The 406,326-nt window shown below is 40.9% G+C and overlaps 7 protein-coding genes across 22 annotated transcripts; 2 read left to right on the top strand and 5 right to left on the bottom strand.

The window, feature by feature from the left end:
• Positions 1-107,453: 107,453 nt before the first annotated feature.
• On the bottom strand, positions 107,454-138,159 carry usp53a (ubiquitin specific peptidase 53a). Of its 3 annotated transcripts, none has more exons than XM_026161868.1 (17): positions 137,599-138,159; positions 128,777-129,447; positions 127,983-128,075; positions 127,648-127,782; positions 125,458-125,568; positions 124,523-124,605; positions 124,214-124,298; positions 123,571-123,717; positions 122,142-122,291; positions 120,126-120,294; positions 118,908-119,054; positions 117,500-117,637; positions 114,249-115,008; positions 113,387-113,454; positions 109,399-109,465; positions 108,573-109,297; positions 107,454-108,480 (listed from the first exon to the last, which is right to left on the bottom strand). In XM_026161868.1, the coding sequence occupies exons 2-17, from the start codon at positions 128,918-128,920 to the stop codon at positions 108,404-108,406; spliced, it is 3,099 nt and encodes a 1,032-aa protein (XP_026017653.1). In that variant the 5' UTR covers positions 128,921-129,447; positions 137,599-138,159; the 3' UTR covers positions 107,454-108,403. The 3 variants fall into 3 exon arrangements, with proteins under 3 accessions (XP_026017653.1, XP_026017655.1, XP_026017654.1); XM_026161870.1 differs by having other exon boundaries at positions 108,573-109,294; XM_026161869.1 differs by lacking the exon at positions 137,599-138,159 and adding an exon at positions 137,506-137,527.
• Positions 138,160-147,219: 9,060 nt separating this feature from the next.
• On the bottom strand, positions 147,220-155,630 carry myoz2a (myozenin 2a). 2 transcript variants are annotated; one of them, XM_026161867.1, is made up of 6 exons: positions 154,534-155,630; positions 153,590-153,673; positions 152,696-152,862; positions 150,497-150,641; positions 148,416-148,599; positions 147,220-147,752 (listed from the first exon to the last, which is right to left on the bottom strand). In XM_026161867.1, exons 2-6 carry the CDS (start codon positions 153,669-153,671, stop codon positions 147,527-147,529), a joined length of 804 nt encoding a protein of 267 aa, XP_026017652.1. In that variant the 5' UTR covers positions 153,672-153,673; positions 154,534-155,630; the 3' UTR covers positions 147,220-147,526. The 2 variants fall into 2 exon arrangements, with proteins under 2 accessions (XP_026017652.1, XP_026017651.1); XM_026161866.1 differs by lacking the exon at positions 154,534-155,630 and having other exon boundaries at positions 153,590-154,527.
• A 1,989-nt stretch (positions 155,631-157,619) lies between these two features.
• synpo2a (synaptopodin 2a) lies at positions 157,620-176,704 on the bottom strand. Of its 3 annotated transcripts, XM_026161849.1 has the most exons (5): positions 176,494-176,704; positions 169,222-169,373; positions 167,378-168,057; positions 162,538-165,494; positions 157,620-158,897 (listed from the first exon to the last, which is right to left on the bottom strand). In XM_026161849.1, exons 1-5 carry the CDS (start codon positions 176,599-176,601, stop codon positions 158,304-158,306), a joined length of 4,491 nt encoding a protein of 1,496 aa, XP_026017634.1. In that variant the 5' UTR covers positions 176,602-176,704; the 3' UTR covers positions 157,620-158,303. The 3 variants fall into 3 exon arrangements, with proteins under 3 accessions (XP_026017634.1, XP_026017633.1, XP_026017635.1); XM_026161848.1 differs by lacking the exon at positions 157,620-158,897 and having other exon boundaries at positions 160,563-165,494; positions 176,494-176,699; XM_026161850.1 differs by lacking the exons at positions 157,620-158,897; positions 167,378-168,057; positions 169,222-169,373; positions 176,494-176,704 and adding an exon at positions 166,565-166,631 and having other exon boundaries at positions 160,563-165,494.
• A 533-nt stretch (positions 176,705-177,237) lies between these two features.
• Positions 177,238-192,704, top strand: sec24d (SEC24 homolog D, COPII coat complex component). 3 transcript variants are annotated; one of them, XM_026161852.1, is made up of 24 exons: positions 177,238-177,413; positions 177,548-177,715; positions 179,374-179,576; positions 179,717-179,819; positions 180,148-180,284; positions 180,395-180,700; positions 181,277-181,398; positions 182,937-183,048; positions 183,239-183,366; positions 184,578-184,716; positions 185,205-185,320; positions 186,177-186,301; positions 187,354-187,545; positions 187,723-187,816; positions 188,330-188,446; positions 188,606-188,776; positions 189,152-189,248; positions 189,343-189,488; positions 189,599-189,737; positions 190,127-190,245; positions 190,346-190,525; positions 190,615-190,806; positions 191,275-191,364; positions 191,909-192,704. In XM_026161852.1, exons 3-24 carry the CDS (start codon positions 179,426-179,428, stop codon positions 192,047-192,049), a joined length of 3,117 nt encoding a protein of 1,038 aa, XP_026017637.1. In that variant the 5' UTR covers positions 177,238-177,413; positions 177,548-177,715; positions 179,374-179,425; the 3' UTR covers positions 192,050-192,704. The 3 variants fall into 3 exon arrangements, with proteins under 3 accessions (XP_026017637.1, XP_026017636.1, XP_026017640.1); XM_026161851.1 differs by having other exon boundaries at positions 177,238-177,422; XM_026161855.1 differs by having other exon boundaries at positions 177,238-177,695.
• A 2,029-nt stretch (positions 192,705-194,733) lies between these two features.
• kcnip4a (potassium voltage-gated channel interacting protein 4a) lies at positions 194,734-350,169 on the bottom strand. 9 transcript variants are annotated; one of them, XM_026161857.1, is made up of 9 exons: positions 335,534-338,619; positions 334,732-334,886; positions 209,502-209,626; positions 199,533-199,602; positions 198,958-199,028; positions 198,291-198,398; positions 196,524-196,628; positions 196,375-196,437; positions 194,734-196,282 (listed from the first exon to the last, which is right to left on the bottom strand). In XM_026161857.1, the coding sequence occupies exons 2-9, from the start codon at positions 334,868-334,870 to the stop codon at positions 196,235-196,237; spliced, it is 729 nt and encodes a 242-aa protein (XP_026017642.1). In that variant the 5' UTR covers positions 334,871-334,886; positions 335,534-338,619; the 3' UTR covers positions 194,734-196,234. The 9 variants fall into 9 exon arrangements, with proteins under 9 accessions (XP_026017642.1, XP_026017644.1, XP_026017648.1 ...); XM_026161859.1 differs by having other exon boundaries at positions 334,732-334,883; XM_026161863.1 differs by lacking the exons at positions 334,732-334,886; positions 335,534-338,619 and adding an exon at positions 349,933-350,169.
• Positions 350,170-360,709: 10,540 nt separating this feature from the next.
• adgra3 (adhesion G protein-coupled receptor A3) lies at positions 360,710-390,250 on the bottom strand. The gene is made up of 19 exons (XM_026161847.1): positions 389,180-390,250; positions 381,318-381,389; positions 375,462-375,533; positions 368,448-368,519; positions 368,285-368,356; positions 368,013-368,173; positions 367,285-367,498; positions 367,018-367,182; positions 366,540-366,741; positions 366,291-366,440; positions 366,018-366,176; positions 365,761-365,928; positions 365,382-365,589; positions 365,037-365,245; positions 364,792-364,916; positions 364,576-364,699; positions 363,952-364,097; positions 363,166-363,261; positions 360,710-362,505 (listed from the first exon to the last, which is right to left on the bottom strand). The coding sequence occupies exons 1-19, from the start codon at positions 389,392-389,394 to the stop codon at positions 361,047-361,049; spliced, it is 4,089 nt and encodes a 1,362-aa protein (XP_026017632.1). The 5' UTR covers positions 389,395-390,250; the 3' UTR covers positions 360,710-361,046.
• Positions 390,251-391,351: 1,101 nt separating this feature from the next.
• gba3 (glucosidase, beta, acid 3) lies at positions 391,352-396,526 on the top strand. The gene is made up of 5 exons (XM_026161846.1): positions 391,352-391,595; positions 392,733-392,957; positions 393,066-393,868; positions 394,560-394,683; positions 395,420-396,526. Exons 1-5 carry the CDS (start codon positions 391,541-391,543, stop codon positions 395,620-395,622), a joined length of 1,410 nt encoding a protein of 469 aa, XP_026017631.1. The 5' UTR covers positions 391,352-391,540; the 3' UTR covers positions 395,623-396,526.
• The last annotated feature ends 9,800 nt before the right edge of the window (positions 396,527-406,326 follow it).

The following is a 406,326-nucleotide window of genomic DNA, read 5'->3' as shown; positions in this document are numbered from 1 at the left end:
TGAGTCATTACTCAAATCCAATTTGCCTGCAAGCCTTTATGTTGCCTGCTTTGCTCATGTGTCTTTCTGTTGACACATAAAAAGCAATCCCTGGCATGTTACCAGCACGTTTCTCCTTACTCTCCCAACATCAGTTGACGAGAGAGGCAATGAGTGGACAAGATGCTGCTTTAACCGAGGGCAAAAGAAAATGAAGCCATTCATCTCCCACTAGGTCACGAAAAGAGATGGGAAACTCAGAGGGGAAACACTGGTCTGTTTTCTGTTATATTTCCATAGATGGGGAGTCTGTGCAGATGCCTCTCATTAGAACAGTTCCCCTCCTTTCCAGCCCTAACCCCTGTGGCACTGACTATGGTCTGCACTGGCTGCTGCCACTATGCCCAGCTGTGAACAGATGGGTGGCACAGAGCAGGCCAATATGTCAGGCCTGATGGCGTATTTCAAGAAATATTAAGATTATGCCCTGTGGTGTACTCTGTTCAGATTCAATAAACACAGTAAAGATGCAGTGAGCACCCAGAGAACTGCTTTGATAGCACAGTGTTTACTATCATACAAATTGTGGAATGCTGAAATCAAAATATTGCCCAAAAAATAAAATAAAATCCATTTCTGGTGAAAAAATTTAAAGTGTATGTCCTCATGCTATGCACATCCCAAGTCGAAATCACTCTGGTGAACCACGTCTAAGAGAGAGACTGATAAATATACCACATCTATCCTTCAGTGACAGCGTACAGTATGTGGAGTGTTTTCAGGTCTCTTACCACAACCCCAATATGTTTCCACAGAAACAACAGTATGTGCTAAAATCTGAATAATGTATTGCTGGAAGTTTGTTTGGCTTGAAGAAATCAAATAAACTCAATTGACCCTTTGCTAAACCCTTCTCCCAAAGGGTGATTATCTAGCTTAGCCACTGTAACAAACTATGCATGCCAGGTCTGTCTGAACCCCGTCAATATAGGCTAGAAGTCAGGGCAGAGCTACTCATTGTGCCTGTTGCCAATAAAAACCATCCATCTCTGAGTGCTTATCCTTAATGATACCTTAAAATCGGTAATGACGTCTTAAATTATCTTCAGATGCTATCATACTCAGCACGTTTTATTTATCGTATAGACTTGAACAACAGTTATCTTGCTGAGTTTTAAACCTTCAGTAAGGTGAAGGCACACCAGGTCCTTCACTCAGTGTCGGTGAGTGCAGTAGTTGTATGTTTCCTTCTTTCAATAATAATTCTGTCATCCTCAGGCAGTAGAAAGTTTCTAGCCACAAAGGCCAGAGATGCAGGTTAAGTCAGTATGGCACATGTTGCTTTAGTTTGAAAGGACATTGGACTTCTGGTATTGTAATCCTGGGCAAGTTGTTATTCATTTACTTGCATTTTAGAGTCTTTCTTGTTGCTATTAGCTAAGATGAACAACAGCTAATTTAGCTATTAGCTAAGATGAACAACAGCTAATTTAGCTATTAGCTAAGATGAACAACAGCTAGGTTAGCTATTAGCTAAGCCCGTTATTGATACTAATCAACAATTAGTTGAGTGGGCCTAAATTCCTCCATAATAATGTAATAAAATGATCTGATAAAGCCAAACAGAAAATGATTAGTCCAAGTTAGGGCTGCTGTTCTACAGCTATTGAATTGCGAAGCGTACATAGAGGTGTAACTATTAGCTAACTTAGCAGCTATTCATCTTTGCTGAATTATATATTCAATCAAATATTTGCTATTTGATTAAAATTTACCTAAACGAATAATGTTAATCTAAATACCTGTCGACTTAAAACATTACATATCATGGAGGAACACAGAGACATATTATTATTACTCCCTGCAACTTAAATGAAGGCTCATTCATACTTTGACTCTCAGACTTTGAGCTTGCAGTGACAGCACTTGAGTAAGGAAATCTTGAGCTCTTTATATTGCTAAAGCTGCAATAATACATTTAAATATATTTAAATATTTTCAATGAATGGCTTTAAAAGAACTACGAGGGGCAGTCTTTGATGAACAGTGTTATTTTCTATCTGGTTTTTTTTTCTAGTTAGATGCAAGTGCATCAGCACATTAGTCAGTCATTGAGTTATGTATATATACACATCAGTGGAAAATTGGAATTTTTTTTTATAAACAGCCACTTTACTTGAGCTCCAAAGTGTGTTAGGATGTGTTCAATGAATGCAGCATTTGCAACAGACCCCTAATGTTTTGTCATTTCAACACGCTCCATGAAGCCATTTTTTCATGCGGTCAAGTGTTGAAGCAGCCAGGGCTGCACAGCTTGTCCTCTCCCCCCCTCCAAAAAAACAAGATGGACTCTTCTGATAAATGATTAGCTTGATGAGGAATCATGATCTAGATCAAGAGCAAGCTAATGTCAGCAATCTGTGTTGTCCATCTGTCTCATTATCCAACCAGCAACCTAACTCACTCTACACCTTGAGAAAAGCAGACCAGGCTGCTGCAGCTGTGAATGAATTTCGAATCCTTCTTTTTTTTTTTCATGCCAGGAACCTGTGAGATCTTAATGCATAATGTATGGACTGTGTGGTTTTTCTACACTCACTTCCTGAAATACTGACCCTGAAGCTTGTGGCTATGTGGCTATGTCTTTACATGCAAGAGAAGAGAGTCTAATAACTGGAAAACACAGAATGTTATGTATCATATAAACTCATTAACTATGAAGTAGATTATATCAAGTTATTTAACCCTGTGAGAGCTAAGGCATCATCACTGATAAGAAGTGATCCTAAAATAATTTATTTTGATCCCTGATTGCCAAAACGATAATTTTCAAAAACCAATATTCATATATTTACAACTGCGCCTTGAGACTGTAGCTGTGATTTGGTGTTATGTAAATACAATTGAACTGAATAAATTTAAATTAATAGCACAGGGTTAGTTGTGAGGTGAGTAGATCATAGATCATAGGTTAAACTAAAATATATATATATATATTTATATATATTTTTAAATTAGGGGTTTTAAAATATACCTAATCTTAACTTTTCATGCAGGAGTTACACTAGTGAAAACAGTGACTGTGGCACAACCAAAATTACTGTGATCATGTTTGCTTAAAGATGGGGACCAGGTCTATGACCGATCATGGTTAGTTACCATCTTCAAAGCAACTCGGGTGAGTCAAGACGACAATAACTGTCAGGGTCCTGGGACTGGGCGACCCAGGATCCCTGAGCAGTCATGTATTTTTTTATTATTATTATTATTATTATTATTATTATTGTTGTTGTGTATTTTGGTGTTGCTCCCCCTTCCCTGTGCTAGTGTGTATGTGTGTGTGGGTGGCTGAGCACTTGTTTATAGGCGGCGTCAGGCCTGGAGGGTGTGGCCCTGCAAGGGGACTGGCCACACCCGAAGCCACACACCTGCTGCTGATCAGGCCTCGTCGGGGGAGCTACTTAAGAGAGTCTTGGAGCTCCCACCGACGCGGGATCATTGCATGAGACTCCACGTTAGTCACCCTGTCTAAGTTTAGTCAGAAAGTGTATGCCTGCCATTTCTGAGTGTCCTGACAGCTGCCGTTATTGTTTCCCGCAGGGAGAGCGTGGAAGGCACGGAGAGCAGCGAGCACCGGGGGGTGCTGACACGGGAGCAGAGAGCACACGGACTATTCACGGGAGACACGACACGGGAGTCTGGGAGAACACGGGGATTTATTGTTACGTTGTTTTCACTCTGTAAATAAACACACTGCTTGAACTTTGAGCTCCGCGCCTGGGTCCTCCTCCTTCCCCACATCCCCACGGTGTGCCATGCCGCACCGTGACAATAACTCACTGAAAAATGCAATAAGTCTGACATCAATTCACAATTGAATGCAGTCAAATAATTGCTTTGCCAGTTAGCTCTAATGTATTTGTGATAATACAGCAATTAACAGGGATAAACTGATAAAAACTGCAATTTTTTTGTTGTTTGCTGCATTTCTGTTGTTGTCAAAAATTCACATTAAAAATAAATTTATATTAACTACTTACATGCAGAGTCCAGACAGAACCTCATAGATTTGAAACAAAAATTCTGAAACTATTCAGGATTCCAAAACTAGCCCTGTTACCAAATAAGAAAAAATTAAATGCAATTACCTGGCAACCACTGATTTTCCCTGGTCACAAAAAGGTTGCTATGCTATTTTTACTCTAGTGGGACTGAGCCATTAGTGACAGAAATGGGAAAGTAAAAGTGTTTGTGTGTGTTTGTGTGTACATGTGTGTGTGTTGCTTCATCCTCTCCAAAGAACCTTTATTGAGCTCTGTTTAAAAAGTAAAGTAGAGGTAGAGAAATATACCGTGAAACTCTCTCTCTCTCTCTCTCTCTCTCTCTCTCTCACTCACACACACACACACACACACACACACACACACACACACACACACACACACACACACACACACACACACACACACACCAAAGAACAATAGCAAAAAAGGAAAAAAACTCAGAAACCCAAGGTAAACTGCTTACATAGGCAATAAACAGATCATATTAACCTCTTGAGCCCCAAGGGGTCTGAAATATGGGGTGCTGCAGAAAGGGATGCCTAAGTATACAGCAAACTGTCCATTATTTAGGTCTCAGAAACTGCCAAGCCCAACCGCCTGAAGAGGTATACTAGAGAGATAGAAGCCAGAAGAATAAACCAGCTGTTGTCCACTGAACCATCCAAGGTGTACGCTCTGTGGCAGGGGAACAACATTTGGGCTCAAAGCTCTATGGGCTCAAAATGTGGTCATAAATATTTTGTACTTGTAAATCAGGATTTGTATGTGTAAAAAGAATTTGTGTGTGCGTAAAAAAGATTTGTGTGTGGACCAAGGTTATTATCGTTAACGAAAACTAACGAAATAATGAAAACTAGAAGTGAAAAAACACTTTCGTTAACGGAAATGAAAATAAAAACAAAAAAAGGAAAACTAACTAAAACTGTAATGAGTGTTCACAAAACTAACTAAAATTAACTAAATTTATAGCAAAAATGTGTTTAGTTTTCGTAGATGTGTGTGTGTTATACAATAGTCAAGGGTGAAAATGAAGTTTAGTTTCCAGATTTTTTTCTTGCTGTGTCTCATTATGCCAGCAGGTGGCAGTACGTTAGTCGAGTCGTCTGTGTTGCTGCTCCGTCCACGCGCAGAATCATGTCAGGAAAAGTCGGGAGAAAGCGCCAGAGTCCAATTTGGGATTACTTTGAATATGACTGTGTTTTGGATAAAGCAAGTGTCTTGTAGTGGAAAGAGACAAATTATGAGGGACATTTCTAAAGGGGGAAAAAAATCCCACAAACCTTAAAGTGCACTTAAAAAGTTCACACAAGAAGGCTAACCTAGCTTACCTTGAGAAGGGAGCACACTCAACCCTCATCCCCAGAAAACAGAAGCTAACCCCAGGCAAGGCAGCGTGATGCATCCCGAGACAACAGGACTGGGATATCTACATAACTGTGTGAGTCAATTGCCTTCAAAAAGTTTATCAATTCACTTGAAACAAAATTACGAACACCCGGTGCTGTAAGAGTTAATAGTCTCATTGGGGCCAAGATATAAATTTTATAGTTGCCTGGTATCAATGGTTGTTCATTTGCCCTAATTTATTTATTTATTTAAAGAACCCATAGGTGGGAATGTGAGTTGTCTGTCTCTGCGTGTTAGCCCTGCAACAGACAGGCGACCTGTCCAGGGTGCAGGGTATGGTAGCTGGAATAGCAACATACCCAAGGATAAGCAGAAGAGCATGACTGATATGATGAAACTGGGATTTTGTCACACTTAATTATTGCAAACACAACTAAAACTATAACTGAAACTAATCAAAACTAAACTGAAACTAAGGATTTTCAAAAAAATAAAAACTAAACTAGCAAACAATTGGTAAAAACTAATTAAAACTGATATAAAATTGAAAATCTGAATAAAATAAATCTAAATAAAAATAAAAACTAATGAAAATTGCAAAACTATTAAAACCCTGGTGTGGACTTAGCCAAAAAAAACGTGTGAATCTCTGCAAGTTACAAGTACGAATTTTGACCCTATTTTTCTTCCTTTCATCTGATTGGTCAACCCTGACTTTGTGTTGTGTAGCGGACCTAGCTGCTATATGATATTTATATAGAGATCCTCCAGCTTCAAACTGTATTACCCTTCAAGGACCTGCAGTTCAAAAAAGCTCCCCTCCGACAGCCAAACCCATCTGTTCTCTGATTGGATTGTTACATTTGTGATTGACATGACATTGACCAATCAGATGAAAGGAAGAAAAATAGGGTCAAAATCTGTAATTGTAACTTGCAGAGATTCACACGGTTTTTTTGGTCCACACACAAATTCTTTTTACACATACACAAATTCTTTTTACACATACAAATCCTGATTTACAAGTACAAAATATTTATGACCACATTTTGAGCCCATACAGCTCACCAAGGTTGGAAACTGAGTAATACTAAAAAAGGATACAGGAGAAGTACACATAACAGTGGTCAATAGCTAGAGGTTACAGGAGTTGACCACAGCAACCTCCCTGAAAAAGATTCAGTAACCATCACAGTGGCAGACATCCAAGAAAGTGCCTCAAGCATGAACTGTTGGACAGCACCAGGCATCTGACACATGGCATGTTTCATACCTACTGGCTAAAAAGCTAACTGCATTTCAGAAATGTCTGGTGGCACAAATGAATTAGCTGCTAATGGATTAAACGCATCTGGAATGGGTAACCGAAGGCCGGACAGTCCTGATCCCCAAGGATCTCCATAAGGGGCCAGTCTCATCAACTTACTGGGCAATAACCTGCCTCAGAACAACATGGAAGCTCCTGTCAGGCATCAAAGCGACTAAAATGAACAGGCACATGAGCGGGGTCTAAAAAGGTATTGGCAGAAACACCAGAGGGGCAGTTTAGATAGAGCAGTCACTCAAGACTGTAAGACCAGACTGAACAACGACTCATGCCCTACACATGGATCATGGAAAGCCTAAAACTGTACAAGATGAACAAGATCCTAAGAGCCTTCATCATGAATTCGATGGGAATGTGGAGAAAAACACTAAAGGCCAACTGCAGGCCAGTTACACAAGTCACCATCAAGTGCAGGATTTACCAAGGAGATGCTCTGTCCCTACTGGGGTCCTGCATAAGCCTAAACCCCTCATCCAGATCATAAACAAGACTGGCTACGGATACCAATTACAGAATGGAAGAATTATTAGCAACCTCCTCTACATGGATGCTATAAAGCTGTGTGCCATGAGTGAATGACACATCGACTCAGTGATCCACACCACTAGGATCTATAGCAATGACACTGTAATGTCATTTGGACTGGAGAAGATTAGTCAGATGGTAACAAAAAGGGAAAGTAGTCAGAAATGAGGGGACTGCACTGCAAGGAGGCAACACTACAGACATTGAGGAAAGCTACCTCGTACCTTGGATTCCCACAGGAAAACCATGGAGAGGTCACATGTTTGCATGTAGGGTATCATCTCAAATCCAGCACCCTGACACTGTACACTAAGCAGAAGGAAGGAGGCCAAGGACTAGTGAGTGTCCAGGATGAAGCAGCTAATATCCAGTACATCAGGAAGATGGCCATAACTGGTCGTGTGCTTATTCAATACCTCAGGCAGCAGAAACTCGAGAAAGAAGAAGAGCAAGGAGAGGAATCATCATTCAAAGCAGGCCAATGCATGCTACCTCCCACCAGCAGACAGCAGAAGTGGCTGAGCAAGAAGACCTACAGAAGATGTGGAAGGTTAGGGCAAAAGTAATCCAGCGGACACTCGTGGCAGTGACCCCAAACTGGACGAGTAGCTCTAACTGATCCTAAGAACAACACCTGAGATATCTGTGCAGAAGAGTTCAGTCCTAGATACTGAGCAGGAACCTCAAACTCATGCTAGTCAGTTGCTTGAAGTAGTTCTATGTTCTGTGTACATTGTGTTTGTGGTGAAGAGAATACAAAAAACCCCCCTAACAATGGCTTGTCATTATATGAAATAAAGTGTTGTTATTCTATTATCATCATCAACATCTAACCATTAATGTCCACGTCAGAAGCATTAGAAATCTCCCTGTTGATGGTGAATGAGAAGGTGAAATAGTTTGCAAAATGAAGTGCTGCTCACTTGAGCTTTGGCATGCCTTGCACCAATCCATTCGAGTTATCTGCAGCCCAGTAAACTCATCTTGTGTAGCACAGAAAATTCAAGTGAAACCACTCAAAAACCTCACTGGATTATGTGAGCTGGGAAGTGCGAGATGCACAGATCGGTGTGACATTTTTCACCTGCTACATGACAAGAGGTTTCAAACAAGTCACATATGCACAGGTTTTGTTTAGAGGAATACTTGGAAAATAAAGTGCTAGATTATTTTTGGACATTCTGTATGGTAAAGGGGTAAGAGGCTGGAAGCCAGTGGCACTTCTCGTCCCAGTTTACAAGCAGACATAACAGGACATGATGGAGCTCAAGCTGCATATTTCCCTTCACACAAACATAGGAAGATTACATTTAAAATATTTGCAATAGTTGCCTTTGTTTCTCAATTTTAACCAGTTTCTGCCTCTGTAAGATATCTGACAGTAAAAAATGACAATGTGCTTATGCCTACCATTCCTTTGTGATGATGCAGTACAATAGACAGCCCGTGCTAAATGCAAATTGTAACACTGAAGACATGACATTGGTCACACATCACTTGTCCCACAGGTACCTGGCATCTCTGTGCAGGATGTAAGGGATGCCAATCCTGCCAACTTCTATTCTGGCACTAAGCTGACCCAGACTGCTGCCGATGGCATTATCACCAGCTTCCCCACCTTCCCTGGCATGTCATGTCTGGCTAATCTCACAGTCACTTTGTACTTTGGCTCGAATGAGGCTTGTCATGAGGTCTTTGAGCTGGTGCGGGGACAACTTCTATGCCATTAGAGAGAGTACAAAGAGAATGTGAAGTCTGATCCTGCTGTCAGGTTTATTCATTAAAAGGCGGAGGAAGGAAGTTTATTTGTATGGCACATTTCCTACATGAAGGCAATTCAAAGTGCTTTACATAATGAACTAAAACATTAAGAAAGAAAAAGGCATATGAAAGAAAAATCACCATAAAGGCACTAAAATGCGAATTAAAAGGTAAAACAGGCCTCCCGTTTAAAACAAGCCACATACTGCGAGTTCTTTTCACAACAATGAAAGTGTGGCATGTGTTGAAACACAAAGGAGAAGTCAAATTAGAAATGGACCTTTAAAACTACTTGCTTTGAAAGAAAAATCATTTGAAATTAATTTAACGTAAATAAATAATTCATAAACAGAGCCACTTCCATAGAGTCCAGGATGGAGGAGTGGCAGATGCTGTCATGCTCAAATTAATTGAAATGTCTTTAAAAACATGAACTAACATCGAGATATCTTTTTTTAGCATCATAGTATCATCATCATAACTCAAGTATCAGTATTCGTTCTTAAACGCATTCAAAAGCACAAAATGTCAATTTTAAAGTGAAACTTTTCAGGGATATCGCTTAAAATTATAATTATACTAAGGTCAGAAAATTACACATTATGTCATCAGCCGTCTTGCGGCCCAGCGGGATAGCGCTACAAGATCGGATACCCGGCAGACTGACGGGCCAACCATGGCTGCAAAAACGAAGACTTATTACCTGTGGGGAAGGATACTGAACCTGAAACCCCGAGGCCATATATTATCCCGATAAGTCATGTCGACCCAAGCCAGCGGCCCTATTGTCAAGCCCTACCACCTAATGACGAGAAACTGATAAGCGGTCGTACCACGTCACCCGCCATGTAAAACAAAAATAGATTCAATTAATCATAGGAATTGCCAAAAGAAGATGATGGGACAGACTTCAGGCAGGCGTGAGAGCATAATGAAGAATAATCAGTCAGTGAATCGTTAGGATTTTAGTGGAAGGACATGACATTTGACTGCCTGGATAAAGAATGGATAGCATTAGACCATCTTTAGGGACGGAGCCCAAAGTGTCTAAATGAATAGAACTCATAGATGAGGAATATGATTGAGTTCGGTGGCATAACTGTTCTGCATTTCTGATGCACTTATCACCAACAAAGAAATGCATTTAGTGTTGGTTTACAAACAAACAATTATAAAAGTGCATTCTACCATCAGAGAATCACTGCCTGTGTGCAACAAGTCTTCCAAAAGGAGGAAACAAAATGACCGATGAAATTTTACTTATTGAACATCTCTGTTCATTGCGTTGCTATTTTTGTTTTAGTCAGTTTTAGCACACATTGCCATTCTTATTCTTATTCTTAATAATTCTACTGCTATGTTATTGATCTAAGACTCTAATGGCGCAGTCAGCATAGTGGAAATCAAATTATATACTGTCTCGCGATTGTATGCAATCTAATAGAATGGCCAGCAGAGCAAACAGGAACAGTGACATACACAGCAATGCCTGAAGCAGTATTTCACAAACGTGGTCCAGGCCATCCTTGAAAAGAAGCTATTTGTCAAGTGAATTGAGAATAAAAAAGAAAAGAGAATGAAGAGGATATTTTATTAATATTGCTTCATACAAAGAAATCTAATTTAAGCCACTAAGGAGCATCAGATGCTGCTCTGTCTCCCTATCTCAAAGCCTGTTAAAGGGGACAGACTTGCTAGCAGACATTGTCGATGCCCTCTGAAATGTGAAATTAATATCTGTATCTTTGGGCCAGTAAGGAGAAACATGTCTAATTGACTGCACACCAAGTCATTTAATTATAAATCAGATTTATATCCAAAAAGACTTTGTAGCACTGAGCTGATGAACAGATTAAATAACACCCTAGTAAACTCTTAAAACTATTATAATGAATGTTAAGCTCATTTTGTCTGTAGCTCAAAAATCAAACAAGGTGGCGGCACATTGCCAGTGTGAAACTACAGTTGTGCTAGTGCTACAACTCCCCTTTGTACTGTTAAATAACGTTACGTGTGATTTTGATTTACTTACATGGATTATGTGAATGCTCAGTTTTGATTCTCCGAAACATTTTACAAATCTTACATACTTACTTAGCATTAAAGTTTAGTATTTATTGCTGAAATGCTTCCATTGTTAGACTGTGTTGTTTCACTCTGTGTATATGCATTAAATAACCAAGCTAGGACCCACACACATAAACACCCCAGAGCACAACTCGCCTTCAAAAACACCTCGAGGAACTTTTAACATGTAGGCTGAATGTCATAATAAATGCATTTTCTCTGTTTGCTTGAGAGCTATTTGGCCTCAAAGACCCGTATAGATATGTAATGTGTGTTGAGAAAAAGGGAATAAAATAGTGTTACAGTGCAGGAACATCACTCCTACACTCACATTAGCCTATGAGACCTATGCTTAAATTAAAGTTGTATATCTTTATGCAGGAGCTAAGGCCTAATGGAAAAGTGTTCTGCATTATACAGCAAAAGTACTGATAATTGATCACCTGGCAAACAAACCTCGCTAAGAGAATGACACTCTGTCCACCACCGGCTACCCGATTATTGCATCGAGTAAATACATAAAAGTACATGAAGCACTTAAATGTGTTATAAACAATTAAATTAATCAACTCCTCATTGTACATTTTCATAGTAACTTAGTATTGCAGAAAACTTTTGCTTTCCACTGATATTAAGCTGACAATGTTCACTACTGGTCCTAGTTTTTAAAATATTTTTTCTAATCATTTTTCTCTACTCCCACCTTGTTAGCTTGACTTTGTTCTCTTGACTGATCCTTCTTTTATTCCTCTGCCGCAGTTCATATGTTCCTCCTCGACCTCATTTAATTCACTTTTTCCCCTCTGTCTTACCCTTTCCTCAGGTCCTTTTTTTCCCTCCGTACTTTCACTATCTCGCTCCCACAGAGGGCACATACGCACAATGTTCCGGGTGCCGGCAAAGCATCTGGCTTCTATACATTCATTCGGCCAACATGTTTGCTCGTACAAAGTGAGTACACAAAGTACGCTGCTTGCTTGAGTTGTCAAATACAAATTACTGGCCAGCGGGAGTCTGAGCTCCGCTGCAGTTCTGCAAACCTTGTATCCGAGGATTTATTTTGTTTACAAGAAATAAAAAGAAAAGAGAATACAACCTGTTCAATACAATCTGTTCTCCGTGGCAGCACGGAGACTTTTAAAAAGGTATTGAAGGATAAGAAAATTGTGCATTTAGCTGTTCGTTTTAATGCTCCATGAAAAGTGCAGGAAGAACTACATAGATTTCCAATTGGAAAATTGTCCTCATTTCAGTGTCTGTTAGTAAGGCAACACTAGTCAACATCAGTAGTCAACACGAACCAAAAGCAGTGGGTGCAGTATCAAAATGTTGCATTACAGTATTTAACAAAATACCACCCATTTTACCACAGCCCACAAATACTACAGTTGAGGTCAAAAGTTTACATAAACTCATCGTGGGAATGAATGTCATGGTAATTTTGGGCTTTAAATAATTCCTTTGTGCATAAGCTATTATAATGGCTGTTATTTATGGATCTAAGCTCAGTGTTCAATACCATAAACCATCATTGTGCTACTCAATAAAATGATACACATGATAGTGAATCCCTCTATAATTAGATATTACTTTTCCTTTTTAATTAAAAACAGCGAGTGAAAGTCAATTCTACTCTTTCATGCAAACAGACCAGCTCCTTGTGTTCCTTCTTCCTGATGTTGCTGTCATTCGGTATCGATACATCTATTACTACGGCTGTCTTCCTCTGCTTGTGTACCACTACTGTGTCCAGTTGATTAGCCACCACCAGTTTGAAACATCTGGTTTAAATCTTGACCACACTAGGTGGCATCTCCCATTTTGACCTCGGGACTTCCAGGTCATACTCGGCACTCGATGTTTCTGTATACTATGGCAGCAACTTGGTTATAGCGTTCCATGTATGCCTTGCCAGCTTGCATCTTGCACCCTGTTGTTATGTGCCTGATTGTCTCAGGGGCATCTTTACACAGCCTGGACCTGGGGTTGTGCCTGGTGTGATAGCCTCTTTGGATCTTGTGCTCAGAGCTTGTTCCTGTGCTGTCTATGTCTATGATTAGTGCCTCTGTGCTGTATTTCAGTCCAGCTATGTCCAGCCACTGAGAGATGTTCAGGAACAATACAACAACCACCAAGGCTAAAGCCTGCCATAAACTGGAAATGCTAGAAGACCGGCATCACTACCCGTAGTGACGCCAGTTTGACATCGCCGTGAACAGAGAGGGTGCAAACCAAGAAGCCCTTACTTCAAAATGGACACCTTCAAGCTCAACTCAAATTTACAGTCGTCCACACAGACAAACCAAATGTCATCTGGAGAAAAGTTTTATGGTCAGATGAGACAAAAACTGAGTAATTTGTCCACAATAACAAGAGGTGTGTTTGGAGGACTAAAGATAAGGATTTCAGACCGAAGAACACTGAACCAGCCAAGCATGTTGGTGGTAGCATTAATGCTCTGGGGCTGTGTTGCTGCCAGTTGTATGGGTACATTGCATAAAGTGGATGGAATAATGGCAAAGAAGGGCTACCTACAAATTCTTCAACGTCACCTCAAATCAACAACAAGATGGTTGAAACTTGGACACAGTTGGATATTTCAAAAGGACAGTGATCCCAAACACACGTCAAAACTGGTTTTAATGTTTATTTAGGATCATGTGTGTTTGGCAGACATTTCATTTCTAGAATGTCCTTCCTGACCTCAACCCTGTTGAAATTTTGTGAAATGGGTCTGTGGCAGGAAACCAACCAATTTAAATCAACTATGCCAATTCTGCTTAGGAGATTGGTCAAATATCCAGCCAGAATTATGCTAGATGCTTGTTCATGGCTACCAAAAGTGTCTATCGAGGTGCACCTTGGTAATGTATAAATTTGAGCATGTATGTATGCTTTTGATACAAAATAAATTCAAACCCAATTCTTGTTCTTTAAAGTCATTAAAGATGTATGCTGTACGGTCACTGCAATCTTTAAAGAGGAGTCTTGAGAATAGTTTAAAGAAACTTAAAAGCCGAAAATTACCAAGATTTCTTGTTGCGTTAACATGCAAAGGAACAGACGAAATGCAAGCTAGAGAAAATGCAGGTATAAAAAGGCTCTCCATTACAGGCAGCCAAATCAACTTGTCAAGGCCTCCCCAGGATGAGTTTTACTTTCTCTGTGTAACATTTGTAACTAGTAAAAAAAAAAAATGCCACAAACAATGAAGATCTAAAAATTTGATGTCACTGAAAAGTTCCCATCTTTGTCACGTTGATAAGCCAATGTTTTCTTTTATTTCTCTCCCTCAAATGAGTTTTTAATGAATACAATCTAGCTATATTTAAATCGGTTGCATTTGCATTTTTCTTTGCTCAGGCATTATGTCAACGATCAGGCCGGTCTTCAAAGTCCATTTGTCTGTATCTGATACAATCCATCATTAAAACTACATTAGAGAACTATTCAAAATAAAACCTTAGCTCAGGGGATACAGATCTTGGTGTTCTGAAACTAGAAGTGAGGAGTTGATCTGACTGAGAAACTGAGGGACTTGTGATAGACTGGTTATCAGTGTTGGGGAGTAACGGAATACATGTACCGCCGTTACGTATTTAGAATACAAAATATGAGTAACTGTATTCCGTTACAGTTACCGTTTAAAAAGGTGGTATTTAGAATACAGTTACTTTGTTGAAATAAATGGATTACACTGCGGTACTTTCCTGTTTCGTTTTGTCGCGGGTCAGGACTGTTTGGGTTTTGTTTGACAGCTACGTTCCGTTGTTCCAGGCGCCAGCGTTACGGTTGCCATGGTTACAGGGCGACGCTCTATCTCTCGCGCGGCTGTGTGTTTCCTGGGTGAGAGAGCACCTTTTTGTTGTTGTTGTTGTTGTTGTTGTTGTGCTAAGCTAACAGGCAGAATGCTACAAGAATAGCTCTAAAGAATGTAGCCTTATGGGCAGTGTAGTCCGTGTTGCAGGGAGAATGGACTGCCATACACGTTATGTGTCTGTGAGCGCAAGGAGGGAGAAAAAAGGATAATGGAAAGGTACAAGCAGTCATCGAGAAAAAACGGGAGCTGGAAGCATGTAAATATAATAATAACCACTGCAGCCAAGAAGAGTGCCTGACGAGCCCAGTTGTAAGTAAGCTATTAAGACTCGACTGTACACCGTGTTCGTGTTTTCCTCCGAAAACAATAAGTTCCGTTGGAGCAGCCTTTCAACGCCTCTCTCTGTCTCTCGCAAGAAAAGTTGACCCACACAACAAAGTAAAGCTATTTTTCGGCTACAAGCCGACAGGAACCCCGCCGTATTAGTCAGAGGTCCCTTTACTAAGGTTCGGAGCCGCGGACCTTCAGTAATAGTAATAAATCACACAGCAATAGTACATTCACGTAGTTGTAAAAAGCATGATAATATATTAAGTAATCCAAAGTATTCAGAATACGTTACTGTCATTGAGTAACGTAACGGAATACGTTACAGAATACATTTTGGGGCATGTATTCTGTATTCTGTAATGGAATACATTTTAAAAGTAACCTTCCCAACACTGCTGGTTATTAACCAATGAGAATACTCCGTTTGATTGATCTCACCCTAATAAGGACTGAATTTTAGAAAATGCGCAACTGAGCTGATAAAATCATCAGGAAAGTGCTTGCAGAGCTCAACGTGCAAGGGATCTAGGAGCTGTTTTCTCATTTAACACAGATAATCAAAAGTCTTTATGTAACAATGGTTGACAAAATACAGGTGTAAGGCACTTCATCACTGGTTTCACTTTTCACACTGAAATGTTACTTTCAATTCAGTTTGATACAATTTTATAATAATGAATTACAGTAGTGCTGCCTAGAAGTAATAAATGCTTGAACTAGTTTTTCAGCGTCACTCTGAGACAGGATATTTCTAATTTCAGAGATACTGCATAAATGGAAGAAAGCATTTTCCATCTTTTATGTACATTCTATGCTTCCTGAAGGTAAATAGTGTGAAACCCCCCATTCCAATATAAAGTGATTCACTCACTGAGTGCTACTTTGTTGCTGTCAATTGGTCAATAGTGGGCATTTCAGCCTGTAGCTGCATAGGTTACCTTCTAATGTATTTACCTTCCTGTCATATCAATGGTATTCTTTGATCGCATTCTTAGTCACTATAATTGCTTGCCTCAGAGCTGAGATAAGTATAACACAGGCCCCGCCTCCTTTGTGTCACTAAAAGTGATCTTGTCTGTTTTTGCTACAAGCAGAGGTGTGGACTCGAGTCACATGACTTGGACTCGAGTCAGACTCGAGTCATTAATTTTATGACTTTAGACTTGACTTGAAAAAATGTTGTAAGACTTGTGACTTGACTTGGACTTTTACACCAATGACTTGGGACTTGAATTGGACTTGAACCGGTTTACTTGAAAAGACTTGATATTTTACCCCAAATATAAAATTTAACATGCATATTATATAGAGATTGAAAATGTGACGTCATTCACGGGTAGAACCGCAAAGGATTCTGGGAACTCGTGGCAAGCGGTACTAGCGCACGCAGGCTTTCAATTGAAATCAGTCACACAGCGATAAAAAGAAACACAAAAATGTCAAGAAGCTGTTGTATTATTAACTGCAATAGCCGGTCGCATGACAGCCACGGGAAGCCGACGGGTAAAGAGATCGGTTGTTATCGGATTACGTCGTTGAAGAGAAATTGTTCGAGCCATGTTTCCGAAGTAACAAAGACGCGACGGATGGACTGGATTGCAGCCATTCAAAGATCAAATATAACATCCCAGAACCCTCCAGCTCACAGGTTAGTCTGCTCCAAGCATTTACACAAAGGTCAGTCTGCTGTTGTAGTTAACATAATTGGTGATATAGGTTACAAGCAAGTCTGGCGCTGAACAGAAATTGTCGCGCTATGCTCCTTTATTTATTGTGCATAAATAGTGAATTGTCCTGACACAATATTGCGTTTCGCTTCTGTTATTATGGTACATTGACAAAAACATATACTTTTATTCACAGGATAAAACAGGTTTTTTGTATCACTAATTGCCCAGTACGATTACAGCATACAATATTGTTGTCACTGCTACATTTCTGTGATGGGTACCAGAAATTATTTCCACTACTAATTAATTACCGTTGAGCTCAAAGGTCCTATTAATAAACGGTTAACGAATGTGTATTTATGACGACGATTTGTGAGACTGGTAAACTTATGATACGTACGATGGTCTTTCGTTCTACACGGTGCATTTCAAGGTCCTGCACCCATCCGTCGGTAAACTGTACCTGGGCTTGTTGCAGTGACCTGAAGTTACTAAACTTCATGAGTGTATGCACTCACTCCAAGAACCGTATGATTATAAATATGCATATAAATATGCTACGATGAGATAGCTGACTTCATCTAACTAGCAAATGTTGTCCAGGCTACGTTGGTGATGCAGTTTTTTTTAATATGTATGATATTTTTGTCATGCGATTTTAAAGCCGGTCCTACAACCGCATCCAAGAATAACATGCAGCTTATCTCAGAACTGTCGGTGAAAATTATTCTTGGAGCTAGGTTTAATTGAGCTGCATTTTAAAGAGGTGCAATTTCACAATTTGTGTATATTTTCTAAGTTCACTATTTTGTCATGTGTTGAGAAAAACACAGATTAAAAAATTACATGGTCTAATATTTACATTTAGCATAACTGCAACATTATTTTTTCATTTTTTTTTTTTTTAAAGACTCGAAAGGACTTGAAATTCAAAGTTTCAGACTTGTGACTTGACTCGGACTTTTACACCAGTGACTTGAGACTCGACTCTGACTTGCCTGACATTACTTGAGACTTGACTTGAGACTTGAGGATAAAGACTTGAGACTTACTTGAGACTTGCAAAACAATGACTTGGTCCCACCTCTGGCTACAAGCTGGTGAATTCTGTTGATGTTTCATAGTTTCTGTTTGGTAGATTGCTGTTAATTTCTCCTTGTGTGGGCACCCATTTAGAATTACTGTTTCCTTTGATTCCTATAACAGCATTTCATCATCATTTACAGGTGTTCAAGAACATACTGAGCGCACTTTCTGCATGATAAAAATTCAGTTAAAAAACACTGATTATAGAGTCTTTCTATAATTGCTGTAAATATTGTTGTCCTTCTATTTGATAGCTACTAAGCTAAATGCCTTGAAGCGGTCTCAGCTTGAAGATTGTGCTTAAGAACAATATCATTTTAAATGCATTTTTCTTTTGGCCTGCAATCAAATTATCTTCCTGCACACTTAATACATAATAAACAAGCACACTTCAAAGCTTCAAAAAAGTATGCCGGTATCGTCTTGAGGCAGCAGAAAGATGTGTGAAAGGCAGCTCTCCTTTCTGTTAGTCAGTCACTTACTTTTAATTATTAATGTGATGATTTAATCAAATACCTTGTTTTTTGTTTGACCCAAGCCTACAAAGATTGTCTAACTGCCACAAGCAGCAGTGTGTTATATGTACAGAGGAAGATGTCTGACATAATGGCAGGAGACGTCTGCAGGAGTGACAGTAGACGAGGCATGTGTGTCCTTCTAACTACCTGCAGTTGGATTAACTTGACTGAGATCTGCTGATGTCGACGAAGTTTCCACTCTGGTTCGTTGATTGAACTCGCCATGAGGACAACACCATACTGTGCCATATATTACAAGTCTGCATCTGCAAGATGATTGGGTTTATATTTATAGCGGGCCATCTTTGCACAGCCTGGACCTGGGATCTTGCCTTGTATGGTAGACCCCAGCCTCTATGGATCTTGTCCTTTTAACTTGTTCCTGTGTTGCCATGATTAGTGCCTCTGTGCTGTTTTCCAGTCCAGCTTTGTCCAGCTGGATGTCAGCGACTTCTTCTATCAGCCGGTGGTACACACCGTGCAGGGGCCGGTCCTTCCATGATGGTTCTTCTCCTTGCTCCTCTTCTTTCTCTGGGTTTCTGCTGCCTGTATAATTAGCTTGTGTTTTTATTTTAGCATGACATCGGCTATAAACCACTCTAATTAGCTCCCAAATACAAACTCAATTTTTGACATTCCTGACTCTTTTCTGTTTTTCTGGAGAGAGTCAACAACAGCAACCAAACAAACCAAAAGTATTTCCAAACTTTTGGGAAAAATAAAGTGCATCATATTTTATTTACTCCACAACTGGGGGCTACATGTCATGCAGTAAAGTAAAAACAACACAGTAAAAATTTAATTCATTCTACTTGGAAATTTATTGGCTAACTATGAAATAAATTGCTGATGTTTGCATGGAGTATTCCTTCAATACCTTTCACTATATATGTGTATATATGCATGTGTGTGTGTTGCCTTTGTAAAAATCCTTCCTAAAATACAAAACAACAGCCACAGCCTCAACAGTGTGCACATTTATCCATTTTTATTGGTAAAATTATTTTCACACATCTTTTCCCGGTTTTATGGCGTTTTCTTTTCTGGGTAATTGACCACTTTAATGACAGTGCTCGCTGAAAACATGCAAATGTCCCACCAAAACAACTCCCCCAATGGCGCTGTTACGCAGGGGGACTATCACTTTATCCTCCCTTTTCTGGGGCTGCTATTTTTATGCTATCATTTGATCATCATTTGCTATAATTTTGATCATTTCTTTTTCACATTTTCTTTTCTCTTATTATTTGGTTAGGCCCAGGCACTGAATTGACTTGATTATGTTTAGGAAAATAGGTTAGTTTAAGTTATAATTCAGCATTTTACAATATAAAAACTATTGTTTCAGGGCAGATTCCGCTCACCTGGTTCCATCCATCCATCCATCCATCCATCCATCCATTCGTACTGCTTATTTAGGTTTCTTCACAGGGGAAGCAGCCTAAGCAGAGGTCCAGACTTTCCTCAATCTGTCCACCTCTTCCAGATCATCCAGAGGGAACACCAGGTAATTCCTGAGCCTGCCGAGAGACATAATCTCTCCAGCAAGTTCTGGGTCTGTCCCAGGTAGTACTCCTGACATGCCCTGAGGATTTGTGCATTTCATTGATCCCAGGGAGCACTTTGCCCATGATCAGGTCTCTCAAGGCAAACTGGTCCTGTCTAAGAGGTCAGAGAAAGAGTGATTCTGAAAAACTCTATGATGACCAATATATATATATATATATATATATATATATATATATATATATATATATATATATATATATATATATATATATATATATGCTTTGACTGCCATGGTGTCTGACTCAGGGGTCTACTGAAGGCTCTCGAACTACCATGCATGTAGAAAAACTATATTAAAGGGGCTACCAAGTGCATTAAAATGTGATCACTATGGCTCCAGATTGTGTATAATTTTGAGATGAAGGCTAAACAACATCATCTTCAACATAGCACTAATGAATTGAATGTTCATCATATGTATTGAAATGTTTGTTTTACACTATGTATACTCACCGTCCACTTCATTAGGTACGCCTTTTCAGCTGTTTGCAGTCACATGGTAGCAACTCAGTGCATCTACTACTGTAGACATGGTCAAGACAACCTGCTGTTTCTTGAGTTCACTGTTCACTGACTCAGTCCTTTGGGATGTGGTGGAATGGGAGATTTGACAGCAAATGTTGTTCCTGCATGCGCATAAAGAGCATGCTTATTTTAAAGCGTGGCGCTCTTTTATTAAAGTTGCTGAGAAAGCGAGAATTTTATGCATGTCATCAGTCCTTTGTCACTGTGTCTACGGAAAGAAAGAGGCAAAAGTACTAACTAACTCGAAGAGATTAGTGAAGGGAACAGTAATGGATTTGTTGGCCACGGAGCCGAACAAATCAGGGTAATTTATTGGAGCAGATCCAAAACGGAATCTAGAAGTCATGCCTCTCTGTTTCATTTATTTATATATTTTAAATCACAGCACATCTAAGCAACAGCAATTGCAAAATGACTCGTCATACTTTGCTACGTTGTCACTATAAAGATCTTAAATGCAACTTTAAGATGACCCTAAAGTCAAACAGGAAGCTCTCAACAACAGCTCTGATGAAAACTTCCAGGCCTGTGTCCTCTTTGTGTCTTATTGAGCAGGTATTGGCAGGCTTTCAGAGGAGTCAGGCCCTTCAGGTGCGTGCACTCCAATAGTGCTCCATTCCTCTTCATTAATTCGTCATCAATGTGGATCTATCTCGTGTTGATGACGGCACACCTGCACTTTTCTTGCCCCGTTGTACTGCCTTGAACAGCCCTGCCTGAATAAAAATGAAGCTAGTTTTATCCATCGTGGCAGTCATTGTGCCATTTGTTGGGTAAAACACACAGGTCCATTATTGAAGTGTCATGATGCTGTGTGTTTGGAAAGCGACAAATCACTGCAGGGTGTCACCCAAGCAGTTTTGTGGCATTACTCTCAGCAGAGAGGAACGCAGTTAATGCTGACAAACACTGCAGAATGAGGGTCATTTACCACACATCCATTAAGCAGGTGCCAATACTCCAGCAGCAGCAGCAGAGACATCTCTCTCTTTCACAGGGTCGCGTTTGCGTCTAGCTGCCCAGCATGAAATCTTACACTGTTTTGAGGGGTGTGGTTCACAAACTCAGGGACATCGATTCACATATCTTGTTGGAGTGAATAAACATGGTCTATAATATGGTTGGTAGAAAAATAGCTTCTTTTTACCCATCTATCTATTCATTCGTCCCTAAATTTATTGAAGCTTAAAAGACCAATGACAATTCCCAAACAACTCAAAGCCCTTCCAGCCAACATTAGATATTTATCAGGCTAAAAATATCACATATTATTTTTCTGTTTGTTTGTTTTGCCGAAATGCCAATAGAAACCATTCACAGTTGCTGAACTCTTTTCTATGCCGGGTGCAAAACAGACGACAGACTTCAGACTTCCCCTTCCAAAGATTTTGCTGAGGGCTGTAGTTAAAGCTCATTAAAAAGTCTAATGAAAATACGGCAGTGGAATAACATGTAAAGTTAATTTGCTAAATATTTTTTTCTTGGTGAGCAAGAGACCATAAAAATATGAACCCTCGTGGCCCCAGCGAAATATTAAAGATACAATCACGGATAACTTCCAAGTAACCGCTCACCTCATTGAAATTCTAAGGAAAATGTAATTTATGGCTTTACTCAGACCTCCTTTCTTTTCTAATTGTTGATATTGCCAGAAGGCACCTCCTTTGTTGGATTTCTAATTTACGTAAATGGGAGAAAATTATTTTCCCTTTTGTCCCCACCCCTAGCAAGTCAGGTGTGGAGAGAATTTCCTTAGAGAATTGATGCAGCACGACGTGTTTTACATGCATTTAGCTGATAAAACTGGAGTTTAATTTTCCTTTAAAAAAACCAATATCTAAAAAATATGTCCTCTCTACCACTTTGTTGGATCCGGTATGATGGAAGGGGGAGACATTTCAATCCTGACATGAAATATGAATCACTGCAATTGACATTTGCTGACCTGTTCCCATGTGCAGAGTATAAAAGGTCCTCTTTGAATAGACAGCTCGGCTCTCATAAATATGACATAGAAGCACCTATGACCAATTTTGACGCTGGCGCAGGGCACTGAAATAAAACTAACGCTGCAAATCTGCACATTTCATGCATCATTAAAACATCACTTCAGAGGACTGAAGAGAAGGTCATCTCAAAGTAGCATGCTGTTACAAACAGTGTGTAATCAACCAATGATTGATCAGTTTAGTCTGGAAAATTCAAATTTGAGGAACATTCTGTACAAATTTGAGATTACTATTGGGACAATCGGTTGCTTTTGAATGAATGTAATTGTACATATGAAATCATGTGTCACCATGTTTCTCACGTGTCATAAGGTCATTTTAACACCATGACTGTTCTTATGATTATAAAAGCTAAAAAAAATTGTACATCATCTTCAAACTGCATTAAATGTTACGTTTAAGCGTAACTTTACAGCTTCTTCTGAATATAATGTGAATGATGTGTTACAGCAGTTTGCATGTGGAGAAAGGAGTGCTGGCACATATGTAAAGAGGTTTGGAAAGGGTTTTTTTTTTTTGACAGCCTCTTTTCAGCCTCAGCATGAATAGAACGCTGACACTGAAGTGCACTTATGAGCCACAAAAGCAGAACTTTCAAGTTACCGGTAACCTGCAATAAGCCTAAAATAAAAGTTTGGCTAATTTCATGTGGTTTACACTACTGATAAAACATAAATAACAAAAACTTGAGGTAAAACTCTGTTACCCTCTTTCATCTTGTGCTATCGTACTGTAAAAACAGTTTCTAGAACTTTGATTTTTTTGAGCATTTCCCTGATTCTTTCTGCCCTGTTTAGCTCTCTAATGCCACCAAGGGGTCACGGAGCTCTTGCACCATTCTTTTTTTTTTGGCTTGTCCGCTTTAGGGTTGACTGTCCTAGCTGACATAGGACAAAAGGTACACCCTGGACAGGCTGCAAATCTATTGCAGGGCTAAAGGCAAAATTATGGTGGAAACATGGGGAGTCTGCTGGCAGTGGGTGGGCTGCTTTGGAGTGGCCGTCTACCTGCCAAAAATATCCAGTAATAAATGGGTGCATTCTCACAGTTCCACATCATCCATATTGGCATTTCGGAGGACTGCTCAGTAGAACGCTTGCTGTGATTGAAAAGGTTTTTCTGTAGGTTCAAAGAAATCCACAAATGGACACAATCAAATTGGCACAAATTAAGCATAACACGCAGAGTCAAATAATGATTCATGCTGGCAATCACACCTTTCACAAATACAGTGTTGAAGATATGTTGGAATTAACAGTTCAATCCAATTCATTTTTATTTATAAATTGCCTAACAACAGTTGGCTCAAGGCGCTTTATACTGTAAGGTAAAGACCCTACAATAATACAAAGAAAACTGAGAAAACCCCAACAATCATATGACCCCCTATGAGCAAGTGTTCTGGCGACAGTGGGGAGGAAAACTCCCTTTTAACAGGAAGAGACCTCCGGCAGAACCAGGCTCGTGGAGGGGCGACCATATGCTGCAACCGGTTGGGATGAGGGAGGAAACATAATATAACATGAAACAAAAGTGAGTATATCAAGCTAGGTTGCATGTTTAGTATCTCAATAAGGTGAGTTGTTCACCGTAACTGAAATAAATTTCATATCTTTCTGGCATGGACCAAATTATTTTTTCGCATTGTCAAGTAAATATGCCCTTATAAAACATTTATTTACAATGTGTGCAATAGAGACTTGTATAAACTGAGTGTAATGTTTGTTGACATTCCAGTAAATATTAGGGGTGCAACGATACACAAAATTCATGGTTCGGTTCGATACTTTGGTGTCACGGTTCGATATTTTTTCGCTGCAAAAAAATGTTCATGCTTTTTTAATTTGTCATTTATTAAAATTATAAATATATATTTTAACTCAAACATACAGTTTTTAAATTTAATGTTGCTGAAACAACAAAGGGATAAAATAATAAATCTATCTGATTGAGGAATCACTCATCTTTGGAAAAGACAGTTTATTACAGAGAAATGGCTCTTTCCAAAATAAAAGCTGTACTATACACTTCTTCTGGGCTATATTCTCAGCAGCATATTAAACATATCAGGTCCCCATAAGGAGAATCATGTGCTAACGGCTGTCTAAATGACTCAGGTAAAGTTTGTAGCATGCGTGCTTGTTGTTTTTGTCTGCTTCCACTTGTCTTTGCACTAGGATGATGTTGGCGTAAATGTGCAGTCATATTCATTGTGTTCCCACTAGTGCTGTCAGCGTTAATCTGAAAAGACGTTAACGCCACAACACGGCAAATCTCCGTTAACGAGCTACCGCGGATCACCCCATGCGTGGGGCTGGACGGCGTCAACACATTAACGAGCAAACTGCACTAACGCAGTAGTTCCCACCCATGTAATTGAGCATTGCGTGGCACATCCGACATACTGCTTTACTTTTGTCCATGATGCTCTTACCATCAGGGTCATACGTCACATGAAAACCAAAATAGTTCCAAAGGCCAGATCTGAATGAGGGTGGGGGAGGTTAAATTTGCCATGTTGCAACGAGCTTAGCTTCTGTCTTGCTAGCTTGCGCTGCGCTCAGTGGATCTGCGCTCGACAGTGCAGCCTAGGCGGAGTAGTCGAACGCAGATCCACTGAGCTCTCAACACAGACAGCATCGTCAGAAGAAAAGTTGATAAAATAAATAAAATTTTTTGTATTGTTCGATACATATGCTTACCGAACCGAAAGCACTGTATCGAACGGTTCAATATTGATACGAGTATCGTTGCACCCCTAGTAAATATGTACTGTTGCATTATTGGCAGTATATTTAATATGTTTTATTGTTATGCTTGCATTGCTGATACCATATAATACATTCTACGGTAATAACCTTTCATGTTACCCTCCATGTTATCATAGCTTCTCATCGGAGGCCCTAGGGTGAAATAGGCATGTGTTACACCGGCGCCTTACCTTAAAGATTTTTTGTTGTTGTTATAGCCACTTGAACTCACAGAGGAAGCCTTCAGACTGTGGATTATACTATACAGCACCTCAGCCACTGTTTCATGTATTAATTCCAAACTTTTCATTTGAACATTATGGTGGCGCTGCAATCAGCAAAAACATATTTTCTCCTTTCAATTCATGCAGCCATGCTTTTAACATAATCAGATCAAGTTGCCATGGTGACTGTACCTTGCTGAACTGCTGGGCCTCTTCATTGCTGCTTGAAGGTTTATTATTTGGAAAGCTTTTACAATCCTAATTCATGACATTGCTTATAGAGGAAGCCTTTTGGGAACCACACACTTGGTTTACCCAGCCTGGCCAATAAGTTACTGTGTCTCTACACTGTGCTGTGGCTTTACTACACCATAAGATTTTGACGTAGCTATCTTTTATTAGGAATTGCGGCACAGCTTTTGGACAATGACATCTTCCAGAATCCTCAGAAAATAAACGAATTTTTACCATTGAATTGTATCAACAGCTAAAATTGTAGCAGAGCCAACTGAAGACAAGAAAGTTTAGACGTGTGCAATTAGAAAGGCACTAAATGAAGCGAGCCCGCAGCCCAGGAGAAAAAAAAACAAACTTCAAAAGTACCACATTCTCTGAAGTTTTCAAGTAAGGAGACAGACATGTTTATCATATTGAATTTTTAGCTTTTTATAGTTAAGTGGGGGTGGAACATCAGGTGGGCTCTTGCAGACGCTACAATTAAAAACAGTGCAAAAAAATTTGCATAGCATAAGCATATCATTAACACTCAGGGAAATAGAAACAATGTATTCTCTAGGGTGGCATCCAAAGATAGGCCTCAAATCCACCCTATGTAGGTGGTTGCTGCAGCAGGCTCCTCGAGCTAATAATCCACCCAGTATTTACCGCGTTCTAAACATAGATATCCAATCCCACAATGTTTGCAATTTCAATGCAATGCCTTTGAAAATCATGCAAGATATTAGGACGTGGATTTGGATGAATTTGTGCGGACAATGTGCAATTAGGGATGTAAACTGCGTGAATCATTTCTGTATATAGACCTACATCACATTACACTTTAAATCAATGTCACTGCAGATTGTTGCCTGTTCACAATAAGACCCCCCATGAAGTTAGTAAAAGCTGAGAAAAACAGGATTATGTTGAAACAGCTCTCTCTTTTTTTCCTTTACTTTTTGTAAGCACAAAGATAATTACGCTCTTTTTCAGCACAACAGTTTACATTCATTGTAAACTGTTGCCGTCGAAATTCTCCTATTGCAGGAAACACACAATAAAATACACACAAGGGTAATTTGCTCTTGTTTAATTTACTTCAAAATGACAGCCATCACAATTCACCTGGAATTATTTCACATTCTCTTGATATGTTTGATGCTACAGGCTTGAGCGTGAAGACCACATCTGTCAACTGAAAGAGCTGTACTCGCCTCATCTGCAGAACTGAAGGCCTTATTTCAAATCTATCACTTCAAATTGAGGTAGTGTTAACCACTGTGATTTGTAAGGGTCACAGTCCTGAGCTACGCCTATGGTCCACCTAAGGCCGGGAATTCATCATTCTTTTATTACCCTGTTTCACTGAGGCATGTGTAACATCTCCTGATGAATCTCGTTTCTGAATCGTCTCCTTCTTCCTAACCCAAAACCCAAAGCAGACAAATCTGCTTAAGAATTGTTTGCAGATTCAGTCGTGCAAATCTTGCAATGAAGAAGACAATGAAAGCCAGTTTAAAAGTAAAAACATATTATTTGACGCTGGAGGTGGAGTAGAAATAAAAATAAAAATAATAATAATGCGATGACTCCTTGTGCAATTTATGGTCCAATACAAGAGTTACAAAATGTCAGTTTTCCTAAAGACAATAGAATACCTGTCTACGCACCGTCACTGAAAACCTGGCATACATGTAAAGAGCAGAGTCCAGGGAAAGTGGTGCTGGATATCATCTGCAAGTTGTGTGAAGGGGGATTGGTGATTTGGGAGGAAGGATGTAAACCAAGCAGTTTAAGTTTATGTTGACTGTGTGACAGGCATATTAACATCTTTCACTTTAAAGACTACATTGACCTACATTCATTTCATGAAGATTTACTCATACTTTATATAAGACACCATACCTAGCCCTGTAGACCTCAGACTGTTGGAGAGAGGACACTCGAACGCGACCTGAGCAGCCGTCCAAAAGCTTTAAGGGAGAGTTGGCACTGATGGTGCCATGACCAGAAGCTAAAGGCAGTTGCTGAGAGTGTTACCTCAGCCATAACAATAAGCAGGCCAGGCTGTCCCCCAGAAAGCACATAACATTTGTCAAGGCAGGAGAGTGACTAAAACCACAGCCTAGAACTGCTGCAGGTCCTTTCCACTGCTAAGGAACGGCAGATAATGGTAAACCTGGGAAAGTAACTTAAGTTTCCAGCACATATCACAGCAGCATCATTGCAACTAGACATTGTCATTCTGCCCTGATAGATCGCACTGTGCCCTGAGAAGATCTTAAAGAGGAAGTTGTTGAAAGGAAGCTGGCCAAATACAGGCTTCTGGAGTAGAAAGTGATGGCAAGCATCTATCCAGTGGAAATCTGTCTTTACAGAGTCTATACCCTACTCAGAAAGTAAGTCATTAAGATTGGTCAGTAAAAACACAGTGGATCAAGCGCTGCGGCTCTGTGCTGCTACGACCCAAAAAGCCTCACGAACCCCGGAAACATCATGGAGGCCACATCCCAGCACATCAGTAGGATGTATCTTTCCCCCTACTTCAAAGATAAAGTGATTACTCACACAATGTAATTATTGCCATTTCATGTAAACCATAATTTAGCTACATATAAATGAAGATGGATAACAGCTCATTAGACCAATCACTGTACACTAAATTTAAACTGTGCAAAATAAACCTACAGTCCTCATCAAAAAAGTATCTCATTTTCTATTGCTTATGCACGTTTATGCATGATTCAGAACTGAATCATTAATAGCGGTCTCTGACAAACACTGCCTTACATGCCTTACACCCTCTCCTAAACATTGTTTTCTGGTTGGCTGCTCCTCATAAACAGAAGGTCTGAATAGCAGTTGGATTGGCCTGAACTGTGTGTGAGATGGCTACGTTAAGGAGGATGCATATATTCTTTAACACGATGCAGAGACAGAGTGTTTACACTGGTCGAATCCTCATAACGACGATTGATTACTGAATAATCATCTGAAACTTTGGCCAAGTTTAACATGTGTTCATGATTGTAATATAATATAAGAGAGCAAATAAGGAAGAATTCTGCTTTAAATGCATTGAGACAGAGAAATGTCAATAACACATATAACACTTTTATACAAACATGACCAGAATCTCTGGTGGGATGGAAGGTTTTCAATCATGTGGGTGAGTTTGGCTAACATCTTTACTCTACTGTCACAAGTCTAACAGTATCACTCATATATGAAAAACATGGGGAAAGTGGACTGGATCAGCTGCTGTTGTTTTTAAATGAGCAGTGTAAATAAACTTGACTAATATTAATTTACAGTGTAAGACAAGCTTCATTATCTCTATTTTGCCGTCACTTTGTCTATAACACACCGAGAACTTGAAGGCAGACTGCTACTTAATTCACTAACAATTAATACTGTAATAATGGCCTCTCCTAAAAGGATGACCTTCATTGATTCACTTCACGAAGCTTCAAGAAGGCGTGTCCTGTTGAATATCAGCCAATCAGAGGACTTTTACCTAATTAACTAAAAATAGGGGGTGGGGGGTGGGTTCCAAGATATCTAAAGAAATAAGTAAATAAAAATGAAGCAAGACGTTCCCAAGTCTGGCTGGATGGTAAGATGCTGAGAGTCAGCAGAATGGCACAAGTTTTTAGTTTATGATAAATGGTTACTCTGTTTCAGCGACGTCGCCACAGCTCGCCAGAGAAGATCTAACCCTCTCAGCCAGCTACTCCACTAAACACTCAATTCTCCACAGCATTCCTTACTGCATCACCCATGAAAAATGCAGACATTTACACCACCTTTCCTAGTATGGTTAAAACACCAAGCAAGTGCATTGACTGGAACAAATTCCACTGGGTTGTAGTTTTCATTTTGGTTGAAAGTCTTAGGGAATGGAAACGAAAGTCATGAGTGCAGATGCCCTGGATATGACGGAATAGTTACAGGATTAGCAGATGCATGGTTTTGTTAAAACAATTAAAAATCAAATTGCAGACAAGTTTTCTTCTTTGCTGTTGTGAAAATATGGCAGAAGGAGAAGCTTTAATGGTGGGAATATCTACCACAATTTAATATTATACAGCTGTTTTAAAACAAAAGACATGGAAAGAATGTGTATGCAAACACTTTGTGCATCCAGGCTACTGGATGCAAAATATAAAAAGTTAGTTCCCAAAGCAGAAAAGTGACTCATTTATTAGTAGTGCTGCCTCACAGCAAGAAGTTCCTGGATTCAAATTATAGCGTTGGTGGTACTTTCAGGACTTTGATGGACGCTGAGTGAAGGAAATATTAGTCTAGGAGAAAGCATCCTAGGGAGTAATAATAATCATAATCTGGACCATTTTTGATTGGAGATTTTTATGCTGTAGCCTTGTGAATTCATGTGATTCTACACATGTGAGCTAAGAGTTTGCTCCATAGGCTACATGCTGGCTGATAAGCAGTCCTTCATTTTCAACATCAATGAGCAGAAAAAAACTGTTTTTGGACAACACAGAAAACCTGCCACTTATATAAATGTTCAAACACAAAACCCGTAGTATATACTGATCATGTAGGTCTATTCAGATAACGTTGGTCTTACCCTCCTTAAAACCTGCTGTTCTATTATCATTGAGGACCTTTTTTGGTTTTTTTTTTTTTTAAAAATGGTAAATGGCCTGTATAGCGCTTTACTAGTCCCTAAGGACCCCAAAGCGCTTTACACAACCAGTCATCCACATACTGGTGATGGCAAGCTACATTGTAGCCACAGCCACCCTGGGGCGCACTGACAGAGGCGAGGCTGGCGCTACCAGGCCCTCTGACCACCACCAGTAGGCAACGGGTGAAGGCTTGGACGACCGAGACTGTGCAAGCCGGGGCTCGAACCGGCAACCTTCCAAGGACAAGGCGAACTCCAAACTCTTGAGCCACGATCGCCCTTTTTTAGTTATACTGAAACATTCCCATTTTGTTAGACTTTAGCTGTTTGAACCAAAGAAGTTTTACCTTGGCTTTTGCAATCGATTTCGAATGTGATGATGGTGATACGTAAACAGTTGGAAAGGAGGAAAATTAGGTGAATTAGCAAACTGTCATGTGTGAAAAATGGTGTAACAGCAATAAAAAATATGAGCTGGAGAGAACAGCTTTTGAACCTCTAAGTGAGCCCAACATGGGCGCCTTAAAAATAAAATATGAATGCATTGGAAGGATGCCTTTGAACCTCCCTTCTAATGTGAGAAACTATACGTCAATTTCAATTGTGAAGCCTGTGCGGGTTCAACTCTGTGTTCATCTTCTGATCTGAGTGAGAAGCAGTTCTATAAAACTCAAGCAGTGTTTTTGTGTGTAAATTTGGACAGAGATAAAAAGGAAAATATGAGGAGAGGAAAACAAAGAGAATGATCTTATGTTTAATTTTGGGGTTTTCACTTTGCGTGCGCGACCTGACTTTGTCATCTGACCTTACTTGTTTTCACCTCGGCTGAACTGTGTGGGAGGAAGAATGAATGACTCATATGTGCATTATAGTTTTGATTGGTGGTTGGCTATACTGGGTGGTTTTGCTTTTCTTCATAATAGTTATGCATCAACTCAACAGAGCATAGGAAAATACTTTTCTTGTCTGAAAAAATATATATAAAAAAACCCATCAAGTGGAACGTCGCTCGGATAGTGTTTATGGAACAGACATTAGCTTCGATCTGCTTATCCAGTCACAGGCGCCGCATTGGTAAAAAGTGAAATGGAGGCACTCGACTCGAGGTGCGCACACACTGACAAAGTATAAAAATATAAAAGCGTTGTGATTACTTAGCAATCACACATTGATCTGCTTCTTTATAGTCGGTTTATGAATAGAACTGTTAAGCTATAGAGGGAAAATGGGACCACTGTCACAGTCAGTTAGAACATTTTAAATTATGCGTGCTTATACATTGCTGAGTAGTTTTATGAAGATGGTGATGTGCGCTGCCAAATTCGACTTGAGGTATCTTTTTAATAATCACTGAGCTTAGATCAGGGAGCATGTCTTATCTTCAAAGAGCGTGCAACAGACTCGCATCTGCAAAAATACAGACGGTGCTGCCTCGCCACCAAACACATCACTGCACACTGCTGCTTAAATTCACAGATATGAAGTCATTCGAATGTCCACACTGGAAGAATAAGCATGCACTGATGTTCATCCGATTCTCATTAATAAACGAAGGCAGGTCTGTACATAAAAGTGTATTTTTCTAAGCAGCTGTTCAAACATTATTTTACAATTTCGGGATGAATTTATAGGAAACCAGAAAATAAAGCAGTTTGAGCAATGAGCACTTCTTGAGTATAAACTGAGAAATAAATTCGGGGCAACGGTGGTTCAGGGGGTTGGGAAGCTCATCTTATAACCAGAAGGTTGCTGGTTTGATCCCCAGCTCTGTCTGTCTTGGTCGTTGTGTCCTTGAGCAAGAGAATTTCTGTTGGTGTTGGCATGCCGATGGCACGATATGGCAGCCTTGCTTCTGTCAGTCTGCCCCAGCTGTGCGCCAGCTGTGGCTACACCAGTGTGTGAATAAATAGTGGAATTGTAAAGCGCTTTGATGGTCTTGAAAAGCGCTACATATAAATGCAATCCATTAAGACTAAAACCACTCGATAGCTGCTCTGTTCAAACCATCATCAAGTTCAAACTGAGCACACAGGCACAAAAAACACAAGAAAAAAACCTTGCCAACAATCATCTAAAGAGTGGGACTGTTGTAGCCGTGACTCAAAACCTGTGGTTCCCTGTAAGTACTGCAAGTCATATCTTTAAACAAGGGAACAGTGTCTGAGGTTTGGCCAAGAGAAGTCATCTTTACCAAAAAACAGAATGGGTATTCCCCAAGGATCTCAGCTCACCGCTGTTAGTGTTTGTCTACGACCTGCCTGTCAGCGTCTCAACACTGGCTGTAAGCTTTATGCAGATGATGCACACATATATGATGTGTACTTGTTCCTAGTAAGGCAGCGGCAACTGTAACTGCATATTTGGATGATGTCCACCGATTGCTACAGAATAATTATCTTGAATGTAATTTGAATAAAACAAAACAAACGAAAAAGTTTTCTCCATTAGAAACAGAGCCCACTTCAGGGTTTTAAAATTAACTTAAGAATGAAGAATTAAAAGTTAAGATTCATAGTTCATAGAAATAAATTAAGACAACTCAAATATGATAAGTGCGTGAAGTTGCTTTTAAATATGGTTGAGAATTTGCAACATAAGGTGATCTACACTAATGTGACACCGCACGTTCGCTCCAGCAGCACAGCTATTTAGACATCCCCATGATATTTTCTAATTTTTCATATTGTGTGACAGCATGGGCTCACCGTCTACAATTAAGCACCTGGCATCCTTACACAGCCAGTCTGAAAATAATGACTCAAAAGCCTGTTTGGTGGCATCGGAGCCCATTTGTTTGTCACATTGTCAGATATAAATGTCAAATCCAAAATATTTATCTTTGAGAGTTTTTATTAGTTTTCAAATATATAAACAGCTTTGCTGCAGAGAGCCTTTTTCCATTTACAGACAAGATAGTGATGGCATCACACCGAGCATGGTGATTGTGAAATACCATGCTGTAGCTCTGAAATAGGATAATTGGCGTTATCCATAGGAAGCCTGTCTGTGGAACACACGTCCAGCAGAAATCAAATTAATCACAGATGTTAAATCCTTGTAAGCAAAGGTCAAGGACTGGCCAGATCAGAGATGTGTAAAGTAATTATACTATAATTCCATAATGTAATGTACTTAAATGTATATGTATCTTTTCTATATGTGTTTCATTACATTAATGTATTTTCCTAAGTATTGGGGGTAGTAGTCTTGTCTCTATACTATATTGTGGTTTTATGCAACAAATGCATGGTCTATCTGTGTGTTGTGGATGTAAAAGTCAACTAGGGAAGAGACGTGGAAATGAGTAATAGCTATAAACACTGTCCTCTTTACTCTTTAGTCAGGGTTAGGGTTTAGGTAAGGTAACGTTACACCGTGCGTCGTCAAATATCAGACACATTTGATTGTTTTACATTTTCGTTTTAAGGACCATATAAGTGCCTTCAGCGATTTCTGTTATTTTAAGTGCACCAGAGTGATTTCAGATTACATTTGGCAGTGAAGGTCTTAACTGCATATTAATGCAGTAATGATGTGAAGAGCCATGTCATCACCATTTAAAATCAAAGGCTCAGGTTAACTTAAGGATTCTCCAGTTGAGGGAAAGAGCTGCCATGACATACAGTGATTAAATTAAATGATTATGTTTTGCAGAAATCCCACTGACAAATGTATCTTTTATTATTTTTAATATCACAGCACAGCAGTGACGTGGACATAAGATGATGATGAAAAAATGACAGGAAAACATTAATAAGAAAAGTTTTTAATATCTGGGTTGTTATATTTTACCCTTTGGGATAATTAGTCATTACTTGTGATTCTGAGTAATGACTGAATGAATGACCTAGTTGGAAAGACAGTTATGAAGTGATGAAATCATTAGGTGCAGACTGTGCCAATGTTATACCCAGAGCAGGCAGCTAGCCCTCTCAGTAGTGCTAATTACGCCAAACACGTGGTTAACTCATTCAAGTTTTAATGTAAACACCTTGATAACCACATTTATTTGAATACACTTTAGTACAATGTTTAAAACCACACATTGGGCATCGAAAAACTGCCCGTTACTTAAAAGAACAGTCCAAGTCCCCATTTTTATTGTGCTGTTTTTCAAACTCATCGAATACTGTGGTACACCACAATACAACCAAATACTGGCAAATACATTGAAACTGGTTTTATTTCATTATTATTTTTTGAAAATAGGAAGAAAGGAAACTTGTGGAGAGGTAAAGATACAACAAAAGTCAAAACTGCAAATTCAAAGACAACATTAGGGAGAGGCAAGTTCTAAAGAGCAAAGGCTGACGTGGTGGGGTTGTGCTGGGTTGTCTGTGTACGTGGGTGGCAGTAGCGGTGGAGCGATAACAAGAGAAGAGGTAAAATAAGGAACAACACAGACAAGGCTGTTTGACATAGATAAATTCTGCTTATTCAGAGTAACTGGAGAGTGAGGAGCAAAAATAATAGGGCCATTTGCTGGATGGAAGGTTGCCAGATCTTATTGTTGTTGAGCAGCTGCAAAAGCAAAATTGCATTGGGAAAGCTGACATACATATGCCAATATGTCATTTAGTCTGTATTTTTATTCTGTTTTTTATTTGGTTTTCAGAGTCAATGCAAAGCATGGAAACAGGTCCTTTAGCTCCTTTAACTCATCGATAAACCTTTACAGCTCCCTATGTTCTGATTCTCCTCAGTGATGTTACTGCTTCTGTATCCAAACCTTTTTCTACTTGCATGTGAATCAGCTGATGTGTAGATCATTGTTAAGCTAGACCTTCACAGGTCACCAGTGAAGTGTTATAGTATAATAAATAACTTCCTTTCAAAGGACCCTCGTAAAGATCCATCACATGCAAAGATCCAAGATGACCCCCTGAACCAGTTTTATCAGCTTTCACATGAAGCTTAAAAACATCTAGTTGGACAAACTAGATCAAAGTGTTTTCTAAAGACCTGCTCAGAGATTCGAGCTTAGGGGCATAATGTGGTTTGATTATTATGTTGCAGCTGTGTTATTTGGTGCTTTATTTCATCCCCAAACATTAGCTGAGCTTTTAGCTGACACTGCCAACATCCATTGTGACAGCTAACTCAGACAAGTCAGAATGGATGATGCTTTAGCTTCACTGGCCCTAAATCAGCACAAGAATCCATGTTTTTGATCCAACAAAGCAAAGCTTTGTTCAAAGAAGAGAGTAACAAGAACCAATTATTATTCATGCTTGAATTAGTGTGTAATTTTTATCCCTTCATGCCATCATACTGCTTTGCCACTTACCATGGAGTACATGGCTATGACTGTGTGGGGAAAAAAGAGAGAAAAAAAATAAACAAAATGAAAAGGCTGAGGTCCTGGTAGATGACGGATTCTGTCATATTTAGGGATGTGAGTGTATGGCTAAATAAATTTATTAAACCTTACCAGAAATATGAGTCCTGACAGCTTCTGGTTATGACCTATAATGGTTACTGTAATCCAGGAGGGTGTAATGTGGACAGATGACATAGTAAACGCTGTGATGTCCACCATTACAAAAAAAAGTGTTGTATAAGCTATATACGCAGCTAATCAACGTGGTTGACAGGCTATGACAGCGTCCTTATATGCTGACACCGCTGTTTTAGCTGGCAAAGCGGCGTGGCTGATGTGGAGTGAAGCCACGTTAATGACAACGTGTACAACCACTGGAGATGTGAGCAGGACAGACGGAACAGTTATGATAAAAATATATGCAATGTTTGGTTTTCTTCCTGAATACTATCGTTGTTTATATTTACTGCGGGAAGAAACGGTAAAAAGGGCGTTTTATAAGGAAAGCGCTTGAAAGCACTCTCCACCTGTGAGCAAAAACAAAAAACAAAACCAAATAAACCCCCACCCTTTCCAATTGGGCGAAAAATGTACCATATCGACCAATCAAAAAATGATATAGCAACACGGCAGCATTTAGTTGTTAAGAAACGGGGGGAAGTTTTAGGAGTGACGGCGGTGTTTTGAGATGTGAGAGATTTTCCACGTTTAGCGCAAATCTTGTGTAGTTAGTGTGTAGTGTAGTCAGTAGTTTTGTTGTGTGTGTCAGAACAATGAGGCGACTGCTGAATGTTACAGGTGTTACAGGAGTGATACATCCTGTTGTTCTCCTTTATCTCATATATGAGATAAAGGAGAACAACAGGAGTGGCACAAATAATTTGTGTGGCATCAGATTTGATGCAGAACAGCTGATTGTTCTGTAAATAGTTTTAATAGTTTTTAGGTAAACAGCTGCAAAAAACTTTGTTTGCAAAACTCAGTTACTTTTTTTGAAGAAGTAACTATATAATTAATTGCCCAGCATTGGTCATTATATACTGTATTTTGCAGACAGAGATAAAGGACTCTCTCCCAGACCACAGACTCATAATACAAGTCAGATCTTTATAAAAAGAAAGAAAGAAAGAAAGAAAGAAAGTTGTGTTTTCAAAATTGGAGTTCAAGTTATTTTTTTTACTTCCAATAGTGTTAACATACTACACAAGTCATGGACAAGATTTTTTAAAATTTTCATTGTATGTGGGCTAAAGCAGTTAATGAAAAGTAGTCTAACATAAATGCTGTAATTTGATTATTTTAATAAACCATGTAACTTAGATGGATTCGATGCTGGCGTGACCACAGTGCACACGTCTGCTGTTGCTCACAGTGGTCCAAGGGACCGCTCAGGGAGTTTGTGTGTTCGCTCAGACACATGAAAAATTAGAGGGAACATTGATGACAGCCATCTTTCACAGCTCGCTGAGCTCAGCTGGCCTCATCTGTCGGTAGAGAATGACCCCTGTTGGTTTAAGCTATGCAGTGCACTACAAAAAACGAAGTCAATACAGTGTCTCCAAGTCACTTTACTGTCAAAAGGAGCATCTGTTTTATTGACTGCATTAAAAACAATACCATCCAGATACCCTGGTAGACCGTGAGACATGGATATCAGCCAAGCTAATTACAAAGTTGCAAAAGAACCAACATAGTTGCATTTTTATTCTTATTCTTATTCCGTGTTATAATTCCTTTTTCAATTTTGCAACATTGTGTTCCCAGATAAACTTTTAATTTACACCATGACACTCAGATGGAAATTAAACCAAAACCACACACGCACACAAAGAAAGGGGGAAAAAACAGAGGCCAGAACATCTGTTTAAGTCGTCTGCTTATGATCAGATTTGCACTGTTTTTAGCAGTCACTAAACCTGACTGAGGTTTCTGTGTGTTTTCATTATTTAATCCATTTGTCTTTACAAACTAAGTTCTTGGTTGCTGGAATGTCAGAAAACTGGAGCTTTATTTATGCATCACAGATGGTTGGGGGAATATGAAATAAGCCATGTCTTGCCATGTCTTCTATGCAATATGGTCACACAGCTGTGGATCTTGGTCTCATTGTTGGGTAAATCCAAATTTAGCTGTCCAGTTGGCTCCTGAAAGCTAGCCTGCAGCATAATTCTCTCACTAAGAAGCCAAAATGCTAAGGAATGTTGTACACCGATTATGTTATAAGCCTGATGAAATTTAACAATGAAACCCAGTTTAATGTCGATAAAGGAAGAACACGACTTGCCTTGTTTTGCAACCTGTACATTTCTCAGGTTGTTCCACTTGATGTTGACTCCCGTTGGTCGACTGAACGCTAACCTCTAAGTCAGAATACAAAAGCCTTTTTTCTCTGTTCCTTTCATTGCTCAAACATCTTTAGCGTCAAATAAAAAAATATCCCTTTTGTAGCTCGCTCTCTTTCCAGTTCCAAACTTCTTGCCAAAGTGCATTGAATTGATGCACATTTTAGGGTTGATTGAAAAACCAAACATGTCTATAAAACATTTCTATTGTCAAAATCTCTGTTATTGATGGACTGAAATGCCCCGAGCTATGTTTATTCTTCTTTTGTACTCGCTTTAGGTGTTTCTTGGGGAAAAAAACAACCCCTTTTCTTCTTTTAAGGAAACTGTAAGAAAAACTTAAATCAACAGCAAGTGAAATTTAAAAAATACCTCCAAGAGAACTCTGCTAAATATATAATGTGGCACAGACGGCAGAGGGAAGGAGGGAGGGGAAGATCTCTCTCTAAGGATCATTACTCTCCTCATAGAATGCCAAGTGCTGACCTAGCAGCATCCCAGCTCTCTACCCTCTTCTTGCCCTTCAACCCCCTCCCCTGGCAGGTGAGGGAGTCACATGCTGTCGGGCCCACCCGCCGTCATTCCATTTGGTCGGTGACACCCATAAAGCAGTTCAGGACGGTAGCGTTCCAAGAGCTTTTAAAGCAGCCAATGGCTACATTAATGATGGAAACACTATTCGGCTTAATTCATGCTCCGTTCGAGCCTCACAGGGAGGATCTGACCTCTCTTAGGTTAAATAATGGTCCCAGCATAGATGGGTTGGTTGGGGGGCAAGGAGGAGATAAATGCACTGTGACATTCAGCTCACTCCAGCGTCCCCTAATGTGTGATTTGAGATCAGTCTATTAGGCACACGCTTTGCTTAAACATGGGAAGAGTTATTAGACGGGGCAGCGGTGACTGGGGGCTGCGCATAAAGCAGCATTTGAGCAGAGAAACGGGGTGGAGTTTGACAGCCATTTATCACAGCAAATCTGAGAAAGAGATGCAAGAATCCATGCAGAGGTAGTATGAGAAATTCAAGGCTACAGCAAACTCACAGTCCATTAAGAAGATTTCACCATTCACAAGGTTTATTGTGGTCCGGAAACACTCATAGCATATTTTAGCTGATAAACACGCACCTCAACAACTTCAACAACAACATCTTCAATGAAAAATTGTTTAAGTTATCTATCAGATATAATCTAGCTATTCTGCTTTGTGTTGTGCACTTGTTCTTTAAAGCCATCACCTAAAGTTAATGGAAATTATTGGCGGCGTTGGCACTTAACCCCTGTGAAACCCAACGCACATACTCAAACAGCACTGTAAGAAATGTTATCTCTGGCTCAGGTAACATTAAAAAACTAAAAATGGTTTCAGAAAAGTTTATATAAGAGCATTTTAAAGTTATTTAATACAGTCTGGATGTTCGCTGACCACAACCCCAAGAGAGAACAGAAGGGTCAGTCAGTGAACGAGCACGGCACTTAGGATATTTGATCATCTTGGGGATTTTTTCACCTTCAGTGGCATGGAATGTGAAACAACCTTTAGAGCACCGCTGGGATGGAAAGACCAGCGATAACTTGACAAATTGATTTTCAAATGCAAAGCATGTTCACTTATTAACATTACAAGGGTGCCTTAGCATCAGTGGCTGAGAGAGCTCATTGGACTGTAACCTTAAACAAAATAAACATGCACATAGAGAAATCATGTTTTTATCAGTCTAAGAAAACATAGGCTGGAAGTCCCATAATCAGAGCTGATAAATTTAGAGCACATTGTGATTTTGGTAATTAAACTACTGCTTCTGGATAACAAATATGTACAGTGAGGATACAGCAAAATAATGATGACAGAAACCAATATATGCCAATTTCCTGACATATGTGTATATTTCCGTACTTCAGCAAAAGAGCCTTAACCAAGTCTATGACTCAGATTTACTATATAGTATTGTGCAAAAGTCTTGAGCCACCCCATTTCAGTTTATTTTGCATCCAAAGAGTCAAAGTTTCTTGATATTTTTTGAAGCTGTCTTGAGCAATAGCACTCCCAGATATCGTTTTTTCTTTGGATATTGTTTGTTTTTAATTCATTTTCTGTCCCGTCCTTGTAGCTGACCAAATTTTGGGGGGATTTGTTAATCCACTTACTACCGACCTATGAATCAAGCATAACAAAAAGCACAAAATTCGAGGAACCAGTGTTGTGTCTACATACACAGCAACAGACAACTTACGACTTAGGAGAAAGAAACTTAAATTGCATCTTTAGACACTTTGTTTCAAGGACTTTGCCATAAAAACACATAATTTGTTCTTATTCCTTTAGTGGAGTCACATCACACAGTTTGACAGACATAAAATAGTATTTTTGCACCAACAAGGTGATTTCCAAAGAGATATTAGTTGAAAACTGGGCATATCTCAGCTATTCTCAGCATATCTGAGCTATTCTATCAACTGCATGTCAAAGAAATAATCAGAAATAGTCTCAGTGGATGGGTGGCTGCCAAGAGCTTTCTTAAGGAAGAGAAAAGGGGAGAAAAGGCTGAGTTCTGCTAAACTGCACAAGAAGGGTAAAATTAATGGTAGCAAGTCTTATCAGTCCAGAAGTGAAATGAATATTTCCATTCTGGACTGTACATGCACAGATGAAGTCAGGAGAGAGGCACAACAGTGGACAGGGATCTGTTTAGCATGGTAGAGACTCAGCCATTGAGACTGCATTTAAGCCAGAGGTGGTGATTAACAAACTTGATGAAATTATACCAGTAAAATCTTTGCCATCAGATTTTGATCCACCATAGAAAATAATCTGGAAAGCATCTGATTAGCAAGAGCGTCATTTTCCAGCATGGCAGTGATCGTCATACCAAATAAACCTCATTAGAACTGTACAAACTAGGTTTTTTTTTTATACACTGAATACATGCATCTTTACAAGTGTTTCCTAAATCTCCGCATGCATTAAATAGAAGGAAGTGGGGGGTGGCTCAAGACTTTTGCACAGTATTGTTTAATGTCTGTCTGGGTCAAATATCAGAATTCCTGTTTCATTTTTTTCCTATTTTCCTTGCAAAAAATAAAGAAATGATTTAGAAGTGCACAGTATCCACCCACTTCCTCATGAGCCGTCTATGTTGAATCAACAGGTTAAACCAAACTTATCACTGATACTCTGCTCGGGCACAGTTACTCTCCTGCCAGCAGTACTGTGACTCCAAGGACAAACAACATTATTGGTGATAGGACCAGATCATCTGTCAGCTGCTTGCTGGAAAGAACTGCTGGTGCCACAAACCTCATGAAAGTTGAGTGATTTTCCCTTATACTGCAAAAACATGTCATTCAGTGAAGTACTGGACCTTAGATTTGACATCTACTTAAAATCAAAGGAATTTTAACCATTTCTTTATCAGTGTCCCCAGTTTGAAGAAGCTCGTTGAGCTAAGTGATACCATTCCCACATCCCCCAATGTTACAAGACTTGCATGGAAATCTGAATCGGTATCATCTAAATATTTATCATTAGCTGACAATTATAAGCAGTGGAGGAATTTTATAGAACTATTCCATCAGTAGATGTACTAATAAAAAACCTCTCGGATAAGAGGTGAAACTTTTGAAATTAATTAATTTAAAAGATACGTATACTTCTAAATGGTTGATTAAATTTTATGTCATCAGTGGCATCACTGGTTTGATGGTTAGAGTATAGTTTTAAATCTAACTGGTGTCTGATTACACTTAGTGTGCTGATAAATTATAGTACAGCAAACTGAAATTATAAAGCTCTTGTGCTTATTTTCTGCAAATAATTACTGGCATTTTATGCCACGGTCAGGATGTAGGCCTGCAAGACCTGGTAAATCATAAGTGAGGAGGGATTAAACGAGTGACCCATGAGGGACAAATTACACGTTATTCATCACTCTGCTTTTATTCAACTCTAGAATGTGTTCATCTTCACCCTGCGGGGGTCGAGAGGACTCTGTTGCTTTAGATGAAGGTTAGCACGGGGATGTGTTTAAGGGTCAGGGCGAGTTTGGCCATGCTGTCTCTCTCCATCTTTCTCATGGCGAACATCCTAACATCCGCCCCCATCTGCATATTCCCAGAGTGACAAAACTAGTTAGCTGAGTAATAAATCAAAGCTCGGCTGCCCAATTTGGTTTCCTAATGTAATTAATAAGTGCTAAAAGCATTTAACCAGCTGTAATTTGCGGATGCCACTTTGAAGTGACTATTTAAGGAAAACTTTGTGTGAACAGGAAGGAAAAATATTAGTTTGCCAAGAGATAGGAACGCAAAAAGCTGTATGTAATAATGCAGAACTCAGACATCTGGAAATTGCTGAAAAAAAAGAAAAAACTAATTCTAGATCTGTTAATATTTGTCTGATCATTTGGGGGAAATAAAGGATTATCTTTAGCGATTATAATCAGTTCTTGTTTAACATTTCTTTCCAGTGATTTGCCCACTGGATCAGATTTTAAGATTCATAACCTTATTGTACATACATTTGAAAGTGCCTTTACTGATTCTGACATTTTATTAAATGCTTTGCTTATAAAGTGTTATTCTCAGTACAACCAGAAACTCCACTCCTGCCTATCAGAAAGATTGACTCCCTCAGAAAGGATCTATCAATTAATCTCTTTTACATTGAAACCAATCCTTGCAGTCACTTCCAGACTTGCTTAATCCCCATCTTTACTTTCTCTTAGCAGCAAACCATTGAGAGGATGCTACAGACAGAAGTGAACAGAATGACGAAGCAGAGAGGGGTGATTTGCCGAGGAGCAGAGCTTGTCATGAGTGGATTTATGGCTAGGGAGACAGCGGCGGGAGGTGGGCGAATTGATGGGTGACACATAATCAGCCTCCTTATCGCAGCCCCGCAAAACTGGATTGCATCCAGAGGCTTGTGATCCGTCCGGATTTGGCTAATGTCTCCCACTCCTGTCCTGAGCCCCGACAGCTCTCCGTTATCAGGGTCTGGCCTGCGCTTGCTTTCCTTTCCCCTGACTGCTATTCCTCCAGCCCTCCATCTTCAGCCTCCTCCATGTTGCCTGTATCGTGACAGTGTCAGGTGAAGAGGAAACTAAGGGTTTGTTGACCAGCTCTGTCCGTCCACCTCTACTGTTGCCTCATTTTCACTCTTCAGCACTATTTTAGCTTTCTTCTCTCTGCTTCTTCCTCTCCCAGCAATGTTTCTCTAAACATCACACACTTGAGATAAATCTCTAAATTTTCCTCTTGAATCAGTACCAGCTGTTTACAGCATTGTTGGCAGAAATGGAACCAGACCTCCAATGTGTCACTGCTGTTGAAAACAACTAAATTAGCCTCTATAAACTCCTATTGTTTGCATTTTGTAAGCCAACATGTCAGTTTTTGTCAGAGATGTTTATTGTTTCGTGACTGGAGTTGCAAAAGCAACAGCTTAAGGAAGGAGTGAATCACAGCTTCCAGAGTGGTTATGTTCACAAAGTGGTTTTGGGGGGGAAATGGAACTATGCTGTGATATAATGCTCCGGTTTACTCACACGATCTCCAGAAAATTATCCAAAAAACATAAAATCATGAAATAGATGGCAAAATGTTTTTGGTACTTCTACTATGTCAGTAGAAGAACTAACTGGGATAAAACTACTTTCAGCTGCTTCCTTGTCACAACAGGTTACTCTGCAAGTTTGATTTGGCAGAGTTTCACACTGAATGGCTGTCCTGGTGCAACCCTAAAGAATAGCAATCTTTTGGTTGTCAAATGAAACATGTTAAACACTATACTATGGAGGCGCGCTAGCAAAAAAACAAGCATCACATTCAGAATCTCATCCTACTTAAACATCTACTGGATTCAGCAAAGTACAGACCTTCTTACGTGAAGTAGATTTTTCATACAAGATAAGATAAGATAACTCTTTATTGTCATTGCACAGTCATACATAGTACAGTAGTACAATGAAATTGGAAAACTGTCCTACGTCAGCACTACATATAACACAACACGACACGATATGACACATCACAACGCAACACAAACAACACAACACAGTATATTAACTTAGTAATAAAAAAAGAAGAAGAAGTGTATTTGTATTGCACACTGTTACACAGGGTGAGTGTGCAAAACAATTGTTAACATGATGTTAACATTCCATATAGTAAACTATAGTGTTCTGTTAGGGCAAGCAAGATAATTAAAAGCTGTTTATTTAGCGAGATTTTGCGATATGAGGTCCTCACAGGCCAAGAAAGCCTTTGGACTTCTTTAGGTTTCGTGCATAAGTTTCACCTCTCACCTAAGAGGTGTTTTATCAGTACTTTTCCTGAAGGAATAGTTCTATAAAGGTCCTCCACCACTCATCATTGTTAAGTAATAATAAATATTTAGATGATACCTGCAGAAGTAATAATAATTTACAAATCTTCAACCAGGAATGATGGCAGAAAGGCAATGACCTCCATGCAGAGTATAGCAAGATGAAGGAGACGGTCAGCATAAAAAATAAAGACAGGCAACACAAAAAAGTATGTTTTGACGTGGTTCGGGTGGTCTTGTAAGCCTTGTAACAGTGGGGGATTGAGGATTGGTATCACTGAGCTCTATAAGATTCTTCAAACTGGGGAAACTGATTGCAGTTTGAGGGAAAATCACTCAACTTTCACGAGGTTTGTGGCACCAGCAGTTCTTTCTTGCTAGTAGCTGACAGATGATCTGCGCCTATCACCAATAATGTTGTTTGTCCTTGAAGTCACAGTACTGCTGGTAGGAGGGCAAATGTGCCCATCAGACAGACATTATACAGTATTGTTCTAGTCTTAAGCGAAAGCAGCCAATGCCCAAAAACAAAATTTGAAAGACCTTCAGGCCAGAATATTGCCCAAGGAGCCAGAATGGACTTGGGTAACTGTCCAAGTCCATTGGACACACCATCCGAGGCTCAAGAGCTTTGCACAGTAGTATATCTCAGTTGTTTGTTTGATTTTCTGAAACAAGATAAGGCTAAGTATGCATTTTCTGAAACAATGTAAATGTGTTTCTCTTCATAAAATACATTTTAAAAAAACATAAAGCAAAAAAGTCTATTAGGAAGCTACAGGAGCTACAAATATAACAGACTTTAGACTGGAACAAGTTGAATTTCAGGCCCATTTTGGATGATTTTTAAGTTTTGCTTTAACTCACTACATCCTTTTTCACTAGTTGTTTGGTTAGCATTAGTCACCAAATTAGCTTGGCAAGTTAGCACGTTTATCTATAACACACGTGCATTTTAAGTATACAACTTCACTCTCTTAATCTTAAGATTGTTTGAAACTGAACAAAAAAATTAGTGCTGCCAGCGTTAATCTCGTTAAAATGACGTGGGGCTGCACGACGCTAACACGTTAACGAGCTAACCGAGCTAACGCGCTGACACTGTGCACCCCCACACAGGGGCGATCCATGCTAACTCACTAACGGAGATTTGCCGCGTTAATGCAGTTATGGCGTTAACGTCGTTTTAACGAGATTAAGAGCACTAATAATAAAAAACAGTAAGTCATAATAACAGCTTTGACTAATGACCCTTGGAGAAGGACAGTCTCTGATACCACTATTAAAAGGGGCAAGTCAGTATGACTTAAACTACAAACAAGTTTTAAAAAGTCAGCAGGTATCATCCACCTATGTTATTCCATGTCGTTATGTTTGCTTTATATAAAATAACACAGAAATAGGAGCTGTGAACACAGCTCGTGCAATCAATCGTGTTTGTATGCAAAGCAGCCCTGACTTCACTATTTAAAATTCTCCTTGCACTGTCTGCAGTAAATGTAGTTATTGATATCAGAATTTTTACCCACTAAAAGTCAATACAGTCATCACGCTATGTGTTCCTGTAACAGCTCGGCTAATACACCACCCCGCTTTACTAGCAGTCGTTCCTTACATCTAAAATATGTCGTTTTTTATTTGCATTTTTTCCTGTTAGACATTTTATCGCACTTGTGAAAAACACCACATAGACAGAACTCTGCTAAAACGAAATGGCAAAAGTATACCAGGTATTACTTTAATATTGCTGTCATGAGCAAAGACATTAAGTGGTTGATGTGCGCCTACATTTTGCTGACACCTTCAATCTCCATTTTCACTTTTGTACAAAGTGAGAATATTACCATAAGAAATGTCACAGCTCTGTGGCGTTTTCTGCACTCCTGTGTTGGCAAGCAAAATGAAGACACAATAATGAGCTTAATTGCTTTGCTTTACAGTTAACATAAGGCTGTGTTGCCAGGCTCCTGGATTAAAAACATTTAAAACACTGCCTGAGTGAGCCTCCCTTTATAAAAGACAAAACACCAAGATCAAGCTAGTTAACAGATGAAAATGCGTCTTTAAATCTCTTGTGTGTTCTATCACTGTAATAACGTTAATAGCATTTGAACCTTAGTTATGAATTGGATGAAAGGACAACGCCATAAAGAACAATACAGTGATAACTGATGATACTTCAGGCAAACGTGGACAGTACCTGCTATGATCTAAAGAATGCACATTTACTAATCACAACTCTTTCACTTTTTATCACACCTATTCGCTGCAAAGTGCTGACACAAGAGTTCGACATGCATCATGGATCATTTACGCATTGTACAACCACAAGGGACACACACACACACATACGCACACACTGCATAAAGGTATCATTCCAAACAGTTTTCATCTACTTTAGCTGACTTTTCAATTAGGTGTATTGATGACATTACAAATAATCCACACTTTTAAACAGCACATGTTGGCACAATGCTTTGCAACTCACAGCCACCGAAGGAAACTGTTGTGTGAACTGAATGCTAACAAACATAATCCCCCTTTATGTTCACCCCTTTATGTTCAGCACTGCTAGCTCTTGTCATAGATTTAAGGCCAACGCAGAGCGCACAATGCAAATCTCTGACCATCTTGAAGAACAGGAATAATAAGGTACCGATATTGATTTCGGTTCTCATTCCGAATGACACAAAACAACACCAGTCAGTGCTGACATAATACAATAAGCTCATTACACAGAAAATATTACATTTGCATATAAATTGAGTTAAGTCGCAGCTCACTCTGTTGTTGCTTTAGATTATTCGGGCTTATCGGTAAAGAAGTTTGGTGATTTAAAAAGAAAAAAAAGAAGTGTGTTGACATTGCATTAAAACAGGGACAAAAGTGCTATTCTTTCTCTGGAGAACTCTGATAGCTGCACTAACCAAGTCTGTTCGGTGAATGCCCTTTAAGTACAGCTGTTATGCTGACATGCATTAATGAAGCATCGTGTGAGTCTATCCATTTATACTACCTGAATGTCTCCAGTCAACTAGAGTCTTAGTGGGGCTGCCAAAACATAAAATAAATGCTCAGGTTGTCAATTATTTTGAAAAATAACACTGAAATACCAAAGCACACATAATTATAGACCCTTCAGGCTGTGAGAGCCCCTGCAGTCTGCCAAACTCAAATTAAAATTAAGAGGTAATGGCCATGGTAGTTAACCAATATGACAAATCACCATTTCATGGTGGTGCTAGAGGTAAAGTCAGGAGATCACCAGAGTCATTAGGATTTATTTTCTGGACACTTCTTTTATGTCGGGCCATTTAATGGCTTCAGATATTTCCATCTGGACCAACATGGTGGCTGACCAACATCGCCATACTTGCAGTCATTAGTTTGTATGGTGGCCTGAGGTAGAGAAAAAGGAAAATAGCAAAGCAGCATGCAGTCATGAGAAAAAGAAAGCTTTCACAGGGCTCCCCTGAAAAACTGACTGCTGTTAAGGTCTAACCACCTTAGCAGCAAGAAGTTGTAGTAATCATTTTCTGCATGACTTTATAAGTCACTCAATAATTTTTGCCCTCTCGTCTTTACCATGTGGCCTCAGTTCATTGAGATTTGCGAGATTTGTTCATGCACAGCCCTCTTAGGTTCCCACCACTGCATTTCAGTCAGGTTGAGGTCTGAACTTTGATTCGATCAATGCGCCTTGATTCTTTTCTTTTCTACTGTTCACTTTTGGATTTGCTGCTGTTCTTGGGCTCACCATCCAGTTTCATGACCAAATTTCAGCCAATCTTTAGCTGCTGGACAGATTGGAGTTCATGGCCGAATTAAAGATCGCAAGTTGTCAAGGTCCTCTGGCTGCAAAACAAGCCCAAATCATCACCCTTCTACCATCCTGCTTGATATGAGATGTTTGTGTCAATATGCTGTGTTTGGTTTATGCCATACTTGTTCTGCGCATTATGGTTAAATATCTGCACTTTAGTCCAAAAGGTATTGTTCTAGAAGTCTTGGGGTCTGTTCAGATGCAACTTTGCAAATGTAAGCTATGCTGCCACGTTCTTTTAAGAGGGAAGAAACTTTCTCTTGGGAAACCTTCCAAACAAGCCACAATTGGTTTGGTTTTCTAACTGTAATGTTATGATCTACTGTACTGTGTATGTTTCAGTTTTTCACTTCTATAGTTAATCAAGTGGATTTACCAACACAGACAAATAAAATAATAGCAGGCTGCAAAATTAGAAATGATCTATCCATACTGTGTTACAAATATCTGATAGATTTAACTCTATAGTCAACTGAAATGGAAAAAAAGGCTTTTATTTACCCAGTCTTTCTTGTAGACTAATGCCCATGGCCTTTAATTGAAGAATAATGATAAGGATAACTACTTTCTGGTTCAGGTCCACCTTATTCCCCCTGATGTCAATAGCTGAAAGAGATTACACGACGCTAACAGTGATTATTAGGAGGAAAGATGCGTGGGAAGATGTTCACTGCCAGTATGAGTCCTGAGCTACTGGATCCTCTTTAATGACTCTGAAAAGTGGCCATTTACAAAAGGTTGCTACGTGATTCTGTTTGCTATCTCTCTGTCTTTCTTCATTGCCTTCTTTTCCTGTAGGGCTGCAATTTTCCCAAGATGCAACAGCGGGATGACAAATGGTTGCATAAAAAGCAGTTTAAGAGGATTACTGTCTGTGTCTGTGATGTGCGTGTGTGAATATATGAGAGCGTGAGCGAGAGGAACGAGAGGGCAAATAACATCAGCCCACCACTACTGATTTATTGTTTGTGCAACTGTACAAGGAAAACATTTACTTTGGTGAGAAGCTAGAAGAAGGAGGGGCATGATGATTTACTTTATCACCTAAAAGCAACAATTTTTATGACAGAAAAGGGGGCCAAAAAGAGCCACAAAAACATCTCTATTTAGCCCGTTAAGGCCATAATCTTTTCTTCTGTTGCCCAAGTAGGAAATGGTCCAAACTCAGTGTTTTTGTTGCTAACAGTAGCAAAATGCACTTATTCTTTTCAACATGCATCATGGTTTGCCTTCAATGAAGTCTATTTGGTACAAACTCGGAATCTGTCAACTAGTCTACTAGACCGATGGCTTAGACAACAAGAGAACTACAAACAGAAACCAGAAAGCTAATAAAAATCGTCTCCTTTGCTTACGGCTATCCGCATGAGCAGCTTCAGTTTGCCCCCCACTAGGCCTATGCACTGGGGGTTTTCATTTTCTGTTTTAGGCAAAAGCTGCTACAGGTGTTAGTAGAACTGAATTCTACAGGTACTGGTACTAGCTACTAAACCTCTGGTATTGTGGCTTTCACAAAAGCTACAATTGTTAAGTAAGCAAAAATTATGGTAACTTCCAGCTCTATATTTTTTTCTTGAACTTCAGAGGAGTAGCTTTGGTTAATTTAACAGTTCAAATATTTCCTATTCATCGTATGTCCGAAACAAGTTCTCTCCCTATTAGGTCAAAGGAATTGCTTGAGCTTATTATCTGAAACTTTGTTCATGATTAATATAAACATTTACCATTGTAACAGTATGACAGAAAATAAGGAAACCATAACAGGTACACATTCCCCCCCCCAAGGATGAAAAATGACTGAATTCTGTTGTTTCAGGGTTGGAGAATGGGCTTTCATTTTCTTGAATGAGTGCCCCATGACAGTCATTTGTTATCGCATAGCACCATCCCATATTGATCACTTGGAGTGTTGAGGCTATCTGATATCCCCTCGTCTCAGCTATCCGCTATGGAGAAATCCAACATCTCCTCTACATCAACAGGAGAAAAAACTGGTACGAAGAGCACATATCATGTGTAACGGCCCTTCATGTCAAAACACAACATTCAGAATATAATGATAGATAATTTTACCACTTGACAAAGTATGGTATGGACAGAAAAAGAACTGAAATCCAACTCTTTATAACATGTACCCCACACATAGTTATAATATTATAATGAATGTTTGATCTTGATCGTGGGAACTACTTGTATGTATGACAAATAGCAGGCCTGTGCTCACTGGAGAGCAGTCATGTTGTTCTTGTGGTTTGCTTGGCAAGTATGTCTTGAGGTTTGGAAGTTACAGTGTTGTATGTGGTCAACTGGTCCGATATATCTGGAATTTCATGGTCTTACTATTCCACTTCCTGCAGACTCAAAGTGTGTTCTTTAAACTAAAACAACACACTTCTAAGACAGCCTGCAGCAAAAGCCATGATTGAATAAAATCATGATAAAATCCTGTGCAGACCACAGCCCCTAATCTCTCTGATGGACTTCCATGGAAATGTGCAAGTGCATGGTTAAAAGGTTACTGGAAATGAAATCAGTGGTTATTATAGGCTTATATCAGACTGTCACAGAAATATCAATAAGTCATATGGTGTCTGATGGCCTGTGAGGCTTTCAGACATTCAGGTCATGGTTGAAGCCAACTGAACTCCTTTTTTTATATTCCTGAAGATGTTTCGTCACTCATCCGAAAGGCTTCTTCAGTTCCAAAACCTGATAGGGAGTCCAAGGTATTTAAATTCTGGTGTCAATAGGTTACAGTATTGCAGTATTTTAGCATTTGGCTAGCGCTAGATGCTAAAATACTGCGAAAGAGAGGTGAGGAGCGAGAAAGCGTAAAGGGCGTAATGTTTTTCAAGTTGCAGGTTATTTCAAACGTAGAGTTTCTATCAGCTCAACAAACATCAGCAAACACAAATTTTGTGTGCAGTTTTCTCGCACAACATGGTAGCTAGCTGTGTTGCTAGCTAAGCGTCCAGATGCTATTTTTCACAGGGAGAGAAAAGGAGGAGAGCTAACTTCACTCAGAGATGTGAACAGTGTGAACACAGCATAAACAGTGTCCTGTCGATGTAGATGATGGAAAACAGCCAGGACAACTCATAAAACACCAGCTTACATCTTGTTAAATTCAGATGTGTAAATCGACAAAGAGGAATAAACCTCAGAGCACCAGCAGCCCAGATCAGCTGATCACAGCCTGTACACAAAGAAAAACTACCAGAGCTCTGAATAGAAATTGAGATTCTTTACCTCTTGCTGAGCCACAACGACCGATTTTAGAGTTCCCCCACCTTCTCAATCCCACTTTAAACCATTGCCTACTCATTTTCTGTTTAGAGGCAAAGTCACCCTCGACAATGTTGGCAACAGAAAATAGAGATATTTTAAAATTTTCCTTCTTTTTCTCTGCTCATTTTCTACTTAACAGATTCAAGTGGATTACATTCATTAGAAATCAATTTTAAACTGAAGTAAAGTTTGTATTCTCATTTATTAATATCATTTTATTATCAAACCAATATTGTACAAGGTTCAGTTAGTTTTGCAAAAAAAATGGCTGGCAGAAAAATCCAAAGAGCTATCTTTTTACTTTGTTACTTTGAGTACATATTGAGTACTGTACTTCTGCTTTAGTACATAATGCCTTTACTTTTGCCACCTCTGGATGTCACTTTGGTTGGTCGTGCAATAGATGGAGAACAGCTAAACTAACTGGTTGAACTCACACCGAAAACACACCAACTAAATAGCTACAAAATATGAAATAGACTGCACATATTTATCACCTTTCACCCACCTTGGTTCTGTTTTTTTTAGTTGTACATAACTCATAGAGTAAAATCCAAAGGGCTCTTCGCTGAGGTTAAGCTAAAGTCTTTTTCAAATACAAACATTGGAAGACAGCTTTGTTAATTGCAGAGGAATCAAGGATGAACTGTTGCTCTATCCAAAAATTGTGTATGTGGACCAAAAGTTTTAAAAAAAAAGGGCTGCACTAAAAGATCAGACTAATAAAACTGCTCATGCATCTGCAGGCAATGTTCCCTTTGTAAAGTCACAGTTTATCTGGAAATGTGCACGTGGAGCCCTGAGGAATGTTGATGTATATTGAACCTACTCATCGGTGGTTCTTTTTATTCACCTCTGTCAGAGTCAGTGCATCCATCATGCAACATTACCTGCACAGCATTTATAAGTTTACAGCAATTAGGCTGATTATTTCACAACTTGCCAAAATGAGATAGATAATCAGCGATATCTCCGACCCTGGGATATCATTTAGGAATGGAATATGATAAGTGAAGGAAATAAATTTGTTTGAGTTTGGTGATGTGAACCTGGGCTGAATCGTGATTGGGACTCTTAATGAGGATATGAAGTGTAATGAGACCTGTCACTTTATGTTAGGCATTACTTCCAGAGTTTGTTCATTTAGACAATCCATATGTGCAGGCGGTGAAAATGTGCCAGATGAAGTGACTGCATGAGGCAGCACATGCATCTCCAGTGCCAGCAAACATACAGTCTGCTTCACTGCAGGGATTTTACACATGAAAAATACAAGAAATTTACACCATATCATTGTACTGTATTGGTTACTTGTTTTTTTTTCAATATTACGTTTTCATTTTTCTGTGATCTATAAATGATAGCATACACGATCATTTTGTAATAGTCGTAGTGTCTTTACTTGCTCAGTGACACTAGAGGTAAATTAGAATGGCAGCTTGGTGGTTGCTCAGTCTATCACAGTCTGGCGGTGGCAGACTGTATTAATTGTGAAGAGTGGACCCAAAATGCAGACACGAAGGAACTTGGACCAAAGCTTGAGTATTAACAAAAAGCAAGCCGTTTAATAAGGCTGGTAAAAAGGTACAAAGAAAGGGCAAGGCAAACTGAAGTAAACTAATATCAACCTAAACTGGGAGAACTAAATAAACAACAAGAAAAACCTAGACATGAAACATGACATGGAAACCTTGGCGTGAACAACAGACGACCTGACAATGACACACTGAAAACAGAGGACTTAAATACACAGGAGGTGATTAGGGGAAGTGGGAACACATGGAGGAACAGCTGACTGACATGAGCCTAATGACAGGACAAGGGAAGTGAAACTCCACAAAGAACACACGACTCCTTCAAAATAAAACAGGAAACATGAGACAGACATGATAATACAAACTTGATAACATAAGACACGCAGCATGAAACACAAAGGGTGAGGGAACTTAAATACAGGGGTAGAAAAACACAAAGAGAAACTAATAAACAAATGAACTTAGCTACCCTAAAGAACTTAAAACATCCAAATAACCTAAAACTCAAAACGCTGGGTCAATAGACCCAGGAATGTGACACAGTCATGGCGTTGAGTTTTTTTTCCTGTTGGAGGTCGATTGCAAGTACTTCCTAGTAAGTAAAGCAAGTGCTTTCTCAAAGTAGAATTACTGTACCACTGTGTTCAGTCATGTGTGGTACTCCAGACGGTCTCTTTTGATATCAGTTTGTTGGTTTACATGGCATTAATACTAAGCGGAAAAGAATAGGATATCTGAAACTAATTGGACACTCACTGCCATTTTGATTCAACCAGCAGCTCCGTTGAAGTATCCTCACTATTTGATGTTATATTGAATTTCTAGAGTTCAGGAAAAAATTTTTTTTTACAACTGTTAGTCTAATTATGGTGGGCTGAAAGCACTGCACACTTGCTTAATGACTGAGAAAGATAAACCAGCCACATCCTGGCATCATCCTACCATTTCAGCTGTGGCATACTTTACAAACGACTGCACATGTCAGCAGGACACAGTCTGGCATTCTCTTCAGGATTTGGGAACTTGATGGTGAGACTGCACTGATGAAATGCTGAGTAAAATTTGATGTGAGATTTGAGTTTATCTCCAAGCTTGTTTGTGGAACAGTTATGGCTCACTGGAGAATAGGCACAAGTAACGATGCCTGTTTGAATGTTTGTAAAAGTGAGGATCAGACACTGATTACAAATAGATAAAATAATTCCCCGGTCTTGGTGCTTTGGTGCCTTAACGCTGCTCAGATTGGTTTGCATTACACAGAAAAGACCATAAAAGAAAAAGAAGAAAAGAAAGCTGCTTCAGGGTTCATAAAGAGGGTTTTTACTGATTGTGGTCAATAATGTAGTTGGTTGTTTTTTTAAGCAATCTGCACTTTTAACCTCAGCTCAGTAAAGTGCTTTAAAGCATGTCTGCCATTCAACCATTCACGTACAGACTTTCACGTCTGACGACACAGTTGTCGTTCAAAATGCTCAGCCGCCATCGGGAGCAACTAGGGGGTTAGCGTCTCAAATGCTGGGGGTGCACTTTGGTGTGTGGAGGGCCTGGAGATTGATCAGCTCCACCTATTGGTACTCAGAGATGACAATGGCGTGGTATTTAAGGTGCTAAAAGGCAACACACCCACACAGCACTCACGCTCATGCAACACTTATCACACACAATCACATCCTAACATCTACCTGTTCTATTGTTGTTGTTTATTTTTTACCAATTTATGTTGTTTCTGCCCTGATGTTCCTTTTTCTATCACTGTTGTGGTTTTTGGAACTAATGGTTAAAAAGAACGACAGCATTGCCAAAATCGTTGTTTGTATGTAATCATTTATTCACCTTGATGATCCGGCTTTAGATAAAGTTGGCATCAGCCCAACCATTTTGCATGAATCATGACTCTGTTCCCATACATTGCAACGGAAGAGCATATAACAGCAAAGACATTTCCCTGTGGTTTCATGAGATAGAAATTGATTAATTGATGAATATACGCTAAACAAATTAGCAGCTTAGGGGGAAAACAGAACACAGCTTTAAATAAAGCTTTGAAAATCTACATTGTTCCATTTCAGGACACTCGCTGATAGAAAAACCTGTCCGACAATAATAAATTGAGGTGAAAAGAGGAGAGAGCATGGAAAACGTCCTTTGTGACACTGCCGCTCACTCTGGTGAACACGCATTGAAGTGCTCCCTCCCTCTCTGATCTATGGACTGTCAAGATGGATATTTGCAGAAATACTTTATCCCGTTTCTGCCGCACCAATATGAACTGCCTCTGACACTTGGTGCAGGAAAGAGGGAGTTAGAGAAACCACACAACTCTTCTTTTTTTCGACTGTGTATAAATTAAATCTTTTGGTGAGGGCGCATAAATGGAAAAGGGGAAGTGAACGAGTATCAGCCGGGTGTAAATGACCGAATGGTAGGGTTTTTTTGTTTTTTTCCAAGTGCATGTTTGGATGATTGTGTGATCGTTGTATTGGAAAAGATGATTCATATAGTGGATACTGGCTATACAAGGCTAACCTCAGAGTACATCCTTAAAGCAGACTGCCACTTTATCTGTTTGTTCCACTCAGGAAAGTACAGAGATATCTAGTGGTTAGCTTGTGCCTTTGGAGTAATGTGTGCAACGCAGCCGCATTTTCTTCACAAATCACACAGCAGTCATTCCCTTCGTCTTTGTCTGCACTCTAACAGCAGCTACTAGTGTCAGCCTTGTGCTGATTTGTCGTTTTTGTCAGCCTGACATGATCATTAAACAGTGGCCACTCTGTTTACCACACTACCCGACTATAGTGGTCAACAGTAATAATATCTTCCTGATGTGACATGTTTATTTACAGCGAGCACTAAACACTGAGGAACCCGACACTACTTGAATATCTGCCAGGTCCTCTTTGGATGATGTTCGTGAGACCGTAAATAAAAAGTCAACTTCTGCAGTCCGGTGTGTCCACGCCAGTGTTGCTTTTGATGAAGACAAGAAAATCGAAGACATTCTTCGACTGCACCACTGAAGCCTCTCTGGTCTAACCTATGTATCTGACTGCAATATATTTCCTCTCTGGATCTACATAGATGTATGTATCTTAGTAATAGCCTAACCTACAAAGTCTCAGTAGAACTTGCAACGATGACTTGAGTTAGTTTTGCAGTAAAAACAATTAAATATGGGTTGAAACGTAGATATTTCACTTCTAAAGAAATGCATGCTTCCTCTCGGGCAGGGTATATGTACATAGGTTTAATTTAAGAGCTCTTTGAGAACCCACGACAGCTCCAAAAACATTAACATTTTCATTCCCCTCATCACTAACAGCCCCAGGGAGACCCAACCATGCGTATTCTATTAACAAAAGGCACGCCCAGTGCTCCCAAGTCTCAGTCTCAAGTCGTACACATCCACAAATCCCTTGACAAAAGCTGTTTGTGTTCACTAGAGCCTGCAAGAGGGACACAAAAACACAAAGACAAAGACAGAAAATGGAGAGAGAGAGAGAAAGATGTAAGGAAAAGAAGCTGAAGAACAGAACCTTTAAAATAATGTCACTTTTTGTAACAGTACACAGCCTCTGGCTGAACGTCTTTATGTTCATCTTGGTAAAAACCACTGTTTTACCTGTCGGGGCTCGGACCTGGCACCTTCATTAACTGCCAGGGCCACACAAGAGTAACAGAACCTCACTGCTCAAGAGATAAAACTCAGTAGAGGCATTAGTATTTGGCACTATGGAACGCTACCACATGCTTTCATGTAATGGAACCTCAAGAACAATGTTAAAAGTTAAGATTTACAATGTTAAGAACTTTGATGTACTTTTTTTTATACTTTCTAATCCTCTTGGCTTTAATTTGTGCTCACACTTTAACCACTAACACACACATAAGGTTTAAAGTTCAAATGTAGTGTATGATATCACTCATTTCCAAGTATATTGTACATTTTGTGGAAAAAAACAGGGTTGGTTGGGCTATTTAATTATTAATAAACTTAAACACACTGATAAAACAAACCTTTATTGTCTATACTGAGGATATAATTCTTTTATTTTGACAGTATATATTCTTTGTGAGAACATGAATACTCATTTGAAAATTGGGTGTTGTGTTACCCTGTTACCTTCCTGCTGACTGATTATTGGATTGCATTCAGTTCAAAGAGGAAAGCTCATTTGAAAGAACTTATTTTATTGAAGAACTGAGTTTAAAAATTAAACAATTTGGTGATTAAACTTTGATGAAGCTCTGTTACAAACCAGATGTTGTCCAACGATGGTAGGAAGTATCACAGAACCCCCTGAAATCCACTTGCTGGCAGTGGCAAGTGGCAGAGTCTTGGAAAAGGTCTCTAACTGGCCAGGATGGGGTACAGATGTGAAGGACGTGGGTTGTATTGAGCAAGAGTCTAAAAGGCAGAATGACAGAAGAGCACTGAGACACAAAGCACATGGAATAGAGGCTAATTATAGTGGGGGGCTGTAGCTCCAGAGGTAGGTTATTTATTAATCACAAGGTTGGTGGTTCAATCCACAAGTTGCTCTGCAATGCATCTGTCAAAGTGTGAACCTTCGATAGGAAACACTTGCTCTAAAGCATATAAAATGAGGCAAGTTATATAAAGCAGGTAGAGTAGAAAAGAAGCAGTCCGTTTACCATTGGATGAGGAATTGACTGGGGCAGTGCAATGATGATAGATATGAGAAAGTGTGAAACATCAGTGAATTAAAATGTATTTCTATTGGGTTGTTCACAGGAGACCTCGCTCCTTTTAACAAGAAACTAGTCACAAAGTGCATCGCATTGAAAAACAACACAAACACAAAAACATTCCATGCCTCTCTTAATAGGTAAGATTTAAGATGTTTTTTAAAGCATGCCACGGAGTCCAGGCTATGAAGGGACAGCTTTAAGGTTTGGTATCCATTGGATTTAAAGAGGACCTTGATCCTCAGGATCTGGCTTGCAGAGAGCAAAAGTGATATAAAGAATAGGCCAGCAGCCCAAACACTTGAGAATGTAGGCAGCTGAGTAGCTACAGATCAGCCTTATTAAACTTATGCACTGGCTTCATAATCATTAGTTCTTTCTTTTAAAATTTACATGTCAAAGACACATTAAGGCTTTATATTCCTCTATAATGTAACAGAGTGGGAACGTTGTTGCTTAAAACCTCCCTTCTCACCCTAGGAACACAAACTATATCATACCTATGGTTTGAATTAGTTCCTTGAGTTAAAGCATTAGTTGATTTAACCATCAGTGGCTATTTTTACAACAAAGATCTTTGGCCATGCACCTGCGAAAACCTGTATAAGAAGTGTATTCGAAATGATGTCATTGTTGGCAACGTGCGAAGAGGTCATAAAGATGTGCAAATAATGTCTGCAAGTGGCAAAATGTTCATTCGAGGATTTGATAACAGCTGACAGGTGAGTCGGATTTATCGTGTTCATCAACCGGGGGATGAATATTATGTTTGACAGGAACCTAGTTTGCTTCTTTGCACACCTTTGCAACTTTTTCCTGCACTCACAGCACATGAACTGCTGGAATCACTTTCTCTTCTAATAGAAATTGAATGCATAGTTAATCTCACAGTAGGTACAAGCAGAGCCTTGTTGAATTGTTGATGGTGGAAGTTCTTCACCCAGCAGGTAAACAGAACATCACTATCTATTCATTTGCTCATGGTCATGAGCCTGCTGAGATTTAGACCAGTGAGGGTAATAAAATGGTCTCCACGGTGGCCAAAGAGCCAATCACACTTAAAAGCTGGTGTCTCTCTCTCTCGGGGAGTAATGGCATATGCGTGGTCATGGTCTAAACCACATTTTTGAAATTGTCTGGCATATTCCAGGCCCCCAAAAAACAAAACAAAAAATCCAGGTGCTTTTAGATGGTCCTTCTCTAAATGTGTATCATTTGATCATTAGGGTCCTCCAATCACAAAAATGCACTCCTATTATTGTTGTTACCAGAGTAAATTTCAAAGAGTATATAACAGGAGCTTGATGTGTTCACAGCGCGTTAAATGCGAATTTGATTTTAGGTCCATGCGTGATTCTATTTAAGTTAGTTACAGAATCAGTCCAACAAGTTTCCTGTTGCTATTTCTGAGTCCAACTTTCTTGGACTCCGAGTACTGCACTGCGCCTGGGTTCTGATAGTGAAAGGTGTTTATCATGTAATGGTATCCACAGTGGAGCCACTGCAGGGTGCAGATAGCAAGCTGCTGTTTTCAGATCAGTTCTGTTCCAGCAGTCATAATGGTTGTTGTTGTGATTAAAGATGGGAGAGACGGTTCTTGGACCTTCATCTTGCTCCCTCTAGGACAAGTTAGGACGGCGGCGATTCATTGCTCGAGTCACGTGGAAACACATTCAAATGCAATTGTCCTTTTTCAAAAAAGTCCCTTTTTCAAAATCGAAAACTTTCTGGTTTTCTCTAGAGGTCCAAACCCCCCTTCTTTTTCTCTTTTTTCGCCACTACTTTTTTGTGGTTTTCCTTAAAAAGTAACACATATTTAAAATAAAGCATGAGAGAAAATCTGGGGGGCTGTCGCAAGCTTCAGCGCTACGTGAAATTACTAAATACCGGATGCACATCCTGAATACATGTATGCACGCGTTTTGCCTCCATCTGTCTGAAACCTCATCTTACCTCAGTGGGGTCAGACATCCCTCTCATCACATACTCTAAAGATGTTGAAGTCAGGGGGAGACTCACTATTTCCCTCTCACCAACAGCGAGGGCCAACCAATATGGTAATATGAAAATGAAATCCAGCAGCATGCTTCTGTGTATATCACTGCAACTGTAATTGTGAGTTGAGACAAGGAAAGACAACACTGCCCCCCAGGTGTAGAAAATGTAATAACAAGCTGGAGGAATAAAGAAGGGTGAGAGGGAGGAGATCTCAGCAGGCAAGTATACCTACAGAGACCTATAATAATCCACTTCTGTTGCCTTTGTTTTAATTAATAGCGCCTAGCATTTAATCAGCGCTGATTAACGATATTGTGGTCTTTACTGAACTTTATCTAGCGTTCCAAATAGTGGCAAATCTTTAATTAATTTTAGCAGCACAACAAAGGAAAAAGCAAACAGTGATTTCATAACTCGAGACAAGTGCTTTTAGATATAACTTCAAAGGAAAGGTGACTTTGATGTAAATGAAAGCGACACAGGCTAATGAGAGGAAAAAGAAAGAAAAGGTCGAACATTCATTCACTGCCACAACTTTTCCTAGATTCGTGTCGTTAGATTTAAGACATTCTCCACCTTACATTGTTATAGAAACAGCTCAACAGGGCTCCAAATGGATGTTGGGCAACTATCTCCATCAAAGCATGCAGCAAAACCCATCAACAGCACCTCGAATCCCCTCCCTCCTCTTTTCACACTCTCTCGCGCTCTCATATGCAGTGGAGCTCGTTGCGGCGCCTGGCTGTAGCTAATCTGGCTGTAAGCAGTGTGGGCGGCAGTGGGCAAGGGCACAAAGGGGCTGCTGGGTAAAAAAAAAAATAAAAAAACTATGGGGAGACAGCAGTGATTGACGGCTATAATTAGCTTGCTGAAGTTGTGCCGACGGAACGAGGCTGAGGGGAGGAGTTGGGGTGTTTACACAGCATCTAGTACACTTGGATATACACAAACTCCCCCCCCCCCCCCCCCCCCCCTTCATTTTTGCAAACAAATGTCACATATATGGACATAAAGTACACACTTGTGAAATGGTTTCTTAAATATCCCCACACACAAAAATCCAATACAACTACTACTACTTTTAGTTAAATAAGACTTTAACTTCTTCTCTTTCTTCCTGCAAAGAAATTAATAAAATCATTAACACAAACATGAGGTATAAATGGTCAAATACTTAGAGACACGGGGAAAAGGTTCCTCATTAAGTTTCGCAAGTGTCAGTCGTACTTGTAGTGGCTACGGCCTCAGTGGTTGGGACCCATTTTTCATATAAAGATCCAGGAAACCTCACAGCAAAGCGCGTTGCACTTAAACGCAGAATCTGAGCATTAGCCAAATCTAAACTGGGGGGAAAACAGACAAGGCGATAATGGGCAACCCTGTCAAGGCCTCGAAGCAACACAACTTCTGATCACTTTAATGGAAGTTTTGCACCCGGTCTCGCTCCTCTTGGCTCCTTTTATGTGGAATATCATGTCACTGTCAGCGTGGCCATTAAGGCAGAACGAGGAAAAGAGGGGTGCAACTCTCTGCCAAATGGTCCAGAGAAATGAGGATTCCATCAGGCTGACAGACCCCTTGCTGGCTTTCTGAAAAGGTGTCATTTGCTTTAATTTGATTGTTTTTTTTGTGTGTGTGTGTTTTTTTGTTGCCAATAATATGACTTTTATTTAGCCCACCTGCAGATCTTCCTCTTTTGTCCTTTAGCAAATACACTTATGTGTACCTGCATGCATTTAATATTCAGACCATTTAATATTCAGAGTTATATGCAGTGCATCAGAGATTTCCTGACATGTAATGACCATCTAAATTATTTTCTGCGCAGATAAATAATTAATATTGATAATAATGTAAATTTGATCATGGAACATTTTGCTTGTGTTTTTTATAATAATATAGTCATTATTACTCTGCACTCCTCAAGAATCTGTTTTATGGTGCAGTTAAAAATTGAAAAAAACTGATAAAATATGCTGCAATAATTCAGAATTTGGATGTTCATTGAGGAAATATTAAAAGGGGAACACAACCACTCACACATATGAGCTCTTGGTAACTACATATAAAGTAAATATAAAGTAAAGTTGCATAAACCCTTTTGTGGCTCCACAAAGTCTGATAGACTGCCTCAAGTGATACTGGCAATGAATGGAGTATGTAGTTTGAAAAAGAACACATCTCTGAGTGTGGAGCTATGAAGAAATGGGTTTACCAGACCTCTGCAGCCTCTCCCTTTTTCTCTGCTGGAAGCTAGTAGCTTTGACCACATTAGCTGCTACTAGCATTACACACCTGAAACTCCAATCAAAGTGCCAGAAATCCATTTCCATCGTGGGTAACACAGGTGCAAGGCTTCCTAAGAAAGTATGTGTGAAATAAAATAAACAGACATACTTAGTTTTGCTGCATGCACACTGGTACTTTTTAATGGCTGTCTGACAATGATGTAGCTACAGCGGATTTAGGAATCACCAATCAACATAAAATGCATGAGTCTGTAAGGAAGCTGGATTACCCAGAAAGCAAATCCACACAGACACCGAAAGATCATTGTCACCCTAATCTAATCAGCTAATAATATGCCAGCAATGTGAAGCATTTATGGATGTAGACATGGTCAAGACAGTCTGCTGACATTAAAAGGAAGCATTAGAGTGGCAAAAAATGGTATATATTAATAACCAGTTGTTGCAACGAAGGTATGCAGAAGAGTATCTCTGAATGCACATTAAGCCTTGAAGCAGAAGACCACATCAGATACCACTCATATCACCTAAGAACAGGAAACTGGAGCTACAAATGCATGGTCTCACCAGAGTTGGATAATAGAAGAATGCGCAAACACTGCCCAGTCTGATGAGTCTCAATTTCAGCTGGTTGTGTCACAATTAGCTCAGCTGACCAGTAAATATAAACTGAGGAACATTGACACTACACAACTTTTTCATGCCTATCCCTTTATAACTTAAATATATTTCTAATGACTACTTCCCGAAGAATTACATCATATTACAAAGCTAATATGATCTCAGACCGGTTTCCTGTCAATTAGTTCAGAGTCACCACTTCTCAATGCAACGCCTCCAGCATGTGGTGGGTCAGGAAAACCCCATCATGAAGGTGAGACTCACAAATGTGCTCAATGCTAATAAAGCCATATTGTTGGCCTACTATAGATGCATTGTTATGCCCCAGAATTAAAAAAATTATGGAAGAAGTGCCTGACAGCAAGTGTATAGTAAAGATAGCTGCTTTAATGTCCTAGTTTATGCAATGAATGGAAAGTTAAGAAACAGTGACTATGGCGCATTTTTATATATGTATATGCTTAAATATCTAAAGATATATGGAGTAGAATTTCTAGCCCATTGCTATCAGCACTAAAACAATTGCATTAAAGGCAGATCAGCCCAGTGCTACCAAGCAGGAACTAATAATGTGGAAAGCTAGCATGCTGAAATAAGCACACACAAAAAGCTGAACTGACTTTAAATGACAGTTATTTGTCTCAACGCCACAGCTGAATTTTTTTTTTTTTTTCAAAATGGCCAAGTTTATACACTTTGTACTGCCTGGCTCATAAAACCTTGGTACACCAAATCCACTTTTAGTACTCCATATCTTTAAAATTCAATTTCCCCTTAGACAAATGTGCAAGTAAATTGTTCCCTTTACCACTGATGACAAAAACCGATGAGTTTATGTATCCAATTCTGCACAACTGCTATAGTTTCTATAAAAACCTTTCCTATCTATCCTCTCTGCATCGGTGTCGACCAAACGACTCGCAGCAGGTAAGTTAACCATCTGTGCTTTGATTTAGGACGGCTTAGCTGTTACAACTTCCGACACACTCAATTCATAGCTACAACCTTTTATTTTAATAAGGGCCGACTGCTCGGAGCCTGAACTGTAATTCTTGTTCTGTGAGAGTTTTCGGCGCTCTGTCCTGATCCACTGCTGTCCAACTATAATTTCCTTATGTGTCACAGGCTACCATTATTTTAACCTGCTTTTTAAATCAAACATCTAAATGAGCATTATCGTGTGTGCGCGCATTTTGAGACACAAAACTGATCTTTTCCACAAGAAACTGCAAAATTAGTTTAACCCATTGATGGTGTGCTTCAATTCACATGAAAACCACCTGAAAGGTAATTATAATCAAAGCACAATTATGTTTACTCCAATAAAAATAACCACACAGACACAAATTGTTTAACAACATATCACTCGAGGGTGTGTTGCTGCTGTAATTCACAATTTATTGTGCATGGAAGTAGATTACGGCATCACTGCTGGACTGTATTGGAGCATAATACTTTCACGCTGTGATTGACAAGTACTCACTCACAGGAGACCTTGTTGGTACACTCAGGAAATTAGAAAATGAAAACAGATTAGAAAAATGCCACAGGACTCTTTCTATCCATGACAGATAAGATGGCCCCGTAGTATGCCACAACACTCACACGTCAACCGTATCGCCTTCACGCACCTTTCTGAAGCTGCACAGCAATCTCAAAAAAAACCCCACAAACTCTGCTTTCCCGCTGCTCTCCAACTGTGATGGTTCGGCTCGGTGTGTCTAGCCTGCGGCTTGAACTGTTGCGTTATTTGTCTTCTTCTGAAAATGCTCACATACAAGTTAAGTTATTTGCTGTCAAGAAAGCAGGAGGCATGTTATATAGTAAAGATTTGTGGAGAACCTTCAGTGGCTGCGCTGTTTTGGAGATAGAATAGATACCTCTGGGGGCTTTCACGCTGACAGTCCAGCCTGAAACTACAGTCCTCATCAAAATTTAATGCGATACATTCTGCAACATGGGTGCAAACTGCTTTACCAGACACAAGCTGAATATGGACAGTTAGTGTTGTCTGGTTTTTTTTTTTGCATTTTTCAAAACTCTTTCCCCCGTTTTTGATTATTCAAAAATATGCGTTTAAGTGAAGAGTGGTTTTATTATCAGCATGTCAGGTTTTTGGATGCATCTGCTAGAAGAAAAGTCTTTTTTTAAGGAAAAATAAATATAACACTGGGTTGTATGTTCAGAGTGAAGAATCGATCATTTTATCTGTATTTTGTGTAAAACAACAATTAGAGGATACTGCTGGTAAGCAAAATAATCACTGCTACATTCACTGGCATGCTTTCCTAATTAGAGAGAAATAACAGACATAATTCTTTGAAGTTGCCCTCCACACACAGTTAATGCACTAACTCTTTTACAGAGTGACTATCAGTGCTTTTATTCTAATACCTGCCTTAACCGCTGTGTGTGGAAAGAGTTTCCCTTCATCTATGAAAATGGCTTCTCCCTCATGGATAAATGCCCTAAAAACTGACTGTAAGTCTAACATTGTGCAGCTCTTAAACCCACTGTTTACCAGCAGGTTTAATGCAGCAAGCCCTTAATTGCATTCATTATCTAAAGCTCCAGGTCTGAGCCAAGGTTATGGAAAGAGATGGGGGATTTCAGTTATCTCTTGTTTATTCAAAAATACATATAATAATAACCGCCAGTACTGTAGATAATAAGTAATGAGCATATATTTTGAAAATAAATAATGAAAAGGGATTTCCTCTTCACTTTTATCATCCCCATTTTCCACACAGAGAAGAAATAAGGATGTGTAGGCCATCATAGCTTAAGATATATTGAAAGTTTGGAGGAAAATGGAAGTTTCTTTGTGCCAGAGAACACATAATAGAGTCCTCCCCATCGCCTGAGGGGCTATAATTGAAAAGCAGTGCATGAAAATAAAGCTGTATATAAATATATATATATACACACCTAGGAGGAATGTCATGTCGGCTGACACGATACAGAACTTAAGTTAAAAGCAGTTCTGAAAAATAAGCATTGCATTTTACGAGACACGTGCAGACATAATTGTCGTTATTGGTTAATAACTTAGAAGAAACCGACTCTCCAGAATCACAGGGACTCAGATGTTTATACTGTTTATCCCACAGGGATGTCTGGTGTCATGGCAGTAATCTGGCATAAAAGCAGATGATGCAAAGGCACTGCACTGCATTGCACACAGTGCTAATTATGCTTGTTGTTGAACATTCTCTATACATTCAGAGTTTACATAAATTCTTACCCCGTGTAAGAAAAGTATATCAACACTTTTCTTGTCATTGCAACACATACATAGAAAAAACAACAGTGAGCTACTCCTTAAGTCACTAAGCCCTACCAGACATGTTCTTAGACCTGACAGGGATATTAAATGATATATATAAATTGATTCATTAATAAAATAAGGGAACAAGAGCTCTAATTTTTTAATGAGAATTTTTCCGCCTGCATGCTGCATCTTTTATGCTGTCCTGCTGAATAATGCAACGTCTCACCAGCAACTTTTATAACACAGAAACACACCACACAATAGGATACAAACAGTAATCTAATTCAGTTTTTACCCCTATACATAGGGGAAATTGGGAGCATGCATGTTCTCATTTCCCCAATTATAAGTGCTTCTCCATGTCCCCCCTCAAAGTTTAGTTTTATTTCTGTCGTTCCTTGAAATCTGAGGTTCTCTGAGTTCGGAAAATGTTCCCTCTCCAAACAAATGTCAAGAGTAATTCATGCTAACCTATTCAGGAGATCTTTTTTTATCCAGCCAGTCAACTTTCTTGCGGCTAAATTTGCTCTTACCTTGTCTTCAACTAACCAAACCTGCAAACTAACAGTAATTGCAATGTATAATCCTGTATCACATCAGCTACAATTTGCTCATCTCATGTAACCCTTAGTTTGTGACTGGCTGAATGTGACACAAATCCCCCCCCCCCTCCAAACAATGTCAAAGCACGTATCTGTCCCCAAAAGCAAAATAATGACGTTACAGAATGTTAGCTAGCAACGTAGGGGTAGGAATTAATAAGTATGTTCATACTTCTTCCTACTCCTTTTCAGACCAAACATTGTTACATTATGTCAGACGATTTTGTTTTATTTCATTATATTTTTTTGTTTATCTGAACACATACGTGTGTGTGTGTGTATATCTACATATATATTCGTATCTGTAAATGAAAATATATGTAGTGTGTATATATTGTTTTTTGTTTTATATGTCTGAAACAAATAAAGATACAATACAATACAATACAATACAATACAATACGTGAAAGCCTTAAACTTGCAATTTGTTCTGCAACACATGGATGATGCGGATCAAAGTATATGTGCGTGAATCCCTGTTTTCCAGCAGAGCATTGCACTGTAAGGCGATGATAAATGCGCAGTATCAGAAAACGTGAGACCACAGGTGCATTAGGGGGTCAGAATCAAAAACTCACACACAAACTACCAGACTGCTAATTTGAAATAGATCGTATCCATGGATGAGCTCTTAAATATCATGCATATTTGACCATTAGCCATTTAAAATCTTAAATGAAGTCTCATTCTGTTAGTGAAATATGTACATCCTCCTCTGAATGAATGTATTCCAGCCACTTGGCAGCAGAGCATGTGCTGATTCAGACTCAGTAAGGTGTAAGCTCCCATCCCAGTAAGTTACATCAGATGACATATGTAGGGGCAGATGGGACGGGTAGTTCTTCCAGGTTTATTTATCAGGGTTGTCGGCAGCATGTTGTACCAACTGATCGAGCCAGGTGCCAAATCTAAAAACCTGATTGATGAAAGCTGCTTTAACAAACAGCCACCTGAACACTGGCAATTGCAATCTGGTTACATGACCCGAAACAGTCATGAAAAACGAATGAGCTTTTACAAAGTAATATGCAGGGATCATAGACAGTGCAGTTCTGAGACATCAAATACTGTGATAATAGAGTGGTACAGTATGCAGTAATGTTAATAGCCATAGTGTTGCATTATTTGATGAGCTGAGCACAAGAGCTCCACATAGTCAGCCCACTGAGACACTGCTGATTTTATATGGACTCCATGTCCACATCCTTTTGCCTCTTTCTTGTAATATTCATTCACTTTCCCTCCTACATTCCCTGTGCCTTCAACTGTATAGATGGCACTCTTCCTAGGGTGCACGGGAGATTTAACAGAATCTCTGGAGACTTTTCTCCATAACTCACTTTCTTTCTCTTACCTTCTTTCTGACACGCGTGCAGTCAGTGAACAGCCTATAAAAAAAAAATACAAAAAATATCCCACACATCCCAGGTGCTCTTGAAATAGAATAACTGTAGGAAGATACCCAGAAATACAGTATGAGTCATGTCACATGTCGTGCTGACCCCTCAGCAAATCAGCGAAACAGAATCAGGGAAGTTATCCACCAACACCATTTACTCTTTTAACCTGGAGTCACAGTAATAAAGTAGTAACAGGGATAATAATAGATAAAAATAAAGCTCTTCCCACGTCAATAATAACTTTCAGTGTGGCAAAGAGAAAGCATGTTCTGTACATGAAACAGCAGTGACAAGAATCGTAAATCAGCTATTCAGGCAATTACAGGGGACTGAACATGAAATCGAATAAAATGAATAGTGGTGGGACAAAATATCAACATCACAATATATTGTAATCAGAAGGGGAAATTGTATGATTATCAATATACTGGCACCAAAGATTGATATTTTTATATCTTTAATATAATATATATTATAATACACAATGTATGCAGTCACTCTAAACAGATTTCCCCACAAACCTCACATGAATGGCGATAAAGTGAACAAAGGTTAACAACAAACGATGCTTAGGAAAATATGGTAAGAGGGAATTTACACAACTTTAAAATGAATAACATGTTAAACACTCAGTAGCACCAGAAGACAGTAAATAAATGATTCCCGCGTTTTGGATTGTAGGGCTACTACCGGATATAAATTCACACTAAATCATTGAGTGCGAAATTTGGAAACAAAGTTGAGTTAGAGCACCCATGTGACGTCACCCATGTGACGTGTTGAAGGACAATAAACACACGTAGCAAAGGCAGCGGCGGTAAGCAAAAAGTAGTCTCAGCTGGGCTTCAACACTCAATGCAGACTTTTGGTAAAATATGTAAAAAAAAACCAAAAAAACTAGAAAACTGGCAACAGCAACCCATATAATCTAAAGAAACACCTCATTAGACACAAAAATAATTCTAAAAGTAGTGCTATGTGGCTGCAAATTAGTATTACTGATACCGATACGTTTAACCTATAAAGGGAGCTTATGTAGGGGAGAGCAGTGTGTCATGATTAATGAGATGAATCATTCTACGATTGCCAAATTCTGAATACATTTTAATGAACACCAACACAGCAGTGTTGTGATTTTAATTAGTTAATGCAGTTTAGTTGACACAGTTTCCTTATATAGTGATACTGTATTTTTTAGAGACCTGTAATGTAAATGTGGATCTCTTTAAAGCAGCGGTCCCCACCCCCCGGGCCTCGGACCGGTAGCGGTCCGTGAGTCGTTTGGTACCGGGCCGCGAGAGTTGAGGCTCAGGTGTGAAATATATGGTTTTCAGGGTTTTTATCGGTTTTCAGAGTTATTTTGTTATCGTTTTTATCGTTAACTCGGTTTTCCTGGGTCTTTTCGCGTGTGTTATGAATAAACTCCACTAAAAAGGACCTGCTGCTAACTTTTGCATGTTTTTTACCAGCATTTAAAAAGCTGAATTCATGGATGATGATGTTGATGAACTTTTAAATGAGACATCAACATCTTCATTAACAGCTTCATCAAGCAAAGCTAGTCTGTCCAAAACCTTAGTGTTAAACCACAATAAATGAAACAGATACTGTAAGTTATCGAAGGTGATTGTCTTTTAATGTATCGAGAATTGCAGAACATTATGATGTTAGCATTTCATTTCATCACTCTACAAAAATTTCAATCACAATTTTGCACTTCACCATGAACAATGCAAATTGAGAGACAAGATCCCAAGAAACAGAAGACCAACATAAATTCATACTGACCACTGACAAACAAAATCTTTTTAATTCTCTTTTTAAATATTTCTCGGGTCTGTTTTTCAGTTTTAGTTCGAGCGAGCAATAGAGAAAGAAACAGTCAAGTTATTTCAGGAATAGTGTTGCCACCTTGCTAAATTTATAACCCTTTTTAATATGGCAGAAGATGGCAGGAAGGAACGAGGAAAGGGGAGGACGATTTTTATCTGGGAGAGGAAGAATGACAGTTCCATTACCTGAGAGTCGAAAATGCTTCATGCAATCCAACAAGTAGCCTTTTTTTCCACCCAATGACTGCTTATCAATACTGAAGGCATACCATTTTGAACCATCAACGGTGAGGGCTTTCATCGATCAGACCCTGAAAAGTCAATCATAGTTTTCACTAATCAAAGACTGCAAAGATTTATGAGTCCTCTTCAGACTGCACTCACATGGGCTTACTGGTGAACCATCATACTGTACCCAATAGAGTGAATCATACCCAGAGGTGTGACAGTGTTGATGGTTTTTCACGGCGTAACCCAAGTCAGTCATGTGATTTTTCAAACAATCTGAAACAAACTTGAATACAGAACCTATAGCGACACACTGAATAGTTAATTTTGTTACATATTAATATTTTTATGTACATTTTTTAATGTACATGCTTCTCCAGCAGAAGTGGAACATCACAGCCTCTGCTCTCGTCAGTCAAGTATTCGGAAGATTGATGTTCACTCATTTAACAACACTATTATTTTTAGCAGCACATAATCCAATGACCTCTCGGTGGCTGCATTTGGTTTGGACATTTCATCACTGTTTAAAAATATTACACAAGGCAGTATCCATGGTGATAATAATGAAAATCAAATCTTCCTCATGCATTCCTGATATATTTGAATCGCTTTCCGGAAGTCATTTTCTGATCACACGCGCATTTGTAATTTAATGGACCTCAGACTTGCAGAGAGAGCAAACATGAACTTCTGTGTCAAACTGGCCTAACCTTCAAGTCAAGGATAATAAAACTGGTAATGAGAGTTGTGTCTCAGGCATTGACCCAGAGACCAAAGAGCAATCCTCAGTAAAAGATGACACATCAGGTCAGGAGCGTGACCTCGAATGTGCTTGGGCTTTTCCTTGACATTAACTGGGTTAAATGCCTTGAAGTCATCCACCAGCATGCATTTAACTTCAAGTTCTACTGAAAAACAAGAGGGAGAACAATCGCTGCAAATGATTGAAGCATAGCCCTAACAATGGTAGACAGCAAGGTGCTGGTGGAGATGCTGAACAGTTAAGGGACCTGGATGAGGGCCCGGGTAACCAGGACGAGATGGGGATGGTAAGGAAGTGGATGGATGATGGTGTGAAAGTGCAGAATGACAGAAAAGCACTGACATTTACAGCACCTGAAACTGACAGCAGAATTAAGTTTGACAGCATGGGAAAGCAAAAGGGACAAAAAGAATAAACTAGCAGCCTGACCAGGAATCCAGACAGACAAGCAAATACAGATCTTTCTTACTATACATACACAGAGGCTTCATTGTGAATCCACTCACACACTGCATCGAAAACAGACAGGAGTTTGTTTTGGGCTGCATCACCACTATCGTCACTCATGACTCGGAGCAAAAATCCACCACCTTTTACTCCCAGAAGCTTTTTTCTCTTCCCTAATATCAAATTCTTGTCCAAGACTTATGATTTATCAAGTAGGCAATAATCAAGGGTCCTCTTCTCTCTAAAAACAACAGGGCAGCATGGCTTAGGTTTGCAGAGTTGCATCAGAAGACTTCTGGAACAATGTTCTTCGGACTGACAAGATCAAAGTGGGGATGCTTGGCCATAATGCACAGCACCATGTCTGGAGAAAACTATATACATCATATAAGCACAATCACCTCATACCAACCGTCAAGTATGGCTGTAGAGGGGTGAGGATTTAGACTATTTTTGCTGTCAAAGGACCTTGAAACCTTGCAGTCATTGAGTCCACCATGACCTCCTCTGTATATCAAAGCATACAGAGGGGTTCAGAGTCAGACATGAGGCCATCTCTAACACTAAAACTTGGCTGAAACTACATCAGCCAGCAAATCTATGACAGAATGGCTGAAAAAGAGAAGAAAGCTCTTCTATGAAGGTTCAAGGTTCTGTAATATCCCAGTCAAAATCCAGCGGATTGGAATACTGTGGTGGAACCTAAGAGAGCTGTAATTAAACAAACTCCCGCAAACTTCAACAAACTGAAGCTACATTATTCTGGTTATTATTTCCAAACATGCTTCTACAAGCTACTGAATGGTGTGTACTGAGTTCTTCTTACACTGCTTCGATATGATGGTGTAGTTTTCTTAAAGAAACAAGTAGTAGGTCATGGGCTGTTGTTTATCCAAGGTTGTATTTAAAGGATTTTGTATATGTCATGTCACATAAAAACTCAGAATTGAAAGGTGTATTTTGCCATGACTTTACGGCGACCGTGGCTCAGGGGGTTGGGAACCGCATCTGTAACCAGAAGGTCGCCGGTTCGATCCCCGGGCTCTCTGTCCTGGTCGTTGTGTCATTGGGCAAGACACTTTACTGCCTACTGGTGTTGGCCAGAGGGGCCGATGGCGCGATATGGCAGCCTCACTTCTGTCAGTCTGCCCCAGGGCAGCTGTGGCTGCAACTGTAGCTGCCTCCACCAGTGTGTGAATGCGAGAGTGAATGAATAGTGTCATTGTAGAGCGCTTTGGGTGCCTTGAAAAGCGCTATATAAATCCAATCCATTATTATTATGTTCCATTTTGTGCCTAACCCTGTGGAAGGGTTAACACCTGTTACCAACACACAACCTTGGATTGAGTGAATAAGGGTTGTAGAGTTGTTTTTAAGTTGTGGTGTCCTGGGCAGTGCACTGAGCACTTTATGATCTTCCCACAAATACAGTTAAGCCAAGTGTTTGGACGGCATCTAATCGACACTGACCAATTATTACTGTCAAGGCAGCCACTTTAGCACCCATTCTGTTATGATGTCAACAAGGCTAATGGTTATCAAATGGTAATTAAACTTCAAACATGGATCAATTGAGCACATGGAAGCAATCTTCTTGGGGGCAGCAGGGGCTCTAATGTAAACTGGCAGCCAAGCATAAATAATCAATCGGCAAAAATTACGGAATCGGGCGTCACACTGACGCCTGACACATCGAGTTGCTCGACACCGACCTCTTCTCGTTATGCTACCAATGCTGAGCTAGGGGAAGGAAGAAAACGTGCAGCCTGCTCTTAAGGAAGTTATAAAACTATTATTCACCCCCTATAATTAAATACAAGCACATTCCATTAAAAAAGGAGGAAAGTAAAATGTGATTTTAACATCTGCGTTTATATTACACGATGGTGAATGTGTTAGTTTTTTTAAGATGGGGCTGTTTTTTTTAATACTAACCAAAACTCAGTGTGCGATGTTATAATTCAACCCACTGTCATGTGAGCACTGCACATTTCAAGAGCCACAAGACAAAAGGTACAAAGAACCTTGGAACAGTTAAGCTAATATCGTTTAATGTTAATGACCTGTATTTCAAAGCCATATGACTCCATCCCCAAGAGCCAGTGGATTTAAACTTTAATACCGATGAATAATTAAAGCTCTGGGAAAAGACCACTTAGCTGGCCAATAAAGACAAAAGAAGTGCCACGTTAAACGCTGAAATTTTGAATCTCTAGTAAGGCCCTCATTTAAAGTCTTAAATTACACTGACTCCTTTTTTGTCAATAAGGTTAAAAGCCATCAACTGGACTAAGTAATGAAAATGAAACGTCCCCGTGGAGAATCTAAATACTGCATGCTTAACATGCTATTTCTAAGTGGAAGCCACCGGTCCTGGCTAAAAATATTTATTTAACTTATTAGCTCGTTAGGGATTGTTTGAGCTTCACAGGGCTTCAGTAATACCAACAGGATTACTGAGCTACAGGATGAGACGGAGCCTGAAAGGCAATGCCTTTGCTGAGCAAGCAATCTCAGAAACTACAAAAACCAAGCATGCAAAAATGTGTGTGTGTGTGTGTGTGTGTGTGTGTGTGTGTGTGTGTGTGTGTGTGTGTGTGTGTGTGTGTGTGTGTGTGTGTGTGTGTGTGTGTGTGTGTGTGTACACATACCCTTCATTCTGACTGGTGAAGGTTCATCGTGATAACCATAGCCCTCGCAGAGCCGTGCCACACATTTGAAAAGACTAAATGGCGAGAGATAAATGAAATCGCCTCGTCATCGACGACTGATGCCAAGTGCCATTATACACAGCAGGAGGCGAGAATGATAGGTCTTAAAGAAAACAAGTAGCATCTGCACTTTTGGCCTAATGTGAGCACTCCAAGTCATCATTTTTGCAAGCATTAATGACATTTGCCATCACTACTGGGCAAAAACTTCATTACACAGGCATAAATGCATAAAGACTCAAGCTTGGGCCGCTGGGTAAATGTGGCTCTCTTTTTCCAGTAGAATCCATAATGAGTATTTTCAAAGTCATCTACTTTTGCTTGATACATTAAAACATAAAAAAGAGAGCGAGAGAGAAAAAAAACCTACTTAATTTATGTTTTTCTTCTTGGATTCCAAGACGTCTTGGCCAAGAAAACTACTCTCCTCTGACAGCTCAGCAAATTTCAACCTTAAGCTGAACCTACAGGGTCATACTGATGAGCAGAAAAATAGCGGTGGTCAACACAAACTGGGAAGTGACTTACCCCAGGCCAAGTTCTGTCATGACAAACGCTCACTGCTCTTCTGTGCCTCTTGCTGCCATCTTTGGCTTGCTCTGTCCTTCAGGCTGATGGAGAGGGCAAACAGGCTGAACTTGGGCCGTCGGCCTGCTCGTGATGAATGAGTTTGGGCATGTCGGGTGTTGGGCCATAAGATGCCGCGCTTCAGATAAATGCCTGTGCTTAAGGTTTTAAAGCATTCTCTTCTCCTAATAAAGATGTCTATCATCTGTGAATAAGTAACCTTGTCGGCTCGACGAGCCGGCACTGAGCAAGGGGTGGAGGGTGAGATCAGCAACCCACAAATCAATCACGCATAAACAACGTGACAAGATGAACTCGCCTCCGATAACAATTCCAAGAGAATATTGCAGCATAAAAATGGATAATGAAAGCCAAGAAGCCATGCCAGTAATAGCATCAAGCTAATAAAAGAGATAAGCAATCAAATGGGAAGCTGACTTGCGGTAAGGGGAACAATATCAGTTCTCATTCTTTCTGATGGCACAGAGGGAGTGGGTGGGGTCTAAAGCTGGAGTAACCCAGACTAGAAGAAAGTCTTTTAAAATATCACTAAACTTTAAACTACAAACTAATTATAATCTAACAAACTAAGACAAAGAGTAGAGGACATGTTGTTTTCTATCTAAATGTGGTGTACTGTCAGATACATACAGTCAACGACAGGCTAAACCCTATGCAAAGCTGTGCTTTGCAAAAACAGAGTTTAGTCTATAGAGCAGTGCAATTGACCAAACAGGAAGAAACAAGAAACAAGGCTCAGGAAAAGGGGTGGGAGCTAACGGAGGAAGAGGGAATTGGCAGAAAGGTGCAGGACAGGAGCTGTGTGGCTGGAATCTGCGTCATCCTCCTCACTCCATCAACTCCAATACACACGCTCAGATGATGCATGAAAATCCATTTATGCTATGAGCCAGGAGGGAAGATGTCTCCGAAAAAAAGATGGAGAGATAAACAAAGGGTGGAAAGAAAGATCTCTGCTGGTAGTGTATGAGCAAAACTGGTGGTACAGTACCAGTGAGCATTACATTTTATAGTAAGTAAGGGCAATTCTCTTTGGAGTTCTCAGTAGTTGGCCGGTCTGAGACGCTGCCATATCTCGGCTATCCTGATGACAGTCTGATAGATGGGTGAATAGATGTCTTCCATTAGACTGGCATTGGCATCGTGGTGTGCCACACCATCCCCTCGCAGCATAAAGGTCCTGGGTTCACTGGCTGACTGAGGCCTTTCTGCATGGACTTTCTCCAGGTACTGCAACAGTCATGCATTTGGTATGCAATTGTAATTCTAAATTGAATGGTTGTCTGTCCTAGTCCCACATTAGAGTGGTGACCGGACCACAGTGTAGCCTGCCTCTGCAAGGATGGTCCCACCTCCAGTGACCAAGAATTGCATAAGGGGAAGAACAAAGGAACTTTAATGCTGCAAGGTAATATTTGTTTCACTTTTGTTTTAAAGTCCTGAAACATTAAGGCCAAAATCCCACAGCCGGTGTGTTCACTACGGTGCATCGAGCTCACTTTACCAGTCAATTGCCCGCAACTTTACCTTTTCAAGGTCTGTCTATAGATCGACTTGAGAGAATCTAAACAAAAACAAGTGTAGTCTTGTCTCAAAAGATATTCATTACAGAGACAGCTGTTTGCTCTTTACATTTTTTAGAAACTGCCTTAACAAAGAAGGAATAAATATTTAATCAATACTGAATTCAACATATAAGCATGAAGTACCTTGTACTCCAGTGGACAGTTTTAAAGAGAACCTCAGAAAAGTCCTTTCTTTAGTAAACATGTAGGAGAGGCTCGACCCCCGAGGAAGACTGTGGGCAAACAATCTCCTTTTTTAAGACGACAACCTTTCTTCGTGAAAACTGCAAGCCACTTTCAGATGCTATCATCAGTGGCACATAATGTCATTAAAAGCTTCCGACAATCTGGAGAAATCTCTATATCTGCAAGAGATGAGGAGATGGAAAAAAACCAATACTGAAAACATGTGATGTTCAGTTCGCAGACAGCACTGCATTAAAAACAGATAGGATGCTCGAGTGGAAATCGCTGCATGGGCTGAGGAGCACTTCTGAAAACCATCATCAGTGAACAGTTTGCTAGTGCTTCTGTGAATACGAGCTAAAACTATAGAAAACAATAAAGAATAATAAAAAAGATATATAAACATCAAGTGAAGCTGCCATCTTTGAGCTCAGACACATTCAGTCAAAATGTCTATTGAATCACAACTCTAGTTCTTTTTGGGTCGGAGATTGTGTCCTCAAGGCTAAAGAAGAACACGCAGATCAAAAGCCAGCATTTGTGATGATAAGCTTAGCATCAGCGGGTTCTATTGTAAAACACTCTTGAGTTATGAATGGAAACACTGTTACAAAACAGACCTCAAACTGTTCTGAATTTCTACATAAAGTGAGAATGGGAAAAATATTTCGCTTACAAAAGTAGCAATTGTTGTCCTCTGCTCCCAAACCCATATCGAGTCTTGTAAAAAAAGGAGGCGATGGAACAATATGTGGCTGTGAAAGACATGCAGAGGGTTGGTGTGAGAAGGCGATGCTACAGAGGTGAATGTTTTGCTGTGGCGATCCTGAACAAAGAGGAAAGAGTAAAAGTAAACTTTTTTATGGTGGCTCTGAGAGGTCAAACAAACTGCAAGTTCCAAAAAAAACACACCAGCAGATAGAAAAAAACACTGCAAAAGCACATAAAGCACAGCAAAGTTGAATAAAGCACAATGGAAGTGTTTCTGGGGAAATATTAATGTGACGGAACAGCTGCAGAAGCCACAGAACAAAGCAAAACATGCCAAGGACTGACCTGAGATAAGCTTAAAAGAAGCAGAACATTCATCAGCATTGTGAGGGGAAAAAAAGATGCATGTAATGTGTGTAATATGATTCAGTAATGTTGATACATGTACGCTATTAGCCATTTACTGTTAGCTTGTCACTTCCGCAGCTGTTCCGTCACATTATTGTCTCCCCAAAACATTTCTTTTGTTTTTCTGGGGAGACAATAACCTGAGACTGCTTGTTACTGTTTTCTAAGCTGCATTTAACCTTTCAAGATTTTATTATCACCATTTTCTATAAAACAGGGTTTATATGACTTACAAATCGCTGATTTCTGTGGATAATATGCAGTGTCTCTCTTTTAAAAATCAGGTTGTATAATGGAAAAGAATGCAGAAGGTAGGTTTGGATAATCCACTGCAAGAATGAACACAATAACATCATCTGAAACAGAATCTATCTCCCCATAATTTGAATTCAAGAGGCAACCTACCCCACGTATACTCTTAATTATTTTTGCACTAAACAGCTTTTATTTTAAAGACAGCTGAAAAGATTCACATGGTGTTCACTCTTGTGTTGAACTGATCTGCCATCAGTGCTTACGGAGAGTACAAGGAAGTGCCGGTGTGAGAGATGCACTTTACAAGCTGGATCTTGTAATCTGGCGAGGCATTCAAGAAAAAAGGAACTTTAATGCATTTACTAGTGCTTGCTGTAAAACACTTCATTGTTAATTCTTAGTACAACTCTTTCTGCAGCAGTCTTTACTGCCCTAAGTCTGCTAATTGTTGGTGTTTATCTGGTTCTAAACACGAGTAATATGTAACTGTAAATGATGAGAGCATCGTCACTGGCTTTTCTCGGCTAAAAACTTCTGACAGACTGTATGAAATAGACCCTGGTGCAGCACTCGTGAATTTAAGCGCTCTTGACAAAATGTCATTTGGGATGTTCTTGAGCTCCCATCTCACTTGTGGACACAGGTGTTGGGCGTCCTCTGTAATTGCCCCCCATGGTTTGCCTGTCTGAAGAACACCTGGACTTCCACAAAGCACACCAACAGTTGCGACTGTCAGAAAAGCATGCGTGCACGTCTCATCTTGAAGAACAGATTTGTTTTTTGACAATCCTTTGAATTCTATTTTTTGACTTTTAAAGTCAATGAACTATATAACTGCTTTGAAATCATTTATTTTTATTTTTTGGTGCTTCTGTTGCTACACAATCATACATAGCCGTGCCATCGCATTTATATGTGTTTTGGACTAATAGTTGGTTTGCAAGGACATTACTGTTTAAGTCAAGTTTTATTATAACTTGATGATGATGACTGATTACCACATGGCAGTTGAGTGAGATGAGAAAATGCAAAAAAACAAAACAAAACATCTGTTTATTAAAGCTGGGCCAGCGTGTGATTTGACTGAGTGTCAAAAGTCCATTTATCTTGCTAAACAAGGTGGCAGAAGCCAGCCAGGATTAAAGAACTGGGTCTCCGGCCGACTCTCACCTTCAGCACTCTCTCAGCTCGGAATGAGAGTGCTCCATCATCCAACGCGCTCCGTGACACCAGCTGGGCAACTAGGTGGAAAGAGCAATGGGGGTGTCGTGCTGTCCACGAGCACCTTGCCTGTGCCACAACAAGGCCTGCTTTGGTTTTCGACTCACGCATCGCCTGCACATGAACAAAGAGGAAGCACCTTGGTGACTGCTCATGATCAAGGCCATTACCACTGCCCACGATAAACAGCACACAGTGTTTTGTCTTTTTGACACCGTAAAGTTACCAAAAAAATTAAATGTTTGTTTACCTGCTGGCTATGATATTATACAATTTTACAGTCTGCACCAACATCATCGTCACTACATACATGACACAGAATATAACTCTGGTTTGGTTAGTGTTGGGGTCGGTACTCCAAACAGTAACATATTACACATTTCTCATTACTTTTTTTTTTTAAAGCAATGCAGTTAAGTTACTTAATTACTCACCAGAAGAAAAAAAAATTCCCTTTACTCCATAAACCTTAACCTTCTCCATGAAATTCTCCCTTTTTTACTGCCTTCTCATTGGAAATTGATGAACCCAGAATCTCCGTTTCTTCCTTCTCTTCTTCAGAAACATCAGGACCAGCTCTTCATCACTTATGTCGACTTCATTTTTTTTGTTCACAGTGTATTTTTTTAGGATAAATTTTCAACAGAATCCCAGCACATTTGGTGCATGTATACATTACACAAGTTTGGATAAAAAAGTTGTTGTCTCTTTTAGCTTTTACAATATGAACACAAAATCGGCAGAGACTTTAAAGCGATCGCTGCAGTGATTCTACTGTACTAACATGAAAACGTAGAAATTGAGGCGTCAAACCTGACTGCTCATCACTGCCTTTGCTACCTGCTAAAGTTCAAACTCTGGCTGCTGGACTGGCATCCACTCACCTTTAATGACACTCTGGGTTTTCCACTAGCTTTGCATTGGCGTGCTGTTTTTTGCAGATGCATGCAAAGAGCCAAAGTTGTGTTACCAACATAATGCAGTTGTGTGTGTCCTGGACACAGTTTGCATTAAAGAAGAACCTTTATATACAACTTAATTGTATATAACTGTAATGTAATTACTCAATTTAGTACAGTAACACGTTACATTACTGCGTTACAGAAAAATGTAATGTGATTACAGTAACGTGTTACTTTCAACACTGTGAAATGCCCACAGTGTATAAAAAAAAGGTTGTTCTCCACTGGTAACAACATCAGCAATTTTCCTAAAAAGGTTCTATGAATTTATTCAGTGTATAACTAGTGCACAACTAGGATCTTTCCTTAAATTGGATCACATGTTTTTGCCGCCTGTCACAGAAAACAAAAGTGATTACGTGGAACAGTCCCAGAGGGGAGTTGAACCCCAGTCTCCTGGATGAAAGATGAGTTTGTTTTAAGCAACCGCCACGCTATTCACAAACAGGAAAGTGCCTGTTTCATTCAACATTACCATCAGGGAATCTGTGTGTCTACCACAATAAAGTTCCTAATTGGCTTTCCATTGGCATTGTTTCCACAGCGCAGCCACATAATGTGTTCTTCCAGAGGCTGTGGTCACTTCCCGTATTTCTGCGAGAGCAGGTTGGGTTTCTAATTTAGCCTCGGTAAAGGCCAGTCTGTTGTTTGACTTTCTCTCCTTCAACTTGTTTTTTAACAAGAAAACGCTTCCTGTTGTTTGCATCACATTCATTTTAATTAGGGGCTGTGGGCATCGCAAGATGACAACATGCATTTTAATTTAATCTAATTACCTGAAAAGCAGGACTCTATCCATAACTGTCACTTTTTAATCACGAGGTTCCTTTACAACAGGAAGAAAATAAGTGAACCAGTTTTTTTTTTTGTTGGTTTTTTTTAACCTCTCTCATCACAGCAGCACAACATCGTGGACAACATGAATTCAGTGTGGGGGGATTTGTCAAACCAAGACAAAGAAAGGAAGAAAAAAACTTAAACAGACATAATCTGCATCGTTTCCAGTCAACAGGAAGGTTTGAATCCTTATTAATCGCCCAGCATAACATGCACGCACTTAAAGACATAGAAAAAAAATGTCTATCTGCAATGCATGGGGAGTTCTTTCACATTTGCCCCCAAACAGTCATGCTGAAAATCTAAGGCAAATTTTCATTTTACGGCCCGTCAGCTCCCTGATACAGAGCAAATGAATGCAGCAGCAAACAAATCTATCAAGTCCTACATCAAAACAACTGTGCTCCCTCTCCCTGTGACTTAAGGACACAGACATAGCAGAAAGGAGAAGTGCGGGAGGAGAAAAAGAAGTGTTAGTGAAAGGCACAGAAGGAATCATGGGCTGTGCTGAAAGCAACCTGCTGGCTTCTGAAAGGCCTTCAGCAAGGAAGTCCTTTAGTCACAACAATACTGGATAACAGCAAAACTGTTTGATCAAGAAGAGCGAATTATTGCTCCTAGGGGCTCCGGTGTTTTCCTACACAAGCTGTATGCTTCTTTAGTTGGCCTGACTGTTCAAGTACGTTGACAGCCGCTGGGTTTGTTTGTATTTTTGCTATTTAAAATGATTAAAATCCCAAGGTAAGTTTGCATTGTGCCTCCTTTGCTGAAGAAAAGAAACACTTATAAATGGTCATAAAGAGAAGCAACACTTAAAGCAAATATATTAATAGAAACTCGCTAGTGATAATAGCTGTGTGTTGAGGTTAGTATGTTATACACAGCACACTCAAAAAGGGCTCTTCCCAAAGGGTGCAAAGACAGTTTTTCCTTGTGGTACAGTAAATATGTAAAACTGGAGCCCCTGCAGAGACAGACCGGACCAGAGGGATTAGCCAACCACGAAATCATCTCTCTGTTTGCTTTGAATATTTCCAAGCTTCAACCAGTGCTGCTGTGGCAGCTGAGAGGGGGGAACAAGGGTCAGGAAGAAATAGCTTAGCTGAAGAATTCGGAGGAGGATCCAACATGCTGCCAGCTAGGGCAGAAGCAACAGGTTAGATAGACATGAAAGTCTGCAGCTTGTGCTAAAGATAGAAGCTAGGTGTGCGGGAAACACTGGGGTCGTATTTTTTCGCATTTGAAACATTTCTTCTCGGTGAGAGAAAACAACTCAAACGAGTTGAAATCGAAAGGCTGCAATATATATATATAAAGGTACCCGTGGCATCATTATCCCACCGGTTTGACTGACGTAGCATGATACCTTGCTGCTGACCCAGTGAAATGCGTCTCCCTCCAAAAAGCTCAAAAAAAAAGAAGAAAAAAAAAAAAAAGGAGAAGCGCTTAAGTTGGATGCAGAGCGGGAAAACAATGGGTCTTTTAGAAGCCTTGAGGCGTGAAGATGGCAAATGAAAGTACAGGTTGTGGAACAGCTACCAGCGCACTGATGTATAGGGCAGTATCAGTTCAGTTCGATGCTTCTCATGAGACATTATGGTGGGCTGAAAATGTCAATTTCATGCCATATAGACTTTGATTAAAGAGCCTAATGGATACCTGTCTGGAACATGACATGTTAATCAGTGTCTTTTCATCGAGCTTTTTGTCTGTCTCTGCTTGAGCGTTCCTTGCCTTCACCGGGAATGGCAAGGAGAGAAATGGAAGAGATGTGCACAAGATGAGACATTAGACCTTTAATTAGAGAACACTTTTGAGCCCCTGCGTCTACCTCAGCGGTTCTACTAAATGCACGCTGCATAATGATGTTCTCGAGGATGCTCCGAGGCGCTCAGATTGTTCTTGGTCCTCCGAGCTTAATGACATAACTGGACCTTTAATTTGAGATGACACCGGTTGATTTAATAATGAGAGAAGCAGCCAGATATTGACGTCACATGCAGCTATGTGGCATCTACAGAGAAGCTAAACCCTGTGCTGTCCATCTATACAAAATACAGTCACTTTTAAATGCCTGAGTTATGGTTTGGGGATTTTTTTTTTTAAATATATATTGCTAGCGCTGATGAAAACTACTAAAATTAGACGCTCTTCATCTGAGTTTTTATTTTTCCAGCAAGTCACTGCACTTGAATTGATGACTTTGGAGAAATTAATGTGCTGCTGGGTTACTTTCAAAAGGCTCAGAGTACTGTGAGGGGGAGAAATGCAATCAGTCATCAATGGCCATAAATTTCTCTGCAGAGTGAAAAGAGACTGAAGAATTTGTGCTGACACTGTAAAATAGTTTGACAGAGCGCTGGCTGGTTTTACAGTTATTTTTTCGCAATGAGTCTTTTCATTAGGGAAATATCTACTCCTGGTTTATACCTCCGCAGAGGAGCTGAGAATGTGTGTATGCAACGTATGTGTACGCGCACGCCTCGGTGCATCACAGGTGCAGAAGCACGGAAGCAAGCGGCTAAAGGATGAGGTCATCTCCATTTGATCAGTGCGACTGAAACAATTTAATTGCATAAACCATAATTCACTGTGTCACCAGGACCTATTACTTAGGAACCTGGGTGATAAATTGCACTTTAAAAGGAAATAAACTGTATCAGAAATCAACTTTTTAATGAGCATGTGCACTGAATTACCTGCCACTTCGCAGACACCTATCATAGATAACAGATATACATGATATTATAGAAGTTAGATAGGGTAAACCACCTTATTTTAAGTCATTATCTTTATTTTCTCTCTAGCCAATATTTTCAGCAGAGGCTGAAGTGTAGGAATTCTGTAGCACACCTGCCTGCTCATAATCATAAACTGTATATAAAAGATGGATGTGCCACTGTGACATTACACTTTGGTTTATGAAAACGATGTGCTGGGAGTTTGCTGTTCTCGCCCCGGCTACCCATGGAGCTGGTGAGTAACAGACGTCTCCAAATATGTCAGAACACTTTTGGAAATATGGGATATTTTGACAAATTGACAGATATTTGATGTTTACACAGCTACATTCTCGCCTGAAAATATCTTAAAAGTTTATTTTGTGACCCAGAAAGAGTAATAAGAGTAATATTAAAACTAAGTAGCTGCCGCCATTGTTGGAAACTGGAATTGGCTGGACCGTGCTATGAATTCTCTAATAGGTTAGGCCACGAAGGATAGACCTGTCCCATCCTTCAAATCTGGGGAAAAAGAGGACGCATTTGTTGGCCGCATTTGGAAAAGTCTTGGAATTTGGATCGCCTTCGTCGCGTCGCTCTGGCATAATCAGCCCACAAATGCAGCCTCAGGAGGATGCAGCCTCTGAATTTGGACACAGCTATAGCATCCACAGATGCGGTCATTTTAAAGAAGAAAGACTGTCATCACTGTCTTCATCGTCTGGATGGGGAACTTTCCAGGATAAAAGTCATCAGAGCATTGGATCTGTAGCTGGATCATCTGTATCTGAGAGAGCTGAGGCATGCCCTGGTCATATCGCACATGAAAAAGCCCCGTCTGAGCAGCAGTGACCCTCCCGGGAGTGAGGAAACTTCACCTGCTGACTGTCCACTGCTCGGCTAGAAGAGCAAAGGTGTTACTTTTGCTCCTGAATCACAGACAGGAAGGCAGCAAGTGTTTGCTTCTCCTGTCACAGCCAGCATCCCCTGAGCACAACAGGAGGCAAATTGGCTGTTATAACTGCCCATTGTGTGTGACTAGATTTAGCTACTTTTAGTCCTTTCTGTTCTGGTCTCTGTGCAACCATAGTAAGAGTTTGGTTCCCATTGCCAGCAGTAAGACTGTGTCAAAGATTTTGTTCATATTTATGGACATAATTGTTAGCCGCAGCCAAAGTGTGGAAGGCTGAAGGTAAAGTAGTCTCAAGATCATGTTGCTGGTTTTTTTGCAGATGATGTTGTTCTGTTGCAGTGTTAATTTTGTTGACTAATAACTTGTGTCATAGTTTTAATCAACAAATTTTTTTCTGAGAAAAACATGACTAATATTGATGACTAATAGATTGATAACTAAATAAAAACGAATGGATGAAGACAAAAACTATGATGAAAAGTATTTATCAGAACAAATTAAGCTGCATAGAAAGGCGGGGCAAGTTGGGAAGTGATCCAATCAGATCCTCCTTGTGCAGTAAGGTTAGACATTTGGTTTCCCAGGTTCCTAGTTACTCATGAAAACGCAGCAAAATGTCAACACTTGGGAGGAAGAGACGAGCAGAAGGCACATTTTGCATTTAACGTCAAGGAAAATAGGACATGTTGCAGACTGTGTTGTGCAACTCTCACCGGTAAAAGCACTCGGTTAAGTTAAATGGTTAATCAAAATCTCCCATAGGCATGAATGTGAGTGTGAATAACCCTCTGTCACGCTGGCTGGTATTTGTAGGTAAATATAGTTACATAGCAATTTCCAATAAAATCCCCAAATGAAATATTGAATTTCTATTTAATTACAGGAGAATCGTTCCAATAGTTACAGGACGTATATTTTTTTGGCACACTTTGGACCCTTTGGTATCCACTAAGCATAGCTTAAATGCCACAGTATACCCAAGTGTTGTTGCTGACCATGTCCACCGCTTTATGGCTATGATGTTGCCTGCTTTCAGGGTATGACAATCCTCTGCTTTCATGCTTTCACTAGGGTAACTCACCATGTCACAAAAGTGAGATCATCTTAATCTGGTTCCTCGAACATGAAAATGAGTTTACTGTACTTAATTGACCTCCACAGTCACAAAGTGTCAATCCAACAGAGCATATTAAGGCTATGCCAAGAAATCTGCTGCAAATATGTGACGCTATCATGTCAGTATGGACCAACAGGTCTGAATCCATACCATGCAGAATTAACACAGTTCTGAATGAAAAGGGAATCCAACCCAGTACTAGCAAGGGGTACAGAATAGAGTGGCCAATGAATGTAACCGTATGGAAGCACCTTTGAGTATAACAGCATAAAACACGATTCTATGTAATCGTTTTTAGTAAGACGACAAGGAAGTGACGTGAATACATTCATACAACTTACATAACACAACAGGTTAAGTATATGCTATGTACTTCTCAACTGTACAGCAGGGATTAGTTGAAAAAGCACATTCACAGCATATTCTGTTCCTCATATGTGAAACAGAGTAACACCTATATTGCACCGGCGTTACTCTGTATCAGTATACAAACTATAATGCTGAACTTTATTGGGGGGCGGGGTTACAATCTTGGAGACTGTCACACCATCCTAACTCTCTTCCAAGTTCCCACCATCCAACCCCCACCCCACACGATGCAAACACACACTTTAATCATTTAGATTTCCATTATCACAGCTTCCTCTTCTCATTACTCAACCTAGTTCCCCTCACTACTGAGCCATGAACCAAAATTAATTCATTACCTTGTCTTCACCAGAAGATTGCTATCTTAGCCGGCTTTGAGTTCTCATTTCAAACTCAAACATTTGATTTTTTTTTTTTTTCCTATAGCTTCTCACAAAACCTACCCAGATTAATTAGAATAACGTTGCTCAAAGAGAGAAGAGGCAGCGTACAATCCAACTGCTCGAGGGAGAAATAGCAAAGAGGAGGAAGACTACAGGATGAGTCTGTATCACTGAAGCACTGAAGCAATTTCACAGAGACTGGAAAAGTGTGACTGGGAGGTTCCCATCTACTTGTCAGTCACAGAAACCTGTGCCTAGTGGCTTTGAACACTGTGTGCGACCGTGCTCGTGCTTGTTCTTTTTACTCGTCGCCTCTCCACCCCTCCCACCGCCTATTTCGCTCCTGCTTCAGTGCATTTCATATCTAAGGGAAAACAAACAAGCAATGTCATTCCTCTATTATTTGCCAAGAAGCCCACTACTCAAGCCTTGACACTTGCATAATGAGAAGTAGATGTACACGCAGCCCTTCTCAGATGAGAGCTCAATTAATTGATCTACAGCAACAGCCCAAAGAGTTTGAGGAGTTTAGTGAAGGAGGAAAAACACACAGAGGCAGAAAGTGTGGGGAGTGCAAAGCCGAATGCAGTGTTGCTCTCTGCAGCTGCATGTCATGTGCATTTAAAATTGCTCGACTTGTGGTTTTTAGCAATTGAGACCAATTTGATCACATATAAACTAAGACAGCTGTTTGTATAAATTCCTTGCCACTTTAGCCGGTGTTAAAAAACAGGAGTCTCAAGTTACTCAGATGATCTTTTGATAGCCACATAAAAGAAGGTGAACTCTGGGCTTGGGTGCGATTGGGACTTTGATCAATGACTGGGGAAACTCATTACGAGCGTGGGCCAGTGCGTGAGGCATACCCTAATTGTGTGCCAGTCTGTAATTCTGTGCTGTAATTGACAGCTGGATGAAGCAGGTGTGCCCAGTGACACAGCAACGCGATGAGAGAGACAGAGGAGAAAGGGACAAAGAGATCACCAGATGAGGAAACAAGAGTGCTAGTGATTTTAGTTTAAAGATAAAGGGAAACATTTAACATTTCTCAACATGAGGAGATTTAACATGAAAGTAGCTATGTGGATTTGGCTCTGAATATTTCAATTATATAATTGGGTGTTACCAAGAAAACTTTCCCGTGATATTAAACTGAATTAATGAAGTAAAAACTGTGTTAGGAGAGAAACTGTTGAAGCGTGTGGCACCAGGTGCTGTGCAACTAAACATGTTTTATATTATAAAACATGTTTCCGTGTGCTCGCTCTTCCTTCCGTTTCCGCCATCGGTTTCTCATACAACAATTCAGCATCAACGGGAGCTCAGCCACTCTCCTAAGAAGCTCCCGAGATGAGGCTTCATCAGCTGCAGGTGTGTGATGCGCTCCAGGTGCGGCGAGTCCCCCATGGCGGGACACATTCTCCAAGTCTGCTGTCCCAGGAAAACCAGGACACAAGCACAACGCATAACCCTGGCCGGTCACCATGCGGGGACGGCCAGCACAAGATAACCCCAGAAAATGTTTATCAAGCACATGAGTCCTGGGTCCCCAGGCCTGTGACAACCTGATATATTGTTCATTTTCTACTTTACTCCTAGAAACTTTACCTTTGCTGTTAGCAGTAACCAAGTGGTAAACTAAAGCTAGAAAGCTACATCAACAAGTGAGTCATGTCCCATAGTTCCAAAAAGGTCACAAGACGTCAATGAAAACTTTCAAAGAGGATGCCTTGACATGTACACAACAGCTTTAGCAGAGCAGCGCAGGGGTGTAGCACTGTCACCTCACAGAAAGAAGGTTCCTGGTTAAAATCCCAGCTGAACTTTTTCTATGTGGAGTTTGCATGTTCCTCCTGTGTGTGCATGGATCCTCCGGCTTCCACTCACAGTCCAAAGAGATGCATGTTAGCTTAACTGGGGATGGATGTGAGGTAGATAAAGTGAGTGAGTTAACTACAGATCACACTTTAGCTATGCATCCATATAAAAGTGCTTTGAGCGGTCAGTAAGAAAGGTGCTACATAAACGCGAGTTCACTGCCTTTGGTCTTGCAATGTGTTCTAAGTGTTATTTAATGCTAAATAATTCTAGATGTAGTTATGAGGATCATTTTATGATATGGCAGTAATGACAGTGTTTAACTGCTTTAACGGTTGCATAATAAATCCCAAACAGCTCCAGAATATTCCTGTCAACTTCACTTTCACTCAAATAAAATGATGATGGCTGTTTGTCTTAGGTAAAGTACGACACGATAGTGTTTGACAGCATTAAACCTAATATATATATATATATATATATATATATATATATATATATATATATATATATATATATATATATACATATACATGACACTGTCCTGACTAAACAGATATGTATTTACCTATTCTGTGAAGACAGGTAAAATGAACAGTGTATAAGGGTTCAATTCAATCAGTGTTATTTATATATCACCAAATCACAACAGCAGTCGCCTCAGGGCACTTTACACTGTAAGGTAAAGACCCTGCAATAATAATACCGAGAAAATCCCAGTAAAGCAAGAAACCTCGGGCAGAACCAGTCTAATGGAGGGACAGCTATCTGCCGGTTGGGGGGTGGTTAGATAGTGATGTTGGAATACTATCAATTATGGTTCCATACTTACGATTCAGACAGAGCACCTCATATAATCTGTTAGCTTACTGTTAATAGCCTGCTGATAAGAACTTTTAGTGCAGCCTTTGAAAAAATGCTAAGAATAAACATCCAGCATATACACCTATCTGATTATGTTAAATGGACTGGTTCTTATATAGCACTTTTCTGTTGTAACGTATAATACAACGTGGCTCATTCACCCATTTACACACAACTTCTTCAACTTTTTGTATGCCTGTGACAGACGTGGTAACAAAAGCTGCAGGTCTTTCTGTGAATGTGGCTTTCAGACTATCACTGTTGGTACACTTGTCAGCTTTTAGATATATTATGTGTTTGATGAGGTGTTACCTCACATTACGTGTGTCCAGCTTTGTATTTTGCACTACAAAACCTGCATTTTTGGCTGGCTGCCACTGCTCTTATCTCACAGTAACATCACATGTTACTGTGAGCCCTCTTTTTCCCTCTTCTAGGATGTTAATAGTACTCGCCAAACAGGCATTTTTTACCAGGCCTGCGGCATGTAAGGGACACTCCGTACTCCCCGTACTCTCACAACGTACATTTGATGTCAGACCTGAAACAAGCTCAAACAGAGAATGCTACATTGATTTTGCATGAAAAGGATGTGTAGCAAAATAATCGCTGTATCTGAGATGAAGTGTGTGCAAAATTTCATTCAGATTGGTCCACCAGTTATCAAGGAGACAGGGTACATACAGACATGTATACATACAGTATGAGGGATACAGTTACATGAAAAAAAAGCAAACTCATAACAGCTAAAAATCAGCTGGAAAAGAAACCCAATAGTTCACATCATGATGATTTGTGGTTTTTGGTTTGCACCAGTAAGATTGCCATACATCTACAAACCTCATGACGTTCCTTTATTTCCTTTCCTAAGGTCAGTATGAGTTTGGATGCATGAAATCCAACTCAACGTCTACCTGTGGAGACTCTGCAGTAGGCTAAATGTGCGACATGAGCTACAGTGTGCGGCACACCTAGTAAAAAGTTGTCCCAGAGAAAAGCCTGTTTGTTTGCTTCAAGTGATGCACCAATAAAGGGTAAGCTCTTTGCTATCTTCTGGCAAGCTGTCATAGACCAGGGGCACAGAATGTTGAATTCAATCAAGCACACCATAATTCCTTGCAGTGTATGAGTGGGGCTGACTCACAGGCTTCTAATGGCTGCTCATAATCAAGCACCATGATTAAGCACTTGGGGAAGTGGGCACACACTGAAAATCCTTTGGAGATGTCCTTTCCCTTAGAGCTAAGTACACTCATTACCTCGCAACAGCGGGTACGTGGGTGCTTCATTAGCTTTTATGCCGATTTGCCTGTATTTGCCCATGGTTTTTCTGATTTCCATAGAGTGAAAAGGCACCCGAAGAGCCCTTGACTGTAACAGTTTGAAGTCTGTATGTGGACCAGGAAAGTCTCAAACTGTAGCAATTTCAAGTTTCATGGTCTCACTCCAAGCAAGAAACAGAAGAATGGTTATTTCTCTACCACAACTGTTCATATTAGGGCTCATTTTTACATAATACCCTATAAAATGATTAAAAATGACTTGAAAACTCCATTAAAACATGAATGACCACCGAGCTGATGTGACATTATGCCTTGATGCACTCAAAAACCTCCTCCTTTAACTCTGCCGCCCATTAATATTAAATCAACATGATCCATAGGCATGCATGTTCTGTTCTTGGGATTAAGGAAAACATCTATTCTATTTTTTAAAAGTACTTTCAAGAGGTCGTGCTCAGCACAAACCACGCTGAACCCCTCAGGATGCTTTGATCGTGGACTAATTACAATGTCGACTCTGCCAGTAGAGACTTGACTTGTTGCAAGAGGCCAGACGGTGGATGACATTTTCCACATGGCGAGCGACATTAGATATCCAGACAGATGCTTCAGCCAAACAGACTCATTAGTAAGAGCCATCAAGGTCCTGAACCAATAACCGCAACACTGACCACAGCCATCTGTATTCGAAAAACACCATGAATCCGTTTAAAGAGCATTATTAAGATGAAATAAGTAGAATTTAAAATTTCTCTGTTCTCATCAATAAAGGCGCCATTTTTGAGGATTTTTCCAAACATTGTTCCGCAACGATGCTGTGCAAATTGAGAAATTACAAATTTGGGTACACGCATCCCCGCAGACATCCACGGCACTACCTTAAGGCATAGCAGAAGATGGATTGCCACTAAGTGTTTTCTGAATCATATTACAGTCCATAGATTATAACCATTACAGGTAAACCTTCTGGCAAAAAGATTAGTCTAATTAGTTCTCTCTTCAAGTATGCCCATCTTTGGTTGGACACATTCATGATATATTGCCTCTTTAAAAATTTAGAGAAGCAAGTAGAATGCCACTTTAATCGAGTGTTTTACACCTTCCAATCTGTTTACCCTTGTCATTGTAATGAGACTTGAAATGCTTAAATGGCTCTCGAAATGATTTATTGATGATGATTTGCTTAATATTTGTTTGAGAAAGCGTGGCCACAAAGAATACCCAAGAAACAGTTGAACTGCCGCGACTCTTCCATATGAAAGGCATCTTCCATCAACTTTGAGCCGTTTTTCCTCCTCAAAATATAGATTTGATGATACTCATCTCTCACTGCTAAAATAAGCACAGACAGATGCCTGACAAATGTCCTGATATCTATCAAAGTACTATCTCCTTGTCTTGTTTTTCCCTATCCATGCAGCTGCTGACAATACATCACTGCCTTTGATCCCGACTGTCACAAATGTCTGCTGAATGTCACACGAGTTTTTTTCAGACAGGTTGTCAGGGTGGTGTTTAGACAACGCTGTGTGTGTGCGTGTGTGTGTGGACGCAGTGTGCAGGCGCATCGCTGTGTAAAAATACGCACAGATGTGCAAAGAGCACTATATAATTTGTATGTACGCGTGGCTGTATGGGTGCATGTGTGCACACACACACACACACACATGCTTGAGCACAAGCCTTATCCAGAGAGGGATAAATCCAATCCATTACTTGGCGGGACTCAGGGCAGCTCAATCGATGGCACTCTCAGTGGCTGCTGATGAACTTCCCTTTCTGACAAGGTGTATCATTCAAACCTGTCGCAGAGCAAGAGGCTGTCTGGCATTTCAAAGCATCAGGGAAACTGAAGGCCAGAAATTTTACTTGAGGGAAACTAAGTATGTGTCCACACTACTGAAAGCATGTCCACGGAGCATTCGCGCTTTATAAACGATTCCCGCCTCCCACTCGTAACTTGAACGGCTGCGAGTAGAGCTGCGTGTATTCATCATGTTAGCACAGCGCTCGGCGCTATTGAAGGCATGTATTATCAATTTATGCATGGGTTGAACATAAAGTGTAATTATATTCAATCATGCCAAATAGGAAAACACTGAATAATATGCTTTCGGCATGTCGAATCTGGACTCATCTGCAAGCATGTTTCCTTATCGTCAGGCTGCCACTTCCCTTCAACCTGGGAGGAAAACAAAAACAAAACAAGGGGGATGGAGAGATGGTGGAGCAGTCAGTGTGAAGGAGGAGGAGAAGATCAAATGGCAGGGCGGTTATGAGATGTGTGTCTGATGCCTTTTCAGACTGCACTGTTTTGGCCGCCGCACCAGTCAATCACGATTACAATGGCGAGGAGAGATGGGAGCAGTGGTGCAGAAAGAGCAGGAGTGATAATTACAATGCAAGGGACAAGATAATGGGAACACGCTGCACTCTCCCAATCATTTCATGTATCAGCTGCTGACTGACCGACCCCCACCCCGTATCCCCCCAACACGCACACACACACACACACACACACACTGACAACCAGCAATCACAGGTCATATTTGTGAAATCCAAAATGAATTAATTTGATGACAGGCAGTGGGGGATGTGATCCGTCCCTGTGCATGCACGTGTTTGCGTGCGTGGTTTTTACTCAAATGTCAACGGATATTTACTTCTCTCTTCCCTTCCTTCTTCCCAGTGAAATAAGCATTATCCTTGTAAGATGGAGAAGAGAGGGGGGCCGCGAGTGCAACACTATAAGCAGCTTTTTTTCTGTATGGATGTCGCAAGGCATGTCAATCCCCGATTTAAAATTGGATTACATTTTGACATTGTTAGTAATTCACATCACTGTATGTGATGCTAAACTAGCAATGCACACTTCTCGTTGTAAATACTCCTAGCTAATGGTTAACTCCTCGATCGGTTCTTCGAATTGTAATAAACGATCAAGTTATCAGAACTCTCACTACTTTTCTTTTATGTATTTATATCCATCAGTCACATTCAGTGGTACTTTGAATGCGGCTTGTTTGTAAAGTTGACTGGCAGCTACAACAGGTTGGGGAATGTTAATTTTTTCTTACTGACCAGCAGTTACCCAGTGGTCCTTAGGTTGTCTCAAGGCTTCTGTAACTGGGACTTTTGCAGTAGTTTTCACAGCAACTCTGAGCAAGTTATTGCAACCTATCAGGGAAAAATTTTCCCTGCCAAGCAATGGTTGCCAGATGGTCAGCAAACGGTTTCTAGGCCTACGTAAGATTGCAAGGTGTTTCATAGACTATTTACACGGGTGCACATAAGTGGTCCGCAAGTGCGCATTCGCTGTCAAAATAAAAGACGCGCACCAGATACGATTTTCACGGCATACTCTGCACCACATCTCTGTGCGTCCATCATTTGTTTGAAGCCAGCTCACCTCCTGCCACCACTTTTTGGAGAATACGCGCTTCTTTTGTGGTTCGGACTCCTTCTGACATTTCTTTGGAGGTGGAGGAACACCAAAGTAATTTCTTAAAGGAGCTTGCTTCTTCGACATCTTTAAGAGTTCTAAACAAATGTCTGTCCTCCTCCAGAAAATCTTATGTACGCAAACGCGCGTTGCAACTTCTTATCTCGTGCGCGTCTTTTATTTTGACAGCGAATACGCACCTGCGGACCACTTATGTGCACCCCTGACTATATAGGTGTATTGTACAAGGATGGATACTTTTAAAGTAGCTGCTAAGTAACTTACTGATAAATTCATGAAATTCCACTCACTTTAGAAGGTTTTTAGCCACACATCAAGCCATAATATTTGTATGATAGTTGCATTAAAATGCTGCAAAAGGCACCAACAACACAAACATAGTTGAGAGGTTAAGTTCAGTGCATTAATTAAGTTTAGGTGAAACCTAGCAGAGGGCTAGTGGCTTGGTGCTCCCACCCATCAATGGAAGAGGCCATGCCCCTAATAATGCATAATGCCTCTACACAATTATAGCACTTTGGTTATTACAAAATAACCCATCCCCTGTGCAGGGAAATTAGCAGCCATTAGAGTCTAAAGTCATTTTTTTATGCCAGGCAGGAAGCACGATTCATTTCTTCTCCAAATCTGAATATTTTAAGGTTGTCTGTGAGGGACTGCCTCAAGTGGCATTTTCAGGAACTGCAGTTTTCGAGACCTTGTGTGTGTGTTTTTTCAGACCACGCAATTGCTCCTTGATTTTAACCCAGACTTTAATATCCAAACAAGTAGTTTTAATCCAAAAGGCTACAAAAGCCTAATATGGTTAAATTTACTTTATATATCTTTAATCATTTGATATCATTCAAAAGGTGCATGTCACATAAAAATGCACTCCAACTCCAACAACCAGTCAAATCTTTTTAGGCAACATATTCGTAGTATGAGGTTTTTGGGGTTTTTTTTCAACACATTTTAACAATTCTATCTTGTGCAGGATTATTACATCTTGCATTACTGCCCATCATGGCACAGTCTGGCTGTTCCTTCACTATGTTGAGAGCAGCACATGCGCTGCTCCTCTTAAGTATACTCAGCTGAGAACATTAATCATAGGATGATCTAAATTAAATTTACCATAAAGCGTAAAGAGGCTTAATGAAAATGAAGTTGTTTATGATGTGCATGATTACAAGGGTATCTTCTCTTTACTGGAAGTACTTGAGATGAGCAATTTTAGTTGGACAACCAAAGGCTTTCAAGCTAAGTACATAGCCACAATCAATCATGGCGCTGTTTAGCAGGGAGTTGTTTGCATTATGTATTTATGTAGTTGATAACTTAGACGTAAAATGATCTCTATTTTACATGCTAACTCTAGGATAAATAAATAAATGCACATGTATTGCATCATCTTGGCCTGATGAGATACGATACACTTTTAAACATAAGGACACGTGCCAGTGTAAATAGTGCTTTGCATTTTGTGTAAAGGACATCGAGCTTGATCATCTGCAGCATTCACAGGAAGAAGCAGAACAGAATTTAGTTACTCTGAATACTGAAAGTCTTTGAGAGCATTAATTGTGTCTGCCGGCACAATGTCAATCAACTGATCCTTGCAACCAAAGCTGTTCACACAAATACACGAGGAGTGGATGATGGAGATTACAAATTATATGCACCCATGGTCTGTTTAAACAATGTCAATGATAAGGTTGCTTTTCTTCCTTGCTACCAAACAAATGACAAAAGATGCTAAATGCTTTGCAAAACCAAACATGAATAAACGACTGATTGCCCTTTTGACCGAGAGTTCAAGGGTCACGCCTAGCACAACACATTTGCTGCACTGACCTAATTTGCACACGGCGTCTAGACACGCACACGCCTGCGTTTCTGTATGCCGCTTTTTCAGACAAAAAGAAAGAAGGTTGAAGAGGTAGAGACCACACAGCTAAAGCTGCGTGAGGGAGAAGGCAGAGCTAATCCACGGTTATCAACACTTTTAAGCCTGCAGACTTCAGAGCCATTTGCAACCCCCCCTCCCCACCTCACCTCCCGCCTTATTTCTACTCCACATTCCCTTTTCATGAAAAGATACTTGTGTTTCCACCTGAATCCGTGATAGACCGCCTGGAAATGGCAGCGCAGTAATGGTTTCCAGGGAGACGGCAAAAGGCAACGCTCCTAGATGTATTGGGATACAATGCGTCACGCCGCATTTTTGCTCCCAGGCACAAGCCGCTGAGTCCTCTACCCAGCGAGCGCCTTCTTGAACCTGTGTTTACCTCGTCATCTTGGGAAATAAGTGAGGATGATGTTTCTATCTTCTCACGTGTGCCTGTGAGTTAAACCGCTGGATGTGGCCATGTTGCAGGCTTTTATGCAGGATTATCACAACATGTCAGTAAATAGGGTAATGATTTAACACTTTAACGTCACCAATGCGGAATGATATATATATATATTTTTTTAATATTAGGAGGTTCAAAAATAGTGCTTGTACAACCAAGCACAAAGTGTGCCTCTGGGAAATGTTCCTGGCATCAGATTAAATTATAGTTTATGTTGGGGGGAGAAAAAGGGAGAATGTGTTAATAAGTAGTGCTTTAACTTTTTTATCCCGCTATTTTTCAGGTAAGGAAGACTTAAGTCTAACTTAAAATGTAAAATTTGCTGTCACATGTGGTTCATTTGTCAAAGCGATGTTGGTAATGTTAAGTTTCTGAGCAGTTTTGTAAAAAAGATTTTTTAAAAATTAGGCGCACTTCATGATTCAACAGTAGCCTTTAGCAATAAGTTGCGGTAATTGTTTTTTTTATGACTTTATCAGTCTGACACATGCTTGTAGAATGATTTTGTCCCCAACTTCTTTACGATTTTGCTTTAGTTCATTGAGGTTTACAAGCATTGTTTTATGCACAGCTCTCTTAAAGTCAGTATATCAATCTGGACTTTGACTGGGCTATTGCAGCATTTTGATTCATTTGGTTTTCAGCCATTCTGTCTCTCTGTGCTTGGGATCATTATCCTGTTGCTTGACCCAATTTCAGACAGCTTTCTAGAATACTTTGGTATACAGATGAGTTCATAGTCGGCTCAGCTGAAAAACAAACCCAAATCATCACACCTCCACCACCGTGCTTGACAGTTGTATGAAGTGTTTGTGCAGATATGCTGTGTTTGTTTTTTACCACACATGGTGCTGTTCAGAGCGGCAGACGTGGTGACAAGGGTTCAAATCCACCATCTGACCATGACTTTCTGTGTGGAGCTTGCATGCTCTCCCACGTGTCTCTCCGTAGGTTCACCAGCTCCTTTCCACAGTCAAAGACATGCAGTTAGTGTGGTTAGATTAAGTGTTGGTGATTCTTGGCCACAGGTGTGAATGTGATTGTGAAATATTATCTGTCTCTGTGTTGGATGGATGTATCGATGGATGATAGATGGATGAATGGTTGGTCGTTCGTGTGTATTACAGTTAAATGTTTCCACTTTGTTGTCATCTGTCCAAGTCTTGTGCTTTCTTCTTCTGGTTACCCTTCCAAACAAACTGCACTTGATCAGGCTTTTTCTAAATCTAACTTTAACATGCTAACTGAGCCCTGTAGAGTCTGAGATGGAGGTTTTGGTGTTTTGTTTTGTTTTTTGGCAATTTCTCACTGCATTGCACAATCTGACCTTGAGGTGAATTTTCTGGGACATTCACTCCTGGGAAGATTGTGGTATTGTTTCTTCACACACTTGAACGCTCCAGAGCAGCAAACTGCCAAAACTTGTGTTTTTATAGAGGCGCTCACACCTGCTGATGATCAATTAATCAAATGCATTTGATTAACAGCAGCTGGCTGCTATTTACTCTCATTTATCCTATGGAAGCATTAAGGCTTTACTTAGTTTTGAAAACTTTCATTTTTGTTAACAAAAACCAAACGTTACTGTTGTTTGAAGAGAGTTAATAAAAGCTGATGGCTTTTCTACTATGTTTGCTTTAGGGTTAGTCCCAAGAGACATGAGACCAGTCCGCCTCCTAACTGCGCGTGTTTGAAGCCAATCTCAATCTTTTCACAAAGCTAACCGAGTAGTTTTGATCACTAAACTCCACCAAACAGCAATCCAAAGCTAAACTAAACAGCAAATGAAGTATCCTTGTTTCCACATTATGCAAAAAAAAAACAGGGGGGAAAAGAAGCTCTATCATATGGCAACAATTTGCCGTACGAAAGCGAAAGGATAATGATGTGTGTGGGGATTCAGTGTGACACCCAATGACACAACGTCTGGTATTTTTAGAAATCTTGGTTAACCAACTACACATCTACAGAAAAGAAAAGGCTGTCAAAGCAGATAGTCAGAAAAACTGATCAAAGGCAAATTCAGTCGTGAACACAAACACGCACACGGGGAACATTTTCTTTTACCGAAACGGCTGCTGGTGTCACTTTTTGTGTGAGTACGCAAAGTTTAACATGAACAACTTTGCAGGCTTCGGCGTTTAAAGCAGAGAAAGGATGTGAATAGTTTGCTAAATGAGTTTTTCAAAAACGATCTGCTGGGGTCAAAGCAATAACATGCAATCAGCGTGGCCTCCGCGCAAAGCAGGAAGATTATGGAAGGCAGGGGGAGAAAAAAAATTGTTTTCTCAGCTAAAGAAAGGATTAAAATTTTCAAATTGCAATTAAAACCATTCAGAAGTCACTGAGAGGGGGAAAAAAGTTTACACTGAGTGCTTATTATTGAAAGACACATGTCAAGTTCAGCCCTCGCCTCCCTCTCGGGTTTTACACTTTTTTTTCTATCATTCTAATCCTTGTAATAGCTTTCGGCGCATTATGGAGTCTGAGCTTCCTTCTTGCATGATATTGATTTGTTGCAGGTGAGAAAAGCCGATAGCATTTGTTGCAGGTTTTGGAGAAACAAACAGCACGCCCGGAGAGAGGACAGCAAAACAAGCACAGTCATAACAGGGGCAGCATGATGATGTCATAGAATCACATCTCTGGCTTGAATTTTACACGCACGGAGGAGGAGGTAAAAGGAAAAAAAGGGGTAATGTGTGAATTTTTAAGAAGAGGGCGATAGCAGAACAACAAAAAGATGTGATGTCTCCGAATGTCAAAAGCATCACACCTCTGTTTACAGGCTTTCTTAAAAACCTCATAATGCGACACCAGAGTGCCGCTTTAATGTGTTTCCTGCTGCTGGCGGTGCACACCTCCTCCACCCCGGCGCAGCCAGATGAACCAAAGCACAACTCTTCCCCGTAAAGTCGTGTTTCTCTCCACAGTGCAATCATTACAGTGATTTTTTCTCTCTCTCTTTTTTTCTGATGCAGGAGTAAGTGAAAGTGTTGGAAACTGGCAAGTGGGGCTTGAAATAAAAACAATGCGTTAATGCCCCCTAGTGATCAATTGCAGCAATGCCGCGTCAACGGCACGTCCTCTGGGAAATTTTGAACCTTGGTGCTTTGCAATGTTGGCGAAGCTTAACTTTTTATGTCAGAGCTGCGTTCAGGAGGAGGTTTGGAAGTGCAGCGGCATAAATGGGAGATTTTTCCTCGTTGTTTCAGTGTTCTTCCATTGCGTTTCCGAAATATTAGCCGAGAATAACCTTAAATATAGACTATAGAATAAAAGAGAGTTCACAATACTGCCTAAGCAAAACTAAAAAAGTCACTATTTTCCACCTATGCACTTTGCAACTTCTTCTCTCTGTCCTCTATTAAGCTACCCTCTCAAGTCTGAAAATTTCACAAATCCCCGGAACAGACTACACCCAGCCGCTATACTTCTTCAGCCGTGCTCGCGTTTAGGATTCCGCCAACCTCACGGGGTCCTATTTTTTAAATCTTCCAAAGCAATCAGATTTCACACTTTCTTCTTCCCCAAAGAGGGCCTCTACCCGTAATCCTGTTCCTACTGCTTGTCAGGATGACAACAAGAACAGAGGCCCCGTGGGCCGTGTGTGTGCGCGTGCGCACGGCTATGCATTTGCACACAGCTGGGAACACCAGTGGTCTGCTAAAGAAGAAATACAGTCGAGACAGGAGAAATCTGTGGGCTGTGGGTTGTGTTTGTGTGTTTGGGAGGGGTGGGGAGGAAAAAACAGCTGCGGGGGAAATTTTTTGTGAAGCGTTTGAGGGGAAAAAAAGAGCGGGAACTGAAGTAGTGATGTGGCACTTCAAGTTCAGCTGTTTCTAAATAAGTTTCAAAGAAAGCCTGACACAAACTAAAACGTCGGATGTAACAATGAACATCTCGAGTCCCCCTATTGCACAGAGAGCAGAACAAAAACTTCAAAATCATGAGGTCTTTTATTCAGGGCTAGTTGTAATAGTCCTTAAATTGCACTCCTGAGACATCCTGCAGAGACTAAGTGAGTGGCGCTTCTACAGGAAATGAAGAAGCTCACCTTCTTACTCTCTTTCCTCCATGTTTCCCCAACGGTTTAGCACATGTAACAGACAAGTTACCTTACAGTCTGAGTTAGATCTGGATCCTTCAGGGCTTTTGGTAGGTTAGTAGCTAACATAGACAAATTCTGAGGAACTCTGGGAAGCCTCTAGTCTAAGTCTGCAATCAATTTTTTTAACCATGCTGGCATGTCTGGCCTTCCACACTTTACTTACACATGCTTGAACGTTGATCCATTGCAGTGTTTCCTGTAAGGTGTGCCGTGGAAGATTATCTGGTTCCACCTGATTTGTACTCTAAGCGACCAGCGTGACTAATGGAAAGAACAGTTACATTCTCTTCCACTAGAGGGCAGTACAACTACCTGCTCTAATTAATTAATTGGGTTGTCAACTGCCAGTAAAACAGAAGAAGAAGAAATTACACGATAGTCACGCTGTGAGACGACGCAGTGCATAATAGCGATAGATAAATATTTGAAAAGAAAAAGTAGTCAATGTGACCTGGGTCCTGGAGAAAATTCCAACCCAGGTGAAGGTCTTAGCATGAGTAGTGGTCAGAAGAAAGCAAAATATTATCAACATGCTTTTTGTGTCAGTTTTGTTTGGTGGCGTGCCGTGTGAATGTTCAAATGTGAAATATACGCTGTGGCTCCAAAAGGTTGGGAAACACCGATCTATTGGAACTACCTGATTTTTTCGTGACCCAACAGAGGAACCGCACTGATCACCTGGTTTGTTAACTGTGTCTGTGTGAAACTACAGCCACACATGACCCTGATGTAGAAAAAAGTGAATGAGACATGTTGTGCAAAGAGCTGCGGCTGCTCAAGTAGAGTAGAAAAAATGTTAAATGAGACCTAATTCATTTACACTGTCAGTGCCCTATCTATACTACATATCTCTACTACTCTACTATCTATACTTTATTCCTTGTGGACGTATATGTGGGTTTGTGTTCTTCAGGGGATTTTCTCATGAGGCTTTAGAGTTAAGTAGTCTCATGATGACCTTGCATGTGAAAGCCCTTGAATTTTGCTTTGTTCTTCCTGGGTTTGAGTCACAACCGTTCTTTAATTACACTTGTCTTCATTTGGTTTTTATAAATTTATACAGTGGCTTTAATTGTGCATCAGTAACGTTAAGCTCCTGGCAGCCTTTACAGTCAGCAGGTGTTTCTAAAACTACAGCTGGCATTGCTTGCAAAGCTTTCCCGCGCTGCATTCACGGAGTCCTCGCCGTCACAGATTTAAAAAGTGTGAACAATGAGCGGCACACCGATCTACAGCAGTGGCTTAATGTAAGACTGTTTCTAATGGCTAGCGCCCTGTAGTCATCTGGATTTATAACAGCGTTCACATCCACCGCACGCTGTTAAACTTCTTAGAAAGATTTCAATAGAATTTATGAAACACCTTAAAATTACTTCAGCACTTGTGAAATCCAAGATACACCCAGAGTGAAAACAATCATATAAAGGCCCCTCAGAAGCTGGCTGAGTGCTGTCGTTGGCGGTCACAGGCTTTATTGAGACTGTAAGGTTTGATGATGGACAGCTTTCAGGAAAAAGCCGGCATCAGGACGGCAAGAAGCCTAAATCTTACACTACAGAGTGAGCGCTAAACTTTTCTAGCCACGCGCTTTCATATTATAAAGATTCGTGATTTTTATAAGTGTTCACACAAAACACCAGCTGTGTGGAAGCTTATTCAAATGCATCGCATCCACGTGGTTTTAAGTGCAGCTTCTGTGTCGCCCGCGTTTTATGTCAGGAATTTAGTGGTAGCTGGTTTTATGTAGGCTAAGCTAAATGCAACGTTCTCCCAACATTTGAAGGAAACTTCAGAGCCTGTATGGAAATTAATTATTTCTCTGGCGGGACATGAAACATTTGAATTTTCTTATGACTAGATGAAAGATACTGAAATGACTGCATTTTGGAGAACTAAGTCCACATCCACGCTACAGAAAAACCCGCCTTTTTTTTAAAGGTGTTAGCATAATAAATGTGTTTGTGCAAAACAAAGGTTATGCTGATTTAAGGAGGAAATAAGACTTTATTTTAAAAGCTGGAGCATCGAGGGCGGCTGATAAAACGAGTTTGGGGAGGAGAGAAGGTGTGGGCCGAGAGCAGGAGGGGGGAAATATGTAGCAAGAGGGGAAAGATTGAGGTAAGTTGACAGTGTGAGAAATCAGGATTAGGATGAAGAATGTGAGCGAGCTTGAGGGACAGTGTGCGAGCGGGGAGGGTGGGCAGAAACACCAAAAGAGAGAGCGCAAAGGGAGGAAAAAGGAGAAAACAGAAGTCTGACTCTGACAGTAGAGCAGTGAGCTCAGCTGATGGCCCCTAATGAAGTACGGCAGCTGCAGAGGAGGAGTTCGCGCTGACAGCCCGAGACCCACTCTGACGGATGGCGGCGAAGACACACACACACACACACACACACACACACACACACACACAGAGAGAGAGCAGAAAGACAGCTAAAATTTAAGCATACCAAAAACTGTGATAGACATGCCATGCAAGGAAGAGCAGAGAACTGAATGGGGAACATTTTCAGGATTCTCTGAATACACTGCAGGATATGAATTTTCCCTGTTTTATCCTCCAGTGAACACAGTGAATTCTTCTCTGGTCTGCGGCTGTCATTTGAAAGAGGCCATAATACTGCTCGTCTACTGATTCTCGGTTAATTTGAGTTTTTAGACACAGAATACATGATGTTTTTTTTTTCTCTTCTTCTTTAGTGACTCGTTTACGTTGCTTTCCTCAGTTGACACAGCGATCTGCTTTGTTTTAGGACATGGCAAGCTTCATCCAAGGAGTTATGCATATGTGTTACATAATGACATAGAGAAGTCACATAGAGAAAAAGTCTGACTGCTTACAAGGAGAGTAAGATAGTTTAGGAGCAGGTCTTTTGTGTTGCATATAGCTCCCTCTGGTGGGGCTTTATAGGTTTGCATTTTTGACATATAGAAGCTAAACAAAAACAAAAGGCTATACTTCACAAAAGAGCTAAAAATGGGTACCACACACTGATACACAACTCCAACCACACCTACCCATCTGACTAGCTCTTGAGTTCCTATCTAGTAAATTTGGATCTAGAAGCAAATGAACTAGTGGGGAACAGTGAATCAATGAGCTGGCTGATCTCCTGGGGAGATCACCTCGCTTTTTGTCATTTATGTTTAGTCACTGAACATGTTGTTGCCTTCGACTTGTTTTAAGACAAGATTGAAGTGTTTTTAGTGTCCAGAGAGACCAATGGTGACTTGGAGTTTGGAGCTATGAGCTGAAACATGACAAACATAGTACTCCGTGAATTTGGTACACATGTTGAGGTTACAAAGGAAAGATTTTGACGAAACAGCCAGTTTGAATGCAGTAATAGTTTTTAAATCAGCCCGCATCTTGCTAATTGTCTGACACACATCACAGCACAGGTCACTAATTAGACATGTTGCCTTATGTTGTAAATATGGACTAAATATGGTTGTTTTCAAACCATCAAAATGTAACATTTGTCCACATCGAGAAATGAAGAGCATCACAGCAGCGAGTATGAACAAACATATGGTCAATATGTTTGTTCATACTTGCTGCTGTGATGCTCTTCATTTGACGAGTGTAACGAAACAATTTTCTGTTTTGTTGTTAGCTGTGTAATGTTTGAAAACATAGGCTTTAACATCTCTGCACTGGTACAATACATCGCATATATACAGTGGGGCAAAAAAGTATTTAGTCAGCCACCGATTGTGCAAGTTCCCCCACTTAAAATGATGACAGAGGTCAGTAATTTGCACCAGAGGTACACTTCAACTGTGAGAGACAGAATGTGAAAAAAAAAATCCATGAATCCACATGGTAGGATTTGTAAAGAATTTATTGGTAAATCAGGGTGGAAAATAAGTATTTGGTCACCTCAAACAAGGAAAATCTCTGGCTCTCACAGACCTGTAACGTCTTCTGTAAGAAGCTTTTCTGTCCCCCACTCGTTACCTGTATGAATGGCACCTGTTTGAACTCATCATCTGTATAAAAGACACCTGTCCACAGCCTCAAACAGTCAGACTCCAAACTCCGCCATGGCCAAGACCAAAGAGCTTTCGAAGGACACCAGGAAAAGTATTGTAGACCTGCACCAGACTGGGAAGAGTGAATCTACAATAGGCAAGCAGCTTGGTGTGAAAAAATCAACTGTGGGAGCAATCATCAGAAAATGGAAGACATACAAGACCACTGATAATCTCCCTCGATCTGAGGCTCCACGCAAGATCTCATCCCGTGGGGTCAAAATGATCATGAGAACGGTGAGCAAAGATCCCAGAACCACACGGGGGGACCTGGTGAATGACCTGCAGAGAGCTGGGACCAAAGGAACAAAGGTCACCATCAGTAACACACTACAACGGCAGGGAATCAAATCCCGCAGTGCCAGACGTGTTCCGCTGCTGAAGCCAGTGCATGTCCAGGCCCGTCTGAAGTTTGCCAGAGAGCACATGGATGATACAGCAGAGGATTGGGGAATGTCATGTGGTCAGATGAAACCAAAGTAGAACTTTTTGCTATAAACTCAACTCGTCGTGTTTGGAGGAAGAAGAATACTGAGTTGCATCCCAAGAACACCATACCTACTGTGAAGCATGGGGGTGGAAACATCATGCTATGGGGCTGTTTTTCTGCCAAGGGGACAGGACGACTGATCCGTGTTAAGGACAGAATGAATGGGGCCATGTATCGTGAGATTTTGAGCCAAAACCTCCTTCCATCAGTGAGAACTTTGAAGATGAAACGAGGCTGGGTCTTCCAACATGACAATGATCCAAAACACACCGCCCGGGCAACAAAGGAGTGGCTCCGTAAGAAGCATTTGAAAGTCCTGGAGTGGCCTAGCCAGTCTCCAGACCTCAACCCCATAGAAAATCTGTGGCGGGAGTTGAAAGTCCGTGTTGCTCGGCGACAGCCCCAAAACATCACTGCTCTCGAGAAGATCTGCATGGAGGAATGGGCCAAAATACCAGCTACTGTGTGTGCAAACCTGGTAAAGACCTATAGTAAACGTTTGACCTCTGTTATTGCCAACAAAGGTTATGTTACAAAGTATTGAGTTGTATTTTTGTTATTGACCAAATACTTATTTTCCACCCTGATTTACGAATAAATTCTTTACAAATCCTACCATGTGGATTCATGGATTTTTTTTTTTCACATTCTGTCTCTCACAGTTGAAGTGTACCTCTGGTGCAAATTACTGACCTCTGTCATCATTTTAGGTGGGGGAACTTGCACAATCGGTGGCTGACTAAATACTTTTTTGCCCCACTGTAAATACATGGATAATCAATAATATGACACAGTAACAGCACATGTAAGTGTGGTTGTGTTAAACAGCAGCACGGACTCACTTCAATCAATATTTCTAAGATTCTCGGCCATTTGTTTTGTGTCATTTTTTTTTAGGACAGTGTGGGCTGGACTGAGGTGGTCCGTGGGCCGGTCCTGTTTTTTTGCCCATGTCTATTTTAAGACATCTGCAGCACTCCAGAGGAGACGACATCCTGAAATATTTTTGATTAATCTTTATTGTTTCTGTGTTGCATGTTGAGGTCAGTGTACTGGAAGATTAAAATATTGTGCAAAAAGCAATTATGACTTTAATAATGGATTTTTTTCCTCTCCTTTCCAACTAGAAATCCTGTAAACAAGGAAAAGACTGAGAACAGAATAAATACAAAAAAATCGGTAATACCGTTCAGCAAATCGCAGGCAGGCATGGTGATGAAATCAAGTGGAAGTTAGGGTGCAGATAGTGGTGCATGCCTAAATCTAGCTGCACGATGATTACAAAGTCCTCTACTCCCCTCTTCGGGATAAAAAAACAAAATTAAAATAAATCTATCTTTATGTATATGTTCATATAATTAATGCAAACAAATAGACGCTGCAGGTAGCGTTAGAATACTTGTATAACACTCCCTTTGGATGGGTTTATATAATACTTTCCCATCTCCCGTCGAGGTATCAATTTTCCCCATTTATTATTTATTGAGGCTGTTCAATGACATACAAGCTGTAACTTGGATTCTACAGTCACGACCATTTTATTACTTACATTCTGCATAGATTCACCAAGGAAACGTTCCTCTGACGTGTTCATCCATACTGACTTGTCATCGCAATTCCTGCAGGTTTGTTGGCTGCATATCCATGATATGAATCTTTTGTCTAATTAGATGTTCTGCCTGAAACCTCAGTATGGAACCACAATCAATAGGACTAACGTCACTATTTAACCACCTCCAACCAGTCAGAGCACATGTTACCCCTCCCTGAACCTGGTTCTGCTGGAGGTTTCTTTCTGTTAAAAAGGTGGGGGGTTTCTCCCCACTGTCGCCAAGTTCTTGTTCAAGTGGGATTGTTGGATTGTTTACAATATAAAATGATAAAATGCCTTGAGGAAAACTAAACTGAAATATTTGTACACCCATTACCTAATAAAAATGGGCAGTTGCTCTCTCTGATGCCTTTCGCTCTGTGAGAATTAAACCATACTGGTCACTGATGTATCTTGAGAGAGTTCTGTGCTTTGGTGAAAACTAGAGGGTTCCACAGAGGAGGGAAACTACAAAATTATTACAAAATGTTTTTAATAATATCAGTCCATGTGTGCTAAAGGGGGCACCTTGATAAAGCAAGGTAAAAAAAAACTTTTTTGTTTTATTAATTTGGAAATAGCGTTATTTAAAACACTTTAAAAATTGATTTCAATGGAAAAATCAAAATCATAAAACTGTATATTTGTAGTTGGGTAGCTGTTATATGATATGAAAAAGTGCATTCAAGACACACGACTGCAGGTGGCAGCAAAACCCCACATTTCCCACCAGCTGCCTTGCACAGCGACGTCCATGCTCCAGCCAAAAGGCAACATTTATCATCATGGAGAGTTTATTTGGATAATTTGATTTCTCCTCAAATCCCTGTTCTAAGCTTTGCTCCCCCGAAAGCAAGAGCTGACACGAAGATATGGTTAAGTAGAGCTGTTTATTTGACAACTGTTCAATAAAAATAAAATTAAAACGCTACAAAAATTCTTTAAAATCAAATTGTACAAACCATGGCTTCGATTTAATCTCGCCTCAACACAGAAAAATACAAAAGGCACTGCGTATTAGTCTGCTGAATATATATATATATATATAAAACATCTGAACCAAAAACAGTAAACCAGTGAAAGTCACAACACATTATTAGTAACTCCCTTCATAAAAAAAAAAAAAAAAAAAAGCAAAAGCCATATCTGATCACCAGATGACACAATTAAATCATCTCGTGTCCTCCAAGTGCAGACGTGCTGCTCACAGAAGCTATCGAAGAATCAAGTGACCAAAATCCAAAGAAATTATTCTTCTAAAGAGAAAAATAACAGAACCAAGGAGTGTGAAAAGAAAAAAATAAACAAGGAAAACAGTGCAAAGACATACATATATATATATTTTTTTTTTTTTAAGGAAAAGAAAATTCCGTAAAGATGATGGGATATGTGCAGGTGTCAATGAGGAGTAAGGATCTGACGCAGGCTTCTACCAACAGGCAATCAATTTAACACATTGACCCATCACCTTTTAAACCCACTCCAACACCCCTCCCTCACTCTTGAACAGTTATTTTGGTATACCAAACCTCTCACGAGTGTCTGACAGAGGCAGAGAAGGAAGAAAGTCCAACGCTGGTTATTTGCACAAGTTCACGCGCAAACAAGGACCCGAGTCTGTTGGCTTTACGGATTGTGCAAAGATGTCTCATCAGCTAAAACCTAATGTGGATGTCGTGGAGATTCACATTCATACGGATCCTTGGGATCCATTTTTTAAGTCGTGCCAAAAGCATATCTAGAGATTTCTGACCACAACTGGAACCTTTCCTTCTAAAACCCCCTGACAGGCAGGTATAACTGACAGAATTGGGGCAGACACCTCAGTCATAACACTGAAAAGAGAATAGTTAAACAAATAAGGGCATTCCACAGGATGTGCAGGAAGAGTGCGACTAGGAGGCATAAACAAAGAAAGAAATCACTTCATCTGCTGTTTAGTAAGTTGGTTTTACGTGACACATTCTTTACCTTCCCAACCCCTCTGCGTCCACAAATCCAGCAAAATATTTTTAGGCATAATTCTGTTTGTACCTTTCTGCTGTGCAAATTCACTGTTCAAAGCTTTTTAGTAGCTAGAAAGCTAATTAAAGACACCTGACATTTTTTTTTAGTACAATCTCTTTGGCATCCAGTTTCATGTCCAACTAGCTGTTATGACAAGTACAAGAGAAAATACCTCTCCACATACGAGTCAATCTGTAGCAGTCGCAGTGCTTAACAATTCCTGTTGGCATCCAGCCATCAGAATCATTCAGTCCATAAAAATCATAGGAAACCATGCTCATCAAGACCCTTCGGAGTAACTGGATTCCACTTCGCAAAAGTCTTAGGAGTGGAAATGCCTGGAAAAACAAAAGCCAGAGAATCAGTCAGAGATTTAAACCAAACAGGTGCATGTGAGGTCTTAATAAAAGTGCGCTGTGCTTTTGCATACCTGATTCTGTTCTGCTTTTGGAAGGTTCTAGTGTTTGAACATCTGTCAAAGGGTGCCCCCTCCCTTCGACATCGCTCTCCCCTGATGACGTATGGTCCTGTGCTCTCACGTACACGGCAGGCCTCTTGTGGTATTTGGCCCGGTAAGTATCTGTCATACAGTTATCCACTGAAAAGTAAGTGGTGGGAAGAACTCGATCTGTCAGAGTTTGAGAGTCTGTACCATCATCGTGTCTGGACTTTGGACTGGGTAACCTCTCGTCGCTCTCGCTGGCCGACAGATCGTTCCTCTCCTGGTCTGACGACCCCGACTTGGAGCTGGCATCTGATGAAAGCCTGTGCTCGGCAGGCGTCTCGATCCACCGCCGGAGGCTTGTGTGCGAGTGGGGAGACGAGCCATTTTTAGGTTCGCTTCGGGAGCTAAACCACTCTGGCACCTCTGGTGGTAAGGAGTGGATGCCAGATGGGTCTGTGCGACTGTTGCCAAAAGTCTTGAGAGGTAAAGGTAGAGGAAAGCTGTGAGACAGAGAGTCTGCAGGGCCAGAGCCATTCTCTTCTTGCTCCGAAAACTGTCCAACAAGGTCATCTGAGCTGTTCCACTCAGAGCTGCTGGTCTTTGCTAAGTAGGGAGGCACAGGGCTGCTGTCCACATTCTTCTCTCGCTCGTCGTCCAGGCCATTGTTCTTTTCCAAGATCCCGGGTGTGTACCGGAGGGCTCTTCTTCTGCTTGAGCGCAAAAACAGAAACATTTATATTTCACTTAAACTTGTGAAAAGTCAAGTGAAGCATTTCGCTAACAACGTGCACTTCTGAATAACCTTTTTTACCTTTGTAACAGCTGATCAGACAACATGTTGGACTCTTGGAGTTCAGGAGATTTTCTCCCTGGTTCATCTACACAAAAAAAAAAATACATTTTCATCAGTACTTTATAACACAAGACCCTAATTTTGTAAAGTTATCACAAACAGATGGTCCAAAATAAGAGCCAGGTAGCATCTGTCACGGGTTTCCATTTGAATATTGCTACAATATCTACTTTATTTTTTTCCTGTCTCTCTCCTGCAGAGACATGTTATCTAACAGGGGTCATGGTAAGGCCTTTTGCCTGGTGCTGCGAGAGGAAGTATCAAAGCAGCTAGTCTGGCAGAGCGCCCTCAAGGCCCCAGTGTACCACTCTGACTGTCTGATCCAGCCAAAGAACATGGGCCCTCAAAGGGAATCTGGGTTCATATCCAGGCCTGTTAAGTTCGAGCCAACAGTCCTAATAAAACAATAAGGACCTTGATTGAACTCTAACTGGTTCATGAGTTCAGTCTAAAAACTAATGAATACAACAACAGACGAAAGTAACAGTCTTTTAACCTATAGGCCAAACATTTCCCAGTGAGATGAGCCTGAGTTATGCTGCTAGTACTTGGGGCTGATGGTTGATTTTAGCCATGAGATCAGCACAAACACATGTTTAGAAGCAGGTCCCTGCACGGGGTCGGGTGTGGAGCTTTGCCAAGTTAGCTGGGCGTGTGTGATTTACTTGGCCTGCGCCAGACAACAGCTGACTAACAGGACAAGGAAGGGAGTGAGCGGCTGAGGACCATCTGTGATGTGTCAGCATACCCCCTCACCCCCACCCCCCACCGCTCTCTCAAAGCATTAGTGGCTAAATCCTTTGTGCTGGCATGCAATTACGCCGGGGTCAGACTCCAGACTTTACATACACTATTGCGTTTTTAAGCCGCTAAGACCATGCGACAATTCCCAATTTGATGCTGCTGCTGATTTGTGATGTTGGCAAGCAACCGTAACAATATCAGTCTTGATAACAAAAAGGGATGCAGTTGACGATGATTTTCTCTGTAGAAAATCCCCTCTCCGTCTTTAACGTCACGTGCAACAATGCAGAGAGAAAACTTGAACTTTAGCACTTAGCTGGTAAATCCTCCAGGTTCTGTGATTGATCTAATAACATTTCCAATTTTTCAACATAAACTTGAAAGTATGAATTAAAGTGCTTAAAAATGTGAACACCACAAAGAATGAGAAAGCATGAGAAAAAAATCAGTTTGAAAGAAAAGAAAAGGAGCTTTGAAAGTTTAAAACATTTAAACGAGGGTCATCAAGAACTGATCTGGTATCATTTTAATTTGCTGAAGTTTCGTTGACCTTTTTTGACTATTACAAAAAATAGAAAATAAATAGCACACAATGTAGCTTTAAGGCAGTCAAGTCATGATTCCAGCCTTGTGTTGTCTGATGTACTTAAAACATCTGGAACATCAATCAGAAGGGCATGCAGGTTTGCAACTCCAAGTTTCCAAGCAGGGAAACTGAACAAGAAATATCACATAAGTGAATCACAAAAAGTTGGGAAATGGCACGGCTTTTTTATGTTTCAGTGTAGCATGGTAATGGCACGGCAGTAGGTCAAAAGCCGTGGCGTACATGTGTACTCATTAGCATCATTCACTGGCTTGTTAAGTGGCATTAATGAGCCAAGCAACTGGCTCTTAACGTGCTACATCATGGACACAAATAAACAGCTATAAAAGATGTATGCAAACAGAATGTAGAAGGCATCCATGTAATGGTATAAAGGATGAAATTCAGTGACATTTAACCTTTTCTGATTGTCATGTCAGTTTGGTGTTTTTTTTTAAACTAGATCAGAAAGCATCATAGTTGACTTTTGGCAACTATGATGATGATGACAAACAGCTGTAACAGCTTCAAAAGTGTATTTCTGTAGATAACTAGTGAGGTCTGCAGAAGCCAGTAAAGGAAAAGTGAGACAAACGCATCAGGTTCAAGTGTCCGTCCAATATGCTGGCAGGCGGGCAGGACGTACGATTTCACAGCGTGTCAAAAGTTCTGTCATTAAGGTGGCAAAAAAGGCCCCGACTCGAATCTCTTTCCTAGTGCAACAAGCCATCAGAAGAACGAATATCTGCGGTAAAAATGTCAACAATGCTCCTCACAACTGCCCTCCCACACGAATGTGCTTTCCGAAAGGATTTTAGTCTTTAATGGACTAGTGGAACCTGCTCAGGCTTCTCTGAAACTGCAGCTCACGCCAGACTACCACCACTGAACTCGTGCCAAATTGACTCTGGACACATTTACTGCGGCTTGTCAATACAATTTGCAGGCAGCCAGGCGTAAATATCCCATACTGATTTCAAAAATAGCTACCAGAGAAGAGTCCTCAAAGGCCCTTTCAGGGGTTTTTTTGTTCTGTTTGTTTTTTTTTTAAAACAAGGTTGAGCTTTGACAGTTCACAAAGCAACATTTCAAGACATTTGTGAACTACAAGACAGCTGTGGGTACTTTTGAAATATAACCAGGCCCTGTGAAACATTACAAACAAAAGAGAGGGAGAAGGATGAGTGGATGCAGCTTGATACAGATATAATCATAATTCCTTAACAGCCTGAATGAATAAATGAGAGGATCGATGAGTGCTTGTCCTAAAATTACTAGCAATAACTAAACTAAAGCAATACTACAGTTTGTTTGTTTTTTTACATTTTGCCAGATTAAAAACTGTGTATGCCACAGTAGTCTTTGCCTCCTTGCCAGGGCTTCAGTCACATGAATCTCTCTGCATGTGCTGATGCTCACAGACAAAAACAAGACCGGCGATGCTTCTGTTTCTCAACTTGCCACCCTTATGTTGTAGCTATATTTAACTCGGCAATGAACCTCAGATCATACCTGCATTTTCTTTTGGGAACTTGAAATAACTGCAGAGCTGTAAAACTGCATTTTATTTGAGCGGTGTTTGAATACCACCTTCTGACAGGTCCAGTCGTGGCATTTTCTGTCTGGCTGGGCACAGCTGGGTGGCCCCAACAAGCTCACTCATCTCCCCCTCCAATTCAGGATTAACTCAGGGTATTTCCATTGAGGGAATTAGCAAGGCATTTTTCATTTATAGTTTCTTTCGCTCCTTTTGCAGTGCTGATAGTGTGCATCAGCAAGCACATGCTAGATAAAGAATGTCAAGGGTGTCCAGGAGACAAGCCCCCTAGTGCTATTCGTGTCACCTTATCTCCCTCCCATCCTACCTAGAGGATAAAAAAAAATAAAAAAATACTGCAACTTCGCAACATGACTCATAGTTAAGACTCATCGTTTCTTTTTCCTTTTAAAACAGAAGTTCTGAGCTCTAAACCCGATTTTCACCCCAGATTTTGCATCCCTGTGAATCTAAAAGTTATTGTACTTCCTGTAGAAAGAAACCATTATTCACCGCAGTTAACAGTTGAAAAGGTCCTTGAGGTTTTTTTTTCCCTCCCCCCTACCATTTTCCATTTGTTCTTCTATTCACTGAAGGACAGCCAATTAAATAAAATTAAACTGAGCCTGGCTAGTATTTTTCCACACCAAAATAACAGTGTTGAAGGTACAAAGCTTGTTCCCCACATGGGCTCATTCTTCCTTTGAGCTCATGTAATTTCACTAGGTGCTGCATAACATAAACTTTACTCAGGAAAAAAAGGTCAGGGCCAGTCAGTCTGGAACCAGAGCGCACACTTCCATACAGTATCCCTTCAATCAGGCTGTGACCTTAACACGACTGATAGAACAATAAATCAAGGAAACTGCAGCATACTATCTTAATGTTTCAGGTCCTTACAACACATGGGAGTCTATTGGGGAGAGGAAGTATCTTCAGTATCAGGGCGGAGCCTTTGTCAGAAACTGATGCTTTCATCTATTCCCCTCTAATGTGTGACGAAAAATGTACACACATCTGGAGATTTACTTGAATAACGACAAAATACTAATTTTTCACTTAAAGCAATAGTTACTTACTAATGGAAATTGTTGAGTACAGCACGTCACTCTTCAATTCATCACTTCTTCTCTGAGGAAAGTTATCCCTAAAACACAAAAAATATAGTTATTATTTGTTTTTTTTTAAAAGAGCCACGAGCTCAGAGCAGATAAAGGTGGATAACAACGACTTTAGTTAGAATCTGAGTGCATAGTTGCATCTCCAAAGAGACAGTGCAGTAGCATGATTTGCATCCCAGTATGAACCCAGACATCTTATTGTAAGTGTTATGCTTTTATCTCCTCTTAGATCGATAAGATGTATTAGAGATAGAGAATAAAAATAATACAATAAAAAAAAAATCACAATTTCACAGTTTTAGTGGCTTCAAGCTTTAACCCAAACCAGTCACAAAAACATCTTAAATCATGTTGAAGAATTAATAATTAAGGAGACTCTTTACTAGCGTACTGTCAACAGATATGCTTAAATAATGCACCGGCTTTTGAAGAAGTCAGCTATCTGAGGCTGCCCCTGCTGAGTACAGGAGTTGTCAGCTATATGGGATCATTATCTACAAACAAGCCCTGAACTACAAATACAACAAATGACAGCCCAGCAAAATAGGATTTGTGCATCTGCCTTGTGTGCATTTATTGTTAAATGAGACCTGCTATTCTTAGATCAGTTTGTTTGTAATGTTTTATTATTTAGAAATGGCAGCACTTCCGAGACTCGAGTCCTTAAATGAGTAGGCCACGAGATGACAAAGCGCCTCTATGATGCTGTCGTCATGCAGGAAATATTGTGTCAGCTTTTTTTTCCTCTGCATCATGCTTTGCAGTGCAGAGTTTTGGTGCGTCTGGGTGATGTAAACCCAAGTGGAAGGATCTGTTTTACCTCATCAGATGCAGCTCAGGTATGGGCCGGAGGTCCTTGGAAGAAATGTTCTCTACAACGGGCGAGTCGAGATTAGCTGAGCCATTGCTCAGTCTATCACTGCTCTCATATCCAGATTCAGTTCTCTGAATCTTCCAGTTGTCACTGCGCACTTTAAGAGTTGCTGAGCCCTTTGCTCTGTCTTTGTCAGTGTGGCCCCCGCGGCTGTCCGAGTCCAGAGAGCTTCGGCTGCCACCTATTTCGTGCTTCTGCTCGTCCTCGTAGATGGTCATCAGGCTCTTTGGCTTACGTTCTTCCCGGCCTCCCCACAGATAATCTCGATCACGTGAGGGCGACTGACTATTGGGTCTCGTCTGGGGGCTGTGCTGCCTTCGTTCGTGACTTACATTCCCGCTACTTAATACGCTGTCTACATTTAGCGCTTCCCGTATTGGCTTCCAAGCTCGACCGGGCCTGCTGCGGCCGTTCTCTATATTTCCAGAAAGCCCTCTGGAGTCTTGGCTGCTGTCTGTATCGTATCCATTTGAGATCTGATCTAGTCTCCGCCTGTTATGACGACTAGTTACAATGGGCACATCAGGTAGCACTTGGTGCCTTAAACGAGAATTTTCATTGGAAGACCGGCCCCCAAGCTGCGGTGTTCGCTCAGTCCGAGTGGGACCTTTTCCTTGGCTGCTGTACAGTCGAGTCTCCAGGTACTGCTTGAAGCCATTCTCTGGAGGTGAAGCTGAGCGGGAGTAGGTCCTGTCGTGAGCTGGGTCTGAGAGAGAGAGAGCGAGAAAAAAAATTCATGCAAGAGCTTAAACTAATATATCTGTAGAGGATATTTATTAGAATTTTTTCGACTGGCATGTTGCAGGAACGATATTACAAAAGGAAAGTGTCATAAATCTCATTGCAAAAGGTAAAAATTGACTTAAACTGGCACTTCCACACAATAAGACAGGGCTGTGTTAAGAAAACAGCAGGCTAGGTGGAGAGTGAAGGAAGGGCATGATGACAATGGAGTTTCTGACATTTATGTCTGCAGCAGGCAGGAAAGTGTAAATTACAACCACAAGGAGTCGAGTTTCTTCCATGCTGTGTGCACAGAGGGCAGCAAGCTCATGCACAGACATCCATGCAGATATCGATGTCACCGGTGTGTTCCTACATAGAGTCTGGCCCATAAAGTTTTGGACAATGATACATTTTTTTTTTATAAATTTGCATCTTTATATATCTACAGAACACTTTCAGACAATCAGACTGAACTCCACCGTCACTGACTTTCAATTTGAATTCAAGTGGTTCGACAAAGTATTGCATTAACTGTTTAGGAATTACAATAATTTTTGTAAACAGTCTCCTAGTATCTCTATCAAGAAGCATTTGCGTGCTTCCTATCATTCTGGCTGTAAACTTGACAGCTCGAAAAGTTTAGAATAAATTTTGAGAAAACATTTTAGGGGTGTCGAGTGGAGTCATGTTAATAATCCATTAAAATTTGTCTTGCATCCACTGAGGTCTTCAAGGACAACATAATTTATTGGTCGAAAATGGACAACAAAAACCTTACAACTCAGAAACTATGAATCCTACAAGTGTGCGTTGTATTGTTAACATATGCAAAGATCTTTATACAAATTTAAAAGATGTGACTTTGGACCTCTGGCCTGTCCTTCAAGGGCAATAGATGGATGTGAAAGTCACAGTGACAATAGTGCTGTATGTCTCTTATTGTTTGCATTAACATATAGACATATGGGAATTCTAAATGCCACATTATTTTGGACCTTAGGCCACTTCTTCAAGGTCAGGTAGGGTCAAACTTTCATTAAATGGATTCTAAATATCACATTTAGTTTGAATCCAAATATCATGTCACTTTTAACCTTTAACATCAGTTTTATATTTCACATTGGTCTTTCTTTCAAGTTGATCCCAAATGTGTTTTTACTGTACTTTTAAAAAGAACACAAAAAAGAAAATAAGTATATACAAAATACAATACTATTACCTTAAAATTAAATGCTGCCCAGAGAGTGAGCAGCCTTGGCGGAGGTTTGCGCTCTCTGAATACTTCTTGTTATTGGGCTGGATTACAAATTTTTCATGTTTTCCTTTCACAACGTTGATACTTAAGTCTTCTCCTACATTTTTAAGCAAAATCTGGTACTTTTTACATAAAACAAAAACTAGTGTCATGCAAATTTAGATTGCAAGGATCATCTGTTAAATGCATTCCCCTAACCTAAAGCTGGCAGCTAAAGGCTCCCTGCCTTGTACGGGAGTCATCATCTAAATGACGGGTAAACCTGATCCTTTTTTCAGCGTACAAAAATGAAATTTTATTCTTCACATAAAACTGTCATTCTTGGGAATAAGCCTGCAAGAGATGGAGTCCCCTGCTTTGGATTTTGCTGACTGTGTGGCACAGTTAAATCACTTTAAACAGAGCTGTCTACAGTTTTGCTCACATATACACCACGATACCGGCCTGTTTTAAAAATTTTCTGCTGCCACCTCAATAATGTCAAATGTACACATGACTGTGAATCATTTTGGGAGAAGGGCAAGATGTTTAAATCTATACGGTTAAAGATCATGGAAAAATTCCTCAGGCTACTGAGGAAGTTGATTGAGCTTTTCCTGTTTCGTATCGTCGAGAGTCTGAGAATGAACTATGATACGGTTAATTTATACCTCTAGAATCGCCATTCATCACAACAATGACACTAGGCTGCCTTAACCTGGTGCATTTATTCATAAAGGGATGCAAGCTCTGTGCTAACACAGGCTACCGCTGTTGTCATGGTGGATTTGGTGTATTATATTGTGCTTGATAATCCCCCCCACACACTGACACTTAATGAAAGCAATGATATGCTGAAGGAGTATTAAAGTAACCTATATTAATCAGCATACTCATTAAGGCACACTGACTTAATTTGTGAGAAAAGTTTGTGCAGAAATACATTTTGGAATCAAATTTAAACCTTAGAATAAAAAAAATTAAAAAATTAAAATCAGCATTTGTTGCTCTTTGGTTTGATCTGCTTAGTTTCTGGTGTGTTTAATAATATTGGTGAAGACTACAGGACTACAGGGATCAAGGCAGGCACCAACAGACGTCAGCACCTAATCCCCTTTCTAACACATTGCTCCCAAACAGAGGGTGATATAAGGGAGGGGGAAGGCTGGGCTTTTGTAAAGCAACACCTGGCAATTCTGTGTATGTGCAGTTTTGCAGTCTGTATAGAGCAACCCACCTCTGTAGCGTGACTCCACCCTGTGTTGACCAGTCCTATCAGGCTCTCTTCGGGGTGAATGCGCCCTACGCATCTCTCCTGCTTTCTGGGCAACTTCTCGAGAAATCTCCCTAAGGCGGCTCTTGTGATTGCTTTTCACTAAGAAACAAGAAAAGACAAGAAAGGTATTTGAGACATTTTTTCCCCCTCAGTGTGTGACGAGGTTATATAGCCAGCACTTGAATAACGCTGACCCTTAAAAGAAATAAAAATAAAGTAGCGACGGGGCATTTGCTGAATCAGGTGGAGATTCCCACCATTAAAGTATTTTTATCCCCGTGTGCATAGATACATCTATCACCGCTACATCCTTTTCCTTGTCGCTCTTCGTCCCCGGCACCCCCGAGGCACTGAGCAGCTGCTGAGTGTGTAGACACAGGCGAACTTTACGGCACATTGCTGTGCTGATGGGAGAGGAAAGGCAGCGGGGAGGAAACACGGCCATGCAGAGGCTGGCGCTGCATCTCTGGCCCCACACTTTCTTTAAAGCAACGATTGGTCCTGGAATAATGCTGTTAACCATGTGAGATTTTAAAAGGAAGCGAGCGAGGACGAGGTGGCATCTCAGAAAAACAGAACAAAAAGGAAACAAAACATTCATATCATTCCAGATTTTTTATTCGTTTAATAAAAAGAAAAGAAAAGAAAAAAAAAGCGGCGGATGTTTTTGAGATTCCACACATTCCGCAAAGCAGGAAGTGTAGCAGTTTAACCACACGATGAATCAGTTTGATAAATTTGACTCTGCTACTCCTTAAAACTGCAGCAGCTGCTGACATTTCATTGTCTTGCAGCATCCCCTCCCATAGTGATCTGTTCAAGGACACGAACAACTTCATACCAGCAGAATGTACAAGGATATCAAAGAAGACGCCGTTAAATCGCATAAATAACTCCTCTTCTCAATTCACTCTCCCCTCTGCTTGCAATTAAGCATGTGCATAATGACCTCTCTCTCTCCTCACTAAGGGTCTCTAATCCCTTCTGTATTACTAGCATGGCCAGATTTAGTTTCGGAGCAAAGACATTTAATTATCTCTTCCGCTAGCTGCTGTTCCAGATCTGTGCTTGTCACCACTCTCCGAGGACAAAATATTTATGAATTAAGGAGTCTTTTCAAGGCTGAAAAACTGCCACACAACATGACTCACCTCTCTGTTTGCATCTCTTCTTATTCACATCAAAACATTTGTGTGTAAACCATAAACTAGGTTTACACAGGTTACATAGCAAAGTGTAGCAGTTTGTAGCAGGTTGGTTTGCGCTGCTAATAATTTGATTTAATTTGTAATAGAGGCAAAAATGAAATAAAAAAATAAAAAATAAAAAAAAGCTGCTTAATCCCTCCATATTCGTTCCCCCCCTTTACCTGTTCCCCGTCCTCCACTGGTCTGAGTGCTGCCCCTGCTGAGGATTGAAGGGGTTTTCTTGAAAAGATCCTGGCCCAGCAGAGCATTCAGGTTCTCTCTGGTGAGGTCCAGTTTTCTGGGGGAGACTGAAACTTGGGACTCAGTGACTAGAAAGAAAGGAAAAATGTTTTAAAGGTAAGGCCATGCATGTAGGCGTGTCCTTCCCATGAAGAAAAAAAAAATCCTGTTGAGTGAAGATCAATAAAATAAAATAAAAAAACTAATTTTACCTGAAACTACAACACAGAATTCAATTACAAGATCCACACTGTGTACTACTTCTTGATTTTTGGAGGATGATCCAGTTTAGTCGGGCGCCCTGTCAGCTCTGACGGACAGTGAGCGCTTGCCACAGCCTGGACCTGGGGCACAGCCAGCGTGGAGGGCTGGAGGAGGGTCTTTAAAAGGGATAAAAACCTCCCCAACCACACAAATCCAGGGATATGTAATCCCAACAGGAGAGATGTTCAGCTGTTCACATCAGCAGCGGCAAAGGCAAACAGTGCATTTGATTTGGGAGGTTTTTTTCCTTATTTTTCCCCCCCCGACTTCTGATTTAAATTTTACATTTTAATTTTGTTACTTTAATGTACTCGGAGGGAGTATGGAAATTTTTCAACTAAACAGCCGGCTGTGTGAGAATTTTAAGTAGTAAAAAAAATTTTAAAAATACATTTCCATGAAAGATTTAGTGCTCAACTCAAGCTAAAGGTTTACAGAGGCAAATAAGCCACACTTCAAACCCCACAGCAAACATTCACCTCAAACTTGAGACTACATTTGCATTTCAAAACAAACCACTCGGAAAACTTTGGCTACACTTTGCCATTCGACCAGGCGGTAGTAGTAACATTCAGATTTTCTTTTTCTTGGCCTCCAACACTGCACTAAAAAGACAGGCATCTGCACCAATCAGCTTCACTTTAATGGCTGCTTGTTTTTTTTAATGGTGGGACATTATAATCAAATGGGGCATTTGGGATGTGACACCACATAATGAATGCTGAGAAAAAGACAGTTGGAATATCAAAGAGAAACACACAGGGGAGTTTGGATGGTGTCATTTCCACAAAAAGACACTCAATCAACAACATCATCACACCTGATATAAAACTGCTATGACGAGGCTTTTAAATGCCAGCATGATGACCTCTGAGGTTATTTTTAAAACATCGTACCTTGCGCTTCTCCATTAACGGGGTTCTTGCTGTGGGACTGGCTGCTGTTTTGTTTTGAGGCATCTTCTGTGGCGATAGCGCTCCCATTTTGATTGGCATAAAAAAGAAGAAGAGGCTGGAAGTGACCTTTGATACATTTACTGACGACATCTTTCCACCGGGAGCCGATCTGCACCAGGAAACAAAGAAGAAAAGAAGAAAAAAGCAGGGTCAATTAACACATTTTAGCATACCGTATAATACTATACCTTCATGTGTGATAGCACAAAGTGAACCAACATGCATTCAAGGGTATAAATATATATAAAATTCACATGCAACTTCAGACTATGTGTGACAAAATGGGGTGTAGCTTTAATTTGTGAGTGAATATAACACACTAAGGCCAAAGCACACAATCACATTAGCAAAGCTGTGTAAGGTGCGCGTCTCTCCACAAAGGTACCACAAAGGCAGGCTGCAGGCTAACAGATGCTTCTGTGCTCCTTAATTAAGCAAATGACGGGGGTAGAGGGAGGGGGGAGAAAGAGAAAGCAGGTGTGGAAGAGATGGCAAAACAAGGTAAAGAGCAACCAATTCAAAGGAACACAGACAGAGGGGGAAAGGATTTTGACTTGGGGAATGTGCACATATACAATATAGAGGAGGAAGACAAGCCGTGATTGACAAAGCATGTTAGATCAAGGCAAAACAGAGACACATCTGTGTTATTTTTGGATCCTCTTTTCAATGGTGAGGCACAACATTTTTTATCTGAAAGGGCCAAAGACATGTTAAGGGTTAAGACTCTTGGCCAAATCTGCCTTTCTGTTACAGCTTTTTCTCTTAAAGTCTATTTTTTTGCCCTCCAGTTTTCAGAAAATCTTTAAATGAATGTTAAAGCAGATATATCTGTGAGCTTCAAAACAATCTCCAACCTCTTCAGCTAAAACCAGTAAAGCTTTATCTGTTGCTAATGTTACATATCATTTACCACTAGTGCATTAACATCGGCCATGTTCTGATTAATGCAAGTGTCTTTAAGCTACCCATGACCCACCATCCGATCAGAACAGCTAGTGAGTTACTGCACTTAGGATTTTGTGCAATTTTATTTCATGCAATGGAAACACAGTAATTGGGCTACACTGCAGCAGTCATTAAGGGGCTGGGACTTGGGGAGTCACAGAAACACTGGCAAGTTTCATTCCAGGTATGGACTTGGCAGGCGCAGAGTACTCTAGCTCCTCCATCTCAGTTGGGAGGGGTTGCACACGCAGCACAAGCTGCTGATGGATTGACACAGAGCCAGCCGGCCGCTGCACCACAGTCCCCGTGAAAATTGTGAGGATGTGAGACAGAAGGCATGCTTGCATGTACACACCATGAAAATAAATCCAACATTAACGGGAAAAAACAACTAAAGGATGATAGGATTCAAAAGTGAGTGTGCACAAACAAACTACCAGAACACAGACACACAAAACCCACTTTCTACATCATGCACACTACACATTGTAACGCAGCATTGTCACATCTCCTTAAACTTTACCCAGCTTCATAAAAAAAAATAAAAACGTCTTTATTAGCTATCTGTGCTTTACTACTGCAGTGCTCTGAGACTACAGAGTAGAGTGTTTGCAGTAGAAATCAGGCAGGAAGTTGGGAGTTTGGCTGACTCCTCGCTGCCATAAAGGCTCATCAAACCAGAGGCTCATGAAGCGCAATCAATGTGGTCCTTATTGGACGATAAAAAGTCTTTGTAACAGAGATAAGAGACTGAACATTCGGTCTCGTCTGTAGCAGCTTCTGCTTATCTGTTCAGTGATAACATGAATCCCAAACTCGGATTTTTTTCTTCTTTAGAAAAAGCTTGCACTAATTCTATTCTAACATCTAAAAATACCACAAGGAAGGGAAAAAAAAGACTTTTCATATGTGTGCTGTACAACTTCCTTGCTATTATAATAAATATGTTTCTTATTTTCACATGTGACTCATTTAACATGACTTGAGCACTAGTGCACGCTCTCTCACCTCTTTGACTGTTGCGTCATCAAAGAAGACCCATTTGGCAGATTTGGTGTGGAAGGTGAAGGCACAGTAGTGACGGCTGGAGTAGCAGATCATTCCCACGAGCATCAGCTCTCCCTTTTTGGCATGCTCATCTGTCACCCTGTAGAAGAGCTGTGTATACACACACACACACACACACAAATGCATCAATTACACAGTTAAATCACCACCAAAGTAAGTTGGAAGGCAGCTAAATGATGCAGAGAGCTAGCAGCGTCAGTTACTCCATTTGTTTACAGATTAAGGTCTGAGGGAATGAACTAGCATTGATTCGGTAATCAGTACAAGTAAAGGCTGGTTTGAATCACTGCAGGGGCAGCATATCTTTCCATCCTGGCTACAGGGGTAACCTAGTACTATGCTGTGTTATTTTCAAATGATACAAAGTGTGACTTGTTTGTCCCTCCCATGATTCTTGTACAGCCAGTTCTCCGGCTCTCACTCACTCACACAAACAATGGATTTCAAAGCAAATGATGGTGGCAGTAAGCTCCCTTTTAACGCCCAATAAAGTCACATGAAATGTGACTCCCCAATGAATAAAAGCCTTTGTGGCACATTAGCGGGTGGGTGAGACTGAAAATTCTTCCCATGTCCTAATTTTGTCTGAGTCGTAAAACGAGTGGCTGAAACGCTTCAATCCAAAATAAAAAGATAAATAAATAAATCAAAGTTATGTAAGGTGTAATTCGTATGAGCACGTCCTCACATCAACTCCACTGATCGACTCTGGCTTGTGGAACTCATCCACGTGTGTTGGATGTAAACACTAACAAGCACATATTAAGTAATGTGTCACTATAGTTTATGTTTACTGTGAACATGGCTGAAAATGATCTATGTACATAAACAGAAAGCAGACTTTTATGAGAAAAAAAAGACAACATCACTCCAGCTGTGCATACTTGTGATTAAGAATATATGAATATAAATTAAAAAACATAAAAACAAAAACAAAGTTGTGCTGAACCCCCCCATCTCAGTGGTATCCATTTAGTTGACATGTTCGCTTAGGAAGGGATCCACGCACACACACAGACACACAAAGATGAGAGGAGGGGCTTTTTGACAAGCTGACCAAGGCCAGCAGGGGCTTTTTGATCAGTGGCATGGGCCAACTGGGCATTGGGAGTTGACGGCTTACGCAACTACCCCGATTTACAGAGAAATAAATCCCTACTTTATTTCCCACATATGTTGAATTGCACAAAAAAAAAAAAAAACAACAACATCAAAACAGCACGGCAAGAGGCACTGCTTGTGTAACAGTTGTATAAATAATAATTCACAAATATACTGACACATTCAATAAAATCTCTGAATACTCAGATTAATCCAGTAAAACGTCATAATGTGTAGGATATAGAAACTAATGCATGAGATTGCTCACCGAGGAAAGATTGAGAACAGGCCCTAGTGAGCGGATAACATCCTCAGTGAGGTCCGACTGGTCGGAGTCCCACACAAAGCCTATGGTGACAATTTCTGGGGAGTTCATGAGGACTCGTCTGATCCTGATCTTCTGGCCACAGTTGCTCTGGCAAAAAGAGAGAGAGACGCATAGATAAAGACAACAAAAACAAGTTCAGCTGGTTAGAAAGTAGCCTACGACCACAAAAAGCCCCCAAGAAAATGTACTAATTGGAAAGAGTGCCCTTAAATCACACATTTTACTGAAAAAAATGATTAATTTTGCTGGTTAAATAAGGCAAGATAAGATTTTTTTTGTACTAGAAGGTTTGTAATTTAAATGCTATCGAGTTACACGCAACCAGTTTGAGCCAAAGAATCATGGCATCTGGCCAAATGTGTCAAACGATGCTAAGACTGAATAATGTTGACATTTTAACTTTCTTATAATCTTTCTCACACTTCAGTAATGGCCAATTTATGAAATATGATATGTACTGGGTGTACTAAGTAGCAGCGAGGCCAGTCAACAAAGTTGATGTTTTCCTGATTGCTCTTTCACGCAACATCAATGTCATTTTTGGGTGTAAATGCTTCAGTAAAACTCTGGAAGGGTCACTTACTGGACAGTTACGAAGGTCCCCGATCGTACTCGCTGCTTTTAACACGTCCCCAAAAGACTCATCTCTCCGCTGAGGCGTCTGTTGACTGAGAAAGAAGGCAGTGTAAACAGCACATTGTCAGCAGAACTATAGGAAAGAACAAGCAGAGACAAATAAAGATAAGGCACGCTCAGAGACAAACACACTTTTGAAATGCCGCAGTCAGCAAAAGAAATCAGAGTTCTGACCTTGTGATAATTGAAAGAGAGTGTGGAGCAAGACAAATGACAAAAGGGTGCTAAAGGAGGTTACATACTGTCTTTGGCTTACCAGAGTGCGGTGGTGGAGACATAATGCACCAGCTCTGTAAACGGCAGTGGGTCAGAAGATGCCCCACAGCTACGGCACACACACTGCAGAAGAGAGAGGAGAGAGTGACCAACGTGGGCGACAAACAAAAGGATAGAAGTTACCAACAAATTAACGAAATAATAAGTGCACATGTGATTTCGCAAACGTAAGCACTGCATATGACTGGTTAGCATATCAGAGAGTCACTTTCCAGAAATGGGACAAAACCAGTTCTTTGATTTTTGGCTTATTTCCCTGTGATCACATATAAACTCCGAGCTCTCCAGTATCCTTTTAAGTCAGACAACTGACATTATCAGGCGTACGATTTCAGGCCTCTGTTTGAGGGAGGCAATGCTCATTTGGGCCTTTATAATATTTGCAGGATAGGGTGCCCTGAAGTCGAGGTGGAACCAAATCCACCGACTCTGCTCCTGAGGGATTTAGTCCAAAGGCGTATTATTTGTTAGATTCACAGATAGAACTGGTTCGGGACAGAGACAGTGATGGGCATCAGAGCCACGGGGAAGAGTCTTGTGTTTGTGTGTTTGTGTGTCTGTGTTGCGCCGAGGTGGAATTTATGTGTACTCTCCTGACCAGAAACACCCTCTATATTTCACTGGGGGCGAGCCAGTATCAAAACATGACTGATTGGATTTCTATTGTCTCAGACGGTGATTAATACCTGTGTGCGCATGTCGCTTAATCCTAACACTGTCTAGTGTGTCTGGCTTTTCCACTCAACACAGTAGAGACTGTGCAAACAAAGATTAAACAAACTAAAACACACACACACACACACAAAGTGAAGACACAAAATTAATATAACCAACTCGTGCTTAGATAAGCCAGAATAAACAAGCAAGCTTCCAGGGAATATAATATTTATTATTACTTCCTAGCCTCTTACTGACCTGTTCATAAAGTGACATGGCAAACTTCTGATGTGTGATGCAAGAGTTTGAAGTGCAGGCATCTGTCTCCTCAGGCACAATGTGCAGGTGGATCCTCTCCAGTATGTTTTCCTGTGACAGGACAGGAAAACTGTCAGGTATGGGGCTGGTGGTGGTGAGGGGGAACATTCCACACAGCCTATAGTTTCTCTCCAATTCAGCGATTTCCAAGACAAAGATTGCAGTGTAATAAAATATACGGCCCATATTATACAGAAACTTCAATTTTAGCAGTCGTGTTGTAAACCTTGCAGCAGAAGGAGCACGTTAAAAGAAGAAGCTCCACTCCGTTTTAGCTCCTTCCTGGTTCTAACGCTTGTGAGTTTATGAAATATTAAGGCTGTGAGGTAGGCCTGCAAAGGTTACAGGCTATACTTCACAGGCTGTTAATCTGACACTAGCCAACTCCTCACATAAATTCTCTGCCAGCACACTGCTGCCAATGCTTTAGAGAGAAAACGCTCAAGGGCAAAGATCTGCGCGGTATTAAGAAATGGTACGTCCACATGAGACAAAGAAAACTTTGGAATTTCAGTTTAACAATCCCTCTTCTGAAAAAGCAGGGACATGATTTAAAACGTAGATAAAAATCTGCAGATCATTTAAATGATGTAAAGCAGTCAAATGCAAAACATCAAACGTTGTAACTATGAAAACATGAAAATATTTTGAATAAGATACCAACAGTTCAGATAGAGCATCATATCTTTTAACAACACCCTGTACATGTTTGGGAACTAAGGAGAGCAACTGCTGTAGCAGATGAAAGCCAAGGGAAAAAAAGAAAAACCAAGAAGGGGGTTTTGCATTTTGGCTTGACACTGGCTTTAAGCTTCTAAAGAGTTCAGGGCCTCCTTTGTCTTTCCGTTTCATAACGTACCAAATATTTTTAATGGGAACATGTTTGGCCTCAAGACAAGCCACTCTATTAACCAGACTCTTTTACCACTAGAAAAAGCACAAGTGGTGGTTTTTGTGCTGCTGAAATAAGTTAACGAGTCTCTGAGAAAGACGTCTGGATGGCAGCATGTTACATTTCGTTAGTATGTGCACTGATGACCCCCGTGTGATCACAGATGCTGACTAACTCTGAACCACGTGCTGATAATAAGCCCAACAATCATCCTTTTTAGTCCTCATAATGCATCCATAAAAATATTTTTAAATTAGAGAAATTTATTGGAATTCTCAAAAACTTTTAATTACTTACACAAAAGTGGACATACTCCTTTACATATCTACTTCTGTAAGTGTTTCTGGGATCTCCCCCCCTCAGCCAGCCAACTTTGTAGTTAGTTGAAATACAAAATAGCAGGTAGAACATCTCGTAACGGAATAGTTTGCCAACTATTTTTCAGACAACTGCCCATGTGCCATTTTTTCTTAACTATTCATATAGTTTATATGGTTTTCTACATAACACCTCATCATGTGGTAGGTTGATCTGTAACTTATAGGAGAAGCAAAGTGACAAAAATCACACTTGTACAGCCCAATGTGCACGAGTACACTCATCCCCCCGTTGTATTCGCCAGATTCCCTCTTTTGTTTATTCCATTTCTGTGTAATTGCACTTCCTAAATAGATAAACAACCGTTGCGTGGGGAGGGGAACAAAAAAATAAATAAATCAGGATACATCTGTGCCATTTTGGTGTACAGTTTACAGGCACAAGATATCAACATTGTAAGAGAAAAAATTCACTAACCAAACGTGATTGACAAAGTAAAACTTTTTAAACAAATTAAAAGCAGGGTAACAGGACCTTTCCTTTTTGGCTGGAGTCATAGTAAAACTGGGACAAAAATAATTAGACTAGTTGAAAATATTTTTTTAAAGTGGTAAAAGAGCAGAAAAACTGAAAGCAATATGCTAGAACGATAAAGACCATATGAAAGTGATTCTTCAAAAGCTCATGTGCCATACTATGGCAGCAGATAAAAAAAGCGGTTCAAACACAACTCTGGTACTTATATAAGCTGTCATGATGATATTCAGCGCCTATGTGGCTGGGGTTGATGGGAGGGACAGAAGCTGTTTCAGTGACCTCGCCGAACAGTTTCATGGCAGTGCTTCGCTTGAGCTGTGCGGCAGGATAACACACAAACATACACGAATCCCTCCCGCCATAGTGTTGCCACAGGAACTTACAAAGCACTCTGCGGCATCATCCATGAAGCCCAGCTGGAAGCGCTGCTCGTCCTTAAAGGTCTCCGCCAAGGCGTGACGCAGGTTGTCAGAGGGCAGGGCTCGCTCCCGACTGTGCTGGAACTGGGTGAAAATACCCTGAAGAAGAGAGCAAGAACTTGTTTACACCCTGACAACGGCATATTGTGTTTACAGAAAGCATTTGTGTCACATTTACCGCTCAATGCACAGTCTGAATATGAGAGCAGATGCTCTACACATTCATGCTGACAAACAGGAGCTGCACGGTTACTTTAAAGTGTCAGCTCTTATTAAATAGGCTTATGATCGCATCTTACCTTTAATGCACAAAAAATGCACGACTCTCCCAGACAGAAGTGTCCAGGCAGCTGCCTCAAGCTGCGTCTGAAGATGTCCAGATGCCATAGTACCTACACAAGGGATAGAGCAGAAGCTCGTGAGGCTGCCCTTACACCATAAGATGTTGGGCATATCTCTTACTTACAAGATAAAGCAGTCAAGCAAACACATTCATATGCACTTCAAATATATAGATTTTCTGTACCAATCTGCCTATTTACAAAATAATCATTAAGAAAAGATTCACATTTTTCCCCCCATTATGAAACTTAACATCTTTTTAGTTGCTCATAACATGCAGGCATGCTACAATAATAAACTCTCCAAGGTCATAACAACGAGGAGTGGGTGAGAGAACAACTCCCTCACAGAAACAAAGCCGAAAGTAATGATCATCTTCGACCAGCTCATCGGTTGTCTCACACACCCTCTGAGTAAGACCGTCCGATGCTGACCTCACTGCGCGTTGGCTGATATAATGAACTAACTCACCAGCCAGTACCCCACAAGAAAAAAAACAAAACTAACCATCCAGAATGAATAAATAGCTGGGAAGCTCTGACAAATATAGACAGTGACTAAGCTTTGCAATTTCCAAATGAATAATGGTTATTTTTTCAAGAGGGTGGAACATGTTCCCAGAGGGGGGCTGCAATAAATAAAGTTATACAAGCAGCAAATAAATTGAAGAAGTTTGGAGGACCGGTTAGAAGCAGTGACCGCCATTTTTGTGCAGTTTTTACATAAAAATGTTCATGAGGTGTCAACAAACCTGCACAGCACTGTTGAGGAAACAGCTGTTCTGGCCAGGCTCGTTGAGCAGTCCTTTGGTGGGGGCCAGAGACAGCATGCTCCCCGGCTGGTAGGATTTCCCCAGATTGCCCCCTGGCTTCCTGAAGAACTTGACCCATGCCATTGGTTAGTAGGGTTGCCTTAGTACAGGTGAAATAGTCAGATGACACGGTGGGTGGATGCTTAGATCAGATCCCCGGAGCCCTGAAGAAGCAGCTGTCCAACAGTCTGAAGCTAAGTTATTCCACAAGCTGCAGCGGCTGCTCTGCTATACATGGGAGTCCAGTCTATGTCTGCAGCTCAAGGAAAAGGTCCTTATATCGTGCCAATTACTTAAAAATCTTCTGTATTAAAAATTGAAAAATAAACACACATGTGCGCACAAACGCACACATACACACAAAAAAAAATTACAATCCAACTCTTCTTTTTGGCCGGCCTTTGTTAACCAGTGATCTAATATGATGCATTCTCAACACGAAGGGACGCATTTCAAACATCTTGTGCTGTTTGTGGTCAAAACTTCATAACAGCTTCAGAACAAATTGTTGACACCTATAAGAAAATCCTGCCACATGGTCCTGGCGACTCTTCCCTTGTTCCCGCTCAGAAGTTCACACGTCGAAAGGTTAGACAGCAAACACGACCGGGCTGTGTAAGAAAAAACAAAAAGAGAACTAGATTTAAAAACACGTTAACAGCTAATGTGGTTTGCTGCTTTTTATCCATTATGCCTTGCTGCTTTAACATACATTTAACACTACTGCACTGGATGAGTGATTCAAAACAATACCACAGGAAGTCACATGTGAAATTTCAGTCGTGTACCTCCAAATTGAGGTCAAACCTGACTGTTTATACATGTCAGGAAAGCTTATATATTAACTTTTACAGCCACCCTTTGCACTGGAGGCGTGTCAAACTAAAGATGGCACTAACTTTGGTTTCACATTAACATTCAGACAAATTTATTATTTCCTAAACAATACAGACAGAGAGCCAACACACACGTAGGAGTTACAGCTCACTAGGCTGCAGCCTGTACTTCATTTAAAAGGCAGAAAAATTAAGAATTATGAATTTTCAAATTTTCTACAGTATAGACAAAAGAAAGACACTTAAAAGAAAAAGAAAAAAGGGAGGGGCGATGGTGACAATTGTGCAAAGAGCTATCATCAGACAGGAAGCGAGCTTAGAGGAAACACTGGATTTTTTTCCCCCCCTCTAATACTGACGCAGAACATCACTTCCCCAGTATGTATCACTTTCACTGGAGGGGATTAACTCTTGTCAGTGTCAGTTAATTGGTTAATGTTTCATCCAATTAATAATCCAACATCATATTAAATAGAAAAAAATAAGGGACCAGAATCCAAAGCAACAGATCTGTTTAATTTGCCATCTTGTTACTGGACTTTAATTAAGGTCCTCAATTTACACGGTAATTTGAAACCAGAAAACTACTTCCCTTTCTCTACTCAACATAATCGAACAATAGTTAAAAGACCCATCTGAATAAATTCTGCGTACTTCTCACTATGGGATGCAGTGGTACCTCTGTTGAAATAGAAGCATACAAAGATTGTGGCATTATTTGCAAACACCAATCACAACTTTCACTTTATAAATGCTAAAAATACATATGGGGAGAGAGGCCTGAAAAAGCAGTTCTAAAGACGTGGCTGTACATCAATCAGCACCGAGACACACGGTCTAAAACTGGAGGACTCTCCCGTAGAGCAGGCAGCCAGCAAAGCTCAAACTCAGCTCAACTTGCAATCCTGTTATTTTGGCAAAACAGCAGAAATTTCTACAAAGCTTACATTTTTGCTCATGTGTCAACAAAAAGAAAACCAGTGAATGGGTTTATGGGCTTTTCCACATGTCTGGGATAAATAGCATCATGATTGGAGGACCCAAAAACCTCTTTTTCAGTCTGAAGCATAGTGGAGGCACGGTGGACTTACGTTTCTATCTTAGGAAGGATATAAAGATTTTATTTATTTGATTTTGTATTTTTAAAGAGAGAGATAATGTCGATAACCTGACGCTTATGCATGTAAGAAGCTGGAGAAATATAAGAATATATAGTGTACTGCAAACACAAACAAGTAAATTTATAATTAAATGGTGGAAAAAGAAAGAAAACATGTTTTGGAATAACCATGTGAAAGGCCTTGATCAGGAGGACAAATGGTCTAAAATTCCTTCACATGGTTGTGTAAGTTTAGCAGCAGCAATATTAATAACCGAGTCTGGTGCTACCAAAAGGTTCAATTAACTAGAACTACTTTACTTTTTTCAGCTTGCACCGCCAGTTATTAGTGTGTCCAATAAAGACACACACAAAAATTCAACTGTTTGTGTGGTAATTAGTTCAGTCATACCGTGCTTGTCTAGAATTATGACTTTAAACCAGACCAACTTTAATTAGCAACTCAGTTATCCTGATAAATTTTCATAATCTCTTTATTGCAACTGTGTGAACCTGAAGTGAAATAAATAGTTTGAAATGAATTTTAAACAACGTGGGCGGCTGTAACTCCAGAGGAGAGCTCAGTCTGAAACTGCTAGTCAGCTATTTGTGGCCTGACATTTCTAAAAACCCATATAATGCTGCTCCAAGTTTCTATTCCGTCCCATTTTTTTCTTACTTTGTCTGGCCCCGTCACGCTTTTTATAAAATCAGCTACAAAGAAAGACTGCCCTGACCTATTTTTTTTTTCCACCATGAGTTGAGCTGTAGTGAGCATTTTAACAAACAATTGAAGATGCAATAAACTGAGCTACACCAACAAAATCTGGAGGGAAAGTGCATCTTGGCCGGAACACATTCATCCAGCAAACCTCTTAAAAGTGTCTGTGTTTATGCTGAACAAGTCAGTGGGGGGTGTTAATATCAGTGAATGGCCAAAGAGGTCAGCATACAGTCAAAACCTTTCAGTTGTGATGTCTTTATTGGGATTTTCACATGGTAGCATTTTAAATGGTAACAGGACATGTCCTTGTAACTTTACATATCTCACATTGTTCTCATTGTTCCAGTACCAAAAAGTACAAAGAAGCAACAATGTGCAACAGTGACTCATCCAATTTTAGTCCCCAAGACCCAAAAAATAGTCGCAAAGAATAAACCTCAAACATTTTGTTATTCAGAGTAAGAAGAAGAAGAAAAAACTGCCCTACTTAGAACAAACAATGAAACTTCCCTCTTGTGACAGTCGCCAGAACCACTGAAAAGTTTCGGCTGAAACTTGCAGGACGACATTGCCATCGTGGTATTTTAGGAATCCTCGATGTATGATGACATTGCAACAACGCAGTTCGATGCAGAATCTAAGGTTGTAAGCTGCAGTTTTGTATTTTACAGTCATCTTCACATGCTCTGACTAAATGCACAAATGTCTCTGCCGTTGTACTTTGCAACTGGGCTCCTTGGCAACAGCATTCCAAAGCAATCACTTAAGCTCAGAGTTTCTTAAGAGCTGCTGTTTTCGGATTTGCTTCAGGGCTGGACTGGCAAATGGAAAACCCACCTTTGCCGATGACATCACAAGTCGGGACAAGTCTGTACAAGGACATCAAGTTTGTGATCATGTGATGAAATGGAAAAACAATTAAATTAATCACCTACACCTTAGACGACAGAGGCCGAGCACTCTACTAATCCATTATACATTTATTGATTCTGTTAATTAGGAACTGGTACATTTATTCCTGTTTTCAGGGAATAATACGCAAGCATCAAACATATCCGGCTATCGTCTCACCCATACCCATTTAGCAGAATGCAAAAACAATCCCAACCCTTGTCTACATTATTCAATGTCAAACTGATGTAACAGAGAAAGAAGCTGAAGCATGTGCTGTATTGAGACACTGCTGACAACAGCATGAGTAAATATGGCTCTGTCTTTCTGGTCCTATGAATGTTATTGCATTATATTGGTCCATTTGGAAAAAACTGTCAAGCTCAGTTATGTTAAACCATCATTTCTAGGAGCAAAACTGACAGCAAGTACACTTCAGTAATGTTGTGACGATTGTAAGATCAACATTTTGCTGTCTGGCTTAAGTTAAGCAGGCAGAATTTATAACCACCGCCTTTATTTAACAATAATTAATTAACATTAGTGTTATTCTTTTTCTTTTGTTTGTTACGAGGGGATTAATGGATATAAAATAAAATAAAAGCAGGAAATCAGAAAACATCAGGTGACAGAGACCGCATAGTGTTGGCACTACAGGATACGTGCACATTTTTAGACAAGGGTTGGCTATGCTACAATCCTGAAAGGTTAAAGTAGCACATACTGTGCCTAACGTGTAAACACGGACCAAGAAGAGTGACGAGAAAGTAAAGAGAGAAGCACACTGCCTGCACAGATGACTCTGCTGACATTCTTGCTGTATTTCATCTTCTTCTGTTATGTGATATTAATGATAAAATACCTATTTTAAAATTGAAAACAGATCCCCCACAATCAATTTCAACTAACAGCAGCCATATGAAATATGTGCTTTCTTGTTTACAGACCTAGGTGGAGGAAACGAATCTGGCCAGCGGCAAAATTGTCCATAAGCCAAGTTTACATCACTGAGTAGTAAGCCAAGACGGCTGTTGACACCCTTTGCTTTCAACTCTAAGTGGAGAATTACACCATATTTCTCTTATTTTCCCTTTTCTGCTTCGATCCCAACAACATAGTCCACAAAACCGCCTGACTTCACTTTAAAACACAGTCGTGTTGACCTCCAGTTTCTGCCTTGTGAGCAAGTAGCTCCCTCGAGTTCTCTTTGAATTACCTCTCGTAATTAAAACAAAACATTGGTGATTAAAGATAACAAAAGGCTATGTTTAAAAATTAACCAGCAATTGCGCTCTCACACACATACACACAGGTGAAGCAGAGTTCAATCACATGCAGCAAAGTATCTTTGATAAGTGGAAATTAGGTCACACCTGTGGCCAAACGTAGTGCCAAAGTTCCACTGAGGTAAAGTACATAAAAGGGAAACATTAGTTTACACAGCAGCGCTTAAAACTGCAGAAAATAAATAATCAATCAGATCCTACTTTACACATGAAATATCCTTAAGTATATGTTTACATCTTATATTTAGGGATATCACCAGAACTGATATTTACAATACCTATTATACCAACATTTTTAAAACTCAAAAGGTACTTGCTTTTTACAATATTGTAGTTACCTAAAGCATGATAACTGAATAGGGTTGTCAATAAAAATGGATTACATACTCATTTGAAACAGTATTCATACCAGCAGTACTTTGCCTCCTCCAGCTGACACACAGCCCCTCCCCTCACTAGCAGCTGAACACATGAACAGTAGTGTCTTAAAACATCTCATCTGCTGACACTACAGTCTTTACAAAGAATTTGGTGAGGTCAGTAAAGCTCCTGTTTAAACAACACCGAAGTAATAAACACTTAGGAACAGATTATATAAATAATTGTTTTTAAAAACTGCTTTCTAATCTCGAGTTTAGTTATCCATGTGGTTATGCAACATCCTTGACTTACAGCCATTTAAAAGGAGAAATATTGCATTGGAAAACATTGTTACTAGATAAAATAGTTATCCATAAAAAACAACAGCAGCAATGATTTTCAATGTACTATGGAAAAGTTGTCAGAGATGCAGCATTGAGCCAAAAACAAGAGCCAAACAAAAGCAGTCATTTCTTTTTTTCACCAAGGGGCACAACTGCAGGAAGTCCAGTCTTCCTTTGTAAACAAAGACTGGCTCAGACTTGTCAAACAAGGACCAGGAATGACTCCCTTCTCCCCTTGTCATATGGAAAATGCTAAGGCTAGCACCTTCAAGCAGTCAGCCAAAGAGCATGTTGTGCAGTGGCAGCTTTGACGAGCCTGGAGGATCTGTAAAATGTGTCCAAATTTGGGGTGACGGAGTGGAGAGTCAGATGCTATAATTTATGAGTTAGTGATCAGTTGATGGATAGCCCCATTAACAATGATTCAACTGATCTCCTTAATATGGCAACGCCAGCAGCTGCTGATGAATCAATCTGTGGTAAATTGAGTCACACTATGTCACTTTTTTCAAGAAACAAAAATAGAAATGCATCATTGCAGCAACACAAAGAGAGAAGATTTCTGATGTATATATTGTTGGACCGGTCGACTTTCGGGTTCCCAGTAGCGAAAGTCTGTAATTCTCTCCACATCGGCTTTTTCAAAAGCCCAAATTACAGCGTTATTAATTAATAAGGCTGTAAGGATTAATTCTTAATTCACGTTCACAATTTACAATATGAACAGCCACAGAGTACGATACAGCTTAACGTCTCTGAAACTCCTTCCTCTCAAATGCAGATCAATACATCTCCCTGTCAAGCTGGTGCATTATACACCTAGATGACAGCCGAGCGTGTTCCCTCCTGTTACTCCTCAGCTGTGACTCACTGTTGATGAATGGCTTTTTCCTTACTGGAGATCACGTAGAAAAAGCAATTGCTGCACACGTGTTCTCGCTGCGTGTCATGCATTTTAATGGCATATGTTAAAGAGGAAACTCGTAAATATTCAACTTTCTCTTCAGAAAAATAACTTCAGGGCCACGCACACCGGCTCCTACTCTGCATCCTATGACAGCCATAACATGCGTCATCTCTTTCCCACCTTCACAGACACTTTTCTAAATGTGCTTTAACCACACGTGAAAATCATTTCCGGCTGACAGCAAAATGAGATCTTTTTTTTTAAATTAAAGAATAGTGGAGCTAGATTAACATAGAAACACTAATGTTAGAAAGAAAAGGGGTGGATCCAAATAAAGTGAATAAAAATAGCTGAGCGAGGTAAAAGAGTGCAGTGGGTTTGTTGTTATAAAGTGCGGTTCATAAAGGCTGCCAGGTGTAAAATCTATTTTAGCGTTAAGTTAACCATATCTGAATTTAGAGCCGTTCCTTGGAACAGATTGACTTTTGACAAGTGGACAATTACTCCCATTTTCTGGGTCTGTTTTTAGACTTGAAAATGAACTTCTCCACTTTTGGTAAAGTCATACAAAGTTCCAAGTCTGACTCATATTGATAGAGTAAGGATGAATCACAATTCTTCCTCATAAACTACTCTTAAAGCAACATTTAAAATTTCCCTGAACTGAATGCATTCAACATTTCTTCCCTCGGTCGGTTTAATTAATTAGGCGTTAGAACTAGGAAAGATTCATAAACAAGCAGCCAATGCATGTACAAGAACAAGCAATAAATTTGACCCTGTGTGTTTATTCTACAAAAAAACAAACAAAAAAATAAATAAATACCTCCCCCCCCCAAAAAAAAAACCCCAGAAAAAAAAAACAAAAAAAACAGTGAAACTTCACTTGAAATTCCCTGCAGACTGCAGACATGGTTTAAGAATGGGTAACAATGCAGCGGTCATTTCCTGTGTGGGCTTCCTGCTCAAAGTCTTGCTGCGTTCCAACACACGGTCCCCGTGTTCAACCCTGTGAAACTGAACAGGTCACCCACACCGCGCTGAGTCACCCATTACTCCTTACTGCTTCCAACAGAGGAAAAGGAAGAACAAAAGCACAGAGCCAGGATCCAAAGCTGAATAGAATCTGACTGAAATATAACATCCGCCTTTCTGCTCTCACAATTGCTTCCTTAATGGCCCCTCATTTGACAACAGCTAGCCAAGAAACATCAAGCATGATCATGACCCTGCCCCCAATTTATCTTTTTTTTTCTGCAACTTTTTTTTTTTAAATGCATAAAGAAAAAACTTTTAAAGCTAAACCTGAAGTGGCAGACCTCTGGGTTAGTAGCTTATCATCACACACCATCTTTCTAAAAAGCTGATGAAGACACAGCACATTAGTAAACAGTACTTCTCAAAAGCTCACGTTTTTCCAAGTACTCTTGCTCAATGTACTTGCACACAAAGACGTGGCAGAAGGCCCAGCGTCAAAAACTGGTTCGTCGGCATGCCTTTATGTTTATTTCACCATCTTTGTCCTTAAGGAAATGTTCCACTTGCATCAATGTGAAGGCTGAGTGAGCAAGATGTCTAAAGGGTTGATGATCTCATCGCCTCATCATCACTGTGCTTAAGGGACTGGGCTCGTCGGGATGAGGGTCTTATCATGAGTTTAGAGGGGAAAAACCAGTCTACTGGTGCCACATAAGAGAAGTTCTGTTACAACAGATCTGATCCCCCCCCCCAAAAAAAAAACAAAACAAAACAAAAACAACAACAACAAAAACCAGACTAGCAGCAATTTTTTCCTGTAGATATAAACAAAAGTGTACATGATTGCGCAACATGAAACCTTTCCACACGCAATAAAAAGTGATGAGACATCCTCTGATAGCACACTGTGTGACAGAAAAGCTGACATAACGCGCGTGTGTGTGTCACGAAATAAAGCATTCCAACACTAAAAACGTCACGCCAGCTTCCGTGACCTTATGCTACATTTTATAATATTTAATGACCGATTCATAGCCTCACTCACAGCTCACTGTTCACAGTGAGCCTATTTCAAGGCCCATAAATAATAATAATAAACTGAATAAAATAAACAGTCAAAAAATAAAAACGACAAATAAACTCTACTAAACTTCTAAACAATTTCCACACCTATATTTTTATAGCAAGTTATGCTAACTAAAGCTAGCCTAACTAACGCTAGGCCTACCTGGTTTCCGACTTACCTGAGTTCCAGGTAGAGCTTCCGCCCCCACGTACTGCCACAAACATAAACAAGGAAAGACAAGTACATTTGTCAAACTTCAGCTGACGCTTACCTGTGGCTGAATAATGACAACAAAAAGTGCCGCAATATCCTTTTTAGAGTTCGCTGAACAAGAGTTGGAAGTAATTTTTTTCTTTTGGTTGAGTTTCGCCGAAAAGCCGAATGAGTCTCTGCTTACTATGTTCTTCAAACGGGGAGACGCTGGGAACTAAAACACCGCCCAGACAAGTAAAGTGTTGCCTCGCGTCGCTTAAACTTCTCTCTCCCTCTCCGGCTTTTTCTCTGTTTTCTTCTCCTACGGCGAGTTTCCACTTCGGATACACACCAGCCCCGTCTGTCCACTCGCGGTACACTCCGGCTGGAGGAGGCGTGCGTTTGTGCTGCAGTTCTCTGAAGCGCGGCGGTAGTGAGCAATGGTTCGCTCGGTCGACTTGGCCACCTGAAATACTGGATTAGAGATGTTTTCAGAGCGGAGATGTCAAACCCCGCCTCTTCAACACTGTATTTACTGCAGTCTGCCATGCTACTGTACACCGCTGCCACTGCTAGGGCGCGCGCGCACGCACGCTCCAATATTTGCAGAGCGCCAACTCTGCTGGCAAGCTCGTTAATGTTGCTTTATGGTGCTGGCGAGGAGGGGGGGCAGCTTACTGCTACAATGCGGAGTGCGCTAGAAACAGCATCACATGCGCACTTGGACGGTTCTTTATAATATTCCAAAAGTCAGTTAAAGTATATTTGAGTGCATAAAAATTTTTTCACAACGTGTGCTTTACAGATTCCCATAAATCTCACAGGATATCCGCGTTCTTGCTTTTTTTTTTTTTTTTTGCTCTTTTCCCCCCGCAGATCAAGTGTTGCAGCGTTTAAGGTTTGTTTACACCTGCGTGGTTACACTAATACTGTGGTGGCAATTCCTAACAGCGATGATTATGAACAACTGGGAGTGGAGGGAAGTCATGTAAGGCTGGTGTTACCCAAACACCATCTGCCTGATCCTGTTATATAAAGAAAGCAAATGAAAGGAGTGTACAATTAAGCCCCCCTCATCCCAACCTCTCTCTCTTTTTTTTTAAGTTAGACACTAGTGTTTCATCCCTGACGTGTTTCATGGCTCAAGCTCACCATATTTTTTTTATTTAGAATAATTACATTAATTTAAACAAGCAGCTTGGATTTCGTTGACATTTACTCAGTTAATACCCTCTAAACCAAGGCCAGGCATCTTGTTATCCTTTTTCTACATGACAACTACATCACACTGTATATGGTTGAGATAAATTTATCCAACCTGACTGATTATGCATGTGAGCATGCTGGTTTTTGGTAATGGATTTGTCTGATGCATCAATACAAATATCAATAGTGTCGATACCAACGCTAGTATTGGTATTGGATCATGACGCACTGCTCTCCCATACATAAACTGCCTTTAAAGGTCACTGGTGGCAGTATTGGCCCTGTATTTACTCTGTATCCAATCGATACTACAATTTGCAGTATAGCACAGCACTATTTCCAATGTCTCTCTAACACGGAAATGTGCCTGCACCGCACCACCTGCGTTTAAACTCATAAATCCTGTGTAAGTGATTAATTAGAAAGACTAATAATCAAACGTAAGATAAGTCCATATATTTTTAGAGAGCTATAAAGACAGAAGAAAACTCTGCTTTTAAAAACACTCGTTAAGTCACTCGTTAAGGCTGAGGAAACTCTGCGCAATGATGGAGTGTGCGCTGAGGGGACACAATGTATCAGAGTGGTCCAGCCTTTCCCCAGGAAGTACTTGAAAAGGCCCATTGAGGAGACAGTGCTATTTCCCTGTGCACACATTTCCTAGAGGGACATATAATGCTTCCTCTTGAAATCTAAAAAAGCTCCGGAGTGCAGTAATAATATTCGTGAGTGATGTGAGCCTTTAAGATCTTGGTGTAAAAGTATTTAACATACCTCTAGGCCTATACTTGCTTTATTTTATGGAAATACACATTTTAATAAAACATATTCTACTTCTATTGAATGGGATGCAGTTAAGCCATGCACACTGGGGTGATTTTATAGAAGTGATATTAAGATTTATTTTTTTTCACACAGGATTAACGATTACTTTGTTACCAGTGGTTCACGCTCACATTAGAAAAGATTCATATTATGGACACCTTCTTGGCTACCTTTGAAGTGCTGCCACTGAGTAATTTAAAGTCCCTATAAATTATGAATCAGACAGCTCGAAGAGATCAGGCCTTTAACAAGTTCCACAAATGCAAGCTTAATATTTTTTTTACTTTCCTGACCTTGGTGGACAGCTTGCAATCAAGCTGGTGCATTTGATAATTTGTGCCCCGTCAGCATTATTTCCAACTTTGCGCTGAAACTCTAAAAACAAAATGACTTTATCACTGCACTGACACATCATTGCCTGGATGTAATGCACTTTAAATGACTTTTGCAAAGTAGTGGCTGATTGATTTTAAGATTCATTTTTGCCTCTTTCTACTTTTCTACTATTTTTTGTCTGTGCTTCTCACTGCAAATGGTCCAAATGTCTAGTAAATTCCCCAAAAGCCCAGCCAACCACCAGTCTTTCCAGGTTTGATTCTGTTGTGAAGGGTGTTTTATTTTAAGAATAATTACCAACACTTTGCCAGCTCTGCAAGGAGACAGCGCACATGGTAAATGTCCCGTAGAGACCTGGTGCCATTGCCCGGACTTCTCACCTTCAGAAAGCTCCAGTGAGCAGCAAGAGATTTGCTGAACACAGTGAATAAACACAGCTCAAATGACAAAACTATACCATCTCTTTGCCAAGAAAGAAAACCACAACCAGTACACATCAGATTAGTAGAATCAGCTTTTATTGAAATAGATTCATTGATTATCTCAAATGGGTTACTGGGCAACTAAATCCCATTTCACCTCAGCTGTGTGGTGCCATTTTTTAATGGTATATTTTTAGCACTGCTGTCTGATTTTTCGATCCATATTTACTGTACACCATAAACACAACGGGAGACTTGTGTGTTCAAAAGGTCTCTGCTTTCATCTTGCTCCTCTTTACTGTGAGACAGATTGAATCTAAATAGCAAAATCTTCTATTTAAATGTTGAAAAAGTTAGAATTGGTTTCCCTAGAGGACAGTGGGAATACAGTGTAAGGAAATATGAATGAATAAAGCTTCAGTTTCTGTGTCTCTCATTGCTTTTACCTGCTGTAGCAAAAGCATCTGCAAATTTTAAAGCGCCTAACTGAAATCTGAACTTAATCTGCTCCTGTCTACTAACAATCAAAGCCCCAGTGTGTGCGCATACAAGTTTGAATGTGTCATCGTGGGAAACGCAAATAAGTTCAAAAAAATGCAGGGACACAAACAAATATGGATTTTTTAAGGACACAATGCAACATGTGAGATCGAGTTGTGAAATTGACAATCAAGGTTATTTTCCCTTCCTTAAAAACAACTTCCCACGGAAGAACGACTGAACAAAGCAAAGCTTGTTGTCTGTGAACACCATTTGCTGTGATCCTATTGAGTTACTACTAATGAAGCAGTGAATGTCCTGTTGTTACGTAAGAGATTAGACATGCTCCAACGCCGCAATGGAGGCCATGGGAGGGCGACGCCTCCAAAGCGACTTGTACTATATTTAACCGGGGTTTAAAATCCTGTAATAATTACTTTTTCGAACGAAGAAGCCTTTTCAGGTTTCACAAGAATGTTTCAACAAGTAGTTTCTGAAGAGGACTTTTGTTGGTCAACCACTTTTTCATCCACTTCATGGTCGAAACATCTAGAAATGCATTTTTGGGGTACAGTTCAAAATAAAAGCCTGTAGAAAAAGACATAGAACAGGCTAAGATACAAATATTATCTTTGGTATCTTGTCTACATTGTATAACATTCACCAAAATGGCATTTGTGTAAGTCATGATGACTTGGCATCACCTCAGACTTGTCCCGTGGGACAGGAGCAGGGGCAATTTGTATTAATTTACATTTTCTATCTGACCCCGAGTGAAACACTGCTCATTGTTTTACTGCAGAAAAGGGGATGACATGAGCATTGTTTTTTGCCAATTCCCCATGTTACATTAACTCTGGAGTGCAGCCAAGGTGGTGACGGTGATATATCTCTCTGCTGTGTTTGCTGTATCCACGGTAGCTGCAGCACACAGAGCAAGCATGCTATTGCCCCAGTGCATGTTCAGAAAGTGAGATAGCTTCACTGACTAAGATTAGGTACATAAATTAGTCTTTCCCCAAAAAAGACATCAGCAGAATGGGCTACTTCCTGTATCAACATCGAGGGCAATTACTTTTTTCTTTGTTGTTGTTGTTGTTGCTGTTGTTGTTGTTGCTAGGAAAAAGAGCATTTGCTTACCACCTAAAGGTGTCATTGCTGCAGATTGTTTTAGCTGCTGTTCATATTAGAAGCAGAAAGTTAATAATTCCTGGCTGACTATTAAACAAAGAGAGGAAATTGATGTATACTGACCGCTCTGGAATATAGATGAGCCCTCCGAAGGCACAAAGGCCTAGGCTGGATTACCGTGAGGGAACACAGTGCTAATTGGTCTCAAGGGCTTTTGCAAGTAAACAGGAACATGATTTTGAATGTTCATTTGTCCATACAAGGTAATTATTTGCCTAGCTGTGTGCATCCCTCCATGAAGCTGTCTCTACATTCTGTTTGCTCAAGCTCGGTGCATTTAGTGAGAGAGGGAGAGCGCATGTTCCTGTCCTTAAAAGCTGGAAGAAGTTCAGAGATTCGTGCTGGCATTCACCTTAACGCCCACAACACTTCTGTACCTACTCACAGAAACTAGCATATTCATCACTGTTTGTCAGTTATTGTCCACTTGTGGTTTCTGAGGCGTGATCGACTGAAGGGTTTTTTTTCTCAAGAGCCAGACATACTTGACCCTGTTGCGTCACTCCACCTCATTTCAGAAGCGGAATGTGTGCCGCGTCACCCTTCACCTCACCTCATGTGCAACTAAACGCCGCCCGACTGACCCCAGGAATGCTTTATGTTCGCTCGTATATTTAGAAATCCCACCGGGCTTTGCACTTTCCTGTGAGAATGTACACCTGCTTCGCATCAGATGAGAAAGACATAAACTAAAACGCTGACACACTAGATTGGCTTTGCATTTTAGTTGCTAGTGGATTTTGATGTCAGGAGGTCATATATTAAAAAAGGTTAATCCCAGATTTCCAACATTTCTAACCTAACCTAACCAACCTAAAACGTGACACTGAGCACATTGGAAGTGCGGCCATATGCAAAAACCTTTGAGAGAACCATATGTCTTCATGTGGGCACTCCTCGGTGCCCTTGCAGTTGTTATTTCACAGCACATTTGTTTTTCTCGCTAGACCCATGCATACTTAGAGGAATCCTTCTGGGATATTGGCCGGTCAACTTGTGCAACCTTTAAGCAGTTGTCTGTGTCAGCAGCCATACTGCACAATCAGTGTTCGGTGCTGTGTGTGCAGATGGAAACCCACGAGACTTCAGCTTTAAAACCTGACAGCGAATGCAACAGCAGCAGGGACCATAGTTAACTGCTGATAAACATACAGACAGCCAGCTGTTCAGACTTAGCCGGGTCACACTGTACAAAAAAACATGACTCTAACATCTCTACTTCTTGCATCTGTTGAACACACCCAAAAACTGTACGTTTCCATCTTGTCAGGGTTCTTATTGCATAACAAGTGATAACTTGATATCTATTGGGTGTTTGTGTACTCATTCTTTTGCTCCAAAGGCATTTTATTTTTGAAGGAATGTCCTCTGAGATTTCGACATGCTATCACGAGTGTCTCTCCCTGGTGCTCTTATTCAAAGCAAATCTTTTTATCAGTGGTGTTAAAGACTCTACAATGTCTTTTAACTTAACAAGGCGACGGCCTATTAACTTCACATCAGTGATCATGATTGACTACGATAGTAGTCAAACAGTAGTTTCTCTTTGCCAGCATAAAAAGGATTTGTTTTTATGCTAACAAAGAAAGGATATTTTGAAAAATGGGAAATTTTAAAGGAACCCAGTGAAAATCTAGAGAGAGTTGTAGATTTACACAAGAACCAGCAATATCCCAATTAGTAGATGCTCTGCTCTACGTCCTGAGTCATAGCTGCCCCAAGGAAGCTATTTTGAACATGGAATCTGGAGTCCTGGAATCCACATTTCTAAACAACTGCAGATTTCCAGATCAAAGAGTTGTTTGTAAGTACAAATTATTTGGATGTGTCACCACTCAGGCCAGTTATGGAAGAAGACCCAAACTGTCGTCCTCAGATGAGAGGAAATTGGTTAGGATGTAGAGTTGGATGTCTCAAAACCGGTCTTGGTTTCGAGACTTCGAGAACACTTTTACGTGGTCTTGGTCTTGTCTTGGTCTGGACGGACTTTGGTCTTGGTCTTGTCTTGGTCTCGCTGTCTTGGTCTTGCTGTCTCAGATCGACATAGTGGTCAGGAGATTTGGAGTCAACAGTATCCTGACACACAATGTAACATTTAATAATGTGTCCTGCGCAAAAGCATCAGCTCTAAGGGCCGTGCTTAGAGAGTGCTTTGTAGTGAATCTGAAGAGTCGCCTCCCATTGAGCGAGAGCCGGCTCCTCACTTAATTTCCTTTCGCTGCTCAGCTCTCACAGTGGCTCAGCTATGCTCCAATCCCTCCATATTGTGGCCAATCACATGCGAGGATATAGGATAATATCATTATGTGAAAAACAGAGAGGGTGAGAGACGCGGCAGTCAAGTGGAGCGTGCGTCTGTCCTCTCAGTAAGTGAGTGAGACAGTAGACAGCTCCAAATTACTATGACATCCATGCCCATAATGAGTGTATGTAAACTTCTGACCACAACTGTAAGAGAGCAAAGGATTATAAAGTTTAATCTCCTGTTCAAAGACTCCATAAGAGTCCATTGCTGAACCTACATCCAACCTTTTAGTTTGGGACAATCCACTATCCCGGGCAAACTGTAGCTCTAGCCTGTACCTACTGTTCTATTTCATGTCAAGGCGAATGTGCCTCAGGGGAGACCGGTTGCAGTTTGACACAAATAATCGAATCGTCTGGCTTCCCCAACCCCCAGCTAGGGTCTCTGCCAATAATATTTCCAGTGCTGCATTTTGATAATGGCTACATTCAAAGTTCAAAGTGAGTTTGTGCCTGGTGCTGATAAACACTGCTCGATATCCACTGTGGTACTTGGCTGGGCTATTGGAAGTGTTGGATGCTAGGCGGTGTGCTGTACAAACAGTTTTCCTGAAGAGACTGGTTAGAGGAATTCAGGAGGACAAAAAAAGGGAGTGGTAGCCGAAGCTGCACATACCAAAGGCTCTCCAACAGCGACAAGGAACGCCTACACTGGCCTGAGTCACATGGCTGCAAAATATCTGACAGGCATTTCTTATTTCATTTTTGGCAGCAGGAACAGAACCACTTTAACAGAAATCAGCAGCTAAGTATGCAGCAGTGTTGCAAATAGTCAAGGTTTCATTATATAGCAAAGCAAGTTATCTTTATCAAAGGATGATTTGCCTTGATAAACTTAACTGAAAGCTAATTCAAGGCAATCAACTTACCTGAAATCAAAATGACACCTTGTCACAGTGATTGGCAGTTGTAGCCAACCTACAGCAGATGTGATCTGTCATAACTGAGACCTTTTAGCTGTTAAACCTCCTGACCGTTCAGTATCGTTTAGTATTGTCTGTTTGGTATTTCCCACTCATATTTCCATCAGTTGGGCTTGAGTTGTAAAATATACACACATCACAAGACCAAGAAAAATTACTATTTACTATTTACATAAAAGAATAAGATCTTGAAAAAATAGAAATAAGAAAAAAATAGCGATAATTTCACCAAAGTAAAAAAGGCTATTGAAGTATTAAACACAATAAAGTGCAATGTTACTTTCATTAAACATAGGTTATCAAAGTATGCTGTGTAAGTATGTCAAATATAGAAACTCTGGTTATGTAAATGAAAATTTAAATTAAAAATTTATGTAAATTCAATTCAATTTCTGTAACTTCAAATACAGGTACATCAGAGGCTACTTAAGAGTGATCTATATCAGATATTATGAAAGAATCATGTTACCTAGCAACCATCTGCCAACAGGCTAAAATGATCATTTTTTTGGCAATTATGCACATATGACAATTTATAAAAGCATCTTATCATTCTTTCACCTAATTTGTATCCATGAAAGTTGAATTTTGCTTGATATAGTTTGGCACATTCACACTGCCTGACAACCACCTAGCAATGTGCTAATATGATCTGCTTTTAGCCTTTATGTGCCTACAGTTCGATATGAAAGCGTCCTTTCATTTTAATTTCATGTAAGCAACATCTCATTTATATACCTATTTTTTGCATATAAACAACATCTGTCCTCCATAGAGTTTTTTAATCTTATCAATATGTTTCAATGTATCTCTTTGACATCACCAAGAATAGAGCATGGCCATGTAATATTCATATCACTGCTAGTACCAGGTTGATTTGATTTGTGTAATTTGGCATACCTTCGCCTTTTCTTCCTGTTTCCATTTGTTAACAATAGCCTCTTGACAGTCACCCTTCCACTGAGCCCATTTCTGATGAGGTGAGGGATCTCTCAGGTCCTATGTCAGGTCTTTGCTGTGTTTTTTAAAGCACATTTCTTTCAGATACTGTTTATCTTCAGTAGATAGCCTTTCAGTTCTGCCAATAGTTCTTTTGTCTTCCATCAAGTTTCCTCAAATTTTTTAAGGACACACTGCACACCATTGACAGCTATCTCAGGATTTTGGTCAATAGCTCATCAGGAATCACATTGTTGGTGAAAAAAGTATTTTGTGCCTGCCAAACTGTCAGTCAAACTATCATTTCTTAAATAGATTCAACTAAAGAAATGGGAATCAGCTGTTTGTTTTTGTCACATGCTACTAGTGACAAAGTGCCGAAAGATATAATTTTAAACAGTTTAATAGAAACACTTAGTACAAAGTTAGCATGCTAGCTAAAAGTTAGCCTGACAGTATGCTACTATACTAGCTGCTTTAAGCAAAAAAACATTGTATGAAGAGATGGTGCTTGAGTATACATGAACAAAATTCCAATAATTTCTTTAATTTCTATTTTATTTTATTAATTTATCTCTCTGAATAACCATAAGATAACTGCACAATATCTATTCGCCCCAAATGTAACATGTATGGTATCGGGGAATAAATATGGCTGCTTAAGCTTCTTGTAGCTGGGGTGCCTTCCAAAATAGGCTGTTGTGGTAGTAAACAGAAAGACAGCGGCCACAGCTTATCAAACGTCAATCTTTCTTCTGCTTGGCATAGCCAAAAGGTGAGAGACACATCAGTCAAGTCGCTCATATCGCTGAAGCAGATTTGATTTGTCAGGCAGTGTAACCTTGAGGCACGTTACACTGGCTCACATGGATCTCTGGCCTCTCACACACTATGATAACTGAGAAATTTGCATAGGACTATGGCACAAAAATGCACCGTCCTTCACTGGAGCTAGCTCATACCAACCCGTATCGCACACATACATATTGCATTCTGTTCCCTTTCCCAAAACAGAAATGTGCAATTTTTTCCCTTTCTTTTGAAACCAATTAAAAGGAAAATCAAAAATTCTGATTGGATTTTTGATCATTGTACGCCACTTTATTGAGCAAAAATGTGAGATAAAATCTGTTTATGAAAATCAATATACAACAGTTTTCAGTAGTGTGCCTGTCTAATGTACACAGTGATTTTTTTAAATTATTCCCTGCAGTGCAACAGTTAACATCAGTGGAAAGACCAAAGGGTGCTACATACACGCTAACTTGAACCAGCAACACCCAACAGGATGCTCTGTTCTGACTCCAGCATCACTCCACAAACAACAACCTCAGGTTAAGCAACTAAGTAGACAGCATCTCTGTGTGACTTCAACACAGGTTCAAAGGTCTTCTGACTCAGGGATGAGCGCATTCTCGACAGAAACATTAGGGAGGGGGACTGGACCACCCGTAGACACCCACCCCAGAGCAGCTCTGTTGAAGGAGGGTCGAATTACCGGGGTGTCCCCTTGGAGCTCCGGGAGCTCTGGGAGGATTTCTACCTGAAGGGTCTTGACAGGAGCAGGCCTGGGTGCTTTGCTGAAACCACCGAAAGGGGTTGCCACCCTGGAGATGACAAAGCCACGGTGTTAACAGCAGACAACATGTGCTAATGAGAGAAACTTGAAGTGACATTTGAAGTGATGCAATTAATTAAAGCCAAGCAAAGACATTGACCCGGGGACATTTCTAAGATACAGTTGCTGAGTGTGAGAAACACTGTGCAACGAATGAGGTGAAGGACAGTATTTTCTTTGCTCACTCACCACTTGCAGTCATGCTATATTAAAGCAAGAATGTATAATTCAGAGAGAGTTAGACTTTTGAATGGATGCGATTTACATTCATAAATAGTAAAACACACCCTCAACAGTTATATATTTAAATGTTTTATTGTTATAACTTCACTTTTAACTCCTAATTTCCATTTGTGTTTCCATTTGTTCACCTGTTTCAGGGATGTCAGACTTATTTTACATCGTGGGCCACATAAGGTCTGCTTTGATTCAAGTTCGTGCAAAGAAGTTTAACTGTGCATTTAATCTCAGGGCTATCTTTTACATGATTATTTTGATCTAGTATGAATGGCCATGGGTGAGGCCTTTATCAGTAGGAAAATCTGTAAAACGTCATTTAAAACTCCAAAATATATGCCCTCTTTTACATTTGAAAGGATGATTCTGGCCCTCGGGCCTTATATTTGACACATCTGACCTATTTGGGAATTACCTGTTGAAGCTTTTGTACCCTGGCAGGTCTTGTTGAGGTGCCAGCTCTGGCATGCGGGTGATGAGAGTGTCAGCCAAGGCAGGGTCATTGATGATGGCCTGCTCCCAGGGTGAGTGGTAGGACTTTGGCACAGCTGTACTGTTGAACTTCTCCGGAGGGATGTCTTTCAAAGGACCTCCATACCCTGGATAAATTATACAACACTGGCAGTGAAGGCATGTGGGGCTTTTCTGTTTTTCTATGTCAAATAAAGACCAGGTGTTGGCTTTTTCCACACGGTTCGCAAACCAGAACTTTGTGAGAGTCAGTTCAAAAGACTTCTTCAACAGCCACCAGCGAACGTACTGTCCAAAGAAAGCAGATCCTTCACTTTCATCGCAGATCTGAAGAAAACTTGAGTTCAGAAGTGAAAAAACGTTTCCCCTTTCCACCGTCTGTAACTGTTAAACTTTTAACTGATTTTGGTTTGTCTTTTAGTTTGACTGCATGTAAATACAAAAGAACAAAGAGATCAGGTCATTTCAGACTAAAGGAAAGTGACATTTAAAAAAAAATATCTTCATCTGTATTTTGTTATAAATGTGTACCTAATTTAACAGCAGTCTAAGTGTCCTGTCTTTCTTCTTTAGCTCCTTTTTTTCTCATTAAAGTTCACAGCCAAACAGAATAAAGGCACAGCTTCCCCGTGTTTGTGCGTGTGGGTGTGTGGATGCATGCCTGCATGTATGTCTCCCCACATACACTGTGTGTGTTGATGGGAGAGTCCAATCGAAAGTACTATCCTTCAAACCCAGCGCTTCACTCAGGGGGGCTTGCAAGCTTGGCGTTACATAACACGGGCCGCTGTGTCACGTCCTAACCCCTCACAATGAACAATTCCCCCTTCCTGAGTTTATGTTTTGCCCTGAGGAGGAAGCAGGAGAAACCAAACAGACCTGTGGGGAAGTTTACAGATTTTTTTGGTAGGGGGGGAATAATCTATGACAAAACACTGTGTAAAAATGTTTCTGAGGCCATGGGATATTATTCCTGTGGTTGGACGTTTGGCTAAGCTGATACTTTCGTGGGAAAGGATGATTACACCCCAGTTTCATGCAGGGATAAAAGAAGGAACTAAACCAAAAAGGAAATGTGAAAAAAAAAAACAGCAGTTGGCTTAATTAGTGTCCAAGTGGCCTGATAACTAAAGGCACGTTTGCTTATTCCTTTTTCCATTGTTGAAAAATGGCACAAAAATAACTTTTTGTGAAGTTTCCGGTGTTTAACTGTTGAAATGGGCTTACTGTATATGACTATTGCCTGGCATGCACTCCTACAGTAAGTGGATGAGTGGGCTATTTTAAACATAATTCCCATTTGATACCTGATGCACTTTGGCCAGATTTCTGCTACAGTTGGACTGACTTCATTCACATACCCTGGGGTCTGTGTCTGGTCCACAAATAGCACCCCACCCTAGTGTCAACACGGTCATCCTTAAATCATGGTTTTGTGTCAGCTGAGCAAAATTAGGACATGAGGGAGGATGTGAGTGCACAGCTGATGGTATCAGCAGCACAAGAGCCAAACAGGAAACGGTTTCCGTGAGTAAAACTCAACGAATTTTAGAATGATGGTAAGAGCTGATTGCAATAAGGATGGTTGAATAAAAGGAGTAGACATGAGAGAAGGGAGTAGGATGAATATATAGAAATAAATAAAGGAGTCAGGCTCAGAGAGGGAGAACAGAAATGTGTAATCATATTTAGCCCGAGGCCAGCAGATTCCAGGCAAAGAAGAAAATTGTTTTCCTGCACGATCAAAGCCTGCTTGAGTACAAACAACGAGAAACAGTTGAATCCATATCAAAACACGGCACATCTAGTACTTTGTGCAGAGCACATGTGCGCAGTCACTCTGCTGGGAGCTGTACTTAGCATTCATCATACAGCAAAAAGACCAAAGTTTAGTACAACACAATTAACGCAAACAGGTTAAATGGATAGGAACAGCTGAATATAAGTCAGTAGTATATCACTGCTGTATGATTTTGAGTCCTTGGAAAGTTTTTTCAGTGCACTGTATCACACAGCTTTACCTACCCGGAGCAATGCTGGTGGGATCTGGCACCATTTCCATAGTTGTTGTGTCACATGTCACTTTCGGTGGCTGGTCAACACCTACGTTGTTCTGGCCGCTGTGGCTGTCAGTGGTATTCCCAGTCTCAGTTTGGAAGATGGCAATGCTCTACAAGAAAGATCAAAGAGGTCATTCGGGCCCACAAAAAAGGTTTGAAACCATTTATCAATCAGTTGATTCCTGACAATTCATATCAACGTTTCACACGATTTTTGGAACATTTTCGACAGCATTTGTTTGGTTACTTGGTAACAGGAGAAACAAGCAGCAAACATCTTGCCATCTTTGAGGTTAATATGACATAAAAATGGATAACCATGACATGCATATCAAAGTTTCCTCAGTTTAGAAGTCATAAATCTAAACAGTAAATCAGTTGTATCTTCATTGCAGCGATATCACATGATAAGCACATAACAGATCTTCAATTTTCCACGTTTTCCTTAAACAAAGGAGCTATCTGTTTGTCCAGTTGTCTGTCCATTTGCCCTCTACATTCGAAATAGTATTCTCTGGACTGAGATGAAATGTACTGCAGCCCCAGCACCCGGCTTTTCATCCCCTCTGAAAGATATTTATGATGATTTACTCGAGGATTTCCTCAGGAAATGTTGACAACTTGAAACAAAATCCTTCTATTGCCCAGAGCAATAAACAAACCGAGATATCTAAGTCCTTCATACATCAAAGATGAGGGGAAAAACTTCTCTTGAGCATAATAGTTATTTTATCTGTGGACTTAAGGGGGGCATTGAAAAGTACACAAGGGAACCACACAACTAAATTAAAGAGGACATAACTACGGATCCTAATTAATTAGATATAACAGAGAGAAACCTGGCTTTACTTGATTTTGCTGTGCGCTGTGAGACATGAACTTCTTTGTGTGACCAGATCAGCGAATGGTACCGCTGAGAAAAGAAAATGCTAACTTGGCGTGTTGCCCATCCATACACAAAGGAACATTAATAAAACCACTTATGACCAACTGCACGACTTGTGCTACAGATACACTGCCCTGTGTTTGTGGCACAAGCAATATAAACACTCGAAGTGCTTATACTTTGTCAGGATGTAAGGTGGAATGTTTTTCATGTTTTGGTGAAAGAAGATGAATTAGGAAAGGGATAATCGGGCATGAAAAATATGCACGCTAGCAATGTGGAATTCTTACGGTACCCTCTTAATCTTTATCCCTACAAATGATCATAAATTTATGTGCATTTCAATGATTAGTTGTGCAGTTTAATGAGATTATCTGCTTATTTGCTGTCTTATCAGGAGTTAGGTGGTTAAAAGATTTAAAGATTGCAACCTTGGGTGCTAAAGAATTGACCGTTAGAGATGCCAAGAACTGCCTCCACAAGTGACTGAATCCCCATAGACTCCAGTAAGTAAATGCTCAGCTTTAGACCAGAGATGAACATGTCTCCAACCTATTACAAAAGACAGCTTGGGTTTGTATCAAAAGTTTAAGTTCTGCATGATTAAAAGCAGTAACTGGTCAGCACCAGGCTGGTAGCCATCTTTAGACTTCATCTTGGTGGCTGAACTGGACCTCAACAGTGTGTTTGTGATCTTTATCCTTTCTGGGGCCTTTTAATTAAAATATCTGACTCACATTATTGTTTAATGTGAGCTACAGTGGCCACATTAATGCTTTAAAGTATCCATTAACAGCTACGTATGGGATTTACATGCTGTTATGTTGCAGTGATCTTAAACTGGTACAGTTCAAACAAAGAAGATATGAAATGTGGATTATAAAGTTGTAGAGGACAGATTTTTTGGGGGGTTTATTGTTGGGTTGGTTGTGTTGGTTAATTTGATTAGTTTGGTTGGTGTTTGGGTTAGTTGGGTTGATTGATTGTTTGTGTTGCGTTGGGTTGATTAGCTTAGTTGGTTAGATTAGGGTGATTGGTTCGTCTGGTTAGTCAGTTTGTTTGATTTAATTAGTTTTTATCTTTTGAGAGAGTCAAGGTAACTGGCTAGCAAATCTTCCTGATAAGGTAGCCTGCTACTGCCTGCAGCTTTAACTGTAGTTCCTACGCAAACATGAACAAGGACTCGATTTTGGGACCTATTGTTGAAAAAGAAGATTTTTTTTCCCCAATATCTAAAGATTTCTTTAAGATAATAATTTAGACCACAGTTCTTCTTACATTCAGCTGTGTGTTGTTTTGGTTCTGGATGCTCTCAAAAGTGTATTTTTCTGATCGTCTCTGACGCATTTTGAAGAGACGGGAGCCCCGGTTGGAGGCGAAAGACAGCTCCTCCAGCATTATGTCCTTAGGCACACTCATCTTCTTTCCCAGATCCATTTCTATATCTGAACAGAAGGAAACAAAACAAGACACTAAACAACTTGTGTTTATTCAGTGCTTGAATCAGACTTCTGACAAGACAAATGTATTTTCACGATTCCTATACTCCCACCTATGCTGAATCAAATTAAATCCATACAGGAAAAAAAAACCTCCCTGCACAAAAGAAAAAATCCTGTACATGGCTGCTGACTTAGCATTCCTGCCAGTATGATGAACGAGGAATTATCTTCCCTCGTAATCAGCTCATATTCAGTGCTTGTTTTATGGTTTGCTCCGCATGTTAGCTACTGCATGCTGATCATGGAGATGTCATCGACCTATATTCAAGCGTGAGACACATAATTTGCCAGAATATCTTTCAGCTGTCAGTAGCCTTCAGACCCTCCCCATCCCCAAGGCACACAGTTGTCCACGCCCTGAAATAGCGTGTTCAAAGGAGAACGACAAAGGATTAGTTACTATGAGCCATAAAAGTAGTCATTTGCTTATTTATAGGATCATAGAGGGGAAGGTTGGCAACTGTTTTGCTAGAAAATGATGGGCTCATGCCTTTTATAAAGTAAATTTTGGAGAATTTGACAGTAAGGCTAACAGATCTGTACTGTAACTTATGGTGTTGTTAACTAATTGTCTTTGTTTACATGTTTAATGAAGAAGGTATAAGAACAGAATGTGGGAGGTCAGAGGGATCAGGAAAACATGCAAGTGAAGAGGAAACGATACAGCTACCTTCTTGGGCTTGAACCTCCCTGCAGATTGCTGCTGCCTGCATTTTCCTCTCTCTGGTTGTCATGGTGGAGAACTGTGACATGGCTGCCATTGGGGAGATTGGGGTGAGGCAAAAAGTCACAGGAGACAGTGCACATCAGTACAATCTGTTCAAATGTACAATCAAAGACAAAAGCAAGGCAGCTGCATGTTAGTCATCAAACACCCACAACACGCACAAAATCCCACCGAAGCAGATAGAATTTATCAAGGCAGTGAAAAGGGCAAAGTTAGCACTTCCCTTTAAATAACCTTGGGCTGTTAAACGCCAAGCACATGCTCTGCAGATATGGCAACCAGCAGTGTCAGGGGCGTCTCAGAATCGATATGTTTGAAATTACCCAAGTGGGCTGAAAGGACAGGGATGCAGAGCATGGTGTTGTCACATCGAACATGTGAGACAGCAGATTAGAGAGCAAATCGGAAAGTTTACACCGAGGTGTCGGAGAACACGAGTGTTTTATTAGAATCCAAAATGCTTTTCACAAAGCAAAGAACAATTTCTCAAAGAACCAACGAGCATTTCACAGCAAGTCTTCAAATTACCATCACTTAGAAATCAGTTGATAACAGACAAGGTTGCAAAATGCTTTACCTCCAATATGCTGTTGTGTAGATACATATATATGCTATTTATAGCTTTGTATTTGAGGTACATTCGCTTTAAATAAATCAGGACATATCCCATATATACAATTAAATTAATACAGAAAAAAGACATACATTTTCATGTATGTGTTCATTAAAAAAATAAAAAAATAAATATAAAAGCAAGCTATCACACCAACAGTAAAATACAGAGGGACTGAGTGTAGGTGGCAGAGAGAGTCATGCTTGATTAAAAGTGCAAGTGTCACGTTAGACATGGACAGCACACCTGTGGAGAAGCCCAAGCGATGGCTTACCTGTCCTGAAGGACCCTCAGGGGGTTGTCTCAAGTTGTGCCTGTCTCCTCGGGGAAAGAAAGGTGAGGTCAGACCGGGTAGTGTGACCCGTGTGGGCGCTCACGCTCCCCGTTACTGAGGCTTGTGTTGGGGAGGGCAGCAAGTGGGGGCTGCAGCCTGTGAGTGACTGAATGAGTGGGTGGGTGGGTGTCAGTTTGTCTGTTGTCATTGGTATTTAGTTCACAAGCAGAGGGCGACTAAATTTAGACCGCTGCCACTACTACTTCACTTGCCCAACACCATCTCCCTTGGCCCGGTGTTATTACAGTAGCTCAGAATGAATCTGTGTTCATTTCAAAACAGGCAAACATTTACCTAGCGGGCACTTTTAGAGTTATTATGTAAAAAAAATGAGAATGAACTTAATGAAAAAAGCAAATAAATAAATAAAAGGCAAACACTTTTATTAGGCATACCTGTTACCCAGTCGGATAACTGCAACTCACTGCATTTAGGCATGTACAGTGCTGTGCAAAAGTCCTAAGCCGCCACTAATTTCTTTATATATTTGGAAAATATAAAGTAGGTGCAGAGATTGAAAATCAGTATTTGGTACGATCGCTTCCATTCTTCAACACAGTCTGAGCTCTCTTAGGCAGCTTTCTCGTCATTTCTTTAAGTAGCCTTCAGATATAGTTCTCCAAGCTTCTTAAAGGACATTCAAAGAAGAAAGCACACACTGCAAGCTCTGCGGAGGCCATTGTGTTTGACTGCGAACCAGTGTGTGTTTTTCTATGCTGATATGCTTTTACAGCACTGGCAGTATTTGGGATCATTATCATGCTGAAAAATGAAGCTGTTACCAATTAGACAGAACCCCCACCATGCCATATAGATGGCCGAAGACACTCAGTGTTGTCCCTCGCTATCCTAACACATCAAAGATGTCTTGAACCACAAATTTCCCACTTGGATTAATCACTCTCTGAGACCTGTTGCAACTGATTTTCAGTCTATTTCTTGTATAATCCGACAGTCTCTCCTCCATGTTTCCCTTTCTTCAGAATGCTTTCTTGACAGCCACCCTTCCACTGAGACCATTTCTGATGAGGCTTCAGTGAACAAAAAGGACTGAAAATGAATGAAAAAGCAGCTAATGTCAAAAGAAAAACTTTGAAAGACCTTCAGAAAGACTAGAAAACTATTCTTCAAGAGCACAAAAATTGCAAAAAAAAAGTCTGGAAGCTAAAGAAGTAACAAATGTGGGGCGATTACTAGATCTGTAGTTCGGATAAACTTAAATGAAAACCCTCTGGAAGATAAAGTGAGGATATATCTGTCAGTTGATAAGTGTTGGAGGAATTGGAGTTGCTCTAACTATACATAGGGCAATAATGTGCTGCCAGCTTGCAACTTTTCTAATAGACATGCATTGAAAAATGCTAAAGACATGAAAACTCGCTTAGTAAACCACTGACAAAGCTTTAACATCAAAATAAAGCTGTTTCAGCACTCAGGAAATTGCTATGCACAGCTAACATTAAATATATTCAGTGACATCCACCACGGGAACATGGTCCCCTCAGGGCTTGCAGACCAATCACATACTATTTGTTTTAAGTGCCATCATGTGATAAAGGAAGTACCAAAGTCTAATGGAATTCATTTACTTTATAAAACCATCACAATGTTTCCAACGACCTTGCTACATTTAATTTAGTCTCATTTCCCCCCAGTTTTTTAAGAAGGCAGGCTGAGTTTGCGGCACATAGCAGAGCTACAGTATGTTGGATTCAGGGTTGGATATCAAGCTGAGTGGCATAACTGCACTGCATAGTGAACAGAAAGCTATGCCTGGGACACAGAATAATAATAAAGTTATGTCCCAAAAAGTTGATTCTGTTCATCTGGACATAGCGTGACTGAAGAAGTCACTTGGATGAGTTATGTTCAGCTGAACATAACTCATCCAAGTGACTTCTTCAGTCACGCTATGTCCAGATGAACAGAATCAACTTTTTGGGGATTTTCTTACTTGGATAATTGAGCGTGCATCAAGACAATAAAATTACATGTGCTACAGTGCTATGCACTTCAACAGGCTTCACCCCTTTAAAAAGCATTTGAACCGCAAAGTGTTTCCCAGATCCAAATTGGTGGGGAAATACTTGCTTTTTATCGGCTCCGTCTGTGCCCTTATCTCTCATTCTCTAATGGTTCAGCTACACTAGGTACCCACTGTTGTTATGTAACATCTGGTCACCATGGGAACTGGTCTCCCTCTCAACTCACCGTGCTGTATATGGAGTGACCATTTGAGACAACACATCTTGCAAAAAGCTTCACGGGATGGCACAGCAAGCAACAAATGGCCCCGAGCACAAGATGGGAATAGACAGCAAAGAGCACAAAAGGGCAACGTCTTAAATTGTGATATTTCACTGCATTTATTTTATAGAATGCTCTACATGAAATGGACTGCTGTATTGTATTACGACCATAATATGTGTTGTTTGAATGGAAGTGATACAGTAAAACAATCTGAGATTGTTACACTACACTATAGTACATCTGCATAAAACACAACACTGTGTAATAAATCTTATTTGCATTTATGAGGTTGCTCAGTGAGAATCGCATTAGGACATTATGCGCACTCTGTGGAAACACCAACGTAGCTTTAACATTTGGAGATGATTACAAGTCGATAGCAAAAGCCCAAACTAGAAATAAGCCACAAGCCAATTGCACAGTGTAAGTAATCGCCCTGGCAGCACTAAACCTTCCATAAACTAAACAAAAATCTTTTTTGTAGTGTTGATTAGATTTCATTGGTATGAAGCGATCGATGAAATTCACTCCCAACAAAAAGTTGTCAGTCGTTTTACATACTGCATTTGATTGTCTCCTATACAGTATATACTGTTATGTATGTGATGCTAGACAGTTGAAATGTCTATTCAATTCTATTTTAATGATATAGCACCAAATCACAAAAACAGTTGCCCCAAAGCACTTTATACTGAAAGGTAAAGACCCTACAATAATACAGAGAAAATCCCAACAATCAAACGACTCTCTTTGAGCAAGCACTTGGTGACATTGGGAACGAAAAACTCCCTTTTAACAGGAAGAAACCTCTGGCAGAACCAGGGTAATGGCCACATACCAATGCATTACTGAAAATACACCTATTGTGCACCAACGACATCACAGGTTATGGCACCTTTTCCCAAGGTAATTGCATTCTAGCACTTGAATCATTTTCTTATCAGAGGACACCACAAATCCTGCATGGATTTTGCAAAACAAGCAAAAAAAAAGAAAAGTGTACACCCATGGTAGCAACCTACATGGCAGATGCATGCATCCACAGCAAAATATCAAACTCAGATTGCTGGAAATCCACAAGCTCAAGAACAACTCAAGAAACAATCTTCACTTAAAACCTACAAAATGACAGGTGTCTTTTTTTTTTCCAATCACAGATAAGTCCACATATGCAATCAAATGCTTTTTCCACCAAAGATATTGATGCACTCTCTCTAAACAACGTACTCATCTCTTTATCTAATCAACTAGTCTTCCACATCAGTGTGTTTGCCATCCATTTTTCCCACATCTTTTCAAATATCTAACAATAGAATGTATTAAAAGGTTCTCTACCAGTTAACTTTCTGTCCTTTCTAACAAGCTGTTGTTTTTTATTTCCTGACTGCATGTGAATGTATTACGAAACTCAGAATAAATGAGATTTGACTCATTAAAGACCGCACAGGCTGAACTGTAGTCTACCGCCTCCAGCTCCAAGTGTTGCTGGTGTACACAGACTTGTAAGTTTGCTTTCCGAAAGGGCTCTTAGACTCATATGAAGACACCGAGGGCCTCGGGTTAGCCTCTGTCACAGATTTCTGAGGCTGCCACTGTCTGGGCAGGGACCTGTAACCGGCATGACTAACTGTGGTGGAGATAGAGCTCCTTACTGGCGACACAAACGATGGGAGCGAAGCTCGACTCAGGCTCTGGCTTTGGCTCCAAGTCTGGCTGCCTGTTTTCTGCGGTGCTTGGTAAGAAACCCTGGCTTTCCACTCTGCTGGCGGCTCAGGCAAGATTTTGCGCTGGGCTGCCAAGCACACATTCGAGGCAAGGGTTTGCTGGAGGCTCTGGAAAGCAAAAGCTTCATCTACCAGGCCCATGGGATGCCGGGAGGCAGCCTCCCATGGTGTGAGGAGCTTTTGGCTTTTTTCCATCCAGCATGTCTGCCTTGCCGAGGGAGTTGTGGAGCCCAGTGCTGGGGGCTTTGGGGAGGAAGAAGTTGAAGCTGACTTCTGGCCCGTGAACTGTACTCTGGCTGGTGGAGAAAGGGAGTAGCTCCTGCCAGGGGCCTGTAAAGAAGAATCCAGACATGTTTATTTTAGTAAGGGTTCATTTGTGTTTGGCTCTTTGGCCAAATCAAATTAGCTTGGATAAGAGTGAGATGCAGAGTAGCTCCCTGCCAGGATTATTTCTTTTAAATGCAGTAATACATGTATAATTTACTTGTGTATAGAAGATCAGTCACTCTCTTATTCACAGGGGGTATGTGTATGTGTGTAAAAGAGTTCTAGGACATGTCATACTGCAGCCAGTGAATTAAACTGCACTAGCATTTGTCTAAACACATTGTCCCGCTTATTAATCAGAGCAACTGGCACATGAAAGTGCATAACCTTCTGGAAGTATAAGCCACATTCGGCTCATTTCCACTTAATATAGTTTGCTAAACAGCAACAGTTTGAAAGAATAACGAGATGGAAATGCTAAATGCCCAATACCAATAATATCCCCAGGATACCGGTGCTGCAGAGGGTTATGTGGGGTGAAAACACAGCTATACTGCACATAATCTCATCCAATGCCTCCTGTTATGTATGGTGGATAAGCAGAAAAGCCAGTGCTGCCATCATCTGGTGAGTGATGTGCACTGTCAGCTGATAAAATATGGCACAAATTTAAGAAGAGAGAAGAAGAGCGTGCAGAGATAAATGCTAAATCAGTCAAGGGGAATAAAGTCTCTGCTGCTCAGGTATGCGGTAGGCTTAAAATGCCCACAGGAGTGGGGGTCCTGGGCACAAGAATATATGAACAGATCAGTAGGTCATATTTTTACTTTGCTGAAGGAGACCGATAGCCCATTTGCACATGGTTTATGTCCTTCTATGTGCCATTTCTGCCAGATTTAACATGCTCAGAAAACGAGCGTAACAGCTGGGCTCCTTACATTTTAAGACAGATGTTCAAAACAGTCTTTAAATGCAGGAATGTTACATCCTGATTTATGGTTTGGCTAAGGTTTGATTTAGGGCATAAATACAATATTTATCTTGTATTTTTCTTATTAAAACAGAAATAATATGAAGCAAAAGGTGTCAAAGCTTGGTGTATTAGCACTACAGGGCATTAATGTGTGGGCTCTAAAATAAGAGTAAACATTTGCTGTCTCTCCTTTATTGTCTTTTGATTGCAGATTGAAGATAAATGAATCGGCATGGGGATCAATTCCCTTCAGAAATAGTCGGTAAAATCCGCTAACTAAGATTATGAAATGATACTAATACTTTCATTCAACATATATCTGCTCTTTTTCAAAATCCATGATGCAACATGGATATATATTTCAGCTGTGCTCACTCACTTGACCATAATTATCCGGTGAAGTCACAGCTCTAATAATACTCTTCGTAAATGCATCATCACATGGTCATTCTGCAGGAATGTGCATCTCAAGTTTCTAAACTCTCTCTTTCTTTATTTTATTTTATTTTTTACAAAAAGGAGGTGATTTGGATAATTAGGTGCACCTTGCTGATAACTCTTGAAAATGGAACCACCAGATGCTGTGGTACGGACTAATTTGTGACAGATTTTTCTTTTTGTTGACAAGGTCAATAAGGACAGTATTTATAGTGAAAGTGGAGAAGTGGTGAAATTCAGCAAGACAACAGCAAAGAGACTAAAAATAGAAGAAACCCTAAAAGCATGTTCAGAGGACAAAAGAAAAGGAAACCAAACAAAGATAAAAGACAGTTTAATGGCACTGCAGTGAATCATACAGAAAGTGCACTATGAAGAGAAACACACAGACACAAAAAGAAAAGAACACAGAGAACCAAAGAAGCGACCCTGTACCAAAAATCAACTTGTGAGCATTACCAGGCTGGTTATCCTTTCAATAACTCTTCCTTTCTAGATCATGTATCATCTGTTCACATATCAAAACAAGAAACAGATACATAATGGGTAAATCTATGAGTGATAGACATTACATAACTGTCTCTTATCAGGAAAAATACTATGGCAGTCTGGAAGTTGGTAGCTTTCACTGGCTTAAGTTGAAATTTAAGCCTACTCTCTGGACCTCAGAATCTTGTCTCATGAGGGACTTTAAATATAGTGTCTAACATGACGCAACAGCTGGTAGAGAGCTTTAAATAAAACCCAACACACTTAAGTAGGTCCTACCAAAAAGGAATTGGGGAAAGTACTGGGGAAAAAAAGAAGTATAGCACATTTTATGTTTAAGGAAAACAGTGTTAGTTGTCACAAGTCTGTCTGCCGTGTTATTTGGCCTAGAATAGCCTAAAATCCCACTGCTGTTACATAATCTCCGTACTCAACATCTGACGTTACACATTAAGCCTTCTGCTTGATATTATTACAGGCTACAGGCCCCATCCTTTTCACTTACCCACATACAAATACTTTTAGTATTTGCTTAAAAACTTTTTTTGGTCTTTTTAAAATGTAATAATTTGTAATATTAAGAACATTTATCATTTTCCCCTTTAAAAACATCAACCTGTCTTGACTTATCCAGTTCCACTGAATCTTTTTCTCGCACCCTTTTCTTTCACTTCACACTGAGCATTAGGCTCCCCTACATTCTTATTAATCACACAATTCTTTTGCATAAAATGTAATGAATTTACATTTATTACTTTTGCCTAATAAAATATGTTTACAATTATTATGACTATGCTGCGTCTGATAAGATATACTAAAATTCTATTAAAATAGGATGTAAGTCTATCCTTATATTCTTAATTTTGTAGATATTCCTTTTTTCATTAGCTCCATGAACTTTTAGACTAGTAGGTTCTGCACTATGACAATAAATAGAGCTGGTAAGGAAAATAGTCCATGTGGCGGGGCACAAAACCTTTAATTCAAGCAGACGTCAAATAAGTCATGATTCTACAAGAATCACTCTTTATCAACTGCTGCAGGCTTCCACACCTGAGCTGAACTCTTATTAGCTGTAAACTTAGGCTTGGGAGCCACTCCAGGGTTACCACCAGATGCAGACTCAGGCCTAGCAGCCACAGGGAAACTGGGAGCAATATAGCTACTAAGAGGCTGTGGCTGGTAGGGCACTGAAGGAGCTGCCAGATAGGGAGGGCTATTGGCTGGCTGGTAACCAGCTTGTACCGAGTGTTGGTAGGGAGAGTTTGGAGACTGAGGGGCTTGGGGATGATAAGCAGGTGGAGCAGGTTGTTGATACTGTTGGTTATATACTTGCTGGTATGGACAACTAGGAGGTTGCTGATAAGGATTAGAGGGGGGATAAACATTTGGTTGGATCTGCTGATACTGGCTATCGTGCATCACAGGCTGCATTGGCATCTCATAGGTTTGTTGGGGGTATGGGGCACCAAATGGTCCAGCAGGCTGGACCAGGGGCATTTGCTCATATCTGATTGGTTGGTTATCATCAGGTGGATTAGGAGGCGAACAGCTGGTCTTAGGTGCGGAAGGCTTGGTGGCCTCTGCTGCTGGACCATAGATAAAGAGTGAGGAATTTAGTTGATAGGGTTGATGTTTCATGACATCTATTACATTAAGAGGTTTAGGAGCAGGCATCTGTTTCGCTTTGTCTTTTTTCTTTGCTTTGGTTGAGGGGCTACTTGAAGGGGGTTGCTTTGTTGCTGCTGGGGGATAAAAAGGTGATTGAATAGGGTTATATGCACGTGGAGGTGGAGCACGTACATTGGGAGTGTATTTCCACTCATTCGGTAAGGAAGCTGCTGGTGATGTTGACCTGCTTGCCTTATTTGCTTCCACCGTCTCAGAGTCCACGATATACTTCTCCATTCGAGACTGCCTCTTTGCAAACATATCAGCTCCTTTTCCTTTAACAGCTGGCATCTCAAATGCTGAACCCTGGGATGATGGGTTTAAGACAGTGGCCATTGGGTTGATGGGCGATGAAACTCTTTGACCAATAGTGAAAGAGTGCATTCGCTGTGGCGGAGTAGGAGGGGATCGGCTTTGTGGAACATTTTGTGGTGGTTGCCAAGGTTTTGGAGAGGGGCGAGTGTTCACTGTCAGTGTGGAAATATTCACAGGTTTTTGCTGTGATTGTGGAGTCCAGGCATTCACAGGTGTCTGAGGCTGTGTCTGAGCTGGTTGCCATGTGTTTATTGGTGGTTGTGGTGGACTCTTTGATGTAGGCTGTTGCCACTTTGGCTGTGGTGCTGGCTGGGCTGGAACAGGTTGAGCCCATGGAGACTGATGGTGGGCCTGATCCTGCTCTTGAGTCCAAGAACTTATGTGGTGTTGACCGTGCTCTGGGGGGTGTTGAGCCCATGGAGGCTGAGACTGAGTCTGGGCAGGTACTGGCGCCCATGGATTTAAATTGGCTTGAGGCTGTGCTTGAGGTTGTGGTTGAGCGACTTGGATCCAGGGTGGCTGAGCTTGGGGTTGAGTTTGTGATGGGGCCCATGCATTCACTGAAGGTAGCTGTTGCTGTTGTGGTTGAGCTGATACCCAAGGTGGTTGAGACTGACCTGGTGCTTCAGTCTGTGGCCATAATTGTGGAGGAGCCTGATGTTGTGCTTGCTGAACCCATGGTGGTTGTGGCTGGGATTCTGGTTGTACCCCTTGAACCCAAGGAGTTTGTGCTTGGGATTTTTTATGAGGTTGTTGCATCCATGGTGGTTGATGTTGAGAGTCTGTTTGTGATGGCTGTGTCCATTGGTGCTGTTGTTGTGGCTGCATTTGTTCTTGGGCTTGACTCCAGTTGGGCTGCATTTTCTGTAGATGTGGCTGCTCAGTAGAGTGTGCCCAAGGTGGGTGAACCTGCGGCTGAGACTGAGGTTGCTCTCGTGACTGGGCCCAGGATGGCTGAACATGTGCTTGGGCTTGTGATTGCTCTGGAGGCTGCGTCCAGGACTGCTGAATTTGAGGGGTCCAAGTACTTGTGGGAGGTTGCTGTGCCTGGTTCTGAGTAGGCTGATGTGATACCCAAGGTGGGTGAGGTGAGGACTGTCTTGGAGGTGGTTCTGAGGGCTGCACTTGAGCTGAATGCCAAGAACTTGAAGATAACTGTTGTTGCATTTGTGTTTGAGCTGCACCCCAGGTAGTCACAGCAGACGACTCAGACTGCAGCGTAGAATTCATATGACCATTTGCCTCTTGAGCTACAGCTTGTGTGGGCTGTTGTTGAGATTCGGGTTCTGGGAGCGGCCATGTGTGCTGTTCCTCTTTGTTGGTACTGCCAGGATTCTCCTGGGGTGCAGCAGGGGGATAAGACTCAGGGGCAGGTGCAGGGGTTGGCTCTAGTTCTGGAGCAGGAGTAGTCTCTGCGGTGGGGGCTGCAGCAGGTGTGGATAGACTATTTTCAGCACACTGAGGCATCTCCTGGTTGGTTGCTTCTATCTGTGAGGACCAAGGAGGTGATGTGGGATTGATCACAGGCTTTGGGGCAACTGGTGGAGGAATCTTGTGTTTGACTCGCTGAGACTGAAGAAAATTACAAGCCTCGGCTCCAAGACTAAGATAATCATCCTCAGGTCCTGATTCAAACCCGGGCTTTTTATCACCTTTGTTTAGGAGGTTCAGCAATGCTGGGTTTGGGGATACTTTTGGGGCTTCCTTAAATGTGAACATAGGCTTGGCTGCATTCTTTTTCCTTGAATCCAACAAAAGTCCCGTCCTGATTGCAGGAGTAGAAATGCGCTCATCACGGGAAGCAATCTGCTCTCCTTGACTCACAGAATCTTGATTGGTCCCACTCATTGCGTGAGAATAAGGGGTGGCCGCCATGTTGTCTGCTGAGAAAGGCTTTGCAGTACGATTGCTGAAAGAGCTCTGCATTTCATTTGTTTGATGTTGGACAGTGCCATTGACAGTTGCTGAATACTGCTGCATTTTTTGTTGCTCCTGATGATATTCTTGCTGCTGGTGATACATTTGCTGTTGCTGATAGTGACTTTGCTCATATTGCTGTTGCTGATATTGCTGCTGATATTGTTGCTGATATTGTTGTTGTTGTTGGTAGTTCTGCTGTTGCTCATAGTACTGTTGCTCTTGAAACTGCTGGTACTGTTGCTGGGTTTGCTGGTGCACGTTTACATCCATGTAACTGCGGCCTTCTGCAGCCGACTGCATGTAGGAATGCTCCACTATTTTATTTTCAGCCTTTTGCACTGCTTCAACGGGGATCCCTTGGCGCCTAAGCTCCTCGTGTTCAGCAGAAATCTCATCCATCCTCTGGCGACGCTGGGCAAACATCAGCGCACCCTTGCCTTTGGTTTCAGGCAAAGATTCCATCTCTGCTTGGTTCTTCAAATTCCTTTCGATTTCAAGAAGACCCTTGTCCAAGGTAAAAGTTAGCACACTTTTGCCACTGTGGGTGCTAGTGAGAAAAGGCTTATCTATGTCAGAGTCGTTTGGGGCCACAAGGATAAATTGTGGAGCAGAGGTTTCTTGTCTGCTGTCTGGATTTTCCTCGTACTCCTCGTCGCTGTACTCTGGCTCGTCTTCTCCTGTGCCGTAGCTCACGAGCGTGAATTTCTTAGCTCTCTGACGATGCTTCTTGAACATCAACAGCCCCTTGTTATTGGGGTTGGTCGGAGCAGCCGTAAGAAGAAGGGCAATTCGTTTACATTTGGACTTGGCTTCCTTTAGCTGTTTCTCTGAAATGCTCTCGTTGCGCCTGAGCCCTTAACAGAGAAGGAAAAGAGAGACAGTTGTGTTTAAAAAATGGCCAAAATGAATCCAATTTAATGGTACTAAAACCTTAAAGAATTACAATCATAAAAACATTTAATCTGTTCATCTGAATTTACTTAAAAAAATAAACAGTTCGTAAAGATTTTGAACAAGAGACTTTAAAGAGGCTTTACAAACTGCACTAAACACGTGACTGTAGTTAATATTTTTATATCAAATGCTGTTTAGTTTTGCTCTCATCAAAGCTGCCTGGAGAAGTTATGTGGAGACAGAAGATACAATTCACCTTTAACCTCCTAGGACCTGGCGTCCACATATGTGGACATCACATTTTGGGTTATTTAGACCAAAATACTCAATTTTGCTCTACATGGGCCTGATATCCACTTACGAGGACATTATACTGCTACTGTTCTATCAAAATTTTAAACAAATATCCGTATATGTGGCTCTTATTTTTCATAAAAACAAAAATAAGGTAAAAAAAAATAAATCTGGTAATTCTTTGTTTTTACGTTCATCTGGCCCCAATATGCCCAAATATCAAAGAGAAATTAAAAATGCATGCCGTGGAAGAGTTTGGGTCTTAGGAGGTTAAAATAAGCAAGCCACGAAGCAGTTTCATCTTGTAACGTTACTTTGATATTAACCTCATCCAGCATTTACAGCTAAAGCAGATACAGAAATAACAGTAAACTAATAATACAGCTTGCTCTGTGGTTGAACTGATCCAAACACTCAGCAAATAGACTGTAAACTGAGCTATTTACAGATTCATTCACTCAAAAAAAATGATACATTACATATTTTCTCAGTCCACACATTACATTTACATACTTACATACTATCCAGCTGTGATTTTATCATTCAAATGAGCTCATTCCCTTGAACATAATACACTGGCCCATAAAGCAATAATGAAATTCTCCGACCCATGTCTAATATTCCCATTTGTACACTCAATCACTCATCCAACCCTGTAAAGTAGCCAAGAATAGGAAGCAAGAAAGATTATTTTAGCATGCATGCAATAAATTCACCAGGACAGCAACGTCTTTACCAATCCTTCTGTGTGTGTTGGCACGCAGTCTACTTGAAAGAAAAAAAATAAAATAAAATGTTTTCTTCTGAAATCACATTTCGTCCAATCCGACAGTCACGGAGAATGTGCGCCGAATGCAATCGCACAATAACACCAGCGGGCTTACTTTTTTATATTCTTGCAAGACTAACCTGAAGGTGGAGGAGACAGCGGGAGTGAGCGACAGACTCACTTTTTGAGTTTAGTTAAAGCACTCAGTTTGAAAGGATCAGGTAACGGGTCTGGGGGAGCACATGCTGGTGTCTGTCAAAGGGCCACTTCTGCAGGCATCGTCAGCGTGCTGGGGTTATATTTATGTCTTCTACACAGCTCAGAGGAACGCCCCGGTATCCATATTCACCATTGCCTCTCTTTAAATGGATGGTTTTAATGTTTTATAGGGTGCAGATGCTCCCCCCCATACATACAATCCATTCTTTTTGTATCTTTCTCTTGTGATAGTGAATTCTTATATGATAAGACTTTGTTAGAAGCTCGATCGACCCGTAATACTATAACTTTGGTTCTGAGATAATTCAGGTTAGATCCGGATGCATCTCCTTCCTTTCAAAGGAATGAGCACCCCACCCCCTTGCAGTTGCAGTGAGAGACTATTTTGAGGCGTACACACACTGGACATCAGGCTTTGGAATGCACACATGTTGACAAATGTAATTTAGTGCTGAAGATTACCCCTCTTAAAGAAAAGACAGTTATCCCCACTCACACACACAGAAAGAATGCACACGAAGGTAATACTGGTGCAGGTGGAACCAGTCCAAATATACTTACTGGCATGCCTAGCCCGATGCTTGTTGGGTTTGTGTTGAACTCCTTCAGAATCAGACTCCTGCTCTTCTGCAGGACTGCAGTCCTCTTCTTCTCCTTCACTTTGAGAACCAACTGTTTCCCTTACCCGAGTGCCACCTCCACTCTGGAGGCCCCTCCCTACTCCCGATGCCTCCAAAATGACCTCCACCTGCCCCAGCATTAAAGGGGAGTTGAGAACCACTCCATGATGGCTTAGCGGCTCCCTGACGGAGCGCGATGCAGTGGCGGCATTGGTGATATGAACAGCCTCCACAGCCTCCCGGTTTGAGAGGTCCCCATCAATCCCACGAGCACTTCCGAGCGAGGCGCAGCCCACATCATCCAAGGTTTGCTCAGACAGGGACACCTGGAGCTCCACCATGTCCCCGGGTGAGAAGCACCGCTGTACTTTATCATCTTCTTCCTTAGATGAGGGGATATGTAGCTGAGTGCAAAGCAGCTGGCCTTCCTTGGAAAACTCTGTGTTGATATTAAACTCTTTGCTGTAGGTCTCATCCGTGGATTCAGGATTTGGGATTTGGGATGTTTGCTTTGGGGGGAAGATGTGAAGGGTGGTGCTCTCTAAAGTCTCACCCGCAGAGGCCCTCTCACTGCAGTGCATTTCATCCGATTCATAGTCTTCAGTGGTGATGGAGTGGTATCTTTAGAAAAGAAGAAGGCGAGATAAACAATGAGTGACGGAGTAAATGTGTTTTTTCTTTTCATTATTAAAATGAACTGAACTTGGGGGAAGACATGAAAACAATTACTTATTGATAAATGTTATTGGTTACATTTTTTCCTCTTCTACAGTTTGAAATGTACACTTCCTGTTTTCCAGTAATGTCAAAACTTGGACAGATTTCTTTTAGACCCGTGTTTTAATTAAATCTCTAAATAGACTAAAACCCACCCAATTTACACCTCTAAGCAAGATGCAGGGGTGTTCACTCGACAGAAGCAGGCATTTCAGCACTGGATTGAAGCCCTCGTTGTTCCGCTGAAGTTGTCAAAGCAATCAAGGAGATTTAATCTCGATGTAGAAAGTGAATCGAAAAGGTCAGGGCACCGAAGTGGAAAATAATTACGTTCAGACACCGATCTGCCTAATTTCGACTTTCAAGGTCAGTTTGGAGCAGCATAAACTAACGTCATTATGCATGACAGCAACTGTGCTCAAGTCAATTAGCCGTTAAAGACCAGCTCTTGTCTCCAAATGTAATCAACTTCTGTCAAACAGCAAAGTTGAGACGATCTGCTCGGAATCTCCCTTTAAAGCAGCTACACAACAAGCAGTCAAGGCCTGTTAAAGAGAAAGCGGGATTATCTGAGGACATGTCACTCTGATAAACAGACTGGCACTGCCAGTTGAGTAATGGCTGAGCAGCTGCATGCCAATCAGACACACAAATCTGCAACACCTTGGCAAAGCCACTTGGTAGGTTCAGCATGGTCGAGGCACAGGCTACAACACACGCAGACGTGGCTGGATATGATCACAGAAACAGGGGTTCATTCAAGTATGCAAAAAGGCCACATGTCATAAAGCTACATGCTATCTAAATGCTAATAAAACAGTGGAACGATCAGTTTTCCCTGCTGCTGTGGTCACCAAGGACTTACAGTTTGCATGGCTCAGTTGTCACAATGCAAAGGCTCTGCGGTGTAACTGATAAACCTACATTATTTTGTGTTTTACTACTTCACATTATTACATGTTATCCTATGAATACGGTCCTGTGCCTTTGTTTTCTGAAACTCGGGGTTTTCTAGGCTTCGCACATGTCTCATATGATCTCAGTTCAGCGGCTGGCATGCTGCATTACCTTCTGACTAGCAGCTGCAGACAGTCGATTGATGTGTCGATTAGCGCAAACGCTTGTAAAAGGGTGAGGTCAGCACACGGCTCCCCGTTGATTGACACCACCTCATCTCCATCCTGTACTCCAGCCAGGGAGGCACGACCACCCTCCTCTACCTGCAGAAGACATTTGGGAGTCAGAAAAGAAAGGAAAAAAAAAAAAAAAAACACAGTTTGATGTGTAACTTCTTCACAAACAGCGTAGCGGGGTGCAGCATCAGGCAATAGAAGGATAACATGAGATAAAGGCCTGCCAAGAGTGAGATCTGCTGTTTAAGATTCACGAATCTCGGTTGTCATGTTTGAAATATTACCTGTCAAAAAGCAGAAATCAGTTTCACAAGTTCATATTTTTTCTGGGAAATCAGATAAGAAAACTCTTTTTCACGTAACACGAGGTGAAAATGGACGTCCAGTAAAAGCCAGTGTGAAGATCAAGCCAGCCAAAGTGTGCAGAGGAATTCAGACTGGACCGTTAACATTTTAGAGATCTGAAGAGAGCATGCCGGCAGCGTAATTTAACTTAACGTAATGTACATTTGGCACCAAAATGTACAAACACTGACATAGGCTAGGTGTTCAGTAATAAAACTATTAATTCTACCTTGAATCTTGACTGTGCTGCTGCATATTATTGCTGTAGTCGAGCTCTGGGCAGAGCCATTTAAAGGGCACCTCTTTACACAGTTAGACTAATGACTGATGGTTTCATTTTCTTCTAATTGGTTCCTGGAGCCTATAAAATGGTTCATTAATAAGAGGATTTAATAAGGAGAAATACCTCATAAATTCAGCACAAAAGGCCACTCATACAGCTAAGGGGATAAATTATTACTGTAGTACTATGCTATTAGAGGATTTGGTTTCAGGAGTTATGTTAAGATATTTTGCCAGTATCCCAATTACAAAGCTTTAGGAAGGTTTCTCAGATATCTTAAGACTGGCAGCCGTTTGAAAATGTTGATTCCTTTTTCTTTACGCTTTATCTTCGTCAGTTCTAGATTAAAGACCACATGCCATAAAAAAAATAAACCCTGGTAGTGATAAAGTTATGCTTTTAATAAGCGTCTTTGGCTAATTTTCCTGAGGGATTGATTTAGAGAACTTTATACTGGCATCAAAATCAATACACAGGGAAGGCACCATGATTTTCTACTGTTACAGAATGTCTCTCTGCTGAATGATTTAAATGATCTCCTGACAAGCTGCTCTACCTGAGCACTTGTACAACATGTCTCATTCACACAAGCCTTTTTTTTTCTGTGGTGCTTTTCTATCTAACATTCACACTCGGATTGATGCATCAGAGACCAACTTGGGGATTTGTAACTTGCCCAAGGATATTTATCAAACCACCAACTTTCCAATTAATAGAGAATCTGTTCTATTTCCTGAGCTGCAGCCACCCCGTTAGTGGGAAATCAACCCCAAAATCTCTTATTTACAATCACTATGCTGTGTTATTAGGATGAAAATACATAAAGCTGTGCAACATCTAAAATGTCAAAGTCGTTTTACATTGTGTACCACATACTGCCAGCTTTGATCTTAAGTGGGTCAGAGTGGACCAGTGAAACTTGATAAATGGGTAAAATTACAAAAAAAAGTTCTGATAGTTCATTGCCCAGGACATTGTTCAATATCCTGTAATTCTAAAATATAAAGTTTTCATTAATTAACAAATGCTGGTGAAAAACATAGTAAAAAAACAACAGTTTGTCATCGTTTATCTATAACTTAATTACTTTGGTGTAGTAAGAAAAGTTGGAAAACCTGAAAATACAGGTAAAGATCTATGTACTCATTTTCCAAAGCTGTCCAGTGGGCCAGATTGGAGACTTTACCAGGCCAGTTCTGGCCCCCGGGCCATATGTTTGATACCTCTGGTCTTAGAATAACAATGCTTTACAAAAGTGTCCTGAAACTTTGTGACTTTCATACTGCAAATGAGGCAGTTCTGCATAGCTGCAGTGAAACAACTTCATCACTAGATGGAGATGCACACACATTGTACAGCTGATGGGGGGAAGCGAAAAACCTCTGAGTGAGATTTCATAATATAGAAAGGAATCAAAAGTCAAAAAAGCCTGCCTTTACTTTGTACACCATTTTTGATTTCACATATTTGCTATTAAAACTTTCCCCAATGAAACCAGTTGTAGTCTTTCTTCTTTGGATGTCATTACTTTTGCCCATTGCTTATATTTAAATATAATGCAAGAATGATCCTACTTTGTTATACATACAAATATCTTTCAGGTGTTCCATTATAGAGATGGTAACTTTCCATCCTCGCTCCAGTTTTTCGGAGCAAACAGCGAACAAAACAAGCCCTATATGGCAGCCAATGTGTCCGTCCCTTTGGGACTCGCACCTCGCTACAGGGAGGACGGTTACTTCTGGGATGCCACAGCAACGGTCCACACTCCAAAAAAGGAGGGGAAAGATTTGTCGTTGTCTCTCCTCACAACTCAAAAATACACAGTCCGCCAATGTTTACCGCACAGCTTACAAAGAAAAGCCTCAGATATGCACTAAGTGCCCTTGAGAGGATAGCAGATAAATGCTGTGTAGGTTTCTTCAAATGGAGAGGAACTTGTCAAAATAATTGGCCACATAACTATTTTAATGTGGGGCTGTAACAATGTCTGGGTAACCACTTTTCAAATGAGCTATTTAAGTGCATTAAACCTAACAGAAAATCACAGGAAATACAGGAACGGGTGATGTCTCTGCCTACCTCCGTGTGGTTCCTGCCTTTCACAGCTTTGAGCAATTATTGTTTTTAGATTACAGGCAGATATTTTCCAGGTGTTTCACATTTAGCACTAAATCCATGCTGGAAGATTTATATTTGACCCTCCTGTATGTTCCCCTTGTTTTGTGTTAGGTTATTTATGCTATCAAGAGTTTAGCTTTCCTCTAAATTTGCATCATTTCTTATTATAACAGTATTTCCTTTCATTTGAGCTGTATGTGTCTTGAGGAGAGATACATTTGTTTTTTTGTCATGTGCATGCATGCCAAGCCATAACACACCAATGAAGGCACTGAAGTAGAACATAGATTACTTATTATACATACATGTGGAAGAAGATTACTTTTTTTTTTTTTAAAATAAAAAAAAACTTATAATATTCATAAATCATTATTCTTCATTTCTGGCTTTGATGTTTTTTCTTGCAAAGAATAATTAAGCCCCCATTTAAGATCTAACTATAAATCTGTTATTGTTTGTGTCACTGGTAGACGTTTCTCTAGTCTGCAGTATTTTTTTCTATAATAAAGATGGCTTCTAGCTGTAATTGGGTTTTATTTGCAATCAGTAGCAGAATTCCCGACAGTTTTCCATTTGTTACATCATCTGGATGTATGACTAATGTATGGAGTAATGGATCTGGAATGACATCAGTTCCCAAAAACTGCCTAATGTCTTTTTTGAACAGCTTTCCAAAAATTCAAATAATTCTTAAAGATGTCCTGTGGGCACAAAATAGATGAAATACAGTTTCACTTTATTTTTTTTAATCGAATTCCTTGGCTGTAAATCCCAGAAAGTTCACTTTTTCAGTGTGTGCATAGTAATGCCCTGCTCAGTAAAATAAGCCTTAAACTCAGATTAAACTAAAAATAAATAAATAAATAAATGATTTATCCAAGAACAGCAACATTTAATTCATCCATCATCTATAACTCAACCAGTTGAAGGTTGCAGGAGTCTCTTCCTATCCTATCCCAGCTGAGAAGCAGACACTCATTCTTATGCATGCCTTCAGACTGTCGGAGGAAGTCAAAGAGGACCAACGCAGACACGGGGAGGACATGCAAACTCCACGCAGAAAGGTCCAAAAGGTCTAAAGCAACAATCCTAACCACTGCACCATCACGCCACCTATATCTGTGCACCACTCCAAACATCACACGCAATTGCACAATCAGCTATTTTAATATTGCCCTCACATTTGCACTGATGTGAGGGGAATAGCTGGACTCTGACACAAACATCACCTCTTTCACAATAAAAGCGACTTTAGAAGAAAGCAAGAAAAACAGTATTGCAACATCCAAGAATATTTTTTTTCTGTCACAAATTAAACACCACACACTTTGGGGGGTTGACGAAGAGCAGGAATGCCGCAAATACAAAGCTGTTTGAGCACTGGCCCTCATTTGTTTAGATGATGTGAAACAGAAAAGAGGAAAACAAGCCCGGCCAGCCATCGCGTAAGGTCACTGCTTTCTCCCAGGATTGGAAATGAGATGGCTTGTTGCACAACACAATGCCCAAACTCAGATAAGTGACTGAGCTGTGAATCACTCTGCTTAGTCTGGGAAAACAGCAGTGAATGACTGAGGAAACGGCTCATTGGCTCATTTCTTGGCAGCTTAACGAGGTTCCTGTGGCGCACTATTAGGGCCGAAGCATCAGCAACAAAAGCCGTCTTTGCTCTGTAAAAGGCAAAAGAACAACTCATAAAAGTTTTTATACTTTAACAGACTAACAGATTAGTTCATGTATGTAAGAATAAACTCGTGCAAACTTTTAAAAGTCTTTCATGAAGATCACAGTTATCACTGCGTGCTCCTTAACTGATCTGATGCATGTTGACATTTCACATACAGAGATGGAATACCTTAGTAATTAGGCCAAAAAGTCTCCTGATCAGGCTGGTGGGATTTAAACTCTCTTTAATTTTTATATTTTTTGTATTGGAATATCTGTTTAATATGAATGCATTCTGCATCACAGAGCAAACGCAGCTTTTTCACCTCGGTGCGTGTTAGTGAATTTGACACGGCTTTGTACTGAGCGTGCTCCTGCAGCTTTAAAAAAATAAAGTGACCTCATCAACTTTGTACTCAAGCCAGGACTCCAAATAAGAAGAAAAATACAAGCACCCTTATATGGACAGAACCTTTTAAGAGGGGATACAGAGCGCCTTACTCTGTGTCGCTTGTCAGTACACTGAACAATCACTTTCCCCCAGGAAACAAAACACGGTGTCCACGACATTCAGCAGAAGCATTAAAAAACACACATTTTTTTATCAGACGCAGGAGAGCCTCTAGCTCGAGAGCATTTGTCACGATCTCGGTATGTTTGTTTCTCTTTTTGTAACTTCTGACTAACAGACTTGGCTCACTCACAAGAAAAGTTTAAAGGTATGTTTAGAGTTATGTCTTCCAGATGAGGCAGACTGGAACTGAACCCCCCCACACACAACCCCAGATGTCCCAAACTGGGGCATATGTAGCTACTTCACATTAATAGGCCCATACTTGAACGCAATGTATTCACAGCACCCGTTTGTTAACACACGGGAACACTTTGGGTGCAAGGATGCTTTAAAAAGCACATTTATGTCTGAAATTAGGCAGCACAGTTTCACGAGAAAATTAAAGCTTCAGGAGGCATCGAAGGGAGAGCAACTTTATAAATAGCTTTGCTTGCTTTACCTCACGTTAAGTGCCGTTTTTGGCTTAGAGTTGTGAGAGGGGATATAGTAGCTTATGTGCAATATTTGCAATTTTTTTCTCAATACAGTCTACTAAACTTTATGGGGTATTTCTCTCACTCAAAGCTAACAAGATTTAAGAGTTGTTTATTGCCCACAGGAGATATTTGTCTTCAGGTGCTTTTGCTGATGCTTTTATTCTGACATTAGGCAGACACTGAGTGTCAGGCCTGCGTGAGGGGGGCATTTCATAGGAAAAAGTGTCACTATACTATTTAATCAGACTAATCATATAAAGGACAGAAAGCAACTTTACAGATGTGGCTTCACTTGTTGGAGACATGCTAAACATCTGTCATGAAAATGATCTGCTGAGGTTTTTGGATTCTCCAAAACTTTCTCCCGGTGGCGCTTCGATGTCGCAGGAATGTGGCTTAAGAATGGTTTTTTTAAATTTTATTTTTACATGCACTCTGTTGACAAGTTGATGGGGAATGTGTGCAGCTTGAGCACTTTGGAACATACAGACCATATATAGAGCTTAAGCAGCTGGTCAAGGTAACGGCACCTGGTTTCACAAATACTGTGCATCACAGTGTGTGCAACACTATCCCATGTCTTTAAGGCAGATTGGTTTAAGGTGATCCAGCCTTTCAGTGATCCTTACACTCACAAAGATGCTCATTTATGGTTATGGTAAAGAGTAAAAAAGCTCCACTTAAGCTTAAACTTTCATTTTTCCATCCATCTACTTGTTTATTTGAACGTTTGAAGGCAGTAAACTAAGTTGGCTGGTACAATGGCTTTTACTGTATTATTAATTTTTTTGAGTGAGTTGTTGTATGCAACGCTGTCCACACTTGCATAATATGTAAAGCTGTTAAAAGTGACTAATTAATTATGATACTAATTTAAGTATCATAATAAGCTTTAAACTGGTTTCCATTATCACTGGCTGCAAAATGAGAACGTGTGATGGACGGACGAGCAAATAATAGGAAATAACCTAAAGAGTACAACATATATTATCTGTCTGTGTACATTTACATTACAGTATGTTAAAAAATGGCCTCTGCGTCTCATCAGAAAGTGGCTACATCAGCAGTTACCTCTAAGCAGATAAAACCCCGCACCTCTAAGGTTTATTACCTTATTATCAGGCTAAACAAATGTCACGCAGCTGAATCGTTCTTACAGCAAAACTTCAAATTTGCCTGTCCTCCTCTCTATCTCTTATTTGAATTCTTTTTGAAAGGGATATTTGCATGATAACCTCTTCGTTTTAGCCGCACTTGTTTTTTGTTCATACTAAAACGTAACACCTTGGTGTTATGCACATATACCTTCACTCTTCAGTCTGGTTACTGGACTTGCTTTCTTGCTTAAAAAGTCTTTGTGACTGAAAACAGATCATACTGCCCTGAGCTTCACACTCTGTCGTGGCCTTGACCATATAAGGGTGCCGAGGAATCTCTCACCAAAACACAGCCAACGCGCACAAAAATGCAGCGGCAGACAGCTCTCTCCCATCAAATTTCAGACTTTTTAAAGTCTCTGTTTTTCTGTTTTTTTCTGTTTTCCTGCTGAATTTCTCACCTTAAAAAAAAACTGTCGTGACTCTGAAGAAACATAAACTTTTCCAGGATCTCAACAACAACATGTCCACAAACTTTCATTAGGCTGTTTATCCATCGTTGCAGTCTCACTAGCATTAGATTAGACAGGCATGACCCTGCTCAAGTGGTATTAAAACATCCTCCCACGCACGCTCGCATACATACCTGGGAAACTAGAAGAGGTCTGTAGGTGTCCCCTTCTCCCTCTCGCAGGGTGAATCCCCAGGGCGCACCACCACGCAGCGTTACGCAGATGTAATCCCCGGTGCCCATGCTGCGCGCAGCTCCTCAGCCAAACTTCCACGGCGCGCTCATGGAGCTGTCAGCCGGGCCAGCAGCACTTAACGAAAAACCACATCCACCGCACCGCTGTAGCCTATAACCCCCATCATCTGTCCTCAGAGTCCAGCCCGTTTTGGAAACGTCACTGCGCACGGACCCGCCTGGCGGCGTTAAACGCAACTGGTGGTGGGTGTAACTATCACTACTTCACCAACATCCCTGAACATCTTATTCAAAGGGAGATTTTGGGCAAGTGAGGTGAGGGGTACTTTTATGATTTAGAGACAGCAAAGACGAAGACAATGAATTATATTATAATAATACTTCTTGGTTATTTGTTTAAATCGAGAATGTTAATTCCAGCTTTGTTTGTGTCAGATACCTAAATAATGAGTACTGAATGTACTTTTGTGGCTTCATATCAGCATCCATTCATTCTCTTTGCCGTATAACTTCATTAAGGAATTAATTAGAATATTTAAAGTAGGTGTCTGATATGATTTTCATGTGTTTTATTACATATAAAAATGAAGTGTGACTAGGACATTTTTTTTTGTCGGAGAGAAAGCTCATGTGCGTTACTAAGGTGACGAAACAACGCATGTACTCTCGAGGACCACCACTCAACCCCTGTGGAGCCAGTGGTGCTGACGTGTATGGGTTCCCTCTCTTCCACGCATGCGCACACGGCAAACTGCGTCTGGGCCTCGTCAAATTAGCCACTCCATTCTGCTCGAAACAGAAGTGCATGTAATTCCTTCAACGTACAACGTGAAGTAGCGTTTTGAAACAAAAAAATAAGGGTACAAAAGGTTGTTATTGTTTTAGTTAGTCGTAAAATATTGATATTTCTACACTCAGGCTCGCGTTTGCATCGTTCATTTTGGATAAGCAAGTTTATTCGTCGTTAAGAGTTTTATTTTGAAACGCATAACAGGAAGCAGCTCACCGTTCTCTACGTGGCTGGAAACGCTGGTTTCGTCGCACAAACCAACAGAGCGACCGGTGCCGTGGTGGAGTTTGACGTGGCACTCTGCTTCAACTGAGAGGTGTAGATAGTGAAGAGGACTCTGCCCGACACACAGGTAGATTACAGCCAACAGACGTGAGTATTTCTATCTCCGGTAATTCTTCATTTGAATGTATTTATTGTAGAAATAGCTACGTTTCTGTCTCAGAGGAAAACTTTGTAGTAATTTCCGCGTTGCTAGCAAGATGTTTTCAGTCTGTGTGATTATAACTGAGCCGAGTGCTGTGTTGTCACATTACTGCTCCTCCTTTTTTTTCTTTAAAAAAAGGGCATTAAGCTACATTTATTGTCAAACAACAAGCTACGTGTTACTGACAAAATTGTGTAGTAGCAGCAAACGGGCCAACGTTTCCAGCTGGATGTGAATTAAAGGAAGGCAGCAATGCTTTTTCCCCCCCATTTTTTTTTATAAAAGCCATCATAACGGTATTCGACGTGGCAGCTCTCGAAAATGTCACACGCATTAACTATTGCACCGCTCAATTACCACTCATTGCATTTTTAAAAGGTTTTATTTGGGTGAAACGTGCTTAAAATTGTCACTTTAAAGTTATAAAAGTAATCATGGAGATGTCATAGGCAGCTGTTGCGCGTTGGCCCAGCTGTTCCCATTTCCTTTTAAAAACTTTACAGGCCACGTTTTGTTTATAAGGCTTTATTTTTATTTTATTTTTATTTGTTTTTTAAGAGCAAGTTTAAAGCAAGTAAAACTAGGCATTTTGGTTAAAGGTTTATTAATGTTGGCAGAAAAACAATGTAAACACTTTGGTAAACACTGGAGCAAAAACAGAAATGAGCTGCTGGTGTTGTTAATTACTGATGATACACCAACAGATTGGCATTGTTTATTGCGAGATAAAGCAGTCAAAGGTTCATCTTACTGTGTGCTAATCATTGCATGAGGTCAAATATCAGTAGTCATTGGTGTGGTTTGTAAACACTGAAGATATGATTTGGTTTTGAATGAGGAGCGTAAAGATCCACCAAATGTTTGTGCAAACGGTTGTTAATTTTATGAATGTATGATTACCGGTACAAGTCACATGTAATTATGTATGTGTCGCAATGAAGAACCAGACCTAAAAAGTTTTGATTTAACTTGTCCAACCTTGCCACCTGGCAGACACAAGCTTCATTATATGCTTGTGTTCTGGATACAAACATCTAGGATTTTTAGCAGGTTTTTACATAAACGTTCACCTAACAAGCAAAAGCTTCCTGGTTTGATTCCAGGAGGAGATGCGACTGCCTTTGAGGGGCGATCGTGGCTCAAGTTGGGAGTTTGCCTTGTAATCAGAAGGTTGCCGGTTCGAGCCCCGGCTTGGACAGTCTCAGTCATTGTGTCCTTGGGCAAGACACTTCACCTGTTGCCTACTGGTGGCGCCAGTGTCTGGCAGCCTCGCCTCTGTCAGTGCGCCCCAGGGTGGCTACAATGTAGCTTGCCACCAGTGTGTGAATGGGTGGATGACTGGATGTGCAAAGCACTTTGGGGTCCTTAGGGACTAGTAAAGCGCTATACACATACAGGCCATTTAGTATTTTGTCAGGAGAGGCATCCAGCGTAAAAATGAGACTTGCCAAGCTCTCCACTTTGGCAGCCAAAAGCAGCTTTATTTTCATATTAAACTTTTTTTTTCAGACAAAAACAAACAAACAAATTAAAATCGCTATATATAAAACTGAAGTCCTTGTTTACTTTTTATAATCTAAGTATCCCAGTTTCACTGCCCTAGGTCATACTCTTTCATCTTGGCATGAGAAGACTGTGAGAGACATCCCAGCATCATGAGTCAACAGGGTTATGTCGCTGCACCCCCGTACTCCCAGGCCCAGCCAGGGATGGGGGCATATCAAGGTGGATTCGGATCTGGTCCTACGCAGCCCCTCTACGGGCATTATGGGGGCCCACCTCAGGCATTCAGTGCTCCACCTGCAGGTAAAATGCATTTAAGTGTATTAAATATAACTTTTTTTTTTTTTGTTTATCTTGATGTGCATGTCTTTCAGAGTAAGAGTAATGGTTCATTTTGAAGCTATATCAGCTCCTGATATTATAATGTCTGTTACTCACTGAAGGTATGATGAAATCATCAGTTGCCCCAGCTGCTAGCATGCCTCTGCCTGCAGGGTCTAGTCAGTACAATCCAAACGTCCAGCAGAATGGCTCTCATCCTCAAAGGTAACGTTCCTTATCAGACTGCACCGACTCAGATCGACTGATTTTCCTTGAAGTACAAACAACAAAGTGATGAATTTATGTGGGCTGAAAGTTCACGCCATCTGCCTTTAAAAAAAAAAAAATAAAATAAAAAAATAAATGTATTTTTCACCATCCCACACCATGAAAGATGTTCACTGTTAAGTTATGTTAATAGGTTGTTGCAATAACAGCTGCTAACTTTTGCCATGTCTTTAAAGCAGCTTTAAAAACAAGGAACTGTGCAAATATAAGAATGCATTGAACCTCACGTATAGCTCAGTGCAATAACTGTTGTTATGATCTTCAGCTACCCGGCTCCACCAGCTGTATCTGCACCGTATGGACAACCACCACACTCACTATACAACAGCATGGCATCACCTGGCCCGCCTCCAACACAGCAGCTCACCAATCAGATGAGTTCTATGAACTTAGGCAGCCATGGTAAGTTTTCTGTATAGCCTCAGATCATACGGTCTTTTAATTATAGTCTTTTAGTGGAATTGTTAGGTTGGAAAACTCACTACATAAGATGTGCTCTTTTTATTTCTTAGTCCAAGGACTGCAGAGCCCTCCTCCTCCAGCAAGCTCTGTTGTTCAGCAGCCTTTCCAGACACCACCTCCTTCAACAATGGCTCCACCACAGATGCCTCCAGGCCTGCAGTCCCCCCACATGTCCCCTCTGATGTCTCCTCCACAGTCACCCCCAGAAAGCATGCCAATGGCAAGCCAGTCGATGGCAGGCACATCAATGGCAGGCATGGGTAGACCGTTCCCTGGGCCACCTCCTCCAGGCCCTGGAGGTTTCCAGCAACCTGGTTTGGGATCTGCTGGTCAGCCAGGATACCCCCAGCAAGCAGGTAACTCTGAGCCAAAAGCAGTGGACATCACAGGTTTTCATTTAGACAGGTATCTCAACATCTGCATCTAGGGACCTTACAATCTATACAGCATACAACACAATCTGGCTTTGATTCTGATCAGGAAAATTCAAGAACAGTGTCAGCAGTGTACCCTCCGTGGAAATAGAAATATCATTTATTGTCCCTCATTGGGGAAATTCACATGTTCTAGCAGCAAAGTGACAGGCAGGTGGAGCATGCAGATTCACACAAAAGTAAAGAATATAAAATAAAAAACAAGAAATAATATACTGTAAAGCAGCGCTCCCCAACCTTTTTTGCGCCACGGACCGGTTTATGCCCGACAATATTTTCATGGACCGGCCTTTAAGGTGCCGCGGATAAATACAACAAAATAAAACTAGTACAGGTACCGAAAAAAAGAAGATTTATTCATAGCACACGTGAAAAGACCCAGGAAATCAGAGTTAACGATCGCTGCTAATTCATCAAGTAGTTATAATACAGCTGACTGTTCTTGCATTCTTTTCAGTGGAGCCAATAAATACCTACAGATGTTGTTTCAATGTACAGGTCAGTTTGGAGGATACATGGCTGGGCCTCAGCAAAACATGCCAGGAGCCTTTCCTGGAGCACAATCTGCAATGGCTGGCCCACCTCAGAAGAAACTGGACCCCGACTCTATCCCTAGCATTGTGAGTGAAAAGCATGCCTTCACTTATCAGCACAGCACATTTGTCTGTCCTCATTTTTTGTCGTGAACTAGCAGCTTATTCATTCTTCAAGAGTTGTGTGGCAAAATTACTGACATCGGCTACTTTGTTACTAAATATTTGTAGTGATTTTAATTAAAATGGTGGCTAATGCAAACAAAAGGATTAAGCAAAAAGTCTAAGATTACATAAAAAGTGTTCGGGGATATTAATTTGTCTTCAGATCTGGGCATGAACAGTATGTTTTTATTTTGTCATGGCAGGTCTCCTGTCTTTATGAATGATGGACATATTATGCTTTTATGTTGAAGTCTGAAGCCTGAGGCCCAAAAGCTCAGGATTCAAGCTACTCTAAATACCCAGTTTCTGTGTATTTTTCTTAAGCGCTTTGTTCAGTGTGATGTCAAAGGGGTAGCATGACTAATATGGTCATCTCAGGCTGTGAGCACATTAGCCACACCTACCTGCTGTTAGAATAAGGGGCAGCCAATCAGAACAAAGTTGGCTTATGCTACAGTCACACTAGGCAAAAACACTGATAGGACACCAAAGCGAAACCAAAATTGTTGTGATCCTGTACAGTGAACTTGTTGCCTTAGAAATGGTTGCTTTGAAGCCAGGGGTCAGGTCTTTGACCACTTGCAGTCGGTTTTTGTCTTAAAATTGACTTTGGTGTGTCAAGACGTTGATAAAACAACTCTAAGATAGTGTCAGTCTGCTATCAATCAGCTGTCCATTTGCCATTAAGTTGGGTTAAGTTTGCAGTTACATACCAACTTATCACATACATCAGTTTGTAATAATACCACGATTAACGGCAATAAATAAATGTGGAAATTCACATTAAGTACTTGAATGCAAACTCCAGTCATGACCTCATAGATTTGAAACAGAAATTCCCTCACAAATAGTGACGTAGTTGCTACGAGACAGCGTTTTAACTCCAAAGTGGCATAACTGTTTTTATATAGGAATATAACTGGAATACAACCAGTTTGCAAGCAGCTGAGTCGAGTCTACCACTGCAACGAGAGATGTCGCGCAAAGAGATATGTTGTACTCGTCACCATGGACTGAGTCAGACTCTGTCTGCATTTATGAATTACATGGAAATATTTTGCAAACCTTGTCTGAGAGTGACTGCAGTCAGTCTGTACAATTACCTTACAGCCAAAAGTGGTTGCCCCGAAGTTGAGGGTGTTGCATACTCAACCTATTACAAAATATTTTTTAATACAATAAACTGGACATTGTAGGGATGGTAACCTAAAGGAAAAGGAGCTAAAACAGCTCATTTCAGACAATGGATCAACTGTGGGCAAGTCTCAGTACAAGATAAATAACAATTATATTTAACTGTAAATCAGGTAGAATTACTGTAGCAAAAACATGGAGTTGAAAACTAGCACAATATGATTACCTTTAATGAAGTATCCATTCTAAAAAAAAAAAAGTGCTTTTAACTAAATGATGTTAATAAATATCAGATTGCACTTTAATGCATAACATTTCTACTTTAGACCCATGTGATCGAGGATGACCAAGTGAAACAAGGAGGACAGGTTTTCACCACAAACATCAGAGGACAGGTTCCACCTCTTGTCACCACTGACTTCACAGTGACAGATCAAGGTAAAAAATGCATAACCAAACTTTTCGTTGAGCATTTAGTTACAGTAGAGTATTCATTTATCCCTTATAGCGAGTTTATTTGGGAAAGATTTAACAGTAAAAACAAAGAACTGTCCTTATATTGAAATAATATAACAATATGAATTGGAATAAACAACAGATTATTTATGCTTCGTTTTGCTAAATCCAGGTAATGCCAGCCCCAGATTCATCCGCTGCACCACCTACTCGCTTCCCTGCACTGCTGATTTGGCCAAGCAGTGCCAAGTGCCCCTTGCTGCCATCATCAAACCCTTTGCCAGTTTGCCAAAGAATGAGGTAAGTTACCGATTCGCACCGTAGCGATTTCCATCTGGTGGCTTTCAGGTAGAGTTTCAGGTTTTTAGGCACTAATGCATCATCACTACAATCTTTTTTTAATATACAGTCTGTTGTTAAAATACAGTAGAAAGAGAGAGGAAAACAAACTCATCTTGTACTGTAAATGTAACATTTGCAATGACTGATGGGTGCTAATATACACCACTGTCTCTGAGAATTTATTCATATCTGTTGCTCATCCATCCCACACTTATCCTTGGACTGAGCTGTGTTTTTGAAATCTTGAACACTGTCATATATAATGATTCATAAATCTTACTCATAAAGAACACTTGACACTGACTGTTTCTAATGCTGTAGAAGGAGAACCAGTTGTTTATGCCATATTCTCCCAAAGAGTTTGACACTTTATAAAGTCTATGTTAAAGTCTTTTTGGCATCCTCCTGTAAGAGAGACAGGATCGTTAAAATGTCAAAAGTCACTTGTGATGGTTACATATTCTACACTGTTATTTCTCCTTTAATAGATGTTTCCATGAACTACAAAAGATCATTTGTCCCACGAATGACCTCCTTTTGGATCACGTGTGGTCCAAGAACCCTGTCTTAGATATTTTCCCCTCTACACTCGCCTTGTCCCAGACACCAGTTGGCCTTTTTAGGCAATGTTAGCACTGTCTCATCTGGCTTTTGGCTAATTGGCTAATGTCAGATCTGCAGGGACCAGAGAAGACAAAAAAGTCTTATACAAAAAGAATGGAAAATTAGACTCAGTCCCATCCAGTGCAAAAGGGAATTTAGAGTAGCCATAGTTAATCACTGCTCTGAGGTTGTAGAGAACCAAAAGAGCACGCTGCTGGGTCTTAATGTTGTTTCATTGCTGTTGTCATACAACTGCTTTTGCTTAGCTCCAAGATATTATAAACACTTTTACTCCTTAAATTTGCTGGTGTAATAACAAACCTGCTTGCTGCCCTGTCTACATGTGTTTTAAGGCACTGGAGTTCATCTGATGCAAACATATTCAGTTTATGTTGTGTCAGAGAGTACTGAATAAACAGTGCGAAGACACTTTGTCATCTGTGCGTGGTGTGCGTAATCCTCACCGTTTCTATTCTATTTTATGATAAACTCTTCTCATTTTGAAAGCAAAGTGTTTTTATTTGGGTGCCGTAGAGCTGATCTATTTATCTTTATTCTCTGTGCAGACTCCACTGTATGTTGTGAATCATGGTGATACAGGCCCAGTCCGCTGTAATCGATGCAAGGCGTATATGTGCCCTTACATGCAATTTATTGATGGAGGGCGCCGCTACCAGTGTGGTTTCTGCAACTGTGTCAATGAAGGTACAGCACAATACAGAAAAACTAACTATATTTTAATCCTTGGACTCTGTGTGTGATTCACTGTTCAGAATATTACAATATTATTGTTGTTATACTCGATCTTGTGGCAGCATCCCAGTTCATCCTTTGTCTGAAACAAGTTGTTGAGCTCTATTGCCCCTCTCTTTAAGACATATATTCCTTGTGAATGACTGCACTTCATACATTTGAAAGGCAGATGGGTGTTTATAGCCAGAGCTGAGTGCTTAAGATGACCGTATCTTATTGACGTCATGTGGAGTAAACAGACAAAAAAACCCAAACGACTGTTTAGAGCAGGCTAAAGCCTGAGCTTTTGGCTCACAGGGATTACTTATACAAATGCTAACCTCATTATTTGAAAGTCTGTCCCGAGGGAGCAAGATGAAAGTTATTAAATTTAATTTAAAGAAGAAAAAGCACACAGTGATCAGCTCAACACAGAGTTATATTTCTCTCTCTGCTCCTAGTGCCAGTCTTCTACTTCCAACATCTGGACCACATGGGCCGAAGGGTGGACTTCTATGAGAGGCCCGAACTGTCCCTGGGATCGTATGAGTTTGTAGCCACTCTGGATTACTGTAAGGTACACAAAGACTGATATCAAGTACACAATATGCAGGGTAAATAAAGCTGGTCAGACTGATAGAAACAAGCACTTAGATTCAGGCGTTGTTTGCTTGTGAAAGGATGAGTTTATGCACTGATGCAACTGAATGATGTATCACTTCAAATAGCTGATTCTTTGTTTAGTTTGTTGAACGCAGTAAAAGAGATTTGTATCGGAAGAACGGCTTTTTGGATTTTTCAAAGGACATTTTTGGCCAAACATCCTGTGTTTTCAGCATCGCCCGAACAGGACAGAACAGGGTTCAGCTCAGTCTCTTCAAAGTACAAAAAAACTGTCAATGATGCCAATCAGTGTCCCCACTGAGCCTGTTGAGAACATTAGAGGGTTAAAGTAAGTAGGCAAAGCTGAGTCACTCCACTGGCCTACTTTTGCTCTGTTTAATATGCCTTATAAACAATCTAGGCAAGGCCAGATAATAAACAAAAGCCTGTAAGGTGAGTGTCTTGTAATGGGTGTAACTGTGGAAACATAATATCTCACTGACAAGCCCCCTCACAAACTTCACTGCTGTTCCCTTGTTTTTAGCAATTTATCCCTGATACGGTGTTCAGAGTTATAAAGAAGCATAGAGGGAAATATCTTTGATGAATAACAGAAACCTAAAGTGGAAGACAATGATTGATCCTGTTATGAGCTCACTGATATAGGTCTCTGATAACGGTGTGTTATCTCGTGACTTGTGTGTTTAAAAGGCCAAGGAGAGCTGCTTTCCTATTTGTAAATTCGACATGTTACGTTGGAGGTCAGCCAAGCTATCATTGCCCGAAAAGGAGCAACTCATTTATTGTGCCTGCTGCTGTTTCTCCCACAGAACAACAAGCCTCCAAATCCTCCTGCCTACATCTTCATGATTGATGTGTCCTATAACAACATTAAGAGTGGCCTGGTAAAGCTGATATGTGATGAGCTGAAGACTCTGCTGGAGAAGCTGCCCAGGTACACACAGTAAAAAGCACACTTGCTCACTACGCTGCAGGGCTTCCCCTGAAGCCTTACAGATCAGCCATCCTGCTGAACATCAGCTGAACATGAAACTTTGCAGATGACGGGTACGAGGGAGCGCCAAAAGGGAAAATATGACAGTGCACGCTCCCATCTTTGAAAAGTATCCTAAACAAAAAGCTTTGTTATGGTTTTCTGTTAAGAATGACTTGATTTATGTTAGAGGAGAGGATTGTGTACTTCACCTGGTTACTCCCAAAATAACTTGGAAACTGTCCTGCCTTCTCACTAGTCCATCAGTGCCAGCAACAACATTTCCTTAAATGTCTCCTGCCATGACATCACTCTTTAAACACCTAGCAGAAGCATATGCAAGATAAGGGCTTCTTTAGCTGCGTTTGAACCTCTGCTTTTGCTTTCACAGGCACTAAATTAAACCCACTGGATACTCGGTGGTTTTCATGTGGTTCATGTAATTCTGCAGTATTTGGAAAAAATGCATGAATAATTCACTTAAGAAGGTGGAGGGAACTTTAAATAGATCCAGATGTGTAGATGAAGGCTTTTAATGATATTTTTATCACCACTGGTATGAGGAAGAGCACAATAAATAAAATCTGCTGAATCTGTTATTTAGAAAAGCAGCTGTAGCTGTAGAGGAGCCCCGAGGAGCTGTTTCCAGTCACATTACATATTCCTACGGTGCGAGCCCTTGATTTAAGAACGTACGTCTACAAAGTGCAGTTGGGATTGTCAGGAAAGAATGTTTTGAAATCACTCATATGGTGACAGGTTTTTATTCATGGTCCAGGTCAGTGCAGCTGCCTATTAGACTTCTGAATCCAGGGGTTTCTGATAAATGTCAGCAGGTATTGTGTCTTTAATTCTTTACGTGTGCTGCCACCTTAACCCAAAATCATCTTTGTGCGCCTGGAGGCACAGTGTAGAAGCAAAAAATGACCACGGCAGGCAAGACTCCCCAGTAAATACACATCCTTTGGATTTAATCCATCCTGGAATTCACCGATTGCTCGTTCTCTCCACAGAGAGGAAGGCATGGAGACCTCAGCAATAAAGGTCGGCTTTGTCACCTACAACAAGGTCCTTCATTTCTACAACGTGAAGAGCGCTTTGGCTCAGCCGCAGATGATGGTGGTGTCAGACACGGCCGAGATGTTCGTCCCGCTGCTCGATGGCTTCCTTGTCAACTACCAGGACTCGAGAGCCGTCATCTACAAGTAAGAAGCACTTCGTCACTGATGTGCGGAGTCACTGTTTATCTTAGAGGGCCCTCTAGCAGAGAGCATCGGACGCAAAGTACTGTCAAACATTTCAAGAGTAGCTGTTGTGAAAGCATTAACGAGGCAGTGTGACACGTCCGTGTCAAACCATAATCCTCTTGCTTGTCTCTGCAGCCTCCTGGACCAGATCCCTGACATGTTTGCGGACACCGCAGAGAGCGAAACGGTCTTTGCCCCTGTCATCCAGGCCGGCGTGGAGGCATTTAAGGTTAGCCTCAGTGTGACACCTGTCAACGCTGAAGTGGAACTGAGTGTAGCTCCCTGAAACAAACACTTACTGTAGGTTTGTTTCAGGGAGGGTGTGGGCTTCCTAAAGGTTTGGGGTAATTTAAATCTAAAACGCAGTGCTACTATGCTCTCACCAACACTGGCTCTCAAGCTTGAACTCATTCAACCTATCAACTGAGTGAAGCAACATGTAGATTTTACTCCCCCTGATATGTTTGTGTTTACTTAAAGTCCAGCAAGCTTTCCCAGTGATATGAAGTCAGTGTTTTGGCCAGTGACAAAGGGAAAGTTCCCACGCAGCTTTTAATTGGAAGCAGTTGCGATATTACACAACAGCGAGGAGTCAGAGACGTATTTATTTGTTCGTGCCCATTTATGTGGCGTACATGAAGTCTAGCATTAGAATATTTGCAGGAGTTGATATTTTTTTCACCTCTTGACCTCGTGGCTAAGCGAGATCTTCTTTCCCCTTCCATCTCTTGCCGCCCTCCAGGCAGCAGAATGTAGCGGAAAGCTCTTCATCTTCCAATCGTCCATGCCCACTGCCGAGGCTCCAGGCAAACTGAAGAACAGGGATGATAAAAAGCTGGTGAACACAGACAAGGAGAAGGTGAGTACCTTTTTATGTCAGTTGTGCCCCTAATCTGAATTCTGAACACACAGCGCTGGGCATAAGGAAAACCAATGCTGGTCTGATCTCAGTCCAATTACAATAAGTGTTTGAAACTGGTGACCTAATCTTGGTAAACTGTCTTGTACTTTTCCACAGACCCTGTTCCAGCCTCAGAAAGGTGTTTATGAGCAGCTGTCTAAAGACTGTGTGGCAAGTGGCTGCTGTGTGGATCTCTTCCTCTTCCCCAGCCAGTATACGGACATAGCAACCATGGCTGATGTGCCGTCACACACCGGAGGCTCCGTCTATAAGTACAGCAACTTCCAGGTACCAGCAGACGTGTGGTGCCTGTTTACATTGTATTTGGCTCTAAGCGCACGCACGCACAAATGCTGCATGCAGACTCATAACGAGCAGTTGTTTTATTCTTGTAATTGTATTAAGAAGTCCTAATTTCACACAGAGGCAAAGTTTGCTGCCTAATAAAAGTGAATTGTACCTACATAATGAGTTTGGCACAGAAGCCAGTCTGATATAAAATAGTCCCAAAGGAACGGTGCAGTAAGCATGGGAAGTTTGCACATAAGTACAATGTTGATTTTTATGCCTGGATCTGCTTCTTACAGACACGGCTCCAACAGTAACAACCAACACTGCCATCTGCTGGCTAAAACTTTGTTTGTTTTTGCTTTTTGTTGACAGATAGAGACAGATGGGGAGCATTTTCTGAGGGACCTGAGGAAAGATGTACAGAAGAGCATCGGGTTTGATGCCATCATGCGTGTCCGTACTAGCACGGGTAAGAGGAAAGACACGGTCGCTCTTTTGGTGTGTTCTGATCTATCACGGCGAGTTACCTCCCAGTTTTTCACACTGGTCTTTGTCTCCTTTAGGCTTCAGAGCCACTGACTTCTTTGGCGGCATTTATATGAACAACACCACAGATGTAGAGATGGCAGCGGTGGACTGCGACAACGGCGTGACAGTAGAGTTCAAGCACGACGACACACTGAGCGAGGAGACCGGAGCGCTCATGCAGGTGTGTGTTAAACCAAGCTTTATCCCAGACTGGTCATATTTGAAATCTTTTCTCTGAAGATTAAAAACCCAAGTATGTTTAAAGCTTATGTTTCACGCTTTTTTCCCCAGTGTGCCTTGCTGTACACCACCATCGGCGGGCAGCGGCGTCTCCGCATCCACAACCTGAGTCTGAACTGCAGCTCGCAGTTGTCAGAGCTGTACAAGAGCTGCGAGACGGATTCGCTCATCAACTTCTTTGCCAAATCAGGTTAGATTCCTCTGGAGTTCAGGTGGACTGCATTAGTTCAAACTCTGCTTGTGGGAAACATATTTTATGATGTAGTGCAGAGGCACGGCCTGCTAACACACTCAAATGTCATCTGACATTTGTTGATTATATCCCATGTATCACTAAATAATCTACTTTTACTCATATGTTTCACATGATGCCGTCCCGTCCTTCTGTAATCTGCACATAGCGGACCATGAGTCCAGCTGTGTTACTGACCTCTGTTACCTTTTGGTTTTTTACCTTTTCTTCCACCTTTTTTTCCCCCCATACTTGCCATCAGATGCCTCTGAGCCGCCCCCCATGTTTTTTGTCTCTCCTGCTCTTGCTTTGTTTTTTTTAACTAATCTTTTGTCCTGCCCCCTCAGCTTACCGTGCCATATTGAACCAGCCTCTAAAGAATGTGAGGGAGATCCTGGTGAACCAGACGGCTCACATGCTGGCCTGCTACAGGAAGAACTGTGCCAGCCCCTCCGCTGCTAGCCAGGTGGGAGAATCACACCTAGAAAGAAGTTTCAATGTGTATTTTAACTTTAGGATTAAAAAAAACAACTAACCATATATTTTTTTAATAAATCCACCTGTAGCTGATCCTTCCTGATGCCATGAAAGTGTTCCCAGTCTATATGAACAGCCTGATGAAAACTGCCCCCCTGGTGGGCAGCACTGAGCTCTCCACGGACGACAGAGCCCATCAGAGGCTGTCGGTCATGGCCATGGGAGTGGAGGACACCCAGCTGCTGCTCTACCCACGCCTCATCCCTCTGGTAGGGAATAAAAACACTTTGCGCTTGGTCATCTCACTTAGACGCACACTATTAGTTTCAGTTGCTAAACCCTTTGTACTGTTTTTCAGCACAACATAGACGTCAACAGCGAGAAGCCGGCCACTCCTGTGCGCTGCTCTGAGGAGCGTCTCACAGACTCTGGCATCTTCCTGCTGGAGAACGGCCAGTCCATGTTCCTGTGGCTGGGCCAAGCAAGCTCACCAGACCTCATCCAGAGCCTGTTCAACCTGCCCTCCCTCGCCCACCTGCAAGGACACATGGTCAGCATTCATTTCATCACTTTGGCCTCAGTGTGCTCAGAATCCACATGAAATGGTTTTTGAGATATTGGAGTTGACATTTTAGCTCCCCGGTGCCTGGCGGCATTACGGTATGGTCAGAGAATGTCTGGATGGTAAAAGTCCAGTTTTGAGAAATCATCTCAGCACATCATAATTCAGTCATGTTCGACTGTGCCCACATTTTATGAAGTATGACTCACTTGAACTCCACTGCTGTGTAAAATGAGCTAAACTGAGTCAAAGCTTTTGTAAACCTCAAAGTTTTAAACAAGTACGCCCCGCACACAGAGATCAAAGATCCACGTTTATTTTCAAGGCAGAACTCAAACACTTCAGTATGTGGTACTGCGGCACAGGAAGGAGGCAAGCAGTATTTAGGACTGGTCTTTATTTTTAGTGATCAAACTGCTCCTAATTACACTAAATCTTTTTGTTTGTTTGTTTTAGTGTGCGCTGCCGGAGCTTGACAACCCTTTGTCGAGGAAGGTCCGCTCCATCATCAGTGGCCTTCTTGAAAAGAGGTCAAACTCTATGAAGGTAAGCGAAACACAATCCAAAAGCATTGTTTAAACACAGTTCACATCCTTTATATTTGAACCTATTTAAACCAAAGAGAACATGGTTTACTTGAGGTGAGGCAGAGACGATATTGAGGCTTTTGTTGATCTCTGCTTCCCTCTAGTGGAGCTTTACAGTAAATACACTCCCCCAAAAGTTGCAAAAACATCATTCATTTATTCATGTTTTGCCCTGTTTCTATATAAATAGTCTAATCAAAGTACATCTACAGAAAGCACTGTACAAATGGCCCCATGCACTGCACACCCAGTGCTATTGAGCAGTTAATATATAGAAAGTTTGAATCCTGGATCCACAGAGGACCACACACATATACACACACACCAGCCTTAAAGTGAAGCTGAAGTAAATTCGATAAAATAGATGAGAAACATGTTTCACAAAAACAGGAACGTGCCAGCTGTGACAACAGAAACAATGTGAATAGATTTTGTAGTGTGACAGCTCCTGTGTTCCAGCTGTGCTGGAAATCAGTCACACTTCTCTTTTCTGCCCTGCTCAGCTGCAAATTGTGAGGCAGAAAGACAAACCGGAGATGCTGTTCCGTCAGTTCCTGGTGGAGGACAAAGGCTTGCACGGCGGGGCTTCCTACATGGACTTCCTTTGCTACGTTCACCGAGAGATCAGGCAGCTGCTAACCTAACCCGCTCACGTTCGGGCTCAGGTTCCCCAACTGGACCGTGTGCAAACCTCTAAGGCTCAGTCTCATTAGGTTCTGTTTGAATCTTTAAGATGAGCCACAGAATGACAAGAAGAAACAAGGAACCAGGGAGAGCCCGTCGTCAATTCAACTTCCAGAGTCCAAAGTTGCCTTTATCATTGTTTAGTGGCCCACAGTATGATCTTCAAATAACCACTTGACACATGAGGAACTTTAAAGTAAATAAGGGAATGAAATGGACAACACATTAAGGATTTCCCGCTTGGGCACTCTGTGTGATGGACTGACATCGATGCCCGAGGCTGAAATGCACTCTGGCACGAGGCCCATCGGCATAAGCAGTACAACTCACTGTGTATTCAATCGGGTAAAGTGTTTTTCCCCATTTTACTTTGTAGATTTATAGGATCTGGATTAGACAAGGGGTTATTTGTGGGCCATACTGTAGACGTTCACTAGTCTACTCTCCCAGGAAGACTGAGTATATTTCAGTATATTTCACTTTTTAAAACTCTTTTTAAACAACAGATGTTCAGAGAATATTTGCAATATTCAAAGGTCTTGCAGAGGTTTGTACATTTTATCACGCTTTTGGTGTCTGACCAGAAAATTGATTTCAATAAATGTTTAAAGCATGTATCAGTCATTTCATAATTTAACAGAAACAACGCTGAAACAAAAGCCACAGGCTGCCAGGACCGAAGCGCGGTCCTGTTATCGCACCCTGAGTGATTCAAAGCATTCGATTCACACATGCCCCCACCAAAAATCTCATTCTTTGACCATTTATGGCTTCACTGCATGCAGTGGTAAACATAGCGTTTTGTTTGGGTGCTCTGAGCACACAATGAGACGAACGCAGCTAAACCCTCTCTACATAGAGAACACGTCTGATGAAAAGTGACACTTTTTCTTTTCCAATTACGCGCGACTCAGAGTCGGTGCTCAAAACGGAAAATATTTAGTGAGGGATTACCTCAACAATCCAACATAGGAATTTATATATGACTTTTTGTTGTTGTTGCTTTGGGCCTGCGCTGCTGTTGTGCTTCAACTGCAGCACGTTTTAATTTATACGCCGACTTTTATGGCAGATAAAAACAGTCGAGCTACTGTTTGTGTCGGCTGATCATTAGTGTAAGGGACTATCTGCTTACTGCATAACCATCCAAAATCGTTAAATCTTGTGTTCAGTGATAACATGTAACATCATCACATCATTCAGTGTAAGGTCACCTTCTGTTAAGAGGTACTGTACTTGCATCAGTATAATTAATGTTATCTATCTGCCTGCTTTTACGTTGATATATCGTTAGCTTCATAGCATAAGTGCCTAAGTCATTTGACTAAGTCCATGACTTAGGCAATTATGCTATGAAGCTAACGATATGTAACATCATAAAATCTACATGTCTCTGTGTAATACAATATAATTGTTTGGTTTATAAGCAAACTTATCTCAGGTAATCTAAGTATGTAGAAAGCAGTGGCTGGAATCTGACTGGAAAGATCGTTTTTGTGGAAATTTGTGCCAGATGCATTTCATTTCTCACCTTAAATGTCCTTTTTTTTTTTTTAAATCCAAGTCAACTATTGTCTTTAAATGTTGCTCAACTTTGTGAACGTTTATGTTTTGTTTACAAGTGCAATTTATTACATCACCCTCTGACGCATATTAAAATGAAAACTTCATATCCATACGCCTCATTGCCGCTGTGCTTTTTAAACCAGAGCATTGTTGCTAAAGAGATAGTAGCACTTACCATGACTGGTGCTCATCCTCCTACTTCAACATCCATTTTAGCTACACTTGGTAAGATTCAAAATACAACATTCATTTTTTTCATCCACTTTTTTTCTCTATACACTCTAAACAACAATATTATTATATATCCCAGTTTATGCCATTCAGGCAAGAAAGAATCAAGTCAATCGCCTTGTGTAATTCCACATTGCTACCACCAGGAGGCTTCAGTGAGAACCAGTAAGCACAACATACACTACATGGTCAAAAGTATTTGGGCCACGCCTCCTAATCTTCATTTCAGGTGTTTTCAGTCCCATTGATGTATGAAATCAATAACCGAGCCACGCAGGCTGCCTTTACAAACATTTGTGAACGAATGGTTCAAATGAGCTCCATGAATTTCAGGGTGGTGCTGTAATAGGACACCACCGCGGCAACAGGTCAGTTCATGAAATTTCTTCCCTTCAAGATATTCCAGGATCAGTTGTAAGTGGGATTATTGGAAAGTGGAAGTGTTTAGGAAACACAGCAGCTCAGCCATGAAGCGTCAGATTGTGAAGTTGCAGAGCATCAGCACGGAAACTGTGCACCGGGAGCTTCATGGCTTGGGTTTCCATTGCTGAGCCGCTCCTGTGGGTGTAATGTGTAGGTGGCCTGGTACTTTTAGATCTAAAATATGACACGCTTTTGATGGAATCGATTTTTAAAAGTTTTGTCTGCAAACTATTTGATCTGTTTGTAACTTTCCAAATCAACCGTGTTGCTCTTTTGTATTCCGTAGTGGATAAAAGTTACTTTTCATCATCAGGTCTCTGCAAATAAAATACAAATCACACTCAAACAAGCGGTTTAACAAACAGCAAGTTAAACAAGCTAAAACCAAACTATCTCCTTTTACATGAATAACAAGAAGCAGGGCTGAGAAAAAGTGTCATTTTCTTTACTAAATTATGGATGATTAACATGCCTCACCGAGGAGGTTCATATGTTCCCGACTCCCAGTGATACATCGTAGAAACACACTGTACACTTCGAAGGACAAACATGATGAACCATTAAATGTTGCGACACATTAACCATAAACCACAGCTCTCAAGTATAAGTCGTATTTCTGCCTACTTCCTGTGTCTAATATCCAAGTCTCTGTGGAAAAAGAGCAAGAAAAAAAAGAGAGCGCATGTCAGACAGAAACACTCAGACACACTTGAGACACTTCTCTCAATAATCCTGTAGTTTTTGCTAACATTTGGGAGCCAATCAAACCAATCAGGCTGAATCGGTGTGGGCAGCTGCATCCCACAGGATGGAGGAGGAGGAGAGAAACAGCAAGAAAACCCAAACTAATGAGTATAATACAAAGTTTGTACCAATAACCAAACCCCACTGGCCTTTCTTATTAAAAACAGTGACTCATATGAACAAATCTAAAGACCTGAAAATCACCCGAGGGTGACTTTTCATGTAATACTGTACAATGACCTGAACACCTTATAAATAATCCCAAGCATTGCTCCTAGTGTAAACTCATAAAACCCAAAGAAAAACATACTGATGGATGATTTTACTTTACAGGAAATATACATACATGAGGTTAAATGAATTCCACTGAAAGCAGCATTTCTCCTGTGACAAAGAAATGGTTGTATAACATCATAAGTAGAGCTACCTGTGTGCTTCTGTAGACAAACCATCGATATTATGGTCCAAGTTTGACATCAATACAATCCTTGTGTTGTCTCATTCTAGTTGGCAAGTAAACAAGAACAAAAGTTTCTCAAAGAGTTCTTATCTAATAATGTTTTTTATATTATGTACAGTTTAAAATGGTAAAATGTATTGTTTTTTCTTTTTTCCCCCTCTAAACAGTTCCTTCAAAGAGCAGAAAGACAGACCACGATGGCTAACTAAATCGGGAGGGAACACTCTGGAATTGGGAGCCGGTCTGGAATGTAAAAGCAGACGGAGTGTGACGTTACACCCGATGTTTTGTTCGGGTGTTTCTGATGCTGCAGAAAGTCACAGTGATCTGATTTGGCAGTAAATAAAACAGAACAGAATCTGTCTGAAGCCTTTCGTTAGACGTCTTAGGCAGAGTTCGGCAAACACAAAGACACTCCAGAGACAGAAGGCGGAAATCAACCTTAAAGTTAATGGTTTCATTTTGAAGCATCTCCTTTTAATCCATTTTCACTATTTCACTTAGAAGTTTCCCGAATTTGTTTAAAAGAAAGCGGCAACCAGCTCCAGAGTGTCCACGCCTATACCGCCTACTTACAACTGAGGCCCTCTGTAATGAAGAATAACTGTATCTATGGTCAAAAAGTCTGCATAGCACACTGTACACAGTATGAGTCCAAGTCAGTAACTGGGCCAAGCTAAAGATGATGGTCTCTTCCAAATCCTCCACAGCCAGCCGAAAATTAAAGAACGTTTTCAAAGAGGTGCATCGATCGCATGATGTTTTCATCCTGAGGATACAAAATAAAAGAGACAATACGATGAGCGGTGCTGAGACTGTGCCAGCAGCAGTGCGAGCTGATGTTCTGGGGATCGGCCTTACGTTTTGGCAACAGTCGATGAACTCGTCTATGGTTACCACGCCGTCTTTGTTCTTATCCATCTTCTGTTGGAGGCAGACAAAAGGAGAGATATGAAGGTTTTCTGAAGCCTCGTACATAAAACAGTAAAATCTGCCAACTGCCTGCTTGCCTGAAAGAATACTTCTACGTGCTGACGGGGCGTCTCCTCTTTGAGGACGGGGTATGTGCATTTTCCCATCATGTCGTAGATGGCCTTCATGATGTCCAGCATTTCCTGTGATGCGCAGAAAACATAACAGAGATAAATACAATGTCTTACACTCAGTTTGCACTGACTGCTCGCTAGCAGTTCTTGTGTCCTCACTCATATCTTACGTGCGACTGGATTCATGCACGAGTCGTGTCTCAGGATGAATTATTGGTCAGCGTCAGAAAAAAAAGAATTTAAATGAATGGCCCTGAGCCTCAGCTGTTATGCTAATCAGCACGTGTTGCATTATAGAGCATTCATTTGCACCGGGACTGTTTGTTCTTTCAGGTCCCCGTAAAACAGATTCAAGGAGCAGGAAGTTCGAATAACAACCCTGAGAATTTAAGGATGGCGATTATTTTATGTTGTTTTGTGATTTCTGCGCTACATTATTACATTATTCAGCTTTACTTATAGTGTTGAATCAACATCCTAATGAGTGATATACATATATACTCACTGGCCACTTTATTGTTCAACTGCTTGTTAACACCAAAGTCTAATCAAGCAATCATGCGGCAGAAAATCGATGCATTTAGATACATAGACATGGTCAAGATAGGACCATGAAGTTCAAACAGAGCATCAGAATAGAGGAGAAAGTTGATTCATATTTCAGTGACTTTGAACTTAGCACGGTTCTCGGTGCCAGACCAGTTTAGCAGTTCCTGAGTGTTTCAGAATCTGCTGGGATTTTCCCACACAACCATCTCTAGAGTTTACAGAGAATTAGCCAAAAATAGATAAAACATGCAGTGAGCAGCAGTTCTCTGCCTTGATGGTGTCAGCGGTGAATGGCAAGACTGCTTCAAGTTGCTAGAAAGGCCATAAGTCAAATAACAGCTTGTTACAACCAAGGTACGCAGAAGAGCATCTCTGAACACACAACACATTGAAGCTTGAGGCAGATGGGCTACAGGAGTTGAAACAAACAACTGTGCAGGGAAAATACTATTAGCTTGTTTAGGCCGGCTTTGAAAAAAGTGGCTTTAAATGTTTGCGGGCTGACTTAATCCCTGCGTTTGAATTAAATTAAAAGGAGCCAGCTTTGTTAATGAACATATGGCAGCTCGACAGCTTTAAAAATAGTGAAAGTAAAGAATAAAATTAAAGGTTAGGGTAGTTTTAGTTAAGCTGTAAATGTAGTCAGGCCACACTGGCAGTACTTTTGACACAAACTACTTTTGACACAGTAGATGGCAAAAAGAGCCAAATGTGGCTCTGGAGCGGCAAACTGGAGACACCTGCTCAGTACACGGACTGAAAACAGTACTGCAACTCAACCATAAGAGGGCAGTGTTTGTTTTCAGTACAGCTAATTCTTCCTAAGAACTTTTATTTTAAGTATTGTGAACTCCAATGCTTGAGTGCTTTCACACTGACAAGCTTAGTGAGCCAGTAGGAGGAGGATATGTCAATGTTAACCCACAGAGGCAGATTCCTGGGAGGATGTTTTCTTCAGTTTAACTGTTACATTTTGATCTTTACTGTACAAAAATCAAGCGCAGTCTGCAGGCTCGATGTGAACATTAGCAAAACGCAAACTGGCGTAGCGCTGTGCTCGATCAAAATCGACGAATCGTGGACATCCTGTACAACAACATGTAAGTGAATTAACTAAAGCATGCGGCGTGAAACACGGCAAATATCTCAGCACTGTGACCTTCGTGTTTTTAGGAGACGTACCTCTTTAGTGATATATCCGTCTTTATTGATATCATAAAGGTTGAAGGCCCAGTTGAGTTTTTCCTGGACTGTGCCACGCAGGAGGATAGAGAGACCCATAACAAAATCCTGTAATGGAAACGCAACTTACTGACAAATGTGCAAAACATCACAGCTTTAACTCAACAACGACGCATGAGACACTTTCTACGTGAGGCACTTCAACCGATTCCACCCTTTCTGTGAGGATGCCGTCCTCTATCACGTATTCATTAGAGGAAAATGATGAAACGGCAAAAGTGGAGCTATCATAAATCAAAAATAGCTCATTATTCAAATGTTTAGTCGACTCAGTGTCAGTCCTCAGGGAGATCTCGTACTTCAGAACAGAGTGGACCGCACATTAGGCAGGGAAACTTTGTTTGGCATAATGACAGCTGTTCCCTGTTCTGTCCTAATAAGCAAATAAGTGCCCTTCATAAATATTAATCAAATGTTGAGCATCTTGAGTAAACTTGATGAGGCTAGATTTTTTTTTCTATAAAGGGGGTTGCAGGTTACATAATGATCGAGTGTAAAGCCTCGTCTGTGGGAGCGTTTGATGCGCACGCCTTTTCGACAGCGAACCCACACACTGGTCGAGCTTTAAGACACTGAGAAATGAACAATCTGGCAACTCTGGGCTTACCTCAAAACTCACAGAGCCATTGTGATCCGTGTCAAAAGCATTGAACAGGAAGTGTGCGTATGTCGAGGCATCTATGGAGAGAACAAACAACCAATCACAGAACATCTGTCGTGATTACGGCTCGCTGGCAGTGGTGGCTACTGCAAACAAGAAAAAGGTTCAAAGCGGAGACTGTTTTTTCTTTTCCACTTCAAAGAAAACAGGCTCGCGATGAGAGGGAAGAACAGTGTGCTTAGAGCTGAGGGTTTTATCATTGTTTCCTCTGTGCTGTGCCATTATGTTCACTGGCCTGCCTTTCTTCTCTCTGAACAGATATATCAAAGCTTCCTAATGTTTCCTCTGTTCCTCCTCGGGTTGAATCTTTGCATAATGATGAGAGCCAACAGAGAGAAACTCAAGGCTGCCTGAATACAAACTTCTCTTCTCCCTCTGCCTCTCACCGACACTGTGTTTTCATGGGAGGCGAGGAAACCTAACGTACTCCGGACTTAGTGCAATTTTTGTAAACACGCATGAATGCGGGAGCTCCTGGGAAAGGGAAAGCATGCTGGGAAAACAAAGCAGCAGGCACAGACCTCCTTGCGGGAAGAACTGTGCGTAGATGTCTTTAAAAGTGTCTTCGTTGACGACCCCGCTGGGACATTCCTGCAAGACAAAATGGAGATGCGCAGGTTATCTGACATCTATGTTTACAGTCCTAGCCTTAAACTTGAGTTCACATAGTGCCAATCACAGTCACGTCTCACTAAAAACAGGGCACCTCTGAGAACGACAAAGTCAGCTAGCAGTGGGAAGATGTCTTTAAATGAAAAACAACATATTCCACCAGTGACTGACCATCGAATCCTCAGCAGCTATCTCGTCCATGCCTGTGGTTATCTGGCAGCATTCACTGGAAAAGACTGAATAGTAACATACCCAAGAATTGTGCGTGTGTCTCTTTTCAAACAATCAAAGTAGCGGATGACCTTGCTTGGAGCAGCATGGTGATGGAGGCAAATAGTTTTACAGGTTCGATTCTGCGGCACACGCTGACGGGATATTGACTTTAGAAAGTTACCCCCTACATGGGCAATTTCCAGGGCAGGAGCCTCGTGTTTCTCTGTATTTTATGGAAGAAAATAGCCAACAGCAGCGAGGGCTTTTATTGGAAATCAAATATAACAAAACAAAACAAAACACGGTGTGGATGCAAATGCGAACACCTCTATGATAGAAGGACTTCTGAAGCTACATTGTGCTTGTGAACTTGCATCAACATCAACATATTCTATTCCCTTTCACGAAAGTCAAAAGTAGACACGTTAAAAGGCTCTCTGAGTATGAGTAACCTCGCTAGAATTAAAGGGCACGCCGGGTTTCCTGCTTCCCGTGACCACGTCTCATCAGCCACTTTGGGAAACAGTGCGGCGAGGGGAAGAAAATAAAGACGAAACCTTCATCGTCTTGCTTCAAACGGGCGTCTTGTGTTTCAAGTTAAGAGGATGCTGCAAGGTTGTCTGCGCAAGTCCCCTGACACCCTCCTCCTTCTTGGTCTCACAGACTCAGCTGAATATCTTGCAGGGTGAGGCGAGAAAGAAGTTTCGGAGACAGAATGTGCACAAGTCTGTCTCTGCGTTGTCATCTGGCAGGCTCTAACCTGATTTGTGAAGTCTGAAAGTCGTTGCTTGGACTAGCGTGTATGAATCATAATGATGTACAATGAGGAAAATTACTCTCCATCATGGTTGGAATAAATGACACCTAATTATAACGGTCACAGTGCCTGGATTGAGGAAAAATATTCAGGCTGTTAATTTATAAGTATTGATCTTTATTCCTGGTAAAACAAAAGACTGCAGCTGCAAAGAAAACAATTAGTGCTTTTTGACTTAGAAAAGTATGACATTGCTGTGATATGTGGATGTTAAATGTGAAGCAACAGCGTTGTGAAAAGTAATTTTTTGCATATCTGTCACACTTGCATGTTTTAGAGCAGCGGTCTCCAACCTTTTTTGCGCCACGGACCGGTTTATGCCCGACAATATTTTCACGGACCGGCCTTTAAGGTGTCATGGATAAATACAACAAAATAAAACTAGTACCGGTACCGAAAAAAAGAAGATTTATTCATAACACGCGTGAAAAGACACAGGAAAAACGAGTTAACGATAAAAACGATAACAAAAAACCCTGAAAACCGATAAAAACCCTGAAAACCATACATTTCACACCTAAGCCTCAACTCTCGCAGCCCGGTACCAAACGACTCACGGACCGGTACCGGTCTGAGGCCCGGGGGTTGGGGACGCTGTTTTAGATTATCAAACAATTACAACACAAATACAAAGTGTTTTTAAATGATGATTTTTTTTTATTTAGTGAAATTTAGCCCTATGTGACAAAGTTTTTGCCCCCCTTCTTAACTCATTAATTAACTGTGACTCTTCATTTTTTGGAAAGCTGAGTTCAATCTACCAGCCACGCCCAGGTCTGACTACTGCCATAGCTGCTGAATGACTTGCATGCTAACATTAGTGATGTGCGATACCACTGATTTCCTTTCCGATCCGATACAAAGTAATATTCAGGGTGGTATCGACGATACTGATCCGATACCGATACTTTGTACAAAAACGTATTTTATTTATTGTATCTCAAATTATAGCGTCATAATGATTACAGGGCATCAGATTTCTTGTTCTTATCACTTAATAATGCAGAGTAGGGCTGCCACAAACGATTAATTTGATAGTCGACTAGTCACCGATTATTTTTGCGATTAGTCGACTAATCAGATCATCATCCATTGAACGTAAAAGTACAGCTTATTGCACCAGCAGCATCTGCTCTTATATAACTATCATTAGCTTACAGCTTTAAGTGTTTAAGGTCTGTGCTAACTAAAAATAAAGACAAGATGATAGTTAATTGAATTCTAATTAAATGTGCAGATTGTTTCGGTGGAGTTTAATAAACTCAGCCGATTTACTCAGGAACAAATAAAATACTGAAAAAAGCCAAACAATAACATTTTTAAGTTATCTAAGTGACTTGTATATGTTTAACCTGAGTAGGGCGGTGGGTTTGAAAACGATCTACCGGGAGTCCGGTGCTCTCATGGCCCCCGGCTAGCTAACGAGCTAGTGGGTAACAGATGTCTCCGAAAACGTCGGAGCGCTTTTGAAAATATGCGGTGTCTTGATAAACTGAGCAGATATTTGAGGTTTACACAGCTACATTCTCGCCTGAAAATATGTTAAACGTTTATTTTGTGACCCAGAAAGAATAATAAGAGTAATATTAAAACTAACTAGCTGCCACCATTGTTGACAACTGCGCTGGGCCGCGCTATGAATTCTGGGACACAGTTTCTTCTTCTTCGGGGTTTAACGGCAGCTGGCATCCTTGTACATGCAGTGCTGCCATCTTCTGTTTCAGTCCGTTATTACACTCTTAAATCCTGCTACTTATTCCCGCTTTTGGGATCTTACAAAGCTTCAAATGACGCGTCGACTATTAAATCAGTCGTCGACGATTTTGATAGTCAACGTAATCGTGACTAGTCGACTAATCGTGGCAGCCCTAATGCAGAGTTCATCATATAGAAATAAAAAAACTAAAGTTGTGCCTATTTGAACACCTTGCCTGCCTGCAGCACTAAAGGACTCCATGAGAGAGGTCTGCCTTGCCCTAGCAGCACCTGTCCCTGTCCTCCTCTTCAGTTCGTCTCAACATACGCTCGTCATATTCTGTGATATGATTTACTCTGAGGTGTTTGACAAGGTTAGTGGTGTTGCCACAACCATACATGCCAACCCTCCCGATGTTTCCGGGAGAATCCCGGAGCCACCATTCTCCCGAATTTCCACCTGGACAACAAAATTGAAAAACCATATCGCAGAATTCATAGCGGGCCCAGCCAATTCCAGTTTCCAACAATGGCGGCAGCTACTTAGTTTTAATATCACTCTTATTTCTCTTTCTGGGTCGCAAAAAAACCCCCAACTTTTAACATATTTTCAGGTGAGAATGTAGCTGTGTAAACTTAAAATATCTGAGCCGACCGACACATCGTTTTCAAACCCCCGCGGTCTTTCGCTACTCGGGTTAAACATGATTTATAAGTCACTTTGATAACTTAAAAATGTTATTGTTTGGCTTTTTCAGTGCTTTATTTGTTCGTGAGTAAATCGGTTTGGCTGAGATTAAAGTTTAGATTAGATTAAATTAAATTTAATCCATCGAGAGGGTTCCTCCGGGGTTTTCACACGGCTGAATAAACATCAAACAGAAAACTAATTAAAGAAAGTGTGAGACGGTCGAGAGTTTACGCCAGCGCCCGGTTATATTTTAGATAGCAAGGAGCAGGCGGCAGAGTTTCACTCCACCGAGGGAGCTGTGACGTACTACCCGGCTTTCTTTAGACCGCGAAGGCCGGGTCCTCAAGTGGAAGCAGCCTCTGAATTTGGACACCCCCGCTGTTTCCGGGCCGGCCAATAATAACGGTGACATTTAACGTATTTTATCTGATAAATAAACACTGTAAAATGTATTTAACCCCCCCCCCCCAACAGCCCTTTTCAATGTCTCCCTAATTCTGAGGTCTCAAGGTTGGGAAAGTATGGCCACAACACCTCACTTTTTGCCACATGTATCGCAAACCACGTCTCAGCTGTTTGTGAAGGTAAAATACGTCCGCACAATTACGCTCAGTCATGGTTGTGAGTGCGCACGCCAAGGGGCTGCGAGACATTTATACAGCCGTATTTCGCACATGACTATGAAAGGCGGAAAAGCTTTCTGTGATCTGTTCATCTATTTAAAAAAAAATTATCTACATCTAATATAAAGAATCAAAAGGTCACATTTTTAAGAAAGAGGAAAAATCCATTCACTGAGAGAAAAAAAAGATTTTTCAGGGGGGAAAGAAGGTTTTTTTTTTCAGGGAAAAAAGGCTGAAGTACAGTGGGGCAAAAAAGTATTTAGTCAGCCACCGATTGTGCAAGTTCCCCCACTTAAAATGATGACAGAGGTCAGTAATTTGCACCAGAGGTACACTTCAACTGTGAGAGACAGAATGTGAAAAAAAACAAATCCATGAATCCACATGGTAGGATTTGTAAAGAATTTATTCGTAAATCAGGGTGGAAAATAAGTATTTGGTCACCTCAAACAAGGAAAATCTCTGGCTCTCACAGACCTGTAACGTCTTCTGTAAGAAGCTTTTCTGTCCCCCACTCGTTACCTGTATGAATGGCACCTGTTTGAACTCATCATCTGTATAAAAGACACCTGTCCACAGCCTCAAACAGTCAGACTCCAAACTCTGCCATGGCCAAGACCAAAGAGCTTTCGAAGGACACCAGGAAAAGTATTGTAGACCTGCACCAGACTGGGAAGAGTGAATCTACAATAGGCAAGCAGCTTGGTGTGAAAAAATCAACTGTGGGAGCAATCATCAGAAAATGGAAGACATACAAGACCACTGATAATCTCCCTCGATCTGGGGCTCCACGCAAGATCTCATCCCGTGGGGTCAAACTGATCATGAGAACGGTGAGCAAAGATCCCAGAACCACACGGGGGGACCTGGTGAATGACCTGCAGAGAGCTGGGACCAAAGTAACAAAGGTCACCATCAGTAACACACTACAACGGCAGGGAATCAAATCCCGCAGTGCCAGACGTGTTCCGCTGCTGAAGCCAGTGCATGTCCAGGCCCGTCTGAAGTTTGCCAGAGAGCACATGGATGATACAGCAGAGGATTGGGAGAATGTCATGTGGTCAGATGAAACCAAAGTAGAACTTTTTGGTATAAACTCAACTCGTCGTGTTTGGAGGAAGAAGAATACTGAGTTGCATCCCAAGAACACCATACCTACTGTGAAGCATGGGGATGGAAACATCATGCTATGGGGCTGTTTTTCTGCCAAGGGGACAGGATGACTGATCCGTGTTAAGGACAGAATGAATGGGGCCATGTATCGTGAGATTTTGAGCCAAAACCTCCTTCCATCAGTGAGAACTTTGAAGATGAAACGAGGCTGGGTCTTCCAACATGACAATGATCCAAAACACACCGCCCGGGCAACAAAGGAGTGGCTCCGTAAGAAGCATTTGAAAGTCCCGGAGTGGCCTAGCCAGTCTCCAGACCTCAACCCCATAGAAAATCTGTGGCGGGAGTTGAAAGTCCGTGTTGCTCGGCGACAGCCCCAAAACATCACTGCTCTCGAGAAGATCTGCATGGAGGAATGGGCCAAAATACCAGCTACTGTGTGTGCAAACCTGGTAAAGACCTATAGTAAACGTTTGACCTCTGTTATTGCCAACAAAGGTTATGTTACAAAGTATTGAGTTGTATTTTTGTTATTGACCAAATACTTATTTTCCACCCTGATTTACGAATAAATTCTTTACAAATCCTACCATGTGGATTCATGGATTTTTTTTTCACATTCTGTCTCTCACAGTTGAAGTGTACCTCTGGTGCAAATTACTGACCTCTGTCATCATTTTAAGTGGGGGAACTTGCACAATCGGTGGCTGACTAAATACTTTTTTGCCCCACTGTATGTCAAATTATATAAGAACTGGACTGGTAATCACTAGTAACAGATCTTTGGATAAATCCAAATTTAAAATGTTTGTTTAAATTTGTTTGGGATGGAGATCTTGTCAAAATTGATGGAAATAGTATGGTTGGATTGGGTTCCACCATGCAGTACTATCTGGAAAGCATCTGATCTGATTGTTGAATGATCCCAAACCCACTGCCAACACACAATGAAACTCAAACTAAAAATCAGTCATGGATTGGCCTCCCCCCAGCCTGGACCTCAACACAATTGAAGCAGTGTGGGATCACGCTGACGGGGGAACAGAACAATATGCAGAAACCTCCAAAGATGAGCTTTGAATGTCCTTCAAGAAGTCTGGAGAACTATTCCTGAAGACTACCTAAAGAAATTACAATAAACTTCCTCATAGAGTTCAGGCCGTTTTGACGAATAAAGGTGGTCACACCAAATAAAGCTCATCGGGGTTGTTGTCTGTTTTTGCCTTATATGCTTTTTTCTAGATATGTTTGCACACATTTCAATAAATTGTTATTATTGTATTATTATTTAATTTCCCATTTTCATACTAAAATATAAAGAAGTAAGGGTTGGATCAAGATTTTTACGTAACGCTGTGTATTTTTTATCTGTAGCTTCTTAAGGAATGTAGAAATTCTGTCCCTGCAGGGACTTCACGCATATCCACCATAAAGACAAAATGCACTGTAGCATCTTTGTATTTGACAGTATTTCTCTGTTGTTTACCAGAGCAGCTGTTAATTAATGCTTTGTTTATCTTCTACAACCGTGCAGACAACACGCTCTCAACAGTCAACCTCTTGTTGTAGTTGTGCTCTGTAAATAAATATAGTAAGCAGGGGGATTTTTTTTTAATAGGACTTCTACTTGACTTGTAGAGTATGTGCATGGCTGCACCTGTGTGTGTCTGTGCATCACACACACTTCTTCTTCTATTCTCTCTACTGCAAATCATCCTAAAAAGCTGCAGAAAAAATAAAGCTCAGTGAAAGCTGTTGGAGCGAGTCTCACTCTCGTGGCAGAATTCAACTGATTGTATATCAGCGTTTCTTTGTAGCCTGATGATGACATTGGTGAGCGAGGCTATTTTTCAGTTGGGAATGGAGCCTGTGCGTCATCTTATTACCACATGCAATGCAGCGCCCCTGCAATTCAATTTCAAGTACAGAGAAATAGTTACACTTTGACTTTAGGTCCCATCAAGGAAAACTTTGATCTTGCTGAGCTAAAAGTCAGGAACTCATTTATTTTATATTATATACATATATAACATTAAGCCAGAGTTCATTTTATTTTCATAAAGTATGCATCTGTGTCCCAACAACAGATGAACATATCACCAAATTAAAGATATAACAAATATCTAAATGTTTACATTTACATACATATCGATAAAATTAATTAGCTTATTTTTCCTGCTAGGACTCAATTCATAAATATTTGCTCATGCACTTCTAGATCAAGACTTTAAGAAAAAGAAAAAAGCAACTAGAAAAACATGGGTTACATTTTCCAGGATGATCACCAACGTAGTCACTGTTTCCCTTTGTCCTCGTTTTTTTGTTTTGTTTTGATTTTGCACATTGTTCAATGCCGTTCTCATTAGACGGACTGAGAGATCAGAAAGTTTATTTGTATTCATTTGATATGCTTGTAAAATTAGCTCATCCATGATAATAAAATCACACATCCAATTCAATCAAATGCAAAACTGGCCAGGCATGAAATTCCTTTTGGAGACCCATGAAGCGAGGCGGCAATAAGCAGTGCGGGGAATGAAATATACCTACGAACAGACGAATCGTGACTGATGGCATCGAAAGTATGAGATCTTAATCTAATGCCCAAGTCAGTGCCCTGGACTGTGAACTGTGAAAGCTCAGAAGATTCAGTCAGACGTGAGGACAATATTGTGTTATTTTCTATAGTCTGAGGTCAAGGTTTTGTTTTTTTTTAAATAATAAATTCTCTCAAACCTTTAAGGTGACCCCTTGCTCAAATTCTGCCTCGAGATCAAGGCCCAGAACCAGAGGTTTCATTTGGTAGACGAGACCTGCTCGACAAAGCGCTATATCTAAAACAAAGCACCACTTGTGCTACAAGTGAATAACTTGTAAAGTCTGTTGTCAAGACAGATGACCTCATCCTTCCACCAAATCAAACTTGGAGAAGTTTGATTTGCTTCAAAACCCTGGATACCAAGGACAAAGGGCCAAACTTCTCATCATGGGAATCATGCCAGCTTCTATTAGTCTGGCTCGCCTTAAAAGCTTTCCTTCATTCTGCCAATGTCACTGGGATAGGGCAAGACAAGATGAGCTGTTTGACCCCAGAAGTTAAAAAATGAGCCACACTCTAGATTTAGTGATGGACAGAAGCTATTTAATAGCTGTAATTTAAGCGTCATTACTCTTTCTCTTTGTCCAGTTTGGGGTCCTAGTTCAACCACATCTAACTCCACAGTAGACAGGAGCAACTGAGTAAACGGAGACGATGACCTCCTATTCCAATACATAAATGAATAAATACACTAAAAACATTATAACCATGCTAGTGGCTCAGTGAGGCTGTATTGAGGCTCTTTGATGTACAGAGGTAAATGCTAACATGCCAATATTTTACTATTCTAAACAGCAAACAAGCTAAACACAGTGAGGATCATGTGAATTTCATTTTTTGTTTTTTATCAAAAATCAAAGAATTTGAATTTAAAATTCAAGTTTAGATTTTAAAAAGGCAGATGGAGAATTAGGAAATGATACTGCGCGTTGTGGAAGGCTGGACAGATCCCCATGTACTAAGAAGAAGTAAATAAAATAAAAAGGTTAGATAGTGCTCAATCACAATCAGAAGAGTTGCCTTTTGGTACTTTCTAGTGTAAGTTAAAGACCCTGCAATAACAGAAAGAAAACCCCAACAATCAGATAATCCCTTTCAAGCAAGCACTTGGTGACTGTGGGAAGGAAAAACTCCCTTTTAACAGGAAGTGACCTGTTTGGAAAGCCATCGGCTAGTTTGATAACTTCTGGGCTAAGACTTCTTGTTGAATTGTTGTCAGATGATATCAATGGTTTCATGACTGCAGTTTAGCAGTTGCAATCTTTGTTTTGCTGTCCACACTGTCTGCTTACCTCCATCCAACCAAGACCTGCTTAAAGGTGGCATTATATGGTACTCAGACTATGAGCCGACAAAAAACGAAAACCAGAACACTTCCAGTACCAAATGGAAATTATGTCCCTTGCTAATAAATTCTGCATATATTCCTGATAAATCACCCAGAGGGGCAAATTAATATGTATGCCTTTTTCCTGGTGCTCAAAGAAAGCTGAAGGGGCCACCTGAGTTATTTGGATTCATCACTTCATCCCTTCCAGTGGCAAAATAGAGAATGTCTTTAAACGCTGTGAAATCAGGCAGCGTGAAGCACAAATTAAATCCCTGATCAGAACACTTCTTACCTCTTACACCATCTCCAGTGGAAACGAACTAATGGGAAAGATTTGCAGGGACTTGGCTAGAGCACATTGCAGGCAACAGGAAACTGAAGCCTCACGGGAACACCATCACAGGACTCTCACTATCCTCTTTCACAGCCAGATAATCTGGGTTGGGTTAATTCTGGGTCATCTTATTATGCCTCACACCAGAGATGACAAAGAAGTAAGCTGGGAGGGGGTGGAAGGGTTGAGGTATGACCTCATTATCTCTGACACAGTGAACCGTGTACCGAAGTTTAAATTTTCTGTGGTAAGCACTATTGGACAGTTTAACATTTAATGCAGGTTGAGCTGCTTCAGGAGACTTGGGTGGAAACACCCTTGCTCACTACAGCAGGTTGTAAAAGAATACATGAAATAAAATCAAAAGGAAAACAATGTTTTTGATGTGAAGAAAAAAAGAGATATCCAAGAAAGAACAAAGCATTCCAAGGTGTACATTATGTATGGTGGCCTCGTCACTTACATTCTTGAAGCCGCGGTAAAGAATCTGTAGCTCCTTTCGGGAGAACCGCGTCTGTGCTTCGAGTTGTTCCAGGCCTTCTGGGCGATGGCGGACTGCTGATAGTTCCAGCTCGTCTTCGACGCTGTCTGGAGAGGAGAGAGAACAAGGTGAGACATGAAACGCGTCCTTGCAAATTTGTATTTTTGACACTAGAATTTTAACTATCTTGTTACATTTTCAGCAAATAGATAATCAAATAAAACAAAAAAAACAACAAAAAGCTCCATTCACAATGCCAGAACTCAACATTTTACTACAAAATGTTATTGGCTCATGGGAAAATCCATTCAAGCGGATCAGTTCTGAAGTCCTTTCTTTGCCTCACACGCCACATTCCTTTATCGGACCCTTCACAAAACCAAACAAAAAATCTGAATGCTCTTTTCTTCTCTACAACAAACATGACAGCAGAGGTAATTAGAGTTTTTTTGAGACCCTGGAACACAACAAGCCCTCGTGGCAGAGAGCCTCTTCATGAAAGAGGGTAGCTGAACCCTGTGAAATGTTTTAATGGGCCTTTAATGATAGCAGATGCTGTCTGGGCACTGTCACCGACTGCACTGTCCTCACAGCACAGCGTTTGACTTGTCTTGTGCAGGGTCTCTCATATACCTGAAGTGTGACACACTAAGTGCCTCATTAGCTCGAAGAGGCTTATTACGGCCCACAGTCAAAAGGCCAAATCTTTAAACGGACCATAATTAACCTGTTGCTATGGAACAAAAGCTCCGCATCCGTTGGGGGATGTCAGCTGATATAAAGGAAATAAAAATGGCTATTTGATCTCATTCTCATCATCATATTAGTCCAGAAACTGTAGCATTACAGCGGTGTAATTAACAAATTTCTGTTCACCTGACCTGTTTAGCATCACATATTCTTTTTCACGTCACCGTGTAATTACGCCGAAACTAATCTGCAATATGCGAGTGTTTTGTTTCAGTGAAAGATGACAGTTTTGACTGTGAACAGCAGAAAAACATTTTTATTCCCTTCAGAAAAGAAAGAAAAGATTTCACGTTGCAGCTAAAATGCAGCTCCGTCAATCATGTGTGACTAAAGCCTGTACTGGCTGAGAAAAGACACAGAAACAAAAGAACATCTTAGACAACAGCAACAAAATCATCAGAGAGACAGAGTGAAGGGAGAGAGAGGGAGAGAAAGCCTTGGAAGAGCCACTTGCTTTGATTAGTGGAGGATGGCTTTTTGGCTGTGGAGCATGGAAAGAGCCTCATGAGTCGAGCTCTCACCCCGCGCTTGTGGACAATCTGAGGGTAACCTGGGAAATACAGCATTAGGTCTTGTGGGTTACCCAGGCAACCAAGAGCCTCAGAACACTGTAGGACGCTGGACATGCAAGACGTGAGGGTCTAAGTTTGGACATGAAGCTAGCTGTCTTCAGGACAACAACACAGTGTTTTTGCTCTGCAGCAAGCAGCCTCAAAAGGAGCTCGGCTTGTGTCATTTTGGCTGTTACTAATTAGCTTTTAACACAATGCATAGCACACTGATGAGTAGTTTTTAGCTATTCAAAATCCTCAGTATAGGTCAAAAAAAAGAAAGATGGATGAAAAGGAAAAGGAATTTTTCAACATTGTTCTGCTCATTCTGAGGAGAAGTTGTCATGGCAATATCTCCCTTCAAATGGGAAACTCATCCCCAACAACAGGTTGAACCATTTGCACCAAGGACGAAAAACTTATTTTACATCATGTGCCACCCACAACCCACGTAATTTTCAGATTAGAAGGCCCAGAGACACTCTCCTTCCTGTTACTGTGACGACTTTAACTGCACTTTTATACCAAGAGCTCTTAATATAAGGAAAGTATGACAAAAAATATGTCAGACGTTTGCTTTGCTTTAGCTTTTTTTGTTTGTTTTTGCTGTGGATATGTTGTAAAAACTTTAAATTTCTACAGTAGACAGTAGAAAACAGGACATTTTCTTGCATTTATCTGTTTATCTATTACTTAATTACTTTGGTGCATTATGAATGACCATGGAGGAGGTCTTTATCAGTAAGAAAAGCTGTAAAATTTAAGAAAATGCAGTTAAAAGTCCAGCTTTTATGCAAACCTTCAAATTTCCCAAAGTCTTTACCAGGCCGATTTGGTCCCTAGGCCTAATGTTTGACACTCCTGAGCTACACTACACTTCTCTTAATCCAGCCGAGAAACATCTTAGTCTGAACCAACTGGCAGATCAACAGACATTTTTATTTACTAGCACTGCTGAAGTTATCTCTGAATTTACTTCACGGACAGTGCTCCTAACAGATAAAAACAAGACCAACGAGGAACTTCTTCTTCTGTTTAGCTGAAACAGTACAAAGCTACTCCCAAGACCATCTACGAACTGTCTTTGGATTCTGTGCTTTGTCTACTGAGCTAGTCCTTGGCTTTTAAACAGATGTGCCCTTATATCTAGATTTAGTTGAAAAGTAAAACAGAAAGAGTTGTCCTTTAGGCTGAGGTTTATTGCAAAGAGTGTTCAGGCCCTTTAAATTTACCCACTGAGCAATTTTATGTTGATTAGAGAAAGGCCTAAAAGATCTGTCAAAACCTGTAATTCCTACTTGTGTCAACAGTGTTTAGTCCATCGCCTTGAAGCTGCCAATTTTGGGGTTTGCAGAGGTGGTGAAGAGGAATGGCGTCTTTTTAACCTTTTTAACCAAATTTATACTTAAAGTAGCATCTTTGTAATGACCTGAGAAGATGGCTTTTCACTTTCCTAGAAGTGAAAGTGAATTGGTGTAATTTTTTTGTGCAGTTTTGATGCAGGTTGGTGAAGCTATGAACTACAGGTTCAGGACTGCAGAAGTGTGAGATAGGACTAGTTCGCTGGTTACATTATTAATCAATCTCCAAGCACATTGTTCTCCATCAGTGTAAAAGACGGGCTCTGAATGTGATATGGAGGCTCATGACCTCGGGTCAAGATGTAAGTTAATATCTCATCGGGTGTCATCTCTTCTCGCACATAATCAAGCTGGTTTCTTGACAAATGTGTTGCCTCCTCTTTAATTTAACAAAGTGGTGCATTCAAGGTAGGAATTGATGACCCCGCTACACACCCCAAAAAATCTTCTGTTGTATGCAAAACCAACGCGTGAATATGAAAGCCATTAAGTAATAAGTCCACAGTGTTGCCAAAAAAAACTCCATTTGCCCTCCCTCTCCAGGCTATTGTGAAAAATTTAGTTCAAGGTTTGACGGCAGCTGTGGGTGTTAAGACGAGTGCTGTGAACCATTTGTCAATTGTGCACCAAGCACAAGGCAGCTCTCGCAGGAGAAAACAGTAATAGAGATGTAGCTCATGGCATGTTTATAACTAACTAGTTAAGATGGCTGATGAGAGTTGCAAGAGGTCTCTATAAACCTGGGCTATAAAGGGATGTAGTAGTAACAATTACATCATTGTACAGAGGGCATGGAAATAGTGTCATAAATCTGCAGCCTACACCGTCATGAAGTGTAGAAGCAAACTGGAGGTAGAGGAAAGAGAGAAATGATCCTTGAAAAGGTTGTTGAATTAATGATAATTAATGCTAATATTATTCTTTTGGATCATCTACTGTTTGGATCAGATGTTGCAGACTTACACTACCGATGTATCATACTTGCTTTATTTGTATGAATTCATGTATAAGCAAAAGTGGCTGAATTGGAGGAGGAAGAAGCTCAACCAAGCTTAGCCTTAAGCGTGAATTTTTACTCCTAATTTTGCCAAATACTTATTCCACAGAGCTGGAAAGAAGCCCCGGCAGAGTCAATATTTAATGTGCCTCTGCCTTTTCAGCCTCACAGTGTATAAAGCATAAACAGTGCACACTGTGTTAATGGACCACAGGCAAACCGCAGAGTGTAGATGGTTAAAAGCTCTTAGGTCTGGCCACATAATGACCAACATTATTGTGCACAACAAACTTGTTTGCTGTGAAGAATCTCTTTCTGTTGAAGGCCGCTTCATATTGCCTCCTCTGATAACACAATAACTTTGAGATTTAGAGGATGAAGCTCTCATCTGTTCTCGTTACCTCGGTGACACACACACACCTTCCTACCTGAGTGGAGAGGAGACGTCTGAGTGCCCCCTCACTGAGGTTGAACTAGACAGATGTTGCTTTTGTTATCAAGATATATTGGTCTTGACAGCAAGCTGGCTTCATCTGGAGGCATTACTGTGCTCCAGAGAGGCACCTTTTTCTACCTTGGAGCTCAAGGACATCATGGAGAAGGGCCTTTAGTAGATTCTTTAGCAGCTGAACCGAGTTTAGGAGGCAGCGCGAACATTACAACGAATCTCGACTGTACTGAAGCGACAGGATGACTTAGCAAGAAGGCAATAAAAGCTGATCTCTAAAGTGGAACGGAGTAGAGCTTGAGTGACAGAGTGCTTAATCAGGCAAGAAAAGAGCAAACAGTCACGGCTGTCTGATTAAAAGTTGCCCTTTTATTTTATTGACAAAAAGGATTCGACGCTCGACTGTGTGTGATTCTGTGAAGAACAGCTCAAGCTGTGTCCTCCTGCCCCTTTGATAAAGGTCAAAGGTCGCACCTTTGCCGGTATTGCACCGCTTGTGTCCAGTTCATTAAAGGCAATAAAACCGCTGTTGTTGTCCTGAAGAATTAAGTATATCATGCAAGTCTAAACATTTACTTCACTGGTTTAGTTAATACGTGCCAACTCATACCGTCATGCCATACTTTTGCCTTCCTCGAAAGAAAAAAAAATGACCTTAGCAGCTTCTTGAGTGACAGCAGCTATAATAGTAGGCTCTGGCTGACTGTACAGCTCGCCAACAACGTAATTCACAGCCACCCCTGAACAGCAAAGCTGCCTTCACTATTTTGGCCTGCAGCAATACAAGAGAATGAGACTGATGTCTCAGCAAAATGTAATTACCACAGACCATAGTGTAACACGCTTTGCAGACTAAACTAAAATGGTCTACCACACAGTATCTTCTTTGTCAATGCCCTGCAAAAACACTTATATCCTGAAGAACGAATGTCAGGATATTTCCCTTCCTCCCAGTTTGGACTGATCAATCACGGCCCCGCTGCTACAGTCCCTTAATGTTTATTATATCAGGACTCATTCATTCCAGAGTTATAAGGTCAAGCTGGAGGATAAAACTTTACTAAATCAATCGGGTCTATAAACCGAAAGAGAGGGACTAATAAATACTTGACACACAGACACAACTGCTTACTATCAATAACTCTTGGGTCAGTGCTGTTGAGCTTTCTGCTTCTTTGTTGTGGTAAGAGGGGGTACGTACAGTCTGAAGCTGCATACAGCCAAATGATGGCCTCGGGGAACACATAGGACAGATGAATTTAATACAGTAAGTGCAAAAGACCTGACTCCGTGTGGGGTTCAAATTAAAATGATTAAATTGGTCTTTAGTGGGGGAAGTCTGCATTTAATCTGTGTGAAATTGTCCAAGATCGGTTTTAATTTCAGCCACTGATAGGCTACATCAAAGCCTGGATTTTGCTTCCTCTCCAGCCGTCATTTACTTATTTTTGTTACAAGCTGCTTTTTATACGGTGACAGTCAAACACTGTGAACCAGCAACATGTGTCATTTTTAAAGACCTTCTATTTTGTGTGTGTGTGTGTGTGTGTGTGTGTGTGTGTGTGTGTGTGTGTCTGTCTGTCTAAGATTAGGTCTTATATACTTTAGCTCCAGCTGCTTTAGCACAGTGGCGCCAAGAAGGCAGAGCTCACAAAAGTAGGCCATGACTCCAAGGGAGCACAACTTATCTTCTAGCACCAACAGTTAGATAGGGTTTTACAGGCATTAGAAATGCTGATGTGCACTTGTACTGCTTCAGTAGGTGGTCTGAAGATGACCGTGACTGGACTGGAGAGTTTTGGTTATAGATGATGGCCAACTTAGAACAAAAATACTGCATTTAGGCACGGAAAGTGAAAACCAAGGTCTGGACATTGAATAAAACCTAAATAACGGAGCTTCATGTTTAAAATGTAAACAACAGCAGGTTTTGGTTACTCACACAGATGCGCTAAAGCTAAATGCTAGTGTCAGTTAGCTAACATGCGCACATACTTATAACATACTTATCTTTTAAGTATCATGTTTTTACCTGCAGCCAAATTCAAAGATGCAGCCCTTGAATTTGGGCAATTAGTTTGCCATGTTAGCAACCTAAAATGTTCCTATTCAGCATTATACCCATTCTGCTGCTAGCTTAGGCTAACATTAAGCATGTAAACAGAAAAAGGGGGAAAGCTACATGACAAAAGCTGATGATGACAAAATCTCAAATTCTTTAATACATCAATGTTTACACATCCTTAAATTTATATTCATGAAAAGGATTGTTTTTCTGCCCTATTTTTGAGCCACGCTATACAAGACACTGTTCTAGATTGCTGATGCCATATAAACGTAGGGACAGAGAGAGCTGTTGATTCTGATTTTGAAAGATGGTGATTTTCACTCATTTCAAAGTCAGTGCTGGGAAATGAGACCAATGGTGTGGTGAGTAACCACAGTCCTTAAATTTTAAAAGAAAGTAATAACTCCCCCTCAACTCCACCATTTGGTTTTGGGCTATAAAATCATTGTTGGAAACATATTTTACACACTGTGGCAGAAAAGTACAGAGCTCCCCCAGAGGTTTTTTTTTTTTAATCCCTAGGGAAAGTTTTCTGTAGTGGAAACGTGACTTTAGATGCATGTGCAGCACATCCTTAACCTCATGAGACCTGAGCTCTTTTTTGGGATGCACGAGATGTAACCGGTTTGAGACACGGGGTCTCAGAGGTTAAAATAAATTAATATAGAAGGACGAAAACGTCATTTAAAGTAGCTACAAAAGATACCACAAATACACCACATGTACGGCTGGATCAAAAATTAATCATTATGTGGTGTTTTTAGTATCAGTTTCCATAACAGACTCATGTCATCATGCTAAATCTATAATAAACAGATGTAAAAAACAAAAAACAAAAAAACCCTTCTTATCAGATTGGCTTTAGTGCAGAACACTTCACTTTAACAGCAATAAATAAAGAGATAGAGAGAAGAAATAAACTCTTATGAGTTATTGCAGCTTTTCTGGAGCAATGAAATAACAAAGATCATGACAGAGACAGTAAATAAGTGATGTAAATAGCTCTTTTCAAAGCGTCACTTACTATCAAAACCTGCCTGAATAAATCTGACTTCCTCACATTCACCAAAGTAACCACTGAGACTGGCCATCGATAAGCTCCAGATGACAACCAAACTCAAATCTGATCTTATCTTAACCCATGCTAACTCCTAATATAGCAGGTTCTGAATCCTGGCAATGCAACACAAGAAACTGAGGGTATCAAGTTAATCACAAGGCTGTGCTGTTTCCTCTGTTGGCCTTTTAGGGTCAAAATATGCTAACATAACAGCAAGGTATGGATGACTGCAATGGTTGTCAAACACACTACTGACTCAGATATTAAATAGTTCATATCCAAGAGAAAATAAAATGAGTGAATTTTAAGTTTGTTGGCTTCCAGCATGATTTGATTCGATCATTTTTTTTAGGCACAATATGGTCAGCAGTGATTTTCTGGGATCCTCCAAGTCACCTGTATGAGTGATTGTATGTGGCGGAGGACACCAGTGCTGCTGTCGCTTCTATCTGCATCCTGATGTGTATCTGGTCGAGAATCAAACTGGTTTAAAAGAAGTAATTAATCGCTCTGCACAAAATGGGATTGTTTTACTAAGCTAGAGAGTTAGTGAGGCATTGGTTCACTGAAGTGCCAGTGATTCCAACGATATTGGATAGTCCGTCAACAAAAATATACTGCCTTTTCAACAACTTCTGCTTTATAGGTTTTCTGGGGTTTATAAAAAAAATAAATAATAAGCTCTTTACAAAGACAACAAATGACAACATGCCAGACATCATTTATTAAGAGATGGATGGTATTGGATATTTTGAAGTGTTTACGGTCCTCAAGCCAGGTTTTAAAGTCAGTGGTTCCCCAGGTGTTAATCTCTTAACACCTTAATCTGTCTCCTGGTGGCCTCGAGACAGATCAAAGTTGGAGTAGAGTCCGAGCAGCGCCACCTCTTATCAGCCAAGTTTTACATTACAACAAAACACACAGCAATTTCATGGCATCTGCAGGGTCAGTGCCAGCTTAATTTGACTGGATCTTAGATGCAGCACAGCTATTTGCTTTTCCTTAAACATGCTTCATATCATTGAATGAACCAAACAGAGGCAAAATGACAAGAGGCTGTAAAAAAGGATTGTTTGATTGGATGGTATTTAAGTCGATGCTAGTGACTGGTAATTGCCATGCTGGTTTGTCAATACCTCGATTTAAATTCTCTCATCTTTCTAAAGGTCACCTTGGTATTAGTAATAGTCTGTATATGGAACATTTACAAAAGGTCATACAGCCAATTGATGAAATTCAGAGGCAAAGCCTTTTCGGTCATATAAATCTAATCTACTCAGCCGGAGCCAGGGGCTAGGATGCTTCTTTTAAGCTCAGTGTTATTTGGCTGTAACGCTACCAGTGTTTAAGTCCCAAGGCTGCATGCTGTTTTTGGGGGACAAACGTGGCAGATACTTGGCAGCTAGCAATTAACTGAAATTATACCCAGAGACAAGGGACGAGGGCAGCAGATGAGCAGTGTCTGGCAGCCTGCGCTTGCATGATTGGCACGAGTCCTAAAAAAAGGCCAATGTGATGTGAAACTGACCTGAAGTTACATCAACTCTGATGTCACAAGCTGTCTCCCAGCAGAATACTGAATTGCGCTAAGTGTTGTGTGGCTATGTTGATTTATTGCTCAAGATATGCTTCTGTCAACACTAAAACATCTGTTAACAGATGATACCTCTGGCGCAGATGCTAAACATAATGAGCATGCATTAGTGTAATGCTTGCATTACAGTATGTTAACACGTCGAGCGCAGCCAGATTATACAGATACGGGTAAACAGTTTTCAAGCTACAAAGCAGAGCAGTAAATGGGACTCGTGCTTATATGGTGCTTTTGTGCTTTAGCTGAACACTTAGAGCACTTTGTACTACAAGCATCATTCACCCATTCACACAGTCATACAGCAATTTATTCTGTGCTTTTTGGCACTTTCCCTAACATTCACGCGCACAATCACACTCCAGTGGATGAACTGGGGGCAACTTGAGTTGCAATACATTGTCCAAAGACACAACAAGCAGACTAGAAGATGCAGGGGTTAAACCACCAACCTTCCAATTGATACACAACCTGCTCTACCTCTTGACCCGCAGCCGCCCAGTGAAGCAGAAGGTAAGCAGAAGGTTACTGGGTTGATGCCAGACTAGGTAAGTCTGGCATCAACTTAGATGGGGGTGATGTCACTGCATCAAGACAGTTGACCCTGCTACAGTAGTAACATTGGAAGAACAAGGAAAAACTGGATTTCTTTTGCTTCTAACAAGGTCGAGTCATCCATCACTAGTAATTCAGCCCGGTCACAGCAGATGGCCGCCCCTCCCTGAGCCTGGTTCTGTCGGAGGTTTCTTCCTGTTAAAAGGGAGTTTTTCCTTCCCACTGTCGCCAAAGTGCTTGCTCATAGGGGGTCATATGATTGCTGGGGTTTTCTCTGTATGTATTATTGTAGCGTCTACCTTACAATATAAAGCGCCTTGAGGCGACTGTTGTTGTGATTAGGCGCTTTATAAATAAAATTGAATTGAATTCAATGTCTAGTTGCAACCCATTCATGGATAGTGCCTGATCCTCCATGAATTGCTTATTTACCAAGTTATAAATACATAAAGTAATAGCACAGATTGAATGATTTACTACTCTTTGCATGCACTGCCATCATCTTGGATTGTAAAGTCGAAGATTGCAGGACATGTCCAGCTCTCCAAGCCAGAAATTCAATTTGGGGGGGCAACTCAGAAGTTAACAAATGGAACATAGCATAATGGCTAGTTTATGGTGACTGCATTCACTGTGTCCCATACCAACTGGGACATCGTAGCCCTGTCGCTTGAGGCGTGCAGGACTCCCTGCAGTCTTCTCCTAAATGATAGGTGTTGCCACTCAAAATAAAGTTCCGCATTAGCGATGATGTGGGAGTAGAGGGAGTCAGAAAGTCTTAGCTTTTCGGACTGTTGCAACGTTTCCTTCTGTATAATCTGGGAATCTCTGAGCTCCTGTACTTAAATATCACTGACATGGTGGTAAAGGCTCACGACAAGACCAAATGACACTAAAGAATGGAACACACCAGTAATTGTGAAGTCAATTTCAGTGCGTGCTGGAGGGCATTCAAATGTGGTATCTACTTAGGGCTGAACGATTATGGAAAATAATCTAATTGCGATTTTTTGCCCCAATATTGCGATTGCGATGCGATATGCGATTATTTTTTAAGGTCTTTGTCTTCTGTATTATTAAACAAAGACAAGCAATACATCATATAGTATGGCCAATACTATATTACATTAATTTTAAACTGTTCTTTCCTGGAAGACAGACCTCTGTTATGATGACATGAGGTGATGCATGAATTGATGACTGACATTTTTATTTAACTTCTTCAATCACAACAGTATATTTGAACATACACAATAGTTTATTTTTAGCTTACAAACATCTGAGCATAAAGTGCTGACAAGGAACCCTGGTGTAAACATTAAAATGAAAGTCAGTACAATGTGCAGATTGCAGAAATATACATAAACAAAATCAGTGGCTTTACCACACTCAGTTTTTCGACATCTGTGAACTACTAGACAGTCATTCAATTAAAAAATAATATTAAATAAATAAAACTAATAAATAAAAAATACACACATCTTACTGATCTCTGCAGTCAGTAACATTACACATAAAGTGCAAACATAATAGCAATTGTATAAACACACACACAAACACGCCTTTAAAGTTTAAAGGCGTGAAATTGGACGGTCTAGCCTTCTGAATCAGAAGGCTAGTTCTGATTAGCGTCACCGCTGTCTCGGTGGAGTTTAATAAACTCAGCCGTCTGCTTCTTGCTATCTAAAATATAACCAGACACTGGTGTAAATTCTCGACTGTCTCATACTTCTGTTTAATAAGTTTTCTGTTTGACGTTTAGTCAGCTGTGTGAAAACCAAGGAGGAACCCACCCGGGGGATTAATAAAGTTTTATTTTATCTAATCTAATAACTTTAATCTCAGCCAAACCGATTTACTCACGAACAAACAAAACACTGAAAAAAGCCCAACAATAACATTTTTAGGTTGTCTAAGTGACTTATATATTACGTTTAACCCGAGCAGCGAAACTCCGCGGTGATCTGAAAATGATGTGCCGGGAGTTGTGCCGTTCTCGGCCGCATCAGTAACCCTCGAGCTCCCGGCTAGCTGTCGAGCTGGTGGGTAGCAGACGCCTCTGAAAACGTCGAAGCACTTTTGCAAATATGGGATATCTTGATAAACCGAGCAGATATTTGATGTTTACACAACTACTTTCTCGCCTGAAAATATGTTAAAAGTTTATTTTGTGACCCAGAAAGATTAGTATGAGTAATTTTAAAACTTAGTAGCGGCCGCCATTGCTGGAAACTGGAGTTTGGCTGGGCCGCGCTATGAATTCTGGGATATGGTAGTAATTTGGACAGCCTTCGGCGCGTCGCTGTGACGTAATCGGTCTACAAATGCGGCCTCAGGAGGATGCAGCCCATGAATTTGGACATGTCCAGAGTATAATCGCAGCCTTTGCGGTTAGAAAATTGCACTTGATCATGTCGCGATATTATCGCAAATGCGATATATCGTTCAGCCCTATATCTACTCAGATGAAAGTGACACCATGTATATTCAACTCGGAACACAGCTGTTTGGGGAAATACATACTGAACTTTGGAAATATGCCAAGTAATAAAACTTAATAGCAAAGAGGTTGAAAGCAGAGCAAAAGCACCAATGAATCCATCATCTCCAGATCCGCCAGCAGACAGATTTTGCCTCTACCTGAAGCACTCTGAACACCAGAGCTGCCAGCAGTGGACATCTGCTGATTACAACACATTTTTTTTCCATGTGTAAGATCTGCAGATGCAAGTCAGTGAGAGATAAGTAATTGAAACGCAGGCCTCATGCTATAGCAGATAAATGAGAGGAGCAAAGAGGGAGGTGGATACAGACCTGCCATTTGTTTCCATTTTGGTGGTCACAAATACAAATAAGCTCTGAGACCAGAGTCAGCCAAAGCGATATGTCATTTCTGTTATTTAATAAAACAGTTTCTTATGGCAGGCAGGAAAAATGGCAGTGTAATCGCTGTAGTAATAGGAAGGAGTTGGAGGGCAAGGTCAGTCGAGCAAATTTCTTAGACCACATGGAACAGTGCAAACTCTTTTTGCTGAGATATGAATTTATTTATCCAGAGACATATTAAAAATTCTGCGTCATGCTGCCAGTAATGAAAAGAACATCCAAACGAGCCAAACCAAGGAGACCGGGAACGGATCCGTGTGAACAGAAGCCTTGACTATTCCCTTTACAGCAGGTTAGCTATTACAAGACAGAAGGCAAAATATCTCCAATTACAGTGGCTCTTTACTGGCACCAGGAACACATTATCCAATGCTTTCCACCATTAGTACAATTTGCTACAGCTTCTATGTTGCCTAATGCAATAATAGTAGTTTTAATTAGTTTAAACAAGCGGATACCGAAGACATGTAGGAACTAATTTTTCATGCTGAGTATGGCCAGGACCATAAAAAGCTGTCCTTTCCTGTTCTGACCTGAGTGTGAGTGACTGCACTGACTGGTGGTCTGGGAACCGGATGGCAAGGTTCTTTATGAGCGAGAGCGGACTCTCACGCCGGCCATAATGACACACCATCACCATTTATTGGAATCTGGGGGAAAGAGCAGTCTATGTTTTTAATTGCAATCATTTGTCATGTGGAAGTGCTTCAATAATAGTCTGTCTCTGGGAAGGCGTTGCTACAGCAGTGGAAGGAAAGGAACTTTGCCCTTTCTTCTCCAATCATTTTAAAGATTATAAGATGGGACAAGGGAGGGAAAAGGAGGTTTATCATACTTCAGCTCCAAAGATTAGAGCTTTCACGCCAAGAAAAAAGGATACCCGGAGAAGAGATGGTCTTTATGACTAACTTCAGAGTGAGTCATCCTTATTCCAGCTGCTGACACTGACGCTACCGGTCACTCAGAAAAGTGCATCAATGGATTAATGGATTTTACCCCAGACAATGTTTACAGTGTAATTCACATCAACAGTCTGAGATGCCAAAACAAACTTTTGAACTCACATCCAATTTTCTCCATAAACTGCGGCTCAGCCAAAAGACGTGATGTGATCACTTGAAGGGGAACAAAATGGCCCCAATAGTTGATTAACGTTTTACTTACTTCCTCCATTATTTCTCTGACAGTGAGGCTTTTACTCTGCCACCGCTATTGTGATGAAAAGGAAGTAGCCAGCTGGGATGATTTATGGTCTGCAACACCAGCCAATAAGATCCAAATGAGCTAAGTGATTTTTTTTCCTTCCTTTTTATTCAAATATAGAAAAGTATTATTTCATGTGCTCAGACTACATTAACATTTTCCTGTAGCTTTACAGCTGATGATGTATGATATTTCATCAGACTCAGTGCAAATTCAGACTTGTCCTTGCTCAGCAAATGGTTTCAATATAACAGAGGAATCTCTCGTGATATGAGATTGGTTTGCGAGAGGTACAATTCAGCACTTTATATTTCCCAGTGTCCCAGTTCTTTTTACAATAGTGCACACCACTAAATTCTTCCAAAAAGCCCTGCTGTTCAGTTAGTCGAGGAGTTAAAATCAAAACAAATAGAAGAAACATCAGTTGTGCCCAAACATGCAGACCCACCTCCCCCAGCTTCCACCCACAAACAACAAAAAAATAAATCCTCAGTGAAATTAATGGGGACTATAAACTCCACTGAATTCACAATCAACCACAACAAGAAACATGCATTATGAATAAGAACTGATGTCCTTGGTTTAATTATGGACAATACTGTTGCTGGAATGATTATTCATTTTGCAGGCTAATTAAAGCCAGAAACACGCTGAATGAGCACGCTTGTTGTGCAGCCTTGATTAAAAAAAAAAAAAAGGGGGAAAAGCACGTGCAACTTCAAAGGTCTAGAGATGGTTGAAAGAAGCAAGGCTCAAGCTTAAATTAACCCCAAAAAATGCAACACCAAATCCTTAAAAACCTCTTAATGTATTCACAAGACAATATGCTTTGGAGGTTGTGTCCTACATTGCTGCGCTGTATGTACAGGTCATTTAATTAAGTGAATCTTTAAGTATATATTGTGCCTCCTGCTCACTCGTCCATGGGGAGCTTTTTCATGCTGCCATCACCTATCTCGCAGCATATATATCCTTGCCTCAGAAGCATGCAGCTTACTTTTATCACCACTTATTACCAGTGATGTTTTCATCAACATTGATTGCTTGTGTGATACTTGCCCTTGCTTTAAAGTAAGTCCTCTTACTTCCACTAAGATCCACTGCCAGGCCTTTCTTGCCTCAAAAGACACCATGAGGACTGGTAACGCAGCACAGGTGGTTGCTCTAAAGCATAGAAAGTAGCTAAAGGAAAATTAGACCATTTGACTGTTTAAATTTACTGCTGAGTGGATGAGAGATTAAAGCGCTACAAAACACTTTACACTTCTTTACCTTTGACTGGATTTGTTTCCAATCTTTTAAAAGTTTGCCTGCTGGAGTAATTATTAGATTTATTCCCACAATGGACACAGCCAAATGAATTTACTGAAAAGACTGTAAATGCCATCCATCATAACAAAAAGGATGCTAAACACTTCTGACCCAACTTTGATGATATGTGACTTAAACAAAACAATCCCATAATAAAGATGCACTAAACCATCTACGATGTCCAAAAAACAACGCGTTTGAATGAAAAATGAACGCAATGCACTTAAAAAAATGAAGAATACCTTTTTGGTATTTTACAGTGATATAAATCCCTCACAGGCTGTATGCCTTAAACAATATCATAAGTATGTGTACAGACAATGAAGACATAAAGACCAACACAGTTAGCTGTCATTCTCCTACTGCAGGGGTCGGCAACCGAAGGGTTAACTGATGGCTCGACCATAGCTGGACTGGCCATCGGGCATACCGGGCATTTGCTCGGTGGCCCGGTGACTTTTTTCCCCCTTTGTAACGGTAAAACACTGAAAGGTGGTGGATTGGCCAGATTCTGGTCGGTGTGTAAAAATAACTCAGTTGTTTGGTGGCGGCTATGGCGGAGCTTCCTCAGATTCAGTAAAATTAGCAAGTGGTGGAGGCCAGCAGGTGGATGAGAGAAAGGGGAGGCAGGAGGAGAGACCCGAGGCAGCCGCCAGTCCGAGTGTCAGGTGAACTGAGCTTCAGGTAAGAAGTTATGACCTGCAGTCTGTCTGGGTCAGATATAAACCAAGTTTAGGTGGAGTTTATTTTTGTTGTGCTGACTTTTTACAGTCAGCTACAATAACTCGTACTGCGTACTAGCTAGCATGACGGAGTTTCTATACTGCTGGGTGGGTGCTATGATGTTACTTACTGATAGTGAACTTTATTTAATTCATAAGGTTAGTTAGTAGAGTTGCCAACCGTCCCGTAAAAAGACGGAATCGCCCCGTATTGAGAGAAAATATTACGCGTTTCGTGTTGAGGTGAAAAGGAACAGTTTGTCCCGGACTTCAGCTAGAATGAAAAAAGGACACAAGGCTGGAGTTATTCTGTGTCTTTGCTGCACAGCTGCCTCTTCTCTCATCTCCCCCTCCCTCTCCTGTTGCTACTTCAATCATGAAACTGATCAGTGATCAGCTGATCGGCTTCTCTCTCTTGTTTGTTTATCGCCCACTTTGCACCAGAAAGAGGAAACCACCGGATGTCGCGCTAAACAACAGCAGCACGTTTAAACTTGATCAGCTGTTGTTAGAATTTATTTAATATTACTTTCTACTATCAGCTGATGTTTGCTGGAGCCACAGCTGTAAAAGCTGCTGGTCATGATATCGGTTTGGTTATCTGGTGAGAGGGAAACATGAAGATGTCCTTACTGAATCATCAGAGCTGAACAGGTGATGGAGAAACAGGTTTACCTTTTAGGTGACGTGAATGAGTTGAAGGGAAGTTATGAACTGTTTCTGAGAGACAAATAACACCAGGATCCTTTTCTACGTAGCTGACAGCTGGTAACTGTGCAGGGGCGGGTCTAGCAAAGTTATGCCAGGGGGCCAGGTAGGGCATTAACAGGGAGAGGGGGGCACAAATAAATACTTTCTTATTCTCATTTAAAATGTCTAGCTTTTATTAAATAATTATCTGAAGCTTACAACCAAAGTTTTTATCTGACGTAAAATGTATAGAAATCATACATATAGCATCGAAGTAGCTGGAATCCATAGATGTGCGTGTTCATGGAGCTTGTATTGTCACCTGCTGGACATCACTACCTGACAAGTTTAACTGTCTTCAGAACATTGCAAAGGCCTTATTGACAGTATTTGGCTCTACTTATCTGTGTGAGCAGATTTTCTCTCACATGAGTGTCCTCAGGTGGCCATCTGAATGCTGGACACTTGGAGACCTGTGTCTTTGAGTGGGAGACCAGAGATCACATTAACACACATTAACATAGTTTATTTTTCTTATCATTGTTGTGAGGAGACCATCAATAGCATTTGTATTTTCTGTATTTTCTGTATTTGCTGTTATGGATAAAAAAGTGTCTTTTTTTGTTTCAAAATTGCTGATAACTATTCGCTGATAGCTGCCAACATCTGCGAACAAATATAATTCTATAAAGTGGTCCTATATAGTGTGTAACTGTTAATAAAGAGCATTATTAAATTTATTGCTAATGCAATCATATGGCACATTGACTTCTGAGGAAATTTTAAATGGCACTCGCCATCAGAAAGGTTGCCTACCCCTGTCCTACTGTATGGCCAGCTTCATGCCGAGATGATGTGATTATCAATGACAGGCATGTCAGAACAGCTTGATCATAAATAAATGCCACCAAACAGCAACAGAAAGGTCACTCATAATTTTGGATGATAAAAATTCACCAGCTGTGGGTTCCAAAGATTTTTACGCAGCAGGCTTTAGACATCTTGCTGCTTATTAACATTAGCTGAGCACGATTATAACACTCAGCAAAGCTTGGTTGATCCTTAACACCCAATCAAAGAAATCTGAAACAAAAGCGGTGTCACAATGAGCTCTAACTATATTTGCGCTATCAGCATTTTCATCTTCTTAACTTAGCACATTGATCTAAAATGTGTTAGTTATGTTTAACAAAAGGTGTTCACAACCTAAAGCAGTGGAAATGGACAGCAGGACATAAAAATTGTCTAAAGACAATTAATGCAGTATCTGTAGAGATATTGAAATGTAAACCAACTGGTGGTGCTTCAACTGGCTTCATCCATGTGACTGTGCATCCATTTTCTTCCCCCTTTCCAATTCAGGGTTGGTGAAGCCTATCCCACCTGTCACAGGAGGAGAGGAGGGGTACACCCCACACAGGTTGCCAATCTGTTTGCAGAACTAACGCATAGTGTCTTTTCTCCCGTCTTCCTCCCCTCAGCCCAAATGGTGGCAGTAGATGTGATCCATCCCTGAGCCTGGTTCCATCAGAGGTTTCTTCCTGTTAAAAGGGAGTTTTTCCTTCCCACTGCCGAAAGCTTGCTCAAAGGGGATCGCCTGATTGTTGGTGTTTTCTCTGTATTATTGTAGGGTCTTTACCTTTCAATCTGCCTTGAGTGTTGTTGTGATTTGCCACTATTTAAATAAATTGAGCTGAATTTAACTGAATGGAGACAGACAACCACTCACACCTACAGGCAATTTAGAATTTTGCCTTACCATTTAGAATCCATCATGTCTTTGGACTGTGGGAGGCAATCAGAGTACCCAGCAAAAACACACAGGGAGAATATGGAAACCAGGACCTTCGTCGATCATTCTTCAAACCATCCATGAGATATGTGATTATCAACAAAGTAATGAACAACATGATGTGTTTCAGATTACGTACCGCCATACTAACACCCACTATTCTATGTGTACAAGCGTGTCACTAAGTGTATCTCAATGCTGTGCTTTCAGTTAAAAAGTTAACTGAGAAGCACTCAATTCTTGCTTCCTTTTATCCCCATTTCAGGCAAAGGAAGGGACGATAAAGCAAGTTTTAGCTGCTAGAAAGAGGGTACACCAACACCAGCGATGCTAGTTAGCTGTAGCGCGCTAAAAGTCGTAGATTTATTTCAGCCACTGTAGGTAAAAAAAAAAAAAAAATCGCAGACTGCGTCAAATGTTATTTTAAGTAGGTGTCTGACACGCTTTACAGCTTTACCCCTTCACCTTTGATCTCACACGGTCCTGTGAAAATGCATGCAGAAGTAAGCTGTAACGTACTACACGATAGTAGAAGTGTCCAAACTGACTGAAACCATAAGAATGGCTATGATGACGGTCCAGTTAATTGCAGGTGACTATTATCTTGGCTTGATTTTACTGGAGTTTTTGTCTGCATCACCTACAAGCATAATTTGTTGGTACTAGGGTTGCCAACCGTCCCTTAAAAAACGGAATCGTCCCGTATTTAGAAACAAAAGTACACGTCCCGTATTGAGCTAATAAGGGACGCACTTTGTCCCGTAATATAGTGAGAATCAAAAGTAGTCTATAAATGTTAATGGAATTAACGCTTTGTTTGAAAACATAATTCCCAGCCCCTCTCCTGCTTTGTGACCAATGAGCTGACAGCACACTTATGACAATTCGAGTATGACAATTCAGATTACCGCTCATCTCATTGGTCGAGGAAAGGTCGCTTACGGAGAAAATACCGGAAGACAACAGATGACCACAACAAGAAGCATGGCCAGCAGGGAAATAAACGCCGACACTGCGGTGCAAGTCTCGGACGACAGTACACTTAAAGCTGGGCAGACACTGTGTGATTTTTTCAGTCACGTTATTCAGCTCCTGCTCAAACTGCACGATTGACTCGCAGGGGTTAGAAGTTCATAGGTCATGATGCAGGGTCTCACACTATACGGCCCGATGCTCTGATGCGACCTGAGTGCTCACACTGTGCCTCCATAACATGAAGTTTATAACAGAAAATCTGTCGCTCTCTCTCTCTGTCTTTCACTCACACAGACACACCACCACCATCAACTTTGCTAAATTGCTAATGAAAAACACTGATCAGGCAGCTGTGATTAAGCAGCAGTGTAAATCCAACTATTTTCACGGTTGTTGTGGTCGTGATCATTTTGTGATGCCACATCGAAAAGGCTCGGATGAGCTTTCCAAAGTTCTACAAGTTGTGCCTCCATGGCTTGTGTCCAGATCACACGCTGCACAGCCGTGCTGCTCCATCTTTTTCACCGATGTTTACGTGTTTGCGCGTGCGCAGTGTGAGCGGCTGTGGTGACACCCTCACGAGCGATTGATGATCGGGAGCTGGTCGTAAGGTGTTAATCGCTTCTCGTTACCCCACGTATACTACACGACGCACGATGAAGGCCAAAATCGGTCCGATCACCAAAACGGTCGCACGACTCAAATCAGCTCAAAATGGGCCTAAAACCGCACAGTGTAAGCCCAGCATTAGAGCAGCAATGTTTGTTCCCCTCAGAGAAAGGGAAGAATGGGAAAAGGAAAACACCTGGCTGGAAAAAGTTAATATGGGCATGTGCAGTGAATATCAGCGCTATGTGGCCAGAAGTGTGATAATATAATTTATTTTGTGTAATAAACAACTGCAAGGATAGATGATTACAACAAATAGATGACTAATACATAAAAGTAATACATAGATGAATAATGATGAGTTATGATGCGTAATCATGGGAACAAGCGGGTTTACAAACAGGAGCAGCTGATTAGCATTAGAAAAGCTGAAATAATACCTCAACTGAAGCCAATTGTACTAAATGCACTATATGTGCACAGTTACAAGAATATTTTTCTTTCTATTGTTTTCTATTAATTTATATAATTTTAAGTTAAGCAGGACAGAGTTCTTTTAAAGAAAGATTTACTTATATTCTCAAAAGTTAAGCATGACAGGCTTCTGTTTAAGAAAGAGACCTGTTTTACTGTGTTAATGTTGTCATTTTGAGCTAAAAATAAATGGTAAATGATCATTTGTTTCCCATATGGTCATATCACAAAGAATAGAATATGCATCTACTTAAATCAACTTCAAGTCAAATGGTTAAAAAATAATTTCACACACACAAAAAAAAAAAAGAGCTACCACACTGGGAAGGGTGAAGACAACTGGGTCGCCCGGCCCTGGCCACGAGGTGTCCCTTATTTATTTTTCAGGGAGTTGGCAACCCTAGTTGGTACATAAGAGTCCTGTCACTTATGTACCAACAAATCGAGCCAACATGCTCATTAGCACTTTATTACCACTCTAAATAAATAAATAAAAACAGGCAATAGGGAACAAAAAAGGGTCCTGGTCAGTTGCTGACACAAATTATTTTTATTTGCCCGCCTTTGAAAATCCAATCAAGGTCACACAGAACATAAGAACATTGTTAGATGAATGTCGGTGCTGAGATACTCTGTCCTCTGAGCCGGTAATAAACAAACGGCAGGTCCAAATTGACACAGTGTTCCATCACCGTTCTGGTAATGCTGTAATTGCGTGCAGTGTGTGCGTGTTTGCAGGGCTACGAGGTTACGGTCGGGGGTGTTGCTGTGTACAGCTGAACCAGAGAATAATTCATCATTTCGTGACATACTGATTAGCCTGCACCTTGAGGCTTGAGTCTTTACTCAGCAGTTTGCAATACTGCATTATGTAAGTAGAAATGTACATACGTGTGAGAAGGATCTGGATATGTTTGTGAATAAGCAAGTGTAAGAATCTACATTGTTATTCGCTATTCTGCAAGGAGGAGGAGAAGGCTTGGTGGTTGATTATTCAGCAAAAAACAAGCAAACATCGTAATTTCTCCATCTTTAACTCAGTCTCTAATAAAAGTGGTCATTACATTATTTCGCTAGCCGAGGAGGGCAAACACTTGCCAGCTGCGCTGCCATTCTGCTCAATGGCAACAATACAAGCACACATGCATCAGTTCTGCTGCATTCACAATTAAACTGAAGCAAGTGACTTTTGTGCAGCTTGCCAGACCTTACTTTTATTCACAGTGAATGCTCTGGTGATTGTGCACGGTCTGATGCAATAGTCCTGTTATATTTCTCCAACGTGAAAGCATGCCAGGAGCAGGGAGAGGCTGTTAATAAACTATTTCTCAGGGTCTGAGGTCCTTACAGTCTGTGAAGTCGAAATAATCAATCCCAGGAGGTCAGACTTGATTTTTTACAAAGGGTACAGTTTCTTACTTGCTGCCAGCTGACTCTTTACAGTAAAGAGCGGAGCAGTGCTGGGACACATCCAGAGCGTGCTCTCGGCTCGAGATAACTCCCGTGACTGGAACGTTGCCAGTTTAAATCTACAGCGCAGCTGAGAAACTCCCTCAACATTTACCCCACACAGGCTTTTGAAAGAAAGACCTTTATCCTGCAGAAGCCCCAGCGGAGCAGCTCAGGTGGCCTGCAGTAGAGGGATGTGATCGTACTGGGCAGCTCCCAGCTGTGAACGTGTCTGACTGTATGAATGTTAAGCAGACCGTGCGCTTTCAGTGAACCTCTGTCCCTGGAGGTTTCTTCAAAAATAAAAAATAAAAGGGGCAAAAACAAACTATTTTAGTTATTGCAGAACGTGACAGCTGCTACAAAGGTAAATCTATACAACTGTGAGGTTTATATACAAGTGAAGCTACGCAGATGCTCGGCGGTTAAGACTGTCAACTCAGATATTTGCAAGCACAAGCCCTGAATCCTGATCTTAGCTTGGCCTTTCTGAAATGCAGTTCTTTTAGTTTTAGTTTTTTCCGCCCCTGCTGACTTGAAAATATGAACGCCGACTGAATAATGACCTTAAAGTTGTTTTCTGAGTTTTGAAAATGCAGAAAAAACAAACCTGTTTCCACTTATTATTAGCTCCTCTTTCTGCAAGAAACTTACAAATGTGCAGAATACCCTTAAACCATTTGGAAACATGCTTGTTGTCTGTCCTGCTGAATCCTGGTTGAGATGATCAGTTTGTGTTTAATTCAAACCTCGCTTCAAGATATTTAGCTTTGTTTAACCGAGCAGTGGAAACAGGGAACACAACTGGTCTGTCTCTATAAAAGATGCCATCTAACACAGTGCAAAGTTCTCCTATTTACACATTAAGATATCTGCGCTATAGAAGAAGTTACAGGGAAACAGAAACTGTGGAATAATGTGCTGTTGACTAAATATATTCAGGCCTTTATTGGCTTTTAGCTTGCTTACTAACAAGATCTTTAGATGGAAAGAGCAATTTATGTCAACATGGGATCTGTGAAATGAAAAAAGGACCTTTACTAATTGAGCAATCAAGAAAGGAATAAAACTAAAAAGTAATTCTTAGTTGCACCTCGAGTTTTGATGATTTATTTGCTTCTGTATGGGCTTAATTACAAAATTTAACTTCTTTCTACCCCCGCATGCATCGTGGGAGATTTTAAGACTACACACAGCTTGCGTTTGCCAGTGTTGATATGATTACAAAAAGATTTGTGGTCTCTCATTTGAAAACCTATTTGCCTAATGAAAAGCATTTCGCGTGCATTTTCAGCCCCTCTCCCAATATCTTTTTACCATTCCCTCGTCCTGAAAACGACTGCAAACACAAACAAAACATCGATATCTGTATTGACAGCCTGTCGGGCACCGCCAGCGCAGGCATTCTGTAAGTAATCAGGCTCTGAGACGGCTCCGTGGAATATAAATCACATCAACAGGCAAACGGCACCCGACATGCCAGCCCTGACATCTGTATAATCTCACCGTCGCCGATAATCAATATCATGTCAGCTGCGCTTGGAGATGCAGAGCGAGGGGAAATCTGAGTCGCCAGTGTTTAGCGAGGCATGTAAACTGTTACGTCGGGCGTGAGGTTCACCATCCCCCCAACCCAAATGAAAACCCAGCTCCCAGGTGCTTTTGAAACAGCACAGCCAGAGACAGTCAACAGACGCTAACACGTCCATCTAAACACTCGTCTCAGGTCGGGTCAGGTCGGCTTTTTCCTGCTACTGACTAAAGCACATTATCGCCTCTCTATTTACTTGCTGCCCCTCTGAATATGCACCCACCTTTGATTGATTATTCTAATTACAGGTTAAGGTGTATTTACTGAGCAGCGTGTGCTGTTCTTCGGTTTGAAGTGCTTACCATAGTGCTCGACTTTATTTAACGAGACAGCTTCAGTAGGTCTAAACTGAACGCTTTCTTTTCTCATTCTGCGCTTGCCGAACTTCCCCGCTCAGTTTTCCTCAAGAGCAAAGTGAAATGCATGCACAAGAAAACAACAGAGGCTTCTAAGGTCTGAAATACAGAAATTCTCTTGCCTCTCAAATGTTTTGATGCTTCAGAAGTGACACCGTTTTGCAGCTCAAGACATTCCTCGATCTCATCACAAGCTCACGCATACTTCTGTGACATTTCCTTTGCTACGCATTAATTAGACCGTCTTTTTGTGCTTCCCACTCCTGTTTTGGCATAATGATTACCTCAGTTAACTTCAAAACTTTTCAAATTGCAGTCTTAGAAAGTTTCAGAGAACTTCGAGCAAACTGAGAGTGAATCTAATGAGTCGAGGGAGCAGACGTGGAAAGCTGAAAAGGTGAGACTGATTGAAAATACATCAGCAAGGCTTATTATAGTCTATCAGTGAGCAAGCTTTAACTTGTTGTGTCTGCCAACCTCCACCTCCCTCCACCTCCCTCCACCACCCCAACAACCTTCAAATCAGTGTCTTACCCTCTGAGAAGCTGATGAGCCCCAGAAGGTGCAGGAGCTTGATGGAGGCAAACACCAACACCACGATGCCCACCGTCTGTAGCCCCTCAGTTTCCCAGATCGCGTTCAGCATCACTCCCCCTTCTGCCCACTCCCCACCGCCATACCCGGACCCGAACCCGGAGCCCGAGCCAGCTTCTTCTACTTCCGGGCCGCCGCCGGGACCAGGACCACCATTCTCACCTGGCCCCGCACTCCAGTTCCCCTGCACCAACTCCAGCGCTACGCCGGCCCAAGCGCACGGGCCGGGTGCCCCCTGGCACCCGCCTTCTGCTCGCTTGTTCTCTAAATCCACTCTGGGTAAGGTTAAAATTGGAGATTAACAATCAGCAAGACTTGTCCTCAGGTTTGCGAGAAGCCTGAAGTCATTAAGGATGTTTCTGATTTCGAGAAGTCACTGAGAATTCAGGACGATCCTCTTCCTCTTCATTTCCTTCCCTCACAAACGAGGAGACCCTTGAAAGCCGGGAGAGCAAACTCTGCTGTTCTCTGACAGTTTGGAGCTCTCGCTCACTCTTTCAGGCGCACCGACTGCCTCGCTGCAATGTAAGGGAGGGAGCAGGAAAGGGGACGGATATGAGTGAGGGAGGGGAGATGGGACGGAGGCTGTGGGGAGGTGTGGTCCTAGAAGGCGCACAACCGAGCGGGAGCTACACATGTTCAAATTAACTTTAATCACAGGAGCGGCACAGCAAGCGTAACTGAATTCTGTCTGCTGGATAATTATACCATTAAATCAAGAAAACGGCATAATTCTGTGGTTATAGGAAAGACTGATCTTGGAGATGGGAGGCAAAAAAAAAATTAAATTGCAAAAAGCCGTACAGAGAGATCAAACTAACTTTTTAGCAAGGCAAGACAAAATAAATATCTCGTGGTTCAAAAGGAAGGAAAAAGAGAAAAAGCTGATAGCGTTCACTAGATAATCACCTACTTCAGGAGTAAAGAAAGCAACAAATCGCACAACTTTATTTAACTTAATCGCTTGTTTTTGAATCACATTTGATTGCGATGAGATGTGGCGAGCCGATAAAGAAAACTAGAGCGACAGAGACCGTGTGTGTCCAAGAGAGAGGCTGATGCATGCAGTCAGCGTTTGGAGCAAATGAGTGAAGACACCACCATCTACTGGTCCTGTGCAGACTGTAATTATCATACAGCACAGCATTCGATATTTATCCTGTTTTAACCAAAGAAAGAAAATTACTCCCATTTTATTTTGAAAATAATAAGCTTTCATGTTTCAGGAAATCAATGCTTTAACTCCAATAACTACAAGTTCAAAACAAGTAGAAAAGCCACATTGAAAGCTTGTGCGTTTCTGTGAGTTATTTGCGACTGCAAACACAATTTCACTGCACTCTACTTGATTATTTTGACTCAGAATGTCCCTCTGCCGTGTAAGCTGTGAATCAATTTAGAGTAAAGTCCGCCATATATCACTGATGTAAATGCACAAAGCCAACTTGATTACAATCATCACAACAGGATATTATTTTGGCACTGTGAAAGAAACCGTGTCTCACCGCTTACTCAATTGCTCTATGATAAATAGCCAGTGTGACGCAGTGCTCTTTTCCAGTGATGGAAAAACGCGCACTCATCCATTTACATGCGGTCCATCTGCCGCTGCTTTTTCTTCAGCAACACAGAATGGAAAGTAGGAGATGTAATTCCATGGTTTTTTTTTAAATTCTCTGAATAATTTAGCATGATGCTATTTGAAAAAGAAAATAATATTCAGCAGACATCCTGCTTAACCTGAATAGCCCAGAGCATTTTTAAAAAGTCGTTGGTATGGGAGACTTGTCCTTGCAAAGTGAGACATTTGATGAGGACTGAACTCAAGGATTATTTTGTATGCAATAATTTTAAAAATGTGTATTTATTTGTATATTTGTATTTTGGGTGCGCTGTTCTGAAAACTGAGTTAGAGCAAAAAGTGCATCTTTAGGCAGTATAATACAGCATGTATTCTGTAATTACCTCGTGCAAAAGAGTCTACTTTTCTTTTCCAAACATTTAATGACTGCAAATATCTCAGTTGCTCTGTGTCTGGATCAGCTTTCTATGCTTTTTTTTTTTTTAAAGGAAGATTTTTTTTCCTAAGTAACATATTCAATCATTGCTTTTATCTGTGTTTTACTTAAATCCATCTATTACAGACACTAAAAGAACAGTCAGATGCCATTATTGCACTACACAGCTTAGATAATAGCAGATAAAATAACTGTTGTTGTCAGATCTAGATGCCAGCAGTTTATCCCATAGTCTACAATCTATACATATATTTTTACTCTGAATTTGTTGTGTCCAAATCACAGGTGAGAGGATAGCAGACCAGTTAGTCCAGTCTTTTAAGTGGTATTTTCATACCAACTGTTTATGTTGGTTTAAGCTGAAAACCTCCAATGATCCGACTCCACAGAATCTCTCAGCTATACAAAATCCCCACGTTAAATCCCCCACATCAGTGAGCAACGTCATTGTTTGCATTCATACTTTTGTTCTGGTTGACTTTCATTGCTCTGAACAGCTCTTTTTGGATTTGGAGCTCATTAAATTATGAGGAGAAGTTAATTTCACTGAAATGCACATTTTCGAAGTATACACATTGTCAGTGCTTTAAAAACTGCATTTGTGTAGTGTACAAGGGCAAAATACGATATATACACACACACACAAGCAAAAATGAATGACAACAACTCCATGAATTTAGGCATTTAGACACGGTCAAGCTGACCCCCTGAAATTCAAACTGAGCCAATTCTGAGCATCAGAATTTAAGAGATTCTGAATGTGGCATGGTTGTTGGTGTCAGACTGGCTGGTCTGAGTATTTCAGAATGGGATTCTAATGGGATTTTCTCACAAAACCACCTCATTGTTTGTCTATTTGTTTTTCAGAAGTGGCCCAAAAAGGAGAAAATATTCTGTGTGTGGAAGTTCCTGGCTCTAAAAGCCTTGTTGGTGCCAGAGGTTAGAGGAGAATGGCCAGACTGCTTCACGCTGATAGGAAGGCAACCTCATGGTGCGGGGCGATATTTTCTCAGCACATTTGGGTTCCTCGGTGCCAACTAAACCCCACAGCCTACCTGAGTGTTGTTGTTGACCATATCCATCCCTTTATGACTACAGTCTACCCATCTTCTGATAACGGCTCGCAGCAGGATAATGCTTCATCTCACAAAGTTCTCACAAATCATCTCAAACTGGTTTCTTAAACACGACAATGAGTTCACTGTTTTAGTTCAGAGCCATTTTATTAGACTGAGTAACCAGTCTCAGTCTAATAAAGCACCTTTGGGATGTGGTGGAATTGGATATTCTCATCATTCATTACTATGATGCATAGTTACACTTCTGGAAGGGGACACATCAGGCTGCAGCTGTTTTGTACGACAGTGTAACATAGTCCTGATATTTCATAGTTTTGGTAAAAGTTTCCATTCTCGGTAACATCATTCCAGTTTTCCGTAAAAATGCACCAACAATCACTTTAATGTCTCCTTGAGGTCAAAGGCAGTATCAACATATTTCCAATGTTAGTTTAGCATATTAAGCCAATCAAAGTCAATAATACACATTTATGTGGAAGAATTACAGGTTCAGATCAGATTGTATTGGTATCAGTATTGCTCAGCTTTCACATGCAATTTATGAAAAATCAACTAACCTAAAAGTTTAGTTCTTCAGTGTCTCCTGACAACTCACAGCAGAGCTGCCAACATGTGGGCACTGGCACTGCCTCAGTGAAGCCACAGCCACATCACAAGGCATTCAACGGGCCAACAGAGGCTTCACTATCCCCCTTTTCCAAAATCATGGCTTGGCTTGCCAAACACTTCCCAGAAGACCAATAGTTGATGAAACAAGTAGGAATAACTGTCCAATCATAACTTCTCTCCAGCATACAGATACCATCTTAAAACCATAAATTACTAAAGCTGTGAGGGCGGAGGTGAGACAAATGAGAAAAGTAGTAGTGGGGATTTTGTGGCATAAGCATTCACTCAGCTATTATCGAAGCCATGATTCTATCAATGGTGCTGACAGATAAATATTACACTCCACATCTTGCTCAATTAATGTCACACAAATTCTGGACAATCACCACTCTAAAAACTATTACAGGATGGCAGGTCTGACAGATAGAAAACCTGAAAATTCTGCGTTTATAGACCTGACAAGAATATTTATCTTCGCGAGACTGAGATTACAAAATGATTTTATTTCGATATTGGAGAAGAAAATGGAAGCTGTGGAAAGCTGACACTTCTATCATTTGAAACAAAGGCCTGAGGGTAAAACACAGCTCCCTGAATGAGGCTCTATAGAGCTGCTCACAACACTAATGATTCAATAACCTGTTTGAGAGCACTGAAATGTTATTCAAGGAATATTACATTAAAGACCAATAAAGATGCCAGCTGCCTCAATCAGACATAAAAATATGAAATTATCACAAGGAATAAGAAGCCTTTCAGCTGTAACGTGAAAGGCTTTCTATTAATGTCATCGGGACTATTTAAAAGTCTTGAACCAACCCTCATTTCTTTCTGCTTTCCTACAAAAATTGGAAATAGGCGGGGAAATTTATTGCAAACATACATGGGAATACAATACAAGGCCAAAACAGAATTTGTACTTTCCTAACGAACTTCAAAGTCCATATTTGGTATCATATATTAATAGTAATTCACATTTGACCACCTTTATTCTCAACAAGCTTCCTTGTCATTTCTTTAAGTCATCTTCAGGAATAGCTCTCCAGGCTTCTTGAATGACATTTAAAGTTCCTCTTTGGATGTTGGCTGCCTTTGATTCTGTTCTCTGTCAAGATGATCCAAGACTACTTCAATAATGTTGGGGAGGCCAATCCATGACTGATAGGGTTCCACTGTGTGGTTTTTCTATTCAGGTATGCTTTTACTGCACTGGCAGTGTGATTAGGATGAGTGATCCATCTACCCTCATCCATTCGCTTCCGCTCATCCTTCTCAGGGTCGCGGGGGGCGCTGGAGCCTATCCCAGCTGTCGGACGAGAGGCGGGGTACACCCTGAACAGGTCACCAGTCTGTCACAGGGCTAACACACAGAGACAAGACAACCATTCGCGCTCACACCTATGTGAAATTTGGATTAATCAGTTAACCTATCCCTAGGGCTGCTCGATTATGGCAAAAATGATAATCACGATTATTTTCACTGAAATTGAGATCATGATTATTTGACGATATTTATTTAACCCTTTAAGACCTACCATAGAACCAAGTCCGCCAGAGCTTATATATATTTTTTTTACATGCTGTAGTGCCATTTGTGGGAGCATTTCAAGTTGCTATACATCAATACAACTGTTATAGCCCATATTTTAATAATATGTATGCATTAAGTCCATAGTAACTACATTAATTGCAAACAAGTGCAATAAACTACAAAAAAATTGAAAATCGTTTTTGTTTTGTTTACATATATTTCTACTTGGAGAAATTTAAGAGGTTTATCCCTCAAAACTTTAAATACAAAAAAGTTGCAAAAAATAGTTTACAACAACAGGAAATTTATTTTGAGTGTCTTCATAGTTTTATTTTGGAGATACAGCAATTTTTATATACTGCAGGAAAAACAAAAAAAAAAACAATCCTAGGATGCAAATTTGCAAAGAAAACAGCACGTGCATCAAAATAAACTATTTCCAGCAGTGCAATTCGAGTTCTAAGCATCCCAGCAACTATTCAGAAAAGTATAGAGTCAAACATGACTTATAAAAACACTAGTATAAGTATAGTATAGTATAGTTTTTTACTTAAGGCCTACAAGTAAAAAACTACATTTTCCGCAAAAATGACACAGATTTTTGCAAAGCTTTATGTGGAAGGAAACTGTGACCGAGGACAAGCTGATGGCATAAGATGTAAGTACAACTCCTCCGGTTTCATATGCAAAACAAATTATTGCGCTAGCTTACGCGGTTCAGGGGCCCGTTCTTCGTACGTCGCTTACTACATCCAAGATCAAATGACACATCCAAGATCAAATCATCGCGCTAACCGTGAGCTCGCTAATCCGGTTCCCCGAACACACCTGCTGTTGACGATTACTACAGCTGGACGCAGGAATGTGACATCACTGGGTGTCGTAAAAGGGGCTACGCATCGATAGTAGAAACATTGATCGGCAACCCGCTGATTGGTCGGCGAAAATGTCGAAGGGGCGTGCTCGGTATTTTCCGGCAGCAGAGCAAGAACTCATGAGTGAGGGATTTCAGGAGTTTCAGAGTTTAATTAAAACGCAAGAGAACACTGCAAAGGCTGCAAAAGCAAGGAGAGAGGGCTGGCAGAAAGTTGCTGACAAATCAAACTCGTAGGTAATTTAATAATAATAATAATAATAATGGATTGGGTTTATATAGCGCTTTCCAAGGCACCCAAAGCGCTTTACGATACCACTATTCATTCACTCCCACATTCACACACTGGTGGAGGCAGCTACGGTTGTAGCCAGGCTGCCATATCGCGCCATCGGCCCCTCTGGCCAACACCAGTAGGCGGTAGGGTAGATCTATCATATGACACTATATTGTCCAATATCATATGGCATTATATTATATTATAATATGTTATATTATATCCCCTTTCACATTAGAGCCACAACAGGACCCACAAGAACATGGGAACAAGTAAAAGTGGAATACAGGAGTATTCTACAGAATGGTAATATTTATCTCTTAGATTGCTTTGCGTCTCTTGGCAAGGTAATACTGGCCTGTAATACTCTGTTAGTTTGTTCATAACAGCAACCAAGAAAAGGGCAGAGGAAAAAAAGACAGGTGGTGGTCCTGCACCCCCTCGTCAACAAGTTGGTTAAGTGAATAATACCCTCACGGGAATATCGATATCTCTCAATGAGCACACTGTCGCGCTGAGCTAAAGGATCCTGTCTGTCCCGCAATATACGCTGAATTCTGAGGACTCTCCTTATCAATCTTGCACCTTCCGCAATGGGTTGGTCGCGTATACGGACAGGACATGGCTGCGACAGCCTTCCCAAATCCACCTTCGCTTTTATAGCCGTGGTCTCTCATCTTGATTACACGAAGTAATTTACAATTACTACTCTGAAATATGAATTACATCTGTAATAATCACATACATGTAATAGAATGTTAATAGTACATTTCCCTTTTTTAGGAAATGACCTGTATGTATCTGTGTGACATCAATAAAAGGATCAAGTGCTGCATTATCTTTAGTTACATTGATAATATTTATTTATGGTGAAACAGTGGAAAAATATCGCTGTTGCTTTCGTATAAATGAAGCGGACATACCTGCGTGGCCGCGATCTAATCCTGTTTACATAAAGTAAACCTGCTCGGGAGCAGGTTTACGCTTACGGCTCTGTTGCTATGACAGCAAGTCCCGGATGAGCTTCGGGGAACCGACTGATCCAGGATCACGCGAAATCGTCAACAATCTAATCCGGCTAACCTACTTAGCGAGGTACGAAGAACGGGCCCCAGGTTCTACAGGGATTTAAAAATAGTTACGCAAAACGGAGTGTGCTGCTCTGACCGGCTTTAAAGGGTTAACAATAACAATGTATTGAATAATGACTTTAAAAAATAATATAAAATAGTGTGCAAATACTGATAACAGTGCAAATGTTTGCAATATAAGAAATAAATGAAAAATGTAAACATCTATGTTTAGTCAACTTTGCAGTGTTGCTCTGTGGTGCAGCTACTACATCGTAGCAAAGTTTACACACTGTCTACTTGATCCACGTCTAACTCCGCCAACCCATAATGTTTCCACACCACTGAAGTTTTTTTTTTTTACCTCTTTTCAACCAACGGCAGTCACTCTCCTCTCCAAATAACTTCTGCTTAGCTTTCCGAGCTTCCCTCGGGTCCTCTTAATTGTTGTGACGCGTGTTCGAAATGGAGAGCGGTGCGCTTGACTTACCACACGGAGCAGCGCGAGAGTAAAGCATGAGGGAGGGTCTAATAATCGGCTCAGTCATTTTTAATGATCGTTGAAAGCCCAGATCGTAATCGTGATTAAAATTCGATTAATTGAGCAGCCCTACCTATCCCCACTAACTGCATGTCTCTGGATGGTGGGAGGAAGCCGGAGTACCCGGAGGGAACCCACGCAAACACGGGGAGAACATGCAAACTCCACACAGAAAGACCCCGGCCTGATGGTGGAACTGAACTCAGGACCTTCTTGCTGTGCAGCAACAGTGCTAACCACCGTGCTGGATGAGTGCTGAAAAATTAAATTGCTGTCAATCAGATGCTTTCCAGATAGTATGGTAAATGGTTCCATTGGGTTTTTTTTTTTTTTATCTGGGTACTGTATTACTGTAATGGCAGTGTGTTTGGAATCACTGTCATGCTGAAAAATGAGACCATTGCCAATCAGATGCATTCCAGATACTATTGCATGGTGATGGCTGAAATTGAGTTTCAACCCATAACAGAGCCCCCACTGTGTTTTACAGATGGCTGTACACACTCATTGCTATACCTCTGTGCTGACCTCCTCTGTACATACTGACAGTAGTTCAAACCAAACATTTCCAAATTCAATAGACTGCTCCATAAGGCCTGCTACCACTGATTTTCAGTCCATTTCTTCTGTAATCTAGCAAATTTCATCTTTTTCTCCCTGCTTTCCTCGGCCACCGTGAACAGTAGACGGAAGAGCTGATAGGCCAGATGTAACGCAATAAGCTTTGTGTTATTGCAGCAGGTGCTTTGCTGAGTTGTCTGTTATGTGCAGACACAACACTGGTCCATCCTTAGAGTTAGGTTTTTGTGTTTGAATGATACACAGGTCAGTGTCAACTGACTTAAAAAAGAAAGCCTGGAGAATTATTGCTTGACTTTAAAAACAAACAAAAAAACCAAGTTAGCTCCTTGAAAACAAAGTATAAAGCTCAAGACTTTAGCAGAGCAATGTATGTTTAATGACAAAGAGCATTTGAAAACTGTGCACATCTAAAGATGTCTCCTTTTTTCCCTCTGTTGAGCCACAGATGCCAGGGGATGTGTGTTTTTGAGAAAGACTATGGCAAAAAAAAACCAACTATTATTTCCTGTGCTGTAGTTTGGCACAAAGGAGGTGTGCAATAATTTCTCTAAATCAGTTCACATTAAGTGCTTTTAATTTGGTAGTTTCTAGTTATTCCTTCTAATTTTTGAGAACCATACAAGAGACATGTGCCTGATGACAGCTTGCACCAACCAAATCCCCACATTCATCATTCCTTCACTGAGAGCTTTCACAAAGACCTTGTCCAACCTCTATAACCTTTGTTAGATAGCATCTTTGAAAAGAAAAAGTCTGAAATGTCAAGCTGCACTCAGGTCTGGAGATTTGCCATGTCCAAATTTCTTATCTGCGATCAGGCAAGACAAGTCTGAGTGACAAACATGCAGTCCTTTTTGTTCATTTGCCGCTGTAGACTGATGGACACTGATCTTGGAACAGATTACATATTTTTCTCACTCACTTGCTGCCCACACGTCTCGTCACTTTTCATGCTCAGTATTCATAAGGGGAGGATCTTATCACGTTTGGTCTGGGCAGAGTGGATACGAAGGACAGGATCGACAGTACAGGTCACTGAGAAAGTCTCGCGAGCTTAAAGTGTTTCCTGTGTACATGAAACTTATGCACCAGCCAAATGGACTAAAATTAAACAGTAGCCTATGTGAGGTTTTTTTCTTAAAAGATTTTACCCTTTTTTCCCCCCGCACAGTCACTGCGTATGCATACCAAACAGGCCCCCAAGAACAAAATTCCCATTAAAAACTGGACATGTGTTATCTTTCTTAAGCACACGGTGAGCCTTGGTGAAAATACAAGACCAACAGCAGAGAAACTGGCTTCGATGTAACCGTCATCAATCAAAGCTACACCGATCGGTGGATGGGAAAAGAGGCGAAGATGAGATTGTCCCGCTGTTTACAGATCAGCTTAGAGAACAAGTGGATGATATAATTAGGTGACACCTGCAGTGATTTGCTCAGGCATGCAGAGCAGCGTTAGTGTTTGGGTTATGTGTTCCAAGGCACATTAAAATCAGGCTGTCATATTTACAGAGGCAGCGCCTGTGAAAGGGTAGACAATTATGAGCCGTGAACCAGGGAAACCCTCAGTGAAGCAGCTTGTGCAATCAACCATGGAGTGCTGTGGGGTGACTGATATTGAGGACTTAGTTTGTAGAAAGCACACTCTGCAAGGTGCGTGCGCATGCATGCATTTATAGAAATTTGCAATATTTAACCCTTTCAACCTCTGCATACACATTGTAACTGTAGGGAAGACAAAAATGACTGTTTCAGACTATATATAGGAAGTGACAATTCATTCTGTCTACTGAGTATAATCCAGGACTCAAATAAATGTGTATTTATGTGATATTCAGCAAGAATTCAACAAGTCAGCAAGTGCATGAATAGTGTACAGAATTTCATGTTACAGTATTATGCAAAACTCTTGAGCCACCCCTCATTTCTTTATATTTTGCCTTCTTTTTTAGAGTGCTTGACCAATAGTTCTCCAGGCTCCAGGCCCTTCACTTGATCCAGCTGCAGGTCATTGAAGCCTTATTAGAAATTCTTTCAGTGGAGGCGTGGATGTCAAGAAGCCATTCTTAAGAAAGCAATACATGGAAAATTGCTGAGGTATGCCAGATTACACAAGAACTGGACTGAAAATCAGTGGGAACAGATCTTTGTTGTCAATGCATCAATAAGAGTTCAAGACAGAAGTACAGCAGTGAGTGTCTGCAGCCATCTGTAAAACACGGTGGAGACACTGTCGTGGTTTCTGGCTCTATTTCAGTCAGTGTTGTTGGACAAAATTGATGAAGTTTTGAATGTAGAAAAGTACCATAGATTTTGATCCACCATGCAATACTATCTGGAAAGTGCCTGATTGGCAACATCTTCATTTTTCAGCATGACGATTATTCCAAACACACTGCCAAGGCAGTAAAAGCATACCTGGTTAGAAAAACACACAATGGAACACTATCAGTCATGGATTGACCTCCCCAGACCCCGGACTTCAGCATTAGTGAGGCAGTGTGGGATCATCTTGACAGAAAAAAAGGCAGCCAACATCCAAAGAATCGCTTTGAGTGTCCTTCAAGAAGACTGGAGAACTATTCCTGAAGTCTATCAAATCTCTTATCTAATAAAAGCTTGTCTTTATAGGAGAAAGAGTTAAAGAATCCACAAGAAACCTTGTATAGGAGGGTTCAGACAATGTTGTAGAATAGAGGTGGTCATACCAAAAATTGAATTTCAAGCTCATAAAAATTGAACAACTTTGTTTTAACTTACATATAGTATCTCCATTTTTTATTTGGAAATTTCAGTAAATCGATGCACCAATTTTCCGAGCAAGATATGAAGAAATGGGGGAGGGGGGGACAAAAGAGTTTTTGCACAATACTGTAAGCTCACATCTACCTAAAGGAAATGCAAGAAATGAATACTCTGGGATCTGATGCATTTCCTATGGGCTGTAGTTTGTTTTTTGATCTGGACCTTATTACTTGTTTTATGTCTTTTTGTAAATGTCAAGTTAAATTACTCAACAACTGATGTAATATGACTGTAGTAACATTGTTCTATTTTAGAGATGGTATGTTTGAGCTTTTTATTTAGAAAGAAATGCAGAGCTGCGATGTGGCGTGATGATGTGCACTGCTGTACTGAGCACTGTTACACATGCAGCACATGAACAAGAGAAACTGTCTTTATCATCATTCTGAGTTGTTGGGTGGTGGCAAAAATACATCTGTGTATGTGGAGACACCATCAATCTACCTTGTCTTTTTTTACTACTGCAGGTATGTGAGTCGGGCTTTTTGGTTATTTTCTGAAATATGGGTGTGTGTGGCCTCAGCGACATTCACAGGAAATGCGTTTTCCGCTACCAACTACATCTGCTGTGCTATGGCGATGCCTCATCATTCAAGGTTGGATGGCTAGTAAACACATACGCTCGTCCTCCCCCATTTCCCCACCTGAATCAGTTCTGTCCGGTCCAATTCACCAACTCTGAAAGTTACAAACATGCCCCAGGAAGCCCTTACTTTTAAAGGTAATGAGCCAATTCAGAAAGCAAACCTTACTTGTTATACGCTTTTGCATTTTAGTGGATTGCATGTTTCACCGTGTTTCCATGCAAAAAAACGAAAAAATGCTAATTCTATCCATAGCATGGTGTCAAATAAGGAAGAAAGGGAGAAAGACCTATAAATTGCTCAAATACTTGACCAACCAGATCATAAAGGATGCTGAAATTTAGCTCCAAGAAACAAAAGCACAATAAAAGAAAAGGCAACGTGTTGAGTGATGGGTCGGAAATTCCCTTTGGAGGCAATAAGCCTATAAATGAAAGACATTCATTTTCTCAACAAAACGGCAGCCATCTCTCTCTACAGCAGAACCACTAGATCTTTATCAAACTCCCAATTCATTCCACATGATTAGTTGTAGTGAAGGGAAAGGTCAAAGGTATTGTCTGCAGGTGGACAGTAATACAAAGATCCAGACAGCGTGCTACAGGAGATAACATTGAACTCCTCCTTTCTGTACCTCTGCAATATTAGCTCCTGCGCGGCTATCTGTTGGCTCACTGTGGACAACACGTGAGGCCAAAGAGCAGGACTCGAGTTGTCTTTGCACAGCCAGCCTGTCATCTGATTTATGATGCACCATCCTTTCAGCAGCAGCAAAGTGCCAGTCAAGCTGAGCTTCGAGTGCAAAGGTCGATGGAGAACATGCATTAGCAGGAACAGTAAAAAGAGACCAAGGGTGGCATAAAATGGCAGACAGAATACAGGACGGCTGGAGCCACTGTCCAAAGGATGAGATATGACGAGCACAGTTCAGCAGAAAGAAAAAGATGCTGAGAGGAAATCGATATAGAAGGCTGTTCCTAAAAGGAATCATCAACGTGGGTATAAATTTATTTAGCAGGATGTGGAAAAGTGATGAGTAGTGCATGAGCTATTGTGTCAAAGCACTGCAAATACTAAACTTTCTGGGTTATAGAGAGCACGCATTGTGTTGAAGCTATTAAGCGCCAAATCAAATATTTATAGTACTGCTGAGTTTGCTACTCAAACAGACACTGATTTGATGGATCGTATCAAAGCAAAAACACGTGAACCCAGTTTATATTCAACAGCAAGACAGAATGAGGAGACTGAGCTACTGAATTTCAGGTTAATGCTTTTATTTCCTCCTCTTCTTTCAGTCGTGTAAACTTAACTGGCTGACACTCCGGGACTAATTCCCGTGTTTGCTTCAAAGTGTAACTTCATTCACCTGTAATTAGAAATAAACTCTGATAAATGAGTCCCAATAAATCTCATATCCTGCGTTGTGAGTTCGGTAGAGACAACTCTGGCTAGGGATGCTTAAAACCATCTTTGCACTGCTGCATGCTGCAGGGCATGCATGCTTTATCATATTCCTGATTCTCCAATTAGGAAAAAACAAATACAAACAATTTACTTTTGCCCTGAAAGCCAGGATAAAATAATTATGCCATAAAGTATCTAATGAAAAAATATCTGTATTAAATAAACATATCCACTTAATATTCCAAGCAAGGGGATCTCCTGAGGCGAAGTTTGGTTGAGGTGTTAATAATCTCGCACTGCTAAATATTCTGGTATTCAATACAGCTTCATTTCTAGTTAATTGTGTCGAGACATCCCCTGCCATAACAGTATTAAATGTGAGGAAATAATTTATGAAAGCTGTTTGGTCCACAGATCAGATATCATTTAGCAGCGGAGCATCCAGTAGAATAATGTTTTATCGAACCCAGAGATACACTTACAAATCAAAAAAATGTTCATCGTGCATAGCGAGTGATTTAATATCACGGGCGAACATGAACCGGAGTTCATTGCTGAAGAATTTCCTGATAACAGTGGGCTGTCACAGTGGCACAACAATAAATAGCACCACAAGCAGGTACTGCGTTATATTAGGAGGTGGTAAAATTATGTGAGAATGCACAAACTGAGAAAACTGCCACAACAACAACATGAAAGTGCAGTTAGTCTGCATTTTTCATGAGCTTATTCGTCATTTCTGGGAATAAAAAGGCTAAATAAGCAACAAGACCACTATATCTGCTATATTTTGGTAAAACCATAATCCGAGTTAGCACTATAATCTTGTTACAGTATACTGCAACCAAATTTTTCTTAACTTGCTTTAATTTCCTATTATAAAATAATTGTGCCAATCTGTTAACGAAATGGCTTGTGTGTATTAGGGAATAAAACTTGATTTAGCTTTAACATTTATCATGAGGCTTTTATCAATGCCTGAAGGCAAGCATGTAATGATTGCACTGAATATAATCCCCTTCATACAGTTCTACACTGTGCACAGTCCACTATAATTTATTAACATTTCAGTGTGATAATGAGCTTTTCCTCATGTTATTGTTGGAATCAATTCATAATTTTACAAAACATGAGCATAAACTCGGACTATTTCCCACAACGTCTCCCTCTCCTTACCCCAAACCCCTGCAGATGGCTGCCCCTCCATAATCCTGGTCCTGCTGGAGGTTTCTTCCTGTTAAAAGGGAGTTTTTCCTTCCTCCCGTTGCCAATTGCTTGCTCATAGGGAGTAGTCTGATTGTTGACGTTATGCATCTGTTATTAACGGGTCGTTATCTTACAATGTAAAGCACTTTGAGGCAACTGTTGTTGTGATTTGACGCTATATACAAACAATTGAATTGAATCAACCAAAAGCAAAACCCAAACACGGAACAAACAGATATAAACATTCAAACACAAATGTGTGAAAGGAGGAGCTAGGGTGGAGGTGGGTTGCAAAGAGGCTTGCAGATGCACAATGAGATTTACCAACTGGATGAGTAAAGGTTCCATGTTCTAAAACGTCTACGTAAAAGGAAGGAGAGGTGATTTCTAAATGTTCTGCATGCTCCAAAAAGGCTTAACTCTACTTTTCCTTAATATGTGAACAGGTTCCAAAACCAAAGACCAAGCTTAAGGCTTTTAGTTGGAAAAAGTAGATTTTCAAGAGGAACATGAGATTATACTTTGTTTCCTCATGGAGGCCATACAGATTCCAGCACTTAGAAGCATTTGTTTCTACATACAGCTCAGCTCCAAAAAAAGCTTAAACCTCATCTTCCCTTTTACAAATGTGCCTGCAGGATGATCCCCAAAACAAATGAAAGCATCATACGTTCATGATTTTCCGAATCAATCATTAGTAGCTCTCTCATTGCAGAGATTGATGGCAGAGTAAAACTGAAGCCTGTGGAATCATCCCTAACAGAGTTTAATTCAGCAGAAAGACACAAGACACAACAATATTTCTCTCATACCTGTCTGAGGCTCTGGGCTATTATCCAAAATTATAATAAATTGCAGATTTTTTAATATTCCTCCACTGAATAATATAGGACTAGATTTGTGAAAAATATGTCGAGAAAGTAAGATGAAGGCAATAAGGAGCACATTACTCATGCTATGAAGGGGACTAAATGTTTTTTTAAAAAGAGAGAGAAATCTTACATATTCCACTTTATTTAATGTGCTCTATACAAACATGAGCCTCCCTTTGCTTTGTGCCCACATTTTAAAAGTTAATAACTGTCACATCCACATGTGCTGTTCTAACAATATTTAAATGCTTTGTATTTTGTTTAAAACTCACACTGTAGTGTGCTACTTTAGGTTTTACATTTGGTTTCAATTTGAGTTTAAGTGCCCTCCTGGTGTTTCATTTTCTATCTACAGAGCTTTATTACTGCACCCACTTACTACATTACTAGCATTTATATGGTTGCGCTGCACTTTGTTAGGTTGGTGTGCAAGTGCAAGATAAGACAATTTATGTTCTTCTTACCAATTACTGCCCATTAAATCACACAGCTGGAACTGCTGGAAAACGGAATCCGCCTGATAGATACTGGTTTGTTTTTACTAGAGAACCTGGCTTTGCCTCTAGCTCCCAATCCTGGACTCATTAGTACTGAGTGGTGAGGCTGACTGTAAACTCTGGTTCCCTCTGGTGGCACATCTGCTAAACATGCACGTCAAAGAGAACATTTTTTACATAGGTTCAACTGTAAAACCACATTAAAAATGTGAGCTTATCGCAGAGAACAGTTATGGGCTTTTTAATGGACTGGAACTACTCACAGTGGTGTAAACATACAAATAATGTACAATAATAACTGTTCTCTGTGTTTATTATGTTGACAGATTCTCTGGTACACAAAACCACTGTAATAAAAGCTACACAATGTAATAAAAAACACACATAAACAAAACACATTATATCTAAAAGCCGTGTCATGGCAGCTTGAATGCCAGTGATTAAGCATCTTTATGTATTTTTTTCCCCAAACACAGTACTGTGTTCGTTCGACTCCAAGAAATCATGTTTTATAATGCAGCCAAGCACATCAGAGCACTCGCTTAGCAAATATTATTAGGATGCAAATACATGTCCTCTCCATTCACTATAGACCAGAGTAGTTTCCTCTGTAGATAGATAGATAGATAGATAGATAGATAGATAGATAAGATAGATGAGATAGATAGGATAGATGGGATAGATAGATAGGATAGATAGATAGCATTAATAAATAACATGTGCACTTTTGTTCTTCTTTTAGCTGCTGCCTTCAGGGGTCGCTACAGCGCCTATCTGCACCATTCACCATCTCTAGCATCCTCCTCTGTCACACCAACCCTCTCCATGTCCTCCTTCACTACATCCCTGTGGTCTTCCTCTTTTCCTCATAACTGGCAGCTCTGTCTTCAACATCCTTTGAGCAGTATACCCACTATCCCTCCTCTGTACATGTCCAAACTAACTCAGTCTTGCCTCTCGAACTTTGTCTCCAAACTGCTCAACCTGAGCTGTTCCTCTGATGAACTCGTTCCAAATCCTGTCAATGAAAACCTTAACATCTTCAGCTCTGCTTCCGTCTTTCTGTTTGTGCCGCTGTCTCCAAATCATACATCATACATCTTTCTGTCTCTTACGCATCATCAGTTGCTCTGGATGGTTGATGCCAGGTATTTAAACTTACCTACCTTCACCAGCCCTTCCTGTCTCCCTCTTATTCACACATGTATTCTCTCTTGCTTCAATAAACAACATGTACACTGTAAATCTTATAATCTTGGGACACAGTCTGCCAACCCAGCAGGTGAGACCTGTGGCATGAGGGGTGCACTGTGTTCAATGAAGGTGAGAGCATACATTATTCCATCCAACACATGAAAATAATTTGTCCTCCTGAAGTCTAAGAGTCTAATTTACACACGGTAATGGCTATGGCAGCATGTACTGGCAGTGTGTTTACAGAGTCACAGCTGATGAAAGCCACACCTTCAGCAGCAGCCATGTAAATGGCTGCCCTTGTCAGCTGTCACGTCCCACTGCACTGGTGACACACCGCTGTCACTCACTGTCACACCACTGAAGAGAGGCACAGACACTGAAAAGAGCCATTTGGGTCTGGCTGTGTTGCGAGTCTATTTTTATCCAAAAACCATCAAGTGGGAGAGTGCCACAGAGTAATAATCAGCTCTACAAATTCCTGATATATTTCCTGGTTTATTGTTGGCTTGGTTTTGGAGAGAGCATGTCAAGTTAAAAAAAAATCAAGTCCTTTGTTTTGGTTGGACCTTTGAAAAGGCACTCATACGGGACACTTCTTTGCTTTTATGACAATAATTTTCATAGCAGACTTTTAGTAGAGGGTGTATGGAATCATCCGATTTCAAAGTGCTTTAATTTAGCAGCTGTTGAAGGGTAACGATTGAAACATGTTAGAAAGAGCAGCTTACACATAAGTAGCATTACAAGAGCAGCAGCTGCAGTAAGCGTGGACACAAAAATATGGGATGAGTTTGACTATCTACCTGCTGGTTTTAAAGTTATTTTAAAGTCATATCCCTGAATTTGATTTTTGGTGACATAAATCATCTCCACGTTTCTTTAACAAACCTAAAAATACATTCTTTCTTCTGATTGGTTGAGTTCAGTATCGACCACAAACAAACTGCATGGGACATAAATGGGATTTTCTCACAGTCCCACGTGTGAATGTGACTGTTGCTGTTGGCGTGCTTCAACCGGGTGTTCGTGTCATGAAAAACATGGAGGGAACATTAAAAGTACAAGTGGAACGAGCAAGTGCTTTTAATTTTGAATTGTCAAACGTTGGCAAACATTGGTCCAACACTGGCAACCGACTGCTTTTATCCTGGCTGGTCTGAAGATGTTTGCCTTTCGCAGCCATAAGGCAAACAGCTTGGCAGCCTGTACAGTAAGTGGAGCTCATAAACAACAGGTGGTCTTCTGTGCCGGAGAGACCCAGCTCCTCAATATTAGATTCACACTTTGGTGGGAAAGATTCAGCATGGCACCTTGACAAATCTCCAGTGGGCGAGGGTTCAATCATTGTTCCCTCCTAAGCCAGGAGAAAGCGAACACCAAAAACAAAATGAATCATGAAGCAAAGGCATCTTTGAGAGTAGCCGCAACCAACAAGAAAAATTCAGATGAATATAAATCACTGCTTTTCTACTTCAGTACCTGAATTAGTGAAAACCTTTCATCCTTAAAATGACAAAGAACAGGATTTCATCTGGATTTGAACCCTTTACGTTTCCAGCTAATGAGAGAAAAGCAAATGTCACTGCGGCAGTTTAAAGCCCCAACTATAAATTCCAGGTTCTCAGCACCAGAATGAAATCCAGTCCTCATCATCATCATCTCTCTCTCTGTCTCTCTCTCTCTCATTTGGATAAATAAGTTAAACGACCCACAGATGATGCAGGCTTTCACGCCCAATTAAATTTAATTTCAATTTAATAAACAAACCATCAAAGTGGAGGCGCAAATGTCAAGAACCCACAAAGACTACCGGGTGTAAAATGAAATCCTAAAATTACACTGAGACGCAATGAAAAGGAATACAGTCAAATTATAATATTTGGATGTGTGTGATGTGTGAGTCATCACGACTGTTAAACCAATTAGCGGCAAAGTCAGGTGACTCAGAGAGATGCAACATATTCAATTAAAATAGCTTGAAGGGCGGACGCAGAGGCTGTCGAGGACTTCCGTTTGACGAGCAACAGACAACAAAGTTGACCTTATAAAGTCCACAGAGCACAATCACACAGCGAGGAGACAGTAACATCCATCTGAGCCTCTAAGGCTCACACTCAGCCTGTAGCATTAGGTCTATTTTCAGGACATTTGCAAAAGGAGTCAGACTTGTATTGTATATTGCTCAGTGTCCACTATCACACGTTTTAACCATCAAAACACAAACATGTCAACATTTTTAAAATCTATGTAAGAGGACCTCCACTGTTGCACAGCAGGTAGTCTTACTGTAATAAACTACACTCTGCTTTTACAAACTTTCAGCAACAAGTGGTTGAATGCCAGGACAGAAATGATTTAGCTGTTCCCTTACCATCATAGCCAGATTCCAACAAACCAAACTGCTCCAGCACCTTAACGAACAGGACCACAACCACGAGCACGGCGATCATTTCCAGTCCCTCCAAGTTCATAGTCAACATGTCGGACAGGTCATAGGGTGCCCATGGCCAACGATGCAGAGCTCAGTGTTCAGCACTGTCAGCAGGCCATTTAACTCCACTTAAGAGCCCTGCATCTCTGGCTCTGATGAGAAACCGGCACAAGTCAGGGAGGGAGGAAGGGGGAGAAGAAGCACGTGGAAAAGAAAGGGGGGGGGGATAGAGTGGCAACGCTAAAGATGAGGGGGCGTGAGGAAGTGGAAAAAGAGGCAAGGAGGGAAGGGCGAGGAGAAGGGATGAACCTGATCGTTGTGACAAAGATAAATAACAGACAGAAGGGTAAAAGAATGAGGAGAGACGGTGAGCCACCAGTTGCTGTGGGATGTGAAGCACTGATTACGTTTAGGTGTGCCCACATTTTTATACACTTTTTCTTGCTAATGCACGAGAGACAATCGTTACCTGTCAACATAATCCTAATTTTACACACAAACACGATGGATGGCTAATTTAATCATTAACACTCATTTCTATAAGCTTCAACAATAGACTACATACAAAAAAAGGTAGGTTGCTTTGCTCTGTTCTGTTTTGAAGGCTCAACTATTTACCAGCTAATGCTAGCTAGCATTATCAGGCTGCAACCGTCAACTGTGGTTGTGTTGCACAGACAAATATCAATACTAGTGCAGACCTTGTAAAAGGTTCCAGTAACACAAGTCAAGAAGTCTCAAATCACTGACTTCAGTGTCTCTGCAGACAGTGACACTGTCACTGACACCCAGTCAAAGTGGCCATAACCTAATTCTCACAGTTTGAAATGTTGGGTTACAAAGGAGATTAACCCTGCATGTAATTTCTCACACAGAGTCGCCCGATTGTTGGGGTTTCGCTCCATTATTGTAGTGTCTTTACTTAAAACACTATGAGGTGACCATTGTTGTGATTTGGCACCATATAAATAAAACTGAATTTAATTAAAAATTTAGAGTTTTTGTGGATTAGTTACTGTTAGTTACTTTCATGCTCTTGTTTTTTTTTTTTTTTTACAAGTCTCTTTAACATGTTTCCCAGCCATCCCCAGTGTTTCCCCTCATGCAGAGTTGATTTGTATATTTGTGTGTGTAATACTTTCATTTGTCTATTACTTCCTGTTTTGGCAGTCATCTGTTTCCTGTGTCTTGTATTTACTCATTATTCTCATTGGTTTCACTTGCTTCTTGTTACCCTTCTGTGCCCAGTCCCCTGATTAAACCGTTGTGTAAACCATAAATAGTTCTTTGTCTCTGTGGTTGTGTACCTGCCACATGTGTTTGCTCTCGTCGTGTGCCTCTGGCTATAGTTTGCTTTTCCATTTTGGACTTTGTTTTTCGCTTTGCCCTTTGGATTTCATGTTTTCCTTTATGGACTTTTGCAACAGCCTAATTAAACGTCTTGCCTTTTGTATAACCCCGCCTGCCTTTCGAGTCTGTGTTTTGGGTCCTCGACTTTTACACAGTCTGCATAATCTGCAGATTGTGACAGAAGGTCTTGACCTTTCTTAAATGCCACTTACGAAAAAGATAGCATGATAGAACGATGAACACGGCCACAGTGTGCTTCGCTTTCTAACCCATGCTGCAATCATTTATGCGACTGTCTTTAATAGACAAAACTTTTCTATAAGTATCGAATTTGCGCGATTTTACTCTTTTTTCCCTTTCCCTGAACAAATTAAATCAGTAGTTTAATAATTAATTATAAAGGACTATCCAAAACACCTGTGTAAATTAGAGGTGATATCAGGCTTAATCAAGGCATTGACAAATCACAAATACTTGCCACAATCGAGTGAAATGTGATACTGACAAGCTCAACTAATCAAAAGCAGGAAAAGCAGGTTCAAAACTCAAAATCAGCTTAACCCAGAGTGATTGTCTGAAAATCATGGCAAATCGCTCTAGTGATTTTCTTGACAGAAGAAGACTGCAAATCACTCAAGTGATGATGTGAAAATGTTTTCCGTCTTTTCTTTTTTTCAAACTCTGTTAAGGAACTAATAGCATCGTTGATTGAGGCGAGACACCAGAGAAAGTTGGCAGGAGGACTGATGAGTGTAAAATGTCAGCTCGTGAAAAAAACAACAACAAAAAAACAACATGTGTCTGACCTCACCGTCACCTAGACTTTAAATAAAGAGCAAAACTATAAGGGACGGATGATAAGCGAGAGGTCAGGGAGAAAGACAACACTGCAGATGAGAGGGCTTTGAGGTTTCTGACTGCGGTCAGCAGTCAATGAGGTCAGAGTAAAGTAATCATCTGGTGTCTCCTGATTCTCTCAGTTCATAGTTGTTGATATTGTTTGTATCGTTTCCCTATTTATCAATATACGATATTACTTATTAATCCAGAAAACAGCCCAATTCCTTCACTAACGGTGAGTGAATTCCACAATTCATAGTGTGACCTGAATGTGTTTTTAAAATAGGTCATGCAAACTTAGGGCATCAAGCTGCTAAAAACTGATGAAAGGAGCAAGCAGCTTCTGTCAGATTTTCAAGATGAGCCAAAAAGTGAAATAGTTCTTTCCATTCAGAGCAATAGTCACAACTGCCTGGTGCAGAACCGCAGAAATATGATCCTGCCTAGGCACTTTTTGCATGTTTAATTAGGAAAAAAAGTGACATGGTAGTTTATAATTAAAAGCTGCTCCAGAGATAAGGTCCCTTACACACCCTCTCATGGATGGGAGTGATCATTTCCACATTTAATCTTCGCAGCCCGTTGGCTCAAATGAATTGTTAGGACGCTGTTTTGCCATGGAAACAACCGCTCTCTGCTGCGCATGCTATTGGGCAGCTCGTTTATCCCACTATCACTTACTTTCCTTTATTTGTGGCAGCTGGGTAAGAGCCAAATATAGCTCCCAGGTCTTGTGTGTTTGTGTGTGTATGTATGTGTGTGCACTAGCATGCTGTCTCTGGACATGAGAGGACTGGTAACTGTGTAGCTTTCAGAGAAAAGGGATTGTAAAATTGGTGAAAAGAAGGTGTGACAGAAGCCTCAGTGACAAAAGCTGTACCCCGACATGAAGAAAAAGAAAGTGTTTTAATCTGGAATTCAATAAGATTTTGCTCCTTTTTTTGTTCTTTCAAATACTAATATCAGACCACAACCTAATCGCAAAGATTATGCCTCCACTTCTCAGCATCTCAGCTCTCCAATCACCTCAAAAACGTTGCTCAGGGTGTAATCAAGGCCCTCGGCTAATGGTAATGAAAATAATCAAGGTCTGTGCGTGTCATCAGCACACAGTGTGCGGGATCAATCAGTGTATGATTGGTGATGAAGGTAATTGCCACTGCAGAGGATTGTGCTGTGTTGGATGGAGCATGCACTGTACTGTAGGGGGCAGAGGGCGTCTGCAGCACCTGCAAACTGACAAAACCGCTACAGGAGAAATACACGGAGCATCACATGAGCAGTGCATCAGTCTAAAGCCATAAAAAGGCAGTGAGCCGTACCCGCTGGGAATTGTGATAATTATAATTACAACATTACACAAACAGGGAAAAATGATTTAGTGCTGATATTTGAAAACAAAGCTGAATTCCTTTATGCCTGCGCAGATTCTTCCTGGAAAACAGTCACATGTTATTATTAAAGGAATACTGATTCTATTTTAGTTTATTCCTGGTGTCGATCAATCTTGACATGTCTCATGTGTGAAAATACCAACACATAGGAAATCTTGGGCGTAACAAATAGATATTGATGACTTTTGAATAAAATATATTACACTCCTTAATATAGTGCCATACTCCAATATATACACTCCCTAGACACTTTGTTCTTGCTAATACCCGATTGGACCTCCTTTTGCTTTCAGAACTAGCTTAATTTTTCATGGCACACATTCAACAAGGTGTTGGAAACATTCCTGGAAGATTTTGGTCCACATTGACACGATAGCATCACACAGTTGATGCAGATTTATTGGCTTCACCTCCATGATGTGAATCTCTTGTTCCTCCACATTCCAAAGGAGCCCTATTGGACTGAGATCTGGCGACCAGAGATGGGCAGTAATGCGTAATCCAATTACTTTTTTCAAGTAACGAGTAAAGTAAGGGATTACTATTGCAAAAACGGTAATTAGATTGCCGTTACTTTCCCGTAGGAACGCTGCGTTACTGCGTTACTAAAACCGTGATTTTTTTGCGAGAATGTCTCACGACAGTGACGTAAGCGAGTGCGCCGTTCGTGACAACAGCTGTGTGCAGATCAACAGTGGATCATATATCGATTGTGGGAGAGAGTATGAGTGTGCAGCGTTTAAAGCGTGGAAGTACTGACCTTACTTTGAGTTTGATTCCACAAAAAGTGACAAAAACATTAGCGTCCGTCTTTTTACAGCGAAAAAAACCCCTAAACTTCCAAGCAAGCACCGAGTGCGCAACGACGTGATGGGAAACTCACAGAGAAACTCGCAGATTCTTCAACTGACCGCGGCACACCTGCACCAGGGTAAACCTCCGCCTACCCTACTCCTGCTTTACAGGTGAAAATAGAGCAACAGGACCGCTGAGTCTTTGACTTTATTTATTTTCTGCTGTATTTTACTTGCATCTTTTTGAAAGAGTGAGTGTAAAGACACAAGAAAAATTATTTTATGTGCTGGAATGTGCAGAAAATAGGTTTCAATGTTAAACTAATTTCTTCCAGTCAGAGAATGTTGCATATAATAAAATTTTTGCTTGATGCATAAAGTTAAAAGATTAAAACTAATAAAACAAGTTTTAAAAAGAGACTTTTCCATTTGATTACATTTTGTATGATGGATTATGTAGAAAAAGTAGAATTGGGCTGAAAGATCTATCGCTTTATCACCTCTTCAGGTTGTAAATCGTGTTTTAAAAAAGTAACTAAGTAATTAATTACTTTTGAAAATAAGTAATCAGTAAAGTAACGGGATTACTTTTTTGGGGAAGTAATCAGTAATTAGTTACTGATTACTTTTTTCAAGTAACTTGACCAACACTGCTGGCGACTGTGGAGGCCGCTTGAGCACAACTCATTTGAGCTCATGTTCACGAAACCAGTTTGAGATGATATGAACTTTGTGACATGGCATGCTATCCTGCTGTTAACAGCTATCAGAATGAGGTTATATAGGCCTGGTCATAGTCAGCAATAGTACTCAGGTAGCTGTGGGATTTAAATATGCTTAGTTGGAGTCAAAGTGTGCCAAGAAAATTTCCCCCACACCATTACACCGCCATCAACCTGAATCTTTGATACAAGTCAGGATGGACACATGTGCTCATGCTGTTTACACCTCATTGTGACCCTGCTATTCAAATGTCACAGCAGAAAATCAATACTCATCAGACCAGATTCTTTTATCTTGTATTGTCCAATTATGGTGAGCCTATGTGAAATAAAGCCTTGGTTTCCTGTTAATAGCTAACAGGAGTGGCACTCAGCGTGGTGTCCTGCTGCTGTAGCCATCTGCTTCAAGCCTAGATGTATTGTGTGTTCAGAGATGCTCTTCTGCAGTGGTTGTTTGATTTACTAATTTCTTCTCTGAAGTTTCTAATAATCAAAGGCAAATCTATGAGCACAACGTAGTGCAGATATATCTGAAGAACAAGACAAACTCAACCATTCTGCTTGTGCACATTTGCTCAGCAAGACATTAGGCATTCAAATAGTCTATTTAAGCTAATGTGATCACAACTGTGATCAGTGGACCTGCAGGTATAGCCCCCCTCTTAACATAAATGCAGTGGGGGGAAGAAACGTGCTTTCCTTACGTTAAATTAAGTTAAAATTGAATTCCCATCTGCAGACAAAGCAGAGCGCTGCAACATGGCATTAAAACAAATTAATGTCTTCCATTTGTTTGGAAAAATTACACAAGAAGGCCCCAGTGGCCTGTAACCTTCAAAGAATATGGTTAATTGCAAACTGATGTGATTTGGATCCCAATAATGAGATGGGTTGTGCAGTCAAAGTTGTAGTTGAAGACATTTTCTTTCTCATGTGTTTCAAAAGAACACAGTCAAATCAAAGGTCTCTTTTTTTGTTTTGTTCTGCCAATATTACTGGAAAATCAGGCACTTTTATTCTGGACAGGTCTGAAATGATCAATGAAGCTAATATATAATAAGACATATCAGTATCATCTACCTGAACTGCTTCAACACATGCTTAAAATTGATTTGTTTGTGCTCAGCGCTGTTTAGATTTGCACTATTGAGCAAGCAGAACTTGGCAGAAGATAAGTTGCCTATATCTGCTGGCATTTTCACTACTTTGAGGTTTTAGCCAATGGCAATCTGACAGGGCCACATTTTAACATTCTGAATCATCACTGAGCTTCTGTTTTTTCCCCTCTTCCATCTTACTGCAAGAAGCTTGTTTGTTTGGACCTGCTGCCATCAGGTGGAAGAAGCAAGAATCAGCCGGTCAAAGCCCATTAAAGTGGTAACAAAGCAAAGCACAACGAGGCTTTTCCTCCAGACACTGTCATTGCCTCTATATAATTTTAACATGCCCCAAAGAGGATTTGGGCCTTTCCCTAAAATAAAATCAACAGGATGGCAATAAAAATATTTGTAATAAAAATTTCCAATGGTATTTCATTTATTCTACTTATGAAACTGTGCTTTCTCATGCAGCCAGCCCCGCAGCAGGCCCATTTTGAGCCAGGAAAAACCCTGTTGCAGCCACTGGCTCTGAAATCATCTCTCATATTGTGAATTTTAATGCTTGATAGTCTATTGCCAAAAAAGGGCATGGCACTGTATTTTGTGGCAAGTCATGCTTTTCTCTTCACCATCATGGGGACCTGTGATGAATCTGAATACTTGTAAATGCAAAATGCCGTTTTTCATAAATGAAACAGACACAGTCACATCTCTAACTATACTTCAACATTTTGGCTTTGGATCATTGCCTCTCTGTCGTCTTATCCTACCTTTCAACAAACAGTACAAAGTGTTATGCATTATTATGGCGACAAATTAAGTATTGATCAAACCAGCGCTGCACCCAGGAGTGACAGCAAGCACCTGCGGTTGCTCTACAGATGTCAGTAGGAACTGCCGTTGTCCCACTGCTAGCCACGTCACTCCGCATTCAGGCTAAGCCTATTTTCCTGCACCTGCTGAGCTCCTCCGAGCAGGAAGCTATTCATTAATCCAGTTCTAAGTGAACCCTCTTAATACTGGTCACCATGCCCTGTGGGAACCGAGTGATTAATATCAGCGAACAAACTGCTGCACCGAGTACCACGCCACGGCAGGAAACGCAAAACAAGCTCGCAGCCCAAAGCCCACCGGTGTGGCTTCACTTTTCAATTTAAATGCTAATTTAGCGAGCAGCAAAACCAATACTGTATAATGACGGGGTGACTTTGAAAAGGACTGAGATTACGCGCTGCTGATAACATAAGAAAGAAAAGAGAAATCCAAAGGGAACTAGAGACTCCATAGGTGACCCCCCGCCTCCTCCTCATTTACTCCTGCAAGAGTAGCTGAGGGTACATTTGCATATCAGAGAATATGGATAGCTCTGTCTTTTACATGCCACATGGCTTAATGAGAAGCAGTGCCACTTTTCAGATATCATTCTGAGATAATCTTCCCAGGGAGACGGTATAGATTCATCCAAAAAGTGCAGGCTAGGCCTTACTTCATAAAGATGTTAACAAAGGGAATGTCAAGTCTTTTCTGAAGGTCTGCTTTTCACTCAGAATAATTCACAGAGACAATACATTCCAGAACTACATATTAACTGACTCCTTAGGGGATGTCTCATTAGCTTTCACTTAGTACTGTGATACTCATCAATGGACTAAAGAACCATGTGCATAACGAATGTTCTCTCTATTCTCTGTCACATTGTGACATCACCCAGCACTTCTGAACACGACGAGCAGCTCTGTGAAAAATGGTGCATGTGGCAGATGGGTTGGAAAAAAAAGATAATGAGATTCACTCAAAGTGCTTTTGGCACACAGTCCATTTTACAGTGATTTGCCTTTGACTCAGAGACTCTATGAATACAGTAAAAACAGTTCCCGCAGGTCTTTTTGAGACGGAGGAAGACGGGCACTGCTCAGATATGACTTTAATTAAACCAATTTCCAAACTGGTGCTCGAGCTAATAGAGTTGAGTTTAAATATGTTTCTTTGTTGCCAGTGTGCTCAGCAGAACCTGAAGGATTTGTTAAACACAAAGTTACAGTTTACAAGAAAAAAATAAAAGAAATAAAAATGTGTTTTTCCTATAATCATACGGGGCTGTGAGCAAACATGGTGATCGGTGGCACGGCTGCCCCTTAAAATGACATCTGCTGTCCCTGTGGTCGGCCAAAGTAGCCACTCAGTTCTGTAAACACCAGAAGGCCTGGGAGGAGAGGGGGCCAGCGACAAGAAGGATACTGGATATCTCTGTCGCCCTTTGTGTAAATGTCACAGGAAAGTACGAGAACATGAACCATCACTTGTTAGTTTAGACTGCGTGGTGCTATTAGTCCACAAAAAACAGAAAGAAAAAAAATCAGACTGCTAGTTCAGGATGTTTTGAACAAATTTCAGTGCGGTAGCTTGAGTCATACTGCGGTTAATGTTTTGCCGTTTCCATTTGAAGGGCTCTACCTCTGAGTGTACCTAGCTACTCCTACACAAACTCTACTCGCAGAGGCTCCCAACAACAGAAACAGGCGAGGGATTTAAATGACATCGAACACAAGGCCAAACACATCAGCGAACAACACCATAATGAGACTGGAACGTCTATTATCTTTGAAACATTTCAAACACTGTGGGGAGATTCAAAAGTGGTCCAGGTGCATGTTTGAAAAGGAGCTGGAGGCCAGACTACTTCCTGTGACTACTTACTGGACCATCAGCTCTTATCATGCCGATGAGTGGAGCTATGAAAATTAATGGAAAATACTAAAGTGGGTAGTGTAATAGCACCGAGGTCTCTCGGACAGAGCATCTTTTTTATGTTGTCTTTATATAAAGACCTTCTATGGTATGAATCAGTATGTTGCATGATTTGAAGAAACAGAAATGTCAGCAGTGGAACTGGTTTCAGCTGGATTTGCAGAATAAACAAAGGGTTTAAAAGGGTTTGCTTTGTTCGATTATGTAAGAGCCGTAGTTTTGTTTTTCACTTTCTTTCTGAAGGAGGCATCCATTATTCTTTTCTCTTTTTTCAGTTGGCTGATCAACAACTGAAAGTCCACAGAACAGAACAGCAGCAAATATTAAGGATGCACACTTGTGAAACTCTGGATACCAGTATTTAAAATTAAAATCTGCTCAGTGCCAATACTGATTTTGTTTTTCCAGGTTTTGGTTGAAATTTGTTTCTTAGTTTCTCAACATTTGGTGTGACATACAGTACTAGTAAAGTATTGGCTGCTAACAATGGTAAATGACATCTTATTTATACATCATGCTGATGTAACGATACTAATGTATTGCTATACTGTTGTACATCTACCAAATATTCGTTTTCCAGAAGCAAAACAAATTATTCTATTAGAATACAAATACTAATCACTTGATAAACTAATTAAGAGATCAATACACAACTTCCCAGAACATTTAAGCATGTTAGAAAGGACCTGTCAAGCTTCCTCGCATAAATAACAGTTAGATTTTTTTTAAAAAAACTTCTGATGAATATTTTTTATTTTTTAATAAAAGAAAATAGCCTGAAGAAGAAGTGTGTGTTAAGCAGCATGTTCATATACTCCAACTAATTATGACAATAAGGACAGTTAACAGGCTGCTCTTCAAGGTTCATTGTTGTAAAAGATGCCGCTACAGTCTGAGAGGCTAATGCCGAAATGCTTTGAATTTGCAATTTTCCTAATGGCCAGAAGGGGGGGTTCCTTCTCTGGCTGCAAAAAGATCTGCTCACTTGATCCATAACTTCAGTAGAATTCCTGACAAGTGTCTCAGTCACTAGTTTCTTTTTCAATATGACATGATGTTAATTTTAAAATTTACAGCCCCAATTTGAGTCTAAACCGATGACGGCACGTGTGTGGTACGTGATGGTATGGTATGTATATGAACAGGTTAACTGTGAATCATAGATTGTTACAAAATGAGTAGGTTTGTGTAACTACATTGCAGCACAAACATTTCTGTGTCTTACAGATGGATCGCCAACTGATGAGGACGTGTTAAGAGATTCACTGACTGAATAGCCAAGGACATGAATTGGATGATTTCCAGTGCTCAGGCCTGACCGGTGACCAGCTGTCAACCTCACATACAATATATAATTATGTACCAGTCTGTTTTACGCACATGCACAGCGGGGCAGGCTAATACTCGCACCCAGACTCACTGCCACACGTTAGCAGCTGTTCGCTGTGAGTGAGGACAAGTGTTTTTAAAAGTAAACCACAAGGAGACCACCATGAAAAAGTATTTAGCAACAAACCTAAGGAGAAACTTAAACAACATTTACCAAGCTGAACATTTTAAAGACACTAATAAAGGAAAAGCGGATAACGCTAAAGCTAGCAAGAGCACAGAGCTAGCCACGAGCTAGCAAGCTCAGTATTAGCAAACAATCAAAGAACGCACAAGGAAAATTGTGGAAAAGGTGAATTTATAAACAGTTATAATCTTGGAAAATCAATTACGATCAGAAAAGGTCAGTATCATCTGTTAAATCTGAAATCAGTGCATCTGTATTTGCAACCAACCTAGGAAGTTAATTTGTAAGCAGTTAACTGCTCAGTTAGCCAATTAGAACCGATTTTACCAACACAGCAAGCTAAGAGTGTGAAAACCCATTTAACTGCTGTCTGACACCATGAATCCACTCTTTCATAATAATTTTATATTCTACGTTTAACTTCACAGTCTACTAACAACCATCATCGACAGGCACAGCAGTCTATTTTGAAAAATCTCAGCTCTGTGTTAATTTCCAAAAGCTATAAACACTGTATACATGTACAGCAAGCATATGGCACAATATATGCAAGAAATCTCCTGCAAGATTGTGTGTATCTGGATCCCATGTTCTCCTTTCTAGGTCTCTATAAAATGTGCTTACAGAGCACACTCTGTGATCTATTGCTTGAGAGAGTTACATAGAGCCCCTCATTCATTTTGCTTTCAAGCCCTCCAACAATACCCAAGTGAAATATGACTTTCTATACTTTACATGTCATCCATTCTGTCTCTCTCCCACTACACCACTAAATATAACCTCTGTCAGTTATTGTCCACTGGCCACCCACTGAATATTTCATTGTTCTTTAATAAAGACTGGACTTCCTTTTGTTTTGTTACAGTGACAAGCTGTGACGGTGACGCTGATCAGCACATTATTGGAGGGATACGACGTTGTAACACAAGCTTGTGCGACTGCGTTGGCAGGGAGTCGCATGTGGCATGCTGTGTGTGTGTGTGTGTGTGTGTGTGTGTGTGTGGGTGTGTCTGTGTGCTGTCACGGTAAAATCAATACCGGGTGAAAAGCAAATGAAAAACTCGAGCAAGTTTGTGGAGTTCAGCCTCAAACGTTTACTGAAATGCGGCGAATTTCGAGTCAATTTCATGGACTGCTGGTGTGGCACCGTGAATTCATTTGAGATTAAAAGGAAAACACAAGATTAACAGGAAACTTCCACAACACACACACACATATGCACAAACACACACCATCTGTATGAAATACATCATACAGTGAAAGAGTAATCATTACTTTACTGGTTGGGCAATTAGTTTCGTTATTTACAGATCTTCAGTCTTGCGTACCTGTCTTGCGTCTTTGTTTTGGCTGAAGAGAGAAGATGACCATTAAAGCTCCCATGATGCCCTCTAGACTTTCTCGCTTAGTGATCTAGAAGTCCTGCTAGATTTCGCACACTTTCCCTCCCACAACTGGGTCGGCTTGAGAGTGAAAACGGAGGGAAAAAAAATCCAGTGATATGCTGGGATCCTCACATTAGGAGAAAATAAAGTAAAATCTGGTCTCCGGTCCAAACTTCTCCTTTATATTCACCGTGTTAGGTGGGCTGTACGTAGAGCAGAGTGGGAGTAAAACATGCGTGCCTCTGTTGAGTTTTGAATTTTGACGCGCACGCTCTGCAGACCCCCTCCCTCCTCTAGTGTTCCCACTATGAAGTGAGAGCTTGCTGGCTGATCTCTGCACTGCAAAAGCTACTTTGTACCACTTGAGCACCTAGATTAATTGAGCGCTATGAGAGAAAGGCAGAAGCATGCTGTGGAGAGTGTTTGCCGCCGCTCTTTTCAACAGACCTTTCCTCACACGGGGAGGGTAAAGCTGGAGGGAGGCGAGAGAGCTCATACTGTAGATAGCCATTTTTCCTCGCTAGCTGCCTTTTAACTACATCTCCTGCTGGGAATGGGAGGAGAAAACCACGCTGTGTCCACGGCAGTAAGTTAGAGCTGATCTCTCAGGCTGGTGGCTGGTGTAAATATTTAAATTATGTGCAACGTTGCTTGTGCATAATTTAAAGTCTTCTCGTTGCAAATGCTGACACCCATTTTATAGATTAATGACAGAGCAGTTTTAATGTAACGTAGCCCAACTACTACAACCGAGGTATAGCAGAAAACTCTCTTTTATGAGAGATAACAGCATGGTATGTATATAAGAATGGTTTCTGATGCAATACTGATTCAGTACTCATAACACTGAATAAAGTCTCCTACTTCCATGCCTTTATCCACCCTGAAAAATAAAGTAATTGCCTCTTCAGCACTGATCCTGCACCCGCTTACGTGGCAGAGTCAGGCTGACTTCGTGGCAGATCTTCAGGATTACGGAGACGGTCAACAGGTCAGAAAAACGCTGAGGCCCACATCTCTTTTATTCTCATCCTTTGCTTGGAACATGTGAAAAAAAAATACAGCAGAGATGCTTTGCCTGATGTGACACATCAAAAGAGGAAAATAGAATGAAAAATACTTCCGCTCCCTATGCCACCCACACGCAATTCATTTCATGAACTGTGTGACAGCAGTCCAATTCAGGAAAAAAAAAGAAAGAACAGCCAACCACAGCAATCAAGTACCAATTTGCACCCACTCCATTAACCTGCTTCCTGCCTGCTGTGTGTTCTTTGTTGCTCAGAGGCCTCTTTCAGACAGAAGTTAAAGTGCAGTTTAACTTCCACCTTTAGCAAACGCACTCTCAAAACCAAGTATTTATGTAATCTACACAAAAAGAAACAGACAAATGAGTGTCTGTAGCTAATCTGAGGTTCAAGGACTTTTAAATCACCAACGCAGAGTCCATTTCTTTAGTAAATGTTCTCCTGAAGGAATCTGACCAGCATTTACTGCAGCATTAGATTACCAACCACCTCCCTATTTCATACTCAGCAAAAGCATTTATGCTATTTGTCATGCTATATTTTCCTCCACTGGGGTCAGGGAACAGCAATTTTAAACAGGCTCAGCATTACTGTGGCTACATACAGTACGATAACTTACTGCCTTCATTTAACTTCATTAATATGACCATTTTCAGACAACCACAGCACCCACTGGATGCTTACCACTGCAGTGTTTGACAGTTAAAGTGGAAACATTATGCTTATTTCCACCTTCGTGTTTTTATCCTTGAACTCTACTAATGTGGTTTTGTATGATTCTCAGTTGACAATAACTGTTATTTATCTGGTTGCTCCTTGCAAACAGCATATTTGAACAGCAGATGGGCGGGGCTTCTGTTCCTGAGACAGCCATAAACAGTATATCCCCTCATCATACAGATCCAGGAGTAGCAGTCATAAACCGAGCGTTTAAAGAGCCTGATTATTAGAGAACACGCGCGTTCGGCTCATAAAGATTATTTGTGCATTCACTGACCTCATAATTTGAAATGCTGGAATATATGCATGTATAATGTGTGTGAATGAAAGCTAGTTAACAAAGTAAAATTGCATTATAGTAAAGTATAGACACCCAATATGAACTCTATCTTCAAACCCAGTTTGAAGATTGGTCCAAACCAGCTGAGCATGGCTCTTCAAAGGGTATCCTAATTATGTTGGAGCAGTAATGACTTTTCATTAAATTGGACACTCCAGAGAATAGGATGAAATAATCAAATGTCTCTGGGGTGAATCATCCCCGCATATGCTGAGGCATATTCCACACCACTTGAGGAAAACAATCTAAAAACAATCTGATTAGCTACATGGGTTTGGAGAGAGAAAGTGCAATAGCAGCATAAGTGCTTCGTAACTGGAACGAAGTTGGAATTTGAAGTTTACAGAGCTCTCTGGTAACAACGAGGCCTGGTCAAATCCAAGGACTACTGTTCAAAACAGCACGCAATCCCCCTGTAACTTCAAGAAATCAACACTTCACCATCTAAAGCAGGCAGGTGCTCTGCTGCCTACACGCACACACGTTTGATATGGTTCTACTGTTGCTTTTCTTTCCTTCTTCCCTGCTTCCTTCCTCCCGTTGTTTCCTGTTGATCAAACTGTGCATATAGAGCGCTTCATTAAAAGAAATCCTGGAAGGCTGTAGGTGTTTGTGACTCAGCACAGGCTGGCGAGCCATAGCCTCACTATCTTCTGAACTAAGGGTGGGAAAAGGCAAATGCAAATTGCACTTGAGCCGTAGCTGCAGGAAGCTTGCAAACAGTAACTGAAGCGAGATGAGAGCGATGAATCAGACAGGTTGAGGTCTGAAGAGGTGGCTGCAGGTGGACCAAAACAGGAGGTGCGTGCAACCCATCAACACAGCGTGCACAGAATAAATGAAATACCAGAGGGAACCTGACTGAAACTCAGCTCCAAACATTTTTAAAAAAGGTTATGATGGGTTTTTTTTGGCCTTTTTGTACAGATTAGGTAACTGGTAAAAAATGGTGCAATGCGCTGTGAATGAAAGTGTCTGAAAGCAGCGGTGAAAGGGTAGAGCACGTTTGATTTAGTATCATTTGATCTAGTTTAAAAAACTCCAAAGTCTATTAATGCTCCTGATTCATTCAGATGATATCACTCTACTAAGTCAGTTTAAATCAGTTCCATTATTTTTTTTACAATTTTATTTATATAGTGCCAAATCACAACAGCAGTCATCTTAAGGCTTTACATTGTAAGGTAGAGAAGCGCCACAATAACACAGACAAACCTTACCAATCTAATGGCCAACTTTAATGAAGCCCTTGACGACAATGGGAAGGAAAAACACCCTTTTACAGGAAGAAACCTCCAGCAGAACTACGCCATCTACCTCTACCAGTACACACTTAAAGTAGGGGGAGGGGCCAGTCGCAAGTCTTTTATGGTAAATGTAGTAAGCTCAAATATGTACAGCTTTGGAACGTGTTGTACTTGGAAAAAGGGTCATAAACACGTACAATATATTAAGTGAATTCTCTGCTTACTGAACTCCATGAAGTGTGGAGCTCCACAGTTCATGGAGTTCATTCTTGCTTTATCCATTGAAGGTTCCCATACAATGCATTTAAACGAGATGTACTCAAAGAAAGACAGCAGCACTTTGACTACTGCAGTTTTATCGGTTAATTTTAAGTACTGATGAATGTGTTGGAACAGCTTCTCACTCCCGACCCGTAATATACTGACAATGTGTCACGTCTCGAGGCGTTCCATGGCAACGCAAAAGGTGACCTTCCGCGTTCCTATGATACGCGCCGGATTGTGGATGAAATCGAATAGAATGACGCTCCAGCGGTAACACAGGTTCCAACCGTGTATTCCAGCACTAACCATAGCCTTATCCCTAATCTTAACCACCCCGTTAATCGTGTTAGATAGTGTTTTCCAAAGCAATCTAAGTAAAATAAACGCACATGTGTAGATTATTTCTAAACAGTTCTCAAGTGTCTTCATTTTTTGGAACTTGTAATATAGGGACGTGTTGGATGGCTGAAAGCGTACATAGCGTAAAATGTTACGCTTTGGGAGTGAGAACGTGTTGGTTGGAAATGTCTTCATGGACATTTTGTATGTTGCATTTTATTACCAAGAGTGAGCGCTATGTTTTCTTTTCTTCAAGCTCAAAACATGCAACTGTTTGAAATCTGCAACATGCATCAACAGAATTACACAATTACTCGATGTTTCCACCACATCTCAGATCTAATTAGCTGCATATTTCTTGTAAACACAACATGTACTGGGGATAAACATTAGGCAATATTTGCTGGTGTACTGATAATACAGAACATTTACAGTGGGTCTTTGCTGATTTTATGAGAGACTTATTCGTGCTCTGTCAATGTTTAAGCAGCCGTATCTAAGCCACTGGAGTTTTTAGACCAAGTGCAATTTGCACAGAATAATTTGTCAACAATCATAATAATGAAGTTAATATTAAGGACACAATGTCAATTATTCACTTGGTCCACCATCGGTTTAGACTGATGGCTGGATCAGCTCCTCTAATTTGTCTTGAACTAACTTTACTCGAGTTTGGACATTATTGGAATAAATAATGTATGCAGGTGTAGTTTTATTTCTGGCCATGATGTAATACTGATGAGAAAACCAGAGAACAAAACTATACTTATTTATCATTGTTTAGTTTGTGCTAGGCTTTTCTATCACTTAAGGAATGAATGTGAGAAAGTAAGAGACTCATCACTTTTACATTGTGTTTAATTAAAACTAAACTATTTTTAAAAAATGTTCTTTTCACTGTGTTAATAAAAAACCTACACACTGGATCTCATACAGCTTTAAACTAGTTTAATTCAGCAGCTGTGGCTGCTTTTACCTCCTGAGCCACAGCCATCCAAATGCTATGCAATATGTATTACTTTTGCTATGGCTCAGTTTTCACATCGTCCACTAAGTGGCAGCAAAACTGTGCAAGTTCAACAAAGCCAACATTTACTATACACTGCTCACTTTTTTAAAATGTTATCAGTGCCAGAAACAGGACAAACTCGATAAGCATCGTTCATCACATCTCACAGTAAGATATTTTCAAGCCTTTTTCCCTTGATTAGGACATAAGTTGCAGTACTATGAGTTCTAGTCCTCCATCAGTCCTTGTTATACATGCATAAAGAGAGAGAGTCATAAAATTAACTGCTGGCATACCATTAGTGTTGGCCGTATATCATTAAATTAGAAAAACATTTAAAAAAACAGAAATAGGGGAGAGAAAAAAGTGGACTTAGAAGTATAATCAGCTTGTTTGATGAATTCTATAATTCTATATATTTATATATATTAGAAACTTTCAAAAATCAAAGTGAAAGAGCATCTTCTATGAAACAAACACAGCCATGACCTCTAGGATACAGTGAGGCTTTTCTTTTTGTGCCACCATCAGTTGCATGCATGAAAGTAGACACTAGAGGGCGCAATTGATCTTGAAAACTAAGAGCACCACACAGTCCAAATACATACATGGAAGGGAAATCATTTCTCGTGATCTTTACAATAATGTCACATTATCTTGCTAAAAGCAAGCACACCGTGCTCCCACTTCTTCTCTCTAAACATTATTTAGATGAAAAGCACTTACCTTTAAACAACCACACATGACACGCAACACAGATCTTATAACAAAGATTAGCGTCTCTTGACAAAAAGAGCAATGTAAATAACAGAGAGCAGACGTGCTTTTTTTTTCTCTTCTTTTCCGTGACGCAACCCACAGCCTGCCAAAAGTACACTGCAAGGTGTCAAGAAATTATTCTAAAACAAACTATAAATCTTCTTTCAATATATATTTGAAAGAAAAAAAAAGAACTTGTCACACCAGGCAGCGACGATCCCGCCTGTTTGAAGGCTGCTGAGAGTTTCGGTCGTGATGGAAAACTCGAAGCAGTAGTCAGTACATTTTTCTGAAACTCTCTAAGAACTGCAAGCAAATAAGCACAATTTCAAGAGGAAATGAAATTGAAGGAGGACGGGAAAATGGTACATTAAGCCTTTTTAGTCGGAAGTCATTACAATAAGACAAAAAATTCTTAATCAGGAGTACATTTAGCTCAAGATAAGAAGAAAGAATCCCATTAAGTCGCAATGCAGGGAATTCAGTGTCGCTACAGTATATTGGTAAAATGGCAGAAAAAATGACTGCTTTATGCTTTATGCATTATTGGATGCAGAAAAGCAGAAACTGAGCCCAGTGCACCACTGACCAAAACAATATTTAGGCAGCAGGTATACCCAACATCCTGATTTAGGGAGAATCTGCCTGCTGGTTGTCAGTTCAGATCAGTTAAGAATGGTCTTTAGAGGACATAAGAGACGTAGTGGGTGCAGGGTTTGTCATGGGGCTTACTTTCAAAGCACAGCAGCAGCAGATTATGTAGCAGAGTTTGCTCATGCAGGCTTTACTTTGCAGTCATATAAGAGAAATGGCTTCCCTTGCACACAAATCATAATGATGCAACAATAAAAATGCCAGAATCAGAATATGCACACTCAGCTCCTTCTTTTTCCTGCACAGCAAACAAAGTGTTTTCTCTCTTCTACGCCCCCGTCTGTAAAGTGATTCTCCTAACATCCTGGGACTGGTCTGAACCATAACGTGTGGCTGCAATGACACTGGGCTGCACTACCTGGCACTACCCTGCATCCAGGTGGATGCGGTGCACCCCACACAGCCCAGATGGTCTGTATCAGTGGGGAACTGGACTGTGTGGGGTGCACCGCATCCACCTGCCATCAATCACAGGCAAATATGGTCCAGGAGAAAAAGCTTACTTCCCTTCAAATTGTGGCAGAAAAACAAAAAAAAACAATTTCCACAACAGGGCAAAGTGCGGCAATATAGCCACTCTAATGTTTAGTGAACCCCAGTGGGTTCGCTATTTGTTTGCTTCTATCTTAGCTAACAAAATATCTCGTGTTCAATGAGGTAGCACAGTCATTTGGGGAGATGTGGAAGAGACAGAGGAAGAATTGGCGAGCTTAATGTATTTCTGAACTTTTTTCTTCCCCCTTTTTCCACAGCCGTAAACAGAGGAGAGGTGTATGACTCAGCACTACCTTTAATGACGCATCCAAGTACAGAACTTTCCCGAAGCCATAATAAAAACCGAGCAGCAGGCCATAATTTTAATCAAACTGTGCTGCTGCCATATGAAGAACAACCAGGCAGCATTACTGAGAAACTGTTGAAAACAAATAACTGGCCCAGACGCCACACAGATTTCAAACCCACACCCTGCGCCAGTGGTTATATGAGGCTTTCAACGTCAGCCGAGCAGTTACAGTTGGACGTGAGGCTCAATGGCACCCGCTCGAGTGGATCTGTCATTAGCCACCCCACCTGCTGCCACCGTGCACCCCGTAGGCCGCGCCTGTGTCACATTCTTTTATTACAACCCTCCCCGACATGAAGCTGCTGTCTACCGAGCCCACTCTTACAGATCGGTGCCCACTGAGGCGTGCGCGACATCGGAAAGTGTCCAAAGCGGCATGGAAAAATTACAACAGAGCTGCTAAAGTGGTGCTTTTCTGCTCAGCCAGTTGAGAAATGTGTCGGGTCAAGCCAAAATCTAAACTCTCACTGAGCAGCAACAAATAACAAATCCGCACTGATGCAGGAAGACCAAATTATTGTTTTTCCTCCCCTTAACCAAACCACTTTCCTTGCTTCTTAACACAGTGGATATTGCACTGCAGCTGCGTAATGAGAACTGTCCGCCGTGAATCATAGCTTCTCACATCTCCAAATAAAAAAGGAAAAAAAAACGATGAAACTCGGGCTGAGATGTGAGGATGAACCCAATAAAACCTTGCGAGGCACATGCAGTGGCATGATTGCCAGCTATTGTGGTGGTACAAATATCACAAAATAAGCAATCCACAAGCAACATGAAAACATAATTTAATGCTCCTTTGAATCGGTGCGATCATAAACCCCAAGAGCAATAAACATTCCTCCTCACTCCAGTTCATTTTAGCAATACCGGATACTGTACATTATCATTCTACGCGTATCTTACCCAGTTGTGTTCTACTTGAGATGGCAAGGGAGCAGTTTAGTTTACTGCGTGAGAAATTATACTGACATATTAAATACGTGCTCTTTAATAAGATCACTCTGTTTTAGTCATATATACCGTTCAGCTCAGAGGGTGGGGACTTATCCCAGGGGTATCAGTAGTTGGTGCACATTTGAAATTTGTATTTTGGCATTATGGAGACATAAAACCAGTGGAAAACTTTTAATTAAAGACAAATTATGGTCTGTAACACGTAGGCTGAAAGGGATTAATGACAAAATGGTATAATATCCTCCACGGATCTTTTGTGAGTTCCACTGTTGGATAAACAAATTGTATGAGTACCCCTTTGCGGTCACAGTTATAAGATGACACTCATAACAAACTGGTAGATTTATTAGGTCAGTAAACTGACCTGCTAATAGAGCCAAAATGGTTCTGAAACCACAAAGACCAAATCCACAGTTCACCGTCTCATATCGAGGCTCGATCTTCTTGTGTCACAATACCGGCTTACAATGAGCTGCTGTTGAGCAATCACAGACATATTCAAAGAGCGTTTGTTTCCCGGGAGAGATGTTGTAAAGGTTATATAAGGTGCAGCAGCTTTGTGCATGGAAGTCAGGGAAGGAAGTTGATGACTGCTGCAAAGAGGGGGGATAACATCATTACTATAGTCAGCTGATGGAACATATTGTATATTAGCAAATAGAGTCTGACAGATATATTGGCGGTGATGATATGAACTATTTCCTCATAAATTTATATTGGCATTTATAATGGTTCATAAATGAAAATGTAGAAAAAAAGAACGTACAAACATCTTTTATCGAGGCTATGATTGTTGATGTTGCATAGTACGTCCACCAGGGGGCACTCTATAACATTATTGTTATAAAAATCTGTTGCGTTTTGAATGCAACAAACAATAACAAGAAAAACAAGACTATTTTAAAACTGCATTGTCATTGTAAGAAGTCATAAATAATACATTTTAGGGTAAATCTGTTTTGTGCGCCTGAAAGAAAAAATATCGGCTGATATTTTAGATTTTTAAATCATCAAATATCGGTATTTGTATTGGTCTGAAAAATCCTCTTTCGGTCAGGATCTGTGAACAACTTTTGCAGGCATCACTATTTGTGCTCGTGTAAACACCACGTGTACAAATATATGCAAAGATCTAGCTTAAATAAAATGATATTTAGCCATGTGCTAATGATGACCATGCTAGTTAGACACCTGGACCTGCCTGATTAAAGCATGCTAGTTTGGTGAAAGCTACAAAGTTTTAAGATCCAATTGTGATCTAGCAAAAACACTGGTTTAAAACAAACTGTGGATTTGTAGAATTACACCACCACCATCAGTAATGAATACAACAAATCAACGAATGGATTGGATGAATAAAAGTATGTTTCAGTGTTTATGAACTTCTAATTACTATTAAAAATAATTTAGTTGGCAATTATTCCAGTAAGGTTTTGGTCACTGGATGGGTGAAGCTACATCAAATAGTGCGCCAAAATTTCTACACATGGCAAAACATTAACTAACTATTGAAAAAGAAATGACATTACAAGTGGAAATTGCTCCATAGGCTTGACCACTTTGAATGTTTTGCCCATCATGGTCATTTTTTTAACCTCTTTTATATGATTTGAAGAAGTTCATAATATCAGCTGAGTAATACAGTTCAATATCCTTAGACAGACAGCCTTGGCTGTGCCAAGGTCACAAAAAGTGCAATAAATGATGCATTCATCAACTTACTGTGTGCCAAAGTCTCATCTAAAATCTATTAGGCTGGCTCTGATGACAGCTTATCAGCAGCAGTGACAGGTGAAACACTAACCGTGTCAATACCGCTAACACTGCGTCGCCTGCCCGACATCCACCAGCTCGCTATTAATAAACCACAGGGTGGAGAGGAAACCCTTTTCCCTGGGTAAATGGCGAGACATGTTGCAATCCATCCTCTTACACAGACCTGCAGACCTTAACCAAACCTTATCTGTGCCAGCAGCTACTGGAATCCTCAAGTATCACCTGCTCTCTTACGTTACCCACATGAAACACAGATTACGTGTCAGTGCTGGGAAGTTGCAGCATGAGTTTCATCATGTTAAGATGATATTTAGTTCTCTTTCCGAGGCTGTCAGAAAGTGATGATGTTGTTTGAGAGAAAGAGTCGATTTACTCTGCTATTAGTAGTCTTATCTGATGTACTGCGGTAAGAGAGGATGTGAATGTGAACAGCAGCAGCTCCAAATGAGATAATCCTTAAAAAGATGGGTTCACTATCCAATTTAATTGCTGAACTCATGCCAACAGCTTCTGGTCATTAATCCTTGCAGATTGAGAAGGGGATATTAGTATGTGTCTGTTTTATGCCTCTCTAAATCACTCATGTTTGCTCGCAAAGAAATACCGTAATCCCTAATGTGGCCTCTGCGCTTCTTTGCATCTTTGATCTGAAAGTGGAAGCCAATCAATATGTACAATCCACAAGGCTGTGTAAAGCAGAGCCAGCCTCACACACATTGTTGAGTTCACACAGGGATCTACTTTAAAGCAACAGCTCAGACCTACAGGTATAAAATGCCTGCAGACAAACAGCGCTCCTAAAACGTATTATTCGTTTTTAACGCCTTTCTGATCTGTTGTTATTGTTTTAACAAGCATCCTCGGAAACAAGCGACCAAGGATGAACATTTCTAGTCACAGATTGTCTTCTGAGCGGATGCTACAGCACAGAGTACATCCCGTCAGCCTAATTCAGTCGCGCACATTTCACACCAACAGTTGAGAACAAAGTGCTGAATAATACTCTCGGTGTCTCTTAATATACAGAGACAAAGCAAAGGCAATTGCTTCAGTACCAAATCCATTGTAAATTTCTCACAGGGCCAAGAATTTGTTGATCCTAGTGCAATATACAGATACATTTTGAAGTATTGAGCTGTAATACCCAGCTTTAGTGAGGTTCCCTTCATTTGAATCATTTTTAGATGCTATAACAGGCAAAACTGCACAGTTTTTCCACAATAATAAAAGAACAATAACACAAAATGCAGAAAAATAAACTGAATTACAGTTTCACCTTCTATTTTGTACGCACATGCATCAACCCCTCGATACTATCCGAGCTTCAAAGGCGGGGATGAGCAGGGTTTAAACTAAAACACATTTTTTAATTTCATGTTACACTGAGAAATGAGAATTAAATGGTGCCTAAGGTATGCTGAGACAAGACTGGAATATTTTACTCAGTGTGAAGATCCTAATGGAGAGCTGATAAGGGACAAGTGGAATAAAATTATTTTTCCTGTCTGAAATATATAATAATTAAAAAATGGACATAAAATGAGCTATTGGATATTAAGGAGATGATAGGTACAAGAAAAAGGTAAAAAAAAGATAAAAGATCACATTTTAGGCAATAATCCAATTCCCTTCACTTGATTTAGATGCAGCACTGCAGGCCTGGTATGATGTAAAACATGATAGAGCAGGTAAAGCAGCGAATGTGAGCAAGCTACACAAAGCAAGTCATGCACAGGGCACAGATCTATAAATGAATCACGTGCCAGTCTTCAGCAGTCTAACTGCTGTTTGACGCATTGCTTCTCTCTTAACACTTTATCTCCAGCTCAAAGTCAAGAAACCCCTTAACCTTTAAAACCACCTCCACACAATACTATAGTGACTGACCTTTCACCCTACCAGGGATATTTCCAGAGCCAGCTCGTGTCTCCAGTGTATGTAACAGAATTCGGTTGAGTTCCTGCTCATAAAAATTACATGACTTTAAGTTGACTGGCAGATATGTGTGTCTGAATTATGCATTGCATGGTAAATACCAACCTCCGTGGGTACTGCTTCCAGAGATGTTTCAGTTCAGTGCATTAAGATCTTAGGCTTAGAGGTAATTGGTTTCAAAAGAGGCGAGAGTATCGTTGTATTATTAAATGTTTATGTGGTGTTATGGAGCATGTGCTGAGGACAAGTTCCCAATGCCAAAGGTGAAACGGTCACCTATCATGTAATCTGTTTCTTCAAGTATACAAACCTGCATTAACAGTGTGTATGCAGTTTGGAATCGGCTGACAACCATGATCATTGTTTCCCTCCCCACCAGTGTTTTTTTTTTATTTAAATAAAATGCTTTTGTTTTTTTCTCAACATTGGCTACTGCCTTTCTCTCTTTCTGTTATGAGTTTGAGTAAATGAATCGCACAGAGGGTGCTGTTAAAACAGCGCTATTATTTTTTCAGTTGACTGCTTCTCTTAGCTTCAACCAACATTATAAGCAAATGTGCTCATGTGCAAATAAATAAATTGCTCTTGTAAAAACAGTCGGTGAAAGGCTCAGCCTATCATCGATGGTCGATATATTCATCCAGTCGCCCAACCTTAGTCTCTTTTGGACTTTTTCTCATTGTAGACCTAAAAAGTAATTCACTCAATTTTGTACATTGACACAAATCAATAGATATGAAAATGCAAGGATACATTTCCAGCCGGGGTACCTCCGATCTGAGACTGTAGTTGAAATAATTTAAATGTGAAATATATATTTTAGGGTTTTTTTAAACTTCGTATTGTAGGGTTTGTTGTCATAATACTTTATTGAAAAACAAAAACAGATTTTTCAACTCTGTGGTTCAAATCTCCACAAGATCTCAGAAAATTAGAGTCCAAATTATTTATCTGTGGGCTAACATTATTGGTTGATGTATTTACCAAAATCGACATTGATGGAACCAGATAACATTTTAATTTTCAAAGTAAAGATGAGACGGGCAAATAGCTTTCAAAATTGTTATGATAATTGACCCCTAACCCCATGGAGTTACACATCTACTCATAACCAAACATAACAACTATTTGGGAAATCTGTTGATATTTCATGTGTCTGAAGGGAAGCTCAGTGACTTGACCTCTGCAGAAAATAAAACATAGAGTTGCAGAGGACCTACAAAACCACATAAGGAGACAAAAAAGCTTATATCTTATATCTTTCAATCTTCCTGTTGCTGAATCTTATGCAAAAAAATTATGGGTGGTATTACATGTCTCAGACCGCAAGCTTGTTTTCCAATAATCCACAGAGTCGGGAACGCCATTCTCTCCCCGTCAAACGCTCTTTCACTAACACTTGTCAGGTTGGTGCAGTCTACAAATCATGAGGTCTGGCTGGTATTATTAATTCAACAAACACAGAAGCACATACATGTAGAGCCATCTTCACTGTGCTCTCCTCTACATCCACCCACCAACTGTACATAACAAACACAGCAGGTGAATACATTCCAGCATGTCTACACACACCTGAGGGAGGGATTTGTTTTTCCAGCCAAGCACCAGGACATTGTGAGCCATGACAGCTACTGCCTCAGTAGCAGGGTTTTTCATGGTTTCAGCTGTAAATCAGAGCTCAGTGCTGGAAAGCAGCCCGTTTCTGCAATTATGCAGCTAATTTCAATTCTGCTGTTTGCAGGAGTCAATTATAGTAACCCACTCTGCAGGTTTACAAGGCCTCGGTGCAGTTTTAATGTGAAGCCGCTTTAAATTGCACCGAGTGCTGTTTAACATGCATTCGTCACACTGGTACAAGCGGACGCCTCTCAAGTATTAATACAGTCATTTTCAGGGCACGAGAAAATTTAGTTAGGGGACATTTCAGATGTGTGCAACCACACAAATGTGCACAAAGACATACACACAAACCCAAGGTGAGCTTTCCACCAAGAGCTCAGATTTGTCAGTGCTCTGGGGAGGAGAGAAATGGAATAAGGCTTCTTTTTTTTTTAATGCAGTTAGAGGCCGCTGCACCGTGTCACCTACTTGGTGAAGGACACGCGTCAGCCTGTGAGCTGCTACCACAGCCAAAGCTCATCATCTTTTCTGCTCTCTAGGAATGGCCACAGGGAGAGGGACCAAGCAGGCTTTAAAGACGACCTATTATGCTCCATTTAAGATCCATAATTATATTCTAGGACTCCAGTAGAGCAGCTTTGCATGATTTCCAATCCAGAAAATTCTTATTTATCTTATATTGGGCCTTGATGTAGCACCTCTGTTTATATTCTAATTATATGACAGACTGCAAACAAAGAGTGTGTAGCTCCTCCATTTGTCAGTGATGGAGGTTCAATGAAAATGTAACTATACAAAAAAAAACTATTTTATTCTTGATTGCAAGTTGAGCTTTTTCCAAATCTATCCAAACATGTTGAAGCCCAAAAATAACAGTGCAGAACATGAAAACCAGAATAACATTACCTGCTTGTTGTGGAAGATAATACTCTTTCAGTGTGTCCCTGGTTATAACTATACATCACCACAATGCTGAAAATACTGAAACAGAAAATGCCCGCTATCAGGTGGCGTAGCAAGAAAAGGTTATACTGCTCTAACTGTATAGCAGCTTCCTGGCTCATTGCTTAACGCTCTTTCACACATACTGCAAGACTAGAATTATAAAGAGCAACTTAGCTACACTGGAAATATGCCTACTGTCATCATGAAAAATCACAAGCCACTTGGTCTGATTATCAATAAAAAGCTAACATTTCAGCAATATAGTGTCACTTAAAGTGCTACTGATGCTTAACCACTGGAATTTATAAATGTGCTCAGGCATTAGCCTTGGCAAAAATCCAACTTCATACTGGGTTGTACTGAAAAGTCCAATTGAATTCAATTTTATTTATACAGCGACAAATCACAACAGCAGTCCCCTTAGGTTACTTTATTATGTAAGCTAGACCCTAAAATCATATGACCCTTCTATGAGCAAGCACTTTGGCGACAGTGGGAAGGAAAAACTCCCTTTTAACAGGAAGAAACCTCTGGCAGAGCCAGGCTCAGGGAGGGGCGGGGCCATCTGCTGCGACCGGTTGGGGTGAGAGAAGGAAGACAGGATAAAAGACATGCTGTGGAAGAGAGACAGAGGTTAATAACAAGTATGATTCAGTGCAGAGAGGTCTGTTAATACATAGTGAGTGAGAAACACCCAGTGCATCATGAGAATCCCCCAGCAGCCTACACCTATTGCAGCATAACTAAGGGAGGATCCAGGGTCACCTGATCCAGCCCTAACTATATGCTTTAGCAAACTAATCTTAACAGTACAGATAGTGTCTGTCTCCCAAATGCAAATTGGAAGCTGGTTGCATAGAAGAGGGGCCTGAAAACTGAAGGCTCTGCCTCCAATTCTACTTTTAAATACTCTAGGAACAACAAGTAGGCCTGCAGAGCGAGAGCGAAGTGCTCTCACTGCAAGGTCATTAAGATAAGATGGGGCCTGATTATTCAAGACTTTGTATGTCAGTAGCAGGATTTTCCATGTCCATTATGAAGCAAAATTTGGCTTTTGTGTATGTCTGTGTCCATTTTGTTTTCCTCTCCCGGTCTCAGTCATACAGCTTTAGAGACCAGTTCGCAACCCCCTAATAACCCCAGTTGGGGTTAAAAAATGTGTATTCCTGGGTAAAACTGGTCACAAAGAAGATGCGGCACCAAAAACTTCTTTTGTGTAGTCACCTGTAGTTTGGATGAAAGACACCGACTTGTGTGACTAGGACCTTAAGCAAGCCAAGCAAAGCTTTTAAGGTTTTCTACATAACTTTAAAAGCCTTAAACTAAACTTTGCACACCTTAATCAGCTAAAGTGTCTAAATTTGTACAATCATTAGTTTGTGAAACGGTCTTGTGTTTATTTCCAGACTTGCTTGGATTGTGAAGGAATATGAATATTTACATAAACAGGTTTAAAGCCATGACAACCTCATATTTAATACTTTGAATAACTTCAATCTGCAAAGCTCCCCCATCTGGTGTGGGATGTCAGAAAAAAAAACATCCACACCTCAAGTCACAGTGAGATATAGAGTCATTTGCTGGCACCAAAGTTTGACAGCAGCTCAAGAGCAATTTACATTTTCACAAGTATGATTATGTTAGTCTGGTATGTTGCAGGTGTAAGCAGACAACTCTTCAACTGGAAGACTTCCTGTTATGACAGGTGTCTGATTTACTTAAAAATCTTTGAGGACATAACTGAATCCCTACCAGCTGCATTGACGTTGTTCTATAGTCATTCTGACATCCATAAAACATCACGCTAACTCTGCTGCTTCAATGTAATCAGCCTTTCATGATCTCTCAATTGTCTGGCAGCAGGGCCGAAGGGGTTAAAGTGTGAATGAAAGAGCGCAGGCTTGGCAAGCATCATGAAATCCCATTTCATGGTCGGGCTTTGGCATCACAGCGCTGTTTTGGATCTGAGTTTGGGGACAGTCAATACACAATCAATAGACTTCATTTCCCATCTTCACAGCTCAGCAACAGAAACCAATAAGGTTCACGAGTACACTCAGGAAGTAGACAGGTGCAGCTTGAGGATTTGAAATTTGGAACGATATGCAACGTCTATTTGAGACTACAACTTCAGGTGATGTATTCAAATGTGTAAAGCAACAGTGTTGACGAGCATTAATAGATACGCATTCTGAACAGATGCAGTTTAACATGAGCATCTCTGAGAGAAGCTGTTTGTGGCTGGGTGAATAACTCACATAAAACTCTGCTGCATGCATTCTCCTTGCCTTTCTTCATGGCATTTGTTCAGTGACTGAAAATAAATATGATTAGAATTTTGAATTAAAAGTTAGACTCTCTCACATGAATCCAAATTTTACTCACATTTGGTACCACTTTTTTCCCCCTAGCTTGAGCAGAGCTAGCCTCTCTCTACAGTGAGCATGGCTTTACGCCAAATCCCCACCTCTGAAAAGATCCTTCATAGCACAAGCTCTTTCATCGCCCGCAGCACTGTAAACCTTTAAGTTGAGTCAGGAACTCAGTCTTTTATATTCTTGCCCTCAGACATGGCTTGTGCATCAATTATTCACAGTCTACTGTTTGCCAGAAGTGCGGAATTGAATTTAAGTCCAATAAAATCGTGGTTTAAACACAGATCATCAGTGATTCATGAGCAAACAGTGCACGCTATTGAAGGTGAGGGCAATATTTACCTCCCTATAATAAGCTTGTTTTTCTTTTGTAAATCAAGACATACATAGGTTAGGCAAAGTATGAAAAAATAATGAGAACACAACTGTTTGGATAAAGAACATGAAGTATCTGTATATGCATGGTGATGTGTTGGGCTCAGAGTTACGTCATGTTGAGGTCATGAATAAGAAATCAGCAGATGCAATTTGATTAACAAACGCCCAAAAAGCTTGAGAACCCTGCCTGAGGACTTTTTTTGCCTTTTTATATTTATATACAAATCTCTACAATCTCTTTTTTTGTGCAGTGATAGCAGACAGATGCATTGTGACAGCCCACACATGGGCAAGTATTTTTGCACTGTTCTGTCAAAGAACAAGCCACAGCAGTCCCACTACTGTGACACAAACCCACTCACACAATCTCAGAGAAATGCAGTGTGCAGTGGCCGCCTGATATGGTAGAAAAAGCCTGGCAATATTGGTTTGATATCATAAATAGAGTCAATAAACATGCGTGTTTGTCCTATATTTACAGAAAGAAATATTAAAATAAATCAACTTCCTGTGCCCTTCACAATGCTTATTTTGATAGCCCATTATAATACTATGGCTGGCTGATCAGAATTGCAAAGTGAGGGCAATCAGTATTTGCATAGGTTATAAAACAGTGGTATGCAATCAGAGCAAGCACACATGAGGTGACTACATAATAAGACTGCAGGAAAGTAATTTTTCTTCTCTTGGTGTCTAAACTACAGTGATAATGTGCTTTAATTGTCCAACAGCTCAAATTAACTTAATTTCCTTATTGCCATGTACGCAACTGTGTTTGCTGTCATCAGGGCCTGTGAAAAAACAACAACTGCTACACCTTAAAATCAAGTGTGGAAATAAACCTCACCACTAGCTTAAAGTTTAACAACTCCAAATCAGCCCCAGGGCAGATCAAGTAGGAGGGACTTACTGGGTTCTCATATCAAAAATGTACCTCGTGAACCTTTCTCTGCCTCATTATTCCAGAGCGTCACCCACCCAGAGAGTCTATTTTAGCGTGTCCCAGCTTGCGCCGGTCAAACTCATTGATCGTTGTGTTAAAGGACAAGTAATTGTGGGTGAGTGGTGAGCTCTGATTGCCTCTGGGCTTCTTCAAGACCAATTTGTCTGCTTGTCACTTTAGGGCTGGTGCTCGAGGCTCAACGTGGGGCAGGGAAAGAGCTTGATGGGAAATGTGATCTCCTGGTGACGTGTTGAGTGCTTCCTCCTTGTCTGTTTGTGAGAATTTGCTTGCTAAGTGTATTACACAGTACTGTATGTGCTTCTAGGAACCATTGTCAGATAATCAGACCACTTTGTTTGAGTTATTGTTTGCAGACTTGTAGGCTATTGTTGCTACAGAGCTCAGTATTTCAGATGGGCCTCAGACAGGCTGCAGTTCCTGATCTGGCAACTCGAGGCTGGCTTTAAAAATTGCAACAATCTCTCGCCTCAGAATGTCCAACTATAAAAAGAAATAAATATGTTTTGATCGGGAGAAGAAGCAGCTGCTCTATAAATCTAAATTGTTTTTTTTCCATACACCCCTGTTAAAGTTTATTAAAAGCATGGACGTGCTGACTGGCAGATGGGTATACCATGTCTTCCAGACATCACCTCAGCTAACCGGACTCAGTGAACCTTTTGGAGCCTTTAAATACAATCCAACAAATATGACCAACGGTGACGAAATTGCATGTTACATGGCACTTGCTAGCCCCCATACAGTCAATACATGCATCCAGCTTACCGAGTATGCTAGTGTTAACTCTTAACTTAGCCCTTAAATTAAACCCTGACGTCTAAAAATAATAATAAGATAGCAACAGCTACAAAAAAGATGATGCTTCCAGAGGACGATGCCTGTCCTTGCTCTATATGCAGGTTTCCTTCATAGGTGTAAAAATATTGTCTTATCGAGTCGTTTTATTTGGTAGCTGTAAGAAGAAGTGTCAAGTGTTTGATAATTATGCCATTATAGTGAACTTTCAGATTGAACACCAAAAAAACTAAAAATCAATAGAGCCTCTTGTGCTACATCTTATTTATTGATCTAAAGAGAATTAACTGACTGGCTCAAGCACATGATTTAAAATATCATCCAGCATGCCGATGCTATTCTTTCATATATCAGGCCAGCAACATAAACTATAACAATGCAATCTGATTTAAGCTAAATGTAATTTCACACATCCCATCAGCATCTTTCGCCAATAAAAACTGACTTGCTGTGAATACATACTTTAATGTGACGGCACATGCTAACACCTTGTCAGAAAAACCAATCACAAAATAACATCCGGCATCTTTAGTGAAAAAGATCATCACTTATACAGCGTGTACCCGCTTTAGAGCATTTTCTGTGTTGTTCCTGCGGGCTCTGGATGTAGCCAGCCATTACAGAACAAGGGCCATTTTTCATGTGTAATGGGGTCCTCCATTAAACATGAACCTGGAGGAACTATCATTTAGCTTGGCGCCATCACCTCCACAAACCAGCAGCAGATACTAGAAGAGATACAGCCTCTGTGACAGACTGGCAAAGGGTAAAGCTTTAAAGGTTGGGGAAGAAAAAGAAGAAACGAGACTGTACAACCCCCGAGAAAATGACCAAAAAGCTCATCTGTGCAAGCTATAATTATGACCTATAGGTATGTTAAAGACAGCCATATGAAAAAAGTGCATGTAAAATATGGAAGTGGTGTTGTTACCCTGGTAACCTGGAAAATGTAGCTTTCTACATGTGTTTAACCCTCAAGCAACTGAACTATTTTAGCGTAAAATGATTGAGTGAGGTAATTTATGACCCAATTATAGCCTATACAAGAATGCTTTATTTAATATCTATAATAATATCTATAATAACTATAACAAATTATGTCTGTCAGTCAGATTTTTTGCATTTGGCCAGAGTTCTTAAGTGGAAACCAGATTTTCTCACCTGGTTTCCACTTAGCCAGAGCAAACAATCACAAAAAAAGGAAGAAATAGAAAGACAAACAGCCAGTACTGAGGCATGACAACTAACTAAAAGATACAAAAGAGATGGCAGCAAAAATGGGGAAACACTGAGAAGAACCACAAGAAAAATTAGAAACACAAGAAAGAAAACAGGAACTGTAATGCAATAAATACCAAACAAAAACCAGGAACCATGAAAGAAAGCTTCAGCAAGTAAGTCTGGCTAATGTCAGTCTGTTAGTCATGAGTCACAGGAAAATTGCAGTTGTAAAAAACATAACTTTTCTTTTTCTTTACCACAGTAATGGACCGTATCCTGCAGAAAAAAAAAACAACAAGTCCGACAAGTTAATTAACCAAGTAAGAGAGATTTCTCTACCGCGTGGGTCACCAGAGCAATACCACAGAAAAATAGAGTCAACCTGACTCATTGGTGGACCATTATCAGCTGATAGTAGCTACTTGGCGACCTATCAGCATTTATGACAACCAATAAAAGAAATTTTAGAAATACTGGAGGCAACCAGTGGTAGCCCTCAACCTCCTAGTAGTACACCGATGGCATCAATTTCAAAATCCTAGGTAACTTCTCGAGTTATCAGATTCACAAAATCTTCAGAAAACTTGACCTCTGACCTTGCCCTTGAGGTCAAGGTCCCTGGGATTAAACTCGTCTGAGAACATTTGCACATACACCTATGTCCTTATGCTGTAGATAAAGTCGTATGTCACTTCATTCTCTCTTTATTGCATTCACAGACTTGGATGTCCATGTCACCTAACCACCCACACCCCAGGCTGATGTTGGAGTAACCCCTTCAGCCTTTTGGGCACTCATCACCCAGAGGGCACTCTGTAACTTAACTGTTGGCATGACTCATGTTTGGAACGGCAGCTCAAGGTCCCCAGTATACCTTTTTTGCTTTCTTTCGACCACTACTCATGCTAGGGCCTTCGTCTGGGTCTGAATTTTCTCCAGGGCCCAGCTCAGATTGACTACTTTTTCTTCTCAAGTATTTATCTATTGCTGTTATGTGCTGCGTCGTCTCACACCATGACTATTATATAATTCCTTCTTCATCTTGTTCTGTTTTACTGGCAGTTGGCAACCCATTTAATTAGAGCAGGTAGCTGTACTGCCATCTAGTGAAACAGAATGTAATTGTTCTGACCGTTACGTTGGTCGCTTAGAGCAGCGGTCCCCAACCCCCGGTACCGGGTACCGGGCAGCGAGAGATGAGGCTCGGGTGTGAAATTCATGGTTTTCATGGTTTTTAGCGTTAACTCAGTTTCCCTGGGTCTTTTCCCATGTTTTATGAATAAATCTCCTCTTTTTTGTACCGGTACTGGTTTTATTTTGTTGTATTTATCCGCAACACCTAAAGGCCGGTCCGTGAAAATATTGTCGGACATAAACCAGTCAATGGCGCAAAAAAGGTTGCGGACCGCTGGCTTAGAGTACCAAACAAGTGGAACCAGATAATCTTCCACGGCACACCTGATCATTTCTCACGGGACACCTATGTGCCGCGGCAGGTTGGGAAACACTGCTCTAAATCACTAGATATTGGTACAGTCCTAAAAATGTTATAGCTATACCTGTAAAAAAAATTGTAAAGTTCTGGAAGAAGACTAGCATTTAAAATATTATACTAACAGATATGTCAATAACATCAGTTATCTCTTTGTCATTTAGCTGCTACATAGCTTTTCACCGCTCAATACATTCACAATGAAGAAAAGTAATACACCGTGGCTCCTAAAACCAGGAAATGAGAAAAGACAACGAATACTACAGCAAGCAAAGTGAAAGATCCCAGTGAATTAAATTCAATGAATTGCTGGGGCTTACAACTTTTTAAATTGAGAACAGGGTACAGTAAAAAAATAAAAAATAAAAATCAGGCAATAGAGATTTAAGAACAACCACCGGCTAGCAACAAACCCTTTTCATAATACCCAATCAAATCCCATGAGTGTCTGATTACACAGACAATACCAGTGTGAAACATGGCAGAGAAATCCAGTCTCCTACTCGGCCGCACTGAAACCCTGAAATCCCACACCACTATCCATGCTTGACAGACAATATCAGCCTCCCCCACAAGAGGCCCTTATCTTTGATAGCACTTTCCATCAGCACATTGTGAAGAACACTGCTTCAGTTGCAACCACTGTTACAACACTGGCTCTCAATATTTGCCCTGTATGAAGTCATAGCTCATCAGACAGCTTAAGTGAAGTGATGGTCTATAAATCAGAAAGCAAAGAAAAAGTAAGAGTCTAATGAAAATCCATGAGGCGCAACTAGAGGCGGGAGAAGTTCAAGCTTGATATTTTACCTTATACAATTATGATTTTCACAATAAGGAAAGACTTTAACACATTACCCCACCTGATATTACAGCTTAGAACAGACACACGAATAAGTTCATGCATCTTTTAGTGAAGAAATGGAAAGATAAATCTAAAAGCTGTATATTGAGAAAAATTAGGGGAAAAAACCCTTAGCTGCTACTTAGTTGGACGCCCTACTGCTTAAACTTAATTCAAACGTCATCTAAATTTCTGTTTAATGGCTGCATAGGCTCAGAACACCAGACCACATGTTGGCTTCTTTCTGAGATCAAACCAGTGATTATACTTATTTTATGCTGGCTCTATCAAGAAATCTACACAAGCTGCTATATGAACGCTCACTGTAATGAGCATTCACTATGATTATGCACTTAATCATAAAGTTGCCTTGCATAACGTGATTTTTTTTCTTCCAATAAGCTAGGTGCAGCGTGCAGCCAGTAGCTGTTTGTCAAATAAGTATTTTCTCTTCCTATTAATGCATCTCACATGTCACCTCTAACTGATTCTCACTAACTCTGAAGTTTGCAGAGGCTGTTTTCTCTGCTACCATGTCTGTTTTTTTTAAAATAAATTATCTTATTGTCTTATCTTAAGTATTATGAAGGATTGATACTCCCTGGTTGTTGTTTTTTTAGGCTTTGTTGAAATCTAGTTCAAATGTAACTCAGCTAGATGATAAGATGAACATGAATTAAAAGCACATTCTTGCACTGCGTTCTCTCTGTGTTAACATTGGCACATTGTTTGGCTTCTCTGCAACAAAATGGACACTTCTGAGAATAGTCATTCTGGCTCAGTCCCTGGCATCAAGTGATACATTTCACAAAGGATGAGAATGGAAATGCAGGAAGGAAATATTGCTTTGTGCGCATCTCTATTTTCTCCTTCAGCTTTTCCATTTCTGCTCCAGCGACTCGACTCTATTTACTCTAGCAAAGCTCAGATTACACTTTTATCCACAGACCGGAAGAGATTAGAGCTGTAAACAACAGCATTACAATCCCCAGGCTGAACAACATACAACTTTTATTGTTTGTTGTCTTTGTTTGTTCTTAATAAATACCGTTAAATGTGAAACCCCGTGCCCGAGCAACCAGCTGCATTTTGGTCTGAATGCCCAGCAATACAGCAGGCAGCGATGTTGTCATTGTCGCAGACTGAGCCAAAAGGTAGCTCTGTTTACACTGTCCTCAAGTCGTCTGACCTGACCGACCAGGATCTGAACTGATGTGACCTGGATAAAGTGGTCTGTTACGCATATGAATAATATTTAGCTGAGAAATGTGTCTGAGAAATAATAATAATAACGGATTGGATTTATATAGCGCTTTTCAAGGCACCCAAAGCGCTTTACAATGCCACTATTCATTCACTCTCACATTCACTCACTGGTGGAGGCAAGCTACGGTTGTAGCCACAGCTGCCCTGGGGCAGACTGACAGAAGCGAGGCTGCCATATCGCGCCATCGGCCCCTCTAGCCAACACCAGTAGGCAAGTAGGGTAAAGTGTCTTGCCAAAGGACACAACGACCAGGACAGAGAGCCCGGGGATCGAACCGGCGACCTTCCGGTTACAGATACGCTTCCCAACCCCCTGAGCCTCGTGAATGCAAACATGACGTCACATTCACGAGGACAGTCGTTAATTGAAGGTTTAACGATAAAAATACCATCAAAGAAAAAGGCTGACCATCTTTTATGGTACAGTAGTGCCCAAAAGTCTTCCTCATTTCAAGATGATCCCACACCGCTTCAATAATGTTGGGGTCCGGCCTCTGGGGAGGCCAATCCATGACTCCTAGTGTTCCACTATATGGTTTCACTATGTGTTTGTTTTTAATCTACACTGGTTTGTTTGGAATCATTATCATGGTGAAAACAAATCTGTTGTTTTCCAGGTTGTATTGCATAGTGGATCAAAACCAATTTTGACATGATCTCCAACACCACTGGCTGAAACCATGACAGAGCCTCCTCTGACTGTACAGAAGATCTTCACTGTTGTACGTCTCTCCTGACTCCCTCCGAACTGATCATTTGTACCCAGCATTCCTAACTTGGATTCATCTATCCTCCATGATTCACTTCCTTTAAAATGGCTTCTTGACAGCCACCCCTGCACTGAGACCATTTCTGATGAGGTTTCAGTGGACAGTAGATGGATCAACTGAAGGACTGGATGGCTTACCCAGGACCTGGCTTTTCTCTTTTTCTCAAGGACACGCCTTTTAGATACTGTTCATGTGCTGTAAATAGTTTTTTCTTGTCCTGTTTCTTTGAATTTGTTAGAAACACACCAATGTTTCAGCTAATAGGTCTTTTGCATCAACCAAACTGTTATACTTACTCTATCCCCTCACTTAAATGTCACTTGCATGCCTCAGTGAATCATAGATCAGTGTTAAGTAGTGTAACATACAGAAATGAACCCAAAAACTGAAAAAGTGAAGATGGCCAGGTACATGAGGTGGAATGAGTGAAAAAGCAGCCAATAGTCAGTGAGTTAGTGCTCAAAACCACACTTTGCTTAAAAGTGTGGCTTCTTGGAAGCAACATATGAAGAAATGAGCGGCATGTTCAGAGCTTTTCCACAGTGCTATGTTTTTACCATAAGAGATGGTCTGCCTGTTTCTAGTCAGGCAGGAAACGTTGCATTCAAATAAGTGCAAATAAGGTTAAGTTTATTCAAAGGCCCATATTGCATTTGGGGGTAAGGTAGTCCTTTCCACTATAAAAATCCATCTGGGGTTTTGCAATGATGAATTTTCAGGTAAGTGAATCAAAATCATCCAACTGATCCATCTATTACTAAACCAATGTAACTATTCCCCAGAAAATTGACTGTGATTAATCATCTCTGTCGTGTAATATTATTATTATTTATAATGCAGATCTCTTAGAAGGCTGAAAGTTACATTGGAATCACTTAAAACAGAACAACATGTCAGAAGAATAGGTACAGATTTCCTTGGGAGGGGCACAGTTTAATCAGAGAAGATAGCAGGAGGAAAAATAGGCTGCAGAAAAGAAGTGACAAGAGCGGAAGGGTAATCCATCCTTATTAGGTACAAATCAAATGCATCAACCGGCCAGTCAGAGGCAATAGAATGGTCAGGGTGATCTGTGAAACAGTGCACAGGACGAGATAGGCCTTAGCTGCTCGGGCCCGAGCTGTGTGATTGCTGGGGCAGAAGCACTGTAAACGCCAAACACAAATACCTTTTGTTCTGTTGCTTTGCATTTAAATTGAATTTGAGACAGTTTCAGCAGTGCGTGGAAACCGCAGGAGACTGAAGACAAATTCTAAACGATGTCTTGCTTCCACATAAGATGCTCTGTAGGATGCTCGGTTGCTCGGAGTCCTGTGCATCACTTCCCTTCCCCGTCACTACAGTCGCTCGGTGAGCTGCCACCATTTAATCTGTTTTCAAAGTATTCTGCAGTGTCATGCTGAAAGGAAAGCTCCTGCCAACTTCTCTTACTGGCAGGCTTGGCTAAAAATACAGCAAGAATCGGACTTTTCGAATCATCAAACATTAAAGATGTTGTGATCAATCTGGCACACAAAATACTCAACTGGTGGTCTATAAAGCTGCTGTTCAGCACTTATCTGAGAGAGCTTTATAGTCACATTTAAGATGTGGGAGTGTGCATCGCTGTTTTAAGGTCAGATGAGTCCACCAGATGACGGCTGCTGTTGAGGGAGCCCTATCCAGGAATTATGACAAAGAGCGGTGTTAGTGACGACAGAAATATTGTAATAAGTCATCGTCATCTAAAAAGTCAAATTCAATGGATTTCAAAAATAATGACAGCTAGAGGAAAACAGAGTGAAAGGCATGCCTGTAGCGTAAGGTTGCATGTAAGACGCACACAGACGACGGTCTCGCTGTTATCTGGACAGCACAGTCAAGTGTGAATGAGGCTCTAAGACACACAGGACTCTGCAGCTAACCTTACAAAGACTAATGAAGCACACGCAAGTTACACTAAAACACATTACCTGGCTCACTTGGCTAATTTATCAATTAATTAGTTTCTTCTGGTGGTGCAATGTGAGCTCCCTGATTATGCTTTAACAGTCATGTTAGACAGCTGAGATCCATTCTGTTTACGCCTGCCTGGTGTTGACACAGAGTTAGCCTGGTAAGTAATGGGACCCGTGGGGGTGGCGGGTGGTGTTGGTCGGGGGGGGAATCTGTCTGCAGAATGATGGAGAAGGAGCTCCATTTTCTGCATGGCCATCCATGACAAGCTGCGCCAGAGAGAGTGAGTCATTACACCGTTTTACAACAGATGTGTGAGATGTGTGGGGACTTGATGGGGGCGTGGATGTATCTGGGCTCGATCTTGGCAACCGCACACTCCCAGCCGCGGCCTTGTCTCCTGCGGACCAGACTGTAATGTCCATCCAGGTTTTAGTGCCCTTGACTTAAGAGCTCATACACTGCTCGCTGAACATGGGCAGCAAAATTCTGGTCACACAATGCCACTTTATCCTCTGGAGCCTGCAACACAAAGCTGAGCGCCTGCACGGTGGAGCCAGAAAGCCATTAAGTTATTTCATTTGTCTGCATGATCTCTGCAGCAGCTGTGGCTATTTAAATTAAAATGAAATTATGCAAACGATTTGATTACAGTGTGCAGAAATAATCCCAGGGTGGAAAAGCAAACAACGCAACAAGGTAATGTAATAATTCCACCTTAAATCATCCGTTTCCAAACTGTAAGTCTACTGTAAATCACATGCCCATATAGCTGCAAAGTGCACACATTCTTTGCATGATTGCACGTAGATACAGTGTGTGTGTGTGTGTGTCTCATGTGCCAGCTAGGGAGGAAAAACATGCTGACTTTAACTCAATGCTGCACCAAAATGAGAAGCAAATTGGCCCCGCAATGAACGAATGTAAAAGGGTGCAATTTAGAAGTTAAACACTGCTTACACTCTCTGCTTTAATGCAGTTCATTATCTTGGCGTCTGAAACAAAAACCTCCCCTGTAATATTTGTAAAACATTATTATTTCCTGTCCAAAAGTGTAGAAGAAAATAACACGAACAGCAATGCTCGCGACACTAATAACACCCCCAGACATTACGCCCTCGCCTCAACTTTGATCACGAGTCACAGAGAGAGCACGGCAACGATCATAGTAAAAAAGTGTCCGAAACTGCAAAAGTAACGGGCCGTCATTTACATCCGGCCTCGTGTCCGTCTTTTTATTTCCTCTGTCTATTCAACCGTGTGACATTTTGCGCAAGTGAGAGTGAGAGAGATTGATCTGTTTGAAATTTCAATCTGCAGCCAATCAAAGGAGACATGAAAACCATTTGAGAGCAGTCATTTTCATCAGTGGATCTACGCTTCAGGAAAATGAAAAGTGAAAAAAAGCACAGAAACATGAGAACACACACAAAAGCCCCCAATTCCTTCGGGACTGCAGCAAGAAAGGTCTCTTAATAAAACATCAAGTGTTCAATACTAGAGCTTCTACTTTTACTTTCGTGGACATTATCATTACAATCACAGAGTAGATGTGCATGAAGAAATAAGCGCGTGTTAATGATGCTAAGTTGCTCTTCTTTCCCTGGAGTCTCCACTCCGACCCTCAGAGGTGTATTGATTTTCTTGTTCTGGTTGGGGAGCTGGAGCAGGGCTGCAGTCCCAATAATTGCCAGCTAACGGTGCGTGGAGAGGACATTGTCTCTTGTATTGCGGAGTGTCTGGGGCAGGTTCAGTTTTTTTTGTTAAAACGCAGCCAAGGCAACTGACAGTTGGAAACATATGAAACAAAGAGCCTTAAAATTAAGTGATTAAACGTGGAAGAGGGAGAGAGAGGAGATAAAAGTTAGGACATGGAGTTGGAAGCAGCAAAGAAAAAGAATGGTGACAACGGAGAAAGGAGAAAACTTTTTAATTTAAGTTAACAATAGCAATGATCACATGAAGAAGAGTCAGAGCAGGGACAATTAATAGAACAATCTTCTGAGGTGCTGATAACAACAACAGACAAGGGAAACAAATCCACACCAAACAAATTACAACTGCTCTTAATAGCGAGTGTTTTAAAGGGCGTAGTTTGGTATTTTTATATTCTTCAGTGCTATTTGGCGTTGCTCTACTTACATGCCGTCTTTACAGTAAGAAGCTTAAACATGAAAACGACCCACCAAAGATTCAGTTTCTCATGATCTCCAAGTCACGGAGGTGAATGAAAGCTCAAATCTTTGAACACGCACTCATGCAGGAATTTGTAACCGAAGCATGCACGCACTACTAAAAATAGCCCGGCCATTCCTTCTACTCAGAAGGACTCTCGTTTACAAACATTAGCGCAAATGGAAAACCTGATTACTCTGGCTATAGGAAGGGTGACTTCAAAAGGACAGCGGCACAGGAGAAACACGGGCCAATGTCGAATGCAAATGGAGACAAATGAAGAAGAATGCCATCCGGGCGATCCGGAGGGTGTAGCGGTGTTGAGGCGGTGACGCTCGATAGGAGCACCAGAACCACAACTACTGTGTCAGGTTGCCTTAACAGCCCTGTGTTTCATTTGAGCAAAACCTCAATTGGATTCCCAATCCAAACCAGATTTGGATGGGGAATAGAAAAAGGTCAAAAACTAAATACATTAATTTCAATTTTGACTAGATCCCCTGTACACATCAAGGTTTAATCACTCTTTCAGTTGCGATGGCGATATTATAGTGACAAGCTCATCATTGCCTAATTAGCTCTAGTAATTAATCAGCAGTTCCAGGACTGGTGAAGGACAGAGGTATTCTCTGCTAACACACCAACAACGCTGTTTAAATGACTGCACCAGCTTTCAAATGTGTTTTACTGGCTTTTATGGGGCCAAAACGATCCACAGGGGACTTCGGGATAGTTTTGAAATGTTAATAATCCATGTGCTACTTATTTTCCAGCCATAGCCTCGACAATAGCAAGGTCAAAGAATACTTTCACTATAAGAATACTTCCACGACAGCGAAGACGCTCTCCCTCTTCTGCTTTACATAACACTAGGCCAGATTGTCGAGCAGCACTTTAACGGGCTCTGACAGACACTCACTCATTTTCAGTCAGGCAGAGGAGGATCTGGGTGGACTGAGCTGGTGCTTAGCTACTGTAGGACACCAACTGTAAGTTCTCAAGCCAAGCACTGTTTGTACTGCTCTAATGAGCCAAAGAATCTGTGCTGCTCTGGTGCTGGACAGCAACACAGCAACAGAAACCAGAAACCAGAAGTAGGCAGGGACTGAGTAACGGAGAGACAGCAGGACGTACCTGCCAGGAAGCTGATATGGATAGATGTATCACCGTTAAACATCTTCCGTCTGCCCTCGCCAAAAGGGAGTGAACCTTAAGAAAGGGGTCATGGTGAAAGGTTACGCTTCAAGTTTGACAGAAACCTGTTACTGGATGAACCTGATGCATCTTCTCTTCTTCCAGTTATGTAAGAAGCTTGGCAGAGATGATTCGATTGGATTCTACAATTGTCCAAATCTGTTGTTCGCTGTGTTAAACATCTCGCAACCATTGATTTCCATCTGCATATTTGTAAAATCCAGGAGCAGAAGGTGCACTGAAAGAATTTTGCACACTAGATGGACAGTTCAAAAGAATCATCAGAACCGAACTTTCAACACAGATCGTTTGAGGATTATATTTTGTGTGAGTAAAACGGAAGTTCATGATCTCATCTTGCATGACATCTATGTTCGTGATTCAAACCAGATGCTTGTCAGGTGAATCAAGCAGATGCTACGATAATGCAGTGGGTGTGAAAGAGACATTATATAACATGGTTTTCCATCTGTTATTGTTCCGCCTGTCCAAGCCCCAAAGAAATGTTCAACAGATACATGCACGGCTTTAATGCTGGGCACTAAAAAAGTGCTTTGTCTGGACTTTTCCTCGCTCAGAAAAGGCCTTTAGCGAGTGAGGTTTTGAAAAAAGGTTTAAAAAAGCTGCATCAACCTTCTACGAGAGACAAAAATCCTTTTTTTTTTATATTTGATATTTCACATTTGTATATTTTTTGGTAGTTTTGTAACAATTCTAGTAATTTGTGAAACATGCAGGCTTAAAACTTCCAGAAATATTTGGGTTTCTCTATCAGAAATGATCTCTAAACGCCCTCTTATAGTGAATGTCTTCATGTACAAGAAGTAAAACAGTCTGGCGTCTCCAGAGCAGGCACTGTTGCACAGATGTGATGCCAAACCAACCTGCCTGTGGGTATCAAATATTCAGTGTTTGGTCAGGGATTATGCGCTTTGAACGTGCTGTCCTCATGGGACAGGTGCAACATGACCTGCCACTATCCGTCAGGAAACCAAAGAGAGGGAAACAAAGAAGGGCCTTCGCGTCACTGGGCATGCCCCCACACACATGCTCACAACTGCATACTGACAGGTAGATTAATGTCGACAGCATTGTCGTATGGCCATAGATTAGATAAGTAACTAAACATCTCGCAAAGGCCGCATCGACTGAGTTTTCTCTGAAGCAGAACACTTTCCCAACACAAACAGAACAAATCTTTTATTTTGATGCCTTTGTCACCAATTAACACTTTTTTAACTTGTAGTTACTATACAGGTAAAAAGGCTACAGAGGGGTTTTTGATTTTAGCATTTTTTCCTTAAAAGTTCTACAAATTATTCCACACAGCAGACGAGAAAGCTCATTTCTAAGTTGATTTCCCAAAAAGGCGACACAAGTTCCCCACAAGATTGTCTCAAAGGACACGTTTCAAGCCCTGATGTTCCACACAGATACTGCAAGAACCATTTAAGGTGTTTGGTTGGGACTACTACTTTGGAGAGGAGCCAGACATGATAATCTGAGAAGCAGAGGCAACGTCTCCAAACTAAACAGTGCATGTTTTCAGGGGCAAGCATGTGGGCGCCTCTGTGCGTGACTGGTTACACTGCAGTCGTGAGGCTCATTTAAATAACTCTCTGATTCACGCCAAACGTTTATGTCTGCGCGAGGATAAAAATGTTCTTATATTCCGCCCATAAATACTCCCACAATGAACCATAAATCATCAGTGCAGTCTGGGCAAACATAGAGGTTAGTGTAATAAGCTCCTGCATCAACAGTGGGAACGAAACCACGTGCAGCTGATGACTTTGCACACTACTTAACCAAAAGGTGTCTCAGGTGCCATCTTTGAACCTGATGCCCCTGACGTCGCAGTCACGCTGAAACTGACGAGGTTTTACACAAATAAAATAATGTGAGAACAAATTAAGTCTTAATTTGACAGCATTAGAAGATTTTGTTGAAACCCCGCCGTGCGCTGCTCTTTCAAATCATGAAGAGGCTTGTCCAATTAAGCACTGCTTCCACAACCGACGGGGCAGAGTGAGCATCATAAGCCTGCCCCTCTTTTCTGTGCTCTGACAGCCGAGGAAAGTAGTGATAATCAAACGCAAAATTTCACATTTCAATTATAGTTTATTAGGGGAATATAGATATGTATTATTTGGCTTGGCCTGAATCTCACAAAAATAAGAGGAAAGAAGTGAAGAGTCTTGTCACAGGCACAAGCAAAAAATGAATTATTTTATATCACAACTATAAAACATAGTCAAGTCAAACCTTCTTTATGTATACAGGTCATTTAAAACAGCAAAAGATGATCTCTAAAATCTTTGTACCCATGTTTGGTATTCACAGCAGGTCACAACATCCAAACTGTAAAATCATCAGAAAGTTTATAAACACTTCAACTGTTCCATTGTAAGGAACGCAGCCAATAAAATATTCGTCTCCGCTAAGCACACTGACAAGCCGAATTAACCTAATTAAAATGATGCAAGCTGCTTAATGGCTCATCAACGCAGTAGCAGTGCAGAGAAAGCAAGTTTTATCGCACAAAAGGTTGAGAGGAGAGGTTGGAAGGGCATGTGCTGTGATGTCAAACGATATGCTTGGACTCGGTTACGAGCACGTGAGCTTGTCCTGATGAGAAGAAAAGGATGATGCATCACAGATGCTGGGACGCCTGACAGCCAGACACTGAGGGAAGAAGCGAACCGTGACGATGCGGTGAAAGATTCCAAAAAAGTATCTGCTCCGAAGCAAATGGCAGATTTACTGTGTTCTGCAATGCAATCCAGCTAAATACAAGCGGGAAAATATATGCTTTAAAATGTCCCAGTGCACAACCACGGGTATTGACTCTAAAACGAATAGACATTGAAAATGTGCTACATAAAGGTAATCAGTATAAATAAACCTGTGACACATACTGATGGTGGACTTGCAGCTCTCCCTGCTCATCTGTCACAGTGGCTGAAATGGAAATGTTGAAGGAGATGAAGATTTCCCCTGGTGTGAGCAGCCAACAAGTTTCTGCCTCTCACACTATTGAGCATGTGCTGACACTGCTGTTTGGATTTATAACCTCAGAAAAGCTGTGCATCTGTGATTTGTTTCCCCTCTACAGTTGGAAAATTCAACGCCTGCAGTGGTGGTGGCACGAATACGAATGGTGGGCCTCTTAAACAGTTTATATGTACAGCATGTTTTATACTGTATGCTCTGTTTTTCTTTAATAAACTATGCCCTGCGCTCACTGCAGATATCAAAGGAACTCTCTTTGGAGTGGAACTTCACATTAATGATAATACATCTTTTTCAGAGACCTACACTAACAAAAAGGCTTTTGCGGACAGCAGATGCTCACTGCAGACATCAAACATCTGAAAAGCCCTGTCCTCTTACATCATGCGCATTACCCTCCACCTACTCTATGTATCCATGATGTCCTTGGCAACAAAATGACCAAATGAAGCGATGACTGTGAGTCTCTTCTAGGACAATGAACATCTCAATTAAGACCCCTTGGCCTGTTAACTGACTCCATCTATCATTCTCTTCCCCTGGTCATCCAAATATGGCCGAGCCAGCCTCGCTCTGGTCAAGCTCCATTTATATTAATCTGCAGTGCAGTCTGTGGAAGATGAGTTAATACAATGTGTTCATAGAGAAATGGACCCAACCAACTGGAAACTGGCTAATAAATTACTGGTATTGGGTTTTGTAACCTCATACATGTAATATCTTTTTTCGAGGAATTAAGCTCCAGGTGCTGACATGCAGACATTATCTGTACAGGTGGGAGGAGATAAACAACCAGAACTCTCTTAAGGATTTGAAATAGGGAAAATGTGGTGGCTTCGAATGAGGACTTCAAAACTGAATCCATATATGTGTGATAACACATATATTACATACAGGTGTAATTTAAAGCGTATTTCAATATTTAACTATAATATTGAGATTTGACTGAGCAAAGTATCCTCCTCTGGCTCAGCACATTTACAGTAATTACCCGGGTCCAAAGGGAAATAACGTCCAGCCATGCAGTCTACATGAGTAATAATTAACAAGTACTAACACTAACAATTAAGAACACAGTTTTACACATGAACAAACAAAGCAATGCTGCATTTTACCAGCCAAAGCTTTGGGGACATGAAGGTAAATTACTCCAGAATATACACTAATCGTGTTTGTTACCAAATGGGAATTGCAGTCTGACCTCAGCAACATGCTGGTGGCCATGGAAACCAACAGCATACTCCTCTGGGCATATACTGTAGATGGATTTCTTCAACCTTTGCATCAACCACAAGCCCGTACTCATTGCTATGATTGGAAAACTGAAACCATCTACTCCTTTTATAGTTCACCCCATCGACAAGGTGACTCTTCTGTAGCTGCCTCCCTTCCTCCCGACTTGTTCCTGCTGTCTCAAAGGTCATGGACACCGCAGAAAGTAGGCCACATCTTAGCAGCTTCATTTCGCTCAGCTCAGTTCTTTGACTAAACACACACTGTAAGAACTGAAGTGGCTGCAAGAAGTAAAAATAGTCTTAAATGTTCAGAATCATGTTGTAATTCATTAGCATGTTCAAGAAGCACCTCTCCGGGGCTTAGCACCTTGCGGTGTGATAATCAACAACCTACTCGACAGGAGCTCAGTGAATGCAAAAACCAGACAGGAGACACACAAGGCAAGGGTGTCAATGTATGCTACTAGTGTTGTCACATCATCTGTGCACAAACCGCACATGCCACTGTAAAGTCCAAGAATAATCAACTCTCGAATGATAGCTGTGAATAATTCAGAGCTCGTTTGATGCATAATGTGCAATATGTGCAACGATCAGTATATTCTGCTGCTGGTAACCTTTATCCTTTATTGAACCCTTCATGGAGTAATCTGCTGGTAATCCACCATAATCCATGATTTAATCTTGTTAAAGCCATTGATTTACTATCCTGCTTATTAGAAAAGCTCTTGGTCTGTGTGCACGGATCCAAAAAGAAGCCGAACTATATTAGGCTTTGCAGCACGATACAAGTCCAGAACTATTGATGATTGGTGGTGTTTGTGCACACTGAATGCAACAACTTCATTTTCAAGAAAGGACTCGTAAGGATTTGGAACAAACATACTGCTACACATTATTTTTAATTGACTGACACCACATTACATACAATATGTTGTATGCAACGCTGCTTAAAATTGTTAAGATGCAGAAAACAGGACTGCAACGCTGAGCTGTCAGAACCAGCGAGTCAAATCCTTGAATACATAAAAAAACCTGCTGTTCCTGTATTGCGTGAGATGTTTGATTACATTTCTTTCAACTATAATGACTTCACCTTTGCCTCCGGTTATATTCTGTCCTTCTGTGCACATTTTAACATGCGCGCACAGTCAAACAAATTATGATGGAGAGCAGGCGATAAATCCAAACCCCAGTCTGGAAATCCTCAAGTGGGCTTTGCTGCTGTAAATGTATACACAATGTAAATACTGCATGGTCCTGATGTTACGCAAGGTGGATGTGTCCAATTTGGACTTTGTTAAAAAAATAAATAAATTATGAAAACATTGAGGAGAAGTAGAACGAAACTGCTTAGATGTAAATACAAAAATCGGCGGAGGTTTAGGAGAACTGCAGCAAAGACGCCTGTCAGAGTCTTACCGGTGTTGAGCGTGCCTGTGATGAGTCTGAACAGGTACTGTGCGAACTTGAAGATCTCACGCTTGCATCTTTTCCTGCAGCTCATCTTTGCAGTGGGGTAAAGGGGGGATGCTTGTAAAGGTCAGCACAAAAGGAAGACTCTAGTTTCAGGGTTAAAATCCAGGAAGGACTTTCACTTTGACAAAGTCTTGCAACGGGGCAAGTGTCCTTTTCTCTGCCCCACTCTCCTGGCTGTGTCAGCGTGGCCTTTGTGTCGGTGTGTGGCAGGAGTGATGATCATGAGTGAGTGGAGAGAAGTGACCGGGGACTCCACTCGCAAGTGTGTATGTGTCCCAGCTCGTCTGTTGCGCGGCTCCAGGGTAAAGGCTGTCTGATCAGCACGGACACGGGGATGGAGTGTGCTCTTTTGTCAGATCGTTAATATTTGCTTACCGACGCTTTACCTCCTGCTCTCTGGAGAGAGGTGAAGGGACTTCTTTCCAACACTCACTCCCTCCTCTCTGGACTTTTCCTCCAACTCCTCTGAGCGTACACTCTGAGCATACACTCTGCTGCTCTTCTTCTGTGTTACTACTGTTGGAGTCACAACACAGTGGTTATCCAGTGGGTCTCTCCTTCTCTGTCTCTCTCAGACACAAACAAACACACACTCCCACACACACTCGTAGTGCGCCTACTGCTCGCTCTACTCAGCACCATCTGTGGATGTTTTACCCTCAATGACGGTTGCCATGGAGGTGTGGCCTGATTGGCCCATGAAGAGGAGGAGGAGAAGAAGAAGAGAGAGAGAGTGGGAGAGAGATAGAAGGCACACACAAGGAGGAGGAGAGGCATAAAGGAGAATTAAGGGGAAAGTATCCACCTCGATGAATCAGCAATGGCAGTACATTACAGCCCTGCTGTGTGATGTGTAACTGAACGTTTTTTAAAAAGTGACAGTAATGGGCAATTTTAATGGCACACAATGGGCGCCTCAAACAGACAAGTGACTCAATAATTAAGGGTACATTTCATAAGAAAAAGAAATGAAAAAGTCTTTTCTGCTAAATCATCAACTTGTTCCACAGCATGCCCCAACAGTATCTAAAATCCATAACCACAAATCATGTTTAAATGAAAATAAAAAATTATTATGATAGTTAAAATAATTATTTTGTCAGTAAAAGACGAGAAAAGCTGTCTCACAGCAGAAATACATCAGAAACTACATACCTGAAAAAATGTGTTTAAAAGTTCTTGAGTCTATTCACCAGCGGTTTTCAGGTTTTCATTATTTATTCATTATTATTCATTTATACATTTGAGCGTGGCTGACTGATTTTCTGCATGCCGATATGATTGGTGACGTCTCTTTTTGAGCTAAAAATCCACATTTCAGTCAATTTAAAGTTATTTAAAATCCATTTTCATTGCAGTTTAAACATTCAAAAGGTCACAACACAAACACCACATGTAACAGGACAGGACACATGAGAATAAAAATATTTTGTCTTCTGTTTCTGCAAACGTGAACCCCTTCTCTCAGATTCACCATCTCCCTACACAAACTGTTTAATACAGTCATGGCTTAAAGGAGCACTTTGGAATTTTCCTACATGACTTGTATTGGATGAAATTACAGAAATGTAGCAGCCTCTCACACAAATGCATTGTATCAAAGTGAACGATACTTCATGAAATCATATGATTAATACTAGGTCAACAACTCGCCACCAGGGTTTAAATACCTGGGACTCCCCATCATTTGCTTTTAGCACTGAAGAAGCTGCTGGGATGAGAGGTGAAACGCTCCATGACCTGGATGTCTGAGAACCTACACAAACATACTTCTTGAAATCATTGCTTTGTTGATACAAGTACTGCTGAGGATAATATAGATGATACTAAAAGGCAAATGCTGCTTTAATTAGGTAGTGAAGCCTAGTTAGTCATTATTCATTCAGTGTATCAAAACAATATCAAAGCATTTAAATCTGAAACATTAATCTCTCCCAAAAGTATCATGTATATCCCATGCTTTTATCTCATTACAATGTAAATGCACCTCTTCTGCAATATAGTAATAATACTAATAATAATGATAACAACAAGAAGCCCTCTTGTAGCCAAGGAGACTCACTGTCTTTTCCCACTATTTATTTTTAAGTATTATATTGTGTTACTTTGTTCTTTTTAAATGTACTTTAAGACATTGTTAGTGCAGCAAAACAAGTGCAAAGTGCAGACTTTTGTTATTTGCCCTGCTGAAACCCAAGAAAAAATGTGCCTCAACTATAAGATTTCTCCTTGCTTGAAGTTAATACTTAATAAAATCTCTTCAATACAATATGTGAACATGAAATGTACCCCAAATTATACAACAGACCATACACAAAGTAAAAAAACAGTCATTTACAATATAAGAGGAGGGCAGAGAAGAAAAAGCTGTGGAGCTCAGGACGGCGAGTTATCCTGCAAGAAAATGTCAAGGTCGGTATTTATGACTGACGGGCTACACTAAGCATCTGTGATGACATTAGGATCAGTCGAGTGCATCATCTCCTCCACTAATTAGCCTACACTGTACCTCAATTGCACTCATCTATCAATGCCAAGCTCTCCCACCTCAAAAATCTGTCATTAACTCGAACCTTTCCAGTCTTATTACAGCAGTGACTTCACTCAAGAAAACTCTGATAGCCATATTTTCTCATTATTACATGTCCATCAGGCTGACAGGTTTAGGTTTCAGATAAGTTAAGGCTTAAAATGAGGCTAAGTTTCTACAGGTCACTTGACAGAGAGATACTTCTATTTTGGTAAAGTCTACTCTGTGTAGAAACTCTGCAGACTCTGACCTTGGACTTTTCATCAGCCTGTAATGCTACACAGACTTTGCAGACAGAGTCCACAGGCAAGAATAAAAAAATATGTGCTTGGAGGAAAAAGAAAGATTTCAAGGACTTAGTAAGTATTGTGAAACTTCTTACTGGGTCAGATTGCCACAGAGAACTAGCACAGTGTCTGAAATAGGTGAATAATTTACAAGGTACCTGTGGGGTGTAGCAGTGTCTTTGTGACACGACTTGCTTTCAGAAACAGGAGACACAGAAGATGAATAATAACGAATAAAAAACGTTCAAAGTATTTTCTTTATGTTCATCCATTACCTAAGCACTAACTACTTTATTAAATTGCTAATCGAGTCGAGTTTTCCATTTTCATTTGGCTCACATGCAGTTGACAATGACATAAAGGCACATTTACGACTAAAAGTCTTGGTTTTCTTTGAAAAAATAAAGTGTTCTTGAATCAACAAAAGCGAATGCCAGTCAATTCCAGCCAGTGACTGTTGACTTTGCTGCGAGTCACCAGCTAGTTATTATTAGCTTCATTAAACTGCAAAACGCTATTGTCGCATTTCAATTTGAAAACACAATCTCTTAAATGGTGCTAATAACTTCGTGTCAAGCAAAACGACAAAAGCTGAAGCTCCTTTCTAAAGCCGCTTTAGCAGTAAAAGGACAAGATTAGATACGCAATCTTATGGTCCATGAGTGCACAGAGCCATCGTTAATAATGGCATAATGCTGTTTAAATGGTTTAATAATGGAAAAACAAACAACGTAATATTTCTTCTTTATTGTTTGTATTTTCTAACTTGTGAAAAGGCCTTGAGCATTACCACTGTAATTGTGTTATAGGTGAAAAATGTGCTTTGGTTGCTCAATTGTCATTTTCCACAAACCAGGGAAGAGCTGCAAACGTTAAACTACACTGAATATTGTAACACTACACAATGGATAGATCAGACACAATTGAGTGTTTACTATTTGACTAAGACAGACATAAAACTTCTATTTGGCCTTGTAATGCAAAGCCATGTTAAAATGTTTGTGTCAGAGGGTTTACTTTGTAAAAGCGCTTAAATACCACTTTAAAGTAACTTGAGTGCTAAACTGCAGTCGAAATTAACACTAAAAGTTATAAATCAAGTAAACGCATGGATGTCCGCTCAGAATGAACAGTGAGATAAAAGGAAACTATTTGGCGAGCTTTATAACATTATTCAAATGTGTTTATTAATGTGAAATATCGTTTTCCATGGCCCCAAGTATAAAACATTTGAAAAAGACTGTAGTTTACTTTGTAGCATTTCCAGGCGTCGTCTTTAACCACCAAGAGTGTCATTATGTCCCTTAAACTTGCAAATGCACCACTTTATTGTAGACTAACAAGTATGCTAGCTGTCAGTATAACAGTTAATATATGTCTACATTTACAACATAAACTCTAGTTGGGCCTAAGTATGTCAGATTGTTGCATTTTAAGATTTCTTTTTGACACAGGCTAAGCTAACTTACAGTACTGTGCAAAAGTTTTAAGCACACCCTTCCTTTATGTTTAGCTTGAGCCAGACGTTTTGTAATTTTTTAAAAGTGGTCTTAAGAAATAATGCATGATAGGCAGCTCACAGGACAACATCTTCAAGCACAGCTTAATAATGGTCGTAGTAAGCAAGTCTCAGTTTCAGCTATAAAGAGAAGACTTCGAGCTGTTTGACAGGATGAGTTGCAGAAAAAACCCGTTGCTAAGACATCAGAATAAGACAAAGAGGCTTGCCTGGACCATGAAACACCACCATCGGACTACTGAAGACTGGAAGAAGCTATTATTGATTGATGAATCAAAATTTGAAATCTTCGGTTCACTACGCAGGATCACCATCGGGTAGGTGAAAGGACGGTTCCACAGTGTGTGGCATCAACTGTCAAACATGGACGAGGAAGTGTGATGGTCTGGGGTGTTTTGCTGGATCCATGGTCGGTGACTTGTACAGAGTGAGAGGCACCCTGAACCAAAATGACTACCACAGCATTCTGGAGCACCATGCAATACCCTCTGGTATGTGCCTAGCTTTCAGAGGTTCATCCTACAGCAAGATAATGACCCTAAACATAAGTCCACACTATGCCAGAACTACCTTAGCAAAAAGCACAAGATGGTAAGCTTGAAAAAACAGAGCAGCCAGCACGGTCTCCATCGAGCTGGTTTGGGATGAACTGGACAGAAGAGTGAAAGCAAAGCAACCTACAAGTGCCACACATTTATGGGAACTTCTGCAACAGATATGGAAAGACCTTTCTGAAGAATATTTGATTTCTATTGTAGGTAGAATGCCACAGGTGTGTTCAGGTGTTATATCTGCAAAGGTGGCTACTTTGATGAGTCAAAAGTCCATGGTTTCTTTTTTTCTTTTTCTTTTTTTAACTCCAGTTGCTTATCTGTACTATGTTTTCATTTCAGAATGCAACAAGACATTTAGCTTCATAATTTTAAATAAAAAAAATGGAAGAATTTGAGTGTTCTAAAACTTTTGACCAGTTTTGTTTGTTTGCTTGGTAAGCCACTTAATGCTGAGCAATGAATCATTCACACATACAAAAGCCACCTAAACCAATGACAAACAGTGCTGTATCTATACATACCAGACAACTTAGCAAAGATCCAATTTTAAATTGTATCTTTAGGCACTTTGTTCCGAGCACGCTGTCACAAAAACACACAATTTGCTCCCATTTTTTCTTTAGCTGAGTCAATGAAAAATGCCAAAGATAACACAGTTTGACAGGCATAAAACAGTATTTTTGCACCAACAAGGTGATTTCCAAAGAGCTCTTGGCTTCTCTCTCAGCATGGTGTGCAGTGTGTCCTTAAAATAAGAAATAGCAAGCGTAAGAATCAACAGCAGATGAACAGCATCTGAAAATCATGCTCTTAAGAAATACGAAAAAATATCCAGCAAAGGCCTGAGAGATGCACCTGGTCCTTCTACTGTTCACTGCAGCCTCATCAAGGATGATGTAAGTGGAAAGCTGGCTCTCAATAACCATTCTTAACAAAGGGAAACAAGAAAGATTGCCTAAGAGAGCTCGAGCCGTGTTGAAGAATAAAGGTGGTCAAAACCATTTTAAGTACCCAATCTTTACTGGTCCCACACACCTATTAACCCTCTAATGGTTGATTTCAACCTCTGCAACTCTGATAAACAGAAAGACTCCTGAACTCTCTGTAATTATAGATAGAAGCACTACATTATATGAACTACACCAGATAGCTTCAGGTCACACAAGGAACAAGCACAAACTGCACTGACACAATGTTTGTCACTCCACTATTTCTCTGGTAAACAGATGGCCTGCTGCTCATGTTGGTTATTGGTAAAGCGCCGCTGACATCACTCACACTTGATTCAAGTACACTGTGCTGCTGCCAAACACTGAGCTAAAACCTATATATTTTCCTACAAGCCTGCAAGTCCATCACAGATCACTCTCAAGGCCTCTCCAACACTCTTATAGAATTTGAAGTGTGGAACAAATCACTACAATACAAGTCCACGCGCAGGCAGGAAAACTCTCACCAGGAGTAATGTTTAATTTAATGAGCTGGTCAGGACACGGGGGGATGGAATGAATACAACAGAAAATACTGAAATCTTACAAGATATTTGGGTGAGTCTAAACAAAGAGAACAAAGAGCAGATTTACACTATTCAGAAGGCTTGTTTGAAGGCAACACCAACTACAGCATTTATTTAGTAATTGCAATATCTTATGTTAATTAAGAATCATGAGATCTAATGAATATCACACAGCAAACTAAATTCTTAATTAAAACCACCCTAATCTTAAATTATATTACCATAGCTGCAGCCTTTAGGGTCCTATTAAAATACTATCTTCTACAACTTAGCATGATCACATTCCTTCCCATAGCACTGTGCTATATCTGCATTGTTTAAGTAATTGTAGCCTTAATGCAGGATGATTTGACGTCATTCTTCTCTGAAGCACCCTCGAGCCTACAAGAAGAGTTCACTTGATCGGGCGGACCTCTTTTCTGCAGAGAGTTTCCCCTGATATGAGACAGAACTACCAACTCCCTACAGATTTCAATTTGCAATTTCAGTCTGACATCAGGTCTCAGGACAGCTGTGTCAGCTGGAAGGTGAATGGACACACCCACTTTAGAGCAGGAATGAAAATACACTTGATAGACAAAGGCAGATCTGCACCTGGAGGACAAGGAGGGCCATAAAAAATTTGGTAGCAAATGCGACCAAATTTTTCAGTGGTGCGACTCAAAAAACTTTTTGGTTGAACCTGTGCGACCAAATGTTCGGTGTGCTTTTCTACCAACACTAGGACACTGTTTAAACAAGAAATATCAGGATGTCCTATTGCAGCGAGACCATTACGTTCAGATTGCGACGTATTTGTATCCAATTGTATGCATACTGTAGGCAGCTGAAGTCATACTGAAAGAAATGTGACCTTGATTTTTGCAGCTACTTTACTCTCTACTCTGCTGTCTAATTTCTGTGGCAACTGCAGATATAGTTTCCCTGTCCACTGAAGACTATCGTATCCACCTGCATCTAATGAGAACAGCTTGAAATAACAGTCAGTCCCACTCACAGTGATGATTGGCTAATTGTTGGGCTGTCAGTGGTGCTCATTAGACCGATCGCTTTTCAACAATAAAACTCCTTTGGGGGGGTTTTCGTGTCAAAAATCGGTCAACAGGGTAGAGCGGACAAATTCAAAAGGAACCGAAGATCAAATTTGCACACACATAACATTAAAAGTCTCCATGTGGCTCAGCTGGAGGGAGTAAGAGCAGTGGCTTGCTCCTCAGATTTCCACATTGCACGCAAATGATGCATTATATTTTTGATTGAGCACAACAGCCCAAGATGCAGCTGTATTTTCCCCATCATCTAAAATATAAAGTCCCAGAGAAACTTTTCTTCATTCCCAGACTTTGATCGAACATGAACTTTTTCTATGTTGCCCCCTGCAGCAATGGAAGGAGTAAGAATAGGCTCTGCTGGGGAGAAGTTGACAGATATACTGATCCATCCAGAAAACACTGACTGCAGGTGCCCAGGGGTGAGAGCCAACATTACCACAAGAGCTTTTCTTTTCTACCCGCTGCGTGAGAGGCGCTCGGCCAGCTGAAAAGCTGCAGAGAGCAGCTTATCATCAAAAACAGGAGCGCGGCTGACAACCGCAGACTTCTATTGTGAATCGCTGCGTCCCACATTGCATTTAAAGAAAGCCCATTTACCACAAACTGCACAACCACTCTGATCCTTTAATGTGAACACAGGTGATACATCGCTGTCAGAAACTGAGCACTCTGAGGCAAAGTGGCCAGTAAACTGAACATCAAGTGCTGAGCCACAATCTAGTCGCCATTTGTCATCAAAAAGTGGAGTGTGCTTCACTGTGATGTCTAAGTGCTCCACCTTTCTCACTTCAGCGTGCTTGACAATATCCACAAAATAGTTCTACAAGTTGCTGGGCTGGAGCAGGACAAGTAATCATCCACAGCCTCAATCACCAATATGCGCCCTTTTACATTTTAGGGATGTTTTCTTGTTGCTAACGAAGGATCGTGCACAAAAGAGGCATGCTAATAGCCTTTTAAGGTAGTCCATTGTGCTGATTTCTAATCAGACCAGCTTTCGACAACTAAAGGGCGCTTCTTTCCCTGCCAGTATTAAAAACTGATCGCTTCTAATTACAGGTTCACTGTATGTGAATTCTGACAAGTGCACTGTGCAGTCTGACAGAATCCAGTATGACCGTTTACCACATGGCTGCTTCAGCTGCTCGATTCCTGCACTTGTGTGCGTCCACCCGCTTTATGAGTCACATGTGACCCTGGCTTTTTTCTTTCTTTTTTTCCTGCATTGCCTTCTTTACGTGTCAGGTCTATTTCTGTCACGCCGGCTCACATCTCTAGCTGTAGGTTGAAAAACACTCACATACAGCAATTACTGACAGCTGACATGAAGAAAATTGTCTAGCATTTCTTTTCTTTTTTTCTATTTCTCTTTTAATACTGGCTGACTGAGATGGTGTGAGGGAGGAATCTATGTTCAGCAGAGCAAAGATGCTGCTGTGGATAAACTTACTGTCAAATAAACATAAACCAAAATCCATGTGAATGACAGCTGCTCTGATGTCAAATTATCTACATTGACCTTTAAAATGAGCGATGACAGAGGAAAAAGGTGTGTCTTAAACTCAAAATACGGTGGCCTTGAGAGGTTAAACACACTGCACTTAAGACAACACCACTTATCAGAAAAGGATTACATAAGTACACAAAAAGAGAAACAGTTAGCGTGACAGAACCACCATGGAATTGACAAGCTAACAGTAAATGGCTGCGACACCAGAGATGGGTAATCCGATTACTTTTTCAAGTAACGAGTAAAGTAAGGGATTACTATTGCAAAAACGGTAATTAGATTGCCGTTACTTTCCCGTAGGAACGCTGCGTTACTGCGTTACTAAAACCGTGATTATTTTGCAAGAATGTCTCGTGACAGTGACGTAGGTGAGTGCCATGTTCGTGACAACAGCTGTGTGCAGATCAACAGTGGATCACATATCGATTGTGGGAGAGAGTATGAGCGTGCAGCGTTTAAAGGGTGGAAGCACTGACCTTACTTTGAGTTTGATTCCATAAAAAGCAGAGGTGGGACCAAGTCATTGTTTTGCAAGTCTCAAGTAAGTCTCAAGTCTTTATCCTCAAGTCTCAAGTCAAGTCTCAAGTAATGTCAGGCAAGTCAGAGTCGAGTCTCAAGTCACTGGTGTAAAAGTCAGAGTCAAGTCACAAGTCTGAAACTTTGAATTTCAAGTCCTTTCGAGTCTTTAAAAAAAAACAACGAAAAAAAGCATGTTGCAGTTATATGCTAAATGTAAATATTAGACCATGTAATTTTAAAATCTGTGTTTTTCTCAACACATGACAAAATAGTGAACTTAGAAAATATACACAAATTGTGAAATTGCACCTCTTTAAAATGCAGCTCAATTAAACCTAGCTCCAAGAATAATTTTCACCGACAGTTCTGAGATAAGCTGCATGTTATTCTTGGATGCGGTTGTAGGACCAGCTTTAAAATCGCATGACAAAAATATCATACACATTAAAAAAAACTGTATCACCAACGTAGCCTGGACAACATTTGCTAGTTAGATGAAGTCAGCTATCTCATCTTAGCATATTTATAATCATACGGTTCTTGGAGTGAGTGCATACACTCATGAAGTTTAGTAACTTCAGGTCACTGCAACAAGCCCAGGTACAGTTTACCGACGGATGGGTGCAGGACCTTGAAATGCACCGTGTAGAACGAAAGACCATCGTACGTATCATAAGTTTACCAGTCTCACAAATTGTCGTCATAAATACACATTCCTTAACCGTTTATTAATAGGACCTTTGAGCTCAAGGGTAATTAATTAGTAGTGGAAATAATTTCTGGTACCCATCACAGAAATGTAGCAGTGACAATAATACTGTATGCTGTAATCATACTGGGCAATTAGTGATACAAAAACCCTGTTTTATCCTGTGAATAAAAGTATATGTTTTTGTCAATGTACCATAATAACAGAAGCGAAACGCAATATTGTGTCAGGACAATTCACTATTTATGCACAATAAATAAAGGAGCATAGCGCGGCAATTTCTGTTCAGCGCCAGACTTGCTTGTAACCTATATCACTAATTATGTTATGAAAATGACGTATTAACTACTAAAAAACACTGACCTTCGTGTAAATGCTTGGAGCAGACTAACCTGTGAGCTGGAGGGTTCTGGGACGTTATATTTGATCTTTGAATGGCTGCAATCCAGGCCATCCGTCGCGTCTTTGTTACTTCGGAAACATGGCTCGAACAATTTCTCTTCAACGACGTAATCCGATAACAACCGATCTCTTTACCCGTCGGCTTCCCGTGGCTGTCATGCGACCGGCTATTGCAGTTAATAATACAACGGCTTCTTGACATTTTTGTGTTTCTTTTTATCGCTGTGTGACTGATTTTAATTGAAAGCCTGCGTGCGCTAGTACCGCTTGCCACGAGTTCCCAGAATCCTTTGCGGTTCTACCCGTGAATGACGTCACATTTTCAATCTCTATATAATATGCATGTTAAATTTTATATTTGGGGTAAAATATCAAGTCTTTTCAAGTAAACCGGTTCAAGTCCAAGTCAAGTCCCAAGTCATTGGTGTAAAAGTCCAAGTCAAGTCACAAGTCTTAGAACATTTTTTCAAGTCAAGTCTAAAGTCATAAAATTAATGACTCGAGTCTGACTCGAGTCCAAGTCATGTGACTCGAGTCCACACCTCTGATAAAAAGTGACAAAAACATTAGCGTCCGTTGTGCGTGGGAAGAAAACTTCTTTTTACAGCGAAAAAAAACCCTAAACTTCCAAGCAAGCACCGAGTGCGCAACGAGGTAATGGGAAACTCAGAGAAAGTCGCGGATTCTTCCACTGACCGCGGCACACCTGCACCAGGGTAAACCTCCGCCTACCCAACTCCTGCTTTACAGGTGAAAATAGAGCAACAGGACCGCTGAGTCTTTGACTTTATTTTCTGCTGTGTTTTACTTGCATCTATTTGAAAGAGTGAGTGTAAACACAAAAAATATTTTATTTTATGTGCTGGAATGTGCAGAAAATAAGTTTAAATGTTAAACTAATTTCTTCCAGTCAGAGAATGTTGCATATAATTAAATTTTTGCTTGATGCATAAAGTTAAAAGATTAAAACTAATTAAACAAGTTTTAAAAAGAGACTTTTCCATTTGATTACATTTTGTATGATGGATTATGCAGAAAAAGTAGAATTGGGCTGAAAGATCTATCACTTTATCACCTCTTCAGGTTGTAAATCGTGTTTTTAAAAAGTAACTAAGTAATTAATTACTTTTGAAAATAAGTAATCAGTAAAGTAATGGGATTACTTTTTGGGGGACGTAATCAGTAATTAGTTACTGATTACTTTTTTCAAGTAACTTGACCAACACTGGTCGACACAGCCTGCAATTACTGGGTTTCGGGTTACATTGCAAGTTATGACATAGATTTCCAGCAGAAGTCTAAATCAGGCATTGTATACATCACATAATTAAAACGCACGTTACCAATGAATCCTCCGCTTCTTCTTTTCTGCCACTTTCTCGGTTGTTCAGTCACGTTACTGTCTCCTCAAAAACACTTCAGTTTAGTTTTGTGAGTTTTTACAGCATTTTTTTTTTGTTAGTGTTTTCTTAAGTTCCATTTGACGTCTCGAAAGACACATTTATTCAAGCCAAAGTCACTCTCATTAACTAATCACTGCAGCTTAGTTGCACAGTTTATGTCGTTACTAATTCATGAAACCACTAAGTGAGTAAAAGACAACCTTTCTGTTTTCAGATCAATAGTTATTACCTTTCGATCCACTGCCATGTCTGCCGTTTGCATTATGGGACTAGAATACTTGAAAAATTGACGGATACAAGTAAAATGTTACTTCCACCAATGCATAATAAAAATAATCCTCATTAACAGCAAAGCCTTTTTAAAAAGTCAGCTTGTCAAACTTTGCAGGTGGAGAATCTCCAGGCTGTCTTTACACTTCCATTAAGTCTAACGTCTTCCGGCACCTGGGAATATCGCAGAACACCAGCATGCACTGAGATGAGCGCTATCTGTAGCATAGCTGAGTTTTGGCAAACAAGGCAAATGTCAATATGCCTTCAGCACAGTGCAAATATCTCTAAGGACCAAGAAGTCACAGAAAACACAAAGCGGATACACAGGTGTACATATGGGAATGCCTAACAATAGAATCAGAGGAATAGAAAAGCATTAAATGTTTAGTTTTAGCTTTAATTAACAGTATTTTCACATTAGTTAGACAGTCATTTTGTTTGGTGTTGTTTTTTCTTTTTACTTGTTTTACTTGTGAAATTTAAAAAAAAATAGAGGAAACTAAAAGCTCATCAACTTAAGCTGGGACAGTACCACACAGGACATTCTGCTGAGTGCACAGAAAGCTGGCAGGAGACTAAAACTGCACCATCAGTTCTGCTCACTGTTTTAGATAGAACTGAATCCTCGGAGGCTGTCTGCATAAACACTTCTACTGAAGTCAATTTCAACAGTGAGGGGAAAAAATAACTGGAAATAGTAAATATACTGTGGTCTACGGGGTGATGCATTCAATTCCAAATTGAAGAGTTAAGCCTGGGCTCTCTGCCCAGACTTGCTTACTGAATACACAATGTCACGAGCCTCAAAAATAAGGTGATAATATGAAACATGTCTGCCAAAGATACACAATGATGGTAAAATAGGACACAGCAATGAGCAGGACAGTCATCGCTAAATCATAAATAATGAAATAAAAATCTTGGAAAATGTACAGCAGCAGCTTTAGCAACAATCTCCGAATCCAAATCCACTTTAGCAAAGGCAGCGAGACGTGGATGAAATGCAGCAAAAATTTAATTCAACACATTTTTTTAGTCTGCAACCTAAAATTAACATAAGGTCTTATCAACATCTAGTTTGATAAAGAATACTATTGTAAAGCAGAGAATGAGGGAACTGCTGGGTTTCTCATTGTCATCTGCTGCAAACTTTCTGTATGGGTGAACCTAATAACACCAAGAGTGTAGTGAAACTAAGCTTTCTTTTCCCCCAAAGGAGTCTTGCTCAAGAGCCAAAAAATGTCTTCCAAAGTCTTAAAGCTTAAAAGTTTATGGTCCAAAATATGTTGGTAATGAAACAGATTCTCTGAACAAGTCTATGGTTTGCTGGACTAAATCCCTTTAAACACTGGGTCTGAACTGTGCAGCCAAAAAGGAATAAAAGAGGAGCCCATACCACAGCAAACAGTAGAAACTAAAGCCAAATGGCTGCTATAGTAACCTTTGCTGAACTGAAAGATTAAGGACACAAAAAACAACTGAAGTTGATCGATGTTGTTATTCTGTCATTAGCAAAAAGGTTAGCAGATTTGTTCAAGCATATGATGAAAAAAAGAAATGTAAAAACCCCTTAGGATTAATGCAGTACTTTCATCAGGGAATTAAAAGAGCATTCTGGGAATTAAGGTGAACGCTGAACTAACATTGAAGCAAAGTGGACGATATGAGTGCATGGATACGGATCCTTGTTTCTGATCATGAACTACAGCTGACTTAGACAAACAGAAACTTGTCATCTTACTAAAAAGGTATTTTTAACAAGATCATGCATTTTCAATTCACTTCAGTTCACTTTTATTTATATAGTGCCAAATAACAAAAATAGTCACCTCAAGGTGCTTTACATTGTAAGTTCAACCCAACAATAATAGAGAGAAAACCCCACCTACTGTGTGCAAGCACTTGGCAACAGTGGGAAGGAAAAAGCATCTTTTAACAGTCTCAGGGAGTGGCAGTCATCTGGACCATTTTCAGTGACTCTTTATTTCTTCAAGCTTCTTTACAAACAAAATAAGAAACAGCATAGCTGCAAATAAACAATAATTACATTAGTGGTAAATCTGCAAATTAGAGGTGAAGACTCAGGGTCAGCTTATCAATGATTGGTCGATATGCTTTCCTCTAACCAAATTACCTGGTTACTTTCATAAGAAGAAAACTGCTACATCAGCATCCTTCAAGGATCATTCTTTAATTTTGCAACTTTTACAATCTGATGCAGATGCTAGGTTAGTTCGGGCAGGCCAAGAGATCAAGTTCAGCCACAAACCAGGCCAGATGCCGCCAACATCTGCAGGTAGCAGCTATACCTGGACCAGGCTGCATGTCAGGCGTCTCTCTTTAATCCTAACTGTTTGTTATTGCTCAAGACAGCTCTTACCGTAGTCCACCACTTAATCTAGTTTCAAGAAATATAGTCAGTTTAAAACAAGTAGCTTAAACTACTTAATATGCCGCAAATACTAGTTTTAAAAAAATATTGATTGCCAATTTAGGCGAATAAGACAAGCAGGTGACGTACGCTCATTGTAGTGTGGCAGATTAATATAATTTGGTTGAGAAATAGATACCATTTTTCCAGCAAACTGTTACTGGAAACCACCACTGTAAATAATAGTACTATACTATAATTCACGTGATTAGAAATATACACTATCTAGTTCTATATTAGAGCTGATAAGCTGACATTTCATGTGACCTCTGCACATAAAACATTTTTTTTTTATCACATAACGTTTTTGTCATTTTGGAATAAAGGTTTCACTGCTGATCAGTGAGACCTTTCTCACACACAAGACTTCAAATACTGCCAACCAGTCAAAGCCATGCACATAAGCTAAGCTGGTAAACATTTGTTACTTCTGGCTGGAATACAAATGTCAATTGATTTTCATTCAGCTGACTACTCGTCTCTATTTTAATATTAGCCCAGGGCATACATACATACATACATACATACATATTATTACAAAAAATAATGAACGATCAAAGTGCCTCTGAAGAATTAATGCCCAACAGTTTAGAGGATGTAGGAAGTGTTGCTACACTTAAGTGTTGTTATTAAGCCGGTTACTGCAAACATTAATATTGATGATTCTTTCAAAAGGGAAGGAAGAAATAACCTTAAATCATTAAAGGATAAATGGAGCCGTAGAGCTGAAGAAAAAACATCTTAACCCATCCCGTTAATGCTAGCAGATGCAGAGCGCACAGGAATTTAGTGGTTTCCTTGGACAAAAGGTTAACCGTAGAAGTGACAATGCAGGGTGTCACTGCAGATAAGAGCCAGGTCGATATCTGACGACAGTAATGAATTGCTTATGACATCAGTGTACTAACGTTAGCGCAACTGTTCCCTCAGGGCACTCCTGAAAAGCATATGGGATGCCTCCTGAAATTAAAGTCCATTCCCCTGCTTTGTATGCTCTTTACAGATCACTCTGATGCGCTGTGTGTTTGTATACTCTGCATTTCAGAGTGATGGATCATTACTCTGAACATATGGCAGGTTTTAAATGGCGTTTTGCCCAAACGCTTGTCTAGATGCCTACTGCAGTCTGTCTTCATTGGCATTCATTAGCATTGTTTAGAATTAAGGGGTTTGTTTTGAAAAGGTCGTTACGGAAACTTTACGTGATCCCCTCGTTATAAATCTGGGTGCCTGTAATGGCACAGAGAAACCTGAAATGCTATCTCTGTTTCCTTCTGCTGAGGACATTGCTCTGTATATCTCCGTCATTATTCCTTGGGCTCGACATTTTATCTACACTCGGGTATCTCGCCTGGGCTATTTGAGGAGATGAAGGTTCTTGAACAAGACGCTGATAAGGCTGACTCACTTTATACGTCCATTCGCATGGATCTAAAGGGGGCCCGTACTTGAAAACTCATACACACAGCGAAAACTTTAGCACTTCAAAAACGAACGCTATACTTCGTCCCGATTGCATTTTAACTGCAGGCTCTGAGATGGCAAAACTGACTTCCAACTCTTTTTCAAGGGGCATTAGGTCTTATATTAATGCCTGCTGACAAAAGCTGCTTTCACACTGCAAGGCTTAATGCGCAGTTTTGATTTATTGTTGAGAACTGATTTTCTGTTACACACATAATGAACTCACTGTGGCCAAAATCTAATAGGAGTTTGAAAAGGTTCGATGTGGAAAACGAGCCACGTATTCCTCTTTTGTTAAATTCTTCAGATGTCTGAAGCAATCCCTAAGGCTCTTAAGTGTGAGGTGACATTGGAGCCACATTCACCTGTGATCCTGTTCAGCTATTTCTTTTGATATGCTTTCAAACATGAGCGCTTTGAATTTTGCTGCAAACCTTTTTCCCTAAATCCTTATGAGGTCCAACACCTCATTATCCCACTGAACAATGCCCTTCATGCTCACTTGCTAGTACAGCCAACAGCGTGTATTCTAGATCCCCAAATAAAGTCCTACAGGGACATAAAACTTGTATGAATTTTTAATATGACTTCTGACAGCTCGTATAAGATAGACAGTGTGTCAGATTTGGGTACACAGGACTGAGCTGGAAATGTCAGTTTGTGACGCTGTAAAAGGCAGCTCTCTGGCTCTGTACCAGATGTAGCAGTGCCCACATCTGTCAGCAGAGCAGGTGACCTTCTGTTTAACTGGTGGACATCAAATAGCAAAAGCATGCTGTATAGATTATAATGTGAGCTAATGCATAGGGCCCCTGCAGCTTGTTAATGGATGCGGACGACCTGACTGCAGAGCGAACGTGACAATGTAAGTGCTGATGCTCATGCTTGATGTTTCCACCTAACACACAGTACGGTTTAATACTGGTGGGCACTGTTTAACGGGCAAGGTGCCTTTTTATGCTCAAGCACTATAAAGTCACAAGGAGCAGTGAAGATGCATTTACGTAGAAGCTAAGTGCTTGTGAAACCCTCCTGCTTTACATGATCTACATCTAATGGTGTAGTTAAAAATATATTTCGACTGTTACAGACTTAAATTACACTCTTTAGTCATGACACTTAAGAAACCACAAGTTTTGAGTCCTCAGTAGGTCTTTAACACTTTTCTGAGACATCACTAAAACAAATCTGGCTACCAAGCACAGATTTGGGCAGTTACTTTGAAGGATTATCTAAATCTGCTTTAATTTCAGTGGTCACTGAGATATAAAAACTTAATGCATAGAATTAACTTTGCTATAACTTTACAGTTCAATAACTGATTACTCACGTCTTGCTTGTACACTCCACAGCCACTATATTAAGTACAACTTGCTAGTACCAGGTTGGACCTGCTTTTTCTTCATAAATGCTTTAATTCTTAATGAAAAAGATTCAACAAGTATCAGGAAACGTTTATCATAGATTTTGGTCCATATTGACGCAACAGCGTCACACAGTTGCTGCAGATTTGTCAGCTCCACCTCCATGATCCTTCGCCAAGGTGCTCTATTGGACCAAGATCTGGTGACTGTGGAGGTGATTTGGGTACACTGAACCCGTTGTCACGTTCCAGAAATCGATTTGAGATGATCTGAGCATTGTGCAACAAGGTTACATCAAAAGATCAGAATCAGAATCAGAATGACTTTATTTATCCCCACGGGGCAATTAAGATGGAAATGCATGTGGTTGGGAACAATACTCAGGTAGGCTGTGGTGTTTAAACAATGTCCAGTTTGTACTAAAGGGCCCAAAGCGTGCCAAGAAACCATTACCCACACCACTGCACCACCACCATAAGCCTGAACCATTGATACGAGGCAGACTGGATCCATGTTTTCATGTTGTTTACACCAAATTCTAACCCTACATTAAAAGCCAACTCATTGGACCAGGCAGCATTTGTCCAGTCATCTGTTTGAAAGTAAATACGAGACCGAAGAAACACCCTTCAACGATGATGGTGTCGCATAGTTTGTCCACCATAGGTAACTCTGCTACTTCCTCATTAGCAACACAAACACAACGACCAGCTGGTCGTTGTGTTTGTGTTGCTAACTGGACTATTTTTAAACTGCTTTGTTATATTATCTTATTAAGGGATTATAAATACATAACAAAAGCTACACATATCCTGTGTCTGAAAGAAAAAGAATATAGTCTGATATGTCAGATTTTTTGATTCACCAAATGTTGGCAATGGTTTAAAAAATACTGGCAGCTGCCAGTGTTAAATCTCAGCCACCTTTAGATACCCGTGTGGTATTAACTTAAAAATCAGAAAAAGTGACCTTGAGGTCGAGATCAGCGAGATTCAAACTCATCCCAGTTCTAAGTCACCTCATTTTTGAGTTATCACACTTAAAACATTTGGGTGTCCGCACAACCCACCCACTCCAGCTGGCTTACTACAATAAAATCCTAAACCCTAGAGAAGGTTGTGTAGGAAAAACACAGTGGATGCAGTGGATCACCAAACCAAACCTCAGCAATGCTGATATGAAAATGAAAAGACAACGATGACTACATTTTCTAATGACATGATCAGGAACACCAACTACCACGATCCCTAATGTTAAGTAGGGAGTAACACTTCTTGCTCACCTTTAACAACTCAAAAACTCTTGAAACAGCTTTTGGAAACATTTCTTGTGGAATTTCAACCTGTGTTTCTGATACTGGGAGGTGATGGGAAGAGGAAAGACAGAATGAAAAGTGAAGAAAGTAGAAGGAATTCACCATAAATCTGAGTAATGAACACATCAACAGCAGGGACAGTAATGAACTTCATCGTTTCTTCCAGAACCTCATCAGCCGGTTTGATTGAGTGAGGGGTCAGCATTCATTTTCACTGAGAGCAAAAACCAATAATGATCTAGAAAGCATCAGTCCCCCTGTATTTACTGTGGCCCGTTCCAGCCAGGCTTCTAAAGTATGCTGGCACACTAAAGACACAGACATCATGAATCTTAAACTATTTTCCACAGGTGATGGAATAGGGAAAAGGGGACAGTCACCAGGGAGATGTAGATGGCATTTAAATTATGGGTTTATACTGCAGAGTGCTGCTCCTACTCGAAATGGAGTTGGTCCAGTGTTGAATGTTAAGGTAATGTTCCAGACCGTCAGTTTTTTGATTTATCACTTCTTCGGGGAAGACCATTCCTGCTATTTGACATAATAGCTGAAACCTGTGTTTCACTGTGATTTATTCATAACGATTATGATATATTATTAACGCACAGGTCCCTGTTAGTCATCTGGAGTTCCATTTTTAAGGTTTCAAATAAAAACACATAAAACCATTTTTTTTAAACATGGTGTGTGTTTAAAAAAAGACATTTAAACAAATACACAACCCACCAGAAACACATACATGAACACCCACACACATACAAATATAAAAATACAAAAAAGCCTGTAAAACACAAAGAAATATGAAAAATGAACAAACCTGTGGCTAAACTCACTAGTAGGTACATCTGCATAATTAGAATTATCAACATTATTATTATTATTATTAATATTAAATGGAAACACTACTTAAATGAGGGATCTGTGATCTAAAAGTGTGTTTTAAGAGTTTCTTGAAATTATCTGTAGGACCCATGCATGCACAGGAAGAACATCCAAACTCCACACAGAAAAGTCCACACTGGATTTAAACTCAGTCTCTTTTTTATTTTCCTCAGGCATTGCAGTACACAACCTTAATGCCAGACACATTCATTTCCCTGTTGATGGCGTGTAATTCAAAGTGAATGCATATTTATCAAAAAACACAAACGTTTCTCCGTTTAATTTTGTACTATTTACAATAAAACGTGCCGGTTAAATGATTTACAAGTCATTGCATTCGGTTATATTTGTGTCTGAGTTGTGGATGAAGACACAACTTTATCTCCATGTTTTCATTTCCAGCCTGGAAATGTCCAAAATGTTGTTGAAAGTGTGAAATTAGATGCAAATTTTGAGCTTGAAAAGAATCACAGATTTTCTAGGGCATCGATTTTGATATGCCGGCCAGGAACTCATTGCAGATCAGTCAGTGGAGGAAGCTGCTGTTCAAACTAATTTTTCAAAGAAGAAAAACAAATGTTTCCATCTCTCAGGGATTGAATAGGCATGTTTTAAATATTGTTACTTTGATCCAATTTAAAATAAATACATTAATCTTGTTGTATATGGTAGCCTTTCATGTGGGAGTTGGTTATGTAAATGTATTTGAGTAAGAGCCAATCAGTCTTCCTTCAAACTCTCCAAACACTCAGTGTGAGGCTAAATAGAAGCAATATGCACAGCAGTGATAGTATCAGTAAGTCTGGGATACATATGTCCTTTTTTACCTTAAAGACGTATTTTTCAAAAAAGCTTGAAAAGCTGAACCAAAGGATGGTCTGAGCATTTGGATGTAGTGCGAACATTCATTCATTCTGAGACGCTAAATCATTCATAAGAGCTATAGTGCACAGGAAAAAATTCACCAAGGCCACCTTTAGTTGGCTCACTAATAATGTGGCAGAAGTTGCCGTGAGCATTGATGGAGAGGACAAAAAATACGAGGCAGGAGATTGGGTTTACTGCTGTGTGGCTGCTTTTTATTTCATGATTCACAGATTCAGAGCTAAACCACAAAGGCTCACTATCTGCCAGTTTTATGGACAATGCAGAGACTGCAGGAGCTTAGGGGGCACTTAAAAAGAGTGAAGGCTGAACTACAGAGCAGAACATATATCGAAAATTCAACCACACTGAACCTCATCTGACAGGAAAAGTCGCACTAAGCTATAACAAAGTAAACCTTTAAACAAGTCTATAGTCACAATAAAGTGTTGCTAATATAAACTTTTAAACTGTACCTTAGTTTGGCTCAGCCATATGAAAAAGAACTAATTATAGTCTTACTGCTTCCTTAGGAATAAGGAGGTTAACTACAAGAAAGTTGTTGCTAATCAAACTAATTTGATAAATTCAACATCAGTGAAAAGAAAAAAGGAGAATTATTGGCTGTTTGTTGGTCTGTAACATTCGGGTATGTGCTAACACAATACCAATGGACAGCACAGCAAATTCACCCTAATGTCAGATTGTGCATTGAACCCAAGAATGTCCTTTAGACAGACAAGACCAAAGTGATGATTTGGGCTTGTTTTGCAGCCACGTGACCTCAGCACCTTGCAGTCATTGAGTCGACCATGAACTCTGAAGAAGAAAGGAATCTAGGTGCTATAATGGCCTAGTCAAAATCCAGACATTTACTGTGGCATGGTCTTAATTGTGCTGCATATAAATAAATGCCTACAAACATCAATCAACTAAAGCAATGCTGTAAAGAAGAGTGGGCCAGTGGCATCCATATTCAGCATCCTTTGTCTAATATTCATCCGCTCTCCCGCCTCCTCATGTCCAAACCAAACTTTGTCTCCAAACTGCTAAACCGTCCATTTGAGCTCATTTCTAATCGTGTCCATTCTGGTCACTCAAAATGAAAATCTTAACATCTTTCCCTTCTGAAACCTCCAGTTTGGCCTTCCATCTCATTGTCTGTGCCATCATCTCCAAATTCTTCAACACAGCAGGTTTCACGCTTATAAACCTTCCCTTTCCAAAATATTGGCTGACTATGCTCCAAAACGGCGAAATCCACCACATCTCCTCTCCTGCATTTGTTGTTAGATGGAGTGGTGTCACCACACCATCTAACAACTCCTTGTCTTCTCTATTCCCATTAAACATGGCCATTAAAGTCTACTACAATCATCAATTTCTCCCCTTGGAGATACCGTTTCATCCAGCTTACAACAGAAGCCATCTCCATCTTCTAACTGACATCCAACCTGGGAGACAACATCTTGTCCAACATCACTGTCTGACGTCACAAATGAGCTTCTGGAAGAATGGTCACAAATTCCCATAAACAGACTCTTAAACCTTGTGGAAAATCTTCCTAGAAGAGATGAAGTTGTTTTAGCTGCAAATATTCGGCCAATCATATAGATTAATAGTATTTCACTTAACTTCATTAACTTATGAGTGTGAAGGCAAACAAGTGAATACTTTTAGAAATATAGTCTATCTGTGATCTCATTTCTACCAAGGGGTTTTGCAGCTGCCTGCTGTGTTTAATACTGTGGGTTGTGTCAGACCAAACAACTGCAACCCTAATTTGGAAGTGGCATTCAGAGGCATGCTAGAAACATACTTTAACTTCAGTGTTACGCAGTCATCCTATCAACAAACTTTTAATTCAGTTAATTATGAAGGCTTCCTTTTGAACCTTTAAATCAGGAGGGGCACAATTCTCTCTTGCAAAAAAAAAAAAAAAAGCTATTTACTGAATGAATGCCTTTAAGATGAGAAAAATAAAAACAACTTAGTCGCTGTCATGGGAATGGGCAAATTACACCCACCACCATGCAGTACAAATGATCATTAGCACTGTAATTACTGGGAGGCCATCATGTTTGAAATTCATCAGCAGAAGTGGATTGCCAGTAAGCACTCCTAGAAGTACAAGGAAATGCATCACATGGGGATTATGTGGTGGGGTAATGTACTCTAGCTCACAAAAAGGCGCCAATCCTTCAAGTTGCAACTGATGGAAAAGAGACCATGTCTTCCTTGTAAATAACCAGAATTCAGCAGAGTCTGCTAGAGTTAAAAATACTGCAAAATAATGTAAAAGTCCTTTTAATACTGCTTTTCACTTTGCATTACCATAGGCACTGTTAGTTTAGCAGGACTCACAATGTCAAACACACAGGAAGAACGCAAATGGAAAACGTATTGTGGTGAATGACTTTGTTAATGTTGAGGGTAAACTGTCATAACAAAGCATATATTGTGCCATGCTAAAAAGCTCTGCAGGCCAGCTGAGAGCCATCTCTTTTCCATGACCTAGTTTTGTTTGGTTTCTTCCAGGAGGCCTGGTGTGGTTTGTTGACCTCATTTCTACAGGCTGTGCATCTGCCCACAGAGCGACATCCACAAACTACAACAGTTACTTAAGAAGGATAGGTCTTGTCCACTGGGAGCACTGACACTCCTCGTTTTCCCTCAAGTAAGAACAAATGGGACTGATGCCATTTGTGGAGCAGCAAACAAAGAGGTTGCCCTTAATCTGTGGCTGCAATGGTAACAAATTCTCAACCTTGTTAACTGTGAAAATAAGAAAAACCTAAAAGGGCCACAAAGATGAATTTCCTGATATTACCCCAGTCAGGGACTAATAAGAAACCAGCTCCCCATTGTAAAGCAAAAAATAGACTCTAGGGTTGAGATAAAGGATAAAGTGAGCTTTATTTAGCAGTTACTCCTATTATGCCAGTAAAAGATCAATTTGAGGATCAATCAAGGCCCAGGGCATGTGCTGGTGCTTCAAAGGAAACTGACTTACTGTGCTAATTCAGGCTAAAAATATAACTGTATGACCCATGTAGGGCTCAGTGTTGTCTGGAAATAGTAATGCCACTGTAATTAACATGATGTTACCAAAACAATCATGTGTAATTTGCAAACATATCTAATATTACCAAAGCTGCACAGAAAATGAGGCTTATTTTTGTAGAAGCCCATAGATTTCAGAGTTGTGGGATAACAGGAGGAATCGCACATCATATTCACTCGCTGCAGATCCTACTGATGTGCATTTGGGAGATCTGAAGGAATCACATGGAGAGACAAACTCCTGGCGAAGTTCAAATCTGCTGCAGCAAAATACCCATTCACTCCTAAACAGTCAGACAGCATCATACTAAAGAAGACACAAACTCAAAATTATCAAAGAGGTTTGTGAAATTGGACGACTGTTCAAGTACAGAGTCTTTCCAGCACAGAGGAGTTTTTGGCTAGATGTTTAAAAGCTACTTTCTTAGAAGTGCTTTAGTTTCCTTCTTTTTCCTTCTACTGTGTGCATGTTAATTGGACATCAATTAAGATACTATATGATGCAAACATACCAGATTTTAGCAAAACTGTTGATTTACAGCCAAAGTCCCATAAAAGTCCCATAAAATTTTGCAATAACCAAAAAACATTCAGATCTGCATTAAAGCAAGCACAAATACAAGCATCACATCTTACAAATAAATAAAAAAATATCATACATCATACAAACAAAGACTGCCAAGAATGGGAGATGTAACGCATCCACTCATAAGATCCAATATTCACTCACTTTTATTGATAGCACTGTTTGTCTGAATGCGGCGGGCCTATGAGGCACCCTCTAGTGGTGGCCTTGGTCCTAATCCCAGGCTCAGTCTTTAGATTCATAACTTCATTTAAAGGAGGTGGGGAAACACTTATATAAAGAAAACAAGCATGCTTCCATGTATCTTTTTCTTCTTATGGTTGTCATGCACGGTCAGGTTTATCAGAAGGGCTGCAGGAGACTCCAGTCTGTTCCACAGATTTCTGCTTGTGTCTCAGAGGAATGTAAAAAGTAGCATTTCTCTGCCTTTTCTGACAGAGATTCCACCTTCAGCCATCTGTCTCTATCACTCCTCATGCACTGCCCTTATCCAGTCCTTCCAACATTTCTCCTGCTTAATTACTCTACCCTCCCTCCCCCCTTCTTCTTCTCCTCTACTGTCTCAGATCCACTTATTGCTGCTCAGAGATGTCCTTCTTGGTTAAAATAGTCACCAGTGCTATAAATTTGCTTTAATGATATCAATCACTTCTCATTAGTCTCGTGGGCTAAACTGCAGGATAGCAGCACACAAAGGAGCTCTAACCAGAGAAACTGGGAGGGTATTCACATTGTGCCGATAATTGTTATTGCACAATTTGAACAGGGTTCTAATAAGTAAAAAAACTCAACTACATAGGCAAGGCAAGTTTATTTGTATAGCACAATTCAACAACAAGGTGATTCAAAGTGCTTTACAGAGACATTAGAAACAAAAACAAATAAAAAGCATGATTTAAAATTTAAAACACAGCCTTATTATTCAGTCAAATGCCAGTTAAAGAGCATGCCTATCATAAAAAACTGAAAAAACAAAACAATAAAACCAAAATCATTTGGGGCCAGGCTATAAACAGACGCAACAGGAAGTGTGTTTTTGTTTCCGAAGTGTAACCTGCCTTCTTGCTCTATGACAGCTTATAACAGTCTCCAGCAACCCAAGCTTGATAAACAGCTGAGGAAATATAGCGATGGGTATTTGTATGAAACGTTGTCATAATTAATGCATGCATTCCTGCACTGTGTTGTCAGTTTGGCAATAACTGAACGGTCCTCCCACATTCCCCCGAGGCATTCCTGAGGTATTTCATTTGTGAAAATAAAACGGAAAACCCAAACACCTCCGACCACACAACCTCCGGATGTATAAAAATGGGAACTTATGTGTCTTTTGGTGCTGCCCTGCTGACCCTAGAGGACTGTAAATCAACAAGTACCTGTAAACAAGCAGCTCACTCACACCCTGCCAACAACCTTGTTAAACTCCTCCCCTTGGCCAGACGTAGAGCTCTGCATCTGAAAACTACCAGACACAGGAGCAGTTTCCTTTTTTCATGCCATCAATGTCATAAATAACTGAACAGGGAAAATACCAAAGCAACTCCTATTTGCATAACCACTTGTGCTACTACAACTCCATGTACTTCCTGCATTGTTACAGTCCTTTGTTACAATGATTTTATGAAGCTCAGAATTACTTTAAAACAACTGTACACAAAACATTCTAACATCCAGACCTGAACATACCAAACTACAGTTGGCCAGAGATGCTTATCCTTCATCATGAACATTAAATACAAAACACCTTATTAGACACGTCTCTGGGGGAAACATGACTGAACTTGTGCGCTCTTTCAGGCCTGCGTCTGAACCTCTGCCTGTAACTTGGATGGCATCTGACACATGCGGGGCAGATAAATTAGACCATGACAGGGACAGGTGTGTTAATGTCGAGTGGCACAGACACAAGAAAGTCATTTCTGCCCAGCAGCAGCCAAACGCTTACGAGGCTTCACTGTGCTGGGTATCAATCAGCAGGGACTATTTATAGAGGGCCCAGGCCGCTGCTAGAATACAAACACTTGACTGAAGTAGGTTACCATGAAAAGGGCTGTATCACCAGCAGACATGTAGAGAAAGGAGGACGTATGAGGAAAAGACTGGAGCCAGGTTAAGGATAAGTTAGAAGCTGATGATTAATTACACTTCCAACAAACTTCTCCTCCAGTATTTTTGCAGTCTATAACTAGATTTGAAACTTTAAAGTCTCTGCTTTCTGCTCTACTTAAAGAAATATAGAGTTATTTGAAGAGCCATTGCTGTTGATTATTATTTCAAGTAATCTTTTTTAGAAAATATATTTGGAAAAAAAAAACACTCTAAAGACATTTAGTCCACATGGCCAAAAATCACGCATGTAGATATGGTCAAAATAACCTGCTGAAGTTCAAAGTGAGCATCAGAATGGGAGGCAAAACTGATTTAAGTGACTTTGAAAATAGAAACTGGTGATCTGCAGGGATTTTCAGAGAATGGTCATAAAAAGACTAAATATCCAGTGAGCGTCAGTTCTCTGGTAAAAATGCCTTGTTGATGCCAGAGGTCAGAGGCCTAAAGTGCTATGAGCTGATAAGCGGGCCGCAGTAACTCAAATAACACAGAAGAGCATCTCTGAATGCAAAACATGTTGATCCTTGAAGCAGATGGGCTACAGCAGCAGAAGACCGCTCTGGAAATGAGGCTACCATTCACACAGGTTCACCCAAATCAAAGACTGGAAAAAACATTGCCTGGTCTGCTGAGACTTGATTTCTGCAGCAACATTCAGATGGCAGAGTCACAATTTGGTATAAACAATGTGAGCATGGATCCATCCTGCCTTGTATAAACAGTTCATGCTGATGGTGGTTATTTAGCAAAGATCATTTAAACACCACAGCCTACCTGAGTATTATTGCTGTACATGTCCATCCTTTTGTAACCACAGTGTGCCTATCTTCTCATGACTGCTTGCAGTAGGATAACACACCAGGTCACAAAGCTCAAATCATCTCAAACTGGTTCTTGAACATGACAATAAGTTCAATAAGTTCAATGCACTCAGATGACCTAGTTGTATATAGTAGGTTATCATGAGAAGGGCTGTGTCACGCCGAGAGCAGCTCTGGAATTTGGTAGAGCTGTGTGATGCTGTCCTGTCAATATGGACCAAAACCTCAGAGGAATGTTTCCAGTACCTTGGTGAAACTAAGCCACGTTAAGATATTTCTGAAGGGAAACTTAATGAGGAAACTCTGAAGTGCTTTTTTAAAGGTCAACAGTGAATTCAAATCCCAGTAAAGATTTTCAGGCTACAATAACAATAAGAAAAGACTGCCGAGTCATAATAAATGATAATAAATCAATGGGTTTTGACTCCAAAAGTACTTTTAAGCAATAAATGACTAAACCATTAAACCAATTGCCAAAATCATCTGTTCTTAGAAGCAGCGCTTAGCCTCACAGATATTTGCCCTCAGAAAATCAAACACTTCAAGTCTGTGAAAAAACACCTGCATGTGGCAAGAAATGCATCTTTAATGATGTGTAGAAAGAGCTCCTTGTATAGCCTGGACAAAAGGACCCAGCTTGGTTACATATATGACTGGTGCACAGTCACGTCTCCAACCAGCCAGCATCTCAGTTAGCTGTATCCAATTGACAAAGCGGAGAGGGAGTGCCACTGTCTGTCAACAGGCTACTTTAAGGTGTTATACAAACAAAATGGTTCACTGGGGTCGCCTATTCTCTGACTAATCCCTGGCTGTTAGCTGCTAATCCCTGTTTATCATGGGTGCGGGTCATGGCCAAGACTGAGAAACAGACTGACAGGCTCGCTACTGAGTCAAATACAGTGGAAGAAAGTGCTTCTTGAATCATGTATGCTTTGGCTAACACAAGCAGTTTCTGTGCTCCAAGTATTAAATAGTGAAAAAAACTAATTTTTTTCTTCCATTTAACTGTTTGTCTGTTGTATATTGATTGCTTGTGTAGTGTAGAGTGCCAGTGGGGGAAAATACAGTTAAGTCAAATACTTATGTTCCTTTTCACATTTTCCAAAGCTGTCCAGTGGGCCAGATTGGAGTCTCTTTTGGCCTGATTCTGGGCCGTGGACCTTATGCTTGAGAAACCTGCTTTAAAGGATCTCTCTCTAGCACTGAAACAAACATTTAATACAGACAAACACACACACACACACGGGAGCACAATGCACAAAACATTTTGTCCAGCTGAATGAGCCCAGCCTGCTACTACACCTGCAGGTCTGCTAGTGAAATATAAGCTAGATTACAAGCATGCAGAGGCTGCAGTTCTGCAAATTCACCATCGTCATCTCTGGGGCCATTTGTTGTAAACGGCGTGTAGCACCTTCTCTTTGGCTGCCACCAGCACTAGCCGGCACGATGAATAAGATTAATGTCAGGGAAAGGCATCGCTGTGGGATCCCGTCCACTCTTTCTCCAGCAGTGTTTTTCACAATATATGAATCAAATGAAAGACAACAGTAGGACATGTCAGCATCGCAGCCAGCCAGCGGTCTCTAGGCAATCGCTCTTTTCCCCCTGTCCTCTGAACTGAGAGGCTGCACGCTGCCTCAGCTACCTCTCTAATCCATCATTGCCTTTTTCCATTTCCACCTCAGTTCTACAGAGGCCCGCACTCTTGACCAAGAGGGAAAACAGATTGAAATGGAAACAGAGTTGCTTTATCGAAAGCAGACGTTTGGCCTGAAGCTACAGGCAAAAATTGTGATTTATCATTCGATAAAATGGGCAGAATTAGGCTCATTTGCTTAATGATATCTAACATGTTCTCCACAATACAGCAACATGGAGACTGGCATTATATCTCAAGGTTTAAGGTTCCTTTAAGACACTGCATCGAATCCCCAAATGTTGGACGTGGGATCAAATTCTCAGAAATTAATTTCACATTAGAGAGGAGAAGCGGTGGGATTTGAACAAGACAATAAAACGAAAAGGTGGTAATTCATCTGAACGTGTGTGGAATTTTTAAAAGAAGTTCATAACCACCGACTTGGCCAAAGCAAAAGCAAATTAATTTGGCTATTTCTGTGCTCTCTGAAGGACGTGACCAAGAAATGCAGCCTTCAAGGTGGTGAGGATCTGCTCTTTGCGCCACAGCATGCACAGTTATATATTAGCCAGGGAAATATATTTTAAAAATGCAGTGACAGTTATCATATTATGATATCTGCTAAAAAGACCTGGAAGGAAATAATTCAAACAGCTCTCCATCGTCTCCACTCAAGCAATATCTGCCACTGATGAACACTGAAATGGTTAATTCTCGGTGTCATGGATTTCCATGCAGTCATATTCTGATTTCCTTCCTCAATATTGTGCTGTAATAGGAAAAAGCTGCATCCCAGCTACACTGAGTGCATTTGGGGCCACTGAATTACTGCTGCAGTGCAGACATTCTGTGGAGTTATGACAGTCTCAGTACCTGAGAGCGATTCTGACACGATTTCGGAGCAGTCTTATCTTGTAGGGTTGTTTTACTTTGTTTTCTTGCCTTTGAAAATTATGGTTTTGTTGTCATGGCCACACTTTTACATGTACATCGATGGAGTTAAAGCCAAGCATGATAAAACTGGGCAGATGGCTGCAGCTCCAGATTCCTACGGGTACCTACTGCACCTTTTATCTTGGTGGGATGTTTTTTACTGCAGTCTGTCTCCGCAGATCAGCTAAATTTCTGCATTTTGTTTGTTCAAAGTAGACAATAAGCTCTATTTTCATTACTGAGAAACAAATATGTCATCTTTGCTCCTTTTAGTCCTCCTATTTGTGGTGGCAGTACATTTTAAACACATACTCTAATCCCATACTTATGTAATATCATCCTAACCCAACTAAATGACTCACTTAAATCTCCAAATCCAATAATATTCTCACAGCACTGCAGCTAAAGATCTCTGAATGCAGCAAACTGTTACATCAGCTCGGACATCTTTTTAGTCAGTAGCTTGCTGCCCTCTGCTGGCAGCAAAGAACAGGTGCAATTCTGATTACCACAAGTGTCCAACAAGGAAAAGTATGAGAATTTCTACAGGTTCAATGCAAAAAACGGGCATCAATGGAATTTTCAAGTTCCACTTAATGCACATTTGCCACATGAGGTAAATCTAACAATTCTATGTATTGCAGCTTAAAACAGGAGAGTGATGTGCACAGGTCCAGCACATTCAGAGTAAACTCCAACCACGCACAGGTTGGCAACATTTTGGGGCATGCAGCACAGCATGCTATTTCCCTATAAAGCAACTGACCCATTTCAGTGCGTCACATAGACAGCGGGGATTTGTAAAGAGCTCGCTTGTAGCAGACGTCTGTCCCGGAGACACAACATGGGGGCTTGTGTATTTCTAGAAACAACCGCTTTATTGAGCGTGTTCATTTTCCCTCAGACTGCCTGAAAATCCAGAGGGTACCATTGCCACCTGGCAGGTTTATGGTGTGATCATCGGCATGCTGAGAGGTTATTCTGGGTAACACGGGGGGATAATGTTATTAGTTCAAGATGCCAGCTAATGAGAAGAACACCTACAAGAAGAACATATGCTAAGAGAGGCTCAAAATCAAAAACAACTGTTGTTAAATCTCTGTTACCTGGTGACTCATAAATCTGTTTTTATGCGTGCATTAAAAAAGCAAGAAAAAAATGGGAAAAAAGAAGGAAAATTCATTTCTGCTAGGCTATTATAAAAAGTCATTATGTATCTTTGTGTCATACACTCCACAGCTTTTTAAAAACTTACAGTGGCCTGAAAATACAGCCCACACTCAGGGACAGCAGCGCCTTTTCAGCAAAAAAATGAGCAGCGATTGCAATGAAAGCGTAATTCTTATGTGGCCAACAGAAACACCTGGGTCCTGGTGTGGCTCCAGCTGTGTTTGTCAGCTCGCGTGTTATTAGATAGATTCAAAAGTTAACTGTAAGGTAAAGCAGGGGAAAGAAACCACAGTGATTATGAGATGTAGAAACTGCACCTGCCCCACTGGCTGCAATCTAATCAATACAACTACAAAGAAAAAACACTCTTTTTATGACAAAAGGTGAAATTTCACTGTTGCTTCTGTGATTCCTGAGGAAAAAAACCAAAACAAAAACAGCTGTTTTATAGACCTTCTGTTATTGTTTTACCCCTGCAGAAAAATGTTTACTGCAGATGCCATTTAGGAGTCCCTGCTGGGATATTCATGACTGTTTAATAGCATGCTAAATCACACCCAAACACAACCCATTTATCTTAACAACTGGCAAATCATACAAGTGCAGGAGACCACCTGTCTATTACCAAATGCTTTAACGGCAACGCTTGTCATGTCAATGAAATATAGTGCAATCATGGGAACTTCAGAAGTGTAAAAATAAATGAGAAACAGATAAGATTATAAAAAAGCCACATCAATGTGCCTGCATACTGGTGCTAAAAGCGCATAAAGGAAACCCTGAAAAAAAAATTGATTTACATGTTATTAATAAAAATATCTCCAAATATCAGCGAGCAAAACATAAAAAGCAGAATAAAAGACGCCATGATGGATCACCAAAAACATTTCTTGTAACTAGGTCAGTAAAAAATCGATCATTTGTATGCAGATAAAACTAAAGCCAGAGCAAAAATGCATCACAGCAAGGATCACATGTGGTGGCTAAATGTATGCTCTGCTGCAACTGGCCTTTACAAAAAGACAGCTCAGTGTTTTTTCTCTGCACTTTAGTTTCAGTTTCAGTGGCAAAAAACAAAAACAACTGTAGCTATGAATCCAGTTGTGCATATATGGCTGTAGTAAATATGCTTGACCTGAGAAGTAATCAAGAGAGGGCTCGACTGTGACTTGCGGTGTTCAAATCATAAATCCTGGCGTCTCTATTGGAGGTGGGAATCGCCAGACACCCCATGAAACAATATTATCACAATACTTTTTTACATTTTGCAATAAGCATGAGTATAGCTTTAACATATACTGGAATTTATCACCTTTTTTTAACTGCAAATTATGTCCTCAAAGTTAAACTTCATTAGTATCTGTTTTATCCAGTAAGATAAAATTATCTCACTTCAATTAAGTGTTTTTGTTGTTGTTGCAAAATGAGCCTGTCTAAGAGTCTAAGAGTGTGTAAGAGTGTCAGTCTGATAGTAGTCTGCGATTGAATGGGGTCAAGTTGGCAATTACATGCAGTCTGTTTCAGATAACACAATATTACTATTGATAAATCAACAAAAATCACATATCTGTTGCTGCCTACATAGACAGATATTTACATTTAATAGAAACTGTCAGCAACGTTCCTGTTCTATAGGAATATAACCAGAATACAGCAGCTAATTGAGTCGAGTCTCCTCAAGTTGTGCTCATTGACAAAGGCTCTTTCAGACTCGTGTGTCTGCACTTATAAATTAGACAGCAATATTTGCAAACCTATGAGATTTTCTCTGATAGTGATTGCAGCCAGTCCAAGTCCGACTGCAGCTGCTTGCAAAAAGGTTGCCTCCTATCAGGCGACCTCTTGTTTAAAGTATTCCCATTATTTTAATTTATCTAGTAAGATATTGATATTTGGTTTCTCTGCATCGATACGATATCTCCACACAAAACTTTGTAATAAGTTGAGAGGTTAATGGATCAGATCCACAAGGCTTTACAACGTTTTGCTCCAGTTCTTCTTTTCAAAGCTCAATTTAACAGTACATGCAGTGAGTGTATAGGGTTACTGTTAAATCTAATCACATAAGTGAAATCAGCCTTATTATACATTTTCCAGTTCTTTAGTTGCTCACATTGTACAACAATGTTCTCTAGTAGAAACTGATATTTCCTTGACCTCCCAGTTACGGTAAAAACTTTGGGAATCGGAAGTAACTCATAATACGGGACAATCACAGTAAGTTGGCCATGGTAACAATGGGATAGTATAGAGATTTTGCACTACTCAGCCAACTATATCAGATGTTAGCCTGTTGATAATTTACATCTACATATGAGGAAATTACATTGTACAGATTAAAATTCTGTAATTTTCCTTTGTAATGCTGAAATCTGAATGCAATCCTGAATAAAACTGTTTCTGTATATTGCTCCTGTGGTCACTAAAACTTTCATGGAAAAATACTTGATTAGTTAGTAGCTGCACCTTTAAAGCAATAAACACAAGTAGAATAAATTCTACTGAATTCATACTGCCCATACATAATAAAGTCCATCTTATTCTTCTAGAGGTGGGAATCACCAAACACATATCAAATTTTTAACATTTTTCAAAATGCTTAGAATTACAGTAACAAATACTGCAATTTATCACCTTTTTTAAGTTATGTCCTACAAAGTTAAACTTAGTCAGTATCTTTAAAAATAAACTTATTTCCTTTTAGTTGTGTTTTTTTTCCCCGCTGCAAAATGAGACTGCCATCAATGTTGCCATAAGTCAGAGTCACTCTCCTATCAGTCTGCTATCAGTCTGCAACTGAAGGGAGTCAAGTTTGCAATTACATGCAATCTGTTTCAGATAATATAGCAATAACCTCTGATAAATCGTCAAAAATGACACATATGTTGCTGTCTACGTTGACAGATGACAGACTGATGACAACATGTTGGCAATCTGTCTGCATTTATTAATTAGAGACCAACTATTTGCAAACCTCTGAGAGTGATTGCAGTCAGTCCGAGTCAGACTGCAACTGTTTGCAGAAAGTTTGCTTCTTATCTGGGGAGATAAGTGCTCTTATTTGTAGTATTCTGAAAGTTTTTTAATTTATTTAATTTTTGAAATATTGCTATTTTGTGTCCCTGTATCAATACAACATTGTCCAAGAAAATATCGTATTACTAAGCAGTATCGATTTTTTCCCCACCCTTATTATTCACTGAATGGGAATTGATTCCTGATCTTTCCAAACTTACAAATCTGTGCTTTTTGTACCTTGAGGGTTTGGCGAGGCCCAGGTGATGATGCGCCGCACCAGGCAGCAGTTGAGCAGGACTTTCCTGGAGAAGCCGTAGTCTTTGCGGAAATGCTGCAGGTCGCCCCTCATCTGGTTTGTCTTACTTGGCGTAAACATGGCTGGAGACTCGCTACTGTGAAATATAGCGTGCAGTTATTTGCAAGGACAACGACCAACAACTACAAGCACTTTCATAACCCTAAATGCACAGCATTATGAGAGTGCAGTAAACATAATTCGACTGCATATTAAAAACAAGAGACGCTGGTCTTCATTGCCTCCGGTAAAGATTCAAACATGAATAGCTGCAGCCACTACACCATGCAATGCAAACTGTCACAAAGCAACACACCTGAATAGATATGCTAATTTGGAATCTCTTTTTGCCCCCAGTTATGCGCAGCTATAATGATATGCGAGACATTTCCACATGCCCTTTTTCAGTAGCCAAAAAAAGCTCGTCTCATATCCTTTGAGCTGTGGGTTCAAGAAGATAGGAAATTTGTCCACCTATTGTGGCTAAAAGTAAATAAACTGAGCAGATTGTCTGAGCATTAAGCACCTGCAATGACAGTTTGCCTTTGCCGCTACACTGTAAGTACAATTCCCCTTAAGGTCCCATTTCAAGAGCAAAACTTTCAGACATCAACAGATCACAGGTCATTCAGCTACTCTAACTGCAAGGTCTGTTTTAAGGTTGGATGTCATTCATTGCACAGAAAATAGAGGTGCACTGCGCAGACTAACTGCTATCAATTGTTCCTTTGGGCATCATCTTACCTTCCAGGCTAAAACTCGATGTGGCTGCTCTCTCCGGTTCCTCAGTCTGCAAGTGATCCTCAGGTTTCACACAAGCACTTTCCCTTTCCTGAGCTGATCAACAGAGTGTGAAAGGAAGGAGGAGGAGAAAGAAGCGGCAAGCGAGGACCGCTCAGTGAAGAAGACCCAGTGAATGAATAGCAGGGGAAGAGAGAGAGAGAGAGAGAGAGAGAGATGGAGGGAGGGAGGTAGAGAGAAAATACTCCATAGCAATCTGGCTTTTACTTCAAGTTTGGACCAAGTATGTGCAGGTTTATTCAAGAAGAAGAGGAAAAGAGTCCAAGCTGCGGGTAGCTGTTTGCAGTGGACCCTCTTTGATCATCCTACCTCATCCTCTTCAAACACATGAAAGCTGTGATACACACACACACACACACACACAACCTCATCTATACAAAGTGCACAAAGTGCAGAAAGTCATGAGTTTCACTTGAATGTCAACCAGTTACTTTAAGAATTAAAGTTAGCACCAAAGGAAAAGTCCTGCAGTCACCAAAACTGTTCAGACAATTTTTTAAAAATCTTAACCTTGTGACAACCTTTGTGCAAGAGAGTGCCACTATGTACCTGCTAAGACCTTCTCCGAGGAACATAAATGCTAGAGACAAAAGTTATAGCGTTTCATTAAGCACTACATAGTTCAATTATCAGTTGGACCACCTCAGCTATACTGACTCCTGTTGCCATGATGATGTCACTACCATGATATGTTTTTCCTACTGCAGGTTCAGCATCAGCTGTACTGACACTTTACTGATCAATTGCCACACAGACAGAGTTGATAATCAACATAAGCAGAGCTGATAATAACTGAACAGATGATAGCAGCAGGATAAATAAAATCATATCAATATCCCTCGTTATTTATGTCTGCATCTTGCATGACTGGGACACAATCTGGTTCTTTATGAAGAACCAGATTGATAAAATCAGTGTTGCCAGGACCAGATCTTGCAATGGTGACACACACAGCATTCAGAGGTGAAAACGATACCAGCTCTGCTATCACAGCTAAGGATGCAAGTAACTTTTAAACCCCATAAAAAACTTGCTAAACCTGCATGTTTGTACTCAAGTGTTTAAGCATCATTACACAAACTTTCCCCAGACAACCATGGATTTATTACCAGGATCTCAGAATGCAGAATTTTGTCAGCACTCAACATACACCTTGTGTTTATCTTACAAGACTCTAAATGTCACTCATTTCTGTGACTCATGCGCTAATCATTTTGGCCATTTTCCAAATGAGCTTAAGTTTACATTTAAATGCACATAATATTAATTTCTGCATAGTGATATATGGTTGTGCTTACAGGGAGACAGCAATGCTTAATCTAATTGCTTCCCCTGAGATGTTCGAGACATATTTTGTACCTGAGGAGACAGAGGGGGGCCCGGGACAGAGAACTGGGAAAGGAGCCACGCTCTCCCAGCAGGCCGAGACGCACCGATGATTGAAATGAGAGAACAGATTGGTCGCTATGTTGCGGCATGTTATGCATGCATGGATATACATTCTGTGGGAGCACTTGTTAGGTGAGCACATTCTGAGGGACGTCCAAATCCTGAGGGAGAAGGCTTGAAAGGTTTGTCCCTATGCTGAATAATTTATACTCAAGGAGCTATTGATATTCAACACTGCCTTAGTTGAGTATGAGTCAACTCCAAGAGCAGGCATGGTTGAATTTTTGTATCGTCATGTTTCAAATTGAGACATAATGAGACACAAATATAGAAAAAACAGTAGACTAATATACTGCTCCGCAACCATCCAGAGGAGCTATGCAATGTCCAGATTCCAGCAATAATCTGCGAGATTTTACTCAATTACAAGTCTTCAGCTGTTCTTCTACGTTATGAAAAATATTTTGTCTGTCTGATTGTGGCACACCCATTCAGTGCAGCACATAAATCACAGCCAAGCAAAAAGAATACAAATGTGCGTGTAAGTGGAAGATGGGTGGAGTACTGCTCCTACCTCATCCTCTCAGTTATGATTATCTGTCCTGCTCCCGCCACCCCATGAAAAAAACTGAAATACAATCCACATGCATTGGCTGCTGAATGCCTTTAAGGTACTACGTGGTTTTGTAGGAGATATAAGACTGAGTCTGTGAATGCCTTAAATCTTTATTGTTCCTTGATTACAGACACACATCGGTAATGTCAGAAGCAATTTGTGATAATGTATTATAAAAAATCAATTCAGAGAGCAGCTCAAGTGGAGTGGATTTAACGTTACACCATATGTGTGTGTGTGTGTGTGTTTGACACCTAGGCTTTATCATCTAAGCTTGTCACTAACTGCAGCCTGCAGGATGTTTTGGAAGACTAAGCCTCGCCCAGTTTTGCACAAAAAACACATTAGATACTGTTTTTATTATAAGCAGAATAAGCAGTAACTTTAAGTGTATGTTTATCCATTTGCTTTCCTTCTCAAAGACCAGAGAGTGAGACATGTACTTGACCAACTAGCCAACAGAAATGGCCGTGTGTCTACATGTTCTGTGGCCCTCATTATTAAGTTGAGCAGACTAAAAAAACGCCTGACTCAAAACTCAGGAGTCGATCCACTTTCACAGAGTTTGCACTGCTTGCGAATATTTTACCTCAGTATTCTGCAGTCTGGCAGCCAAAATCAAAGCAATACTTTTGCTACAGATTAACAAAGTCATAATTATCCCTGATTTTAGTTCATAAATCTCTAACGATTTGGAAACTGCCACACCGGCTTTCTTGTTCTTGTTACACAGGAAAGTACAGAGAGGTGGCTCAACGCAGGAAGTTGTCTTATTGGTGACTTTTACATCTACTTCAGACCCAGCTTTGTAACTTCACGTAGTCTGCCACTTCATGGTTGAGTTGCTGTGGTTTCCAAACACTTCCACTTTGCAATAATCCCACTCACAGCTAATCGTTGAATATCTTTGAGAGAAGAAATTTTACAAACTGTCTTGTTCTAACAGTACCACACTCAAATTCAGTGAGCTCTTTAGAAGCATTCATGACAATCTGTGAAGGCAGACTGCATGAATTACAGAAAATTACATACTACATGATATAATAATTTATCTACCAAAAATTAACCCAAAATGCTTCAGCAGTAAGTGAAAAACTAAGAGCACCCTTATGTCTTTCCCAGGAATTAATAGGTTAAGTAGCAGCCAGGCGCTAATAATCATATACACTCCAATAACTGATCATCAATAAGTGTAAGCACTTCTAAAAAAGCAGAAGTTTTTGTAGATTCCTGGTGTCTATAATAGGGCTGCCACGATTAGTCGACTAGTCACGATTACGTCGACGACTGATTTAATAGTCGACGCATCGTTTGAAGCTTTGTAAGATCACAAAAGACGCAGGTAGTAGGATTTAAGAGTGTAATAACGGACTGAAACAGAAGATGGCAGCACTGCATGTACAAGGATGCCAGCTGCCGTTAAACCCCGAAGAAGAAGAAGCTGTGTCCCAGAATTCATAGCGCAGCCCAGCTCAGTTTCCAACAATGGCGGCAGCTAGTTAGTTTTAATATTACTCTTATTATTCTTTCTGGGTCACAAAATAAACGTTTAACATATTTAAGTCCATCATTCTGCAGTGAGAAAGTTTCTTCCCCTCACATTCAAGACAGCCGTCAATCTTCCCAGAGTCCCAGAAAATTCACCCCAGCGTCAGGCCATGCAATGCTCACAGACTGAAAAAACCCAACAGTTACATCTCTGTTAAATGTTAACAGAGCGGCACTTGTTTGGAAGGATTGTCCGGAGAAAACCAACTCTCCCTAAAAACAACATGACGGCACAGCTTAGGTTTGAAAAAGTTGAAAAAGTTGCATTTGAACAAACCACAAGACTTCTAGAACAATCTCCACCAAGCTGGAGATCTCTGACCACAATGCACAGCACCACGCCAGTTAGTAGATGCACATGTGGTATCAAACTCCTGCGTCTTTCTCACGTTATCGCAACCCCATCACCATTTTACAGCTGAGGGGTAAAACCTCAATTTGAAAGACTGTGACACACACCTGGTACTAAAAATTGTTAAGTTAACAAGGTAAAAGCAAAAGAGGTCTATGGCTTTATTACACAGCTACTCCTCCTCAAAATTCAACATTCTGGCAGTTACACGTGTTTCTGTTCTCTGTGTTCTGCTTCACCATGTTCAGTTTGAAATAATGGACACATTAAAGCACCAAGTCTCATCTTAGGCTCATCTTCCTCTAATTGTTTCTGGCAGATGTTTTAACACGCAAAACAGCTCACCCATGAGCTGATGGGGTGATGGGATTTAACAAGGAACGATAAAGACACTCTATTTTTGCATCAGGCACTATTTTCTGTGAGTCATTTAAAAATGAAATTTTGTTCTTTAGTAAAAAAAACAGTTTAGTTCAAATTAAAATCCCCTTACTTTTCATTGTAGAGTTGTCTGTGTTTCTGTAACTACTGCAAAACAAAAGCTCACTTTGGGTAAACAGGTAGAACTTCCTACACCTTTATGTGAGGTTTTAAGAGGGAATCTTGCTTTTTAAGTCCAAATGTTGCAGGTGACTTTGGAAAAGCTAAAGACTTACTAAAAACCCAGCTCGGTGTGAAATGATCGAAGACACACATCGGAGGAAAAAAGGAGTCATTTGAACCAAGCCCAACATTATTATAAAATCTTGCAAGGATAATGCAACGCCCCATTACAGAAGCCATTACCCAAATGGAAACACTATCCAACAATATGAGCAACATATTATTAAATCTTTTATTTTCTTGAATGTTCCCCAACACAGTACTAAACACTGTCCACTAATTGTCTTCACTGCTCAAGTAAGTGTAAATGCTCCAGGTTAGGGCAGATGAGTGAAGTTGATTTAACATAGACTATAGCCAACGTTAAATCTATGCTATAAGTTTTACCAGATCTGCCTGTTTGTCTCATATTAAGGTTATGAGAATGGGTGAAAGCCAAAGTCTGTTTGTTGTTGGGAATTTTTTAAGTTTGTCCTTTCAACACCTTTTGGCTATATTTTTTTCCCTGCAGTACTCCTGATGCAAGTGAACTACTGCTTATTAGCTGGTTAGGCGAGTCTGTTTATATGAATATGCTACAATTACTCTCTAAGGACGTTGCCATACCTACTGTATAGTTTGTTTACTCTGGTCTGAATCGGTTGATGAGTTTGGAAACTTTTCCCCACGGTTTGCTTTGTATTCACACATAGAGAGATTTATTTCAAACCAATAGTGAGAACATTACATTGTAGGATTTCAAAAATTTATTGAATTATTGCCTCATCCATGCCCACACAAGGTAAAACTTTAAAAGCATACAAACACATACACAGAGACACACACACACATACACAAAACAGCTGCAGCCACTGCAGGAACTCTGTAAAAAATGCTGTCACAGGTTGGAGCCATAAACCAGGGAGCTCATTATTCTCTGGTGCAATAGCTTGAAATGAGCTGCTACCTCCTTTGCCATCTCCCAAGCCGTTCCAATGTTATGGTGGTCAGAACCCCTGTAGCTCAGTGTTACTGTGTTGGCTGGTAGTCACAGTGAGACACACTGAGCAGAGTGCTTCGAGGCTGGATGACTTTCTGCCTCCCTTCAGCACGCATAGACACGTACATTTTGTCTTCCCAATTTTTCACACACCGACCACGACCTTGTCCTCCAAAGTGGCAGCTAAAATTAGCACAATGCAAGTGGGAAACAGCCCTGTGGATTAAACAAACTGCAATGCAGTACTTAAAGATGCGAGCCACACTGAAGGCTGATCTCAGTGAAGTCACATCTACTTTCTTGCTTGTTCTGAAACCCGAGAGCTCCATAATGGTATCTTTGCGGAAACGGCTGTTGTTAACTTATTTACTTAAGCTGACCTGAAACTGATCCAATCACTTCTTGAACCATGGCTGTGTAATCTGATCAGAGGTAAGGTGAAGACTACAAGAACCAAAGATCGGTGTCAGATGGGGGGAAAAAAGCAAACGTTGAAGCAAGGGAAGCTTTTTTTCCTGGTTCGGTAAGAGTCTCCGGTTACTCCAGAATGCAGCTGGTTTATTCACATGAACCTTCAGCAGCTTTGGCTGCAAAGGCTAATTGAAAGGTCACATAAGATAATGAAAAAAGGGTTGACATACCCACCTAACAAGCTTGCTGATACAATTATCTGTCAATCACAGCATTTTCTCATTATTATGTTTCAATTACATACCCGCACTATTATGCAACTGTTGTGTAATTAGGTGTTGAGCACTTTTATACACTGGGTAATTGACAAAGCTCTTAGGAGAGGGCCCCTCAGCGTAATGAAAATGAATGGGGCGAACAGTCCATCGGCTCACATTTGCCTGATCTCTCTCACTCTTGCTCGCGCTTTCATCGTTAAATAAACTGCAGCGAGATGTCCCACATAGTTTAAAAACAATGAAAAAAATCAAACGAGAAAAATCGGAGAAACTCAACACACACACAACACGCAGTGCCAAGAAAAAGCTATAGACACACATCTTTGAATATGCACACTTTCAAACAGGCACCCACAAACACACCCCCAGATATACGCCTCAAACCTTTCACCACCGCCCTGCCCTCTGTGGGTGTGTGCAGTTTCCTCTGTCAAAGTGTTGGAATGCCTCCATAAATTATTCAGCCGCAGCGCCTGCTATCTGAAGATAACAGAGAGTCTTTATCGGTCAGCGTGTACAGAGACACTGCGCTGGTGACTATACAAGCACCCAGAGGGATTTGGGGCACGTTCTGTGTAAGGATGCGTGTCACTGTGGCAGTCAAGCATATAAAAGAATATAGCCTATCTGCAGGTTTATGTAGTAAGGTCACTTTCATTGTCTCCAGGGATGCGCTTGATTTTCAGCTCATCAAACAAGGAGCAATTTGTTTGCCACTGCACAACGAATGTTCTCTTATCGGGATAGTTGCCTGTCATCTATACTTGTTTTATGGATTAGCACAATGGCGGTAGTTGCAGCTCCCAAAATGTGGAACAATTTGCCTTTGCACACTAAACAGGGCTCTTCTCTGTCTGTTTAAAATTGGCCTCTGACACCGTTTATTTTATTTTATCAATTGTATTTTTTAAAAATTGTGCAGCTTTTGTACAATGTATAGCACTTTGGTCCATTGTGGATTTTTTTCCATGCTTTACAAACAAAGCTGGTATGATATTGCAGTTAGCAAAATAACTAACAATGAGTACATTCACTGACTAATGATACTAAAAAATAAGTCATAGAGTTGGTTTATTTTATTTTTTCTGCACCAAACTCTGCATACAGGGAGTGCAGAATTATTAGGGAAATGAGTATTTTGTCCACATCATCCTCTTCATGCATGTTGTCTTACTCCAAGTTGTTTTTGTTTTGTTTTTGAATGTCAGAAATGTATATTTGTGAATGTGGAGATGTTATATTGGTTTCACTGGTAAAAATAAATAATTGAAATGGGTATATATTTGTTTTTTGTTAAGTTGCCTAATAATTATGCACAGTAATAGTCACCTGCACACACAGATATCCCCCTAAAATAGCTACAACTAAAAACAAACTAAAAACTACTTCCAAAAACATTCAGCTTTGATATTAATGAGTTTTTTGGGTTCATTGAGAACATGGTTGTTGTTCAATAATAACATTATCCCTCAAAAATACAACTTGCCTAATAATTCTGCACTCCCTGTAAAATCAACTGATAAGAAAAAAATTCTAATATTTTAGCAAAAATACTACAGATTCACTCTTTCCTGTGTCATCTCATTTTTATTTTTCCTTTCTGTGGTAATAATGAATTCTATAATGATGCTCAAAATGACACAAAGCTACTAACATTTGTAGGCTGTGGGTAATTTAGAAGGGTATTTCTCACTATTCACTAATATTTCATAAGGATGCCGGAAAAAACTTCCCAAGGGAGGGAAGCACAACAAACAAACAGTTAGAGAGAAGTGGGATGCATCTGTCCATCCATGCATCCATTTTCTTACTGCTTATCCAATTAAGGGGTGGTGGGGGAGCTGGACAGTACAGCCTGGACAGGCTGCCAATCCATGAAAGAAAGATAGAAAAGAAAAAAAATGCACTTGTATTTTGGACAACAGTTGAGGCTTAGTTCACAAGCTGTTCTTAAACGTGATTAACAATTAACTGGCAGAATAATCAATACCTAAATCACTTAGTAGCACCAGCATTAAAAGCAGCTTTATGCCTAAGTATGGCAACCTAAACCCAGTCTGTTTGTTTTTCAAAGTACGATAAGCAAGCATGCCCAAACTAGACTTTAGCACAATTATTTCATACTGTCATCTTGACTTATGGGCACCTTTTCTCTGAATGGCCACTAGGTGTCATCCTTGCACACTGCATGGATGCTGCAACTACCATACAGCTGGCCAATTCTTTCCATCACTTTCAAGGTTGAGTGTTGGTTGACAGAACGCTGCAAAAGATCTACTAATAATCACTTAAACAAATAATGATAAGCCCATTAGCAGTCATTGTCATTCCATGCAGAGTGCTGCAGTCTATTCTCAGTTCCATGCTAATTATCAAGATGGACCCAGGCTGGCATATGGCACATATCAGTATGCTTTGCATGTCATAATCTCCCACTGGAATGACAGATATGTTTAGTATTTTGCTGTTGTGAGAGTCTATATTAAGTGCTGGCAATACCCTGTAGGACATGGACTTTTGAAGAAACTAAATCCCAGAATAGAGCCCCCCTACTCCCCTCCCTATTGGGATGAGAAGAAAGACAGACGGACCCTCCAGTTGGCCACTCATGCCGGGCCTGCCTCCACATATGGCCTGTATGATGTTCAGCCCTGACACCATTTCATCAAGGAGTCTTTGGAAAAACTTGTTCTCCCAGACATACGGCGGATCCTTTAAGGGGTATTTTTATGATTTGCTTTTATTTTCAGTGTCTCGTAGTGGAGAGTAATGTTGGGGGTGTGAGATACAACACATTTCACCAGCTGAAAATGAACTTAGAAGCACATAGTGATGGACTGTTTCTGTGTTTCTTGTGTAATAATTCAGTGGTAAATATAAATCGACACTCATTTACGCAGATATGATTTAAAGTGCTCGGAAATCTTGCCGTAAGGAACAAAGATACATCAGCTGATATTAGTCATTTGCTAATATATCGGCATCAGCATTTACAGCAGCCGATAAATGAAAGATTTTTTAAATTTAGAAGAAAAGAAGAGACAAGGGAAACGCCTTTAACCACATTGTGTGTGCTGCAACTTCCCTGTTGGCAACCTTTGTTTGGGCAGAACAAAAATGAGTAATCCACAACTCCATGTGACAAGAAAATTATTTAAATTCACAAAATCAGTATCTTGTAATCCTATATCAGTCAGGCGCTATTATGGGATCACAGCAAAATAATTTCTGGACAAAATACAGGATTTTCTTTCTTTGTTTGTTTGCTTGCTGGTTGTTATAAGAAAGGCCCTGGGATCAGCAATGTAAACTATGAAATACATTACTATAAAAAGTCACCTTGCACCTATACAAACAACAGTTTCATTTATAAAAAAAGAGGTTTCCAAAGCAGTCCGAAAGTTTAATTGGAAAGGTAAAAGGTGACCATGGTTTCTTTTTTCCCTAGGAATGCAGTTCTTCCGCAGTGTGACCTTGGCACTAACAAACAAAGGCACGTTTGCAAGCTGAGGCCAAGCATTTCCCACCCAGTTGGAACCGGCTGTTTGGCGCACTATCCAAAGAAGTCCAATAGAATGAATGCGCGGCATAAACAAGCCTGTGGGTGGACACATAAACACAAAACACAGTCTAATTCTTTCAGCTTCCAGCAGTCATATACAAGCACCTTATGTTCCTCCGTCCCAAAAGCAGTAACCCACAGAAATGGTACAGCGACCCTCCTTCGGCGTGCCAGTCAGTCGCACTATGTGGGTTCACACTTCACTGTGTTGTGTTGCCTCTCCTTTTCCGAACCCTGCATTCTCACCACACCCTCTTTTCTTTTTGACTTTTCCTTCCCTCATTCTTGTCTGGCCTGTGTCCCAAGGCAGATGGTCCATGCAAGCAGATGCTCCCCCCCAGTCCATGTGAAGGAAAAACAAAGCCTGGATGCAAAGCAAACAAAATCTGCTTGAGGGTGCCCATGAGATAAGGAGGGAGGTTCATTGTACAATTAATCCTAGATGTAACCACGGGTCTCCTTTTTATCGACAGGTAGAGAGGACACACGCGGGTGATTACAAAAACGAAACCTATCGACAACAAAGCCTTCTTTTGCCGTGATGATGATAAGTACACTTAACTCCACAGCAGTTGGTATGCCTCCGACTGTTTAACAAGTCAAACTGTCCAATTATGAATCTATTTACATAATTAATATAAAACCTGACAAACAGATCCAAAATTCTGATGATCCCCACTGCCAAATGATGGCAGATTTATCACGGTGAAGAGGCACAAAGCTAGAGCGAGCAAAGTCACACAATTACATCTGCAATTTTCCTGATTAAAAAAAGCCCAAACACCTGCAGATGCTTCCAGGAACGTGTCTCGAAGCTGCCACTTAAAAACATTACGTGGTTAATTCTGAATCTCATTAATTGGCCTTTAAATAGTTTTATTTGCATAATCTCCACGTCACACTTTGAGATCATCAAGGACAATGTAAATTGGTCTAATAACAAATCAAACAACTGGTGGTTTGAGGTAACAAATAGAAGAAAAAAACAGAAGAGACTTTTATGTGATCCTTTACTGCATACTGTCAAAACACTCCTGTGAAATGCTGAATCATTCCGCCCTGCTGTCTGACAGATTTGGAGCAGTTTCCTCTTCAATCTGTACCTTTGCTTCACTGTGATCTCAGGACCCCTGACTGCCAGATGCTTGGAAAGTACACACATGCACACAACATGTGGTCAGTTCTCAACTCCATAAGTGCTCAAAGCTGAAGTCTGAACACGGGGTGTGCTGTCACTATAGTCATGACTTGTTACATCTGCTGACTAACAAAGGTCTTACAAATGTGTTAGCTGATGCATGGCGTAGGTAAAATGCAAGCTTAATCAAATGCAAATCAGAGTAAACGAAGCATTGATTCAACACTTTTGTGGTGCTGCTTTACTGCTAATATGAAAAGACGGCGTTTAGAAAAACTCCACAGTGCACTCCCAAAGGTTTAGGTGCAAGAGAAGGAGCTGGCCGTGGTGCTGAAAGCAACTCAGTCAGAACAATACGCCTCGCGGGGCTGCGCTTCATATACCGCCGTTTTTTGAAACTCTGGGAATCTGCACTAAAGGAGAGAAATGTCTAGGGGAGCCGTTGGCAGGCACCGACAGAAGTTGTAATGGTGATCTGAGAGAGCTCCGAGGCACTGATGCAAAGAATCACTGCACCAAGGAAGCAGCTCTTGGGAGGATCAACTCATGGCTGGGCGGTGTAGCATATTTATGGCTGATTGTTATATTTTAAGATTTCCTTGGGGCACCACCATAATGTGGTATCCCATTGGGATTTTAAAAAAAAGTAGTGATGGCTTTAGTGACTGGAGTTAAGGGAAAGGGAAGAGCTGAGGAAAAATAAGCGCCATAGGGGACAGAATGTGGATTCTCTCTGTGACAGTCAAGTGATTTCTGATGCAAGCTTGTAGCAAATGTCTACATGTTTCAGCCCCTTCCAGTCCCTCCCACACACACAGACTGACCCTATAGTTCTAATTAAATCTAAATTGCCTTAAATACCAAGCAAAAGGGTCAGAAGTGGCGACTACAGTAAATCAGAGAGGCTTAGAGTCAGCTGCAAAGGCAAGCTAACTATAGTCAGATTCAAACTCCCACAGGCCTCATTAACTTAAGATAAACAACATATCCTGCAAAGGTTTATGGTACGCCTGATATAGCCTCTCCTACACCCTGAGGTCTCTGTTAGTGTCTGTGGCACAGGGAGCACATGCAAACTCCTCAAAGAATGGCCCCAGATGGCAGATTCAAACAAAGGACAGCAAAAAATGCTAATCGCTCCACAGTCTCATGACCCTGTGTTGGTGTCGTTCCTGGATCATCATAATTAACGTTGGTGCAGGTTCAACATAACAAGCGGCTGATCACAGTATTGTGATGTCATAGTTTTGCAACGTAGAAACACCAACTCCAAAACCATAACCCCGTAACCCCAATTACATCCCCCAACCCCAACCATAATCCTAATGCCACTTAGTGCACATTGGTAGGGTTTTTTTCTACATCACAAATCTATGACATGATAACAGTCTGGTCTCTGCAGTGGTGAACCTGGATCAACAATAATTATGATCAAGGAACAACACCAACACGGGGGATATCACACACACCCTAACCACCTCACACCCACACTAAGCAAGCAAGTCATCAATTGCTAGGGGAGTCTCGGACATGGCACTCTATTACTAGCCAAACCTCAGCCACACAAACCACAACAATCAAAGTTTAAACATAAACCATAACTGAAAAAAAAAGATTACAGTATTATGTAATTTTTAAGCTAAAGATTCAACCTTAAACAGTCCTGAGTCTTTGAGCACAGTCCTGATGAATACTTGGAAAAAAAATCATAAATATATTATGACTGAAAAGTATATAGGCAAAAAAAATGACTAGCACAATAAGGTATCTCATTTAAATGAGATTTAAAATATCCTTCAATCACATAACATAAAGCATAATGTGTTTACATTCCAATGCAGCCAACAGACCGTTTTCACAGCAGCCATTTTTGGCAATAAGGTAAACACAGGTGTTACTAATGATGTTACCGAAGGCACTGTTCTGTTTAGCTACAGAGCCCTAATCAATGTGATTACTTACACCTGTGCTCAGCTATTATTTCATGTCAAAATGGCTGCTATGAAAAAGCTCTTTATACTGTAACTGCAACAGAAGACAACTGGGACCTGCCACAGTCTTCACTTTCACCAGCCTGATTGTCACAGTGCTTTTGTTAAAAGACAACATGACCTCATTAGTTGTTCTAAGTTTTATTCCTCACCAGTGGTTGTTTAAGCAGCTACACACAGTATTGTTTCCCACCTCTATACACCCTCCCGCTTATGGGCTAATACCTGAAAATCTAAACCTCCAGATGGCAGTACAGCGTTTGCTGGATGTGTTATGCTCCTCAGCAGCTCAAATCTGTTTAAAACCTTAAAGGTATGACTCACATCTTTAACAAAAGGATAATTAGGAGTCAATTAGGCGTGCAAACAAACATTAACCCGTGTCAGGAATGATGAGAAGTTAACTGCTCCTTTTGGCTCTAAGAGAGGCAGTGAACGGCCTAAGGGGAAACCTACGGACTATAACTGAGTGATCATTATTCTGGATGCCAGCCAAGTACTGTGCAGGAGAGAGAGGTGGAGGAACCCAGGAGAGGGTTTGTGCTACTGAACCCATTATGGTCTTTTTTTTATGGCTACATAAATTCTATTGCCACAAGTTTTGAGTATGCACAGTGTAGGGTACAGCTGCAGATTTTAAAAAAAAAGAAGCCTATCACAAACAACTTAAAGTCAAAGAAGGAAAACCACAGGTGTCTTAATGAAGACTGGATTCTGTTTAGGTGAGGTCCTGCTAAAGGGTATGCTGATTCACTGTCACTGTCATCAGTTTTCTACGATTCTCCATTAATGAATAATGACAAATGTAATATAATTATTGAAAAATATAAACATAAATATTTTTTTTAAAGGAAGTGACGTATTTTGTGACATTTTAACGACCAATTGCCAAAAAACTAATAATTTAAATCTAGGTGAAACTGCACAGTAAAAACATGCGATGACAAACTAATGAAAGCTGTCAAAGAAATGGTCACCCAAACAATATCTGTCTTTCAAAAGAAGGCAAAAGTCCTGGCATGGCTCTGGTTACAAACAACGAAAAATATGCTAAGCATTAAAAAACATGCAAGCTAAAAAATTAGCATGGGAGTAATTTAATGTTGCCTTTGAAAACATATTAACCGAGAACCCACTGCACTACTAATATTAGTCACTTCATTGTAACTTTTCCCTTTGACAGTGCATTTGGTCTTATCTTTAGCCCAAAAAGGCTCTAAAGTTGTGTTTTTTACCAAAGTAAGACGTCCGCTTTGCCTAATTAAAGAGTACCCCTGTGTCCTCCACCTGTAATAACAGCTTTAAGGCACGCTGTAAAAGGTATTTTCACCAGGAAGCGGGGCAACATTAAATTTCCACTCTTCCGCTTGGCTTCTTTTGCATATATATTTTCCACACGAGAGACCGAGCAAAAGACACCTTATAAATCACTCTGTTATCGGCGCACGAGCCAAAACATGCCATCACTGTCCTACCAGTTGAAGAAACAGCGGCGTCCACGCGGGCGGATACGGTCTCCACTCTTTTTGCGTCCATTGTTTCTTCCCAAAGATGGAGGTTTTTTTATTAATATTATTGTTGTTGATCACAGGAGCTCGTCCTCGCTGACTTGTACGCGGCTGGGTCTACTTGCGTGCTTCTCATTCAACTCCCAAGTTTCGCTGTGTGTGTGAGAGGCGTTCTGCGCTGAGTGGATGCTCGTGCACAGTTGTTTGGCGGGAACGAGCTTAGGTGGGTGGTAAGTGATGATGGTGATGGTATATAGGGAGCTCTGTTTGTTAGTCAGGGGTTTCATTTCTAATCTAACTTATTTAACAATTTCCAGTTTAACAAATTTTAAAAAAAAATTGCCTGTTTGTTTTTACCTTTTTTTAATCGCAAATCGCAGAGTTTCTGGAAGGTTAATCGATTAATTCCAGTTATTTACTGGACATATTCACGGATTCATCTTTATACAAGCAGTGTTAGCCACTGCAGATACAATCAATCTGTGTCTCTAAGGCATTATATAACTACCTGAGTAGGGGATCCAGTTCCCCATTTTCTGGGAAAAACTGTATGTTCCTCCTCAGTGAGCCCTTTAACATAGATAGATGCAGCACTGAAAGCCAGTTTTAGTTGCAAAACGATGCATTTCTTACAACTCCATTTCCCCCAAAATATTAGGTGGTGTGTAAAATCCAATGATTTGCACATCTCAAATCTCAATATTTTATTCACAATAGAACATAGAACACATATCAAATGTTTCAGCTGTGAAAATGTAACATTTTCAGAAAGAAATTAGGTCTCAACACGTCTCAAAAAAAAATGGGGGCCACGTTTGCCACTGCTGGACATTTAGGTGAGGAATGTTGTCCCATTCCTGACTGATTCGCAACAGTCCTGGTTTGTATTTTTCATTTCCTGATTCCCCAAATGTTTGTTGAAATGTCTTCACCGCAGACAGGCCTTTCCAGATGTTCAGGCTACCAGTTCCATAGGCACTAATGCACCTCCATACCGTCAGAGATGCAGGCTTTTGAAATGAGTGCTGATAACATGCTCGATGCTTCCCTTCCTCTTTAGTCTGGAGGACACAATGTCCTTGTTTTCTAAAAAGAATTTAACATCACCACAGAAAAGTTTTACACTTCGGCTTTGGGCTTTGAACCAGAGAAGACAGCAGCATTACTGAATCATGTTCACACATGGCGTTTTCTTGGCATGATACAACTTTAACCTGCATTTATGGATGGCATCGCAACTTTTTTGGAACTGGGTTTATAGTTTTTTAGTTTGGTCCATTATCTACCATTGCCCAACACCTTTACTTTTGCTTCTTCTATCCATGAGGCCAGATGACACACACCAATTAGTCAAACTGCAAGAAGGTCTTAAAGGCATAAATAGCCAATGACCTCTAATTTCCTGCTTCTACATTCAGATAAAACTAAGGTCATCGTACTTGTCTCTAAAAATTCGAGAAAAATTAGTTTTACTCTCTGCATTACCTTGGCATCCAAAAACACCGTGAGAAATCTTGGGGTAGTTTTTGACCAGTATGTGTCCTTCAATGCAAATATTAGACTGCTCCATCCTCTTTCGCTTATCCTTATCAGGGTCGTGGAGTCTCTCCCAGCTACCATAGCTACCATCTTCCCTGTTAGATCCTTTTCCTCAAATACAAGGTCAGTAACAAATGAACTTTATTCAGTCTTATCTGACAAACCCCATAGTGCCAGGACCCATCAGAGCACTTGGCTCTTAGATTGTTGGCTACTTGGTTGGTAGGGTTTTTAAAACTAGAATGGGAGGACGAGTTTTCAGGTTGCAGGCTTGTTTTCCATGGAACCAGCTCCCAGTTTGGATTCAGAAGACAGACACCCTCTTTACTTTTAAGATTAGGTTTAAAACTTAATATATTAATGATGCACTGAGTGCTTCTTCTTCACTCACTATGTCCTTACAAACGACTCTGCATGTCATCATTAGTTATTATTAATCTCTGGCTGTCCTGTCGCCCCTCCCCCCTTCCTGAGTCTGGTTCTGCTGAAGGTTTCTTCCTGTCAAAAGGGAGTTTTTCCTTTCCACTGTCGCCAAGTGCTTGCTCATACGGGGGTCGTCTGATTGCTGGGATTTTCTCTGTAATATTGTATGGTCTGTACAATATAGAGCACAACGAGGTGATTGTTGTTTTGATGTGGTATTATATAAATAAATTGAATTAAATTTGAAAAGGTGAACTTAAAACAAGGATGCATGTACCATTTTTAGAATACCCCCCGCCTTCCTTGGTACCACATTTAAAAACAGTTCTGAAAATCCCCTTGGGTCTGGGTAACACTTTTAACAAATACAGTCTGAGGCTGTTTATGTGCTGTTACATCATAATATTGTCCTCTTTCACAGAGCCAGATCCATAAATAAAGGGATTTCCAGTTTTGGATAGAGGGACTTGGCTGACCTCAGTTTCATCTAACATATTTTGAATCTTCTGGAATGCTGTCTGCAAGCCAGGCCTTATCACCCAACACATCCCTGACCTCTTCTGGATTAACAAGCGCGAGTCCCTGCAGCCAACAAGTTTAACAAATCCTACCCCAGAAGAGTGGCCGAGGCATTAACGGCTGTGGTTTTGCAGTGGTATTCAGTCCCATTTGGGTATATTATTGTGGTGTCCACATACCTTTTCTTTGAGACAGCTCTTTAGGAATGCACTTTGCCATAATCCACAGTTGTATGCTGAATTTATGGCGCCTCTGCTACAGTGTGGTTTGTTTGGCACGCCATAGGCTACATTAAACTTTTACATTGTGGTTCAGTGACCACGAGGGGTCTTTAATAACAGTGTTTTCATCATAAATCGCTTCACTTTCCCAACTTGCCACAAACAGTTTAGACAGTTATATAACTCTGCTGAAGCCAAAACACTTCGGGAAGCTGCCTGATAAAAAACACAACAACAAAAAATGGGGTCTGCAGATAAATGCGCCCACCCGCACGCGCACAGAGCACTTGACGGGAATCACATACACTCACACACACTCACAAACAAAACCACAGTGCAGACAACATATCAGTTTTTAGACAGACGACTATGTCCAGAAAGAAATAAAGTGGAGATTTTCCACACGTACTGTTGCCACACAATGAAACGGCCCCACTACAGCTGACAGTAAAGCCCACAGTGAAAGATAAGCCAGGCTGCTTCTTAGCAAGTCAAGTCAGCTGTCAGCTTTTTTGAAGATTAGAACATTTTTAACAACGCTGTGCATCTGTTTCATGGCAGCTAAAACTGAGCAATTCCAAGTGATTTTTTGTTTTGTTTTGCTAAACACACTCTCAGTTCAGTTAAACACAACTGACAGCGTCAGACAAATCACCAAACAGGAGGCCATTTGCTCAGCAGGTATCATGGGAAATTGCTGACATTTCTCACAGCAAAAGCTTCATCCTTAAATGACTTTGATGCCTCTGTTGGATAACGTAACTTTAAACCTTGGCATATCAGATATTTTTAGACATATTTATTTCTGGCATATACATGAAACACATTCAGATGATGCGTATGTATGCACCTGGTGCTCAGTTGGTCCACATACTTGACGTGAATTTCAGCAGATTTATTCTTCTTAAACTTCCAGCTTCCTGAGTGATTCATCAAGGCATAGCCTATTGTTCATCAAGGTGAAAGGTGCACACTCGACTACAGTTTGCTTCAAGTTTTCTGTTTTATGCCCTGTGAGCATTTTTCTATCCAAAACATTTAATCATGACTCTAAAAAACACTTCGAGATACAGCCCAGCCTGCCTCACTTCAACAAATACTTTTAATAAAAGCTGAAACACAGTGTGACAACAACATGTGTACAGAGTAATTATGACGGAAAATTGACTAATAATTGGCTTATAAATGTAACTTTTTATTTGAAACATTGTTTTTCAAATGTTACACAGGCTCACTTTGGCCAGTGCTTCCTGAAAAGTTAAGATGATTGCTGGACCTCTGCAAAAGTCTGATTTCTTTGTGTTTTGCAAGGAAAATGGGAAATGTGTGCAGCCATTTATTAAAACATGTGAAAACATCAATGGAAATACAGTGTATAAGACAAAAACAGGCGTTGTACAGTTCTAACCAGCATTAGTGTTCATCATAGTTTAGCTGTATTGCTCCAGGCCTGGCCTCCAGGCCTCTTAAAGGATATTCCAAAGCTCTTCTTTGGATGTTGATGTTATTTTTTGTTCTGATAATTTGAACAAAAAATGTCAAATTTGGAGTCAACACTACATCAGATTTTCAGTCCAGTTCTTGTGCAATTTAGCCACCTTTTTTCTATGTTTCACTTCTTTAGTTAAAGCTTGTCAGCCAATTATACTATCTTTGACGAGGCTTCGCTAAAGAGGAGATGGATCAGCTGAAGATCCACATGTATCTCTCAGGTCCTTTGTCAGCTCTTTGTTGGATTTTTTTCTATTTCTTAAAGATATGACTGTCAGATATGGTCCATCTGCTTTAGTTAGTCATTTTTAGACCTGTCACTTCTTTTGCACTCCACTTTTCCAGTTTCCTCAAACTTTTTAAGGACACACTGCACACCGTACCATCATATGCAATGTTTTAAAATTGGCGTTTTGCTAGGTTTTCCATTATATGTAAACACAACAGTGATTCATCCAAAGAGTTAGATGCCTGTTTTATGCTTGAGTGATTCATAGGCCAGTTTTAAGTTGCTTAACAAACAAACAAACAAAAAAAATTCATCTGAAAATGATCAGCAACAAGGACTGGACTCCTTGCACAGTTTGCACAGAACTTTATGCTCATGCACAGCCTACACAAAACTAAGTTAGAAGCCTTTGTCTTGTCTATGGTAGATAGATTTGTTAGCTTAGCTTGCCCTAGCATCAATGAAAGTGGGATCACATGGCTGCCCTGCCTCTTTTTTCTCATTTAAATTTTTATAAAATTTTCAATTTATAAAGGTACCTGAAAAAAACAAACCACAAAATACAGAATCTGTCCTGCCTCTTTTTTAAATGTTCGAAAATATTGGTGCTTAAACCTCTAAAAAGTTTCAAAAAATGTTTCAAAGGAAAACAAATTGCAATAATGGCTTTGACTTACTTTTAAATACGTTCTTTTCTTTTAAGCTGACTAAGATGTAGCCACTTACTGCTTCAATTTTGTTCCCCAAAAACTTATGTTGACAAGACACATGTATACCAATAGCTAACCTTTTGATTCCTCAAATGTACACAACAGGGAGGGTTACTCTCTCCAACTGTCACCATGAACAATGACTGAAACTTTTTTTTTTAGGTGGCTATAAATAACAGAGCACCTGGACAGAAAGAGGAAGCCAAATCTGTATAGCCAGACCGGCACAGATAGATGGATGGCAATATGAGGGCATTAATGAGAGCACAGGTCTGCCAACACATGGGATGTGAGCTCTGCAGATGGCTTGATGTCATTATTATATGGCAGTGTAAGAGGTTACGTTGCTGTGACTTTGGTGGGTGGTGGGGCACAGGGTAGAGTGAATGAGAGCTTTAAAAATCATAGCAAGAACAAGGTCAACTGAAAACTTTGATTTTACTTACTTGTGGGCGGTCAATATCTCAGCAATCGAAATACAAAGAAGGAATTACCATTTACACTGTCTTGGAGTTCTCTCTCTCTCTCACGCACACACACACAGACACACACAGACACACACACAAGTATAACTGATTTAATGATCAAGCCAGCAGCACAGCCTTCCTCTTCTCATGCCGCCCCCTGTGAGATGAAAAAAAAAAGGTGAGCATCTATTTCTGTCCTCATCTCTAATGGTGCCCAAAGTTTAATCAAGATATATTTGGGTTTGCACAAGGCCTCTGTGCTGTATTTAATAAGGAGACTGTGCCGATATTAGAATTCCAGCACTTCGATTCATCAAAGCATTTACAAAGTTTACATCGCATTTTTCATCGCAGCCGTTCCAGTGCTATGAAAACAACCATTGGTTAAGGCTGAAATTTATGGCGGATCTACAACAAAAGGGCGGAGAAGTTCATCGTGAAAACTGAAGCTGATTGTAGGGTGATTTTACAAATGAGACACGGAGCCGCAATTTCTAAACCCATAACGGGCGGATTGTGTTGTTTAACCAGGGCTTCTGCCAATAAGAACTATGGAAGGCTCAATGAGTTTGAATGAATTAAGGCAGAAAGGTGAAGCATTAATCTTATGCTGACCCATGACTGAATGTCACGGAGGCAATAGCAGAACCCATTATGCTATCAAAAACGATATGACAGGAAGTAATAAGATTCCACGTTTTTTGCTGGGATTTTTTCCCCTTTGAGAAGTTATGGACTGTCAAATATGAGCTACAACTTGAAGGGCATGGTTTGATCAGAGGCTAAAAAAAAAAAGAAAAAGAAAAATCTCCTAGAATGAAAACTTTTCAAACAGGAAGTCTGGTCTGTGTCCCAGCAGCTGAGCAACAAATGAATACAAGCTAAGCTGCCTTTGACATTGAAGCATCAGCACTACAACCATTAAATGGAAAGGTCAAAGTTCACGTTAACCCACAGTCCATCGAGCGTTTACCTCCTGAACTTACTAACTAAAGACAAACATACTAAACACCATCCAGGCTTCCCATCATCTTTAATACTTTGCATTTGCCTTCAATTGTAATTCTTTTAAAACAGTTACATAATGTGGATCGGCAAGTTTTTCCTATTTCGGATTCAGTTTCCATAAAAAACTATTTAACTTTATCAGCAAGAAAATCAAGTTTGAAAAATGCAAATTTGGTACAGGGGAAGATGTGGGTAAGCCATTCTGAAGAAAATGAGGCGGAAAATACATCATTTTCTCACTGAATAAGATATCAATTAAAAGAATGCAAAAGTATGAAAAGCATGAAGGGCGGCTGTCGTTTTCAGCCTGAACTTGCATTTATCTTAAAACTGTGCTAGAATGTTGGGAAATATGTTGAAGTGTTTGTAAGAGCCCTGACATACAGTAGGGCTTCAACAGGGTTCATAATGCTTTTGCTAATGATCTGTTATATAGACAGTGGAGGAAATTAGGTCAGAGCGTGTAATAGTAATTTCAGGCTGTTCTTAACACTCACTGGGTTTTAGGCAGCCTTTTAGACTTGTGCTAAACCGATGTCAGCTCAGCATGGACCTCCTTACACAAGGTTGCCTCACTTCCTTATGGAAATAGGCAAGCCTAACAAGCACCAAGTATTGTTTTTGAATTACCCTCTTCTTCCTCTTGCATCCACTTCTTCATTGTATCACTCTGTTTGCTATTTGGTCCTTTAACTAAGTAAAAAGTACAGGTGGCAAGTTATGAAGTAGTACAGTACAGTAACTAAGTACTAGTTGTACTTAGTTACTGTACTAGAATTTTCATGTATCTGTACGTTACTTGAGTAGTTATTTTTTGGACAACTTGTTACTTTTACTCCCTACATTTTAACACAAATATCTGTACTTTCTACTCCTCACGTTTTCAAAACGAGCCCGTTACTTGAGGTTTAAAAGTATCTTTATAGTGTTTATACTCAGCCATAAGTTGTAGTTGACCATCTAGCTAGCGCTACTGAAGAGGAGCGAGCATTTTTGAGTGGCGGGTAAAATGCAACATTTGTATTAGCTCAACAGTCGGTCGCACAGTGTGTCTGCTAGCTAAAGGTACAGCAACTGTATTTCTCAGGGACAGAAAACAGTGCAAAGTAATTTCAGAGATGGACAAAGATGTAAAAAGACAGACAGGACAGGAGAAGAGAGGCACATTTAAAGGTAAGGACTGCTCAGGGGCATTTGATAACTTTAGATTTTAACATTGTATCTAATGTTGTCATTTTTAATTACTAACTGGATCTGTATATGATTTGTTTTGATAAATTGTGTATTTGCATATTGGGAAATGCCCTTAAGATTTTTGGACAGCCACACATTAAATCAGACATCTTTCTATGTAGTATTTAACTAACAAATAAAAACAAATATCTATGTGAATACATATATGTTTTGTTTTGAGGAAGCCAGGCGAGGGGGAGCCAATTGGAAAACATGAGAAGGGTTCTTAAAGAGACAGGAGGGCTTGTTTCAGAGAGAGGTTCACCTCAGGTTACCTGGGGTGTCACAAAGCGGACTCCTGTGATAAAAACATCGAGCTGGATATTAGCATAATAGGTCCCCTTTAAATATAACCTTAACATTGATGCGTGTTTACCTCATTTGCAAATATTTAAAGTGTCTCCTTTAGCTTGCCAGAATATACAATATACGTCAGATTTCTATTGGGTAACGAGAATATTGCAAGTTAAGAAGAAAAAAGCAGAAAGCGGATCCTCTGGACAGCCAGATCCACGTAATTACAATCAGCAGTCAGATGGCTTCATGTACTAGAAAGTATCAATCTTCATTCCAGTGGCAAGCTTCCACAACAGAGCCAGATGCTTCCTCCAGGCACCATGAGCAGCAACTGGAAAATGTAAACAACACATCACTTGTCTGATGTTGGTCGTTCCTGGGCCTCCCGGTAAGGAATTGTGCTCGGATGCGCTCTACAGAGCACACTAAGTGGAAACGGGGTGGAGAGATCCTGCCATGTCTGAAAATAAAGCGTTCAGCTGTAATTGATGCTTTTGGTGTCTGAATGTAATTCTCTCATCGCTGATTTATTATTTTGGAGATGGGTGATCTAACCCCAAGACTCCCGAATGAGATTAAGAAAAGGCCTAAATGACTTAATTTGTTTTATCTTAATTTATTATCGATTTCTGCCCAAGGTGTCCCAGTGATCTTAAAGCCGAGATACTATCAGTTTATTTGCCTTGATGAGCTTTTTCCCCACGCAGCACCAACACCCTCCGATTGTCATTCCCCGCCACGCAGACTGCCTCAAATGAACTTTATAACAGATGGCAGCGCTGAAGAACCTTTGCGATTATTTGAAGATCAGTCTTTCATGCCTCCGGGGAATCAGCGAGCCTGCCACTAATCAAGGCCTAACTGCTCTCTACATAATTCAAAAGTCTTATTATAATTTGTCACATCCAAGATGGCCAGGCAATATATCTTTGCCCGAGTGAAATATGTGTTTTATTAATATGCCATTAATGAAAAATTGGAGTTATTGGAGCTGCAGTCTCTCTCGGTGTCTCCTGTGAATGGGGTGATCTGTAGACGGCGATTACTGATCGGTTCCTACATGTGAAAAATTGCTGGCGTAGTTTTACGTCTGACCTTCCAACATTTTATGTTGGTTAGTTAATGGCAGGCTGTGAAGATGTGAATACATCACTCGGAACAAGTTGTTTTGTCATTTAGTCTGAGCTTGGTCCTCCCAAAAGTCGCAGGGACTGTCGTGTGTTCCTGACCCCTTGTTTGGAAACTGCAACACTGCAGTGGGAAGTAAATGCTAGTCATTTTTCAGCAGAGCAGATATCTTAAACTCTAAGAGTTTTCCCCGAGGGAAACAAGACAGGCTGAAAATCTTAAAAAGCAAAACTGAGTGCAGGAAGAATCATTAACATTATAATTCTCCACAGTTTACAGCATCTCGGTCTGTTCCCAGCTTTCGCTTGTAGCGTTGCATCATCATTAGCTAGGTTATCGCACTGGATTTCCAATGACTCACTTTGTGCTGTCAGTGCATTTCAACCCTCTTAGTAGTCGACCAGTTGGGTCTTACATGCATCTAAATTTCAGACCCTACTGTTACAATGACCTGGTGCATTTCTGTCTTAGGAAGGAGACGTGTATTCTGGATCCTTTTAAAATTATATTAAAATGTAAAGTTTTGCATTAGGGCTGTCGCTACATTAAGTAAACTGTGGCTTGCTGGTTGTCTAATTTTACTACATATTCTCCTCCTGTTATTTATCTATTTAACATAAACTTAGAAGCACATTTGGCTCATGTTAACCAGGATTGAAGGTATTAGTGTATTTGATTACTTTAGGTTCCTAAAATTTGCTAAAATCACATCTCCACAAATCATTGGGTGATGTTAAATCGTCTACATCCATTCTGCTATAAACACAACACTGTGCATTCATGTGTTTCAGTGGTGATTGAGTTTACCACCAAATATTCACTGGTGGCAAATGAAGTCATTATATACCTATGCTCTTACACAGCTAGGGAGCTGAGCCAACATCAAGCTCGTTGCTGTTGACAGAACCACCAAGTCTACATGCTACATGGCATTCGCCCAGCAAAAAGTCACAGCAATTCATCTCTTGAGTACTCAAGCAGTCAAATCACACTTTGAGTCTCTTACACGCTCTGCCCCAACAGCGATGTCAAGCAGCGAGTGGAACTCCAGTTCAGCTGTCAGCTGTGGAGGAGATGGAGAATGGAAAGCGCTGCAAGGAGAAGAAGACACTTCTCTCATTATCCTTTCTTCTCATGGCAGCTTCACTTGCCCTGAGAGTCAGCTGTCAATCACAGCCGGGCGCATTAAGACAGCGGGTGCCCCGAAAGTAAGGCGCACTCATCAAATCTGCCAGCAGGCAGCAAGAAAACACCCATAGAGCCCACAGCCACAGCCAGCTGCAATTAAAGTGCTGCACCACTGTAGAGAAAGGAACCCGAGGCCACCTGAAGGTCAGCGAAAAACCCAATTACCAGCATGTCATATATTGTCAGGGAGAGTAATTCCTGGAAACAAAACAGCTCTGACTCACCTTTGCAGTGGCTGCAGAGAGCAAAAGATGAGATCGTGGGTGCAAGTGCAAGAAACAAATCTCTAAATTAGGTAAATGGAACTTTTGTTTTAATTATTGTTGGAACAAACTAGAAAACGGGGGGGGGGAAAGGCTCCAGGTTAACGGTACGCACAGGGCCACACAGCTCAGACCATGCGGTTTCATGTACAAAACTCTCAAAGTGGTGGATTAAAAGTTATAAAAATAGAACATTTACAGAAACATATCTACAAAGTCAGTTCATTGGCCATAATTCGGCTACTATTTTCCAATTTTTTTCTTTTTTCAAGGAAAAAAAAAGTACAATCAAACAACTAAACCAGACATTCACAGCTTAAAGTTGTGAGCACATTATTATGCAGTCTTTAGCACAGAAACGGTTGCTACACAGTAGTTTCATGTTTCCACAAGCCGGTCTTTACTGCGGCTGCACTGTCCGCTTTAATTACAGCCACTGCCTGTCCATTCTCTTTAAGCGCGCCACCGTTGTGAGTGATAAGGTTCAGCCCATAAGACTTAGGGTGGCTTTCCAGTCCCGTGCTGCCAGGCTGCTTTGCAGAAGCAGAGTCTCTACTTGAGCTCGACCCTGCCGCAGTAACCGACTGCTCAGTCTCTACGGTTACCACAGATCCTTTCCCCAGCGTGCTGCCGCCTCCTTTATCTGAGTAGCGGGAGCGCCGCGGCAGGCTGGCGCTGTCGCTGCTGTCCTGTTGCAGCTGGCTCTGATGCCGCTCCCTGTACGCCATGTAGGCCGCTCGTCTGCTGTTGCGAGCTGCCATGTCGTAGTGATGGTGTCTCCTGTGTGGGGCGCTCTGCACGCTGCCCTCCACGCTGGTAGGCACGTCGTAGGCGTACTCTCGCAGCACGGTGAGCCGACTCGCCCTGTGCGTGCGCGCTCTGTTTTTGTGATGCCTGCTTATGTGGCCGTTGGCGGTGGCGGCGACGGTGGCGGCCGGGTTGCTCGCGTTGTTCACGGGGTGGAACTGGACCTCGAGCGGTGACACGTGCATTTTGATTTCATTGTCTAGTGAATGCTCGGTCAGGCTGTTGTCCAAAATAGCAGCGCCATTGGCTGCCGCTGATGCTGAGGCTGACTTGCACTGTGCAGCCTCCGCGTGGAGATTGGTCAGCTTGCTGCCGTGGGCGGAGTTGCGCATGCTCGGGGCGCTCTTGTTTGTATAGGAAGAGTCCGCGCTGCTGTGGCCGCACTTGGCTGACTCCCCATCTGCCTTGTTGTCAGATCCTGTCGTGGATATCATCGCCACGCCTGGCTGAGGCAGAAGGGTGTCCTCCTGTGTGGAGTACGCTCGTCTCCCGGAGCAACAGACCTGGGACCAGTGGCGCCTCATATCTTGTCTGTTGACGCAGTGATGAGCAACCATGAAGGCCCCGAGCGCCAGCGCCGCCACCCCAAACAAGCAGGTGAAAGCTAAATCAAAAGGGTGGTCCTGTGATACCGCCATGGCGCCGAACACCCACAGGGCTGCGTACAGCCCCAATGCCCCCGCTGCACCCATCAACTGCCCAGCGAAGGTGTGCTCGTTCTCCAGAGCCGACAGTGGCACAGTGTGGGGGGGAAACACTAATGAAGAGGACGCCTCATGTGGCTGAAGCTGGAGGGTGAGGGGGTGGCAGTGGCTGCCGGGAGCATCGGGCCCAACCTCAGTGTTGGCCGGAGCCAGATGCTGCTGCTCTTCGGTTGGCTCTTTGAGCTCGTAACGGCGCTCAGGGTGCCGGCGCAGCTGCAGCAGGATGCTGAGGAAGTACATGCAGTCCACAAAGATGATAAAAACTACCGGGCCATAAAATGCTCCGATGCTCGGCTCCCACGCCATCCAGCAACTAATGAAGACAGAGATAAGACAATTCAGACATCAGATGTGGCTTTTTTTTCCAACTCTATATCAGGCTCAACGTTTAGCATTCATTTAAATTTACCGAACATGCTAATGGTAAAGTTTTCCCTCATTAAAACAATACCTCGTCTCCCCGTCTTAATCTGTCGCTGTGATTATTAACCCGAGAAACTCGAAATTACTCTGGAAAAAGTTTTGCGTCTCATTCTTACAGTTACTGTCCCATTACATTTAATAACACAGGCTGAATTTGTTTTGGTTGCAAGAAATTAATTAAGCTCCAAAGACTCCAAGACAGATACGGCTCCAGATTTCTCAATTAGTCAGCCACGCTACACAATCTAAACAGCTGCCGCCGTAGAGAGCGGGGCGGGGGAGCTCGCTGTAAACTGGCAGCAGTTTCTCGTTGCTTGGATGCGCATATCATTAAAAGGCATCTATAATCAGAACTGGAGGGAATAAACCTTCCCTCATAAAAATATTCGAGCTAATGCAGTGCAGTCTGGCCTGGACAACCACAAAGCCAATTTCTCTTAAAGACAGAAGGTAGAAAAATATGTGAATCTGTTGACCAGATAAAATGGCACGGCGTTTCCATGAAATCAAACCAAGAGAAGGAAACTTTAATGACTAAAGTTCTACTTACTGTGGCGCATTGATCTGGCTGCCGTAGTTTTTGATGTTTGCTGCAGCAGTGATCCCACAGACTATGATGGGTATCCCTCCGCCAATTAAGTAGAACCTTTTGGAGAAAGGAAAGAGAGGTAGTTCTGTTTCAGTCTTTGAATGATAAAATAGGCATGAAGGAAATAAAAGAGATCAGGTGATGCTTCGGGCTTCTACAGTGACACCGTGTGGTGGCAGCCTCACTAAAATGTGGCCACATATAACAACAGAAATGTCATATACACATTTAAGGGAAGGTATGCTGAGTATATATACAGATAAGTTTTATGACACAGCGTAGCGTGTCCTGCGCTACGTCTGTAATTTGTGTAAAAAACACACGACAGCTCAAGCTTGGTTCACATTATAAAAGCTGCCTGCTGCTACAGATTTATGCACAGGAAGAATCACACGCACACATCTCAACGGACAAAATGCACAGTCCTGTTTATCTGAACAGTTAAAGAGCCTGAGTCTAGTTTATGTGGTATTTACAAGCATACGGATTTTGCTGTACTGCTATTAATTCAACTGCGCCTGTGCGATCCACACATGCTGCAAAGGAAGCAGGCACAAAATAAGTGAAGCTCTGGTTCATTTCTTCACTTCCAGGATAATAAAAAGATAGAACTGGGTGAAACAAAAGCTCTGAAGCCATTAGTAGAATTACTACATGTTCAGACGGTTGACAAGGCTATCATTTGGAGGGTGTAGTTTAAAAAGGCACCACTTTTGCCACACATCTGCTGCGGTGAGAGAGTCAAACCTCAGCATTGGCCGCGGCGGTGGCGGTGGCTCGTCCAGCTCCTCGTAGCGTTTGGCCTTGCGCGTCACTTGCTTGTAAATGTTCCTTGCAGTCACACCCACCCAGAGAGTGGTAGCGAGAGTGGAGTAGTGCAGCAAAATGCCCACCTAGGAGAGAATGGACCATTATAGTAGCCGGTCTTCAATGCCTTCCTATTCTTTAATCGATAAAAGTAAGAGAACGGAGCACACTGTAGATATTTTTGTTTAGTGCATCTTCTGCTTAAGACATCATCACATTGAGTTGGATATTAACATTAGAAAATATCATTTTACATCAAAGCACATTCAATAAATCAACAAGGTCTTGCATCCAGATTGGTGCAATTTAAAAAAGAAAAAGAAAGAAGAAAAAGTAGTGCGTCCCACTCCAGCACACCTTGAGGAGAGGTGCAGGGTTGCCTCAAGCCATGAAACGAGCTACAGTATCTTTCTATGCCACCCCACCCTCAGAGTTTCACAAGTGCAGTGATTTTAGCCAAAGGCAACTTTTTCAACTTCTTATTCCTAGAAAACATTCAAAGTGGAAGCAAATGCGGCGGGGAGGCTGGGAGAGGCTCAGAGTGTGCGGGCGCTGTATACTCACTGCTTGACAGACGTTTGAGAATCGCGTCTGATTGATGCCACCTATAAAAACCCCACAGGTGAGGGAGATGTGGAAGCAGAGGTTGATCAACATGTGCCAAAACTTCCGGCTCACTCGGACAGACCTGCAGTCGCAGAAACAACAGATTGCAGAGCTATGAATGAGACAAGGGGGCTAATGGGAAAGCCGTTCAATACCACTGGTTTATTCTCTTACCTGTGATGGTAGATATAGCTTATAATAATGGTGGCCAGGCACAGGAGGAGTATGACAGTGGTGGCGTAGATAACCGGGTGCAGTGGCTTAATGCTTGGCGAGGAATATTCCATAGCGCTGAGATCCTGAAACAAGAATGAGATCATAAAGAGATATACTAGAGGGCCAGTGAGGTCATACTGTGCACACGGGTGCTGATCGCCTCACAAACTCCCCAGTGAACATAAAGAGGCAGCCCAACCTACCATAAGCAGGCCATAGTTGCCCAGAGAGTTGCATGATATGGTTGTGAAATTGTCGTGATGGTCTAATATGCGGCAGCCGTCGCTCTGCCATCCTCCCTGACCTCCCGCCTGGCTCAAGTTCCAGCAGGCGGACACAGCATCTGAGCCGCGGGCAAACAGGCGCAGGGTGACATTAACGGGGGTCTTCAGGACGCGTGGAGTCATGCCATCTGATGCCAAGTACACAGTGGGGTAAAGCACTTTAAGTTTTCAGTTTGTTTCCTGATAATGTGTCCTTGTTGATTAGAAGAGCTGACCTTTTGTCAGGTTAGAGTTTACCACTATGCCTGCAACATCACGACTCACCTATCTTGGCCATGATGACAGGTGTGGCTACACTTCTCCTCCGCCCTCCATCAGCAAGTTGGGAGGAGTTGCCAGTGGATGGAAAAAACTTGCCATTGTGGAAGCCAAGTAGGTGGAGCTTGTAGACCGTGTCCTCTGGCTGCCCAGGAGGTACAGCCTCAGTAAGGAGAGACTGGGGAAATTGCAGGGAAGCCTCCGCTGCAGTGCTCTATAAAGACAAAAAACACAATGAAAGAACAACTTGTCATGTTAAACTACTCAAAAGACGCTGTTACGACTAAAATCTGATGAATTCATTTATAAATTCAGAAGCTGTCCACAAATAAAAGTTCCGCCTAATGAAACTGCAAACTAGTTTTTTTTCCTGGCAGGAGCTGACCTTGTAAAAGATGCTGGAAAACGAGCTGCTTGTGTTACATTTGAAGGTGAGCTGGCGGTCCTGGCCGATGGGGCGCTCAGGGATGGCCCTCTGCAGTAACACGCAGGACATACCATTCCAGTCGCTGACCTTGACAAAGTGGACGTCCAGTGCAATGTTAGGGGAGGTCTGGAAGGACAACAGAAAGAGTCAAATGCAGCTCTGCGTTACACATAATCTGTAGTGCAACATGTCTAAATGCTGTTGGTGAGGCTAACCAGGGGGAAGGCCTGAGGTGTAGCTGGGCGGTAAGCGGCAATCTTCTGGAGGCAGGCGATGATGCGGGAGCAGGCCATGGCTTCACGCTGAGCCATCGACAACACCCTCTCGTCGGCCAGCATCAGGTTACTGGCCATGCTGACCATCACCTGACCCAGCTAGGAGACAAAGAGACACAACAAGATTTCCAACTACATCCAACTCAGCAGTGCATACTCCAAGTTTTTAAAAGAGAAACAATTAAATGTGAACACATAAGCACATCCACTTACGTCTTTAAACTTCTCAACAAATTTCCCAAACTTCTCGATCATCTCAGCCACAAAGATGATATCCATCTTGTCTGAGAAGTTGGCAGCATCCTTCGTGTAGACAAACAGGCGTTGAGCTATAGTCACCACATTGCTCTCATTTAGAGGCATCTAGGAAAAACAAAACTGGGCATGAATAGAGAGCTGTGGGCCACAGGTACGAGGAAGCTCAAAACCATCAAATCACAGCCTGAATGGCCAGATACAAACCTGGTTGATGACATTGAGGAATCTTGTGACATCCTTCTGAAACTGGCAGCGGGAATAATCCTCTTCTGCCCATTGGCCCTCGCGATCACAGTAACGCCAAGCCCGCTGCTCTTCACTGGAGCTGCCCGAGTACGTGCTTCCGCTCGATGGCAGTCGGTTGCAGGGCAGGTAGGCTCTGATCCCTGCTAAGGTGCGTGGCCACCTGGGAGGATTTAAATAAATTGCTGTTTATTTCCTCTTCAGGCTGTGTCATGTGAGCCAAAATAGGTCCAATCTGGTAACTGAAGGAGTAACACCGTTTGGCCACAAGGGGGTGCTGCTTGCACAATAACGCAACTGCTCCAACACAGCAAGAATACACTTCAATCACAAAGGAAATTATTTATTACTTCACCTTTGGTATATTCCATCACACTGGATTTTTGAGTTTTAAGTGGTTTTAAGTTTAAAAAGAGAAAAAAAAGGAATAAGTATCCACCTGAACTCTCCCTTGTTGTTGGAGACACGTTCAGGGACGCAGTACTTGGCTGAACTTTGCAGCACCACAATGTGGACCGTCCTGGTGGTGTTTCCCCTGCTTGTCCTGACCCGACACTCCCAGTTGCCCGTAAAACCAGGTTGGATGTTTGAGATGGTCAATGCACTGATGGAAACCATGAAAATATAATATATTTTATGTTAATTGGTCAAGGTGGCTATATAAATTCCTATGAACTGCAGAATACACGAACACCTATCTTCATACCTGGCAATCAGCGAGCAGTTCTGCACAATGCGCTTTTCAATGAAGATGCCTTGAGTGGCATCAGGCTTGACCATGTGGCCCCTGTGGTACCACAGCACCTGCATGTCCTCTGCCACGAGGGAGGCCTGACACTGGAACGGCAGGCTGTCCCCCTGAAAGACGACCTGCCGCTGGGATGGGGTCAGCTGGAAGGAGGGCAGCTCGAGTGGAGCGTCTGAGGAAAACAAGCAGGCGAGTCAGGCGGTATTTCTCAAAATAAAAATGAAGCGTCGCTCATTTTTCCAGTTCTGTTTACTATACAAGTTAAAACTGCATCTTTAAATTCTCAGTACTTTTAGTGCCACTTGTAATTCATGTCAGGCCAGCAGCTTCTGCTAAATCTACGCCATACATTTCATAATCCCTCACTGAGATGAGTGCCAAACCGATAAGACATGAGCAAGTACAAACAAAGGCAGCGCTGGCCTGGGCAGCCCTTGTCTTATCTCCCGTGTCATTGCACAAGCCCCTGTTACCCAAACACTAACCTCACTGATACCAAAACAGAGACGTTAAAGGGACAGCGCAGCATTTTGACTGTACAGTCGTCTGAGCTGCTGCTCAGTTATTTAGACATGTTTAAGACAGGACAAATGGCAGATCCGAGTCAGCGCCAATTAAAATGATGCAGTTCTGTTGCAGGATGTTCAAACGATTATATTTTAACGTGTGCGTGTGTGTCTCCGTACCGCATGTAAAGAGCTCCGGCCTGATGGAGGTAACTGACTGACCCTGTAGAGACTGTGGGTAGGAGCACTCTGTGTTCCTTACAGAGATTTTCCTGTCTTTGATCCAGCGCAGCAGCCAGAGAAGGTTGCAGTCACACAGCAGGTAAGGTGTCTTGAAGTCCCTGGAGATGGACAAAAACAACACCTGGGGTCAGTTTAGGTGATCGAGCACCATCAAACAGACTGACAATGGCCACGTGCATGAAGTTTCTTTTCAAGCTGAGCATACTCACAGCGCCTTCAGAGACACCAAGCTGTCAAAGGTCCCCTGAGCCAATGAAGAGAACATGTTCCCTGTAAGGTTTCTGAGAGGGGAGAAAAAAAAAAAGAGGTTTTATTTGGGATGTACTATAAAGACATGACTAGATCACATTCACAGCAGTGCAAATGACTTACAGTCGGATCAGACTGGATAGACCTTTAAAGATGTCGCTGTTCAGACAGCTGATGCTGTTGTTGGCCAGGTCTCTGCAGTGCACACAGAAGAAGAATGACATTTTATTTGTTTGACAGCTGAAAAAATAAACCAATCTAAGAGCCGTGTTGTTCTACCACGGTGACTCTTAACCAGGGGTAGTCAGAGATTAGCTGTACTACTACGTTTAATGAAGTGAGACAGAAAAGTTAATTGGCACAAAACAGCAGACAAATTGTATTACAGTAGATAAGTAATGATCAAAAAATAAACAAATAATTTAAATCCCTAGGAGTTCACTAGCTAATTGTATAGATAAAGAAATCAGACTGAACATAACAGATCTTCTCTTTCTTCTTTCAGCTGATGCCTTTAAGAGTCGCTACAGAAGATCACCCTATCCCTGGTATCCTTCACTGTCACATTACCATCCTTGACTACTTGAATCTCCTCCTCTGAGGTCTTTCAACCTCAATGGTAACAATAACTGAGAAGCCGTAAGCTGAAAGTCGTCCGCATCCAGTTTAAATGAGTTTTACTAAAGTTACTTGAAAAGTATGCCAGAAAAAAAAAAAAGGTTGGGGACCACTGGGCTAAAAGATCATCGAGTTGTCTTCATCTGAGCTGCAAATGTATTAGAACATAAATGAACACCTCGAGAAACGCTGCTGAGTTGCTGAGATAAAAAAAACAGTAGGTTTAAAAGAAAAAAGCCAAGTTCAACAGAGGCAGGTCGAGACAGAGATCTCCAAATTCAGCCGACAGGCTTACAACTTCCAAGGTGATTTTAGATAATGTCTGTGTGGGCCTGCGGGGGGAACCTACACATCAAAGGCACAGCAACACTGTGGTAGGTGATTAATCACCCGTGATTAATGTCAAATGCAGGAAAAGTGTGTGTTTCTCCCCTTCATGTGACCTGACATGATGTCTCTTGCAAACATCAGATGGAAGTGTCAGAGACTCTTTCAAAAAGGAAACTCGGAGACGGTTCAGGGGCTTAACGGGGAAAAGATGGAGGCTGCCTCTGTGAATTACACTGACTCTACCAACATTCAGAAATATTCACCGAAGGAAGGTCCAGGTCAGCTGGAGCACACCGCCTTCAGCAGATATAATCATCATCAAGGGATATACATAAAGATGTTTATACAACCTCAATACTACTACAGCTAATAATTACAATAATAAAGATGCATTTTATTGCGCAAGTACTGAATATTTTCTGATGTCCAAAGACCTCAATAAACTAAAATAATAAAAAGTAAAATGTTTCAGTGGATTAACTACTTCTTTCATTAACACATAAATCTAGTAACAGTAGTGCAACTAAGCACTGTTAGCATTCTGGTTAAGCTGTGTTTCTGGCATGCTGTCAGAGGGAAACTGACTTAGTTGCCACATTGTGGCGTCTAACAAGATTTGTATTTTTTCCAAATACAGCTGTGACTGGGACCAAGGCTAATGATGGAGGTGAGACCAAAACCTCTGAATTAATGCTGCGACCCAGAACCCAAAACAATGGCACTAAAATATAATACTGAGAAGAGGGGAATGGTATATCCTTATAATCTACTAGATGTAGACTGTAGGTCTTTGGTTCAATAATAACATTAATTTAAGCTTTTAACATTATCCAAAAACCTACTTCAAAACAAGAAAGCAAGGCGGCAATTTTTCAGTTTCCAGGGAGACAGCATTGAATCAAACCCTTGTTATAGCTGTAACATATAAACCTCTGTGCGAGGAAACCAATTGTTGCAAAGTGGCAAGAAATGAAACAAGAGCCAGTGAGAAAAGGCAGATCGTTACCTCAGCTTGCCGCCAGCAAAACTATATGTTCGGGTGCTTGAGGAAGGTGATACTAATGCAAAAATGATACCTGAAAAACAGCTGGCAGGTATATCCTAGCATCCCAGAATTTATGTAATTATTGGTGTTGCGCCTTAAGGTGCCGGCCGTGGACTTTTACGGTGTGAGGTTATTAGTTTCACTTGGAAGTAAAGAAAAAGCCTCCTTTTGCGGGCCTGCCAAATTTGTGTGTCATGGGAAGGATATAGAAGTGAGGCGGGCGTACTTTCATCTCCGGTTATCGCCTGGATTCAACTGCTAAAGTTACAGCTACACCAGGAGCCTCGAGAATATTTGTTAAAATAGCTAAAAACCAAAAAAAAAAAGTGTCACTTTGTTACTGAGTGAAGTCACATGCATGTCGTTTGGCCACAGGCACGCAGCAAATTAACAGCACAGAGGAGCGCTCCAGAGCAGCACATTTGAGGAGCTGAAGCAAAAATAGCCCGATGTGATAAGGTTCGAGTGGGAATCGTTCAGCTGTTGGGAGGAATGCCGAGTAAGGAGCGCCGAGCCTAAAGGAATCCATAGGGTCTGAGAATGCTGTAGTGTTGGGAGAAGTCTGCTTAAATGTTTTAGTGTGGAGAAATTGAGTGTGTGAACTGTGTGTAAAGTCAGGTAAGGGATATACTTATCTTGGCCCACGGGGTTGTAACCAGCAGCGCGGCCTACACCCAAGCTCTCAGCGTGAATAAAGAAACCCAGCTGGGAGCAGCTGACTACGTCTAGATCAGATGTTAGCTCTCTTGTAAGAGAGATCATTATTATACCCGTCTTAACATCTTTTTTTCTTTTTAAACTTGTCACTGGTGCGGGCTGAACACAAATTCAGTGGAGACATGCGCCAGTTTTTATGCATTCTGTCTTCTCATCGACACGAGCGCCGCATCGCCTGTCAAAACAGTTATATAACGTCTCTCTTTGATTTGGAGCGAACGTTCCTAAGCCCGAAAAACACACACACAACCGTAATGATGTTGTAGTGATGCTGGAAGTCGTCTCAGTGTGCACTCTAATGGAAAAACCTGCACTGAAGCTACAGTGAAGAGCTGTGGGCTTTGAAACAAGTGTTTCTGGAGCCTAATAAATACTGAGTAATGAATGCTTTGGACCATTTTTAATGCAGGGTTTTGGAGCCCTGAAGTTGATCTGCGTGTGGTGTACAACAGTGTAAATATTCTGGCACGAGTGAAAAGTGGGGACACTCTCAAGGAGTTTGGAAACTTGTTTCTCTTCTCTGCAGCACAATCTTTCCTTTAAGATGTGTAAATGTGAGCTTTTTATTGTGGCCTTCAATCTGCAGCCTTCGCTTTAAATGCTCCTGTGCTCTGTGACATGGCACGCAAGATAAATGAGGCCTCCAAATGGCACATCTTGAAGTGAGGATGGGAAAACTAATTAGGCGATTGGGGAGGGGGCTACAGTAAAGTCAAAGATAAGGGCTAAAGCATTACGTGCCAAGTTTCTGAGGCGTTTCATGACATTACAAACCCTGGCAAAACTTATGACATATGAATGAGCCATAAAAACTGGCAAAGTCTGCAAATTAACTCCACTCCTATTTTTCACAAAAAATAAATAAATAAAAAATGTATATTAAAAAAGCCGAGCGAATGTGTCGCTTGTAATGCCAAGCCTTGATGTAGGGCTTCTGTGTTTACATTCCCAGAGTCCAGTACTACCTCATCGTCTCCTTTGCTCTTCTGTGCTCCCTCCCTTTCACAGCCGAGTGATTGTTACCCTTTGAAATGAACTGAGACAGGCGGTGGGGCCAATTAAACTTTGCTACAAAGCCAAACTGTAAACTGGAGCACGTGTTTCCACGATGATCTCTGTGGCGATAAGAAAGGCCTTTAACGATATCTGTGTGTGTTTTAGATTTTAATATGCAGAAGACATATAGACAGGCACGTATCCATCAGAGAATATGCATCGAGGAGGAAACGGGGCCAATTCTGATCCGAGGAGCTGACTGCCTTCCTGTCTCGTTCTTATTGCTCTACAGCAGCAGCCAAGCTCAAGTTTGTGTTGGCAGGGACTGGGTGCTGTCGGATCATTCCAATTCATGCTGTGTTCTTGCTCTCGCTCTCATGCGCGCACATCCACAAAAAGGGAAACACGCGGCGACGCGCTTACGTTCGACGCCCTAAACAAGCACGCGGCACCCAGATGGAGTTGAGAGTTACGTTTTCTGCATATCAGAGTTATCCTCCGTAGATATTCATAGACATCACACACGCATACGTGCTAAAAGACGTCTGAGTGCGAAAAAATATAAGTCTGCACGGTGTGTGCTGTGATCTCTGGCCAGACAAAGCAACCCAGTAGCAATAAGCCCGATTCAGACGAGAACTTTTTTTTCCCGTTAATTTGTTGTGAAGGCAGCCTAACAGGGTCATTCCCAGTAACATTTACATAACATTTACAACACGGCACAAGTCTGAACTGCGTGCAGTGGCATTAACAACATGGCAGGCACGAGATGATGACGCACGTCTCCCGTGTTCGTGAATTCATCAGTTCACATCAAAACACTTTATTTTAAAGAACAAAAAGCTCAATCTGAGGTTACATAACTGATCTTCAAGAAGAAAAGATAACCTGAAACTTCCTGCTGACTTTACCTAAAAATCAGGTTTTCAAAAAGCTTTTTTCACACGAAGTTACACATCTTTGCTGTTAAGTAACTCCCACATAGACTGAAATTCAAAGTTCTTTGAAATACTATGTTTTACTGTTTAAGAAACTCAGAAAGACTTGTGCCAGTAGCTTCTTAACCATTATAGGTGCTAGAACAACTGCTCTTGAGAGAACAAATGCAGAGAGAAAGCACCAGAATTGGACTCTGACCAACTCCTAGTAAAAAATCTGTGGATTTCAAGCAATAACATTGTTTTTCAAATCACTAGGAGAAAATAGTTTAACCCTTTAAGACCTACCATAGAACCAAGTCCGCCAGAGCTTATATTATATATTTACATGCTGTAGTGCCATTTTTGGGAGCATTTCAAGTTGCTATACATCAATACAACCATTATAGCCCAAATTTTAATAATATGTCTGCATTAAGTGCATAGTAATTACATAAATTGCAAAAAAGTGCAATAAACTACAAAAAAAATTGAAAATCGTTTTTGTTTTTTTAAACATATATTTCTAGTTAGAGAAATTAAAGAGGCTTATCCCTCAAAACTGTAAATACAAAAAAAGTTGCACAAAATACCGTAATTGTCGGGCTATAAGCCGCTACTTTTTGCACAAGCTTTGAACCCTGCGGCTTTTAGTCAGGTGCGGCTTTTCTATGGATTGTCCATGATTTTTGTCATATCGTAAAACGATTTGTTTTGTTTGTTCCGCTGTTGTACGGCACTACGTTGCTTGGCGGAAGGGCATGTGATCAGACACACAGGGTTCAAGAGTGGTATGTTGGTCACATGTCCATCCGCCAGGCAACATAGTGCCGTAGAAGTAGCGCGAAAAACAAACTTCAAAGTAGCGGTACGCGTTCAGCGGGAGGCGTGGATGACGAGTGGCGATAAACTTGCGAAAAGCAAGTTATGCTCAACTCCACAGGTGGAATCTGACAGCGTGGAAAAGTGTGAAAACATCCACGATCACCAACGGATTTCGAAGGGCTGGACTGCTGCATGATGGAGAGGAGGACACCGCCACGGCCCTTCTGAGGGTGTTCGACTCCGACACTGACAACGAGGATTTGTTTGGTTTTGAAAGTGACAACAAAGGAAAGAAGCTGAGAGTGGATGACGAAGCCATCCTGAGCCTGTTCGTATCCGACACTGGAGAAGAGGACTTTGGTGGTTTTAGAGCGCAGGAAGAAGAGAAAGATGGTGGTGAATGACTGACTTTTCTTCTTGTTAAAGCCGTGTCACTGCACCTGAGCCTAAAAGGTAGGCCGAATCTATTTTTCTGGTGTGCTGTAGGTTATTGTTATGTACTACATTTGTTACTCATTTATGAAGCACAGTACATGTTTCGTACTTGTAATTACTGGTACTTGTACACATACCTAAAAAGTTATGCAAATATGTACCTATAACTTGTTTTTCAAAATATTAATAAAAGTGATGTCTCCAAACAGCCATCTCTTTCCTGACAATTCCCTTTGTGCATATTCTCTTACATATGATAAGTCAACATTGAAACACCTGCGGCTTTTGGTCAGGTGCGGCTAATGTATGTACAAAACAGGATTTTCCCCTGATTTTAGCTTGTGCGGCTAATATTCAGGTGCTCTGTAGTCCGGGAAATACGGTAGTATCCCACCACAGGAAATTTATTTTGAGTGTCTTCATAGTTTTATTTTTGAAATTCAGCAATTTTTATATACTGCAGGAAAAACTAAAATAAGTATTATAATGCAAATTTGCAAAAAAAAAAGCATATGCATCAAAATAAACTATTTCCAGCAGTGCAATTTGACTTCTAAGCATCCCAGAAACGACACAGAAAGTCATAAAGTCAAACATAACTTTTAAAAACACCAGTATAGCCTTACAAGGCCCTGATGGTAAAAAACTACATTTCTACGAAAATGATGTCACTTCCGGTGTCGGGCAGGTCATGGCGGATATGCGAAAGTTCGCGCTGATGGACGTAGGAAGTGTTACAAACAGCTGATCGGATCGGCAAAGCGTGTTTCTTGAATATTATGTTTTTGTTGCTGCAAGCGCTTTTTATGCAATTTTTGCAAAGCTATATGTGGAAGGAAACCGTGACCTAGGACAAGCTGATGGCATAAGATGTAAGTACAACTCCTCCGGTTTCATATGCAAAAAAATTATTGCGCTAGCTTACATGGTTGCAGAGCTACCGGGATTTAAAAATAGTTACGCAAAACCGAGCGTGCCCGCTCCGACCGGCTTTAAAGGGTTAAAATAACATGTGACCAACAAAACACAATTTCAATTAATAGTTTAAGAGAAGACAAGCTGAACAAAATCTGTCTCCTAACAAGATTCTGTTCTCAACTGAAATATAACTAAGGCAATCCTTTGAAAGGTTTAAAAACAAGAACACCTCGGCAATCCCTGAGGGCCTGAATGTGGGAATATGGAGTACACACACACACACACACACATAGAGAAACCACATTAAAGAGACAGCAGAGCTACAGAAATACTCACAGTCGCTTTAGTGCTGGCAAGCCAAGAAAAGCTCCTGGTTCAATATGACTGATCATGTTACTCCGCAGGTCCCTGTGGAAAAATGAAAAGATTTGAGCAGTGCAAACAGCAACAAGACAGCACAACTGCAACGGTGTTGCTAATCAATCATCCAAGTCTCCTTAACAAAACAGTTATGTTTACCGTTCTTTAGTTAAAGCGAGGAACACTGCTGATCAGAAAGAACATCTGCGAACACTCTCGGCTTGAAATAAAACATCGTTCTGTATATATCTGGTTGCTGCAAATTTTCTTGAAATTTCTTGATATGGCTTTGAGAAAAGGATTTGCATTTGGGCTTGTGAGATACCTCCAGATTTGTGCTCAGTAGTTTGAAATCTTTCCAGTTTTCTACTTTGAGAACAGTCAGTGTAACCACTAGACTCCATTGCCATCATCTGAAATTAACATTTCATTGTGCAACATTCAGCACCCATAATAACATGGTTCCTGCTAGGAAAACTTTTTATGCATGCATTTTTGTTTAACCCAGTGACAAGATCCCTTCTTCAAACTTAACACCCTTTGTCACCACATAGCTGTTGTCAAGGACAACCTGAGCCTCAAAGCTGCTCTCTTTCTCTTCACACACAAGCACACAAACCTCCCAAACCTGAGGTTCAAAGGCTCGCGGTCAGAGATTTCCTGCGGTGCTCACCTGTGCTGGCACTGCCAAGTCACTCATTACAGTCGAGGTTCAGGAGGCTTTCTAGTCGCCACCTGAACCCACACAAAAGGCCTCTGGGTAACTCTGCCTGTTTGATGTCAATGAACTGTCATCTGAAGGCGGGTATGTGGCCACAGATAAGTCAGAGACTGAAAAAACAACAACACACACACACACACAAAACTACTGCTTGTTAAAAACTTTTGATGTGCTGGCTTCTCTGTGAAGTTGTGTTGAGAGAAAAATGAGAAGGCAGGACAAAGAAATCAAAAATATCCTTGCAGAGCCGTCGCAGCCAGGAAGAGCCAGATTGGAGAGTGTACTGGGTGCATAAACAGGCGTGTTGAGTCTGGTAATTTGCTTGTTGCTGAAGCTAATTTATTTTTTGTGTAAACTTTGCTTAGAGTTTCAGTGTTTACAGTTGGAGGACACAAACACAATCTGGCAACCTCAACTGGGTCCAAGAGAAGCCAGAAAAGAACGCTTTCCCTCCATCTGGCTCAATGATCAAAACGCATAGCTGCCAAAAAGACTAATGTCAAGCTCAGTGTTGAGTGCTTTTAACCAGGAGAATTACAAAATAATGTCTGCTGGAGGTCTGAGCTCTAGATCTGCTGGTGTAACCACTACTACTAATAGCAAAAAAAGAACACCATAGCTCTCTGTTATTCCAGTATGTGGATTAGCCAAATATAAATACACTTCTCATTCCACAGACATCCAACCACACATGACCTGGTACCTTTTAAATCTATTTGCAAGGCGAAAAACGCCAGGTTTCTTCTTTTGTCATGCTCAGAAAGAGCTGGCTGAATACTTCTAAGTGTTCTCCAGCACTGGTCTTGAACTGGCAACAAACTGAAGGGTGGATCTGCAGCTGCTGCCAATATTTCAGGGCACGTGTATGCCGTCTTCCAAAGGTGTTACTCATATGCACGTTAAAACAAATTAAAAATGTGTCATGTAAATATAAGATTAATGAAAGCCTCTTTTCCAAGTTTGTTTTTGGCATGGTGGGTTATATATTGATTATGGAAGGTTTCTGGCATTAGACTCGCATTTCCACTGAAGAGAGAGAAGCTCGCGCTATTCAACCAACCACCAGCATCATTTTTAGAACATGATCGCTTTTGGGGTTCGATACCTGCCAATACTGAGCTGCATACTGCCATGTCGCTCACATTATTTATCACCACACTCATTTCAGTCGGCTTCTGCACTGATGTGATACTATAAATACAAACTAGAATGATTCCCACTCTTTTCCTTACATTATGGAACACGGTTTAACAGTTTAACAGCAGCACTGGACTGACACTTTGGAGTGGCAGAGACACAAACATGTATGTCATATTTCCTGTTGCCAAAAGGGCATATTTGAAAGTGAGACTATAAAGCTTTTTGTGTTAACGGGGCTGTGAAATTGTCGAGGGAGCTGGGCGTTCCCTTAGAGAGACTGTGAGGAGTTTGATCATTCAGGAAGAAGATGTAAACATGCTCAAGATGACCTGCTGAACTTCAAACCGAGCCCTGAAAAAGGGGAAGAAAGGTGATTTAGGGGACTCTGAATGTGACGTGGCATTTTAGAAACTAATCTATTGGGATTTTTCCACACAGCCATCTGTAAGGTTTAGAATGGTCTGAAAAAGAGGAAATATCCAGAAATTGGCAGTTCTATTGATGGCAGAGGTTAGAGGAGAATGGCCAGACTGCTTTGAGCTGACAGAAGGGGTCTGCATCAGGGCATCTTTGAACATCTTAAACTGGTTTCTTGATCATGACAGTGAGCTCATTGTACTTAAATGCAGTCACCAGATCTCAGTGCACCTTTGGGATGTGCTGGAATAGGAATTTTGCATTATTTGAACAAATCTGCAGCAACTCTGTGATCATCTATCATGTCGATGTGGATCAAAGTCTCTGAGGAATGTTTCGAGAAACTTGTTGAAGCTATACCACAGAGAATTAAGGCAGGTCACAAGGTAAATGCAAGGGGAATTATTGCACATCACATGGGTAACTTACAGTTCTATGAAGGCACCATTAATGCCAATTTTTTTTATATTTTATATCTATCTATCTATCTATCTATCTATCTATCTATCTATCTATCTATCTATATATATATATATATATATATATATATATATATATATATATGACTTTCTGTTGCCATCCAAAGATGCACTGACTATTCCAGCAAGACAGTGCCAAAACACACTGTGTGTATTAGTGTGTTTGCATGCAACTGAAAAATATCAGCCATCAAAAATATGTACCATATTATTAAGAAAGTACAAGGGCGAGTCTGAACTCAACCAAAAATTGGAACTAGGCTTTTAAAACTACAAAACCTGTATCTTCAAATCTTTATACTACTATTAAAATGCCCAGTTTGTAAAAATATTTGCAACTTTTTAGGATTTAGAAGCATGCTGAACTCAGCAATGAGTCATTTAAAATCGTATAACTTAACCTTTCATTTGTGTAATAATTTTTCAATATTTTAAAATGTTACATAGTCTAACATGAATCCTACGGGTTAAGCAAATTAGAGCCGTATGAGCAGAATCCTCTTTTCTGAAGTCTATTAAGTAAAGGCTGTGTTCCAATACCCATTTATATCTACCTTTATATGAATGTGATGCTTGCTTGCAGAATACCATTGATGAATTCACAAACAGTTTTTCAGGAAACGCCACATACTAGCTCCATTTTCCCACAATAATTCCCCCACAGCACTGGATTTAGAAAGGAATTAGCATGTGACGGTCGCCCAAGTTGGCTCCTATTTCTATGAGGGGAGATAATGGGGATTCTGTGTGGCTTATTCCCATGCAGAGACACCTTTGGCCCCAACAAAACACAGCGGTCTCCACAGTTACTTTGCAATTTCACGCAGTTTGCCTGAGAGGCATAATGGATTCTCTACCCCTCTCTGGCACTCACAGCCAGCTGCTGTCTCAGTCGTCACCACTGCATTAAGGCCGTCCAAATGAGGGAGAGTCCCTTTGTAAAGTGAAAAAAGAAGGGAAAAGAAAAGCCGTGAAGGCGGGAGGAAGGAGGGGTGGCTGGCAAGATGGAGAGCCTCAGTGCATTCAGACAGATTTGTGCTGCATTTTTTTCCTGCTTTGAGAGTTTGAGGAAAAATGAGTGCAACTTAAGGTAAGAGGTAAAGTATAGGACTATTTCAGAGCGGTGTAGCGTGTAGGAATTACACTGCTAACACCTTTGGCCTTGGCTTGCCCTTTTATAATGACAAAAGCAAGTAAGCCTTTTAGTGATCTCACCTTGCTGGCTGAGAGTGGACTGGAGGAGGTGGGGTCTGTGAGGAGCAATGAAAGCTCAGTTTTCAGGTAAACCCTCCTGTAGTTTCACAGCGCGACAGTCAGGCAGTACAGATTTTACAACCAAGGCAACTGCAAGCTCACAGACAAAATACACAAGAGCCTTTAAGGCTTTCTTGGTAGAGAAAGATCAAAGATTTTTTTAAAGCATTAAACATGCAGCCTCCTGTTTATCCTCGAGGCCTGAGCACTAAAACTAACAAGTGACCCAATTCAATAGTCCATAGAGACTTCGCCTGTGAATCTATAAAGAATCCAGATATATGAAAGTCCCAGGACTGTTTCAAATAACAAATTAAAACTTCTTTTCCAAAAATCTGGTATCCTCTCCAAAAGAAAAGAGTGCAGTGAATTTCCAGTTAGTCAAATCTCATATATAATTATAAATAATAACCTGAAACTAAATTCTGAAACGGAAAAAAAATGTTTTGATGCCAGCAATACATTCTTAAAATGTGTGTACGCAGGCAGCAGTCAGTACATAAAGTCATATTCAGAATTCTGTACACTAGTGTCAAGGTTGAAAATCTATTCTGAATTTGGCAATTTAATATGTTTTGTACATGGGTAATTTTTTGGGGGGACAAATAAAGCATAAACAGATTTTCGTAACATTTATTTTGTGTAAGTATTTACTTGCTTTCACTTGACTCTGCTCTGATCAGCTGCTTGATGCGTTTGTGGCGTTCCAAACACATGTTTCAACAGGAGAGGACGGCTGGATGAAGGCGTTTTTCTCGTCTCTACTTTACTTTTAAAATTTTCATTCGTCGGCTGTCACAACTGCCAATGCTGATGCAGACAGATCAGCAGATAGCCAACATTGGCTGGTAACATCAGGTACCAGCCGACTGCTGTTCACAAACGCTGTCCATCTAATCTGACTGAGCTGGAGCTGTTTGCAAAGAAGAATGGGCAAGGATTTCAGTCTCAAGATGTGCAAAGCTGGTAGAGACAGACCCTAAAAGACTGGCAGCTGTAATTGCAGCAAAAGGTGGTTCTACAAAGTGCTGACTCAGGGGGCTGAATAACTACACACACCCCACTTTGCAGTTATTTATTTGTAAAAAAATGTTTGGAATCATGTATGATTTTCGCTCCACTTCTCACGTGTACACCACTTTGTGTTGGTCTTTCACGTGGAATTCCAATAAACTTGATTCATGTTTGTGGCTGTAATGTGACAAAATGTGGAAAAGTTCAAGGGGGCCGAATACTTTTGCAAGCCACTGTACCTGGAAATGCCTTAACACATCTATAAAACTTTCCTCTTTACAGATTTCAACGGCCATCAATACTTCATTGCCGCGGTGTCTCTTTAACCATCCCAGAATACTCCAGCAGCTGTGTTCTGAGAGTATATTGCCAGGCAGATAACAACCAACCCTAGTGGCTATGCCTATAATTAGGCCTTTCTAGTACCATCTTTAGTCTTTCACTTTAGACAGATTTCCTGTATTGAAGTTAGGTGTGCAAAACGTCACATTTTAGGCGACTCGGATGTTTTGCCGACACGATGCCAGTGTGTGTTTAACAAACCTCCTGCTGCACAAGCCAAAACTTCACTTGGGAAGTGATGAATGGCTCCTGCTAATGCACTGTCAGATATAACATGAAATACTATGAGGGGTTTTTTTAGCTTGAGACTAACATATGTGAGGTGCATTAGTGACGATTTATGTTTCTGTACAACCTAAGCATAAGAAAAAAAAAAGCTTTCTTTCAATGTGCTATAAACAGAGCATTAATATTGACACATTAATGCTCTCTTAAATCACAGGCTGAGGAAATAACGATACTCACAATTTTTCCAAAGCAAATAATCCAAAGAAGGATCCATTTCTGAGATCTTGAATCTTGTTGTTGCTTAAAATTCTGCAGAGAAAAAAAAAAAGTGTGAACGCAAAGCAACAGATATTGACTCACACAAAAGACTGCATAACGATTTCCAGGCTGTTGAAATAAAAACATTTTACTGTGCAATGTCAGTAAAGCAGCCGCGGTGCCAAAACATCAGCGAGGAATGTGTGCTAATGAAATGCAAAGGTGGAATCAAAAGGATCGAGTGTCTTTTTCAGAAGCAAATGGATTCATGACAGAGTGCTACTTGTTGACAGATAACAATATTAACCCAACTTCTTTTTGCTCTAGACACGCTTAGCATCCAGTCACACCAGGTTGCTTTCTGCCAGGGAGAGCTGAAGAAAAACAACTCCAACTTTAGCTGAGTGCTTCTTTCATGTCAAATTGGCAGTGTCTGGTAGCCAAAGTGGGATTAGGAGTAAGCTGGCTTGACTTTATAGGTAAATGTATCGCAATCTGATCGGCAGCCACGATGACTCATTGGTGGCATACTCGCCTCGAAGCTGTCACACAATTAGACAGTGCGGGGAGTCGTCCTTATGAGAAGAAATCCCTGTTTATAGAAGGAACACCCAAATATTCATCTCATATTTACAGCTAACACTGTATTAAAAGCAATGTGGTTAGAGTTAACAGTGGTCCAATTTAAATGCAACTTTGCCAATTAGTTGTTTACTAAAACAAAACGGGAAAAAATAGAGGAAGAGAGAGCCTGAGAAAGTCTAAAACCTAAATCTAACCTAAGTGTGAATTCTTGATAGCTTCCTCTCGGGGTAATAAACAGCATTTTATTATCTAGTTTATTTTCCCAGCAGAGCTAACCCACAGCAAGGAAAGCTCCAAGCTAATTGCCCGCTTTCTGCTCCCGTGTGTCCCTCCCAGTTATGGTCCTTCTTTAAAAGTACTCCCAAAGAGTGCGAGAGCAAGGACGTGTGGTTAGCATGGAGGGGAAATGGTGGGTGACATACATGCTTAGTGGCACCCACAACCCGGGGCCAAATTGGAGTCATTACGGGGCGTTGAGGGGCCGTTTTATTACAGGGTTGGACAGAGGAGACTCTCTGGAGATTTGCTGTTTGGCTCCCTGCCGTTCAGAGAAAGTACGCACATAAAGAGTTCCTGTTTTCCAGGCTTCTGAACGCTGAAATGGCAAATGTTAAGACTCGATGATGTACAAGACTGCAAACTCTGTTCACTGCCTGTGTGCACATGGTCCGATGATACAGCCGCAGATGTTGGGTCTCTCGTCACAAAAGTCTAATTCATACGTGAAATGCATGGAATACCAAATGGATGAAATCCAGCTTTAGCAATGTGGGGCTTAATCAGCAGAATACAGGGGATGGACAAAAACACCTTTCAGTACACTAGCACTCCAATAAATGCAAGGCTGGGGGAATTTATTATGTTTGGCTACTTCTTTGTAGCATTTCTCATGTTGGCTGGATCGTCACACTACAAAAAGAGCATACGCAAGATTTTATTCCTTTAATACATTTTTTTAAAGGAATAATAATAAAACTGAAAAGAGCTGAAGTTGAAGATTCATTCAAAACTTGGAGCAATAAACAAACAAATCTGCAATGCAAAAATCAAAGTCATAACCTTCCAAGTATACACTAACCCACCTCAACCTCAACCAGTCGCTAGGGTGGATCAGCGATGCTTTTAGTTAGAGCTTTTCAGGTTTGTAGAAAAGCCTTTGAAAAAACACTATATTTAAAGTCTCCCATTGGTATTCACTAACAGCAAGAAGGTCCTGGCTTCAAATCTACCAGTCGGCTGCCCTTTCTTTGGGGAGTCTGCATGTAATGCACATACATATCTTTCACTGTACTCCAGCTTCCTTCCAAAGTCCAAAGATATGCATAGGTTAGGTAATTGGCTAATCTACATTGGCTGAAAGAATGGTTGTTTGTCTTTCTGTGTTAGCCCTATGACAAATTGGCAACCTGTCCAGGGCTGGGATAGGCTCCAGCCCACCAGTGACCCTGAACTGGATAAATGGAAGGAAATGGGTGGATGGAGAATTCCCTGATGAGAATCTTGACAAAAGGGTTGGGGGTAAAACCTAAACCTGAGTTGGGCATTTGAGAAAAGTAGGATTTTAGGCATGAAATTCTAAATACGTGATAAATAAATAAATTTAAAGGGTAAACATGCAATTGTGTGTGCATGGCTACTCAAACAATGCCCAAACCTGAGACCCAATACTGTCCCCAAGTCCATGTGTGAAAACAACTTCAGTGCAGGCAAAAGAAAACCTTCACCATCACCGACATCATCAGAGGTTATGTAAAGCATCAAGAATTAGGTTTGGCTACAAAACTGCACATTTAAAGCCCTGTAAGTCTCAAGTCATCCAAATAAACCTATAAAAGAGAGTTCTCCTGAGAGCCATGCACACTTTTCTTGGCCTCTCTTCATTCCTCCCTTCTTTGGCTCTTTTGCTAGCTTTGTCCCACCCTCTTCCTCATGACAGGAGTGTGACCTCGCCACATTAGAAACCGCTTGGGCTGCAAAGTCCTCTCTGCACTCTTGCATTCATGTGAAAGCCTTACCACTGCAGACTAGGTAAATAATATGTATAGAGCAAAGCCTCGAGTCTCCATAGAGATCACGGCCATTTAAATACTAGTGTCTTCACTGGCCTCAGGACATGTGTAGTTAGATCGTCTGCTTCCCTGCTGTCTGTCTCATGAAATCAGCCTGAGGTCGCCAGACAAAGGACCAGTCTGTGGAATTTCTTCAGTCTGTGCTTCTAACAACACATGAGGGAGTCTTGCTTATCTTGATGCATAGATAAGACCTGCTTGAGCTCAAGCCAGGAACAAGCTGCTAGGGGAGTCTACGAAATCTCACATCCTGTCTACTGATACAGATGGTATAAATCTCAATGACATTTATGGAAAAACCTTCTCTAAAAACAGAATTTCCACTCTTAGTCACAAGTAGTATAAAATGCACTTGTCTAGATTAAATCTCATTCTCTATGTGAGTAAAAACTACACTAGTGAAAGGCAATTTTTACATTGTGCAGCGAGGGAGTGAAACACACAAAATGGCCAGCCACTGCTAAGTGTGCAAGCAGCCACGTAGTGTTTCAAGGACAAAGCCCTGGAGTTCTCCCTACAGGTTCTTTATGCTCAAGAGGCTTTTGGACAAAGAACTTCATAGCGTGGAGATCTGTAACCCTTCAGCAGGTTTTCAAATAAGATTCAGGCTGCAGATGGGTTCATAAAAACCCTTCTAGAGTGACTTCCTCTGAATATAGTGCATGGAAAATTAGGTCTGAGTTCAGGTGGGGAAAGGACCTGGTCCAGTGGCTGAGGTGCTCTCATGTGCCAATGTAAAGATTTTCAGCTCTTTATTATTCTACAAAAAAAAAAATCAAAGTATGAAGACTTTTTTCAGGAATATTGTGTGAGAAAAATGGACGACAAAAGAGTGAAAAAAAAATGTAGAAAACATAAAGGTGCAGTGATTCATCCGAACTGGCAAGCTCAAAAAGGCACATGTCATACACCCTCTTTTTGCAAATTCATCCTTGTAAGTCATTGGTATTAAAATATCTTCTTTCAGCTTTCAACAGGACAAACCATTAGAGTGCGGTATTCACCTTCTGCAGCTGAATGGAAAAATGATCTGCCGTTCAAACACCGGGGTAAAAGGAAAAAAAGGGGGGGGCGAGCAGGAAAATGAACACAGACGTGTAGGCACCGCACAGCACGTAGCTCGTGTTTACACACCGAACTGAATTGCTTGTCTGGGATTAAGCGATACTTGAGGCAACCTGACAAAGTCAAAGCTCAACTGGTCTGCGAAATGAAAGCCTGCAGACTGACTTTCTGCGCAGCTGTCAGTGAATGCCTCGCCTTTGGGATTTTACCCTCTTCTGCAAACACTTCAGAACTACTATTTAAAAAAAACAAAACAGGAGCATTCCTTGAGACCAACGGTTTGCTCGGAAAGCACCAAAAACAAACCCTCTTAGGACATGCATGACAGCAAGCACCTGCACTCTCCTCGCACAAGCACTTTAAAATCTCTCAGCATGACATGGAAAAATTGATGAGACGACTGACGTAAGCACAGAGATTGCGCTTTGGACCAGAATTTACAATCACGCTGAAAAAAGTTTAAAGATCTAAAATCCAAAGGGGAAACAACTCCACAGAGCTCGACTTAAAGGAAATGAAATCACCAGATGAGCCTACAGCATCCAGGTCTGCACTACTGCGAAACAAGACAGTTTATTGCACTCAAATGTGTCATCAAATCAGAGTGATTTTTTTCTGCCATGAGGGAGGAAATCCCTGCTTTTCTCCAGACATTAATCCCGCGCTGCTCTGCAGCAGCCAAAACCAGGTGCACGCATTTTTACAGTCTGATCCAGGTGCTCCTGTGAATGGATCCTTTTTTAAAATATATATATGCACTAAACAAGGATTGTAAAGAAATATGAGCTTGGTGAATACTTCACGTCTAGTTTCTTCCTGTCTGTGTGGATGCAGAGGCTGAAACTTATACAGGTACACAGAAATAAATGCTCACACCCATGCATACTACTCAGACAACCCTTAAAATAAAAGTTAAATTCAACCACTCGTATATTAGCCGAGGGCCCACACTGACACGGGAGGACAGGCCAGCTGTAAACACATTTGTGTCATTTCCTCTCGGATTACTTAGGCATGTGGTATCACTGGGAGAGCACAAATGTGAGGAATGTATTACTCTTTTTTTTTCTCTGCCGAGAGGCATTGAGAGCAGGACTAAACCGGGTAACTACACAAACTCAGTTTGAGGACGAGGCCAATAACACCAAGCATTCAAGTAGGGTAAGACGATAGCTAATTTAGCTGTACAACTGCTCATGTGTAAACAGCGACGATTAAAGTTAGACTTCTGGTTGTTCTACTCTTACGCATGGTAACTTTTCTGGAATGAAGTCAAGCCAATTATCACTGTAGTTCAGCGAGTTCAAAGTCTAAAGAGTTTTTGACAAACTTCCAAAAGAAATGTGCTTACAGGTCAAAGCTTTCTTTCTTTTTTCTCACGTGAAAAGCTTGGATTACATTTTTTATTTGTTAGAAGACCTCCCAAAGAGGTAAATCAGAAGTATAAAGGGGTGGAATTAGTATGACAGATGGGTTTCTAATCATATCTAGCTTAACATGCTGTTTCCGACAAGAAAGACACCATGCCATCAATCACTTCCTTGACAATATACCGTAACTGACGCCCAAAGGGCCAGAGTAGGTGAAGGATATTACTGTGTATTAACCTCAGAGGGGCACTGAAAATGATGAAATTTTTAATATTCCAAAAAAATTAATCCAAAGCGAGAGATTTGGCAGGAAAGCCTGCTAAAGGGCCATTTAGATACAGATCTATTAGCTTCGCACACCTCGAGGAATCTCATCTGTGAATTTCCGGACATTATTCCCAGTATTATCGCTGCATGAACAGACAAAGTAAGAGCAGCTGAAAATGTTGGGATTAGCTTTGGCTTAACAAGGAGAAACGGGGGATGATCATTTTCAAGACTGGGAAAGGGTTCTCACACCAGCTGGGACTCCTGCGAGGCCAGCTGCGTCTCCCGAGAGGGGTCGCTGATTTTACAGGTTATAAATTGCCACCCAAAAAACTTTGCAGTCAGCATAAACTGTCATTTCACTGCCACTCATGTCTGCAGGGAACTATGAAGACAGTTCCACAAGTACAGGGTAGTTCTACTGTTTTCCAACAATAAACGACAACTGCTTCCCAGAAAAACAAATGTGGGCGACTGAATAAAATCTTTCGCGTTCATGGCTGTTTTTGGTCGAGCTCTCAAATTACACTGCTCTTGTTCTTTGGAGCTCAGCGCTAAATCATGAGCAACCAGGCTCAACCTCCGATCCATCACTGTCAGAGCGTGATGAGAGACTACAAGCTCACTGTAGACATAAAGACAAAGCAAACAGAAGGGAGGGCCCACTACATTACTTCAGAGCACACCATACCTAGCACTAATTCCATAAATCCTTCCTGAAAATAAAAATAAAAGCAGTGGAATTTATCTTTTTCTTTTTTATTCAAGAGCCATACAAGTGTTTTATTCCAGTTTACGACGGATCTTGTCTACTTGTCCATTCTGCTTACCATCCTTTAAGCTAAACTGCAATGAGACATCCCATAGTCTGTGCAGGTAATGGTAAATCTGCCCTAACACTAATAATTCGCACACAGTAAACTCACCCATATGATCTATTCCTGTGTTAGCGAGAAGCTTGAATATGCGGTTTGATTCTACCCACCAATAACATCACAGCAGGCATGTGCTGGAGTAAATTTGGACTCCTCGTGGCTTCTTGATGCCGTACAGTAAAGAAAACAACTGACGCACACTATGAATGCTTCGTTTAATGGGACATTTAATCATAAGGACAAGCGTACAGTCTGTGTTTTTGGATCAGTGCTTTTGGTAATAACACTTGGTTGAATGACTGCCAGGTGTGGAGCTCCACCCAGGATAGACTATACAGGCCTAATTTGGATGTTTTTTGGGCTCCAGTTACTTGATAAAATTACTCTGGACATAAACCCAAACTCCAAACTTAACAACATCCTTGCAGAAACTATGCGCATGGGCTGATTTTCAAGTCTCATATCGTTAGCTTCATAGCATAATTGCCTAAGTCATTTGACAATGACTTAGGCACTTATGCTATGAAGCTAACGATATGACACAAGAAAGTTTCAAATATCTGCAAATGCAGTCGAGTCCTGTTTTGAAATACAAACTAACATTTTTTAAAAACGTGCGCCTTTGGAAAGTGCCTCAAATCTAACAAGTGGCTTATAGTAAAGCTCTTAAAAACATGCACTGCAATTGTCTTACAACTCTTTATTACCAGCCAATCCTCTGCCTTTCTTTCCCTCCTGGGAGTCCATTATTTGCTTTCCACTCCTGCACCCTGCCCTGGTATTCTCATATTTCCTCCATTGCACACCACCACCACAAAGTACAAGAGCTCTGGGGTGCACGCAGCTTCGACTTACTGTCAAGATTATTCAAATTCCTTTTTATTTATTTTTCCCTGTCAAATGCTCAGTGATGGACCAAAACCAGAGTGTCAATTGGTTAAATCTGCTCTGACTTGACACAACACAAAGGCCTCAATCAATCAGCAGCTTGCGTCTCGGTGTGCGTTTCATCCCTGCAGACTGCCACACAAAGACCAGCAACTTTAATCAATGACACTGATGGAGAGGCAGTGGTTGCACAGCCTCAAAGCCTGCTTCTGATGTAAGGCCATATTACTGTAGTGGCTACATACCAACAACCTAAAACTAAACTTTAAAAGTGTAATTCTTGAAGAAAAAAAAGGCACCTGGCTAGTGTTAGCCAGGTGTGCTGTCAGGATCTAACCATGCCAGAGTAAAACCAGGTGGAAAAAGAATCACATCCATAACCTATGAGCTCTTACATTTATAATGGCATGTGTGCAATTTAGCAGCCTCTGCATAAATCACTGCATAACAGGAAGGGGTTACTGTTACACAAGGTTAGTATTTACACTGCTATTTACAGTATATAGCTGTGAAATGATAGTTTGTGGTCGGCTTATCAAGATATATTTATCTTTCCATGTTTGTGCAGTATGAATAAGGGGGATAAGATGGTTATTAAGACGTCGCAAACAGTTCCAGTAACATTAACTTTCAGGAAAGAAACAGTCCTTACTGAGAATAAAGTGAATCTAGTGACTGATGGGATGTGTTTTCACAGCATGCATCTGTATGCGTGTACTCACAGTGTCACTGTTCTGTTCGGGAAAGAGAGAGAGTCCGGGGGCAACACCTGATGGAGCTCCATGTTGCTGCAGACCACTTTCTTGTAGGACGGCACGATTTTCCCACCGCTTTTCGAGTTTTCATCAAACGATTTGCACGCGGATGATGCCGCTGAGCCACAGCAGCCGCTCAGCAGCAGCAAAATCCCAAACAACTGCAAACGATCCACCCTCATTTTTAATTCACACGCGGCCAGAAAAGCACTGCAGCACCGGCGAAGGAAACAATGTTTTGATAACAGAACAGGCGGGCGGGTAGATGTTGCTAGAACCGGGCAAAGAAGAATGAGACCTTTGCAAGTATGTTGTTTGGCTCAAGCGAGCCTTCCTCCTCCATTTCTCGCAAGGCTTTCCCTTTGCTCGGCGGTGTTCAGTCCGACGGAGGTGTCCTTCTTTGTTTGGAAAACGACTCATTTAGAATTCCCTTTCCATGTTGGCATCGGCTTCCATTTCCTCCCAGCTCTGCAAATCTACCACATTTCAAATGCCGAGTATCCTCCCTGGTAGCTAAATAACTAGCACAGTTGTTGAGAGGTTCCCTTTGTTGCCCATAGCGTGGGTCCAAGTCAGTGTGTTGTCTTATCCAAAGGAGGCGGCTGCAGTCATCCCAGGTTATCCGCTCCCAACTTCAGGAAACGCGGTCGGGCTTTTTTAACGCTCACTTTAAATTTCCCATTACTTCGAAACACGTACGGGACGAGAAACAAGCGTGCAAACTCTCGCCCCCGGTCATGAACAGGAAATTACTTTGAGGGAAAAAAACAGAGCGCAAAAACAACAACAGTTTTAGCTCAAACTGTGCTACCAATGTGGGAAAAATACACTAAAAACTGTATAATAACGTATCCAGAGTAGTCGGCGTGTCCGTTTTGTTAACCGGTGTCTTTAGAAAAGATTTAAAACTAGCCTTATTTCCATTGAGAAGTCCTACTAGTCCCATGGTCCTGCCCCGGGAGCCACTAAAGTCAGGGGCGGTCAAGGCCGAGCAGATTCCAAACCACATCCGGTCCGCATTTCATAATAAAAGCACCAGGAGATTACTTCCTTTGAGTTTGGGGGATGATTGCGTCTACGAGGTTCATTGGTTGAACGCAAAGGAACTGTTAAAAGTGTCTTTTCTGGATATGTACCTGTTGCACATCACCAAACAGTGCACAGTTACATGTAAAACTATCAACATAAGTAATATAGCATTTAAAATATAAACCTGCGATATAAAAATGCGATAAAAAATATGGTGGACATAAAAAAATACTGCTGTTGCAGGACTAAAAAAAGTGAGTGTTTATGTTTTTCTTGCTAATTTTATCGTAATACAGGATCTGTACTTTCACCTCTGGTCGTTTGGTCTAGTTTGCAGTTCACATGAAAGCCATGATAAGGATTTGTTTTTGCCCTGATACAGACGTTTGAATCTTTCCACTCCACCGAGTTGAGAATGTAATACTCTTGATAATCTGATAGTATTTGTTTGCCCTCTTGTCGCAGTCCATTGTGTTCATTTTGATGAGATCAAATGATTCACTTCATCATATAGAAAACTAGACTACAGCATTATTAGAACCCGTGCGAGGCTTAACGATAGACTGTATATGATACGGAAGTATCATACCATATGTGTTATAACTATAGTTCATTTTTGCATTTCTTATACTATCTAGAGAAATACTTCTGTCCAAATTGTTAATAGCATCGTAATATTTGGGTCTTTACAATTTGAATTTATGTTATTTGTTTTATAATTTAAAAAAAAAAAAGTTAATACCATAAACTCACAGCAGAAACTCACTTAGTTGCTCTGCTTGACTGCAAAATAGACTTTTACTAATTTACCAAGCTGGCAACAGCCTTTGATTTTATCGCAACCCTCGACTCATTCTTGCGGTGCTTTCAGGTGCACCTCGGATTTCATTTCCTCATTTCTTAATCCCACATTCCTGCCCTAAATTTTGAACATGAAAAGACCGAATCCCGTGAACTAATGTGTTTTTGATTTATTATTATTTAATAACAGAATTAAGCTAGTATTACAGTAGTGGCATTGTCGAAAAAAGCAAAATCCAGCGAGATAATTATCCTCGGAGTTTCCCGTACTGGATGAAATCTTCTGTACGTGACTTACGAAACGTCACATCTCGCAGTAGTTCCTGGTCTGTGGACGTTAATGGCTGCGATGCCACATGAAACAAAAACAAAACAAAACAAAAAAACGTCCGCTTTGTAGGGAGACAAATCGCTTTGTGTATTAAATTTAAGAGAGATAAAAGCATAACGCGCTAAGATATAGGAACACCTTTGTTTCAGCGTCCTAATGCACAAAACATGTTCCCACGTGACTTTGCATGGGGAGCGGCGACGTCTGCGTATCAAATAGAAGGTATGTAAACAAGTTTTTGAATGGAGCAGTGATAACTGTTATGGAGCGGGAGAGAGAGGGGGTTTTTACACTCCGAGAACCTCTAATGTAATTCGCTTTACCGTGAATACTTTACTTGGTAAATATTGGCGCTATTGACTCTGTAACATGCTTTAAATGAGTGTTTGGTGAAACTTAAGCATGTGTAAAGAAATAGTAGCCATTGCACTGAATATATTGATGGAGATACAGATAAATGAAAATGTATTCATCATTTCCTCATTTGTTGTTTTGACATTGGTGTAACAGGGCATTTGGTCTAATGGAGATCTGGTGACTAAACGGGCCTTAAGTCTGTGATTCATATGATTTTCTTATTCACCAAACCATTCGGTGACCTGTATGGCCCATGCATCTATGCACTGTCATCATGGAAGCCAACAACCCCCCATGACGCTTTCATGCCCATGTGGACTGAAGAATATGGTTAAGGCTGGCTCATCTCTCACCACCATATTACTTTTTGTTTTCTGTGACACAGTCTGATCATATCCCATAATGCTATTGTCAGTCACCCGAGGAAGAATGGCTCCTTTTCTGGTTTTCAAAACTCGAATGCAACAAAAAACCCTGCCGCCTGTTTCCTTCTCCTAACCCCTGACCGGTTGCAGCAGATAGCTGCGCATCCCTGAGCCTGGTTCTGTCAGAGGTTTCTTCCTGTTAAAAGGCAGTTTTTCCTTCCTACTGTCACCATGTACTTGCTCATAGGGGGTTGTCTGATTCTTGGACATTTCTTTTTAGTATTGTAGGACCTTTACCTTACGATATAAAGCAGCTACACGCGACTGTTGTTGTGATTTGGTGGTATATAAATAAAACTAAGTTGAATGTGTTCTTCTGAACACTGTTTCCGACATTTACTTGTATTTCTCCCCACATTTTTTTTAGTTGTTCCTTACATTTGTCACTCATTTGGTACACATAAAAAAATATTGGCAGACTAATACAGTCTTTAACACACTTATGTAATTAGATGAATGTAAATAACCGCTAGAGTAGATGACGTCTTAGATGCTGTCACAATAAATTCACAGAGTGATATTTCTATATGTCAACACTTTACCTGTTTTTCTGAACAACCTTTACGCGGTCGTTCAGGTGGCTGGCAATCGGACGGCAAGGGACCGAGTATCTGGGACACATTTTGTCATGAGAAAGGCAGAGTGTTTGGGGACCAGAATGGAGACGTGGCCTGCAACAGCTATGAGCTGTGGGAGAAAGACCTGGAGTGTATCCAGCAGCTTGGGCTGACGCACTATCGCCTGTCTTTCTCCTGGGCCCGCCTCCTGCCTGATGGGACCACGCAACATGTCAATCAGAAAGGTATTTTCATAGACCTGAAACACACATGCTGGAATTAGATCCAGGCCTATTTGATGGCTTTAGGCAATTGTATCTCATTACCCATTTATGGCACTCTCTGTTCAACAGGTGTGCAATACTACAACAAAGTGATTGATGATTTGCTAACCTCAAATGTCTCACCGATGGTTACCCTTTACCACTTTGACCTGCCTCAAGCTCTGCAAGACCAGGGAGGCTGGAAATCACCTGGTATAGCCAGTCTCTTTGACAATTACGCTCAGTTTTGTTTCCAAACATTTGGGGACCGTGTCAAACTTTGGATCACTATCAATGAGCCACAAGTGTGCGCCAAACTGGGACACGAAGACGGCATCCATGCCCCAGGGTTAAAAGAGAAAGGCACTGCTGCCTACCTGGTGGGACACAACATGCTGCGGGCCCACGCCATGGCCTGGCACAGCTACAATTCTCGCTACAGGTCAGAGCAGAAAGGTGCCGTGTCTATTGCCCTCAACAGCGACTGGTGTGAGCCATTAAACCAAGGTTGCCCCAAGGACATTGCTGCTACTGAACGTGACCTTGCATTTAAACTGGGATGGTTCGCCTGGCCCGTGTTTGTTACCGGTGATTATCCAGAAATAATGAGATCTGCTATAGACGCTCAAAGTAGGAAGCTAGGATACAATGCAGCCTCAAGGCTCCCCAGTTTCTCCAAGGATGAATCTGCCATTCTGGGAACTGCCGACTTCTTTGCGTTGAACTACTACACGTCTCGCAAAGTCAAACCAGGAGGAGGTTGTGAAAAGATGTTGTGTATAAAGGGAGACCAAGATACAGAGGAAGTTTTGGATTCATCCTGGCCCATCAGTGGACTGTCCTGGCTGGCTGTAGTGCCAGATGGCTTGAGGAAACTCCTAAAGTACATTAAGGTAAAACTTTTTCCTAAAAATCTTTTTTTTTCTTTTGGTTACAGTCTGTGTGGGGCAGCCAATCAGAAGAAAGTTTCCTTAAAAAGTGGGGGGAGGGAGTATAAAGCGCTTGTTTCAGATAAATGATTGACTAAGATAATTCACCAGTCCCGGCATAACATAAATAAGGATTATTTTAAACTGTGAGCCATGCACAGCTACTGCAGTAGAGTCCAAAAATGTAAAAATGCACAATTTTACGCTAATATATTACACTAAAAATAACCCAAACCAAGGGCCGACCAAATCTTTTCATTACAGTTTGGATTCACCTTGCGGAAAAGTAAAGTCGGTGCTCAAAATGAATTGACCAGCAACAAGATAGATCACCTTCAACCGTACGAGGAGAACACTGGCATTTGTTTAGTGTCTCACTATTGATTTTGCATGCAGCAATCTCTTTTCGACACCTCCAGAAACACACTGATGCTTCATTAGTGCTGTCACATTGAATGAAACAGTTACTTTGCTGAAAAGTGTTTGCAAACGAGCAATTTCCTGCTGTTGTGACTTGTCACACGCCATTAGTCTGAGCCTGGCACCGTTGAAACGCAGCTGAACGGCACACTGTAGACCAATCTGTCTCCCCCTGGAATGTCTGACAGGCTGTGATGCCTTGTTTGACAATAATATTTGCCCTATGACTTTGCAGGACACTTTTAACAACCCGGCGATCTACATTACAGAGAATGGTTTCTCTCAGGTGGGGCCACTGCAGATCGAGGATGCCCAGCGCTGTATGTATTACAAGGACACCATCTCAGAAGTGGCAAAAGGTAATGGCTAGTAAATCGGGACTGCATAAATCCTGCGTATTTAAAAAATTAAAAGCATGCGAATCGGGAAAATAATGGTTAAAATATCATTTTAATTCTGCAGCTTCTCCAAATTGACAAATTTAGTCTTGTTTAAAACAAAAAACATTTAATTGGTTTGATGTACCTTTAATCTTCTTGCTATCATTTATCATAAATGTGGTTTCCATAGACTGTTTGTGTTGTATCAAAAGGTTTTTATTTACCTCACTTTCAAAGAGGGGTACCCAGTGCGGTAAAGTTAATACTTGTTTCATTACCATTTCATTTCAGATGCCTTTGACAGCGACACTATAGATACAAGCGTTACACATACGTCTGTGTGTATCTTACGCATACGTTGCTTCTGCTAATCAATTTTTAGCGCATTAACACTTTGGGGTCACGGGAATGTGTTGTGATTCAGATCTGTGAGTAAGTGTTCAGCGACAGCGACGCCAACTGATTACTTTTATGCAATGAATATGTCGTTTGCAAAGAGAAAGATAAATACACGCGTCTTTATTATCCATCTGTTTGATGTTTATGAACAGCAGTTTTTGCTCTATCTACTTTTTATAATGAAGATATAAATGAGTGGACCTAGTAAACAGGTTTTTGCTAGTACTTTAGAATGATCCTTTTGTCACATATCATGATACTAGTCATGGTTTAATTAGATGGCTCTATGTAACTCCTTTCTTCTGTCCTTGTATAGCTATACAAGAAGATGGGATCAACGTCCGTGGATATTTTGCATGGTCTCTGATGGATAACTTTGAATGGGCCGATGGATTCAGCGTTCGTTTTGGCTTGTTCCACGTGGACTTCAGTGATTTGAAGCAGAGTCGAACTCTGTACCAATCTGGACGGGAATATGCAAAAATCATCTCAAAATCCCGATCTGGCCAGTCTAAATAAGAGTAGCTGGAAAAAATGTGCGTTACTATGTGAATTATGAACATGCTTTTGCTTTCAAGAACTGGAGTCAAGAATCCAGATTTATTTTGGATTTGAAGTATTGCCTATGAATTTTTTTGTAGTTTAACAAAAACAGCTGGTGAATTGTCTCAGGAGTATAATTTCTCACTCGCCTTTATGATGTGAAGACAGGGACAAAATAAGGTTATGTTAATTCAGTGGTATTTAAATCGGTATTCTATCCTGCCGAATCCCAACTCATTGCAGGTAAGGAAGGTTTATACAGAACCAGCGAGCTGTAAGGCCCTGCAATTGCTTCATGGGGCTGGAGAAGAACTTATGAAGAACCCAACAATAATAATGGCATTATCACTGTGAATGACTTTATTGTGCGTACATGTATTATGTGAAAGCTGACCTGTTCTGGCGGTCTGTTTACATATTTAAGATCTTATCTTTAGCTTAAATCTACCAGCAAGAGTCACGTGACTGGAATCTGCGAGATATCTTGCATTAATGTCTTGAATTGTTCTCTGAATAGTTGTGATTCACTAAAAGGTTGAAGGTCTGTAGCTGTAGTGACACAGGTATGGGAAAACATGCTCAGCAGTTTCACTTTGTGATGTGAAAGGCTGTTTCCTGTTTACAGACGTAACGGACACAGTGCACATGCCCACATGACGATAACAGTACCTGAGGAATGACAGAGAAACCACAGTCTCCACAGTTGCATTCCTTACAATTGCAGGCAATTTTAAAGCGCTATAAGCGGTGTCAGTATGAGCAATAATGTGATTATATCAATGAAAGCAGTGGTTTTATGACCGCAAATTGTCTCAGTGAGCTCACTGAAGACGGTGTCGAGACAAAGGAACGCGCGGAAATAAAGCCTTTTTCAGTGACACATCAAAGCCCATAGCTTCCATTTATTTGGAATAAAGACTGATTGAGCAGATGCTTCACTTCTTTGACAAGATTAAACAAATACCGTAGTTTAGCTGCTGTGGGGGAAACAGGTATAATTAGTAACCCCTTTTCTAACCACCTGCCCTATGAATGGAAAGGATGCGACATAAGACAAAATGCAGTACTCATCTTAGTTATGATAATGTCATCTGGGTGCATAAAGAGCATTTCAGCACACTCAGAAGGCGTGCCAGCTGAAAGCAACAGATGTCCTGCCACAGGAAGTGAGCATAATACAATTTGTGTTCCCCGGACAGCTGTGCAAATGAACTACTTTTAGAGGGAAAAACCAAACAAGGAAAACACCCTGAGGCAGTCTGCTGATTCATTGCCGTGGTTAAGGTTAAGGATTATTTGGATGCTGTATTGAGCAAACTATACTGCTATGGAGCTTAATGAGGGGCTTAATGAGCGCTGCTGAATTTCAGGTTTTGTACTGCGGGTGTGTACATGTATCTGATCCAGCTACACACCTGTGAAGGGGAGGACAACCGGAGAAGAAGAGCGGTTTAACAGCATCTGTTTGTGAGCCTGCAGTGCCACCTCGTGGTGCACAGTTGTAGTACAGCGCACCTCAGCGTGTACGGCTTTTTATGTGGCATGCAGTGATGTGCTGCTCTCATTAATAAAGCGCATGCTGTTGGCTTAACAATAAACAAGTGAAGGAGCTTTTTAACTACAATACATCATATATTTAATACAATTAATATTTATGCTCCGACGTGAAGGAAAACGCCATTTATATACTGTGTTGGGAGACTTTGTTTGCATTAATAAGCATTGTGTATCGCGACATCCAGTTGGCTGTGCTTACTGTTCTCAACAGATGTGAATAATACCCTCGTGGCCCTCCTCCATCTATGTCAAGCCGAATGAGAATCTCCTTTGTCTTCTGATGAATAACAAGCTATTGTGGAAACATGAATAATGCCACTGCCGCTCGGATTAGAGCTTCTTTGCAGGCTGCTTTTGAGCACAAGCTTGAAGCACATTTCATAGCATCTGACAAAGTTCACGCACGGTGGTCTTGACGGAGCGGAAAACGTTGAACTCGTCAGGTGCAAACACACAGCTCGATTCCAGGTGAAATTTCTCTCACCCGAATAAAAAACAAACAAAATCAGAAGTGAGGGAAGTTTGAATCATATTTCCCATGATTCCTCACTGCAGCCCATGAGCAACATAATTCCCAGCTAAGAGTTGATTAGTAATTCCAGCACCTGTCTCCCAGTATTGATGGATTCCATCTTCCTTTATCACGGCGTCGAGCTACCTGCACGGCTGAAAGAACCTGCACTGCTGCCGAATTGATTGAATGGAATACTGTATGAGCAAGAGGTTACTCTGCACTTAGTGAATGTTGAAATTAGCCATTTGTGTGTGTGTGTGTGTGTGTGTGTGTGTGTGTGTGTGTGTGTGTGTGTGTGTGTGTGTGTGTGTGTTGGGGTGGAGGGGAATGAGGAATAATATGTGCCTATTGCTACTTGGAAAGCTTAAAACATTCATTTGCATTTAAATAATTCACACTTCCAGTCTCTTTAATAGCCCAACTACGAATATTCAACTTCAATTCATTACAGCCAGCGGAATTTATTCTGATTAGGCCGTGATGTAGAAAGTCACCGAATAAACCATTTCTAAATGTGCCTTCCAATTAGGCGCCAAATATATCATGTGTGTAGATAAGTTGCTTTTGACAATGAATTAGCACGTTTAATTGTAACATTCAATCACATTCACTTGCAGAGATTTACCCCGAGGAACATTCTGGCAAATTACCAAGTGGGACCCATTTGTATTTGACCAAACTTAACTCATTATGTTTTGACAGACACTATGAAATATTCAATAACTGGGAAATTCATTTACTTATTATAAATTAGCTAAATAATTTAGCCCCCTAATAAACTATCTTCATCGTGAATTATAGGAGAGGCACAATCTTGGATCGGCGCAGTGCTTACAGGTGCAAAGGCTATGACTTCTGGCAAATAATTACCTTTTTCTATTTACTGATTACCCTCATATGCATATTCCCCCTGGAGAAATGGTATAATTAGATTGTTGCTTCAATATCAAGATGAAGAGACGCGAGCCACTCCCTTTCTCTGGAGCGCAGATACAAATCTCTTCCCTCTTTTTCTTTGTCTGGGTCTCTCACACTCAGCTGGTGAGGGACCTGCGAGAGCCCCAAACCACCACTCAGCCTGTCTTCATGTCTCCTCCATCCACCCACCTACCCACCCCTTTCTTTCACTTGCTCTCTCCAGCTCATCATCTTCCCCTCTCCTAATCGCATTGCTCATTTTTCCATTGACGAGTGAGTATGAGAAAGGGGGGGGGAGAAAAAAAAGCATCACAAACTTTCTAAATCCCATTGACCTACTTCGCCAGACATTTCACTGGGAATTCATGTTAGTGCAAAAGAGTTAGAAGAAGAAATGTTTTCTCACTTCCCCCCCTCATCTCTCTTTCAGCTGGAAGCCATTTTCCTCGCGTCCCGTATTTGATCCTGCGTGAGCACTAGCAGCACATTATACAAGTGGATAAACGCCTTACTGTGGCATAACCGGCGGTTTGGAGCCCTGTCACCACTTTTGACAGTGGCGTAAGTAGCGTGACATCGAAGTTATGAAAAAGCGCCTTTTGGAAGGCCTCGTCTGCGATTGATGAATTTGGCGGCGGAGACGAGATTGAGGGGGATGAATGCTGCTAGGCCTGGAAGACAGGAAGTGGAATTATGACAGACCCATACAGAGAACTGAAGCAGGGAGATGAAGAGAGAATAGAAAGAGAGAGAGAGAGAAAAGGCAATTCAACTCATTTCTTTTAAGCCCCTCCCTGAGGGACTGGAGATGACCCTGCTAACGTCTGTCAAAATTCTGACTCCCTTGAGTGCGATGGCGCTGCATGATGGGAGGGGGTTCGCAGACCTGCCTGAAAAATTGAAAGCTCTTAGAATATTCAGCTAACCCTGTGCGCTCAGCTGGGGGTGGGGATGGGTGTATGTGTGTGTGTGTGTGGTGGGTAAACCCAGCGGTGGTGGCAAGAGAGACCCCCCAACCCCCCCATGTGCGTGGTGGCCAATGAGCCGAGTACCTTGTCTCGTGGGAACAGTTGTGGGAGTAAGAAGAGAATATAAGCGAGAAAGAAAAAGAGACAATTTATAGAACCTTTAGAACCAAAGTGAATATAGTTCTCAGGCATGGATCCAAGCCGGGAGACTAACAATGTGGATGTAACCTCGTGCTCCCAATATGCAAACATGATGTCATCAACAAAGAAAGAGTCAAAAACTCCTCCGCCCGAAATCTCTTTGAAACTTAATGGACAAAAAATGAAATAAAATAAGAACCAGCAGGTCTTACCTGTCAGAAACTATTGAAATGAGTACAAGGGGAAACATATTAAGCTTCATTCAACATTTAATTTGGCATTTCATGTCCTATGTTACTCAACGATCCGAAGAACTATTTTGGGATTATACAACCTGGATCTTATTTTCATAGTTTGGCTGTGTTATCATTCACTTTATTACTGATTGCCTTTTACCGAGTGTGTTGCTTAGATCTGGAAACACACTGACATATAAAAAACCCCCAAAACAATCCATCCTGATCTCACAGACCCAGCCTTAATTTTCTGATTACCCCAGCTTGCACTATGTAATGGTTCTGGTTCTTGATCTTTGACACCTGTCAAATCGGTCTCAAAACACCATGCAAAACATCACCAATCACAAAGCTTTGAACTGACTGACAAAAACAGGACATTACAAGTGAGGAGTAAATTTAAGTGAGAACTCGAGAGACGCTGCACTCTCATACCGTAGAAGAAGTTGACATTTTCTTTGTGGGATTTAAAGAATATGATGGGCAAATGCAGCTATAACGATATCCAAACTTTGGTTTAGAGGATCCCTTGTTTACCCCTGGCTAAGCTGCTGGCTTGTTTGCGGTCTGACAGTTTGGTGACTAGCAGCCGTGAGAACTTGAAAAGAAATCCCTTTATTTCCTGAAACAACAAGTGGTTCTTTTAACAAGAAAAAAAAAGGCGAGAAGATGAGGAGAGAGCATAGGCACGGGGTGCTGAGCAACAGTGTGCATGGACTAATTAACTCTAAGTGTTGTACGACATGCTCCCTTCTCACCCGTGTTGTCACTCAGGGTTTGAGTGGCACTAATGAGAGAATTATCTAGCCTCGGACCCTGGTAATGCATTCAAATGAACACCAGCTGACCTGACCTATGAGATGGCTTTTTAATCTCACCACTTAATACCAATCAGACCTGCTTTCTCATGTGCCCACACTGGGAGGGCCCTCTGCTCCAAAACGCTGCCATCCACTTTTTTTTTTCCTCCCCCCACTGTTGATCTAAGGGAAAGCGTTAATTGTCTTGGATGACTCGAGGGCCTCTGTTGATATTATGCAGAGAACCTCAGGTGTGCAGGATAAAACAGGTGGATAGGGCTTCTAAAGTGTTTGCCGGGCATCAGAATGAAAGTGGCGACGTGCACGCATGCAAGTGTGTGCGTGTAAGCCCCTTATCACGAGAACCCAGTTGAGGATTAAGAAGGTTAATAAGGTCATGAGTTTGCAACAGAAGTCTGCGACTTACAATAGAGCCTTGGCATTGTTGGATTACCATAATCATCATCCATTGGTGCCCAAACCTGTGACTCAATTGTTGTGCTCACTGTGTTTTCAGATGCAATACAGATGTTCTGCAGGGGTGGGGGGGGAGTGGGGGGTCTGGGGGAATTTAATAATTACCTGCTGGTATTACCAATTTAAGCATTTATACTTGAGCAAATAAGCCTGTGTTTCTAATTGGATCAAAGTATTTTCAGTTTGTTGTCTAGCGAGCTTAACGGCGACGGTGTGTTTCAGCCAGACAGCTCTGAACTTGTGGGCAACATGAGCAATAAGCCCTTTCAAGTGTTTGGGCTGTAGCCGTTTTTGTTTTGCCAAGTGCTCGAGGTAACAAATAGCAGATCAGCCAGAGTTCAAGGCTGCTTGTGAAATGGTTGGTGCGTTTCAATGCCTTTTGGGGAGGCTTTTATTGTTATAAATCTTGTGGCGTGCTCGGAACGTGTACGTTCGAGTGAGTCTGCCGGTGTGTGTGTGTGCCGGGGAGTCTTAACTCAAGCATGGGTGAGACGTATATGCTCGCGTAAACCTTGCAAACTTTCAAACAGAAGAGCACGCTATCGGTCCGCACCCGCCCCACCCGCAACCCGCCACCCGCAGGAGCAGCAGAAGTGTGTTGAGACAGGAAAGAAAAAAATATCGATGAGACTTATATACAAAGCTTTTCCACCTCCCTCTTGTCATGAGAATCTATATTTTTTTGTACTGTTCAAAAGCATTCAGGATTTGCCTGAATGAGGGGCAATTAAAAGGGATTTAATAGGATTTTCTTATTGCCGATTCAAGGAGGCGATTCTGATGCGTTCTCTTTTATTTTAAGCAACTCGCCTCAGCTATGTTTATTTCTAAGTTGTACTATTAACTGGGGACTAAGCCCTTTGGAGAGTGCTGCTATCTTGAAAGAAGACCACAGTAATGAGTAGATTGGAAGCCTATAATCATTAAACTCATTCATTTTCCTTATTGTATATGAATATTACATTACCCTGATTTCAGCTAGTTTGAATCAGTTCCCTCTGTGTGTGTGTGTGTGTGTGTGTGTGTGTGTGTGTGTGTGTGTGTGTGTGTGTGTGCGTGTGATAGCACTCATTGTCAGAATATTGCGGGTGAAAAACAGTAATTCACGCAGGCCCACTTATAGTACACGCGGCGTTCAATTACATGTTACCAGGTTGGGAGCATTGTGAGGCATGTCTTTACATCATCAGTTGTCACCTAATTGTGCAGCAGAAAATAAAGATCTGCCGGTGTAATGTGTCATGCATGTGTGTGGCAGAGTTCCAGCTTTTTGTCTCTCTATCTCAGCCCACAGGCCCATTGTCATGCAGGCGCCCAGGTAACAGGTCCAGTCGTCACTCATCCGCCTGACGGCCGCCGCTATCTGCCCTGACGCTGACTGATGATGGGAGTGTGGGATGGGAGAGTGTGTATGTGTTACACAGTGTGTTACACCAAAGGGGGTAGCAGGCAGGCAGTGAAGGAGGCGCGATAGATACCACCCTGGCTGAGGGCGGTGTTCGAAGCAAGCGAGCGCCGCTGCATTCACTGACCTTGCCCATGAGTAATACTGGAGCTAGTGGGCACGAGGAAAGCGGCGTCGGTGAGATGGATCAGTTGTCACATGGGTAGTGTGACACTGGAAGAAAAAAGTCGCAATTGGGTGGACGGCGCGGTTTAGCTGTGTGTCATGGCGGGCTAATAAAAAAAAGATGCGAGCAGAGAATTGGAAGAATTACTCTCAAACAGAGGTTGTCAAGCTGTGGTGAGGATTTTCACTGGGGGCGAGTTGAGGGATAGCGAGAGGCTGGAAGCTGAATTAATCTGCTTTATCTTGGAAGTATAAAAAAGCAGGAGCGCTTCCACACTAGCGAGGCTGACAAAACCCAAAATCAAATTAAATGTTAAGCAGAATGGACCAATTTTTGTAAAAGTAATATGAGGCAAAACAAGCGATTCAAAGTAAGATCATGAAAAAGTCTATTTTTGCTCTGGGATTCACTGTCAGAGTAGGAACACTTCACTCTTGTGTGTCCACTACACCTGAGCTTACATCACTTACACTGTACCGATATTTGTACATGTCGATACCACTGGCATTAAACTTTGGCACACACATTTTTTTCTGCTTTTAAAGGGCAACATGACAAAAACGTTGGAGAGCAGGGCTCTAAAACAAAAGACATTCTTCTTCTAGGTCAATTACGTAGTACTTCAAAAGTACCAAACTAGTTTTGAGTGACGTGACTGTTCTATGGTAACCCAAATGAGCGCTGTTACTTTGTCAAGTCAATGATTAAAAGCTATAGGTCATACACTATGCATGTATACACACAGAGAACAATCTCACCAGAGTGGAAAAACAGAGTAAAAACAAAGCAGCTAAATACAGGAGTAGATTTACGCAGTCTTGAATTCTGAGTGTCATCTCGTGTGTTCCACTTATGAATTTATGTATACTGTACATGCAGATTCATGCGCAAGTGGACTATAAATATGCGCGCGGGTGTGTGTTTTCATGAGTCTGGCGTCCGGGAAGATCAATTTGTCCCCATCGATGTTGTCTTGCCCTCTACACGTGAAGCGAATGGAGGGGGGAGGGGGAGGAGGGTGCGACGAGAGTGGGGCGAGTGGCGCGCGCTAAATGGATGCGATGCAAATGGCACCAGAGGACATAGGAATCAATTTACCTTATTGAAACAAATGAGAGCAGCTCAGCCCTTGCCATAGCGTGCCTTCTTTTTTTTTCTTTTTTTTTTTGGCTGCCCCCATTGTTATTGTAATTAACTCGCCCAACCCAAATCTCAGACCCTCCCTTTCGCAAACATATCCAACCCCCCTAAACAACCTGGCTTGGGTTCCCTTTTACCATAATGAAAAAGCCTTTGAGGTGCGCAGGTAAAAATGTAGGCGCTGTAATGGTGATTCATAGCCCCGGGTGACATGCTAAAAGGCATGGGAGATCTGCCGAGGAAAGCATTTAGGAAAAGGGTATTCCACGTACTAGCGCCAACACCCCCACTTCAGCACAACCCTACAATAACTGTAAGTCATTGTAGGTTTATGAACTCCCTCTCTCTCTACATTCACACAATCCCAATAACCAAAATGGACTTTGTGAACCACTGGAATGACCTTGGAGGTAAGTAGCCAACGTGCTGCCTATTTCATAAAGTGAAGTGTGATATCCAGTTGAAAATTTTCCATTCTTTCATTTAACATTAGGCCACATTGATGACTGAGCTGTAATTCAGCGGTGTGGCATGGGCATTGTGCAGGGGTCTTGGGGGATGGATCAATAGTAAGAAAGAGCGATGGGGTCATGGTGGAATCAATTCCCCTGGACAAACGACCTCCAGCTGCCACCTGCACCTTCCGAGCCACCTGACACCTGAGGCGATCTTTACTGGAATGTCCTCTGCTGAAATGCCACAGGACCACGGGTTGCTGAGCAGTCACTCATGCAGGGCTCCCAAATCAAGTGGTGTATGCAAACTGGGTCTGCTTGTCATCCGCGGTGAAAGGCCCTGGCTCAGCGTTACTACATAAACAAAACTCATGCACCTGAGAATGTCAATTACCTCCCGCCTGCCCCTCTGGACGGCCCGCGTTTGATGGCCAAATTGGGATTAATTTGGGGAAGATGGGGGCCAGTGTAGAGGTGACACTGTCATTACACTTCAAAAAGGGAGAGACAGAGGTGCCTGTGGCATGGAGAACAGGAGCAGTGGGCCGGCTTGATTGTTCCCCCATTGCCCCGCACGCCATTTTGCATAAGCTGCAAAAGGCGCTGATGAAAACAAGTGGCGGTTTCAGGTCGGAAGCAGACACCCAGAAAATGAGCTTTCCTCCCCCCTTTCTCTCCTTACCCTTCTGCTGGGCCGCATAATTCAGAAGAGCCATCTTGTGGAAATGTCATCGTGTGGTGGCGATGGAGCAAGCAGTGTGACAGGACGCTGTAACGCCTCCTGGGCTGGGGCCCTGGCCACGCTTGCTACGCCCGAGTCGGCCTGACCTTGCAGGTGCTGATATATGCAGCCACGTTGGCGTCAACAAACGGACAATGGGCGCCTTGTCTTTGCGGAAGGTTCTAGCCGTGGCCAGCGCAACTTTTCCTTCTGCTTTGGGTTCATGGTGAGGTGGTGCATATTTCAAAGAGAGGCTGTATATGTTTATTCGCTTGAGGATATAGATTTCTTTCCCTTTTTTCCCTCCTCCTTTTCTTTTTTGAATAGAGGTCAATTCCCCACTGTGCATTCTCTTTTATGCACCCACTCCCTATTCTTCATTCATCTTACCTGCTGACACATCTGACAACACGCTGCTGTATTATCATCTACCAACCCGCAGCTCTATACCCTCCACAACAACGCGGGGCCGCCTCGACTCCTCCACCCTTTCTCTTTCTCCTTTAGAAAACTGATTATAAATGGTCAATTTGAAAATAGACTGGAAAGTCCCCAAGGCTGCTTGCCTTGTCAAATTGAAAAGGGACAAGGACAAGTCAGTCGACTTTCTCACTGTCCGCTGTCCTGATGTTTCCGAGGTGGGTGTACGGGAGGGAACATAACAAATTCCCCCCATGCGGCGAGCAAGGCGATGGCGAAGGATGGCGCGAGGGAGGGTGGGGCGGCAGCGAGCTGAGGATCTTTAACATCTAGCCCTCAGCATTTATATCACAAGTCTCCACAAAGACTCTATGGATCACTCCAGTGGGCTGGTGTTGGCAGTATCAGGTAAAGCCATAGGCTGTCAGGGAGTATGCGCTTTTCATATTTCACCGCAGACAGCCTCCCCTTCTCCCGGCCTCACTCACAGCAGCCTTTTGAGGATAATATCTTCAAATCTCTCCTTGCCATGCTGAGAGGCTATTTTTAAATAGATATTTATTTCATTTTCTCAATTTTTCTTCCCTCCCTCCCGTCTGTCCTACAGGTATAGCTTTGCTGCCTTGTGACCAGTAGAGAAATCGACCCAGAACGGAGAAATGCTGGTGGCGTGAAGGTAGTTCTGTCAACACCTATCTACTTTGTCTTTCTCCATTTTCCTCTTCCATATAAACAGAGCTAAAAAAACAGAAGAAGAAAGAA

The sequence above is a fragment of the Astatotilapia calliptera genome, chromosome 3 (assembly GCF_900246225.1).
Source record: "Astatotilapia calliptera chromosome 3, fAstCal1.2, whole genome shotgun sequence".
Taxonomy (NCBI): domain Eukaryota; kingdom Metazoa; phylum Chordata; class Actinopteri; order Cichliformes; family Cichlidae; genus Astatotilapia; species Astatotilapia calliptera.
This window is presented reverse-complemented; position numbering and strand designations above follow the sequence as displayed.

What these genes read in the sequence shown, in the direction of transcription:
- usp53a (XM_026161868.1), bottom strand. Translation starts at nt 128,920, where the DNA reads ATGGCATGGGTCAAGTTCTTCAGGAAGCCAGGGGGCAATCTGGGGAAA. An exon ending in CAGTGGAGGACGGGGAACAG is followed by an intron (nt 117,638 to 118,907) that starts GTAAAGGGGGGG and finishes CTTGTTTCTTAG; the next exon opens with TGAAAAGCAATCACAAGAGC. An exon ending in TCTGATCAGCTGTTACAAAG is followed by an intron (nt 109,298 to 109,398) that starts GTAAAAAAGGTT and finishes TTTGCGCTCAAG; the next exon opens with CAGAAGAAGAGCCCTCCGGT.
- myoz2a (XM_026161866.1), bottom strand. Translation starts at nt 153,680, where the DNA reads ATGGCAGCCATGTCACAGTTCTCCACCATGACAACCAGAGAGAGGAAA. An exon ending in AAAACAACACACAGCTGAAT is followed by an intron (nt 150,642 to 152,695) that starts GTAAGAAGAACT and finishes TCTTTCTTGTAG; the next exon opens with AGCATTGCCATCTTCCAAAC. An exon ending in GGGTACAAAAGCTTCAACAG is followed by an intron (nt 147,753 to 148,415) that starts GTAATTCCCAAA and finishes TGTCATCTCCAG; the next exon opens with GGTGGCAACCCCTTTCGGTG.
- synpo2a (XM_026161848.1), bottom strand. Translation starts at nt 176,601, where the DNA reads ATGGGCACCGGGGATTACATCTGCGTAACGCTGCGTGGTGGTGCGCCC. An exon ending in GACCTCTTCTAGTTTCCCAG is followed by an intron (nt 169,374 to 176,493) that starts GTATGTATGCGA and finishes TGTCTTCTGCAG; the next exon opens with GTAGAGGAGGGTGGTCGTGC. An exon ending in GCATCGGGCTAGGCATGCCA is followed by an intron (nt 165,495 to 167,377) that starts GTAAGTATATTT and finishes TTCTCTGTTAAG; the next exon opens with GGCTCAGGCGCAACGAGAGC.
- sec24d (XM_026161852.1), top strand. Translation starts at nt 179,426, where the DNA reads ATGAGTCAACAGGGTTATGTCGCTGCACCCCCGTACTCCCAGGCCCAG. An exon ending in ATAAGTACAGCAACTTCCAG is followed by an intron (nt 188,777 to 189,151) that starts GTACCAGCAGAC and finishes TTTTGTTGACAG; the next exon opens with ATAGAGACAGATGGGGAGCA. An exon ending in GCCCCTCCGCTGCTAGCCAG is followed by an intron (nt 190,246 to 190,345) that starts GTGGGAGAATCA and finishes ATCCACCTGTAG; the next exon opens with CTGATCCTTCCTGATGCCAT.
- kcnip4a (XM_026161856.1), bottom strand. Translation starts at nt 210,895, where the DNA reads ATGTCCAGCGTCCTACAGTGTTCTGAGGCTCTTGGTTGCCTGGGTAAC. An exon ending in ATGGCTCTGTGAGTTTTGAG is followed by an intron (nt 198,399 to 198,957) that starts GTAAGCCCAGAG and finishes TTTCCATTACAG; the next exon opens with GATTTTGTTATGGGTCTCTC. An exon ending in TCATCGACTGTTGCCAAAAC is followed by an intron (nt 196,283 to 196,374) that starts GTAAGGCCGATC and finishes TTGTATCCTCAG; the next exon opens with GATGAAAACATCATGCGATC.
- adgra3 (XM_026161847.1), bottom strand. Translation starts at nt 389,394, where the DNA reads ATGAGGGTGGATCGTTTGCAGTTGTTTGGGATTTTGCTGCTGCTGAGC. An exon ending in CACCTCAGGCCTTCCCCCTG is followed by an intron (nt 365,929 to 366,017) that starts GTTAGCCTCACC and finishes TTGTCCTTCCAG; the next exon opens with ACCTCCCCTAACATTGCACT. An exon ending in AGCCAGATCAATGCGCCACA is followed by an intron (nt 362,506 to 363,165) that starts GTAAGTAGAACT and finishes TGTCTTCATTAG; the next exon opens with TTGCTGGATGGCGTGGGAGC.
- gba3 (XM_026161846.1), top strand. Translation starts at nt 391,541, where the DNA reads ATGTTCCCACGTGACTTTGCATGGGGAGCGGCGACGTCTGCGTATCAA. An exon ending in AACTCCTAAAGTACATTAAG is followed by an intron (nt 393,869 to 394,559) that starts GTAAAACTTTTT and finishes ATGACTTTGCAG; the next exon opens with GACACTTTTAACAACCCGGC. An exon ending in CATCTCAGAAGTGGCAAAAG is followed by an intron (nt 394,684 to 395,419) that starts GTAATGGCTAGT and finishes GTCCTTGTATAG; the next exon opens with CTATACAAGAAGATGGGATC.